The 488,571-nt window shown below is 39.2% G+C and overlaps 4 protein-coding genes, 1 long non-coding RNA gene and 1 pseudogene across 11 annotated transcripts; 3 read left to right on the forward strand and 3 right to left on the reverse strand.

Annotated features, from left to right (window-relative positions):
• Positions 1-114,176: 114,176 nt before the first annotated feature.
• On the reverse strand, positions 114,177-205,335 carry LOC108717615 (B-cell lymphoma/leukemia 11A). 4 transcript variants are annotated; one of them, XM_041564165.1, is made up of 4 exons: positions 204,805-205,335; positions 199,791-200,120; positions 120,425-122,155; positions 114,177-115,119 (listed from the first exon to the last, which is right to left on the reverse strand). In XM_041564165.1, the coding sequence occupies exons 1-4, from the start codon at positions 204,857-204,859 to the stop codon at positions 115,055-115,057; spliced, it is 2,181 nt and encodes a 726-aa protein (XP_041420099.1). In that variant the 5' UTR covers positions 204,860-205,335; the 3' UTR covers positions 114,177-115,054. The 4 variants fall into 4 exon arrangements, with proteins under 4 accessions (XP_041420099.1, XP_018120312.1, XP_018120311.1 ...); XM_018264823.2 differs by having other exon boundaries at positions 120,145-122,155; XM_018264822.2 differs by lacking the exon at positions 114,177-115,119 and having other exon boundaries at positions 119,268-122,155.
• A 14-nt stretch (positions 205,336-205,349) lies between these two features.
• LOC108717616 lies at positions 205,350-232,310 on the forward strand. Of its 3 annotated transcripts, none has more exons than XR_005961512.1 (3): positions 205,350-206,129; positions 209,144-209,227; positions 231,169-232,310. It is a non-coding gene; the product is annotated as an uncharacterized LOC108717616 (long non-coding RNA). The 3 variants fall into 3 exon arrangements; XR_005961510.1 differs by lacking the exon at positions 231,169-232,310 and adding an exon at positions 223,877-223,916 and having other exon boundaries at positions 205,352-206,129; XR_005961511.1 differs by lacking the exon at positions 231,169-232,310 and adding an exon at positions 222,530-222,649 and having other exon boundaries at positions 205,352-206,129.
• Positions 232,311-247,558: 15,248 nt separating this feature from the next.
• On the forward strand, positions 247,559-279,122 carry rel.S (v-rel avian reticuloendotheliosis viral oncogene homolog S homeolog; the record flags this gene model as incomplete). The annotated part of the gene is given in 20 exon segments (NM_001088281.1): positions 247,559-247,836; positions 263,325-263,427; positions 263,430-263,434; positions 263,437-263,467; positions 264,520-264,542; positions 264,544-264,548; positions 264,550-264,668; positions 265,821-265,887; positions 265,889-265,896; positions 265,898-265,903; positions 265,905-265,912; positions 274,602-274,742; positions 275,831-275,935; positions 276,816-277,028; positions 277,182-277,244; positions 277,677-277,736; positions 278,201-278,613; positions 278,615-278,628; positions 278,630-278,677; positions 278,679-279,122. Coding segments are annotated over 20 exon segments (1,665 nt in total). The 3' UTR covers positions 278,905-279,122.
• Positions 279,123-291,519: 12,397 nt separating this feature from the next.
• Positions 291,520-345,495, reverse strand: pus10.S (pseudouridine synthase 10 S homeolog). Its single transcript, NM_001091946.1, is given in 18 exon segments — positions 291,520-291,848; positions 293,609-293,708; positions 295,287-295,429; positions 295,701-295,818; positions 295,902-295,954; positions 297,430-297,506; positions 299,911-299,967; positions 303,177-303,302; positions 305,503-305,588; positions 309,894-309,958; positions 311,992-312,037; positions 313,874-313,935; positions 314,407-314,518; positions 323,008-323,042; positions 338,268-338,354; positions 340,050-340,265; positions 341,581-341,716; positions 345,481-345,495. Coding segments are annotated over 17 exon segments (1,548 nt in total). The 5' UTR covers positions 341,707-341,716; positions 345,481-345,495; the 3' UTR covers positions 291,520-291,809.
• Positions 345,496-347,276: 1,781 nt separating this feature from the next.
• Positions 347,277-351,268, forward strand: LOC108717370 (annotated as a pseudogene).
• A 4,778-nt stretch (positions 351,269-356,046) lies between these two features.
• On the reverse strand, positions 356,047-486,888 carry usp34.S (ubiquitin specific peptidase 34 S homeolog). Of its 2 annotated transcripts, none has more exons than XM_018264826.2 (79): positions 486,369-486,888; positions 477,873-477,960; positions 475,154-475,583; positions 470,441-470,491; positions 468,884-469,033; positions 467,447-467,514; positions 465,275-465,467; positions 463,024-463,085; positions 461,180-461,261; positions 460,856-460,948; positions 460,551-460,676; positions 456,784-456,913; positions 454,574-454,704; positions 453,458-454,089; positions 446,870-447,084; positions 444,482-444,597; positions 444,058-444,185; positions 442,885-442,974; positions 440,133-440,228; positions 439,597-439,679; positions 438,843-438,997; positions 438,652-438,765; positions 438,470-438,569; positions 437,676-437,835; positions 435,413-435,539; positions 435,186-435,333; positions 433,896-433,996; positions 433,419-433,628; positions 431,735-431,860; positions 430,765-430,887; positions 428,995-429,078; positions 426,610-426,696; positions 426,021-426,218; positions 422,750-422,832; positions 421,373-421,413; positions 420,729-420,853; positions 419,568-419,720; positions 416,999-417,103; positions 414,861-414,916; positions 414,627-414,747; positions 414,356-414,539; positions 412,115-412,278; positions 410,791-410,856; positions 406,407-406,553; positions 406,267-406,323; positions 404,585-404,662; positions 401,983-402,077; positions 398,911-399,083; positions 397,242-397,395; positions 396,210-396,288; positions 395,541-395,594; positions 395,362-395,457; positions 393,274-393,338; positions 392,853-392,928; positions 391,644-391,691; positions 390,377-390,442; positions 390,037-390,117; positions 388,601-388,686; positions 386,846-387,014; positions 386,691-386,765; positions 384,826-384,971; positions 384,055-384,103; positions 377,490-377,594; positions 376,260-376,304; positions 375,777-375,881; positions 374,910-375,057; positions 372,915-373,549; positions 370,638-370,795; positions 369,466-369,544; positions 367,327-367,453; positions 366,377-366,484; positions 366,118-366,222; positions 365,915-366,039; positions 361,617-361,740; positions 361,375-361,454; positions 359,302-359,442; positions 359,040-359,183; positions 358,194-358,341; positions 356,047-357,264 (listed from the first exon to the last, which is right to left on the reverse strand). In XM_018264826.2, exons 1-79 carry the CDS (start codon positions 486,409-486,411, stop codon positions 356,663-356,665), a joined length of 10,611 nt encoding a protein of 3,536 aa, XP_018120315.1. In that variant the 5' UTR covers positions 486,412-486,888; the 3' UTR covers positions 356,047-356,662. The 2 variants fall into 2 exon arrangements, with proteins under 2 accessions (XP_018120315.1, XP_018120314.1); XM_018264825.2 differs by having other exon boundaries at positions 384,826-384,977; positions 486,369-486,887.
• Between the last annotated feature and the right edge of the window lie 1,683 nt (positions 486,889-488,571).

The raw sequence follows: 488,571 nt of genomic DNA on the forward strand, positions 1-488,571 counted from the left end.
ATGTTTATGGGTCATGTAAATGGCCTTATTCTTTTTAAGGTTTCTAATTACTCGGTTTTAAATAATGGGGAAATTCAGGGACAGGCAGGGTCAGGAACACTTCGAAATCGCACCCAGGAACTATGAAAATAGTCCTGGGAAATGGTTGTTTTTATACATGTTTTGCAGGATATGTGAAATTGTTTAAAGCAAATACTAGAGAGTTTTTATTTTATTTTGGGCTTTGATAGCCAGACATATTGTCCATGAATCTTAGAGTAAAAATATGTATTTTAATGCAATTAGATTTTGTATTTTATATATATATTTATATTTTTTTAATTGATATTATATATATTAATTTATTGTATTTAGCATTAACAACATTAAAACTTTTTATATAAAAAAAGACAATTTGGATATTGAACACCTAGCATTTAAAAGGTTTACAAGGTTTATGAACATTTCTGGTTGCATTCATTTCATTGCAATCATTGGCTTATTAGGAATATTTTATATTAGGACCATATGTTTGCAGATCTGACACTATTTCTTGTGCATTCTGAATGGTGCTATGTGGGACAAAGCCAATGACACACTAGATAACACTTGTCAAGGGTGAGAGCAAAAGTCGATTCTAGCCGCTCCTCGTTGGCAAGGAAATAGACTATCACTGACAGCTGGAGAAATGGGGGAAAAAATAGAAAACATGGAATTATGTAAATACATTATAGCACGGAATAAAAAAAGACAAATCTCTTAAATGATCATTTATGACTTTTAATAATATTTGATGAGTAATTTTAGAATTTTCAACATTAATGTAAACGTAAATAATAAGATGAACAGTATTCTAATAATTGTTCTTTTTTACACTATGACGTTCAAACCTCACACTACCTTATCTGTAATAATAGTTCCATTCTGTGAACTATTATTCCCACACCAGTCAGTTGTACTGAAGAAGCTGCTTGGATGAGAAGTGAATAGTGATGGGCGAATTTATTCGGCAGGCGCAAATTCAAGGTGAATTCGTGGGGAATTTGCGCAAATCGCCGCCAGCAAACGCCCGTGAAAATTCGGGCGAAAAAATTTGCCGACGTCAAAAAAAATTTCGCCGCCATTGAAAAAAAGGGGGCCGGCATAAAAAATGGGCGCTGGCATCAAAAACTGCCGCCGGTGTCAAAAACGGGCGCCAGCGTCAAAAACGAGACGCTGGCGCAGTTTCGCGAAATTTTCGCAAAACAGCGACGGCGTCACAAATTCGCCCATCACTAGTAGTGAAACGTCTTCATTGATTACTCAGCAAGTCCAGTTGTTTTTAGATTTACCTATACTAGATATACCATGACCTGGATGAATGAAAATCTTCATAGTCTACTTGTAAATGGTAATTTTCATTTAAATTTTAGCATCAACAAAAAAATATTTTTGACACGTGTCAATTTTTATGAGCACACCAATTTTGTCGCTCGTCAATTTTTTTTTGATGCGCCAGAATTTATACCGCCGAATTGTCGCTGCAGTTTCGCAAATTAATTTGCTTCCGGTGAAACGTGGAAGTTCGCCCACAAATTCATGTCTGGCAAATGTATTCGCCCATCACTATTTTTGGGTCTGGCTGGACGATTCTAAATGTAAAACAAAGAAACATATATATGATGCCTGTAACTGACACCTTTCTATGGTTCCAGGGATATCAAAGAAAGTAAATAAGAATTCATCCTCAGATATGAGACTATTGGGGTAATGTAATAAAATGTCTTTACTTTGCCCAAATCTGGTAACTTACAGCTTTGAACAAGTTGCTATAATTATTATTATTACCATATACAGGGCAGCCATCAGGGGGGGACAGGGGGGAGAGTTGTAGGGGGGCCGAGGGTAAGGGGGGCCCTGCCACGCCACACTTACTTGATTAGCCGGGCCCCCCATCTTTCTGAGAGCTACCTTTAATATCTTTTTATTTTTTATAAACATGTGGGAACCCTAGCCACCAATATTTTTTTTGTTTTTTTACTGTGTGGTGGGGGGCGGACCTGTGGGGTGGGGAGGGCGGACCTGTAGGTGGGGCTTGCGGTGGGCGCAGCCCAGGGGGCCCAGGAAATGTTGTCGTATGGGGCCCTGTGATTTCTGATGGGAGTCCTGACCATATATTAATGTTTATAAAGATGACTTTTCCTACATCCCCACAATACACCTGTTCTGGAAGTGACACTCAAATCCCATTAGTTCACCAATATTTAATTTGTAATAATGTTAAGATATCAGTCCCATACAATAGGAAGACATAATTCTTGTCTTATGCATAGACATTATCCATAGGCCTGCCAGTAGAAACATTAACATCCTCATAGAAGGTAAATAAAACAAAGTACAATAACAAAGGAGATACTGTAAACCAAGGCTGTTATGTTCTATGCAAAACATAATCATTTCTTAAGTGGTAAATTTATAATAGAATCATTTAAACATATTTTTCCTACTTTCATGGTATTTATGATCTAATTGCCTAATAAAATGTTTAATATTGTAATTTCAAAGAACAAGATAAAGTGGTTATATTACATTGTAACATAAATGAGACTCCCTTGCAATTCTTTAAGGAAGGAAGGAAGATCTGTTATTAGACTGTTTATTGCAGAAAGGATATTGCACCTCCAGTGTGGTCACTGATAACATAAATACTAAAAATATGTCATTTTTAAAATGGAAAACTTCTCCTTTTTTTCGGCCTCCCCTGTCACCTTGATCTCAGAAAACCATAGCCATAATATATGACACATTTGCGCTGTCCAAAAACCATTAAAACATTTACTAATTATTGAGAAATGGATTTTGTGTGGGGTTTTTTTTTTGTTTGTTTTGTTTTGGGTCTCAAAACCTGCTAGGGATGATCATGGCCATTAATAATAATTTATTTAGAAACAACTGCTTTTTTGTTAACCAGGAGTTTACAGGACTGATTCTAGCTGTCAGCATTCAGGAGGTTATCTATTTAAATTCAAATGTTTCTGATTTTTTTTCAATAAAAAAAGTCCAACCAAACTATAATCCACAATTTGCCCTTATCAATAAAAATAAATAAAAAAATTGGATCTGGTAAAACGACAACTTTTTGGATTTTCGCACCAAAAAATCACATTTTTCATTTTTTGGGATTTAGACTTTTTGCAGCCTGGAGGTATAAAAAATTTGGATTTTATAGTAAAAAAAACCTTGAATTTTGAGTTTGTAGCATTGACACTTTAATACATCACCACCTCATGGTCAACTGGAATATAAAATTGCAGCAATGCAGGGGGTAACTTTGGGGCACCCCCTCTACAGAAAAAGCTCCACCCCTCTGCGATTTTGTGCAGTGCGTTTACCCCCCAAAATTGCTGGTGACCACCAAGGAAGCAGTCCCCCACAAGCTCCACCCCCTTCATGATATATTTATATAGTCTTGTGTTTTTGGCTTGATATATTGATACACCTTTAGTGGAAATAACTATAATTTCTGCAATTAATATTTCAGTTTTTGCTTTACATGAACTCATTGAGCTGGTCTTATGCAGAATAGGTGCATAATTTGTGTTTTACACAAACACATCAGATTCCACACATGTAAAGGAAGCCATGACATTCTGTGCATTCATGGAAACAATTCCCCGTCCCCTTAAGCTTACAGTGTAATGCAACCCATCCATCACCTTGTTCCATGATAAAGTGATTGTGTCTAGGACATGAAGTCCCTTTGCTTTCCAAAAAGTTTATCTATCCTTATGTCAATCTACTCCAAACCCTTCAACATTGCAATGACAAAATGGCAAGCACTGACCCCAGACCTCAAACAAACCACTAAAAATGTTTGGATTTCTTATCTCCACCATGGATAGATTAATCTGGTATAATAATCATAACTTAACTTACAAGTCAATAGCCTTAAAGGAGAAGGAAAGCTACGGAGGCATTTTATTGCCAATAGATTAGCTGCAATAGTGCAAGCTAGAATGCTATATTTATTCTGTAGAATGTTTTACCATACCTGAGTAAAAAGCTCTAGAAACTCTCTGTTTGTTTAGGATAGCAGCTGCAGTATTAACATGGTGTGACATCACTTCCTGCCTGAGTCTCTCCCTGCTCTGGGCTCAGATTACAGTAGAGAAGGGAGGGGTGAGGGAAGAGGAACAAACTGAGCATGCTCTTGCCCAGGGCAATGAGGTTTAAGCTGAAAACAGTTAGTCTGATACAGAAGCCCATGAGTACACAATAGAAGGACAGAAATGCAGTGTTTGACAGGGGACTTAGAGCAGCATTAATTTGGGGGTTTACTAGTATATTTAGATGGACCTTTCTGATAAGGCTTACTTAGTTTTAACCTTTCCTTCTCCTTTAAAAGAATACAGAATTGCCCTGGTGATAACTGAACCATATGCGGCACTTGGCTGTCGATTTCTCCCACATGATGTCGGCCTGACCACATATCAATAATTTTTAGACCCAAGTTTCTAGTTGGCCTTCTCGGCTGTTTTGCGCCCATCTCTTTGTCTCCTGGGAATTATAGACCAGATAATTATGACAAATAACACTAGAATCAGATTCCAAACTCTACTCTTTTATGAAACAGGCCATTGTAATGCATTAGATGGGTGCTCCATCACCAATAGAGGTGCTCCCTCACCAATAGAGGTGCTCCCGCACAAATAGAGGTGCTTGGTTATAAGTTGACACTTTCACATGATTTGGAGCCAATTGTGTCAGACGAGTCTCATTCTTTGATACACAAACACCTAAGTTATTTCATGTTGGATTATTGTTATGAGAGTGTAAATAGCACTGGATATACAGTATGTGGTGGAGCAGACAACAATACAGTTGCATTTCCATGCAGATGTGTCTTTATTAAAGCGTAATGAACATTAAAGCTTAATTAGAATTTGCTAGAAATTAGCATTAAACTTTTGAAGCAATTAATTAATTCAGGATGAAATTGCTGCACTTGGTTCACAAGAAGAAGAGGTAAAAGTGAATATTTTTCTTTCATTAATCTAATAGGTGTTCCAGCTATCGCCAATCTCTTTCAGAAAAGCAAAGTGAAATACTGCCACACAAGTACGTGCTCTTTGTTCTTTTCATTTTATAAAATGAGACTATTGAATGGATCCTTGTATCCAGGTGTCCCTGCTTGGTAAGATAATGGATGCAAATTGATATGAGCTGAAGGTATAGCTGATGGTAGGAGATATGAACTTCTTCAGGTGTCACTAGACAAGGGCTTTGACTATCCCACTGCAGGTCTGATCCGGTTCCTTCTTCCGACAACAAGAAAATAAATAAATATAAAAGAATCAAGTCTGTGGCTGTACATGGCAGCCTGTTGACTCTATTGATTTGGTCCATCTGACAATAACGTGAGCCCTCCTTTATTTATTTTCTCAAGGTACAACTTTCCCAGATTACATTCTCTTTGATTTTTTGAAAAGCAGGATTTTCCCTGTTATTGAATTTTATGTAAGCACAGCTGCTAGACTGACTAGACCGGGCAACCTACTGGGAGCATTTGTGCTACTAAATGAAGGAAAGTGCTGCGACGGGAGTATCATTTTGATCACCCCTTAATACACTACGTGCCCAGCAGCCTAGTTTGAAGTGTGACAAAATTATCATATAGGCTTGTCAAATAGAACATGGAGCGTTTACTATGTCAAGATTTTCTCTGTTACATTATGGATAATCATGTAGTATATGGCTGATCTCTTCCTTACATATAATTTGCTGTTTCATAACTAAAGATGGACATTTGGTAAAATACCAGTGGTGATAAATTTTCTACTTGTTCCAAATTCAATTGGCTTCTCCCCTGTTTTGTGTGTTTCTCTGTCTTTCAATTTTTACCTAAATGTTGTGGTATACCAGTAACTGAACAAAGAATAAATATGTATAAGGTCTAAATATGGCCTGTTATTAAAAAATTAATAAATGAAGCTGAATGAACAGATTGCTGAGGTTCATTTATAAACACCAGGCAAATTTGCACCAGTGCAGTAACCCATAGCAACCAATCAGTGATTAGCTTTTTCTCAGCCAGCTGCAGGATGAACACTGAAAGCATCTGATTGGTTGCCATGGGTTACTGCCCAGGTGTAAATTTGCCCAGTGTTTATAAATAACCCCATCTCCATTTTTAGCAAAATAGGAGGGAGATGAGACCCATTTGAATTCAGGTTGTCTCTCATATGACCAGATGATCATTTTTAGATTTAAATGAACCAGGTGTGACTTGTTTAGATCTTTGACAGGGATGTTTCTGTGGCAGGAGCCGCCTGAGACCCCCTCTCCGCTCACCTGTCCTACATGGGGTCCGGCCGTAACACTAGTGCGGAGAGCGCAGTTGCACTAGTAAAGATAAATTTCCTATTTAAAAAATGGAAATTCGGCTCTTCAAGGTACCAGGGGGTACATTTATCAAAGAGTGAAGTTAGAGATCACCACAGTCCTCTAGAGTGAAATTCCACCTCTCTCCATTTATTTCTATGGGATTTTGAAAGGCGTATTTATCAAGGGAAGAACTTTCACTTTCACCCATTGATAAATATTCTTTTTATCCCATAGAAATGAATGGAGAGTGGTGGAATTTCACTCTAGTGGACTGTGGTGATCTCTAACTTCACTCTTTGATAACTATTCCCCCAGGAGAGGCTTTATTTTGCTGCTACCGCCTGACGCAAGTCTTTCAACTCAGCTCATTGCACAGCTCCCCTGATCTTTCAATGCAAATAAGTTGGAAATGACCTGGAAGGGTCAGTATATACAGGGATGGTCAGACATTAAGGCTGAAAATAGATACAATGACAGACCGTATCCCTCTATGTACGGCCTACACCAGGGGGGGGGTTATTTACTAAAGGTGAATTTGAATTCTTAAAGGACCTGTGCATGATAAATTTTGAAAATCAAATTCGAATTTTAAAAAAACCTCAATTTAAATTTTAACAATTCCCTAATTGAATTTGAATTAAAAAAACTGGAAAATTTGAATTTAAAATTTGAAAATTTGAGTTTTCACTTGGACCCTTGTGAAAATATAGTGAGCCTACTGCAGCTGCATCCAATTCACCAAAAGAAATGCAATGCATGGGTGCTTTGTCACAAATCTGGTGTAACGGCATCAATAGTTGCTGCAGCAATCGGAATGGAATGGAATGGAAGGACATAGTGGTGCTAAGTGCAAGAATATGGAGGGCATAGAGCACACATTCATATTCCGCTGTCACTTCTGCAGGGAAATAGTGGAAGTGCAATTACACTTAAATGAATGCAGACGTAAATGAGTCCTTTTGTCTCCAGGGGCTGTGTGTTCATTGTGTGTGTTCATTGTGTCATTTTACTTTGTGGCATAAGAGGAGGAGTGTGAACATTCCATAAACTTGTGTCTGTTGTCGGTGATGTTTTCTGAAACCGAATGAAGAAGAAGCAGACAGTGAATATCGTTTTAAGCAGAAATCATACTCGATAGCATTGCCACTCCACTGTTCCAGTTTGATAGAAAATGCCAAATTTCTTCCTGACTAAGGTTAGTATATACCCCCAAAGCCATTTCTTCAAGGGTACAAAAGACTCTATAAACAGATGACTGCAGCAATACAAATTTGTACAAAAACAAAAAAAAATGTTTCATTCACCCAAGCTCAGGGGGGACCACAAAACATAAATAAAATATTTGCTCACTTTGAATAACTTCCGTTGGCTGTAATTGGCACTAAACGAAAAGGTTGACACTTTACGCCATATTTAAAAAGCAGCTTTAATGTGCCATGAAAATTCACTCATCAGAAAGTCTTCATAATTGTACCAAGCCTTCTTCATAAAGTTCCCGATATTATTATAAACTGCTGAAATATTAAACAAAGTGATGTGTTAAATTCTGGTTGAAAGATATTTCAAAGGCACATACATAAATATACATTTTACCTACTACACAATAAGGTGACAACACACCTGCTAAATGTGTATCTTGTTGGTCCATTGGGGGTTGGGCAGCTTGTCTGGGGAAAATGCAAATTGACCTTCAGAATTGTTGAGTAATAGATGCAAATTTCTTGAGACAATTTAGAAATACTTTCTCACAAAGCTGAGTCTGGTAGTGGCAGTTGATTGATGTGCCCCCTATCCTGAATCCTGGAGAAATCCAGAGGAAACCCCTCAGTTCCCCTGCAAAAGCTTAACATGATGAAACAGCCTAGAAACAATGTTAATTGCACCAATGAAAGATGAGCAGTAAATATTTCTTTTATAAGCGAAATATACATTTTATAAGAATGCGACTTTTATTTCAGCCCCCATTAAAATGTGATCGCCGCGAGAACACAGAACATTCTTTTCTCAGTTTGTGTATGTTAGTGCCGAAATGTAAAGCCTGTGGATTTCATTTGAGACAAACAAAGAGAAGAAAAATAAAATAGTGTAAAAGTTAACTATGCAGCTGTGAATGAATCAGCAACAAACATTAAATGGACCTTCATGTACATCTGAGACTTGGGAATGGGCTTGACAACAACAACTATAATAGTGTTTAGAAATAAAGAGTCTGTGTTATGTCTAGTGGCAATTGTGTTTGGTGTTACGCTGACCCTGGCATTGTACCATTTTCAATTCAAGTCAAACTTTCAGACTTAGGCTGTGGAAGCCAAATTTACATTTCAAATTTGAAAGGGAGGGCAAAGGTTTGTGTTCTCAGGTTTGGGATCATGTTTAATACCACATGACAGCTTGGTCAAATAGAGTTAAATAGGAAAAAAAAAGACTGTCTGGGCTTCATTCAATAAAAAAGTGACAAGACAACAATAGTCCCTTATAACATTTAAGGGGCCGATTCACTAACTTCGAGTGAAGGATTCGAATTTCGAAGTGTTTTTTGGGCTACTTCGACCATCGAATGGGCTACTTCGACCTTCGACTACGACTTCGAATCGAACAAATCAAACTAAAAATCTTTCGACTATTTGACCGTTTGATAGTTGAAGTACTGTCTCTTTAAGAAAAAACTTCGACCCCCTAGTTCGTCCATCTAAAACCTACCGAACTCAATGTTAGCCTATGGGGAAGGTCCCCATAGGCTTGCCTAAGTTTTTTTGGTCGAAGGATAATCCTTCGATCGATGGATTAAAATCCTTCGAATCGTTCGTTTCGATGGATTTATTGTTCGATCGAACTATTTGCGCTTAAATCCTTCGACTTCGATATTTGAAGTCGAAGGATTTTAATTCCCACTCGAACATCGTGGGTTAATTAACCCTCGATATTCGACCCTTGGTGAATCGGCCCCTTAAAACTTTTTGAAGATTTAAAAGCTGCACAATATTTATTTTTTTATTATGAGAAGTTCCTTCAAGACGACAGTTATGTCAACTGCTTAGGGAAGTAAAATGAAAGGGCTTTTACAATTTAGAGTTCACCCCCTACACACATTTCCAGTGACCTTCAGCAGTGACCGATGTTGAGAGCTGAACAGTGGAGTAAGATTTCAGCCATTTAGCAGCCAACCCTACTACTACTACAACAACAACAAAAAGAAACAGAGAGACAGAGAGGGAGAGAAAAAAGAGAGAGAGGGAGAATGAGTTCCGCTTGAAAGAAGTGGTGTTCAGTTTTCATTCACAACCACAGTCCTGATCAATGAAACCATATTACTGAGCTGCTTGAATGATTTTGCTTACAGGGGCTTTAAATAGCAATAGTAAAGCTGCATTTTCTACAGCTGCTCGGTGTAATGTTAAAGGGTACGGTGTGCGTCTGCTTTCAACAGATCACTTGGCTTTAATAGGCGCAGAAAATGCCACAATGTCTTGTGTGAATAGACAAAGTATTTCCTCCAAAGAAGATTTCAAAATCCTGACAGAGTGACTTTTCTGCTTTGATGTTACATCAGAAAAATAGAAATTTGCTTGTGCTCTACAGATTTTGCACTGCAGAAATATGAATACACTGATATTTATATAAATTTCTACTTTTACATATAGGGGTGTGATGTGGGTTCAGGATTGACCGCTGAATCTTATTTTGGGCTCCTATAATTGAACTTAGTTGAAATATCTCTGCCGATGCAGATTTTCAATGTGTGATGAATTATTGGATGAGGAAATGAGACAGGTCCTAGATCAACCCCACTTGTGCGATTGACTACTTCAAGTCATTGGCCTGAAAGAACAGAACAATTACATTAGGCTATACCAGTGTACAGTGTCACCAAATATCTACAGTATATATATATACACACGAACATCAAAGAACCGGCACACCCATGTAAAAAGAATTCACTTTTTTATTATATCATAGTCCAACGTTTTGGTCCTCGTTAGGGCCTTTTTCAAGGATATATATATACTTTTTATATATCGTCTATATTGATTCAAATTATAAAGTGTAGCTATGCTTAAAGATATTCAGGAGAAATTTCAACCCATACCTTATGTAACTGGCTTGTTTCACTGAGTTGGAGGACTGATTGTGATTGTGCCAGCTAATCCAATGAAGACTATCCCATTTTTCCCCAGATAGGTTTTGCATTGCTTAGAAGTCTGCTTTGAATCATTGTCATGATACCTGATGAAAGTTGCACCAATCAAGAGCTGACCACATGGATGGCATGATGTTGTAAATAACATACACAACTTACTTCCATCTGAATAGTCCAATGTAAGGAGATTATTGGAAAAGAAACTGTGGAAGGGATTTTTTATTGTCCCATTTCCCCCAGGAACCTGGAATTGGAGGAAAGTCAAAGATTTTATATGAAACTTTTGGGAAAAAATTATAAATTTTTAAAGCAAAAAAAAAAGGATAGGCATCTTGATGTGGGCGAAGTTGAAGTAGTTGTGTATAAACTTTTTAATGCTCCCTAAAGATCCACCTATTTAGGGAAGCTTTGTCAATGAATCTTCATTAATCGGATTTTTTAGGAATCATACATCACCAAAGTGTTTCTTTGAGGGCACCAAAGGGTATATAGAGGGTGCCAATGACTGGGAGAAGGGATGGTTGGCAAGGGGATAGGTTATCAGGGATGAGAGGTTAGTAAGGATTGGTGGGCACAGAAGGGGAGGGCTGATATATATACAAGTAATCCCTTACTTGCTTCCTCTTCCCTCCGGATCCTGGAGCACTGGTGGAGCGGCCCACCCACCCTCCCGTTAATTCTGTCAGTTGGTTGTTAATATGCGAGTTATGTATGTTTTGTAAAAAAAAAAAAACATTTTTCATTGTAAGTTGTGGGTATAAAGAGTGCACTTTTTGTATTTTGCAAAATATGTAAATAAAGAATTTATAAAAAAAATAAATAAAAAAAATAGAGCGTCCTTACCTTTTGTACACATGCTGTATTTGGCGTAACCTACATGCCCACCGTGGCTGCAGTGGCTGGCATTTGGAAATTGATGGTTGGTAATGTAACTGGCAAGTTTTTGGTTATTATGGCAAGAATAATAACATGCTGAAACAAAAGCTGTGGCCGACCCTCACCCACATAAAGGAAGCTTTTGTCTCTGTGTGTTTTCTTTATGTTCTGGTTATTAATGATTAATGAGTTGAGAGGTCATACAGTAAGCAAGCATGCCTCCTCACATGTTTTAATTCTACCCTAACACATTGCAAGTAGGGTCATCTAATCCTATTCTTACTCTGTAAACCCTTGTTTGTTAAATGTTATATAAAACTATTTACTAAAACCTTGAAAAAAGACTCAAATGCATCAAATTCACGTTCTACTCATCATTTTCAATAGGTCTGCAAGCTCTCCAAAAGAAGCCTTTGACTTCTATATGAACTCCCAAGCTTTTATGTGCCAAAGATTTACATATGAGGGTTGTGTGTGCTTAATAAATATTGAACATCAACTTTTTAGCAACTGCTAAAATATTCAAATTCGAGCCATGATAAATCACCCCCTAAGTGCCCTGTAATAAGAGACACAGGAGGAATGTCCCTGGCCTCTCTTGCCCTCCATCCAGAGAGGTGGAAGGATCACTCTTCATTGCGCAGACCTCTTCTCAAATGTCAGGCCTTTAATTAGAATTAGAATTAGAAGATTGCATTAAGTTGTGGAAAAACCTAAGGCACAATGCAAATATTGCAATGTTCCATTTGTTTTTACTAATTGACTTATTTAAAAATACAGAATAGCTTGACTGATGGAAATTCTCCTCCCATCACTTCTACAGACAATGTCGCCAGATTTTAGTTACTGAATTTTTACATTTGCATTTTTGAGATTTTGATAAAGGTTTGCCCTTGTAAATAGCTTATAAAGAATACATATCAAGGCTGTTAATCTCTTAGAAAACATAATTTGTAGTTTGTAGTTAACAGATGTAAGTGGTTGCGTAACCAGGGCAAGATGGCTTTCTGATGGCCTTTCAAGAAAATGTCACTTATGGTGTAGAATTGATCTTTATGCAATTTGTGTTTTCTTTAGAGTGTTGTGATTGATCAGACAAATATAAATGTGAGCTGTGTAATTAAAGGAGAACTCAAGCCTAACTAAAGAAGTAGTTAGAAATAATGTACATGATGTTTTGTGCTTGTGTACCAGCCCAAGGCAACCACAGCCCTTTAGCAGTAAAGATCTGTGTCTCCAAAGATGCCCCAGTAGCTCCCCATCTTCTTTTCTGCTGATTCACTGATTCACATGCTCTGTGCTGCTGTCACTTACTGAGTTTAGGGAGCCACTCACAATATACAGTACACATAGAATAGAAATGTCACAATATAAGGCTGATTAGTAATTAATACACATAATTACTACATGGCAGCACATAAACCAGTGCAATTAGCATCAGAATTGAATAATCAGCAAACCTGTAGCATCAGCTTATATTACAGCCAGGGAAGCTCATTTTCTGATGGATAATTTGAAGTTTGAAGTCCAGGATCATTGCTGCTGTTGAGAAGCTGAAACAATAAATTTAGTATATAAAATATGGCAATTTTAGCCATATTCATTTTTAGGGTTTAGTTCTACTTTAAAAGTAGCTAGATAAACTTTTATTTTATATGAATGATCTATTTTCCTCAGAATAGTATTGCCATGGGCTTCTAACGACATACCTCCCAACATTTTGGAAGTAAAAAGAGGGACAAAATTTTTTTGCCATGTAGTGTGGCACATTTTTTTGGATCACACCTATTTTTGTGGCCACACCCCCTAATTACCATGTTCACTTTTTGGCAGGTTACTTTTTTGGCAGGTTAGAAAATGTAGAAAATATTTCTCCTTATCTGAACTTTTGAAATTACTTATTTTCTTATCTCAAAATTGTTACAAAGCATCTTAGTTGCACCTGTTAGCTGTTCTGGGCTCTCTGCCAAAAGCCAATTAAGTTCAAAACTTTGTTTTTCTGGCTGTTCAGCAGATTCACTAAAGGTCGAATTGTCTACAGCGACCTCTTCCTCACACTTCCAGCCACTTTGCCAGGTGAAAATTCGTTACCACTAATGCTAATTCACTACAATGCAAAGTTGTGTCCTGGGTGCCGAACACTGGCGACTTTTCTTCAGCAGTGCGAGCGTTTCAAATAGAAATTCCGCTAGCTATCACTTCCTCCTACAGAAACTTTGTTAGTCCTCTTACACTTAGGTCATAATTCATAGTTTTCGGAGTTTTTCAAGATTTAATAAAGTCCGATGGTCTAAAAACTCTGAATCCGAAACCCTGGCATCTAAAAGCTCTCGAGGTCCTGTATAAGTCAATGGGGAAGGTCCCAGTGTCTGGGTCTCAGAGCAGAAAACGATGAAAACTCCAAAAAATTATAGTTTTTGCGTAAAACTCCATTCTCCATTTGGGAATTCGGAGTTGCTCAAAGTTTGATATTAGAAATACTGAGATAAATTTGGACCTTGACAAATAACCCCCCAAATGTTTTCCACCTTGTGTTGCTGACATTTATAGCTCAGTTGTAGGACTTGGCCAACATTTGATGCATGGGGTTAAATATCAATATAAGCAATGCATTTACACTCTAATAGTGATGGGCGAATTTATTCACCAGGCGCAAATTCGCGGTGAATTTGCGCGATTCGCCTCCAGTGAATAAATTCGCAAAACGCCCGCGAAAATTTGCGGAAAAATTTGCCGGCGTCAAATTTTTTTTAAAAAAATAACGGCGTCAAAAACGGGCGCCAGCGTCGAAAAAAATGGGCGCCGGCGGCAAAAACAGGCGCCGGCGTCAAATTTTTCGCCATTTCACAAATTTCACGCGAAACTCGCGTCGAAAAAAATGGGCGCCGGCGGCAAAAACAGGAGCCGGCGTCAAATTTTTCGCCGTTTCACGAATTTCACGCGAAATTCGCGAATTTTTCGGCGAAGCGAAACTGCGCAAATTCGCCCATCACTACACTCTAATAACATTTAAAGGCCATTGGGCTTTAATTGCTCCAGGGCTGTTAGAACAACATTATTTATTGCATGAGATTTTTGGACATGGGCAAATTCTTTCCCCGTGTTCTATATATACAGTATTCCCCATTGATTCTTTTAGTAGCATTAAGCCTTTAAACCAGAGCTTTTTGGGACGCAGAAATCGCGCATTATCCGTATAACACAGCAACTCTTACTATGTTTGAAAGTGGAAATAAATCGTCACATACAAAATATCCAGAAATTCATCAACAAGAACATTAATATGTATAACTAACCTATGTGAGCTAAGTCGTAGATGATTAGAAGAGTTAGTGCTAAAATGAGTATTCCTAAATACTTTACATGATTTGTTTTACCATTAAAAAGAGAATGGTGTTCATTAAATAACGGCTTTATAATTTATGATTCTAAACACTGCTTCTGGATATTGTTTTCTGTCAGACAGAGGAGAAGTCAGTTGGGTACAGGCTTCATAATGCATTTAAATACTTAAAAGTCTGATAACTTGAACGTGACAAGTACAGTAAGTGCCTACAGCGACTCACAGCCTATGCACTGCAATTGAGATACAGTAAAAACCCCATGATTTTAAGTTTTCCCTCATTTTACATTGTTGTTTTGTGGTCCCACCTATATATTGTGCATAATACATTTCCCTGATTTTACATTTTCCTAAATTTTACACCATTTTTTTTCTGGCCCCCTGAGAAACGTAAAATGGGTGGTTCCACTGTATGTACATTTTCTATCAGAAGGTTCCTGTTCCATTGAGGATGATACAGTCAGCCTTTTGTCTAAGGCACATTACTTCTATATTAATTATGTATTATGTTACACATGGCTCTGGGTTGCATAGTAGAGTAGAGATGGCACAGTAAAGACCCTTGTTCTTGGGCCTCACATTTAAATTGCAAAAATCCATTCTCTAGTCAAGTTACCACCTGCTTGAGACAGTCAAGGACAGGGGACGTATTGTATAAAGTAAGTCTTTCAAACTAGATGCAACTATAGACACATGCAGATAGTATCATTTGTCCATTATTAGCTCCTGCAACCCTCACACACCAAGACTCCATCAGACTCGCAGATCATTTGTATCTCAGCCCACAACTCAGTCAGGGAGAAAGAATTTTAAAGCTCCCCAAAACTGCTGAATGTCGTCGCAGGGGTCCCCTTCTCTTGCACTATCCTGCAGTATTGCCCATATATTACTCTCCATTACTTGCACACCTTTAATAGCCTTTATAGCATTGATCCCCAACCAGTGGCTCGTGAGTAACATGTTGCTCACTAACAACTTGGATGTTGCTCCCAGTGACCTGAAACAGGTGCTTAGACTTTGGAGGCAAGTGAAAAATAGAGCCTCCTGTAGTCTCCCAGTCCACATAGGGACTACCAAATGGCCACTCAGAGCACTATTTTGCATCACCCAGATACTTTTTTCATGCTTGTGTTGCTACACAACTCTTTTTACATCCCAATGTACCTCTCTAGTAAAAAAAAAAGGTTGGGGACCCCTGCCCTAGGGCATTGCTTGGTTAGCCTCAAATGCCAGTATTGCCAAAGAGACCTGAATTGAAAAGTATTTAGAGAAGAGAGGAGCCTCTGTGACCAACCCCTCAAGCTGCCAAGTAGCCACGGTACTAGCATTAAGCAACAATGTTTAGTTACTCTCTTTGTAGCAGATTGGCCAATTAAGGAAAACGCATTTTAATTTGTGATCCCTACACTGAGCAGGTTCACCCTTGATGATATTTTTAGATATGCATGAAATGACTTGCTAGTAGTTGAAGAAAAGTCTAATATCATTGCATTGACACTTGCAGGCTTCTTTACTAATGGTGTGCATACTGTATACAGGACAACATTCCATGTTTTACCATATGAAGTCTTTCCCAGAATTATGACATATTTTTGTATGTTCAATGCAAAATGGCTCCCAGTTGTTGCTCCTGCAAAAAAATGCCCATCATGAGGACAGACCTTGGACAAATACTACTGTACTGTATAGTATTTACTATAAATGATGCGATTATTACTCCTGATATTTTTATTTACAAATATCCCCAACAGTTTGTGCAGTTATTTGTTTTTCTTCTCGTTTGTCACTGTTGCTTTTTTACCATTTTTGCCACAGGCTGAAAAAATTGTCTCCGAAAGTAAAAACTACACTGCCAGAAAAAAAAATACCTTGAACAAGTACCTGTATATAGTTCAGTAAATGTCAATGTCAAATCTAATTAGAAAAGCCGGCCTAAGCCAAGAAAAGGAGACAGGTAGTGGGAGACGAGGTGTAATAACTGGGTGACACTTTCACTTCAGCAGCTCCGGCTCTTCCAATTCCACCTTTGCTCCTTGGAGTCTATTATATGTTTGTGTGGCACAGAATAAGCAAATTCGAAGAAATTCAGCCGGCTAAATTGTATTCAAATATTGTTTTATTTAGAACAGGAAGAAATACATTTTCAAGATCCCTGAAGTGTTCACTGGTTCAAGAGGTTACACAATAACCAATTCACAGGCTGTTACTTGAGTTTAAGTGGTTTAACTGTATTTCTGTATATTGTAAGGATCTTGTACAAAAACTGTCATTTATTATAGGTCCGGTTACGATAGTCTGAGTACAAAACTAGGAAAACGACTTATTCTACAGGTTTCAGACAGAGTGATGGGGAAACAGCAGGAATGACTGATAGACATGGCAAATGACATTCACTTAAAGGGGAACTGCAACTTTAGATAATATGTCAAAACGAATGTGTAAAAATGTACTGTTTTTTTATGAACTAGAGGCAAGAATGAGCAATTTCCATAGGAAAGTATTAAAAAGACATTTGGGTTTCATTGTTTCGACTTAATTCACGCAGCCCGCTATGGGAACCCAGTAGTGATGGGCGAATTTGCGTCGTTTCGCTTCGCCGAAAAATTAGCGAATTTCGCAAAACGGCAGGAAAATTCGCGAAACGGCGCTGGCGTCTCATTTTTGACGCCGGCGCCCGTTTTTCCGACACCGGCGCCCGTTTTTCCGACGCCGGCGCCCGTTTTTGACGCTGGCGTCCGTTTTTTCTAAAAAAATGTTGACGCCGGCGAATTTTTGCCGCGAATTTTCGCGGGCGTTTCGCGAATTTATTTGCTGGCGGTGAAACACGCAAATTCGCCGCAAATTCGCGCCTGGTGAATAAATTTGCCCATCACTAGAACCCAGGAATTAACGACACATTCAGCATAATAAGTAATAGCAATACTCACACTTGTATACGATTTATCAGAGCTACACTGGACCGGTGTTGGTGCAAAAATGAAAGTGCACAGAGTGTGTTTACATGCAAGTCTTATTATTGAACGGCATCAATATGTGCAACATTTGCATCTATATTTGTGCAATCAAACATGCATCTACCATTGCCAATGAGCCCTTTCGACATTCTGAGAATAATTGGCAGTGATCAGCTTTTAAATGTCAGATTTCTTTGGTTCTGCACTCTCTGCTTTGGAAACTGAAATCTGGCAGAACAGCAAGCAGAAGAATAAGCAATGACCCTAGAAAACAGCATCTTAATTAAATCAAACATACTGTACTTTAAAATAAGAATTTTTAATTTTTTTTAAAAAAATTAACACAACTGAAAAAACTTAAATCTTATTTAAAATTTTAAAAACTTATTTTAAAAATGGACCAATTATTGGAGACTTGGTCTGGGGAAGTTGTATGCAACCCCTCCCTCTCACAGAGAATGGTAGACCTTGGGAGGGGTTGTATACCAAGTGCAGAAATACTAAGGGGGTTATTTATTAAAGTCGAAATGCCAATTTGGAAAAAAAAATAGATTTTTTTTTTACTATAAAATCTGAATTTTTAGTGGGGAAAAAACTCAATTTTTTTGGCCAATGCTGCAAAAAGTCAAAATCCGAAAATCTGGCATCTTGGACCTGCCGAGGTAGTATACAGTATAAGTCAATGGGAGAGGTCCCTATCTTATTTCAAATTTCTGTGGTCTGTGCTGGAATTAGCCTAAAAATCTGACTATTTTAGGCTTTTTGGGCAAAAATCTGAAAAATATGATTTGGATTTTTGCTAAATTTTATCATTTGTCCCCGATACAATTAAATTGTGCTTTTTTAATAATAAATAAGGTCCAATCATGGATTCTAGTTTGGTCACACTTTTTTATGTACTCAAAAAAATTCAGATTTTGATAAATAAGGCCCTTATTGGAGCAAAGGTTTCTGTAGTGTGTCAGATTTAAAATCCAGTGCAAGGTGCAGAGTGTATGTGAGTGGCACAAATGCTCGAAGCCTTCAATAGGGACCCCACATAGCGTTCCCTATTTTACTCCACTGCATGTGCCAACGCAGACGACAATGCAAGAAACAATGCTTTTTTGTACCCATTCATAGCACTTCTTTATTATTTCAAAACTGTATGTGCCCTTATATATTCTACTGCATTGTCCAGATCAGGTTAGTACACAAGTAGGTTCAGAATGAAAGAAATTCCACAAATAACCTTTAATATTGGTCCAGTTAAAGTCTATCCCAGGAGTGTGTTTTCTCAATTAATAGACAGGCTTTGACCTTCAGAGAGAGTCACAAAAGAACATATTGGTTTCTCATTGTAAAAAAAATACATAGAAAATGTGCATGACACTTAATATATTTCTCCTCTCTGGAGCTTAAAGAGCCATTTAAGAATCAAGGCATATGTAGAAAAAAAAATCAAGCAATATATGTATAAAACAATCGCTGCAGACCACTTGGCTAAAAATGCTTTAACTTTTGGCAACACTTTATAAAACACAAGGACAAGTCAACGTCTCAATTTATAGCTGCAGTAAAGGAACAGAAAGAGTGAGGAAAGGTTCCCGGCTGTCTGTGAAATGTCAGGATTGTGCTCAATGTACAAAGAAACACGGGCACACGGGCAGCAGTGAAAACGTGACGTTGTCTCATCTGGAATCACTTAAACCAAGTGTTGTTCAACAGTTCTAATAATTCAATATGAACCATTTGTAAGGATGTTGAATTTGTTTGTTGGTGCACACTTACTGAACAATAAACTTTTTATAAAGATTTTTCTAAAACAAAACGGTTTTTAGGCGCAGCGTGACAATTACATAAATTAAATTAAAATAGTTACTCGTTTTAAGAAAAGTCTGATTCAGAGGAAGGCATTTCAGTACATACAGTAAATGTAAATGAAGCTTTAGTTGTACCGGTAATTAAAAAAAAACAATTAATATTTCTTGGTCCCAACTTAGTGACCAGATTTCTCCCTATTCTTTATTCACCTTTAAATCAACTTTTAGTAAGATGTAAAGAGTGATATTCTGAGACAATTTGAATTTGGTCTTCGTTTTTTAGTATTTGTGGTTTTTGAGTTATTTAGCTTTTTATTCATCCGTTATCGCTAAACTGTTTTGTTTTTTGTTTAAACTGTACAATTAAAACAAATGCTTGTTCTTACAATAACCAAAAGATCTTTTAAAAATCTTAACGTCTATGACCAACCTTTAGGGTCAGGGCACACAGGCAAATTCGGGGAGATTAGTCGCCAAAGATCTTGCGTAATCCATACATAGGCAGGATGGGAGATGACTGCAAGTCTCCAATGATTTGATGTTTTAACACTTCAGGTACTATATAAGAATCTTGAAATAATGTTTTTGCCTTTCTATTCAATGTATAGAAAATGACAAGAATGTTACCTTAAAGCTAAAACAAAGCACAAGATTTCTAAATAGTGTATAAAATGCGCATCGCAAACATCATTAGGATCCTAAGCGCAGTCCTATCCCTTTCATCCTTATCATATGCAAGCAGAAATTTCTTAGCTGAGCTGACTTATCACAAAATATTAACTTTCTCAAATGTCAGATTCATCTTTTTGCCAGAAAACAGCAGAACGGCACAGAAAATGCTACAACAAATTTGCCTGGGATCTAGTGATTAGGCCTTAGCATGTGACACACCAGTCTCTCCTTTAATTGCTGTAGCACATGGTCATCACATTCTCTGCTTCAAGGAAACGTAAATGGTACATAGAGGAGATCTCCAGGATGCCGACCTCAAGCAATACTGCCATTTGCTTAAAAGAAGAAAAAACAGTTCATACAGGAATCATATAAAGACTCAAAGCATTAAGAAAACATAACCAAGATCCAATGGTAGAACCTGGTAAGTCTCATTAGATGTCACGCCATCCTACATTCCTACATTGTGACAATAATATTTTACTTACAGTAGTTCCACAATTAGTACATGGCAAACTTTCAGACATCTATCACTGTTCAGTAACAATTTCAAGGAGGGTTATAAAGGCTTAATTACAATGGGATTACTTATTCATCTAAATACCACCCTCAAAGTAAGGATATGTTCACATATTTATATAGGGTTCGTGCTTCAGGGCACAGAAACACAATTAACAAATAACCCACTAGACATATAACAAAACTTAAAGGGATACTGTCATGGGAAAAAAAAAATTTCAAAATGAATCAGTTAATAGTGCTGCTCCAGCCCCCCCAGCAGCCTAACAACAGAACAATAGGAAGGTAACCAGATAGCAGCTCCCTAACACAAGATAACAGCTGCCTGGTAGATCTAAGAACAACACTCAATAGTAAAATCCAGGTCCCACTGAGACACATTTAGTTACATTGAGAAGGAAAAACAGCAGCCTGCCAGAAAGCATTTCTCTCCTAAAGTGCAGGCACAAGTCACATGACTGGGGGCAGCTGGGAAATTGACAAAATGTCTAGCCCCATGTCAGATTTCAAAATTGAATATAAAAAAATTGGTTTGCTCTTTTGAGAAACAGATTTCAGTGCAGAATTCTGCTGGAGCAGCACTATTAACTGATGTGTTTTAAAAAAAAAAACATGTTTTCCCATGACAGGATCCCTTTAATAACAACTTCTCCCTTGCATTTGAGATATACACTATCATTAAAGCAACCATTAATTATAGCACCAATGTAGAGGGCATGTCTAATTGGTCAAGTAAACCAAAATTGACCACTACTCAGCTTAGTAAGGCATATGCCAAACAGTCAAAGACCCTTTCAGCAGTATATTTCCAGGACGTGGCCCTCAGACTTCTCCACAGTTCTTACACCACACCAAAAATAGCATATAGAAAACAGTACCAAATAATCCAAAATATAACCAGCTGGGTGCTACCTTGGATACCCTTTGTTACCCTTTGGACGATAGATACATCGTTTTTTGAGACCTGGAAAATGTTCTGGATAAATACACAACGATATAGGTTTGGGAATACAACAATTACTATATATGATGCATCTCCGTGCATCTTGTTACAATAAGACAAAGAAGTCAAAGGTTTATCTTTTTATGATACTTAAATTATTATCACCTTTTCAATACACAAACCCATGGTGGGCATAAAACTCACTATGAGGGAAACTACCTGCCAGCACAGTGTAACTACAGATGAAGCAGACCCTGCAGTTGCAGGGGGCCCAGGATTGTAGAGGACCCAGTAAGGCCCTAATTATTGAGCAATATCAATATATCTTGGAAAATAGGTCAACTTACCCTAAATTGAATTTACTGTGGGTACCAGTAACATCTAGTTATGTCACTGCCTGTCAGTCAATGATTAATTCATGAACGCAAATGATTCCAACTTCCCTTTTTATAAAAATGTTTCATACAAAAGAAAACAACCAACACCCCTGTATATGACCCATGGACAAATCTACTCACTAGATGAGCTGTCAATCAATCCAGTCGATACCTTCACACCTAATCCATCCATCCATCTTTCTTTTTCTTTCTTTCTTTCTTTCTTTCTTTCTTTCTTTCTTTCTTTCTTTCTTTCTTTCTTTCTTTCTTTCTTTCTTTCTTTCTTTCTTTCTTTCTTTCTTTCTTTCTTTCATCTTCCCACTGGAATAAATGAAAGCATCACAGGTAGTTCATAATTTAACTTTATCATCAACTAAATTGGTTCATTCAGTGGCATAACTATGTGTTACTGGGCCCCACAGCAAATGGGCTACAAACACAGGTCTGCTATCAAGGGGACACAGGGGGCACTACTGTACCGGGCCGGTGCTGTAAGGGGGCCCAACCACGATGCACCTCCTGGATTCTATAGGCCCCCCTTGAGTCACTGAAAGCCGCCGAATTCCACGTAAAGAGCAGAACCCCATTGAAAGCCACAGATTGGAGCCGAAAACTGTCGATTGGAGATGAAAACTGCCAACTGGATCCGAAAGCTGCCAACTGGATCCAGCAACTGCCAATTGGACCCAAAAACGGACAACTGCACCCGAAAGCTGCCGACTGGCCCTGAAAGTTGCCGATTGGACCAGAAAGCCACCAAATGAATCCAAAGAAGAGGAGAAGCTGTCGAAAGTTGGCAAATAGACCCAAAGAAGAGGAGAATGAAGAGGAGAATGAAGAAGACCTTTAAAGGTATGTTTCACTGAAAACCAATTGTCTTTATTTTTATTTACGTATTTAATTTACTGTACACCCTGGCCACCAATGGACTTTTTTTACTTTTATGGGAGACCTTAGCCGCTAAATTTTTTTTTTTACTTATAGAGGGACCCTGAACACCAATTAATTTTTTTAACTTGTAGGGGGGCCCAGCCCACCAATGATTTTTTTAAAAAACTTTTATGGGGGTCCCTGGCACCAATGGGTTTTTTAGGGGGGCCATGACCACATGGCCAAGGATAATCAGTGTATTGACGGCTACTACTATTAGCCCTTATTTGTAGCACTGTGCTTTGTGAGGTTTCTTGGGGGGAAATATTATGATCAGGTGAAGTGAAGTGAAGCATAATCCAGGCTTTAATTACTAGTACTCACCCCCGCCTCGGGTGCAGACATCAAATGCAAATCTCAAAGGTTTATTAGGAAAAAGCCAAAAAGCAGATGTAGTTGCAAAAGTGTTTATTTCCACGACATGTTTCGTGCAAGTGATGAAGGGCTGTTAGCCCCGAAACATGTCATGGAAATAAACACTTTTGCAGGGAAATATTAAGATAAAATGACTCATCTCTATAAGATTTACTGAAAATATGGAAGCATTGCGCTGAACCCCCCACATATTCTTCAGGGGCCACTATCTGATCAAGGGGGGTGGGAGGTGAATGTGTATGGCTCCCTCCATTCCTCTACACTACATATAATTATCTCTGTCCAATTAACCTCTGACCTTAAGTGGCACTTAGCAAAATCTATTGTGGAAAGTAATACAAGTTGGGAAGAGAACAGGGTAGATGCAATAATGAGAAGCTGTCTTGTATTACACTCACAAGTCTGGCACGTTTGGATGACTTCGATGAAATACAGATTTGGCCAGGAGTGCAAACAGGCTCCAAATGATAGTTTATAAGTACAAGATATTTTTGGACATTGTCCCTTTGTGGATAAGATAGATTTCTTAGTAAAAATAAAATGTAGTTTAAATTAGAAAGAAATATATTTTGTAATGCAATATTATTGATTAGACAGTTGTTTGCATTGTACATTTTAAATACACATAGCCCACATTTGTATCATTATGTACTATACATATTAAGGGCAGAGAACACATGGAAACCTTTTTGTAGCTTATATCATTTTTTAAGTTAACTTTGCTATACCTAATATTCATTAGTTACAGTAAGTTAGGTGGCATGCTCCGTTTGAAAGTGTTGAGAGTCTTTGAGGTATATTTATCAAAGAGTGAAGTTAGAGATCACCACAGTCCACTAGAGTGAAATTCCAACTCTCTCCATTCATTTCTATGGGATTTTGAAAGGCATTTTTATCAAAGTGTGATCTTTCCCTTTCACCCATTGATAAATACTCTTTTAAAAAATCCCATAGAAATGAATGGAGAGAGGCGGAATTTCACTCTAGTGGACTGTGGTGATCTCTAACTTCACTCTTTGATAAATATGCCCCCTTGTCTGTATTATTATAGCAAATGGATCTTCCCGTTCTTGCAGCCTGATTTACATTCCTTTTAGACAATCTTGTTTTTATGGCATGTGCAAAATGTTCTAAACTATGTCATTACTTGCGCAGTTCACAATGTACTTATCTGCGGAAGAAAGAGGTCTGTTCTTGTCAGCGCTCTATTATTCCCAGCACTGGCTATTCACAATAAACTTGGATAAATGATGAAGAAAAATGCAGTCCTTCCAGTTGCTTAGTTATTTAAACGAGGATAAGATTTTCGACTAGGTGACAAAATATAGCCAAATTATAAGTAGACTTTATCTTGCATTTATTAGGCAGTAGAGTACTATGTGGGGGGTGGCACAGAAAATACCTTCTCTTCACAGTTGCAGTTATACAGGTCAGCATGAGTGTTTAAATGCGAATTCTATAGGAGCCCCATTTTTATGTATAAAGGTAGATATTCATAATGAAATGTGTTATGCAGAGAATAATCTGCCTTTAAAAAAGTACATTTAAAGAGAATTACAGCTTCTTCTAAGGAATTTCACTCCCTGTCATTCTTCCTCAAGCACCGACATGTAAAGGGGGTGACTATGGCAGCTACACATTTACTTTATTGCAGAAAGCAGACATGACAAACATACAATAGATACAATAAACCAAACAAAGACTTATTTTGTAGCAGACTTCCACATAACTGATAAGGGTACTGCCTTTAAGGACTCACAGGCTCAAGTACTGTAACAGTGCACAAATGTTTCCCAGCTGCCCTCATTTCCCATAGGTTCTAGTTAACTTAGACCTATTCACTGCTGTCCATAAATAATCGCCTCCAGAGTCCTACCCCTACTCTAAACTTCTCTTTGAAGTCATAACTGCCCAAGCTGACTGACCTAGTTGCCTCTCATATTTGAGGCAAGCTCTACTGATGTGACTAGCCTCTTACTAGCACCTAACAGGGAACAGCATTCCCACAATGACCTGCTTCAAAGGTCTGTACCACCATCAGATATTTTCTTAGGCCATAAAGAAGGTCCTTCCATCCCAAATTCCTCATAGAAGTTATCTAGGCCTGGGACCTCCCAGTTCTAGAAAGCTCTAGGAAAATCCCCTCAAGGCCAACATTTGTCTGCTGGACAATTTAAATATTATGTTAACTATTTCCATACTAAGATTTTAGCTCATTACATACTTTTTCCTCATAGCTGGTGCCAGTGTTGTGATGGCCAGTGTACATGAGTTGTTACTGACAAATGTAGCATTTTTTAATGGGTCACTTTGTGTAATTCAAGGTTAGGACACCTGCAGAGCTTCACCAGAAGTCTGTAAGGAACGCCCACTGGAGCTCCTTTCCTCTTCGGCACGCCAGCAAGATGGCGGTACCCAGTAGTCGCGCATAGCACGTTGCGAAAATACTGGCATTATTATATTCGTGCCATTTATCCTAAGTGATCAAGCGAAGCAATGAAAGGTTTGGGAAGGAGAGAAAAAATGTCTGTCCTGTCCAATAGCTCTCCTCTATGCACTTGTCTCAAAGGTGCTAATGCGTCTTCCCAATACATTTTTGTTTTTATACATATGGAAGCCTTTCTTCTTATTTCAGAAATAACTGTTGTAGTCAGAGGGTAATTCATAAAAAATAAAAAAACTACAGCTGGGACTTTCAGCCTATAGGATCCATTGTCTCATCTGGTCTCTGTTGTGGTCTTGGCTGTTATTCCCTTCAGAGTTTATCTCTTTTTTTATACATCTACTGTATGTTCTCAGTTCGGATCCATTCTGCTATTACTGAGCAACATTTGTAGGTGCTTTAAATATCCTTCAGTTGAAAGATCCTTTTGAAAAAATGGTTTGATGTAGTACTGAAAACTGCTCAATTGCTTTTCATGCCGTCCCTGTGGAGTGTGGAGTTGGCCTTCTGATTCTGAACCTGCTTGAAACTTTCTGTAGTTCTGGAGAGATTGAGGGTTGTATGCTATTATTCAGATGAAAGAGAACATGTGCAAATGGAACCTCGCTCTCTTTATAACTTTGTAGTGGAAGTGAAGAGGTCAAACCGGCAGAAATATTCAGTCCAGCACAATGTGAACGTGCAGAATAGACGGGATCGCACCTTCATGTTGACTTTTGTGAAAAGAAGGAACCAAATAATCAATTTGAAATCTGCAGCGGCTACTTCTAGCTTTAGTCTAGCGCTCATTCTAGCGGTCCTTACCAAAATTATAGAAGAAGACTGTATTGCCTGTAGGTTGGAATTGGTTTATGTTCATTTTGGCCAATTACACCCGTCATTTTATTTCTATCATCTTCCATTTATAGAGAGGATAATTTAAAGGAAATGGAACATATTAAGGATATTAGAAGTCAATGAGGAGTGTATAAAGCACCTATGTGTAATACAAGCCATAGACCTCGCAGATTACCTATAACAACCTTATAATATATAGCAGGGAAAATGTTATCCCCCTATGTTTTGGCTCAGTTACAGTTACAGTGCCTTTTGTCTGATGACTGCTCTGCAACCAACATTTTGGGTTTTTTTGCATCCGATTTGATAAAATGGACAAAACGGTGTATGTGTTTCATTATATAATGGACACGGTTTCGCCAAATATTTTGGCTACACAGCAGCTTGTTTATATAAACTAAAGTAGTACTTATCTGTTATCTACTGTGTATCCTGTGCTTGAATGGCTGCCCCCATGGCTACACAGCAGCTTGTTTCTATAAACTATAGTAGTACTTATCTGTTATCTACTGTGTATCCTGTGCTTGAATGGCTGCCCCCATGGCTACACAGCAGCTTGTTTATATAAACTATAGTAGTACTTATCTGTTATCTACTGTGTATCCTGTGCTTGAATGGCTGCCCCCATGGCTACACAGCAGCTTGTTTATATAAACTAAAGTAGTACTTATCTGTTATCTACTGTGTATCCTGTGCTTGAATGGCTGTCCCCATGGCTACACAGCAGCTTGTTTATATAAACTATAGTAGTACTTATCTGTTATCTACTGTGTATCCTGTGCTTGAATGGCTGCCCGCATGGCTACACAGCAGCTTGTTTATATAAACTAAAGTAGTACTTATCTGTTATCTACTGTGTATCCTGTGCTTGAATGGCTGCCCCCATGGCTACACAGCAGCTTGTTTATATAAACTATAGTAGTACTTATCTGTTATCTACTGTGTATCCTGTGCTTGAATGGCTGCCCCCATGGCTACACAGCAGCTTGTTTATATAAACTAAAGTAGTACTTATCTGTTATCTACTGTGTATCCTGTGCTTGAATGGCTGCCCCCATGGCTACACAGCAGCTTGTTTATATAAACTATAGTAGTACTTATCTGTTATCTACTGTGTATCCTGTGCTTGAATGGCTGCCCCCATGGCTACACAGCAGCTTGTTTATATAAACTATAGTAGTACTTATCTGTTATCTACTGTGTATCCTGTGCTTGAATGGCTGCCCCCATGGCTACACAGCAGCTTGTTTATATAAACTATAGTAGTACTTATCTGTTATCTACTGTGTATCCTGTGCTTGAATGGCTGCCCCCATGGCTACACAGCAGCTTGTTTATATAAACTATAGGAGTACTTATCTGTTATCTACTGTGTATCCTGTGCTTGAATGGCTGCCCCCATGGCTACACAGCAGCTTGTTTATATAAACTATAGTAGTACTTATCTGTTATCTACTGTGTATCCTGTTCTTGAATGGCTGCCCCCATGGCTACACAGCAGCTTGTTTATATAAACTATAGTAGTACTTATCTGTTATCTACTGTGTATCCTGTGCTTGAATGGCTGCCCCCATGGCTACACAGCAGTTTGTTTATATAAACTATAGTAGTACGTATCTGTTATCTACTGTGTATCCTGTGCTTAAATGGCTGCCCCATGGCTACACAGCAGCTTGTTTATATAAACTATAGTAGTACTTATCTGTTATCTACTGTGTATCCTGTGCTTGAATGGCTGCCCCATGGCTACACAGCAGCTTGTTTATATAAACTATAGTAGTACTTATCTGTTATCTACTGTGTATCCTGTGCTTGAATGGCTGCCCCCATGGCTACACAGCAGTTTGTTTATATAAACTATAGTAGTACGTATCTGTTATCTTCTGTGTATCCTGTGCTTGAATGGCTGCCCCCATGGCTACACAGCAGCTTGTTTATATAAACTATAGTAGTACTTATCTGTTATCTACTGTGTATCCTGTGCTTGAATGGCTGCCCCATGGCTACACAGCAGTTTGTTTATATAACTATAGTAGTACGTATCTGTTATCTACTGTGTATCCTGTGCTTGAATGGCTGCCCCCATGGCTACACAGCAGCTTGTTTATATAAACTATCGTTAGTACTTATCTGTTATCTACTGTGTATCCTGTGCTTGAATGGCTGCCCCCATGGCTACACAGCAGCTTGTTTTATATAAACTATAGTAGTACTTGATCTGTTATCTACTGTGTATCCTGTGCTTGAATGGCTGCCCCCATGGCTACACAGCAGCTTGTTTATATAAACTATAGTAGTACTTATCTGTTATCTACTGTGTATCCTGTGCTTGAATGGCTGCCCCCATGGCTACACAGCAGCTTGTTTATATAAACTATAGGAGTACTTATCTGTTATCTACTGTGTATCCTGTGCTTGAATGGCTGCCCCCATGGCTACACAGCAGCTGTTTATATAAACTATAGTAGTACTTATCTGTTATCTACTGTGTATCCTGTTCTTGAATGGCTGCCCCCATGGCTACACAGCAGCTTGTTTATATAAAACTATAGTAGTACTTATCTGTTATCTACTGTGTATTCCTGTGCTTGAATGGCTGCCCCCATGGCTACACAGCAGTTTGTTTATATAAACTATAGTAGTACGTATCTGTTATCTACTGTGTATCCTGTGCTTAAATGGCTGCCCCATGGCTACACAGCAGCTTGTTTATATAAACTATAGTAGTACTTATCTGTTATCTACTGTGTATCCTGTGCTTGAATGGCTGCCCCATGGCTACACAGCAGCTTGTTTATATAAACTATAGTAGTACTTATCTGTTATCTACTGTGTATCCTGTGCTTGAATGGCTGCCCCCATGGCTACACAGCAGTTTGTTTATATAAACTATAGTAGTACGTATCTGTTATCTTCTGTGTATCCTGTGCTTGAATGGCTGCCCCCATGGCTACACAGCAGCTTGTTTATATAAACTATAGTAGTACTTATCTGTTATCTACTGTGTATCCTGTGCTTGAATGGCTGCCCCCATGGCTACACAGCAGTTTGTTTATATAAACTATAGTAGTACGTATCTGTTATCTACTGTGTATCCTGTGCTTGAATGGCTGCCCCCCATGGCTACACAGCAGCTTGTTTATATAAACTATAGTAGTACTTATCTGTTATCTACTGTGTATCCTGTGCTTGAATGGCTGCCCCCATGGCTACACAGCAGCTTGTTTATATAAACTATCGTAGTACTTATCTGTTATCTACTGTGTATCCTGTGCTTGAATGGCTGCCCCCATGGCTACACAGCAGCTTGTTTATATAAACTATAGGAGTACTTATCTGTTATCTACTGTGTATCCTGTGCTTGAATGGCTGCCCCCATGGCTACACAGCAGCTTGTTTATATAAACTATAGTAGTACTTATCTGTTATCTACTGTGTATCCTGTTCTTGAATGGCTGCCCCCATGGCTACACAGCAGCTTGTTTATATAAACTATAGTAGTACTTATCTGTTATCTACTGTGTATCCTGTGCTTGAATGGCTGCCCCCATGGCTACACAGCAGTTTGTTTATATAAACTATAGTAGTACGTATCTGTTATCTACTGTGTATCCTGTGCTTAAATGGCTGCCCCATGGCTACACAGCAGCTTGTTTATATAAACTATAGTAGTACTTATCTGTTATCTACTGTGTATCCTGTGCTTGAATGGCTGCCCCATGGCTACACAGCAGCTTGTTTATATAAACTATAGTAGTACTTATCTGTTATCTACTGTGTATCCTGTGCTTGAATGGCTGCCCCCATGGCTACACAGCAGTTTGTTTATATAAACTATAGTAGTACGTATCTGTTATCTTCTGTGTATCCTGTGCTTGAATGGCTGCCCCCATGGCTACACAGCAGCTTGTTTATATAAACTATAGTAGTACTTATCTGTTATCTACTGTGTATCCTGTGCTTGAATGGCTGCCCCCATGGCTACACAGCAGTTTGTTTATATAAACTATAGTAGTACGTATCTGTTATCTACTGTGTATCCTGTGCTTGAATGGCTGCCCCCATGGCTACACAGCAGCTTGTTTATATAAACTATAGTAGTACTTATCTGTTATCTACTGTGTATCCTGTGCTTGAATGGCTGCCCCCATGGCTACACAGCAGCTTGTTTATATAAACTATCGTAGTACTTATCTGTTATCTACTGTGTATCCTGTGCTTGAATGGCTGCCCCCATGGCTACACAGCAGCTTGTTTATATAAACTATAGTAGTACTTATCTGTTATCTACTGTGTATCCTGTGCTTGAATGGCTGCCCCCATGGCTACACAGCAGCTTGTTTATATAAACTATCGTAGTACTTATCTGTTATCTACTGTGTATCCTGTGCTTGAATGGCTGCCCCCATGGCTACACAGCAGCTTGTTTATATAAACTATAGTAGTACTTATCTGTTATCTACTGTGTATCCTGTGCTTGAATGGCTGCCCCCATGGCTACACAGCAACTTGTTTATATAAACCATAGTAGGACTTATCTGCAATTATCACCCCACACAAACGAGCTTATTTGCAGGCAATGACTGTGCCCATGTTACACACTCCTTGTGATTTCCACTGAAAGAGTAAGGGACAGAAAAAAGGCTCAACTTGAACTAAATTTTTTTTATTCCATTGCACAAACATGTATAGAAATGGGCAATAATTAATATAAACCTCATACAGTAACATCCAATATTATATATTTGTATTATATATCTTATACGTATCTTATACTGCAGATTTCATTGTCAAGTTATGGTTATAAAAGGTTATAAAAGCAATGCTAATTACATTTGGCTCAGTTCTCTTGTATATTACCTGTACGAAAAAAATGAAAGTATACAAAGAAACAAGGCTTAGGAAATATATCACCCCCCCATAAGCCATTGGCTCATTTATGCAGTGTTCACCATAGTGGGAAATTTAGATGATACTATTTGTGGGTATTAGAAATGAGAGACTTTTAAGGGCATTCCTGAGTATTTTGGAGGATACGTTGAATACCACCTAGAGTTTAACAAACGGTGTTGTCTCGCCATGTGTACTTGCCTTGTTTGCAGGTAGGCAACTGACTGCTTCATGCTTTGATTACTATATTACTATAACAGCAGTTACCTATAATGAATTGGGACCACTCTACTACAATCCAGCCCATCAGTTATAATTGACTTTGCCAATGGTTAAACCTATAGATCTCTAAGTCAACCTAGGTTGGCTCGCGAGGAAACTTCTGGTGACTTCAGAATAACGAAGCAACACATAAATTTTACCATCAGAGATTTAAATTATAGCCGGGGAGAAGCATTTGCGGGAGATTTGATTCCCACATTAGTCCTGGCCCTAAAAAAGAAGAATGAATGTACAGTAACCATAACCAAAAATGTGTAAAGATTCTGAGTCCCTTGGAAAAGCAGTAAAGCAGTGCAACTGACTCTTCCATGAGAATTTCTGTAGACTTGTTCTATTACCTTTATGCTCTCTTTGCTTCCCAAACAATGAAAATAGAATAACTGAAATCATTGCTGCTGGATTAGATTAGGTGGCTTCTATTTTGCTTTGTCATTGGCTTCAGAGTTTTGTATTTCAGCTGTTAATAGGATTTGCGGGTCATAACTGGACAACAAATCTATATTTCTACTTATTGATTCATGACCTGAGATCAGATTATTTTGGATCTTTCAGACCTGATATACAAGAAATCTTAAAGCAAAGGGGCAATTTCACATTTAGCTACACAAGGTAAAATGAATATGACTTGAGTGGAGGACATCTAAGGCTTCCTGCTGCCTTCTATTTTATGTGTCTCTAAAGGTTTTAAGGGGATTTAAGATATGTGAATTGAGACATAATCATCTGCAATAAGAGAGTAAAGACGATACCTTTTGTGTTTTGTCCTAGAATAAAAGAGTTGGAGGTTAATGGTCATGTGCCTGTCCATGTGCATCTGCAATACGTCTGTCCCAAAGGATGTTAGTAGGAGCCCAGGCCTGGCGGCCATCTTTAAAAGTAGACGTTATAAATTGATGGCAATGACAAAGCTATACCAAACACTGTTTTAAAGGAAGTATTTAAGCTTGAATTGGAAGTGTAAAATGGCTAATGTATAACATCCTTCTACGTAATATTGTATGCAGTAGATGTTCTCCATACATGTTTCAGATATATGTGTAGGGCCTGTTCCATAGGAAAAATTTTAAAAGGCGGCAGATAATTTCAAAGGTTTCTTATAAAAGGATATTTTATGAAATTGTGTTTACTATATAGAGTAGGGTTAATTTAAAACAGATGCAATTGTTGCTTTGTGCCATTAGATAAAGGCCGTTTGATCCAAACAAACTACTCACACTACTGTCCAGTTGCACTAACGTATGTCTGTCCAGTCAGCTGGGAGGAGTTGCATTGCCAGGGCTCTTATTGACATATATGTGCTGCCTGGAGCTACTGTGAATATGGTGCTAATTCCAGGGTTTTCAGTTGCACACTGCACTTGCATATAAATAGTTACTCCCTAATAATACTAAAGAAAAATTGGGTTTCCCTACTCCTGAATTATGATCTTTTGGTCAAATCCTTTGCATTTGCTCAGGGCAAACTTCTTAGACAGAGGTCTGCAACAAGGACAAATACATCACATAATACTCGAAATGGGAAATACATAATGGGCCACACATACGGATCCATTTTTAAACCTCTGTAGAAATTAAAAGACATAAAATGCATGAATGTTTGTAGCCCTCGTCGTATTGTGCCACTACATTATACAATTACTGTACTTGTCAGCCCCTTCTTAAATAATTACATAGTTACATAGTTACAAAGTTAAGTTGCGTTGAAAAAATACAAAAGTCCGTCAAGTTCAACCCCCCCCAAATGAAACACAGTGCACATACCTATACACATACTCACACCAGCCCCTCCATACCCTCACTAACTATATATACCAATATCTATATTAATTGTAGATTTTAGTATCCCTATAACCTTGTCCAAGAAATCATCCAAGTCCCTCTTATAGTCATTAACTGAATCATCACCCGGCAGTGCATTCCCCAACCTCACTGTCCTCACTGTGATGAACCCCCTACTCTGTTCCTTTAAATGAAACTTCTTTTCCTCTAGTCTGAAGGGGAGGCCTCTGGTACGTGATTCTCTTTATGGGTAAAAAGGTCCCCTGCTATTTGTCTATAATGTCCTCTAATGTACTTGTAAAGTCTAATCATGTCCCCTCACAAGCACCTTTTTTCCAGAGAAAACAACCCCAGGCTCTGCTTTATCCCTCTAGCCATTTTAGTTTCACGTCTCTCCAGCTTATTCACATTCAAAAAAACACTACATATTCCACGTGAGGCCTTACTAGGGACCTATGAAGAGGCAAAATTATTATTACTCTTTTTTATATAAGACAGAACTTTATTTGCTTTAGTGGCCACATAATGACACTGCCCAGAATTAGACAACTTGTTATCTTCAAAACCCCCTAGTTCCTTCTCAATTATGAAAACCTCTAACACACTGCCATTTGGGGGGTTATTTACTCCAATTGCAAAAATAACCAGAAAAAAAATCTATTATAAAATTAGACTTTTAAAAAATCACACATTTTTTGGGTTATGTGCAATACTGCAAAGTTTTCTGCGTTTTTGGCCAAAAAACAAAAGCAATCTGAGTTTTTGGGTAAAAAATCCTAAAAATCAGAGTTTTCGAGGGGAAGAATCCGAAAAAAACCTGAGTTTTGGGGTGAAAATACTGGAAAAAACGTGAAATCAGATTTTTTTTCCCACAAAGCAAATTTTCGGGAACATGTAATAATAAATAAGCGTAAAAACAATGAGTGGATCTTATCGGATTTGCAGCAAAAAAATGTTGAGATAAAACCGGGTAAAATAACCCCCCTTAGTGTATAACTTGCATTTATATTGTTTCTGCCAAAGTGTATAACCTGCATTTATCAACATTGAACCTCATTTTCCAGTTCATGGCCCAGTTTTCTATGAAAATTGCTTCAAGTACAATTATATTGTCCTCTACTGTACCCCTTCACTCCCTCTGTAGGGATCAATCGATTTTATCAAAGCAAAATAAATGATTAAAGCACAGCAAATACAATACATGGGGGAATATTCATTTTGGAAGAGAAATATAATATAATGGAGTTTGTTATAATGTAAACAAACACATATGATCTAGTCTACCTTTTTGAATACAGTTTTCTGTAGACCTTTTTCTTAACAGATTATAAAGTACTCTACATGTATTTTTATTTGTATTGCTACAGAATTACATATTTATTAAGGCAGCTTACATGCCATGCATCGGCTCCCCAAATGAATCGCAGTTTAGCTCACCATGATCTTTACCCTGGATGAAAGACCTGAAGCCCATGATTGACCTGGCAACCCTATATAATACATTATGTATGGAGCAAATGGCCATTGCCTCTGGTGATCAACAACAGCACTGGAACCCATTTAACAAGTTTTACAAGTTTCCTCTACAGATATTGGACCTGTTATCCAGAATAAGTGGGACCTGTGACTTTCCAGATAAGGGGTCTTTCCATTATTTGAATATCCATACCTTAAGTCTACTAAAATATAATTTAAACATTACATAAACCCAACAGGACAGAATTAATTATATCTTAGTTGGGATCTCGCCCATGGTACAGTCTTATTATTACAGAGAAAAAGGAAATCATTCTTAAAAATGGATATTATTTGCTTAAAATGGAGTCTATGGAAGATGGAGTCTATGGAAGATGGAGTCTATGGAAGATGGTCTAATCATAGTGTAGGGCCCTATAGGGATACAGGCCCTATAGAGTTAATCTTTTCACCATTTCCTTGGGTTATTGGGTAGAATCCCTGTTACAGAATAACCTTTACAGTGATAGGCTGAGAGATTTGATGGCACTGCTCTGACTCACTCCTATATAGTGAGTGCAGGGAGTGGCCTCTTCCTCTTTTGCCTCTGGATGTGATTCCAGCTGGATGTGCTCAGGGGGACTGAGTGCAATAGGCCCAGAAGAAGTCATGTGTCCAAGTCGGGGAGCAGGTAACCCCGTGAATGAGGAACAGATACACTAGGGCAGACTTGTCATAGTCTCTCTAGGAGAGAAAGGCAGAGAGGTGAGAGAGAAAGAGCAGTTCTGAGCTCCAACAAGGATTTGCAGTAAGGGAGGAGCTTCCCAGAGGCTCTGTGTGTTGCCTCCAGTCAGGGACCTCAGTGAAGAGGGACTGTAGGGTACAAGCTGCTTCCTGACAACTTCCAGGAGGGAAAGGTTGTACTGCATTTGCCTGTGTATCTCTGTGTGAGCCTGCCTTGTTCTGTGTGACCTCTCAATATGCTGTTTTCCTCAACTCCTGCGTGACTACTGAAACTTGTGCTCATTTGCCCTTTTTGGCATAATAAACCGTTCCTGATTGTTAAGAACCTCCTGGCGCCCAATTTGTTTTTGTGTGCACAGTAGCCTGGGGGGGATGTAGTTGCACTACACCATAGAGGGAACACTTCCACTTAGCGAAGGCCCTGCCCTGGGTGTAAGTCGCGTGTAACCCATGCTCTAGTGTTCTAGCTGGTGAATTAACCCCGAGTGGCCCAAATAGGTGTTACAATAGTTTGGAACTTTTTGGATAACAGGTTTCCACATAACAGATCCTAAACCTTTTTATGCGGCACAAATTGTGATAATTAAAATCGGTGGTACTGGTCCGGTCATTCACCTACAAAAAATATCGGCACACACCAAGTCTATGAAAGTCAGTTGACTAACTTCGCATGCCAGCACTTGTAATAGTAGGAAAAATATTATTCTGCAAAAAGAAATATATTATTCTGCAAAAAAATCAGTTTATGAATTGCTCCATAGACTAAGTCATTCCACAGTAATTAATGATTGACTTTAAATACATCCAATCAACAGTTGCCACTAAATGGGTTTATTTTAGCAAATAACATTGAATGATTGGCTGTTTTGTGCATCTCGTTCATTGTATTAATAATAGCCCTGTGGGCTGAACAAGGTTCTGTATGCTGAGTATATGTCCCATTGAGAAATCAGTCATCTTTCCTATTCACGGCTGATGGATTGTGCACAAAAGTTCCAAAGTATCGTTTTTCCTGGAACAGGGCTCCTGCAAGACAGTAATGGTGCCATTTTATCATTTGTTTCTCATTCAAATAATGTGTCTCTCATCTCTTATTTTGTTCTCACACTGACAGCATAATACTAAGATGAAAAAAGAAGAGGATTCTAGTTATTATGAACAGGAGGTGCGACTGGAAATTAGCCAGGTGTTTGGTTTCCCAGCAAAGTCACAAAAGAATCACATATGGGTATCTTGTTTAGCTTATACATTGACTTCAATTTGCCTGCTATTGGCTTAAAAAAGGGGAGAAACTATTGAACCCATTAGCATTACAAAAACAATATTTAATAAAGGTCAGCAATCTATATGTCTATAGGGAAAGATGCAAGAAGAAAGCTAAACATAACAAAATAAAGTTGGCCTCTACCTAAGCTAAATGTCTGCATAGAAATGAAACAAACATGTACCTTGAAAAAAGCAAGACTCATAAAAACCATACTAACAGTGATGGGCAAAACTGACCCCTTTCACGTTGCCGAAAACTCGCAAAATGGCGAAAAATTCTGCAAGTTCATTGAAGTCTATGGGTGACACATTTTATTTGATGCTCAGCCATTTTTTTCACCCATTGGAGTCTATGCATTGGCGTCTTTTTCGCAGAAAAACCTGGTGAAAAATTTTGCTAATCGCTACATACTAATAGATCCTAGAAATGTTACACTAAGATATACCTAAGAATTTATAAATACATATAAATGGGATCCATTATCCGGAAACCTGTTATCCAAAAAACTCCAAATTATGGGAATACCATCTCCCATAGACTCCCCTTTAATATAATTCACATTTTTAAAAACAATTACTTGTTTCTCTGAAATTAATCCCATACCTGTATAGTAAACATATTGAAAGAAGAGTAGCCATGTGGTTACACCACTTTGGAGACTCTGGTAAAAACTCTTTGTGGTTCTGGGAAAGAATCTCGATGTCTCTCACAAACTTAAGGTAGAACTATAATAGAATACAGTTTGCATGAGGTCTAGTGACCCATAGCAACTAATCATTGGGTAGGATTACATGTTACCTATTTTAAAGAAAACAAATTCTGTTGCTATAGGTGAATAGGCCTGATCCACAATTGGCAAAGCTCTGACAGTGTATGTAATTGGCTCCATTCAACTGAACAGTTCACTTTCCTTTCCTAGATGAAAACATATATTTGGTTTTAGTGCAGTTCACTTTCAATTCCATCTCTGATTCACCACTTTCTCTCTACTCTCATGAGACCTTCCTCTTGGTCTTGCAGCCTTAAGATATCAATGTCATCATGAGCTTCTGCCAGGTTCTGTAATATCCGACTGAATAGTGTGTCACTTGGGTTACTGTCATCTGCCTTTCTCATGATTTTCTTTTCTTAAAGATAAGAGTTCACATCCTTGGTTAGTCATAGATATTTCAATTTCTTTACCTTACGTTTTAAAGGTAATTTACAAATGGATCTACTCTAATGGATACTGTAAGTCTGACACAATGGAGAGCCCACATTGACACAATTTATTAAGGTACTTGGGTCCAAACATACTCCTGTTCTGCCACATTTTTGCTAATATGTCCATCCTGCCTCTTCTGATAAAAGCTGCACATCAGCACCTACTGACACTGGTGCACCACCCTGGACCCAACAGTAGCTCTAGGGTTCCCACAATGGGTTGCACCAAACTTGTCCCCAGTCAATTGGATGCAAATGTTGTTTTGAACGCATGCTCCAAAAGTGACAAAACCCTGACAAATGCATCAACATGCAATGGCCACATCTTTGAATGTGGACACAATTACACTGGAATAGAAAAATGCTGCATTATTAGTAAAAAACATGGGAATTTGTATTTGAAACATCGCACTGCGCTTGCATTTCTTCATGACCCCTTTAGATGGTACTCCTGGTTCATGGCCTGATATAACATTTCCCTCTAAAATATCTCATAATAACTTCACCCATTTTTCTTACGTGTTTGTAAGAAACTTTGCAATAGTGGAGTTTTATTATCTCTGAAGCTACATTGATTGACATATAGCAAGCCCATGGGCATAATATTGGCTAAAATCTTAAATAACAGACTGAATGAGGATGTGCCTCAAAATTGCCACAATCTGCTTTATTATTCTTTTTAGAATGAGCAGAGGATTGCTGTTTTCCACTGATCGGGCATTTTCTTAGTCTTCCTAATGTCCACAAAAAATTTTATTCCTTCTGTTCTTGTCTGGTTCAGATATACTAGCAGTATAGGCAAGATATGCCTTCAGTCTATAAATACATGATTCCTAGTAGGGCACCAATTGATATTCCTAATATTTATTCTTTGAACCAAAAGCTCTAGACCCTGGGCAGAAGTACTCTCTGCTCGTGTGCCCCTTGCGCTTTTATGGTCTTCGTTAATTACCCCTATAGTTGGAGTATTTGTAAATGACCCCTATATTTGGAATATTTGTAAATGAACCCTATAGTTGGAGTATTTGTAAATGACCCCTATAGTTGAAGTATTTTTAAATGACCCCTATAGTTGGAGTATTTTTAAATGAGCCCTATATTTGAGGTATTTGTAAATGACCCCTACAGTTGGAGTATTTAGTTGGAATATGTGTCCTTGACACATGAAAACATTTTCACTAAGACCTGGATTTTACTATTGAGTGTTGTTCTTAGATCTACCAGGCAGCTGTTATCTTGTGTTAGGGAGCTGCTATCTGGTTACCTTCCCATTGTTCTGTTGTTAGGCTGCTGGGGATGAGATCAGTCCAACTTGCAGTACAGCAGTAAAGAGTGACTGAAGTTTATCAGAGCACAAGTCACATGACTGGGGGCAGCTGGGAAACTGACAATATGTCTAGCCCCACGTCAGATTTCATAATTAAATAATTTTTTGAGAAATGGATTTCAGTGCAGAATTCTGCTGGAGCAGCACTATTAACTGATGTGTTTTGAATAAAACCTTTTTTCCAATGACAGTATCCCTTTAATTTAAAGGTGAACAACCCTGTTTAAATGCAAGTGCACTGTAGTTATTTTGACAGTCATGCAGCAGTGTTTATGGTCTTTCCTATGTAAGCGTTTAGACTGTAGTAAAAGTACCTTGGGGCCAAATAGACAAGAAATCAAATACTAACTAAGCAAAGGTTCCTACTGCAGTATTGTATTAAAGAATGTTCTTAAGAAAGAGGAGAAAGTAGTTTATTGATCTTACATTCATTAGCTCTATTGTGTAGGCCTTGCAGTAATCTCTGATTAGCGCTTTCCCCTCCCCTCCCCTCTATTCTGTCATTACCTATATCTTAAACGACAAGGAAAGGCAAAAAAATAAAATCCAATTTTTTACTTTCTTTAATGAAAAAGAAAACTATCTCCAATATACTATAATTAAAAAATGTGTACGGTTTTTATAAGAAACCTGACTGTATGCAGTGAAATTCTCCCTTCATTTACTGCTGTGGATAGGAATTGTCAGATGGTCCCTAACTGCTCTGTAGGGAAACAATCATACTTATGAACAGCAGGGGGAGCCCCCGCCTTACTTCCCAGCCATGCAGAACTCAAGCAGCTTTGTTTATGACGACCCCTAAGCAGCCCAGATCACACTGAGCATGTGCACAGTCTTGGTCTTGCAAAGATGTATAACAAAGTTACAAGATGGGGACCCCCTGTGGCCAACTTTGAAAGCATAAATTATTTGTTTGATTAGGCTTGTGGTGCAGTAAGTTCATGTTTATGTTTAGTATACAAAATACAGCATTTCTAGCCTTATTCTATTTTTAGACTTTCCTTGTCCTTTAAGAGGAAGGTCCTGTACATCGCACACTCCATTGTGTATTTTATGTATAATAAACTGCTATTAAACATAATGTTGTGACGAGGCGGAAGAAATAGTCCAGTAAAAAGGAACTGTGATGGTTGTGGCGCGCCGTCCTTTCTTTATATCACCATTTATCTAAAACCTGCCGTTCTCTCTCTTAGATAAAATAGAGGCCCTTTTTTATTTCACTTTCATTCAAATTAAAGTCATTTTCTCTTTACAGCAGAGAGTTTGATGTGAAATTCCATTATGAGAGGCAAGTAGTCTTCAGTAAAAAGCACTGAGGAGATCCCCCGTTGAGAGGCACTTGTATGTGTATAAACTGCGGCCAGAATGTGGCTAAGATGGCCCCTGGTGCACGGCCACAAGCCCCCTCCTTGGCTTCCACAGGCCACTTTTGCTCCTTGTTATGATTGGATGATGATTATCTGCACTGAGGTCTCAAGGGAGCTTGAGCCATGATACAGCCAATTGAGCTGAGCTCCTTCTGCTGATCTAAAGAGCCGTGTAAGGCAATGGAACTGGACTCTGCTGTCTGTCTAAGGGCAAATGATTCTGTCGCTTCTCTTTTCCAAACTGTGCACTTTTAGCCACAATGTCTTTGCAGAAGGATCACAAGGTTATTTCTTATTGATCCTCACTCAGACATTTGTGAAACAGGTTAAGTTATTCCACCAGAAAACCCTGCGTTATTTTTAACCCTTTAAAACAAAGCCAGATGAGATGAATGTTTGTTGAATTTAAAAATTCCCATTAAATTAAACGTAGAACGCAGCGCGCACAAATTTATTCTGATTTTGTACAGCCATACATAAGGTGACCCGATCAGCTGAAATACGTGAAGTTAAAGGGGACCTGTCACCCAGACATAAAAAAATCTGTATAATAAATGTCCTTTCAAATTAAACATGAAATCAAAATTCTATTTTTTATTAAAGCATTCATAACTGTTGTAAACTCCAGCAGTCAATTAAAAATTGTCTGTCCCTCCTGTATGCCTTAGGCAATTACTTTCACTTTCCATGATATATATAGAGGTATGGGATTGGTTATCTGGAAACCCATTATCCTGAAAGCTCCGAATTACAGAAGGACATCTCCTATAGACTCCATTTTATCCAAATAAACCACATCCAAAATGTTTTCCTTTTTCTGTGTAATAATAAAACAGTCGCTTGTACTTGATCCCAACTAAGATATAATTAATCCTTATTGGAAGCAAAACCAGCCTATTGGCTTTATTTAATGTTTACATGATTTTCTAGATTAATAAAGATCCAAATTATGTAAAGATCTGTTATCCAGAAATCCCCAGTTGACGAGCATTCTGGTTAATATTCCGCTGTGGCCTTTCAGATAAGTTATTTTTTACTTAACGGCCAGTATATGGCCAGTAGTTTATCAGATCTGAAACTAGTTCTTCGTGATGTCACAAATGTTCCTTTAACCCATTGTGTGCCAGTCACTAAAGCTTCACATTTCATGGTGTGAGGCATCTGTTCAAGCATTGGTCACGCTGTATTACTTGGTATAATGTCTGGGATACGACTGTTCCAATAATACAACATATCAGACAAATATCATTCTCAATCTTTTCCAGGATGTCTGCTCTATATATTAAATGTGCAGCAGTACCAATGACTTTCTTCAGGGATGTCATGTGGGTGTCTGAGCTAAACTACAACTCCCATAATCCACAGCAAGTAATTAATGTTACCGGGATCAATACTAGCGGAGCATTACAGAGAGTTCTTTTTATTTGCTGAAACCCCTTATGTATTACACATTTGGATTTCTGGTTATATTGATGATGTATCTTGTTTGTCACAGCGTATGTGTATTTAATCCTAACCAAGGTCCTGGTTTAGGTCCAAAATATTGAATAAAATCTCCTTTTTTGCTTATTATACACCATGTATAGTGTGACTGGTTTTTACATTTTGCCGTACACACGTGTCACTTGTTACCATGTTACAGACAAAACCACAATATTGCCACAAAATAAAACTCTTTATTTCAAAAGTCTGAATCGGATGAAAACATGAGGACCCGAGCCAAGGGAATCTACTTGCAGTTTGTTCCCTGGAGTCGCTGACCCTAGCACAAGATATCCGTTTTAGTTCCACTTAGGAAAAAGGCAAAACTGAATGGAAAATCATTAAAAAAATAAAAACGATAACTTTATGTTTCAGTTCCCAAGAATATCTGGTGCCCAGTTTCATATCAGGAATGTGTGCGACTGATCCAGTGCATTTGTTCCATTTAGAGGGGGCCGGTGTAATTGTCTCTGGTGGGGACTGGTCTGGGGAGTGATCAAGGCCCCCGGGATGAAATGAACTGCACCAAAGGGCAAAGCCTCGGCCAATAATATCAGTTATCCCACGGGGCAGTTTTACTTTCATTTGCATTTAAATCAAACCATTATACATATTGCATCTTTAGAATCATCATCATAGATCACAAGTAATAATAACAGGAGTCTTAACATACATTATATGTTGTGTTGTTGATATTAACTATATGTAGGGTCCCCTATGGCTTTAAATCCCTACACTTCCTGATCTCCCTAGTTGCTGAGCAGATGCCCGTGTAGCTAGTTGTAAGTTACATATCCCAGTTATTGGCCAGGAGGCGCTGTGACCACTTCCTGTCACACTCTGGTATAGTGTGTGAGAAGGGGTGGAGCTTCCTCTTTGGCTCCTGGTGTTTGATCCGGCTGGATGTTTCCAGGGAGCCTGGGTATAACAAATCCCAGTAAAACCATGATCCCTAGGGGACCTGAACCTCTACAGAGATAAGTCGGGGAGCAGGGACCCTGTGAATGAGTTCAGCTAGAGATAAGTTACTACCTGTAATAGGAGTCTATAGGGGAGTAAGACAGGCAGGTTAAGTAGCAATTAGGAGGGATACAAGGAGGGAACTGTCCCCTCAGGCAGGACTGTAGTTTAGGGACACAGACTAATAGGGAATTAGTGACTGATCCAACGTGTGAGGATCCAGGTGAAGGTGCTGAGATGCTGAGGGTGTATCTACCTGGTGTTACACTATCACCTCAGGGAGTTCCACTGTCTCTGAGGGACATGTTGTAGTTGTCATGTTGTGATTATCTGCTGGGCCTCTGTGTATTCTAAATACAACCCATTTGTCTCTGACTGTTTCACTGCAAGAACCTCCTGGAGCTCAGATTAACCCCATTGGCCTGGATAGTCCAAAAACATGTTACAGATCTTCCTCTTGTTATGTCTGTGTGTTTGACTCTGATAAATACAATGTATATCCAGTGGATGGGTACGGTCTCTCATTATAATCACATATTCTGTACATATCCTGGATAATTGTTCATCTCCATTGACATACAAAGGTTTATTTGCAGTTTGTAATGTCCAATCATTGCTGCCTCCTCATTCCAGTGCTGCTCCCCTAGTGATGGAGATGCTGAGGAACAACTACCTGGTCAGGTGATATCTCCAGGGGTCCTGCACACTTGTGCCTAAAGGATTGAGCACAGACATCACTCACACTCACAACACCACAAATCACACCAGACACACTTTATTCATTACATACTTCCCAACTGCCTCGATTTGCGCGGGACAGTCCCAATTTTGGTAGTCCGGCCTGCAGTCCCACAGTTTCTCTTTCATCTCCTGCACTGATGCCAGTAAAAGATATAACGTTTCTGAAACTTAATTAAAATAAGAGGCTTTTTGGCAGAGAGCCCAGAATACTCAGCACCTGCACTCAGATACATTTGTGCAGTGATTGTGCAGTGATTGTGCAGTGGTTGTGTAGTGATTGTGCAGTGATTGTGTAGTGATTGTGCAGTGACTGTACAGTGATTGTGTAGTGATTGTGCAGTGATTGTGCAGTGGTTGTGTAGTGGTTGTGTAGTGATTGTGTAGTGATTGTGTAGTGATTGTGTAGTGATTGTGCAGTGATTGTGCAGTGATTGTGTAGTGATTGTGCAGTGATTGTGTAGTGATTGTGCAGTGACTGTACAGTGATTGTGCAGTGATTGTGCAGTGATTGTGCAGTGGTTGTGTAGTGGTTGTGTAGTGATTGTGTAGTGATTGTGTAGTGATTGTGTAGTGATTGTGCAGTGATTGTGCAGTGATTGTGTAGTGATTGTGCAGTGACTGTACAGTGATTGTGTAGTGATTGTGTAGTGATTGTGCAGTGATTGTGCAGTGATTGTGTAGTGATTGTGTAGTGATTGTGCAGTGATTGTGTAGTGATTGTGCAGTGATTGTGTAGTGATTGTGTAGTGATTGTGCAGTGATTGTGTAGTGATTGTGCAGTGATTGTGCAGTGATGATTGTGTAGTGATTGTGCAGTGATTGTGTAGTGATTGTGTAGTGATTGTGCAGTGATTGTGCAGTGATTGTGCAGTGATTGTGCAGTGATGATTGTGTAGTGATTGTGCAGTGATTGTGCAGTGATTGTGCAGCAGGACAAGCTCCATGTCTCATAGTGAGACCATTGCTTGTGGCATTCGTGTCACTCACATCAGTGTTTAAAGTGTTACTGGGGAGGGAAAGAAAGAGCTGCTTTAACCCTTGCCTTGCAACATCGCCAAGATAAAAGAGGTGCATTTATTTCTCAGCCTAAAGTCTGACTTGGGCATCTGTTCTGCAGACACTTTATTATCTTTCATCTCTTGGTGCCGGGCTACGAATAGGCCGAAAACACAAACACCATCCCCCGCTTTATTTTCGGATCATTTATTGGCTGCGCGATACAAACAAAGGGTAGAAAATTCAACGAGATTTATTAGGGAGAATTTCTTTTTTCTGCATAATATAAATTGCGTGTGTTTGTATAGGAGAGGCCTGAATTAACACTTAATAACAATATTTATAAAAATAAAATATGAACATATTTGACTCATTCTGTTCCATGGGGGGGGGAGAATAACAAATCGGGAAGGGGCCAAATGTTTTCAGCTTAAACAATAGAGTTTAAATAAACACAAAGTTTGTTTTATATGAATAATGTTTTGGCTGCAGATGTTGTAAATCAGATACCCCACGTCCCCTTCATTATAATATAATAAAATAACTTGTAGATTCACCATTACAAATTGCTGATGATTATTTTCTCTCTTATTCATTCCCATAAGTGCGGGAGCCAAGGAATGAAACAGACTAAACAGCAGCAGCAGCAGCAGCAGCAGGAGGTGCAAATCTGCTCTCATTGTGGCTCTTCAGCTGCTGCTCACACTCATCTCTAAACTATAACTGAACTGCAACTCACACAGAGAACCAACACTATATATATATTTATACTCTTCTGCTCGTCCAGTTTCTAAGTTCTATGTGATAAGGAAGCTGGGTCCTTAGGGCAAGGCCAGACGCAGAGTTTTTACATTGAATTTTTAAAAAAAACTCCACCGGGCGTTAATACGCCACTGAAACCACATGCGACCATCCGCATGCATTTTTCTTTTCCCAACATGCACTTCTCATTGTTCTTGTTCCCCATATTTCCGCTGGCTGGAAATAGAAAAGATATTTAAAAATACAAAAGCTATTTACATGCAAAATGGAGCAGCAATGCTCGTCAATAAGCAACGTAATTACGTCACCGGCCTAAAACGCCGTAAAAACATATATATGCGTCATTTATCTCGCAAGACTTTGGACGCCATATTTAAAATACGCTGCGTATTTACATAAAGTGTGGTTTCAAACATGCAGATCCCATAGAGTCTATTGATTTGGTCGTTTCTTGACATATTGGCGTCCTGTGTCGGATTTCGGCTTGCAAGCCCCCTGTGAGAATTGCCATAGTGGGTTTTCCATTAGTTTCCGTGCTAGTGCAGTTTATTTACAACTGATGGAGCTTTTTTTAAAAGCGCCACGTCTGGCCTTGCCCTTAGACTGTGCAGAAGGCCTGGGATGTCAGACATTTACTGGCGCTGGGTTTTTACTTGACCTGCCTCTGGGGACAATAATCAAGTATATTTGGCAACAGCACTGACGCTTCCAACCAAACAACTCCAAGGGAAAAACTACTGTTTTCAAGTACAGTTAAACGACTATACACAGGCAAAAAAGAATTGGTTAATGTTTTGAGATATAAAGGTATGGGATCCATTATCCAGAAACCTATCCACCACTACTCAGGCAATAAAAAATAACCCCTCCCAGCTCACTGTTACTAATTGGGGAGGCAGCAAAGTCCTCGAGCGTTCTCCAGAGCTTCCCAAAAACTATGAACAACAGCCTGCACTCAAAAAAAGTTAAAATAATTCTAGTCCAGCCCGGGTGTTTTGAGTTGTCCTGAGGCATCTAAGGTGGATAATTAAAAAGTAGTGATGGGCGAATTTGCGCAGTTTCGCTTCGCCAAAAAATTTGCGAATTTCCTGTGAAATTCGCAAAACGGCTGTTTTTGATGCCAGCGTCCGTTTTTTTCGATGCCGGTTCACGAATTTATTCGCTGACGACAAATCGCGCAAATTCGCCGCAAATTTGTGCCTGCCGAATAAATTCGCCCATCACTATTAAAAAGGCAGCTCATGCCAGAGTGTAAAGCTCCAGTCTGGGGAAAAGACACAGGGAAGCTGCCTGTATGAAGAGAGAGATTTTTATATCACTACAAGGTTGGAACTTTTGTTGTCCAGGTATTGGACCTGTTATACAGAATGCTCAGGACCTGGGGCTTTCTGGATAATGGATCTTTCCGTAATTTGGATCTTCATACCTTAAGTCTACAAGAAAATCAAATAAACATTAAATAAACCCAATAGGCTGGTTTTGCCTCCAATAAGGATTAATTATATCTTAGTTGGGCAGTACAAGCGACTGTTTTATTATTACACAGAAAAACCTAATCATTTTTTAAAAGTTGGATTATTTGATTATAATGGAGACTATGGAAGACTGCCTTTCCGTAATTTGGAGCTTTCTGGATAACGGGTTTCCGGATAACGGATCCCATACCTGTACTTCCATTTTATATGTTTGGGGAGACAGGCGTTAGACCTACTCCTGGTTAGTTAGGAGAACTGACCTGTATTAGTTAGAAGCCCATTAAAGTAGAAAGGAGTTTATTTTGAACTGTTTATGTTGTTTTGCTGCTACGTGAGCTACTTTACCCCCACAAAGCTGATCCCAGCTACCTAAGCCCTTACTATATATATATATATATATATATATATATATATATATATATATATATATATATATATATATATATATATATATAATAATTTCTTGGAGTGCCCGCACCTGACAGTAGTTGATTGGAGGTGCTTGATCAATATTTGTGATATAAGTGATGAAGGATCCGCACTCTCATTTTCAAAGTATAACAACTTTTATTTATCGCATTACAATTGTAATGCAATAAATAAAAGTTGTTATACTTTGAAAATGAGAGTGCGGATCCTTTATCACTTTTATATATATATATATATTGGGGGTTTACTTTTGTGCATGGATGGATGAATGTGTTTCCTAGTCTCCTATTATTCTTTATTGCTGAGGTTCTCACAGTCTTTGTAGCCTTTATAATGAAGTCACCAAAGTCCCAGATTGTTGCTGAAAGAAGACTCCAGACATATTAATTGGGACATTATGTTAATCAGCTCAGAGGGTTTTATTGACACATTTTTACTTCTGTTTCCCTTTATGCTGTGCTGGCAGTTTAGGGTTTCGATTACAATGCAGGGGCTCTTTCCTAATATAAATTAGCAAGAGATAATAATAATAAAGCATTTGCACTCAAAGCTTTTAGAACCATCACTGACTCTGTGCGTAGCCCCCCAGCCTGCAGTTGTAGCCCATAAAACACATTGACAACCAGCGCTGTGGCTCAGAAGGGCCCATTAAAATGCCACAACTGATGCAGAGCTTACACTCTATCCCATCCACTTCATTTTCAATTTAAATTGTTTTTGAAAAGAAAATCTTTTACATTTGGAAAAGAAAATGTGGAATTGTGGGAAATAATAAGAAGTAAAATCCCATTAGCTAAACGTCCTGAGGATTGTGAATAGATGAAAACGAGGCGCAGTCTTTGTGAATACAGAACGAGGGCGACGTCAGTGACCATACGAAATTGCACGAGCCTCACTCTGACATCTGGAGCCCACGCCGTCTCCATATTAAATCTGTACAACTTCTCTTTTATCTTCTTTAGGTTTAATGTTTAGCAGTTGTGATTAGCAAATAGTCATCATGATTAATTGTGAATTGCTTCAAGATCTCCCCTGTACGGGATTCATTTCTCAAGGCAAGTTCAATAGCAGACAAACTGTTATTTGACTTTGTAGGTTATTTTACATCTGAATCGCATCCAAATGTGGACTGAGCCTTTTCAAAGATACAATGGCCGATGCAGAGCATGTCAAATCAATGCAAATGAATGGTCTGATGGCTACAAGTCTGATAACCATATTTAACAGGCTTTGGTCTAAATGGGCTGTGTCACTTTAACAAGCACACGTTTCATTCTAGTCTCACACCATATATATATATATTTACTGTATATAATACCTATGGCTTTATTTATAGCTAAAATATACCATATTTATACTATTTCACATGTCTCTTTCCATTGACTTTCCTGGTGGTGTTGTTATAAAGAGAAAATATACACTACCAGGGTCGGACTGGGCCAGCGGGACACCGGGAAAAGACCTGGTGGGCCCCAGGCTCTTGGTGGCCCACTGGCCCAGATCCGCACCCTGCCTTCTTTTTCCTTTTTTCATGACACCGTGAACACAGTGCTTTCACTCATACTCACTGGCCAGGCAGTGCAGTAGGGGGTGGCGGAGGGGGGCCCTGCAACCAGTAGCACTGTTGGGTCTCGGGCCCCCCAGTCCGACCCTGTACACTAATTATTTTATTACTACCATTTATTTATTACAATAATTTACTTACCTTTTTAGAATGTAAGTGCTTTTGAGCAGAGCCATCTTTACTTATTGTATTGGTTCTTTTTGTATGTTTTCTTGTATATTTAATACATACACCCATTTATTATTCAGCGCTGCCAGGCTCTTAAAGGTACAGTGCTGCCCTCTGTAACAAGATTTTCAACTATTCTAATTGGCGCAGAGCCCCTGAGCACTGCAGTATATGATGGCATTTTATAAATGCATGTTCATAATAATAATAATAATATATTTAAAGAGATACTGTCATGGGAAAAAAATTTTTTCAAAATGAATCAGTTAATAGTGCTGCTCCTGCAGAATTCTGCACTGAAATCCATTTCTCAAAAGAGCAAACAGATTTTTTTATATTCAATTTTGAAATCTGACATGGGGCTAGACATTTTGTCAATTTCCCAGCTGCCCCTGGTCATGTGACTTGTGCTCTGATAAACTTCAGTCACTCTTTACTGCTGTACTGCAAGTTGGACTGATATCACCCCCTCCCTTTCCCCCAGCAGCCAAACAACAGAACAATGGGAAGGTAACCAGAAAGCAGCTCCCTAACACAAGATAACAGCTGCCTGGTAGATCTAAGAACAACACTCAATAGTAAAATCCAGGTCCCACTGAGACACATTCAGTTACATTGAGAAGGAAAAACAGCAGCCTGCCAGAAAGCATTTCTCTCCTAAAGTGCAGGCACAAGTCACATGACCAGGGGCAGCTGGGAAATTGACAAAATGTCTAGCCTCATGTCAGATTTCAAAAGTGAATATAAAAAAATCTGTTCTTTTTTGAGAAATGGATTTCAGTGCAGAATTCTGCTGGAGCAGCTCTATTAACTGATGTGTTTTGAAAAAAACATGTTTTCCGATGACAGGATCCCTTTAAGATATAATCCATGAACTATAATAAAATTGTACAAGTCCTTTGGCACAGGCAGTGGATTCAGGTGTTTTTCCTGCCATGCTTTTTGTCTTGTGAAAATTGTCCGAAATTACTTCCTTCCATGTCCCTAAAGCTGGCCATAGACGCAAAGATCTGATCGTACGAATCGAGGATTCGTACGATATTCGAACCGTGTGTGGAGAGTCCCGACATTTTTCGTCCGTCGGAGATCGGTCGTTTGGTCGATTAGACAGGTTAGAAAATTTCTGTCGGCTGCCGATAATATCTCTGCGTGTATTGCCGATCGTACGATTTTCAGTGGGAGACTGTCACCAGCTTTGGTTGGACATAGATATCGTACGATTACTGTCAGGGGCAGAACATTGCTGATCTGTTCTTTTACTAATCTGACTGGTAAGACTTTGATCTGAATGGTTAGTGGAGGGTCGGGAGATGGGAATGTCCGATCGTACGATGATTAGTACGATCGGATCTTTGCATCTATGGCCAGCTTTAGAGTAAAATAGAGTTTCAAAGTTGACAACACTTGGACTTGTCTACCAACTTAAACTTAATGTGCTTTTAGACAGTAATGAGATGAGCTGCATCTGTCACCACCTCTTTAGGGCATGGGGTAATTTCCATGCACCCAAAAATAGGGTGGGCAAAACATCTAGAATCCACTTTGTGTGCCATAGTCCTTTCATTTAAACTGTCATACATGGATAAATCTCACCCGATATCTACCAGGCAGGTCTACAAATCTCATTGGCTCATTGATGTGGTCCTCTGCGGACAAGCCTTCATTTTTGGCCTTATTCCTGGGGGCCTAAAGATCAGATCAGCCTGATTTGTCCCAGCACATAGGTGGCTTTATTGGGCAAAAATGTGCTGGTTTGGAGACCTCACCAAACTTGTCAATATTTAAGTGAATTTCCAGCTTCAATGGGCAATTTATTTTTGTGTTTGCAGTGTGTCAACAAATGTAACAATAAATGTAAAGAGACACAGCTTATTGCATGCACATCCATTTGTATAAATTAATAGCTGAGGCCTTCTGCATAGAGACATAGAGAACAAAGGTGCAATCTCTACATAAAGTCAAGTTTCATTGAACTGATACTGAAACCCTTTATAGCTTCATCATCTCAATTGTGGATTGCCATTGTCCCATGGTGTCTTGTCATTCTCATCTGCAGAACCCAAAAGTTCATGTTTGCCTTCTGTATTCCATCTCTTTGCCTGGTTACTAGACCCATCTTACCAGAGCCTTTAAAAATATAACTTCTGGGCCAAGGGTCCAATGGGAAAAAGAACCTAATGGCTACACATTTCCCCCCAAGATCAGTGCATAACCTACATACAAAATTAAGGGCTGAGTGACCCACTAAGGTTAAAAAAATAAATAGGATAAAATTAATAAAACAAGTGTTGGCAGTGTACTGCCCCAGCCTGTCAGATGGATTATAATAATTCTCTAACCACCAGGCCAAAAGGCTGGGGTTTAAGAGCAGAAGTGCATAAAAGAAAGTGCCTAGTGTGCAAAGTGCCAGTGTCAACCACCCATGATCTTCTTACAGCCAAGTTTGCAAGGCCTGGGATTCATACAGGCTCAATTTTAAAATACAAGGCCCCTGGCCAAAGGATATGCCTTTCTGCTCCACCAACAAATAAGGACTTCCATACCTCCCTTAGCTAGGAGATATCCAACATGCTGATAAGAACAGACACTACCCCCACTCAACTTTTGGAAAAATATGGGACTGGACTTGATACAGGGGCCTCTCCACAGAGTTAGAGTCACTAATTGTGTGATCAACCAAGGACATCCCCATTAGTGCCTTTAAGCCTTTCCATTTTATAAAAAAATATATATATATTTATAAACTGTATATGCTGAAATTATTACTGTGTTGAGCATGTTTAACTTGCTGAATGCTGATATGTAATCACAGTATTGAAAAAAAAATGTTCATGTAAGATGCTCTGGTTTTTTCACTTTTTTTAAATTAAAACTATTGGGGACAAAAATTGCCCCAAGACAATTGCTATTTACAAAGGTACTTTCATCCTTACATGCTCCATCATCCTTATCTGTTTGTGTTTTTGTCGCAAGGTACACAGTACAGGACACATAGACACATGGGAGCCCATGTCTTTAGCAGGTTCCCTTTGAGTGTTGCACCTACACGTGCGAATGAGTTGTATTTAGTGAATCACACGCTAAGGACATGACTGTCATTGCGAGCAATATTGTGTGGCAAATGGATGCAAAATATTTTGTGCATTGATGCTTTTCACAAAGTTACATGCTCCTAGAAACTTGCAGTGAGTGAGCACTATTTCCATCTATTATTATTAATTGTGCAGAATTACACGCATGGACCTTAGGGAGTCCTGGAACTACCTGTGACCCAAGTCTGGGGTTCCCTAGCAGGTTCCTCACCCGCAATCAATTGTAACTTACTGTAAGTGAAAAGCAAAAGATATTAAGTCAGCAGTACAGAGATTTTAAAGCATACATCGATATGTTTGGTAATTAGTGTGTGGTTGACGGTGTAATCACATTTTGACCAGCAGCCCTAATCTTTGGGTTTAAACTTCATGTTGTCTACAATTAAAAACATTATGTAGTCTTAGAGATTCATAGCATCACCAGAGTGCAAGAATGTACAAAAATGTGGAATTTTTGGAATATACATAGGAATGTAATGAATAACCAGGTAAGTAAGTAGTCGTAGGTTCTTTTAGATTCTATTACGATAATCCCATGAGGTGACTTCAGCATACCCGTCACAAAATATTGCCCTGCGATGTCCCTGCGGATGTGATTTCTGGCAAAAAGTCACTAGCGTTAGCCACTTCGCCCTTTAGTAAATCTGCCCCTAGGAGTATTTGGCAGACAGTGATAGCTAGTTGAGCAGTTTGATGCTCCACAAAGGAGAATAAGTGTCAAGTTAATACTCTGACATCTTCCTAGTGCAGACATTGGGGTCTCATAAGGGATTCACTGTACTATACCAAATGAAATGAGTATTCAGACCACTGTGGTGTAATATATAATTTGTAAGCCTACACTTTCATGTTTGTGATCTTCTATCTGATGGTGGATGTGTGTACATAAGCAAGACTGCCTGTTAGTTGTACTTTTGGTTCTTAATACCTCATCATTCTTGTGCAAAGGAAAAACTTTGTATTGTTTACAGGCATAAGCAGAGCCGAGACCAGGAAGCCTAGCACCTGAGCTGGATTAAGGGAGCTGACTGTGACAATAGCCCTTTGCCTAGTCTCTTTGACTATTAGAGATTACCCACTTACATGAAAAAGTATATGAAGACCCAACCACTTCCATGACAAGGGCTGTCAGTCCATCATATTGCCATGTGTCAAGCTGTGCCAAGCAAGCCTCAACTTTTCCATCCCATGAACCATAGGGAGAGAAAAACCTACCAAGTGCTCTTCATTTCCATATCATATCAGTCAAAGTTGACCAATCAAAAGAGGACTTTCCAATCCATGTCAAACAAAGGCTGAAAACAACATAGTCCTTTGTCTAGCCTCTTTGACTATTGGTGATTACCAATTTACATGAAAATAATAGGAAGACCCAACCACCTTTATTACAAGAGCTGTCAGTCCAGCACAATGCCATGTGTCAAGCAGTGCCCACTAAGCCTCCGCTTTCCCATCCCATGATACCATAGGGAGAGAACAACCTACCAAGTCTTCATTTCCAACAAATATCAACAACATAGCCCTTTGCCAAGATGCTTTGATGCTTTGACTATTAGAGATTACCCACTTACCTGAAAAAATGATAAGCAGATTGCATCACTTCCATATCAAGAGCTATCAGTCCATCACATTGTCATATGTTAAGCTGTGCCAAGCAAGCCTTAACTTTCCCATCCCGTGAACCATAGGGAGAGAAAAACCTACCAATTCCTCTTCATTTCCATATTATTCAAAGTGCCCAATCAGAAGAGGACTTTCCAATCCATGTCAACAAAATAGCAGTTTGCTTACCCTCTTTGACTATTAGATATTGCCCACCTACATGAAAAAGTATAGGAAAACCCAAACACTTCCATCACTAGAGCTATCAGCCCATCACATTACCATGTGCCAATCTATACCCAGCAATCTTTAACCTTCCCATCTCTTACATTACTTGGCCTTTCAACTTTTCCCCATAAACCACAGCGAGAGAAAACCTACCAAGTCCACTTCTTTACCATATTAGTCAAAGTTGACCAATCACAAGAGGCATTTCCAAGCCATGTCAAACAAATGCTATCAACAACATAGCCCTTAGCCTCTTTGACTATTGGAGATTACCCACTTACATGAAGAGGTATAGGAAGAACCAAACACTTCCATCACTAGAGCTATCAACTCAATTTTTTTATTATAAAAGTACAAAAGAAATATACAGAAAATAAATCATGCACTCAACATAGTTATATAGTTACAATTACAAAAAATATTTTCCTTTTTTTTCTAATTTTTAAATACATTTTAACTATAAGAAATCCATGTTTTCCATTTCTTTATTTTCCAGATGCCCTCAGCATCAATACCCAATTTTTTCCTATCTGAAAGAACATAAATCCAACACTCACATTCAGTTTCAGTAACTTCATTTTTCCTGAATACTAGTAGATTTCTTGAATCCCATAATACCAGGAAAGGAAAATCACGGTAAGTATGATGTCATTTTCCCTTTTACTCGGGCCATCTCCATGTCAGCTACGCGTGGGATGTACCTAAATGTAACTTATTTGGGGGTTATTATAAGTAAATACTATAATGGATCTCTGAAGGCTTATAAACAGTTGAAGATTGCAGATGAGGATCCTGAAAAAATAAAAATAGAGGTTAAAGCACAAGATCTGCATATAAGAAAATGAAAAAACCAGATGGCAAACAGTACTCATTGGCTCCCTGATAATACATAGGAATTGTATAAACTAAAAACTCTCAAGGAGATGCATGCTGGCAAGTGTTCTTAAAATCAACACCACAGGGTGATTGTGAATCGCTCGAACTAGGCTGAAGTTTAGGCAAATGCATACAGGTATTGAATTCTGTAAAGAAAACTGAAATGATTCTATAGTGAGGGACATCTGACTTCCATAACTTGACTCCTTGACAATCTCACACAGAACAAGCTCAAGTGAGACATTTGCTGAATGTGGGACCCAAGGACCAAATGTGAAAAAAGTTTTTATATCAAGACATACCCTTAAATCCATGTGCTTTCTCCTCTGCCGTGGATAACACAGCACCCCCAGCACATGATTAAACACCTTAGGGGCTCCTAACAATAATTTTACAAATGCTAACGAACCCCCAGAACAAATACCAGGCTTCTGTTCCACAGGCAGAGCAGGGCACAAAAGAGATACCAATTTAAGCAGTCCACTTTTGCAGGGAGCAGGAGGCCCTGGTCTAGTGCAGGGCTGTCCAACTCGCAGCCCATGGGGTGACCCCCATTGTGTGGCTCTCCGTCTACCTGCTGTGTCTGTTTACAATGTGTAGGATTTTAAAGGTATCACTACAGAGATTAACTGGTTTCTCATAGTTTAAACCTCAAATTCAGACTAATCCCCTGTATTGTTCACACTTGTGACACCTCTATTGTTTATATCCTAAAGGCCTGTCCTGTTCTACCTGAGACCCAGACTGAAACTGCCCCATTGTTCTCCTGTTCACACTTTATACAAAATACTAATGGGGCACCAGCACTGTGTCACTGTATGTAGTACATATTAGACTGGTCCTGATGGGTTTCACTGTCTCCTGCTCTGTTCTGTCTTCTATATGCTCCATGTGTGTGACATACTCTGCCTGTGTGTGACATACTCTGCCTGTGTGTCACATAATCTACCTGTTCATGGTTAATAACCACTAGCGTCCAGAGTAAAAAACTATTTTTGCATGTTTCTTTGTCTAGTCAATACCCTCATGACAACAATAGAACTGAACTACAGGACCTCACTGAGTACAAAAAAGATGGAGAATGCAGTGAGAGAAACTGCTTGATTCAAATGCATAATCCTTTCTGCAGCGAGGTCCCATGTGTATTCAGGTTTTAATTACAATCCAACACCACAATATGTTTCATGATTTGTGAGCGAGGGCTCCTTTGTTTTAACAAAATCTTCATTGCGGGGAAATGTGACATTTCTTTCTACATTGCTCCCCAGTTACAGGTACAACACGTTGCTCAGTTGTAACCAGCTTATATCATTCATAGATGTTTGAATATCAGAGTTCAAGTAGTGAAAAGGGAAATGTTCCAGGTAAGAGCTCCAGAAAATGTGAACATGTAGCAATAAAGAGACTGTAACGTGACTCTTGTGTGTTAAGGTTCTCAGAAGGTGAAAGGAAGGACAGAGAACCAATCAATAGTCATGGAAATGTCTTTGGAGAAGTCGGAGTCTGTATTTTATGCATCTGGTTTGACAGAGAACAACAGTTGTTGGACATTTTTATTTTTAATCATCATTGATTTATTAAAGGTATACAATATAAAGAAGATTAGGAAACAAATTACAAGTCAAGATAGAAAAGATCTTTAAGACTGATAATGAAATAATATCCTGTTAGGGTATAACCAGGGCAATACTGGCTGCAAATGATCTGCTTCATCTACTTATTACACTGAAATCCTGGTTATCAGTTTTCCATTGTGGTTAAAAAAATGTGGCAAATTGCACTTTTTTTTTCATTTTGCACTGCTTTTATTAAATGAGCCCTTAGGGGGGTTATGAAGATCCTGGACAGCTAGCCCTGACCTTACCCCCTCCCTTAGGGTCTGTGCCCCCCATATGCCCTCATCAATACTGTGGTGCAGAGCTTTATTCGTGGGGGTGGCTGTAGATTGTTGTGCTAGACATGGAAAGTGCTGCTTGTGTGAAAAAGTTGAAACTCTGTGGAAGAGATAAGTCACCTGAAGCCGTGAGTGTTGGAATGGCTGTAGAATGGCTGTACAAAGTGTTCCAAGACAGTGAAGAAAGTCGCTTCACTACAAAGTGTGTGCAACTATTTCTACAATAAAGATCTGGGAGTAATTTATCAGTACTGGGCAAATTTGCCCATGGGTAGTAACCAGTGGCAACCAATCAATGTCGCATTCATTGTTCTACCTTCAGCCGGCTGAAAAAAGCCAATCACTGGTTGCTATGGGTTACTGCCCATGGCAAAATTGTCCAGTGTTGATAAATAAGCCCCCTGAACTTTTATTTTAAGGGGTGTCCCATCATGTCTGACCTGCATGGGGGGATGCATCGATATTACAAAGAGCAATGTTGATGCTATCTATGCATTGTGATTATAAGGCATTCTTAAAACACTATCCCTTAACATTTTCCATTCCTTTCTGACCCACTTCCCTTTCTATAGTATAATGTAGCCTTTAATTGAGGCTCTGCCCATTTCAAGGTCATAAAAATCATAACTGTCCTGATTTTGCATGTAATAATGGAGTATTTAGGTTAAACACACCTTATATATTAAAATTAACCTGTCATACCTAATATTCTGTGTTGATCTTACGGTCGCCAGTATGTCGTTTTCATCCAAGCAGGCAAAAAAAAAAAAAGAATTCAATTTTCACCTCTGCTTTTCCCTGTCACCTTGATGTGAATGTAGCCATGCTGCTGACCTTGGGCTACTCGTTAACCTGCCTTTATTCATAATTGTCTCGGAAGTGCATTGTGAAATCCCAAGTCCCTCTGTTCTGACTTGAGTTAATTAGCATGTTAAATCCAGAAATCTGCATAATATGACATCACAGGTGAGATGACAAAAATGAATTCATTAAAATATCCATATGGGTTGGGGGATAACATATACAGTAGGTGGAATTTTTCTTGATTTCCATTTAACTCATTCTGACCAGATGACTTCACTCTAAGAGGAATATTGTGCGGGGGGGAGGGTCATTTAATTAAGATCATAGATTTCCTATAGTACCTATGAGGAGGGGTCTCCCCAGACTTTCAGCTAACGAATTCTCACCAGTCAGTTCCTTTGTCCCATGCAAGTGATGTGTCTATGTTGAAACAATTGTGCAAAGAATATCTATAGCCTAATCCTGTGCCTATTAAATAATGGTATTTGCTACACCCCAATTCTGTGTCTCTAGACAATCAATCACACCTGGATGTCTCCATATTCCTGAGTGAGGGATTACTCTTTCTCCTGGACCAGGGGAAGAGTTTGATCCTGCTTTTCTAGGTGATAGAGCAATTAGTCTACCTGAATGAGAGCACACCGTATAAGTACTCACATATACTGTATCACACAATAAGTGCTAAGAAAGTGTACGGCTTGGATCTGACCTAACTTCATGTATACAGCTCACCATCCTTGCTATCTTGAAGGACAGAGTTCCTCTAGAACCTATGAGGAGAGTCTTCACAGCCTTTCAGGTAAGGAATTCTCATCAGCCAGTTCCTTTGTCCCATACAAGTCATGTATCTATCTTGACACTGAGCTGCATAAAGAATACCTATAGCCTAACCCTGTAGCCACAAAAGAATGGGATGCTTTATACATACTGTGTTCATAATGTGTCCACATGATTATAATCCCATTTTCAGGGGTAAGGGATTACTCTATCCTTATTCTGTACTCATGGACCAGGCGATGGGGTAAGAGTTTTGACCCTGCTTTCCAGGTGATAGTCTGAATGAGAGAACATCTTATCAGTATTTACCTATATGACACAATAGGTAAGTACTAAGAAAGTGTGTGGCCTAATGTGTACAGCTCACCCTCCCTGCTTTCTGGAAGGATTTTTCAATCCAACCTTTCACAAAATGATTGATGACTTTGTTAACTTGAGTGACCATGAATACCTGACTATTTGTGTTGTTTGTACTAAACTCTCCACCCTATTTCCCTGCATCTCTGCCTGCGTGGCTCACCTTGAAATCTTGTCTACCGTGTCTAATCCTGTGTAACCTCTGTTCTCCTTAGGCCTATGTGTCATGTTTGAACCTGAGCAACCTTCTTGTGATCACAGCTTCTTTGTGACAATGCATTTTTACATTATTCACTTTTCACCCACTAAATCATGGACCTTCGACTGGGGAAGACTGGTTGTTATTGCCATTTTGTTTTCTATTGCAATTTAGATCAGGTCAATTTACAAGAACCTCTCAATGTATTTCCAGAGAACAAAACACTCAGACCAGAGGAGAGTAGTGAGTTGGAAATGACAATTTACCTGCATATTTTAGGTGGCTATTGTAATTTACTAATTCTGTCCCCACAGTGTTCTTTGCTGCCCCATACCCTAACTTATTAAGAAGATTTATTGTTCATCAAACTGCTCATCAAAGCTCAGGAAATGGACACCATAAGCCTCAGTGAGTTCCCACTCCTAAAACCACCACAACGGCAGTGGGCTAAAGAACCATCTCATTGGTTATATAGGCAATTCTATGTTTTCTTTTGCTGTGAAGTACTATCTCTATGCCCTTGCAATGGTAATGCCCTTTTACTCCCATCAGTTCACATGTCATATATTCCCAAGTTTATAAAAACTCTCTCTTTTTTTGGGGGTTCTAAATCATCAGAATCCACAGAGCTCATGTAAAAAAAAAAATGCTATATTTTCACCTCAAGAGGACTCCAGTACTTGAAGTTAGTTTGTTAAGTATTCTTTCAAGTAGGGTTGCACCGAATACACTTTTTGGGATTTGGCTGAATCCCTGGTGAAAGATTTGGCAGAATACCAAACTGAAACCCAATTCTTATTTGCGTATGCAAATTAGGGGCAGTGTCACCCAGACACAAAAATCTGTATAATAAAAGTCCTTTTCAAATTAAACATGAAATCCAATTTCTATTTTTTATTAAAGCATTCATAGCTGTTGTAAACTCATTTAAAAACCTCAGCTGTCAATCAAATATTGTCTGCCCCTCCTCTATGCCAGTGGCATAGAGGCGGGGCAGACAATTATTTCACTTTCCATTCAGCACTTCCTACATGTCACTGCTCTCCCCACATTCACCCCATTCTCTTAACCATTTAATTGTGTAGCCAGGGCATGGGGATGGACATCAGCTCCCCCATTCTGGTGCACAAACAAGATTCTGAGATGATCCAAGGCTTGTCTTAATAAAAGTGTCCACAAAATGGCTCCTGCCTGCTTGTTATAATTATGAATTCCCAGACTGAAGGAAACAAGATTCAAATAATTTATATTGTGTAATTAAAGTTCATTTTGCTTGACTAATGTGATAAAATAAGATTTTTAATATTTTTTTTGGGTGACGGGTCCACTTTAACACTGTGTTCTTCCTCAAGATCAATATGATAATAACCAAACTAGCTTCCATCCAAGTCATGGGGGGCTCCCAGGGAAATCTGAATACACAGAGCTTTATTCTTTCTCACAATATATCATAAGAACTAAAGAAAAGTTGTTTCTTTAAAATTAAATAATATATATATATATATTATTTCTAAAACAAATAATTTGAGACATATGTTCTAGCATTATGTAAGTTACACATGTAATATTGGTGCACTATAATCTAACAAATTCAATTTAGTCCAGGTTTCTAATTTTTCAATTCTGATGCCACAAGGAGCATCTAGTCATTATCTTGCGCAGGAATGTTCCCTGCTCTGACATGTCAAATCAATTGCATTGCATAGTGGGCTTCTTCATGGAATCTCAAACTTCACGTAAGACCCATTTTAGCCAGACTTTCCTGGTAGATATTAATGATGGCAAGTTGGCAGATGCCACACACAGGGCATGTGCATTTGTTTTAGTATAATGGAACTAATAGCACCAGGCCCAGTGCATCCAATAAATCACAATGCTGCATTGTAGGGGAAAAAACATGGCGACATGTACCTAAAATGTTACTTTACACACTGAACTTGCTTTTCTATATGAGACCTTATCTGTTTCCCCTTGTTCTTCTTCTGCTATACTTTCCTAACATGCCAGAAAAACAAACTTGTATGTTAAAGGAACATGTAACATACAACAGTTCAATTAATTGGGCTCTGCTGAACATACAGTACTTTTAGGCAATTGCTATCATTTAATAAAATGTAAGTTTTTGTTGTTTTTTTTGAGCTGAGCAGGGCAAGCAGAGTAACTGAAACTACTTTATATTTCTAACTTCTCAGTTCTTGAAGAGAAAATAATGAGATAAGTGCACAGATAGCTAATAATAGCGTTAGTGCTGATCCTTTTTTGCCAGTTGTTGTAATGCCCACTAAACAGGGCAAACAGGGAAATTGCAGCTACTCCATGTTTGATTTCCACTATACATGCCCTCCTTTTCACTACTTGTGTTGTGACTGTTTTGTTAGCAGGGATCCATTATGCAGGGGCAATATGTGTGCACTGGTAATCTAAGTATCAACTTTGCAATAACCAAACATGGAGTAGCTTCAGTTTCTCTATTTCATGATTAAAACGAAAAAGCTCCATTCATTGAGCTTATGTTGGAAAAAGAGGTATACTTCCCCTTTAACTTCTATATAACTTCTGTAAGATATGATATCTTCATTTCTGTTTTGTTCTAAACTGTTTTTTTTCCTGAATCCTGTAATGTATTAACTTGTTGCAGATATGTTCTATATCTATTATGCACAGCATGAAAGATAAACCTTTCATTTCACTTTAAGAACAGATTCTGCTGATATATTTGAGTTCTTATTGGTGAAAAGTTCTTTTGTTGACAATGTGTTTGTATGTGCAACATTCTTTGCTTTATTTGTATAAGAAATCAAGCGAAGATGCTTAAAAGGGGAAACAATAACATCAACATACAATGAATTATCCTTTTAAAACAAAAGCACCCCATTTAATTAATTAATCTGTTTGAGTGGGTTTTGATAATGATTCAAGGTCAGGAGAGAGTGTTGCACCAACTGTAGTTTTTGCCTCTTTCATTCCCCATCCTGACTTATTTCTAATGGCTTCTCTCCATTTATATTTTCCAACTTTTCTTTGTCCTCTGTTTATTTAATGGAGATAAAAATGCATTTCTAGGTCAGTTGTTTCATTTAGTCCTACATTTATGGTATATCAGCATTACATAAGATGATAATGTCTGGGGATGGTTGGAATCAGGAAGTTGATTTGGAACAATGGGAACATTAAATGTTTAGCTTAAATGGTGAATTACCTGCACAATCATCTAACCTTTCTTTCCTGGGATGAGCTTTAGCAAAAAATAGAATGTGCATCTTTTTTAAAGCAGACCTTAAACTATTCATGTATGTTAAGATCCACCTGTCAGTTGGGCAGGCCATTGCTTTGACCCAGTAAATGCTAATATAAGTTATTAATTCAATGGAAAGATGCTTTAAATTGCTAATTTGTAGGGGGAACTAGGCATTTGCATGTCATACATTGAACCTCTTAAAGGAACAGTAACTTCAAAAAATAAAAGTGTTTAAAGTAATGAAAATATAATGCAGTGTTGCCCTGCACTGGTAAAACTGCTGTGTTTGCTTCAGAAACACTACTATTGTTTATATAAATAAACTGCTGTGTAGCAATGGGGACAGCCATTCAAAGGAGAAAAGGCTCAGATTACACAGCAGATAACAGATAAGCTCTGTCTGTCTAATGGTGTTATCTGTTATCTGTTGTCCAACAAAATACAGCACAGGTCAAAATGCCCCGTCCACTCCTAATGGTTTTTGATGGTGAGATCACTGGCTGATGCAAACAGAGTGCTGGCAGGTGGACCTCTGTGCAAAATACTCACTTGCAGGTACTGTAGGTTCTCCTATCACTGCTCAGTGTGCATCAGCCAAGGATTGCCATTGTACAATATATCGAGAGAGGACAGACAGACAGGGATGTTTTGACTACTGTTATATATATATATATATATATATATATATATATATATATATATATATATATATATATATATATATATATATATATATAATAAACTAATTGGCATGTGACATGCTTTGTGCTGAGGATATAAATCTTAGTCCAATAGAATATGGAGAAGCCGCACACCACACACTCCCAAAGGTTCTTATCCTGGTGCCCAGTGATAGAGGAATCGGCAGCCTCACAACAAGGGTAAGAAGAATTTCACCGGCACACAGGAATTGTAGTAGCAGGGCAAGCCCTTGCAATTTTATTATGCAGTAGTGCAAATATATAAATCTTAGACAGACCCCACTACCCATTATGGCCACCATGGCTACAGGAAGAGATGTCAGCATGAAAGGAAAAGAAAGCAACACCACCTAGAGGCAACATTAGATAAAATTGACTACATGTTGTAATATCTGCTCATTGATCCACCATCCAACAAAGCTGGCTTTAAATATCAATATGATGTCTTCTCCAACATACAGTATGTTTAGGAAATTCACACTCACATAGTTAGGGAATTGGATGAGTTTTCTAACCAATCAAATAAATATTTGTGGTGTATAACTTACTTGCTACTTTTTGCATTGAGAGGTCCCTCAAGTGTAGTCATAACCTGTTATACAAGCAATTAATTTGTATTGCAGATTGCAAGTTTATTTTCCATGATTCATAACTATCAGTGATCATCATTCTATGATTTTTCTACATTTAAAAAACATGTGGGAAGAAGTCAAAGCCATGCAGGATAGCAGTTTCTATTGAAGTCAATGGGTAGAAGTCATAGCAAACATTTACAACAGTGTAGTTCTATGGTGTGAGCTAAAATGAACATTAGTCAGTCCAACAAGATTTGCTGTGGCACAAGTAAAACTAGTGATGCTGGTCAGGGTCCTTTTTATTCAGCTTGACAAATATATAACCAGTACATGCTGTGTTTAAATGTTGTCAAAAGAGTTTACCGCTGTACACGCTGGGCCTGGGTGCACACGCCTTAGACTTTCAGCAAGGGGAGCAATTACCAGGAGACTTCAAAAGGCACAAGCCTGGAACCCACAAAATAGTAAAGCCAGATGCTGGAAGGTTAAAAAAGCTGAATTTTATTTTTCCAAAAATTAAGAACCAAGGCCTGACGCATTTCGTGTCTACCAAGGACACTTAGGAACGAAGAAGGCAGGTACCGGCACACAGTTGCGATTCAAGTAGGGGACTTAACCCTTACATGTTTATTAAGTCAACACAACGTTTCGGGGGCAACTCCCCCTTCGTCAGGTGATACAGCCATTTCTTCGTTCCTATCGTATTGCGGAAGTGCCGTCTTTCTAGGGTCCGAGCACCGGGTCTACTACTTCATAGGGCTCGGGTGTGCACGTGAGTGTGTTTGCATACCAAGGACACTTAGTCATAGGCATAGGGTCAGCTTTTTTAACCTTTTGCCATCTGACTCCGGCTTTACTATTTTGTGGGTTCCAGGCTTGTGCCAGCCTCTTTTGAAGTCTCTTCTTTATACACCCATGTGCTGGGTCAAATAAGGCTAATCTGATCATTTGTTACCTGGGCCAACAACTGAAAGACCTGCCCAATAGATATCTCCACATATTCTTTGGAAATGCCATTCTTTGGAGTATTCATGGAACCCGCTGGTCCACTGTAAAAAGTAGACAACAGTTACTACTTAACTCAACAAAACTGGAAGATGTGCTAGAGTTAGCACTTTTGAGCCCAGATCCCTAATAACTGTAGCTATTCTGATGGCAATAGGGTGTAAATGTAAGACATACAATGACTGTATGCTTCTATCTATTACATCTATGACATCTTGTAACTACTTGTATTCCACTGATACACTCTAGAACTGTGATCCCCAACCAGCAGCTCATGAGTAACATGTTGTTCAACCAACCCCTTGGATGTTGCTCCCAGTGGCCTCAAAACAAGTGCTTATTTTTGAATTCCAGGCTTGGAGGCAAGTTTTGTTTATATAAAAACCAGGTGTACAGACAAACAGAGTTAGGCTGCCACTCCACATAGGGATTACCAAATGGCTGCTATATAGTGCTGGAAAGCAACATTATCTTTGGAGTATTGCATTTGTAATTACATTTGTGTTGCCTGCACTTAGTGGTGAAATAGGTATAGATTTGCAGAAGGGGAAAAATATGGATTGGAGAAATGCTCTGAGCGACTGAATTTTGTTTTGTTGAGGATTTATTTCCCCTTTAAAATTTTTGGATAACCAACTTTGCTGCAATACCAATTTTCCCCAGCAGATGTCAATGATATCTGTTCCTTTCTCTGTTCTTAATAGGTGAAAATAAGGTACAGTATGCTAGTGCTTGTGGGTGTATCAGAGTGGGTGAGGGGTAAATGTGCTGCATGAAACTATGGCAGATAGTGAGTATCTGTAAATAAATCATAAAAAAACTTTAAGTGGAAACTCTTTTTTTTGAAAGGCACAAGAGGGCTGCAGATTCAGCCCCGGGCTAATTAATATGACTGCTGCTTTTTATTGTAATTTTTCTTCCAACAAACTATAGAAAGAATGGCAGACATGGATGGGGGAAGTGGTGTTCACCTTGTTGTTGGGCTTCACTTTATTTACACATGAGCCCGGTATGTTTTCCCAGTGTATATTTATATATTCACAAGGGAGCAGGCGGAATGTTTCTGGAAGCATGCTGAGTAGCTTTCCATAATGAAAAAGAATTGGAGAGGGAGTTAAAAAGTTTATGGATGTGTTTAATTTCCCCTTTCCTACATTCCAGATTCCAGTTAAAAACACACACTCCCCTTGACACATTGAAAATCTAAGCGTAAATATGGCAACGAGGAAAGGTAAAACAATTAAGTTCTAGTAGAATTTCTGTAATTCATTTTCTTTTCTTTCTCTCTCTTTTTTTTTTCTCATTGAGCTTCCTGGTTGGTCAGCGTTGGCCTCACAAAAGGGTGTTGGTTCATGTCCAGACACATTGCAGACTTCTGGCGAAATAGCCCAAGCTCACGAAAATGTACACAGCTCTGGCACAGAGCCGAATAGACAAACAAAGGGTAACTTGGACTGTCTTGTGTTACAAATGCCATTTTTGGCGGTAATGGAGGCTCGCTTGGCTCTGTTCGAGGGTCAGGGCTGTTGAAAGAAATAACAGAGAGCAATTTGTGTAATTATATCAGATGACTCCCAATCACTGTTCTTACTATGGCTTTGCTGCTCCATGACTGGGGAGTTGTGATAAAAGTTGTAACACTAAATTCACATTCACTGCCACTGATTTGTAGCACATTTTTTCTAATAGATATCAGAATATGTACAAATCATGTTTGTAAAGAAGAGCGTTTTAAACAGTGCAAGGTACCTTTAAAATATTATATGTAAAATAGCTTTATAGTGAAATTTTCCTTCTCGCTTCAATATTGCTCTACTTTGATATCTTAGCCCTGGATGGTATCTGGCCCCTGTCCCCCCATAGGCTGCTTGATGCCCCCTGAATCTTCTATCTATGGCATCAAGCAGCTTGAGTCTCTGAACTCCTGGCACTTGATCTAAATGTAGGGAAATAATATAAAGCCAACCATGGTAGAGAGCAAAGAGGTTCATCTTGGTGGCATGTTCATCAAAAGGCAGGCACATTTATCCAATAAGATCCCATGCAATCTCCAACTAAGGAAGTCAGTCACACATGGACACCATAACAGCAGTTTACATGTAGTGGGTTAGAGTGTCTTCACTTCTTAACTATGGGGAACTTGAGGATTACTGATATGTTTTTAAACAAAACAAAATTAGGTGATTTACAATTGATTTGTGGGTAAAGAAAGACACATTGGTGGCTTTTTCTCTGTTTTCTGAGAGTGTCTAGCAGAGATCTCCTTCCCAAATGCACACTAAGCCCTCTCTCTAGGCTACAAATGACATCTTCAGGCTCATATACTGTGAAACTTTGGAGAAATATCAACCTTTCTGATGAAGCAAAGAGTTCTCTGCCAGGTGGTGTAAAGTAGAAAGTACCCACTGCTGCATTACACATTCTAGAGGGGCAGGCAACCCATGTTCAGATGTGTACAAAGAATGTGTAACTGTGGGCGCAATTGCATGAAAGTTGTGTGTCGTCAGAGGCACAAGATTATGGCTTAGCAATCATTGCATCACCTTGTGCATTCTGTTGACATCACACATAGGTGGTGGGACTGGTGAGACATGTCCACTCCACTAATCCTTCTCCTTCCTGTTTCACCACATATCCAGGATGAAGGCTAAATAGTCTTTTCATGTTGGTTTATGGTTTAGTTCAGTTTTGATGCATTTCATTTCGTACATATAGCCACATTTTTTTTGTTTTGACTTCTGTGCTTTGTAAAACGTTTCCTTTGTGTTCGTTTATAGAACTGTGTTGCTTGTTGATGGCCTATTTCTCACTAGTTCTCATTATCATTGTGAGCTATCTGTTATGCTAATTGGCAACTGTCATGATAACTCTGTGCATTTCTATGACAGAAAACACTTCAAAAATCAAATGCCCCATGAGCATTGTAGGGGAGCCAACTGCCTGTCTCTGGTTTTCATGGTGAACTAATAAAGTATTTCCTTAATCTCTATAACATCTAACGGTCACACAACCAACTCAGATCAGATTTATGGGTGTTACTGGGTCTGCTGGTTTTGGACTATGCAACATGCTGAGCTGTTCTGTCTACAGTGAACGCCATGTTGTGTGACGGAATCCACCTAGGCGCACTCAAATTCAGTCATAGGTCGGTGGCATTTGCTCAAACTAGAAAAAAATGAAACCTTTGTTGGACATGTGTCTTTTTTCAACCTTACTTACTATGTTACTATGTTACTATGTTGTTTCAGCTCCACAAAGAATTTAAGGTGAGTGTGAAACATTTTCTACATAGTTTCGTTTATACTTGAAACAAAACATCAGAAAACAAAATAATATGTTTTAGGATACGACAAACCCAGTCTCCTGGGTTCTACGACCAAGTTGCAAATTATTCCTATGATTGCTCAATCATTTGTTTCTGAAGAGGCTCTTTATTAGGTGAAGCCACTTAATATTCACCCCACCCTTCCCAGAGTAATAAAAGTTTCAAAACAATCTTGTAAGCAAAATGAATGATTCAGTAATCTGGGATTCACCAGCCTGTTCTAATTATACTGTTGATGGGAATGGTAGGAACTGGGGAGGGTTGGTGCCGCCTGACACCTGCTAAAAGATAAAGAATAAACCTTTAAGTATATGTGTAAAACAATAAATATGCTAAATAGTATTTTGACCATGAACATTAAAGCAATATTCACACTTTCACCTCTAAAAACCTACAAAGTGCTTATTAATATTGTTGTTATAAGATGCAAAGTAAAGGCTCCTCTAGCAATGAATTGATATTCTTCTGGATATGAAGGAACATCTCCAACCACTGGAATCCAAATAACACAACTCAAGGAAACCACCTATCGACTTTGAACTAAAAGCCTGAGGGTTCCATGATGTTGTTGGGAGAGTATGAATCTCTGCATCTGTAAGGTGATGCCTGCACTTTGGGAAAATGTGATGCCTGCTTGAAGAAAAAATGTAACCCAAAAAAAGTAAATAACTATCTCCTTTTCTGGTGGACCACAACATAAATGGAAAAAACACAAATCATTTGTGGAGGTAGTGTTAGTGATTGTCTGTATGAAGGTTGCCATGTATTAAAATTGTTATAAAATATGTGTTAGAATATATTCTATGGTATTCAGCTAATGGCCTTGCTCACAAAAATGTAATTTCATAACCAAATATAACACAAATGATTCACAGCAGCACTTACTATATAGATCTCCCATGGTGAAAGGTTCCTAGACATGAGGGGATGTTCCAGGATACTTATAGAGCAGAAACTAGAGACTGGACACCCTAAAGATTTACATCTGGGGAGCTTACTCCATTATACCAGTGCAACCACACAGGACAACATTTCAGGGTGGAGCACGCTCTGATGAAGAAAGGGAGTGAACCCCAAATGCTGATCTGTTGTTACACTGGTATATTTAATGGGGTAAGAGCCCCAGCCAAAAATTGTTAGTGTGTGGCCTCTGCCCAAATATAATAAATTACTCAACCAAAGCCAAGGGGTTCATATAGAGTCCATATAAGTCATATTCATCAGCCCCCTGCACCCCAGAGGCTTACAACCCTAGATATTTCCATTTATAAAAATGACTTTCATTTTTAGCAATGGTGGCAATTATTTGATTACAGACAAAACATATGTATTAAGGAGGCACATTGCACATGTTGTTATTTGTATTTGTTTACTAAACTGCCATCTCTTTAGCTGGCGGCTAATAATCAGCCAGTTCCCTGGACAGCAGTGTATGCGAGGCAATAGCTTATCTCTTGATGCTTTTTTTTAAAATAATTATTGAGTGAAAATATATTTTAAATAGCTGTATACATTCTGTATGTATTATATTTAATACTCTCTCTCCTAATAGTCTCTTTTCACACCAGAAATGAGAGTTAACACAAAAAGCCTTGCTTGGAGCCACTGCATTGTGAAAGGCAAATTGCACCAATTTACTGTTAAAAGTCTTCCTTGGGGCATCTAATTTGCACCCCCCCCCCTTTGCACTTATGTAGCACAGGAGGTGAAAAAGAATTTCTGACCACTTTAAATAAGAGGTTTTCAAAATGTACTGCACATTGAGCTTCCAGATTTCAGATCATTTGTATTAATGATGATGCAAAAACAAGGCACATCCTTTACAGAAGACAAATAAAGGGGAGACAAAGGCTTCATTGGCCAAGTGCTTTAAATGTATCAAGAAGAAACACTGTCAGAAAGCTCATAAAGTCATGTATATATTGAAGTATATCCCGCTGATCCCTTGTCATTTTTATTGGGAGCAATAAAATTCATAGCAAAAGGGTGGGGCTGAATGTAGAGCTTCTCCCTTGTACAGGGAAATAAAATGGTTCATTTGAATTCGTAAGAAGTGTATAGGAGGTAAAAGAGACAAAGAATGTCTCAGGGAAGAAAGGACAAGAGCTGAACCATCTAATCACATGGTAATTGAAGGGGAGTCTTTACGACCCCTCCTTATAAGCACAATGGAAAAGCACTATTACATACATAGACATCTGGTAACCGGCTTTACTGGTGAAATAACAATTCCCTGCAGATATTTTCTCATATTTTTATAGATGGTAAAATAAAATAATTAACGTTTCTTGGAGAATATTATTATTATTATTGTAAGGCTATGGCATTGGTAAAATGGGGTCAGCTAATGTGTGATAATTATTTAATTTAACGAATTCCACATTGATTCGGAATAGTATTTATAGGTATATAGGTGTAATGGTATTTAGCAGGTTATAATTGGGTCTTTTTATAAATGTAGAACAGTTAAAGTAAATTAGCTTGTATACACTGGAGGCTACCATCCTATCTATATTATATAAACCTTTACTCTATCCTCTTATATAAGAGGGTTCCCTACTGGTTTCTGGCTAGTCCTGAGCAGGGCCGGATTCTGGGCCAAGATTCCCCTAGGCTGCTCCTAGGCCGGGCCTTTGTGGCCTCACCACAAATCCAGTCCTGGTCCTGAGATCTCTTTCACTACAAATCCAGGCCCGGTCCTGAGATCTCTTTCATTACAAATCCAGTCCTGGTCCTGAGATCTCTTTCACTACAAATCCAGTCCTGGTCCTGAGATCTCTTTCACCACAAATCCAGTCCTGGTCCTGAGATCTCTTTCACTACAAATCCAGTCCTGGTCCTGAGATCTCTTTCACCACAAATCCAGTCCTGGTCCTGAGATCTCTTTCACTACAAATCCAGGCCCGGTCCTGAGATCTCTTTCACCACAAATCCAGTCTTGGTCTTGAGATCTCTTTCACTACAAATCCAGTCCCGGTCCTGAGATCTCTTTGACAAGTAGTGCTTCTACCCACGCTCAAAAATATGTCTGGTGAATGGGCTTGTCTTAAGCCAACTAGGTTAAAATTTTCTGGGGAAGGTTTATTAGCTGTTTTTTCAGTTCTTTGAACCATAGCAGGATGACGATTTGCTTGATTTATATATCTGTAAGCATATCACATTTTTGATGGACCAGGAAGGCTTCAATCCCAAAAATAAAAAAACTCTGTTTCATAGAATTGTAAGGAAAGCGCAGGAAATAAGTCACTCTAGTAGCACTCGATTTTTCTTAAAATCACAGATTATAACTTCATGTACATACTCAATCTAAACCTATTTTCATGCTCTCCTAAAATCACCTTCCCTTAAAATTATAAACGTTTCTTTTACAGGACAGAATTAAACCAGGGGGTAATTTACTAACAAATATTATGAGATGGATATATTAATGCAACAATCGATCCGTAAGGAATTGGATTGATTTAAGTTTAAATCAAAATTGTTATCAGCCTTCCTGGAAAATTCGCTTATACTGTAGCTCATAGTACAAGTTGATGAAGGAACTAGTGTGATTGCATCTTGAGTCAGTAAGGGATTTTTTCCAACTCTGAGGCAAACTGAGCTACTGTGAATTTTAAGGCCTGTTTTGGGATTAGCAGAAAAATGTCAAGCCTTTAGTGTTTAAGGTGAAGGCCGAGACCAGGGTACTTGGCACTTGTTCTGGTATTGGGTGCCGGTTGTGACATTGATGCAGTCCTCACTCCAACAGCTTTTATTTCTGCTCTTGTTTGGCCATAGGGACAACGATTGGTCTAAAGCCCAATATTGCCCACCTTGCTGTAATAACTTACCCTGGTGGGGGTCGGCAGGGACACCCACCACGCTGCTCCTCTTCGTAGGTGCCAGTAACTAGGGCGCGCGGTGCGCCTCTTCTGTTTTTATAGGCGCATGTGCGCTGGCGTGTTGACGCCAGTGTGCAATGGCGGGAACGTTTATAGGGGTATATTTATCAAAGAGTGAAGTTAATAGTGAAGTTCTGCCACTCTCCATTCATTTCTATGGGATTTTTATAGGCGTATTTATCAATGGGTGAACTTTCACTTTCACCCATTGATAAATACGCCTTTCAACATCCCATAGAAATGAATTGAGAGCTGCGAAATTTCACTCTAGTGGCGGAACTTCACTCTTTGATAAATTTACCCCATAGTATTTAAAGAGACACTTTGAATTTTTTTAATGCCCGTTATAGGTTCATTCCTAGAGAATTCCTGGTGCCGTCTGAGTTTGTTCTTGTCTGATTCTGATACCTGTTGTGATCCCTGCCTGGTTTTTGACAATTCTGACTTCTGTATCCTGACCCCTGCCTGGTAACCGACTGCGCTTATTCCGTTTCTCTTCTCATTGATCTCCTGGTTTGACCCTTGCCTGCCTGACTCCGTTTGTACTCTGATCTCTGATCTGACTATGCTTTCTGTCTACGCCTTGTACTGTGACCATCTGCCCAAAAGACTTTGCATTACCGTCGTGCCCCTTTGCTTGTTCAGAACCTTTCGCTTGGCACTTCTCTTCATAAGACCTGGCGGCATCCGATTAGCCAAGGGCTCCTCCCGAGGTGAAAGGCGGCTATTAAAGGCGGAAGCAAGAGCTGAGACCAGGGTGCTTAGCATCGGTTCTGAATTTAGGGTGCCGACCGTGACACTTACGTGGGTATATTGCGGAAAGATCCGCTCATTTGGCGAGGTCACCTTATAGTGTATGGCCACCTTAACTCATATATCCTGAAGACCATTTTTTATTGCGCAGGCTTCATTTCCTTTTACAAGTGAAACAAGTATAGCACCACTTATTTTTTTTAATAAATAGAAGCCCTGAAAGAAATGTTACTTATATATTATTTTTAGTCTCATTTTGCTTTACTCTGGAGCATCGATCACAAACCAAACATTTTGAAATAAAGACACTAATATTTAAGGAGCCATGGACTCCTCACAACAGTAGTAAACACTAGTCCTGCAACATAAATATAGGTGTATTGGGTGGAATAACCTTTTTAGAAATAGACAAATGAACCAATATTGTATTGGTGACTGGTTAACCATTTCACTGCCTTATAGCCAGGCCCTAATTGATGACTTAAATCAAATTCTGAATTCTGGCTTTTGCTGAGGCAAAAGTTCTCCAGGCCAGTAATCAATATTTAACATTTGGCAAGTAGGTAGGACAAGTATACTGATGGTTTGAATGCATTATTGGCTTCTATAAGTTACTAGATGTGCTCCCATTGTACAGGTATGGGACCTGTTATCCAGAATGTGTGGGATAAATTTAATGTAAAATAAAATAAACCCCATAGGCTGGTATTGCTTTCAATAAGGATTATTATCTTATTTGGGATCTTAGTCCAAGCAACTGTTTTATTATTACAGAGGAAAAAGCAAATCATTTTTAAAAATCTGGATAATTATTATAATATTATATATTATATAGTGAATAAAGTACCCCCTCTTGTAAAATATAAGGATATTATAAGTTACCGAGGAATTTCATGACCGTATAAAAGTATGAGGCTGAAGGCCGAGTGTTTTTATACAGGTCATAGAACGTCAAGGTTACTTCTAATATTCTCATATTTTGCAACTGGGGGAACTTTATTTATTATAATACACAAGTTTCAGTGAGTCATGTGACAGAAATGACATCAGAACTCACCGTTTATAACTGATGACATCAGAACTCACTGTTTATAAGGATATAATTCACAAGATATTCATGGCTTTTGTGTATTAAATAATTATAATAATATATAATATATTAGAGACTGCTTTTCGATAATTTGGAGCTTTCTGGATAACCGGTTTCCAGATAATTGATCCCATACCTACTACTTAAACCTTCCTGCAGGGTCAGACTAGGGGGCCTTGTTCCCACCAGTGCTACTGTCCCAGGGCCCCCCTCCAGACCCCTGCCCTCCGCCGTAAGTTTTTTTTTGATGCGCGTGCGCGTTTTTACAATGATCCAGGGAGTGGCCCAGTCCAACTCTGCCTTCCTGATTTGGAATGTAGAAGAAACCCTAAATAAGCATAAGCAGATACAAACAAACTTGTAGCTAGTGCCTAGGACCCAGTAATACAAGGAAGCAATGCCAATCACGGAGCAATTGCTTCTTCTTCTTTCTTCGCTCGGCTCTGCATGCGCATTAGAGTGAAAAGCCGAACGAAGAAGTTGGTTAGTCAGTTCTACTGCACATGCGTCTGCCGCGGGAAATTTGAAGAAAGAAGAAGCCGATCGCTCCGTGGTGCTCGCTGGAAGAATCCCCAGACCGCTGCAGTTTTCTCCTGATAGGAGCACCAGCCCGGGGTGTGAGGTAAGTACCGTATATATAATCACTTGGGTTGCCTAACTTTTGGCACCCCCAAGTAAATAATGCTTTTCCTTCTCCTTTACGACCCTAATTTGCACAGAGAGTAATTTTTTAATGGTTTAATACAAATCAGAGCTGACACGTTATCCCTTTAAAACTGTATTCCCATAAATGATGTATTCCCATATATTACAAGGCTCAATAGCATGGACAAAATAGTTCTACACAACAAGAGTTTTTTTAATTGTTTAAGGGGGTTGATTTGTTAATAATGACATTAAATGCAGGTTCCGGCTGTTGACTGCAAGGGTTTGTGTGGTGCTGAGATCCATTACTAAGCAGCCTATCAGATAAGAACCTATCCCGTCTGTCCTTATACCTGACCTATCCCTTTTGAGCCAAACACCAGCACTATGGGCCATGCCTGTGACGTCAGTATGATAAAACCATAATAATACTGTACCATTCAGCTTCAAAAGGCTCAATGTTTTAACCCAGTTTATTCCTACTATATCAGTCTGCAGGTAACAGGAATAATATTTTGTAGCCCTTAGAACAGAACACTGCACAAGTGTTTCATGGAAGAGGCTGGCTTACTTATTGCAAAGGACAAATTCTTTTTATGAGACTAGATTGACCTGCAATGAAATAAAAATACAGCAGTTGACCTTCCCATGATTGAGCTACTTGAAGTGACACCATATTGTGGGATGTGTGAGGAAAGTGAATTGGGTAAGTAATGATTCTTCATGTTTACTGTTTCCAGGCAATTTGGAAATCGGAGAAAACCCAGTAAAGCACAAAAGTGGCTTTGGCTTCATTTAGCCGTGATCTGGGTCTTCCAAGCATTTTATTTTTCAGGAACTTTTTCAGTTGCTTATGTGAAGAAGTTTGGTTTTCTTTCCCATATATCAGCTTATATAGATAAAATGTTACTACTGTACCATTGATTCATTAAGTTCCATGTATCACATCAGCCTGTAGGTCTGTAACAAGCATTAAATAAAGCTGCTTATGTTGAGAAGAAATTAAATACCATGGTCCTCATGGTAAAATCATGGCTAATTTGTTAATGGTGAGATAATTATATAATGAGACACAGACTATGTATCTTTTCTGGAGACTGGCCTTGATTTCTCTAAATGATCTGGTTTCATGGGCTCCTGAACAATTCCAAGGCTACAACATGACTTGCATGTTTACATCTGCTCAGAGAATCCATCCACGGCTCATCATACGGATTTATTTACCCAACCATTTATTCTTTATTGTAAAACGAGACTTGATGTTTTTCTCTAAAACTCTATTTACTGATTGGGAAAGCCTTGATTATGGCACAGGCACTGATCCAAGTTTCATAATAAATAAGACAAAATAAAAAACAATTTATATAAAGTAGGAAATACGTTATTCACACACACCAACTACTATTCTCATATTCATTTTATACAAATGTCTCCTGCAAGCTAGACCCACCATAAGTCTTTCCTAGAGAAGAGTCTATGGGCAGATTCATTAAAGTGTGCAACTGTATGGGTAGATTTATATTTGAAAAATACATCAATGGTGAGTTTATGTTATTATTCAATATATATATATATATATATATATATTTATTTAAACACATACAGGTATTGGACCTGTTAGCCAGAATTCTCGGGGCCTGGAGCTTTCCAGATAACGGATCTTTCCATAATTTGGATCTTCATACCTTAAGTCTACAAGAAAATCATTAAACAAACCCAATAGGCTGGTTCTGCTTCCAATAAGGATTAATTAAATCTTAGTTTGGATCAAGTACAAGCTACTGTTTTATTATACCGGTGAAAAGGGAAAACTTGGATTAATTGGCTAAAACTCTATGGGAGATGGGCTTTCTGTAATTCAGAGCTTTCTGGATGATGGATTTCCAGGTAACAGACCCAATACCTGTATGTACAGTACATAAATAAATAAATATATATAATACAAGAGTCTTCTGCACTCAACCCATTATCAATATTTTAAGGACACTGAAACGTTTTGTGCCTTAAGCTACTAAAAACAAGACAGGGATTGTTTGTCCATATATTGCAATATACTTAATAATAAAGTCATCCCATATCTGGCCAGTCCTACACTCAACTTTCATCTCATTCATTAACAATTCTATTACTTCATTATACATTTTATAGAGGGACTAAGTTTTACCTGCAACTTACTTCTTTCAATATTATCAATTATCAGTATATTAAGGACATTGAAACATTTTGTGCCTTAAGCTACTAAAAATGCCTTCCCCTTTGTGACATGATAATTAAAATAAACTATAAAGAAAGTGCTGGTTGAAGTTAAGAGCTTCATGATTGGGCGGAAGAGATGAGGGTTTAAATATTATTTATGTTGTATGGTAAATAGTTATAGACCTACTGTGGTTTTGCCCTGAAACATTCACTTCGGGATTCGGCCAGAATTCAACTTATTTCAGAAGAATTTGGCTAAATCCAAGTACTTGGACAAATAGAATCCAAATCCTAAAAGTCAGGAAGGAAGTGCTATTTTGCCTCTTGTTTCCCTCATTTGCATATGCAAATTAGTCTTCAGATTCGGATTGTGGTTTGGCCGAATCTTTTCTGAAGAATTCTGGATTTGGCCTAAAATAGTGGATTGGGTTTATCCCTAGTCACAATACACATATGATTAGATATTTTGGTGAGACGTGAGACATGATGTAAGATGAGTAACAGAAAGAAATAGGGAATGTGAGTTAAAAGTACATTGTTTTTTATAGGGAGCTTCTGCTGAGACGTATAGGGATTGTGAGTGTGAGAGATGTGCGTGCAGGGAATTTGCAGAGGAGATGTTATGTTTTGTCATGTTGACAGAATAATAAGGTAAAAACAATCATGTAACAATCACAGAGAGGTACAAGGTAGTTACAGTGTTTTTAGTTGACATAGTTACTAATGTTGTCGCTGGATAACAAAAAATTGTTGTTCCTTTAAAATCATCCAGACTCAGCCTTTTATTGTAATATGTATATTATATATAGAGAAAATCAGCAGAAAAGAAGATGGGGAGCTACTGGGGCATCTTTGGAGACACAGATCTTTACTGCTAAAGGGCTGTGGTTGCCTTGGGCCGGTACAGAAGCACAAAACATCATGTACAACACTTCTACCTACTTCTTTAGTTAGGCTTTAGTTCTCCTTTAACTCACCTATAACTCATATTGTTCACTGAAGTGGCTTCTTAACCTGTCACTGTGTAACCTGCAGAGTCAGCATCGTTTTCTATGAAGTTATATCAGCATTTATCTAACATTATGACAACATACCTCCCAACTGTCCCTTTTTTGGAGGGACAGTCCCTCTTTTGACAGCTCAACCCTGCAGTCCCTCATTTGTACTGGAAAGTCCCTCTTTTCTCTGCACTGAACAGCCAGAAAAAGAAACAAAGTTTCTCACTTAATTGGCTTTTAGCAGAGAGCCCAGAACAGCTAACAGGTGCAAATAAGATACTTTGTAACAATTTTGAGACACAAAAACACAGTTTAGATAAGGAGAAATATTTTCAAACTTTCATAACCTGCCAAATTTTGTAAAATGAACATGGTAATTAGGGGGTGTGGCCATAGAAAGGGGTGTGGTCAAAAATTGCTGCGCTACATGCGGAAAAAAATTTTTTGTCCCTCTTTTTACTTTCAAAATGTTGGGAGGTATGTGACAATATTTAGTGGAAAGTGTGTGTTTTCTTTTATGCAGTACATTAGCAACTTGTAGTTCATTGTTACCTTTAATTTGCAATTACTTGGGAACGCTGCTGCTCTTATGTACTTAATGATGGCCTTTAAATTGCCAATGTTGTTAAATGTTAGTGCCGCGTCTGCTTTGCAGATGAGGAGAGGACGGAAAATGAAACCTAAAGGATAGAATGAAATGCACTTTACTGTCATCTGGGAGAACAAATGAGTTAAAAAAATGTCAAATACCACAATACCCTACAGGGAGGAGATATTACTATTAAAGGGTCGTTATAGCAGCAATAAATGTAGGAACAATAAAAATAAATTGATGAAGTAAATGTCAAAGCTTTTCCCCTGAGCTGCCCCCCCCCCCCCACACCTTTGTCCAAAAACGAGAATGTGACCAATTACAGCGGGTGGAATCGGCCTTCAGTGACAATGTGACAAGAGCACAATTCAGCGCAGGGAACACAATTAGGCACAGCCTTGAGATATTTCATCAGCCTACAATCAATTAATCATTCAAATCCTCCACCTTTGTCTAAAAAAACCCCATTGCAAAACACATTGGGAAAAATGGTAACCTGTAAACTGCAGATTGAGAGTCGTCAGAATGTGTAAATTGCTCTGATATTTGTAGTATTATAAAGAAGCAATTAGAGGTGGTATAGAAACAGGAGGTAATTATTCAGCAGGCGATGCGACCTTAGAAACAGCAGTAATGTCATCAATATAACCAATAAAACAATAACATCCAAATGAAAAGACACAAGTTGCAGGCGAGTGCCATTGTCGTGTGCGGATTCCGTGCTACAAAAGTGCCATTAGGCACAAACACTGCACATACACATGTGAGAAAGCTGCAACAGATCTCAAATAAGTGAATTACATTCTTGCCATAAATATTAGAAACGGTCAAAGCCAATATGGCACAGGCACTCAATACGGCAAACTTCCACCAGGCACATAGTTCAGAGTGAAGAAAGTTTATTGTGTCCACAGCCTGATGCGTTTCGTGTTACAAACACTTAATCATAGGCTCAAAATAATTATAAAAATAAATAATAAAAATTAGAAACCGTGCACTTGATTGAATTGGATTGATAATGTAGAGGCCTCCCTGCAAATGACACTTTCAACTGTGACTGGTGCTTCTGCCATGATCTGGGTACAACCAAAGCAGGGACATTGCCAATTAACTAACAGGCGCCAATTCTCTAGCAAGACAGGCCATCGCTAGTCATTCGCACTCTATCGTCAGGTGACCTTTCGCTCCGGCACACGGACGTTAGTCCACAAATTCACTAAAATGAAGTTGTCTTTGCCACCTCAGACCAAGTGAATTACTATAAAGTAGCCAGATCTTCCTCAATCTTCTATGACTTACATTATATTCTGTGAGCCCAAATTGCATCAAAGTTCAAAAAACGCTGGCGTCTTTTTTCTGAGTGGTAGACTGCAAACGTCCTAAAAACTATTTTTTGTAACCGGCCTCCCCAATACATTTTCCAACATATGGAACATTAACTTTACTGTGGGCTCATGTGTAGGGCATTAAAGTAACTTGTTAATATGGTTCCCTGGACATGTGGTTTAACAGTGGAAATTTTAAGTATTTGAACCAACACTGACAATAAAGACATCTATACAGCTTTAAATTTCCCGTCTTATGCAAACTGACCTGAGCGCAAGAAGATCACTAGCGAATTTTTGCTGGTTAGTGAATCTGCCCCTTGGACTTGACTAGAAGTGGTGCTAGTGTAAGGGGTGGCCCATGTATAGGGCAGTGAATGCATTACCCATGGATGTCCACATCTATTCCTGAGGCTCAAAAAAGAGTGCCTGTAAGTTCATGGTCCATTGGGAGAGCTGTTCTTACTGTCTACTCAAGGTATGTGTTATGTACAGTTCCACTATTAAGCTATGTGTTCTGCACCTTACTCTTGATGTGCCAACAAAAGTGCAACTGGCTCAACACTTTGCCCAGCCCCAGGTATAAGCACAATTACTGTGTATGGCACCCTAAGAGGCACCATGCCCACTGGTTAACATGCCCTTTGGTGTTTATATTATAATTATTATTGTTATTCAATCAAGAAGAAGGCTGTTGTAGGGGGACTGCATGTGGATCAAGTGGTCTGGAGTAAATGTAATGTATATAACCTATTACTTACAATGTAATACTAATGCTACAATCACTGGGAATGGCAGACAACTGTTGGCTATGAGGGGATGATGGGAGTTGTGGTGCATCAGCAGACGGAGAGCCAAAGGTTGCAGAGCTTTGTAATGTGGATATGGTCTTTAATTGTCTAATAAGTAACACCAAAAAAAGAATAATTGATACCCACTAGTAAAAGAAAATGGCTATAATTCTACCCATCATGCAATACATACCACTATTAATTATATCATGTGACTGTCTCCTGATTTGGCTGCTATGCTGGGGGATGGGGGTAAGGGAACCCCGGGTGACACGTAAATTGCTAAAATGCATTTGGCTCTAGAGAATTGTCTATGAAATGTATCAGGGTTATGTGCGAGCATGTCTTGTATATGCATGTGTTTAGTTAGGAGTGTGTAGTCCTATAGGGAACAGAGGGCCCTGTTTTCTTTGCAGTTGAAAGTTGTTGGAAGGCCACATGCAGCTGCTCTTATACATAGTAGATGATGCAGAGAAATGAGAAAGAGACCTTCACTTTGATTTGCCAGGTCCCTACATTGCTGTCAGTAGAGGGCTGGGACCTTGTATCCTCAGCGCTGTGTCTCTACTATAATGGTGTCCCGCAGAAGTAGAAGTGACTTAGCAGAGAATACACATATATATATATATATATATATATATACAGTATATAATATACACATACTTACATAAACGTCACACAACAAACATGTGCATGGGAGCAGAGGTTCCCAAACAGTAGGGCTGGTTTCTCTTGAAGTTAGAAATCAGCAGAAGGAGGGCAACATGAAGGCCAGTTACTACTGCTTTGATATTGTTCCTATATTTGTAACCTTGTCATGAGCCTAGTATGGTATGAATAAATGTTGAACCCTAGAAATCTGTCAACCTTTGGATTAGAGAAATGATTTCACTGGTGCTGAATTGCAGATACTGTCCCATCCAAGAATATCCCTCAAGTTCCTCAGAAGCAGCCTTGCATATGGTAAGAAGTGTGAGTGGTGCATCTCTGGAGGGGAGGCTGAATATTCACCAGTTGGGTCAGGCTAAACCAATTTATTTACTTTCCTAAGGGATCACTGACTGAACCATAAAGCATAAACCAACCCTGAGCCATAGCCAGGCAGTTATTACAGGGTTCTCCTGCACCCAACAGACCATGGTATTTTCTTACCTTTATGATCAAACTAAGGATCAGTCCAGGGGACACTCATATGTCAGTCACAATATACCCTCTCACGGTGCAGCGTTGGATTTTTTAAAATCTAAATTTTCCTCACTCCAAATTGTATCATGAAATAACAAGATCAATATCACCCAAATAACAAGGTAATGATACAAATGTGTGTGTCTTAGCCACACCTGTGTTCCAACCAAGCCAAGCCAGTTCTCCCAACACCAAAGCCCCATAATGCTGAGGCAACCCCATAATCACATTCCCTGCTCTGCCTGTTTTAGAGGATTTCTGTTACGCTTTAATTGCTTGTTCCTGCAGGTGACTGTGCAAGAAAGGGGCAAATGAGGGTGACACTATAACAATTACAGCTTTAGCTTTAAACAGTTTACTAGAAGTTAGAAAATGAAATCAAAGATCTCAATAGTTACTAATCACTGATTGATTATATTTGTAAATCAGCCCCCATGGGTGCCAAAGGCCAAGCGTCAGACTAGGGCACTAGTGACTACTGTCACTGCTAATTCCTCATGAGGAAACTTCAGGCGACTTCAGAAAGCCAAGTGATCCAAGTGCCATCCCGCTGGTAATTTACATTCTATCCAGAGGGAAGGCATTTCGAGGAGATTTGGCGGTGGGCGACTAATCTCCCCAGAATCGCCATGTCTGCCACCAGCCTAAGGGCCCTCTTCACAGCCTCCAGGGCCTCCTCCCGACATCAGCACATCCCAGTGTAAGCCCCTTATCACATATCTTTTGCCTCCTTTTTACTTTGATAGAGTGGCTCGGGCGGGGAAGTGGGCCTGGGTTTGGAGGTCCTATGAGGGTTTTTTTTCTGTGTCCCTCTGGCCCAGTCTGACCCTGCAAAGAGCCAGTAACTAATCGATAATGGCAACTGCATATGGGATCCTATTTCAAACTTAAAAACTTCTCATGTTTTCCTTAAATCTTTCATCTCCATCTAGTAGCATCATCCTAATTACTTGGAAATATCTACTACACTTACTCCTCTAGGATTCTTGGTGGACGGTCCTATAATTATCTTAGCATGAACTCCACCACCAGCATTAAACATTATTCAGTTTACATTCACATGTGGCCTAATGTGAACCTAATCCCCATCCAAATCCTAACCCAGTTGCCTGCGATATTCAACCCAAGTGTCCTCCCTTCACCTTCAAAATGTCTCTTCTGCTTTTAAGACATTTTATTATAAAAAAATATTTTTTGTTGCCTTTAAGTCATTTGTTTAGCCTTCCTCCTTGTATCTTCTGAAATCCTGGGAAACTTTGAGGCAAATTCATGGCTTTTCTGTGTAATAATAAAACAGTCGCTTGTACTTAATCCCAACTAAGATATAATTCATTCTTATTGGAAGCAAAACCAGCCTATTGGGTTTATTTTATGTTTAAATGATTTTCTAGTAGACTTAAGGTCTGAAGATCCAAATTACACAGAGATTACATATCTGGAAAACCCCAGGTCCCGAGCATTCTGCATAACAGGTCCCATACTGTACCAGAATACAGTCCAGTGGCTCATTGGCCTTAGCTACAATACTGACCCTAATGGACTGTTTGGTATAATGGAACCTTCTGTGAACATCAACTATTACCTTTTCTATGTATTGAAACTGAGTAAGATCATATCATATGTGCAGTCCCAGCAAATGTGCATTTTATATGTGTCTATTGAATCTAAATTTGATAAAATAGTAACATTTTTTGCTGGAGATACACAGACATATTCTTAGTGGTGTGTTCACTACAACAGGAGTAGGTCTGCTGGTAAATATCTTTACTAGATCAGTTAATACCATGAGAGGACCCGTGTTAATAACGGCACTTTCAATAACTGCTAAGCTCCATCTGTTGTGTACCATTGTCTCAGGAACAAATCACATGTAACTGTCCACTTGTTTGTGTGCCGTGTACTTCAGCTCCTCCGAGTGGCCTGCATTTCATTTAACAAAACTAATTATATTGATAATTCCATTAGACATCATACAGAATAATTACAACAGGACAGTGCATCCTTTGTATAGACTAAAACTAGATTAGTGTAGCATTAAAACCACTATTCAAGATCCTTGATCCTACACCATGGAACATGCACTGTGCGTTTTGTCACTTAAGAGACCCTGGTTCTGCCATTGCACAGAATAATTTGCGTATATAAACAGACAATAAAATGAAATGATTGTTACTCATCAACAGACCTGTAAGCAGTGCGGGGGATAATAATGGACAAATGTTGGAAAAAAAATATGTTTCTAAAAGTTCACTAAAATGTATAATGACCTTCCAACATATGAATAATTTCAAATGGGTTTTTGGGTCAAACAAAAAAGGATTTACTTTAATAGGGAATTCCAGTGAAAGCCAGACCTGATCCCCAGCCGCAGTGTCCAACCCACTAATGCTCTTGTTGCTGAATAGAATGAAGCAAATCCCAACAAAAATGTTCCAACGTCTAATGGAAAGCTTTCCCAGAAGAATAGAGGCAGTTACAGAAGCAATGAAAAGACCATATTTATTTTAATACCCTTGGTTTGGGAATGAGATGTTAGATATGCAGGTGTCTATAAAGTGTGGGAGGTAAGAAATTTTACTCCCTGCTCACCCCATCTCCTTTGTTCTGATGATGTAAAATACACCTAAACACTAAGGGGCCGATTCACTAACTTCGAGTGAAGGATTCGAAGTAAAAAAACTTCGAATTTTTGTGCTCCTCGACTATCGAATTGGCGTAAATTCGCCTGAGTAGAATGATTCGAATAGATTGAGCGCAAAAACGCTGCGACTATTCGCCCATTCGCTAGTCGAAGTACTGTCTCTTTTAAAAATACTTTGACTGTCTACTTCGCCACCTAAAACCTACCGAATTGCTTTAAAAGCCTATGGGAAAGTCCCATAGCCTTGTTTTCCAAGTTTTTGATCGAATAAAAAGGCATTCGATCGAATGAAAATCCTTCGAGCGAATATTCGATCAAGCGCCTATTCGCCTGGCGAATATTCGCCAATTCTACTATTCGCCAGCGCGTAAATTCGCCCGAATTGTCTATTCGATTCTATTCGATTCTATTCCCCAGTCGAATTTCGAGGGATATAACCCCTCGAAATTCGACCCTTAATGAATTTGCCCCTAAGTTAACAAGAATATGACATTTTGCACACAGAGTGCAAATGTAAACCTATTGGTTGCTTAGGTGCAATAAAATGCTTCCTATGGCTACATTTAGTCTGGTGGAGAGGAATTAAATAAGACAATATCCATTTGCTTCTGATGTTGCACTGCACTGGCTATGGCTGATCCTGTCTGCATGTATCCTTCTTTGCTCCTTATCATCCCCACCCTGATGCTAGCCTTGATGGGAATCTCAAATGGGAAGTCATGACAGCTGCCTTCCTGCAAAGATTAGTCAAAGATCAAAGGGGGTTATAATAGGCAGGATAATTTGCAAAGACTGGATTTCCAGGGTTTCCCTTAGGCTAATGGCACAAGATGCATTTTCTCCAGCTGAATACTTCTACCAGCAGAAAAATGCCTGATGCCACCATGTAGACCGCCATTTATTTTAATAGCAACTGCCCCATACTGTGTGTATATCAAGCTTTCAGTCCACAACTGAACACTTGAACCAAAATTCACATGTGCACATGATTAAAACAATTCCCCCCATCGGCTTTGCCAAGAATTTTACTTTATTGTAATCAGGGTTTCGACAAGAAGTGAGTTCCAAAATCTTTGGAGGCACCTCCTCAATTCAGTCTGTCCAGCGGAACTCTTAGAAAGATCATCCAACCTGTATGTGAAGTGAAATTAACTCATTCTATACCACAAGCAGTCCACCTAGATTAAGCTAAGTCTTGTCAAGCTCTTTATGCTTGAAGCCCACCATCAGATGCAGATATTTGGGGTCTAACCCAAGCTTATAGTAAGCATCAGCTGAGCCATTTTTCTTAACTGGTGTCTTGCTCATATACACACAGTAGATGTCTGTTTCCTGGTGGAACTGTGATCCTTTATTATGAATTTGTAGTGCCAAAACAAGGGTAAATGTTCTGTATGACTATATTGGATGGACGTTTGTGGACAGTATGTGAGGGGTTAGATTTTTTAAGACACCCAGACCCACTTATCAAGAGTTAGAAGTTATCCACATCACTTAATTATCTTCAGGATATTTTGCCATCATTTTCTTTCATTCAATTTCCTGAAAACATGTTGTAGCTAAAGGGTCCCAAGATCTCAGACAAGTAAATATATATGTATGTATATTCTTATTTATATAGTTCTACTGAATACTCAAATGCTGTACAATTTTACAATACAAAAGGGAAAGCCTTAAACAGATAGATATATAAACATATAGACAGACATACAAAGAGGTATCTGGTTCATTTTCCTAATATACAGTTGCATCATTTGTGACAGAGAGAGTCAGTTCTCCTGGGATACAATAGAAATGTATGGGAGCCACAGAGAATTCATCTTCTTAATTCATAATGAAATCAAAGGTACAGAGCTCTCCATGGAGATCAGTTGTAAAGTGCAAGTAAATGGCACTACCCTAAGCTGTTAATTGATCAAAATCATTTATGTTTTTGACCTCATTAGTGACTTCTCCAGGTTGCTCACAGGCCACATAGTGAAGGCCCAAGAACATCAACAGGTCTGTTTCCATAGGAGCAAACCAGCCAAAATATCTGTTTTACTGTTCATAAATTCTCTTTAATCTGTAATTCGAACTAATTTCACTGCAACAGGACAAAATTCAAACTGTTCATTATTAGCTGACATGTAAAACATTATATTAGTTAATGTTATGCAGATGTTGTTAGTGTCCTAAAATTGTAACATACTGTATAATGCGACGCTCACTGCATGCTTCTCCCACAATCCTCTACTGCATGTTTCTTAAAGCTAAAACAAATACAAGGGCAGCTAGAAGTATGTAGCCTTGAGAGATAAATCATTCATTTTCTTGCCAATAAAATGTCTGTTTGAGCAGAGATGTGATGCATGTGATTAATATAAAAAGAAAGTATGCCACCAGACCTCATGTATATAGCAAGAATGCCATCAATCCCCCAGCCTCTCTTGTCCACTGTTTCCAAGCTTCAATCAATAGGAAAAAATAAATAATATAATGACAAATCTCAGAGGTAAAACAAGTGATACTTATAAAAACTGAAATATAAACCAAGCAATCAAAATAATTGTTCCTCATTAACATAACATACCTACACAGTACACAGTAATATTTCTATTCACATCTCATTCATCACATAGAGAAGGATTTTACCTTGGTAGGCAGGTTCAGAAAATCGATTAATTTAAACAAATATGACTTTACAGAGACATATTTGAGTGCAGGGGTAGGTATGGGGCATATTCTTTACAAAATCCTCCAAAAATTTGGCACAATTCAGAAGAATGCTATAGACCCAGGTGAAACACGTGACACATTTCCTGTTGTGTCTTTTCACCAAAATATTATATATTATTATTATTATTATTATTATTAACAACTGAGTGCGAAATATAAGTTATCAGTATGGAACAGGGGTATCTTGGGTTCTGACACAGATGCTATGTATCCCATTGTTTGTGTTTTGGGTGCTTTGTTGGGTGCAGTCTAAAAACATAAGTCCGTAAACTCCAAAGAGATGCTGGTTGTGATCATTCTAAATGTGTCTCCAAACGGTGTTCTTTAAATCTCTGTATAAAGGGCCACATTAGTAAAATGAAAACACAAGGTCTTATGTTCCAGACAAGTCACGTTCTACTTGACATGTTCTACAAAAACATTAGCCCCCAAAGTCACTGTAACAGCAGTTGACTGGGCAGTAAGAGGTAGAAGGATCAATAAAAAGAAAGCAATTCACTGATAATTCTCAACAAGTTCTAGAATTAAACCAAATACCTGTCATGTTTCCCGAAAATGAACCCTTAGGGAATTGTTCTTTGGACATATTTTTCTGAAATACTCTAGATATTAGGAGACATTGCAAAGAGGAACCTCTATCCAGTCTTTTCTTCTTTTTTCTTCTTTTAATGGCAGCAGACTTTATTAACCTTTTTTAATAAGTGTGACTCACAGTATGGCACTTACCCTCAAAACAAAGAGGACCAGATCTGCCCTTAATCTACTGGCAAGTAGGAAACATATAATCCCATAGTTTAGGGAAGTGATCCCTAACCAGTATCTTGTGAGTAACATGTTGTTCTCCAACCCTTTGGATGTTGCTCCTAGTGGCCTCAAAACAGGTGCTTATTTTTCAATTCCAGGCTTGGAGGCAAGTTTTGATGCATAAAAACCAGGTGTACTGAAAAACAGAGCCTCAATGTAGGCTGACAATCCACATACGGGCTGCCAAATGGCCAATCACAGCACTTATTTGGCACCCCAAGAACATTTTTCATGCTTTTGTTGCTCCCCAACTCCTTTTACTTCTGAATGTTGCTCACAGGTTCAAAAGGTTGGGGATCCCTGGTTTAGGGTATTCTTTATTTGATTATAGGGTCACCGTTCCATTGATTTGTGAGTCACTGACAGGCATGGAGGCCGTTGGCTTGGAAGTATATTGATGTGAGCCACTCCAAGGCTACTTGTTATATATGCAGTTACACAGGCACCAATTGTCTCAGAAGCCTGGGGCATATTTTGAAAGACCATGGGCAATGACCTCCCTCATGGTTTCTTATTTTTCAAACAGTATTGGCTCTGGAATTTTAATATTTGGAATTTTGGAATTATATGGAATATTTATGTAAAATGAATGTTGGGCACAGACAAACTATTAACATGGTATCTGAACAACAGGACTTTAGGCTAACCCATCAGCTGCTCTTATGCCAAACATATGGATGGCCAATATACACAGGCTCACAAGGAAGCTCCATAAACAGATCAGACCAGGTCATACATCAGATTTTAATTTTATAATTTAATAAAAGTTTAAACTATGTAAAAATAAAAAATAAAAAACGATGAGCAAAGGATCAGTTGATGAGCAAATGGTGCCTAATCATTGGTTGCTAGGGGTTATCAGATGTGGCTAAACTGTTCACTGTTATTACATTACCCTCTAAGCCTGTTCATTGGACTGTGACTTTGTATTCTGGTGTTATTGTGTAAGAAAAGGTAAAATAAAGACCATTGAAAAGCAGGATCAGATTAGTTTACCCGACAAATGATGACAATTACACTAGGAGAGGACAAGTGTAGAGAGAATGACCAACATTTCCATTCCTACATTAGCGTGCCTTTAAATGAGCACTGAAACATTACACATGTATTAAAAGATAGAATTTTAGCAGTTTTAGAGATTTTTGAAACCACAATTAAACTATTTCTCTAAAATCATGAATACCATGAAAGTTATTAAAATATCCAATTATGAAACGTAAGAACAGAGAAAAACACTGAGCAATATGCTAAAAAATACAAATATCTCTAAAACTTCTAAAAATTCAGGTTTTTCAGATAATTACTAGCGAGAAAATCCCAAAACTTCTAAAAGTCTGCATTGTTAAATAAAAGGTCCAATAGCATTGGTGCAGCTTCCATTGACTTCTATAGGACTTTGACTACTTTTAGAAGTTTTGTATTTTTTTCAGGGTTTTTACACTTAAAGGTGTAAATACTTGGCAGGGGGAGGTTCTTCCTCTTTGACCTGATGACTTCATGGCGCTTTGGCACGAAATTCAAATATTTAAAGGGGTCTCAGGCTAAAACTCATTGCCGTTGTTAGGTCTACTTGTTAGTATCCTGGATGTGATTCCTACGTGTTTGATACCTGGTTTTGATCCCTGCCTGTCTGACTATTCTGAACTCTGCCAATATTGACCCTTGCCTGCCTGACTATCCTGAACTCTGCTAATCCAGAAGCATAAATAGCGAGTCTGGGACAGGTGGAAGGGGGGAGAGTAGAGGAAATTAAGGGGTAGAGGGGATAGGCATTGTGGGAGTTGTAGTGTGGAAAGGCAGGAATGAAAAGGGGGCAGGGCTTAGCCTTTAAATAAGGGCTAAAGCGCGGGAGACCACATTACCTGTAGATGGCACATTTTGAAATGGGGGGGTGGATGGTTATATCGCAGCAAGGCATAGTGGGGCTGTCCTACTGGGTAGCCAAAAAGGGGGCTGGAAGGTAAAGTGAGGTTGGTTGGATAGGCCTGGGGCGATGCTAAGGCTAGTTAATGGGTTTTGATTAAGAAGGGTTTGGGAAGTTATTGTAAACATTGTTAAATGTTATGTGCAGCCTTCAGCGGCTTTTATTTTATACAAAATGTCAAAGTGTTATGCAGTATTATTTTATGCTGGTATGTTTTCTTGGAAGTTAAATAAGAATAAGTGAATGAAAATGTTACTTAATAAAACAAGCTGCGGCCTTTTTCACCAAATGGTCTGTGTTTGGAATTAGGGATGTAGCGAACTGCCGATTTGGTGTTCGCGAACGCCGTTCGCGAACACCGGCAAAAAATGCGAACGTTCGCGAACAGTTCGCGAACTTCGAACACCCGCTAAAATCGTTCGATCGAACGATTAAAATCCTTCGATCGTTCGAAGAAGAATAGACAGGAGTATCTCTCCCCCAGGCCCTGCTTTCCTTGTTGCTGTTGTTGTTGTTATTTTCTTTGCAAAAAACCCCTGGCATCCATTTTCTATCATTTCACATTTTTGGTAGTATAGACTTGTGGCTAAACAACACCCTCACGTGCTCTTTCCATATAGCAAAAGCCCATCCTGCTGAAAGAAGGTCCAGCAAAGCCATTGATCTATCGTATTAGTTGATATTTGCCTTTTTATACCAAATTAGGGTTACACTACCAAAGGAAATAATAAACAAATTATTCCAGATGGAATACAAACTGCTTTATCTAAGTTTGCTTGGAATTTAATTATTTTCTGTATCTTCTTACTCCATCAACAAACTTCCCTTCTCACAATGGGCAGCTTCCTCCTCTTAGCTCCATGCTAAATATATGGTAACATAGACCTTGTCTATATATATATATATATACATATACTGGGAGACAAGACATCCCTTTAATGGAATATCCCAATTAAAAGTATTTTGTATATATTCTGTTACGTATATTCGGTACATAGTGCGTATCATGGGACAGTATGTCATTGACGTTTCATTCAGAATGGCAAATACAATAATATGGGCTTTTCTTTCCTAGAAGAATACCCACTGCATTTCTAGCACACACTTATAAACATACTAGTTATTTAATGCTAACTTTAGGCCTACTATAAGCATAGCGTGAAACTCACTGGCCATGTTGGAAAAGGAGATGTAAATTATTAATCCAAATATTTTGAACATTCTTAGCGAGAGTTAACCTTGCTTTCAATTCAATTCTGCCACTTTTTAATCACAATAAAAATGTTTTCAGAATTATTCTATAGCTCTCTGTCATTGTTTGCCGTGGGCAAAAATCTGTTGAAAATATTGTTCTTTATTACAACCCCATGAGATCTTTCTCCGTTCTTGCTTCTGTAGGTGTCCTTCTTTTGTATTGCAAGATAGGCTTTTTTGTGCATTAAAATTGATGATATTGGTTGCATTACAAAATGAGAATCATGGAAGCTCACATTACCTGGAGGAACAATTTATGTTTCATGCTTTATAGTATAATTGTTTTCATGTTGAAAGGCCAGTTTGCCTGGTTTTTAAAAAGCAAAAAGTTACCAAACTAAATTTAAACAAGGCATAAGTGTTTTTTTCCACTGCATGAAAAAGTACCATAGACACATCCCTCTATTGATAATAATAATTATTCTTTTTTTATGGAAATTCTAGTCAAAACATCCTAATTTCTGATCTTGCTCAAGGGTGGAGGTCATTAGAGCCTTTGCAATATGTACTGTCTAGTGTTGCAGATCCCCATAGATGTCTTCAAATAATGAAGCTTATGTATTCCAGCTGCCCTTTGGGATATCGCTCAAATAAAAGGACCAGTCTTTTTATTGCCATCCACGAAATAATAGACAATAATGACTGACCCTGCTTTAGTTTTAACTCAGGAAGGATACCTTCATTTAAATGATTCCAGTGCAGTGTCAAGAACAATAGATCGACTCACTTCTCTGTTTTTTGCTGCAGAATTGTTCACCCAGTTCAAACATACTGTATGTCCCCAGGCCCGGACTGGCAATCTGTGGGGCTGCTGTAAGTTCCCATAGACAGTCACTATTTATTGGGCTGGTGGGAGGCTGCTTGGGCCTCTGTGTACTTGGAATACCAGGGCCTACTTTTATTCCCAGTCTGGACCAAGGAAACATCTTTGGACATATGTTTGAACTGGGTGAATAGTAGAATAGTAGATTCATCTTTGTTCCACAAACCTTTCTCATTGGGAGCCAACTATTTGTTCTCATGTTCTGTATACGGTCTATCATGGGCACAGGACCGAGAGACACGTGTGAATTTAGAGCATTGACAAATAAACCCCTGGATTTTGCTGTCAACTACAAACTTTAGTATGGGAATGATATCCTTCTAAATGATAAGGGAGCTTTCGTTTTTGAAACCATGATTTCCAAAATGTTGGGCAATATTTTACACCAACCACAAGGAGATATGAAGCATTACTGATGTGTACAGAATGGACATGGAGACATGGAGCTGTATTCCACTGGTGGTTAAAGGAAAAGTAACACCAAAACATGAAAGTGTTTTAGAGTAATTAAAGTATAATGTACTGTTGTCCTGTACTAGTAAACATTCTGTGTTTGCTATACTTTAGTTTATATAAACAAGCTGACGGGTAGCTGAGGGTGCAGCCATTTAAAACTGACAAAGAAGAAAAGGCAAAGGAAACACAGCAAATAACAGACACGCGCTGTAGTAAACAATTGGATTTTTTTCAGTGCTTATCTGTTATCTTCTTTGTGTCCTGAGCTTCAATTGCTTGGATTTCTTATGTTTTGTTTTGTTATCAGAGTTGTAATTTGAAGGGCTCATGAACATATATGTTTAGCATGTATGCTGCATGTAGACTTGTTTTAGAATTTCTTTTAAAGTACTGAAATTCAGCTGTGAAAACAGATTGATTATAATATGAAATTGATAACGTTGGAAATAGAAATTAGGTCGCTTATTTATTAAGGTGAAATGTTTTCTCAACGTCCGTTTTGAAAAAGTTGCAGTAACAAAAGGCGTGATTTTGTTCACTAATTTTTTCACTATTTAATATGACACAAATCTGTCCAAATCTGAAAATACTCCATCAAAAACCTGCCGAATTCATGTAAAAGTCAATGACAGATGCCCCCTTAACCATTTGAAGATGTTTTAAGCCTCACGAAATGTTCTGCGTTTTCAAGGTTTGATGCTGATTTTTAAAATTATTCATCGTTTTCGGCATCAAACGCAAAAAATACAGGTTTTTCACGTGTCAATTCGTAAAAAATATAGTAATTGTTTTTTCCAATCAGAATTTTTTCAGGTTTTTTTTATTGATAAATAAGGGCAAATCGTAGATTCTAGTTTGGTTGGACTTTTTTTATATAAAAAATCAGGAGGCCCAAAAATTTTTGGCATACGGGGCCTTGTGAATTCTGATAGTGGCCCTGGCTCTCTTAACCCCCCTTTTTGTGTATTTTGTCTGAGTGATAAAATGGAAACAAAATTTAAAAAAAATAGAAGGCATGACAATAATATAAACATCTTCTCAATTTCGTATTTCTCCTTTATCAAGCATAAGCATTAGTTGGCCTCCTGCATGCGCCATTTCAAACTTCAGTTACAGCAAGTCCATCTTATCATTATTTGTAACTGAAGTTGAGGCCTCGTGGCTAATCCCAATGTACAAAAGGAATACCTTGAAACCTTGAAGATAATGGAGTCTGAGGAAGATTCCTCAATAAGATAATATAGGCTAGAATCATGCTGGGTCATGTTAAGATATTTGTGATATGTTGATTTTGAGCTCTTTTGTTATTTATAAACTATTAAATTGCCCAATAGACATATCTAGATGATCCCCTACAATGGTTCAGTGAATGTGTGAATTATATGGTGGCATGAGGTGTGCTACCTCCTCCTTCATTTGAGAAGAGAGTAGAATCTAAGGTCCAAATTTTTGTATTGACCACACTATTATTTATATATGTAGTCAAAAAAAGAGTTATCAAAACATGCAAAAGAAAAATAAACGTAGTCTACTCTGTCCCACAAAGTTGAGTGGTGGACACTCACATAATCATTTCGAGGGACTTGCTACAAGTTCAAGAATGAAGAATGAGAGCTGCTGCATGTGTTATGGATAAAATAACTTTTTTGGGGATTTTACAGGGATAAAACATTGATTTTTTTTAATCGCTATATAACTTTTTATTGGGGATGGGGAGAACTTTGAAAAACTTAGCAGTCTAAGGACGTTTCTTCAAGAACATAATGTTTTTTTCAGTTGGTGAAATATCAACCTCAGGGAGTTTCTTGGGGTAGGTTGTCCCTAAACAGTGTTCTTTTTGCCAATTTTTCTTCTTTTTTTCCCAATCAACTCTGCTGACTTCAGTTTAAAGGACAGCACATATGTTTCCTATACAGTGTAGTCAGGAATTTTAACGTACACCTGTATGTGTTGCCAGCTAAACTGTGCTAAGGTACCATTTAAAAAAACAACAACATTTTGACCAAATATATATAATAAAATAGGGATAGATTGTTTTGTGATTCATTATTACCATTATCTTAAAAAACAAAACAAAATGCATGTTCTCAGAGATTTAGCTTGTCTTTCATTTTCCCTATATCATCCCAAGTTAAAGCACACAGTAAGCAGTAAATATAGGAAAAAGTTCACTGAAATTAAGAAACATTCCTAGAATAGTTGATCTTTAAAATGTTAACCTTTACTATTCCCCCTCTACCCTTTTTTCCTTTCTGTACCCCCTTTTTTTTCCTTTAAGAAACAAAATAAATATTGAATTGAAAAAAAAAAAGAATATTTTTTTCTGGGTGTGGCATAAAAATCTCAGTTTTGTATTATATGCAGTTAAACTGTGCAGAAGCACTGTAAAGAATTGTCTCTTCTTTCTTAATGTCTGATGGAGTAATGTCTTCCAATAAGAATATTTTTACTACTTCAACAAATTCACTGAAACAAGTGGTTTCATTGGCCAACGCATGTCCAACCAAAAGGGCTCTAATTTTCAAGAATTCTAATGAAATTAATTTAAAAGAATTTAAAGAAAAATTCTTAAAAATGCATTTATATATGAATATGAAACCATTCTAGCCAAGAATGAACTCCGATTGGATGAAAAGGTTATGTTATTTATGTATTTTGGGTTTTGGAAAAGAACCAGTTAGGACTGATTAATCTCAAATGGCTTCAATGTATGACTTTAGCTGAGATCATGAATGTTTTTTTGTTTGTTTTATTTGTTTTATATTGTGAACAAATATTTTAATCTATTGTTACGCTCAAAAACCAACTGTAAAATGGCAATTGTTAAGCTGTCATTTTTAAAAAACATTTTAATAATTGGAAATGACTTATTGACTGTGAGATGGCAGTTTGTATCAATTATACTGTAGAAGGGAGCTTCAATACTTAAAGGGGCAGCGCCACAAAGGTGACAAATTATATAGAATTTTCATTAATGCTTTCCATTTCCTTAAAAAGATTAAATCACCTTGAAACATTTGCTTATTTCAAGTGTAAATGATTGTGTTTTATGCCGTGCACTCCAAAGCGATTCACTATCAGATATCTTTCATGCTATCGAAACACTCCACAGGCAGAGAAACGACTGAATTGTATTATTTTAATGCAGATTATGACAATTTACTTCTATAGCAGTAATAAGTGAAAAGAGGTAACTTAAAAAGAATACCACAGATTTTCAAAAAAAAATATTTAATTTTTAAATTTGACATATCACTACATATGTTCTTAGTTTCCCAGGTGTCCTCAGCCATGTGATTTGCTCTGATAAACTTCAGTCACTCTTTATGCCGCAGCTAATGGTAGATATGGGAATAGCAGTCAGTAGTAAAACAAGCCCAACTACGACTCCTCCAGTTACAGTAAGAAACAAATAGCTTATCTGAAAGCAGTTCCATTGTGAACTGAAATGGAAAGCACAGGATCAAGCACAATGATCTGAGATGGCTGCCTACACAATGATGCCACCAATATACTTATTGGTTGAAGAATAACGTTTTCAATTGTATATTGAATTAATTGCCATTTACACAGTGTATTTTAGAGATAAAAACGACACCATGAAAATCATGACATTCTCCCTTTAAGTTTACACTTCTTGCCAATGGCCATGTGTATAGGACACTACAGTATATTCACTGCACAAGGGCTAATGAAAGGTTATAATGATCATGAAACCATCAACTAATTGGGAACATGCAAGATCCCTGCTTGAGTTTTTACCACATTCATGTTTTCTTTCCAGTAAAGATTTTCTTTATTTTTTGTTTATACTAGTCACACATATACTAGTCACACATATACTAGTCACACATTTAAGAATTCGTAGACTTTGCTACTGGGCATTCTTCACATCGCAGCCAATAGATGGGAAGATAGGTCAAGGCAAGCAGGTGGTTGGTCCAGCCAGTATGGGTTTGTAGACATTGTTTGGAAAGAGTGAAACCAAGCACAACAACTTTATAAAAGGTACAATAGTCAAGGTTACAAAAACCAGGCACAATAAAATAGAGAGACAATAAGAGGAAAGTCATTAAAAAGTGAAACATATAAATGTATCTGAGCTCTAAATAGAAAACAAAGGAAGCCAAAATGAAAATACTTCTAAAATGAAACCGCAATAAGCATAACACTGAGGAATTCAAGGTCATAATTAGTCTCTTATGAAACTACAAATTATAAAACAGAATTAACAGGAATTAAATAGTGAATATCAGTAAAATATATCCTTCTCCGCTCATATCTTAATACAAGATTGCCCCAGTACATTCTCCCAGTACAGTTTCAAAAACATAATAGGACATACAGTAGTATTGCCGCAAGTCCATATATGACCAAATAATGATTATATGACATCAGAAGGGTAAGGTTCACTCCACCACCTCCAAATGAACAAGGCAAAGGTACTCCAATTTGGGGCGTTTTGCTTCGCCGAAAAATTTGGTTGCAGGCCTGTGCCCTGGATCCTTGCAAACCCCATTTATGTACGATCTTTATGGTATGTATATATTGTTGATGTATGTATAGTTTAGCACTAGCCACGATATATGGCATTTATTGCTGTCTCAGTCAAAATGTTAAAAAAAGGAAATAAAAGAATCAGATTATATGAGCAGCGATTGCACTTTTATCTACTGACAGTCATTTCTCCTGTCCATTCCAATTCAAGGAAATGAATATTACAGAATATTACTCATCTATTTTTTTATTTGCTTTGTACTTTGACCAATGAATAGGCCCTGTGCTTATTATATCTTGAGTTTGTCCACATTCAGACATATATATATATATATATATATATATACTGTATATAGTAACTCAGAAGGTTGAAGATTTCACTGATCTGCAATAAAATGGAATTTCTTTTGTTGTTATCAGATTATAGTTTACTTATAGCAAAGAGTAAGATTATGTCTCTCTCAGCTGTATCTACTGGATAGTTATGTACAAATGTATACAGTACATCTGGATATATGTGGGTGTGTTTTGACAAATTTACCAAATGTCTACAGGCATAGGCTCCACCCACATCTATATCATTGTGGTTGATTGAGTCTATTGTCAGGATGGAATCACCAAAAGCCCAATACGCCTCTATAGATCTGTGTAAGGGATTTACTGAATTCAGGATTCATAGTATATTACAGTGGCCTTTGTTTATTAGCTGTGTCTCTAACTGTAGAAGAGTATTGGATTCTGGTCTATACTGCCTATAACAACGACTTTTGGCTTTGGGCCTGGTTCTCAGCTACTCCTGTGCCACCAGGTCTTACTGCACAAGAATCCATGGACTGTGACAGGTGCAAGAGGCAAAAGACCAAAACCTAAGTTCAGTAGAAAGAATCCGAGTCATGACTTCTGTGTGGCAAGAACCCTGGGGACTGTTGAGTGATTACACTCTTTAGTGAGTTTGAGTGATTACACTCTTTAGTGAGCAGGAGAGCCCTGACACAACCTGTGTTCCCCTACACCCTTTTGGAACATTCTGTTGTTAACCAACAGACAGAACCTGAACACTGAGTTGGAGTCTGATCTAAAGCAAGGTATACGCAAGGGTTATACAAAATGGTAGACATTCCAAAACATTATTCAGCAGCACTTCCACAATGGTAGACAAGGACAGGCAAGGAGTTAGGGCAGGCAAAATACAGCCAAGGCCAGGAATCAGTCACAGAGTCAGAAGATCACAAGAGTAACAAGGCTTGGGAAGGAACTGTAACAACAGAGCCACTAAATCATGATAAAAGCTGGTACTTGGGCACAGACAGAAAATCAAAAAGTCCTAGACCAAGATCAGCGAATGGAACCTAGGAACAAGCTGACTCGACCCACAATGGACAGTGATTGAACTCAGAACTGGGGATTATACAGGCAGCTGAGGGTATTCTCTAAAAATGCTGGACAGATTAACAGCAGCCGCGAAGACCATGCCTACCTGATAGTAAATGATGAGAAAGCACCAAATAAATCCGAGGTATTGTAGCCTGCGGAAGCAGCTACGGGTCACAGGTTCAAAACAAGGCGGGATGTTACAGGTATTCTATGTTTACATAGAGCCGAGTGTTAATGCTCCATGTACTGAAACATGTGCATTTACTTCAACACACAGGAAAATGTTTAGCTTTCAATAAATAAAGGCATAAAACACAAACATAGCTCATTGAAAGTTATGAAAACAGAACCAGTATTAATACGGACAGAGAAAAACAAAGCCACATGGGATACGATGAAAACAATTATCCTGGAGAAAATGTTTATCCTTTCAAAACAAAAAAGATTACAAAGAAAAGTGTTTACTGTTGCATCAAGGACAAATACTCAACGCCAAAAAAAAAGGATAATGCCGTCGTGGCTCTATAAAGGAATATATTCACATGCATAATCTGAGTAAATCCTTGAAATTTCAAAGTCTGAAGACTTATCACTGGCCTTGATTGGAGAAAAGAGTTTGTTGGTCTGAGGCATCTGCAGCTCTTTCACATAAACATTTTGTAGATTGAGGCAGACAGCAGCAAAGTAATAAGGAGAAAGCACAGAAAGTGAAAAAGAAATCCATTCCTCACATGACTGTCAATAAGGATTTATCATTGGGCCTGTGCCGTGGCCTCTTTTACTTCCAGAGCAGAAATCAAGGCATTGATTGAAAACAAGTTTATTCTGTCTTCTCATATATTGTAGTTCATAGACACACACACTGGATATGAAAACTTGCCTCTCTGGGTCATATTGTTATTCCTTTACTGCCGTGAAGAGTTTCAGCAAAAGAGAAAACCTATTACCCAAGTTATACAATGTCACATTCAACACTTGAATAGCAATGGATTGCCTGAATCTTAAATAAGAAAAGTACCTTTGTAACAGAGAATGACATGGAGGGGGCAATAATCCCATCCCTAATATCTAGGCTCAAGTGATACCTTCCATTATTTGCCATATAAATCTTCTGGACTAGGGATCTGCAATACAAGGAATGAAATAAATGTTACGTTCAATGCAATCAATCTGCAAGCAGTCACAACAAGGGGCAGATTTATCAAGGGTCGAATTTGAAGTAAAAAATACTTCGAAATGCGACCATCGAATTAAAATACTTTGACTTCGAATATCGAAGTCAAAGCATTTTTCACCGAATTTGGCCATCGAACGATCAAAATAAAATCGAACGATGGAATGATTAAATTCTTCGAATCGAATGATTTGAACGATTTTATCGTACGATCAAACGATTTTTTTTTTTTAAAAAATGCTGTAGAAGGTCCCCATAGGCTAACATAGCACTTAGGCACTCAAAGAGACAGAACTTCGATTATTGAATATTCGAATATTCAAACTATTTGTACTTTGAATCGAATTCGAAGTAAATTCGAAGTCGTAGTATCCTATTCGATGGTTGAAGTATCCAAAAAATTAGAATTTCAAATTTTTTTACTTTAAAAACTCCCTTGAATTCACTTCGACCCTTGATAAATCTGCCCCTCAGTGTGCAAAAGGATGGAAAGGTGTCACTCCAGTAAAAGGGTGATTTATTGAAACAGGTCACAAACCAACATCACCTGACGCATTTCGGGAGCAACTCCCTTAATCACAGGCTTCAGTCACAACAAGGACTGGCAGGCTAAGCAAAATCATGTATAAACGATAAAAATGTTGCATGTTTTAGTAAAATAAATAACATTTTGTACAAATAACAAAAATATTACAATAAACCATGAAAAAACTCCCTGTAAGAATCAATATATGTGACATGTTTGTTGTTCTAGTGGCAGCGCAGAAGTTGATAGAGCCCTGCTGCAACTTTAACATTCAAAGAAGGAGACTTCACCCCATTCATAAACTAATGACTGTAGGGGGACTTTCCATAGGGAAACTTGATGTTTGCACCAAATCTGTGGGCAGCAAAAGCTCAGAAACTAGAGACTGGGCCCCCTACTTACCACTTGCCTATGTCAGACATATGCTGCAATTTGCAGTTTGCACTGAATTTTTGGCCCAGAGCAAAATACTGAACTCAGCAAACCCCATGGGCACAAGTGCTTAGTCGATGGTGCAAAGTTATATGTTTAAAGTTGCCTTAAAAACAAAGGCATTTTTGTGTCATTTGCTGCAATTCCAATTGATGGACAAATGGGCAGACAAGAAAGATAGATATATCTATATGATAGATATATATGTTAGATATATATGATAAATATATATGCGGCTGCAGTGCACCTCCAACCCTCCCCGGACTTGTCATATTAAGCGAATGCGACGACTCCGAATTTAACAAATGCCAATTGATTTTTATACGTCACTGTCTTTCCCAAGCTCATAAGTGAATAACCAGGCTTTGGAAAAATGTACACCCCCCCATCTCACCAACTGTGGCTAGAACAAATGAACCTGTATATATACAGTAGCTCAAATGCAATATCTGTATATCAAGAGATCAGCCCCGGAAACGTTTGAAAAAGTGTGGGGATCACGGCCCTCCTGCTAAACTTATACATTGGGCTCCTTTACTTGACTCAGCAGCAGCACAACGGCACTAGGGAATGAGGCGTCAAGCACAATCCTCTCAATGCTTTTCCCTTATATCTCTGTTACTTTTCTTACTTTGTACTTTACACTGGATTTCTATAATCTGACAGAAATCTTCATTTGCTGACTGACACCTTTTTACATGTACAATATTTTTGTTCACTTTTAATGTTCACAATTCCTATTTCTGCATCTGTCCTTTAACATGTGACATTAATAAAGGTTATGGTGTTAAAAATAGATAGGCAGATAGATAGAAAGAGAGATAGAGAGAGAGAGAGAGAGAGAGAGAGAGAGAGAGAGAGAGAGAGATGATAGATAGATGATAGATAGATAGATAGATAGATAGATAGATAGATAGATAGATAGATAGATAGATAGAGAGACAGACAGACAGACAGACAGACAGAGATAGATAGATAGATAGATAGATAGATAGATAGATAGATAGATAGATAGATAGATAGATAGATAGAGATAGATAGATAGATGATAGATAGATAGATAGATAGATAGATAGATAGATAGATAGATAGATAGATAGATAGATAATAGATAGATAGATAGATAGATAGATAGATAGATAGATAGATAGATAGATAGATAGAGATAGATAGATAGATATAGATAGATAGATGATAGATAGATAGATAGATAGATAGATAGATAGATAGATAGATAGATAGATAGATAGATAGAGATAGATAGATAGATAGATGATAGATAGATAGATAGATAGATGATAGATAGATAGATAGATAGATAATAGATAGATAGATAGATAGATAGATAGATAGATAGATAGATAGATAGAGATAGATAGATAGATAGATATAGATAGATAGATGATAGATAGATAGATAGATAGATAGATAGATAGATAGATAGATAGATAGATAGATAATAGATAGATAGATAGATAGATAGATAGATAGAGATAGATAGATAGATAGATATAGATAGATAGATGATAGATAGATAGATAGATAGATAGATAGATAGATAGATGATAGCTATAGCAATGGATAAAGATAATAGGTGAACAGATAGACAGGTGAACAGACAGACAGTTGGACAGACAGACAGAAGATTGATCGATGGATAGAGATAAGAGATAGATGATAGACAGACAGACAGATATAGATATGGTATCATATTGTAGGTTATATGTTATTAAGGGGCAGATTTATCAAGGGTCGAATTTCGAAGTAAAAAATAGAAGTTCAAATTCGACCATCGAATTAAAATACATCGAATTCGAACTTTTATCATCAAATTTGGGTATTCTGCGGTCGAAGTAAAATCGTTCCATCGAACGATTAAATCCTTCGAAGCGAATCGAACGCTTTAATCGTTCCATCAAACGATTTTACTTCAACTTCAAAAAACTTCGAAAAATGCTGTTGAAGGTCTCCATAGGCTTACATAACACTTCGGCAGGTTTAATTTGGCAAAGTATTGAAGTCAAAGTTTTTTTTAAAGATACAGTGCTTCGATTATCGAATGGTCGAATATTCAAACTATTTTACTTCAAATCAAATTCGAAGACGAAGTCGTAGTATCCTTTTCGATGGTCGAAGTATCCAAAAAATTACTTTGAATTTCGAATTTTTTACTTTGAAAATTCCCTCAAATTCCCTTCGACCCTTGATAAATCTGCCCCTTAGGGTATGTGAGCTCAGCTTGTTACATATTATTTATCGTTTGCTTAGAAAAGGAAATATGAGAGTTTCCCTCCTGCGTTCAGACCCCAAATAAATCTAAGTTTATATGTTTGTTGTTAAAGGGATACTGTCATGGGAAAAAAAAAAAAATTCCAAATAAATCAGTTAATAGTGCTGCTCGAGCAGAATTCTGCACTGAAATCCATTTCTCAAAAGAGCAAACAGATTTTTTTATATTCAATTTTGAAATCTGACATGGGGCTAGACATATTGTCAGTTTCCCAGCTGCCCCATGTCATGTGACTTGTGCTCTGATAAACTTCAATCGCTCTTTACTGCTGTACTGCAAGTTGGACTGATATCACCCCCCCCCCCATCAGCCTAACAACAGAACAATGGGAAGGTAACCAGATAGCAGCTCCCTAACACAAGATAACAGCTGCCTGGTAGATCTAAGAACAACACTCAATAGTAAAAACCCATGTCCCACTGAGACACATTCAGTTACATTGAGAAGGAAAAACAGCAGCCTGCCAGAAAGCATTTCTCTCCTGAAGTGCAGGCACAAGTCACATGACATGGGGCAGCTGGGAAACTGACAATATGTCTAGCCCCATGTCAGATTTCAAAATTGAATATTAAAAAATCTATTTGCTCTTTTGAGAAATGGATTTCAGCGCAGAATTCTGCTGGAGTAGCACTATTAACTGATTCATTTTGAAAAAAAATTTTTTTCCCATGACAGTATCCCTTTAATGTGGCTGACTCCGGAGACATAAAAAGGTGAAACAGGCGCCGTGATAACCCAACTGCTGGAGAGAATTCTGGCCGTTGCTGTAGCCTGTCACATTCAATTGCTGCTTTTTATATGAGGAGATGCTCAAACTGTGTCTCACATCAGACTCTTACAGCAGAGAAAGTGAGATGTTACTTCAAGCTTTGTCATTGCAGGTAAATAAAATATGACAAAACACCAAGGTGCCCGTTTATCAATCATTTACCTCCCTTTATATTATACAGACGAATGTCGTTTCTGTTTGGGAAAGAGGAGCCTCACTCATTTATCAACCGCCACTCGCCGAGCAATTGCCACGCGGCTTCTGCACAGAACACGGAATTAAATCATTTCCAAAAATGAAATAACTGTGGGTTAAAAAGCATGAGGGTTATTTCATCATTATCTTATTAAAAAGAAATTCCTCTAACGGGAAGTTGCTAAATGTGACAGTCAAGTTTCTCGCAGGGAGTGAAAATTACTTTTATATGAAGAATGAAACACTTTGAAAGGGAAAGTACTGAGATTTCTAATCATTTCAGGGTCCAAACACTTATGCTCTAGGAATATATATAGAAATATCATTTTCAGATTTCTTTTTTTTCCCCCTTTTCCCCCTTGCTAAAAGTCATTGAGAGTTTTTTGACTGATGAGATTTAATTGCGTTGCCTTTGCCTTTAGACGTTCTCTCTCCATCAAGGAAATATCAGTAGCCCAGTATTATTATTATTATTATTATTAGTGTAACAAACACATTATTCCAACAAGAACATTCTCAGCACCTTTCTCAAACCCTAGACGGCAGGTTTCTTGTAGGGCCACAAAGTTAAAGGCAAGAAGAACAGTTGATTCTATGGGGATCAGTGTCGCACCCAATCTCTTGCCTCCCTGTGTCCTTCTTCCCATGTTAAGTCTCTGTTCAAAGATGAGCAACTGGGGAGAGAAGGATCCTTTAGAATTATAGAGGAGGCTGATCCTGAGTTCAGGCCCCTGTTCACTGGTTCCCAGGTCGGTTACACTATAACTATAACTATAACTAACTATAACTCCAGTATATGGAAATGCCCTTTCTGCCCTGTCCTAAAACATTCCCTGTGCTCTACAGCAGCTTCAGTGAAAGCATATTAACCTCATACAAACAGTTTGGTTATACAACAAAGGTGCATTAATACCTTTTACTATGCCATAAATGTTATTTATAAAACAATTTAATATATAAAATGTCCATTTGTTGCTTCATTCTTTATGTATTCAGACACAAAGTCTTAAATGACCCATCAATCTATCAGAAGGATTTCAGTATTTCGTGTGGTACAACCAAATGCAATAAAACATGTACCTACTGTAGATGTGTTCAAAGGTGCTAAGTTTTCTGTCCACCTCAAAGTCACCCAACTGCCCAACTGAGCGATTAGACTGCACCACTCCCTGCTCAGCACAGCATTGCAGTAAAGAACAGAACATGGAGGTGCTGACATGATCGGAGTGGGTCAGGGGGACGCCAGTCTGATGTTGGTTGCTGAGCTTCACTGGTCTACCCATCTGACCAATGAGATAATAGATTATCTAGAACAGTGATCCCCAACCAGTAACTCGTGAGTAACATGTTGCTCTCCAACCCCTTGGATGTTGCTCCCAGTGGCCTCAAAGCAGGGGCTTATTATTAAATTCCAGGCTTGAAGGCAAGTTTTAATTGTATAAAAACCAGATGTAGTGCTAAACAGAGCTTTAATTTAGGCTGACAATCCACAAAGGGGCTACTAAACGGCCAATCACAGCCCTTATTTGGCACCCCAAAAATTTTTCATGCTTGTGTTGCTCCCTAACTCCTTTTACTTCTGAATGTTGCTCACAGGTTCAAAAGGTTGGGGGTCCCTGATCTAGAGCATTGTTACAAAAAAGAAAGCACACATGCAGTTAGCAAGGTTGCTGAGCTTGGTTCTGTATTCCATTTAGCAAAAATACAAGGGGCATCCAGCCACTCCAAAATTCCACAAGGGAGCGATGATTAAGTGCCCATGGAGACATGAAACACATTCGGCCACTGGAGATAATGATTTGAAAATTTGCAATAAACTTTTTTAATACTGGTTTTCTGCCGCCCTTGTCAAATTTTGGGGAGCCTGGGTGCCCCTTGTTTTTTACTGTTGGTTTATCTGCTCCTTAAGCTGAGAGAGATCAACTTATCTTCCTGGTGAGTGTTTGAAACCGTGGTCTGGTCTGATGCTTTTCTCTTCTTCTTCTGTCAATTCCATTTGCCAAGAACTCATCCTGGGCCATGCTGGCTACAAGCAGACTATCTCTGATCGGAGTTTGTAGCAGAAAATATTGAGATAAGTTCGGACTTTGATAAATAACCCCCTAAACCCTACTGCATGGCTCACGCAAACTTATAGGGGCATATTTATCAAGGGTTGAATTTCGAATTTGAAAAACTTCGAAAAATTTGAATTCAAAAAGACCAACCGAAATTAAGACAAAGTTTTTTTTTGCCCGAATAGGTCAGTTTTCGATCGAATAGGTCTGTATACACTCTAATACACTCTAACACACTCTAAAACAAGGAAAAATTAAGCTATGGGTGCATAATACACAGAGCATTTTCTTTGACGTTACCTTCAGGGTCGGACGGGGGGGCCCGGGGCCCACCGGGACTGCTGGTCCAGGGCCCCCCTACAGCGACACGCAGAACTCGGCACGACTGTGCGTATGCGCAGCTTGAACGCTGCCATGCACATGCGCGAGCGGCGCTTCTCGGTACGCATGCGGGAGCGGCGATCCGCATCGCCGAAAAGGTTTTTTTTTTCAAAATTTTTATATTGGTAGAGGGGATCTGGCCCGGCGGGGGGCAGTCCGACACTGGTTTCCTTGATGTGTTTCTGTGTTTTGTGCCACTTGGACATTTAATTACACACATTCATTTAGTAACACAGTAAGTTTTGACTGTTTTTTGTTTAAATCATACTAAATATAATATGTTATTACCCATCAGGTTACTACTCATAATTAACAACTGTGCCACTAGCCGCACCTTTAATATGTCCGTTAGCAAACACTGTGTACTTTTTATTCCATAACAGAATATCTGGTCCATCAAAACCAAGGACAAGAGGCACTGGGGTTACTTTCCTATTTTGTTCTAAGTCTTCCCACCAGGAATGATTAAAGCTCAGAGGGGTCATTTAAAGACAGATGTGACAAACACTGTTCCTGTTATGTGATTGGATCTCATTGTTGCTGTTGTATAAATATTTGTATTTTGCTAAATTTTATAAATTAATTTGGAGAGTCACAAAGGGTCATTTACAATTGTTAGGCACAGCCCAGGTTCCATCATTTCATTTCATTTTACAACGTGTTTATTATTATTCATAAACAAGTCAATAACGAAGAAGTACAGAAACAATATTCCAAAAGAAAAATGCAATGTAAAAGCACAAAAGATACAGCAGCAAATGATTCTCTCCAAGGACAAACCAAGAGCAGTAAAGATCTAACAAAAGATCATAAAAGTAAAACTAAACAAAATTAAATACATTAGAACAAAGAAAAAAATACATGAAAGAAATAAAAACAATAAAGCACTTTGAACACTGCGAGGGAAATAATTAGAAGAATTTGCAGGAAATATTTCGACTATTCAATTCCCTTATTCAAAAAATCTTATGAAACCCAATTTATTTAGCAATTCTTTCTTGGGTTCATCAAATAAATCGTGATATCTGGACCATAAAGAATAAAATTATATCTAAAAGCTTCTTGCAAGAATAACTGACTGTGAAAAAAGAACTTCCTTCTGTATCCAATAAAGAGAAATACGTTTCCTGGTAGCATTCATAAAAAGATGGAATAAATTCAAAATCTCCTTCTCTATTTTCAAGGTTGGATTGTCAAAAAAACAATCACCATCAATTAAATCTGATAAAGCAAAGGTGGGATATAATTTGATTTCTTTCTCTAATCTAAGAGATAGAAATCTTTCCAATTTTTCCACGTTCTCAGCCTCACATTATGGGCAATAAGAGCTATTTTTAAAATTATCAAGTTTATAATAACAGGACCCATAACCCTTATGGCCAGGCTCCATCATGGGAGTAGAATGGGCACAATCCAGTAGGAGTTCTGTTTCCAATAGTTTATAGAAAAAGAATTAAATGCTGAAGTCTAAGTGGTCAGTCAAAAGGGCCATAGATCCTGGGATACAGCCCCCAGTTCCAAGGGCACATACGTCTAAAACCAAAATAATATACCATAACTCTATAATATCTTACAAAGCTAGTTTTTATTCAAAAATCATGTTAATACAGACCACCTGGTATTCCGCCTTACGCGTTTCATACCCTCTGGTACTTCTATATCCTCTGATAATAATGCACTTCTATATCCATTATAAATAAACCACACTTGCAGCCACACACATACATGACCCTTGAAATATCACTCGGCTCAGTGCATTAGTTCTCTTCATGTGATCAGCGTGCTTATATTTCAAGAAAATTTCTTTTTGTGTGTCTAGAGATGACAAACAGCAAATTTAACTGAAAATAAAGTCTGCCGCCTAAATATCAAAGGGAAACATTTCTCTGCTGAAGAAGCTCCTTCTGCCACTGGCTATTTGGGTTAGTAGCGTGTGATGTGAAGGAACGAGGGGTAAATAAAAAATAAAGGATTTTATTTGCCTTAACTTTTGTGAGAAGTTCCAACAGGATGTGAGATCCTGTTGTTTCATTTCAGATAAAAATCTTTTCATAACATCTGCCTGTTCCACAGAAGGATAGAAATGTATAAATTATACTCCAGGCATGAAACAATATTGTTAATGTGCATATTGCAGAATAAATGACTCCTTTACCTAATCATGAGCCATTCTGGACAGAGAAATCTGAGCAATCAATTATTGGTATATTTCAGAGCACCAAAAACTGTGTCAATATCTTTGTCCTGAAATAGAATCATTTAAAGAAGAACAAAAGCCAGACATAAAAGGTATTATTACTGGAGTTGAGGAGTAGGGGGCGGCATATTGTCAGCCTTGCTTTGGGTTTTCATTGGATTTGCTCGGATGTTGTCAAACACATATGGACCAAGCAAGAGACTTTGGCAACCTGCAGGTGTTGTTGTTGTACCTAGTCTTATACTTAAGCAATTTGCAGCAATCCAGCTGTCATGGGAAGGGTGAGGAGAGATATAGAGTTGGTCTAATGATGAGCCCCGCAGTGTCCTGCTAACTACAATAAACATCATTTCTGGAATTGTGACTACCCCCTTTTTTCAAAATAATTGTGTCTCAGGCAGGTTCTTAGGCAGGTTCCTCTACTGCCTACCCCTACTTCTGGTAACACTGACATCTGTGAGCAGCTATCAGCGCTAAAGCCCCCAAATATTAGGGGCTCATGATCCTTTCCCAGGTAGCAACTAGATATGGACATGAAAGAGGCAATACTGCAGGAATTAACTGCTCAACGTCAGTGTTTATTGTCACACAACTTGTTTCGAGGCTTACTTGACACTTGACAAACATGTTGTGCGCCAATAAACACTGAAGTTGAACAGTAAATGCCTGCAGTATTGCCTCTTTCTTGTAAACTTTACTTATTTGGATACTACTACTGCATCCACAGCAGAGGTGCATACAAGAACATTGGCAAAAAAAGATCTTATTTTCCAAGTGCCAACAGAAATGTCAATATAACCTGGTGTATACATAATAAACTGAGTATTTGTTTTTAAGATAATTTCTCAACAAAATCCATTATTTTCTTTCATGAACGACAGTCCATCAAGCTCTCCTTCTTAAATAGACATTATAGTCATGTTTAAGCCCAGAAGCCACTACTAAGAGAGTGTAAAGAACACATTATAGTGGAAAATAATCATTTGTATCTGGTTCTCAACAAGCAGACCAATATGTATGTTGTGTTTCTATGTAATTATGGGTTCAGGAAGCTCCTCAAGGGTTCATGGTTTGATGTCCTTTTCACTCAGAGAACATGTCCAGACTTATGGCCCTGAAACTGTCAGAAATGACATTTAGCAGTGTTTTAGAGCAGATTACAGCTATGGAGTTCCTCTGGGATCTGTAGTTCATAACAAATCTGGAATTCCTATCTTAGAGGACAAGGTATATACAAATACAATAATAAGTCATTCTGGGTCTTCATCTTCATTCTGCCAGAACTGCAGACAAAACAGGCAGCATGTGGGTGTCCAGAGGTCGTCAGGCCCAAATGGACTTATGGGCTGAAAAGGCAGGTTTTAACTATCCATTGGTACAAGTGTAAGCTGTACCTGTGCCCTTTAATGCTTGTAATTGTATCTCCTTTGTGTTACTTACCTGTACTTTTACAACTAAACATACAGCCTCTGGGAAAGCCTCAAGCGTTAAACTGCATTTGTGTATAGTGAAGTATGTGCAAAGTGGTTGCTCAGTGTAGAAGAAACATTCTAAAAGCAGGAGGCCGGGCCAGCACAAAGTCAGTATGAATAGAAAACAGTCAAACCTGTAACTGTCAGGTGTGTAAATCACGCAGTAAATCTTGAAGCTCTCAGCAAGCATTGCATGAAAGTGGCCAAGTTGTTCCTGCATTGACTGCAACTTTCACGAAACCCTTGATCCCCTCCACTACTCACTTCACTGCCTCCACTCGAAGCTCCCAGCCCACTAGATTTATTATACTGCTTATCTGCTTTAAATTTGCACAATTGTTCAGCGGAGTTCAAATGTGCAATCTTCTGTCTGTCTTGTTATCTTCTTCTGTAGAGCAGAGACACGGATCTTGGAGGAACATGAACAATTAAATCTATGTCCTGAATCAGCTTCTAATGCGCATTCGCCCACAAGACCATATCGGCAATTGTGGAGAGAATGAGAAGACGGACAGAAGATGGCCCCTTTGGACTCCACTGTGCAACTCTACAATTTTATCTCAGGTCAGCAGAAGGGAGACAGCTAAAAAGAATAAATACTGCAGGCTGGGAACTTGGAGGGGGGTAGTGAAATGAGCAATGGAGGGGGCTGGAGAAGGTCAAGGGTTTAGTTCTACTTTAAGGAGAATTTAATAAATTGAATAAATGATCATGAACAAGGAAGAGACGTAGAAAAAAGGTGAACCTTTATTCCAGTGGTCCCCAAACAGTTGCTCCCCAACCCCCTGGATGTTTGCCTCAAAGCAGGTGCTTATATTTGAATTCCTGGCTTGGCAAGTTTTGGTTGCATAAAAACCAGGTGTACTGCCAAACAGAGCCTCCTGTCAGTCCACTGTCAGTTTTTGGGCGCTACCAACAGTCAATCACAGCCCATAATTGGCACCTACAAGGAAATTGTTGTATGCTTGTGTTGCTCCCCAACTGTGTTTACATTTGAATGTGGTTCACATAGGGAGAAAAGTTCCCTGCTTTAGGCTGTTGCATGACGTTTTAAAATATGGCATTACTTACAAGCCATATTCATTTTTAGGGTTTAGTTCTTCTTTAACTGACATTTATCACTAGCTACAGACATTGGCCAGGCACTTTCTGTTACATGTTACATGACATGTATAATTCTCATAGAAAGCAGCCATTCAGTAATTAATCATGTTAACTGAGTAGAGCAAGGGGCTTGGCATGTCTAGGAGATGCTTCCTTACAAGCTATCATGGTTAAATGTTAATGGAAATATGTGTGAAGACCTCCCTATGAGGTTGGGCCATAAATACATGTGTGCCATGTTATCCAAAGGAAAAACAAGGAAAACTCTGTTGCTCTGTAACATCTTGTAACATCTTTTCCGGGCTAAATAGGTTGGATCATTTTGGATGGTGACAATCAGGTTCCAATCTATTTTTCATCTTTTTGTTTATTGGGAAGAGGGCAAGGCAGTAGAGTTTCCTTTTGTTCTCTAGTGAGAATTGGTTGCAGAGCTTTATATTATAAATATGAAAAAGTGATAAGAGCTTTCTGATCTATTTCAGTATAAAAAAAATATACATAGTAGGTACCCCATCAAACCATGACAGTGTCCCTTCAATAATGATACTTACACAAGAAAACAAAATATTCTTAGGCAGTACATGTATGGGACCTGTTATATGAAATGCTCTGGGGTCCTGGGGTCTGCTGGATAAGGGGTCTTTCTGTATACCTGTCAGGAGCTCCGGGTGGTGCATCCTTCTCTGCCGGCGTCGCTCCCAAAATGGCGATACCCATGGCCGCCACGCAGGTAGCGGCGCCGGCGCAATGACGTCAACGCGACGATGTTGACGCCGACGCATCAACGCTGACACAGTGATGTCACCAATGGCGCCAAATTTGCAAATAAAAGGGTGCCCTGGCCATCTAGATGCTGCCCAATTATAGGATCAGTTATTTAGTGTTCCTGGGTGCTTTATGGTTGTTTATCTTGGACTTTGACCCCTGCCTGGACTTTTGATTCTGTGCCATTCTGCCTGCCATTGAACCTTTGCCTGGACTTTGATCTTGAACTTGCATTAACCCTTGCCTGTACTTTGTGCCTGAACTTTTACCCTAAGGGCTTTCTCCTTGGAGCCGATAGGCCCCCTGACAATACCTTAAGTTTGCTAAAAAAAAAATTTAAACATTAATTAAACCCGATAGGATTGCTTTGCCTCCAATAAGAATTAATTACAGTATATCTCAGCTGGGATCAAGTACAAGGTTCTGTTTTATTATTACACAGAAAAAAATATGTATTTTATCTGATGAAAGTGGAGTCTATAGGAGATGGACCTTCCTATAATTCAGCACTCTCTGGATAACAGGTTTCCGGATATTGTATCCCATACCTGTATAATATAGTCTATACTATTTCATATCAACATGTTTCTAATCTAACTTATTATTAAAGTGATTTAACAATTACTTATTTAAATTTTAAATCATACCATAAAAACATAAATCATTAACACTACATAGGCCTTGGTTACTCTCATTTATACTTTTAATAAATGAGTTTAAAATAAATTAAGTTTTTCGTAATTGTAACTTAAAGGACACATTGGATTTGAAAATTCTATATATTAATAACTTATTATCTAAAGGAGCAGGCGACATCAATATATCTAACACCATTAACTAACTTACCATTGTTATATCTTACCATCAGTGAGTTCTGTAAATCACTTTGTAGAAGCAAAAAAATGTGAGTTTAACATCAGGAGGTACAGAGATCTTCCTTGTTTCAGCTACATTTTGAAAGTAACCTGACCTGTGATTTTTGTAAGTTATGGTCTGTGTACAAATATTTAAAGAATTTTCAAGCGTTCCCCTGTTTTGGTCTTCAAACCTGAGTAAAATATGAAATTCCAATGGTCGACTTCAAAGCGAATTATAACCCAGCGTTTACCAACAGATGGTCTAAGGAGGCATGCATGATACTGATCATCCTAGTGAAATGTCTGTCAGTTTGTTGAATACAGTAGTTTTGCTCTGGATCTAAAATTCTGCATCTGGAAAATTACTCTTAAAGTGATAAATTCTTTGATAGAATCAACCTAGCGTCCTCTGTTTTTTTTTACATTAGGGACATTATTTCAGGAGTGGTTGCACTGTAACACCAAAAAAACAGACTATGTTTATAGTTGTTGTTAAAAACAATGACCCTTACCTTTTTCCAGCACTTAAGGGGTAAAGTCAGCATATGTTTAAATTGGCTCTGTCATGCACACACACACACACACAAAAAATTGAAAGAAGAGGTCACAGGTTACCCTTTGAGGTTTGCCAGACATCTCTATTTGAAATAGGACTCCTTTTCAAAGTTTTCAAGAAATAATGCTGAACATGTTATTAACTCATTCCCTCTTAGAGCTTTTATGAAATCTGCTTTCATTGGACCATACAGAACTCAATACAAATACAACTTTCCCCTGTGTACTTTTACATTATTTTCCACTATGGGTACGTCGATCATGTTTTCTCGTGTAATGATAACAAGTTGTACATAGATCTTTCTATATTTGTTAAGGGAGGTTCTGATTCTTAAGGTCCATGTTTTACGAAAATAAATGATTTCAGAAAAAGAAGATATATATATATATATATATATATATATATATATATATATATATATATTTATATATATATATATATATATATATATATTATTTTTTATTATTATTATTATTATTATTTTTTTACAGTTTATTGTGTCAATTTAAATTTAAAATTGCAACCTTGTATAATGTAGTTTGAACAATGATTCCTGGAATATATTTTCAGTATATAGCAACAGTTTACATCACATTAAATTCACCCAAAATGGGTAACAAATAACATCATAACTGGCAGGATTATTTTCTTAGCTTACAATTTCTTATTCTGTACAAACTGCTCCAGAAGAAGAAGCTATACCTGTATATTCCATAATGCAAACAATTATATGAAGAACTTCAGACACTAATACTGGATCTCTCTGGAATTATTGTGACTGGGAGTAACTTAAATGGAGAATAGATGCAGCTAAACAAAAAAAAATTTTTTAACCCAGTTTTTTTTTATTAAATTGACTAGGTAATTTATGTTGCATTAACAGCAAAAATTGTATACAGTGACATAGTTTCAATGGTAGGTGCCTTGAAATCTAACATTACAGGTAGGGGCAGATTTATTAAGGTTCAAATGGTAAATTCGAATTTGAATTTTTGAGTTGAATCTTTGGACAAAACTCACAAATCCGAGTTGGGAAAAATCCAAACTCAAATTAAAATTCAAGATTTATCATACCTTGAGCCTGGAAGTAACTCTTATTCGATAGGTCGCCACCTAAAACCTGCCAAGTTCATGTAGAAGTCAATGGCAGAGGTCCATTGACCCATTTGAAGATGTTAATAACCTTCCTGACATTCAAGTTTTTTTGGAAATAAACTTTATCCGAATTGCGTTTAAATTCAATTCGAGTTTTCGGGTTGGTAATATTTGTTTGAATTTTAGATATTTGAGTTTTTTTCTTAATAAGATACTACTTGAGTTTAAAAAAAAAAAACTCTATCACTCGAACTTTGAGAAATCTGCCCCGTAATGTTAACCACATCATTTTTTTCCCACTTTCACATTTCATTTTTCAACATAGAAATATATTTATAAAAGTTTTTCTCTGGTCACTGGGTCATGCTTGCATGGAATTGTACAGCAGCTTCAGAACACATTATGGATGCCATATAAATCTGGTGCAGAATTCTAACAAACTTGAAAAGGCCTCAATGGTTCATGGTTTTTATAACACCATTCATTTATCACACTGTTAGAAAATGTCACACATTGTTTTTTCATTACAACATATCATTTGTTCTTGTTAACTCATTTTAAAGCTCCAGTTATTGAGGCAGCAGTGTAGATTATCTTCTGGGCTAATGTTTTCTACTTAGGGGGAAGGACGTTACACAATTCTGTTCTGCTTCTTTCATTTATTTTGCTTTGTACAAGTCCAGCATAGATTTCAATTGATCATTTCAAGTTTAAGAACGTTTTGACATTTGTTATTTAATAATGAAAATGAACTGCCTTTGGAGCTTTTTTTTTTTCATTTTTATTTTCCTGAAGATCCTGGTGAAATCTGTAAATCCTAAAATACTGCCCGCCTTCATTAACACAACAGTAAATTAAATCCCAAAAAAACATTTTCCTTGGGCATCTGCAATAGAGTCGGAATGATAGAGAAAGCTGTGCACTTTGAGCATTCCTGCCTGGTCCATTGGCCAAGGCTATTTAGCTAAACCTTTTATACAGAGAGCCCAGGTTGAAGTACTTTACTGCATTTACAGTTATCTAGTCTGTTCTTCTTCTCTTTCTTCATCTTCTCCTCCAAAGATGTGTTAATTATTTCTGCCCATATTGGTATGCATATTTGTTAACACTTCTGCATATCTTTTCAGACTTCTTGCCATATATATTTGATTGTTCTGTCCTTAGAATTAATGACGCTGTATTTTCCCCCTAGAAAAAAAGGGATACAAATCACACTTAGTAAATAAAAAGAGTATTCCCGTAAAGACATGGGGGGAAAGCAGGTCACAAACCATTAGGCATAAAAAAAAGAGAGGATAAAAAAGATATTTATACAGTGAGGCACATTCCCAACTATCCTTATGTAAATCTAGTTTCACAACAACAAAACCACCAACTCATATTTACAGAATATGCCCAGAAGCCATACAAATGCTCAAAATGTGCACAGATTGGAAGATGAATAACAGAAATCAAGTTGACAAAATAAAACCAAAAGTGGTTTGGGTTAGAATGTAATGTAGACAAATAACCAGAGATGTACCGGCAGTTAACTTATGAGCAAAATAAAGAGAAACAAATGAAATGAAGTCAATGTTGTGAGGTTGTTACTGAGAGCACTGGGGATGCAAAGAGGTTTCAACGCATTTCACAGCAACACAGGGACGATCTCTTTCAGCAGAAGGGCTACAAATTCCTGCTTGTTCTTTCAATTGCTGCTTTTTCTTTTTTTGTGTAACAATTGATCTATTGATTAAAAAACTTTGACAGTTCTATATCAATTTGCCATTCAATCAGGTTTCTAAACCATGTGTGGGAGGAACCATTTCTGACCATTTTTCTTTCATTTAGGCTCTTTTTTATGTTGTGAACAGTGAAAAGAATTTGTAGAATTCAAAAGTATGAATTTTGTAACAAATTTAAAATATGACAAATAAGGGCACAAGAGGCTTATACTGTGTACTTATTTTTTTTTTATTTTTCAATAAAGGGACAAAATGGGTATATGAACAGGATAATGCAGACAACTGCCAAAAAAACACAGACAGTGGTTTATCCAATAGAAATTAACAAAGACCAGAAACAAATACCATAAAAGCCAGGTTTGTATGACCTTTGGCCATAATAACAGTAAGAAATAAAAACATAAAAAAAGTCCAAATGTGCCTCGGTTTTAAACAAAAGCACATAACCAATAATAAATAGTGACTCCCATAGTAAAAGATAAAATTTCAAGTTACGACAAACAGCTTTTTACAGGAATAGAAAAGGCCAATAACAAAATATTGTACATTGCCAGTTACGAAAAGAGTATCAACTTTTGCCATATTTAATCTCAATATGTCTTGCATATGATTTGTTTCCCCCTATTCTAAATATAAAGCACCATATTTAATTTTTTGGCAATGAAAATAAACTCAAAATGTGTGTTTCTTTCTTTTACTGCATATGAGGTTTTGATGCTGGAATGTAGGTGATGAGGAAAAAAATAAAAAGAAATAAAGCCCAGTATAGAACAAACCAACGTCATTAGCTTGCAGTACTGTATACAGTATGGCAGCCAGAGAAAGTCATTCAAATAAAGGATAAGTTCAGCCCTCTGCATGACATTCTAATAGGTTTTTCCTTGACTTGGCCATCATATGGCATTTTACTGTACAATGTCAAACTTTCATTTTTTTATTCTTTTTTTTAATTTTTGATGTAAAACATACAAATAATTTTGATTTATATTATCCTGCCAAATTTTAAAAAAATTTTTTTATATACTGTGGCAGCTGGTGTGTTTTCATTTCACTACCAAAAAAAAAGTTTCAAATTTAAAAAAGGTAAACTGATACCTTTTAAAAGAATGAAAAATAAAAACTTTAATATAAATATTGTAGTTCCTACACTGAGTGAACATTAAATTCAAATCCCAGTGTGGAAATACAGAAAAAAAGAAAGACCATAAGTGTGTTTTAGCATAGGAATCATCGTGGGTGTGCATTTTCCTATATTTAAGTACTATATAATCTGAAAACTTTCCCCCTCCCCCCAACACATTTTATACAACCTGAAAGAGACAAGTTTATATCAAGGCAAAGAATTCCTCTACCATTTTATTTGCAAGGAATAATACGTCTTGTACATCCCCGAGACAACACAGTCCTAAATACAGTTCCCCTTAATAAAAGTGAAGACTTTATTTTAAAAAAAAATCAACTTCGCATTTAATTTTAAAATTATTTATATTACAAAAAAAGTAATTAAAAAAAACACCTTTGCACTGTAAAGGCCAAAGCAATCATTAATTTAAAGTCTGTGTGTTCTGTTTCCATTCACAGCATTGTATATGTTTATATATATATATATATATATATATATATGGTAAGTCAAGTAAATAGCTGTATAATTTATATATATACTTGCATGTATGTATATATATATAATTCTATTCATGTGTCAATGTATCTATATTTATATCCATCAAATGTTCTGAATATTGCCAACATTTCCCTTATATATATATTTATATATAAAGATTTGTAAACAGGGAAAATTGTACAGTGCATTTCAAATGTATCTGAGCTTTATTACTTTATACTCAACCTCTGCACCTTTGATTAAAGAACTGGTACAGACAATTGTGGAAGAGTCAAGTGCTTTCTGAACACTAACCAGGGCACGTAGCAGCTAAACCCTTTGAGGACCACGGGTGTTTATAGTAATGTATTGTTCTACAATGACCCTCATGCTAAAAGGGTTCAAAAATGAGCGAATGGGTGTTTTTTCTGCCGTGATAACAAAAAAAACAGTGCAAAGCAAAAACTTTTGGGGAAGATAAACATGGTGAATTTTTTTAGTCTTTGTTATTTTTCGTTGGCGTTTTCACATAAGGGTTATACGGTGAGCCTTTAGTTCATAGTTAAAGGGATACTGTCATGGGAAAAAATTTTTTTTTAAAATGAATCAGTTAAGGTGGCCATAGACGCACAGATAATATCGTACGAAACGAATTTTCTTCCGATATTCTTTGCGTGTATGGTGGAAAAAGAGCCGACTGATATTGGCAGAAGACTTGGATATCGGTCTGCTTATCGATCGGGCTGGACGGAAAATTTTGATCGGATGCCTTTGAAGGGACCCAAATATCAGCCATTGTTAGTGCTGAATCATCAGATACAGGTAGAATTGTATTGTTTCTTCCCGTATATCTACCTGTATATCAGACGATTCAGCTCTACACGTGTGTATTGAAACGAACAATCTTTCTTGGAAACGTCTTTTCCAAGAAAGATCGTAATTGTTACGTCTATGGTCATCTTTAATAGTGCTGCTCCAGCAGAATTCTGCACTGGAATCCATTTCTCAAAAGAGCAAACAGATTTTTTTATATTTGATTTTGAAATCTGACATGGGGCTAGACATATTGTCAATTTCCCAGCTGCCCCAAGTCATGTGACTTGTGCTCTGATAACCTTCAGTCACTCTTTACTGCTGTACTGCAAGTTGGAGTGATATCACCCCCCTCCCTCCCCCCCAGCAGCCTAACAACAGAACAATGGGAAGGTAACCAGACAGCAGCTCCCTAACACAAGATAACAGCTACCTGATAGATCTAAGAACAACACTCAATAGTAAAATCCAGGTCCCACTGAGACACATTCAGTTACATTGAGAAGGAAAAACAGCAGCCTGCCAGAAAGCATTTCTCTCCTAAAGTGCAGGCACAAGTCACATGACTGGGGGCAGCTGGGAAACTGACAAAATGTCTAGCCCCATGTCAGATTTCAAAATTGAATATAAAAAAATCTGTTAGCTCTTTTGAGAAATGGATTTCAGTGCTGAATTCTGCTGGAGTAGCACTATTAACTGATGTGTTTTGAAAAAAACATGTTTTCCAATGACAGGATCCCTTTAATCCTCATTGTAGCGATACTAGCGTATATATGTTTGCTTTTCTTGCAAGGTGAGTCTTGTGCCATGTTGTCTTTCTAAAATGCTCATGTTTAATAAACATTTTTATTTTCTATTCCTCCACCCGTTAGCATATAATCATGTACCTACGGGACAGTAATATCAGTGACTGTCAGATAGACAACCATATCATTTTTTTTTTTTTTATTTCCAGCTACGTACAAAAGTAATTCCATCAGTATAAAAAGGAAACTCCTGGTTATTATATAGTCTTAATCATCTGAAATTTGGGCTTCAATCACTGCAACATTAAGCAAATTGAAATGAAGGAATCAAATCAGCAGGAGTAAGTAGCTTAGTAATCTTTAAATAAATATCAAGGAAAATGATGATTAACTAAGACTGACTGGATCATACTTTATGTAGCCTCTGTTATAAGAAATACAATATATCATTAATATTATACCATGGAGTCCTATTTATTTTAATGTGGAATTAAGCTGCAAGCTCATTGACACATAAGAAGAACCATTTATATGGTTTCAACTAGAATGAAGGCACTCAGATACTCTGATTTTCTCCAAATGATAGTACAAATTCACTTATTATTTTCTTGACTTCAAGGCCTTTTTTATCATGGTTTTTTGTGTTCTAACCCCGACGGGTAATCCCTAACCAGTACGGGTAATCCCTAACCACTACGGGTAATCCCTAACCCCTATGGGTAATCCCTAACCCCTACGGGTAATCCCTAACCACTACGGGTAATCCCTAACCCCTACGGGTAATCCCTAACCACTACGGGTAATCCCTAACCCCTACGGGTAATCCCTAACCCCTACGGGTAATCCCTAGCATGAAGATGATGAAGCTCCTCTGGCATTTTGCAGCACTAGGATTCCCAGTCCCCAGAGGTTTGAAAAGCCGTTCCCTGTGCACAAAACAAAACTGTACATGATATGAATTAGACAAATTGTGCAGCATGGTCACTTCTCTGAATGGAACTGGAAAACAGCAAAACAATTCTGCTTTGTGAACTAACTCAGGGACAATTGAAATTAGCGATAACATATCATACATGCTGTCTATAAAAAAAATTTAAAAATTAAAAAAAAACAACATACACAACATGTAAATTATTGCACAAGAGAAAGGCTCAAAGTTTGTGTAAAATGCAAGGGTATTGCCCCAAAAAAGAACATGCATTCAAACGGTGAGAACAACAAGAATAAAAGAAAGTAGTAAAAAACAAAAAGCACTGTCTTGTATCCTTAGCTTTCATTTCTTTTATCACAAGGGACTAGAAAAGATCTACAGGGGGAGTTATCAATATACCTCTATTCAGTTTTTATATCATTATTCAACACTCGATCACTGTGCCATTTTTTCATGTGTTTCTCCAGGGTACTGTACACGCTAAAAGGCATCTGACAAATTTCACATTTGTAAACGTCCTTTCCCATCTGACCATGTGTTTTCATGTGCCGGGTAAGTTTGCTACTCTGCGCGCAGGCGTAGTTACAAAGCTCACACTTATACGGCCTTTCACCCGTGTGGCTTCTCTTGTGAACAGTGAGGTTACTACAGTTCTTGAAGATTTTTCCACAGTACTCACAAGTATCACTGCGCTTGGCCTCTTTTGAACTGGGCCTTCCAGGCCCTGGGCCGCTAATATGAGGAGTGCTTCCACCACTTCCCGTACCGCTGCGGCCTGATATTCCTCCATCCATTTCTCCTGGAGGTGTGGAGAAGCGTAAACTGCCATTTTCAGATGAATGTTCTGAGGAGGAGGCAAAAGGCGATTGTCTGGAGTCTCCAAAAGTTAGGAATGGATCTTTTAGCTGCCTCGAAGCGGCATAGCCAGCAAGCCATTGGGAGTAAACATTTTCTGTGTTAGACATAGCTGACGCAGGTAGATCAAGCTCCTTCTCAAGTTTTATGCGTTTAGAAAAATGACTAAAAGAGCTTGGGCTTCCAAGAAGTAATTTTTTGGATAAGCGTCTTGATTCCCCCGGTGAACACCCCCTCCCATTGACTGTGCCACTTTCAATATGATCAGATTCTCCTGCTACTGAATCTTCATCGCAAGTGTCCCTTTGCACTTCTGGTTCAGATAAATTCCCTCTTTTATGCTTTTCCACCAATATCTGATGAAAAGCATCACTAAAATGATGCATTCCACCAAGACCCATCCTTTGAATGACTTCAGGCATAGACCTCTCCTCGATGGATCTGGAGTTATTTTCATGGTGACGAGCTGCCTCGAGGTTAAGGCCAAAACTATAATCAGGCCTACTGTCTGTTTCTGTCAAGTCTTCCTCCTCTTCTTCTTCCTCCTCCTCTTCCTCCTCCTCTTCTTCTTCCTCCTCCTCATCCTCCTCTTCTTCTTCGTCGCCATTCACAGGAATCATATTTGCATCATTTTCACTTTTAAATTTGGCTACCACAGACTTTAGAACACTACTTGCACTGCCCAGTAAGTCACTGGTTCCTGGTTCAGGAGAACTGGCGGTGGAAAGACCATCATCTGATTTAATGGTCATAGGGGAAGATTTATGAATGTGTGTTTTCATATGTCGTTTCAGTTTACTGGCTTGCGTACACGCATGATCACACAGGTGGCATTTGTATGGTTTTTCTCCAGTGTGACTTCTGCGATGTACTACTAGATTGCTCTGAAATTTAAATGTTTTTCCACAAAACTCACAGGACTTGGATTTGGCAGGAGGTTGAGAAGGAGGAGGAACTGACTCAAGAGGCGGTGTTGCCAAAAATGGTGATTTGTTGCCTGACGGGAATGGCTGCATTAACCTTTGCATAGGGCTGGGCCGATTTGGTGACAAAGGAGGACTGGAAGTGTTTCCAGCTAATTCTCTAAGTCTCCTGGAAAAATCCATAGCTGGTGGCTCCATTGCCAGGGAGTTAAGTCGCAGCACCCTGTCAAAGGCACTCGGGTGATGTGTTGCAAGGGCCATTTCTTCTGCACCTAATCGTTCTATACGGTGAGGATCCAAATGATGCCTTGGAGGGGGGCTAAATAAAGGGGGTGTTGGTGGGAAACGACCCTCTGTAAGACCAGACGCCTCTCTTGACACAGATCCAGGGATTCTCAGTAGGTTAAAGGGAATATTGTCTGCAATATGAATCCCATGGAGTGGTGGTTGTGAAGGACATTCTGCACCCAGTCCTGATGGAATGCCTACCCTGGGTGTAAGTGGGCTGCCATGTTCACTTTCCAGGTAGATTCTGAAGCCATGGCTGTTCTGGGCATGTTGCAAGAGAAACCAGGCACTACAGAATGGCTGTTTACACGTTGTACAGGTGTAGCTGCTGGGCTCATCTTTATCTAAAAAACATAAGACAAGAATAAAATGAATAACTGAGCAAAAAGAAAGAGATAAGACATTAATTACTTAACCTTTTTGCCTTTCTCCCCAAATAAACCTTTTACACATTTAATATGCACCCAGAAGTACAAGCAATATGTTATATATTTGTATATTAGGCTTGGCCTATTCTGCTATTAAATGGTTTAAAGGAACAGTTCAGTGTAAAAATAAAAACTGGGTGAATAGATAGTCTGTGCAAAAAATACATTTCTAATATAGTTAGTTAGGCAAAAATGTAATGTATAAAGGCTGGAGTGAGTGGATGTGTAACATAATAGCCAGAACACTACTTCCTGCTTTTCAGCTCTCTAACTCTGAGTTAGTCAGTGACTATAAGGGGGGGTCACATGGGACATAATTGTTCATTGAGTTTGCAACTGATCTTCAGCTAGGGTTGCCAGCTTTTGGCCCGGTCAAAACCAGAGAGGGGCGGGCTGTGATGCAATGGGGGTGGGGCTGTGATGCTGCGGGGGCGGGTTGTGATGTCAGGGCTGGGGCTAGTAGTGATTGGCCGATTGCCACATCAATCATAAGGAATCCTGCCCAGTTTTCCTTATTTGGAAATTTTGGTTTTGACCCAGGCAGCCTTTCAAAAAACCGGGCTTTCCGGCAAAAACTGTACAGGTGGCAACCCTATCCTCAGCATACAGCTCAGAATTAAAAGCAACAGTTATGATGAGGGCTGGCTAGATCTAATGACATGCTTCGTAGCATAGTAACCATGATTTGATAAATAGCTTGGAAATCCTAATAAAGATATTTTGTTTTTCATGCAGAAAATATCCTCAGGGCAGCAAACCCTAGTGACCATCTGATCTCATTTTGTGCCTGTGTTAGTAAATAACCCTGATAATCATTCAGCACTGTGAGTCCCATACCTTTATATAGCTTACAATGTAATTATTAATCAGTAGGGAACAGGTAGATAAAACCTATACCTCCCATGTTCATAAAATAACACAGGTGGAAATGATGCACATGAGATCCAGTTTGGGTCATTTGTATTAGAGAAGACCTAGTTTTCTTATCACATAGCCCATCATCCATTCAAGAGGAAAAGGTTTGTGTGCCAGTGTCAAAATAAGGTGAGCAGAAGCTGAAGGCAAGTGGCTGTCTTGGTAAGATTCATAGCCAGTATGAAGGATGTATAAAATATCATTTTAATCAGCAAAATAGATAAACTGACCAAATTCTACTAATACGATGCCTTTATTTAGGTGGTTCAATGTGTACATCTTGTTAAACCTTCAAACAGAGATAAGAAAAGAACTGAAATATATGGGCTAGTGATTCAAACTACTGGCTACCAGCCAAGATCTCTGGGACAAGAGCCCTGATCAAGTCACATATTCTGTGCACTCGCTGTATCTGACATTGGGAAGTGGCACATTTGGCAAGGAGAATGATTTATATTTTCTACCAGAAAACTAAGGATGAAATAGTGAAGTGGAAGAAGTACGCAGCCTTTATTAGGGATATATGTGGGTTTTATTAATAGAGATTGGCATAAACAATAATGATGATTTTTCCTGGGAAAAAATAGCAACAAAATGCAATTGTATGATTCTTCACTGCAATATTCTAATACATAGTGAATAAAGTAGTCTCTACTGTAAAATATAAGGGTGTTATAACTAAGCCACCAAAGTGGCCAAAGGCTAATTGCTTTTACACAGAGCATGGAAATCCCAGGCGACTTCTATATATCCTCATATTTTACAACAGGTGGTATTTTATATATTATAAAACACTAGAAAGATCTTGTAAAACTTGTGAAGCACCATTTATAAAGATACAACTTACAAAATACTCATGGCACTTGTGTATTATAATGTTTATAAACTGTTGTGTACATAATACACCATCATGAGCTGTGAAACTGGAAAATATATAAATACTAAGTCAGTAGAGTTTATTTACCAACCAAGATTTGAAACTGCACCATTGTAGTAACCCACATTAATTAGCTTTAATTGTCTAACTTGATGCCTCTAGACAGGCAGAGAAACTAGAAAAATATAAAAATATATATTCAAGAAATGCTCTTAGAACCATGTAAATGTTCAGCATAAGTCAATCATATTAAATAACAGGACTTGAAAAGACATAAATTGCTCAATATTTACATCGAACTTTTAACTACAGTTCTGGACCAACATTTACTGACTAAAACCAAATCCCATGGGCCTTGATTAATCATAGGGAAATAAATATCAGTTTTACAAATGAGTCTACTTACAATACAGTTGCGCTCGGCTATGTGATAAACTTCTGGCTTGACCTGTAATTTACTTTGCAATGCATTTTAATCTCATTAAATGGATCCTGCTCTTGGATAAATCTCTCTACAACATTAGATAATAGGCAATTAGATAATTAGGTTTTAAACATTTGCCTAATGTGAAATAGGAAAAGTAGCCGGATTTGCAAATACAACGTTGCCGACATGAAGAGCACAAGAGCTAACATCTACATGGACATTTCTCTTCATTCATCTTTAAATATTTACACTCAAAATTAGGGGTAGAAACCACAAAGTGCAAGATTTGCCATTTGCCTGGAATTTTCTATGTAATTACTTTACACTTTGCCAAATTGAATTGTTGTAGGTTGGAAAGAAGCTAAATCTATTGTAGAGGCATTCATTTACTTGTTTTTACAAATATATTAGCTTTTTACAGTATCAATGGCTAATTTAAGTAATTATAAAAACACTGAAAATGAACCATGAACTGTTTTATACAAATAAGAAAAACAGAAGCGCTCAAGACTGGTATTAAAAAAAGCCAGACACTGAAACCCAATTATTAAGGGATATCGTTAAATAGTTTCCTCCAGCCCCATTAACAAAAGAGACCAACCGGATGTCTACTTTCAATAGTCAAGACCAGTTTAAGCTAAATGTTGTACTATAAGGCACAGCATTATTAAACTTAACCTGTGTTTGTGAATATGTTAGGAGAAGGAAAAGATAGTAAAAAGCCCACACTCTCCAATAATGTTTATTCTATATTGTTTGTGATTTCCCAAATGTTGTGAACCGATTATAAGGCTGTACAATAAAACACGCAATTATTTAGTCCTTCATTACTGTGTTTTAACAGTCAATGACCAAATTGAGGTGATAACGTGCCAGTGCTAATTGTTAATATATAGTTTAGATTTAATACTACTATATAAAATACAGGTACCATATGGAAATCAATCAAATAATCAATAAGGTTCATCAAATGATGAATAACATTCCTAGTTTAAGTCTAATTGCAGTCTCAGACTGCCTAAAATTCACCACATCTATGTCAATTAACTGTGTTTGTGAATAGTCCAGTATAAGTGTACAGGTATAGGATCCATTATCTGGAAACCTGTTATCCAGAAAGCTCAGAATTATGGAAAGGCTGTCTCCCATAGACCATTATAATCAAATAATCTAAATTTATAAAAATGATTTCCTTTTTCTCTGTAATAATAAAAAAGTAGCTTGTAGTTGATACAAAAACTAAGATATAATTAATCCTTATTGGAGGCAAAACCAGCCTATTGGGTTTATTAAATGTTTATATGATTTTCTAGTAGACTTAAGGTACTGTATGAAGGTATTATAGAAAGATCCTTTATTCAGAAAAATCCAGGTCCTGGGCATTCTGGATAACAGATCCCATACCTATATTTATTTATCTTATGCTTTATTCACATGTAGATCTTTTAACTGGGCCTTCTGGGTGGTAGAAGACACACTAGGGCTCATTTATAAACAATGGCAGTGTCGGACTGGCCCGGTGGGCCCGACCCTTAATGGGCCCCCGCCGGGCCAGACCCCTCTCCGACCAGTTTGTTAAAACAAAAAACATTTCTTTAGGCGCCGCACAGCGTCATCTGCCCCGGGCCCCCCAGTCCAAACCTGAACAGATTTGCCCCTGGGCAGTAACCAATAACAACCAATCAGATGATTGCTTTCAGTGTCTAACTTGCAGCTAGCTTAAAAAAGCTAATCACTGATTGGTTGCCATCAGATACTGCCCAAGTGCAAATTTGCCTGCTGTTTATAAATGAGCCCCAATGACACTAATGCTAATGTCTGATCAAGTTGCAGGAAAGTGTAGGAATAAGGAAAAAAGGAACGTGTGGGAAACTAATAATACACAGCATATAAGGGAGAGCACGTTCCTCTGACTTCAAAGGTACCGGGTCATTTTACATTAAAGGGATACTGTCATGGGAAAAAATGAATCAGTTAATAGTGCTGCTCCAGCAGAATTCTGCACTGAAATCCATTTCTCAAAAGAGCAAACAGGTTTTTTTATTTTTAATTTTGAAATCGGACATGGGGCTAGACATATTGTCAGTTTCCCAGCTGCCCCAAGTCATTGCTCTTTTGAGAAATGGATTTCAGTGCAGAATTCTGCTGGAGCAGCACTATTAACTGATGTGTTTTGAAAAAAAACATGTTTTCCGATGACAGGATCCCTTTAAATTGCCTATAGAGAAGTTAAGAGCTGAATGAGCTGATGGAAGGAAGTAGGTCAGTAACCGTACAGGACTCTGCTGAAAATTAGCCCTGTCCTGCCAACATATCTCTCAGGAGAAAAACCCAGCAGTGACTATGTAATCCAGAGCACCCTAGTATAGCTCCAACTGTTCTAAAGCTAATTTAGCCAATAATCTGTGCAAAGTGTGGCAAACAAATCCCAACAGTCATGCATGCTGGGGCATAAATACGAGCAAAGTCTATGCAGACATGGCAGCCACTGATACAAATTCCTAATTTTATTATAGTATGTTCTTCAAGAATAATCAAATAGTGGGGTTCATTTATCAATAAGGTAGAACCACAATAAAGTCACAGATTAGCGCCATTATAATTTGTTGAGGCACCAGTGGTCGATGAAGAGCCAAACCTTACAGCTATTCCAGGCATTATCCAGTCATATTCCAGGTGACCACACGATGTATAGCCACTCATGGATCCATCAGTTTGCCCCGAGGGATGGCTTGTTGGAAAACGATAGTATTAGGCCTCCTAGAGACCAGCAGAAGTGCAGCCTTGTGTATAATCCCTTTGCAGCAAATAAACAAACACCCCAAAGGTGAGGAAATATTTCTATTTGCAAATGATCCTAAATACTCCGTCACTCACAACTAATTTGCTTTTTTGGCAAGAATTTACTTTCGGACTGGGCCCATTACTTTCTAATTATTGGCTGTTTGTTACAGGCTAACACAACAAGCCATTGCAATATTATTATAAAAAAGAAAATCTGGATTCATTACACAAGGCATCACAGAGCTTCTGCTAAATACGTTGAAGGAACTTGGTGTTTAGAAGCAATAAATGTAACTGACTCAATATCAGCCACGGGCATGTCCAAAGCCAGCATTGTAATCAGCAAGGAAGCTGGGGAGAGAGCCAAAAGAGGAGAGGGGCAACGTGCAACTATTGAACTAAAACGAAACGGCCTGTGTGCCAAGAGACTATGGAACCAAAGTCAATTTCTCATGTGCCAACAAGCTATGGAAAGGCTTTCTAAATACTGCTTCAAAAAGAACCTGGCAATCTTCAAATGCAAGAAATATTTTTGGACTTCGCAAAATATATGAAAGAGATTTTATTAGGCAGGGTTTATGAAACGTCACAAAGCATAATTGAATGACATAAAATGGGATGTGTTTGCTTAGCCCTTCTGTCAGAAAATGTTTTCATTAAAGTATATCTAGGAAGCAAATGATTGTTCTGTTGCTTTTTGGTTTAGGAATCTCAGGGATACAGGGAGTTGCAGCTCAGTTGAAGTGCCACAGGTAGTGGCTTAGATGAAGGATGTCTGAACTACTAACATCTATCATTGGTCACAAAATTTGAATAAATAAACTAAAGGAGAACCAGTTAGTAACATGTCCAGTAGGATCTTCATCCTTCTAACGTCTACCAGTGGTTATGAATTAAATAAAGTGAAGAAGAACCAGTTAGTAGGATGTTCAGTAGGATCTCCATGCTACTAATCTCTACCAATGGTTACAAAACTTAAATACACTTGAGGAGAACCAGTTAGTAGGATGTCCAATAGGCTCTCCAACCTACTAATGTCTACCAGTGGTTATGAATTAAATAAAGTAAAGAAGAACCAGTTAGCAGGATGTTCAGTAGGATCTCCATCATACTAATCTCTACCAATGGTTACAAAACTTAAATACACTTGACGAGAACCAGTTAGTAGGATGTTCTATAGGATCTCCAACCTACTAACCTCTCAGCAGGATTCTGTATTTGGCTGAACCAGATCTGTGTCCATAGAAACATCAAGAGAATTGTGATTCTTTTAAGTCATTTTTATGTCAGATTTCAAGATTCAGTCAAAACCTTAATGAAAGATTCAGGATTCAGCGGAATTCCAAAATAGTTGGTTTGGTGAATCCCTACAAAACCTGAATTAAATGAACTTAAGGAGAACCAGTTAGTAGGATGCCCAATAGGCTCGTCATCCTCCTAACCTCTATCAATGATTACAAAACCTAAACTAACTAAACTAAAGAGAACCAGATTATATTGTGCCTATCCTTTTCTGAGTGCCGTCAATTCTCTTGTTGTTTATCACTGCAAAGCAATGTCACAATCTATCATCAACTTGGTTCTCTGGGACCACCTACAAAGACATACAATTTCAGTTCCCTGAAACAGAACTAAACACTGCTTTTCTGAGCTATATAAATGACACCAATATAAATCACACATATTTCCTTTTAAAAAGTCATGGAAGCTACTTAGATTTTGCACAGGCGTGATTCCTTCAAGTCTATGGAAGCAGATGTTGCTGATCAGTTCAGGTCTATGTTTAACACCTCAGGCAAGAAATCAATATGACAGTGCCCTTATGCTAAGGAGATGGGTTGCTTGCACAAGTGATAAGCTCATCATTTATTGTGTCAATTATACAAATATATGGTATATTTAAACAAAGGAAGCTAGCGACATATTTTTCCCCATAAAAAAGTATCATTCTGCCCTGCGAGTACCAAATGTCTGATCCATATTAATTCCAATTCCATTGCATTGATTGGTTGCATTTTATTTTCCGTTTGCAGAACATTATAGCTAAGCGCACGCATCACAAAAATAATAATGAGATCTGCAATTTCTGTTCATTTATTACAATAATAATAGTGTACAGAAGTACATTTTTGAATATTAAAGCGGCATAATTGACCTTGATCACAAAATATCCCAATGAATTGTCATTACAGAACATTACAGAAATGTTATAATTGTCCTACTGCCTTCGCACTTATTATCACATATCATGAAGGACCCCAATATATTAATTAGCTGAGCAGCATAAGGGAAGTAAAATAAGTAATTATACTTCAGCATAACGACATTCACACATTTTCCTTCTGTATTTCAAAAAGAAAAAAGGCAGGAGGGAAAATGAAGAGCCGTTGCCATTGTGTAAAATATCATACTCTTCAGGGAAGTAACATTTATCGTGTTTCCCATATAATTTTTGCATCTACTACAAATAATAAAAAAAGATTAATTTTCCCTGCATCAAAGCATTTTTTAGATCCAGCAAAGTAATCTTTCTATGTAGTCTGTGCATGAATACACAAATATTTCCCTAGAGGCATAAATACATAAAACAAATACAATTTTTCAGAGGAAGAAATATGAAGAAGGAACTGTATAAGGATGAGGTTCTCTATAAAGTAGAATTGTTGGAAACAGTTGGAATTACCCTTTTGTTGCCACATTTCCTTTTTCTCAAGGAATATTATTACCACCATCACTGTCTTTCCTTGTCCATATAGAAACAGCATCAGAATCACAGAAACTAGAAAAATAAACCACTACCCTGATATCTACATAGGGTTGCCACCTGTCTGGGTTTTTGAAGGGCTGTCTGGGTCAAAACTGCCTGCCTGCTTTTCCAAATTAGGAAAACCGGGCAGGATTTCCTATCATAGATTTGGCTTTGTCATAGCTCCGTCCCTGACATCACGACCCGCCCCTGCCATATCATGGACCTGCCCCATTATTTTGTAGCTCCGCCTCCCTGTCCAGAGTTCCACTAGAGAGAAGGTGGCAAACCTATATCTACACTTTATTACCTATAATACCTACACACTCGTCTGCTCAACATCTTATTCAAAAACCAAGAATATTAATATAGATAATGAATCTGTTATCCGAAAACCCATTATCCAAAAGCTTCATATTTTAATGGATTTGTTACCATAAAGCCCTCCTGATGGTAAGAACATACTAGAAAGTTTTTTTAACATTTAAATGGTTTAAGTATCTTTAAAGCAATTAATTGTGTAAAAACACTGTTTTCTGAAAACCCCAAGCATCAAACATTCCAGATAATAGATTTTATAATTGTATGAAGATGGCCGCTGATTATATATGTCACAAGTGTTCCAGTTGGAATAGGTCTGGGACCTCACTTTAAGAATGGTGCCAATAGATGCAGAGCACTTGCACCTAAAGAATCACACACAGACATCATTTTTATGCAAGAACCAGCTATTTTGGCATCCCTACACCAAAGATTTCAAACATCATTGCTTCCAATTTGTGCCAAAACACAAGCACCATTGCATGTGTCTATATGCATCAGATGCAATTGCGTCAAGAACACAACCCACTCACTGCCGCAACTATGCTGGAACCATGGGGGAAATGCTGTATTGTGAGTAATAAACATGGCGGCGTGTGACAGAAATTGCACTTGCGCTTATAAGTGAGTCCAAAGGTTTTGCTCTGAAATCAGAGGCTGAATGATTTGTGAAATTGGTTGATACAAAAAATTCTAATAGATACATTAACCTCATCCCATGAAACAGCGACATGACTTGAAATAGGAAAACTAATTATCACACTTGGCAGCTTCCAAATGGCAACGAGACAATGAACAAGGAAGCCGGGCATATTCTATAATGGAACCCAAAGGCTTCTACGATAAAGTGCAAGCATTAAGGTTAACGTAAGTAAGGGGAAGCAAGATCATCATGCGTATCGTTGCACCGTAGCAATTCAAATTGCAGTGACAAAAGTAGCAGTTTCTCTAGCAGATTCTTAATGATCCTTTTTTGCCTGGCATACTATCTGCTCCATTATTTCCTATAATAAAATGCATTTTTTCTTATATTTTTAGAATTAACATTACAACTGCGCCATATGTTTCTGAAGTAGGCACACAAATACTAATATAAAATGACCCAATTAGGCTTTCAGTCACTAATGCAATACTAAAGGGGGCCCTAGAGAAACCCGCTGTAATGTCATGTTTAAAGCTACTTTCATCTCTGTTCACAGAAATAGAAATTGCATTCCGCACTCACAGTAATCACCACTTCTCTGCTGGATGTAAACAATGGATACAGCAGCTCCGTTAAAAAAAAATAGTTATTTTCTGTTGGCTGGAATTCATTTTTTTTTTAGTCTGACATCAAAATTGCTGTATTTTTTTTGTTGCGTAGTTGACAAGATTTTGCAGACAACATTGATTCATCAGATGTTTTGTGAATAGAAAAGCCAACATGGTTTAAGACAATACCAACATACAAGTACATAAAATCACATATACTCAAGATAATTTATAATCTGTATTATATTTAAGAATATATTTTCAAGTAGAAAACATTCCATCTGACTTTCAGGGGCTACACCAGGTACAAGAAGATACTTTGGGTACTTAAACATAAAATCTTTACTGTTGAAGCACCAAATATTCAAGCATAATAAAGTATTGCTATTCTCTGCAGCTTTTTTTATTATCTTTAAACTGGCCTGGCCTGACATTTACTACCTTCTTATTAAAATCACATGTTCTCAGCAAAGCTCAAGGTCCTGAGCAGTTGTAGGAAGGGGTGAGTGTCGCTGGCCAATAAACTTTATGATGCAAAATACTAGAGAGGGGAAGGAGCAGAGTTTATTAGACATCTAAAGGGTCAAAAACACAGAAAATACTGTTGAATTGCAAGAATTTAGCTACTTGAAATATGTTGGGTCTTTCTCTGGCACCCACTCACTCACTCACTCAATCTTCAGTAAAAGTGAATATTTCAACACTACCGGCAATGCTTCTACAAGGAGAAGACAAAACTGAAAATAAGAAACAGATTTAAAGGCCGTAACCTTCCGCTGGTTTGCTAATAATATTCTGTTTCTTTTAGCAGCTTTGCAGAAAAGAACAGATTTTTAGGTTTTCTGTTTATTTAGGGAAAATTCTTTTTGTCACTTGCCAGTACAGTAAATCTATCAAAGATTGCAGCATTATACCGATTCCCACGTCTATCATTTGTTCTTTCTGGATGGATAGTTCCTACAGGCAATTATGAAGCACTGTGCACAAACTTAAATTCTCCAAGGGATGAAGGGCAATGGAAATTGAATACTCCTCTAGTAATATTTAATAATATCACTACAGGGCTGACTCAACAAATTAGAACCCAAAGTTAGAAGACACATTTTTAATGTTCTCTTAGAAAAAAAGGCTATGAGCAGAGCAATTCCTGCACACAAACAACTTCTAGTGGCTCATTGTGACCAAAGAATTTATCCAAGAAATAGACCTACTACTCCATGTGCTCTTTTAGTCTACCAGTTGTCTAGAAAGTAACAAGGACTACAATAAAGTAAATGTGGAAAAGGGTGTTCTGTTGCATGAAGGCCCCTTCTTCATTTGTATGGTTTATTTGTTTTGACTACTTTTATTTTCAAAACCTTAAATCAGAGACTGTCAAAATGTTTTAGCTGAAGGTCCACTTGAAGGTCCAACCTTTGGCCAGGGCTACCTGTTTAGGTCTTGCATTTTGCCTTGAGAACTGGTTACAGGAAAATATCATATGGAGGTTTATTTATTAAAAGTCGGATTTTAGTGATTTTAGAGGATTTTGAAACCACGATTAAACTCACAAACAGAGCATGTGCAGTGAATCAGCAGAAAAGAAGATGGGGAGCTACTGGGGCATCTTTGGAGACACAGATGTTTACTGCTAAAGGGCTGTGGTTGCCTTGGGCTGGTACAGAAGCACAAAACATAATGTACAAGTTTTCTACCCATTTCTTTAGTTAAGTTTTAGTTCTCCTTTAAGCCTTGCTTGCCTTTCTAACTGCCTGGCTACTCTATTGGACAACATTCAACACTTTCTATATGTATACATAACTCCCTCTTCTTCCCCCATTTTATATACAATATTCATATACAATGTATGCATCATATTAACAATGTATAAGGCATATTTCGGCAACCTATAACCTGTACGGGTATTGAATTCTAAATTCCCATATCTTAAACAACCAAAAACGGAAACCAGAGAATTTTTCTTTGTGCATCACATGCCATACAGTGACGTAGTGTTGTGAATGTATATTGAGGTATGGATACAACATATCAGTTTGAGTCAGGAATAGAGCTTCTAGCCCTAAATAGTCCAGCAAGTGCCAAGGTTAAATATATTTCCAGGAAAGCGCACATGGAGCTATTGCCTCACATATGACTTTGGAATTCTGGTTTAGCTGTGTTTAACTGGATTCAGTTCATCTGATTATACAGTGCCTTGCTTTCTACAATATGTAATCATGTCTTTTTGATAACATTTTAAAAATCCAACTAGACAAATAATTGCAGCAGTAATTGATAGGCCGGTCATGCTGGAGGTTTATTGATTGGCAGAGTAGCCAATGAAAAGAGGCGCTCGTCTTTCAATCTGCACAGCACAGATTCTTAGCCAAATCAGAATCACAATTGCCTTTAAAAACGGAAACGATTATTTGTGAAAATATGTTCAGCTATAGTTAAACAGCCTCCTTAAACCTGCAATCATCCCATTTCATTTTAAGGTTTGAGTCATTTTGGGTAAAAAATATTTTACTTTAAAGATTGAAGAGTTATTGTCACTTTTTATGTTTGCATGGAGGAGACCATTTTCCAGGACTCATGGAATTATGTCTGTTTCCTTTTCTGGCAACCAACAGAAACGATGTTGTGATTAATGGCAGCAATTCTAGACCTTCTTTGTGTTTCAGAGCCAGCAGATAATACAGGATCACTTACCCCTTACGTGAAAGTCTTTATAACATGAACCACACGGGTATGTGGGATGCCTATGGCTTGTGGCACACAGAACGCATTCTCCATTGTGCAGGAGACTGTTATTACTTTAAATGGATACCTGCCTGTCTCAGCTGATTCATTTGGCTTTTCAATTCAGGTTGCCATTTAAAATAATCAGAGGCTCCTTGGCCAATATGGCAAATATGCAGCAAGTACCATAAGTATATGGCGTTAACAATGAGAGTGAAATAGATAAGGAGGAAAAGCATTGAACTTATAGGGGGAAATGTAATAAAATTGCAAAAAGCTAAACTTTGTGAATAAAAATTTGCAATGTAATATTCTTTGTTAGGCTTTAATTGCATTGCGAATTGTAATTGTGCATTGGGAACCTTTGACACCTGCTCTGGCGATAAATATTTTGTTGGGAAAAAAAATGGTTTGCGATAGCGAAATTATATTACATACAAAAGCAGTTTGGTCGCAAACTTTGCGAGAAAGTTGTTGAGGTCTTTAATCAAGTCAAAAATGTCTCAAACACGGTCGCTAACGTTTGCAAAGGTGTTTGTTTTTTGAGCTAACGAAGCATATTACATTCCCCCAATAAAGTAGGTAAAATATATGAAATGTAAATCTCTCATCTGGCAGTTTATTAATTATGTGATGACCGGATCCCTTTAATAATGCAGAAAATAGCAGTTGTTGCTTTGGAGAGTGAAATCAATTACTAAGCTTTTTCCTAACATGTCTCCCTTTACTTGGCCAATCTATTCTGTTTAAAACAAAGAACTATTAAGTATGTTTACCAGCCCCACGAGAAATAACTTGCTACTTGCAATTATTTTATATAGGGTTGATTCAAACCAGCATAAGGATTGAACACTACAATGAAAATTCCACTCCCAACTCCTATGCAACTCTGCAGGCTCCCCTAGAAAACCAGCAATTCTAATGGAGGGGCTGCAAGGCTAATGTTGGCTGGAGATTGCTACTACTACTTCTACCTGGTTTCAATCTGTAATATGCAACATTTCTCAAAGCTGCAACAGGTATTCAATTTAATCTACTTAAATATGGTGCAATTTAGTCCCTATAATATGGTTGCCACCTTCTGTGTCGTGGAACTGCAGGCTGGAGGGGAGGGGCTGCAATGTAATGTAGGCGGGTTCATGATGTGGCAGGATGGGTCATGATGTCAGGGGTGGGGCTATGATGTGGCGATTGGTGATTGGCCGATTGCCACATCAATCGTGTGAAATCCTGCCTGGTTTTCCTAATTTGGAAACCCGGGCAGGCAGTTTTGACCCAGACAGTCCTGTCAAAACCAGGTCAAAACCAGACAGATGGCAATCCTACCCTATAATGTCTTTTTCTTTTTTACAATCTTTTATCCCAATGGAAACCCTTCAAGTCTCACCTTAAAAGCATCCCTAGCTGCTTAAAACTTGGAGTTAGGAACTGGCAGTTTGAGACATTTCTTCCCTAGATTAAGATGGTCAGTTACTTTGCCCCACATATACAAGGATAGCCTGACACACACCCTAGTGCATATACTTCCATCTTTAATTCCATTGTTTCCCTGAAGGACAGCTTCTGACTGGGTAACATTATTCCTGCATTTTGGCACTATTTGTTGGATCATTTATCAGGAGCAATAAAAAAGCTAATGAATAAGACAGGTGGTCCTGCTAAGGGAGCAAGGCTAAGGGCAGAGAAGGCTAAAATTAGACAATACAGCTGTGTATTTTAGTCGCAATAGAAGAAAAGCATTTAATTGGGGGGGGGGTACCTGTGGCTCTGCTTTATAAAGTCATTACGAGCTGATCAGAGGTTTGTTAGATGTAACGATTATCGGTGCCTTGATGCCTATGGCCCATGAGTGGGCTTGTCAAGCAGCTTTGCTCTAATTTAGAGATCTTTGCTTAATTATAATGCACTCGGATTTTGTTTTCTATATGAAATTCTATGTCAACAGTCTCCTGACGATTTACCACTAATAATTGTTGGACTGACCTTCCCCGAGTTTGTCAGGTTTCTCTCCAGTTTTTATAATGTCAGAGAATTCAGTCCATCGGGCGTATGGGTAAGAATACACCACACACACATATATACACTGTTAAACAAACGCTGACTAAATGTGACTATATATAGGGGGAGGGAGGTCAGCTAATGTCACAATGCGGCCAGAGTTTCCAGGTTATTATTGGACTGGAATCTGCATGGAAAAGCTTAATGTTAAAGATCACATGCGACGGAGGTATCAGCTCTCAGGATTGTTGCAAGGAAAACATTATAGTAGCCCAGCGGCTAAACTGTGTCTTCTGTATTCTCTATGAAATAATCCGATAGATAGTTAAAACACATTCGGGGTTATTTATTGAACTCCAAATGCAAAAATCACGAAAAATTTGTGTTTTGGTTTTTTTTTTTATAAAATCAGACTTTTAAAAAATCATGAATTTTTTGGAATTTATTTAACCCTGAGGATGGAAAAGTCTGAATCAGAAAATCCGGCATCTCAGACCTGTCGAGGTTGCATATAAGTCAATGGGGGAAGTCCCAATGATTTTTTGATTTGCGCTGGGTTTCGTGCAATACCCCGAAGTTCAGATAAAAAATTCAAAATAATCGTGAAAATCTGTTTTTTTTCCCCGCAAAGCAAATTTTTGGAAAATATAATAATAAATAAGTGAAAAAAACCGAGCGGATTTGATCAGAGTTTGTAGCAGAAAATATTGAGATAAATTCGGACTTTAATAAATAAGCCCCATTGTGTATCACTTACACTCTACATTTATTTTCCACCAACAAGAAACCAAACATAAAAAAGAAAGGAAAACTTAATGTGTAAATGATATGTCATCGCACTGTCATGATTTTTATGGTGTCGTTTTTATTTCTAAATAACACTGTTTACACTGCAAATATAAAATGTCAAGTTGGGATCAAGTACAAGTTTAGTTTTATTATTACAAAGAAAAAGGAAATCATTTTCATCTGAATTATTTAATTAAAATGGAGTGTATGGGAGCCTTCCTGTCATTCTGAGCTTTTTAAAGAACAGGTTTAAGTAATATTTCCATGGAACAGAATGGTAACAATGCTTTTATGGATGTAGATGCTAATGGGACAATATCAGTACAAGTAGTAAAGTGCAGGCACTCCTGGTGTACAGTATATCTTATTAGTATTAATCAGACTTATGTCCCTGAAGATGTTGTGAGAACGGTGAAATGCGTTGGGTGGCATATGGGGACAGTGGGTGACTGGCTCCCACTCAGTCCCTATGTAGAAAGGTAGAATTCATTGGGGGCTGAATGGAAGGGAGGTTGAGGTTGGTGGATGGAGGATTTTGTTGGATAATCGGTTGACACACACTTTTTAAAGATCACCTTTGTGTAACCACCAGGAGAGAGAACTTGGAGGGTGGGCGAAATACTCCCATGTTGCCTGTGTAAGCCATTGTTTAGATACTTCCACTGAACATGCGGCTGGGAGAGTTATAGTCCAACACCCTTTAGTAAACAGTGTGTTTTTATGGATATTGTCCAACACTACTCACAAAGGCTGTTTGTAGTGAATTGTATGTTTATAGGGCAACGTATCTTTTCAGTAATTGAAATTAAAAGTTAACATACTTAATGTGTTCACAAGCTAAACTGGTTATCTGGGGGACAATCTGAAGCTGATGCATTGGCAACATTGCATGAAGCCACAGAGGGCCTCAATTGTTACATGCTTGTAGTATTAATCAGGTAAAGAAAACTTACAGCCGTGTATATTCTGTCCACCTATAACTCCCTCGTCCTATCAACAGCTGCTCCCACTGGCCCCAAATATCCTTCAGCTGATGTATAAAATAGCAAATGGTCCAGCATAGAGATGTTTATCCACAGAAGTTACAGCTACTGTTGAACTACATTCCGCTTGAGCCTCACGAGTTGTTGTTGTACCAGCTGCATTGCATGTGGCCATATATTGAATACTCAAGTGCTTCTCTTTCCTTGTTGGGGAAACAAGTTGCATTGTGGTTAAACCAACTTCCTAACAACGCGGGGTACTTCTTTAGTTGCTGAACCCTTGTGTGTGAAGTGCATGACAGTGACATTGGCCCAGTTTCCAAGGCACGGGTGAGACACTTGAGAATCAGCAGTTACTTGCCTGTGATCTTCCTTGGCTGCAACTTAATGACTATTGTCAATCAACACTGTCAGCTTTCAGGGCTATGGGCTATTTGAGGGCTAAAGGCTAATTGTGGGCTATGACAGACCCTCCCAGCCCACAAGAAATTACTTTGGGGGACTGCAGCATTGTACAGTAGCTGTGCCCATTATACACTATAAATAAGCTCTTGATATTAGTCTGGCCTAGTTTTTTACAGCTCAATCTAACAGGTCAGATAAAGTATTTTACAGTTTGTTGCATCTTTATTATTATTTTTATAAGTTCCTGTATGTCTTTGTCCATCATGGGAAGCAATCCTTTCCTGCTGTCCAATTACTTACATGAATTATTCTCTAAAGTGGGATATAAAAGGCAAACGGACACAAGGTGTTATAAAAATGGCATTGAGTTCAGCTGATTCTCCCCGGTGTCTGTGCCAATCCGGTTAAGAGTCGACTCCAGTAAAAGATCAGACTATTTAAGATAATGGGACAGAGCTGTAACAGGATTACAGGAGATGTGAAAGAAAGGACACCGCTAAGAAATGTCATTTAGATAAAGCCGTCTCTGATCAGTTTGATGAGTATATTGGGTGACCACATGCAAACTTGTCAGCTAACTGTCAGCTTTATACACTGACAGTTTTCTGAAAGTCAGGAATCCTTTCTGGGGTTGGTTGTACATTGACAGGTCACTAAAACCCTTATATAAAATAGAATAAAAACATAATTCTTTATTTTTACAATTTAAAATGCATTTAAATGGGTGAATTTCCCTGATTTTAAAGTGGACCTGTCATCCAGACATAAAAATCTGTATAATAAAAGTCCTTTTCAAATTAAACATGAAATCCAAATTCTTTTTTTTATTAAAGCATTCATAGCTGTTGTAAACTCGTTTAAAAATCTCAGCTGTCAATCAAATATTGTCTGTCCCTCCTCTATGCCTTAGGCAATTACTTTCACTTTCCATTCAGCACTTCCTACATGTCACTTCTCTCCCCACATTCCCCCCATTCTCTTCACCATTTAATTGTGTAACCAGGACATGGGGATGGACATCAGGTCCCCCATTCTGGTGCACAAACAAGATTCTGAGATGATACAAGACTTGTCTTAATAACAGTGTCCTACAAAATGGCTCCTGCCTGCTTGTTATAATTATGAATTCCCAGACTGAAGGAAACAAGATTCAAATCATTTATATTGTGTAATTAAAGTTCATTTTGCTTGACTAATGTGATAAAATAGGATTTGGAATAATTTTTTTGGGTGACGGATCCACTTTAAGTAATGTTTTCCTGGATTTTACATCAAAATTTTGTCCTGATGTTCCCAAAAAAACAGTTTTTTTCCCCTCTATTTGTGAAATAAAGATAAAATACTAACCAGTATATTTTGCCTTGGTCCTGCCTGTAAATGATCAATTGCAATGAGTCTGCCCCTTATCCAGTCCTGCACCAATCACTTATTGCTTTAGGTTGTGAATGTGACTGACATGTGCCCCCCATAGTGTAACCCTTGTCTATGCCATTGTAGGCCAGATTCCTATAGTATGGCCCTGTGCAATACGCTGGATCCATATACATAGAACATAATGGTAATATAAATATATTTCAGAACGTCACAAAACCACTTGTATTCCTCCACAAATCAATGCTTAATGGTAGAGGGAAATCCCTGCAGTATGTTATTATAATAGTTGGGCAGCCATGACATAGGTTTAGTAGCATGGCCTTGAATAAACCACATCTGATACTATGGTAATGTTAAGTATGCTTAGACACCAGCTGATTTAATGGCCCATATCTGGGTCACAAGGCAGCGTTGTACAGTATTCATGTAGACCAGGGGCTTTAGCTCCAGAGTTAAATGTTAAATGTACACTTAACACATTCACACCATCCCCAGCCGCAAAACCCTTTCCTACAATCCTTTTCCTACGCGTTGCAACTGGGGTCAGGCAGGTTAGGCTGAGCCCATAAGAGCCGGGGCCCACTGGGTGTTTTCTGGGTGTCCTGCTGGGCCAGTCCAACCCTGAACATTCACATATCCTTTATTAGGAATGCACAAAACCCACTTTTTGTGGATTCGGATGAATCCTGAATCCATCATGAAAGATTTGAACTAATCCCAAACTGAATCAGAACAATAGTCTGCATATGCAAATTAGAACTGAAGGGTTAAAGAGACTCACGCGTCACTTCTTTGTTGGCTTTAAAAAAAGTCACGTTATTTTAAAAATTCAGATCTGATTCAGCCAGACACTAAGGGGCAAATTCATTAAGATTCGTAGTTGCGCCAGGCGCAACTTCGCCGTGCTTCGCCACACTTCGCCACACTTCGCCAGGCGTAGTTTCGCCAGCGCTCCGCAAATTCACTAAAATCCGAAGTTGCGCACAGGGGTAGCGTAAGGTTGCGAAGTTGCGCTAACGTTGATTAGCTAAGTAAAGCGAAGTTACGCTAGCGAAGGTTAATTTGCATACGGTGCCAAATTCAAATTTCAATGGAGGAATATGTATCAGCACTACAAATGCCTAGAAAACCTTCAAAACATCAAATAAAAATTGTATTTTGCCCTACACATGTGCCCACTGTATAGTTAAGTTGCCATGAGTCAGGAAATGTAGGGGGGAAGGAGGGGAGCCCCAAAAAAAATTTGGATCTTTTTCAGCCTATCACCCATAATGTAGAAAACACGCCAGTGTTTTTTGGGACTTAGAAAAAATTTTGACTTTTTTTGAAGCAATCCCTATCTACTCTATTGCGCTTCGCCAGGTCTGAGGTGGCGAAGGAAGTCTAGCGTAAAAGGTAGCGTTCAGTACACTGCGCGCGTTAGTGAATTTGCGTAGTTACGTCCGTAGCGAAAATTCGCCAGGCGAAGTAACACTAACGAATCTACGCCAGCGTTCGTTAGTGAATTTGCGCAGTAACGAAAATGCCAAACGCTAGCGAATTAACGCTAGCGTTCGGCGCTTCGACGCTTAGTGAATTTGCCCCTTGGATTCCGCTGAATCCGAATCTTACTGAAAAAGGCAAATTCTGGATTTGGCACATCCCTGTCCAACTGGAAGCCCATGGGCTGGATGTGGCCCTTCAAAGACTTTTTATGCCACTCCCCCCAGTCTGCTGTAGGGCTCCATGGTCTTTATTGCATGATATCATTATGTTAATATTATCTGGCAATCAAACTTGCTGTATGAGAATTAATCAGGCCACTAGATGTAGTGAATTGGGCAACACTGACACGGACTGAACTGAAAGAGGCAAATAATTGAGAAACAGCACAAATGCCGTTTGGAGCAAAAAAATATAAGTGCTGGGCCAAACCCAAGAAACAACTTGCCTAAAAATCTGAATATTACAATATGAGAGTACTCAGGATTGTAAGAGCAATTTGCTGATATTGTTACTATTGTGAAAGGAGTTTCATTCCATTAAAATGTAAGACAGAAGCAAGGACATATTTATTATATAGGCCCCAAAAGCTCCAGCCTATTGCAGCAGTGGGACAGTGTAACATTTTATTAAACTGTCAAACCGAAGTTGATAATTAGGGGTAGGATTAAGTTGGCCATAGACGTGCAGATTTACCTTCATATTGGACGAACAATTGGACTTCCCCCATCTCCCGACCCGCCACTAACCATTCAGATGAAATAAAGTAGTAAAAGAAGAGATGAGCCGATGTTCTGCCCCTGACAGTAATCCTACGATAGACAAAGCTGGTGACAGTCTCCCACTGATATTATCTGATGATATACGCAGAGATATTATCAGCAGCCGACAGAAATCTTTTAACCTGTCCGATCGACTGAATGACCGATCTCCGTGGGATGAGAAATGTTGGGACTCTCCACACACGATCCTAACATCATACTAAATGGAGATTCTTATAATCAAATCTTTGCATCTATGGGCAGCTTTAGACTGGGGGATATCTGGTAAAGGATTTTATGTGCAGAATCTGAAGTTCGGTCAAGGTTATAAAAACCCTTAGCAAAGCATTACTATGTTTGTACCTCTACTTTGTTAAAGGGACTTCTGCTGAAAAAAAACCCACTTTACATTATTCAATATGTTATTATGGAAAAGTGATCAGCAGCAGTTTCTACCTTGAGAGGATTCTTGCACAGATTCTCTAGTTCTCAGTTGAACACCTGCATCTTCCCATGGGGATGTCAAGCGTTACCTCCAGGGCCAAGGTCCCCACAGAACTCACAATAATCACTAGTGGCTACTGGGAATGGAGCTAAGGAGCTAAAAACATACAGACTGGAGTATAGAAAGCTCCTCTGGGTGCCGCCTTGTTACCTACCCAGCTGGATCTAGTTACTATCTGTTACGTCCCTTAGGAGAAAGCAACAAGAATATATAGAAGATGTTGACATAAAACAATAGGAGAGCTGCTAGTTTACAAGGCCTCCACTGTGCCAACAGCTTTTTTTTGTTTTTTGTTTCAGTTGTTTTTATTTGTGCCAGAACATTGTTTCTGCCCGCTGATATGGTCCCTCCACAGTTAATCCATCCTTCAACAACAGCTTTTCTAAAATAATTTCTTTTGCAAGCATGTGACATTTCCCCGACTACCTCAGTGCCAAAGAGGTTAATTATTTCTCCTTCACCACCTTGTGAAATAGGTCTTTTTAAAACAGGATTGTGCTGTCCCTTCTCAGCTCTGAAACAGCTTCGTCATTGTCTGACAGCAGACGTGTCCTTGTGTGCCAACTGGCTGACCACAAACAAAAGCTTTTTCACCAACACTTGTTCCTAAACAAAACTCCGGCTGAATTAGGAAACACACTACAGCAGACTGTGCCCTGTGCAGACACGGAAGACTTATTTTTGTAAAACACAACTACTGTCATACAATAATATTAATAATAACTAGCTGAGATTGTGAAAGAATCGGGGCAACTGTGAAACAATATATATTCAACATTCACACACACACACATATATATATATATATACATCCAAATAGCAAAGAAACCGCACTCCAGGTCTTTTAAGGTGAAAAAATCAAATCATATTTATTTCGACGTTTCAGCTCCTAACTCAAGTCGTCCTCAGGAAGGCTTGAGTTAGGAGCTGAAACGTCGAAATAAATATGATTTGATTTTTTCACCTTAAAACACCTGGAGTGCGGTTTCTTTGCTATTTGGATGAATTTTATATGACCTGTACCCAGGCGTTTGACATATTTTTGGAGCGCTCCAGGTGGACAGTGTTGGTGTATATATAGTGAATAAAGTACCCCCTTTTGTAAAATATAAGGATATTATAAGTTACCGAGGAGTTTCATGACCATATAAAAACACGAGGCCGAAGGCCGAGTGTTTTTCTACAGGTCATGGAACTCCGAGGTAACTTCTAATATCCTCATATTTTACAACTGGGGGTACTTTATTTATTATAATACACAAATTTTAGTGAGTCATGTGACAGAAATGACATCACTACTCACCGTTTATAACTGATGACATCACTACTCACCGTTTATAAGGATATAATTTACAGGATATTCATGGCTTTTGTGTATTATATATATATATACACATTTACACAAATATAATATTTAGTAGTGCAAGTTTCTATGTTTCCTTCATTTCTCAATGAGATCCATCAGGAAGTAAAAACTAAGTGCCATTACCTTTCCCAGGCACAATATACTTTGCTTTGTTGTGGTACTGGATTAAATTTAGCTTTTACTGCCATCTAATGATAAAGAAAAACAAGTCAGCCTAAATCTCTGTCTCGCCACATTTGTCAGCAATAAATGGATCTGCAGTTCATGATGAGATGGGTAATGGGTTTCTCTAACTACCCTAGGGGTCAGGGCACACAGGTAGATTCGGGGAGATTAGTTGCCCAGCGACAAATCTCCTCTTCGGGGAGCCTGATCTCCCCGAACTGCCTCCCCTGCCTTCCCAACAATGCAATGGCACTCAGAGTGATTTGTTTTCCGAAGTTTCCTCATCAGGTAACTTTGGTCGACTTCGGAAAACGAATCACTCCGAGTGCCATCCCACGGCAATTTACATTTTAGCCAGCGGGAAGGCAGGGGAGGCAGTTCGGGGAGATTAGGCTCCCCAAAGAGGAGTTTTGTTGCTGGGCAACTAATCTCCCCAAATCTGCCTGTTTGCCCTGATCCTAAAGCCATTTCCCCCATTAACATATTAGATTTAAAGAAACTGCCCCTGTGCATAGGCCAAGAGAAAACCATGAAACACTACAGAATTCTGTTTCCCATCTCTGTCACAATGGAAAAGTTACACTAAACTTACACTTTAGGGCAGATTTACTAAGGTTCGAATGTTAGATTCAAATTGTTGGGGTCAAAACTCACAAATTCGAATTTAAAACCACCAACTCGAATTGTAATGTGAGATTTATCACATCTCAACCCTGGAAACAGTTCTAATTCAACTATTCCCACCTAAAACCTGCCGAGTTTATGTAGAAGTCAAAGGCAGAGGTCCCTTGAACTATTTGAAGATGTTAATAGTAGTGATGAGCCAAATTTTTGGCAAATTTCACTTCAAAATTTACACCCCATACACTCCAATGGGAGGAATAAAATACTGTGCGTCAAAAACAAAATTTGATGTGAAAAAGTAGAGGTTTTTTTTCGAAAGGAAAACTTGATTCGAATTTGATTCGAATTATTGGGTCAGGACTATTCGATTGAATTCACATTACTTTAAAATTCTACGTTTGATAAATAACCCCCTTAGAAATGTATTTTTTGGCTGCAGCAGAGGAACATATAATATTCACTGTTGGAGCCACAGTGTCACTTCTCATTGAATGACACAAGTCTTTAAGTCTTTAAGTACAGTTATATTGTTTGGTACCCCTCCAGCTTTCACTAAAGGGTCCCTGGGGGTCCCTTTAGAATTCCTCATTGAGACTTGTGATGGGAACAATGGTGTAGGTACCACAGATTCAATTCCAGTAAAATATTGGTGGTTATACAAGGGCAGCGAATAAGGAAGCAGAGCTGACGGATCCACAGGACCAGAGATATTCAGTTAAAAAATATATATTTATTAGTAGAAAAGTTAAAAATATAGCTGCATCTCCATCCACCCTACGCGTTTCACACCCCTCAGGGTGCTTAGTCATGGGCTCATGACTAAGTCAAGGAATAACTTCCATGCACAATACTAGAATTAATAACTTCCATGCACAATACTAGAATTAATAACTTCCATGCACAATACTAGAATTAATAGTTTTACTGCACAATTTGTCACTCGGCAAACATTAAAATCTACTTTTCCCAAATATATTTACAATATTATCAGTCAAATAATGCTTATATTAGTGCAGCCCTTTAGCAATAAGGGGAGGGTTAGATATGTTGCACAAGAGACATTCACAACCCCAAATTCACATTTTCCTATAAAAGGGGATACAAACCCAATATGCATTCATTTAGCATTCCAGCGCTTTTAAAGACATTTTTTTTAAAGCTTTAAACTAATTGTTACAATGATGAAGATATTATGAGACAATTTGCTATTTATTTCGATTTTTACTTTTTGTATTATTCAGGTTCTTTTTCTGCAGTTTGGGATTTCAGCAGCTGTTAGGTTGCTAGGATTCAATTTACCCTAGCAACCAGGCAGAGGTTTAAATGAGAGACATGAAGATATACAAGAGAGGGCCTAAGGGTAGAACTACACGGGCGTTTTGAATCTGATACCTTCCGTTCCAACGCGAGGAAGCTCTAGTTAGTTCTACCCCAAAGGGAAAGATTAATTAATAAAAAGTAACAGTAAAATTCTAGCACAAAGCAATAGTTTTTGGCTGTGAGCCTTATATGAAAGAACAAACAATAAAGAAGAGGAAGGCAAATAATTAAAAAAGAAAAGATATAAAAGCAGCTAAGAATAGGGCATTCAATAACAATTAAACTTAAGGAGAACAACCCCTTAAAATTCTGTCACTTTGTGCACTGCTGGTTCTGTCTCTTGAAATAATGTAGCAGATGTCAGCCTTGCAAGTCTCTTCACCAGTCTGGTGATCAGCCTGCCTTCTGCTACATTCTTTTAAAAGTCAGAAGCACCAGGGAAAAATGAAGACAATTTTCCTGTAAAATATCGGAGCAACGGCTTCTGCTACACAGAAGTGAATACAAAATTGAGATAAAACAGAAATGAGGTTTCTTGGCTGAAGGGTGAGACGTAACTATTTGGAAGAGTGGTGTAACATTTCAGTACATAGTGATGGAGTGTGAAAGTAACGATGGGCATAGAAGAACTCCCTGCACCTCCCGCTCTGTCAGTCTCAGCAGCTCAGTATTTGTTGCTCATGCAGAGAACATAGAGAAATGGGATGAGAGAGAGGAAGACTATGGGCCCAATGGAAAAGGCACTGAATTTTGAGCAACGTTTCAGCTGCTCTTCATTTTTTACCTTTATAGTTTTTGAAATATTCGCCTTGTTCTTCTGACTCTTTCCAGCTTTCAAATTGGCTTCACCGACCCCAGAAGCTTTTGCTCTCAGAGGCTCCACATTAGTCATGTGCGGCTCGACAACATTTTCTTACCTGACCCTGTACTACCCGTCTACTTCTATGTTCTACTCATGTCTTCTTATATGTCCACAGCCAACCACCCCCCTCTTCTCTCATGTCATGGAGGGGACAGGGCGGGGCCATCTTTTGCCAAACACAGAAGTGGGGTACAGTTAGGTCCCAGCAGGAAACGCTCGCCCCAACCTGCCCCTAATAGTTTGTGTGAGAGTCAAGGTGTATAAATTGATTTAAAGGCGAATAAGCCCTTTAATAAGGGTAACGAGACATCCAGACTCTCTCACAAAAGACTGTGAGGAACAGGTATAAGTCAGCGATACTGAGGCAAGGAAAATAACATTCTCCCATGTAAAATCACAGCAGTTTGCCAGATACCCTGGGCTTCCTGCTGATGCTAAACTACAACTCTCAGTAGCCCATGTCAGGGTTCATTTAACATTAGCTGGAGTGGTCCGTGTTGCTATTAGTGTATGTGCAGTTCCACTACATGTAGTTATAGGGGCAAATTCACTAAAGCGCGAAGTGGCTAACGCTAGCGCAAATTCGCCAGCGAAGTGGACCTACTCTAGCGCTACTTCGCACCCTTACGCCAGGTGAAGTTGTGCTATGGCGAAGGGACGTAACTACGCTAATTCACTAAATTGCGGATTTTCATGAAGTTACCTCTTGCGCCAGAATTGCCTTCGCCACCTCAGACCAGACGAAGTGCAATAGAGTAGATAGGCATTGCTTCAAAAAAAGTTGGCGTCTTTTCCTTTTTTAAGGGTGATAGGCTGAAAAAGATCGTACATTTTTTTGGGGTACCCTCCTTCCCCCCTACATTTCCTAACATATGGCACCTAAACTATACAGTGGGCACATGTGTAGGGAAATACTGTATAACAACTCGATTTTATGAACGTTTCCCAGCTTGTGTAGTGTATTTGCTGCTACACATACGTCCATTGTACTTTAACTTGGCGCCTTATGCAAATTAGGCATCGCTAGCGTAACTTCGCTTTGCTTGACGAATTAACGCTACCGCAACTTCGCTACCGTTCGCCTCCCTGAGCGCAACTTCGCATTTTATTGAATTTGCGAATCGCTGGCGAAACTACGCCTGGCGAAGTGCGGCGGAGTGTGGCGAAGCAGATAAGTCCCGTCCGCACACCCCTGAGCTTTAATCCATTTATCAGTGTCACAGGCCTAGGACAGCTGCTGACAATACACAAACCCTTTACTTACTCACAATGGCAATTCCCCGGCTCTCTGGGAGAAACATTCGGTTTTTTATTGAATAAGCCCCAGATGCAGGAGGGAATGTTCCTCTGTATGTGCTGCGGGTTTGATTCCTCTGTTATCAGCCACTAAATCCAACTAAACAAGAAGATGTGGGAACTGTAGGAAAGCCAAGGTCCCTGTATGGGGCGCAAGAGGGATCTGTGCACAATAAATATTTGAGGAGACGCTTATCAAAGTGCCCATCGCATTTCAGTCAATATTGTTTCCCCTATCTCTCTCTCTCTATTATTATTTCTTATAATGAGTCCGTTCAACTCATTTATACAAACACAAATGTACTTGGGCTGGAGACAAAAACAAACAGCCAGGGATTGAGCCTTTAATGAAATGCGACTCAGGAATAAAAACAGCGGTACGGTAGTTGTGTAAGAACAGATTATACCCACAAACTGACCTAATTATGGGAACAAAACAAAGATATGGACCTCTGCTTGAATCATTTATTAGACAACCAGGGTATTTGGCTAGACAGTTGCACTGATGTTATAAATGCGTGGAAAAAATTTTGGCTGCGCCCTTTTTTTGTGGCGACACCCCCTAATTACTGGGCTCTGTGCCCCAGTCTCTCGTCACTCTAAAAGGGATTCTGACATGATTTTTATGATGTAGTTTTTATCTCTAAATGACACTGTTTACACTGCAAATAATTCACTGTACAATATAAAATGTCATTCCTGAAGCAGCAAGTGTATTTAGTTGTAATATTGGTCTGTAGGTGCATCTCAGCTCATTTTGCCTGGTCATGTGATTTCAGAAAGAGCCAGCACTTTAGGATGGAACTGCTTTCTGGCAGCCTGTTGTTTCTCCTACTCAATGTAACTGAATGTGTCTCAGTGGGACCTGGATTTTACTATTGAGTGCTGTTCTTAGATCTACCAGGCAGCTGTTATCTTGTGTTAGGGAGCTGCTATCTGGTTACCTTCCCATTGTTCTGTTGTTAGGCTGCTGGGGGGAAAGGGAGGGGGTGATATCAGTCCAACTTGCAGTACAGCAGTAAAGAGAGACTGAAGTTTATCAAAGTCACGTGACTGGGGGCAGCTGGGGAACTGACAATATGTCTAGCTCCATGTCAGATTTTAAAATTAAATATAAGTAAATCTGTTTGCTCTTATTTATATAAACAATTGTAGTGTTTCTGAAGAAAACACAGCAGTTTTACTAGTGCAGGGCAACACTGCATTATATTTTTATTACTTTAAAACAATTTGATTTTTTGATGTTATTGTTCCTTAATAGAGTGGACAAAAGATCTTTCATATGACAAATGGTTGTGGGAAAGATGATAATTAAAGCATTATAGCCAAGTGATCAGGTTCTACCTTACGTATCCATAAATGTGAATAAATTGGGGCTCCTACATTTATCCTGCCAGTGGTTTCCTCTTGTTGTTACTGTACAAGCTGTCCGATGAGCCCTCCCAGCCCTATATAATACTTTTTCTCTTATTATAATTGCAGCAAGCCTTCTTATTCCCAACTTGTCATAGGTTATTTGGTGGTCGAGTAATGCTATTATCTTCTTGAGATCTTAATAAGCATCACTAAACCCCAAATAAACATATTAATATCTCGTTATGACACAGAGCATGTTCCTGCAATGCTTAAACTTATGTGCCATTAGCTCTATCGTTCCCATAGAGTAGCCTGGGAAGCACATGCCAGCGGGTCAAAGCTTTGTAATCACTTTGGTTTTACATCTAGGGGGGTATTTATCAAGGGTCGAATTTCGAGGGGTTAAAACCCTCGAACTTCGACCCTCGAATTGAAATCCCTCGACTTCGAATATCGAAGTCGAGGGATTTTTATCGTATTCGTTCGTTCGATTAAATCGATCGAACCGAATGCTCAAAATTTTTTTAGCAATTGATCGTAGGATTTCTATTCTCCCAAAAAAAAACGTAGAAAAGTGCTGTGGAAGGTCCCCATAGGCTAACATTGCACTTCGGTAGCAATGAAGTTTTTTAAAGAGACAGTACTTCGATTATCGAATGGTCGAATAGTCGAACGATTTTTACTTCGAATCGTTCGAATCGAAGTCGAATATGGCCTATTTGATGGTCTAAATATCCAAAAATTTACTTCGAAATTCAAACTTTTTGACATTCGAACCATTCACTCGAGCTTAGTAAATCTGCCCCCTATATACACTTTTGGAAAACAACTTCCAACAGATATGGAATTTGTGAAGTTCATTAGAATATCCCAGTTTGTATAGAAATTAGTACAACTGCTAAAATGTTGTATCTCTATATCTATTGTAATTAAAAGGTACTTTATAAAATGCTGTGAACTTTTTCTCATAAACTAGTTTTATACAAATATAATATGTGGCAGCATTAGTTAACCGTTTATAAGGTTCACACACCATTTTATAATGAATTACTGTTCATTCCACAACGCAGTTCTAACACCGGCAATAAATGAAACAGTCTGCTCAGATTGTATATCATGTGATTTCATTGGCTCTGATAATGGAATATCTACGTTTAAAGTAAATAATAATGAATAATTGATAATTGTGAGATATTCCATTGCTGCCAAAGAGACAACAGGAGGTGAATAGAGAATGAACAGAACTCAGAGTGAATATTATAGATCCCTACGACAGGTGCGTTCCCTGTTGTTTTTTAAAACTCTAAACCAACATTTCACATCAGTACTTTGTACATGAACAACTCTATGGTAATAAGGAGCTGTAGCTCTGGCTGAATACACAGCAGCACAGACATAGAATATATTCGGACCTGAGCATGTAGGTGTTAATGTTACTATATTTTGTATGAGTAAAGTGGGGAGCAGTAATTATCACTACACACAGCGCTTTACAGAGTAAACAATACAATACAACACCAAGCAAACAATTTCCAAATGTGATTTACAGTTAAAGGGGACCCATCACCCAAAATAAATATTCCAAATCCTATTTTATCACATTAGTCAAGCAAAATGAACTTTAATTACACAATATAAATGATTTGAATCTTGTTTCCTTCAGTCTGGGAATTCATAATTATAACAAGCAGACAGGAGCCATTTTGTGGGACACTGTTATTAAGACAAGTCTTGTATCATCTCAGAATCTTGTTTGTGCACCAGAATGGGGGACCTGATGTCCATCCCCATGTCCTGGCTACACAATTAAATGGTGAAGAGAACGGGGGAATGTGGGGAGAGAAGTGAAAGTAATTGCCTAAGGCCATACAGATTATCTATTCAAGGGAAAGAAAAGTCTAAAATTCATGAAATTGAACATGTGTATGAAAGTTATAGCAGCCATGTTTGTGCACTTTTTAAATGCTGGTCTAGTAAATGGTGTGAAGACCCTGGTCTCTCTGTTTATCAATCTACATGGACTTGGTGTGTTTGAGTGGTGGGTTGGGGAGCTGTGCATAATAAAAACGACACAACTCTTTGGGGGTATATTTATCAAAGAGTGAAGTTAGAGATCACCACACTCCCCTAGAGTGAAATCCCCCCATTTTCCATTCATTTCTATGGGATTGTGAAAGGTTTATTTATTTAAAAAGATGAACTTTCACTTTCACCCATTAAAAATCCCCAAAAAATGAATGGAGAGTGGCTGAATTTCTCTCTAGAGGACTGTGGTGATCTCTAACTTCACTCTTTGATAAATAGATTGTGTCGAGTTGGGTTGCACATTATGATTTACACTCTCAGGGGCAGATTCGCTAAAGGGTAAATTGTCGCCAGCAACCGATTCGCACACTTCGCACCACTTTGCCTGGCGAAAATTCACTAAATTACGATTTTTCGGCCGACATCTGTCAGGAAATTGATCGGCCAGGTCAATAAATCTTTGTGGGTCCCAGTGCAATGTATCTATGTCTGCAGGGCCAAGCAGCTCCCCTTTGTTTTCCTGGTAATATCTCCTGAAATGGTCTTTTTAGTTGATGAGCCATCTACCATAAAGTGACATAGATAGTAATAATCAGGGCAAAGTCATACTTGTGGACAGTGGCAGAATGTAGAATAATGGTGGGCGACATGAAGAGCAGGAAGAAAGACTTCATTAGACAACACAACGCCCCAGGCCTAATCTTTACAGTAGTGAGACACGTAGGCCCAGCAGTGCAGTCGATAACCACATGAAATGTGTCATTTACACAAACAAGAAGGGCTCCTGTGAGACAAACATCTACAACACACAGTTTCAAGGAATACAGCTGTAGGCTTATATAACACCCAGCAAAGAGCGTCTTTTTGTGTAGGACCTTAACTTTAATGAAAATATGAGAATATGAAAGTCCACCGCATCTTTCAAGGAGTTCAATGGAAAAAGCTCTTGGTTTTCTTTTTGTAGTCTAAGTGGCTTAGAAGATCTGCTCGTCCTTTTTGTTCCGTTCTTTTTGTCACTTTCAGCCTGACCTGCGCGGCTCCGTTTTGGGACATTTCTGTACCAATTTCAAGGCCACAAAAAATGTCTGACAGGTTTCAAGATTGTAACTTAGAAGTGTAACATGGGGGTACAATTGCCGCCAAGTTTTTTAATATGAAACAATGTGCTTTCTATCTATGTCATTTCATTTTGTCATTTAATGATGGAAAGTAAGAAGTAACGGGGAAGGCAGCGGGTTTGGTTCCCATGTCACCTCCATAAAGTTTACAACTCCTACTCCAAACGTTCTGAATGGCTCCAGAAACTTCTAATGGGTACCCGATCACCCCAAATAAGTCTCCGTTTCAACATCATCCCCTATAACATACATAGATATTAAAATGAAAGGACCACTGAGTCTATTGTAATACAGAGGAGAATTAATGTTGAGGATGTAGGTTCAAAAACAAAACAAGGGACAATTTTAGCTTCACTTTTCTGCTAATGATGCATTCGGGTGCAATGTGATTCAGTGAAGCCTTTGGGAGGTGTTCAGAAATACGACTATGGCCTCTCTTCCACTCAAGGTTCTTTCTCTGGCACTTTCTCTGGCATTCTGCACAGTATTATCTCAGGCCAAGGTAGGCAAAGAGAGGGATCTATACGTCTCTGTTCTGATTCCCTTTGCAATGTGCTGAAGAAAAGTTAAGGAGAACTAGAAAAGTTTGCAAAGGGCTTCTGTCCATGGGAATCAATTCAACAGCCCCCTTCACTACGATTAAGAAAATGCTGTATGGGATCCGTTATCCAGAAACCAGTTATGCTCCAAATTACAGGAAAGCCATCTCCCATGGGGGCAAATTCACTAAGGCGCGAAGCACCGAACGCTAGTGTTAATTCGCTAGCGTTTGGCATTTTCGCTACTGCGCAAATTCACTAACGAACGCTGGCGTAGTTTCGCTAGTGTTACTTCGCAACCTTACGCCAGGCGAATCTTCGCTAGCGACGAAACTATGCAAATTCACTAACTTGCGCAGTGTACTGAACGCTACCTTTTACGCTAGACTTCCTTCGCCACCTCAGACCTGGCGAAGCGCAATAGAGTAGATAGGGATTGTTTAAAAAAAAGTCAAAATTTTTTCTAAGTCCCAAAAAACGCTGGCATGTTTTCTACATGATGGCTGATAGGCTGAAAAAGATCGAAAAATTTTTGGGGCTCCCCTTCCTCCCCCCTACATTTCCTGACTAATGGCAACTTACCTAGACAGTGGGCACATGTGTAGGGCAAAATAAACATTTTTATTTGCAGATTTGAAGGTTTTCTAGGCATTTGTAGTGCAGATACGTGTTCCTCCATTGAAATTTGAATTTCGCGCCGTATGCAAATTAGCCTTCGCTAGCGCAACTTCGCTTTATATAGCGAAACAACGCTAGCGCAACTCCGCAACCTTACGCTACCCCTGTGCGCAACTTCGGATTTTAGTGAATTTGCGAAGCGCTGGCGAAACTACGCCTGGCGAAGTGCGTGAATTTGCCCCATAGAATCTGGTTTTATCAAAATAATTAAAATGTTAAAAAATGATTTCCTTGTTTACCCTGTACTTGATTCTACCTAAGCTATAATGAATCCTTATTGAAGGCAAAACAAGACTAGGTTTATCAAATGTTTTAATGATTTTTAGTAAACTTAAGGTATGGAGAACCAAATTACAGATATGTTATACGGAAAACCACAGCTCCTGAGAATTCTGGATAATAGGTCCTATACCTGTAAAGGTTTATGGTTTTAAAGATATGGGGCAGGAGTGTCGGACTCAGGGCTTTTCAGCTGTGGCCAACAGAAGCCCCTAATACTATAAAAGTGCTTAGAGAATAGTATGAGTTTGGCTTAACATGGACAGTTATATCCTGGAAATGGTACAGTTAGCAATTACTATTTTAGCATTAGTGTTGTGGCTTTATATCTTTTGAATATCGGAGGGGTTCCAAAGGAAACATGAGTCCATATGATCACTCATTGCTGCAAAACACAGATGTACAGCAATGTAAAAAAAAAATAATACTATTAAAATCAGCCATTACTGCCGGTGTGAAAGGTGATAGTCTGAATAAAAATAACTTGCCAATTTGAAAATGAATGCAATTTTGCCCGGCTGCTCTGCGTTCCATTCCCAATAAAACACTTGCTATTCCTGCAGACATAAAGTGCTAATAGTTACTTGTTAACATGTTTATAAAGCTAATATTTTCTCTTCTTCTCTTTTATCTGTATGAAAGGCAGTCAAGCACCGATCTGATGCTGAAGAAATAAAGAGCTTCGATTGACATAATTCTGGACTTTTAATAGCCGCTACCTCATTTTACTACGGCTTTTATTAGTATACAAGGAGTTACTTCCGTTCTACTAAATTACATTTTTATGAATTGTCAGAGCAGTCGCTTGTGATTGTATTTTATTAGCCTAGACAGGTGTATGTTAAAATGTCTGGTGCACAGAGCTGACACTTTGGTGTCGATAACTACGTTTTGTAGTATGTCCTTTAATAGCTCTCTGTTATTCCATTATTTAGATTTTTATCTCAGGGTAATTAATAGTTAAAGTGGTTTATGAGCCTCAGCTCTTTGAAAGCACAATAGTATTCTGCAGCAACTATCACAAGCATCACAAGCATCACAAGCATCACAAGCCGGATTTGGATTTAATTAAATTCGACAAGAATAATTAAAGCCTTTACACAAATCCATGTAGGTTTGTCGACCACTAAATAAATAATACATTGGACTAGACAGACTGCATTGAGGACTCGTGCTATTTTACACTGATAGATGGTCAAACCAAAATACACCTTCTAGGCAAAAGGAGCCCCCCTATAAGATATATTGGATGTAACTGTCAGTGATTATCTGACACCCAACTGCTGCATGAAGAGAGAATGAAGAGAAACAGATGCTGAGAGAGGAATAGTGAATATAAACTTGATTATTTGATTGTATTTAGAAAGTTTCTTATTTCAGTATGAGGAAGCTTATATTAAATTCCCATTATCGTGTTAGTTCCCCTTTAATGATCATGGCGTATTCAGACATTCCACTCTAAACTGTAACTTGGGATAAGCTGTCGGTACCAAACGTCCACCAAACGTTGCTCTCTTCCCAAAGACCCAAACCATTAAACCCTGGTAAAAAGAGCTCCTATTGTAATCATGCAGTGACCCAAAGAGGTGACCCGTATCTGATACTCACTGGTTGGTTGCTATAGGTTACTAGACCAGGACTGAACTTTGCTACTTTAGTGGTAGGGTGAATGCACATGGGCACTTTCTCATCCACCCAATACGTCTACATGGGGTTTATATAACAGTAAGTACCAGTATAACATTTACATAAACTCCCATGCAAAGGTATTTTCTGTGATTTTCAAGCTATGAGTCTATGTGATATGCCCTTTATTCTCAAGGTGTCTTTGACTTTACTAGAAAAGGCAATCGTATCCTACTGAACTGCACTTTCACTCCATGGGGCAGATTTACTAAAGGCGAAGTGACTAACGTTAGCGAAAATTCGCCAACGTGACGTCATTTCGTTACTTCGCAGATTTACTAACGGGCGCAGGCGTAACTTCACTAGCGAAGTAAATACACTCTAGTGATAATTCGCTCCCTTACACCTGGCGAATTTGCGCTCTGGCAAAGGGACGTAACTACACAAATTCACTAAGATGCGGATTTTACTGAACGTTACCTCTTGTGCCAGACTTGCCTTCTCCACCTCAGACCAGGCAAAGTGCAATAGAGTAGATAGAAGTTCCTCAAAAAATAGTTGAAAAGTTTTTCTAAGTCCCAAAAAACACTGGCATCTTTTCCTTTTTTCAGGATGATAGGCAGCAAAATAGCATACATTTTTTCTGGGGTACCCGGCTTCCCTCCTACATTTCCTTACATATGGCACATAAACTATACAGTGGGCTCATGTGTAGGGCGAAGCGGACGCCATTGCAAGTTCGGCGCTTAGTGAATCTTGTATCTATGTCAGTAGTCATGTAATTGACATCATTCAAAAAAAAAACTTTCTTTACCATTGGCTGTGGGCAATGCCATTGATTGAAACATTCTCATAGCCCAATGATGTTGCCACTTTATATGTATAGAGCCTCAGGACTGCAACTCTCCCAGTTAAGGGTCGGCATATAAGAACGTATTAATTCTAAAGGCGTGTGCACAGTCATGTGATGTCTCGAGTGTAAAAGCAACAAGGAGATCATTGTGGGGGCTCATGAGGACACTGACTGACTAATTGGAGAGGCCACAGCAAATGATTAGAAAGTGAAGGCAGCCATTATGACCGCACTCATGAATAGCCACAAATGGTTTAAAGGGCACCACCATGATAAAATGAGTGACCAGAGCTTGCAATTCAAACAATAGCTGCATTATGCGCCCTCTAAAAGCTGCTCTTTAAATCAGAGGCTGAATGACCCGGGAAACGCTTTCCCATGGATTCCAGCGCATGCCAACAAGTAGCCAAAAATCACATGATTATGAAAATGGCTAATGATTTAAAGGGTCAATACAATGTTTATACGCTGGGCTAAAGGCTTTGATTCCCTCGTCAGGTCTATTTGATTTTCTACAGCGTGTCCTACAGAACCAGTTATTGCTTTGCCTGTAATGTGGAATCTGTAATGAAGTTATTGGTTTTTTAGATTATTTTATATGCCGAGCCATTACTCAGCCGACGTCATCTGAGGATGGTGGAGACACTAGGGACTGACAGTCCATTATTGCACTTTCTCTCTAAGGTTTCCATATCTTGCTTTGTTACTTGTGTTTATTTATACAGTGCTGACATATTTGGCAGCCTTTTATCAGTTCTTGCCCCAGTGCAGCTTATACTGTTACAATCAACTTAAATCAGAGTCAATTCCCTGCCAGGATGTTTTTGGAGTGAGAGAGAAAGCCGGACCACCCTGAGGAAACCCACAAGACAAATGGAGCTGTACTCACACAGACGCATGTAAGCGCCGAGCGCAGGTTGGGACGCAGCATGTTGCTTTTTTCCTGCGTTCAGCATTTACATGTGTCTGTGTGAGTACAGTCCCATTGAAAAGAATTCAGTGCGTCTACTCCTGTGCTCCCCTGCGGTTGAACGCATGAAAGCGGAACGCAGGGGAGCGCAGCTAAAAAACACTCGCCACACTTGCACCAAGTAACAGTTAAACACTCTATTCATTAACTGTTCCATATAAAATTATATTTTATAATTCAACAATTTGGCCCTTTCGCCTCTGTGCAATATTTTGGAACAACCAATGAGAGTTTATATGAAGGAAAGTGAAACAGAAGGGGGACCTCTCCTAGATTGTGATCACAAAAAGGTTCCTGAGCTGATGATCATATACACGTTATTATAGCGGCTTCTTTGTCAAATTTCCCAAAACATTCATGAACTGATTCATTGCAGAGGAGGACACAGATAAAATAAACCAGTTCAAGCAAATTCATTTTGTCTTCTTCATCTTGTTCCTTTGTGGAATGTGAGACCCAAATAGTGTTTCTGTTAATGTGCTGCTTTTGCAAATGGATAATATACATATAATATATAATAATATACATCGCCAGTGTCGGACTGCAAAAACTATTTTTCCTCCTCATTGAACAATAAATCAATCCTAACCACCAAATCTTTCTCTCCTCCAAAAATAGAGAATGAACCATGGTATAACCATACTGAAAAAAATGAACTACGCCCATTTTGTGGCCACACCCCCTAATTACCATGTCCGTTAAAATATGGCACGTTATGAAAGTTTCAACATATTTTTGAGAACTTTAAGGCTATGTTTTATGTGTTATAACAGCAAGTCCAGTTGTTTTTTGAATTACTTATATTAGATATACCAGGATCTGGATGGATGAAAATCTTCATAGTCGTGTGTTATAACAGTTTTGCTAATGAAGCGGAAGTTGTCCTTTAAACTGTGAGTCACAGTTTCCCCAAGAGACCTGCTTATCTTAAATAGTTACAATTGTATCTTTGTTTATCTTAGAGTGTTACAAATATATTAAAGTGCAGCTGCTCAGTGTTTTGGGCTCTCTGCCAAAAAGACTCTTATTTTAATTAAGTTTCAGAAACTTTGTGCCTTTTTCTTGTGTCAGTGCAGGAGATTAAAGAGAAACTCAGGACGTTTCAGTAAGAAATCCAGGGACTGTCCCGCAGAAAATCGGGACTGTCCCATAGAAAATGGGGACAGTTGGTAGGTATGTGCAGTGGACCAGTACAACACTTTGGGGCAGATTTATTAAGTTTTGAGTGGTAAATTCTAATTTTAATTTTTGGTAAAAACTCACAAATTTGAGTTGGGGATAATCCAAATTCAAAATTTATCAGTTATTGATCCTGAAAGTAACTCAATAGGTCACCACCTAAAACCTGCCGAGTTCATGTAGAAGTCAATGGCAGAGGTCTGTTGACCCATTTGAAGATGTCGATTGTCTCCCAAAAGTTGCCCAGTTGCCCTAAATAGGGATAACCATAAAGTACAGTTTGAGGCTGATCAGGCTGATTATTGAATTCAGTGCTGGAAGTGTTTATATTAAATGTCCTCAGTTTGTTCACCTTTAAATTAACTTTTAGCAGGATACATAGGGGGATATTCTGAGACAATTTGCAATTGGGTTTCATTTCTTATTATTTGAAGTTTTTGAGGTATTTGGCTTTTTCAGCTGCTCTCCAATTCAGAATTTCAGCAGCTATCTGGTTGCTAGGGTGCAAATGATCTTATCAACCAGGCACTGATTCGAATGAGAGACTGGAATATGATTAGGGGAGGGACTGAAGAGGAAGATGAATTAAAAAAAAAAAAAAAGTAAAATTATACATTTTTACATTTGCATTTAAATGTTAGATTTTGTGGTCTGTGAAACCTATTTGATAGATGGAGAGTCAGAATAAGAAGGCAAATAATTAAAAAACTATAAAAATGATAGGCCATCTGAAAATTGCTTTAAATTACTATAATACACCAAAAATTTAACTTAAAGGTGAACCACCCCCTTAAGGGTCATGTTTATCAAATGATGAAAAGGCCACACTCCACAAAATACTCTTAAATGCTATTTACTTCTGCATGACTGTTATTTTTGTAATTTTTAACTCTATAAAATCATAATACAGGTACGGGACCTGTTAGCCAGAATGCGCAACACCTGGGGCTTTCCAAATAACGGATCTTTCCGTAATCTGGATCTTCATACCTTAAGTCTACTAGAAAATCATATAAACATGAAATAAAGCCAAAAGGCTGGTTTTGCCTCCAATAAGGATTAATTATAACTTAGTTGGGATCAAATACAAGCGACTGTTTTATTATTACACAGAAAAAGGAAATTGTTTTTAAAAATGTGTTATATTTGGATAAAATGAAGTCTATGGAAGACAGCTATTCTGTAATTTGGAGCTTTCTGGATAATAGGTTTCCAGATAATGGATCCCACAGCTGTAGTATAATATGTGCAGGTGACATGTATGTTTGCAAACATGCATGTGATTGTTCCAGTGAATGTCAGACTATATTAGGGTTGCGAGTCCCCCAGGCTACCGACATATACAGTATATGGATGGGGCGCTTGGCTTTGTATTATTTAGGCTTTAGAAAGTTGCATTTGAAAACAATGGATGTGGCTCTTTTTCTTCTCACAAACAAGCTGGTGCTCCGGGCGCATTAGATGCACAAGTGCCTTTGTGTTCTCGCTATAAAAACACTGAAATCCATTTGCAATAGTTTGTACCTTCATGTCAGCTGAGGTTTTGGCAAAGAGAAAGGCAAAAACAACCGACTCATCTGTAAATATCAAGTGAGGGGAAAGTCACAGCAGTGGTGGAACAATGGCGGCCGCTCATCAGGTACAGCACCTGAAAACTCTCACCTGGGCATTTCAGACTGTCAACAGAAAGAGAAAAAGAAACAGAGCGGCTTCTATCATGGTACTTTGGGGAAAATTCACTAAGATTCGTAGTTGCGCTCAGGGGAAACGAAAGGTTGCGATGTTGCACTAGCGTTAATTCGCCAAGCAAAGCGAAGTTACGCTAGCGATGCTTAATTTGAATACGGCGCCAAATTGAAGTTACAATGGAGGAATATGTAGCATCACTACACAAGCCTGGGAAACCTTCAAAACAGCAAATAAAATTGTTATTTTGCCCTACACATGTGCCCACTGTATAGTTAAGGTGCCATGAGTCAGGAAATGTAGGGGGGAAGGAGGGGAGCCCCAAAACAAATTCGATCTTTTTCAGCCTATCACCCATAAAAAAAGAAAAAACGTCAGCGTTTTTTGGGACGTTCAAAAAAAATTTCAACTTATTTTGAAGCAATCCCTATCTACTCTATTGCACTTCGCGAAGGAAGTCTGGCGTAAAAGGTAGCGTTCAGAAAAGTTTGCGTAGTTACGTCCATTGCGCAAATTCGCCAGGCGTAAGGGTACGAAGTAACACTAGCCAATTTACGCCAGTGTCCGTTAGTGAATCGGCGAATTAACGAAAATGCTCTACGCTAGCGAATTAACGCTAGCGATAGGCGCTTCATCCTTTAGTGAATTTGCCTCATTGTGTTTTGTTGGTGCCAAATGACATTTCCAGAACATCTGCTCCTTTTTTCTGATATCAACGAAGCCAAACCGGCCTAAAATGTAATCGAATCTGCTGTAAACCACAGTGACTGACACTTAGGTGCAACTAAAAGCACTATATAATAATAATAATAATAATAATAATAATAATAATAACAGGCTGTGTATTAATAGGGCACATTTGTGCAACTCAAGTTACTACTACAACTATACTCAGGCCTTTTCTTGAGCAGAGAACAAGATGCAACCTTTTTCTACTGCTGAAATCAAAGCTTTTTATTCTCACAGTCTATCCTAGGTTATTATTTTGGACACTACCCAACCCTCTACTGGATAAAGAGACATTTTTTTAAAGGAGAACTAAACCCTAAAAATGAATGTGGCTAAAACTGTCCTATTTTCTATAGTGAACTTATTGCACGAGGCTAAAGTTTCAGCTTGTCAATAGCAGCAATGATCCAGGACTTCAAACTTGTCACAGGGGGTCACCATCTTGGAAAGTGTCTGTGACACTCACATGCTCAGTGGGCTCTGATTGGCTGTTGAGAAGCTAAGCTTAGGGCTCCTCACTAATTATCCAGCAGAAAATGAGCTTCCCTGGCTGTAATATAAGCTGATGCTACAGGTTTGCTGATTATTCAATTCTGATGCTAATTGCACTGGTTTCTGTGCTGCTGCCATGTAGTAATTATGTGTATTAATTACTAATCAGCCTTATATGGTGCCATTTCTATTCTATGTGTACTGTATATTGTGAGTGGCTCCCTAAGCTCAGACAGTAGCACAGAGCATGTGCAGTGAATCAGCAGAAAAGAAGATGGGGAGCTACTGGGGCATCTTTGGAGACACAGATCTTTACTGCTAAAGGGCTGTGGTTGCCTTGGGCTGGTACAGAAGTACAAAATATCATGTACAACATTTCTAGCTACTTCTTTAATTGAGTTTTCCTTGTACTTTAATTTAATTTAAAAAAAAAAAGTAGAAATGCAATGAATAAATGTATCTCTTGCGTTCTCCCATTTACTTTCCTATTAAAAGCCATCAGAATATGAAGCCATGACTTATTGCATGCTCAGACTATTATTGTACAGCATATTTACAGTTATACATAGGAATGGCTGCAGAGAAGAGAATATTTTGCCCGTTAGGATAGTTGTAGTTATATAAATCAGTGGGTAGGACCAATAAAGAGTCCAATGTTTCTCTATTACTAAAACAAAGAGTTTTGTCCAGGGCATAACCAGAGGGTGAGTAGATACAGCGAGTGTTGTGGGGTCCAGACATGCAATGAGTATATCAAATAAGGGGACATAAGTCATGCTCCGTGTTTTATATTCCAAATGCTTTTCATCTAGGTGTATTCTGTAACTACCATCTCTTCCGTAAAGCAGGACTTTTTTGTTTTAAGACATAATACAAATATAAAACTATTAGTACCACAGAATAGACTTTTTCTCATGTTTGCACAAAAAGCTTTAGGCTGACAGTATCTCTTTTTATTATTATAAGTGAGAATAACGTTGGTTATACTATGGCTCACTCCTCTTCCCTCGCATGGGGTTTTGAGTTAACTGGAAGACGCCCGCAATGCAACGTGGAGCTTTGAGCACTGACACAGGTAATGGCAATTAAATGCAATATCCCTGGGGAATGCAGAATAATCTCCATTACTGCAGTGTATCAATTCAACAATTCTGGAAAAAAAAAACAGAAGCATGACTAAATCAGAAAATAGAGGGTTTTTTTCATATAGTAAAATACTAAAGTAATATGTTTATAGTGAAGGTGTTACCAGGGCAAGAATAGGCATAAGAGGCACGTGTCTAAAGCACTTACTTTCTCTGCCTCATACCCCTAGTCTGGTCCCCTGTCTCCACCCTGGATACAATGAATTCCACTGTCCCAAAACATTTTTTAATAAAACACTTTCTATAGCCAACTATTGACTGGGGCATTGGTTTATATGGGGTCACTAGTGCTGTACTAGTGAAACCATTGCACAGATAAATTAAATCTCACTCAAATAACTGATTCCAGTACAAACAAAATAATTGCCTTTTGCACAAATCCTGCATGTAGAGAGACATGATGTCTGGTGATTTAATAGAGTGACCTCTAATACATCTTCTAGGCAAAAGGAGCCCCCCTATAAGATATATTGGATCATTCATCGGACACATCTACACAAAATCTAACAAAATAACTGCCTGTTGCACAAATTCTGCATGTAGAGAGACTTGATGTCTGGTGAGTTTAATAGAGTGACCTCTAATACATCTTCTAGGCAAAAGGAGCCCCCCTATAAGATATATTGGATGTAACTGTCTGTGAATATCTGACACCCAACTGCTGCATGAAGAGAGAATGAAGAGAAACAGATGCTGAGAGAGGAATAGTGAATATAAACTTGATTATTTCAGAAACAATACAGAATATTTAATTGATTGTATTTCAGTATGATGAAGCTTATATTAAATTTTCATTTTCGCGATAGTTCCCCTTTAGAAACAGATAAAAAAGCAGTTACGGCATCCGTTCATCGTCCAGTGAAAGATCCTATAAACCTTATGGAAAACATTGCTGGGTGTGTGTATAAAAGTCATCAGCCCTTTCTCCAATAAAACGTAGGCTTTACTAGTGGGCGCATTGAAAAGAGAATATAAATACATGATGTTGAGCTGAGTGCAAGTGTCAGTTATGTTCCAAATGGGTATTTGCAGGTCAATGAGAGAGCAGACGTTATTTTTAGTCGGGATAAGGTCACGGGACTATAGAGACTGAGAGGTCGACAATAAAACGTATTGATCAGTCTCTGGAACTGCAGCTCTAGAGACTTCTAGTTTGAATCAAACATTTCCCACTACAGGTTTCACTGCAGACAAGTCAGCTGAAAACATGAAGAACTTACAATCTTTTTAGGAAATAAAACAATCGGTGCAGGGGGAGGGGATTATTATCATAGGAATTCATAAAGGGTGAAGGTCACAGGCAAAAGGATCCAGGACTCCTGGCAGCCCTTTAATCAAACAAAGCAATGACTGGACGATTCAGTAGCAATAAGCGGATATCCCATAATGTAGGCGGAGGTTAGATGGCGTTAAAAAATACACGTTTAAAAAGAATATATATATTTCAGGTATGGAGATCCAGATTATGGAAAGATCTCTTATTCAGAAAGCCAACGTATCAAAGCATTCCGCTGGTTTATTTATTTAAGCCAACGTTTAGTATCACGTATGAGACCATTTGCAGTTGGTCTTCATGTTTTACTTTTTGTGGTTTGTGGATCATTTAGCTTTTTGTTCATCGGCTCTCTAGTTTGGGATTTCAGAAGTTGTCTGGTTGCTAGGGTCCAATTTCCCCTAGTGATGAATAGGAGAGGGAAGGAATTAAAAGAAACACTAACATTCTAGCACAGAGCTATAGTAACAGTAACAATAAAACTGCAGCCTTCTTTATATAAACTATATTTTATTTTCTGACGCAGTGCAGGGCACCAGTACATTATATTGTCTTTCCCTTAAAACACTTTCATGTTTTGGTGTTACTGTTCCTTTAAGGTTACACAGCTCTCCGCCTGTATTCCTTGAAAAACTTGTCTTGCCCCTACTTAAACCGGTTGTTCACCTTTAAATTAACTGTAAGTATGATGTAGAGACTAATATTCTAAAACAATTTGTTTTCATTTTTTATTATTTGTGGTTCATAGGTTATTCAGCTTTTTTTATTCAGCAGCTCTTCAATTTGCATCTTAAGCAATCTGGTAACTAGGGTCCAAATTCCCCTAGCAACCATGCATTGATGTAAATAAGAGACTGGAATATGAATAGGAGAGGCCTGAATAGGAAGATGAGGAATAAAAAGTAGCAATAACAATACATTTGTAGCCTTAGGGCAAGGCCAGACGTGCTGTTTTTACGTTGCGTTTTTAAAAAAGCTCCGTCTGGCGTAAATTCGCATAAATGGCGCTACCACTGAATCTAATGGAAAATGCACTAATTCTCACAAATCCTCCACGGGACGCCAGTATTGTTTTTTTTTTAGCAGAAACGCCAATACGTCAAGAAACGACGGAATCAATAGACTCTATGGGATCTGTACGTTTGAAACCACACTTTATGTAAATACTCAGCATATTTTAAATATGGCGTCCAAAGTCTTGCGAGATAAATGACGCATATATATGTTTTATCGGCTGGCGACGTAATTACGTTGTGTATTGACAATCATTCCAGCTCCATTTTGCATGTAAATAGTTCTTCTATCTCTAAATAGCTTTTCCCCATAGGCTAAAACAGCAATTGGGCAGGTTTTAGATGGGGAATGGTCGAAGTCAAATTTTTAAAGATACAGTACATGATAAATTTTGATACAAAAATAGAAACAAAATATTCACCCTCCTTCCCTGTCTAAAAATTTTTTTTGTGGCCCTTTAAAGGGAAATGTACTTCCTAAGTACATTTCCTCACGGGGAAACTTTGGGCGACTTTGGAAAACGAATCGCCGCGTGTGATTAGCGCCGGCGTTTTTTCATTTTAGCCGGCGCAGGAACAGGGAAGGCGTTTGGGGAGATTGATTGCCAGAAAAACAAGGCGATTAGTCGCCAGGGGACCAAAGCTCCCCAAAACGCCCTGTGTGGACTTACCCTAAATGTTAGTAAATATGCAGAAGCTTTCTCTTCCACCAGACTTTCTCATGTTTCAAACCTGAAGACTCAATAAAGTGTTGAGTCTGTAATGATGACAACAATCCTTGTATAAAAGTATATACTCGTGTATAAGCCGACCCGTGTATAAGCCGAGGTACCTAATTTACCTAAGAAAACTGGAAAAATGTATTGACTCGTGTATAAGCCTAGGGGCCCCATGTCAGATTTCAAAATGTGAATGTGTAAATGTGTAATCATGTTTTATGGCATAGAAATCTATCTAAAACTATTTAAAAGAGCCTCCCCATAATTCCATCAGCAGGAACATGACACTGCAAAAATATGCTTACCCTGAGAAGGATCAGTGTGGGCCAGGTTATAAATAGGACACAGTTCTCTAGCACAGACGCATAGTGATGCCACTGCTGATCCGACGGGGTGAAAACATCAAAATCCCTCATAAAATGGCTGGAGAAATGTTCCCCTTTACACCCAGCACCCTGCGAGCCCTGCAGAGACAGAGGGAGCAACTGGAGAGCGAAGATCGAAGGAGAGCGTTGAGCATCGAACTCTTGTCCCGCAGAGCTTTGACTTCCAGCCCAGCAGTGCGACCCCCTGTGACCCGGCCCCAGCAGGACTGTCTGTGACTGACTGTCACGATCGCCGCCCGGAGCAGGTCCAGGAGCTCCGGGCGGCGCGTCCTTCCCTGCCGGCGTTCGCTCCCAAAATGGTGGCGCCCATGGCCGCCACGTGGGTAGTGGCCGGCGCCGCTACCCACGTGGCGGCCATGGGCGCCGCCATTTTGGGAGCGAACGCCGGCAGGGAAGGACGCGCCGCCCGGAGCTCCTGGACCTGCTCCGGGCGGCGATCGTGACAGTCAGTCACAGACAGTCCTGCTGGGGCCGCGGAAGGAGCGTATCTACGGTATGACCCGCGTATAAGCCGAGGTTGAGTTTTTCAGCACAGTTTGGGTGCTGAAAAACTCGGCTTATACGCGAGTATATACGGTATGTTCATTTGGATAGAAACTCTGCAATTTAGCACGAGGCTTTACTTTAGGCTGATATTTACTATCTCAGGTGTGATGATCTAATACTATTGTAACCTACTTAAACCAAAAGTATTTGCTGCTTCTCAAAAGGTTTTCGGCAGCAGCTCTGCACTAGTGTTGTATCAAGAAAAAGCTGTTTATTTGAGATTTTTGCTAAAGAAAAGAAAAAGAAGGCCTTACGTGTAGTGTCTTCAGGCATCGGGCAATAGAGAAATTAGGGGAAAAGCAAAGTATGAGCCCTGAATATAAACAGATTTAGAGTGAATGAAGCATTAACAGAAGCCAAAGAACTGTACTCACCAATTACTACATATTGATCAACTATTACTGTCAACACTGTAACTGTTCTCCAGATAGTGGAGCCAGAAAGTAAAATATGGAGCCCAGGTCCCTCTTCCTGATAAAATTAGGGTCCCCAAAGGGGGTGCAGACCCCGGTGTGATAGCTTCTCCTGCACCCCCGGTATTACACCCCTGTACCTTGGCAATTTAGGCTATGGGCACTCAGGCTGAAGTGTGTGTGTGTGTGTGTGTTTGTGTGTGTGTGTGTGTCTGTGCAATTCCAAGGAGTGCAATGTGTGTAAATGTGCAAGTGTGTAAAAGCCATAATGAAACAAGTAAAAGGGCTGACACATCACACATTTCATTCATTGTGGTATGTACACAACTCACTGTGCAAGTTGTAGCATATAAAGCAAACTGACCATTTAGTGCGCAGAGCTCTGTAAATGATCACGAGTCAACTGCATTGATTTTTAGTCAACATTTCAATCCTTGTGAAGCAGAAATAATACACAATTCATTCAACAACCTATTAACCCCTCATTTAACCATGTCTGCTCTGTATTTACTGATCATATGGGAAATGGACTGTTTAGCCCGAGCTTCATTTAAGGACTGCATATATACTATATATATATAAATAAATATAAATATGGTCTTGAAAAAGGTCTTAGGAACAGACCAACACATTGACCCTTTATAATATGTGTTAAAATAAAAGTGGGGGATCACTGATTGTGCTGCTGTAATTCTGAGCTTTCAGGATAATCGGCTCATACAACCTCCCAACATCTTGGAAATAGAAAAAGGGACAAAAAGATTTGAGCGCGGTGAACATTTTTTAGCTCCCGAATTATTATGTTCATTTTACAAAATTTATGGAAAGTTTGAACCCATTTCTGGGGGGTTTAGGGTCTGGTTTTGTGGGTTATTGCAGTTTTGCTAATGAAGGCAAATCTTTAATTGTCTACAATTGTTTCTTTGCTTATCTTAAATCATTACAAAAGAATCTAAGTGCACCTGCCACATATTCTGGGCCAAAAGCCAACTAAGTTTTAGAAACGTTGTATCTCTTTCTGGCTGTTCAGTGCAGGAGATCAAAGAGAAAGTCGGAACGTCAGTAACAATTCGGGACTGTGGGTTGAGCTGTCAAAATCGGGACTGTCCCATGAAAAACAGGACAGTTGGGAGGTACGGGCTTATGGATAAGGGATACCATACCTGTAATCATAATTCACCTGGGGACGTGTGAAAAAAGCGGGAGGGGGAATCTTCCCTTTAAATATCATAGAACTGCCTATTGAGCCATGTACAGTTTAACCAACCACAATTCATTGCTGCATTTGTCAGATAACGAACAGGAATAAACAGTATATCCTAATTATGTAATAAGGAAAGCATTGCATGAGAGAAAGCAGCTTCAGATCATGGATAACGTGCGTTATAAAAATGGCACACAACTTGTATAGTCCATATGTGCCCAGGTCACTGTGTGTGAAATCTAAATATAATAAATACACACAATATACACAATGAATTAGCTGAAGCACAGCGGCATCTCCAGAGAGAGAGAGAGAGGCTGAAGGTGCAGACAATGATATCTACACATGTTACTTATTCCTTCTTTTATCAGTCCAATGATCAGGCAGAAAAGCACAGGGCTCCCTTTACACACTGAGAGCACAAGGCAAAATCAGTGCCAATTTCTAGCAAATAAATATTACACTGGGACTGCTAGAAATAAACACTTCCTTGTTATGGATGGGAAGCTATAGGGATCCTTCTTATAATTACCATTTCAAATAAAACCTCTGCTAATGGGAGACACTCACCTATGGCTCATTAATAATCACAAATTTGCACCCATTGCCATTTGATTTCACAATACAGGCATCAGGTCCATTATCTGGAAACCCTTTATCCAAAAACCTCCCATAGACTCCATTATAATGAAATAATCAATTTTTTTTTTAAAACTGATTCCCTTTTTCTGTGTAATAATAAATCAGTAGCTTGTACTTGATCCCAACTAAGATATAATTAATCCTTATTGGAGGCAAAACCAGCCTATTGGCTTTATTTCATGTTTATATGATTTTCTAGTAGACTTAAAGGGATACTGTCATGGGAAAAAAAAAATTCAAAACACATCAGTTAATAGGGCTGATACAGCAGAATTCTGCACTGAAATCCGTTTCTTAAAAGAGCAAATGATTTTTTTTTTTTATTTAATTTTAAAATCTGACATGGGTTAGACAAATTGTCAGTTTCTCAACTGCACCCAGTCATGTGAATTGTGCTCTGGTCAACTTCAGTCTCTCTTTACTGCTGTGCTGCAAGATGGAGTGATATAAAAAAATATAAAAAATAGTTTTGTATTAAATCTAGCAATAGAAATTGTCTGATAAATCAATATAATATGTAACTAATATTTCCATGGAACAGAATGTGCTTTTATGGATGTAGATCCTAATGGGACATGAGTAAAGTGTGGGCAGTGGTGCTATAGAGTATGAGCTAGAGAAGTGTGGGGGAGACACGGCAGACCGATTCTCACTTCATTATTTCTATTTCGATTTATAAAAGACAGGGTTTCAGGGAGTTTTTGTTTGTGGTGATAAAGTTGCCAAAGCTCCGTGGCACAAGGCAAACCCCATGAGATGCTCCTGAGAAACCCTGAAAAATAGCCTTGAATGTCCTTCACTGCAGCTTTATATTGGAGATTTCCCAGTATTCAAACCAATAAAGGAGAAGGAAAGTTCTAATTAATGGGGGAAGCAAATGGCAGGCACCCCCAGTGATTCTAATTACTTCCCTCAATCTTAACATTTGACATACACAGTGATTTTAACTTTCTTTCTACTTTAGGGTCAGTCCACACGAGCAGATTCAGCGACATAGTTACATAGTAGTTAGTAACATAGTAGTTAGTAACATAGTTAAATTGGGTTGAAAAAAAGACAAAGTCTCTGCACTCTCTCCAGCTCATTTATATCCCTCTTAAGGACTGGAGTCCAAAACTGCCCCCATACTCCAGATGAGGCCTCACCAGGGACCTATAAAGAGACACAATTATGTTTCATCCCTTGAGTTAATGACCTTTTTTATACAAGAACTTTATTTGCTTTAGTAGCCACAGAATGACACTGCCCAGAATTAGACAACGTGTTATCTACAAAGACCCCAAGATCCTTCTCATTTAAGGAAACTCCCAACACACTGCCATTTAGTGTATAACTTGCATTTATATTATTTTTGCCAAAGTGCATAACCTGCATTTATCAACATTGAACCTCATTTTCCAGTTTGCTGCCCAGTTTTCCAATTTAGACAAATAGCGACAAATTGCCTCTTCTTCGGGGTGACAATCTCGCCCAATTGCCTTCCCCCTGCCATCTGCCGGCTAAAATAAAAATCGCCTGCGGCAATGCACACACAGAGCTTTATTTTCCGAAGTCGCCCGAAGTTGCCTCATGAGTCTGCTCGTGTGGACTGACCCTTAAAGGGACAAGTTTTGGGGTATAACATCCCCATGTACTATGGCTTACGTTATTACAGAATACGGCTGCTGTGATTGGCTGCCGTTGGCAAATGATTTTGCAATATATTCCCAGCTTTAATCCAATGCATTTGATTCCATGGCACTAACAGTAAAGAGTCTGAATGTCTTTCCCTTGTGTAATGGGATCCCCCGGATACTCCAGGTCTCGGACACTTCAGAACATACAGGAAGGTTAATTGACTCCTGACAAAACTGACCCAAATGTGTGTGGGAATGTGACAGGGATCTTAGATTGTAAGCTCACTGGGGCAGGGACTGATGGGAATATTCTATCATCTCTGTAAAGCACTGCAGAAATATGTTGGTGATATAGAAAAATGACCAAGAAAAAAACCCCAAATAAAGAGGATTGTCTGACCAGAATCACCAGAGTTATTTAAAGGCCTTCACTCTTTCTGAGAACTTTAATTTGCATGCTGGGAGTTGTAGTCTTAGAGCTTAGCTCAAAGTTTTCACCAGTCACCCGATTTAGCAGGTGAGTGAGGGAAGCCAATGAGAGTGTGAGAAGCTGTATAAATGGACTAGTAGTGTATGTGTAACCCACCACTGCAACTCTTCTATACACACAGCTCAGCTCATTTAGCTTTATAAATCTGCCTTCTGTTACACACACTTACACACACTTACACACTTACACACACACTTCTACACACTTACACACTTACACACACACTTCTACACACTTACACACTTACACACACACTTCTAAACACTTACATACTTACACACACACACACTTCTACACACTTACACACTTACACACACACTTCTGCACACTTACACACTTCTACACACTTAGACACACACTTCTGCACACTTACACACACACTTCTACACACTTACACACACACTTCAACACACTTACACACTTCTACACACTTACACACACACTTCTACACACTTACACACACACTTCTGCACACTTACACACACACTTCTACACACTTACACACACACTTCTACACACTTACACACACACTTCAACACACTTACACACTTCAACACACTTACACACTTCTACACACTTACACACTTCTACACACTTACACACACTTACACACTTCTACACACTTCTACACACACTTCTACACACTTACACACTTACACACTTCAACACACTTCTACACACTTCCACACATAGGGGCCCATTTACTTAGTTTGAGTGAAGGAATAGAAGAAAAAATACTTCAAATTTCGAATGGTGGAATATGGCTACTTCGACCATCGAATTGGCTACTTCGACCTTCAACTACTACTACAACTTCGAATCGAACGATTCGAACTAAAAATCGTTCGGGAAGGTCCCCATAGGCTTCCTAACAATTTTCTGATCAAAGGAATATCGAACAATTATTCCTTCAATCATAGGAATAGCGCTAAATCCTTTGACTTCGATATTCAATTTTACTTCGACGGTCAAATATTGAGGGTTAATTAACCCTCGATATGAAACCCTAGGTAAATGTGCCCCTTATACACACACTTACACACTTCTACACACTTCTACACACACATGTGTTTAGAGGAAAACTGCATTTGCACTAGATGTATCCAGTGTGTATTAGGGACTAACAGAGTCCCCTTGTATATCATGTCCCTTCCCCATATGAGACATAAATCAGTATAAAGCCCAATAAACATACAGTTTATGTGGCACTTGCCTGTGTGACCAACAGACTGGCCCAACTGCTTCTGGGAGAACAAAAAGAAAAAGGACAGAGACGAGACAGAGACGATATTTTGTTTTCAGCCACAAGAGCTGATAAATGAGCCCCAGTAACTTCTACCTGCCATTCATTTGTAACTTTCATTTACAATGGGTCTCTGAGACTTGATTTTCTCTTTTTTGTTGTATTATTTACCACTTGAACTAACAGACCCAGATGGGAGAACATCAAATAAGAGAGAATTCAGTAGAATCTCAGATGCAAGTCCGGGTGCACTAAGGGGCGCAAAATCACATTCTACAAAGCACTTGTATGTGACACCTGACTTTACTCTGCACCTACTATTAGATTGCACCAGAAATTGCTGCAGAGCCCAGCACCCTCGGCCTCGAGGCAGCACAGCACATGTTAAAGGAACAGTAAATTATTAAAATAAATGAATTCGTCCCTCATTAGTAACACAGGCAAGAACTGAATTCATTGGGTAGGGTTCCCCGTATGGTGTAATAAATCAATTATATGTTGCTGATTTATGTCAGACAGAGCCTAGAGTAAAATCCACTAGTGATCCATACTACTCAGTGACCAATGGGCAGAGTGATCCATACTACTCAGTGACCAATGGGCAGAGTGATTCATACTACTCAGTGACCAATGGGCAGAGTGATTCATACTACTCAGTGACCAATGGGCAGAGTGATTCATACTACTCAGTGACCAATGGGCAGAGTGATTCATACTACTCAGTGACCAATGGGCAGTCCAACGATTGTGCCTCAGGGTTGGTTGTTACACTGAATACAGCAGGTTACTCTATTTGGGTCCTCTAAACTGTGCAGCACAAGGAAGATAAAAGGCAACAGCGAGGCAAGATGGTGACAAACATTGATATCAGTCTTGTCCAACTTGGAGCCCTGTCAGGTGTTGTTTAAGCAGAGCTCCCATCACCCACCAGGCAGTAACAAAAAGCGTAGGCCTTACAGTTCAATTTATATAAAAAGATCCCAAGGGTTTGCATTGTTCCACTACTAAAGCTGCTATATGGGGTGATTTCAGTCTCAGAATAATGAATAATACAAATATTCTATGCTCCAGTTCAACTATGCAATTTATTTCAGACAGGGAAACATTCTTTTGTTTTTCAGTACTTGGACTAGTTGGGGAATTTTAGAGGCAGGTCCTAAAATCAACAAAACTGGAGACTGACTGGGGTAGTTGGGTGTTGCAGTTGGGCCACATGTTTCAAATAGTTCACATAACAAGCTGTAAAGGAAAGCTTAGCCTGCTGAGAAGCAGTATATGGGAAATAATAGAGACTATAAACATATTGATCATGCTATTCATATTTACAGCACAAATGGGTTGAAAGAATATTTTTTTAGTCTTGGCTGCTCCCCCACCTCTCTGAGCTCCTCCAAACTAGACACTGATTCTGACTTTCTATTCAAGATAAACAAAGTGCTTTAAGATCAGGTCACACCCTGGGACCCCTGACAAGCCATCCATCATTGTGTCTGCTGAACTAGTCACACTAGTCTAAAGAGGCTCGGGCTCTCAGCATTTAGCCATTGTGCTCTGGCCAATCACAACTTACTTCTATTCCATTGCACTTTCCCCAGCGCACATGTCATGGGCCACTCCTAGTCCAGACAGGACTGCTGAAAGTGACCTCAGGAATTAGAAAGTAGCCATAGCCGCCGCATCCAGACAATACAAAGGACCATTGACCAACTCTTGAGTTTCCTACTTCAATTCTTTAATACTCGCTCTGCATCCCTGTGGGTTTTTCCTTCATGCTATTCTCCTCCGGCAAGCACTGGTTAATAAGCAGCATGCATTTTAACTCTTTCTTTCTGAAAGGCATTGCAGAAGGCTTTGTCTCCAGATCTACAAGATACAAATTGCATGTTTAACCTAAATAATTGTGCAGTGTCCTTCCTATTGCCCTCTCTTTGCCTGTACAGAGGGATTCAACTGGTTATATAAGCCCACATTTGGTCAGGCAGTTTGGCCAATTTCAAGCATATTTCCCAACCAGCTGAACGTGTATGGCCAGTCGCAGGGCAGTTAAGACCAATAAGGGTAGAACTACATGGATGACTTCTATGTGTTTTCGGCGGATTCGATGCGCCAAAAAGCAGGCGTCAAATCGGATGCGACGGAAAATACGGCAAGCAATAGCAATGTCAGATGGTGCCACAGCATTCATCCGACTGCATCTTCATCCGACAGTCTTGTCAACGCTGTGATAAGATCCGACATTTGTATCTTCCATGTATCATCCATGTAGTTCTACCCTAATACTGTGACTCTGTTGAATGGAGAATTATCACAACAAAGAAGTGAACACAAACACACAGTTCTACTATTCCGATGTTCCAGGTAGTCAGTCCAACAAATGCCTGAGCTCCCACCTGCTTTGAGTTGTCGCTTTCAATAGAAGTCCACACATTTTTGAGTTAAGCACAAATCACTGAACTGTAACACCCTAACAATTCTGAAAATGAACAAAACAGAACAAGCACTGAATTCAATTCAATGAACTATATAGAGACTATATATTTGTTTGCATGAACTTCTGATAAGCCTGTTTCTGCCCATTGACAGTAACTAGAAGCAGTCAGACAAGATTCTGGGCATTTTGGTTGGCTTTTTTTTTTTGCTGAGAAACTGACCAGTGCCTTTGCCTTAAGGCAGTGGTCCCAAACAGTGGAACATGTTCCTCACCAAAACCTTAGATGTTGCTCTCAGTGGCCTTAAAACAGGTGTTTATTTTTGAATTCCAGGCTTGGAGGCAAGTTTTGGTTAAATAAAACTATGTGCACTGCTAAATAGCGCCTCCTGTAGGCTGCCAGTCCATATAGGGGCTACCAATAGTCAATCACAGCTACGGTTGCTACCTGTCTGGATTTCACCCAGACAGCCCAGTTTTTGGAAGGGGTTCCATGTCCGGATTTCCAACTCAGCCAATTGCTGATCCCCATGTCATCAGTCCCACCCCCAACTTCACCTGTCCACCCCTTGCCCATTTTCCCCAAAGAAAAAAGGTGGCAGCCCTAATCACAGCCCATAATTGTCACTTTAGGAATTTTTTGAATGCTAATGTTGCTCCCCAACTTTTTTTTTTTATATTTGAATGTGGATAACAACAATTTGGGGACCACTGCCTTTAGGAGTCAGCACTTAGCAAATTATTGTGAGACATGTGGGAAACAAAGCAGAGACCTTTGAGCCTTGCTATACAAAGATGATTGCTCCTCTGGGATCAATATAGTTTTTTTATTAATCCCCCGTATGTTATTATTCATATAAACATAAGCTCATTAGAGAAGAAGACGTTCAGTTAAAAACTTCCATAGTTACACTGCATCGTACATTGGACACGTTCAAACATTCTGGACACTGGCCAAACAGCACTCAACAAGCATTATAAAATAAGAAAAACCGAATTAAAATATCCATTAGGTTTACAAATTCATAAAAACAGATACTTTATGGAGCTATTTCCATCAACTTTGGATGCTGTTGTATAAATGATTGGGGCTCGCTCCCCCCGTTCTTTCATTCAAGGATTGAGTCCCACTCTGGCACTTTCCCTATTCATGTTCATCAAAAGGCAAGACATGTTTGAGCTCAGTGTGTGTATTGCTCATCAACTGTCATATCATGTGTTTGCCATTATGTGGATGCAAAAAAGCCCCAGTCTTCAGTCCACGGGATTTGGCAAAATCAACAAGACGTAAAATAAAACACACACACGCATCTATGAATCATGTGAAGTGCTGGGAGCCATTTCAGTTTAGTTATCTCCAGCACAATTAGTTATTCATAAACTCTATACCAGTAAGTGCAACACAACTGACACCCACATCACTCCTCCTATATACCGAGGGGTCCTTTGAGTTATAGTTCTGCAGCATCTCGATCCCTGAAAAATGTATTTCTCTGCACGAGAGAAAGAGGGTGACACACAAATGACTTTTCTTATGGGATTCCAAAGCAGATGTAGGCAGGGTGCCAATTGGCAGATGTTGGCAGGGGATCTACTAATCCTTGGAACCAGAGTAACAGCAACTAACTGTTATTCTGAAAATACCCGCTGTCATATAATGTAAGTTTACACATAATTAACCCTAAAGGCCTGTACCAGGTTTGACCAATCTAAATGCTGCCCTTGCCTCTTAACATTTACTGGACCAGTGTCAGCAGAAATAACTTGCTGATTTTGGCCTCATTCCCACTGGCATTGCTGTAACTTGTACAATACTTGAAGCTTCTCAGCCTATTTCAGCCAGGCCTCTTATAGCCAACGCCCAGGCCTCACCCATCTGAAACATCACTGCTGAAATTATATTTCAGGTTACAGCCACCTATAGACATTTTAAAGGACAAGGAAAGGCTTCTTCTCAAAGTCACATCATATTAGAAAGATCCCTTATGTGTAACTGATCGCTGATTTTTTTCAAGTAATGCTTCGTTCTCCAGTATCGTCTCTCTAAGATATCACTCTCTCCGCTTTGTCACGGCCGCCATTTTTTAAATGCGCATTAGCTGGCTACTAATTTCCCTTTCTGCACATGACCAACGGTCTTGGTCTTGCTGCAACAGAGATGCATCATGGGATTTTTAGTTAATGTAGATTCGTTTTGCCTAAACTGCAGGGACTGAACTGCAAATGAGCCTATTACAGAGGTGGTATCATTACAGGTAGGCCTTTTATTCGAATTTAACTCTTTCATTGCCTTTCCTTGTCATTTAAATTACCCTAATGAAACCATTAGAACAACAGGATTTCTTACAAGCCCAAAAAGAGGAGCAACAGCTACTAATGGGCCTCACCAGAAAGGCTTTGTCCAGAATATTGCTGGGTCTGGTTTAGGTGCTGGACCTGGAGTGTGGTCCATTCCATTTTTGCCGCTGGGAGGTGTTTACAATTGGTCATGTTGCAGACATTTGCATAAGATTGGGAAGAAAGGTCTGCAAGCTTTGCCATGGGAACGTTTGAAGAAAGCATTTTCATGTAATTATCAAGCGCTGTGTTGCCAGTGCCCCCAGCAAGTAAAACAGAAATGAACCAACTATACAAAATGATAAGGCTGCACTTTTAAAAACACAGCTCTTTTGCTACAAGATATGATATTTTTATTTAAAAAACAAATATTTGCAGTTCCATTTGGCTGGGCTTTTCATGGCAGGTCATGAATATGCATTATCTTTGGCTGTGCTGAACACAATACACTGGATGGGGCATTGCTTAGACCACAGATAAAATATTGCTGAATATTGCAGGACTCGTAGCAAATACACACCAATAAAACTGGAACTTCTGCTTCGACTAAAATATTTATGCGCATAGGATAAAAAGAAATAATAACAACAATAGCGACATGCCAAGTAAAGTGTAGAATTACATTTTTAGTGCTTATATTATAGTCCATCCCATCCAGCCCACAGCAGAAGCTTATGGCAGTTGTAGTTCAATGTCAACTTAAGGGGCATGGGTTCCCTATCACTACAACAAAATGCATGCTCATGGGAGATAAGATTTAAAAAAAAAAAAAGAAGCCTTTCCACATCAATTTTACTTTCATGTATGGCATGTTGTTGCTTTTCCCTAACTGTATTGTAAATCAGAATTGTTTCACCATTTCTAAAGCTGGTCATCAACAGCTTCTCTGCCCATGTATGGGGCCTTCCTGATGGCCTCCCACACAGATATCTGGATGGAAACCTGGCTTGTATCTGTTGGGCAGGTTTGAACATCAGTCAGAGGAGACCACATCAGCAAGGTCACCCTCGGCTGAAATATTCACCAACAGTTGCTCGAGTTTGTGCAACAACCATTGAGCTGAGTTTTGAAACAGATTCTCTACTGGAGCTCAGTGGACCATTGAAGGTAATTTAACTTTTTGTTAAGTGGCTCCCAAGTGAAACATTTTGCTAATACATATTTTCTTCTTCTTTAACAAGATGCTCAGTTCCTGCTGATAAAAATCAGTCCTTCAGCATGATGTTGCCACTGTCATCAGGGCCGCCATCAGGGGGGGACAGGGGGGACAAGCGTACCGGGCCCGGGCATGAAGGGGGGCCCGGCAGCGCTGCATTTTTTTGAAGATCCGGGCCCCCCTTACGAGCGCCCGAGCCGTACGTCTTGCCTCTTCAGTGCCGAATGCGGAAGTGCCGAAAAGCCGAAGCCGATGCGACGAAAAGACCCGAAGTCACGGAAAAAGCCGAAGTCCCGAAGTCCTGAAGCAGCGCAAAGACCCGAAGTCACGAAAACAGCCGAAGCCGAAGTCCTGAAGCGGTGAAAAGACCCAAAGTCACGAAAGGAGGCGAAGTTGAAGTACTGAAGCCATGAGTTCAATTCTACTGAACACCAGTTTGTGTTTTTTTTTTTTTTTAATCCCCAGGCCACCAATGTATTATTTTAATATTCTATAGGCCCCTGCCACCAATCTTTTTTTTAAAACTTTTGTTTTTGGGGCCCCAATTTTTTTTTAACTCGTAAGGGGCCCCTTGCCACCATTGTTTTTTTTTGGGTTTTTTTTTAAAAAAAAAATTAATTTTCTTTTTGGTGGCCCCAAATTTTTTTAACTTGTAAGGGGGCCCCTGCCACCATTTTTTTTTTTTTCAAAAAAATTTTTTTTCTCCAAATTTTTTTTTTGGGGCCCCAATTTGTTTTTAACTTATAAGGGGGCCCCTGCCGCCAATGTTTTTTTTTTTTCAAAAAAAATTAATTTTTTTTCAAATTTTTTTTTGGGGCCCCAATTTGTTTTTAACTTATAAGGGGGCCCCTGCCGCCAATGTTTTTTTTTTTTTTCAAAAAAAAATTAATTTTTTTTCAAATTTTTTTTTGGGGCCCCAATTTGTTTTTAACTTAGAAGGGGGCCCCTGCCACCAATGTTTGTTTATTTTTTAGTTTTTTTTACATTTTTTTTTGTTGGGGCCCCAAGTTTTTTTTAACAGGGGGCCCTGCCACCAATGTTTTTAAAAAAAAAAAAAATTTAATTTTTTTTTTTTTGGGGCCCCAATTTTTTTTATAAGGGGGCCCTGACCATCAATAGCTTTTTACAACTTGTGTGGGGGGGGGGTTACTTTTTTAGCGCCGATGTCTGTGTGGTCTTTTAACTGCGATGTGGGCGGGATATGGGGCGGAGCTTGGTCGTCAGTGTGGGCGGGGCCCAGGGGGCCCCAAAAATTTTGTTGTACGGGGCCCCGTGATTTCTAATGGCGGCCCTGACTGTCATACTTCAGTGTAGATATGGGGTTTTAAGTGGACGTAGTGTTAGATTTACGTCACAAACGGTTTTACACTTTGGACAAAAAGCTTTGTGGTGGTCTCTCTGACCACAAAACCTTTTCTCACATTGCAACATGGTTATTCTAATGCTTGATGGAAAACATCAGCTATGCTTTCACACGGTTCTTTTTAGGCAAGGGCTTTTAATGTGCTGCCCTCCCACACAATGTTATACAGAGGTCTGGCATGGTTGTGTATTATACCACCAAATTCTACTGAACTGCAACTCTCTTCAGTTGATTGTTGGCATTTCTCTCACTTCTGTCTCCTCCTTGTTTGTGCAGAGAGTTTTGAGGGACACTTTTTCTAGTCAGCATGTGGGGTGATTTGATTTGGTGATTTTAAACCAACAATGCCCATGCAGGTACCCTCTTCTAATGCACACTGTCATGATACCGGCCTGTAATAGTTAATAAAATAGGCCAAGGTATCATGAGAAATATTTCTGCCAACATCTAAATCAGACACATAACAGGCCTCTTTTCACTATGGTCAGAGGGGTCAGAGCTGTAATGCCCTTCTGTAAGCCCTGGCTGATAAGAGCCATTCCATGGGGAGGGGGAAGCCCAAGGAGGGAGAACTTAAAGTTCCCAGCAAGACCCACAAAGGTGAAGTAAAGATTACATATAATGTATACTCGAATATATTTATCCTTACAGAACCCAGACCTGTTGTACCAACAGTATAAAAAACTAATGATGGGTTCAAGGCAATTTCAGATTTCAAACGAATCCAAACATGACTAGGTTTGGTACTATGTGTATTAGATGTGAATATCTGGGCAGGTGCAGGTCACACAGTATTGATGTTTAGTATCTATGGAATCCCTGAGAGAATTAATAACCAATGAATATTATATCATCTTTCTCCTATGTTCCAATGGAGAGTTATGGTCATTATATTCTTGGTCCAGTTCCTACTCACAGGAGCTCATAAAAAACTCAATCTGTGTCCTGCTAGGCCACGCCCCCATACATTCCTGAGGGAGGGGGGAGTGTGCAGTTACCTGATGCCCTGAAATCACTAATAGATAGTCAGCTCTTCTGACTAAACTTTGGATTTACTTTGGAGGACCAATTGCGATTGGAAGTTATCCCGTTTGTTTCCCCTTGCCTCCAGGACCAGGAATTCTATATCTTTGGAGTTAAGTATAGGTTTTCCATGTTTTCCCTTTTATTTTACAACTGTTTGTAATTGTATTATTGAATGTCTGTCTCTTTTGTAACATCTTTTTGTATATTGCACTGTTATACCTTTTATAATATTAAAGAGAATTTAATAAGATTGTCTTTGATGCTCTAAACGAACCGAGCCTGAAAGAGTTGAGCCTTAACCCTCTGCATGCTGAAGTACTTGTTGAGTCAGTAGGAACTAACTGACTATAGTGAGAGAGTGTTTAATGCTTTGGTGTATTGTGAGTTATTACCTGTAAGAGAGAACAGGGGAATAGTCACATTAGGTTTCTATCGCCTGTGAATGATAGATGGTGGCAGCGAATGAGTTTTGTGGGTGTTGGTTGGTGTTTGGGGTGCTTTTGTGTTAGTCTAACCTGTGTGCAAGGTGGGTGAGAGACTGAGTGACCCCTGATAGTCCCACCTAAAGTCACGTGCGGTTGGAAGTACCGACACACACATTACTTTATCTCTAGCATCAATGGAATGCTTTTTTAGTCTTAAATTTCACAGATGTCCTTTAGATTCTCCTTCTGAATAATAATCCCTAAAGGGCACTTACACACGGGGTGTTCATACCTGTGTGGAGGATTTTTTGAGAACACAGGAGTGAAGTGACCCCAGTCTTCTCTTTGGGGACTGTAGTGACAGGACAGCACTGAAACGTTGGCAGGCCCGGATTTGCGGCAAGGCCGCATAGGCCCGGGCCTAGGGTGGCAAAAAATAGGGGCGGCGTGCCGCCCAGCCGCATTATGGGGATGTTCGCGTCCCCATTCAACTACATCAGCTGCGCCGGCGTTTTTTCGCCGGTGTGCTGGGAAGGCTGGCGCTAGGACCGCGCGACCGCCTGTTCGGGCCGCGCGGCCTAGGGGCGGCCGGAGAGGAAATCCGGCGGTGAACGTTGGACACAGATAACACTGGGTATGTCCAATTTTATGAGCTTTCGATGTTTTAGTACCGAGTACCTTATCCAGAAGATAAATGTGGCAGCTATTTTGATGATTCACTACTGAAGAATGAATTGCAAGAGGACTATGTCCATGTTACAATTGTTTTCATCCATGAAAACGCTGAGCTTTCACAGCACAGGGATTAAATATTTCATCAAATAACATTTCCCATTTTTCTTTTTTCGTAACACAAAACATTGTCACGTTAACAACTTATCCTGCGTTTCAGTGCTTGGAAATAAAAATCTGCCAGGGAATAAAATATTAGTGCAAGAATGATTATCTAGGAAAATGAAAGAACTGGTCAAGGGTCTGAACACTATTGCCAGGCCCTGTATCTTACTGAAGCAATTACATGAAGAAAAGGATAGTGCGTGTGGAATCAATTATGGATGCACTTGGCCAGAGACCAAAGGCTATGGAGTTGGAAAGGGCAGAATAGTTTGACACACACAAATAAAAAGCCCCTAGATCTCACAGATGGACCCCATCAGTTCATCTTACTGCCTAAAAAGTTCATGCACTTAATAATTTATTTGTGTTCTGGATACTGTTTCCCAGCTGAATATTAACAACGTTGAACTGAATCGCGCTTTCACCACAATGCCGAGCAGACCTACAGAAGTCCAGCACTGGGTTCCTTGGAGGTTAAAAATGAACTTGGTTACACAAAAAATCTTCTGTCTTCAGTTGTTTTACAATTCTTTGCTTATTAGAGAAGTGGCTGCAAGGTTCAGGTTATGTAAACACTGGTGGGTAAAACAGACAAGTATGTTCTGAAAATACCGACAGCAGCAATGTTTCCATACGTGCAGGAGACTGAACAAGCAACACATTTGTATTTGGGATCAGTGCATGAATAGAAAAACAATGCGAAAATATATCTTGGAGTATTTATATACTTATTGCTTTACACTAAATACACACAGCAAAATATGAGTGTGAAAAGACGTGTGTGTGAATTTTATTTGTTGGTGTGTAAACTGCCATTTCTGCTTGTCCTGGTCAAAGACGCTTCTGTATAATTGGGTGATGCCATTTATTTATAATAGAAAATTGATTTCTTTTTAGTGAAGCCTCTTCAAAAAAGTAGTCGATACAGCAGCACCTCCTCGTATAATGGAAACACTCAGAGAATACATTTTCTGCGCACACAATAACGGGTGCCCTCCGTGTTTAAAAGGGAATTATATAAACCAAACACTGAGTTAGATGGTTTTCATGGCTTTTCTCACTGATTGAACTAAGGCTACTCAAAGACGTTCCTTGGTAAATGCAACCTTGCATTCTTGCCTATCTTCATTGTAATCTGGTCACCCCGTATGTAAGAAAACCAGATGTTGGAGCAAGCACTCAAACAGGTCACCCATGGATCAGATGAATGTTGAATAGAAGGAAAATGTTATTTGTATGAAATCATCATGCCTGACGCGTTTCATGTCTAAGACACCAGTCTTTGGATGCAGCATCTTCAGCAGAACAATATAAATGAATAAAAGCTGATAGGATATGCGTTTTGCCTTTCAGATATTCCAATGTTTAATTATAACATTTTTCATATGGGGATGAAGAACAATAAGTATGAATTTATTAAGCAACAGGTAATTCAAGGTTATCCCTATGCTGTAAAGAACAGAATGGCAGGAACTCTATTTTGCCCTGAAATTACCTTGAACCATCCACAAAGAAGAGTTGCCCTTGTTCCCATCTGTTTAAACCATCTAATTGTTGTTGCCTTTCATTCCTTAACAGATGATTTTTTTTCCTAAAAGAAAATGACAATGGAACAAAGTCGGTTTAAGTCGCCATTCGTATTTTCTGTAAGAGAATCCATTGGTGCCCGGTGGTTCTACATGACCAGTTTTATATTTACGGACTAAACGATTCTGTTGTACCGTTGTCACATTGTTTGCAGCTTAACCTCTCTCTGTTTTTGCCAAGATCAGAAGCAGTGGGAAAGGGGTGGGGGGGATCAAGGAAAAAATGAAATCTCAATTTTTAAAGGAACATCTCCCCCAAATGGGAACGGTTTCATTGTGCAGTCCACAAACTGTACTTAACTGTATTCATAAAAGAGAAAAGTGATGAAACATATTTAATTACTGGAGGTTAGGCTCCTAATTTCTCAATTCACCAAAGGAAAGTTGGCAAGGAGATGCATCATTTTCCTGCTTTCTGTCTGAGCATCTGAAGGGAAAAAAAGACACTGAGGCAGCTAATAGAGAAAACATGATCAAAAGTGATTAACAACAGCTTCATATGCAAATTGCATTAATGAAGGAGTGCAAAGTCATCATGTAAATTAAATATGTCAAATCTCTCCGTGAACTTTCCCTCTTGAGGAAGAAAAATTAAATCTCTTTTTCACTTTCTCTCTCCCCCTCTCTATTTTACATCATCCATTTTTCCAGACGGAAAAAAAAATCTTAAGAATCTTGGTGCTATAAACAATTTTCACCTTTTTGTTTTCTCCTTCAGCAGCCTGACAGGCCGGGCCGATGTGTGCCGAATGCACATGTTAATAAGCCAATCAAAAATGCAAAACAATTCGCAATTACTGCAAGGACCTAATGGTCATTAGAATTTACAACTAGGTAATGAAGTAAAGTCGGCCCACACCATGCATATTCATAAAGCAATTTAGTCTTTTGAAGATTAAAGAAGTGCTTAAAATTCAAATGAGCTCTAGCAAATTATCAGTAAATTTCATCCAAAAAGCACAGTGATTTTCATGATATTTTTTTTTTTGTCTTCCCTTCCCTTTGCTTTTTTTTGTTGTTTAAATGTAAACCTCTAGGTTATATTTTATAATGGTATTAGAAGAACTGGGTGCATATTTTCTCAGTGATTTATATAATATAAGTGGCATTGGTGGTTGAAATGTATTTTCAAGACAAATGAGCATTTTCCTGTAATGCATACAAGATTATGTACTATATAAGTGCCACAGATCCAGGCCATGAATGGTAAAACAAATTCCACCCACAACCAGAATGGTGGGAGATGTTGGCCGTCCATTTGGACAAATAGTATCTGTGTATTTCAGAGCAGATCTGAGTGAAAACCGTAGGGTGTAGTGATGTGTGGGTCAGGTTTTACCCGACCTGCACCTGACCCGAACCTGCCCTCCCTCTACCCGCGCCCGGCGGGTTCCTTTTATAGACCCGCGCTTACCTACAGTGCCGATGACATCACAAAAGGAGCGGGGTGAGCAGGCGTGTGGGTATAAAACCAGAAGCCAAATTCGGTAGCCAACAGTGTAAGGTGGCGGGCAGGGAGAGCAGGAATGGGGGTGTGAGGCAAATGGGGGTGTGAGGTCAGCCTAAACTTGGCAGGTAAACCCTTGCGTCCCACTGGTATTGGGCCGGCCTGCACATCACTAGTAGGGTGGTGCGACCCATATCATTTGTTTGGTGTCCCAATGTATCTGCTCGCCAAAGCGGGGCATAGTCAGACTACACAGATTGTCTCTTTAATTAATGTACCTAGATCTTAGGCTTCCATTTTTTGAAAACAAGATAAACAGGCAGTTGCCATTTTGTTATAAGGCAAGTTATGTACCACCCCAAAGTCTTGTGTATGCGCAAGAATGAGGGGCATAATGCCCATGCATGGTATCTTGGGAGCGGGAAGCGGGAATGTAAGGAGTGCAGTGATATCTAGGAAGCACTGAATGGAAAGTAAGTGACTGCCCTGCCTCTATGCTTGAGGTATGGAGGAGGGGCAGGCAATATATGAGTGACAGATGAAACTTTTAAGTGGGTTTATTAAACGGTATGGATGTTTTTAAGAAAAAACACAGCTTTTTATATGTGGGCGGCAGGTCCAATTTAAGCAATAAGCTTAATATAGCGGCATCGTTGATGTTGTGTTTACATAGTGAAACTTTTTAACTTATAATGAATCCTAAGGAATCTCTCAGAAACCGCATGTAAAAAAACATGGAGATGAACCCAAAATACAAATCTACAGTATATTATCGTTTCAGTTGTGACATTACCTGAGGTTCTCCCTTGTAAGCAGGAGGTTTTTTAGAGCTTATATTTTACAGAGACTGAAGAAGGCACACAGACAAGAATGTTCTGATGAATACATGGGAAGCCTCTAAATACTATTAGATGTGGGTTGTCTCAACTAACTTGTGCCAAGTGAATTGGACGTTCATGCACTTATTGATGCCTGACGCCAGAATTAATGCCATTCCCATACAAATGATGGAAGAAAAACTTGCTCAACAACTAGTCCACAATTTATCACACTGGCCAGTAAATTGCTTTCATGTTGGTGTATTGCTCACAGGGTGTGGTGGACTCTACTTAAAAGCTACTTGTGAAGCTGGAATTCTGATAAAAATTGTAGAGTGGTTGGTAAAAACATGTCAGTTTGCACAGGCTTTTTGTACCTTTCAGTGTGTTTGTAAATAAGTCGGAGAATACACTATAAACTGGCCTGCAAGAGCTAAATTTTAAAAACATCTTTATTATTTCAACGTCTAAACAAGGACAATAACTATGTTTATGTCATGTTTCACAAAACATTCCAATAATACTTAAAACTTGTGCCGATTGTGCAGCAAAATTACAACCTAGGGATGAAGTCACGATTCTTGATTTTGCAGGAGACCACAGAATATTCAGTGGCAAATCTGAAATTATAAGCAAACAATAACCGTTCATGTACTTGCATGTCAGACACAAGAATTTATAGACGAGTAGCTGCATGAAATAGGATTTGGTCATTTTTTTCTAAAGCTAAACCATGTCTGGACCACAGATAGAGATAGCTCTAAAGCAGAAGCAGTGCCCTGTGGCTTTCTGACTTTCGCACGAATACTACCTCCATCAGGGTCTGGCCAAGGTTTGTAGAATTCAACCTATTCATCAAATATCCAAAAAAGTGACAGATATTATTGCCAAGGTATCCCTCTATTTATCCCAAATATATTTTATTACCCCAAATGTCTATATCTGACAGCCTCAACAGCAGTGATCCCCAACCAGTGGCTCATGCCAGTCCACGTAGGAGTTGCCAAATGGCTAATCACAGCACCTAAGAACACTTTACATGCTTGTGTTGCTCCTCAACTCTTTTTACAACTGAATGTTGTTCATGGGTACAAAAGGTTGGGGACCCCCGTTCTACAGTTTCTGCTGTTCTACTACCACCTCAGCAAAACAGTTATCATTATTACTTCTGTGTAGCCAAACCTACATTTGTTTTTTTTGTACCAAGAACGTATTACTCCACTGAATATTCTACTTGTGTGCCATAGGTTGATTATAAATTACCAGATTTCGCCACTTTGGTCTATTTCAACCATACTTCTTGACCATCTAAACATGTTTGTCACCTCCAGGGGCCAATTTCTTGCAACCCAAATTGGATCTCTCCAAAGTGTCGGAAAAGAGCCACGGCCCTTCACTACTTGCCAGATCCAACAGCCAGTACATATGTAAAACAGACTGGCTATAATGGCTATAAACATTAATGGCTCCACTGTACTGGCTACATGCTGTCTCTTTTACATGGATTTAACCACTTAAATGATCCTGTAATTCACGGGTGTGAAGTAAATGGAACCCAGGTGCACCATGTTAATGTTGTATGCACTTTCACAGTGAAGACAACACATTCATTTTAGCAGGACAGGAAGAAAGAAGATTTTAGGGAAGTGAAAGCAGGTTATTTTCTACTTCATCTACAAACATCATTTGTGGTGGCTCATGTGGCAAATGCAAACCCAAGCCTTGAGCTGCATTTTAGAATATGAGATTTGCATGTACCATCCAAATCATGTGAAACTAGATCATCTATATTAACCATTACCTTCTTTACTCTGCTTTTTTTGAGGAAGTTGAGTATCAGTAATACACTTTTTTATAATGCAAGTCACTGCTTATTCACACTGCTGCATTTCTATTTTAACCAAAAATGTTTTAAAAAGCTGAATTTTTTTTTATTTTTTAGCATTAAAACCTGTATTTGGTTTACACTTTTAAGTGTGCAACAAGTTGAGACAATCGAAAAATCACAGCAAGGCAACACCAAAAACATTATGTGGGAGCAGGCCAAATAATTATACTGTGAGTTCTAAGGGGTGGGCATCTCCTACAGGTTTACCGTATAATATATATCACCTTACAGAAACATCTTTCATCTGAAAACCCCCAGTATCCAAGTATTGTGTATAAAAAATCTCATACTTTCATTAGAAAACCGCTTTGTATATCTGCACGTGTATATGTGCTTTGGGAAAACCCTCAACCTACTTTTGCCTCAAGGCAGCTTTTGGGTTGATTTTGGACATTAAAATATGGGTATGGGTAACATGGGTAAGGGAACTGGCCAAACAGATCTCTAATGGTTGCCCTGATCAAATTGGGAAAGTCACCCTATTCCACACATAGCAGTGAGTTAGTGATCTTGTGGATATCCCAGAAGAAAAGGTCTTCCCCCATAATAACAGAATAGTTGTGAAATAGTGCCATAGAGAAGAGAGGGCTTGTGCTGAAATTGTACATTATTTGTGCAACTGAAAGTGTACTGCTTCCCACTTCCATAAAGAAATCAAGAGACTACAATGGCATCCATCCTCTCACAGCAGAGATTCACATAGGATTCTCTAATCACACTCAGTAGCAGTCTTACTCATTAGTGGCCTCACGTTTGAATCCTACACTTGCACATCATAAGATTTCCATTAAAATGTGATTTGTTTGATACAGAATTCCCACATCTCATGTCTCTGGATCATTAATACAGTTTCATAGAGCTGGCTGAACCACACAATAAATTGCTGCCTAATATATGCCAAAACACTTCTTTCTAGTTCCAGTCCTATTTGGTGTAAATAATGAATACCTCAAAATGAAGCCATTTAATGGAATGGGTCGGTAACTATAAATGCAAAACAAATTTTTTTAATTCATAAAGTTTCATATTATTTTCCTATTACTGCAGTCACGTTATTGTGCAGACTAATACAGTCAGTGCTTTGGCCAATATAAACAGTGGGGACAAGGTTAAAAAGCACAGGTCCAATGGGCTAACCAGAAAGGGGTGCAACAAATTGTCCTTGAAACCAAATTGCTTGTGGGCAGGTCATCTGCACTTGACCTGTACATGGATCCTCATGGGGCTCCACATGCTCACCCCCTATCTGTGTGTCAGTTATGATGAACAAGTAGGAGCATGGGGTGCATCTAGAGCCTTATGCTTAAAAAACTACTCAAGTCAGGCATGAAGTACATGGCTTTATTAAACCACTCAGTACAGCGTTCTTTGTTTATTTTTCTTTAGCCGCTCCCATTCGTTCCAGATTCTAGACTTATATCAACTCACTTATTAATAAAATATAAATGCATTTCAAGAGAGCTTGAACTCTTAGACTGATAGCCATAGGGGTGCTTTACAGCCAACTAAAAAGCACCCCAAAAATTTTGCCCTTTGCCACTGCTACTGACTTGAAAAGAAAAGGTGAACGTGACAGCTTTTGGGGGGCTAAGAACCGTTAAGGCTCTTCCAATTGGGGCACTTTTTAGTTGGCTGAAAAGCAGGGCTGGGCCAGGCCGACCGGGCGCCCTAGGCATGTTATGCGCCATAACATCGGGGAGGGCAACAAAAGGGGAAACGTAAGGACAGGGGAGGGACAGAGGGGTGAGCGACAGGGGTAGGCGACAGCTGCAAATGGGAGCGAATCCAAACTAGGGGTAGGCAGACGAATCTTGAACAGACACCTTCTTCAGCCTACCCCTAGTCCCGGCCCTGCTGAAAAGTGCTCCATGTGCATCAGCGTCATGTAAAACAGTCAATATAGGTGAACGTTTGTAAAGATCAGTCTACTGTCTTTGTAAAAAAGCAAAAGTACTAGAAAATTATCTGTCTTAACAGGTTTAAGTAATGCTACATGTGACCAAGCATAAACTCAGAAGACCGTCGTAACTCCTCTTCCACATTGTAAATCAATATTCAAAATACTATTACTCGTTGCCACTGAAGATTTTCCCCATTTTCTATTTTGAACGGATGATTCAAGTTTTTACGCTGTAAATGACCAATGAATTTGGCTTAAATCTGTGACAATGAAAACTCTTGAGATCATTGTCAGCCACAGGTCCTCCGCACAAGCAATACCTTCCCATGGTAAAGTTATTGCACAAGGGACCAGAGCCAAGGAACAGCTTACATGGAATCTATCAGAGGTAAAACAAAGGCCCTAAGATAGACAGTAGCAAGCAATGCAAATATATTTAGAAGAGCCCCACCATTCTTGACCTGCCAAAAACAATAATAATTTCGCCTTTTTGCAGCATCTGCAGAAAACTATAAAAAAAACAGCCTTAGCAAGGGAGAAGAAGAAAGAAAAATGTCACAAGGAGAGGTTGAAATATTTCTTAAAATTAAGCAATTAACTTTTAGGCAGAATCCAGCGAGCGATTGTGATAGACTGTTCTGCATAAAAAGCTCGAGTGGTGATCCTCGATCTCAGACCCACGGCCGGCACAAAAGAGGCAGCCCCTGCACAATGCCTGCTGTCAGCAAGTGAATTATTTTTATACAGGAATTTTTATCTCTATTGTACAAACAAGTATGTGCCTGTGCTGGCTTGTTCAGCAATCCACTTGTATGTACAATAAGAAATGCTTCTGTTTTTGAATCCTGCTGCTACAAGTCACACAGCTCAGACATCACAACAGAATTCACTCATTGAAGCCTCAGAAATGGTTTTAGTTAAAAGCGGTCATTTTTTTAAATAACCATTACTAGTTATTTCATTTATTATTATTATTTAGTATTTACAGAGGTCACTGTATGGTCCATATTCAGGTGACAAAATATCTTTTAGTTTTAAACAAACATTTTGCAGTTGAATTTTGCACTAAAAATTATTTATTTTTCCAATTTGAACTGCAAGAATGTATTTGTATATTTATCTCTTTAACTGATCACAATCATTTTTAGCAGAAAATGAGGTTTCAAAGAAAGCTAAAAAAAATATATAACGTCAGAATAAACATTTTTTCCCAAAATAAAAAAGTAAATGAAATAAGATTCAAATTTTTTTTTTTTAATATAAAAGAATTACAACTGCCAAAAGAGATTACCATCATCAATGCAAAGTACCATTAGTCAAAGGTAATACAGGCATGGGATCCCTTATCTTATACAAATTAAGAAAAAAACCCTTCTTCAGATTCCGTATAATAGATCCTGTACCTGTCATTTTTAACATATTTAATCTATATATCTATAATAGAAAATACATTAAGGGGCACATTTACTATGGGTCGAATATCAAGGGTTAATTAACCCTCGATATTCAAATATCGAAGTCAAAGAATCTACCGCAATTCGTTCGATCGAACCATCAAAGGAAAAATTGTTCGAACCATTAAATCCTTCGAATCGAACGATTCAAAGGACTTTAATCCATCGATTGAACAATTTTCCTTCGATCACAAATTGCAAGGAAAGCCTATGGGGACCCTCCCCATACGCTAACATTGGTGCTCGATAGGTTTTAGGTGGCGAAGTAGGTGGTCTTTTAAAGAGACAGTACTTCGACTATCGAATGGTCGAATGATTTTTAGTCCGAATGGTTCGATTCAAAGTCGTAGTCGAAGGTCGAAGTGGCCAATTCGATGGTCGAAGTAGCCAAAAAAATACTTCGAAATTCGAAGTATTTTTAATTCTAATCCTTTAATCGAGCTAAGTAAATGTGCCCCTAAGTGTACTAGAAATAGGAGAGTCTTAGTGGACTAAAATATTTAAAGTCAAGTTTAATTCCATGAAGCTTACGCTGACGTTGCACAAGGCTCACGTACTTGAGCACCATATATAATAAATTGTAGGTTTATATAGCAATATTAAAGTAGTGTAAATAAACAGAATAAAGAGAGTATTTCTAGCTTTTCAGTGCTAGGATGACACATGATAGAGCTCTGTTCCTTTAAATATTTAATTGCATTTGCTAAACACTAAAAACATGGTCTTGAACTAATGCACCACATGTTGGGCTCTGATTGACAGCCATTTGTCCAACTAACACCTTAAAGCACCGCAGCCATAGACAGGTTCCATTATGGAAGATTGTGGACTCACAGGAGCATAAGACACTGTAAAAACACTGTCAACGCTCTTTTAACTAAGCAAACTGGGAAGGGATGAATTTGTTCAAGTGTGTTTTATTATAAGCATGCCTCTTTCTTTATACACTCTGTTAATTTGGCCCATCTGCCAACAAAGATGTTCCGCCTGCAAAATGGGCATCCACTTAAAAACTCCTTTCTACCACCAAACAAAGGAAAGAAAGGCTTGCACTGAAAATTCGGGGCATTGGCTGAAACAGTTCATTTGTGAACGTTTTAAATGAAAGCATTACAACAGCTATTATTCTAATATTCCTATTTGATATGTATTTCATATTTTTAAAAAAAATGGTTAGATTTAAAATAGGATCTGAAGAATGAAGACATGAGGATCCTTTTTAAACAAATAGTGATCATGAGATAAAAATGAAAATGAGGGTTGTTTAGGTCCCTGGGCTGCAGAACATGACTTTGATATGTAGCCATGTACAGAACTCCTTGAGGAACAAGAGTAGATCACGAATAGATCATTAAGATTCTGCTTATGCATCATACAAGATATGTGCCCATGCCTTGAACTCAACTCATACCTAAAGACCTTCTGAAGGTGGAGTTACTTCTGACAATTAAGGACCTTAAAACAGCTTAAACATTTTATAAAAGGCCAGCGCACACCTTCAAAGAGTCCCTGTGCCTTAATGAACAATACAAACCTTTCCAGAGCTACACCAAGGCACTTAATGGAAGCAGAGAGTGAGCAAGAAGAATCAGAGATGCATTGCATTGAAAACACAACACTCTACAGACTGATAACATGTTGACCCATTAGCACCAATGCAGGGATGCTGTTAGAGTAGTGCCTCCAAATGCCATAGAGATCATATGACGGAACCATGGTTTGTTTCCAAAATACACATCCTTTTGTATAAGTAATTGCTAAAGTGCACTCTGCCAGTAGTAAATCTAGTAAAACTGGGACATTCTGCATCAAGACATAAATCTTACCCAAAAATCAGGGTCAGCCTTTCAGGTTCATATACAGTTTCATAGGGTGCCTCAAGGTTTGGGTCCTAAACTGATCATGTAACTACTGTAGATGTTTTTTGCATGACAGCTCTCTTTATCTTAATATTATATATTGATCTATGAGCTTATCTTTACAGCTCACTTTATAATCCATTTAGCACTTTTTTGGGGACACGTTTAGACATTTTAGCAATGTAGCCAGACAGTATGATGTTAGGGCAGGCTCAATAACCCCCAAGTCAGTTCTCTGAACCCTGTGTAATGATACAGAGACAGACATTATGTGTGAGCAGCTGACCATATCGTTAGAGATACTTGTGTGCGTATTTTCTGCTCTGCCTATTCTTGCAATTACGTCTGACAACAATATAAAGCATACTTTGTAAAAAGTAAACCAAGATCTTGGATACAGAAAGATAAATATCCCAACAAACAGCACTAAATACTACTTAATGATGAGGATGATAACGTTCCCCTGGCACAACCAATCCTCAACCAGTAACAAAATAAAGATCTTCACTGATTAAACCTCATAGAAAGTGGTGGCAACATGCCAGGCAATGTCCAGCCTAATGCTAACTGTCTTTCATTGCACAAAGCTGGTACCATGGAATACAAATGCCAACTACATCATGGGCAAAACTGTGTCTGATTTAGTAATAGAGAACCTTTTTCTCCCCCTTTCAGCCACAGCATCTGTAAAAAGCTTTCAGATATTTTAATGGCTTCCCATAATAAATGTTAGACTCAAACACAACTGTATCTATTAAATGTCCAATTTTCTTGTAAAAAAAAACATGAAAACATATTCTTTACTTTTCAAATGGTTTAATTCTGACCCTGACGATTCTGCTTGCACTGCCAATATATTCATTATTTGCCTAACGATGCCCATCACAAACACACAAATGTTATCAATGAAGCAAAGAGAAGGCGCTGTGCATCTTTCACAGTTACCAAAGTCAGAATGGTTATTTATCGTTATAAAATATGCAGCTTCGTTAGGTATTTCAATTCTACCACAATGTCTTTCAACCATTCACACACAATCTCAGTGTACTCAATTACTACCATTCAAAATGAATGGAAAAACTGAACATTCAGATTATTCTTCAAAGATCCTTAAAAATAAAGCAAAATAACTTAAACCCATATATTTTAAAAACAGGGGATTATTTATCAAAGTCCGAAAATTTCTCATAGTTTTCTGAAAAATACTCCGACCCTATTTTTTCCACTTATTTATCAATACATTTTCCCGAAAATTTCCTTTGCTGGAAAAAGTTTGATAATATTGTGAAAAAAATCTAATTGTACACATTTTTCATATTTGATGCCCGAAAGCTCAGATTTTTGCCCGAAAACCACTAAATCTTCGGATTATTGCACAAAACCCAGCGCAGATCAGCATATCTTCTGGATTTCTCCCATTGACTTCTACATTAACTCATAGGTCTGAGTTGGAGTACTTTCTTATTCTGATTTTTAACAGCCCCTGAGTTTAATAAATCTGAGGGTTTAATAAAAAAATTTGAGTCTTTTTTCCCACTAAAAAATCCGATTTTATAGTAAAAAAAAATACGTGAATTTTTCAAGTCATTGGTGTTCGGACTTCGATAAATAAACCCCTATTGAATTCAGACAGTATAACAACGGGAATGATGCACCAAAACTCTTGCCAACTACTGTATATTAAGGTTGGTGATATTTAATTTGTGGCTTTAGAAATTCCAAATTCTTGTACAAGAAACTCCTTAGAGAGAGAATATTTAGGAATGGCATTGAACATCTTTTATAATCTAGCGTATTATCTGGAGCAATACTAAAGAAATTCTGACAAACAAAACATTAAGGTCTCCACATTTTTTGGCCTTGTAGCTCATAAAAAGGCTGCTGTTTAGAAATTCAAAGATTGAGTTAGACCAGGGGTCCCCAACCTTTTTCACCCATGAGCAACATTCAGATTTAAAAAGAGTTGGGGAGCAACACAAGCACGGAAAATTTTCCTGGGTGGTGCCAAATATGGGCTGTGATTAGCTATTGGTAGCCCCTATGTGGACTGACAGTATACAGTAGTCTCTGTTTGGCAGTACATCTGGTTTTTAAGCATCCAAAACTTGCCTCCAAGCCTGGAATTTAAAAATAAGCAGCTGCTTTGAGGCCACTGAGAGCAACATCCAAGGGGTTGGAGAGCAACATGTTGCTCACGAGCTACTGGTTGGGGATCACTGAGTTAGACTTATGTACACTCTTTTATTAGAGTTTAACAGACATCAAAGCCCACAGACCTTCCATGTCAAGTTTACAAGGTAGCAGCACCATAACAATGGCCACAAGTTAATTAAATCATTTTGGCTTAAACCAGAAACATATTTTTTACAGAAAAATATAGCGTGTTTTGGTCACTGGCTAAAGAGAAAGGGAAATCTGCTATGTAATTACCTGTACAAACTGCAGAGACTTTACAGATATCAATGGGGATGTTGCATGGGAATCAAGAATTTCTAATGATGTGTATAATTTAAATTGCATACAATACATAGATGAAGCACTGCCAATAGTGAATGTTAGATAGTCTTTACACTAAGGGGCCCATTTACTTAGCTCGAGTGAAGGCATAGAGGAAAAATACTTTGAATTTCGAATGGTTTTTTTGGCTACTTCGACCATCGAATGGGCTACTTCGACCTTCGACTTCGATTAAAAATCTTTCGACTATTCGACCATTCGATATGCGAAGTACTGTCTCTTTAAGAAAAAACTTTGACCCCCTAGTTCACCACCTAAAAGCTACCGAAGTCAATGTTAGCCTATGGGGAAGGTCCCCATAGGCTTGGCTAGCTTTTTTTGGTCTAACAAAAATCGTTCGTTCGATCGAACAAATAGCGCTAAATCCTTCGACTTCGATATTCGAATTAACCCTCGATATTTGACCTTAAATAAATTTGCCCCTTAATGTAGTACATACAGTATATAATCAACGGGGGACTGTCCCCTCGGCAAGTCCTAGAAAAGTTACTCAGTATGCCCATAACAATAATTGTTTTAAGATTGTTTTTAGTCAATCACACAGAGCATTGCCTCTAATAAAAACATGCTTTCATTGCCAATTGTGATATTTCTTGGAAGCTACTCCAGCTAGCATTCTAATTTGCAATGATCAGGCATCCAAGAGTGGGACTTCATCACTCTTTGACTTTTAATAAAGGGTTTTGCTAATGGAAAAGTGCAAGCAGTCAAACTTTTCAGCAAGAGGTATTCTGAGAAATAGCCTCATAGTTCCTAAAGTGATATTATAATCTGTACAGTAGAAAAGCAGACATATCTAGACTTATGAAACTTTGCAACAAACCCATACTAACAAGAATTCATGGTCTCACCAAAACTGTCTCAAGTTCAAGAACAAGAACCCTATTGGAGTTTGGCAACCAGAGGCATCCACCAAGCAACCAAGTGATTGAACTTGGTGTCAACCATTAAGCCCATTGTGGCTTTCAGCATGTCCCAGTACTGCTACTGTACTAGTCTGTAACATTTACAGTATTTATTAAAGCAGAGATGATGGTTTGGGGGATACTATTATAGGGCAAACATTACTGTTAAATTACATTGAATTAGCTCTCAGTTCAACTGCAGAGAGTTGCACTTTAAGGCCTTAAAGGAGAAACATACCCTTAATAAAAAAAAACAATGGTTTTGCATTATAGCATGTTTTATGTCTATATTTGTACGTGACATGCCCTAGTAGTGCAGCTGTGGCCTATTGTGAATACAAAGAAGCCCCTAGATTAAAGAGCCCCTTTCCTTCTCTTAGTACTGCCTATTGGCAGTAAAATTAACAGAAGCCTTTGACGAGTGCTCTGAAGCTGGGGCCATCACTATGTGCTGATATTTTTATGTATAAAGTACACCATTTGTTTCACTGGAGTGAGACATAGCTAAGCAAAGGTCTGTCTCACTTTGAATTAGGTCAGTCGTTTCTCTTTTAGGTTTAACAATTATTTTCAAAATTTGAGTATGATTTAATTAATCAATGAAAGCTCCCTCGCCCTGTATACATTCGGTTAGATGAAAGAGATCTGTTATCCATTTATTTATTTGGACCTGGGGGGTTTGGGTAAGGGATGGATAATGCTGACAATTCTGTTAAAAGTAGGGCCGTCTTGACATCAACATGGATTTCGGCTGGATCAGTTAACATCAAGAACAAGACACACTTTTATTATTAAATAGAAAAAAGCAACTTGGACAAAAATTAAGAAATGTCTTTTTCTAATAGCATGCTATGGCTATAGACATTGCCACATTCTGGATATTTCTGGATAATGGGCTGAATAAGATATCCTATATTTAGAAATCAATTTTTAGAACTAGTCTCTAAACACAGCTAGCTATGAAAACAGATAAGGCAACAAAAATATTTTATGGAAAAAATCTGATTAATTTAGGCCTTGAAGTCAAACATAGATTCAAAGGCAGCTTTCGCTTTGCTACAAAAATAAACTAGAATACCTTGTTCCACCTGAAATTACTTGCGCACAACATGCTTACAAATATTAATTTAGAATAATGTGAGCGCTTCCAGCAGAGGTAACAGTGTAAAATAATTGTGTATGTAGGATAGCCTGTGGGTTGGTTACGCTTGTTCTAGACAATTACTACTCTGCGGTGCACTGTATACAAATTAGTGAAATTATTTTTTGAACGTCCTTATTGAGGCTATCATGGAACGAGATTTATAAACATTCTCCTCGTCTATCTAAGTTTACTTTAACATCATCATTACAGTATGTAAATCATTTGTGTTCTGCATGTATGAAAAACGTCTAGAAACACTAATTACTGCAAGGCGGAGATTTTAAATCTGACCATTAATATCAGAAAGAAACGTGGTTTCCCCGGAGGAACTAAATTCAGATAATGAAAGTAAAAGGTAAAATATGTATATATCCTATTATATATGTATTTCTAAATGTACTTTACATAAAAGCATTGGCATTTTATTACCCCCCGATAAGACTTTGATTATCTTAACATATCATTAACAAATATCTTTCAGGGTGCCATAATCAGAAAGATAAAATACAGGCTCATAGGTCCGCTGCATGTGGAATTTGTCAATAGAGTGACCTATTTGAGACCAAAGCAGGACTTCTGGTTTTAATTCCTCCTTGACAGATACTGTGTTTTGTCTTTTAAACAGAGCTCTCTGATATGTAAATATGGTGTTACATCACACTAGTGTTACTCCATATTTGGTCATTTCGCATGGCTTTGGATCTCCGAAGGCTACAGATCCCTTCCACCAAGCTCTGACTTCATTAATCACGTCTCGCTCTACTGTTCCATGTCCCTCAAATGTAAGCCAGCACATGGAAATGGTCATTGCTACAGGTCCTTCAGGACAGAAACAAATCTTAACTCCAAAAGTGCCAAAACGTTTTCAATGAACTGCACACAATTCCACATGAATTTCACGCAGACGTTTGCTTTGCCCTTTCATTTAGGACATGTTAAGTACTACTGTATAAACGATTACAACAACAACCTTAACTTGCTGCAAATATTTCAATGGCCAATGATAAATAATAAAACGTACATTGTATAAAACACTGGATAAATAAATATCTTTAATAAATGTCTTACAGTTTCATTCCTGGAATGAACTAAAGTGCCATTTATAATGTCAACGAGATGGGTTAGACCTTTCTTCATCTGCACAGCCCCTGATAAAGGACTAAATAACGATTCTTTTCAACACACATTTTTAGCAGAACACAGTGAGCCCAACAACAGCAATGTAGATTAGACAAAGATCAATTTAAAAATGTAAGGTTTTTTCCACTCCTCTTTCCTAAACAAGCTTTTCTACTTTATGATAAAGGCTGTTCTTCCTCTGTCCTGCAGAAAAGTGCTGCAGCAACAAGAAAACTGTGATGTGACACCTTAGCAAAACATTTAGAACTATTTCTTTGATCTAATTATGAAAATGATAGAGCAGTGAGAAATAATACTAATAACAACATATAATAAATATATATAGAGAAAATATATATATTTAGAGAGAGAGACAGAAATTCATAGAGCTATGCAGACTGGCCTTTATTTTACCTAAAATATTATAAAAAGATGCAAGTGTATCAAAATCTAAAATGAAAAGTTTCAATATTAAGGAATGTAAAATGAATGTTGGGCTTCTCATTTAAACAATACAGGCTTATGCAATCCAGGAAGAAAATAAAGAAACATCTGTCAAAGCCACATCATAGACAAGGGAAAGCTCAGGAAAGCTCAGCATTTATCATTTGCTGAAGAGGCAACTGCAGAAAGCGGCCTTTCCTGTCAAACCAACCTTTGGAAATTTCCAACCTGCCCTTCAACTTTTCCAATAAGCAGGTCAACAACTGCCCTCTCTACACTGGTCTGGCCAGTGGAAAATGGCATCTTAAAGTCAAGGTCAGGGGAATCACTATGCCATGGGGCTGTGTTTAATTACAGTCTGCATGCTGACAGCCAATATGGATTCCAGGCTAGCCAGAGCATACTTTAACCCCTGCAGCACTCACTTTGGAAAAAGTCACTATGCTCCTCATTCACGCTGTAAATTGATGAAATGGAGGCACAATATATGCACTGCGGATATAGATATATGAATCTGGTTTATAATTGATTTAATGTTCTAGAATAAATTCTAGATAGCAAGTTAACAAGTCCCGAACAGGGATCTGGCCTTTTGCATCCACAGAAAAATGTACACATTTCTAGAAACATTTGACAGATAAGGATTCCAAGAGTGTAAACATGTACATTTGTGACCATAATAAAGAGAAACATGCATGGAATTTACCTGCTGCATTTTCCTGTTTTGGACAAATTCCTCTGGACGACGTTGACAAACAATCTTCATCCTCCGGCGTGACCTGGATACCAACTTCCACAGGATTGGCTGATTTCTTGAGTTCACTTGGTGTGGGAGAGGGTGGCTTATCCCCAGGCTTCTCTAAGCAAAGGCTGCCATTGCATTGTTTCCGTTTGTGCTCAATAAAATTAAGAATGTCCCCCAATGGGAAGTTCATCTGACACTGGCCACAAGTAAGGAGATCATGGTCCCCTTCTCCAGCGCCCAATGTGCTGAGGTCTGGTTCTTCGTCTGTGAGAATGGCTTCCACAGGGTCAGCTGCAGATTAGAAAACAAAGGGAACAACATCAGCTCTCTTTGGAAGAAAATGAAAAACAAATCTGTAGCAAAGCTTCGTTTACACCCCACTTATCACTCATATGCTGTCAAAGAAATAATGTAATAAAGGGATCAACGCATGTAGGAGAGAAATCAGCACATACTGCCATTGTTATGGTGAGCATGCATTTATTGCTAGGAAAGATATTTTGATAATAAATGAATGTATAACTAGTTATGCTCCCCCCCACACCTGCACCTAGATATAGGCTGATGCATAGCCATGAGACATATAATAGTAGTTGCAAATATACATAGCAAAGCGGAAAAAAGGAATTCTAGTTTGACACATCAATTTAATTGCTTTGGAAAATAAACTATTTGAGAAGTATCTTTTGACTGTGGGAAACGGGAGGATTGTCTCAGGTACAGTTCGACTGTATCCACGGCTTCTCTATCAAACCAATATAACATTTCATTACACTGTATCTGATTAAAGCCAATTCTGTAAAATAATATGTTCTCCCCTGCTTTTTCTATAGCATGTGAAAGTTCTCTGTTCATTGGTAAGGCCTTCAATGGATATCTGTATAATACACTACAAATTGTAATATCAGCGCCCTGATTATTTGAGAATTCTTTCAAATTATTCCAGCAAACCTACAACTCATATGAACAAGAGCAGCAGTATCCATTGTTTGGATGATCAAAATAGTGGCACATCAGAAAAGAAGCGAAAAACAAAAAAAATTCAAAAATGATCCGGGTGCCCAACAGAAAGATCAAACAGTTAATCAGCGTGACCTTCTTTAGCAGACTGCCAATTTCACACTGTAATGAACTTAAAGCCACAGAGAATCAAAAAATAGATTTTAATTTGGTTTCAGAATATTGGAAGAGTTCTTGGTGAAGTGCAAAAAAACCTGCTGAACTCAGGTTAAATTTATTTCAACCCCACATACAGGGATTATTGAAAGGATGAGGTCTGAAGCATAGTCCCAGCTGAGCAGAGTCAAATAATAGAAAAACAGCACCTTCTTCCACCCGAGTTCCAACTAGGATAAAGTCTGACATCAGAATTCAAAGCCTTTAGGACCGTTCTTTATATTATTAAAGCTGCAACTGACCACAAAATGATCATTTAAGACCCAGTGCTGCTTTTTAAAGGGAAACTTCCAGTGCAGTATAACCAAACTACATTTTCTAAAGGAGGAACAATAAGGTGTTTTAATTTGACAGGGAAATGAGATGATGATAATATGGGAGCAGTTATTATAGAATATATATTTCTATATATGCATCTAAATGAAAATGGCTAATAGAAATCTACAGGGGGGAAAAAAAGCCTTAAGTCTTGGGAGTGGAGTAACTGGGCTGATTTACAATCAAAACCAGTAATGAAGTGCTTATTTGCTGATTACCCCTCTGCACTTCACCTAATTCATTTTATACTTCTTGAAAATAACCAGATGATCAGGTATAAAATCCATAACCTTAACATTTCCGACAGTCTTGACGTAAATGATTCCCAATTAGCCGGGAAATACATCTTGATAAATAAGTATACGCAGCCGCCTTTGTTTCATATGCTGGGCCTTCTGATGTATTGAGATAACCGAAGAAAACGATTTCATTATTCAGTCCTGTCGTTATTATTAAAATCAGATGCAGCACTGGCTGAGAAAAACAAACAGCTCAGCCCATTCCATAGACACGTATGTACAGGACATGTATATATGATCTGCCGTTTATTTTACATGACATTCTCATTGTCTGAACTGGTTTTTGTACCCTCTTCTCCTTTTAGATTGTAAGCTCTTTTGAGCAGGGTCCTCTTTATCTCCTGGATCAGCGAATATTTCTATGTATTGCTTGTATAAACCCTTCTATTGTACAGCATCACATTCTATGTAGGCACTATATAAATACATGTTATTTATAATGATAATAATACTCATTTTTAGGGGCATACAGAGAACTTCGCAGGGGGAGGCATTGATACAATTTACCCTAAATAGAATTTTCTGCACAATGTGTCAGCTTTAAAATGATTTATACAATTTTTTCTTAAAGAGAAAGCCTCATTCATTCATACCCTGCAAGCGTAACGTCACAGTGATAATGTTATCTGGTGTCTGCACTGGTCTGGGCTTTAATAGAAATAATAAAGATCTCGCCCTTGGTAGTTGTGCTTTTCAAATGAACTTTGCAAATAATAAAAGCACAAGGAGAGCTTGAACAGAGGACTCTATCCCTCCCTCTTCCTCTCTCTGTCCAAACACGTGGATAAAAGGCAAACATGTCACACAGTCAACAAGGAACCTCTCTGTTTTAGGAAAAACCTGTTTCCCTCCCCTCCCCCTCTTACACAAGCCTCCTTGCTTCCTTCATGCGGGTTAATGGAGAACAGAACGACGAAAACTTTAAAAAAAAAAATGGACGACAAATAAAAAGTCCCAGCTTAACCTCGAAATTAAAGGGGTGCTCCTCCAAAAAAATGTTTTTGTAAATGAAATACGTGAATGAAGTTACAATGGTTTAAAATTTTTCTGTAAATGTAACTGCTACATTATTTGTCTGTTTGCCTTTCTGTTTTCTGACTCTTGAAACAATGTAGCAGAAGCCAGTTTTCCTCCAGGTCTGTTAAGCAGTTCCTTTCTGCTACATTGTTTCAAGAGTCAGAACCAGAAGTGCAGAGAATGTAAACAGACAGATGTTTAACAGCAGATCCCATTTCCAGATAACCTTTACCTTTTTAATGAATGTATATAGGAATGTTGCATTTAATTTCAGTCTTTGGATGGGGGGAAGAGAAAGGATTATTATACAACTCTTTCCATGTAGTACTTGCATTTATTAATGGTATTTATAATGAAGGGAGTAATGTAATGTTTAGCTCCCTGGGAAAACAGCTCTTGTATCATTGTGCCATTTATAAGGGGACTGATAAAAACAGTCAATCCTCATCAATCAAATAGAAAACTCAAACTGTTTTAACCTTAGAACTGGGTTGCTCCGCGCAAATAAATACATGAATAATAAGAGTGAGATGAGGGAAAAGACAAAGAAATGAAGAGGAGGAAATCTATTCTACCCATTCACCCCCACCAGGAAGAAGAATATGAAAATGAAGGAATAGCCATTGAAGGAGTTAAAGGTTCAAGCTGGTAGGTTTCCTAATGTTCCTCTGCTCCCTAGCGGTCACATCTGGGATCTCTAACAAAGTCTTAAGTGAAACCTCATGTTGTGATCAATTCCCTGGAGCTCCCTCGGCCAAGGATGGGGGTGGGCTCAGATAGAAAAAAGGCATTATTGCTAACAACAAGCATGACAAAATAATAATCCAACCTCAAATAAAAACACTGACCATGTAACAAAGACGAGGAACGATAACTTAAAATATGAAATGCAATTCCCACAGGACTGGGTTGTGCTATGGGGTTGTGTATGAAATCCTGCACTGTGCATGTGATACAATGCTAAACCCTTCATTTACACAAAGAGTTAACAGACAAAACAAAGTAGAATCTCAACAAAAACATTGGACAGGTAAAAAGACTTTCACCTATAGTCTGGTCGGTACCTGAAGGGGTCAAATAGGTTTATGGAGTGAGGGAAATGCACCATGGGGAATCCATGATTAGTGACAACACGAAAAAAATGTAAATAAGCAGATGTTTAATCCACAATCCATGAATGACAATGTGGATATATAGATGACATGAATCAGTCTGGAACCTTTTCACATCTGATCGAGATCATTCTGCCCTTCATGTTCACACGTTGTTATTTTTTTACACGAAACGGCGAATAAGTGCTCCGCACCCCAACTTGCTTCGAGAACCCTCTCCAACCTTTTTGTGAGTCACAAAGTGACAGACACGTTGAATTGTTTCACGACTGAGCTGCCTCTTCAGAGCTTTTTGTGTGTGTGTGTGTGAGAGTGACAGTGTGTGACAGTGTGAGAGAGTGTTTGTGAGAGTGTGAGAGTGACAGTGTGTGTGTGTTTCTTTTTTTCCTGGAGATGATGTTGCTTTTCCTGTGCTCAGTTGTTGGCAGGAGGCAGTGCACACGCGGTGCTTGTAAACATTCAGACACGAGATTTTTCCCAATCAAAATCCACTTCCACTTTTTTTTGAAAATCTTCCAAATAATAGTAAGAGAGAGAGAGAGAGAGAGAGAGAGAGAGTGCAAGTGAAAGAGAGCGAGAGGGGGGGAGGAAGGGATTTCCTCTGCCGGTGGTGATCGAGGGAAAAAAAAAAAGTTTTGAAAGAAGAATGTGTTTTTTTTTGGAAGGAAAAGCAGCAGTGGGCACAGAGGAGATTCCCAGTAGCAGCAGGACAGACACTGTGGAATGGCTCATGTCTGCAGCAGCCGTCTCTAAACCTTACAGCTTGGGGTGACAGCTTTCAAGTTGAATTAATAGAAGATTTGCAGAAGAAACAAACGATACTTCCCTGTTCATTTCCATGCGATCTCTTCTGCGCTGTGTCCACTCTCACCCCCTCTCTCTCTCTGCACAATTCCAGTATTTATCCCCCTTCTTTTCTACAAAAACTATTTTGCTTTCTACTTCTGAAGACATGAAAAGGCTCCAGTGAAATTCAGGAGGATTCCTTGGCTTCCTTGTGAATGGAGTGCCGTAGTGCAGCTGTGAGTGCAGGTAAGAGCCAGAGATACTTACGTGAGTATTCCCGTTTGCTCAAGTGCTGAGGCTTGCCTTGCTTGCGGCGAGACATGTTGGTCGGTGGGAGGCTCGTGAGAGCTCGGTTCACATCGGGAGAGCAGGGTCACACACAAGGAGACTCCAGACAAAATATCTTCATCAAATGCCTTTGACATCCAAAATAAATGAGAAATAATACAAAGATGCTGCGGGGAAGATGAATGGTGGGACCAGCCGTCATGACATATTTTTTTTTTTAGAGGGGGGTAAAAAAAAAAGGAGAGAGAGTGAGAGAGAGAGAGAGAAGGAGAGAAATGAAAAAAATGGCAAAAGCCCCCTGAGCTGCAAGTTCAAGTGCGGACGTGACGTCCCTGTAAAGTTGAACGTCAAGAGGTGGATGGACAGAGACATAGAAAACATGGGCAGGGCCAGGGGGAGAGAAGGGGCGGAGGCAAAGCAACACCAATGGCCACTCACAAGGGGCTGGACAGGGAAATGAGACCCGGGCAAAACCAATGGGCAGTGAGGGGAGGGGTGGGAATGAGAGGGGCACAAGGGGGAGGGTTCCACACACACTAGAGCTGCTGCTGCTTCTGCTTCTTCTCTCACAGGGACACAGAGAAATGAGCCGAGAGCTGCAAATCTAACACTGCTGCTGCTGCTGATACTGCCGGGACATACTAACACTGGGACCTCCCCCCTCCTCACACTCACTCGCTACTTCCTAACCGCTCCGGACTCACCCAAACAGCGTGACGGGGGGGGACAATCACGGGGGACATACCATGTGGCACACGGCCTGCGGGGGTCACTCACCAGGAGACTTCTGAGGAGAATATCAGGCTTATATATGAGGAGATGATGGAAGACGAGGAGCTGTGAGGAATAGAAGTAGTTGGAGGGGTTTATAGAGTCAATAAGTGAATGAGGAGCCGATGGGACGAGAGAGATGAATATTTGTCAGGGGCGCAGGTTACAAGGTGTCTCATTCCATGAGCAGAGATAGGGCTGAGGGAGGCTACACATAGTCACACACAGTCAGTCACACACACATAGTGACAGCAGTGCCGCAGAGCGAGGAGGCAGCAGGGAGACACCACTTCTCTCAGGGGCCCCGCTTAACCCGTTCCATGCCGGGCCAGTGTGTTGAGCCAGTCAGTGGGGAGGACTGAGGGCACTTGGTTTAGTCCATTAGTCTCTGATGAACTTGTGTCACTGATATAATAATAATAATGACTGACAGACAATATACGAGACATTATTTCTATTCAGGGAGTGAGACAAGTGGCGAATGTGACAATTAAAGGAGAAGTGCAGAAGTCAAGGCCACATGTGAGTGACAGGTAAGAGGCCAATCAGCTGCTACAAATGGACTTTCCCTACAGGTGGGCGTGGCTACTAGTTTATTCTAGTCTCTACTAATGAGCAGCACGTGATTGTTCCTCCAACAACATCTTTCTTCTTAGGGGCGACTCTCTCCAAACACCTTCCATACCTCCCAACATTTTGGAAGTAAAAGCACAGCAATTGTTTGACCACACCCCTTTCTATGGCCACACCCCCTAATTACCATGTTTGTTTTACAAAATTTGTCAGGTTATGAAAGTTTGAAAATATTTCTCCTTATCTAAACTGTGTTTTTGTGCCTCAAAATTGTTACAAAGTATCTTATTTGCACCTGTTAGCTGTTCTGGGCTCTCTGCTAAAAGCCAATTAAGGGGCACATTTACAAAGCTCGAGTGAAGGATTCGAATTAAAAAAACTTCGAATTTCGAAGTGTTTTTTGGGCTACTTCGACCATCGAATGGGCTACTTCGACCTTCGACTACGACTTCGACTACGACTTTGACTACGAATCGAACGATTCGAACTACAAATCGTTTGACTATTCGACCATTCGATAGTCGAAGTACTGTCTCTTTAAGAAAAACTTCGACCCCCTAGTTCGCCATCTAAAAGCTACCGAAGTCAATGTTAGTCTATGGGGAAGGTCCTCCTAGGCTTGCCTGAGTTTTTTTTGATCGAAGGATATTCCTTCGATCGTTGGATTAAAATCCTTCGAATCGTTCGATTCGAAGGATTTAATCGTTCGATCGACCGAATAATCGTTCGATCGTAGGATTTGCGCTAAATCGTTCGACTTCGATATTCGAAGTCGAACGATTTTAGTTCCTAGTTGAATATCGAGGGTTAATTAACCCTCGATATTCGACTCTTGATGAATCGGCCCCTAAGTGAGAAACTTTGTTTCTTTATCTGGCTGTTCAGTGCAGAGAAAAGAGGGACTTTCCAGTACAAATGAGGGACTGCGGGTTGAGCTGTCAAAAGAGGGACTGTCCCTCCGAAAAAGAGACAGTTGGGAGGTATGTTTTACTTGTAATCCAGGGGAACAATCAGAGCAGTTTCCTTTGCCCATAATGCAGCTTTTAGCCACAATCCCATCCTCAGTGTGACACAATGATACACATTATAGTCACACACTTTGGGGCACATTTACTAAGCTCCAGTGAAGGAATAGAGGAAAAAAACTAGATAAGGAGGGATTTTTCAAAAACAATGTGTGCCGTAGACCTGCAGAGCATCCGTTCATTTTTGTCAGGGAAACCTGTAGAGCATTTAACTAGCAAATACTTCTAGTTCAACATCTGTTACTCTCCATTTAGGATTCTTTTTTCTCTCATCCCATTAGAAAGTCGTCCGTAGTAAAATAATCTGAACTGGACTATTAATTGATACAATTCATTTGTTGTTCCACTGCAAGATGCCTGGAGGTCATATTAACCCTGTAAACACAGAAAGCATTGCATTACAGTTACATGGGCCTAGTCAATAAATTATACTTATTTCTATTTTGCATTAATTGTCAGTAGATTGAAACTGAGCCATTTTAATACCCATACAATTATTTTTAGTATTTCTGCAAGACCTTAAAATAGACATTCCCTGTAGACACCAGTATCCGTCTCCATCTAGTGGTCAAAATACATTGGGCTGTTGCTTTTGAGGCCCTTGGAATATAAACAAGTGCTAAGAACATACTGTACTTACCAATAATGTGGCACAATAATATCTGCAAAGATCCCATATGCTGCTGTACTTCACAATGACACTCTAGCTACCGCTATGTAGCACGGAATTTCTGTCTATACAAAGAATTGCCTCCTGTCTGTCCGAGCTGTGAATCAACTGCAGACCAAGGTGCCCCTCTATCACAACTGCCATATATCATTCATACAGGGCCATATAATACAAAGTATTTTCATTTGGAGAAGTGCAGAAAAAATTTCTTGCATGAAGATCCTATTTGCATGTACTGTATATATATATATATATCCTGTATATATAATAAGGGGCCGATTCACTAAGCTCGAGTGAAGGATTCGAATGAAAAAAATTCGAATTTCGAAGTATTTTTTGGGTACTTCGACCATCGAATTGGTTAAATTCGTTCGAATACGAACGAAATCGAACGAATCGAAGTAAAAATCGTTCGACTATTCGACCATTCGATAGTCGAAGTACTTTCCCTTTAAAAAAAACTTCGACCCCCTACTTCGGCAGATAAAACCTACCGAAGTCAATGTTAGCCTATGGGGAAGGTCCCCATAGGTTTGCTAACCTTTTTTTGATCGAAGGATTTTCCTTCGATCGTTGGATTAAAATCCTTCGTTCGATCGCAGGATTATCGCTAAATCCTTCGACTTCGATATTCGAAGTCGAAGGATTTCAATTCGAGGGTCGAATTTCGAAGTATTTTTAACTTCGAAATTCGACCCTTAATGAATCTGCCCCTAAGTGTCACTTTAAAGCATTCAAACATTTAGGGGCCCATTTACTTTTACAATTTTACATTTCCTGATTATAAGATTTCCTTCATTTAACATTGTTGTTTTGTGGTCCCACCTATATATTATGCATAATACATTTTCCTGATTTTACATTTTCATGGATTTTACACCATTTTTTTCTGGTCCCCTGAAAAACATAAGATGGGGGTTCTACTGTATATACATAATTGAATAAGTTTCTAGACATGGCACATCCATTCCATGGTATTTCATTATTAAAGCTACAGTATCATCCTGTGCTCTACACCAGTTTATATTTTTTTTTATTGAAACCTTCACTATGATACACATGGTGGCTTTCAAAGAAATCTTGATTTGGTTTGTTTTATGAATTTATTTTAATTGCTGTGTGATTGCTTGGACTTTTTCCATTTCACCAGTCCTGTCATCTTTAAAAGTCAAGTGCTGCTCTGCCTATAATATTTCACTCATACATATTAGCAATGAACTCTGCTATATCAGAGGTTATTTATCATTTTAACATATGTCTGTCTTATTTTCATCTATAGGAACCTGGAAGGCTATCTGAAAATATGTCCAGCATTTTAACAACCGTCAGCAATATCTACTGCTCACAGCTTCTTTCATATACAGTAAGCATGGCAATATACTGTACTTGCTACTTGTGCTCAAGAGAAAGCACAGGATCCCTCAAGGATAGAAACTAAAAAACGCTGAATCTTTAACTAAGTTTGAAAACCTTACTTCTCTAGCTGTGGCTTTCTCATGTCTCTGCTCAAGGCACACATAAACTTGTATATAGAAAAACAGAATGGAACCACAGAAGATTAACTGCAAAACTCAATTTATTCACACGCACATTCCCTCAGGCATTCCTTTTTTACTTCTTCATTAGAGTTTTTGCTGCTCGTGCTACTGTACCTAACTGCCCTACTTTCCTTCCTTTCACACCCATAGATATATATATATATACTAGATATATATAGATATGTATATCCTCTTATCTAAATGATAACAACCAGTGATAGTTATAGCAGTTAAAGGGAAAATAAAGCTCAACAAAGAATTAAGATAGAAATGCAGAAACGTATCTCTTGAGCTGCTGCACCAGCCAAAATTCAAAATAGCCCTTTAGCAAGAACAATCTGTGCCTCCTTAAATGACCAAGGACTCCTCCACCATCTTTTTGTAGGCTTTAGTTCTACTTTAAATATTGCCTAGTTCGGAGCATCCTCATAAATCTACAAAAAAATGTATTTGTTTCTCCAGCCAATGAGCCGAATGTGCAGATCTAAATAACAGTAAGATGCCTTGCTGAGACTTTTAACTCTCCTTTAACACTCTCTTTGCATAAGTGTCAGTAATATTAAAAAGAATTATGGACACTAAAAAATAATATATGCGTGCATATGACTGTTATGCACAAATAGATACTAAGGCTAGCAGAGTAGCCTTTGGATGGAAAATGATGGTATTTTTAGTAGTACCATTTTGACCTCATGTAAGACAAAACTCAGTAAAGGAAAACCTTTAGTAATAGTCAGGCAATTTATTCATACATAATACAACATAACAGTTTTGTCTGGGTAATCTGTTGGAGTAACACACAGAATGTCAGCCAAGGACTTACCAAAGACCCACCTCTTGGTCCAGGCGTTATATAGCTTTCAGAAGGCTTTTACAGTAATTGTGACAAGGGGTTCACGGAAATACCATACATGGTCTGACTCCTCCTTGTACAATTAGGGGCCGATTCATCAAGAGTCGAATATCGAGGGTTAATTAACCCTCGATATTCGACTAGGAACTAAAATCCTTCGACTTCGAATATCGAAGTCGAAGGATTTAGCGCAAATGCTGCGATCGTACGATCGAAGGATTAGTTCTTCGATCGAATGATTAAATCCTTCGAATCGAACGATTAAATCCTTCGAATCGAACGTTTCAAAGGATTTAAATCCAACGATCGAAGGAATATCCTTCGATCAAAAAAACTTAGGCAAGCCTATGGGGACCTTCCCCATAGGCTAACATTGACTTCGGTAGCTTTTATCTGCCGAAGTAGGGGGTCGAAGTTTTTTTTAAAGAGACAGTACTTCGACTATCGAATGGTCGAATAGTCGAATGATTTTTAGTTTGAATCCTTCGATTCGTAGTCGTAGTCGAAGGTCGAAGTAGCCCATTCGATGATCGAAGTAGCCCAAAAAATGCTTCGAAATTCGACGTTTTTTTACTTCGAATCCTTCACTCGAATTTAGTGAATCGGCCCCTTAATGTCTAAATGATTTACTTAGTATACATGTTATCAAAGGAATGTTGTAACATACTGTGCCTAGCTCCAACGGTCCACAACCTCGCAATCAGCTATTGGCTAACCAAGGCCATTGTGGTATTTCCAGTAATTTGAGCAGCACTTCAGCTAAAAGGGGCCCCACCAGACAGACTGGCGTTATGCTGACACTCTGGAATTTAAGTAACAGAGTGATAATCTTTTGTTTGTATGGCCTAGTATAAGCTATATGAGTGACCATTGTCCACAGTAGACCATTAGCCCTTATAGTCCATCCTGCCTTGGGCCCTATAGCGTTATGGCGTCATAGAGGGCGGGGGTGACAACTATCAACCCTCTGACACTAGCCATTCGTCCATTTTAGGATTTAGACCGTTCCAGATATATATTATATAAACAAAAACCATTTAAATACATTTATAAATACAAATTGAGGTTATGGAAATACACTTTGGTGGTTATTTCCAATCGATACATTGCATAGCACTATTGATTCCCTTAAAAAAAAAGTCACAATAAATTCAAGAGCACTTAGTTATAGTAGATCTATTTATTATTATGCTTCATTTAGATTGAAGAGGCGACTTCCCCAGCCACACTGGAAAAGCACATATTTAGTGAACTCAGTTCAGAACTCTCCATTGCATGTGTCTGAAGGAGAGAGAAATATTTCACCACATCAAAAAGAAAGTAGCGTTTGAATTCTCATCTGTGATATTTGTATACGAGCTACAGATATAGCAACTCCTGCTATATTTATAGCTTGCATGATATATATTTTAGACCTTCAAAAGAAAACAAGATTTGGGTTTTTTTTCTTTATTTTTACAAATGTTTCATGAAACACTAGGACACAGGTCGTTGCTAGTGGGGTCCAGATATGGTTGTCACCTGGCTGGTATTTTCCAGACCTGGCCGGTAAAAATGATGGCTGATCCCAATGTTATTAATAGGGAATAAAGATAAATATATAGGAAGGTCAGTGATCCCAATGTTATTAATAGGGAATAAAGATAAATATATAGGAAGGTCAGTGATCCCAATGTTATTAATAGGGAATAAAGATAAATATATAGGAAGGTCAGTGATCCCAATGTTATTAATAGGGAATAAAGATAAATATATAGGAAGGTCAGTGATCCCAATGTTATTAATAGGGAATAAAGATAAATATATAGGAAGGTCAGTGATCCCAATGTTATTAATAGGAATAAAGATAAATATATAGGAAGGTCAGTGATCCCAATGTTATTAATAGGGAATAAAGATAAATATATAGGAAGGTCAGTGATCCCAATGTTATTAATAGGGAATTGTCAAGACCGCCGGGAGCGCGAGGAGTCGCGTCCGCTCCCGGCGGCGAAGATTCCAAGATGGCGGCGCCCAGGCAACCCACGTGGGTTCCGACGCCGGCGCCGTGACGTCAGCGCGGCGCGACGGTCGCAGGCACGCTGACGCTGGCGCAAGGGCGCCAAATTCAAACATAAAAGGACGCCTGAGGCGCCAAGATGGCGCCCGAAAATAGGATTCTGTTCCCTGAGAGTTTCCTGGGTTCCCTTGCTGTTTTCCCTGCTTATATCTGCCTGATTCCTTGTTGTGACCCCTTGCCTGGACCTGGACTTCGCTGATACTCTGCCTGCCATTGACCCCCTGCCTGGCTCTGGACTTTGTTTGTATTCCGCCTGTCTTTTGACCTGTGCTTGGACTTTGATTATTCTCTTGTCTTACCCCTGGATACCACGACCCTGATCCCTCCTGAGGGGCTTCCTCCTAGATCCGGACTACTCCCCAGAGGGGGCTCCCGGCTCCCTGACAGGAATAGAGATAAATATATAGGAAGGCCGGTATTTTTTCCTAGAAAAGGTGGCAACCCTTGGTTCAGAGCAGTGAATGGGGTCCCTGCATGAAGGTCATTTAGGATAGGATTTGGGGGGTGCTTATTTATTTATTCAGTGGGTTTGGAACAATAGGAGGAACATTATTTAGTTCATGTTTCATAGATCTGTTTGTTTGGAGGCTGACATAATGTAAACAATAGCTTGAACTCAAAATATCTAAAAATGGTCTGCTCTCTGTCCACTCCATACAGACATATAGCTGCTTGTTATTATGAAGAAAATGAAATATCATCCATGGACTTAGTGCTCCTATAATTGAGCAAAGCATGAAAGTATCATTTAGTAAGTGTGCAAAGCATCTCGTATACATGAAGTTACACATGTTTTCAACCAAACACAATTTCTGTTTCAAGGCCATTTTTGACGAGTAGAATTGCCCTCCAACTACTGGGACTATTTAACAAAAATATACTGGGGCAACAAAAACCATGAATTTTGCCAAAGCTAATTTTAGTGCCTTGAGGGCTGCCCTACAGAGCATTGATTGGGGCATTAGGTTTTCAGCTAAAAACACAGAACAGAAATGGTTGTCCTTTAAAATGATATTAAATCATTACTGTTCTCAATTTATTCCCTTAAGGACTAAACGTAGAAGCTCTAAGAATCATCCTGTGTGGCTTAATACAGAGGTAAAGATGTTAATGGGAAAGAAGAGAAAGGCATTTAAAAACTACAAATCTGTAGGGACAGAAGCTGCATTTAATGAATATAAACACTGTAATAAATGTTGTAAATCAGCAATCCGGAAGGCTAAGAAAAGAAATGAAGAGTTAATTGCGGTGGAGGTGAAAACTAACCCTAAAAAGTTTTTTAAATATATTAATAGTAAAAAGATGCAGGTTGAGAGTGTTGCTCCATTAAATAATGGTACCAGTATGGTTGTAACAGATACAGATAAGGCAAATGTGTTAAATCAGTTCTTTTCTTCAGTGTATACAATAGAGGAGTCTGGGTTCACAGGCTCGCTTAATAACTGCACGAATGGTTCAGCTAAATCTAGTCAGTGGCTGACTCAGGATATGATTCAAAAAGCTTTAATACAAATTAATGTAAACAAGGCTCCAGGGCCTGATGGCATACACCCCCGGGTTCTAAGAGAGCTTAGTTCAGTTTTAGACCAGCCCTTATTTCTGATTTTCTCAGATTCACTGTCATCTGGTATGGTGCCTATGGATTGGAGAAAAGCTGATGTTATTCCAATATTTAAAAAGGGATTACGATCTCAGCCTGGCAATTATAGGCCAGTAAGCTTGACATCTGTGGTGGGCAAATTATTTGAAGGCTTGTTAAGGGATCACATTCAAAATTTTGTCCTAATGAATGGCATTATGAGCAACAATCAGCATGGCTTTATGAAGGATAGGTCATGTCAGACGAATTTGATTGCATTTTATGATGTGGTAAGTAAGATTCTGGATAGTGGGGGGGCAGTAGATGTGATCTATTTGGATTTTGCCAAAGCGTTTGATACTGTGCCCCACAAACGACTGCTTTCTAAACTAAGGTCTGTTGGGCTTAATGAAGTCGTTTGCACATGGATAGGAAACTGGCTACAGGATCGGGTACAGAGGGTGGTTGTTAATGGGACATTCTCTACTTGGAGTAAGGTTCTTAGTGGGGTCCCCCAGGGCTCAGTATTGGGTCCACTTTTATTTAACTTGTTCATTAATGACTTAGGGGAGGGTGTTGTAAGTAATGTATCAGTGTTTGCAGATGACACAAAATTATCCAGCCCAATTAATTCCATCCAGGATGTGGCATCCTTGCAACAGGATCTTGACAAACTGGCAATCTGGGCAGCTAAGTGGCAAATGAGATTCAATGTTGATAAATGTAAAGTCCTGCACCTGGGATGTAAAAATATCCAAGCCACTTATACCCTTAATGAGACTGCACTAGGCAAATCCATTATGGAAAAGGACCTTGGAGTCCTTGTAGATGATAAACTTGGCTGTAGCAAGCAATGCCAGTCAGCAGCATCAAGGGCAAATAAGGGCTTGACTTGTATTAAATGGGGCAGAGAGTCACGGGAGGAGGGGGTCATTCTTCCACTGTATAGAGCACTTGTAAGGCCCCATCTAGAATATGCCGTACAGTTTTGGTCTCCAGCACTCAAACAGGACATTATTGTATTAGAGAGGGTACAGAGAAGGGCAACTAAGCTGGTAAAAGGTATTGAAAATCTTAGCTATGAGGAAAGACTGGCCAAATTGGGGATGTTCACGCTGGAGAAGAGGCGCTTAAGGGGTGATATGATGACTATGTATAAATATATAAGGGGATCATATAACAATCTCTCTAATGCTTTATTTACCAGTAGGTCTTTCCAGCTGACACGAGGTCACCCATTCCGATTAGAAGAGCTGTGAAGATGTGGAATTCTCTCCCTGAATCAGTTGTACAGGCTGATACATTAGATAGCTTTAAGAAGGGGTTGGATGGCTTTTTAGCAAGTGAGGGAATACAGGGTTATGGGAAATAGCTCATAGTCCAAGTTGATCCAGGGACTAGTCCGATTGCCATTTTGGAGTCAGGAAGGAATTTTTCCCCCTCTAAGGCAAATTGGAGAGGCTTCAGATGGGTTTTTTGCCTTCCTCTGGATCAACTGGCAGATAGGTAGTTAATAAACAAAAAAACAAAAAAAAAGGTTGAACTCGATGGACATGTGTCTTTTTTCAACCTTACTTACTATGTTACTATGTTACTATGTTACTATGTAACTCAGTGTTACCCATACTGGGTCTCTGTAACCAGGAAGTCATAAGCCAAAAATCAGAGATTCTGAAACATAAATTCAAATTATATCAATGGAAAATGACTTGCTCCTGCCATATATTTTTTTCGGGGGGGGGTATAAATACCGTTTTTCTTTAAATTACAACTATCATAAGGCCTCTTAGCATACACAAAATAAAGGCCAAGTTGAGTTCATTTGCTGGGAGCCACTTTTGCATTGTGTTTTGCTCTAGAAAGCCTACAGAGATTTCTCCCCTGTCCCTTAATTGCAGGAAATTAGGAATTATCAAGCGATGGTATTACAGAGAACATATGTACAACTGCATTCTAGTTTTCTGCTGTGATATCATTTGGCATCTCCCATCTTTCTTTGACTTCAAGATACATCTTGTGATACAGCGACATCTTTTAGTATAAAAGAATATACGTACCTCTCAGAAAATCTCCAGTGTAAGGGCTACTGGGTCTATATCGTCGGTGTAAATCACAGCAGATTTCATAGCCCTTTCAGTTGTTTTCTCTATGAAGTATGGGCTGGGTGGCCTCTCAACGTAACCTTTGAGAAATAAAGACAGTGCTTTTATTTTATGGTGGAAAGTGCTTTTAGCTCTAGGGCTCCGAACGTGAACGTGGTCAACAAACAGCTCCTATATTTAAGTTTGATAGAGCTTTATTTTCTGCCTCGGAGTAGCAGTGCGTGTACAGGAGCCAAAGGGGTTAATGGTTTATCTAAACGAAGATGAGAAGATCACAAGAGAGTCTTCACATATGACGCTATGGGCCAACACTTTGCATTATTTATGCATATTAAAATCAATCTCCCATCAGAAGATAACAAAAAGAAAATTGAGTATCTTCCGTACAGTAAATATAAAGCCGTTATATGGAATTGGAGAAAAAAAAGGTTTATGTAAATCTGATGCTGTGAATTCAGTGTTAATAGCAGAAGGGGAGAGGCCCAAGATGCATTTTGGGAGTTGTTACTAAAATGTATTCTTTCTATAGCATTTAATAGGCCCCAGTGGGACTAAAGTCCCTTATTATCAGTTGTAGTTTGTGTTTATTATAGGATTAAACTGCCTTTACACCTTAATGCTGCTTCCTATATGCGCCTGTTTCCATAAATATCTCCTGACCTAGCTTTAAATGGAGAATATATCAGGTATATATAGAGTAGCTGCTGCTCAGCTTTCCATGATTTAAGGTAAAGGATGCTAGCACGGGATAAATTGCATAGAGAACACTATTTATAGTATGGAGAGGCCACACTAATCACTGATTACAGCAATGGAAACAATATCCTCCCTTTCCCAAATAGTCTTGGACCAAACTTCTCTCCGATAGGGGATAACTCTCATTTATTCAGCATGAAAAACAATGTACCATATTCATTTCTAAATCAGAAGCTGGTCACTGTATTGCACCTTTAATGTGAACGCTGCATTTAAAGTTGACAGTTTATGTAATATCACAGTGACCCCCAACCAGTAGCTCGTGAGTAACATGTTGCTCCCCAACCCCTTGGATGTTGCTCCCAGTGGCCTCAAAGCAGGTTTATAAATTCTTGGCTTGGAGGCAAGTTTTATTGTATAAAAACTATGTGTACTGTCAAACAGAACCTCCTGTAGCTGCCAGTCCTCATAGAAGCTACTAATAGCCAATCATAGCCCACATTTGTAACCCCTAAGAACTTCATATAGTGAAAACCTAAATACAGAAATTAACATTGAGGGGCACATTTACATAAGGTCGGATATCGAGGGTTAATTAACCCTCGATATTCGACTGTCAAAGTTAAATTCTTCGACTTCGAATATTGAAGTCCAAGGATTTAGCGCAATTCGTTTGATCGAAGGAATAATCGTTCGATAGCAAATTTGTTAAAAAGCCTATGGGGACCTTCGACTATCAAATGGTCGAATAGTCGAACGGTTTTTAGTTTAAATCGTTTGATCCAAAGTCGTAGTCGAAGGTCGAAGTAGCCAATTCGATGGTCGAAGTAGCTAAAAAAAACACTTTGAAATTCAAAGTTTTTTGCATTCAAATCCTTCACTCGAGCTAAGTAAATGTGCCCCTGAATGTCAGATACCTTCACCAATTAATGTTAAATGAACAGACTTTTTGCAGTAACCCTCCCGTTTGTGCCCAGTGGGATCAGCTTCAGCTTTCCTGTCAATAACAATACAAACCTGAGTATAAAGATCTGGAGAAGCTGCAGTACATTCATTTGCTTTCTCACTTACATTGGTTTGTGGATTGCCTTTCACTCCGAGTCATTCTTTATTTAGCTGTTTATACGTGCAGAAGAGGGGGATTTATATTTTCTCCGTTACCTTCCCTGACACCAGACAATCATAATGAACTACAGGAGGTACCAGAAATATGCAAATTGCACCGAAATTACTTGTTTTAGTGATTTTACCTTTGTGTGTTGGAGAACCAGAGAATGTCTCCATACAAGAGCTGCTTCTGTTTTACTCATAATGATCATGGACAACAGGCTGACATACATAAAGAGGTAGAAGAGAGATGGAAAGACAGACGATAGATAGAGAGAGAGATGGGGATAGATAGATAGATAGATAGATAGATAGATAGATAGATAGATAGATAGATAGATAGATAGATGATGGATGGATGGATGGATGGATGGATGGATGGATAGATAATAGATAGATAGATAGAGAGAGAGAGAGAGAGAGAGAGAGATAGATAGATAGATAGATAGATAGATAGATAGATGGATAGATAGATAATAGATAGATAGATAGATAACAGATAGATAGATAGATAGATAGATAGATAGATAGAGAGAGAGCAAGATAGATAGATAGATAGATAGATAGATGATAGATAGATAGATGATGGATGGATGGATGGATAGATAGATAATAGATAGATAGATATATATAGAGAGAGAGAGAGAGAGAGAGAGAGAGAGATAGATAGATAGATAGATAGATAGATAGATAGATAGATAGATGGATAGATAGATAATAGATAGATAGATAGAGAGAGAGCAAGATAGATAGATAGATAGATAGATAGATGATAGATAGATAGATAGATAAAGAGATAGATAGAGAGATAGATAGATAGAGAGATAGATAGATAGATAGATAGATAGATAGATAGATAGATAGATAATGGATGGTGTCAATGGTGAGATTTGTGTATGAGGAAACTCAGTGAGGGCTCTGAAAAAATAAAATTAGGACTTTCCCCATAGGCCAACATAGGTGGTCGAAGTTTTTTTTAAAGAGACAGTACTTTGACTATTGAATGGTTGAATAGTTGAATGATTTTTAGTCGAATCATTTGATTCGAAAGTCGAAGTAGCCAAAAAAATACTTCGAAATTCGAAGTATTTTTCCTTCTAATCCTTCACTCAAGCTAAGTAAATGTGCCCCCAACTGTTCATTTCCTTCCCAACCATTGTCTTGTATAATGAAAACAGCCCCTGGTCCCTATTCCTCCGAAATATAATATATACACAACTATGTACATTGCTATTGTTTTGTGTGATGTCCACTTAATATAATATCCTTTCTTCTATTTATCCATTTCTGAACATCACACACACACACATATATACACACACACACACACATATGAATATGTTTATACACAGATGCAAATAAAAGGCATTCTGCATTCTCAGCAGTGAACTGGGTTATCCCAGGCAATTTCCAAGGCTGCTCTCTTTCCTATAATGAAAATGAAAGCCTTACAGTATACACATATATAGACCCCTACAGATATCCACCAGAGATTCCTCCTTCCTCATAATGACAATATTCCTTGCCTGTGATTTGCGACACATAAGGCTTTTACTAAAGAGGCAAATATCGGATAACTATAAATCCTTTTAGGATGTTTTTTTAGGTTCTACTTAAGTTTCCCTTGCACAGATCAAGCTGAACTCTATAATTGGCAAGAGCTTTAAATAGCCAAATTATAAGAATTTACACTTTTTATAGTTACAGTAAATAACAAGCTAAAAGTAAAATAGAAGAGATGAGAATAAAATAGAAGAGATGAGAATAAAATAAAAGAGATGAGAATAAAATAGAAGAGATGAGAATGAAATAGAAGAGATGAGAATAAAATAGAAGAGATGAGAATAAAATAAAAGAGATGAGAATAAAATAGAAGAGATGAGAATGAAGTAGAAGAGATGAGAATAAAACAGAAGAGATGAGAATAAAGTAGAAGAGTTGAGAATAAAATAAAAGATGAGAATAAAATAGAAGAGATGAGAATAAAATAAAAGAGATGAGAATAAAATAGAAGAGATGAGAATGAAATAGAAGAGATGAGAATAAAACAGAAGAGTTGAGAATAAAATAAAAGATGAGAATAAAATAAAAGAGATGAGAATAAAATAGAAGAGATGAGAATGAAATAGAAGAGATGAGAATAAAATAGAAGTGATGAGAATAAAATAAAAGAGATGAGAATAAAATAGAAGAGATGAGAATAAAACAGAAGAGATTAGAATAAAGTAGAAGCGTTGAGAATAAAATAAAAGATGAGAATAAAATAGAAGAGATGAGAATAAAATAAAAGAGATGAGAATAAAATAGAAGAGATGAGAATGAAATATAAGAGATGAGAATAAAACAGAAGAGATGAGAATAAAGTAGAAGAGTTGAGAATAAAATAAAAGATGAGAATAAAATAAAAGAGATGAGAATAAAATAGAAGAGATGAGAATAAAATAAAAGAGATGAGAATAAAATAGAAGAGATGAGAATGAAATAGAAGAGATGAGAATAAAATAGAAGAGATGAGAATAAAATAAAAGAGATGAGAATAAAATAGAAGAGATGAGAATAAAACAGAAGAGATGAGAATAAAGTAGAAGAGTTGAGAATAAAATAAAAGATGAGAATAAAATAGAAGAGATGAGAATGAAATAGAAGAGATGAGAATAAAATAGAAGTGATGAGAATAAAATAAAAGAGATGAGAATAAAATAGAAGAGATGAGAATAAAGTAGAAGAGTTGAGAATAAAATAAAAGATGAGACTAAAATAGAAGAGATGAGAATGAAATAGAAGAGATGAGAATAAAATAGAAGTGATGAGAATAAAATAAAAGAGATGAGAATAAAATAGAAGAGATGAGAATGAAATATAAGAGATGAGAATAAAACAGAAGAGATGAGAATAAAGTAGAAGAGTTGAGAATAAAATAAAAGATGAGAATAAAATAGAAGAGATGAGAATAAAATAAAAGAGAATAAAATAGAAGAGATGAGAATAAAATGGAAGAGATGAGAAAACATTGGCTTCCTGAAGGCAGTTTGTCTGATGTTGGGTTGAGAGTTGTCCTGGGGGCCGATTCATCAATAGTCGAATATCGAGGGTTAATTAACCCTCGATATTCGACTGGGAACTAAAATCGTTTGACTTCGAATATCGAAGTCGAACGATTTTGCGCAAATCCTGCGATCGTACGATCGAAGGATTTTTCGTTCGATCGAACGATTAAATCCTTCGAATCGAACGATTCGAAGGATTTTAATCCAACGATCGAAGGAAAATCCTTCGATCAAAAAATCACAGGCAAGCCTATGGGGACCTTCCCCATAGGCTAACATTGACTTCGGTAGGTTTTATCTACCGAAGTAGGTGGTCGAAGTATTTTTTAAAGAGACAGTACTTCGATTATCGAATGGTCGAATAGTCGAACGATTTTTACTTCGAATCGTTCGAATTTGAACGAATTTAACCAATTCGATGGTCGAAGTACCCAAAAAATACTTTGAAATTCGGATTTTTTCCATTCGAATCTTTCACTCGAGCTTAGTGAATCGGCCGCTTAATATCACACAAGTCCCAGATCCATTAAGAGATTGACAATTAGAGGAATACATTACAACTCATAATGAATTCTAAATCGGATGTTTAAGGGCCCTTGTTGACATTACCAGATCTCAGATGAGGATTTGATATTATTCTTTGTCACTGAAATTCCGCAGAGCCTGGGATTTTGTAGCAAACGAGTGCCATCTTGAGGGGAAAGCCGTTATTTGCAGGGCTTGATGGAGCCTGTATTAATATTTAATGTGTTTGTGTGTTATAGTGTGAACACTGCTATAGAAAGGGCAATGGCATAACAATATAATTATTATAGGCGTAACTATAGAGGAAGCAGACCCTGCGGCTGCAGGGGAGCCAGGAAGTATAGGGGCCCCATGAGGCCCTAATTCATATACAGTTTCAATTGGTAAAACAAGTCAACCTCAACATTTTGGGGGCCTGAAAAATGATTTGCTGTGTGGCCCAGTAAAATCTAGTTACGCCACTGATAATTATCTACTAAACAATCACATATAGAGTGCAACTCCTGATTTCATCTGATTCATCAAAAATGTACATAATTGCACGTATTTTACCACACACACCACATTTACAGTGGAATTATGGGAAAAAGTGCTGCTCTGTAAGTTATTGTTAGTACGTTATAGAATGGTCTATTCCCAGCAACTTTGCAGTTGGTTGTCATTATGTATTCTTTTTAGATTTTAACTTTTTTGCCTTCCTCTTTTGCTAGTTTCCAGCTTCCAAATGGGGGTCACTGACCTCAGGAGCCACAAACTGTTGCCCTGTGTGCCAATGATTTTATTGTTATTTATTTCCATTATATTTTTCTGTTATCTTTCTAATCAGGCCGCTCCTATTCATGTTCCCATCTCTCGTTTAAGCCACTGCACAGTTGATGGGGTAAATAAGACATAACAAACTGGAGGGCTCCTTAATAAATAAAAAAACATAAAAAAAACTGAAAATCATGGCAAATTGCTTCCAAATTGAACTAGTGGTTGGAAATAACCACCTGGTCATCTATGAATCTGTAGTGTTTATACAAATGGCCTGTAGATGTCACTGTGCTCATACTTGTACTGTGTATACTTCCTGGTAGCTTAAAAGTGAAAGCTTACTGTTGTGTAATGGCTGCATGACTCTGCTAATAAAGCACTGTTATACTCTCCTCATCCTCAGCTATCCAAAACATAACAAATGGTGACAAGGATGTCTAGCCCACTATACCTTTTACTGCTTGGATCCGTATGTTTGAAAATTACATTATTGCTGCTGACCAAGGGGAGATTTGTGCTGCTAGAAAGCTTTACTTATTCACTGCCTGGGAGCAGAGGGGCAGCGTATATTCTATACGTTACCATTACCTGATGAGCGTAATGGTGAATCCACAATTTGTAGCAGCTTTGAGAGAGCTGGTTGTTACCTGTGAGTTTGGGAATCTAACAGATGAAATGCTAAGAGACCATATAGTGGAAAAAACAAACTCACTTCGCATTAGAGAGAGACTGCTCCTAGAGCAGAATTTAACCCTTGCAAACGCTATTACAGTCGCTAGCCAAATTGAAACAGCAGTGGCAGAGGCTAAAACTCTCAGTCAGGGAACTGCTGGGAATGTACAGACTGTGAATCCAGCACTGTGGCCTAATAATGCACAGTCACAGGCAAAATACAGTGCTAAGGAAAGGGATTCACCTACACTGCAAAACCATGCAGCAAATACAAATAGAAAATACTGCTTTCGCTGTGGTTCAACACAACACACTGCAAATCATGTTACATGTCCTGCAAAGGCTATACGGTGCCGCAAATGCACAAAAGTAGGACATTTTGCTAAGATCTGCCGTAGTTCTGCTAAAGATGTTCATGAAGTCACTACTGCAAATGTCACAGTATTAAGTGTGGATAAAGCTGGTACATTTATTCCAGACAAGTTTATATGCACTGTCATTGTCAGTACTGCTTCTGATGCTTGATACAGGTTCAGCTCTTTCTATACAACCAAAGGAGATTTTCTTGAAATACTTTGCAAAAGATCCGCTTGTTGCACCTACCCTGAAACTAGTCAGTTACTTAAAGGATCCAATCCCTGTGCTTGGTCGTTGCCAGTGACTGTACAATTTGAATCAAATACTGCAAAATGTGACTTTTACATTGTGAATAAGGGAACTGCTATACTTGGAAGGGATCTCTTTGCTGCATTAAACCTACAATTAGTTGATGGTCTCATTACTACAGCACCAGTGCCTGCCACACAGCCAGTGTCTAAAAATTCACCACAAAGCAACACTTCACTGGGCTGTGCAAAGAACTTTGTACACAAAGTTAAGTTGAGACCAGATGTAAAACCAGTACCATTCCCTGATTCAGCATGGGAAAAACTTGCTATTGATATTGTCAGTCCTTTTACAGATGCTCATATAGACTGTAGATTTGCTATAACCTTGATAGACTATTACAGTTAATGGCCTGAAATTGCATTTGTTTCTTATATAAGATCAGCTACAGTAATAACATTTCTGTCTACAGTCTTCAGCAGAGAAGGTAATCCAAAGGAGTTAATATCAGACAACGGACCACAGTTTGTCTCATCCAAGTTTGAATCTTTCTGAGAGAGAGGAATATTGTGCATAGGAAATCTTCAGTGTATTACCCACAATCAAATGGAGAAATCGAGCGATTCAACAGAAGTCTGAAAGAAGCACTACAGACAGCAAATCTTACTGGGAAATCTTGGAAAGTATTTACAACAGAGTTCCTACATAACTACAGAGCAACATGCCATGCAACAACCCAATCATCTCCAGCTGAATTATTACATGGCAGGCAGACTAAATTACATGTTGCAGACATCAAACTTCCACAAAATACTGGTTAAAGGAAATACTTAAAAGGAAATTCACAGCACGAAAATATCCAAAGAAACTGGTTAATGATGCGTTCATGAAGGCGAAATCCACTATTCAAAAAAACCCCGCACCTACACCTAGCGACAACCCACCTATCCGGTTCATTACACAATTCACCAAGGAACATCAGAACATTAGGACTATTTTGAACAATCGCTGGGAGATCCTACTTCAGGACCCCTTCCTTAAACCCTTGTTACCTACAAAACCTCTAATTACATACAGACGAGCACCCAGTTTGCGCAACATCTTAGCCCCTAGCAAATTACGTGAAAGGAATTATAACAATCCAGTAGGACCTATTCCCCTTATACCTGGATCATATTCCTGTAACCATTCCCGTTGTTTAGCTTGCCCTTTTGTTACCAATACATCCACTTTCTCATCCTTCACTACCAAGATTCAATATACCATCAATAGTCACATCTCCTGCCAATCCAAATATATCATTTATCTCATAACATGTCCATGCCGTCTCCAATATGTTGGCAGGACAACACAAGTTGCCCGGAGCCGTATAGGCCAACATAAAAGGAACATTATTAATAAATTTCCTATGCACAGCGTGTCACGTCATTATCACAGAGCACATAACAGCAGCCCCGACACCTTTTCTATCACACTTATCGACTCCATCAGTTCTGCAGATTCTGCAGCCTTTGATTTTTTAAAAAAACGAGAAATGTACTGGATCCAGACCCTCAGGACCCTGGTACCTGAGGGTCTCAATGAAGTTTTAGAAAAAGTCTATTAATTCGTCTTATAATATTCCATATGCCATATTGTTCCGTTTTATTAGTCCTCTCTTTTAGTAGCCTATTTATCTAGTTTTATTGCATTTATTTGATGCTTTTATGACCGATTATAGCCTGCATAGTTTTGCATAATTTTTTTATGCATTATTTTTATAATCGGTCTAGGTATTTATATTTCAACATTATTTTTATTCAACGCTGTTTAGAGTTTTTACATCAGGTTTTTTCATTCAATGCTGTTTAGAATTCATATATCAGGTTCTTTTTATGTGTGTATTTTTCATGTGTGTATGTATATATTCATATATTTATATGCATTCCTTTGCATTTTCATTGGTTATGACACTTTATTAGCCCCAACCAAAATGGTCGTTTATACCACGATCTATTTTCCACTACCAATATGGCTACACCATCTCCTGTTTGTCTTTCCTCCAATTAGTCACACTATATAACACGCCCAGGCATCCTCAAGCAGCACAGAGGCGCCTGGTGTGTTTATACAAAGACACTGGTAAGATTATAGCTATTCCTTCTTAAAAGTTATTGATTCCCCATTGTTTTAGTCATTTGTGCTGCATCCCCTTGTTTTAAATATACCCTTAGTTCACTAATTTATGTCTCCCACATAGTTTAATTTTATGTTTCCTACCCAGATACTTTGTTTCTCATTTAGACTAATATATACCAGCAGCCTATTCCCCATATCCATCAGCATTTGCTTCCCCATGCTGTGAATTTTTCCTCTTTCCCTTGTTTTCCCTTCCCCCATATACTTCCCATTAATTAGTCACACTATATAACACGCTCAGGCGTCCTCAAGCAGCACAGAGGCGCCTGGCGTGTTTATATAAAGACACTGGTAAGTTTTTTTTCACTTTATCTTAATTTCATTGATTTCTTTTGTTGGTTTAGTCATCTGTGCTACATCCCCTGGTTTTAAATATACCTTAGGTTACATTCTTTATTATGTTACTATTGTATGTCCCCTATTATGTCTCCCACCAAGATACTTGATTCCCAATTTAGATAATATATACTAGTAGCCTATCCCCCATGTCCATCAGCACTTGTTTTCCCATGCTGTGAACTATTTCTCCTCCCCTTGTTTCCCCTCCCTCCCATATCCTTGGCCCAAGGGCATCACTTAGTATGCACACTTACCCATAATCTGAACAGCTGTATATAATAATATTTTATAAATTTGCCTGTCTCTGTATTTTTTTAGTTGGTTTTTGCTCCCGCTCCATATTGCCTGATGAAGCAGGAAATGCCTGCGAAACGCGTTGCAATACAGTTTTGTGAATAAACTACTATTGAAAATTACCACTTTTGTTGGTGTCTGCTTGGAGGAGGTAAGTTTATTACTACCTCCTCTGAATTACCCATTGGGTTTTTAAGTGCTTTTAGCTATTTTTATCCTTTTGGCGCCTCTGTTTTGTTTTACTACCATATCGAGTCCACCCCGAGTGGAGGGGTATCATCCCCACTTTCTTCTTTTACAGAGAGCGACTTCTTATTCCTGAGTGGGGTCAGGATAATTTCCCCACCTGCCTATACAGTGGTTGCCTAGCGGTAACCCTGGTTTGTGAGTATTAACTTGTTTACTCTACCATTACTCCTTGTTAAAACATATTACACTATTGGGGCTCTTGGTGTTCCTTTTTGTTTCCACAAAATACTGTTCCTACAAAATCATCTACTGCTGACATTGTGAAACGTCAACAAGCCAAATGCAAGGCTTATACTGACAGAAAACTTGGTGCAAGAGAAGTACACTTTCAGCCTGGGTCTTTAGTCAGAATTTGGAAACCAGGACTACTGAAACAAGGACAATGTAAATTTACTACACCACTTGAAGTGAGACGCCAGCGAGGACCATACACATATGAACTGTCCGATGGACGCATATGGAATGCAAGTCATCTTGCTCCTGTTAGATATGACTTTAGAGAAGCTCCATTTGATGAAGGGCATTTTTCCTACTCCTGATGTAGGTTTATACAAATGGCCTGTAGATGTCACTGTGCTCATACTGTGCATACTTCCTGGTAGCTTAAAAGTGAAAATGAAAGTTACGGTTGTGTAATGCCTGCATGACTCTAATAAAGCACTGTTATACTCTCCTCATCCTCGGCTACCCAAGACATAACAGAATTCACTTAAAATGCTTTTGGGTTTGGGTTTAATTGGCTTCCTGAGCTTCACTTTAAAGGGATTCTGTCATGATTTTTATGGTGTAATTTTTATCTCTAAATGACACTGTTTACACTGTAAATAATTCACTTTACAATATAAAATGTCATTCCTGAAGCAGCAACTGTATTTAGTTGTAATATTGGTGTGTAGGTGCCTCTCATGTCATTTTGCCTGGTCATGTGCTTTCAGAAAGAGCCAGCATTTTAGGATGGAACTGCTTTCTGGCAGGCTGTTGTTTCTCCTACTCAATGTAACTGAATGTGTCTCAGTGGGACCTGGATTTTACTATTGAGTGCTGTTCTTAGATCTACCAGGCATCTTGTGTTAGGGAGCTGTTATCTGGTTACCTTCCCATTGTTCTATTGTTAGGCTGCTGGGGAGAGGGGGTGATATCAGTCCAACTTGCAGTACAGCAGTAAAGAGAGACTGAAGTTTATCAGAGCACAAGTCACGTGACTGGGGGCAGCTGGGAAACTGACAATATGTCTAGCCCCATGTCAGATTTCAAAATAAATATAAAAAAATCTGTTTGCTTTTTTCAGTAATGGATTTCAGTGCAGAATTCTGCTGGAGCAGCACTATTAACTAATTAATTTTGAAAAAAAACATGTTTTCCCGTGACAATATCTCTTTAATGTTGTTTCCACTCCACTTTGCCAGAAATAGCGGACAGCCCCCAATTCATAGGAGTTTTTTTTCACATCACATATTAGTCTTTATTACACGCGTAAGGCCACCCTGTTCACCCTAAGTTATTCAGCAGTGGCCCATGGGGGCTGCCAAATCAGGCCCTGCAAAGCCCCTTCCACCACCTCCATGACCCCCCCGCTCCAGCTGCACACCCCCTCCACCCCCAGCATGTTCCTGCTCTGTTCTTGACTGCGGAGTAGGTCTGGCCCGGATCGGCCACCAGGTATTTTTCAGTGTCTCTTCATCCCAGTCCGACCCTGGAATCCATTGAGCTCAAGTGCAATGAGACATTTTTGGACATATCAATTATTACTGGCTTGTGCATTTATTTACAATTCGGGTGCAAACTGTACTCAAAATTGTCAGGGGGCATTGTGAGGGGGCATTTCTGGTGTTTGGCATTAAACTATGATGTTGGTGATTGTTTACTGGTAATGTATATTCAGCACAAGCCCTATTCATTGAACTCACGTTTAACAAGGGGGTTTACTGCCCCTTTAATGCCAATATTCTTACAATGAGATAATGTATCATTAATAATAATAATAAATGAACATCAGATGTACAATATATATAGCTGTGAAATAACAGGACTAAGGTGATTTTAGTTCCCTGATCCTGTGTCCATCACAAACATTACCCTCATTTGGCAGTTGTCTTCTTCAGCGTCCCTTTAATCTTCCACATTAGCTGTCTCTGGGCATTTCATTAGGATTCCCAATACTCCCTGATTCACCCCCGTCTTCTTCTTGTGTCACATCACCACAAATGCCAATTAGCCAATTCATGTGCCGATTTCTAATGGCTGTCTATTCTTTTCCTCATGTTGGTGCCTTTGAAACTATTCCTTGTGCTTTAGCAAAGATAGTAAAGATAGTTTATAATAGAAATGTAAATGTATTTAAACACCAAATACAAATGAATCTGTAGTGTCAAATACAACATATGGCAGGTTTATACCTTTATACAGGTTTTATTTGCTCACAATAGGTAAAAGCAGCTAATAACACTCGCATTATGCCTTAAAGGGGAACTATTCAGAAAATGAAAATGTAGTATAAGCTTTTTCATACTGAAATAAGAATCTTTAAGCCGGTAATTACCCCTTGTTACAGAGTCAGTGGAGCTCACGGGGGCCAGCTTTAGCTGCTTCATTGATCTTCAGGTCTTTTTCAGGCACTTCGGTAATTTTCGTAATTTCCGTGTGAGTTTGTAGTGAACCGGGAAAATGCTCCAACTGCCCATGCGCCAATATGGAGCTTCCTTACTGATATTATCGAAACTGCTAAAGATGGCCACCCGTGAGCTCCACTACAACAAGGGGTAATTACTGGCTTAGGGGTATTTACTTGTGTTAAATACTGTGCAGGGGGAGCAGGGAGGGGGAACTATGGAGGGTAGGGGTTTTTATTAGAAAGGGGGTTTAGTTCTCCTTTAATTCTAGTACAAAATCATGTAAACATTAAATAGTCCCAATAGGCGGATTTTGCTTCCAATAAAGATTAATTATATATCAATTTGGATCATATATACAAGGTTTATTTCTACTGAGAAAATCTTGTATAATTTGGATAAAATGATGTCTGTGGGAGACAGCCTTTCTGTAATTCAGTGCTTTCTGTATAATGGGTTTCCAAATAATGGATCCCATACCTTTATTTTAAAAGGGATACTATCATCCCTAAACGAAACATACTATTTCATTGTTATTCACCTATAACTAGAGTTGTTACGTTTCCTGTCGCTAATTATAGCCTTTCTTTAAAAATTAAATGACATATATTAAAACTGCCATGGAGTTGTTCGAGGCAGTCAGTCTGCTCATAACCAGGGTCGGACTGAGAGGCATGGGGCCCACCGGGGCTACTGCCCCAGGGCCCCCTCCAGCCGCCACTGCCGCTCCGGAGTGCTGCAGGGGGCTAGCGCGCATGCGCACAAACGCGGCGCCGCGTTTGTGCGCATGCGCAGCCATTCTATTCTACCGCGACCCCAAACAAAGTGGGGTCGCGCCGCCCCACTAAGTAGCGGATCTGGGCCGGCGGGGCCCACAAGAGCCCGGGGCCCACCGGGGTTTTTCCCGGTGTCCCGCCGGCCCAGTCCGACACTGCTCATAACTACAGTTAAAGCTGGACAGTTAAATAATATAATTGTATTGATTGCAGAAAGTATCTCTGACCACTCACTGCTCCGTTATAAAGACATTGATTTTTAAACAAGTGACCAGTAAATGCATCACACTGATTAGTTGCTATGGGTTACTGCACCAGGGCAAACTCGGTGTCTTTTATTACAATAAGTGCAGATTGGATTTGGAATGAAGCAGATTCAGACAAGTATTAACACCAAAATAAGATCAAGGGGCAAATCCATCAAGGGTCGAATTTCGAGGGGTTAAATCCCTCGAAATTCGACTGGGGAATAGAATCGAATAGACAATTAGGGCGAATTTACGCGCTGGCGAATAGTCGAATATTCGCCAGGCGAATAGGTGCTCGATCGAATATTTGCTCGAAGGATTTTCATTTGATTGAATGCCTTTTTATTCGATCAAAAACTTGGAAAACAAGCCTATGGGACTTTCCCATAGGCTTTTAAAGCAATTCGGTAGGTTTTAGGTGGCGAAGTAGGCAGTCGAAGTATTTTTAAAAGAGACAGTACTTCGACTATCGGATGGGCGAATAGTCACAGCGTTTTTGCGCTCGATCCAGTACTTCGACTATCGAATGGCGAATAGTCGCAGTGTTTTTGCGCTCGATCTATTCGAATCATTCTACTCAGGCGAATTTACGCCAATTCGATAGTCGAGGAGCACAAAAAACCACTCGAAATTCGAAGTTTTTTTACTTCGAATCCTTCACTCGAAGTTAGTGAATCGGCCCCCAAGTGACTGATGAAAGACACTTTAACATCGATCATTTGGTAAATAGAATGATAAATGATCATAAGCAACAATGAAGAGGAAAATGCCCTCCAACTGATAATTATTTGGTACAGGAAAAAAAAATAGAATATTCATTAAAACAGTGTCAAAAACAAGTATTTTCCATCTCACCCCAGACCTGTAGACCTTTTGAGAGTGACTGTTTTTGCTGCTTCAATAAAAAATATCCCCTGAATCCTTATTAGCAGCAGCTAGACATTATTTTTTTTGCTGGCTGCATTCACAATGACGTGGAACTTTACAATGCCAAGCAATTTCTATTGTGTGAGTTGACAATGAGCAGGTATTTGGACCTGATAGGGAACTGCAATATGTTCCATCTTTCAGCATGTGAGGGAGTTGATTAGCGAAATACATTTCCTGTGTTTCTGGCAACTGACTGTTTGGACATGGCCAGGATCAGGCTAGTGTGTCTGGGATCCACCTCAAGAGTCCAGCCACACCCCATCATGAACCCCCAACTCCAGGTAAGGTCTCCCTGTTGTTTATAACTGTGTCATCAAAGCGTTTGGTCTGTTACTGTCTCCTAGTCTGAGAACCGGTAGATATCACCTCTGCAAGAGTTTCATTGGTGGAAGCATGCCTATCTGGTAAAGAAGGATGGATTTTGGACATCCCTGGAGCCATTTTTGATGGCACTATTTAAAAGGTTTTAATTACCCCAAGAGAATTTATCAGTATATGAGATTATCAAACCTATATTCCTCATTAAAAGCCTGATTAGTTAAAAAAAAAACTTGAAAATGGATTCTCTTGCATTATTCACACCTCTAGTTTTGTCAGTGTGATATTAGAGCCTTCAGTGTATTTTTGTTTCATCCAGGAACTTTGTTGGTTGGTTGGTTTCAGCTTGCTCTTCTCTAGACTGAGATGAGGATCAAGACATGATTCCCTCTGATTAGTTGCTATAAGTGACTACTAATTAAGCAAACTTTTCATATTTTATTAAATGACATGTGTTATCATCTTCAAGCTACCAAGATATTTTTCAATGTTCCTGGAAAGGCATGGAGGTCACATGGTAACTGAATATCTTTGTATGAACAATATTATTTATTTTCTCTGAGAGGCTGCATTCGTATTATAATATTAATGCAGTAGAGTACCTATGTATACAGCAGACCCCTTAGTCGCACGGAGGGGGGGTGGCCTGGCCAACAGGGGGTGAGTCGTATCATTTTCCCCTCTCTCCAGCCCCTTTTCTGCCTGGGGGCTGAGTAACATAATAATGGGTAGGGAATACTGGGGAGAGCTATATGTTACTCTTGTTGAAAACTCATTGAGCAATAAGTGATGTTTTAAATAATGGAATCTTTTAGAATGTGTCAGTTATATATCCCCATCTGGAAATCTATTCCACTGTATTGTGTGATTAACTGGAGGTGTCAGGAAATTGTAACACAAAATAAGAAAGATAGGGGAACTATCGTGAAAATAAATTTAATATACTGAAATAAGAAACTTTCTAAATGCAAACAATTAAATATTCTGCATCGTTTCTGAAATAATCAAGTTTATGTTCACTATTCCTCTCTCAGCATCTGTTTCTCTTCATTCTGTCTTCATGCAGCAGTTGGGTATCAGATATTCACTGACAGTTACATCCAATATATCTGATAGGGGGGCTCCTTTCCTAGCAGATGAATTAGAGCTCACTCAAATAAGTACAAACAAAATGTAACAAAATAACTGCCTTTTGCACAAATCCTGCATGTAGAGAGACATGATGTCTGGTGAGTTTAATAGAGTGACCTCTAATACATCTTCTAGGCAAAAGGAGCCCCCTTATAAAATATTTTGGATCTAACTGTCAGTGAATATCTGTAGTGTCGTACTGAGATGCCAGTGGCCCACTGGAAAACCTTAGACCGTGGGCCCACTTTCCAAACTATTATTCCTCTTCTCCTCACTCAACCATTTCATTATTTAGCCTCTTTGTTCCCAGAAAGAAACAGGTATGACCATGAAATAGGCTAAATGATTAGAAGCAAGAGGCCCACTGACACCTGGACCCACCGGGAGTTTTCCTTGTATCCCAGTGGGCCAGTCCAACACTGAATATCTGACACCCTACTGCTGTATGAAGACAGAATGAAGAGAAACAGATGCTGAGAGAGGAATAGTGAAGATAAACTTGATTATTTCAGAAACAATGCAGACTATTGATTGTATTTGCAAGGTTTCTTATTTCAGTATGCTAAAGTTTATATTACATTTTCATTTTTGCGATAGTTCCCCTTTAAATGTTAGCTAAAGCAGTTGATTAGGATTCAGCTTGCAGGAGAGACAACCCTCTTCAAAACCGAATCAAAAGATCATTGCATGCGTTGTTGTACTACAATGGGAAATAATGTAATAGTTTGATTGCAGTGAGAATAGTTGAGGTTCATTTGGCCGTGCCTGTACCTCTCCTGCAAATGTGACCCATAATGTGGTATAATGTTCTCGTAATTTCTTCTAATGACGGTTTTCATTATGGCTCAATAAAAAAGTATTACTGTTTGCAAAGCCTGCCGATAGACTAAGCACTTAGAAATTACCCAGCTCAGAACACACTCTGTACAGGTCTTTAAGTGCACTGCTTCAGGTAATCAGAATAAAAGAGAGGAGAAATAAAAACAACAAAAAAAGAATTTTCCAACAGAACGATTAAAAGTAAATGGCTTGCAATTTTAAACGCTACCTTTATTCATTAATCTCCAACAGCTAAAGACAAACACAAAGCAAAATGAACGTGACTGCATACGAATCACTTGTGTCCCGTGGAGAGCTTCTTGTCCTGCTGAGAGACAATGAGTTGATCAGAGAAGGGGGCCTGATTGAAGACTGTGAAATTACAAGTGCTTCACTAAGCTCACAGTTACTTTCCATTACTAAACCTGTTCTCTGCTCAGGTGAATCACTTAATTAATCTTGCCTACCATTTAAAGTGTAATAGGGAATTGGCCCAGCAAATTACAAAGCTTCTGCGAAAGATTAAGAAAGCAGGTGCAAGATGGTATTTAGAAGAGGATTTTATCTTTATGTCCGAGGGGTAACAATACACATTACCAAGGCACTGATGGATGACACTAGATCAGTCTGGTCTTAGTGGATGTTATGAAGCCAACAATTAATAGAGGATAAATCTCCCCAATAAGTAAAAAAAAAAAAAAAAAGAGTTTGCTTCTACACTTCCTACACAACATAGTAACATATTAAGTCTATATATAACCTGCCTAACTGCCAGTTGATCCAGAGGATGGCAAAAACCCATCTGAAGCCTCTCCAATTTGCCTCAGAGGGGGAAAAATTCCTTCCTGACTCCAAAATGGCAATGGGACCAGTCCCTGGATCAACTTGTACTATGAGATATTTCCCATATCCCTGTATTCCCTCACTTGCTAAACACCATCCAACCCCTTCTTATACCTATCTAATGTATCAGCCTGTACCCCTGATTCACTTCCCAGCTATCCCTGTAACACCCCTTTCCCTCCTCTAATCTCATTGGCTCCCTCCTCTAATCTCATTGGCTCCCTCCTGTCTGCTGGGAGGAGCTACTGGTGAATAAAGCATCAACCCTTCCTTGTACCTATCTAATGTATCAGCCTGTACCACTGATTCACTTCCCAGCTCTCCCTGTAACACCCCTTTCCTTCCTCTAATCTCATTGGCTCCCTCCTGTCTGCTGGGATGAGCTACTGGTGAATAAAGCATCCAACCCTTCCTTGTACCTATCTAATGTATCAGCCTGTACCCCTGATTCACTTCCCAGCTCTCCCTGTAACACCCCTTTCCCCTCCTCTAATCTCATTGGCTCCCTCCTGTCTGCTGGGAGGAGCTACTGGTGAATAAAGCATCCGACCCTTCCTTGAACCTATCTAATGTATCAGCCTGTACCACTGATTCACTTCCCAGCTCTCCCTGTAACACCCCTTTCCCTCCTCTAATCTCATTGGCTCCCTCCTGTCTGCTGGGAGGAGCTACTGGAGAATAAAGCATCCAACCCTTCCTTGTACCTATCTAATGTATCAGCCTGTACCACTGATTCAGGGGGACAATGCCACATCTTGACAGGTACAGGTACATAAGACAGGGGTGAAGCTGACAACAAACAGTTGTCACTTCGGGCGACTTTGGAAAATGAAGTGCTCCGAGTGCCATCCCGCTGGTGATTAACATTCTAGCCGACGGGAGGCAGTTCAGGAAGATTAGTCGCCCCGAAGAAGAGGACATTTGTCGCCGAACAACTAATCTCCCCGAATCTGAGCGTGTGCCCTGACCCTAAATTCACTTGTTGAACTGAAGCAAGAGAAGTTAGAAAGAATACAGAGGGAAGACTGAATAAAAGTAGATTAAAACTGCATCATTCAATCAAGTGCAGCCAGCACACATCCCCATTGGATAATGGGTTCATTACTTTGTGATGTGTATTTAAGCCATGGTTGCCATGTTTTGAGATTTTTTGTAAGTATCCATCATAATCATGGGAGCAGAAGGATCCAGAACTAGTGGAGTTTGTATCACAGGCTGACGAGATGCCTCTTGTAGACGGTCTCTGCTGTAGGTTTCAAAATACAAGGTTTCATTACACTGCATAGCAGCACAAAATGCTATGTACGTTCACTTAGGGTTGTAAATGTCAAGTTTTTTCATGTGATTTTTATTGACTATATTAAAAGCAAAGCTTAAAGGAATTGTTCAGTGTAAAAATAAAAACGGGGTAAATAAATAGGCTGTGCAAAATAGAAAATGTTTCTAATATAGTTAGTTTGCCAAAAATGTGATGTATAAAGGCTGGAGTGATTTGATGTATAACATGTCAGTCAGACACTACTTCCTGCTTTTCAGCTCTCTTGGTTTACACTGACTGGTTACCCTGGTTACCAGGCAGTAACCAATCAGAGACTTGAGGGGGGGCCACATGGGTCATATCTGTTGCTTTTGAATCTGAGCTGAATGCTGAGAATCAATTACAAACTCACTGAACAGTTATGTCCCATGTGGCCCCCCTTATAGTCACTGACTAACTCAGAGTTAGAGAGCTGAAAAGCAGGAAGTTGGATTTTGGCTGTTTTATTAGACATCTGTTCACTACAGCCTTTATATATTACATTTTTGGCTTACTAACTATATTAGAAACATTTCAGCCTATCTCTTCTCCCAGTTTTTATTTTCACACTGAACTATTCATTTAAAAAATGTTCAAAAAAAGATGCATAGTAGATTTGCTTTTATCCTATTGGTGAATACATCAACATCTGGTACATCTTAGACTTTACCATTCCCAAATGGTTCATGTTGCCCCAACTTAAAATGTTTTTGCCTATTTTTCTTTTCCCTCATCCAAAATGTATTTCCCTACATTTATTTATGTTGTATAGTTATGTTAGATTGAACAAAAAACAGTTGTCTAAGTTCAACTCTTTAGTTTATGTCCCAACATCCATTAGTGGCATTGGCACAAATAAGAAATTGCTAATTGTGCAACTGAAACACTCAGATTTGACTCTGCAAGGATGATAAATCCTTCACAGATTCACATAATTTTAGTGTTGCAAGTTAAAGTTACATGTCCTTTGCAGTGTACAGGCAAGCAAACAACATAAACCTGCTAAAGAAAGGGATGAAAATGAAACAACCCATGTCAAGCAAAAACAACTCCATCACTACTTTCCAGCAGAAGTGGTGCAATAGAGGAAAAAAGGTACTACATGCACCAGGTGACTTTTTAATAAATAATTTTTGTTACACATTTTCTGAACGTATTCTTTTCCATTTTTAGCAAAGTGTTCCAGATATCAACAGATCAGCACCTGCACTATTGTCTAAGAGAAGCTCCTTGGATGGCAGTTGTTTAGATAGTTCTAGAGTCACAGACACTGGAACCCCTTATGACTCCACAAAAGCTCTAGATCTGATAGCCCTAGTATTCCGGATACACACAGGTATGTGCTTTTATCTAGATTTTACAGTTTGTTCCAAAGATGGTAGCAGGGCAGCTCTCAGAATTTGTCAATTAACTATTCTCTTTAGAAACATTACATACTCTAAAGTATTCCGAGTATATCTTTATAGATCAAAGGTTCTCTTCCACCTCCAAGATACACCGTTCCAAAAGTTGTTACTGATCACACCTCAAAAGGAGACTAGGGAAAAAGGATACAAAAATATAGAGTTCTTATTAAACATGCACCTTCAGTCTATTTACGTTCAGTCTTATGAGTGTTGCAAATTCCCATTACAGTAATTATATCAAACACTCGTTCATCAAATATTGTGAATCAATGTGTTTTGAAGAAGGGTAACCTTGTAGAATCAAAATGATACCCATAATCCAACTAGGTCTAGAATTGGTAGTCGATTATATTCACAGACGCATTGAATGTTTTTCACCCATCACATGTTCAAAATCACTTCTGATTAAGGATGAACTGAATATGTTGCATTCACCAAAGTCACTTGAAATTTCCTTTGTGTACAATAAAGGATATCATGTGCAGGAATGTTTTATGTATTTTAATAAATCAAAGAGTTGCTCTTACAAATTTCCATTCTAAAAACGCTTTTTAGAATGAAAGTTTCCTGGCAGTATCTGCTGTGGTATCCCCAGTGTTGCTTAGTCTCTACTGCACATATTCTCATTCTGCTTCTGCACTGGGCTTCTTCCAAGAACAATGACGTGTCTTCAAAGATCCGCTCTTTAAAACATTCCGGACATACTATCCTTTATTGTCCATATGCAGCTCATCCTAAATCGGAAGTGATTTTAAAGATTTGATGGGTGAAACATTCAATGCGCCTGTGAGTATAATCGACTACCAATTCTAGCGCTAGTTGGAGCGTGGGTATCATTTTGATTCTACAAGATTTCCCTTTTTCAAAACACATCGATTTACAATATTTGATGTATGAGTTTTGTATTGGGAATTTGCAACACTGATAAGAGTGAATGTAAATACATTGAGGGTGCATGTTTAAAAAGAACTCTCTCTCTCTCTCTATATATATATATATATATATATATATATATATATATATATATATATATATATATATATATATATATATATAGTTACATAGTTAAATTGGGTTGAAAAAAGACAAAGTCCATCAAGTTCAACCCAATTTAACTATGTAACTATGAAACTCTATATATATATATATATATATCTCAATATATATATATATATATCTCAATATATATATATATATATATATATATATATATATATATATATATATATATATATAGTTTTATTTTCCTTTTTTCCCTTTTCTCTTTTTGTGGTGTGATCAGTAACAACTTTTGGAACTGTTTATCTTTATAGATCAGTGAAATCCTACTGATGATACAATATGGTATAAAGTTCATTTGGGCCTGAATTCTGTTAATGCTAACTGTATATTCTGTGTTAATGACTGTAAAAACGTTTAATTATTTTGGTGTTCCTGCTCCTTAAACACTAGTCTTGACTTCTGTATTTGCTCACCTGCAAGAGTCTCTTCTGACTGCTGTGTGCTTTGGGCTACTGTCTTGCAGTATATAGAGCAATGGCTGTGCAATCATATGACTAGAAATGTCCGAACAATTTTTCATCTTTTTTTCATCTTAAAAGTTTATCTGAAATTATACTAAATCTTTATTCATTAAACATGCTACTACCATAATGTTGATTGCTAATACTATATTAGACTGTTTGACATGCAGAGAATTAATTCTACAATTTAAAATGAGTTTCAAAGACTTTTATGGGTCTGCGGTCGAACTCTGCCCACCTGCAACCTCATTATGCCCCACTACTTGTAACTGCACTCGCATCTTCACCCTTTAGAGACTTCAGGGATGACTGGGTCTGGTGTGAGTATATAAAAGATGACTGGGTCTGGTGTGAGAATATAAAAGATGACTGGGTCTGGTGTGAGTATATAAATGCAGACGGCTCACCTTTTTGTCGATCTGCTCATCACTAATCCGTCACACACACAACTGATGTTTTCCCCTTGCTTGGTGCTATTTTTTGCTTAGTGCAATTTTCATGTCTGACACTGGGTGGTGCTTCGATGTGTTTAAAAGCAACTCTAGCACCAAAAGATGAAAGGGTTTTATATGCATGTAAATGTTCATTATTTTGCACTGTTAAAATTGCAAGTTTGTTTCAGAAACACTTAGGGGCACATTTACCTAGGGTCAAATATCGAGGGTTAATTAACCCTCGATATTCGACCGAAGTAAAATCCTTCAACTTCGAATATCGAAAGTTGAAGGATTTTGCTCTATTCCTATTCCTACGATCGAACAAACATAGGAATAATCGTTCGATTGAACGATTAAATCCTATCGAATGGTCGAATAGTCAAACGATTTTTAGTTCGAATCGTTCGATTTGAAGTCGAAGGTCGTAGTCAAAGGTAGAAGTAGCCCATTCGATGGTCGAAGTAGCCATATTCGACCATTCAAAATTCGAACTATTTTTCCTCTATTCCTTCACTCGAACTAAGTAAATGGGCCCTTATAGTTCATATAAACAAGCTGCTGTGTAGCTACAGAGGCAGCCACTCATGCTGAATAGGACATAAAGCTCATGATAAACAGGGGAAAAAAATCACATTCATGGCACCCACGCAGGGCCCCCCAGCAGATCGCTCAGCAAAGTAAATTCGCACGGATGAGGGTGGGGGGGGCCCGGCTGCACGGCCCGCCCCCACCTAGTTTCGTTACTGTGCTGATGTCATGTTTTGCCACAATCTCTTTAAATTAAAATTTTATATATAACCCGAGGGTAAAATCTTATATAAAACCCAAGGCGGAGGGTAAAATCTATTATGTATGTAATGTAGGCCGCAGGGGTGACCACTCCAGAGTGGGTGACTCCGGGGGTATAGGAGAAGAGACCCTTAGGCGAGTAGCAGAGCTAGGTGCTGCAAACGGAAAGTTTGGCAGCATCCTAGCGTTAAGATTCCCCTGCCGTGTGTAGCGATGCCAGGAGGCGCAGGCGGATGACGTCACTGACTGGCGAGGTTTCAGCTAGCTGCAGGCTGATGCGGCTTCTCTATACTGTGCGGTTTGGCGATGTCAATTCAAAATACGAGAGGAGGAGAAGCCGGTAAGGGGGGATATATTTATGTGCACTGTAAGGGTGCGGTCTCATTTGCAGGCACTTATACTGAGTAAGAAGGATTTTAGTTGCCTGCATTCGTTATAACAGTTCCTGCTGCTGTGCTACCAGGCTGTGATAAATATTTGGAGGCTGCTAAGGTACTTAATTGTAGCCTTTGTCAGTTTCTGTAGAAATGATTAATTGGTTTTAATAAGACTGTTTGTTTTTTCTTCCTTAGATGGCTGATAGTAATAGAGCTGGGGAAAGGAGGAGAAAATCTAAGCATAATATATGCATTAGTTGTGATCAGACTTTGCCAGAAGATTTCCCCCATGACACTTATTCTTCTTGTTCAAGAACGTCAAGCTCTGCAAATAAAGAGGAAGAATTTATGAAATGGTTCAAAAGCATGTTGTCAAAGACTTTTGAGGAGATGAGGTCCTCTGTTATATCTTCCTCAGAAGGGGGTTCCTCTAATATCAGAGAGGCGGTGGTTTCAGATTTGCATGTTTCTTTATCTGCCTCTTCCTCTTCATCCTCGCATGTTAAGGCAAAACAGGAGTATTTTCTGTTTCCAGTGGAAAAAGTCTCTAAATTGATTATAGAGATTAAAAAAAGTTATTGGCGAAGGGAAGACTCCTGGAAATTCAGAAGATAGACAGGAGATGTACTTTTCAGAGAAAAAGTCAATGGAGTTCCCATTACATCGTTTTATAAAACAATTGATGGAAAAGGAATGGCAAGATCCAGGAAAGAAACCGGATATTTCTAAGCGTTTTAAATCTATGTTTCCCGTAGATTCGAAGGAAACGCAGGTTTGGGAGTGATGTAGCTATAGACTCCTTAAGGTTGGGAGCAAGAACCTTGGCTCTCTCAACGGTGGGCAGAGGAGCTTTGTGGTTAAAGGCTTGGTCAGCGGATTTAGCTTAAAAAAATTCCTTAATATCTATTCCTTTTGACCCGGGACATCTTTTTGGTTCATCTTTAGATAAATTGCTGGAGAATCTTGAGTCAGGGAAGGGAAAAACTCTTCCACAGGACAAAAAAAAATTATCAGAAAAAAACTTTTTTTCGTCCCTTTTCCAGAAAGTCTCCCTCCCAGTCCTCATCTTACAGAGGATTCAGAAATCGTGACAGGGGAAGAGATTTCAGTAATAGAGGGAGATCTGTCAGAGCCAGAAATCCATCAACAGACTTTGAATCAAGAAAGGACTTTTCTCAGGCTAAGCCAAAGCAGTTCTGACACCAGAGGTGAAGGGAGAGTAGGTGGAACGCTCATCTATTTTTTCCCAATATGGTCAAAATCAACTACAGATTCTTGGGTCCTCAGTATTATTCGAGAAAGTTATTTTATCACCTTTCACACTCCTCCAGTTCAAAGATTTTGTCTAAATCAGAAAAAGGAGAATTTGGTGAAACAAATGTGTTTGGAGTCGGTCATAAAAGATTTTAACTTTTTTGGAACCAGTTCCTTTTCAAAAACAAAGACTGGGAGTTTATTCTCGAGTGTTTATGGTTCTCAAGGCAGATGGTCAGTGGCGCTTAGTAATCGATCTAAAATACATCAATCGATTTATAAGAAGAGAGAGGTTCAGAATGGAGACCATTTGGTCAGCAATGAACATTGTTCAAGAAAACAATGTAATGGTTACGATAGACCTAAAAGACGCATATCTGCATATTCCTTTTCATTCAGTCAGCAGAAAGTTCCTCAGGATTGCAGTCTTTCTGGACAATCAACTAATGCATCTTCAGTTCAGAGCACTTCCTTTTGGAATTTCATCGGCACCAAGGATATTCACCAAAGTAATTGTAGTTCTGGCAGCACTCCTCAGACAGCAGGGAGTGTTTCTGGTTCCATACTTCGATGATTGGCTTCTGAAGGCAACATCTCTTGTTCAAATGAAGAATCATCTGGATCTAACTCTATCAGTTCTACGAGTCATCGTTGGCTTTTAAACGAAGGAAAGTCGAATTTGCTACCATCTACCTCCATGAAATTTTTAGGTCTTGTAATAGACTCAAAACAGATGAAAGTGTTCCTTCCCCAAGACAAGCGGTCTCTTCTCAGGCCATCTGTAAGGCAACCCAGACGGAGCCGGGTTGTTTCCATTCATATGGCCATGAGGGTTTTGGGCCTGATGACATTGGCAATAGAGGCAGTTCCATGGGCAAGGTTCCATATGAGACCTCTGCAAGAGGAAATTCTTCGTCAGTGGAAAAGACAAGTGGAATATCTGGACAAGTCCAGGAGTCCTTTCAGTGGGCAATTTGTTTTGTCCCCCTCAGTTTTTGATAATAACATCCGATGCATCAGCCCTAGGTTGGAGAGGTTACCCAGCAGATCAAGTTGTCCAAGGCAAATGGACAGCTTGGGAGAAGATTCAGTCGTCAAACTTCCTAAACTCAGAGCAGTTAGTTTGGTGCTTCAAAAGTTTGCTCACTTGATAAAGAATCAGGAAGTTCTCATTCAATCAGACAATGTAGTGACGGTGTCTTATGTAAACCGTCAGGGGGGTACCAGATCCAGTCTTCTGATGGAGTGTTGCAGAATTATGCAATGGGCAGAGCTCAATATTTGTCTCCTGAAAGCTGTTCACATCAAAGGGGTGAACAATTCATTGGCGGATGCTCTCAGCAGAAGATCTGTAGATCAAGGGGAATGGGAGCTTCATCCACAAATCTTCAAACAACTATTGCAGAAGTGGGGAGTTCCTCAGGTGGATTTGATGGCCTCACGTGAGAACAAGAAGCTGTGAAAATTAGCTTCACTAAAGAGATCAGACAATCCCACTTATTTGGATGCAATGTCAATTCCATGGAAATTCAACCTGGCTTACAAATTTCCTCTGATTCCAATGGTTCAGAGGGTATTGCAGAAAGGCAGACAAGAGCAGGCATCAGTAATTATGATAGCCCCGGAGGATATGGTTCTCGATCTGATAGATCTGTCAAAAGGTGTCTTTTGGAGACTTCTCATCAGAGAGTATATTCCTTCAGGGGAGATTGAAACATCCAGATCCCAGCAGGTTGAGGTTAACAGCTTGGAACGTGACAAAGAGAGCCTTTTAGAGCAAGGACTCTCAGAAAAAGTAGTTGACAATTTGCTTTGTTCAAGGAAATCTTCTATGTCTAGAATATACACAAGAGTGTGGAAGATTTTTCAAAAATGGTGTTCAGAGAGGAAGTTAAAGGGGACCCATCACCCAAACAAAATTATCCAAATCCTATTTTATCATGTTAGTCAAGCAAAATGAACTTTAATTACACTATATAAATTATTTGAATCTTGTTTCCATCAGTCTGGTAACTCATAATTATAGCAACCAGGAAGGCGCCATTTTGTGGACATCGTTATTAAGACAAGTCTTGTATCATCTCAGAATCTTGTTTGTGCACCAGGGGACAGGGACCCAATGTCCATCCCCATGCCCTGGTTACACAATTAAATGGTTAAGAGAGCTGGGGGAATGTAGGGAGAGCGGTGACATCTAGGTAGGGCTGAATGGAAAGTGAAAGTAATTGCTTGCCCCACCTCTATGCCTAGGCATAGAGGCGGGGTAGGCAATATTTGATTGACAGCTAATATTTTTAAACGAGTTTACAACAGCTATGAATGCTTTAATAAAAAAAAAGAAATTGGATTTCATATTTAATTTAAGAAGGACTTTTATTATACAGATTTTTATGTCTGGGTGACGGGTCCACTTTAACTGCAAAAGATGCGTCTATTGCTTCTATTCTTCAATTTTTGCAAGAAGGTTTTTCCAAGGGGTTAAAACCAAACACAATAAAAGTGCACATTTCAGCTTTGTCAGCAATGCTTCACAAAAATAAAGCAGTTCAGCCGTAAATTAAGAGATTTGTGAAGGCAATTTTCAAATTAAGGCCAAAGATCTCAGTGATAGTACCTCCTTGGGATTTAAATTTGGTGTTCTCTGTTCTTTGTGCACATCCCTTTGAACCTATTCAAGAAATTCCCATCAGATCCCTCTCCTGGAAAACAGCATTTTTGATAGCAATTACATCAGCAAGAAGAGTAGGAGAACTTCAGCCTTTGGAAGCAGATCCTCCTTATACAGTTTTCTTCCCAGAGAAAGTAATATTGAGGACATTACCTTTTTTTAGGCCAAAAGTTCCGTCTTTCAAAAAATATTAATGCTCAGATAATTCTTCCAGCGTTTTTGCAGACACCTGAGAGTGAAGATGAGCATAAATTAAAGAATTTGGATGTACATAGGTGTCTTTCAGTCTACATTGAAAGGTCAAAGATATTTAGACTCTCTGATCATCTATTCGTTCTCTGTGCAGGAAAGAGAATGGGTTTTACAGCTTCAAAGCCAACCATTGCTTCTTGGGTTAAGAAGGCAATTTCCTTTGCTTATGAATTGAAAGAGAAAGATCCTCCAGATCAATTGAAAGTACACTCGACAAGAGCCATGGCCACTTCTTGGGCAGAAAAATCCTTTATATGTATTAAGTATATATGTACGGCAGCAACGTGTAAACACTTTTGCAAAGTTCTATAAACTGGACTTAGCAGCCTCTCAGGATGCAGCCTTCGGCAGCAGAATTCTGGAAACGGCTCTTTCCACCCAGACTGTTTAGCTTGCTAAATCTCAATGTGTGCTGCCTGCAGGACACAAAGAAAACTGAAAATTTGACTTACCTGAAATTTTCTTTTTCTTTAGTCCGAAAAGGCAGCATAGAATTCCTACAGTAATAAAGTTTTTTGAGCATCATTGGGTGTACTGTTTTCCTGTGTGAGCTTTAGAATTAACACTGAAGGGGCAGGCCGAGGGCTGGGGTTTTTATTGGGAAATTAATGGAGGTGTTTTTTTTTGTCCTACCAGATTTGTGGTGGAAATGTTATCTCAATGTGTGCTGCCTTTCGGACTAAAGAAAAAGAAAATTTCAGGTAAGACAAATTTTCAGTATATAACCTGAGGGTAAAACCTTATACAAAACCTGAGGGTAAAACCTTATACAAAACCTGAGGGTAAAACCTTATACAAAACCTGAGGGTAAAACCTTATACAAAACCTGAGGGTAAAACCTTATACAAAACCTGAGGGTAAAACCTTATACAAAACCTGAGGGTAAAACCTTATACAAAACCTGAGGGTAAAACCTTATACAAAACCTGAGGGTAAAACCTTATACAAAACCTGAGGGTAAAACCTTATACAAAACCTGAGGGTAAAACTTTATACAAAACCTGAGGGTAAAACCTTATACAAAACCTGAGGGTAAAACCTTACCTGAGGGTAAAACCTTTACAAAACCTGAGGGTAAAACCTTTTACAAAACCTGAGGGTAAAACCTTTTACAAAACCTGAGGGTAAAACCTTTTACAAAACCTGAGGGTAAAACCTTTTACAAAACCTGAGGGTAAACCTTTTACAAAACCTGAGGGTAAAACCTTTTACAAAACCTGAGGGTAAAACCTTTTACAAAACCTGAGGGTAAAACCTTTTACAAAACCTGAGGGTAAAACCTTTTACAAAACCTGAGGGTAAAACCTTTTACAAAACCTGAGGGTAAAACCTTTTACAAAACCTGAGGGTAAAACCTTTTACAAAACCTGAGGGTAAAACCTTTTACAAAACCTGAGGGTAAAACCTTTTACAAAACCTGAGGGTAAAACCTTTTACAAAACCTGAGGGTAAAACCTTTTACAAAACCTGAGGGTAAAACCTTTTACAAAACCTGAGGGTAAAACCTTTTACAAAACCTGAGGGTAAAACCTTTTACAAAACCTGAGGGTAAAACCTTTTACAAAACCTGAGGGTAAAACCTTTTACAAAACCTGAGGGTAAAACCTTTTACAAAACCTGAGGGTAAAACCTTTTACAAAACCTGAGGGTAAAAACCTTTTACAAAACCTGAGGGTAAAACCTTTTACAAAACCTGAGGGTAAAACCTTTTACAAAACCTGAGGGTAAAACCTTTTACAAAACCTGAGGGTAAAACCTTTTACAAAACCTGAGGGTAAAACCTTTTACAAAACCTGAGGGTAAAACCTTTTACAAAACCTGAGGGTAAAACCTTTTACAAAACCTGAGGGTAAAACCTTTTACAAAACCTGAGGGTAAAACCTTATATAAAACCTGAGGGTAAAACCTTATATAAAACCTGAGGGTATAACCTTATACAAAACCTGAGGGTAAAACCTTATATAAAACCTGAGGGTAAAAACTTATATAAAACCTGAGGGTAAAACCTTATATAAAACCTGAGGGTAAAAACTTATATAAAACCTGAGGGTAAAAACTTATACAAAACCTGAGGGTAAAACCTTATACAAAACCTGAGGGTAAAACCTTATATAAAACCTGAGGGTAAAAACTTATATAAAACCTGAGGGTAAAACCTTATATAAAACTTGAGGGTAAAAACTTATATAAAACCTGAGGGTAAAACCTTATACAAAACCTGAGGGTAAAACCTTATACAAAACCTGAGGGTAAAAACTTATATAAAACCTTATATAAAACCTGAGGGTAAAACCTTATATATAACTTGAGGGTAAAACCTTATACAAAACCTGAGGGTAAAACCTTATATAAAATCTGAGGGTAAAACCTTATACAAAACCCGAGGGTAAAAACTTATATAAAACCTGAGGGTAAAACCTTATATAAAACCTGAGGGTAAAACCTTATATAAAACTTGAGGGTAAAACCTTATATAAAACCTGAGGGTAAAACCTTATATAAAACTTGAGGGTAAAACCTTATACAAAACCTGAGGGTAAAACCTTATACAAAACCTGAGGGTAAAACCTTATACAAAACCTGAGGGTAAAACCTTATACAAAACCTGAGGGTAAAACCTTATATAAAACCTGAGGGTAAAACCTTATATAAAACCTGAGGGTAAAACCTTATATAAAACTTGAGGGTAAAACCTTATACAAAACCTGAGGGTAAAACCTTATACAAAACCTGAGGGTAAAACCTTATATATAACTTGAGGGTAAAACCTTATACAAAACCTGAGGGTAAAAACTTACATAAAACCTTATATAAAACCTGAGGGTAAAACCTTATACAAAACCTGAGGGTAAAAACTTACATAAAACCTGAGGGTAAAACCTTATATAAAAGCTGAGGGTAAAACCTTATCTAAAAGCTCATATTGAGCTCACACTTGACTGTACTTGGAGTTTATTTGGGCGGTACTTGACCAACAAATGTGAATTTCCCGCCATCGGGCGGTCACGTGGTCACATGGGTATCTTCGGGCTGGAATCAGTCACTGACGTCGAAATCACTATTTTATGTGTCACCCCAGTGACACCCCAGCAATCAACCCCCTTGAAGCCCCCAAAGTGTCAGATAAACGAAATCTGCGGCTCGAGGTAACGTCCGTCACATGACCGCGCGGCTGTGACATATTCGTGTGTCACTTGTCAGGTAAAGGGACTTTCCACAACCGCAGAAACGCCCACACAGCTCGGGCCGCCCTTCTGATTGGTGGAGAGGCGCTAATGCGGAAGGCTACATAAAACTAAGTGTCAACTCAGAAGACGTAGTGCGCGCAGGGGAATTATAAGTAAATACGCGTGTGCTGTAGGTCCGGCTGTGAGTGGTACTGGAGCTGCTGTGAGAGGCACAAAGTTCCAACATCAGCTCCTCGTTTTGTCTCAGTCCAGCTGCTTGTGTCACGTGTCTGTCGGCTTCAGCACGAGGCTAAAGTGGTCGCACACTGGATTTTCGCTTTCCTTGGAGATATTTGTGGGGTCGCGTCTCCAAAAGAAGATGTACAAGCTGTGAGTCCTACTGTTTGTCTCTGTCACCTTATTCTGGAGCTGCCCAAGGATTCCTGCTGCCCTTTATTCTACTCATACGTCACTCTCCTCTGCTCTTACGTCACTGACTGTCCCACACTGACCTCATCAACATGGCCGGTAAGTCTGACGTCACTTGGCCAGACCAGGGCCCCAGATTCATACTTACAACCTTATTATGTATTAGGTGTGTATTTGGTATATGTATATGTATGTATTCTGTGTGTATTATGTATATATATATATATATGTATTCTGTGTGTATTATGTATATATATATAATGTATATGTATTCTGTGTGTATTATGTATGTATATATATATATATATGTATTCTGTGTGTATTATGTATATATATATAATGTATATGTATTCTGTGTGTATTATGTATATATATATATATATATGTATTATTCAGGGTACAAGTCCATTGTGCAGCCTTCCAGCTGTTTTTTGGAGCAGGAAGAAGTTGCAGAAGATGTAGAGGTGCTTCAGGCTGGACATGCCTCATATATGTTTATGCCCCCCATTACTAGAGCCGCCCCAATATTCCCTGTATTCCCACTTACATATTTATATCCCGCTGTGACAAATGGCATTTCTGTGAGATCTAGTTCCACCACAACAGATGCCTTACAAGGAAATGCCCCCAGCTTTATAGAGGAAATTGATCATTCTAGTTACAAAAAGTTCTTCTCCTATGTTTGTATTCTCATGCTTATTATTATAACATCTACATTTGGCTACAGTGAATGGGTGTACACAGAATACTGCACTGGTTTCTCTTTGCTGACTGAGCATTACAGTGTTTACAAGGAAATACCGGCAGTTGTACTTGTGCCACAGATATGTGCAATACGTTTGCTACCTGTAGTATTGTTGCCACCAACCTACTAGAGCTGCCAGCAGCCACTTCTGCTGTAGGAATGCATTGGTGCAGCACAGGAGCTGTAAGAATGCGCTGGTGCCGCGCAGGAGCTGTAAGAATGCGCTGGAGCCACGCAGGAGCTGTAAGAATGCGCTGGAGCTGTAAGAATGCGCTGGTGCTGCACAGGAGCTGTAAGAATGCATTGATGCAGTGCAGGAGCTGTAAGAATGCATTGATGCAGTGCAGGAGCTGTAAGAATGCATTGGTGCAGTACAGGAGCTGTAGGAATGCATTGGACCAAACACAAGAGTTGTAGGGATGCATTAAGTCAAGCATAAGAGCAGTACAAATACACTAGGTTAGGGCTGCCCAAAAGGTAGATGGGATGTACCAGGAGACTTTTAGCTGGTGATCAGTAGATCTCAATACACTGGTCTAAGTCACCCTCCTATTTCATTATTTTCATTGATATTTATGTTAAAGGAATAGTTCAGAGTGAAAATAAAAACTGGGTAAATAGGCTGTGCAAAATAAACAATGTATCTAATATAGTTAGTTAGGCAACAATTTAATGTATAAAGGCTGGAGTGAGTGGATGTGTAACATAATAGCCAGAACACTACTTCCTGCTTTTCAGCTCTCTAACTCTGAGTTAGTCAGTGACTATAAGGGGGGCCACATGGGACATAAGTGTTCAGTGAGTTTGTAATTGATCCTCAGCATTCAGCTCAGATTCAAAAGCAACAGTTATGACCCATGAAGCCCCCCTCAAGTCTCTCATTGGTTACTGCCTGGTAACCAGTAATTGTAAACCAAGAGAGCTGAAAAGCAGGAAGTAGTGTTCTGGCTATTATGTTACACATCCACTCACTCCAGCCTTTATACATTACATTTTTGCCTAACTAACTGTATTAGATACATTTTTTTATTTTGCACAGCCTATTTATTTACCCAGTTTTTATTTTTACACTGAACAATTCCTTTAAGGTTACACAAGAAATAGTTGTTTGTTAAATAAAACAATATATATTTTCTCAGAAATATATATTTAAATATAATATTTACGTAATAATTTCCATGGAACAGAATGGTAACAATGCCTTTATGGATGTAGATCATAATGGGACAATATCACTAAGATTAGACCTCACATTACTATGGGCACTCCTGAACTAGGCCAATCATATGAACTGTAGGGATGGACGTGGTCTTATCACAGGAGCTGTAGGGAAGACATTGAGACAAGCACCGAAGCTGCGGCAATGTAATGGGCATTGGGCAATGTATAGAAGCTGTACAAATGCACTGGCCAATGCATAGGAGCTGTAAGAATGCACTGGCCAATGCATAGGAGCTGTAAGAATGCACTGGCCAATGCATAGGAGCTGTAAGAATGCACTGGCCAATGCATAGGAGCTGTAAGAATGCACTGGCCAATGCATAGGAGCTGTAAGAATGCACTGACCAATGCATAGGAGCTGTAGGAATGCACTGGCCAATGTATAGGAGCTGTAGGGAAGACATTGAGACAAGCTCCGAAGTTGCAGGAATGCACTGGGCAATGCATAGGAGCTGTAGGAATGCACTGGGCAATGCATAGGAGCTGTAGGAATGCACTGGGCAATGCATAGGAGCTGTAGGAATGCACTGGGCTGAACACAGGGCTGATTTGGGAGCTTAGAGTAGCAGTTTATTGAGAATGACATTGTAATAGAAAACTGCAAATGACAGGGTGGTATAATCTGGAGCAGGTAAGCAGCCCTGTTGCGTATATATATATATACACACACACACACACACACACACACACACACACACGTAAATAAACATTCCCTTCCAGTAAAAGAAATCAGGAAATGCAACTCTCACCCTAACATTGTCACAAGCTTAGTAGTTACACCCTAGCACTCTGTCAAGTAATGAAAGTGTTTTTGGGTGGTGGCTGCCCTTAACCCAGTTTCTTTGCCTGTGGGTTAGTACAGTAGCGCTTGGCTCTTTTGGCTACCAACAGGAAAGGCTGTCCCCCAATATTGTGAACCATTCATGAATCTTGGAGGGTACTTTTTATTTCACCGAAACAAAAAAAAAGTCTCTAAAAGCAAAAAAGAAGAAGTTCAGATTCCCCAGTGCATGACACCAGAGAGAGAGAAAGAGAGAGCGAGACAGAACACTTCCCGAAATGCTGAAACAAATGCAGTGCTATGCAATCACAAGGTTGGCCGAAATATGACCATGTTAAACAAGCAGATGAACCAGCTCCTTATAGCACAATTATATATATATATTATATTACTGCTACAGGATAACCCCATTCTGTCGCTGAATAACATAATGAAAGTTGTCTGTATTTGTCTAGCATGAATTTATTAGCAAAGCTTAGAGGGGGAATTTAGTCAAAACTTCAGTAACATCATAACAGGGAACAGCCCATCCATATATGCACCGAGTAGCCACGGAGTATCTATCAGCATTAGTCAACTAAAGAGCAGCCGGTCTGGAGACATATATTGCTAGTAAGTGTCTTGGTGGGGTAAAGCCAGTCATTAACAAATACAAATCTGTTAATACTTGGAAGTTTATGCACTCTCTCTTTTTCCCCAAAAAAGGGGACACAAAGTCTGGAGAATATATACATTGTTTGTAAACTACACTCATTTAAAATGTAATGTACAGTGCATCACATGAAATTAGTAGGGATGCACCCAATCCACTATTTTGGATTCGGCCGAACCCCTGAAACCTTTGCAAAAGATTCGGCCGAACCCGAATCCTAATTTGCATATGAAAATTAGGGGTGGGAAGGGGAAAACATTTTTTACTTGTTTTTTGACAAAAAGTCACACATATCCCCCCTTGCCAGTTATGGTGGCCATACACAGGCCGATAAAAGCTGCGGACAGACCTAGTCGGCAGCTTATTGGCCCGTGTATGGGCCCCCCGACGGGCTTCCCCGATCGAGATCTGGCCGGATTGCGGCCGCATCTGTTCGTTGATGCGATCAAACCACCCGTTCCCATTCGTTAGGATCCGATCGTTGGGCCCTAGGGCCCACAATCGGATCAGACCGATATTGCCCACCTCAAGGTGGGCATATCGGAGAGAGATCGTCAAACGAGTGGATCTCTCCGTGTATGGCCACCTTAACTGTCATATGCAAATTATGATTCGGCCGAATCCCTAACCGAATCCTGGATTCAGTGCATCCCTAGAAATTAGGGGACAGCTAATGCCATAATTCAGAGAAGCTGCAAATCATTGATTTTATGGCAGTGGGCTGGTGTTTGATTTATCCAAATTTACAGCAGCCCCCATACAGGCAGTTTTATACCCCATGCCTTCTGATCTCCAGGAATGTGTCACTGGGGTCCAGGTGTAAAAATAAAATATGGATAATATACATGAGAATCAGTACAGCAGCCGTATTCCTTAAAGTATTCGGTAAAATGAAAACATCCAATATGGTTCTTGCACTTGCTGTAATGGTTCAATCACTGCCAGAGACATATCCATAGAGATCATTGCACAGGTATGGGATCCATTGTCCTGAAACCTGTTATCCAGAAAGCTCCAAATTACTGAAAGGCCGTCTCCCATAGACTCCGTTTTATCCAAATAATTCAAATTTTTCAAAATAATTTCCTTTTTCTGTTTAATAATAAAACAGTAGCTTGTACTTGATCCAAACTAAGATATCATTAATCCTTATTGGAGGCAGAACCAACCTATTGGCTTTATTTTTATGTTTAAATGATTTTCTAGTAGACTTAAGGTAGGAAGATCCAAATTACAGAAAGATCCGTTATCTGGAAAGCCCCAGGTGCCGAGCATTCTGAATAGCTGTAGCTGACAGGTGCAACATCATCCCGTGCTGCACATGCATTCGCTCAAGTGTTACATGTTATACGAGTTGTTGCTGTAGTTGAAATACTTCCCTGTCTGCAGTCCCACTGGCTGCCTCGTCACTCGCAATATCACCGTGACTTGCTGATTTCTGCTGAAAAACTGCATATGTTTGTCCAGAGGTGAACCCCTACATCATCACCGCATTTCATCACATACAAGTGTCTCTAACTTAGTGCAAGAAAATACAATTGTTTGCCATTTAATTGAAGTTAACGGAAGCAGCTATGGGATCCCTTATCCGGAAACCCATTATCCAGTAAGTACCAAATTATGGAATTACTCCATTTTCACAAAATAATCCACATTTTATAAAAAAAATTCCTTTTTCTGTGTAATAATAAAACAATAGCTTGTACTTGATCCCAACTAAGATATAATTAATCCTTATTGGAAGCAAAACCAGCCTATTGGCTTTATTTAAAATTGCCTCTGGAAGATAAAGGTTCTTTTATAGGGCTGTATAGACCCTTTTTTCAGCATAAGTGCACTGAATAGGGCTTGTTTGTGCAGAACAGACTTTTTGTCTATTGTTTTAATCACCACAAAATCTATGGTTTTTATTATTTCTTGAACTAAACAGGAAAACTGAATCTCTTCCATGTTTGTCATATGAAAAAGTTTGGGAACCCCTCTCAGCCTGCATAATAATTGACTCCACTTTTAACAACAGTGGTATGTCTTTTATTTCCCAGGAACATCTGAGTACTGGGGGATTTTCTGAACAAAGATTTTTAGTGAAGCAGTATTCAGTTGGATAAAATTAAATCATATGTGAAAAACTGGCTGTGCAGACATTTTTTGCAATACTGATTACTGGCAACACCAAATTGGTTGGATTAGCTGGTTAAGCCTTGAACATCATAGGAAGGTGTGTCCAATCATAAGAAAATGTACTTAAAGGAAAACTATACCCCCCAAACAATGTAGGTCTCTATTAAAAGATACTGAGTAAAACAGCTCATGTGTAAAATCCTGCTTCATGTAAATGAACCATTATCATAATAATATACTTTTTAGTAGTATGTGCCATTTGGTAATGATAAATAGAAAATTGCCATTTTAAAAAATAAGGGCCGCCCCCTGAGATCGTAAGATTCACTGTGCACACATACAAACCACATGTAAGGTCACATGAGCCAATTAACAGACAGAGTTCTGCCTTTTGCTTCCTCACTTCTTCCTGTTACAGTTAGAGCTGTAGTATTTCTGGTCAGGTGATCTCTGAGGCAGCAAAGATAGAGTCACGAAATGGTGGTTCAAGGCAAGAGATGTAAAAGGGCAATATTTATGTAAATATATATTCCAGTTTGGTAAGATTCTTTAATATGTCATTCAATTTGATATAAACTATCTGTTGCTTAAGTGTTCATTTTGGGGATATAGTTTTCCTTTAAGCTGACCAATTGCAAGTTGTGCTTCTGTTTGACTCTCCTCTGAAGAGTGACAGCATGGGATCCTCAAAAGATCTGAAAACAGATTGTTCAGTATCATGGTTTAGGGGAAGGTTAGAAAAAGCTATCTCAGAGGTTTAAACTGTCAGTTCCAACTGTAAGGAATGTAATAAGGAAATGGAAGGCCACAGGCACAGTTGCTGTAAAACCCAGGTCTGACAGGCCTAGAAAAGGAGCGGCATATGCAGTGAAATGGTCAAAAATAGCCACATCCAGAATCCAGACACTCATCAAAGGCTATAGGAGGCGTCTAGAGGCTGTTACATTTGTAACTAAGTATTGATATCTCTGTTGGGGTGCCCAAATTTATGCACCTGTCTAATTTTGTTATGATGCATATTTTCTGTTAATCCAATAAACTTGATGTCACTGCTGAAATACTACTGTTTCCATAAGGCATGTTGTATATTAAAAGGAATTTGCTACTTTGAAAGCTCAGCCAATGATAAACAAAACTCCAAAGAATTAAGCAGGGTTCCCAAACAAATATATATACATATATATATATATATATATATATATATATATATATATATATATATATATATATATATATATATATATATAATATAATATACAGGTATGGGAACTGTTATCCAGAATGGATAAAGGCTCTTGCTGTAATTTGCTGTACATCTTCATACTTTAAGTCTACTAGAAAATCTTGTAAAGATTTCATAAAATCCAGTAGGCTGATTATGTTTCCAGTAAGGATTAATTATATCTTCATTTGGATCAAGCACAAGCTACTGTTTTATTATTACACAGAAAAGGGATGTCACTTTACAAAATTTGGATTATTTGGGCTTCTTTTGCATGTTCTAAATGGGGAGCAACAAAGAAGATTAGCCAAACACAGGCTGGTGTAGCGGGGATCTCCCCTGCACGTTTATTTCGTCAAGTGATGTAACGTTTCGGGGGCGTGCCCCTTCATCAGACATCTGATGTCTGATGAAGGGGCACGCCCCCGAAACGTTACATCACTTGACGAAATAAACGTGCAGGGGAGATCCCCGCTACACCAGCCTGTGTTGTTTGGCTAATCTTCTTTGTTGATATTTCTGGGAGAGGCGCCGACCCCTCCAGCCAGCACTGGGCAACTATCACCAGGAGAGACCTAGGGGAAATTAGGTAAATTGTTTTGCTGCCTAAATGGGGAGCACCCAGGACTTATTTGGAATTTGTTGAGTGCCGGTATACACACACACACACACACACGTACGTATATATATTTATATAAATGACTGGTTACTTTGATGGAAGAACTGTTTTTGGTTTGTTTATCAGTCTCATGAGATGTTTGGGGTGTTTCCACACAACCATAACTTACTTGATTGTATTTTTAGCAGTGTGACATCACACGATTGTAAAGAGGAAATGAATTGAGTGTGTGTTCCATTCCTTTACACTCAAGTTATTTACACATTATTTGTATCATTTTATGAACAACCCCTGCCACAGAGATTCTGATACCAATGAGCACTAGGGTCAATGTATTTGTTTCATTTTGTTGGAGCTTCGCGTGTTCACATGTATAGTTTTTCCAGATTCATTTGTGCCGTGTGACAGACTAACAGATATTTGGCGTGCCCCCACAGGATCACTGTTGTATGATGTGTAGAGTTTATAGAGCTTGTGTAGCCTACCATTTCATTCTGCTTTATCTGTGTGTATTAGTAAATCATGGTCAATGTTGTCCCTGCAGTAACTTCCATGCTGGCCTTCAGACACTTTGTTTTTTCCTTAAAATTGTTCACCTGTAGATAACCACTCCTTAAAATCCATGACCAATCATGTCTTGCAGAATTACATCAAAATCATTATTCAGAGAGTTTGTGAAGAAGATTCTCATTCATCCAGGTCATGGTATATCTATAGAAATAAGACCAATCAACTGGACTTGTTGTGGGTTTTCTTTTTTTCCATAAAGACATTTCACCAGTCATCCAACTGGCTTTCTCAATTCAGAATAACTTGTAAATCTTCCTTCAAGAATATGTATCCTCTGTAATGTTGCTCCAATCAGCATATTCTGTTTATCATAATCCACAAATTGAATAAATAAGGTGTTGATTGTATTAGCAAGATTGGAGCTTTGATGTGTTATTAAACCTACCAGGGGGAAAAAAAAAACTCAGCAAATCCAGTTGATTTGACTTATTTGTATAGATTATTCAGAAAGTTACTAAAATATTTTCACAGCAGAAAACCTATTCCTATAACGCCTCTTTATGGGAAACTCTCACTTTGGACAGAAAACATTCTCCGTTATTTTCTCCTTTAAGAAATTTTCACAAATACTAGGAAATTGTAGCACAAAAATAAAGTGGGGTTGAAAAAGGGGGAAAGATCAAGATTTTGTTCCCCAAATGTTAGTAAATCTGTCCCTAAGTGTATTTATATTCTGCTCACCATATACAAACAAAAGAGATTAATGCCTGAGATAGCTCTCGTCATTACTGAGAAAGGTTTGCCCATCCCTATCAATCACTTCATTAGTTCATTAGTAGGAAACGGGATTCTTTAAAGGAGAAGGAAAGGTAATTTTCAATACCTATTTGTAATTGTTACTTGAGCGCCCCCCTCCTGAACCGCATTATTTTCGCTCCCCAATTCGGTTTGTTGCACTCATACTGTGGCGTTGAAGTTTTCCAACTTTACAGTCTTTGCGGCCGCCATGTTGGCCGTGTGCACGTCTCGTCCTATGTCTCCCTGTTGGAAATGCGCATGCGCTAAATCGAGTCCTCCCCCATGATCGCGTCACACATACAGCTCAAGGCACAAACAAGGCGTCTCTCTGCTGCGTCTCTCCGTGCCAATCGCATGGGGAAGTAAAGGCTCTGTTACGCATGCGCAGGGCTTACAAAATTCATACTGCGCATGTGCGCGCCCTTTTAGAGAGTATTGAGATACCGAGAGGGATGGCGTTTTTATTCCATGTATCCCACAAAATTTTTTACTACGATCTGGGATTGCAGAAACATGGAAAAACATATAGAGCAACGATTCCAGTAAGTATTTTTCCACTTTGTGGCTATTGTAAAGAACTTTATTTGTAATTTACCTTTCCTTCTCCTTTAAGCACCATTTACACTTTATGACAGATGGGTAAAAGGTAATTATTCAGCTCATGGAAATTCCCAGTATCTTGCCTGTTGGCCATTTTTGCCAGTGGCTACTTTGATGCTGGGGCCATTGTGCCATGTGTAAATGGTAAAGAAGACTTCCTTGTTTATTAACATTCGGGTGGGACCAGTTCTAGTGTCTCATTCCACTGTTAGTGGGGTGTTAGTGGGGTGACAGAGATGCTTCAGGATCTATCTTCCAATAGAATGTGCTTGCCAGGGGGCAGTTTAATCATAAACTCCAATACATCAGGGGATTCCCAGCCTAATGTCATAGTTTTCACTTACATGAATAAATGATATTAAATCGTCTTGTCTTAGATTGAAGCCGTCTGTTCCAGGATTTTGTCATGCCCGTGCTCTTCCCAGGAGTTTTGTAACACCTTCCAGATACAGTTCTGTTCCTCTGTGATTTGAAGGCTACAGTTTTGAAAGCACCTTGTAAAACCTGATTACTTTAATAGAGCATTTTTGCCCCTCCTGATTCTGTTCCAACACTGAGGCACCTTCACATAGTCGCTGTGTCAGCATTACTGCCAAACTGGCTCAGGCTTCTGCAACTATTTAGGGCTCTTACTGACGGCGTTTTTACCTGCGCTCCCCTGCGTTCCATTTTTCTGCGTTCAGCCGCAGGGGAGCGCAGGAATAGACGCATTACATTTTTTCCAATGTGGCTGTACTCACACAGGCGCGTGTAGGCGCCGAACGCAGGTTGAGACGCAACATGCTGCATTTTTCCAGCGTTCGGCACCTACACGCGCCTGTGTGAGTACAGCCCCATTGGAAAAAATGTAATGCGTCTATTCCTGCGCTCCCCTGCGGCTGAACGCAGAAAAATGGAACGCAGGGCAGCGCAGGTAAAAACGCTCGTCAGTAAGGGCTCCTACTGTCTGAGTTCTTTTACTGTTACTCTATGCTACCTAATATTCTAGGTTTTGTTCACGGGGGATACAATGATTACACTTGTCACATGTTAACTGAAGCTATAAAGTCCGACCTTCCCTATAAAAGGGGGCTTGTCCGGTGTAAGAGGGGACTAGTCTTACTATCGGTAAAAAAGAAAGAAGGGTTGGACAGCTGTCTCATTTATTTGAAACACTCTATCACTGCTGTATTTTATTGGTAAAATTATTGTAAATAGAATGTCTAAGAAAGTACGTTCTTAATCACTGTGGTGGAGACCAAGGAAATAAAGTGTAAAAAGGTGTGTTTTGCCTTTAATCTCTCCATAGTGGGAGGTGTAGATGTGACTAAAGGAGAAGGACTTCTCTGATTAAAGGGTTTTGCTCTGGAAGCTCTAGTGTTGTGGGAGGAACAGGTCTGTTGGTCCAGTTTGTATATTGGAGCTCACCTGTCACAGGAAGGCTATGAATGTAATTGTAATGAGAGTGTTTGGAAGGTCTGAGCAGGAGTAGGAAGGTTACCTGTCTGTATTAGGAACTCTTGGGGGTGCAGAGGAGACATGAGCAGGTAACTGACAGTCAGAAGTGATTGAGGTGCTGCCAGAAGGTGAGACAGGGGCAGGATGTATCCCTGGAGGAGACAGTCAGCAGGGTTAGTGAGAAGCCCAGAATATTCCAGTGTGGGGGAAAGTCTTGAATGTTAAATCCAACTGTGTTCCTGGATTCCACTATCTTTATGTTGGGAAGAGTTGCCTAAATAAACCTGTGTTTTTGTCTGAACACCCGGTGTCCCTGTCTTTATGCTCCTGATCCTCTGCTAAACCTGCCTTCCCCAGCTAATTCCCCCCCAAAATGCATGAACAGGCAACCCACTTGTCTCATTCACTTGTATGTGGCCAGGGGATCAATGAATACTCCAAGAATACTTCCATCCTAATGGTTTTATTGTTTCATTAGTTATAGTTTGTACTGATAATCTTTTTTCCCTATTAATAATAACATTTTTACCAGCCAGATGGCAACCCTAGCAGGGAGGCAAATTGCTAACCTTGTGGTGCCGGCTGTTGTGCATCTGCCCGGGGTACGTTATTCTAGTGTGCACTATACTTAGGGTTGCCATTTTTCTGTAAGTCTGTGCAGGGGGATAGGTAAAGTTGTGGGTGATGGTGCGGGTCAGGTTTTAACCCGGACAGCCCAGGACTGCCTGGGTCAAAACTTCCTGCCTGGCTTTCCAAACTAGGAAAACCGAGCAGGATTCCCTATGATTGACACAGCGATCGGCCAATTGCTGCATCACAGCCCCGCCCCAGACTGCACTGTCCGCCCCCTCTGCGTCACAGCCCTGCCCCCTGCACGTCACGGCCCCACCCCCAACCGGTCTCCACCGGGCTAAAAGTCAACCCTAGGCAGGGCAGGTTATTGGCTGCTCACAAAGAGAGTCTTGTCCAGGTTTACTAATTTGGAAAACAGGGCAGGCAGTTTTGACCCAGTCAGTCCTTATGAAAACAGAGCTGTCTGGGTCACATCCGAAAAGTAAAGTGATTTCTGCAAGTTTATTGTAGTGTAACTATGTCTGTTAAACTCAGGATACCTGGGAAATGGATCAAATATGGCCCTTGAACTAAAAGCCCCATGCAGGTACATATTGGCAATATTCTGTGTTCTAACCCCTAGTTTCCCTTCAGATCTTTGCAAAACTGAACAGAGAGCTTTGTATATATGTTATTACTGTGATACTATATATATATATATAACGAAAGAGCAGAGCAGCTTCACCAGCTTCTTATGGTTTTATATCGTTTCCACTTCCTCCATATACAATACCCTATGCTAGAGCTACGGGAGAGACTGCTACATACCCGTTTTACAGAGACCTCTCTGCTGCCATCAAAGCTTTATCTTGTGCTGAAACAGTTAAAGGTGCACAGGTGGATTTCTGGGCCAGTAGAATGTTGTCCTTACTAGTCCGGCCACATTTCTTGCAAGACTTTTCCCGTACATTTGTGTAACACTATACATGCATGCGGCCACTTTACCTTCATGATAAAATAAAATATTCATCTCGCTCGAAAGTGGCTTCTTTAGTGAGAAAAGGTATTTATTTGGGTCATAGGAAATGACTACTTTCATTAAAGGGAAAGTGTTTGCAGAGATAAAGGGATTTTTAAAGGAACAGTAACACCAAAAAAAATGAGAAAAGGCACAAAAAACACAACAGCTCTGTAACTGGATTATTCAGAATTTATCCGTTATCTGCTGTGTATCCTGTACCTTTTCTCCTTTTTCAGCTTTGAATAGCTGCCCCCATGGCTACACAGCAGCTTGTTTATATAAACTATAATAGTACTTATCTATTATCTACTGTGTATCCTGTGCTTGAATGGCTGCCCCCATGGCTACACAGCAGCTTGTTTATATAAACTATAGTAGTACTTATCTGTTATCTACTGTGTATCCTGTGCTTGAATGGCTGCCCCCATGGCTACACAGCAGCTTGTTTATATAAACTATAGTATTACTTATCTGTTATCTACTGTGTATCCTGTGCTTGAATGGCTGCCCCCATGGCTACACAGCAGCTTGTTTATATAAACTATAGTAGTACTTATCTGTTATCTACTGTGTATCCTGTGCTTGAATGGCTGCCCCCATGGCTACACAGCAGCTTGTTTATATAAACTACCAGTTTTACCAGTGCAGGGCAACACTTTTATATTGTCATTCCTTGAAAACACTTTCATGTTTTTGGTGTTACTGTTTTTTAAAGAGACCTATCACTTCCAAATAAGCTTGTACAGAGAGACATACAACTGGTGCCTCTCTTATGTAGACCCCAGACTGCTCTATAGCTCCAATGACATTGGCAGTATCACTTACTATAATGTAGCCCTGGAACATGTAACAGTACATAAACCCAACACAAGTCTAATGATTTACTCCACTTAGGTTTAAACACATCAACTCCCCCTGTCGGTTGTCTCCAAAATGCCCCTGTTGTGCTCCCAATATAATTCCAAGCATTGAAGCAGGGGGCAAATATTCACTGTGCAAAACATTCTGCTCTGCACAGTTTATAAATGAGCCCCCCTATGTCCCTCTGTGCCCATCCTGAGGGGTTGATGGGTAAAATGTTGAGAGATAAGGTTCTACTACTGCTGCATTTTTACCAGCCAATTCTGGTGCCTTATCACTTCTTGTGTAACCAGTGTAACATTGCAGTGATCAAACTGATTATTTGGCTACAATAAAGGGACATTTATCAGAAGAGCAGCAGAACAAGGGAGTTATTATTGCCATTTCTATTTATTATTGTTAAAGGAGAACTAAAGTCCCCCCAATAATAAAACCCCCTACCACTACACTACATAGTTCCTGCTCCCCCCCCCATATCTTTTTTTTTTTTTTCCTTCTGATATCAATCTACATATCGGCTTAGTCAGGAATTGTAGCAAATGTGTAAAGCCCAGAACAGGACTCTTTTATTGCTGCTTGAATGAATTCTCGTGTTCCCTTATACATCCATTCATGGCTCCTGTACTGCTCGTTACTGATGGGGGGCTGACTTGCACACACAAGCTAACCTCACATACTGTGCTAATAACAAAAAACGGAAATATAAATATAAATGTATTTTTAGAACGTAACTTAGTTGGCTACGTGCCTATTTGACATATATTTACTGGGCTTAAAACTGATTTTGGACACACTACTTGATTTTGCAGAGCTGGACCAAGGAGGTGGCACCTAAGATAAGTGTCCACGCACCAGGAATCCATGGGGTGCAGCCAACCCCAGACTATGTAGATTCTAGCAAATGTCTGAGGCTCTGTGCAGGACAATGGAATTGAATTGAAATGAAATCTGAAATTGACGTGCCTATTTTAAATCTTAAAGGGGTGGTTTGCCTATAAGGTAACTTTAAGTATGTTATAGAACGGCCAGTTCTAAGCAACTTTTCAATTGGTTTTCATTATTTATTTAAATTATTTTGTATAGTTTTATAGTTATTTGCCTTTTTCTTCTGACTCTTTGCAGCATTTAAAAAAAACAAATGCTCAGTAAGGCTACATATGTATTGTTATTGCTAATTTTTGTTAATTGTCTTTCTAGTCAGGCCCCTTCTATACTTTTTACCCTAACTACCAGATTGATTAAAATGCAAATCAAAGAACAGCTGAATAAAAATCTAAATAACAGAAAAACCACAAGTAATAAAAAATCAAAACCAAATTGTCTCAGAATATCATTCTCTACATCATACTAAAAGTTGCCTCGAAGGTGAACAACCCCTTTAAAGGGATACTGTCATGGGGAAATAATGTTTTTTGCAAAACGCATCCGTTCATAGTGCTGCTCCAGCAGAATTCTGCACTGAAATCCGTTTCTTAAATGAGCAAACAGATTTTTTTATATTTAATTTTAAAATCTGACATGGGGCTAGACATATTGTCAGTTTCCCAGGTGCCCCCAGTCATGTGACTTGTGCTCTGATAAACTTCAGTCACTCTTTACTGCTGTACTGCAAGTTGGAGTGATATCACCCCCTCCCTTTCCCCCCAGCAGCCTAACAACAGAACAATGGGAAGGTAACCAGATAGCAGCTGCCTGGTATATCTAAGAACAGCACTCAATAGTAAAATCCAGGTCCCACTGAGACACATTCAGTTACATTGAGTAGGAGAAACAACAGGCTGCCAGAAAGCAGTTCCATCCTAAAGTGCTGGCTCTTTCTGAAATCACATGACCAGGCAAAATGAGCTGAGATGCACCTACACACCAATATTACAACTAATTACACTTGCTGCTTCAGGAATGACATTTTATATTGTACAGTGAATTATTTGCAGTGTAAACAGTGTCATTTAGAGATAAAAACGACCTTATAAAAATCATGTCAGAATCCCTTTAAGTCTGAACTTGGGTGCAGCATATGTGGAATGTTGAAGTGCATTATATAAAGGTGCAGCACCGTGTCTGATACATAATCGGATATCAACAGTTATGGACGCCAATGAATAATTTATTGGCGTCCTCCTTTTCAAAAATGTTTGGGTCCTAGGCAGGTGCCTCTGCTGCCTTCCCTTAGCTTGGGCCTAGCAGTGTGAGAATTCATCATGTTGAGAAGTAAAAAAAAAAAAACCTCATGTATGTTGTTGTATGTTTTATTGTCCAATGAAGTTTGTAGACCTGAAATATTATATTTCACTGTGACCATAACAGCTGACCCTTACTAATATGAGCACCAGGGGCGTAACTGCAGAGGAAGCAGACCCTGCGGCTGCTGGGTGTGCCCTGACCCTCAATGCTGATCAGAAACAGAGAAAAAATTCTAAAATCCATGAACCAAACCTATCTTTCAGGTTTAAACGATCCCTACATTGAAATATTTGAACAACCTCGACAGAGAGGGATGAGATACAGATACAAATGTGAAGGACGATCCGCTGGGAGTATTCTTGGTGAGCGCAGCACTGAGAACAACAGGACATACCCATCCATCAAGGTAACAATGATTTGATGATTCTTATCTAAACTATGCAAGTAATATACATATACATACAATATGAAATAGGCCCAGCACTGTAACTGGAATTCATGCTTTATAACTGCCCACAGGTCTGACCCTTCCCCATGTACAATATACTTTCTGCTTTTGTCATTCAGGCTGGACATCCCTTGTTGTAATGGCTATGAGCTAAAGACTGTACGTATATCTGTCACTGCAGAAACCACACTCTGCATGACACACTATTACATTTACCATGAGCTTAAAATAAATGCAGAACCAAGGGATATTTATAAGCAAGACTCACAATGACTTTCATGGGGTAGGACATCCAGTAATGTCGATATTTAAGTCATGTGATGTTGTCTTTATATAAAAATATCAGTGGAGGGTAATGCAGCAATATGGACTGTATTCATAAACATTTCATGGAGAACTGCATGCTCCTCTGTGATTGTTTTATAGTGCTGTCAGCAGATTTTCGACATACTTTTCTGAATTCTGCATGCCTCATTCATGTTCTATTCTACGTGCAAATGTAGGTGGCAGAGCAATAGAACACCCCAACCACAACACACCAACTCACGGTATTAAGTGTGGGCTGTAAGGGAATAGTCTTCCTACAAGGTGCACAACACAAATGTTCCACTCCCTCACAGATCACACAGGAAGCCACCTGTAGGCAGCCAAGCTTGAAGAAGGGCAATGATATTACATCAGGTATCTTGCTATCCACTAGTTTGGGCACACAGAAGGTTACAATGAATTTTGCACATTTATAGGTCACTGATGCCCACCTTATGTGCTGGCTCCCCCACAGACCACTTTAAAGGTTACTAATCATAGAGAAGAGAGGAAGAACAGTAGACAACTCACCCCATTGAGACACGGCTCAAATGTGAAATGGCTAGTGTGTAATAGCATGATGCAGATGGTCCCATGTTGCCCAAATAGTTGTGCCAATTTGTTTTCAATATTTTATTATAGCAGGCGGGATCATTATGGCTATTCCATCCCATTTATGCCAATTGTTTTTGTGTTTTTTGCAGATTATGAATTATACTGGAAAGGGGATAGTGAGGATCACGCTTGTTACAAAAAATGAACCCCACAAACCTCACCCCCATGACTTGGTTGGCAAGGATTGCCGGGATGGATATTATGAATTAGAATTTGGTTCAGATCGCACAGTTTTGTGGTGGGTATAATACACATTGGATTTTTTGTGTTTTCTTCATGATTAGGCTTAAAGCAATTTAATGCTTTAGGAGGAGTATAAACATTTTTTTTTGCTTTACATAGAGGTAAGTGCTAGATAAACACTTGAGTAAATGAAGGCTCCAAAATAGAGTATACAGATGGCAAGTAATTCGGCACAGGTGTAGTTCCAGAGTTAGAAAGCTAATGGGCTGCTATGCATAAAAATGTTGGGCAGTAACCGTTCATTGCATTTGTCACCCAATAGTTAGGGTGCCATCGCTAGAGGACAAATCAGCACCAACTGTGAGAGAGGGGTGACATTGAATGCTAGTCGCATTGAAGGTGGCCACATACGGGAAGATTTAATCCAGTTATATGTCTATATATAGGGAGCTCAGACAGGAACACCTGACCGATATCTGGAAAAAAAATTGGGCAGATCGGGCAGGTTTAATTTTGCCAAAGAAGCAAATCTTCTAATGTATGGCCAGTTTAAGATGATGCTGGACTGGAAGTCTGAGGTTATCAGTAAGAAATAAAATGTATATTCTTCAGCCATGAGCCATGTGCTCTGATTTTACTTGGATGCCAAATATGCAACCAATGAGAAATCAGTTGGCAGAAAGTGTCGCTCAAAGTTCCAGCAGGCCAGACCATGAAGAGAAAGCTATCATTTTAGTCCATACTTTAATTTTTTATTTTCCAACTACTAAACCAGAAAGGTGCTCTTCTGTAGAGTGCAAGCTTTTTGTTATCCTGACTGTAATGTGCTGGCTTTGTGAACAAAAGGAATATACTTTACATGACAGATAAACACCTCAACCACACCAATGCCTTGGTGATTTGGTGAATAACACCAGAGCCTGCTCTTTTACTTCTTCGTTAAAGGGATACTGTCATGGGAAAATTAGTGTTTTGAAAAATGCATCAGTTAAAGAGAACTGTCCATTTGTGTAACCTACAAAAAATGATGCTGGAGTGATTTAGGAGTGACTTGCTAAAAAGCGTAAAGAAAAGCCATGGTTCAGCAATCCTCCCTCTCTCAAAGCGGAGATACAATTAATTTATATACTGAGCTGCTGTGAAAGAAATGGGGAAAATAGAATTATGACCCAGTTAATGTATAATGACATTTCATTGGTCCTTTCAGTTTTCAGAACTTGGGTATTCAATGTGTTCGTCGAAGAGAAGTCCGAGAGGCGATCCATGCACGAATAATTCGCAAAATGAACCCTTTCGGTGGTAAGTTGTCTGCCTTTTGGCAATGAATTCTTTGGTACTTACTAATGATTATATCTTGTCTGTATGCTCATGACTTTATTGGACTTCATGCCTTTCCTTCCATACTTCTCTGGCAGCTTAATGCATGTCTAATTCCAAAGCACTTTCACTTGCTAGTATATATATACCCCTGTTATTTGTAAACTACGAGGTTCAGTGATATGTAATGTTTTAGGTGCCCCTAAAATTATATTCACAAGTTGGTGGTGTTTCCAGCAAATCTGTGGGGCTGTCCTTACATTGCATTGAAGTGGAATAATATTAGCTGTATCTTCCTGTTCAGCCAGTTGGGTGACATATATAAATATATAATACACAAAAGCCACGAATATCCTGTAAATTATATCCTTATAAACGGTGAGTAGTGATGTCATCAGTTATAAACGGTGAGTAGTGATGTAATTTCTGTCACATGACTCACTAAAATTTGTGTATTATAATTAATAAAGTACCCCCAGTTGTAAAATATGAGGATATTATAAGTTACCTCGGAGTTCCATGACCTGTATAAAAACACTCGGCCTTCGGCCTCGTACTTTTATATGGTCATGAAACTCCTCGGTAACTTATAATATCCTTATATTTTACAAGAGGGGGTACTTTATTCACTATATATTATATTTGTAATACATTAAATTATTATTTGTGGCAACCAGACAGCTACGATTTGTTACTGATGTTCACCTTTAAATTAACTGTTAGCATGATGTAGACTCTAGAGACTATGAACACGGGTGACTGTTAGACCCTAATGCATACAATAGTTGGCCTCTTCCTTGTGTAGTACCTCCACACCAGATATAGATTCAAACTGGAAAAAACCTTATAGTATAGGCAAGGAATAGCCTGTGAGGCAGGCTTATCTGCTCAAGTGATTTTTATTCTTTGCACAACTTGTTTCAAGCCTCCTGGCTCTTTGTCAAGTGACATCTCATATTCAGAGCCTGAATTAGCTGCAGGTCACTCACTTGGTTACATTCCTGTCCCTTGTTCAGTAAGCAGAGCCACCAATCATATGTCTGCGCAAAATCAGTGAAACCTCTGTGCTTATTGCTTACTTTGTTTATTTCCATTGCTTCCACATGGTGGCCAAAAGATGGTTGCCCTGGCTGCTACAAGGCTTTTTGGGGTATATATACACATATAATCATATTGATATGCCAGGATTGCTGCTGCAGAAAGATCCGCACTCACAGGGCTTATATAAAATAAAAAATAATTTTATTACATGGGACTGACGTTTCGGCCTCCCCAAGGCCTTTCTTAAAGTAACAAAACGTACACACAGACCGCCTTAAATATACACAAGAGCGAGAAAAGACAGCTGGTAAGGTCACATGATCCGTATTGTGATTATTAATTGTGTATGTCACTTTAAATACTTTCATAATCAAGAATATCCCATTTAAACACATAAAAAACTAGACGTAAAGTATATCCCCTAAAACATATCACTAACAATGAAAAACACGACATTTTGTAACCACAAACTTTCTCTATTAAGTTACTTGAACATTTAAATAATCTAAATAAACAATGTTACAATTATGTCGATAACTTGAGAATAAATAGCATAATGTATCAATCGACCTACTTTTAAATGGGCTGTTAGATTCTTAGTTGTTTAAATTAAATTTGGAAGGTTCTATGTGTCCCCATTCATCGTATCAGTTCCCTAAGAGCTCTCTCTAAATGTTAAACTGCTAAATACCATTAGATAAAAATATCACTGACTTAACATAACCAATAATGTTTGCTCTTTCGGGACAGAATCTATATATATAAATTTAGCAATTTATCTTATTTTGGAGAGGCTCGGCCTCCCTTAATCTTCATTTTTTCTACTTGGGCACAAAAAGGGTTTCAGGAAGAGAATTGCTTGTGTTTCAGTGCAATAGACCTGCGCATAAAAGGCGAATGTTGTCTTCTAGCCGTCTCTAGACCAGCCGAGCACTTTTACATGATAAAAAGAAATCATAAATAATATACAATGCCATAGCAGTTAGGTGGGAAATATTTTAGTCCAATTAGGCCAAAGTAGGTGAAATATTTGAAAACTGAGTGAAGGGATTTTTTTTCATTACCGATTTGAACTTGATTGTGATGTGGAAAGATAACCAGAAATCCAGATGAAGCTCGTGGGTTTGTTTTGTTTCTGTAGTGTGAACTGACGTACAGCAGTGTGGGGGATTTTGCTTGATGGTGTCTGTGCTTGTGCCTGATAGAGCAAATTACTTTGTTCTGTTCCCATAATTCCGTTGTATTGTCACCATCAAAGGAATAGAGCCCATTTTGTTCTTGAATGTCTTTAACTTCGCATGTCAGATCAGGTCATTCCCACAGCCGAGGATGAACACAACCTCTTTCTTCCTTTGTCACTTTTATCTTTGTCACCTTGTGTATTTATTACAGTTGCATTAAGCTAGATATACAATTAGATATAGATTGTACTATACAGGCAACCTCTCTTATTGCTGTTTTTAGTCTAGGGTCAATGGAAGTCTTTACCAATGGAATCATTGATCAATCATAGCATTTGGGTAGGTATTTTACGCAGTGTTCTTGATACCAGAGCAGAACTGCAGTTATGGTGCACGAGCTGTAAGGAGTCCAAACTAGAGGCACTCCTCCACAGATAGGCTCAGTGCTCACAATTCAGCAATAATAAGATCATTTCATATTTAATGTAGAAGTGCAACATTTCAGGGCCATGTTCCTATGTTATGCATACAGCACATTAAGAATATCACATGCTATACACCACATTTCTGCAGTGTACAGCTGTTCCATGGAAGGAACATTTTGCATTAGTATTCGTTTTAAAGGGGAACTCCACAAAAACATAACTTAAGCTTTTTAAAAGTAAACATAATTTTAAGCAACTTTGCAATATACATCAGTTAAAAAATATACAGACTTTTCATGATTTTTAATGGTTTCTGACAGTTCCCTAAGCCCAGCCCCCTGCTCTCCTGCTGATCTGTCTGACTACTTTGCTGAGCTGTCTGACTACTATTACTTTGTATCAACAGCCATCTGTCCTCTGCCTGCATCCTCCAAACCCCACAATTCCCTGCACACGTAATTTCAATAAGGAACATCCCAGTGCAATGCATTGTGGGTTATGTAGTTCCTGCATGCTGTCTGTAAGTACAATGTGTCACATCAGTGTTTAGTCCCTCCTTCCCTGCCAGTATTTCAAATGATGCAGAAAGAGAAGAAATGTTACACAGCTGGATTTCAGCATAGAAAATGCCATTTATTCAGACTTTTTGAAGAAACAGGTAACTGTGATGGGAATATTAGGGGTTTCTGTGTTATGTGGGCCTTTTTATCAAATTTTGGTTTGGAAGCCAGAGTTCCCCTTTAACATGAATTTATATAGCGCCAACATATTTTGCAGCGCTGTCTATAGCGCCAAAAAATCTCTGTCCCCTGCTACATCTACAAATACAGGGCCTGTATGAATCCACTAATTTGTGGCAATATCACAGCATTTCATTGTTGTTTTTCAGAGCTTCATCCATGTCTGATACTATGGGCCACTTAGTAAGTGTAGAAAGCAACGGGCAAGTAACTGAGACCCACTCAGGTCATGAGTCAGGCTTCTTCTTCAGTCAGTCGCTACTTATCTTATTATACTTTATACTGTTTGTAGTTTACCTTTACTATACCTGGTCCAACGTTTACTCAGGTATAGTAACTCATAGCAACTAATCAGATACTCTCAAATAACTGACCCATAAATGCTGACTGCTATGGCGGCTGCAACTGTAGAAAAGTTTTATTACCCCATTATATTCATTCGAGTTTACAAAATTTGATTTTATTAATACATTTCAACTAGTCAAATTTCATATTTAGGGGAGTTTAAAAAAAAAAAAAACCTCACGTATTCGAAATTGCACCCTTGATAAATGTGCCTCTTAGTGCTAATTATAGTGGTGAGAGTATTCTTTATGTTGATGGTTTGTTGAAATGAAGCCTTTCCTGTTGTAAATGGAAAGATTATTTGTGAAACCATTAGACACAGACATAGGGCACAGCTTCTCTGTATCCTCCATTCATTTTCTTCTTCACTTCCTGTGTCACTTCACAGAGCTGCTCTATTTTAGGCTTTTTCTGCAGTCTTTCCATTTCATACCTTCTGTGGGATGTAGTGAGACCGTGTAGTAAAGCAAAGTACAACATGCGGTGGAGCCTGATACACTTGCCTTTTGGCTCATACAACCTGTGCTGGCTGCAGATGGATCAGCCATGAAGAGGCGACACCCAAGCAAATACTAGTCTCTATGGTTACTTAGGGGCAAATTAATGGCAAAGCGGCCGTCGCTACCGAAAATTCACCAAAACAAAACTTTGCAATGATGGATCCCATGATGGAGAGAGAAGCAAACCAGTCCCGTGCTCCTTCCCATCCGCACTGATCTCTTTCCCTCAGTTTAGAGGTTCCCAGACTGTTGTTGTGGCCCTCCTATGAGAAACATAAGTAGGGAATAGGGAGGCCTGACATTAGTGTTGTTCCATATAGACCAGTGCTACAATAGGATGACTGTATAATCTAGTCATGAGCTAATGATGGGCTGCTTCATCTCAATAAGTCAGAAAAACTGATTATAACTTGAATATAATACCTATTAATAAACACCGTATATTTTCTCTTTTGCTTTTGCTCCCACGTCTGCAGTAAGAAGCAGTGCTTGAAGCTGCCTGTTGGTTGCGTTTCTTTAGTCGACTATTTCTCCGCTCTCCTTCATGACCTGAAGATACAAATTGAGCTTCTGTAGAGCAGTATTAATGTTGGCACATCTTACTTTATTCCCCCTCATTTGGAGGAGGCAGAGGAAAGAACTCCCACGTTCAACGTAGATCTGCAATCCCTTCACCTTTCTCACTGTCTTATTCAGACTGCTCCTCTTAATGGCTTGTCAATACTTTCTGTGGTGGAACCATTAGGTACTGGTGGGCTGTAGCTGCTTCTAGTGCCCACACTTGAGTCTATACCCGCTCAATTGCATTCCTAATTTTATAGCATAACAAGAAATATACTGCCATTTATTCATGTGTCCTGATGGGATACAGGGGCACATTTATCAGGGCCAAATTGAAAATTCTAATTTTTTATGACCAAGACTTTCAAATTTGAAATTCGATTCAAATTTTTTTATAAAATGTGAATGGGATTTTTGAGATTTATCATAAGCTGGCCCTTTAAGAACTGAAATTCAACTATTCGCCACCTAAAACCTGCCAAATTGCTGGTCTAGTCAATGGGATCAATATGGAGCTGTTTGCAGCCTTTATGACATTCGAGTTTTTTCAGGGAAAAAACTTGAATCAAGTTTTTAAAATTCAAATCAAATTTGATTCTAATTCAGTTAGAGTTTTGGGGTCGATCCTTTCTACCTGAGTTTAGAAAATTAGATTTATTTTTTTTAATAATTTTAGATTTATTGAATTTTGAGTCTATGGCAGTTTATGGGGGCTTTAAAAAACTCGAATGAATTCGAAATTCGACCCTTGATAGATCTGCCTCTGAGAGAGACCGTTTACTAAACTGTCTATAGATCGTTGCTGTTCTAGCTTGTCCTTTGATTTAAAGGAGTTGTCCACCTTTGATTTAACTGTTCGTATGATGTAGAAAGGGATATTCTAAGGCAATTTGCAATTGGTTTTTATTTTTTATTATTTGTAGTTTTTTTTACTCTGATGATAACGTTACTCCAGCAGTGCTTCTCAAAGCAGAAGTTGGGGCCATGGGGGGATTATAATGAAGACTTGGGAAGGTTAAGCCTCCCTCTATCAACGGACCCATGAATTTCCTATTATACATGGTGTCTGCATTGCATATACTAATATACTGTATTCCTGGGTTATTATGCACTAATTATCCCACCAGGCATTCTGGGGCTATTATATGTAGGACTGGCATGCAGTTTCATTGTTCTGGAGTGACACTGTATTTATATTACCATTTGTACCGGGGCATTCTAGATATATATACCATACCAATACTAGATCTTCTGGGAGGAATTTTATATCAAATTACCACTGGGAATCTGTGCAGACAATGCCTTTCATTCACCTCCCCCAAACACAAAAATCATCTTCCATCTAGAGGCATATTTGGGTACAAATCTTGTTTTCTCCATTTAATACTCCCGGAAGCCTGAAAGTCACTCCTAACATTGGGACTATGGTTAGTTCTCCTATGTGAGCTTGTCATCAACCTTAAGCTTACGTCTCGTCTTTTACGCCATTTTTCTGCAGTCCCACCAATTTGAATGCATCTCTATGGGCTCTATTCCTGGGTTTTAGCATTTTGTATAGTTTTTATGAAACCTCTCTCCCTAGCAAATTGCTTAAATTTTAAGCTCAAAATACTGATTACTTAAGGAGTTAAAAGTTCGCCTGTATGTTGTGATTGCAGATGCCATCTTAGCAAGGTCTGTTGCACAATTATTTCACAGTGCGCATACAAGATACAGCGAGAATTGCGCAAACACAGGGGAATTTGTAACTACACAACACAAATGTCAGGCCTCCAATAAAACGGCTGTATAAGGTGCAGATTCTGCTTAAAAGGGTACAGATTTTTGTTGTAGAATTTGGAATAATTTACATATAATTGGCTTTAATACATTTCCCTTATTTTACATTTTCCCGGATTTTACATGTTTTTTCCCTGGTTCCCTGAAAAACATAAATTTGGGGTTCTATTGTATGTTAAATAGGGGAATTCAAATATTCCAAAAGGTGCTACTGATCATACCTCAAATAAATGGAGAAAAAATATAGTGTAGCGTTCTTGGTAAGATTATGCTTCAATGTGATTACATTCACACATGATCAGTGTATTAAACCCACCTCAAAATATTGGTGCAAGTGAACTTAGTCTCATGTATACTCTAAACACCATCAGATATAGTGCGCTTGTGCTGATTAGTGAAGAGAAAGTTTCTTAAAAGAGGTAGGTACCCACACAGTTTTAGCCCCGTTTCTGGTAGTTGATTATACTCACAGATCACCAGAGTTTGTTTCACATATTAAGGGTATAAGTTGTTCCCCAAATCCTTCCTTTGAACAACAAAGAGTGGCATGTCGGAAAGCGTTTTATAATTAATAAAAATGTATTGCACTTACAATATTTTCCTCTTAAAATCACTTTTAAAACCAAAAGCGGCGTTCCTCTCCTACTAGCGGTGCCTCCCGCAGTTTATATATTGAGATGTCCGCGGCGTATCTCTTTTGTAAGCGGTTGTGCTGAGATGTCCGTGTCGTTCCTCAAATCTCTCTGCGCATGTCCGTGTTGCTTCCACTTACATCACCGCTGACGCGTTTCACCCCGAATAGGTTTCTTCCTTGAGCGATGTTGAATAGGGGGCTTTTAAATGTAATAATTACAGCTATGGGATCTATTATCTGCAATGATCGGGACCCTCATTTGGATCTCCAAACCATAAGTGTGTTACAAATCATTTCAACAAATAAATCATCAAAATAAATCATTTCAACATTAAATAAACCCAATACGATTATTTTACCACCAATTTGGATTCATGCAGCTAAGTAACCATAAAGTGTAATGTACTGTTGCAGGGGAAAAATAATAAATTTTTAAAAACTAGAATTATTTGCTTCAAATGGAATGTATGGTAGACCGCCTAGCCAGTGGCGGAACTACCGTGGGAGCAGGGGGTGCGAGCGGGCCAGGGCCCGCACCCCCTCAGGGCCCCCCGGCAGAGCCGCACGCCACTGAATTTGGCCGTACGGAGGGGGACGGGGCCTGGCTGCGCGTCACACACCAGGGCCCGTCCCCCTCTAGGAACGCTATAGCGCCTAGCCATAATTTGGATATGTCCCATATCTCTGAAGATAGGGATGTTTAAAACGTGGCCTGTCAGATGTTGTCCAGACCAATCCCTGCCCATATTTCAGTGGTAACGTAGGTTGCATATTCAGCAATACTGTGTCTTTGTGCAACTTGTTCAGATGGTGAGATCCAGACGGTGAGCACTGGACATGTCAATTGTAATAATGGCAGAGAATGACTCCATTAACTTGAGTAATCCTTAATTAACTGAAGAATACATAGCTGCAGCTTTGTGTCCAGTTTTTCTGTTTTCTTACCTTCATGTGCCCCAAATGAATAATATAGACAATAAAAACAAGAGGTAAACACGAGCAGTGCATAATAGTATTATTATATACAGTCAGTCTCAATGAAATGATTGATGTACAATGTACATGTTTCCCCCGCGGCCCCTTGAGATAATCCCAAGTACAGAGAGTATCACACAGACAGCTGGTGGGCAGGTGGGAGCCCAATTTAAATGTGAAACCTCACTGGAAAGGTGTTTTTCTCAGTTCTACCTCTGAGAAATGCTGTTGAAAAGCATTCACATAATAATCCCAGTAAGAACTGCCATTGCCATGAATGACTCAGTGTTTTCTAACAAACTGACAATTTTCCAGTCCCCTATACAGGATATATTTGCTGGGCAATTCGTGACGCTTCATAATCAGCAAGGCCACCATTTTCATAGCCCTGATACTGTGCCTATAGGAGCATGGAGAACATTCCATCAGGACAAGGTGCAGCTCTTTGCAAATCAGGCCAACACCCGTCTTCTTCTTCTCTTTTTTGCAGTGAGAGAAGAACAGCTGCTCACCATTGAAGATTACGACCTAAATGTTGTGCGTCTGTGCCTCCAAGTCTTTCTTCCTGATGAACATGGCAACTACACCAGGGCTCTAACACCTGTTGTATCCAACCCAATATACGATAACCGTAAGGAAATAAAATAAGTGGCTGGAGGTCTGGTTGGGATATGGGAATGGCTATGTATTTTTATAAATATATTATAATTATATTACATTATATTTGATAATTAGTTCACAACAGTATCCATTTAAATCAACACATTCAGATTTTAACAGCATATTGTAACACTAACTCCCTGCCCCCCGTCAGCCACCTTTATACTCCAATGACAATTGTCTTCCTGAGTGACTTTGAGTTTGAGGTGTTAGAGCACAGACCCGAAAGTCTATGGCACCGTTTTCATTCATCCTCCAGACTGTTGCATTATTGTCCACAGGGGTTTAGGTTCAGAACATGAAATTAGCACCAGGTTATTTCTAAAGCCATGAGGACACTTTCCTGTTAATATGTTTGGGTCAATTTAAACCTTCTGAAAGAAGAGCTATGAGGAGATATACAGAAAGCTTCTCATTGTAAACCAGTCGTATGTTAGAATCTTCAGGGGTCATTATTTGTTTAATCGAGCTGCCTGAGGAAGGTAGAAAACTATGTGAGTGCTGTTGCCAATATCATCAATATATAATCAGCAGTTTGTTATTAACATATAGTATAGACATAATATAGACATAACATATAATATAGACACAACATATAGTATAGACATAACATATAGCATAGACACAACATATAGCATAGACATAACAAATAATATAGACAACGAAAACAAGACCTAATTGGTTTTGGCAAATACACATATACACGTTAGCACCTGTTTTATTTAATTAGCTTTAAGATGTGCAAATTTGGATTATGATGCACAATATCTTATCCCCTTCTCTGTGTCCTTTGACAGCATTTACTCTAAAATAAATCAGAATTTTGGCATATTAAAGAGCCAGATAACTTACAGGTGATTAATCAGAGCCAAAGATCAGTTGGTTTATCAGATTTGATGATTAGATGAAAGAGGGGAAAACTGTAACTCCATTGGTGTAGGGACTGGTGTGAGTAGTGAACTATATCTATAATCCACACAGATGGAATTTTATGATTCTCAATGAATTTTGTCATTCCACAAAGAGTCACAGGTTAATGGTTTCCCTTTCTTTCCCAAGGGGCTCCCAACACCGCTGAGCTGAGGATATGCCGTGTCAACAAGAACTGTGGAAGTGTAAATGGTGGAGATGAAATATTCCTTCTGTGCGATAAAGTTCAGAAAGGTATTTAATTAGGACATTGTAAAGCTAATAAATAAAATTGTAAAGTTAATAAATAAAGTTCAGAAAGGTATTTAATTAGGACATTGTAAAGCCACTGTTCACCCAAAACCTCACAAAGAGACATCTGTTGCCTGGTCAGGAGGGTCGGTCCCCTCTCAGTTTCTTAGTAGGAAAAAATTGCAGAAACGGGCACCGCAGAGCAATTGCATGCCAGGTTCACAAACAAAATCTAACAAAATAACTGCCTTTTGCACAAATTCTGCATGTAGAGAGACATGATGTCTGGTGAGTTTAATAGAGTGACCTCTAATACATCTTCTAGGCAAAAGGAGCCCCCCTATAAGATATATTGGATCTAACTGTCAGTGAATATCTGACACCCAACTGCTGCATGAAGAGAGAATGAAGAGAAACAGAGACTGAGAGAGCAATAGTGAAGATGAACTTGATTATTTCAGAAACAATACAGAATTTTTAATTGATTGTATTTAGAAAACCTCTTATTTCAGTATGATGAAGCTTCTATTAAATGTTAATTTTTGAGATAGTTCCCCTTTAAGTATAATGTATAAAACGAAGTATCATTGTCCTCCCCAAAAAGGTTTGTGATCTGTTTGTGTAGACTCCAGCTATCTAACCCAGTCCCATCCTTGCCCCCATTCAGACTCCAGCACTGCCTGTCTTCCGCAGTTGAACAATGACTGATATTTATGCATTAACATTGATGTTCTGCAGCCCATTAAAATACACTCTTGGCCTTGGTCATAGAACTTTGACTTCATAGAGAGGATAGGCCTCAGAAAATTGGGTGAAGCAATTTCAGCATAGCCCCATGACTTACATGGTATTTACTTTCTTTTGTCTCTTCTATTTGTTGTAGATGACATAGAAGTCAGGTTTTTTACAGACAACTGGGAAGCCAAAGGGACATTTGGACAAGCCGATGTGCACCGTCAGGTAGCCATTGTATTCAAAACGCCCCCATTTCTTCGATCCATCGCTGATGCTGTGACAGTAAAAATGCAACTTCGAAGGCCTTCTGACCAGGAGGTCAGTGAACCTATGGATTTTAGATACCTACCTGACCCAGAAGGTAAGGCTTATTTAAATGTCATAACATTTCCCTTTATTGCTAAACACAGTATATTTGGTATGATGATGGATATGCATTAAGGATTTTAATTAGTCATGAGTCCATTTGCGCCAGGAATATTAGATACAGCTGTTTTTGTTTTGCTCTATTTAGACCCACATGGAAACAAGTTCAAAAAGCAGAAGACCTCAGAAGTGATGCAGAAGTTCAAATTTGGTGAGTTTTAGTGGTATATTTGCTGACTGACATGATCATATTTACTCTTGTGTGAGACTGAAGGAGCCCCATACTAACCCACGACTCTACTTCAATTTCAAACAGATAGTCCACAATAATATCTATTTAAAGCAGTATTGAAACATTTCAGATTTTAACAGCACTCGTTTCATGTTCTAAGATTTATCCCCTGCCTCCTTTAAGGGCTTTGATACTCAACAGCAATTCTTTCAGAGTGACATCAGTTTTGGGGTGTTTGAGGTGTTAAGGAACAGACCTAATAATCTAGGGCACTATTTGTATCCAGGCTGTTGGATTAATGTCTGCAGGGGTTCAGGTACTTACTAAATACACATTGGTACCTTGATTGATGTGACAATGTTTCTTGGATGTCGGCTAATTACTATTACTGTGTTTTCCCCTGTTTTGTAGAAATACAAGAGAGACGTGAACCAATTCCTGGAAAATTCAATGTAAATCCAATTAAGAGAGGTATGTTGTTGGGCTAGTGCTATCTCGTATTATTATTGCTAAATCATTTGTAGATGCTTATTATTAACAGTGTGAAACCATCCCACTATAGACTTCATTGTAAATCACATGACAGGTGCTCATGTCACTGGTTGGCTGGCATTAGTAACCATGGAAATACATTCAATGATAATAAATCACAATCTTTTTTTAAAGGTTCTGGATTAGCCCCATGTACCAGTACCCTAAGATCCAGGCAACCATTTTGAAGCAACTGTGGCTCTTGTATTTAGAGCAAAAGAGGACATTTCCCTTGTGGCACCATAAAAGAAAGGGATTGTAGACACATTTATGGGCTTTAGGCTCTTGTTTCTCAGGAATCCCCTGTGGTAAAATGCACCTTTGGGACCCAAATATTGTATTAGTGGCATCCGCTATGTAAAGAATATTTTTTCTTACTATTTATTGTATTTTTCTTATTGCAGAACATTTTGCAACTTCATCAGGGTGTGGACAACGTTTCCATACAATGCAGCCCACAACAAGGCCACCTAATGTTGTTTATAATGACTGCACCTCAAACTTCAGCTCAAGTCTTTCTCAACTGGCTGTTTTGAACCCTCACGTGCAGACTAACATGCACAGCACCAACAGCAGCGCCATTAATAATATCATGGAAAGTTTGAGGGCAGTTCCATCACATCCAAACACTTACAAACTCCCATTCAATGAGCCCAATCAGTCAAGACCTGATGTAGCCACCAGCAACAGCAGCAATATGTTCAGACAGCCGTATTTCAATTTTAATGTAGCCAGTAGCAGTGGGCAGGTTTCCAATTGCCCTAGTGCCCCATGTGACATGAATTTATATACATCACCTGCAAATCCTATGGATATAAGCGAGATGGGTCAAATGACAACCAGTACAGTAAATGCTCCCAGTATCTCAAGTTTATCGTGTAATGGTGTTCAGGCCAATAGTATGTTTAATACACCATTTAGTTACCACCCAGCAATAAATGAGCCAAGGCTACCAGACGCCAATGTTGTGGCTCCGCACAGAACATCTATGGGCCATGAAATCTACTCAGACATTGTACAAAGCGATGACCATTATATCAGTGTGGAATCCGAACTTGAAAGCATATTGCAGAACTTTGGAAGTTCAAGTGAAATGTTACATGACTAGCGATTGCTCACAATCTGGCCTTTTAGTGCTAACTGTCACCTCCTTGATATGGGCCCATATTTGCTGTTTGGGTCATTGATACAGGGCCCCAAGTTTACCCTGAAGTCCATAATGCAGGGGCAGCATTGTTGCAAATTATCATGTGAGTAATAGACTATAAATGTAACTGTATCATCTGCTGATGATCATAAGGACCTTTTGTACTGTTTTTAAGTACCGTGCTCTCTTAATATCCTTTTCTTATAAAAGGGGGTCTATATATAGATATAGATAGATATATATAGATAGATATATATATATATAGATATATATATATATATATATATATATATAGTCCTGTCCTATCCAGTAGCGAGGCGCGTAATGCAGTATTTCTGGTATGGAAATCTGTAAATGTAATGACTGTGTCATTGTATAAAAGTCTAGGCTATAAAAACAACTTTTTTTTGCAGTCCTGTAGATTTACCCACAGTCCGTTGCACTAAAAGCCCCTTTCAATATGCACCTCAATTCAATTCCATATAGTTGCGCTATTGATGCAGAGGAATTCTGGAGCCACATGTTAGCTCTGGGGTTCACTATGCCCCCCGCATCAGTAGTGCAGCACATTCACACCAGACACTGGAAATGACACCACACAGATTCCACACATGAGTTACGTGATCATTTTGTCCAGTCAGACACAATTGTGTCCCGCACAGCACACTTGCATCCGGCTCATCACCCACTTGTGAACGCAATACTCCTGGCATTCTGGGAAAAAACCACTGCATTATGGGGAAAAGACACGCCAGTTGCTTTCCAATTTGCACTTTGCTCACTGCACTTGCCGCCTAAATGAGCCCTAAAGTATTTTGAAAGCCTGAGGGAACTAGGTTGGCCACCGTTTCCTAAAATTTTAACCGGTTGGTGGGGACGGGAACAAAAGGGGCGGGGCCGCGTTACGCAGATCGCCAGGAGGAGCACAAAACTTTCCAGGGGATTGGGGGAGGGCCAAGGTGTCATGTAAAGTGCCACTAAATTTGTAATCCTGGCCTTGGCAGGAGTTTTACCGGTGAGGCCAGTAAAATACCGGCCGGGTGGGAACCCTAAATGGGAACCTAGTGCAGCTCCAGAAAAAAAATGATATTTGCAAGATTTAGTGGCAAAATACTATTTATTTTTTACATTTAGTAGGATTTAGCAGCAATATTATTTTTCACTCGAGTCAGGTCTCAGCAATCTGTAACAGCTCGAGTGAAATGGTGTGACCCAGTCCCCAATACACATGGGCGGCACTCCTAAATCTGCACCTCCCTACACAAATCCAAGCCTGGGCACGGGGGTCTGTATTCAATATAACGTTATAGAAATATCTCAGCTTGTGAGACTCTAATGGGCACAAACTCCCACTGAAATCCCTCCAGTTTCCTTGATGACAATCCGTAGACTAAATGTGTTTAGTAGGAAGCGGGTGCAAAAGAGCAAATACTAAACCCGACTCTAGACCTTTTTCTTCTCCTGATAACAAAGCAGCCAAAAGGCAGTAAGTAAATTAATCCGTTTTTAGGCCTTTACTCTTTTTTTTTTTTTTTAGCTTTTATTAGAAATGTTTATTTCCATTTAGGTCTTTGTATCCTTTGGTCCAGAAGGATTAACACTGAAATGTTCTGCCACTGAGTGGAGATTTCTTTATATTTGCTAAGCAAGACATCGCTGATACCCGGGAGCGGGTGCGGCCATATTGATTTCCACACTGGGAATGTACCTGGAACTATTTTATATTTACATTGATACACACATATAGAGACTATAGGACTTGGGTATAACATGATGAAAATGTTCAATGTTTATTACATAAACATATATATATATAATACATATATACAGTACCAGAGATTTTGTACCCTTGATAAGTTAATTTCTACTGAATTGTTTGTAAATGTGATAATCTATGTGTGATATGAACCTGCTTTCTCAGTTTTATCATTATTTGAAAATCATAGCTAATCTCGGAGGTTTCCAGTAATGTCCCTCAAATAGAAACTTTGTTTAGTTCTTTTGTTAAAGTGTGATCCCTCCATGTATGAGGGTTAGGGTTACAATATACGAGTCCTATACAGGGACATTTTCTTGGCCTTGTAATTAGCAATCACAATTTGGGATTAACTACATTTTTTCATTTATTGCTCTTTTATTTGGAAACCTCAAATATTTTGAAATAAATGTAAATTTATTGTTCCGATGTTTTGCCTCATGCTTTTTCTAAAGAGGTTACTGACTCCGCTTGTAGATGTGAGAGCCTTAAAGGAGAAGGAAAGCTACAGAGACAGTTTATTGCCAATAGATTAGCCACAATAGTACAAGCTAGAACACTGTATTTTTTCTGTAGAATGTTTTACCATACTTGATTAAACGGCTCTAGACACGGTCTCTGTTTGTTAAGGATAGCAGCTGCCATATTAGCTTGGTGTGACATCACTTCCTGCCTGAGTCTCTCCCTGCTCACTCATAGCTCTGGGCTCAGATTACAGCAGGGTGGGTAGGAGGGAAGGAATAAACTGAGCATGCTCAAGCCCTAGCCCTTGAGGTTTAAGCTGAAAACAGTTAGTCTGATACAGAAGCCCATGAGTACACAATAGAAGGAAAGAAATGTGCTGTTTGACAGAGGACTCAGAGCAGCATTACTTTGAGAGATTACTGGTGTATTTATATAGATCTTTCTGATAAAGCTTACTTACTTTTAGCCTTTCCTTCTCCTTTAAGGAACACTGAGGTTAGAAAGTTGTAGTCGATTGGAAATGTATCCCAGTAGAACTGCCCGCGGCTGCCATCTTGCTGTATACGGGAGCTGTGAGAGAGGTCAGTGATGCTGCACAGGATTCCCACGTTACCCATCATCACTGACCATGGTTAGGGTTAGTAATGGAGTCTAGGGGGCAGATTTACTAAAGGGCGAAGTGGCTGTCACTGCTGAAAATTCACTGAACTTTACCTCTTTCGCCAGAGTTTCCTTCACCACCTCAGACCAGGTGAACTGCTAAAATGAAGCTGCATCTTCCTCAATCTTATGTCAGTGACATCATATCCTGTATGCTGATAAAATGAAGCTACATCCTCCTCAATCTTATGTTAGTGACATCATATCCTGTATGCCGAAAATGCATTAAAGCTTCGTTTTCCGAAATCACCCGAAGTTTCCTCATGAGGCAGCTTCGGGCGACTTCGGAAAACGAACCGCGGCGTCTGATTAGCGCCGGCATTTTTTCATATTAGCCAGGGCAGAGTTGGGGAAGGCGTTTGGGGAGATTGGCAAAAACGAGCCGATTAGTCACCAGGCCAACAAATCTCCCCAAACCGCGTGTGGACTCACCCTACAAGTCCTAACTATTTTTTTCTCTAAAAGGACATTTCTAGGACATTAGAGAATCTCTTTTGTCTTTATTTTGTTTCCTTGGACACGTGTAATAATAAGTGGCCACTTGAAGCATTTGCACCAACATCTCAACAAAGACGTATATATAGGACCTATATGTAGTAACCAAGTTTCACTAGGCAGAAATGAACACTAGCAAAAGATCGATATGAAATGCTCGTGCTGATGAATTAACGATACCAAAACCACCGGCGTTCGGCTGCTGAGACGCAACTTCGCATTTTAGTGAATTAGCGTAGTGGTAGCAAATTTCGTATCTGGTGAAAATTTGCCCTTTAGTGAATTTGCCCCTATGAGTTGCACATCCAGGAGGAGTCGGTCTGGTGCAGAGGACGATTAAGTCATTGAAGCCAAGGGAAAGGGACATTGGTAAATGAATGTTTGTATACTTTTGATAAGCATTAAAGTACAAACTGTAATTACCAGCTCAATAAATACTCCTTTACAAATACCTTCCTAAGTGCAGCCTAAAAGTTTTTTGTTCGGTGTTGACTTTTCAAAAATTGTGCCTTCCAATTTCACTTGTCCTGAAACTGCTCCCCCTGACCGTTGTCCTGAAACTGCTCCCCCGACCGTTGTCCTGAAACTGCTCCTCCTGACCGTTGTCCTGAAACTGCTCCCCCGACCGTTGTCCTGAAACTGCTCCCCCGACCGTTGTCCTGAAACTGTGCCCCTGACCGTTGTCCTGAAACTGCTCCTCCGACCGTTGTCCTGAAACTGCTCCCCCGACCGTTGTCCTGAAACTGCTCTCCCGACCGTTGTCCTGAAACTGCTCCCCCCGACCGTTGTCCTGAAACTGCTCCTCCGACCGTTGTCCTGAAACTCCCCCCCTCTGACCGTTGTCCTGAAACTGCTCCCCCTGACGGGTGTCCTGAAACTCCTCCCCCTGACCGTTGTCCTGAAACTGCTCCTCCGACCGTTGTCCTGAAACTGCTCCCCCTGACCGTTGTCCTGAAACTGCTCCCCCGACCGTTGTCCTAAAACTGTGCCCCTGACCGGTGTCCTGAAACTCCTCCCCCTGACCGGTGTCCTGAAACTGCTCCCCCCGACCGTTGTCCTGAAACTGCTCCCCCCCGACCGTTGTCCTGAAACTGCTCCCCCCCGACCGGTGTCCTGAAACTGCTCCCCCCCGACCGGTGTCCTGAAACTCCTCCCCCTGACCGGTGTCCTGAAACTGCGCCCCCGACCGTTGTCCTGAAACTGCTCCTCCGACCGTTGTCCTGAAACTCCCCCCCTCTGACCGTTGTCCTGAAACTCCTCCCCCTGACGGGTGTCCTGAAACTGCTCCCCCGACCGTTGTCCTGAAACTGCTCCCCCGACCGTTGTCCTGAAACTGCTCCTCCGACCGTTGTCCTGAAACTGCTCCCCCGACCGTTGTCCTGAAACTGCTCCTCCGACCGTTGTCCTGAAACTGCTCCTCCGACCGTTGTCCTGAAACTGCTCCTCCGACCGTTGTCCTGAAACTGCTCCCCCGACCGTTGTCCTGAAACTGCTCCCCCGACCGTTGTCCTGAAACTGCTCCCCCCGACCGTTGTCCTGAAACTGCTCCCCCCGACCGTTGTCCTGAAACTGCTCCTCCGACCGGTGTCCTGAAACTCCTCCCCCTGACCGGTGTCCTGAAACTCCTCCCCCGACCGGTGTCCTGAAACTGCTCCCCCGACCGTTGTCCTGAACCTCCCCCCCCGACCGTTGTCCTGAAACTGCTCCCCCCCGACCGTTGTCCTGAAACTGCTCCCCCCGACCGTTGTCCTGAAACTGCTCCCCCCGACCGGTGTCCTGAAACTGCTCCCCCGACCGTTGTCCTGAAACTGCTCCCCCCCGACCGTTGTCCTGAAACTGCTCCCCCCCGACCGTTGTCCTGAAACTGCTCCCCCCCGACCGGTGTCCTGAAACTCCTCCCCCTGACCGGTGTCCTGAAACTGCTCCCCCTGGCCCTGGCTCAGCTACGGCTCTTACAATATATGTAGCCAAGAAGCAGATGGCATTTGGGGAGGGCCTAGCACTGGGCACTACTGCATCCAAGATGGCAGCTCAGCGGGATATTAACGGCTGATGTATAATTGAAGAAATGATACCCTTGTCTATTAATTCTCCTTGTTCTTTAAGTAAAATGAATGGGAATTAATAAGCACTAGTACTGGGTCAGCATTAAAGGACAACTATACCTTCTGAAATGAAACAACCAACACATGATTTATATCCTGATAAATGACCAGTTGAATAATCAAATAGAATTGGCCTGTACATAAGTGAACCCTGTGCCAATTTTGTTATGTTTTGTGTGTTACTGATCACCTGACAGGAACAAATGCAGGTTCTAAATAAATCAGGAAGAAGTCTGGGAGTAAAGACACAGCTCTGTCCATTCATTGGCTGATGTGAGCTAGCGTGTGTGTGTGTGTGTGTGTGTGTGTGTGAGCTCTTGGTTTGTGTGTGAGCACAGAGCTTCACAAGGTTATAGTTTCCCTTTAACCTCACCCACTGCTAGTATTTCTGTTTTCTGACATGAAAGTTCTCATGTGTATATATATATATATTTATATGTACTTGTATATGAATCTAATAGTGCTGCTAATATTACACCAGAAGCCTTTAATCTTCATAATCAACGGTTCTGTTACAAAGATATTTTATATCAAATAAAAAACAAATTGTTTTATGTGGTAACAATTGTCCTTTTTTCCCACTAACTGCTACAAATGGCTTTCTAGTAAGTATTTTAATACTTTTATTTAACCTTAAAAGAACAGTAACACCAAAAAATCTTAAATCTTTTAAAGTAATGAAAATACATAGTAACAGTGTTAGGTTGAAAAAAGACACGTCCCATTCAAGCACAGGATACACAGTAGATAACAGATAAGTACTACTATAGTTTATATAAACAAGCTGCTGTGTAGCCACAGGGGCAGCCATTCAAGCACAGGATACACAGTAGATAACAGATAAGTACTACTATAGTTTATATAAACAAGCTGCTGTGTAGCCATGGGGGCAGCCATTCAACCACAGGATACACAGTAGATAACAGATAAGTACTACTATAGTTTATATAAACAAGCTGCTGTGTAGCCATGGGGACAGCCATTCAAGCACAGGATACACAGTAGATAACAGATAAGTACTACTATAGTTTATATAAACAAGCTGCTGTGTAGCCATGGGGGCAGCCATTCAAGCACAGGATACACAGTAGATAACAGATAAGTACTACTATAGTTTATATAAACAAGCTGCTGTGTAGCCATGGGGGCAGCCATTCAAGCACAGGATACACAGTAGATAACAGATAAGTACTACTATAGTTTATATAAACAAGCTGCTGTGTAGCCATGGGGCAGCCATTCAAGCACAGGATACACAGAAGATAACAGATAAGTACTACTACAGTTTATATAAACTAGCTACTATAAACAAGCTACTATACCTGCTATCCCACAGTCACACTCCCTTCCCAGAGACTATTATCCACTGTTAATATAGACACCATCTCTCCCTACTATACCTGCTATCCCACAGTCACACTCCCTTCCCAGAGACTATTATCCACTGTTACTATAGGCACCATCTCTCCCTACTATACCTGCTATCCCACAGTCACACTCCCTTCTCAGAGACTATTATCCACTGTTACTATAGGCACCATCTCTCCCTACTATACCTGCTATCCCACAGTCACACTCCCTTCCCAGAGACTATTATCCCCACTGTTACTATAGACACATCTCTCCCTACTATACCTGCTATCCCACAGTCACACTCCCTTCCCAGAGACTATTATCCACTGTTACTATAGGCACCATCTCTCCCTACTATACCTGCTATCCCACAGTCACACTCCCTTCCCAGAGACTATTATCCACTGTTACTATAGGCACCATCTCTCCCTACTATACCTGCTATCCCACAGTCACACTCCCTTACCAGAGACTATTATCCACTGTTACTATAGACACCATCTCTCCCTACTATACCTGCTATCCCACAGTCACACTCCCTTCTCAGAGACTATTATCCACTGTTACTATAGACACATCTCTCCCTACTATACCTGCTATCCCACAGTCACACTCCCTTCCCAAAGACTATTATCCACTGTTACTATAGACACCATCTCTCCCTACTATACCTGCTATCCCACAGTCACACTCCCTTCCCAGAGACTATTATCCACTGTTACTATAGGCACCATCTCTCCCTACTATACCTGCTATCCCACAGTCACACTCCCTTACCAGAGACTATTATCCACTGTTACTATAGACACATCTCTCCCTACTATACCTGCTATCCCACAGTCACACTCCCTTCCCAGAGACTATTATCCACTGTTACTATAGACACCATCTCTCCCTACTATACCTGCTATCCCACAGTCACACTCCCTTCCCAGAGACTATTATCCACTGTTACTATAGACACCATCTCTCCCTACTATACCTGCTATCCCACAGTCACACTCCCTTCCCAGAGACTATTATCCACTGTTACTATAGGCACCATCTCTCCCTACTATACCTGCTATCCCACAGTCACACTTCCCTTCCCAGAGACTATTATCCACTGTTACTATAGGCACCATCTCTCCCTACTATACCTGCTATCCCACAGTCACACTCCCTTCCCAGAGACTATTATCCACTGTTACTATAGGCACCATCTCTCCCTACTATACCTGCTATCCCACAGTCACACTCCCTTCCCAGAGACTATTATCCACTGTTACTATAGGCACCATCTCTCCCTACTATACCTGCTATCCCACAGTCACACTCCCTTCCCAGAGACTATTATCCACTGTTACTATAGACACCATCTCTCCCTACTATACCTGCTATCCCACAGTCACACTCCCTTCCCAGAGACTATTATCCACTGTTACTATAGGCACCATCTCTCCCTACTATACCTGCTATCCCACAGTCACACTCCCTTCCCAGAGACTATTATCCACTGTTACTATAGGCACCATCTCTCCCTACTATACCTGCTATCCCACAGTCACACTCCCTTCCCAGAGACTATTATCCACTGTTACTATAGGCACCATCTCTCCCTACTATACCTGCTATCCCACAGTCACACTCCCTTCCCAGAGACTATTATCCCACTGTTACTATAGGCACCATCTCTCCCTACTATACCTGCTATCCCACAGTCACACTCCCTTCCCAGAGACTATTATCCCACTGTTACTATAGGCACATCTCTCCCTACTATACCTGCTATCCCACAGTCACACTCCTTCCCAGAGACTATTATCCACTGTTACTATAGGCACCATCTCTCCCTACTATACCTGCTATCCCACAGTCACACTCCCTTCCCAGAGACTATTATCCACTGTTACTATAGGCACCATCTCTCCCTACTATACCTGCTATCCCACAGTCACACTCCCTTCCCAGAGACTATTATCCCACTGTTACTATAGGCACATCTCTCCCTACTATACCTGCTATCCCACAGTCACACTCCCTTCCCAGAGACTATTATCCACTGTTACTATAGACACATCTCTCCCTACTATACCTGCTATCCCACAGTTACACTCCCTTCCCAGATACTATTATCCACTGTTACTATAGGCACCATCTCTCCCTACTATACCTGTTATCCCACAGTCACACTCCCTTCCCAGATACTATTATCCACTGTTACTATAGACACATCTCTCCCTACTATACCTGCTATCCCACAGTCACACTCCCTTCCCAGAGACTATTATCCCACTGTTACTATAGGCACCATCTCTCCCTACTATAGTATTTGAACGTACATCACATTGGTGTTCAGTATTTTATTTGATTTGGGGAATTGTAGTTTAGCAATATATCTAGAGGGCCTATCTATTGGTGAGTTGTGTTTGAGTTCAGGAGTGGGCAGGGTATTGATGTAGCCACAGACATTAGTCCTTTACATCAGATTCATTGAATGTAAGAGCTTGTGGCAATGAGCTGTAGCCACATATGAGTTGATGCACGTGAGTAGTTTCAGATGACGACTTACACAGCAGTTACGCACTAATCAAGTCCCACAGAAATGGAAAATGTGACAGTAAGTGGGTCAGGATTACAAAGACGTATCACAATCAATTCAGATCTTTTTGTCTATAATCCTCTTCTTTTATAAAGGTCTCAGGATCACAAAGAGTTAAAGGCTGTTGTAGAGAAATAAATGAGCCGCTCCTCTAACCGCCGGTTCCTGTTTCTGAGTTGTCGCCAACTTGTAAGTTCCCTTTTCTGCAATGCTGCACACAACGTCATCAAGTGAATCATTAAAGGGATACTGCCATAAATCCCCTTGTTATGCATCTATCTTGCCCTTTAACACCAATGTGGAGTTATTGCTAAATAACGCTGTTACTGTATGACGGAGCTGCACTGGCTCCATTTATAAGGCACTACATAACTCAAAGGGAGCTTTTTGGGCACAAGTCTCCATGTTTTTCCCCCCAAAATACAGAACAGTGGTAATTTCCAGAATAACTTTGGGCAAGTACTAAATTGTGTCCATGAGAGCTCAGGATCAGCTAATATAGATGAACATTTAGCAAATAGCTCAGCGAGGGCAATAATAGCGGCATCAGCATCTCATTCACTTGTCACAACACACCTAGGGAGCCGGCAATTAGCTGCTTATAGACTGTTGCTAATCCCAGGATTTCCTTGTATCCAGGGCTCACACTCCAACTCAGTTTATGTTACCTCTTACTTTTGCCTCCCGACTCTTTATTGTACCTTTCACTCTGACTCCTCTGTTTATGGTACCTCTGACTCCAACTCTTGAGTTACTCCTGACTCCAACTCTTGACTCCAAATCCTGACTCCAACCCTTGAGTAAAGCTGGCCATAGACGCAAAGACTCTCCTCACAAGGTTCGAAAATAGTATGAATTGAGGATTCGTACGATTTTCGGCTCATGTGTGGAGAGTCCCGACATTTTTCGTCCGGCAGAGATGGGTCGTTCAGTTAATGGGACAGGTTAAAAGATTTCTGTCGGCTGTGGGTAATATCTCTGCGTGTATTGCCGATCGTACGATCTTCAGTGGGAGACTGTCACTAGTTTTGGTCGGACATAACTATCGTACAATTACTGTCAGGGGCAGAACATCGGCTCATCTGTTCTTTTACTACTTTATTTCATCTGATGGTTAGTGGCAGGTCGGAGATGGGGAAGTCCGATGGTTCTTACGATATTGAAGGTAAGTCCACACGTCTATGGCCAACTTTACTCCAACTCCTCTGTTTTTAATACACTCATGTATTTTCCATGTTGATTGCAAGAACACAACATACAAAGCAATATAAAAGTTATGTGAAGATGGTGTCGGCTTTTGGGAAGAAAGCAAAGAACTAATGGCTCAGAAGCTGACACTCTACCCTACTTGCCATCCGAGCCGGTCACTGTAAATATGAATGAGGACACTGTTCAGGTTTGGGTCTAAATCTATAACTAAAATTATGGTTTTTATTTAATTTAGTAAAGATATAAAAAGCTGTACAATGAAAGTACTTTTTTAAATTAAACACAAAACCAAAATGACTTTTTTATTAAAAGATCCAAACCTCTTATAAAGCGATTTAAAAAGCTGAACTGCCAATCATATATTAGCGGCTTTCCTCTATAGAGACGGGACAGGCCGTTACTTTCCATTCAGCGCTGCCTAAATCACTGCGCTCCTCACATTCCCCCTCCATCTTCAGCGTCTGATTGTGTCGCCAGCGCAGGGGGATCAGCCGCCCAATTCTGCTGCATAAATAATATATTGGCATCATTTAACGTTTGCCTTAAAAAGTGTCAACAAAATGGCGCCTGCCTGCTTGCTGTGATTTAAATAATTGGTATGGTGTAAGTAAAATAGAAAAAAAAATGATATTCTTTTTTAGGGTGACAGTTCCCTTTCAAGAGACCAGAAACAAAGCTAAAGTTGAAACGAAAGACAAAAACAATAAGGTTCTAATAGTTCAGCTTGACTTCACTCACACACTGGCCTTTATTCTCACAGCAGACAAGTAACTTATTATGGCTCTGATCTGTCAAATTATATATTGTAACATATTGGGGGTCATTTATAAAGTTCGCGCAACGCATATTTTTCGCAAATGGTTGTATTGCGCATGTTTTTTGCTGAGCGCTAATATATTGCACTGCTCTGCCCGTCTTTCCGGTTTTTGCGAATTCGCAGTGTGAATAAATTTTCGCAAATGGCGCGCAAATGAGACAGTAGTTTGCGCGAGCGCACCCAATGTGCGAGGTTGTTGTGTGCAAAAATAGCGTTAAATTCGCAGTTTGCAAAACTGTTTTGCGAATATTTTATCCGCCACCAAAGTTGTGGCGTAATTGAGTCGCAGAGTGTGCGCATAAAGATTCGCAATTTGCGAATTGTGACATATTTATAAAGCCCCTTTAGATATTCGCGTTGTGAATAAAAAATTCGCAATTCTGTATGCACCCTCTTATTCAGCTTTATAAATATAACCATGCGCAGGGCAAATATAGTCACTTTGCGAACCAATGTGCCCTGCGCGAAGTTTATAAATGACCCCCATTGTATTTTAAAATAAAACTTTAAATATATTAGGAGTCGGAATCAGTCCATTTTTGCTGATTCCGAGTAAGACTTAATGGCCACACTAAAGTTCCCCATAGACGCGTCGATTCTTCTTGCCGAACGACCGATTTTAGCGAAGTCCGACCAATCCTTCGAAATTATCGTGCGGTTAGTGGGATTCGAACAATCGTACATCTTATGATGAGTCCCCTTTAATTATCTTAATTGTACAGAACAAGAGGCGTTTAGAACTGTGTTTGCTGCTCAGTTTGTGTTTATGAATTTCTCAGCAAGTGAGAAACACTGGACCATGTGACTTGTGCTCTGATAAACTTCAGTCGCTCTTTACTGCTGTGCTGCAAGTTGCAGTGATACAGACAAGCGCTGGCTGGGCAGGTAAAGGATTCCTTTGTGCAGATTCAGGAGGGACCAGAGACAAACAGTGAATTCAGGTGCATTTCTAACTGAAGTCCATTGCAAATCTGCTTCTTTTTGGGTTTACAAGCAGTACATGCATTATTGTTTCTTGCCTTTACTTCCCCTTTACGTCTGTATAATTCAGGTTTGGAGTCACTATTAGAGGGTCTTGTAAAGCAAAGGACTGGATGCTCAGAAAAACAACATTACAAACAAGAGTGAAAGAATAAAAAAAGTATTATTGTTTATTATTTTTCACATCACAGCCTTTCTATTGAGGTTTAGGGAGTTTTTGAAGCAAAATGAATGGCTGGTTATAGAATTGTGAGCAGCGACCGAGGACAGACAATGGAATGGGATTGTGTATATTTCTAATAACCAGAGCCTGTGTGTTTATTCTTGACACAATGGTTGATGAATATAAATGTGAGCGACAGATGAACATGATCCAATGTCTCTGGTTAATAAGAACAATCATTGTGGAGAAATCTTCTAACAATGGATTCCACGTCTCAGACGTCAGTCGTCCAGGGAAGGAGGCCAATCGACATCAACAGACTAGAGGCAAAAGGAAACCTGAATTAAAATGAATAACATTTGCCCTGGTCACAAGCACCTAACGTTGGATCTGCCTTTATCTACCAGGCTAATCCCAAAGAAGTTCATGGTTATTCCTCTAATATAAGTAAATCTGAAATTCTCACGCTCTGAAAAGGCATCAACGTGGCCACAGGGATTTCAGTTTATGGAACGTTCTCTATTTCATGGATCAATTCCAGAATAATCAGCAAACTCCCTCATTAATGAGCCCCCAGTAGAATGCCAACCTACAAGTGGAGAGCTGACACTTCATAGCCGTTGTTCACTGGGACATCATTATGTATGAACAGCTAAACATCACTCCAGTCCCTGCTCACCTAAAAGCCATTCAATTGGTTTGGGAGAATCAGGGAACAAAAAGATGTAAATACAGTAACACTTAATATAAGTTTTAAACCACAGCTTTCATGTTTTGGGGTGCTTGCTTGATGATGAGGTCCTGGGTCATGGTCACCCCAATATATTATGAGCCAGTTTGTGGCATCTCCGCATCAGTGGTAAAATGAACATGTATTGTGAAAGGAACTAAGACCAACTGTCGATCTTGCAATGGGATACCCAGAAAAGACTGAAGCAACTTGGACAATGGTCTAATATGAAACATCCAGCCCGTAACCAGCATGTATTTGGGAAGCGCTGATGCCAGAGCTCTCCCTGGTTCCACGCGTCTCCTGACCCATCCAAAGCAGGAGGCGTTCATATTAAAGGAACAGTTCAGTGTGAAAATAAAAACTGGGTAAATAAATAGGCTGTGCAAAATAAACCAATGTATCTAATATAGTTAGTTAGGCAAAAATGTAATGTATAAAGGCTGGAGTGAGTGGATGTGTAACATAATAGCCAGAACACTACTTCCTGCTTTTCAGCTCTCTAACTCTGAGTTAGTCAGTGACTATAAGGGGGGTCACATGGGACATAACTGTTCAGTGAGTTTGTAATTGATCCTCAGCATTCAGCTCAGATTCAAAAGCAACAGTTATGACCCCCTAAAGTCACTGATTGGTTACTGGCAGGTAACCAATCAGTGGAAGCCAAGAGAGCTGAAAAGCAGGAAGTAGTGTTCTGGCTATTATGTTACACATCCACTCACTCCAGCCTTTATACATTACATTTTTGCCTAACTAACTATATTAGAAACATTTTTTATTTTGCACAGCCTATTTATTTACCCAGTCTTTATTTTTATACTGAACAATTCCTTTAATAGCAATTGGGCTTTATTGAATCACACAGTGTGAGAATAAAACAAACTCCAAAACCTACGCATTTTGTGCCCCTAGATTCGGCACTTCTTCACTACCCTGAGTAAGTGGCGGATCTAGGGGCATGAAACGCATACGTTTTGGAGTTTGGATCAGTCAGTGATGACAGTAAGTAGTTAATTTTGTATCCAGCCCGTAACCCCTTGGCGCCGGCTTCCATTTCTGATCATTTCCTTTTCTTCTCTTATTCCTGTTGTTTGGTTGTTATTCAATTTTGAATTGGCAATAAACAAAAACGTAAACATCGATAAGGCCCGAGGTTGGACAGCCTTAACTTAATCCTTCCTCAGGTCTCACCAACCATAACAACAGTTTCATTTCATACAGCGACTTCCATTTAATACAGTTCTGCCCACAAACAACTTCCACTTTAAACGATTTCCTCACCGACGGCAGAAGCCATCGCGGACAGATGAAAAACGACTTTGTAACAATTACGTAAATAGCGCTACTAACCTCCACGTCCAGTTCCAAAATATCCGCATTGGTTTCCATTATAGATCCTACGTTTGGTTTTGTTCTTCCAAAATCTCCATGGACAAATTCTTTAATGTAACTATCAGTCTATTAAAGAAGTAACCTTAAAATAATGTTTTAACATAATATATATATAGAGAGAGAGAGAGAGAGAGAGAGAGAGAGAGAGAGAGAGAGAGAGAGAGAGAGAGAGAGAGAGAGAGAGAGAGAGAGAGAGAGAGAGAGAGAGAGAGAGAGAGAGAGAGAGAGAGAGAGAGAGAGAGAGAGAGAGAGAGAGAGAGAGAGAGAATAGAGCAACGAGTGAGCTTGTGATTACAATAAGGGGCTTCAATTAGTGGGGGTGCTTCAATGAAAGGTTTTATTAGATGAAACATCTGATGATGGGGCCCCTGTCCTTGTGGGCCCTGAACAGATGCCCCTTTTGCCCATTATAATGGCTCCGAATTTAGGTGCCGTCTTGTTTATTGACAAAGTGGTGTAATTTGCTTCCACCGGCTAATCGTGGGACTTTGCAGATTTTTTACTCCAAATGTTGATACATTTATTAAGCCCTGAATAAGACTTTTCCTATCAACACTTCTATATGAAAAAATCTCTCAGCAAATGTTTTAATCAAAATTTCACTAAAATATTGGAAGAATGGCAACAATGGTTGAGAACATATTGAGAACATGTCGTGAAAAGTAGTTCAGGCAAAAAAAAAAAAAACAGCATTTCTTAGAGCAAACTCTTGAAGATTTAAGTGAAATTAACGTATGAAATATCAACACAGCAACAAAGGTAAATTTGTTAAACCAAAACGATGTCATTCTAAGGAACTTAGATCTTAACATTTTCAGTGGTTTTAAAGTTATTTGCATCTGACTTACACTTGTGGTCCTTTACAGCATTTTCCTGGACTTAAAGGGATACGGTCATGGGAAAAAACATTTTTTTCAAAATGAATCAGTTAATAGTGCTGCTCCAGTAGAATTCTGCACTGAAATCCATTTCTCAAAAGAGCAAACAGATTTTTTTATATTCAATTTTGAAATCTGACATGGGGCTAGACATTTTGTAAATTTCCCAGCTGCCCCTGGTCATGTGACTTGTGCTCTGATAAACTTCAATCACTCTTTACTGCAAGTTGGGGTGATATCACCCCCCTCCCTTCCCCCCCCCCCAGCAGCCAAACAGAACAATGGGAAGGTAACCAGATAGCAGCTCCCTAACACAAGATAACAGCTGCCTGGTAGATCTAAGAACAGCACTCAATAGTAAAATCCAGGTCCCACTGAGACACATTCAGTTACATTGAGAAGGAAAAACAGCAGCCTGCCAGAAAGCATTTCTCTCCTAAAGTGCAGGCACAAGTCACATGACCAGGGGCAGCTGGGAAATTGACAAAATGTCTAGCCCCATGTCAGATTTCAAAATTGAATATAAAAAAAATGTGTTTGCTCTTTTGAGAAATGGATTTCAGTGCAGAATTCTGCTGGAGCAGCACTATTAACTGATTCATTTTGAAAAAAACATGTTTTCTGATGACAGGATCCCTTTAAGTCTTCCCAAGAGTGCCACAGACTTCTTTGACTGACATTGTATTGACAAAATGTGGCCCATAAATAGAGATTAATACCGTTATGATTCCAGCTCCATTCATGGCAATAAAGGATACGTTCCTGCTTGGGTCTTTAAATAGAGCCGGAAGTGATGTTCATCCACATACTCGGTTCTCATGGTGTGGATTGTACGTGACCTTGAAGCAAGTGGCCTGCGGTGAAGGACACGAAGAGGGGTTTTCTGAGCAATCGTCAGCTCCTATAAGTCAATAAAGTTGTAGTATAGTCAACAGTTCTGTGCTCCATAAGTTACAACCTGATTCAACCTTTGTTTACGTTGTGTGTTCCTGGAAGTAGGATGTGTACAACATTACTGGGATATACTGTGATATACTGGGATATACTGGGATCACTAGTTCATGGGAGTGTGCATAGGAATGTATACAAATAATAAGCAAACAGGTACTGTAGAACCTTCAGCTAAATAGCATTTATTTTACTCCTATTCTTTGTAAAGTGTATTTACAAACCTCCAATCCATCAAGCAGTTGAAGATCTTCATTTCGGACCATTTTCTCAATCCATATTAGAGCACAATAACATTTAGTTTTTTCCTCTTCTCCTTCCTTCATATGTGCCACAGCCTCCCTTGGGAACAGAACATGGAGCCCATTAGTCCTTTGCTTTTTATTTCAGTCCCACAATCTACTTTTTAATCCCCATTCACTTACCTGGACACAATCTGCAAATCTCGTACTTTGATTTTGTCGGAGGTATTTATTTTCTGCAATGCGGAACAAAAGATATGAGACATAAATGTGCTAAAAGGCTGTTTAGCTCTATGGGACACACTTGAATTCCATTTGTATTTATGCCACGGCCATTCATCTCCTGGACTCCTGGGCTCAGTTACTCACAAAATGGGCAAGTGGAGGCACAGACTGGTGAGCAGACAAAGTCAATTGCTGTAACTGTCAGTTTTTGACTCCTTGTGTTTTCCTCTTTACCTGCCCATGGAAAGTATTCCACAATGAACATGTTGTACCTTTCCAATGGCGGCTGCTCCGTCTTGCCTTTGGACATAAACAACAAGATCCACTTGTGTGGCAAGGTCACTACATGAGGGGATGTTTACCGGATTTCAGAACCAAATTTGGGCCCCATGTGTGTTCCAATAAGCTATCCACTTCACCTGGAGCCGAATTGTCAGCTTTTATTGACCATGTATGACCTTCTCTCAGCTATGCCTTGGCTCCATAAGAATGTTCTAAACATTGTTTCCAAATATTTAGGGCAGAGACATACGCTCAGATTTGGGGACATTTGGTTGCCCGGCGATAAATCGCCTCTTCTTCTGGGCAACTAATCTCACCAAACCGCCAAAGTTTCCTTCCAAAGTGAGTTTGGAAAACAAATCACACCGATTGTCATCCTGCCGGCGATTTACATTCTAGTTAGCGGGAGGCAGTTCGGGGAGATTAGACGCCCCAAAGATGAGGAGATTTCTTCTCCCCCAATCTGAGCGTTTGTCTCCAGTAAAACAAATCAGCCATCTTACACTAGTCTAAAATGGAGTCAAATCTAATGTAGGAAGGTACAAGTACAATAGACTAAATGTTTCTTCAAATATCCATTTCTGAAAATGAGGTTCCCCGAGGCAAAGTCCTGCGTGAGCCTAAGAATCAGCACGAGATGAACAGCCTGCAATGAGTTTGACATGAAATTGATATTATGGGATTATGAATAAGTCAGTGTCCAGTGTCCAGGCAATGTTACATTTCTAAAGCAGAATAGATTTACACTATTCAGTAACAAGGGAAGGGAAAGTAGAATACTGAGATACAGAACGAGGAAACAGAATGATAAAAAAACAGATACAAGTCTAGCTGAGAAGTGTCAGCTTATATGACAAAGGAGATTTATTGTTCACACACAGGATAGGAATTTAATTAGGACAAAGATTTAGGATTCCTACAACATACGAGTATGAAATGGCAGTGGGACATATTTACCTCTACTAAACTCCAGGAGGCAGTTTGGTGCAATGATTTCATTAAAAATGTCTACTCACCCCACAAAAAATTCCACGTAATCCCAATAATTATAAATGTACCATTGCAATTCATCTAAACCTGATCTATATATAACATATATATATAACATATATATAACATAGATATATAACAAATATATAACAAATATATAACATATACATAACATATATATAACATATACATAACATATAAATAACATATGTACCTGCTGCAGTGCCTTTATCTCCTGCCCCGTGAACTGGACTTTGTGAGGGTTTAGAAGCTCTATTGCAAATGGTCTTCCTAAAAGAAACACAATATAAATAAAAACACCTTCAGTTTCCCAAAAGGTCGTTGTGAAAAAGCTTATTATAAAATAGGTTCAATATAGCGCAGTGTGAATCAATGGTTTCATTAAAACTAGATTTCAAGAAAAGAACTTTAAATGGTTGTAGAGCCCCCCCCCCCCCCGGTCACAGGAAAATAGAAAAGAAAAAATGGGATTGGAAAAAAACAAGGGGTTTGAATGAGAGCTAAAAAGGAACGGGGTGGAAGAAAGAAAGGAGTTGAGATGTGGAGCAAACGTACAGGTATGGGATCTGTTATCTGGAAACCCGATATGGAGATAGTTCTGAATTACCCATAAAGGCCCATAGACTCCATTATGCTAAAATAATTGAAATTTAATAAAATAATTTCCTTTTTCTGTGTAATAATAATACTGTCACTTGTACTTGATCCCAACTAAGATATAATTAATCCTTATTGGAAGCAAAACCAGTCTATTGGGTTTATTTCATGTTTAAATTAATTTCTAGTAGACTTAAGGTATGAAGTCTCAAATTACAGAAAGATCCGTTATCCAGAAAGCCCCAGAGCATTCTGGATAACAGGTCCCATACCTTTATTGAAACTCAGAGGAAATGAGAAATTGGAAGGTAAGTAAGGAGAGAGAAAATGGAGAGAGTAGAAGTAATGAGCACAACAAGGGAAAAGGGTGAGCAGAGAAAAATGGACTATGGGAGGGATGTTAAAGGGGAACAAATTTAAGAATCATAGTTTGGAATGAAGAAACTTTATAAATATAATCAATCAAAAATTCGACACTATTTATTAATTTTAAGTTACTCTTCACTATCCTGACCTTATACACCCCTCAAAGACTCCCTCTGGGAGCACCTGGATAACAGCTGAACTGACACTTATATATCAGTGTAACAAACTGTAACTCACAGCACCTTAATACCCCTCTGATTTGTGTCTGTATGTTACCCTCCCATTTAGACTGTAAGCTCTACGGGGTAGGCTCCTCTAGCCTTTTGTTTCCTTGACACTGAGCACTTCATCTGCATTGTAATTATATTTTATACTTATGTGAATTGTATTCTAATAATGCACTTATTGTTACTTTTTATTCTGACCCCTTGTTTGTTACTACTAATTTATTGTTTTGTTGTACAGTGCTTTGCCCTCGAGGAGCGCTATATAAATAATAATATACATATATACATACATACATACACACATACACACATACAGACACACATACATACATACATACATACATACATACACACATACAAACATACATACACACACACATACACACATATACATACATAGATACATACAGACACACATATATACATACAGACACAAATACATACATACATACACACACACACACACACACACACACACACACACACACACACATATAAACATACACATACATATATACATACACATACACACATACATACATACATACATACATACATACATACATACACACACATACACACATACATACATACACACATACATACATACATACAGACACACATACAGACACACATAGATACATACATACACACATACATATACATACATACATACATACATACATACATACATACATACATATATACAGTACATACATACATACAAGAGATTTTACAACTACTGGATTGCCCATTGATCATTTTTATTACTTTGTGTGACTGGTCCGTCTCAAGTCATGATTTGTTGTATGTAAAGAATATTTCATCCCTAAATATACAGTATCTAGTTGCCGAAAATTAGTGAAACGGCAAAGAATTAGCCAAATACATTGATTGCATTTGAAACTTGAAAAACTTTGCTCATAACTAATAGGGACATAAGGGTTTATACATGAAAGAGCTGTAGGTTTATGTACATTTAAATGTAAAATGTAAAAATATAAGAAAAATATTATTTACTAAAACACATCGACGGGATCTCATTTATCTTCATTTTCCTGACATTAACCTCTTCAGGTGTGATTTTAATCTTAAGGGGCATTCAAAATTCATGATTCCCACCACTAAATTTGAATAAGCAAATTAGAGCTTGGATCCATTACAATATTTCAATGAATCTTCTGCAGAGGTTTTGGTATTTCGTCAAATTAAAAAAAACCTCTAGATTTAACGGATCGCTACATTTTTGGGTGAAAAAACCAGGAAGCCAAAGCATCCAAAATGGCACCATATGATGTTACTTTAAGAGTCTTCAGAATTCACAAACTGTCTGGATTCAGTGAGGTCTGGAGACTTTGCTAAACATGGATTTGCTAAAGAGTTTTCGCTGCTGTTTCTCCCTCTAGTAAAATGCCGACTCTCTTCCTTTAATAAAGAATATTGACGTTATTGTTTCTTTAGCGCAAAATGCGTTGGTCCAGTACCTTTGCCTAATGTTCTGACGTCCACATCTTCCCTTCCAGACGATGAAAAGTTGAAACCTTTTGAAGACACACAGTTTATCACTTCGTTTTACATCAGGAATTGAGTTTTGTGCCAGGCTCACAGTAAAAGGAAGAAAAAGATGAAAAGAAGCAGAATAAACAACAAACATAAACAATACCTAGTGGCACTTAATATGGGAATAGATTCTATTTAACACTCAGGTCCATAACACCCGTTGGTTTGGTAAGTGCCACAAGTAGCCCAGTAATTACTGTACAAACACTTGTAGTGATTGTGATTGGCACATGGGAGTCCCCTTACTCCAGGGATCCCCAACCTTTTTCACCCGTAAGCAACATTCAGAAGTAACAGGCGTTGGGGAGCAACACAAGCATGAAAAATGTTCTTGGGGTGCCAAATAAGGGCTGTGATTGGTCATTTGGCAGCCCCTATATGGATTGTCAACCTACATTGAGGCTCTATTTTGCAGTACAACTGGTTGTTATACGATAAAACTTGCCTCCAAGCCTGAAATTCAAAAATAAGATCCAGCTTTGAGGCCACTGGGAGCAACATCCAAGGTGTTGGAGAGCAACATGTTCCTCACGAGCTACTGCTTGGGGATCAGTGACTTACTCCATTCCACTGGCACAAGAAGCAGCAGCGCATTTGGCTGCAAGAGAATCACCTGCTCCAGGTTGCCCCTGTGGCTACATTTCTTTATAGAAACTCAAATCATTCGTTTTACTGACGCAAATACACAACATTTTGCAAGTGTAGAGCGACATTACACTCTATTTAATTTGCTTTAAGTGACTTCCTTTCTAACCATATACATTTGGTGCTACTATTCCTCTTATTTAAAGTGCACATGATTATCCATCAATGAGCGATCCTCCAATAACAAGGTTGAGGCCTCTCTCTTTTTAATTTGCCAGACACTCGATTTTGTTGGCCAAGTTTTAACCTGTCCTACTGCGGCCGTCAAATCTCCCGAAAATGCTTTAACACAGGCAATAAAAGTAAATCACCAGAAGGAAAACATTCTGGGTGCTCCAGTTTTCGAAGCTGCCTCTCAAGGAAAACAAAGTGCCGCATACTGGCAATTTACTTAAAGGGATACTGTCATGGGAATTTTTTTTTTTCTTCAAAATAAATCAGTTAATAGTGCTGCTCCAGCAGAATTCTGCACTGAAATCCATTTCTCAAAAGAGCAAACAGATTTTTTTATATTCAATTTTGAAATCTGACATGGGGCTAGACATATTGTCAATTTCCCAGCTGCCCCCAGTCATGTGACTTGTGCTCTGATAAACTTCAATCACTCTTTACTGCTGTACTGCAAGTTAGACTGATATCACCCCCCTCCCTTTTCCCCCCAGCAGCCAAACAAAAGAACAATGGGAAGGTAAACAGATAACAGCTCCCTAACACAAGATAACAGCTGCCTGGTAGATCTAAGAACAACACTCAATAGTAAAACCCATGTCCCACTGAGACACATTCAGTTACATTGAGAAGGAAAAACAGCAGCCTGCCAGAAAGCATTTCTCTCCTGAAGTGCAGGCACAAGTCACATGACCAGGGGCAGCTGGGAATTGAATATAAAAAAATCTGTTCTGCTCTTTTGAGAAATGGATTTCAGTGCAGAATTCTGCTGGAGCAGCACTATTAACTGATTCATTTTGAAAAAAAAATTTTTTCCCATGACAGTATCCCTTTAATTCTACTTTACTCGCAGGTTGGAGAACATTTTGGTGAGATTTATCACCCATAATAGTGAAGATTTAAACACAGACAACAAATCTCCCTGCATGCCAGTAGCCTAACGGAGTCCTGATAATATTTCTTAATAAAGATTTATACTTCTTTCTGTAGACATTGCTTGGAGTTTGCCCTAAAACATCAATCAATTGTTACTGCTCCGCCCAGAATACAACGACTTGGAGTCAATAATGAAGCAAGATGTGAAAGTTAATGCTACTCTGCCTCTAATTCTGTTTATTTCTCAATAAGACAAATTGCAGTAGTTTTATATAAAGTGATTCTCTGAGCAAGATGACGATGGAAGGAAATGGAGGAAGAATGATTAGTGTTTATACAGGGATGTAAAATAAACAGATTTCAAAGAACGTTTTGTTATCTTTCCTGGTGAGAATCTTTGTAGTCGGCAGGAAAAACAACGCTTCGTAGGCCTCCTGAAAGTAAAAGCATCTGCACCTCAGGTTTGGGGAAATTTTGAAATGAAGAACTTTTTGTCGCAAATTCTAAGTTCACCTCTCAGAGATGGAGAAGTCCATCATAACTTTCTTGGTGCTTGGAGACTCCCACTTTATCCATGTTCGTTCTGAATGATATTTTGATTTCTGCTCACCCTTACTGATAATGCAGATTATAGTTTGTGTTTAAAGGCAGGGATCCCCAACCTTAGTTTACCTGAGAGACACATTTAAATGCAAATGGGGAGCAACAAAATCATGCAAAATGTTCTTAGGAGTACAATATAAGGGCTCTGATTGGCTACTGATAACCCATATTTGGACTGGCAGCCTACAAGAGGCTCTGGTTGGCAGTACATATGGGTTTTATACATCTAAAACTTGCCTTCAAGCCAGGTATTCAAAAATAAACTGAGAGCAACATCCAAGGGGTTGAAGAGCAACATGTTGCTCACAAGGCATTGGTTGGGAATCACTGCTTTAAAAGTCTTCTGCCACAAGAAAAACAAAATGCATCAGTTAATAGCTCTCCTCCAGTAAAATTCTATTTTATCTAAATTTTTAGATTTAATTTTGAAATTCTATGGGATAGATATGTTCTTAGTTTCCCAGGTGCCTCAGTCATGTGACTTGTGCTCTGATAAACTTCAGTTACTCTTTACTACTGCACTACAGACACCTGAATGGCTAAAAATACTCTCATGCCTAGTGGTAGATATGAGAATAGCATTCAAAAGTTAAATAACCAAGTGTGGTCACAACATCTCCAATTAATCCGAGCAGAAAAAAACAATAGCTTATCTGAGAGCAGTTCCATTGTGAATTTCTGGCTTTTTTCTGAAATGGAAGATCTGTACGTTGTAATTTAGTAACAGAAACGGAACCTTAGAAATCAAGACAAGTACTTTTTGCAATGTTGTTAAGTAACCAGTTTTCCAAGCCATGATTACGTGTCGTATCATTTTTGGTCAGAGAAAAGAGTGTTGATACCAATTGTACAAAAGAATAACAGTGTGCAGGTAGGTGAGGCAAGTCATTTTACTTACTGGACGATCTAAATGCTGCCACCAGATGATCTGTTATCAGCTCTTCTACAGATGATTCTATTTTCCTTTCTCCATCAATAATCCAAGGGGTTTGCGGTAAATTCCTTGAGTATTTGTTATACCTACCTAAATAATGATTAAAGGAGAAGATAAATAAATCTCCTGCTAAAAATTCATAACAGAATGTCTCATAGCAGCTAGTTGGTGAATATTCAGATTCTTTGGAAGAGTGCAGTAATGAATTGGGGTCCAATATCTTTTAGAGATAACACAATGATAGAAAGGTTAAAATACACTAAACAATGATTAAAGCAAGAATGTTCTGTTGCCTATGGAAAAACAATATATTATTATTATTATTCAATGTAGATCATAATGACTGGGTTCTATACAAACATCAAAAATGTATCAAATAAATGAAGAATATATCAAAATACAATGTAAACAAAATGCCTAGGCTGTTATTCTATGCTTTTACTTTTTACAAACACTACAAGAAATGAATAAAGCAAAATAGGTATTAGTACATTCTTGGATGCAGACACCCATTTACACCAGTTGCTGCACTCTCTTTTGCTTTGCATGATTTATTAGCATTACTGCAAGACCTGATGCAAACCACAACATCCAGCCAACATCAAGGGAACAGCCGACCGTTCTTGCCTCAGCTCAAGTTTGTGTTCATCAATAAAATAACTTGAGACCTTCTCTAAAGTTTACCTATATGCTACTCATGACTTTTCTCTATACCTATATGTTACTCATGACTTTTCTCTTTACCTATATGCTACTCATGACTTTTCTCTATACCTATATGCTACTCATGACTTTTCTCTATACCTATATGCTACTCATGACTTTTCTCTATACCTATATGCTACTCATGACTTTTCTCTATACCTATATGCTACTCGTGACTTTTCTCTATACCTATATGCTACTCATGACTTTTCTCTATACCTATATGCTACTCATGACTTTTCTCTATACCTATATGCTACTCATGACTTTTCTCTATACCTATATGCTACTCATGACTTTTCTCTATACCTATATGCTACTCATGACTTTTCTCTATACCTAAATGCTACTCATGACTTTTCTCTATACCTATATGCTACTCATGACTTTTCTCTATACCTATATGCTACTCATGACTTTTCTCTATACCTATATGCTACTCATGACTTTTCTCTATACCTATATGCTACTCATGACTTTTCTCTATACCTATATGCTACTCATGACTTTTCTCTATACCTATATGCTACTCATGACTTTTCTCTATACCTAAATGCTACTCATGACTTTTCTGTTGACTGATATAAAGTAGAACCGCATTTAGACTGCAAATGCAGTGGGCTAAGTACACAATTGCCATGTTTTTTCCCCGCAGTGCAGTCATTTTCCCCATAATTGCAACATCATTGCAGTTACCAGGGCCGGAAGAGCCAGACACAATTGCAGGAGATGCATTAAAATAGACACAGTTGAAGCATCTGGTTGGTGGCATTTCTGGCATATAGCGTGTGTGCCCGATTCTTTCAGAAGGATGTTTACAACCAAATCTACCAATGTAGGCTAATACAAGTTGCTCATTAGAATGACGTGTGGGCCGGGGTACAATGAGTTGTCTGGTAAATGAACTGTAAGGTTGGCTTCTCAGAAGAGATTTTAATAGACTGCATGAAGACTGAAATGGGAATCTCCATAGAGTGGGCGCTATTCAAACTAAGCCTTGCCCGAGTGTCTAAAGAGGTAACGAAAGAAGAACTAGGGATAATGGATAGAGAGTAAGTGAACCAGCCAAAAAAACTGCTTACTCCAGGAGAAAGAATAGTAAGCAGTTATGAAGCAACTTCTAACTCTGCTCTCTCCTAAAAAGGAAGAAGAGAACCCCACAGCGTTCATAGCTTTGGTGTGGCACACCAAGACAAGTTCTATGGCACTGCAAAATGTGAAAATTGATTGATGTTCATTTGTTTAACATTTTATCAGTTAGGAATCTACTGTATAACAAAAATGTCCAGTTCATTGTTGAAGCTTTTCTATTTAAAGCTGGCAGTGGATGCTGGAAGCTGTATGAGATTATGTTTATATATAGTATAGAAATAGAGTGGCCTTCAATGGGACTTCAGCTTGTTAATATTTCTCTAGAGCTCACAGTGGCAGGTTGACGTTGGTGCAGGAATGAAGCTGGACATGTACAGCGATTATGAAACATCATTTCTTCTTGCCTGTTGTACAGAGTTTTAAATGGAAAGAAAATATGGCAAATGGAGTCCTCTTTCCTATAAATAAAAGTGAATAATCTAGTATACAATACCAGCAACAAAAACGGGAGAATGGTTGCACTGGATATCCACAACTTCACAGGTAGTCTCTGGAGAACTTGGAGGGAATGGAAACTGGCTGTCAAATGCAAAATAAAAAGAGTTAAAGCACTTACATTTTAATACAATAGGCAAGTATTTACATTAAAAACAATAATTAAAAAAAAATCATGGACAGAAGTTATGGAGGTTTGTGTAGGAATATATAGCTACAATCTTGTTAAGTCTACTCTAGTCTCTGGGGAAGAAACCCTATAAAATAGAGGCTATATGCATATTCTCTAATTCTTTAGCCACAGGTAGCTAAGACTCTGCTTGTGCCTAAAGGATTTATACTAATATAATATTCTAATTTCTATCATACACAATAGAAGGAGAGGCTAGTGTAGGGTCAGGCTAGCAATGCAGCCGCATACGAGTACTCCACTAACGTTGTATTGGGGTTGTACAGAGGTGCCTACAGGTCATGAAGATGCAGTGCAACTGATAAGCTCATTTCTAGTTCCTTTCCCACATACATTATAAATCCCTAATTTGCTATATCAATACACATTGGTGCAAGTATTTCAATGGAGATCCACTTTCCCGGATGTTAGGATGAGTCAATTATTGAATATTGAATTGAATATCAGCAGAAAATGTGATGGTGAACTACTGGGGGTATCATCAGAGATCCTCACTCAACAAGCCTTTGTGTAGGTTGAATTCTCCTTTAAAGCCGACCATTGGCAGGTGGTAAGTACAGAGCTGTCCGGCACACTGCTTGCAGCCCCTGACACTCTAGCTCAGTGATCCCCAACCAGTAGCTCGTGAGTAACATGTTGCTCCCCAACCCCTTGGATGTTGCTCCCAGTGGCCTCAAAGCAGGGGATTATTTTTGAATTCCGGGCTTAGACACAAGTTTTGGTTGCATGAAACCAGATGCACTGCCAACCAGAGCCTCTTGTAGGCTGCCAGTCCATATAGGGACTACCAATAGCCAATCACAGCCCTTATTTGGCACCACCCATGAACATTTTTTAGCCAATCACAGCCCTTATTTGGCACCACCCATGAACATTTTTTAGCCAATCACAGCCCTTATTTGGCACCACCCATGAACATTTTTCATGCTCGTGTTGCTCTCCAACTCTTTTTACATTTGAATGTTGCTTACAGGTGAAAAAGGTTGGAGACCACTGCTCTAGCTGAATGCCTCCGGCAAAATGCATGAAACAGTACTTTTTGCCCATTTTTTTTAAACGTAGTGTAAATGATGCAGAATGCTGAATACACACACACACCACAGAGCTCCATGAGTTGGATAAGAGCATTCAGCCAGCAGCGTTCTACCTTTGCACGGCCATTCAACTACTTGCCTACCTCTTGTATCACATTTTACAAAAGGAGAATACGGTATTTCAAGTACAATCAGAACAAAACTCATCAAAAAAGCAGCTTGTACTTATTGTACAATTGGTTAGAGGGTGTTCTTTCAGCAACAGAACTGATATTGTTTTCCCTGATGAACATAGGGACAGTCCCATATTTCTTCTATTTGTAGCAGGGAATTACTCCCCCTGGTACCGTTCCTGTTTTTTTGTCAATACATCAAAAGGCAGAGAAGAAAGTTAGTTTTCCTATGAGTACAAAGCAACTCTCAGTATCTATTCTCACTATTCACTATAAGATATTAGCCATCAGCATGACATGTAGCTCCTGTGTACTCTGCCCATGCACAACAACTTTCATTTACCACTCTGCAGTACTGACAATGATTTCCAAATGGTGGAAGCAGTAAAAGTAACATACAGCTATGGGATTCGTTATCCAGAAAGCTCCAAATTAAAGGAAGGACATCTTACACAGAATCCATTTTAATCAAATAGTTAAAAATTGTTTCCTTTTTCTGTGTAATAATAAAACAGTAGCTTGTACTTGATCCCAACTAAGATATAATTAGTCCTTATTGGAGGCAAAAAACCTATTGTGTTTGATTAATGTTTACATGATTTTTAGTAGACTTAAGGTTTGAAGATCCAAATTACTAAAAGATCCCTTATCCAGAAAACCACAGGTCCCGAGCATTCTGGGTAACCGGTCCCATGCCGGTACCACATTTTGTACTGAGTCCTACTTGCAATTATACACACAGGGCAACAGAAAGCAAGGTCCAACAGAAACTAAAAGATTCTACAGGTATGAGGCCTGTACTCCAAATAGCCCAGGGACCTGGAGTATTCCATATACTGAGTATTTACATGATTTGGATCACCATACTTGAAGTCTAAAAATCACTAAAACATGAAATGATCCCAGTAGGATTATTTTGCCACCAATATTGATTTATGTAGCCTAGTTAGCATTAAGTACAAATACGGTTTTATTATTACAGAGAAAAAGGAAATTATTTTGTAAATGTTGAATTATTTGATAACATTTTAGTCTTATTATAGTCTTCCTGCAATTTAGAGCTTTCTGAAAAAGTTTCCTGATAGGGGAAATATATACCTCTAAAGCAGTGATTCCCAACCAGTAGCTCGTGAGTAACATGTTCCTCTCCGACCCCTTGGATGTTGCTCCCAGTGGCCTCAAAGCAGGTGAATATTTTTGAATTCCAGGCTTGGAGGCAAGTTTTATTTGCATAACAACTAATTATAATGCCAAGTAGAGTCTCCTGTAGCTGCCAGTCCACATAGGAGCTCCCAAATAACCAATCACAGCCCTTATTTGGCACCCAAGGGACTTTTTCATGTTTGTGTTACTCCCCAACTATTTTTACATTTGAATGTGGCTCTAATGCCTTGAACATAAGGGCAGCTAAATTAGTAGACAATTCTGTCCCATCTATTGGCACAACCTGCTATAAGAACCCTGGATTTGCCGACATGTTTAGGGCAGTAGTAACTTTCCCCAGCATCAATACTTGCACTTGATTCAGCAGAGCAGACTGTTGGATGCAACTTCTGAATAGTGTCAATATGTGACACATTTGCATCCATTTTATTCACAAATGAGGCTGTTTGAGTTGGAATCATTCAGAATTGATATAATATAGGAGGTACCTACAGTAGGGTTGTCACCTGTCCAGTTTTGATTGGTACAGCCCAGTATTTTGAAAGGCTGTCTGGGTCAAAACTACCTGCCTGGTTTTCCAAATTAGAAAAATTGGGTTTCCCCAAAATTTATGTTATAGCCCTACCCCTGATGTCATAGGGCCACCGTTGAAACATCATCGATGCGCCCGCCCCCATTATTTTCACAGATCTGCACCCCGCCAGGTAGGGGAGATGTTTGGGACTCAATGGGCATTATAGCTTCCACACCAGAAACTATTGCTATATCTGACCAAAAGTACCTACTGTGTAACAGCTGCCCTAAAAAATCTTACAATTGGATTCACTTGAAAATGCAAAACTCTAGTACAGAAAGTGCAGGACATGAACTAAAAAAGGGGAAGTTAGAGCTTGAAATGAGACACTTGTCAGAGGCAACGGATTGAACTGCTGCTAAAGGACATTCAACATTTTGCTTTTGGTTTGAAAGAGAACTTCCTCCTGATTTCTGGCACATAACAGCAGCTCTCTCTTGTATATACGTATAATTAAAGCAAGCTTCTCACCTGAAATATTAACCATTTTATGAAAAGTACATTTACATGTGCAGCACTGCTGCCTGGACTAGCACTAGTAAAGCTTTGAACAATTTATTGATATAAAAGGGGTATATTTATGTGCTTAAGGTATCCCTTCAACATATAAAAAGAGTCTGTCAGTGTCGGACTGGCCCACCGGGAAACCAGGAAAACTCCAGGTGGGCCCAGGTATCAGTGGCCCCTCATGCTGATAAACATTTGGCCTATTTCATGGTCATTCCCTATTTCTGTGAGAACAAAGAGGTTAAATAGATGGAATAATAGATTATAGTATGTAAAGGAGACTAGGAGAATAGAGGTTGAGTGAGGAGAAGAAGAATAATAATACTGAGAGTGGCCCCTGGTCTAAGGTTTTTGGGTGGGCCCCTGGTCTAAGGTTTTTGGGTGGGCCCCTGGTCTAAGGTTTTTGGGTGGGCCCCTGGTCTAAGGTTTTTGGGTGGGCCCCTGGTGTCCCAGTCCGACACTGGAGTCCGTTGTGCATTTAAGCTCATTCCTGAAGTAAACAGCAAAATAGAGCCCTGTCCTGCATCTTGGGTAAGTGCTATGTCTGAACAGTCAGTAGCAGAGCGATTCGCTTCCTAAAACGTATGACATGTTTATCTGCAGGACCAAAAGGGGAAAATTCTAGAGTAAATCAGCAGATTATTAACAATTAGGGGCCTTGATGTGTTTCCTTATAACAATTTCCTCCTCCCCACAGTTCTGTTAATGATATGCTCAGTACTTAGAAGAAGGCTCCAGGGGACTCACACACGGAAATCTTCTTCTTTTATCTTCTCTAGCGCCTTCACAACTGCCATTCTGGTGAAAACTGACTGCAGACAACAATAAAAATGTTAGATTTACCTGGGGGAAAAAACAACTTGTAAAATGCAGAGGATGTGGCTATAGCCGTATGCAGACGTGCCGGATTTCTCTCAAAGACAATACTTTTAAGTGTCATTTGCTCAGGATGATGCATTTTAATGTGTGGACCTCCTGCAGATTAACAGCAGCTTATTCATGTTCTCAGGGAACACTTGCATTTAGGGATATTGAAACTGAACGCTGCAGTGTTTCTGCTTATTTCTGTACACTCACAATGATTTGCTACTCAGAATAATTTGCATACATTCCTTTTTCACATATTATATTAATATATGTATCAATCTTATGATTGTGGTGCAAAGATCTGTACCATAAGGGGTATATTTATATATAAAGCTGGCTAAAATGATTTTGACAAAAGTGTACATAAAAAAAAAAGTGAAAGCGGGCATTTTTCGGCACTGCATATCTGCATGCAAGAGGGGGTTTTACTTCTCAATTCAGGTTAATGAAGCTGGGGAAGGTTGAGAGCAGTGGAGCCAATGTATCGTGCGCCCTCAGCCAGAGGCTGGCCAAACATAAAGAGATCCGCTCATCTAGCGACATCGCCAACAAGCGGATCTTTCACCAATATGCCCACCAACGGCACGGCTAGAGCAGGGTAATCGCAAAATATTTGGCCCTAGATGATCGGATTACAACAAGGAGCAATGGGCTCCAACAGGTCGGTCGGCTGAAAAATGTAACTTTCCCTATCGATATCGTGGACAGATATCGATTGGGAAGATCCATCGGAAGCCCCAAATTATCGAATTGCTCTAAAGGAGCAATATCGGCAGGTTTATCTGCCCGTGTATGGGCACCTTTAGAGAAGGAGGAATCAGAATCTGATATCAGAATTAGGATCAAACTAAGTCATCCGTGATTATAAAGTCAGCAAGTAAGGCAATATTCAGTGTGATGTTTCATTACAATAATTGATCTATGCATACATACAACACATTGTCATTCAAACTCAAGTCGTTTTTTGCAAATACTTTTGTTAAATGATACCCGAGGCATATGCAATGTCATTTTTATGATACAGTAGTGAGAATGAAGCAGACTTGAACAGATGTGATTTTATTAAAAAGCACCCAGGTTACACATTAGTAGCCGTCCAATAGAGGGGAAGTGTCGTGCCATAAATTACTGCTATACAGCCAATTAGAGAGAGATCACTTTAGCTTGCCGTGGGAGACTATAACCTTTATTATTTGCTCTACTTTGTCTCATTAATACAAAAGTAGTTTTATAGATGGGGTGGAGATTAAATAATGATCACATTTCCTTTTTTTGAGTTATATATTAGCCTAAATGTGTCTTTTGTGCATTTACAGGTGCTTAGTCAAATATTTCATATACACACTTCCAGGATGAACCAGTATATCATATATATATATATATATATATATATATATATATATATAACTTCCAGGATGAAATGAACCAGTATATCATATATATATATACACACACCACACACACACACACACGCAGTCTTTAAGCAGCCGCACTTTGATCCGAATTTCAATACCCTGTGGGTGCTGGATAGAATTTCTTTATACAAATCTTCACATAGATCCACACTCCAAATGTTAAATGGAATTTCTGGGTACTTAAAAGCGGAGTTCTAATTTATTAAAGAAGGTGGTTGTTGTGGATCATAGCAACTACAAAGAGAAATGTAAAATTGGAGAGCTGCTGAACAAAAACCTAAAAACAAAGAAATTAAACATGAAGACCAACTGCAAAATATCACTCTCTACATCATGCTAAAAGTTCATTTAAAAGTACACTACCCCTTTTATTAAATCCCAATTTGGTGGAATAGAAGACTAGGAGCCATGACACAGATAAAAGGAAGAGTTCATATTTAAAAGGTTGTCCTGTGTCTGTATGAAAGACCTCCGCTTCTATACATCAGGCATCTCACCCAAACTTATAAATGGCCCTTAAATTAACCTTCCAGCTGAGGAGGTGTTTAAATATACCAACATACCTGTTTATTCTTAGTAGGTTTGAAACAATCTCGACAGACTGTGGCTCTACATGAAAACAAAGTCAAAGAAATTCAACACATTATTTAAAAAAAAAACCAAAAAAAAAACCAACAAGAAGATTTAGTGGCTGATTTATCAAAAATCAAGTTTCAGTTTTTTTCTTGAATCGAGAAAAATGCGGAGAAAAATGCAGAAGTATTTTCCAAAACCTCAGATAGTTGGAATTTATTAAAGGAAATAAATGCGTCCGAAAAACTCACCTGGCAAGGTTTTATAAAAGTCAACAGGAAAGTTTTTTTAACAACTTTATTTTTTCCCCAGTTTATTAAAACACTCAAGATTTTCAGCCTCATTAAAAATAAATGGAATAATGAGAGACTCGCTGGAATGCGACTTTTTCTGCGAAAAACCATACTCCGGGGTATTTTGTCTAATTTTGTTTCTTAAATCAGCTATCATTTGAGAAAAAAGTTGCACGAGTTTTGCCAGCATTTTTTTTTCACAAACTTGATTTTTGATAAATCAGCCCCATGATATTATGTTAGGTGAACATTTCAACATCTGGTGCAAAGTGTTGCAAATGGACTTAAAGGAATTCTGTCTCCTACTCAATGTAACTTTATGTGTCACAGTGGGACCTGGATTTTACTATTAGGGCAGAGACACACATGGAGATTCGGGGAGATTAGTCGCCCAGCAACAAATCACCTCTTCTTCAGGCGACTAATCTCCCTTCAATGCTTTCCTGCCGGCTAGAATCTAAATCGCGGACGTGATGTCACTCAGAGTGCTTCGTTTAACAAAGTTGCCTGAAGTTTCCTCATGAGGCGACTTCAGAAAACGAAGAGCTCCCAGTGCCATCCCACCGGCAATTTCGATTCTAGCTGGCGGGAAGGCAGTTCGGGGAGATCAGTCGCCCGAAGAAGAGGCGATTTGTCGTCGAGCGACTAAATCTACCCAAATATCCACGTGTGTCTCTGCCCTTAAATGCTGTTCTTAGCTCTACCAGGGATTATCTTGTGTGAGCTGCTATCTGGTTACCTTCCCATTGTTCTGTTGTTAGGCTGCTGGGGAGCAGTACAGCAGTAATTTGCAGTACAGCAGTAAAGAGTGACTGAAGTTTATCAGAGCACAAGTCACATGACTGGGGCACCTGGGAAACTGACAAAATGTCTAGCCTCATGTCAGATTAAATATAAAAAAATCTGTTTGCCCTTTTGAGAAACATATTTCAGTGCAGAATTCTGCTGGAGCAGCACTATTAACTGATTCATTTTGAAAAACATGATTACCCATGACGGTATCCCTTTGGCCATCCTGCAAGCAACTGCATGTTTGGAGAACAACAGAGGCACCGATTTACAGCAAGGCCGTCTCCCTTGGCTCCATTATAGTCACATTTTTTTAAATGATTTTTTTTTTCTGTGTAATAATAAAGCAGTAGCTTGTACTTGATCCCGACTAAGATATAATTAATCCTTATTGGAAGCAGAACCAGCCTATTGGGTTTATTAAATGTTAAAATTTATTTTTATTAGACAATTGGTATGGAGATCCAAATTACTAAAAAAAATCCCAACTGTAAAACTCCAGATCTCACACATTCTGGATGAAAGGTCCCATATCTCTACTAAACTGCACACCTACTGCGTGAAGATACATTTCAATGGGAAGTCATTGTTGTTCCATGTGTCCAGCAGTGGCCAACTAGGATGAGACAGTTGTGGGTATGTCATGAATATAATCAACATAAACCCTATTCTCTGTTCTGACTGGCCAGTCATTCCTGGGGTACATGACAATATGTTTTGAAACAAGGGCAGGTTTAGGGAAATGTAAAATGTTGGTATTAGTTGAGAGTAGATGTACAGTATGACTTACAAGAAGTGACAATCTCCATCAGTTTCAGGGTGAGTGAAGACTACGGCTACTTCAAACAAACTCTAGAAGAAAAACAAAAACAACAATATTATGTGACTAATGGCAGAAGAAGAAGAGGGGAAACCATTTGTTACTCACAATGAAACGCTACCAGCTGATGGCAGAGAGAGTTGTACATGACTATAATAATAATAACAACGTGATGAGAGAATGTGATAGAATCTCATCAACACCCGCATGCAAATTAACTTAAAGGCCATGGATCAATTCTAGGTAGTTTTAGACTTGGGAGATTTCTAGCTCTCATTTCAGTGGAAATTACCTGGAAAAGAGGTGAAAGTCTCTGAGAAAACAATGACTGTCGCCTTTCAATCCCTGGACCCACTAGTGCACCAGAGCCACAGGCATCCCTAGAAGTCCATGCATTGAAATAAATGGTAATGATTGAGAAGGCTTTGCTGACCAACAAGCTAGAAATGACCCAATCACAAAGACACACAATTATACATTGTATTTGCACACAACAGTGGCACCTTGCTATCTGCTTGAATCCCCAGTTGATCCGATAGCAGAGGATGGATAATCCATTTGTAGGCTTCCTTTAGCTGTACAATGTCCGTTTTATCCAGGGAATGTCCATGTTTTCTAAAGAACAACATGGACACAAAAACAAAGAATTATTTCCTACCGTGATCATAAAAAATATAAATGCTGTATAAACATTAGGGTATTGTGTAAATGTGCCTTAAGGTGGCCATAGACGTAACAATTACGATATTTCTTGTTAAAGATGTTTCCAAGAAAGATGGTTGGTTTCAGTGTAGAGCTGAATGGTCAGATAAACATATAGAAACAATACAATTCTACCTGTATCTGACCATTCAGCACTAACAATGGCCCATGTTTGGGTTCCTCCAAAGGCACCTGATCAAAATTTTCCATCCAGCCCGATCGTCAAGCTGACTGGATATTCAAGTCTTCTGCCGATATCAGTCGGCTCTTTTCCCACCATACACGCACCGAATATCATCTGAAAATGATCTCTGTGTCTATGGCCGCCTATCCACATACAAATAAAGTGCTGCATATTGCAGCAAACAGAAAGTATCTGTGAATTCATCAAATGTCCACTTAATACAATAAAACTTGCCAGGTTCTACATGATAGATCACTTGGCCTATTATTAAAGGGGTTGTTTTAGTTATAATTTTATAGAATGGCCATTACTCAGCAACTTTCAATTGGTCTCCAATTTTATCGCTTGTGAATTATTTGCTTTCCTCTTCTAACTTCTGAAGGCTCACAGACACTGCAGCCAAAAAACGATTGCTCTGTGTGGTTACTGTTACATTCAAACCATTGGCTGGTTGCTAGCAACCATATACTCAACCATATACTGTATATCTGGATCATTGCTACTATAGAGACGCTGAACCCTTGCACTGGTTCAATAAGTTTGAGATATATAAAATATGGCATTTCTAGGCAAATTCATTTTCACGGTTTAGTTCTCCTTTAATTGCTATGACACAATGTGGCAGGTAATCATAGGACTCTCTCTAGAGAAACTTTCTTGTTCAGTGTCGGACTGGGACACCAGGGGCCCACCCAAAAGTCTTTGACCAGGGGCCCATCAATTAATCTTAGACCAGGGGACCACTCTTAGTACTATTTTTCTTCCTCTCCACACTCAACCTCTATTCTCCTAGTATCTGTTCTTTACATACTATACTCTTATTTTTTCATCTATTTAGCCTCTTTGTTCTCACAGAAATAGGGAATGGCCATGAAATAGGCCAAATGTTTAGCAGCACGAGGGGCCACTGACACCTGGGCCCACCAGGACTTTTCCTGGTTTCCCAGTGGGCCGGTCCGACACTGTTCTTGTTGACATGTATCCACCAATGCAGACCAGTAATGGAAAACACAAGCTTGTGTTAACTTTATCTTTGTGGTTTGTGACAGAGAAACGCCTCAGAGAGAGGAAACCCTCAGACAAGCGCAGACTTGTGTTAATGAGTAACTATAAAACAAAAACTGTGGTACCGTGTTAGCCAGTAGCAAAAATAACAAATAAAAAAACAAACAAATACAAAAAGTATTGTAGAAGTGATACCTATATTGGCTAACAATAAAAATAGATTGCAAGCTTTCGGAGCACCAAGACCCCTTCGTCAGGCAAAATACAAACGAAAGGTAGAAAGGCACATCATATATTCTGTTAGATCAGTGACAGGCAGGGCCGCCATCAGGGGGGCACAGGGGGGACAAGCGTACCGGGCCCGGGCATGAAGGGGGGCCCGGCAGCGCTGCATTTTTTGAAGATCCGGGCCCCCCTTACGAGCGCCCGAGCCGTACGTCTTGCCTCTTGCGTGCCGAATGCGGAAGTGCCGAAAAGCCGAAGCCGATGCGCCGAAAAGACCCGAAGTCACGGAAAAAGCCGAAGTCACGAAGCGCCGAAAAGACCCGAAGTCACGAAAACAGCCGAAGTCCTGAAGCAGCGCAAAGACCCGAAGTCACGTAAACAGCCGAAATTGAAGTCCTGAAGCGGTGAAAAGACCCGAAGTCACGAAAGGAGGCGAAGTTGAAGTACTGAAGCCATGAGTTCAATTCTACTGAACACCAGTTTGTGTTTTTTTTTTTTTTTAAATCCCCTGGCCACCAATGTATTATTTTAATATTCTATAGGCCCCTGCCACCAATCTTTTTTTTAAAACTTTTGTTTTTGGGGCCCCAATTTTTTTTTTAACTCGTAAGGGGCCCCTTGCTACCACCATTGTTTTTTTTTGGGTTTTCTTTTTTAAAAAAAAAAAATTAATTTTCTTTTTGGTGGCCCCAAATTTTTTTAACTTGTAAGGGGGCCCCTGCCACCAGTTTTTTTTTCAAATTTTTTTTGGGGGCCCCAATTTGTTTTTAACTTGTAAGGGGGCCTCTGCCACCATTTTTTTTTATTTTCAAAATAAAATTTTTTTTCAAATTTTTTTTTGGGGCCCCAATTTATTTTTAACTTATAAGGGGGCCCCTGCCGCCAATGTTTTTTTTCAAAAAAAAATTTTTTTTTTTCAAATTTTTTTTTGGGGCCCCAATTTGTTTTTAACTTATAAGGGGGCCCCTGCCACCAATGTTTGTTTAATTTTTAGTTTTTTTTACATTTTTTTTGTTGGGGCCCCAAGTTTTTTTTTTTCTTATAAAAAAACAGTTTTTTTAAAAAAAAAAAATAATTTTTTTTTTTTTGGGGCCCCAATTTTTTTTATAAGGGGGCCCTGACCATCAATAGCTTTTTACAACTTGTGTGGGGGGGTTACTTTTTTAACGCTGATGTCTGTGTGGTCTTTTAACTGCGATGTGGAGTGGGCGGGATATGGGGTGGAGCTTGGTCGTCAGTGTGGGCGGGGCCCAGGGGGCCCCAAAAATTTTGTTGTACGGGGCCCCGTGATTTCTAATGGCGGCCCTGGTGACAGGTATTCATGGGCAATAAATTAGGAAGTTACAGACAGATAGAGATCAAGTGTAGAGATAATACAATGAATTAGGGTGGGTTGTAAATAGTCCATGAAATCTGACCCTAAATAAAGGCCCTGTCTTAATGTGTTAAATAACTCCAGACATTTAAAGTGATAAATCTTCCTTTCCCGTTCAGTTTTAAAGTTCCCTTTTAGAATTAAGAGCTGCATGTCCTGAAGACTGTGATGTTGACTGCAGAAGTGTTGCCCCACTGGTGTTTCACATGATTTGATGTTGATTTTATGTCTGTGATGTACTTGTGAGCAATTTTTGTCCTGTTTCACCAATGTATCTGCCTCCTGTAGAGCACCTAGTACATATAATCATATAATACACAAAAGCCTTGAATATCCTGTAAATGATATCCTTATAAACGGTGAGTAGTGATGTCATCATTTATAAACGGTGAGTAGTGATGTCATTTCTGTCACATGACTCACTAAATTTTGTGTATTATAATAAATAAAATACCCCCAGTTGTAAAATATGAGGATATTAGAAGTTACCTCGGAGTTCCATGACCTGTATAAAAACACTCGGCCTTCGGCCTCGTACTTTTATATGGTCATGAAACTCCTCGGTAACTTATAATATCCTTATATTTTACAAGAGGGGGTACTTTATTCACTATATATACCACATTGGATGAAGCACATGAATACTGGTCCAGACTGGTGTAGATTTTTTGTGTATTGGGAATTGCAACTTGATCTTTGCACAGGATGGATTTGCAGGTTTCACATCTGTTGCAGGAAATGTCGCTGCTTTAGTTGTTTTAGGAAGAGACTTGTGACAATTATTTTGATTGTCTATAAGACAAGAGAGGAGTATTTGTTTTAGTCGGGTATCTCTATGGAGCATGGGTTGCAGGTCTCTGGCTATTTTTCTAATAATGTCCAGTTGTGGGTTGTAGGTAACTACTATAGGTACCCTGTTGCTTTCTGTCTTTTCTTTGTAATCCAAGAGTGTTTCTCTGGGTATTTGAGTTGTGGATTTGATCATCAATAACCTGCGGATGGTATTTGCTCAAAACCTTGTGACAGAAATAAACATCTTCATTCCTTATGGAAAACTTTTGTTAATCAGGGATCCCATCCGCAGGAGTTGGGCCTGGACAGTAGTCTAAAGAGAATAATGATCAATGGAGGGCACTTAGGGGGGGGGAATTCACAAAAGTGGAGAGAGACCATTTTTAGAGTAAAAGTGGTGGTAACCTGGTGTAAAATACTTTCTCCACATAAATTCCGACTCAACCACCACTTTTAATTTTTTAGAGAAAGAACGACAGTTTACGGATCAATTTGTCTTTCAAACAACATAAAAATGGCACAAAAACAACATTTTAAACTACATTTCCTCCCAGCATTTTAAAAATGGAGTAAATTCTTCCCTACGTGCCAGATCAATTCTAAAATACTCTGCTCTGCTTTGGTTCACCCAGTCTTCATATTACACCTCTTGTAGGTGCCCCATTGGGGAATTATTATCATATTAATAGGGATCAGCATTTTATAGTCAAGACACCTGCTTTTGTCTAACCCTATAGGTGTAAAAGCCTCATTAACTAAACAAAAAGTGTATTTTATACAACTTGATATGTAAAAAGTTTTTAACTCACACTTGCATTATTTTACTAGTTTTCGCTTAATGAATGAGGCAATATTAGCAATTTGAGTGAATATATTATCTAAAGGAAAAGTAAAGCCTCCCAGGCTATTTTTTAGTTTTAGCAGCAATTAGACACTTGACCTGAAATAATAAAACATAATTCTGATACAAATCCCTATATTATGCAAAATAGCATTTTTTTTTAATTTAGACCCTTATATCTTGTTACAGAAGTGGAATTACACAAACAAGTAGGCAGATTTAGAAAGCCCAGGTTATCCTGAAAAAAATGATGTCTAATTTTCCTAGATAAAATAAACCCCCTCTCCCAGAAATTTAGAAAATCTGAAAAGTGTCTGTTTAAAAGACTACCGGTAATTCACAAAAGTAGAGATAGAGGTTTGTGAATTTGGTGGGAAATCCAACATTTTTATCACATTTTTTGTGAGTTACCCCCTTAGAGCACATACATACCACTCAATTAGGACAGAAAATGTATATAATGGGGCAAGAACCACCACAATATTTCGGAGAAGCCTTTATCAAAGGGATTTCTGGACAGTTCTGACATGTCTCAGGCTTCTTTTACTAAGGAATGTGTCAAATGTACGAGCACCTAGCTGAAACATTACCTACAGTGCAGTTACATACTTGAGTAACAACCTTTTATTTTTTGGTTTTAAAGGAAAGATCTATGTGTAGCATGAAGCATGTGGAACACCTGTTTTCACTGCACTTTTATATTTGGCAGCAACATGGGCATCTAAATGATAGCCTCGTTAAGGCAAATGACAGACCCATTGTTCAAAATAAAATAATGATTAAGTGCAAATGGTTTGGGAACAATGCTGTTTACACAAGTTTTTTTTTTTTTTATGATAAACGATTCCTTTATCTAAATTCTAAAGACTTGAACACAAAGCACAGGTTCACCCACGGCAAAAGCAAGGTACCTGCCCCAAGGGTATAATTTTTCTAATCCTATTCCAGGAGTACAAAGACTTGTTGTCTTTCCATCTCCCATCACTCCAATACTTCCACCATAAATGAGCCCATATGAGCCTTCTCTATGGATGAGAGAAATTACTTTTGGCTCATTGAATACAGGTTTTTTTTGCTGGAAAATGTTATTTTTAGTTTATCAGAAAAAAAAATCATAATTTTATATACGTTCAGCAAAAGCATCCTGATGTGCATTACTCTTCACGGGGAGATCCATTAAACTGCATATAGGTGCTTATTTATGGGAGTAGCCGTGGTTCTCAAAAACTGTAAAGAAACAAGTCCGCTGTTGCCAAAATTCCTATGAAAAATGGTTGAAGTGTCTAAGCCACGTTGCACTATTATTTTACTTTAGATCAGTATTTTCCTCCTCCAGTTTTTTTTAGTGCATTAAATGAACAGAGGGCACCATGACCATGCAGATACATTACATATGACCCTATCATACAGCTTTATAACACACTAGACATTAAGCCTGTTAAATTAACGGGCGCTAGAACATTGGGGCACACGCGCAGTAGCGCAATCCCACGGACACAGGGACTGGACGCAGAGACACTTCAACTTTATTATATAGGATATTTGGCTAGGGCAAAACTTTGCCATGGAAGGTGCAACAGCAGCAGTTTTGTTCTACGCTCTGGCACATCATTCTGTGCCCCGCGTAAATGTACTTGCTCAGAAGTACTGCTGTGTACAAGTGTGCAAATGTGTGTGTAATAAGCCTTTAAAGTGAAACTGTTCTTCAATTCAGAGAGGTGATGATGATGATAAAGAGAGTGAAATTGCTGCCCCGTGTTTTCACAGCAAATAACGACATGAGCGATTTCCAACTGACGCGCTCAGCCCCTATCACCTCCTTGATGACGTTAGAAATGGCACATTGTAAAGGTGGCCAGTCGCTTCACTCCCAACAAAGTATAAATGTAATAATGAATTATTCCGATCCTACTGATCATGGTGTGATTGTGCAGTGAACATGGTATAACACACAACCATAGGAACACTTACCTTAGTGTATGTGCTAATAGAGCAAAAGCATTATTTGGTTAGCAGCTCAGCAGACCCTTTGCCATACGCTGATAAAGAGATAAGACAAGGGAATTTTGTTTTTAGCTCTTCCCTCAATGACGCAGGACCAGTTTTTACATCTCTTGTGCACCAGACACCTTGGGGTATATTTATCAAAGAGTGAAGTTAATAGTGAAGTTCCGCCACTTCCCATTCATTTCTATGGGATTTTTAAAGGCGTATTTATCAAAGGGTGAAATTTCACTTTCACCCATTGATAAATACGCCTTTCAAAATCCCATAGAAATGAATGGAGAGCTGCGGAATTTCACTCTAGTGGCGGAACTTCACTCTTTGATAAATGTACCCCCTTGACCCTGTGTGTTAAAGGCTAGATATGCTTGCATACACATGATACAACCCTTACCTAAATAATGGTATGGAATAACTGGTGGGTGTGTGAAAGTGTTAGATATGCTAGGGCCATGTTTCCATAACCTCTGTACCTGGGAAATGATTGCTCCTGGCACCTTCACATCAATACAACCTGTATTAAGTGGAGTACATGAATATCCTCCAGTACAAACTTGCTTATAAGATTGTGTGCATGGAAAGGCTGCATATATGTATGTACAGGTTTACCAATATATTAAATGGTTGGCTGCACACATCAATGCGTCATTGGTTTTTAAAAGTTGAATTGGTTGCCTGGGCCAAATGTTGGCCAGGTTAAAGATTAAACTTAAAAAGAAGAATAAACATTACTACATAATTACCATGACAAGATATATTATTGTTTCTAGGTTATCATCTCATTAGTCCATTTTTATTTAATAATTAAATATCATTGGGAGTCATACAAATTTTGACTGTCACCAGTAACTGAACAACCATTTGTGAACATCTCTGTCTTCCACGCATAAGACTAGAGGTGGCCATACATGGATAGATCCGCTCGTTTGGCGATGTCGCCAAACGAGCGGATCTCCCTCCGATATGCCCACCTTGAGGTGGGCAATATCGGGCTGATCCGATCGTGGGCCCTAGGGCCCAACGAACGGATCCTAGCGTTCGCAAACGGGCGGTCGGATCGCGGGACCGCATCAACAAACAGATGCGGCCGCGATCCGACGGGATTTTTAACCCCATCCGATTGAGATCTGGCTGACTTTCGGACAGATCTCGATCGGGGAAGCCCGTCGGGGGCCCCCATACACGGACCAATAAGCTGCCGACTCGGTCTGTCAACTCAATAAATCACAATGTTTTCACTCCCACAAGGACCCTTTAGTTGCTCATTAGGAATGCAGTAGAATTTGCCACACCTTCAAGTGCCCTTTCACAAAACGTGTTAATTATCATTATCATGTATTCAACATATTCCACAGAGTTGTACAACAGAAGGGAGTATATCCCAAACAAATACAAAATAAATAAAGTGGGTCCTGCTCATTAGCCAGTGCATCAACTATAAGGAAGTTACTCTCAGGTTGTCCCAACCCAATGCGGATAATCAATGCAAATTTGTCCACAAAAATGTTTTCCAGTGCTTCAATCTAATATTATATATACTAGAATATCATATATTACTATAATATCTTATCTGCCAGGTCATTTTATGGTGAAATCTCAAATCATTCCATTCTGTGACTATTTGGGAGAGTCATTTTTATTGCAGTAATAGACGGCACCAATCATTGATTTGTTGTCTTAAAATGCCTTTATTGGGACATAGGCTCTGACCCCAAACACCCGGCAACGTTTCAGACCTGTTCACGGTCTTTTCTCAAGCCACTAGAGTCATTTTTATTGCCAATATATAGTCTTGTTAAGCCTCAGAGACACCAACCTCAGTCAGCGGCAAAAAGAAATGGCAAACGCAGTCGTAACAATGATAAAATCAGTTTTAGAAAAAAACATTTTCAATTAGCAAGCTTTTGTTATATAAGCTAACAAAAGTCACCTGTATAAAAACGGAAATCAGTGTGAACTTCTGAAATGTTACTCACCCCATTTCCTGTTTTGCTTGAAGCCACGCCGAATGCTAAAGGCACAACCAGAAAAGGAAAAAAAAAAATAAAACATTAGATGCATTCCCTTTTTATATACAGTTATTTATCATTGTACTTGCATGGTAGATTGTTAAAAAGCTCTGGACGACTGGATGAGATGGTTTTTTTTGTTAAATAAAGGTCTTGATTATCCTCAAATCTGAATTTTGGTTCAGATCCCATTTGTTATTTTGGCAGAGGATTCAGTCAAATCCAAATATGTTTGATTTGGTACATGTCTAATTATAAGCAAACAAGACGGAAATTATATGCGTACACCAAATGCGTCCGCAGTGTTACACATTTCTCTTGGCTTTTAACTTTCTTTTAATATTACATTTCTGCCCCTTAAAGGAGAAGGAAAGCTACCGAAGCACTTTATTGCCAATAGATTTGCCACAATAGTGTAAGCTATAAGACTATATTTATTCTGCAAAATGCTTTACCATACCTGAGTAACAGCTCTAGAAACTCTCTCTGTTTGTTTAGGATAGCAGCTGCCATATTAGCTTGGTGTGACATCACTTCCTGCCTGAGTCTCTCCCTGCTCAAACAAGGGAAAGTTGTGCTCACCACTAGTTTTTAAAATCATTAGGCGGGGTGCAATGAGGCTGTGACCACAAAATACATATAGACAAATACAAGAGTCCTCTGCACTCAACCCATTATCAATATATTTAAGACAGAGACATTTTGTGCTACTGCTACTAAAAAATGCCTTACCCTTTAAACAAATGATTTTAAAAACTAGTGGTGAGCACAACTTTCCCTTGTTTGTTATAGTTATACAGGAGCAGTGACCAGCTCCATGTTGTAGCTCCCACCCCCTCCAGCTATAGTCAGGTGATCCCACTGGTGTCTAATAAAAGGGCAGCCAAGTTTGGGAGTTTTACTTTGAAAGCAGCGAGTAAGTTGCAGGTAAAACTTAGTCCCTGTGTAAAATGTATAATGAAGCAATAGAATTCTTAATGAATCAGATAAAATTGAGCATAGGACTGGCCAGATATGGGATGACTTTGACGAAGTTGTTCAGCTTAAATATATTGCAATATATGGACAAACAACCCTGTTTTGTTTAAAGGGTAAGGCATTTTTCAGTAGCAGTAGCACAAAATGTCTCTGTCTTAAATATATTGATAATGGGTTGAGTGCAGAGGAATCTTGTATTTGTCTCTCCCTGCTCACTCATAGCTCTGGGCTCAGATTACAGCAGGGAGGAGAGAGGAGCAAACTGAGCATGCTCAAGCCCTAGCCCTGGAGGTTTAAGCTGAAAACAGTTAGTCTGATACAGAAGCCCATGAGTACACAATAGAAGGAAAGAAATGTGATGTTTGTCAGAGGACTCAGAGCAGCATTACTTTGAGGGTTTACTGGTGTATTTATATAGACCTTTCTGATAAAGCTTACTTACTTTTAGCCTTTCCTTCTCCTTTAAGGTGGCCATACATGGGCAGATCCGCTTCTTTGTACAGGTTGTCAAATAAGTGGATCTTGCACCAACATGACTACCTTGAATGGGTGATATTGGGCTGGTCACAAGGCTAGGAATGCAGGGGATGGTATCAAAGAACTCATGCAGTCCTCGAAGTGATGGGAATTTTATGCCTGTCCAATCATCATCTGGATGATTTTGGGCCAGATATCAATTGCAGAAGCCCATTGGAGTACTCCATACACTGGGCAATAAACTGCTGACTTTGTCTGTCGGCAGCTTTTCTTGGCTTGTGTACGGCCACCTTTAGTATTTTTGGGTTTGTTATAAAGCATTTTATAAAGTACAATTACCAACTCTCCCCTAAAATCAACCTTAAAATGTTCATATTTTATTTAATTGCAGGAAAAATGTAAATTCAACGAAAAAAAAAAAAAAGTACATTGACTGTGATTAATCTGGAAATGTAAAAGAACTGCAGGAAAACTAATTTTTAAAATTAAAGTTTAGCTACAGCCTGTTATTTCCAGTCTTGGTCACTATTTTCACTTCCATGATCTGAACCAAAAATACCGATTCAGAAAGACTAATTTACATTTCTTGAAGGAAGAAAGAATTAAATATTGGACACGTAAGAAAACAAGTACAGAAAACATATTCATTAAATCAGAGGCCACATGCACCAACTTTCATGGAATGTCAAAAAAAAATGATGTGATCATTGAAATAAACTTCTCCAACATAAAGAAATAAACAAGCTGAACAGCTGATATATTTGACATGATGGGGTTTTATGAAGCTTCCTCTGTTGACCATGAGAAGGCTACTGTTGTACTGTGGATGTTACAGAATGAATGTTAAAGGGATACTGTCACGGGAATCAGTTAATAGAGCTGCTCCAGCAGAATTCTGCACTGAGATCCATTTCTCAAAAAAGCAAACTGATTTTTTTATATTTAATTATGAAATCATGACATATTGTTAGTTTCTCAGCTGCCCCAGTCATGTGACTTGTGCTCTGATAAACTTCAGTCAAAGCAAGTTGGACTGATATCCCCCCTTCCCCCAGCAGCCCAACAGAACAATGGATAGGTAACCAGATAGCAGCTCCCTAACACAAGATAACAGCTGCCTGGTAGATCTAAGAACAACACTCAATAGTAAAATCCAGGTCCCACTGAGACACATTCAGTTACATTGAGTAGGAGAAACAACAGGCTGCCAGAAAGCAGTTCCATCCTAAAGTGCAGGCTCTTTCTGAAATCACATGACCAGGCAAAATGAGCTGAGATGCACCTACACACCAATATTACAACTAAATACACTTTCCTGGTTCAGGAATGACATTTTATATTGTACAGTCAATTATTTGCAGTGTAAACAGTGTCATTTAGAAATAAAAACGACACCATAAAAATCATGACAGAATCTTTCTCAATTTCAGATTTATTTGAGAGTGAAGATAATGAAGGAGTGTAATTAAACTGCTTTTGCATCATGTGTATTGTGGTTTACATGCTGTTATATGCTGTATGGCCCTTTCCACTAATTTCTATTTACAGCCAATGGTGGGGTTGGACTTTTACAAGGAAAGGTCAATATCCTACAATAAACCTAAGGTCCTCTATCACACTCACTTTGTAACCGGGTTTCTAGCAAATCTGTCTGTAGATGGGAACATACAAGCATAGCAATATCTCTCACCAGTCAAGGGATTATCATGAGCAACAGCAGTATCAGACTAACTGTTTTCAGCTTAAACCTCCAGGGCTAGGGCTTGAGCATGCTCAGTTTGCTCCTCTCTCCCTCCCTGCTGTAATCTGAGCCCAGAGCTATGAGTGAGCAGGGAGAGACTCAGGCAGGAAGTGATGTCACACCAAGCTAATATGGCAGCTGCTATCCTAAACAAACAGAGAGAGTTTCTAGAGCTGTTACTCAGGTATGGTAAAGCATTCTGCAGAATAAATATAGTGTTATAGCTTGCACTATTGTGGCTAATCTATTGACAATAAACTGCTTCGGTAGCTTTCCTTCTCCTTTAAGGGGCAGAAATGTAATATTAAAAGAAACTGACAGTTTGTCACCTGCAAGTCCCACCAACACTTAATGACAGGGCTACACCTCACTCCTAACATAAAGGGCATGTTCACTTTACAAACACTTCAGTTCAGTTGTTTGCAGATTGTTCACCACAAAAACATTTTGCAATTACTTCCTTCTTTTATTTATTTTTTTATAAAAAAATTGAAGATTAAAGTTTAATGTTCGTGTCTCTAGTGTTTGAGTCTGGCAGCTCAGTGATCCAGGAGCATCTGAACGGTTAAAATTGATACATTAGTCGATACAATTAGTTGCTACATTTCGGAAACACAAAATGCATTGAAGTCAATGGGTGTCAAAATAATTATGACGCGAGCGTCAATTTTTATACGTGCGACTATTTGGTCCAAATGCATTAAAGTCAATGGGCGGCCGAATAATTTTGATGCAAGACTATTTTTGTTTTTACGTGATTTTTCGCCAGAGATTTGGCGCCACCGTTTTGCAAATTCATTTTTTTTGTGGCGAAATGCAGAAATTTGCCGCAAATTTGTGTCTGGTGAATTTATTCAGCAATCAATAGTCAGAAATAGAAAATAATTGGAAAAAGTCTGGTGAACCATCAGAAACCAACTGAACTGGAAAAAGTGTTTCAAGGTGAACAAGCCCTTACGGAACACAATAGATATTTACTCTACAAACTTCACTTCATTATGAAAAATAAACCACATAAGCGACACAAACAAAAAACCCTAATCGCAACAAACTGGTGGACAATATTTGTGACATAGTGAAGCGGGGGTTTACTTTGCCTGATGTAAAATATGCACTTGGACACAAATTCATTGAATGGTAAAGCAAAGAGCAAGACATATGAACAGCTACGGTCCTCTGGTGTAGAACTACACTGGCACTTAGTATCAGGGTTGTAACTACAGATGAAGCAGACCCTGCGGCTGCCCCATGAGGCCCGAATATAAAGACATTTCACAACAGCCCACCAGGACAACCTCTGGATATATTGGGTGCCCTAAAATGCATTTGTTGTGGGGCCCAGTAGCATCTAGTTACACCACTGCTTCATATACTTGGATGATGACTTTAAGATGTATGATTCAGATTGACATTACATGGCAGTTTAGAAACCAGAGCATTCTCCCTCCCAATAGCATCAACTTCTATGACAGATGAGCTTGATTTTTTGCTTGATGATTTCTGATGACCCTTAAGTGAAGCTTCTCAACAACTGCCCAGAGCACACGGTTACAGACACTCAAAATAAGGTCTAAGGGATCAAGATGGAAAGCTCCTGTGGACAGCTTTGAAGGTCTGAATTATTACTGTTACGGGACCCATTATTCAGAATGCTTGAAACCTGAGGAATTCCGAATAAAGAGTATTTCCGTAATTTGGATTTTACGGTAATTTGGATCTCCATGTCTTAAGTCTACTAAAAATCATTTAAACCTAGAATTGTGTTCCCAACAGTAAGGATTAAAGGACAAGGAAAGTATAAAATAGAATAAGGCTAGAAATGCTGTATTTTGTATACTAAACATAAGCATGAACTTACTGCACCACAAGCCTAATCAAACAAATGATTTATGCTTTCAAAGTTGGCCACCGGGGGCTGTCATCTTGTAACTTTGTTATACATCTTTGCCTGACCCTGCACATGCTCAGTGTGGTCTGGGCTGCTTAGGGATCGTCATAAACAAAGCTGCTTGAATTCTGCATGGCTGGGAAGTAAGGCGAGGGATTGTTTCCCTGCAGAGCAGTTAGGGACCGTCTGACAATTCCTATCCACAGCAGTAAATGAAGGGAGAATTTCACTGCATACAGTCAGGTTTCTTATAAAACCGGTACACATTTTTTAATTAAAGTATATTGGAGAAAGGGTTATTTTTCATTAAAGAATGTAAAAATGGGATTTTATTTTTTTGCCTTTCCTTGTCCTTTAAGTATATCTTTGTTGGTATCAAGCACAAGTAACGGTTTGATTATTACAGAAAAAAAATCATTGTTAAAAAAAATATGAATTACTAGATTAAAATGGAGTCTAGGGAAGACGGCCATCCCATAATGCTGAGCTTTCTGGATAACGATTCCATACTTGTATAGGCTGCTGAACCTCCCTGCTAGTAGACTAAGTTAAGTACCTGTGTATTTCCCCTTTCATGCAGACCAGATGTAAGTGATTAGATAAATAAAATGTGTAAACCATAATAAATAACGCCAGGCAGTATCAGACTTTGTTTGCCTAGTGGTAAGGAGGGGCTGTTCAAAGCTTAGTTAAGGCAGGTGTTGGGAATTCCCAAGTGTACACGGAGAACACATACTATAGTGCAAATGATTATCTAAGCAACTGCAATCAGGTCAAACCAAATATAAAATCAAAAGTAAAAGCCTACTGCCTTACTGAGCACATTAAGTGAATCCCCCTGTAAAGGCCTCCTCTCTGGTAACCAATACTAACCATACAATAGCATTTTTACTAGGATCTTGGGGTCTTTGTAGATAACAAGTTGTCTAATTCTGGGCAGTGTCATTCTGTGGCTACTAAAGCAAATAAAGTTCTTGTATAAAAAAGGGCATTAACTCAAGGGATGAAAACATAATTGTGTCTCTTTATAGGTCCCTGGTGAGGCCTCATCTGGAGTATGGGGGCAGTTTTGGACTCCAGTCCTTAAGAGGGATATAAATGAGCTGGAGAGAGTGCAGAGACTAAGTGCAACTAAACTGGTTAGAGGGAGGGAAGAGTTAAATTATGAGGGGAGACTGACAAGGTTGGGGTTGTTTTCTCTGGGGGAAAAAAGGCGCTTGTGAGGGGACATGATTAGACTTTACAAGTACATTAGAGGACATTATAGACAAATAACAGGGGACCTTTTTACCCATAAAGAGAATGACGTACCAGAGGCCTCCCCTTCAGACTAGAGGAAAAGAAGTTTCATTTAAAGGAACAGAGTAGGGGGTTCATCACAGTGAGGACAGTGAGGTTGTGGAATGCACTGCCGGGTGATGATTCAGTTAATGACTATAAGAGGGACTTGGATGATTTCTTGGACAGACATAATACAAAGGCTATTGTGATACTAAACTCTATAGTTAGTATAGATATGGGTATATATCATTTATGTGACAGTAGGGAGGGGTGTGTGTATGGGGCTGGGTTTTACTTTGGAGGGGTTGGACTTGATGGACTTTGTCTTTTTTCAACCCAATTTAACTGTGTAACTATGTAAGTGGGATGATTCCCAAACAGCTTGCACTGAAGCATCAAAAGCATAATCGGGGCCGGGATCAGTATCTTTTCCCCAATTTTCCATCTGTAGACTCCTACATACAAATAACATAACCCCGTATCAGCATTATCCTGGCGGGCTGTTGCTCTAGAGCATGAAGATAATTTCATAAAAATCTTAATAGTTTCATTATATCCTTTGCCACCACTCCTCTTCATTTCTATGGGAATTTGAAAAGCTTATTGGGTGAACTCTGACTTTCACCCACTAATATTTCCCAAATAATAATACAGGTATGAGACCAGTTATCCAGAATGCTTGGGACCTGGGGTATTCCGGATAACATATCTTTCTGTAGTTTGGATCTTCGTACCTTAAATCTATTAGAAAATATTTTAAACATGAAATAAAGCCAATAGGCTGGTTTTGCCTCCCAATAAGGATTTATTATATCTTAGTTGGGATCAAGTACAAGCGACTGTTTTATTATTACAAAGAAAAAAAAGAAATTATTTTTAAAAATTCAGATTATTTGATTATAATCCTGTATCAGCATTATCCTGGTGGGCTGCTGCTCTAGAGCATGAAGATAATTTCATAAAAATTTTAATAGTTTTAATAATTTCCTTTGCCACCACTCCTCTTTATTTAAAAGTTTATTGGGTAAAGTCTGACTTTCACCCACTAATAAAAATGCTCCCAAAATTCCCATAGAAATGAACAGAGTGGGGCGGAATTTCTCTCATTTCTCACCTTGACAAATATGCCCCAGTAAATGGTTTATTTATTCTCCCTCACTGTTTGGTGAGAGTGTAAGGGAAGGGGATCCAGCAGGGAGGGACGACACATGCCAAACACCAATCCCCACTCCCTGGATTTTTTAAAAATCTTTTAACAAGGTACTGATTATTAAAGAGGAACTGTGAAAGTAAAATTTTATTTAAACTTCACCATACGGAAATAAGAAATGTTCTAAATATAATCAATTAAAAATGCTGTATGGTTCCTAAAAGTCCCACTGAAATCCAGGGAGCGTTGGGAATCTGGGGCTTCTCTCAGATGAACAGTGGCATCAGGCACTTCACATACCCCTACTGATCTCTCCCATCTACAAATTCAGAATATTACAACTTTACCTACTGCATAGGGCGTACTACTCACGTTCACTGCTGCATGAATTCAATCCAGAAATACCATCCTCCTGTTTGAGGTGTGACACGGAGGAGGGAACAGTACTTCATACCTTATGGTCGTGCTCCAAATTACATCCCTACTGGGTGAGCATACAGCCTCGTATTACCAAGATTTTGGGGTTTGAGATACCATTGGATCCCCAATGGTTCTTACTAGGTATGGACCCCCCAACTCCACTTACCAAACCCGCCCAACTGATGCTTCAGAAATTCCTGGCCAGAAAGATTATTACCCAGAACTGGAAAGCGTCTGAACCCCCCACATACCAAGTATAGCTTAAGGCAGTCCAAGACTTGCAAAAAATGGAGGACCTCATAGCTAGGCGGAAGGGTTCCTCTAACCTCAATATGAAAATATGGCGCTTGTGGATTTTGGAAAATGAATAAGAGCTCAATGGCTGATCTCCCCAATCAATGCTGGGATGGGAACAACTAGACAGGGTAATCCCGATCACTGACTATTAGTAGATGCAGGTTATTACAAATAGGGTCACGTGTACACAAAGGTTAACTGCACCCTATTGAATAAAGTACAATAAGCTGGTGGGTAGATAGAAATTTATGCATAGACAAAAATATAGTAACATGCTTGTACAAGATTCAAATCATTGGTCGTTTCTTGTGTAATCAATGGATGCACTTGAATAGTTGTATTTACTAGGATACATTACTACTCTGACGCTGTTGAATATGTGTTGATGCCAATCTGCGCATTGGCGAAATGTTTGAGTATGCTGAAATGTTGACTGTCATGTGTCTTGTTTCAATAAACCTCACTCAAAAATGCTGTATGGTTTCTGAATAATCAATTTATACTTCACGATTTCCCTCTCATCACAGCCTTTGGGGGGCTCATTTTGCCTATAAGATTTATTAGAGGTCACTTTTTCAAAATCACCAGACATCATGTCTCTCTACATGCAGGATTTGTTGAAAGTCAGTTACTTTGCTAGATTTTGTTTGTGCTGGAACCAGTTCTATGAGTGAGCGCCAAGACATCTGATAGGAAAGGAGCCCCCCTAAAAGATAGATTAGATCTGTCAATGAAAATCAGGTTCCCATGAAGAGAGAATTAAGAGAAGAAGATGCTGGGATACAGACAGACAGTGAAGAGTAACCGGATTATTTCAAAAACTCTACAGAATTAATTATATTAAATTATCATTTTTGTGATCGTTCTCCTTTAAAGGAGAAGGAAAGGCTAAAACTAAGTAAGCCTTAACAGAAAGGTCCATCTAAATATACCAGTAAACCCCCAAAGTAGTGCTGCTCTGAGTCCCCTGTCAAAAGAAACACTGCATTTCTTTCCTTCTATTGTGTACACTTGGGCTTCTGTATCAGACTTCCTGCCTTCAGCTTAAACCTCATTGCCCTGGGCAAGAGCATGCTCAGTTTGCTCCTCTTCCCCCCCCTCCCTTCTCTACTGTAATCTGAGCCCAGAGCAGGGAGAGACTCAGGCAGGAAGTGATGTCACACCATGTTAATACTGCAGCTCCTATCCTAAACAAACAGAGAGTTTCTAGAGCTTTTTACTCAGGTATGGTAAAACATTCTACAGAATAAATATAGCATTCTAGCTTGCACTATTGCGGCTAATCTATTGGCAATAAAATGCCTCCTTAGCTTTCCTTCTCCTTTAAAGAAAAAAGGGAAATCAAAGAAACGGGGAATGAAATAAAAGTCGGTAACGGAAGAACTAATCGCAATGGAAAATTTATGCCTTACGACACCTTCGAGCACTTCTTAAGAGTGCGCAATTAAAATTCTCAATGCAATAACAGTTTAAGGAACAAGATTACATTGCGAGATGTGGATTCTTATTGGTGTGAATTGTTTTTCTCTTTGCGACTTTAATTACATTCCCCCCAAAGAATACAAATTGTTTGTTGAAACATGACTCTATGGGAAAAAGTATTCCTGTATTTTACAGTTCTGAATTCTGAATAATGAGTTCCCAGATAGTTCACACAGCTATTATTCATTTGAGCAGTATTTAATGAAAAAAAACCCCAAGAACCAGTACTAATTATCAGCACACCAAAGATGATTAAAGGACCAGTAACATCAAATTTAGTATACATTGAAAAAAAAACAAAAAAAAACCACCAAGACAAATTAAACTTTAAAATCACAAAGTCTTTATTAAGAAATAACTTACAGAAACTCCGGTTGTGCTCCTCTTCAGAAAGTGATCAGGCGATCCATCGTGTGGCACTTGATTTCTCCTCCCTGCCTTCCTTATAGGAGATAGCCAGGGAGGAGCAATCGAGCGGCGCATGTTGGATGGTCGCCCTGTCACCTTTTCTGAAGAAGAGAGCAAGTGGAGTTTCGGTAAGTTATTTCTTAATAAAGAATTTGCGATTTTAACGTTTTATTTGACTTGGTGTTTTTTTTTTTTTAATGTACACCAACACATTTTTCTTTTTTTAAAAAAAAAATTGATGTTACTGGTTCTTTAAGGCAGTTGAAGAAGAAATCCTGAAAACGATACCAGTGATAAGGTATGAAATGAATGTGCAGTGTTGCAATTCAAGTGCAGAAAGAGCAAATAATGAACCTGAACTTTAGAGTTTTCTTTTATGAGAAGGTAATATAAAAACACACACACGTGCAGACTCATGCCTGTACACTAAAGAAACACGAGGCAGTTACACGCTTGAGAGCTTTCCCTCCTTGTGTTCAGGGGGAGTAAATCTTTAGGGAGAAGAAAGGGGAATCCCCTGAAAGGCATTTCATGACGTCTACTGTACTTGACTCACTGCAGCCCTACAACCAGCAAGTGGCTGATAAAAAGAACTGCTCTGAATATGAGTAAAGTGCTTAGACAAAGAGTTTGGGAGAGGCGTATTCACACTTATGAAGTCATTTATTCATGTCACTGAACCCATGCCTAACTTCATTGGCCAATTAACAAGTCAACACACAAGGGGGCAGATTTACTTACGTCTGAATTTTCGCTTAAAGGGATACTGTCATGGGAAAAAAAAATTTTTCAAAATGAATCAGTTAATAGTGCTGCTCCAGCAGAATTCTGCACTGGAATCCATTTCTCAAAAGAGCAAACTGATTTTTTTATATTCAATGTTGAAATCTGACATGGGGCTAGACATATTGTCAATTTCCCAATGCCCCAAGTCATGTGACTTGTGCTCTGATAAACTTCAATCACTCTTTACTGCTGTACTGCAAGTTGGAGAGATATCACCCCCCCCAGCATCCTAACAACAGAACAATGGAAAGGTAACCAGATAGCAGCTCCCTAACAACACAAGATAACAGCTGCCTGGTAGATCTAAGAACAGCACTCAATAGTAAAATCCAGGTCCCACTGAGACACATTCAGTTACATTGAGAAGGAAAATCAGCAGCCTGCCAGAAAGCATTTCTCTCCTAAAGTGCAGGCACAAGTCACATGACTGGGGCAGCTGGGAAATTGACAAAATGTCTAGCCCCATGTCAGATTTCAAAATTGAATATAAAAAAATCTGTTTGCTCTTTTGAGAAATGGATTTCAGCACAGAATTCTGCTGGAGCAGATTTTTTTCCCATGACAGTATCCCTTTAAGAAATCTTCGCCATACATACGACAACGTTCGTTAACTTACGAAACTTCGTTAACGTACTTACGCTTACGTCAATTTAAATATGTCGGCTACATAAAGGTCATATGTATATTTATTAGTGATGTTGGTGAAATTGATGGAAGTGCCCACGTGTTATTAAAAATGTTGAATAAAGCAAAATAATATTGTCCAAGACATGAGCCCACCCTAAACAAATGTGACATGAGCTTCAAATGGTTTAAAAAGTGTAAATAATATAAAATCATATATATTTAACAGTTACAGACATAATCCCACATAATTATAAGAAAATTGCCTATTAATTAATAGGATATGATGTCACTGATATAATGATGTTGAGGATGTAGCTCCAGCTTATCAATTCTGATCAGAACCTGGCGAAATAAACTTTGGCGAAGAGGGTAACGTATAGAAATTTGTGGATTCACAATAGTTCACCTGGCAAAACAGTGTGAAACTTCTCGTGCTGAGCTTTTTCACTAGCAAATTGTCTTACTTGCCTTTTAGCAAATGGGCAATGTCGTTGTGAATTATTTTCTGCTCAGCAGGGACAAATATAAGAAATAGGTTCACGAAGGGGCACATTTATCAAAGGTCGAAGTTAAAATTCTAATAAAAAAATTCTAATTTTGAGCAAATTTTTGTGTACTTCAACTAGGGAATATTCCAAATTCAAAAAAAAAAAAATTGAAAATTCGAATACAAAAATTTATCGACCATTCGCCATCTAAAACCTGCTGAATTGCTGTTTTAGCCTATGGGGGATCTCCTTAGGAATTTTTGCCCACTCTTCCCCGATGATGACTTCTAATCCCATAATCAGTTTAGCCCAGTTTACATGTTTAAGATCTACCCAAAGATTTGCAATAATGTTTAAGTTAAGGGACTGTGAGGACCATTCTAAAACCTTCAGCTTGCTTTTCTTTAACTAACTCATGCTGAGTTTTGAGGTATATTTGTGGTCATAGTCTTGAAGGACCCTGATGCCCTATTCAGCTTCAGCTTTTTTGTCCGACTGTTTGACATTGGCATCCAGAATATTTTGATAAATCTTCCATGCAGAATATGTTTATGCAAGCAATGCTGCATTGTGGAAACAGTGCAACCTTCTATACCAAACCTTCCTGTAGGTCCTTTGCAGTCATATGAGGCTTTGTCATTGCCTTTCCAGCCAACAGAAGTCGTTTAGCCTAGAAATCTTTGTCATCAATCTCTTGTATTGACTTTACCAGTTTCCCTCAATTACCATTTCTTGACGACATTATGGACAGTGGGACAGTAGATATTGTGAGCTGGAAGCATCTAGCCTACCCCTGCTTTTTAGGCATCAAATGGCTTCATTTTCAGACCCTAAAGGTGGCCATACATACAGAGATTCACTCGTGGCAATCTCTCCCCATATGCCCACCTTGAGGTGGGCGATATCAGGCTGATCCGATTGTGGGCCTAGGGCCCAATGATCGGATCACAATGAGGAACATATGGGCAGTCGGATCGAGGGCCACATCAGTGAACAAATGCGGTCCTCTATCAACATCTGGCTGACTTTCGGCCAGATATCAATCAGGGAAGCCCATTGGGGGGGGAGCCCCATACACTGCCCAGTAAGCTGCAGGTTCATGCAGCCATTACACAACAGGAAGCAACTCTAACACCACAAGCTGTATAGTAAGTATGCATATGTATATATATATATATCGGTAATTAAAAGAAAGACAAGGCATGAACAGATCATCCATAAGAACAGCATTAGATCCAGAAAGTCAAATTAAAAAAAAACAGAGGGTAAACAAGAAATAGCCCAACAACCAGTGGCTAAGCATTGAGCATGCTTTTAGAAGCATATCGAAGGATTAAATAGCAAATAAATCAAGGGGCGGAGACAAAAAGAAATATTGTAGTTGGAGGCTTACTGGATACACAAATAAGATCGTGCCACACCCACAGATTTGAATAGTCGTCTGAATTTAGCTTGTTTTTTTGGGGGATAAAACAGAGTGGGGTTACTGTTAAGCATAATGCCAAATTATGTAATTAAAAGCATAAAGTTTATTTATACAGCAGATTTACTAAAATGCAATAGTAAGCGATTGTATTCGTATTTGTTACAGGATGAAGTATCTTGGATCGCCCAATATGAAACCAACATATTTTATGAAGGGAATTCAGGTGGATTCATATGGTGATGCATTTAATTTGTAAATAACAATATTGTGTAAAATCACTATTTAATATTAATGTTGAAGCTCTGAATGCCAAGTCGTTTTTCCTAGAAAACTGATACTTTATGTTACAATAGTCTAACACATTTGTTGACCAAAAATATTACAATGTTTTGAATGCACTGACAGTAATTTTTATGAGAACATCAGCGACATCTACCGGTAGAAAGCACAATTTGCAGTTTATAACTTTTAATATTGTTCACGAGGTTTGAACATAACCGAATGAACTTAATTGGGATATTAATTAGCATGCAGATTTTTTTTCTTTTGTGGTTGAGAGTATGTAAGTCCCATATTGATCACTGTTTGGTATCCTAACATCCGAAAAGTTAGACAAAGATGGTTTGCGAATAAATAGAAAATAAATAATAATAATATTTATATTAAAAAATAAATAAATATATACATACATATACATACACACACAAGTTGCAGTAGAACAAGCACTCCCATGCTGAAAATTATTTACTGACCCAGTTGCTATCCTTTGCCAATTATTAAAAGTTTATCAAGAATCTGGATGCACACTGGGATTTTTGAATAAAACGGGTCTGTTTTCTTTTGAAAATGATGAACTAAATAAAGATGAAGTTTTTATTATTTTAAAATTATATATGCGTGTGTTTTTTCCCTGTATAAGAGCGCCCACTGCTGAAACCTTTAAAACAAATGTAAACAAAAATAATAAAATAATATAGCTCAAATCACAGTAAAATGCTTTATAAATCACAGAAATATCTCGTATTTTCAAATATTTTATCAACAGGGCAGACCCTTCAACACCCAGGGGCACATTTACTATGGGTCGAATATCGAAGGATTTACCGCATTTCATTCGTTCGTTCGATCGATTACATTTTAATCCATCGATCTAACGATCCCAAATTGACAGGAAAGCCTATGGGGACCTTCCCCATAGGCTAACATTGATGCTCGGTAGGTTTTAGGTGGCGAAGTAGGTGGTCGAAGTTTTTTCTAAAGTACTTCGATTATCGAATGGTCGAATAGTCAAACGATTTTTAGTTTGAATCGTTCGATTCTAAGTCAAAGGTCGAAGTAGCCAAAAAAAACGTTAGAAATTCGAAGTATTTTTCCTTCTATTCATTCACTCAAGATAAGTAAATGTGCCCCCCAATGTGCCCCTTTGTTCTCTCACTTAGTAAACAAAAGGGAATACCTACTAAGACTTGTAAAAAAATATAAACGGTTTAACCCCCAATTTGTTATTGTTTTCAAAACATTTTTCACATGCAAAAAAACAAGCAAAATATTTTCTCACTCAAATGCAAAATCTCTAGCAAAAGTCATATATTATAGACGTTATGCAGAGATAAAATGTTGTGTGTTTGCAATGTTTGTTCTCTATTCTCCCTGTTTGTTCTATGTACGTCACATACCAGAACAGGTATAGGACAACCCACCATAACCAACTCCAGCTGTCAGGAAATCTAAGCACAGGTATGTGCAACACAAGAAGTGAAAACAAAATGAATATTTACCTCTCGGACAGAAAGCTGCGCAGGTAATGAGATGGATAAAACAAAATCTTTCAATTCATAGACTGCGGAATTTATTTTCACAAATACCTGCAACAAGATTTTTAAGGATTTAATATTTTTAACTTCAACGACATACACAAAGTTAGAAAAAAACACAAAAATAAATACAAGTTGGACTCCCTCTCTCTCTAGAAAATAATATAAACATGAAATAAAGCCAATAGGCTGGTTTTGCCTCCAATAAGGATTAATTATATCTTAGTTGGGATCAAGTACAAGCGACTGTTTTATTATTATGTAAAGATTTGAATTATTTGGATAAAATGGAGTCTACAGCTATTTTGTAATTTGGATTTCTGGATAACGGGTTTCCAGATAACGAATCCCATACTTGTACATCTTTCCAAGATAATCTGAATTTTAATATTAAGCATATTGCCAATCAAACTTTTCAAAAATTATCTTTTAAAGGGGCTGTTCACCTTTGAGTATACTTGAGTTAACTTTGAGTATGATGTAGAGAACGATATTATGGTTGGTTTTCATTATCTGTGGATTTTGAGTTATTTAGCTTTTTATTCAGCAGATCTCTAGTTTGCAATTTCAGTAATCTGGTTGCTAGGGTCCAAACTACCATAGAAACTATGCAGTGATTTGAATAAGAGACTGGAATATGAATAGGAGAGCATTGGTTTTAGATGGGGTGAATGTCCTCCATTTGAGGAGTCAGGAGAAGAAAGCAAATAATTCAAAAACTATGAAAAATAAATAATGAAGACCAACTGAAAAGTATCTTAGAATTGTCTGCTCTATAGCATTCTAAAAGTTAACTAATAGGTGAACCACCCGTTTAGGTTTTATCAAAGCTTTGCAATTTAATACCTTGGGAAGAAGAACAGATTTACTCATAACTATGTGTTTTTTCTGGTGTCAACTTACTTTTAGAGACCTTACTGGCCTTGCAAGCTAAATTGTGCTTATTCCTGATTTTCTTCTATACAGAAATCTCCATAAAACTGTTAAATAAATATATGGGGTGGCTTGTGTCTCCATGAAAACCCCTCTTTAAACCCCCACAAGTGAATGAACATACAAAATCTTAAAACAAAATTTGCAGACAGTGAAAGGGTTTAAGGGAGAATAATTTTTTTCCCCATTTCTGTGTAATGTTTCCTCTCCATTTAGATAAAATATAAAAATATTAAAACATATTGTTATTCTGGTAGCAAATGTCTATTTTTTGCTTTATTTATCTTTCCGCTGGGCCCCTGCACAAACTGTTACAAACCATGGGGTGAATGGAATCATTATTTGCAGCCGATCGCAGGAAGTGCAATTGACGCCGCTGGTGATAAGACAACTAGAACTGCCGCTTTCAATTACTTCTAAAGTGACTGCGCAAAGGAATTTTGAGAAATTTTTCTTGGTGGTTGTTTTTACTTCTACGTCCTACCACCAGGTACAGCATGAATATATTAATGAATAATTTAAAACTATCCGATTAAGCAAAATGTGAGCTTACAGTTTACCACAGAAAAATTCACTCACTTTCTAGTCACTCCTATGGGATTTTTAGAAGTGGCTTTATCAATGGGTAAAAGTTAAGATAAATCTGCTTTTAAAAATCCCAAAGAAATGAATAGGAAGTGAGTTTTTCTGTGGTGAAGTCTAATGTCACGTTTTGATAAATCTGCTGCTTATCTATATCTTATCTGTATCTATAGCTTATACATGAATTTATGAGAAAATAAAAGGCACAGTGTCACCTTCATTTTGAGTTACCTTTTCAATAAACTCTGGTTCACAGAACTGTTGAAGTATTCCTAAGCACAAAGGGCAGATTCTCACAACCTGAGAACCATTAACATCCTCACAGTTTCCCAAATGTTCATTGGAGGAGGTATCTTCTTCAATCTTGGCTTTCTTGCTAGGTGGAGTATCATTCTCTTCAGCTGGATCACCGTGTGAGAGATACTTCTGCAGCTCATAAGTTACCTCCTAAATAAACAGAATATTATTGTCAGGTTACGTGGTTGCCTGTAGTTAATGCCAGGCATCTATGTCTAGTGCTGCGGACCTAAATGACAAGGAAAAAAAAAAGAAAAACATTTTTTTTTTCTAAATAATCTTTTTTAACTGAATTTGGGTACTCATAGTCTCATGTAATATACGAGACCACAGTCCTCAGTGTACTACTTTCTCCCCGTGTGGGGTCCCAGGGCTTAGAAAATAATAGGCAGCAGTTTCTTTGAGACTTCTCCACCTCTTCACTATTTTCCTTTTCCTACTCAAACTTCCTTGAATGTTGGTCCTGGTTCCTTTTTTGTTAAACTATATTATTAATGAATTACCTTGTGATTTAATAATGCACTAGCACTTGCATAAATTAATCATTTTGAACCACACTCAGTCGGCAACTGAGTAACGGTTAAGCACTAGCACTTTTTAATTTATTGGAATTTTGAATCTATCGCTTTTAGATTAAGTACATAAATTAACAAGTTGGCACTGGCTATTTTTAATACACAGAAAAAGCAACTTTATGCTTCTCTGAACTTGTTGTTTTGTTATCTATTTAAAGCCTATCAAAAGGCTTTAATCAATCAAGCAAATCTTTCTTATTAGCACAAGCACTTTATAATTATCGACTCATTGGTTCAGTATATAATTTAGATAAGTTAGTTAATTCATTTGAGAGTACGGGGGCTCTTACTATCTTTTTCTTTTCTTTTGAATAGTGCTGCGGACCTGTTCCGAACATGCTACCCACCAAAACCTGCCAAGCCTGAAAGACTTTAGGTAACTCTAACCAAAAGTTAAGCCTCATACAAACATGTAGCCAGTGAGAGAGCATTGGTTCTAGCACTAAAGCCAATATGTTCTCTCCTAGAGCAAGAAAATTCCATCACATACTGTACTTTTATGGGAGAGCTGGAAACAAGAAGTGCCCAAAATATAACCTTAAATGACTAAAATACACATGTAATAAATTCTTCAAATATCTATAAATGTTAAGCACAACTTCACTAGAAACAACATTATATAATGCAGGGGGAAGCAGACCCAATGGCTGCAGGGGGCCCACGAGGCCCTAAATAATGAGCAATTTCAACATATAGAGGCAAAAAAGGACAACCTCTAGTTCTGTTAGAATGAATTTGCTGTGGGGCCAGTAACATCTAGTTACCACTGATATAATGGACTGCATTTATCTTGTCCTGACTGAAATAACCAAGCGGAACTGTATATTCATTTCCTATACATGCCTGGCAGTGTGAAGTTTTTATTTTATATATTTATACAAAACAAATACCTGGTAGGGAAGCCTGTAAGTGGCTGGAGACCCGACACAGCAGAAGCGTAAGACACAACGTGAGCAGGTACCAGAGGAGAGTAACACCTGGGCAACCGATCTATATTTTTCTTCAATAAGAAGCATGATCACTGACCTTAACAATAAAAATGAAATGTTGTCTCAGTTAAAAAAAAAATATTAATATATAGATATATAATACTTGAAGATATTATCAAACAGGCAATTAAATAACTGTAATGTAACTGTAAAAAAGTGTTTTCTGTTTTTAGAACATGCATAGTTTGTATATGTTCATTCAGTACCTTTAAACATCTTCATAAATGTTCAATCTGTAGTCCTGTCTGGGGCCACTCTGTTCAATCTGTATGGGGCCACTATATGGGGCCACTATGTTCAATCTGTAGTCCTGTCTGGGGCCACTAATGGGATTTGAAACGTTGTTTATTTTACAGTGTAAGAACCAAAACCACTGTATTTTTAGGGCCCTGATAGACAAGGATATTAGTTGCCCTGTGAATAATCTGGGAATTCTTTCCCATCAGAAATACAGCACATCATGGATGGAAAAACACAGGAGTAGCTTTTGTTTTCTGATGGAGACAAGTTGCCAGTACTAGAGGATATTAATCTCCTCATATGTCAGTGGCCTTATTCTACAAATCTTATTGGTTATCTACTATATAAGCATATGGCTTCTGGCCCTATTCATCTTGAATGGCTGCCGCTATGGATGCACTTTAATTACACCTTATTTATATAAACCATCAGAGTGTTTCTGAAGCAAACATCATTTTACCAGAAAAGGCTTAAGGTGGCCATACACGGGCAGATAAAGCTGCCGATATTGGTCGTTTGGACCGATTTGACAGCTTATCTGCCCGTGTATGGGGGCTTCCGACGGGTCATCCCGATCGATATCTGGCCACAATATCGATCTGGAAGGTTGGATTTTTACCCGACCGACCCGTCGGAGCCGCTTGGCGCATCGTAATTCGATCGTTCGGCCATACGGCTCGAATTACCCCCGATATAGCCACGCAGTTTAGTGGCATATCAGGGAAAGATACGCTCGTTTGGCGATGTCGCCAAATGAGCGGATCTTTAAGTCTATGGTCACCTTTAAAGCCCTGGGCGAGGGATGGAACGGAGGGTGACAGGGAGGAGGGGAAAGTGACAGGGAGGAGGGGAAAGTGACAGGGAGGAGGGAAAAGTGACAGAGAGGAGGGAAAAGTGACAGGGAGGAGGGAAAAGTGAGGAAGGACTAGGTGCCTCTTTTGCCTACCCCTATTTCTGGCTCTGGTTCATTATGTGGCTGGTACTAAAGGGGTTAGGTGTCAAGCATAATCACACAATGTATCTCTGTCATGCGTTCTGTTAAATCAGCCACAGTTATCCCAGAGCTGCAAAGGGATTACAGAAAAAATATTTTTTTTCCCCAAAAAGAATCGGTGTGACCAAACTCAATGCCTCCCCCAAGGACATATTGTTTTCTTGTGCTCCTCTTACCCCTTCACTACCTAGTGCTGTAAACTAGTTTCTACTGTTATGCTGATCAAAGGGTGAGAGAGGGATGCAAAAGCAGTGAGTTTAGCAGTTTCTGCAATCAAACAAGGAGTGAGTGGTTACCTGTCCTCTTAAGGTGAGAGCTGGAAAGCAGGACAACATATGTGATGCTTGGTGTAACTGGTAGCCAAGTACTTTTTCTATAAGACTGACATCTTTTCATCTTTTAAACTTTCCTGCCAAGCAGAATTTATAACAGCCAGGGAACAACTCTATCATCCAGAACCGTAGCAGGTGGGGCTTGGAAATTAAAGGAGAAATACTGACATGTAGGTGAGGGTGATTATTGTTTCTATTACTGTTGGAGATGAGAGGATGGAGAGCCTATAATCCTGAGCAGGGCCTCTTAAAGGGGTTGTTCACCTTTCAGATAACTGTTAGTATGATGTAGAGAGGGATATTCTGAGATAATTTGCAATTGATTTTCATTTTTTATTATTGAAGGTTTTAGAGTTATTTAGCTTTTTATTCAACAGCTCTTCAATTTGCATTTTAAGCAATCTGGTAACTAACTAACAAATTACTCAAGCAGCCATGCATTGATTTTAATAAGAGACTGGAATATGAATAGGAGAGAGTCTAAATAGAAGGATCAGTAATAAAAAGTAGCAATAACAATACATTTGTAGCCTTACAGAGCTTTTGTTTTTTTTTAGAAGGGGACGGAGACACCCGTTTTAAAGCTGCAAAGAATCAGAAGAAAAACACAACTATAAAACTATGAAAAATAAATAATGAAAACCCATAGAAAAGTTGCTTAGAATTGGCCATTCTATAACATTGTAAAAGTTAATTTAAAGGTGAACCACCCATTTAAAGGTCTTGTGTTCATGCTGATGGGCTATTGGCTAGATGGCAAGACCTCTGTTGTGTGGCAGTAAAAAAAAGAAGATGGTTACTTATTTTTCCCATGCTAGGATAAAATGTGACTTTTCCTTAAAGGAGAAGGAAAGGCCTGGTGCATTTGTGGGTGCCAAATGTTAGGCACCCCCAAGTGATTGTATTGCCTTACCTGAAACCCCTGCTGGTGCTCCTATCAGCAGAAACCTGCACCGGCCCAGGGTTATACCAGTGAGCACCACCGAGACACCCTCTTCCATATTCCTCTTTGTGTGTGTTAATGCTGAATTTTAACTGAAAAGTCACTATTTCGTTCAACTGCTCATGTGTCTGCCCTGGGAAATATGAAGAAAGAGGAATATGGAAGAGGATCACTCCGTGAAGCTCACTGGTATAACCCTGGGCCGGTGCAGTTTTCTGCTGATAGGAGCACCAGCCTGGGGTTTCAGCTAAGTCAATACAATCACTTGGGGTGCCTAACATTTGCCACCCCCAAATGCACCAAACCTTTCATTCTCCTTTAAAGGGAAAGTCAACCCCAACATAAAAATGTGCCTAATAAAAGAAAACATATTTTTAAGCATCTTTCCAATATACATTTATTAACAATGTTCAGTACTCTACAAACACTTGTTACTGAAATCAGTATTTGCTTAATTACTTACTTAATTACTCTTGTTTTTAAACAATGTCGCAAAAGTGTTGGGGTCCCAGTGTGTTAATCATCAGCTCCTTGTGTTTATACAAGAATACACTGAATACACTGAATATACTGAATATACTGAATACACTGAATACACTGAATATACTTGAATACACTGAATACACTGAATACACTGAATACACTTGAATATACTTGAATACACTGAATACACTGAATATACTGAATATACTGAATACACTGAATACACTGAATACACTGAATACACTGAATACACTGAATACACTGAATACACTGAACATACTTGAATACACTGAATACACTGAATATACTGAATACACTGAATACACTGAATACACTGAATACACTGAATACACTGAATACACTGAACATACTTGAATACACTGAATACACTGAATACACTGAATACACTGAATACAATGAATATACTGAATATACTGAATACAATGAATATACTGAATATACTGAATACACTGAATACACTGAATACATTGAATATACTGAATACATTGAATACACTGAATACACTGAAGCAACAACAGTCTGAGCCCTGGGGGCAGAGAATAGACACAAGGGACAGACACTGATTTCAATAAGAACAACACAAATAAGAAATAACTCGTTCATTCTAATGAATGTGGCAAAGTCGCTTAGAATTTCAGGCAAAACCTCATTTGTTGGCTTCAGATTGTCTTTAAGAGAAATAAGTTTTCCCTACAATTGGCCACTTGTTACTTGTATATAACAATTAAAGTTGTTTTATTAACAATTGGCCAATTCTTCAGAGTGACTGGAATGTATTTGACTCTTACCTTCCCCAGTCCCAGTCAGTGTTGCACACGAGCCACTCAATGTGGGACACCAGTAATGTGAGAGGATTTGTCCTGTGTCAGACTCACACGTGATGCACCTCAGGCCTCTCACTCGGCTAAAGTCCCACTTCACTCAGTCAATCGTCTGTGAGGCCACGGTTATATCCCCCGCACATAATCACACACGCGAGGCTACTGCTAGTGAAAAAGAAAAGCACAGGGGTGCAAATAAACGGAACTCACAGACATGGTTATTGTGACAGGGGACTGAGATACGTGATGCACAATGACCTTCCAGACCTCACAATCAAATGCCGATAGCGCCGGATGATGCGGAGTCTCTGGGGGCCGGACAAGTTTAAGACGAAAAAGACATTTATTTCTTAAAATAAGTGAAATGCATCGGATCTTTAACGTGATAATTATTCTTTATCCGGTAGAAATTATGTCTTTTGTTACTGCTGTTGTTTTTAATAAACAATAATTCTACAGGCCTCATTATCAGTCACTCGATGCATCGGCGATTGATTAATGTTCAGCTGACTGTGCTGCGCTGCTCTGATCTCGTCTCACTTCACTGCGGACCCGCGGCCGAGCTGGATGTTGTCTCAGTCTCCTCCGCCTAAACCGAGGGACAGCAGCAGGGCTGTAGCAGGCGGCCTCCCCCAGTAACTGTCGGTACTCGGGCTATAGTGGCAGCTGTGCGACAAGAACAAGGCGGTGTGCGACAATCAGTGACATAATCCGAAGATCAGCAGCAGCTTCTTCTGTCACCGCTGACTTTACAGCGACAACTTACAAGTCTTAAAGGGATCCTGTCATTGGAAAACATGTTTGTTTCAAAACACATCAGTTAATAGAGCTGCTCCAGCAGAATTCTGCACTGAAATCCATTTCTCAAAAGAGCAAACAGATTTTTTTATATTCAATTTTGAAATCTGACATGCGGCTAGACATTTTGTCAATTTCCCAGCTGCCCCTGGTCATGTGACTTGTGCTCTGATAAACTTCAGTCACTCTTTACTGCTGTACTGCAAGTTGGACTGATATCCCCCCCTTTCCCCCCCAGCAGCCAAACAACAGAACAATGGGAAGGTAACCAGATAGCAGCTCCCTAACACAAGATAACAGCTGCCTGGTAGATCTAAGAACAACACTCAATAGTAAAATCCAGGTCCCACTGAGACACATTCAGCTACATTGAGTAGGAGAAATAACAGCCTGCCAGAAAGCATTTCTCTCCTAAAGTGCAGGCACAAGTCACATGACCAGGGGCAGCTGGGAAATTGACAAAATGTCTAGCCCCATGTCAGATTTCAAAATTGAATATAAAAAAATGTGTTTGCTCTTTTGAGAAATGGATTTCAGTGCAGAATTCTGCTGGAGTAGCACTATTAACTGATTCATTTTGAAAAAAACATGTTTTCCGATGACAGGATCCCTTTAAGCCTATGATTAAGTGCCCCGGCGCAATCAACGCATATCTCTGTTCACTCCCTGCCTGAAATAAAGTCTGAGGTTCTTTTACTTGCCCTTTTGTGGCGTCCGTGACTACTGCTCTCTCTATGCTCAATTAACCCACAGAAACCAATGTGCAAGTAGCATTTAATAATCACCAGTAAATGTCTAAGGATGTCTTGGATGAGTTTTTGTATATATTTGCAATATCTATCCTTTTCCGAGTGGCCAGCAAGTGTATATATCTGATTATATATATGATTCGTAATCCGCTCGCCCTGTGCTACTGAACAACTGTAGGTCATTTCTCCAATCATCAATAGTGAAGCCAATATAACATGAGTTACAGTGAGAGTCTTACTGTTCTGACAGTGGGGCACAAGGGTCAGCTGAGGGGTCACATTAATAGACATTTTTTGGAAGCCTGACGGGCAGCAGTTTTTCTAAGTGTCAGAACTAGACAGATACTGACTATACAAGGAGGGGTGTATCAGTACAATTCAGATCTAAAGTCACAGGTCTCCTTGAACATTACAGGGATTATTTACGCTGCACAGACTTGATGGCCAGTTACTGATGGTCAGCAGCATCTGCTAAAGTTGAGGCTCCCGTGTCCATTGATCATTGCTCTTATGGCATAAGCCTCGCAATTTCTATTTTCTGTGATGGGCAAAATTCTAAGAAAATCTCTTATTTCATTTTTCCTGTGCTACAATTCCTGTTATTCATAAATTGTTTACTTTATATATTTTTAGGTCTGTAGATCTTAGAGGGAACATCTTGACAAGACCAGGACACCCCCCATTACCAGAGTAGCTCCTCCCATTTTACCAAGACCATCCCAGCAGACTGGGAGCTCTGGGCTGATCACCTACCGGCCTGCATACACTTCATTCTCCGCCAGCTTTGCTTCCTATGGCAGTTCATTTCATGGCAGTTACAGCCCTTACAGCTATGGATATGGTGGTGGATATGTTGGTGGACTTGGCTATTCCAACAGATTCCAAACTGATGAAATCGCACCCAGCAGGTTTGTCCGTCAGGCTGAAGGGGCAGCAGAGGGGCCTTCCAGTCCATTGAAAGTATTGTCCATGCTTTTGCATCAGTTGTCATGATGATGGATGCCACTTTCTGTGCTGTTTATAACAGCTTTAGAGCTGTCCTGGATGTAGCAAACCACTTCTCCACAATGAAGGTGCATTTTACAAACGTTTTCTCAGCTTTTGCTTTAGTGAGGACAATCAGCTTTCTCTACAAGCGTTTGCAACGCCTTCTGGGCCTTAGAAAAAACTCAGGAGCAGATGATTTGTGGTCTGAGAGAGCTGGAACTGTAGCACATGCTGCCTCACATTAAGCAATAAATCCAGCAGAACTCCCATGTGTGATTCAATTATTTATTCATGCCATTAGCAAAGCACATGCTGCCTCACATGACTCTACCAACAACTCTGCCAAGTCATGGACTATTTTCCTGTTTTTTGCCGTCATCCTTGGTGGCCCCATCTCATATTTCTGCTACTACTGAAGAACTTACTAATGGCAAGTGAGATGAACAGAGTAGCGCTCAATTGGGTTCTTTATTTTACTGAATGGTTTCTCAAGAACTCATATTGATATCGTACGCAAGATCTTTCATACAATAATCGTTGCGTGTGCGGTGGGAGACGAGGCAACCGATATCGGTAAAAAGCTTTGGATATTTATATGGATAACATTTTGATCGGACGCCTTTGAAGGTTCATGAACATCGTAACATTAATACTGAATCATCAGATAGAGCTAAAGAATTATTTTTGTTTTTATCTGCATATCTGACAATTCAGCTCCTAACGTTAGTAGAGTGGACAAAAGATCTTTCATGACATGACAAACGGTTGTGGGAAAGATCATAATTGTAGCATCTATGGCCACCTTTATATTGTGTGATTTATTTATCAAATAAAATTAATTTTGTCCACCTTTTTGTTGTGAGTAACATGTTGCTCCCCAACCCCTTGGATGTTGCTCCCAGTGGCCTCAAAGCAGGTGATTATTTTTGAATTCTAGGTTTGGAGGAAAGTTTTGGTTGTATAAATCTAGGTCAGGGATCCCCAACCTTTTAAACCTGTGAGCAACATTCAGAAGTAAAAAGAGTGGGGAGCAATACTAGCATGAAAAATGTTCTTGGGATGCCAAATAAGTGCTGTGATTGGCCATTTGGTAGCCCCTATGTGGATTGTCAACCTACAATGAGACTCTGTTTGACAGTACACCTGGTTTTTATATAATAAAACTTTCCTCCAAGCCTGGAATTCAAAAATAATCCCCTGCTTTGAGGCCACTGGGAGCAACATCCAAGGGGTCGGAGAGCAACATGTTACTCACGAGCTACTGGTTGGGGATCACTGATCTGGTGTTCTGACAAACAGAGCCTCCCGTAAGCTGCCAGTCCACATAGGGGCTACCAAACAGCCAATCACAGCCCATATTTGGCACCACAGGGACTTTTTTCAAGCTCCAAAACTCTTGTTACATTTGAAAGTGACTCATGGGTAAAAAAGTTTAGGGACCCTGCCAGTAAGAGAGAGCATTAAAGGGCAAATCAGGCTTAAAATAGAAACGTACTTAATACAAGAAAAGATCATTCTTTCCAATACATTTATTAAAACTTCCAGAGTTATTTGTAAAAACAATTGTTATTGAAAGCAGCCGTTGCTTAACTGCTGATACAATAGTTGCAAAAGTCTTAGTTCCCAGCAAAGACCAGTCTGTTAATCAGCTCCTTGTCTTACATTGAATCAACAGTCTGAGCCCTCAGGGCAGAGATTAGAAAGGGACAGCGAAGCATTGCTTTCAATAGCAATACATATACAAACAACTTAAAAAAACATAGACATTTTGTAATGAATGTATATTGCAAAGTTGCTCAGAATTGTGTTTTCTTTTATTAGATTAAATTTATTTTTTGGGTAAATATTCCCTTTAAGCACTGATATGTGAATACATCCAGGCCGAATAAATAGGCATTGAAAATGTTTTCCTATATTTTTCTCTAAACATCTCTAATTAGGTGTATAAGGCACCATTTCTGTCCTCCTTCGTATATTAGAAGTCACCGAGGTGGAAACATTTAGACTGAACACTTGTTGTTGTCATTGAGTTCAAGGCTAATTGCTCTTTTCTTTTTAGAAAATGTCAACTGGGCCAGTGGAGAAGATGATGATGATGATGTTGTGGGAAGAGCAGAGTAGGAATTCACTGCTAATTTCCTTCCATGTTGGAGATTTGCTCAATCTTGCTATTCATTTTTAGATCTTGTTTCAGCATTATTTAGTCACTGGACATTAAATCAGTTGTCTGCTGTACAGGTATAGGACCTGGTATCCAGAATGCTTGGGACCTGGGGTTTTCCGGATAATGAATCCTTTGGTAATTTGGATCTTCATACTTTAAGTCTAGTAGAAAATCATGTAAATTAAATAAAGTCAATAGGCTGGTTTTGCTTCCAATAAGGATTAATTATATCTTAGTTGGGATCAAGTACAAGCGACTGTTTTATTATTACACAGAAAAAGGAAATTATGTTTTAAAGATTATTTGGATAAAATGGAGTCTATGGGAGACGGCCCCTCTTTAATTGGAGCTTTGCGAATAAACAGGTTTAGAAATAACACATTTCATATCTGTAATAAATTGATCATATAGAGCATGAAGTATAGAGGAAAAGCTGTAAAATCAGCTAAAAAGTGGAATAAATGAAATGTTGAACTGTCCATCAGTATTAAGTATCACAATTTATATATACACACACCCTGCACACAGACAATCTAATAACATAATGCTGTTTATTTTCAGAGCAACAGCCCAAAATACAGGGTTGGCTGATGGGAAGTTGAAACAAGTGGATTTGTACCTGCCGACTACATCAAAATCGTAGGAAAAAGAAGGGGAAGAAAAGCAGCAGGTTGAGCACAGGCAGGAGCAGCAGCAGCCAGGCCCCGAAGACTCCGTTATTCCAGTAGCTGCTGCAGTTGCTGCATTAGAAGAGCGAGAGGCTGCACTGGAGTCTGTATTTGTGGAAACCAACAAGTCTGCATGGAGCAGTAACGCTAATGAAATTCAGGGGGGCTGATGATCTCTGAGCAACGTCTTTGCTATTGAAACACAATGTGCATTGCTATTGCCTGCAGGAGCTATAAGGGATTATACAAAGAATGCTGCTAAATGATGCTCTGGGGCATACAATATCATACATACAGGGGCACATTTAATAAGGGTACAATCAAAAATTCAAATTTTAGACATTTTTTATGGTCAAAACTGTCGTCGGTTCGAGATTTTTTAAAAAATTTGAATTAGATTTTCGAGATTTATCATATTCTGGCCCTTTAAGAATCCAAATCCAACTATTCCCCACCTAAAACCTGCTGAATTACTGTAATACTATAAGTCAATGGGATCGGTCCAGGGATCAATTTGCAGTTGTTTGTAGTAGGGATGCGCCAAACCCCCGAATCCTTCACAAAAGATTAGGCCAAATACTGAACCGAATCCTCCAATGCAAATTAGGGGTGGGAAGGGGAAAACATTTTTTACTTCCTTGTTTTGTGAAAAAAAGTCATGTAATTTTCCTCTAGCCCCTAATTTGCATATTTCTTGCATATGCGGATTTGGTTCTGCCAGGCAGAAGGATTTGGGCGAATCCGAATCCTGCTGAAAAAGGCCAAATCCTGGATTCAGTGCATCCCTAGTTTGTAGCCTTCCTGACATTTGCGGAAAAAAGACACAAATCAAGTTTGGTCGAATTTGATTCGAGTTTTCGAGTCGGTAAAATAAGTCCGAGTTTTACATATTTAATAGTCACTAGTGGAATATTTGAATTTTGAGTCAAATCGAGTTCATGCAAGTTAAAAACATGAATTTGAAATTCGACCCTTGATAAAACTCTCTATGAGTCTCTATGAGTCCGTGTGCGACGTTGAACAAGATTCACTGGAGCTGACGAGTCCACACGTGAATTCAGGAAAGTCCAGGCTAATGCACAGTAATCTCAATACTGGAACTTGCACGTTAGTTTCATAGTGAACGGATTTCTTTTCTGAAAACCATCTTGTTAATGTTTTGAGCTGTGGCTCAGGGGTGTTTTTGTATCAGCCACTCAACCTTCTCCTGCCCCTCATCTACTCAATGGGTCCATTCAGCACATGTGCCAGGGATTTCTATACTGGCTTTTGAAAGATATACACAAAATATAACCCTGGAAATGTGTCAAAACTACTTTTTGAATGAATCTTTATGGCCCCAGTACCGGCCCTTTCACTCCCCAGATTGGCTGCTGACATTACATTTCCTATTGAAGTGAATAACAGGGAGCCGGGGCGGCTTTGGCTGCTTCTCACAAGTGGAGAGAAAGCCTCGTGTTCCATCAGCCGTAAAATGATTGAGCTCTGCTGTAAACACAATGTTACATTACGGGGGTCTTTATAAGCCAGAGCAGAATGATATCCAAATGTACTAAAGCTGTTAATCTAACAAGTGAAATGATCCTCAATTCCAGCTCAAGACAATAACAATACCGAAGGACTTGATCCTAAACAATGAGAAGATGATTTAATGAAGATGATTTAATGAAGATGATTTAATGAAGATGATTTAATGAAGATGATTTAATGAAGATGATTTAATGAAGATGATTTAATGAAGATGCTGCTAATGATCAGCCTTCAACAACTATTTGTGTTATAGGTAATAAACACCAGTTAACTTGCTGAATTTCCTTCTGTAACTATAATATAATGGTTATGGCATAAAGCTCTTACTGTGTGTACACTATATGCTGCCACTATATAAAAACAAATAAACTTTTGAAATATTACTTAGCTGAGCAATTGAATAAGAAATAAGGTCAATGCGTATAACATTTAGCTTTTATAATCGGCCTTTTTGTTTAGCCCTTCCAGGAAGGAAAAACCCACTAACCATGAATCACAGGCTAAAGGTTTGAGCCATATTTTTAGAAGGAAAAAATGAAGAAACTGCAGGTGACAACAGAGTTCAGTTATTAACATGAAATGCACAGAGGTCGTCTTACATCTGATCTCTCATTAAAACATCAAGTCAATTGCAGTTTCTTTAAAAAAATGTTTTGAAAAGGGACGTAGCCTATATACCTTTATCCCATGAACATGTATATACATTTGATGCTCAGGCTATTGCTTTATTACACTGCTTTGAACCCATTTTGTGCAATAATTGTGGGATTAGGGAGAGCCGTGGTGCAACCATTGATGTCTATGGGCAGGTAATGGGTATTGGGATCAAAATGCCCTGGGAACCATTGATCTGATAAAGACTGGCTAACAACATTTTCATTGGCTGCCGGACCATCCTGACACTCCAACATCCTCACTGAATTGTCACCACAAATAAGTCTTCCGTTTCTCTGTTATTTTCACCAGCCTCATGTTTAATGGGGTCTCTCAATGTGAACTCCATTTGTTTGTAAATATATGATTTCAATATAGATATTTCTAATATTTCAAAACTAAATGTTCATTTTATAAAAGCAAGAAGTGTATTTGTTAATAAATGTGTTAATTTCATTTGGTGGCTTGTCATGTGATTGTTTTATGTATTACCATAATAGAAAACTAGAGATAAGGTGCGTATCTGTGGCTATTCCTACCTGGAGTGATGCTGCTTTGTAATGGATCAGAATTCAGATTTTTCAGTTGTATATTAGAATTGGGGTCAGATTTGCTACTTTCTACCAGTGTCTACATGCCTTGAAGGAGAAGGAAAGATATTGTCAATAGATTAGCCACAATAGTGCAAGATACAACAATATATTTATTTTGCAGAATGTTTTACCATACCTGAGTAACAGTTTTAGAAGCTCTCTCTCTGTTTGTTTAGGATAGCAGCTGCCATATTAGCTTGGTGTGACATCACTTCCTGCCTGTCTCTCCCTGCTCACTCATAGCTCTGGGCTCAGATTACAGCAGGGAGGGAGAGAGGAGCAAACTGAGCATGCTCAAGCCCTAGCCCTGGAGGTTTAAGCTGAAAACAGGAAGTGTGATACAGAAGCCCATGAGTACACAATAGAAGGAAAGAAATGTGGGGTTTCTTCTTCAATGACAGAATCAGCAGAATGTCATGACTGTTGGGCCTGTTGGATTTCTATGACTCTGCTACACCAACTAGTAAATTATTTGCCATGTAGAAATATATTTCTACCAGTGAGTGATCAAGTTTGTGATGTTGAACTGCTATTGTTCTGAACACAACTGTATCTAGAAGGAATAACATAAAAAAAAAACTGTACCTCATTTAAAAATGAAACTGAACTGAAGAAGGAAGGAAGTCCAGTTGCTTTGGAGTGATTTCTTCTAGATACTGTTCTCTGGGGTCTTTATCACATGGGTCCCCATAGCTGCTTCATATTGTCTGGGGATTATAAAGGCCACAGTCTTCCTCATCAGCAGAGCAATACTATGAGAGCAGCTCATTGACTCACAGCTCCCCCTGTCTCCAACTTTCCCTAAAATCTTACAACTTCCAGAAGGTTTACATTGTCCTTCACTGACACTTCCTCCTGCCTCACACTTTCCAGGACATACAAATTGACTGACTTAAATAAGAGACTGGAATATGAATAGGAGAGGCCTGAATAGAAAGATGAGGAATAAAAAGTAGCGATATGGGGCACATTTACTATGGGTCGAATATCAAGGGTTAATTAACCATCTATATTCGACCATCAAAGTTAAATCCTTCGACTTCGAATATCAACTTCGACCCCCTACTTCACCACATAAAACCTACCGAGCACCAATGTTAGTCTATGCGGAAGGTCCCCATAGGCTTTCTAGGCAATTTGTGATCGAAGGAAAAATCGTTTGATCGATAGATTAAATCCTTCTAATTGAAAAATTCGAAGTATTTTAATCCATCGATCAAATGAAATTCCTTCGATCACAAATTTGTTATAAAGCCTATGGGGACCTTCCCCATAGACTAACATTGGTGCTCGGTAGGTTTTATGTGGCAAAGTAGGGGGCCGAAGTTTTTTTTTTTTAAAGAGACAGTACTTCGACTATCGAATGGTCGAATAATCAAATGATTTTTAGTTCGAATCCTTTGATTCAAAGTCCTAGTCAACAGTCGGAGTAGCCAAAAAAAAACTTTGAAATTCAAAGTTTTTTTCCTTCTAATCCTTCACTTGAGCTAAGTAAATGTGCCCCTAAATGTGTAGCCTTACCGAGCATTTGATTTTTTTAGATGGAGTCAGTGGAGTCATTTGAAAGCTGGAAGTCAAAAATTAATTCAAAAACTATAAAAAAAAAAGAAAAAATGAAGGCCGATTAATAAGTTAACAGCCTATGATTAAGTGTCCAGGAGGGACACAAACGCGTCAGGCTTTTAGTTTTTTATATACAATGTAAAATCAAGACTTTTCTACTATTCATAATTTTGACTGTTTGATTTGGTGTTTTCCGGAGTGGTGTCTGTCCGTCATCCAAACTTTTCGTGTGTTGTTCCCCCTTTGCTGAAGGTCTGGGGCATGAGCACCCGGACGCACATGGAAAGCGCTAAGTTTGTCCCTTTATCTGAATTTTTCATGTTTCCAATGACCTTTATGTGCAATTAACAAGTTGCTTAGAATTTGCCATTCTATAATTAGGACTACATGGACGATTTTGGCGCGACCCGACGCGTTGTGCAAAAATGCGACAGAAATAAGGTAAGTTATAGCACTTTCAGATGGTGTCGCAGCGTTGATCTGACGCGACACGACTGTCGGATGCTGACGCTGCACCTGCATCCGTCAAGTTGCGTCAGATCAACGCTGCGACTTCATCTGACATTTCCATCTCTTACCTTATTTCTGTCGCCACCGATGTGACGCCTGCGTTTTTGCGGAGCGCAGAAATCGTCCATGTATTCCTACCCTTACTCAAAATGAACTTAAAGATGAAGCACCCCTTTAAGCCTTAACTGATTTTCCATGAGAGCTGTTAAGCTGAAAGCCTGGCAGTAGCAGTCTAAAACTGCTCATATCTCATATCAACAGAACATTGAGTGTCAATTGCAATTTACATTATTTACAAACCGATTCAGACAAAAATGAAAAGTCGTCACAATTAGTTTAATGAAGTGCACAGAATAGCGTTCAATCATGTCAATAAAATAAACCAATTATTATTTTTCGTTATCTTTGCAGTTTGTTTTTTTTTATACATTGAGTGTGCTTTATTTCCTCCACAGGTATTGTGTTAAATAAAGCACCAAATATACTGCCAGGCCACAGCCAGAGAGGATTCTTTACAGAATCAAATTCCTTGTGGTTAAGTTCAAGTCAACTGAATTTTGAGAATAAGAACCACAGAGATGGGAGGCAAATCTGCCGCCTCTATAATAAGGTACAAAACTGGCACAGAGGACACTATATTATACACAGTAAAAAGGACATCATGTTGGGCAATGGCGGCCATATTAAATGAAAGGCGTTACAGTAAACGTGAAGGACATAAAACATCTCCATTGCGATTGGCCTGTACAAATTGAAGTGGGGTTTGTGGAGTTCTGCTTGACCAAGACTAAAGCATTAAATCTCGCCGTTCAAGCAGAAAGCACTTGACAAACTGAAGCACAAAACAGAAATAAATTTGCAAAACTTGTATACAAACGGCTAAAAAAAAAGAAGAAAGAAAAAGATTTAAAAGCAGACGCGCTCCCACTAATGTCAAGAAGCCGCTTTGTTTTCTTGTCCTGATATCCTTGAGACTAGAACAATAGTGGACTCAATGGTCCTGCACAAGGCGTCTAAACTGTCATTTTGTTGTACGTGACTAAAAAGTCCCCTGGAATGGTCAGAACTGAGAGAAAGGCTGAGGTCGGACTCCTGCGAGGTTGACCCTTGAGCATCACAACTCCTTACATCTGCTAAATCAGCCAGAACTGCAGAAATGGAGGTAGACGGAAGCTCATGGTCTTCCTCAGTCATCGTCGTGTCCTTAGGACTCTGAAGATCTTTCATTTCTTTCTCCTCTTCCGATTTACAGGTTTGGTCTCCCACTTGCTGTGGCCTCGAAGACAGAATCAGATCCTCGGAGAACGAAGAGGAAACTTCTATTGTGAATTCTTTAGAAGAGCTGATTTCAGGAGAGGGCGGATCTTGCTCTGTCCCCGGATCAATGATTGAAGAGTCCCTGGTTTCGTTGTCCGACGTGCTTGTTGGGGTAGAAACTTCTCGCTCATTCTTCAGGTCACTGACGCAACTATCGACCATGTGCTCCTCATCGCTGCTAACCCGTCTCCTTTTCACTGGAGTAGCGCCCTCATCATCTGAAACACAATGCACTTTAATGAATGTTCTCTAATGCTCTATGGGCAACTATCCATGTACAATACTTTAGGAACCTCTCCTGTTGACAAAAATAAAATACCACTAAGATGCCATTCAGAAGACTTCCCTAGTAGGGTCAACCACACTTCTGTGACTCCACTGCCCCTTATAGGAGAAGGAAAGCTACTAAGGCAGGTTATTACCAATAGATTAGCCACAATAGTACAAGCTATAACACTATATTTATTCTGCAGAATGCTTTACCATATATGAGTAACCAGCTCTAGAAGCTCTCTGTTTGTTTAGGATAGCAGCTGCCATATTAGCTTGGTGTGACATCACTTCCTGCCTGAGTCTCTCCCTGCTCACTCATAGCTCTGGGCTCAGATTACAGCAGGGAGGGAGAGAGGAGCAAACTGAGCATGCTCAAGCCCTAGCCCTGGAGGTTTAAGCTGAAAACAGTTAGTCTGATACAGAAGCCCATGAGTACACAATAGAAGGAAAGAAATGTGCTGTTTGACAGAGGACTCAGAGCAGCATTACTTTGAGGGGTTACTGGTGTATTTATATAGATCTTTCTGATAAAGCTTACTTACTTTTAGCCTTTCCTTCTCCTTTAAAGCATTGTGTGTAAATGCAAGGATGTAGCGTGTGAAGTATAGTGGCAAGGAGGAGGCTGCATTTCTGCAACTGCAAAGTCTGGTTTAAAGTTTTGCAGAGTAAATGATCTGAAAACATCTCCTTTAAGGGGGGCTAACGTCCAGTCATTTATTCTAAGCAAATTGCAGTGAATATTATCTCAATGCACAAACTCTACCTGTGATACCAGTTATTGGCTGGTGAAATAATAAAAGGTTAGAGAACATTCATCCAATAAAGGCTACGAGTAAAGTGGGAGCCAACAATTCAAAGTAACCTTTACTTTTACCTTCTTTGGCTTCTGCCTCTTGTACCGAGTGTCTCTGTTGCTGACACGCTCTACATTTGCTCACAAGTTCTTGCAGAGTCGGGATTAAGGCTGCGTTTAGCTGTTTGGGGGTGTGAACTGAAAGGAGCAGAGCGAGAGCTCGGAGATCCTGCAAGAATAGACAAGACAATAAGGAATTGCCTTAAAAGGATAACTAATATCACTACATGTTCCATTTGATTAGATATCAGGGATTTTAATAAGTGCCAGAGTCTCTTTAAAGTAGGGGTGCACCAAATCCAGGATTCGCTTCGGGATTCAGCCTTTTTCAGCAGGATTCGGATATGCAAATTAGGGGCGGGGAGGGAAATCGCGTGGCTTTTTGTCAGAAAACAAGGACGTTAAAAATGTTTTCCCCTTCCCACCTCTAATTTGCATATGCGGTTTCGGAATTCGGCCGAATCTTTCGAGAAGGATTGGGGGGTTCGGCAGAATCCAAATTAGCGGATTGGGTGCATCCCTACTTTAAAGCCTGTCTGTAAGGACTTGTTCGGAGGAGAGTGACAATGATGAAATGGCTCCCAGTGTATGTGAGGCTTATAACTTGAGATATCACAGAAACCGGAGAGTCTTCAAAATGTGGGTTTATTTTATCACAGCATTACATGTTTTGGACCTCTAGGATCCTTCCTCTGGTTATAACTTGAGCAATGCTACTTTAGAGTTGTAACGTACAGCAACAAGTCCGGTATCGGCACTGAGATTTGCACAATATTCTGCACCCACAGAAATGAGAACCTTCATCACATAGAGAATATCCAGTATTAATACAGTGTTAATGCTGCTGCAATTAAATATCAAACTTGCCCCATTTAAAGTGCTGCTTGCTTTGGAAATGTCAGCTCTGCTGCTGAAGTCGGACTCAACGTTGTGATACTGATGGACGAGGTTTGTGATGATCGTATTGAGAAGGTTTGTGCAGTTGCTTTCAGAGAACACTTGACTTTGAACCTATGAGAAGACACAAGCGTAATTAGAACTGGACGAATGATTCGGAGTTGCTTCGTTATCAGTCTCCAGCACATATATAATATATAATATATATCTCATATAACCCACATGCACTTACCTTCCCAAGGAAATGTGTTAAGAACGTGTATACGACATTGTTATTGAGGAAAAGTCTTTCATCCGTTAAAATGCATTTTATATACTCGGCGAATACTGGATCTTCACACAGCAGCTTGGTGCAGCTTTTTGCCAGTGTCGACTTTAGGGGGGAATAAAAACACGACTGTTACTATTAATGCAGCAAAAGTATTATTTGTGGGTACGTTTCATCTAGAATGTAAAATACAAACATGAAAGATTTCATGAAGAACTTTAAGTATAGTCAACTGTGTGGGGTACAAGGTGATTATAATAAGACTATCCCACATTATCACAAACAGAACTGTCACCAACTGTCAGCTCATACATCATGGCACCCGCCAGTCATTTAAAGGGATCCTGTCATCGGAAAACATGTTTTTTTCAAAACACATCAGTTAATAGTGCTGCTCCAGCAGAATTCTGCACTGAAATCCATTTCTCAAAAGAGCAAACAGATTGTTTTATATTCAATTTTGAAATCTGACATGGGGCTAGACATTTTGTCAATTTCCCAGCTGCCCCTGGTCATGTGACTTGTGCCTGCACTTTAGGATGGAACTGCTTTCTGGCAGGCTGTTGTTTCTCCTACTCAATGTGTCTCAGTGGGACATGGGTTTTTACTATAGAGTGTTGTTCTTAGATCTACCAGGCAGCTGTTATCTTGTGTTAGGGAGCTGCTATCTGGTTACCTTCCCATTGTTCTGTTGTTTGGCTGCTGGGAGGGGGTGATATCACTGCAACTTGCAGTACAGCAGTAAAGAGTGATTGAAGTTTATCAGAGCACAAGTCACATGACTTGGGGCAGCTGGGAAATTAGCAATATGTCTAGCCCCATGTCAGATTTCAAAATTGAATATAAAAAAGTCTGTTTGCTCTTTTGAGAAATGGATTTCAGTGCAGAATTCTGCTGGAGCAGCACTATTAACTGATTCATTTTGAAAAAATGTTTTTTTCCCATGACAGTATCCCTTTAACCTTTCATTCCTCTTTAACTTGAAGTACAGTAGAGAATGTCCACTTCTCAGTAACTTTCTATTTTCTGCTTCTTTCAGACTCTCAAATGGAGGCTGATGACAAACTTTATTGTTTCTTATTACTTATCTTTCTATTTAGGCCCCTCTCCTATTCATTTTGCCATTTAAACCAACACCTGGTTGCCTGGCTAAATTGTACCGTAGCAACCAGTTGCAGAACAAAAAGCTAAATAATAACCTCAAAAAATAAAGTTTAAATGCTAATTCATGTCTCAATATATTGCTGACTACAATATACAGGTATGGGACCTGTTATCCAGAATGCTCGGGACCTGGGGTTTTCTGAATAATAGATCTTTTTCGGTAATGTGGATCTTCATACCTTTAGTCTACTAGAAAATCAAGTAAACATTAAACAAACTAGGGATGCACCGAATCCACTATTTTGGATTTGGCCAAACCTCCAAATCCTTTGTATAAGATTCAGCCGAATACCAAACCGAATTTGCATATGCAAATTAGGGGTGGGAAGGGGAAAACATTTTTTATGTTTTTGTTTTGGGACAAAAAGTTGCATGATTTCAGTCCCCGTCCCTAATTTGAATATGCAAATTACGATTCGGATGAATCCTGGAGAAAACCCGAACAGAATCCTGGATTCGGTGTATTCCTAAAATAAAGCCAATAGGCTGGCTGAGCTTCCAATACGGAGTCATTAGATCTTAGTTGGGATCAAAATGAAGGAAATCATTTTTAAAAATGTATATTATTTGGATAAAATGGAGTCTATGGGAGATGGCCTTTCTGTAATTCAGAGCTTTCTGGACAACGGGTTTCTGGATAACAGATCTTATACCTGTACTATAAGTTTTCAAATGAACTACCCCTCATCCATCTGCCTATTTATATGTTGTCCTTTAGTATCCGTTCCATAGACACAGAATGAATATGTATTTTTGCATTATTTTGTATTTTTTGTATTATTACAATTAGCAGCAGCCTAAGGAGTTTAGATGAATAAATGAAATAAATGGCGCCCAGTCCATATATCGGTATTAATTCGCACGACTCTCTACCTGTGTTTGGCACAACTCAGTCCAGAGCTTTGGAAATAATGCGAGATGTAGGGAGAGACCTTCATACGCAATTAAGACGCCTAAAAGAAGAAAAAGATATTTTTAGAATACTTTAACTGGCGAGCAAACGTGTGTGTGTGATTTATAATAAAGAAATATATGAAATAAAGAAGAAGAGAAGGCGAGAGGGTTAAGGAAACAAGTTCCCCCAGATGATAAATGTGATTGGACAAACGACTTACTGAGTTTAATTAGAGTTTCTGTGAACTTTTCGCAGTTGATGGCAACACGGCAGAGCAGGTGAATAAACTGGTGGTAAGAGGAAAGGTAATCGAGCAGCATGCGCTCATATACGTCGTCTTTACCCTGCAAATGGCAACACAACATTCGTCTGATTAGGGGAAAAAACGGCACAAAGGAAATTCACGTTTCAAATGAGAAAAATATAGGGGGGGGGGGGTTTGAGGTATTAAATATGTTGGTATTTCAATTAGAAGAGTAATACTGACAAACACTTTGTATGGCTTCTGACAATGGAGTATCTCAGGCCAATGTTGCATGGCGTGTGTGTGTGAGTGTGAGTGTGAGTGTGTGTGCGCGGCTTATTATTCCTTTCAATGTTCACTCTGCCTCTGACCCATGGCAGTAAATCATATCCCATTACGGAGGTCACCATACAAAAATATAACAATTGGTTTCCAACTAAAGGGCAAGGAGCTTAAAGGGGACCCGTCACCCAAACAAAATGATCCAAATCCTATTTTATCATGTTAGTCAAGCAAAATGAACTTTAATTACACTGTATAAATGATTTGAATCTTGTTTCCATCAGTCTGGGAACTCATAATTATAGCAACCAGGCAGGAGCCATTTTGTGGACAGTGTTATTAAGGCAAGCCTTGTATCATCTCAGAATCTTGTTTGTGTACCAGGGGACAGGGACCCAATGTCCATCTCCATGCCCTGGTTACACATTTAAATCGTTAAGAGAACTGGGGGAATGTAGGGAGAGCAGTGACATCTAGGAAGTGCTGAATGGAAAGTGAAAGTAATTGCTTGCCCCACCTCTATGCCTAGGCATAGAGGAGGGGCAGACAATATTTGATTGACAGCTGATATTTTTAAACAAGTTTAAAACAGCTATGAATGCTTTAATAAAAAAAAGAAATTGGATTTCATATTTAATTTAAGAAGGACTTTTATTATACAGATTTTTATGTCTGGGTGACGGGTCCACTTTAAAGCACAGGGGCATGTAACATACAATGATCTGCTTTATACAGTTATACAGCTCAGAATAACAATAACAATAACAGCAGTCTGACATCACTAACCCCGTCAATCACTGGTTTTGGTAGAAAATGTATTTCTCATGGCAAATAATTTACTAGTAGGTGTAGTAAGAAAAATAGAAAATTAATAGACCATCAGTCATGACCTGCAGCTGATTCGGTCTCATTCAATCATTAACTGAGGCTTCTTCCAAGTAATAATAACTTCTTCCAAATAATAGCAGTGTTCAAATGAATAGCTTGTTCCAAATAATAATAGCTTGTTCCAAATAATAGCAGTGTTCAAATGAATAGCTTGTTCCAAATAATAACTTGTTCCAAATAATAATAACTTGTTCCAAATAATAGCAGTGTTCAAATGAATAGCTTGTTCCAAATAATAATAGTTTGTGCCAAATAATAGCGGTGTGGAGTTTAATTAGTGATTTCATTCATTTTGTGAAAAAACAGGAGTCAATTCCGTCCCTTATTTAAGGAAGGAGCAAATGTTGTGGTTATAGTGTATTTCTCCTTATAGTGAGTTCCAGACATTGTTTAGAACAGTGATCCCCAACCAGTAGCTCGTGAGTAACATGTTGCTCTCCAACCCCTTGGACGTTGCTCTCCATGTCCTCAAAGCAGGAGCTTATTTTTGAATCCCAGACTTGTAAGCAAGTTTTAATTGCTTAAAAACTAAGGGGTCCGTTTACTAAAGTGCGTTAAAAATATTCGCACAATATATAGACAGAATTTTCGCCAAATATGTTATCGCCAGTTTACTAACCTGCGGTAAATATAAATTTGCGAATTTTCTTGCGCAAGAATAATTGTTCGCCAGTTATCGCATTCGCTGAAAATAACGCTACGTACACATTAACGCATGGTTTACTAAACAGCGAAATGTGCTAAAGACAAAATTAACGCCAGAATATTCGCAAACTTTTACCGCCACATATGAAGTGGCGTAAAAGTATTTTTTCTGCCAGAAAATTCTCAAGGGGCAGGAAATATCCCATAATAATGTTTTTTTTTTACCCATCATTCTTTGCTGACAGGAGAGAGATCTGTAGCTATTGCTGACGGGATGTTTTGGCTTCTGCTTCTATCTGGTGCAACAGCAGCAGTTTCAGCTCAGAGTCGTATTATTGGCAGCGGCATCACAGTCCAAGGATTCGTCAGCCTCTATGCTTTTTGGTTTCATTGGGATTGGCGACATTAAACTGTGCATTTATATGAAGCAAAGAGATTGACTGGTATCATTTCCTATGATTCTATTGGCAGAAGAGTTTATATGATGCAGACATGTTTGATTGGTGTTACTCTGGTGATGTTGTTGGATGGTATAATCATCAGTCAATAAAGTTTATAAGTTTTGAAGATGCATTTCTGGCCATAAATGTCACAGTAAAAATTGCCATAATAACCGCCATAAAACAAGACTATTTTATAGCATAAATATTCGCAAAAACGTAATTTTTCGCCAGAAAATTCGCAACTCGCTAAAATTACCGCTAACGTAAGCTGGTTCCTTAACGTAGTTACCGCAAGTGATCGCAATGACTTCTGAGCGCATCGCTGTTTAGTAAACTTAGTCGCTGCGAATATTCTGGCGTAAAAATATTCTCAGCGATAACATGCGGAAAATTAAAGTCAGATTTACCGCACTTTAGTAAACGGACCCCTAAGTATAGTGCCAAGTACAGTCTCTTGTAGGCTGCCAATCCACATAGGGGCAACCAAATAGCCAATTACAGCCCTTATCTGGCAGCCCAAGGGACTTTTCATGCTTGTGTTGCTCCCCAACTCTTTTTACATTTGAATGTGGCTCACAGGTAAAAAAAGGTTGGGGACCCCTGGTTTAGAAGAACAGAGTACTTTGATAAAAACATTATTGGAGAGGGGCAAACACATAAAGAAGTGCAGGAAATGATTGGCGGCTCAGATAAAATGATCTCAAATGCTTTAAAACGGCACCAAACAGACATGGAAGAAAATGAAAAACCAATATTGGAATGGAGAGAAGATTGAGCCAAAATGGCAAAGACTCAGCCAATGATCAACTCCAGGAAGATGAAAGAAGGAGTAAATGTAGCTGTGATACTGTTACAATTAGAAGTGACTATGTGAAGCCAAGCTGTTGGCAAGAAGAAGTTTGCCAAACAACACATTGACTGGTCTAAAAAGAAATGGCGCAACATGTTGTGGACTTTCTGAGTCAAGAGGCTGCAGACAGTTTGTCAGATGAGCCCCAAACACTGAATTCAAGTGACAGTACAGAGTGAAGCATCAGGATATGGGGATGTTTGTCATACTGTGGTGTTGGGCCTATTTATCACATAACAGGGATCATGGGTCAGTTTCAATACATCAAATACTCAAAGAGGTCATGTTGCCTTATGCCGAAGAGGAAAAGCCCTTGAAATGGGGGTTCAACAAGACAACGACCCCAAACTCACCAGTAATGAGCAACCTCTTGGTTCCACACCAACAAGATTGACGTTATGGAGTGACCAACCCAATCCTGCACCTTAATCCAATAGAAAACTTGTGGGGTGACATCAAAAATGGGGTTTGTGAGGCAAAAGTAAGAAATACAGAAGAATTGTGGAATGTAACAGGTTGTTGGAAGTTGGGGGACTCCATGTAACACAGATGTGCAGCACAGAAACACTGATTATACAACTAAATATTAGTTCCGTCATTCAAAGGAAAGCAAAATCTTGAAACATTTCTCAGTTTATAAAGTGAATGTTTGAGTTTGTAAAGAAGAATGCAGACACTGCTAGTTTTTGGAACAGTCTAATATTCAATTTTCTTCACATTCTGTAAAGGAATAACCAAATTTGACACATATTCATGTTTTGACTTGAAATAGAATGTGGAGTGTTCCCAATACATTTGTGTGAGTGGAAATAAAAGATCAGGATTATTATAAGGATTTTGAGCTTTATTCGCTTTTTTAAACACACTGCTATTATTCTGAACACAACAGTAGATATACTGTATAAAATATATGCACATTCAGCTTTAACCCATTCCATATCTAGGATGTGCTACAAGCAGGATCATATTGGCGATTGCACAAAATCATTGTAACACTAAATGCCACATTATCCGTAAAAAAATATCCGATGTCCAAAGAGTGAGAATTTGTCAGGAGCGCAACTAAATAAAATGTTCAGCTCAATCATCTTTAAGTATTTCAGAGTTAAAATAAGCAAATATACACATGTTGCAGGTCTATAAACGGACTCATACAATCATTTTACCTTATTGGATTCAATCATTGTGGGCAAGAGGCACATGTTGAGCTCAGGACGAGGAGGACGGATATTGCTTTTTGCTCCAATTAGTTTCATGTTCTCGTGACAGGGGAAGTAGGGACCGAGTGACACTGAAATCAAACGTCACACTTTGTTTTTATCACAGTAAAAGGCAAAGTTAAATATAATATAAAAGCTGGATGACTTACTTGGGAGGTTACTGTGATGATATGTACAATGATTGTGCTGCAGAAATGGGACCAGAGTGTGCAAAAAATCATGAGGGCTCAGCAGTACAAGCTCCTTCAGTACGTCTGGAAAGCAAAGGAGAAACATTATGGCAAGTCAGTGAGTAAAAAGCGACCTCAACGAGAAGTAGCAACACAGGTAAGAGACTATCAAAGGATACAGCACCTAGAGAAAGAATATACAGGCTCACAAATGGGAAGCATGGAAATGAAGTGTTACCTATACAGGCATTTCTTAGTTCTGGAGGACTGTAAGAATTTAACAATGTTAGGAGCTTGTGTGCAAATTCAATTCTTTCTTGCCACTGAATCAAGGCTTGTTTCACATCTGTTAAAGCAAGAGAAATAAATGTAAGCCAACAGGTCATAAATTAGGCTCTGCAAAAACAGTATGTCATATGATTAAGTCTATGGATACACAGGCTGTTGGCTCCGGCTCTTGTCAGGCTGAGTATTTTTGCAGACTCAGAGAAGCAGATCTGCTCAGTGAACCTGCTACATTGATATGAATTTGATCAGCCTTTGTGCACACACTCACTCACGCACACACTCACTCATGCACACACTCACTGGAGCTGAGGTCAGTCTAGAGATGCCTCCTTTGGCATATTTGCTCCATGGCCATTCCCAGGTACGTTTATTCTGCTGATCTGGCCCCTGCAGAATGAGTTTGCAGCTTATCTATCCATGTATGGGGCCCAGGTTTGGAAATGCAGTCAGATCAGGAGCTGTTTGGCATGTTGATGAGGTCCCCTCTTGTCAAGCCTACTTTGCTCTCCTTTATGATCTGATCAATGGTCTAACTATCAGATAGGGCAGATTTGGTCGAGCACATAGGTGGCCAAATGAAGCAAAGATTCCCTCTTTTGGCAAACTCAGATCTTTGTCTGGCCACACCTCACCCTCTCAAAGCTGAAATCCGTCCGGACAACCTGAAGCCGTCAAAGGATTTCAGTTTGTGGCTTTGAGAGGGAGAAGAATGCCGGCAGAAGATTGCTTGTTTTATAAAAACGGCACTGAATTTCTAAATAACGTATATTGCTATGGTGGAGAAGATGTATATGTAGTATTATTTTTGACTTTACATGCCCTTTAAGCCAGCTCCAGTGCAATTCTATGGAGAGGTGCAATAAAGAGTCTATAGACTGACAGAATAAGTCAAGGCCGTACCTTTTCTCTGCAGATAAGGGCGAGTAGATTTAAGGACAGAGAGAAATATGGACAAAAGTTCCACCAAGTCTCCAGTAACGTGACAGGCTGTAGCTTCATGATACATCATGTGCAAGGTGTTAAAGGACTGCAAAATAAAAACACAAGGATTGGACAAACATATAGTGAATAAAGTACCCCCTCTTGTAAAATATAAGGATATTATAAGTTACCGAGGAGTTTCATGACCATATAAAAGTACGAGGCCGAAGGCCGAGTGTTTTTATACAGGTCATGGAACTCTGAGGTAACTTCTAATATCCTCATATTTTACAACTGGGGGTACTTTATTTATTATAATACACAAATTTCAATGAGTCATGTGACAGAAATGACATCAGAACTCACCGTTTATAACTGATGACATCAGAACTCACCGTTTATAAGGATCTAATTTACAAGATATTCATGGCTTTTGTGTATTATATAAATATAATAATGCTGTAGAACCCTTACACCTCAGGTCAGTGCCGTGTAACATTTCTAGTTAGTAGCAACACTGGATAACTATAAGGGGAAACCTCATTTATTTAGGTGGTGCTGAAGTATGGGAGGCTCAGAGACATCTAAAACTGATCATTTGAAGCTGCTGCACATCCAGCTGAATGGGCTTTTCTTTTTATAGTTATCCAGCTGTACTACTGTAGTTGTGTCTCAGTCGGGGCTTGTGGGATTTTATTGGGAGTCTGACAAGGTGTGTGAAATGCACCTCTGCTCCTACATATTCTATTCATCCAATTAAACATGCTAGTTATATAACCGACGAGGCAGTGTCAACTAAAGGGGACCCGTCACCCAAAAAAATTATTCCAAATCCTAGTTTATCACATTAGTGAAGCAAAATGAACTTTAATTACACCATATAAATGATTTGAATTGTGTTTCCTTCAGTCTGGGAATTCATAATTATAACAAGCAGACAGGAGCCATATTGTGGGACACTGTTATTAAGACAAGTCTTGTATCATCTCAGAATCTTGTTTGTGCACCAGAATGGGGGACCTGATGTCCATCCCCATGTCCTGGTTACACAATTAAATGGGTAAGAGATTGGGGGGAATGTGGGGAGAGCAGTGACAGGAAGTGCTGAATGGAAAGTGAAAGTAATTGCCCAGTAGACTAAAAAGAAGCTCTTTAAAGGAATCACAAGGACCTGTAATTTGGGGGACAGCTCTACATTGCCATTACTTTCAGGGTTACAGCAACGGAATTACTTTGTTTGAACACTAAGGAGCCCTGAATAGAATGAGGTGTTTTTTCAGTAGAATAAAGCATGCGGCCTACAACAATTAATAGTGAGTAGAAGTTGAATAGAAATGTACAGTATTGTAGCTGTGCCAAGAAACTGCCTGTAGTAAAGAATCTCTATCTGTTCAATCACAATCCTCTCACTAGAACTTGATTTCTTTTTATAGAGTCCCATCCACAGCTGCAGCTCACTTCCACTTCAATGGGACTGATACATATACACCATCATAAACTTAAGCTTGACCGTACCCTCGTTCTTTTCACACTTTTTGGGCTAAAACTACAATACGCATTGTGTTTGTTGGGCAACTATAAGGGAAAACAAGGTCACAGAAGTATAAAAACACAGTGGAAATACAATGAGAAGGCCGGGTACAGCTGTTTAATGTTACTAACACTGCGCGTAGCACACGGAACAACATATCACATGGAACAAAATATCACACGGAACAACAGATCACACGGAACAACATATCACACGGAACAACATATCACACGGAACAACAGATCACACGGAACAAAATATCACACGGAACAACATATCACACTGAACAACATATCACACGGAACAACAGATCACACGGAACAACATATCACACGGAACAACATATCACACGGAACAACATATCACACGGAACAACATATCACACGGAACAACATATCACACGGAACAACATATCACACGGAACAACATATCACACGGAACAACATATCACATGGAACAACATATCACACGGAACAACATATCACACGGAACAACATATCACACGGAACAAAATATCACACGGAACAAAATATCACACAGAAATCCCCAGAAATGATAGACCCGGTGGCAAAATATAAAGAGCTCACCTCTGTCATTAAGATGAATCCTCTGTTAAATACGACAAGCAATCGGTCTTCATCAGATTCCAGCAATATTCTGAAGGCACTGAAATACGTGAAACACATTTACACATTTAGTTATTGTTACTCCTCAGAGAGGTGACCCCTGGTTTAACATGAGAGCAATGAAAAGTGCACTTTTTGCTTCTTTTAATCATGAAAATGCGATGGTTTTGTCACTTAGTGCGTCGTTCCACTTCATGGTTAGAAATGAGAGTCTTCATAGACAAACCCTTATGAGATGTATCTGCCCTTGAGTCGTTTCATTAATGTAGGGTTATTATTATTATTATTATTTAGGGTTCAGATGTTCAGGGTGTTACGGTCACCTTTATTCTTTATTGAGTTAATTTAGCGCAATAATATTAATTATTTTCATGGCAACTAGTGATGAGCAAATTTATTCAGCAGCCACGGATTTGCTGCAAAATTCCAAATTTCACCATGTGCGAATCTTCTAATGAAACTGCAGAGAATATCTGGCCTAGAAAATTCGCTGCGAAAAAACGCCCAAAAGAAAAAACGTCCATTGACTAGAATGCACTAGAATGCAGTGGGACAAAAAAAGTCGCCATAAGAAAAAACGTCCATTGACTAGAATGCACTAGAATGCAGTGGGACAAAAAAAGTCGCCATAAGAAAAAACGGCCATTGACTTTAATGCATTTGGAGCAAGAATTGTGGTACTGGTAAAAATGTGTCGCACGTAACAATGCCCATTGACTTGCATTTCATAAAATTTCAATAATTTTTTCGCAGTTTCGCAGATTTCTTGGCGAATTGAAACATTACAGAATTGCTCGTCACTAGTAGCAACACATAATACAAAACAAATATTTTAAGCATTGTGTTTACAAGCAGCGGCGTAACTAGAGTGCAGCGGGCCCCTCTGAAGATTTTCTTTTGCAGGGGGGCCCGGCGCACTCCAATCCCCATCCTCCCGCCCACTTCCGACCCCGCCTCCACAGCAGCCATGCCCCGCCCCCAACTGTGCCAACTGGTGGGGAGGAGGGTTTGGAGAGAGTGATGTAGATCAGACAACATCCACAATAGTATTTTTATTTCCAGCAGGTTAATGAGTGTTGTCATTAGAGCAAGTGGCATTAATTAAGCTTTAATATCAAGTACAAGCTACAAACCTTATTAATGTTGTCCAGCAGGAGCGGCCGTCTAAACAACGCAAATAGCAGCTGATAGTGGTTTTCTTAAACTGTTTTATATCTTCCACTTCTTCCTCTCTCATGTCCGGCCTCTGAGCTACAAACAGCTGCATGAGGTTAAACAGCTCTTCCACCGCCTGAATAAAAACACAGAATTCATGTGAAAAAACGCTCAAACAAAAAACGCTCTATTTGTAGGTGCCATAACCAGCAATGTAATGTGTCTGTATACGTCACCTTCATTTTATATCCAACTTAGTAAAGAACACTAATTAGGGTACGTTGCAGTTAAAGGCATCTCTGCACATTTATTTACGTACCAAGGATAAAGTCAAATACATTTGTTCTTCTGTAGCTAAATGTACAGTACAAACTGGCAGAAATTCAGTTGTCTGTCTAAAAGTAATTAGCCGAAATAGTTTCTTGTTAAGTGATGAAAATATCATGTAGTGTTGCCCTGCACTCGTAAAACTGGTGTGTTTGCTTCAGAAATACTACTATAGTTTTTATAAACAAGCTGCTGTGTAGCCATGGGGGCAGCCATTCAAGCACAGGATACACAGTAGATAACAGATAAGTACTACTATAGTTTATATAAACAAGCTGCTGTGTAGCCATGGGGGCAGCCATTCAAGCACAGGATACACAGTAGATAACAGATAAGTACTACTATAGTTTATATAAACAAGCTGCTGTGTAGCCATGGGGGCAGCCATTCAAGCACAGGATACACAGTAGATAACAGATAAGTACTACTATAGTTTATATAAACAAGCTGCTGTGTAGCCATGGGGGCAGCCATTCAAGCACAGGATACACAGTAGATAACAGATAAGTACTACTATAGTTTATATAAACAAGCTGCTGTGTAGCCATGGGGGCAGCCATTCAAGCACAGGATACACAGTAGATAACAGATAAGTACTACTATAGTTTATATAAACAAGCTGCTGTGTAGCCATGGGGGCAGCCATTCAAGCACAGGATACACAGTAGATAACAGATAAGTACTACTATAGTTTATATAAACAAGCTGCTGTGTAGCCATGGGGGCAGCCATTCAAGCACAGGATACACAGTAGATAACAGATATAACTCTGTATTATACAATGGGATTCTTCAGAACTTATCTGTTATCTACTGTGTTTTGCACAGAATGCTCTGGGCGGCTTCTGAGAAGCTTAGGAAATCACTGAAATATTAGAAGACAGTGAGGTTAAATGTCTCATAGAAGCTGATGCTACGAGACGTATTAATGTTGACACAGAATGCACTGCTTTCTATACTGCTATGTAATGTCAATCTGAACTAATTACTAATCAGCCTTGTACAGGTATGGGATCCATTGTCTGGAAACCTGTTATCTAGAAAGCATGGAATTCTGGGAAGGCCATAGACACCATTTTATCCAACTAATTCCGATTTTCTTTTTCTCTGTAGTAATGAAACAGTACCTTGTTCTTGATCCAATCGGATATATTACTGATGGTTACTGAAAGAAAAACAAGCCTACTGGGTTTATTTTAATTATTTTTTTAGTAGACTTAAGCTGTGAAGATTTCCAAATTATGGAAAGATCCGTTATTTGGAAAAGTCCAGGTCCAGAGCATTCTGCATAACAGATCCCATACCCGTATCATTATGTTTAAAGATACACTGTTTATTATGGGTCCATCTGTAACCAGAGCATGTGCTGAGAAAATAATATACAGAGACCCAAAATATAAGGTGGTTTTTTTCTTAGCTGAGCATTAGTTCTCTTTTAAATGTATTAACAGGGCTTATTTGTACTATTATCTATCCATGTAGGTGGTTATTATTTTTATTTTGCACAATTTGCTACTACAGGTATAGGATCCCTTATCCGGAAACCCGATATCCAGAAAGCTCCGAATTACGGAATGGCTGTCTCCCATAGACTCCATTTTATCCCAATAATCCAAATTTTGAAGAATTATTTTCTTTTTCTGTGTAATAATAAAACAGTCGCTTGTACTTGATCCCAACTAAGATATAATTAATCCTTATTGGAAGCAAAACCAGCCTATTGGCTTTATTTAATGTTTACATGATTTTCTAGTAGACTTAAGGCATAAAGACCCAAATTATGGAAAGATCCATTATCCGGAAAACCCCAGGTCCCGAGCATTCTGGATAACAGGTCCCATACCTGCACTATCTCTGCACAAAGTGACAAACAGATCTATTTGTACAACAGGCAGATTAAGACGATATGTATACAGCATTGTCACTTACCGCAGGGTACTGACTGGCATGTGGAGTGAGGTTCTTAAAGGCCCACTGAATGTTTTGGTGTGAGGCCAGCTGACGGGTAAAGGCAGGAGACTGCTCACAGCACATGCGGAGAATGCCATAGTAAGCCGGCAGCATCCCGCGGTTAAAAAGTACTACGTCCTGATCATCATGGTCAGCCAGAATATAGTTAAAGGCGATATTTTTCGTCACCACGGGATTCTGAACGATAAGGCGCACATTTTCGGGGCAGTCAACACAGACATTGTACCAGAATGAGAGCAAGGCTTGCTTGTTGTGGTTTGTAGCAATAGCCGGCTCCGACAGTTTGGGTTGGAAAAGATTCCACAGGTCCATAAAATATGTGGAAAACATGAGCTTTTCTGTTTTCGAGATCAAGCAATAAGTCATGAAGCTAAAGTAAGGAACCAACTTTGTAGTACCATGTGCAGCAGCATCAACATAGAGTTTTGCCCTTGACAAAAGACCTAGAAGGGCATTGTATACTTGGTGAAGTACCACCGTCGTGTCTGGACTAAGGGGCAAGTCTCTTGTGGGAATGTGAAGCGAGCGGGTCGATCGGAACATCTGACGGAAAGAGTTGCTTGGAATTAGCGACACCAGCAGGTAGGCTGCAGCTGTTTAAAGAAACAAGACACAATTAACACACTACGGCTGATATATATATATATATAGATATATACACACACGACACTGGGTAAATAATTCGGCTGTGCAGAATAATAAAAAATATTTCTATTATACTTAGCTAGTCAAAAATGTCATTAGTCAGAACACGACTTTGTAGAACACGACTTCCTGCTTTGCAGAACACGACTTTGTAGAACAATACTTCCTGCTTTGCAGCTCTCTAATCTGTTACCAGTCAATTGCCAATCAGTGGCATATGGGACATAACTGTTGAGTTAGTTTGTTTTAGTTCCTTAGCATGCAGGTCAGATTTAATAAACTAACTCAACAGTTATGTCCCATATGCCACTGATTGGCAATGACTGGTAACAGATTAGAGAGCTGCAAAGCAGGAAGAAGTGTTCTGCAAAGCAGGAAGTAGTGTTCTGCAAAGCAGGAAGTAGTGTTCTGCAAAGCAGGAAGTAGTGTTCTGCAAAGCAGGAAGTAGTGTTTTGACTATTATGACTATATTTTGACATCCAGTCACTGCACAAAACACAGAAAAATCGCCAGCGCACAGTCTGACCCACATTCTGGAGTTGACCAGCAGCTATAAACGATAAAAGCCAATATTTGTACACAAAGAAAGAAAAAAAATTGCCAGCACTCCCTTTGCCATTAAAAATAATTACAAAATATATAAGCTCACGTACCATGTCAAAGCCCCTCATTGTATGTGAATCCTACACTATCCATTATTAATATAAGTATGTAGTGCATTTAAGATCAAGTCCCCCAGCAAACAATATGAGCGAGCGAGTTGTACTTCTCAGTCACACGGTTTGCTGGGGGACTTGACCTTAAATGCTAATGGATAGTGTAGGACTCACATACAATAAGGGGCTTTGACGTGGCACGTGAGCTTATATATTTTGTAATAATTATTTTTAAAGGCAAACAGAGCGCTCGTAAATTTTCCCTATCTTTGTACCCTGTAACTTAAACCTTTATAGACTACATTTTAACCTAACTATATCAATAACATGTTTGCTTTGCGCAAGCTTTCTATTTACCCAGTTTCATTTTTACACTGAACAACTTTGGAATGACTTTGGGTCGTTTTCTTGTCTAGGGAGTGAGCACTATTTCCAAACTACTGCTAAAAATGTTGTCAAGTGCAGCAGTGGAGACATTTGCTGATTTTTCTCACCTTTATTAGCGGAAGCCTCATACAGTTACTACTTGGGAGAAGCTGTATAATGACCAAGGTTACACAATTACGTACTGTAGCCCCTTAGGCTCATCATTGTGAAAGTAATAAAGATTAAAAGAAAAATGTAATGAATAAGGTTTTGGAAAACAACTTACATGTTCTAACTCTGGGATAGTTGTGGGCAAGTAAGAAACGCTCCACCCAGTTCTCCATGTTCTGTAATACCCAGTTGTGTGCCAACTTGTTGCGAGGAGTCTGCACTGCCAGCCAATCCAGACATTGCGAAGGATTGTATTCTATAACCTATATATCATGGCAAATACATTATTATAAATACAGTGATACTAAACAAGCAAAAAGCAATACTCTTAAAGCATAGATTTCTAAATGGAGCGTGCCACCTAAATTGACTGCATATGGACCCTGCATAAGCCCTTTGATATTTGAGATGAAAGGTTATTGTTACGAAGAAGTTGTGGGTGCAGAGAAGCTGAGGAAAGAGACAAGAAATCAGTGATGGAGAAGGGGAGAGACAAAGATTTTGGAAGGAGTTGTGGAATGAACAGAAACTGGTGATGGGAAAAGAGTTTGAGAGGGAATAAATATAGGTGATGGAGCTGAATGGAAACCCCTGTTTAGCTGTTGGCTGAAGAATGACTGCTCTTGTCAAGATCCATGATCAACCCCCTACACAAACATTATCCTGCCACGTATCTGAACCAACACTTCATGCGGATGCTTTTAGCACCCATAAATGCTATTGCTTCCCACACTAATCCTTACCTACATTTAATGGTTTTACTTATTTTATCACCATTTATTTTATCATACTCTTCCTTATATATGCCCAAACACCCTCTCCTTACTGTCACAAAGATTTCATCCATTCTCCCAGGTACTAATTTTACTATCGCCCATAATCATGCTGTCAATTCTGTCACTTCATATTCTGCAGTAGATCAAATCTTCACATGAAACCCAGGAAAGTCCCACAACCCGTGTTCCCTGTAGTATCATTTTACCTCCCATATCCTTTGTAAAATGTAAGAAGCAAAAGGCGGCATCCCAGGGGGACCTCCAGCAAATTCCATGATCATGGTGAGCAGCTTAAAGAAAGGGTTTGCAGCCTTGAAAAGAAAAAAGAAAACACGTGTCAACTGTGGGCACATATCTGAATGCACTCGTTAGTCCAACAGGGCCACCCGTGTAGTGAGGGAAGGTGAGAGGCCATTATTTACCAAAAATAAAAAAATAATCTGCCTCTTAGTTGAAAGGACTAAACTGCGTTATCTGAACAAGTAATGGCACCACTCCTCAACATGGTGTGACTGCAGGAGATGGATGGAATTGGTGAGAAGAGGCAACATGAAGACTGTTGCATCGGGGGACATAAAAACCCTTCTCTAATAAAGGCCATGTGTGCCCGTTTGTTTTTTAAAGTACAGCAGTGAAATAATCCCTCTATGGGAAATAAAAATAGAATTTATATTGTTTACTACACATACCTCAGGTGTCAGCTTTGCAATTGATGTAAATAACATAGATGCAATCTAAAGTGAAAAAAGCAAAGATTTAGTTCTTAAAATAGACAGTAGGTCATTAAAGGAGTTGCTCACCTTTGAAATAACTTTTAGTATGATGTAGTGAGTGATACCAGACAATTTGCAATTTGGTTTCATTTTTTATGATTTAAGGTTTTTAAGTTATTTAGCTTTTTATTCAGTAGCTCTTCAATTTGCATCTTAAGCAATCTGGAAACTAGGGCCCAAAGTCCCCTAGCAACCATGCATTGAGACTGGGATATGAATAGCAGAGGGACTGAATAGAAGGACATTTGTAGCCTAACAGAGCATTTGTTTTTTAAAAGGGAGTCAGCAAAGACATAACTATAAAACCATAAAAAAAGAAATAATGAAAACCAATTGAAAAGTTGCTTAGAATTGGCCATTCTATAACATAATTAAAGTTACCTTAAAGGTGAACCATCCCTTTAAATCTCAAAACTATAAAGTACTTGTGTAGGGACAACAGTAGACTATTCGTAAGGTTAATTATATGGGGCAGATGTATCAAGGGTCGAATTTCGAAGGGTTAAATCCCTCAAAATTCGACTGGGGAATAGAATCAAATAGGCAATTCGGGCAAATTTACACGCCGCCGAATAGTCGAATGGGTGAATAGTCGCACGGTCGAATATTCGATCTAAGGATTTTCATTCGATCGAATGCCTTTTTATTCGATCAAAAACTTAGAAAACAAGCCTATTGGACTTTCCCATAGGCTTTTAAAGCAATTCGGTAGGTTTTAGGTGGCGAAGTAGGCAGTCAAAGTATTTTTAAAAGAGACAGTACTTCGACTATCAAATGGCGAATAGTCCTATCGTTCTTGCGCTCGATCCAGTACTTTGACTATCGAATGGAGAATAGTCGCAGCGTTTTTGCTCTCGATCTATTCGAATCATTCTACTCAGGCGAATTTACGCCAATTCGATAGTCGAGGAGCACAAAAAAAGTACTCGAAATTCGAGTATTTTTCCTTCTATTCCTTCACTCGAACTTAGTGAATGGGCCCCTAAGTGTTGTTGCTCTGCAGCTTTTCTTTAATTGGAGTGTGGCGACTGTTTCTCTGTTATACATGAGAAGTGGTGTCTGCCTGATATTCGGGCTTATTTTTTCTGGAGAACTCAGTGTGGCCTTAAAGACGTGTAAAGGAAAAGCACAAAATGATGTACTCACGTGCTCTGCAAGACGATTATTGTATCTACACAGGCTGAAAATGAGATTGCAAGTTTGTCTGATGTTAATTCCATCTCGAATATGTTGGAAAAGAAACGGAAATCCCTGCAAGAAAATAGGAACCCAGTACTATCATGCCTATTTCATGATTTGAGATGAAAATCACAGATTTAATTCAACATAAAACTATTCGATGATGAGAATAATGGAATGATTATTGAAAGTAACATTCAGAAAATCAGTTATTCCTTAAACTGGGATTACCAGCAAACTGTCTGTAAACAGGCAAAACACCCTAAAAGTCTTGAAGATGTAATGGGTTAGCAAAGGCCTAGGCTGCAACTGTAGAATACACCCAGATCTTACACATAAATAATATTCTGAGATTTGTATTTACTGTGTTATTAGGACAGTTCTTTCTTTTAAATGTAAATATATAATACCATCTAAATGATTTATTCAAAGGTGTTTAGTACAAACGTACAGACGTATAGCCATTAATTCATTGTGTAGAGGCTTTCAGCAAATTTGGGAATACAGGTGTTTGCTGCTACTTTTTCAGTGTAATTTTGGGTACATTTGGCTAATCAGATACATGACAGATGAAGGGAAAGAAGGTTTTTAGAAGCAGAGCCAGGACAATCTGGGACATTCACTAAGAATCGTAGTTGCGCTGGCGTCCGATTCGCCGCTTTTTGCCGCACTTCACCAGACGCCAGCAAATTCACTAAAATCAGAAGTTGCGCTCAGGGGTAGCATAAAGTTGCGAAGTTACACTAGCGATGGTTAATTTGCATACGGCGCCAAATTCAGATTTCAATGGAGGAATATGTAGCAGCACTACAAATGCCTTGAAAAACTTCAAAACATCAAATAAAATGTTTATTTTGCCCTACACATGTGCCCACTGTATAGTTAAGTTGCCATGAGTTAGGAAATGTAGGGGGGAAGGAGGGGAGCACCAAAAAAAACAGGATTTTTTTTTTGATACTCACCGTTAAATCCTTTTCTCTGTAGTCGATAGGGGGACACAGGGAACAGCTGGGGTTAAGCTCCACCCTCCGGAGGCAGGACACTTGAATAATTGATTAAAGGGGCGTGACCTAGGGTCTGGCTTAACCCGGTGCTACGCCAACCTAATCAGTTTGTACCAAAGAGACTGCTAGCATAAGAAAAAACAAAACTGAATGAGCAGAACGGTAACTCAGGGAGTATTCCCTTATGGACCAACTTGGTCAACATCTCGCCGCGGGGCGGGAAGCCCTGTGTCCCCCTATCGACTACAGAGAAAAGGATTTAACGGTGAGTATCAAAAAAAAAATCCTGTTTTCTCTGTCGTCTCAGGGGGACACAGGGAACAGCTGGGGACTTAACAAAGCAGCCCCGAGAACAGCAGGGTGGGAGCGGAAGAGATCGGTACACATTATTGTACCACAGAATGTAACACCTTACGGCCAAACGAGGCCTCAGAGGAAGAAAAGGTGTCAAGTCTGTAGAACTTTGTAAATGTGTGCACAGAGGACCAGGTGGCCGCTCTGCAGATCTGATCCAGGGAAGCCGAGTTGCGCCATGCCCAGGAAGCTCCCATAGCTCTGGTGGAATGAGCACGCACTCCTTCGGGAGGAGATCTTCCTTTAGAGACATAAGCTAGATGGATGAGTTCCTTCAGCCAGCGTGCAATGGAAGTCTTAGAGGCTGCCATGCCTCTGCGGGATCCTTCGGGAATCACAAACAAACGTTGGGAACGTCGAAAGGCCTTCGATTTCTCTATATACCAGCGGAGCGCTCTGACGACATCGAGACTATGAAGTCGTCTTTCTTTAGTGTTAGCCGGATCCGGGCAAAGGGAAGGTACAATAATTTCCTGGTTGATGTGGAACGAAGACACAACCTTGGGTAGGAAGGAAGGAACAGTGCGCAGAACTGCCTTATCCTTGTGGAAAACCAGGTAAGCTGGATCACAGGAGAGAGCACTGAGTTCGGATACTCGGCGTGCCGACGAAATCGCCACCAGGAACACTACCTTCCAGGTAAGCAGCTTGTCAGAGATAGTACCCATGGGTTCGAAGGGAGGATCCAGTAAGGCTGCAAGGACAAGGTTGAGATCCCAACCTGGGATCGGAGGGCGGAACGGTGGTGCCGCATGGGCAACACCTTGCAGGAAGGTATGAACGGTATCTTCGAGGGCCAGTCGAGAATGGAAGAGGGCTGATAGTGCCGACACTTGTACCTTCAGTGAGCTAAGCTTGAGACCCAGTTGAAAACCCTGTTGCAAAAAGGACAAGATTCTTGGTATGTCGTAATCCAGAAAAGGGAACCCGGCTTCTTGGCACCAACTCCAGTAGCTGCGCCATACCCTATGGTAGGCTTTGGACGAGGTAGGTTTGCGAGATTTCAACATTGTGGTAATGACCTCGTCAGATATGCCTCGTCTCCGCCAATTGTCCGCTTCAATAGCCATGCCGTCAAAGCGAAGAGGCCCGGATTGTGGTGTGCTATGGGCCCCTGGAGAAGGAGATCGTCCCTGGCTGGTAGTCGCACTGGTGGAGACACCGACATCTCTTGAAGATCGGAGAACCAAGTTCTTCTGGGCCAATATGGGGCTATGACAATGACCTTGATGTTCGATCGTCGTATCTTTTTGAGGACCCTGGGCAACATGGGCAGAGGAGGGAAGACGTAAGCTAGGTCGAAGTGCCAACTTTGAGTCATGGCATCCACTCCTGCTGCTAACGGATCCCGGGCGCGAGCGAAGAACGATTGTACTTTGCGGTTGTTTCTGGAGGCCATCAGGTCTATCTGGGGAAGGCCCCACTGACTGACTAGGAGGGAGAACACCTCTGGGTGAAGCTCCCATTCTCCTGGGTCTAGTTGGTTTCGGCTGAGGAAATCCGCTTTCGTGTTGTTCACCCCTGGAATGTGGATGGCTGACAGCCTTACTGAGTTTAGTTCTGCCCAGCTTAGAATCTGTTGGGCCTCCGCTAGAGCTGCCTTGCTGCGGGTTCCTCCTTGTCTGTTTATGTAGGCGACCGTGGTGGAATTGTCGCTCTGAACTCTCACTGATCTTGTCTGCAATTGCTGCGTCCAGTGCTGGAGAGACAGTCGGACTGCCCGAAGTTCTAGTATATTTATTGGGAGAAGTATTTCGGGAGCGGACCATAGGCCTTGCACGGATAGGTTGTCCCATGTCGCCCCCCAGCCTAGAAGACTGGCGTCGGTAGTTATCACTGTCCAATCCGGGATTGCCCAGGACTGGCCCGTTGACAGATTGTCCCGTTGCAGCCACCACAGGAGGGAGTCCCTTGTCGACTGTAGAAGAGGGATCTTCTGAGAGAGTTGACCTCCCTTCCAGCGGGACAGTATGTTGGCTTGGAGAGGTCTCAGATGAATTTGTGCGAATGGTACCGCCTCCATGGACGAGACCATCGATCCCAATACTTTCATGGCCAGATGAACTGTGGGAAACTGGAGAGAAGCTAGATGGCGAATTTGATCTCTCAACTTTCTCTGTTTGTCCAGTGGAAGAGTAACCCGCTGGGAAAGGGTGTTGAACTCCAACCCCAGAAATGTCATCTGATAGCTGGGAATGAGATTGGATTTGTCCCAGTTTATGGTCCAGCCGAAGTCTTGCAGTAGTAGGATCGCCCTCTGGAGATCCGATTTGCCTTGTTCCATTGTCCTGGACTTCAAGAGCAGGTCGTCCAGATAGGGGGTCACTGATATCCCTTGAAGGCGCAAAGAGGCTGCCGTCACCGCCATTAATTTGGTGAAGACCCTGGGGGCGGAGGAGAGGCCAAATGGCAGAGCCACAAACTGATAATGGCGATTCTTGAAGGCAAACCTCAGGAAGCGATGATGAGGTGGCCAGATAGGGACGTGGAGGTAGGCGTCCTTGATATCCAGAGACATCATCAGTTGTTCCGGTTCCATTCCTCGGATTACAGACCGTAACGTTTCCATCTTGAAGCGAACAGACCGTATGTGTTTGTTGAGGTACTTTAGATCGAGTACTGGTCTGAAGGAACCGTCTCTTTTGGGAACCAGGAAGAGATTGGAGTAAAACCCGGAGAATTTCTCCTGCGGAGGTACCGGGACAATTACTCCGTTGTGTTCCATCTTGGAAATACAGTCCAGAAAGGCTTGAGCCTTGCTTGGGGCGGATGGGAGCCTGGACATCAGAAATTTGTTGGAGGGGGGGGAAGAGAAGTCCAGATGATACCCCTCCGACACAATCTCGTTGACCCAATTGTCCGAAGAATGTCTTGTCCACACCTCCCGGAATTGAAGCAACCTGCCCCCAATTGGTTGCCGTGACCCCGGAGGGGGTGACCCGTCAAGCTGAAGTGGACTTGTCTGCTGGAGGCTTGTTATGGAACTTGTTCGGTTTCCACGCTGAACGTCCCTTATCGCCGGTCTTTGTTCGGAAGTTGGAACGGTGTGGGGAATTGCTACGCCTGGTGTAACGACCACTTTGGCCACGAAAATTTTTGCCTCGCCTGAAGGAGGAAGGTGTTTTGGATTTAGGCTGAGGGAGAAAAGAGCTTTTTCCTCCAGTGGCCTGAGAGATGATCTTCTCTAATTCCTCTCCAAAGAGTTTCTGACCCTTGAAAGGCAGTGAAGTAAGGGACTTCTTGGAACTGATATCTGCCGTCCAACTCTTAAGCCAAAGGGTTCTACGGGCTGCTACTGATAGAGCTGAAGTGCGAGCCGTAATCTGGGCAGCATCCAGAGTAGCATCACACATATATGCAGAGACTTCAGCAATCGCTTGTGCTGTGGAGAGAAGTTCAGTTCTGGGAACTCCCTCTTGAATGTCCTTGACGAGAGACTCAGCCCATGTCTGTATGGCCCTGGATACCCAGGTAGAAGCCAGGACGGGGCGTAGTGTAGATCCGGCAGATGAGTATAGGGATCTCAAGAAACCCTCCAGCCGTCTATCGGTAGGGTCCTTGAATGCCGCCGCATCAGTGACTGGAAGAGCTGTGGTTCTTGAAAGCCTAGAAACTGGAGCGTCAACCATAGGTGGCATGGACCACTTGTCCACCCAGTCCTTTGGAAAGGGATAGGATTTGGAGAATTTTCGGGAAGCCTGAAATTTTCGTTCGGGAGTATTCCATTCGTCATTAACTATGGCAATGAGTTGATCGTGAGCCGGAAAAACCGTAGAAGCTTTTTGTTGCCTCTTGAATAAGCTGGCCTCTTGAGATTGTTGATCAGGTGAAGGAGTAATTTTTAGTACTTCTAGAACACTCCTGATAATGTTGTCAACGTCATGTTGAGGTTCACGGTGTCTGGACGCTTCGTCCTCATCCTCTTCTCCAGAAGACACGTCAGAAAGAGGAAGTTCGCCTTCGGAGTGAGATGAATCTGCTCCTGCTGATGAGCAGTCCGAATGAGGAACAAAGGAAGACTTCCCTTTAGAGGGGTCTGCTCTTTTGCGTTTGCCGCTGGATTTCTGGCCTAACTTGGCTAGAGCCTTTCCCAAGTTGTCTGCAATGGCGGGTAAACTTTGAAGAGAGGCCAATGATTGTGAAAGCTGAATAGCCCAAGGAGGAGCCGTTGGAGCTGCGGAAGTGCTTGCGCCCCCATCTAAGGTGATGTCTTCTATATTAGAAATATCAGATGGAGGCCCTGAAGGAGAGGTTCCTGGAATGGAAACAGAACCCTGCCCCCTGGAACAGGATTTGCAGAGAGGCTGAGGTTGAGCAGGCAAGTGAGTGTGTTAAGATAATTCTGGTTATCTGGTTACTCACAGAAGTCATACCGGCCCAGAGACCCTGTATCCTTAGCAGGAGTGGGTATTAGTGGATGGTCGTTATAGCCCAAGGGCTAGGAAGAGACCCCGGTATGAATCCAACGAAGGAGGTCCCCTGTTGAAACAGGTAGCCCTGCTCTGGGGAAACCCCTTGTCTGATGAATTCTTCTGTAGATATATGTAGAAGTGCATGTCCTACCTCCAAGCAGGACACTTAAAAACTGATTAGGTTGGCGTAGCACCGGGTTAAGCCAGACCCTAGGTCACGCCCCTTTAATCAATTATTCAAGTGTCCTGCCTCCGGAGGGTGGAGCTTAACCCCAGCTGTTCCCTGTGTCCCCCTGAGACGACAGAGAAATTTTCAATCTTTTTCAGCCTATCACCCATAATATAGAAAAAACACCAGCGTTTTTTGGGACTTAGAAAAAATTTGAACTTTTTTTTGAAGCAATCCCTATCTACTCTATTGCGCTTCGCCTGGTCTGAGGTGGCGAAGGAAGTCTAGCGTAAAAGGTAGCGTTCAGTACAATGCGCGCGTTAGTGAATTTGCGTAGTTACGTCCGTTGTGCAAATTCACCAGGCGTAAGGGTGCGAAGTTACGCTAGCAAAGTTACGCCAGCGTCCGTTAGTGAATTTGCAAAGTAATGAAAATGCCCAACGCTAGCGAATTGACGCTCGCGTTAGGCGCTTCGTGAATTTGCCCCAATGACTCTAAAGGAAGACACTTCAATGTGATCAGGAGGGATAGCAGTGATACAGGCACATTATGCAGTCAATTCTTAAAAATAAAAAATAATATGTCCTCCATACCTTTCCTCCAGTTAGTGCAGCCATATCATTTTGGGACAATGTAAGATGCCTAAAAATGACATCAATAAGTAACATCATTAAGGCAGACTGTAAATGCACAAAGCTGGACACAGGGGGGGAAGGGTTAATGTAACCAACAGGAACATATACATATAGGGTTTCAATTTCCATACTAGAAGGTCTGTATGTTCATCTACTAAAGAATAACAGCCATAGCTGAAAAGAATATTCACAAACAGACCAGAAAGGCCAAATAACAAAAAAGGAAATAAAATAGAAAATTTATGATATTTTTACAATAAGGATCTTAAAACCTGGAGATTGTTACAACCCAGCAGGACTGAGAGAAGACACTTTGGATCTGTGCGGCACTTATCAAGAGTGTGAAAAATTATTTATTTGTGCAAATAAAGCAACGTTTCTGGTGTAACCAGCCCTTTATGAAGCTTGGTAATGAAGCCTGGTAATGAAGCTTGATAAAGGGCTGGTTACGCCCGAAACGTTGCTTCATTTGCACAAATAAATTATTTTTCCCTATACCGGAGTGCTGCTGAAATTTGTATTGGAATTTGAACTGGACCTGGGCAGACAAAGTCACAGCCGACGCTTATATAAAGAGGTGAGATTTACTGTGTAGCTCTTTATGTTTGTGAATAGACTTATCAAGAGTGTATTTTGCTGCAGATGATTGATTTTTACATTTCAGGCTCATTATTATGTTGTGAGTGTCAGTGGGTGGGAGGCTCCTATGAATAACGTGCAATTACATACCTTTCTGAACGAGACTGCTCAACTAGGAAAGCTATCAGAGCAATCATCTTTTCAAGAGCAGCTGGCCGGTACTTTTCTTCAGCTAATGATAGAATATCTTCTTCTTCCTCCTCTTCTCCCTCCTCTTCTTCAGAAAGCACTTCAACCTGTGGCTAACATACAACACAAACAGTCCATTTATTCCTTGCCTCATGCAACACAAGTGGGTACGGACACATGGAGTAGATTTAATCACAATGTTCCTGGGATAATTCCAAAGAATAAGACACTTCCCAGCTGTGGGTACAGGACTCGGCTTGGCTCAAATGCAGAAACAATCAAGAATGTGACTTTTGCACTCTCAAGTGATGTCCCTATAGCAATACAGAGCATTTCTCATTTTAATTAGTGGGAACTGACAGTCAGGGGAGGGGTGTTTGGATTATTATACTTCTCCTTGAGAACAGTTAGGCATTGAAGCCTCAGTATTAAAATAGATGAATTTGAAAATAGCAGTCAACTATTGCCTGGGTTGTTACCGTATATACTCGAGTATAAGCCGTCCCGAGTATAAGCCGAGGTACCTAATTTTACCTCCAAAAACTGGGAAAGCTTATTGACTCGAGTATAAGCCGAGGGTGAGAAATGCAGCAGCTTCTGGTAAGTTTCAATCAAAAAATTGAGGGTTTCTGCTCCCATTGGAGGTGCCGGCGTCTCGTTTTTGGATGCCGGCGACTATTCTTGGGCGCCGGCGACTATTCTTAGGCGCCGGCGACCGTTTTTGCACTTGACCCGAGTATAAGCCGAGGTAGAGTTTTTCAGAATATTTTGGGGGCTGAAAAACTCGGCTTATACTCGAGTATATACGGTATGCTAAGTGACATGCTGCTGGAAGAGTTCAATACATCTTTATGGATACCCCAAAAAAAACTAGAATAGAGGGGAAATGTTCTTGTCACATGCTTGAATAGAACAGAACTAATCACTTACTGAAATTACTACAGATATTAAACACTTGTTTATTTATTTTATGTTTGTGGTCTGAAGCCCAGACCAGGCACAAGTAGGAGTTTCCCCAACTGTATAAATAAAAACATTGTAAGTTCAATGAAAAGGTGTAGCTGGTTTAAAGGAGAACTAAAGCCTAACTAAAGAAGTAGCTATAAATGTTGTACATGATGTTTTGTGCATCTGAACCAGCCCAAGGCAACCACAGCCCTTTAGCAGTAAAGATCTGTGTCTCCAAAGATGCCCCAGTAGCTCCCCATCTTCTTTTCTGCTGATTCACTGATTCACATGCTCTGTGCTGCTGTCACTTACTGAGCTTAGGGAGCCACTCACAATATACAGTACACATAGAATAGAAATGTCACAATATAAGGCTGATTAGTAATTAATACAGACAATTACTACATGGCAGCACAGAAGCCAGTGCAATTAGCATCAGAATTGAATAATCAGCAAACCTGTAGCATCAGCTTATATTACAGCCAGGGAAGCTCATTTTCTGCTGCTGGATAATTAGTGACGAGCCCTAAGCTTAGCTTCTCAACAGCCAATCAGAGCCCACTGAGCATGTGAGTGTCACAGACACTTTCCAAGATGGTGACCCCCTGTGACAAGTTTGAAGTCCTGGATCATTGCTGCTATTGACAAGCTCAAACTTTAGCCTCCTGCAATAAGTTCACTATAGAAAATAGGCCATTTTTAGCCACATTCATTTTTAGGGTTTACTTCTCCTTTAACACAGGGACAGGAAAAAGGATATTAGATCAGACAAGTTCTATCACTGCAGGCACTCATACACAAATATATATTATTACAATAGTGGTACAGCGTAATATACACAGATTTAACCTAAATATATAATATTTTGGAACACTTACATTTTCTGGCCCTTTGGTTCCCATATAAAAATGGACCATGGTAGAGATGGCTTGGAGGGACAGCAGGAACTGGCTCTAAATAAAACAAAACTTAATATAAGCACAAGATTTTTCCGAATGAGCAGTAACTTTATTGCCAAGTGGAATTAAATTACCTCCTCTTCTCCCATTTTGACGAACTCATAGAGAAAGGCAAAGTACTCGGTCAGATGTTTGCTATGAGGTTTCACACCATGTTCCATAATGGAGAGTAAAGTCTTCACAAAGCGAGTGACGCAGGAGCGGCTCCCTATGTCTTCCACAGGACCATCCATGTCGTCAGACCTAGAAAAGGCCAAACAAATACATTCCACAGAAATATTAATTCAACCTACAAACTAATATCAAGGACCAAGAAAAATAAGGCTTTAGCCACCTAACTGGCCCCCCAGCACTCAATGAATTTGGTCACTTGCCCTGATACAGCAACACCCATCACCCACCTGTTTTTATTTTAATTACTGTTTATTGTCAGAATAAAAAGTTTTTCCTAGTTTGATGAAATGATTAAGTCTTCTGCAAAACTGAAACCAAACCCATAATGTAACTTGACTTTAAAGCTCTACATAATGGAAGGACACACATACAGTGGAGCTTGAAAGTTTGTGAACCCTTTAAAATTTTCAGTATTTTATATATTATATAACCCTAACCCTAATAATTTTATAATATTATCTGATTTTCAAACAAGTCCTAAAAGTACATGAAGAAAACCTAGTTAAGCAATGGTGTGTGTGTCTGTGTGTGTGTCTGAGTGTGCGTGTGCATGTGCGTGCGTGTGAGTGAGTGCGTGTGAGTGAGTGCGTGTGAGTGAGTGCGTGTGAGTGAGTGCGTGTGAGTGAGTGCGTGTGAGTGAGTGCGTGTGAGTGAGTGCGTGTGAGTGCGTGTGAGTGCGTGTGAGTGAGTGTGAGTGAGCGAGTGCGTGTGAGTGAGCGAGTGCGCGCGCGAGTGTCTGCGCGAGTGGCGTTCAGGGAGGGAGCATAAGGAATCCAGGGAGTGGATCTGGGCCGACAGGGCCCCAAAAGAGCTGGGGCCCACCAGGTTTTTTCCGGGTGTCCCGCCGGCCCAGTCCGACCCTGGCTGTGTATGGCGGGTAGAACGGAGAAAACTACTGCTCTCCCCCCAAAATATTGCTGACCATCTTCAGTTTGCTAAAGATTATATGGACAAAGCAGAATCTAAAGAGACAGTGGGTCATGCAGCAACACAATGATCCACAACACACAAGTGGTTCTACCAAAGAAGAATAAAGTGAATGTTCTGGAATGGCCAAGTCAAAGTCCTGGAATGTTGTGGAAAGACCTAAAGAGACCAGTTCATGTGAAGAAACCCACCAACATCCAAGAGCTGACGCTGTTCTACATGGAGGAATGGGCTAAATGAAGGACTGATCAACACTCACTGCAATTGTTTAGTTGTTGCACAAGGGATCACAACAAGTACGGAGGGAAATTAAATGAATACACATTCCCTTACTTTTGCCACATCTAGTTATGTTATTGGACCATTTTTTTGTCAATAAATACACAACTAAATATAATACGTTTTTTTTTTATTTGTTTAACTAGGTTTTCTTCATCTGCTTTTAGGACTTGTTTTAAAAGCAGATGATGCATTTGTTCAAAATTGAAATCTACAAATTTATATATACAAATAAGGATTTAGTATTTGTCCGAATCGTTTGTAGATGTCTTGATATTCATCCGAAGCCAAAATTGATAGATGTGGTGTATCTCTACTTTTTAGAAGGCCTTACCTCTTTCTAACTTGTTTCATTTTTCCCGAAAGTTAAAAGAGAATTGTATTAATTAGATTAAGAAAATTCTTGGAATTCCTAAAACTAATTGAAAGCAGCTTTAACAAGAACTTACCCATCTTCCATCCCCGGCTGCAGATACAGATGTGCGTGAACTGGTCTCAACCTCTGAATGACATGAATACAAAGACGCTGGAACATCTAAATGAAAAATCTATAGGTTAACAGGTCAGTTGAGGAAAAAAAAACCTGGCTAGGTTTTAAAATATTGCACTAGGATCTGTGGAAACATTATGATTGAGACAAATAAAAGGAAACAGCAGACTTGCCGTTTTGCTCGTATCTTAAACATTAAAAGACAAATGGAATTGACCCTCAAAATACTACAGATGAACTCTCCCTTGTATAAAGCCAATACAGCTTTTGGATGGATGGGTTGAAGTGGGGGATTTGATTAAAGGGATTCTGTCACTGGAAAACATGTTTTTTTTCTCTCAAAACACATCAGTTAATAAATAGCGCTGATCTTGCACTGAAATCAATTTTTCAAGAGATTTCAGATTAAATGTAATTTGACATGGGGCTAGATATATTGTCATTTTCTTAGGTGCCCCCAGTCATGTGACGTGTGCTCTGATGACCTTCAGTCACTCTTTACTGCTGTACTGCAAGTTGGACTGATATCACCCCCTCCCCCCCAGCAGCCTAACAACAGAACAATGGGAAGGTAACCAGATAGCAGCTCCCTAACACAAGATAACAGCTGCCTGGTAGATCTAAGAACAGCACTCAATAGTAAAATCCAGGTCCCACTGAGACACATTCAGTTACATTGAGTAGGAGAAACAACAGCCTGTTAGAAAGCAGTTCCATCCTAAAGTGCTGGCTCTTTCTGAAATCACATGACCAGGCAAAATGAGCTGAGATGCACCTACACACCAATATTACAACTAAATACACTTGCTGCTTCAGGAATGACATTTTATATTGTACAGTGAATTATTTGCAGTGTAAACAGTGTCATTTAGAAATAAAAACTAAATTATAAAAATCATGACAGAACCCCTTAAAGAATTTAGGAGGTGTGTACGGGAAAATGAGGAGTGGCTTATGGGGTGTGGTCAAAAAGTGGGTACGGCCCACATTTTCATCACAGGAAATGCTGCAGCAATTTAAGGGACATTATCAGCCATTTTCTGGGGCGACCATGCTCCTAGTGTCTGCAATGTATCCTGCATCTCTCTAAACACATATAGGATAAAAAAACAATAACTGGTAGAATTTCTGCCTCGAACAACTGGCAAAAAGAGGCATTGGCAGATGAAATGATCTGACCAACTGCAATCTGTAGTGGCCATAGGTGCTGCATAGATATTTGGGCAGTAAGGAGAAAAACGGCCACGGTGGAAAAGTCAGGCTGCATAGGAAAATATGTCTTTTTTCTAGTAAAGTAAGTAAAGGTCTGACCCTCACTTGTTGTAGAGTGATGTGTCTGTGTATTCCAAGGGTCACAATGCTCATCTGTTATAGAAAATACTTAATTCTACCCACCTGTCTGACAATCTGATTTGGACACTTGATCAAAATCTGCATAGGCCACCAGTCATCATCTGCCATGCGATCCAAGAACCACTATTGAAAACAGAATTATTTTCATGTAATTCCCTGTCCCAGCCGAGCCTACAAACTACTACTTCAGGCAAACAATCGCACAAATACCCCCATGAGGATAGAATTTATCACAAGTCAATTGACCTCCCAGAATTTTTATTCTTAGTAGAAGAACCGCATCCAAAAATAATGACAGAACTGAAGTAATTGCAACATAGGGCATTCATGCTGCCCACGTAAATATGAACCCTTTGAAAAGCAATTTTGCACAAAATCTCACCTCGCAAGCTGCTTGGCTGTTGTTAAACTGCTTAGTTAGCAGCTCAATCCACTGGAGCATTGTGGGCTACAAACAGAGACACTTTGTTAACATAAGGTAGAAGAAGAAAAAAAACTTGGGGTTCCATATAAAACTTTATTGGCCAAATCCAACATTCATACACTTTATAAACTTAAATGGAACACACTGTTTGGCATAAACAATCTTTTTTGCTACATGGAGCAATGCAACAATATCACAACCAAACACAACAACCATTTGCTGTGTGGCTCCATAACATCAGAGACTAACGTTTGAAAAAGGTCAGAGATCAGAATTATTACAGGTTATACACTGCCCTTTAATGGGTACACTTCTCAAGTTTCTTTATTACTAGGGATGGGCGAATTTGTCCCGTTCGTTTCGCCAAAAGTTCCCCGCCGGCGAAATGACGCAGACGCCCATTAAAGTCTATGGGCGTCAAAAAAAATTTTGACGCACGTCTTTTTATTTTGACGCACAACACCACACAAGTCTATGGGCGTAATTTTTTTGGCGAAACAAGGCGAAAAAATGTGCCCATCCCTATTTATTACTGCTAAATTCTCTCTCTGATTCTTACCTTCCTCCCCAGTATCCTCCAATCCTGCTTCTTCTTTGCTGACTGACAGCACCAACAGAGCAACAAAGATTGTTAAGAGTTACAGCATCGGGGTGTGATTACTAGGGAGGAAGGGAAAGCTATGGCGGCCTCTGTGTGTAGGGCCACATTTTAGAGATGTCAACTATGACCGGTCAAGAGAAATCATTAGGCTTGTGACACAAGACATGGAGAATCCCAAACGTGAGGCCAATACTGGATAGATGTTCAATGGTTGAAGACTTGTGTTGCCTGCACTAAACAGAACTATTCTAACAGGGAAAGATCTCAACAGCCAATAAAAAGCATCATTTCTATCCGGAGGAAAGCACTTTCTTAAAAATAAAATTTACACATGAATAACATGGAGTTGAGAAGTTCTCCAAGCACATCACACCCTCTAGAGATGCATTTTTATATCACCATTATGCAGAATATACATATATATGAACTTAATACTCTTATCTGCAGATATGTAAGAGTATTATGCCAGTCCAATTATATATATATATAATAGCAACCTAACATATGATACAAGGGCCTAATCCGCCTGCCTAATAGGTTAATTGAAGTGTACTGAATGCTGATCCATTATACAAAGCAATTATTCAGGTAAACAAAATTCCCAGAGGGAAAATAAATATGTACCTTCTCCTTCGAATGGATAAAAGTCTCCAGGACAAATGATGTACTAAGCTGGAGGCAAAAGCAAATTTGGTCATAAAACAGTAAACTGTTTAGTGAAAACAAGTAATTAAACATTCACTGCAATTTTTTTATATTCAATTATCCATTAATTATGAAAATTGTGTTTTTTTTCACCAGAAATCCTTTACCTGCACAGATCTAGGGGGTTATTTATCAAAATCTGAATTTTTCTGGTATTTTAATAAAAAAAAAAAAGTCAGACCAAACTAAAATCCATGAGTGGATCTAATTTATTATTAAAAAAAAAGCTCAATTTAATCGGATTGGAGACAAACGTGATAAAATCGAGCAATAACCCAAATTGTACAAATTTTTTCTCCGAGTTTTCTCCCCACATTTTATTTTTTTAATTTTTGCCCGAAATCGTTGGCTTTTTGTGCTAATTCCAGCGCAGACCATAGAAAGTGCCAAATAGGATAGGGACCTCTCCCATTGACTTATATACAACCTCGGCAGGTCTGAGATTTATAGATTTGTACTTTTTGCAGCATTGTGGTATAATAAATCGGAGTATAATAAATATCAAACAATTCAAGTTTGTTTCCCCCCACTAAAAATTTTTATAGTTAAAAAAATAATAATTTTTTTTCCCCGAGTTTTTAGAATTTGGACTTTAATAAATAACCCCCTAATAGTGTACCTTTGACTACATACATTACATTGTGGTATATATATATATATGAAGTATCAGTACTGCAACTTTCAGTTGTTCATCCTTACCATGCCAGACTGCATCTCTGCCCAAGCTGAAATCCTACTGTACAGCTAAAAAACATGCTACAGGTATGGGATACATTATCCTGAAACTCGTTATCCAGAAAGCTCCCATAGACTCCGTTTTATCCAAATTTGTAAAAATGATTTCCCCTTTTCTCTTTAATAATAAACCAGTCGCTTGTACTTGATCCAAACTGATATATAATTAATCCTGATTGGAAGCAAAACCAGCCTATTGAGTTTATTTAATGTTTACATGATTTTTTAGTAAACTTAAGGTATGAAAATCCAAAGTACGGAAAGATCTGTTATCTGGAAAACGCCAGGTCCTGAGCATAACTGGATAACAGGTCCCATAGCTGTGCTTGTTCCTTTAGGCAGTTTAGTACACACACACACACACACACACATATATATAGAATATAGCATTACCTTTGCTGTCATTAGAGAAACGGCTTTAGGTTCCGGTAATGTACTTGGAATGCTGCTGCAGAGCTGCCACATGAACCTAGGAAACATAATGCCATTATTTTAACTCCGTATCTCACAGTGAACTTAGTTCTATAATTATTGATGTCAGGAAGACATACATAGACTTGTATTGGAGACTTTTTCCTACCAAGATGCTACAAATTGTCCAGAATTCTCAGACAACTATGCTGCTTATGGCACAAACAATCAATAATATAAAAGCAACATGAATAAAATTACAATTAACATTAATAGACCTTTAGAAATCATTTTTCCTTTTGCAGAAACAACTTGGATGGAATCCATTTGCTGATTTTTGAAATATTGTTTTCCTTGGGAACATTTGTTCTTTTTCTTAAAATAAACATTTTAACATTCTTACCCAAAATAAGTGTGCTCAAAAATATTCTTATCCTGCAGAAACTGCATGTTATCGTGCCAGATCCACTAAAACAAGAAAAATATGTCAATATTAGATTAAAATCTTTATCAGGAAATATAAAGGGGCAGATTCACTAACTTCGAGTGAAGGATTCGAATGAAAAAAATTCGAATTTCGAAGTATTTTTTGGGTACTTCGACCATCGAATTGGTTAAATTCGTTCGACTATTCGACCATTCGATAGTCGAAGTACTTTCCCTTTAAAAAAAACTTCGACCCCCTACTTCGGCAGATAAAACCTACCGAAGTCAATGTTAGTCTATGGGGAAGGTCCCCATAGGTTTGCTAAACTTTTTTTGATGGAAGGATTTTCCTTCGATCGTTGGATTAAAATCCTTCGAATCGTTCGATTCGAAGGATTTAATCGTTCGATCGAACGAAAAATCCTTCGATCGATCGAACGAACGTTTAGCGCTAAATCCTTCGACTTTGATATTCGAAGTCGAAGGATTTCAATTTGAGGGTCGAATTTCGAAGTATTTTTTACTTCGAAATTCGACCCTTAGTGAATCTGCCCCAAAGTGTTTATTACATTATATAGAGTGTGTTACATTCATTAACAGTAATTGTACAAACCCTCTCTCTTTGCATGTGTTACAAATTTAGCATTTATGATTTGGGGGTAAATACACTAAAGGGTGATTTTTCACCTCGAAAGGCTTTGCCACACTTCACCAGCTGTTAATTTGCAGCACATACGCTGCTAATTCATCAAAATGTTAAGTTACATCTTACTAGACAAACACTGGTGAAGTTTTGCCAGGGAAAATTTATCAGTGTGAGCATTTCATAGGGAACTTTCGCTAGTGTTCATTTCTGACTAGCGAAACTTAGTTAACACGCTTACGCTTAGGTCAATTTGAACAGGTTAAATAAAAAATAATAAAAAAATATTTGAACAGTTACAACTTTTACACACAATCCCACTTTATAATATGAAAAAACTCCAGCGTTTTCTCTTTTTTTTTTTTTAATGACTTTTTTGTCAGACAGGATATGATGTCACTGACATAAGATTGAGGAGGATGTAGTTTCATCTTATCAGTTCGCCAGGTATAACCTAGCAAAGCAGACTATGGGACAAAAGGTAACGCAGTGGAAAATTTGCACTATAGTAAATTTGCAGAGTAACGATTGTTTGTCTGAGCGAAAATTCTCCTGGCGAAAGGACGTGAAACTTCGTTAGCGATGTATTGAATTAGTGATGTCTCTGCGGCTTGTATTTCTGGCGAATTTTCAATAGCAACGGCCACCTCGCCTTTTAGTAAATTGGCCCCTTGGATGGAAACTCCTGTCCAGCGTTGCTGCAAATGTGCTTCTGACAAATTGGTACCTTTATCAACTTTCACACTGGTGTAACTATAGAGAAGCAGAAAGCTGAATGGGGGGCATTAAGGCACAGTCATATAATGGATTTGCTTTATGACAGATATTCTAGACGTAGACTCAGGATCAGAGCAAGTCTCAGGAGACAAAGAGCACAATAAGATTGATCTGGAAGGTTCAGTGCCATTGGCTACATTGTTCTCTGTAGATCACTTTGGGTGACTGATCAATAGTGAGATTGATACGAGGATTGTGATTTCATTGTGCCTTGTATATAATAAAGCCCAATAAGGGGACCAAAAAAGACCTGAAACTGCCCCAACTGTCATTTATGTGAATCCCCTGCAAGTGTTTTTCAGAAGACTATTGCCTGAAACGTGTCAGTCTGCTTTCAAAGGCAACTACTGATTTACAGTTTCAGACATTAGGGAGAGTTTTCTTTTTTTTGAGCTACTTAAAAATGTCAAATTAGCGGATACAAAACAAACTTTTGAAATGCATGAAAAAAACAAAGCACTATATGAGCTTTAGTAAAAGTTAGTCGGTTTAAAAGGGTCAGTAATTGTATGATGTCAGTATAAATTCAAGTTAAAACAATATTTTGTGCAGTACATCCCCAGAAAGAACAACAGCCTTCCATGCAGAACTTTTGTTTCTTATTATTCTATTCAGCCATAAGAGTGAACTAAAAATAAGATGTACCTCTAGCAGCTCTGAGGAGACATCAAATTTGAATTGTCTTCCAGTTTCTTCTTCTGGTTCCACCCTCTTGTAGAACAGCATATAAGCACTGTGTGTCTGTATCAAGAGAACAACATGATGCGCCATTATTGTGGCACTGCAGCAAAACAAATCATGTTTAACTACGGGTATAAAAATACCTTTTCAAATGAGAAGTCCATAAACTTGTCAGTTACAGAGTCATACGTTTTTGTCTGTGGAAAAAAAAAAAGATATTTTCTATGAACGATCTTCTGTTTTTTTCAGCAGGACATTTAGGCGGTTATTGATTACAATCAGATTTTTTGGCTTTTTAAAGGGGAAAAACAAACTTTTTTCGTGGAGAAAAAAAAACCTCGAATTTTTCAGCATTTATTAAACCCAGAGGGTGCTAAAAATAAGAGTAAAAAAATTACTCCAACTAAGACCTGCCGAGTTTCTTGTATAAGTCAATGGGAGATATTCTGATCTGTGCCCACAGTGCTGAGTTTTTTCCCAGAATTCCAGTGTTGTTCTGGTCACAACGTCAATGTGAACTGGGCGTTATTGTAACTGAAAATTTTCACAGGGTGCTGTTGGAATCCAGAGTCGGCAGTAGCTCCCGGGGTTTCAGGTCAAATCCGAAAAAAGTTGCAATTTTCGGTGTCAAATCCGATTGATTTTATTTATAGTTTTTTCACGCACAAAAATTGTTTGGAAAAAATTTATTAATAAATAAGGGGAAACTAATCAGTGTGGATTTGGTCGGAGTAGTTTTCAGGAAATTGGGAGTAATGTTTGGATTTTTATAAATAACCCCCTTACTGTAACCAAGTAATCGCTTTACTCACAGTCATTTCACCACCGAAACACTCAGAGGCAAGCTGAGCAGAGTCAAACGGCTTCACTTCTGCATCATTGAAAAGATACCTGATGAAGAAACCAACATGGAATTTTTTTATAACCAACTGGACTTAATACTAGAAATATTGAAAAAAACATAATCATCTCCCTAAGGCAGAGGCTCGAAAATGAAGGGCCCAGAGCCTTGGCTGTGGGGCTCAAACTAAAGCTCCCCATAGACGCGACGATTCTTCTTGCCAAACGACCGATTTTAGTGAAGTCCGACCAATCCTTCGAAATTATCATGCGGTTAGTGGGATTCGAACGATCGTACATCTTACGATTTTTCGGCCGATATCCGTCAGGAAATTGATTTCCTGGCAAATTGGTCTTTTTAGTTGATGGTCAATTCGTACAATCGTACGATCGTTCTGAGAAGATCGTGGTCTCACGATCAGGATCTGATCTTTTAAAAATCTCAACATCTGAGGCCAGCTTAAAGGTCACTAAGAAATTTATACAAATGTATTCTTTCAACCTCAGATATTCCTGAAAGAACAGGTGAATTCGAGAGTGGTTTGAACACTTATTTGCAGTCCTAGATATTGATGGGACTAAGACTGCATTGCTGATACATTAATGTCTACATACGATTATATCCTTGTAGCTAATGTGGGACCAAGGAGGCTTGGAAACCACTGCCATAAGATCAGCCAAATGGTGGCCAAATCCAAGGAATATATACGATGAGGGAGCCCAGAACACTGTATGTTTCTATATCACAATAAATGTAGGTCGTTTGCTTTTTGACCTGCGATTACACCCAACTCTACAGAGGCAGCAAACAAAAACGTTGACACTAATGCTACATGGTCAGTAGAAATGAATTGACGAGCACTCCGAACACCAGTGGAATTATTATTTTCAACTTGTTAAAAACATCAATTCCCTGACGCGTTTTGTATGAAGCGATACGTAGTCATACTAATGCTACATGGATAAAGAATACGTTAAAAATATCCAATGCAAAGAAAACATACCACTTATTATTCTTATAAGCATGGGGATTGACTATGTCTCGGATGAAGCTATAGTAGTGGCCTCCATCAGCCGTTCCAGTATGAACAGTGACCCCTATTAAATCATACTCATAACTCTCCGTCTGCTTTAGCTCTTCACAATCCTCTTTAAATCCTACAAAATAAAGCATTTATTATTATTATTGACATGTTAAAACTCTTTACCTTGGTAACAGTGACAAATCTAACAGGAACCATTACACAACGTAAATACCAAACATTAGTTGCTTTAAAGGGGAATTTCTCCTTGATCTAGATAGTACTATTCCAAGCCAACAGTCAACTGGACTATGTTTATTTAATTTTAACGTAGGTTTTGAATGATGTAACTTCATATTCTGTAGCTCCCCTGTTTGAAATTAAAACTAAACTGGTTGCTAGGGCTCTACTTTTGCTAGAAACAATGCTGCTGTTTAATGACAGACCAAAAGAATGACTAAAGGTGGCCATACACCGAGAGATCCACTCGTTTGGCGATGTCGCCAAACGAGCGGATCTCTCTCCGATATGCCCACCTTGAGGTGGGCAATATCGGGCTGATCCGATCAGATCCTAACGCATGGGAAACGGGGGTCGGATCGCGGGACCGCATCAATGAACAGATGCGGCCGCGATCCGACGGGATTTTTTGTCCCATCCGATCGAGATCTGCCCGACTTTCGGCCAGATCTCGATCAGGGAAGCCCTTCGGGGGCCCCATATACGGGCCAATAAGTCGGCAGCTTTTATCGGCCCGTGTATGGCCACCTTTAAGAGTAGGGCTCAATAGAAGTAATAGGGATTTATTCTATCGCTGATAGCTCTACATTCTTTTTAACAGCGATGCCTATCCTTTAATTTCATTATTGCAAAGGCATCAAACCAAGTTTACAATTTCAACCAGACACAGAATATCTGAGCATGAAAAACCCTTGAATTCTGTCCTGTATATTCAAACAACAGAATTGATAGAATAGATAAATAGACTAGACAACATATATATATATATATATATATATATATATATATATATATATATATATATATATATATATATATATATATATATATATATTTATATATATTAATAGAAATTTACCCCAGCACTCCAACATATAGCCCCCTGGGAAACCTATTTTTGCACAACTGAACTGTAACTAACACAAAAAGAGACACTTTTAGTTACAAAGTTTGTACAAAGCATGCATAAGCTGACGCGCCCCGTCAAGGCAGTGTCCGTGCGTCAGTCCTATCCTAAGTGAAAAAAGTATTATCTTTGGGGGGAGAAAGATCATACCTGCTTTTCTCTTTGTCTAGCATGATCTCTTCCAAAGACACCATTAAGCGGGGGTTGGGAGAGCAAGCATCAAGGAGAGCGCCACCTCCCCATATATAATATAATTAAATCAAAAAAATGCAGCTCAATCCCTTTTTATTGGGTGCACGTGGGTACGGCTTGATATACAAATTAATAGAAATTTACCCCAGCACTCCAACATATAGCCCCCTGGGAAACCTATTTTTGCACAACTGAACTGTATATATATATATACACACACTGCACTCATCTGTAAACATAGTTGTAGCAAATGTTCAGCACAGACTTCCAAGTAAAACAAAATGTCTCTGTATTATAAAACTAAAGGTGTACCTTCTATTCGGTCATTCTTCCCCATCAGAAAATCCTCAGTATATGATGTCATATCCAGCCGATGTGGGAAAGAGAAGTGTGTGTTGACTTTTTCTTTCATCATGGTGACCATATTAAATGTATACCTCATAGTATTAAAGCTTAATATTCGTGGCAGCTTCTTAAAACAGGCTCTGAAACAATAATAATAATAATAATAATAATAAGCTGTGTTCGATGTGCTCAGATTAGGGATGCACTAGTTTCTAAATTTCATTCAAGATTAGGTCGAATCCAATCTGAATTCACATGACTTCACCCCACAAGCAAGGAAATGGTGAAATGTTTGTGTAAGTTGTATGTCTTATTCTTATCCAAAGTTGTTGATTTGCTGCATCCCTATTTCAGATTTCCATCCACGCCCAGCAGAACAAGTGTAGCAGCAGCAGCACAGGCCAAAACAAGAGGTACAATAAACAGACTGCCGAGGCATCATTTATCATCTTCTATAGTTGAACTTCATAGATATATTTACCCACTTACATTTGTGTTACATCTTGGAGCTATGACTTTGGTAACTTGATTTATAATTTGTTTTCTGAACCTTGATTTTACACTATAAATTCTCCAATTTAAGTAGATGATACAAAAAGTCTTCTTTTTATGATCATTTTCAACACATTTATTCAGAGCTGAGAAATATAAAACCGGCCCTGCTGCAAATACCACAATAAGGTTGTCCTGTTACCAACTTGTGCATCTTAATTGACTGGACTGAACAGCAACTTGTAATACAAAGTACGTTTGTATTTGTGGTTTTGTGGTTATGTGCTCGCATTCCCCAGTTGTAAGGAAATGCAATGCTTTATATAGCGCATTATCCACCTGCATGGAATCCATGTTTCACTTAAACCATCGGACGCACAGTCAGAATAATGCTGCAGAGCTTACAGTTTATTGTACTCTGTTAACTGTTTACAATGGTAGATGGAAAGAGTGAGGACATTATATAGTGTATGACTGACAAACATTGGCACTTGTTTGGAAACTAGTGAAAAAAGGTTTTTTTTGATGTACCCCGAAAACAGAAAACACAAACGAATAAACCTGCAAGGTAGTAACTTACTCTCCAACATACTATGCTCAATAAGCTATAGGATACATTTAGGGGCGGTTCACTTTTACATGAACTTTTAGGATGTCATGGAATGGCCAATTCTATGCAACTTTTCAATAGATAATTATTTATTTATTATAGTTTTATTTAATTATTTGCCTTCTTCTGAATCTTTTAAACTTTTAAATGGAGGGTCACTGACCCCATCTAAAAAACAAATGCTCTATAAGACTACAAGTTTGTTATTGCTACTTTTTATTACTCGTCTTTCTATTCAGGCCTCTCCTATTCATATTCCAGTCTCTTATTCAAATCAGTGCATGGTTGTTAAGGTAATTTGGGCCCTAGCAACCAGATGGCTGAAATTGCAAACTGGAGAGCAGCTGAATAAAAAGCGAAAACTCAAAAACCACAAATAATAAAAAATGAAAATTGTCTCAGACTATCACTCTCTACATCATCCTAACAGTTAATTTAAAGGTGACCAACCTGTTTAAGTTGAAATGAAGTCAATCTACATTGACAATCACCATGTCTCCTATTTTATTATACCATTGTACATATGTAAGCAATGAATTCCACCGATACAAAATGTACATGAACATTACAAGTACTGTTTGCCACTAGGGATGGGCGAATTTTTTCGCCTTGTTTCGATGCGGAAATGACACCCATACACTTGTATGGCTTTGCACGTCAAAAAAAATTTGCAGCGCATCATAGACTTTAATGGGCGTCTGCGAGATTTCACCGGCGGTGAATTTTTGGCGAAACCAAACGGTTCAAATTCGCCCATCCCTACTTGACACTACATTTTTCTCAGCCCAGTTAAAAAAAAAAGTCTAAGATTGAAGGGGGCCTTCAGTCAAAAACAACGTTTTGAATAATGAAAGTAAATGTAATTCTAAGCTCATTTCCAAAATGCATGAACATTTTTCTGCAGTTCTAAAGCTATTTGTGAATTAGTGATGTGCGGGTTGGGTTTTCCCCGACCTGCACTCGTCCAAAGCCCACCCTCCGTCAACTAACGCCCGCCCTCATCAGCCTACCGGCTTCCTTTTATAAACCCGCACCAACCCACCAATGACGTCACCAAAGGGGAGGGGCAAGCAGGCGCACAGCTATAAAGCCAGAAGTTGGCAGATGAAAGTGGCATCCGCCCGCCACATCACTAATGTAAATGTAATTGTTATAAATGCAACATGTGTCTTAATGTTCATTTTCAGCACCTGAAACCAGGTAGCAAACCAGTTGATTGAAAAGCCTGGAGACCTGACTCCAGCTATATGCTTTAAAGGGGTGGTTCACCTTCAAGGTAACTTTTAGTATGTTATAGAATGGCCACGTCTGAGCAACTTTTCAATTGGTCTTCATTTATTTATTTATTTTTTATAGTTTTTGAATCGTTTGCCTTTTTCTTCTGACTCTTTTCCAATTTTCAAATGGGAGTCAGTGACCCCATCTAAGAAACAAATGTTCTGTAAGGCTACACATTTATAGTTATTGCTACATTTTATTACTCCTCTCCTTTTTAGGCCCTCTCCTATTTATATTCCAGTCTCTTATTCAAATCAATGCATGGTTGTTAAGATAATTTGGACCCTAGCAACCCAGTTGCTGACACTGCTAACTGGAGAGCAGCTGAATAAAAAGCTAAATAACTCAAAAAACACAAATAATAAAAAATGAAAACCAATTGCAAATAATCTCAGAATATCCCTCTCTACATCAAGCTAAAAGTTAACTCAAAAGTGGACAACCCCTTTAAAAGTCACAGGAAGAGAACAAAATGGATTAAACAAACGTTGCTTTTTATCGTAACTGCATTTACAAAACTTTAAAACCACTGAAAAAATGTCAATGAGGATATATTAGAATGTTGCTTAGAATTCTTCTTTCATTTTACAAAAATCAGCTTTTGGATAATGTTCCCATTTAACATGGAAGAGGCATTTTATTTGCAGAATTATACGAACCTCTTTTCAGCTCGCACCTTCTTGCCGCAGTGAGAGCAAGTGTACATGTTGTCACCTTCCAGAGTGTCCTTGATAGTGACTTCATCCAAAGATTCCTGTATTATACAAACACAAGGAATATATATATATATATTCATCCCTTAATAAAATTCTTTAGACAAATACAATGTTTAACACAAAGTGCAGGTAAAATGGGCTATAGAAAACAACACTCTGCCATTACAGTTGATCTATATAATAACTGGAGTAGAAGGACTTACAACTGTCAAATACAGGTATGGGACCTGTTATCCAGAATGCTTGGGACTTGGGGTACTTTCCGTTATTTGGATCTTCATACCTTAAGACTACTAGAAAATCATTTACCGTATATACTCAAGTATAAACCGACCTGAGTATAAGCCGAGGTACCTAATTTTACCTACTAAAACTGGGAAAACGTATTGACTCGAGTATAAGCCTAGACACACCTACAGCCCTGTCTCCCAGCAGCGCACATTCCGCCAAAGTGACCCCCAGCGATCAACCGGACTTCTTTGCAAAGTTGATGGTGACAGAGAATTGCCAAACGGATTACTGCGTGCATTGTCCCACTGTCCCACTACCATGTGCAGAGGGTGCGGTTTGATATTGCCATCACTGTTAATCCTTCATATAACCAACAGAGGGTGCTGTGTGATATTGCAGTCACTGTTAATCTTTCATATAACCAACAGAGGGCGCTGTGTGATATTGCAGTCACTGTTATTCTTTCATATAACCAACAGAGGGCGCTGTGTGATATTGCAGTCACTGTTATTCTTTCATATAACCAACAGAGGGCGCTGTGTGATATTGCCATCGCTGTTATTCTTTCATATAACCAACAGATGGCGCTGTGTGAAATTGCAGTCACTGTTATTCTTTCATATAACCAACAGAGGGTGCTGTGTGATATTGCAGTCACTGTTATTCTTTCATATAACCAACAGAGGGCGCTGTGTGATATTGCCATCGCTGTTATTCTTTCATATAACCAACAGATGGCGCTGTGTGAAATTGCAGTCACTGTTATTCTTTCATATAACCAACAGATGGCGCTATGTGATATTGCAGTCACTGTTATTCTTTCATATAACCAACAGAGGGTGCTGTGTGATATTGCCATCACTGTTAATTCTTCATATAACCAACAGAGGGCGCACTGTTATTCTTTCATATAACCAACAGATGGCGCTGTGTGATATTGCCATCACTGTTAATCTTTCATATAACCAACAGAGGGCGCTGTGTGATATTGCAGTCACTGTTATTCTTTCATATAACCAACAGAGGGCGCTGTGTGATATTGCCATCGCTGTTAATCTTCCATATAACCAACAGAGGGCACTGTGTGATATTGCCATCACTGTTATTCTTTCATATTAACAACAGAGTATAAGCCGAGGTAGACTTTTTCAGCACATTTTGGATGCTGAAAAACTCGGCTTATACTCGAGTATATACGGTAAACATTAAATAAAGGCAATAGGCTGGTTCTGCTTCCATTAAGGATTAATATCTTGCTTAGGATTGAGTATAAGGTACAATTTTATTAATACAGAGAAATCATTTTTAAAAACTTGAATTATTTGGATAAAATGAAAGTCTATGTGAGAGGACCTTCCCGTAATTATGAGCTTTCTGGATAACTGATTCCATACCTGTATTATTAGACAAGGCATCATTCAAGGGACAGTAAAATCAAGCATTAACTTTCATAACTTTATGTGCCATACATTGTAGAATCTACACCACAGGTAAGAATAGATTCTATGGTTCCAGATTTAACTTTATTCATAATATCCTGAGCGAGCTCCCGGTGAAAGCGACTATGTTGTGCATAACGCATAATGCTCTTCTGACGTCACCTGCATCCGCATAAAGTCGCAGAATTCGTTCATTATGAGCATGCGTGTGCCTCAACATGGCCGCTCGTACCGGGAGTTCCCTCCTGATGCGGGTGGCTTAGTGGTGCGTGGGGAAATTAAAAAACAAAAAAACTACTGTTACCCCCAACCGGAGTGCTGGCCCCATTAGCCCACATCATTGGATGGGGAACTGTTTTTTTGCCAACAGGTACTCTTTAAGATAAGTAAAAAAGCTAAACAAAGCACAAGCCAACACAAACATGGCTGCGTCTAATATGTTATTTTAAGAAAGAAGAAAAAATCATATAAAAAAAGTCATGGTTGTAAGAGATTAGGTTGTAAAAAAAATGAAAATCGTGGAATGAGCACGCACACCGGGTTGGATAAAATCTCGATCTTTATTCCATAGATTAAAACAACTGTCCGAACGCGATTCTTATCTAGAGATACGTAATTATAGGTACTATGCCTAGGATTACGTATCTCTAGATACGAAATGGGTTATGTTTACATTGTTTGCTTCAGTTTGCCAAGAATGCTGAGCCCTTAAGCGACAGACCTGGAGCACACACACACCCACGTCAAGTCTTGCATTTGGTGAGCTCCGTTTCTTTTACCAGCAGCTTTGACTTTTACTGTTTGGATAGAGCTGCGGGTTTCATATTATATGAAGAAAAAATAAACGAAAGCATTCATATTTTAGTGTTACTTACATAAATGTTCTTCATATCGGCTACCTGGCATCTGACTGTGTAGAACTCTTCAGCTGTCTGACTAACATGCTCACAATCCTACAAACAAAATATGAGCAAAAAAAGTGTGACTTTATGGACAAATAAATAACTTTAGTAACATTTGGGGCCATTGGGTAATAGATCAATTCCCACATCCATTAAAGGAGAAGGAAAGTCACAATCACCTGGGGTGCCAAAAAGTAGGATCCCTCCAAGTAACTGTAATCACTTACTTGATACCCTCGGCCGGTGCTGTTCTCAGCAAGCACCAATGTGCATCTTTTTCTTTTTTTTTTTAAATCCAAAGGCTGACGCACGAGCAGAAGAGTGAAAGAGCAAGCTTTTTTGTTAAAGTTTAGCTTTACACGTTACTGCACATGTGCGACCTCACAAAAAAAGAAGCTGGAAGAGGATGACTCCATACTGCTCGCTTGAAGAACTGCAAGCCGAGGCAGTTTTCTGCTGAGAGGAGCACCAGCTTGGGGTTTCCTTCTCCTTTACTACAAACACATTATCCAGGGACATAATATTAAGTATTAAGTACCTGCATAAAAACAAATATTGAGACAAGTTGCTTGGCACTGTTGTAATGCTAAGCAACACTGCCCTCTATTATTTACAGATATATATTACTTATGTGCACATTTTAGCCAGTGATAAAAAGCCTACAATTCTCTTTCGTCTGCCCTCCAGCTGAATGGAATATATATATATATATATATATATATATATATATATAAATATAATACACAAAAGCCATGAATATCTTGTAAAATATATCCTTATAAACGGTGACTAGTGATGTCATCAGTTATAAACGTTGAGTAGTGATGCCATTTTTGTCACATGACTCATTAAAACTTGTGTATTATAATAAATAAGTAGCCCTTGTTGGAAAATATGAGGATATTAGAGGTAACCTCGGAGTTCCATGACCTCGGTGACTTATAATATCCTTATATTTTACAAGAGGGGGTACTTTATTCAGAAGCAACAGCAATGAGACTTTTCACACTAAAAACACGTTGGCTGAAATGCACCAGTGCTCGCAATTTCAAGAGCATCACTGGGTCTTTGTGTAATTTGGCATTTCTTTCTACTAAGTCCATTAAAATATAACAAAGAACTACATGAATCAAAAAAATCCACCAACATGGATTTATTGTTGCATAGTAACCATCAAGGAAAAGTTACTGTTTAATTTATTACAGACATGAAAACAAGAACGGTTTGCTGATACAGGTATGGGACCTGTTATCCAAAATGCTTGGGACCTGGGGTATTCCAGATAATGGATCTTTCTGTAATTTGGATCTTCGTACCTTAATTCTACCAAAATATGATTTAAATATGACTAGTAGGATTGATTTGCCGTGAATAAGGATTAATTATATCTTAGTTCAGATCAAGTACAAGGTACTATTGTATTATTACAGAGAAAAAGGTTTTAAAAATTTGGATTATTTGGATAAAATGGAGTGTATGGGAGATGGCTTTTCCATAATTCTGAGCTTTTTGGATAATGAGTTTCTGGATAACGGATCCCATACCTGTATAAGAACATGGTAAATAGAAGTCCTGTATTTCTAAGCTTTCTAGAGAAGAGAGTTCTAGCTTTACTGTGTTTATTGTATATTACAAAAGAAAATGAAAAGACTTACCAAGGACACCACGTTGTTGGTAATGACACCCCCAAATAAGCTTTTGACGGTATTTTTCTGTGAGGATGAAACGGATGTCACTGCTGTGTTAGGACAACAGAGATATTTCAGTAGATGGAATGTGCTATAAAATAACTCACCAGTTCAGGCGTCATTTCTTCAATTTTTGTTATAAGATCTGTAAAGAACTCGGTCATATCCTTCTGTTCTCCTGTATTGAGAGGTTGTTTATCCATTGTGTATGTCTTACAGAACGGCCTTGGATTGTAAGCTTTGCATTCACTTTCCTGTAATACACATTAATTTCAATCAGTACATTTCACCCTGAGAATTTCATCAATCTTTAAAACAATGTCATGAGGTCTGGGTAAGAAGGAAGCTAAATACAATAAGTGTATGTTCATCTCCAGTGCCCAGTCTGACATATTAAACAAGGGCAGTTGTTTATCTAAAGCCACAAAAAAAAGTCACAAAACACAATCTATAATTTAAGGGGGCAGTGTATCACCTTTGCAACATGAGTTCAATATAACAGGATTTTTGATACTCACCATTATATCTGTTTCTCTGTAGTCGAAAGGGGGACACAGGGACTGATGGAGTTGAGCTCCATCGTCCAGGAGGCAGGACACTTGAATAGTAATTAAGGGGCGAGCCCACCAGGCTTTACCCCTCACACTGTACATTCCTATTCAGTTTGTTCCAAAGCTGCTACCGTAATTATTAAAACTATTAACAGGCAGAAAGTAAACCAAGGAACTATTCAAACGTCACCACACGGTCACCAGCTCGCCGAGGCGGGAAGCCCTGTGTCCCCCTTTCAACTACAGAGAAACAGATTTAAAGGTGAGTATCAAAAATCCTGTTTTCTCGGTTGTCTTAGGGGGGACACAGGGACCGATGTGGACTTAAAGTAGTCCCAACAACAGCAGGGTGGGAGTGAGCTGTATATACATATATGGAACACAATTATTTGATTACCGATTGCAACACCTTCCGTCCAAGGAGCCTGAGATTTTCTAAAGGACTTAGATCGTTCAACATACCATTGCAATGCTCTGACAACATCTAATTTGTGTAGTCGGCGTTCCTTATCATTCTTAGATTCCGAATAGAGAGAAGGAACTACAATTTCTTGGTTCACATGGAAGGCAGAAACAACTTTGGGTAGAAATGTCGGCACTGTTCTGAGAACAGCTTTGTCTTTATGAAAGATTAAGTATGGAGGTTCACACAAGAGAGTGCGGAGATCTGATACTCTCCTGGTAGATGAAATTGCCACCAGAAACACCACCTTATAGGTAATCCATGTATCTGAAACTGAACTTAACGGTTCAAACGGTGGATCAAGCAATGCTTCCAGCACTAGATTCTAACCTGCCTGATCGACTAAACGACCGACCTCTGCCGGACGAAAAATGTCGGGACTCTCCACACACGTTCTGAAAATCCTACGAATCCTAGATTTGTACGATGAGATCTTTGCGTCTATGGCCAGCTTTACACTATAGCTTGTGGGATGATAACAATTCCTGTCACAATGTCCCATTCTGAATGTCTTTAACTAGGGACTCCGACCATGCTTGTATAGCTCTGGACACCCATGCTGATGCCAAACAGGTGTAAATTGCTCATAGAAAGCCCTCTAACTTTCTATCTGAATGGTCTTTGAACGCTGCCGCGTTGGTGACTGGTAGGGTGATGAACTCTGAAAGTCTAGACACTGGAGCATCTACTGCTGGTGGGTTAGACCATTTTTCTACCAATTCCTTCGGGAACGGATACGACTTCGAAAATTTCTTAGTTGCTCAAAATTTATGCTCGGGGGAATTCCACTCGTCTTGAATCAGACTCTGCAGTTGCTCATGCTCTGGAAAGCAGACTGACGATTTGTGCTGCCTCTTCAATAGGGTAGGCGCCTCATCTGTCTGTTTGGGCTTCTGTGACATATTCAGTACCTCAAGCACCCCCTTAATTAATGCCGTCTACATCGTGTAAATTATAACTGTCTCTGCCCTTATCCTGATAATCCTCCTCATCCGCACAAGAAGACCCAGAAGAAGCAATCTCACCCTCAGAGGGAGATGAGTGTTGTTCAGGAGATGACTCGTCAGACCTAGCAGGGTTGACAGTATCCTCCTTTGTGTCATCTAACCGTTTGCGTTTAGCACCGGATTTGTGACTGAGTCTAACTAGCACTTTTCCCAGGAGAATTCTCAACTTGTGCAGCTGGAATACCCCCTGGGGTGCTGGTTGCCCCCTGCCCCTGAGTGCAAGACAGCGGCTCCCCCTGGCCCCCTGAAAACTTTAGCTGACAATTAGTACAGGCAAGGTACCTCACCTGTGCCTCTGGAATGTTTGCGTTCCATTACGTACTCGCGGTTTTCTTCTCGCCGAAAGAAAATGACCGCCAGAGGGTTAGAAGGTGGAATGCACACGCGTTCCACCCATATGTGCTCCCTGACTTAACACGAGTCAGCCCGGGAGCTACTCTACCGCAGCCTCCAGCCCTCCCACACAGCGCGCGGTCTCTGCGGCCTAAGGAGTTGGAAACTGCAGCAAGTACCACATGAGTGTTAGGCAATGGCAGCGGAGGTCGGGGGGAGGAAAGAAAGAGGGGGGGGGGGAGAGCACCAGTAATTAGGCAATATTCCTGTTAAGACAGGCATCATACCACTTACCCCCACACCGGCCAGACCTTCTGCACTGGGTCAGGCAGCACAGGCAATGTCTAGGTGGTCTGTATAGTGTAAAATGCTAGATAATGACCCCGATGTGCTGCACCTCGTAGGGGGCTGCCCATATAAAAACAGGTAACCCTGCTTTTTCAGCCTCACCCCGATCAGTATCAGTCAGAGCTGAACGTATCGTCACACGCAGATCCAACCTCCCGGTAGCAGGACACTTAAAAAACTGAACAGGAATGTACAGTGTGAGGGGTAAAGCCTGATGGCCACGCCCCTTAATTACTATTCAAGTGTCCCGCCTCCTGGAGGGTGGAGCTTAACCCCATCGGCCCCTGTGTCCCCCTAAGACGACAGAGAAAGAAGGTTTGTTTAAGAATAAATTTTCTGCGTATTGTTTTAATAAAGAAATATCTATGGTTTAATGGTTTAATTCTTACACTAAACAGGGCAAAATCTGAAACTGAAATTTATGTTCCATTCTGCTTCCTAAACCCCACAAGCACAATCAAAATCCATCAGCGGTCTACTGAAAGCTTCTGTATAATAGCTGCTCTTTATCTCACAACCTGCAGCCCAGGAATGGAGGAGGTTTGTTTATACAGAGGAATTCTGAGTGCAATGTTGACTTGGTTGGACCTCGCTGGTTGGGACAGGAAGAAGAATATTACTTTCGTTTCAGATGTTTCTGTTTAGTGCAAGAAAGGAAAGGATTTGTTGTAAATTAAAATGAAATGCACTTCTCACTTTATAAATTGATGTAACTGTGCACTTTAGACTAGGCATGCATCGAATTCAGGATTCGGTTCGGGATTTGTCCAGGATTCAGCCTTTTTCAGCAGGATTCGGACGAATCCTTCTGCCCGGCCGAACCGATTCCGAATTTGCAAGTGACCAATGACAGATGCAATATTCTACCGCTGCAAACTTTTCAGAAAACAAAATTGCAGTGATAAAATGCAAAGTGTCCTGTGAACTTTCCAAAATGTAATGTGCATAATTAGGAAAGCATACGGATTGGGCTATAAAGCCCATGTTTATATGGTAATTATGTTATTTAAAAAGGGTCCTCCAGCTGAAATATGTTTTTTGTAGAATGTATGAAGATGTTATCCAAAACAACTTTCCAATACATAATTCATTATAAATAATCAATGATTTTAAATATATTTGTAAATGTAACTGTTATTGGAAGCTGTCTGGCTGTTTACATTCTGCACCTCTGGGCTCTGAAATGTGAAATATTATTACCAACAGGCCGATTAGCACCTCTAAAGGAGTCCTGAGCCCTATTACCTTGTTTCAAAAAGCAGACCCAGAGGACAGAAAGCAATAAACCTGCAAAAACATTTATGAAAAAAATGTATTTAATGTACATCAGACTTTGAATTACATTTTCTTGTCATTTATGAATCAATTGTCAAACTTGCTCACATGGAATTATCTTTTCATATATAGGTTTCCCTTTTATGGCTAGAGAAATCAATTTTGCCAAGGTATCATTTAAAAACATATATATTTTTGAAAAAACACTGGTTAGGTGCTAAAAAGTTGATAAAAACTATGATCTTCTGTTTTCTTTGCTTTGCAAGGAATATAAATTCTCATTTATGCAAATATAAAAACATTACATAAAAAGAAAATCCAAGCTTAGAGAATAAACTTTTTACTTTAATTCAATATTTATAACTTAAAGTCAGTAATGTTGTTTAAAAACAATGTCACAGTGAAAAAAAAAAAAACGAATTCATGATATTTAAATTACAAGACAGAACAGTCTTTTCCAGAGAAAGAAGGAGAATAAAATCAAATGTGTGTAAGAGGAAACAACTCCACTTACCATTAAATATGTAAACATTTTTTGGAGTTCCAGCAAAGTAGTTTTATGCTTCATATCTTCTGAATACTGAAAGAAATTAAAAAAAACAAAAACTTTTAATGACCAATTTGATGTTGCCTGTTCTCTGTAGGTCAGTGGTTTTAGGACTTTCTTGTGTTTAGCCCCTACACTATATCAAAATGTTAATGCTTCTGGAACTCTTTGCATTAATAATCCTTACTTTAAGCATAGCCATTTACCATGTTAACCCCAAATTTCAGGATATTTAGCCAAAAAGCTAAACTTCTTACATTATGTCAGTCCTAGAGAGGCCTGATCATCACTGGATCTACAACAGCAGATGCAATTTTGGGAATAAAAGATCCTGTTTAAATAAAGCTTAGAAAGTAGGACTACATTTCAGAAGTGTATAATTAGATCCTTCTCAGGAATACTATGATGAGAAGATAAAATTGCAAGTAAGAAATGTAATTTATACCTTACCAACCCCCATATGTAATAAAAGGCACTAAGTTTGGCCGGGAGCTGTAACTAATAGCAACCAATAAGATGTTTGCTTTAAAACAATTGTACCTGCTGATTGGTTGCTATGGGTAATTGCACCTGGGCGAGTTAGTGCATTTTATTACATGACCCCCAAAGAGTTTTAAACAGAACTTTTTGTAAATACCATTCTGGCGGGTGATTGTGGTTTAGTCGTTTGTAGGAAAATCAAAACATTTTGTTGTTTAAGAGATTGACTGACGAGCCGGGCATGTGGCCACTACCAAAGTCACTTGGCAGAAACAAGTACAGCTGAGACAATGTCAATTCTGTGCATATGAAATCCTCAGACATGTCATTAAAAAGATACAGGGAATAGCCAAATATTACAGAAAGGTATGATGGCCCTGCCTGGTTTTTGTGCATATTTAACTTAGCCTGAAAGCTTATTTAGGAAACCGTGTAAAGAAAACCTGGCCTGAATGGCTGGACATAGGGAATATACTAAAATATTTAGTCTTGTGCCAAGTTATACTAAAAGAGAAACTGCTTGCCCCGGTGCAGTAACCCATGGCAACCAATAAGGTTTTAACAGTTGACATTTCCTGTAACACACTTTGCACTGTTTAATGCATAATCCCTTAATTCCTTTTTACTCATTATAATTTTTAGTATGGGCAACAGAAACAATTAATAGTAAAGTAGTTAATTTCTGCTTCTGAAGGAGAGTTTCATTGCTTGGTAACCTGTGTCCAATAGAGAAAATGCACTGGTTATGTTTACGTTGAGCACTTGACATGTGAAGCAATGAAGAATGACATTGAATACATTGATTCTATACCTTTGCAGTAAAGATGGCTTGCCTGGCCTCCGGGATCATGTAGAGCTGCTGAATGGTGGAAGCCAGATAACATGTTGCCCCAAGGTTAGTCAGGCCAACAAACCTGCATTCAGCTCGGACATCATCATGGGGCCAATAATCCCATTTGTAGGCGGCATGGGAAGCTGCAAGGTACAACAAACATTAAACAATTAAATGATATAAAACATTTCTAAATGAAAATTGGTTGCATTCTGTAACAAACCTACATTTGATTTAATGATTATTGCTCTTCTGCTTTCCCACTGCACAGGCCAATTCTGCCATGCACCCCTCCATTCTTGCTCATTACATTATTATTATTATTATTATCAACATGTATTTATATAGTGCCAGCATATTTCACAGCACTGTAAAGTAGATGTGTTTATAAATGTGTTAACTAAATCACATTAATTACATACTGTACATAGAACATATATACATTATATACATCACAACCAATACTGGTACAAAAGGTGAGGAAGGCCCTATGCAATGGAGCTTACAATCTAATGGGAAGGGAATAAGACACAGGGTGTGGGAGTGGGCAAGATCAGAATTAAGTGAGTGAGAGATGTGGTACTGTATGTGGTATTGCGTTTGGTAGTTAAGCAGAGTGAGGGGAGGCTTCTCGAAAGAAGTGTGTTTTAAGAGATCTTTTGAAAGCACTCATCATGAAATACTCAGTTTTGCCAGAGCTGGGGTTGCCCAGACTTTATCAGCTCGCAATCTACTCTTGCCACCTGACGCCATCATGAGATCTACCTGAAAGTGATACTGACAATAAAAAATAATTCTTCAAAATATTAATGTACTTCAAAAGTTACCTATAGGTCACGTTGAGCGTTTTTCATTGATAGGTTTGTTTTTGTAATTAATTGTTACTTGAAGTTCCTAAACCTGACTGTTTTGCCAACCTGACTGTCCCTTCTCAACATGTCAGAGTTTCTAATGCTAACAAATGACTGAAGTTCAAATATGGCAGCCTCCTCATAGAGGAACACGGGGCATCTGTAAATACCTTTATGGCAAAATTAGAGATCGCATTCAAACACAATGTTATGATACATGTAAAAAAAGGTTTAATTTCTGGTGTCAGTATCTCTTTAAGAACTTATAGCAGGATAGCACAGAGGCAATCCCATGTATATATAATACCCCAATTAGTCGAAATACATTGAAGTCTAGGGGGCCCATTCACCAAGCTCGGGTGAATGAATAGAGGGAAAAAAAGCTCGAATTTCGAGTAGTTTTTTGTGCTCCTCGATTATCGAATTGGTGTAAATTCACCTGAGTAGAATGATTTGAATAGATTGAGCACAAAAACGCTGCGACTATTCGCCCATTCGATAGTCGAAGTACTGGATCGAGTGCAAAAACGCTGCGACTATCCACCCATTCAATAGTCGAAGTACTGTCTCTTTTAAAAATACTTCGACTGCCTACTTCGCCACCTAAAACCTACCGAATTGCTTTAAAAACCTATGGGAAAGTCCCATAGGCTTGTTTTCCAAGTTTTTGATCGAATAAAAAGGCATTCGATCGAATGAAAATCCTTCAAGCGAATATTCGATCGTTTGCCTATTTGACTGGCAAATATTCGCCAATTCGCCAGCGCGTAAATTCGCCCGAATTGCCTATTCGATTCTATTCCCCAGGCGAATTTCGAGGGATTTAACCCCTCGAAATTCGACCCTTGATAGATCTGCCCCTATGGGTGACTTGTTTTATAAGTGCTGTATGTGCGCAGCAATTGTTTTTTTCACGGTCTACCAGGAACTTTAAAGTCTGTAATACCTGGTAGACCGCAATTGACATCTTGGGAACCCCCTGGCCTAGAGGGTGGCACTTTCTGAATGACATTGGGGATGCTGATTGCACCCAGTGTGGGCAATACGATTATTTCAGATGTTCATACGTAAAAAATGCCATTTAGTGTGGAGACGAGTTATTTCAGATAATCTATGGCTACAGAGCAATATTTACACATTTGTAACTAAATCAATCTGACCTGAAATATATATTTCACAGTGTTAGACATTACAGTGTTTTACTGATGTCTTATACTTTTATTCTGCAGCATGGAAATGGCAGATAGGAGGTAAAGCTGAACACTGTGTTGTACAAAGCAGCAGCCCTGTGCCATGTGCAAATCTTTGAGCTAATATAACGTATAGCAATATAACATACTAGCAATAGTGTAAATAATCAGACTCTTACACTGCATGTGTTGCGCCATTACCCAGTTGTGTAACAACCTGTAGTTCTCCACTGAGCCTTTCACCATTTCCACTAAGAGGTCATAAGCAGCAGCTCGGGAAGAATGAGATTTACATTTGGGCTGCAATTTGTCTTTCAGGCTTGGCAGCAAGAAAAGGAGATTAAAAACATCTCTGAGGAACTCCTGGAAACAAATAAATGAGTAAGACAGTGGCCACTTATTAATCGGGGCAAGTATAAGGTTTATTTAACTAGGCAAAAAAAAACTTACCTGACCCTCTCTAGAAAACTTAAAAGGAGGCTTATGTTTGATGACACTGGTAGCAAGTCTTAGAAGTCCAGTCATTCCATCATCTTCAGCATTTCCATCCTGGAAGTCGAAGATTTCTCGGCTACAAGAAAATGCCAAGAAAACGACATTCTCAATTAATTTTACAGATTGACAAAAGATTATTGATCCATTTTATATATAGAAATATATGGTTTATATGTAACTTTAACTTACCTTTTGATACAGTCAGCCAAATGTCGTGCAAGGTCATCTAAATCAAGTAGTGTTGTCTAGAGGAAAGGAACAATAGGTAATTATTCTGATGTTTTTGAAAAGCCAAATCTTAACACATTACTAAACACCAGTAAATCTACATAACGTAACCGACATAGGCTATAAAAGGAACGTTAACCTGTACATTGCAAGTCCCCAGTTTTATAAGGGTGACTGTTGTCCACCTGAACCTCTGCTATTTTTTTTGCCACAGAATTGCTGCACACTTTTGTTTTCTCAACAGTAATTACTAATAAACATGTTACAGGCTTCACACTTTTGTCATACATCAGTGAAGGCTTTTGTTGTTCTTTATAAAGGTGATGCAAATTCAATATACAAATTGAAAGCAAATGTAATTCTAATAAACTTTCCAATATAAATAAATAACATATTTCCATGTATTTCCGGTCAAGTTATTTGTAAGTGTTATTGCAGTGTTTATCGATGCTTTGCTATTCCGTCCACTGCGGGTCTTGAAAACATGTACCATTTTACAATAGTCAACTTGCCCCAGTCCTGACTGAAATTCTCACCCAACTTTTTAAAGAGATATGCAAGGCTTTGTGGGAAAATTTATCATGGATGACCAATAGATGACTACTGCTAGTTTGTTTTAAATCAAAATCAAGGGAAGAGCAACAGCCACATAAATACTATTTTCACTAGCAATTACATTTACAGTATACAAAACTTTAGAATCACTGAAAATATGAAAAATGCTCAGCATTATGTTAGCCTATAGTAAAATTGTATATCTGGGTTTATGCCCCCTTTAAAGTCATGTGATCAGTGCCCATGTTAAAGGAACAGTTCAGTATAAAAATAAAAACAGGGTAAATAAATAGGCTGTGCAAAATAAAAAAATGTTTTCAATATAATTAGAATATAAAAAGGCTGGATTGAGTGGATGTGTAACATAATAGCCAGAACACTACTTCCTGCTTTTCAGCTCTCTTGCTGTCCACTGATTGGTTTCCAGGCAGTAACCAATCAGTGACTTGAGGGGGGCACATGGGACATATCTGTTGCTTTTGAATCTGAGCTGAATACTAAGGATCAATTACAAACTCACTGAACAGTTATGTCCCATGTGGCCCCCCCTTATAGTCACTGACTAACTCAGAGTTAGAGAGCTGAAAAGCAGGAAGTAGTGTTCTGGCTATTATGTTACACATCCACACTCACTCCAGCCTTTATACATTTATACATTTTTGCCTAACTATATTAGATACATTGGTTTATTTTGCACAGTCTATCTATTTACCCAGTTTTTATTTTCATTCTGAACTATTACTTTAAAGGAATTAACCAATAAACAAACTTTCCTGAACCAATGTTTCTTAAGGGAGGGGGGTTAGTCAGGGCTATGAGGAGAGTTATTGTGCTGGATTGGCACAGTTTGAGGTAGCAGTGCAGGTAAGTGTTGGGTTATGTATATCTAATGCTCTGACTGGCTCTCTCATCTAGCCCTGTGGATGCTATAATGCTCCTGCAGATATGGGATCTGTTATCCAGGATGCTTGGAAACTCGGGTTTTCCATAATTTGGCTCTCCATACCTTAAGTTTACTTAAAAATAATGAAAATATTAAATAAACCCCAAAAGATTATTTTGCCTCCAGTAAGGATAAAATACAGGTATATCTTAGTTAGTAGTACAAGCTACTATTCTATTACATAAAAAGTAATTTATTTTTTTTAAGATTTTGAGTTATTGGATTATAATGGGGTCTTTCAGATTCTTCCTTCACTTATTTCGCAGTTCTCTGGATAATAGATCCCATACCTGTACTGGTTAAGTGATAGGTCTAGCCCAGTTCCCTTCAAAGTTGAAAGTGCAAAAAGCAAAAGAAATAGGTAAAAAAAGAGGTAGTAAAAACAATATATATAATTCCAGTTATTACATGGTGATACTAAGCAAATTGCTAAAACAATTAGGCTACAATGAAACATTCTAATCTGTAACACCGAGAAAAATACCCACAATACTTGTGTAACTAATAATGTTAAATAAACTATAGCTTCTTTGTTTTATATGATACAATTTAAATCCCAAACATTGGTTTTCTTTAGGCAAAAAAAGTTATATTTGTGTACCTGGCTGGCATCTTTGACATGGATATTATCTATCAGTTTACACAGTAACCAAAAATATTCTTTACATCCAGGTCGTAAAATCATTTCTTCCTCATAGTCCTCCATCTGAAAATAAATGAGGAACATTGGAGAATTGACAGACAAATTCAGCAGCCATTTGGTAACACTAGTTATATCAGTGCAGTCATGTGACAACTCATTTATTTGCTTTACTACTTTTTATTAGTCCCACCATTGTTTTATCCTTGTACTTATGTTAAGTGTAAATTTCATATAAATTGTAATTATTTACAATGTAAAACCGTACGGATTAAAGGGGAAGGAAACCTAGTTGGCGCAAAAACCCTCCCCCCCTCCCGTGTTGCCCCCCCTCCCTCCTCCCCCCTGGCCTACCCGTCCCGCTGGGCAAATGCCCCTAACGTGTTACTTACCCTTCTGCGCAGGTCCAGTCCAGGGAGTTCACAGACGCCATCTTCTTACACACGATCTTCTTCCTGCTTTGATCGGCGCATGCGCAGTAGGAGCATTTCGCTGGTACGATCTACTGTACATCGTGACTTTTGGCACATGCGCAGTAGATCCGTACCGGCGAAATGATCCTACTGCGCATGCGCCAAAACGCCGTTCATAGCAGGAAGAAGATCGCGTGGAAGAAGATGGCGTCTGTGAACTCCCTGGACTGGACCTGCGCAGAAGGGTAAGTAACAAGTTAGGGGCATTTGCCCAGTGGGACGGGTAGGCCAGGGGGGAGGAGGGAGGGTGGGCAACTAAAAGGGAGGGGGGGTGGGGGGTTTGCGCCGGCTAGGTTTCCTTCCCCTTTAAGGGCTGATTAAGGGACCGGTTTTACAACCAAGAGGAAATCTGGAAATATTATTCAAATAGATTTCATGCATGTTCAGAAAAAAAAAAGATGTTGGTCTACTTTATTACAAAACAATTAATAATACAGTAAAAGATAGGACGCAAAAAGATATTGGGAGCAGACTAAATCATAAGCCACTATTAGCCTGCAGGTTAGCAACAAATTGAATAATTGAAAAAAGCGAAAGAGCTCCATTCAGTAGTGGAGAGTGACACAACCACCCATCCAGTTACAATGTAACAAGCCAACCAGTTCAGGCTGTGGTTGCAACAATGTCATAAAATATAACTTTTAATTTAAATTAGTAAAAAGAGCTGAACTGGCAACACCAACATATACACTCACAGCGTGTGAGACTCTACGCCGTGCAGGACCATATCCCTAAAATCACACATAATTAAAAACAGTTGCGCAGGCTGGAACCGTGGTGGATAACACTATATTCTAGTAACGGATTTTAGTATCCACTATTATTCCCAGCTCTATAAGGGATGCAAAGTTCCGTTTCCATTAGTGCCTACCCTTCCCCCATCACCTTCGACCTATGCCGCCCTACGCGTCAGGGGTATAAGTGCTGGTCACGCTCCTTTTTACCGTTTAAATAGGCATCTCAGCGAGTGTCCGTGTTTCGCCATTGCGTCTGGCGGCATGACGTCACTTCCGGTTTTCTGCAGATATTACTGCCTTGTATTGGCGGAAGTGCGTGTCTTCAGTACCGCGCCGCTCATTGAGATCTTTTATTTTTTAACTTTTTTTGACGCAAAAAACTAAGGGGGAATGGCTGTAAAGTCATATAGACTACTTAATATTTCAGGTTCCATTGATATCTAGCCATTATTTATAATGAAATGTACAATAACACACTTATGAATCCCAGATGCCTATACTTATACAAAGGAGGAGCATAAGTGCCAGTCAGCGAAAAAACTTATTTATAAATAGTCAATCGTAGTGTAATTTTCAAAATTAATCAGAATAATTATTGGAAGAAAATTTATGTAAATGTAATTCATAGTTAATTAATTATATTCCCCGAATATTGTAATCCTTAAAGATATATTAAAGAAACGGTGCAAAGGTGAATCATTCATTTAATCCATTTGGCGATTTACTTTGACACCAGTATATCCATTGCGCCTCACATTGTAAAAGTTTTCTATTAACATCCCCTATTCTCGTAGTAGATTGAATGTGTTCCACTCGAGTGAATTTCTTCACTGAGGTGTCTCCTTCATGGGACTCATTAATGTGGTTGGCGACTGATGAATTCCTTTTATGCAGCACATCACCTATGTGCTCTAGGAACCGCCATCGAAATTCCCTTTTAGTTTTTCCTATGTAGTTTTTACCGCATTCACAACTCATAATGTACATACATACAATTAATTAAATCTTTAATTAAGTATTCTTTAATGGTTCCAGCCTGCGCAACTGTTTTTAATTATGTGTGATTATAGGGATATGGTCCTCACACGCTGTGAGTGTATATGTTGGTGTTGCCAGTTCAGCTCTTTTTACTAATTTAAATTAAAAAAAAGTTATATTTTATGACATTGTTGCAACCACAGCCTGAACTGGTTGGCTTGTTACATTGTAACTGGATGGGTGGTTGTGTCACTCTCCACTACTGAATGGAGCTCTTTTGCTTTTTTCAATTAAAAGATAGGACGCCCATGATGAAGTATTATTTTATAAAGAACCTCTTACCCGCACTGGTTTCAGAGCCTGAGCATCGGGAAGGAACTTTAGTAAGGTGGACGCTGCCAGAAGTAAGAAAGATCGGTTTATAGAGTCGCCACCATCAAGACCAGAGAGGGAAAGTTTGTACAGCCCATTACACGCTTCATGGCGAACTGCAGTCTTTGGAGACAAAAAATGACCAATGGTTTCATCTACAGCTTTAATAAAACACAAAGTCAAACATGTGAAAGAGGCAAAAAGACTGATTTCTGTTTTTACAACATAACTTTTTGTTGCCACTTAATTCAGTCGTAGAGCGGCTCTTTTCTAAACCCATGCTGGGGCCAAAGTTAATTTGTTTACTCAGGGAATTGGCGCATACAGCAATGTTTCCCATAAGAAATATAAAATACTATGCCACCTGGACCCATTAGAATAGAAAAGTTGTGCCCCCAAGGCTACACAGCAGCTTGTTTATATAAACTACAGTAGTACTTATCTGTTATCTACTGTGTATCCTGTGCTTGAATGGCTGCCCCCATGGCTACACAGCAGCTTGTTTATATAAACTACAGTAGTACTTATCTGTTATCTACTGTGTATCCTGTGCTTGAATGGCTGCCCCCATGGCTACACAGCAGCTTGTTTCTATAAACTATAGTAGTACTTATCTGTTATCTACTGTGTATCCTGTGCTTGAATGGCTGCCCCCATGGCTACACAGCAGCTTGTTTATATAAACTATAGTAGTACTTATCTGTTATCTACTGTGTATCCTGTGCTTGAATGGCTGCCCCATGGCTACACAGCAGCTTGTTTATATAAACTATAGTAGTACTTATCTGTTATCTACTGTGTATCCTGTGCTTGAATGGCTGCCCCCATGACTACACAGCAGCTTGTTTATATAAACTATAGTAGTACTTATCTGTTATCTACTGTGTATCCTGTGCTTGAATGGCTGCCCCCATGGCTACACAGCAGCTTGTTTCTATAAACTATAGTAGTACTTATCTGTTATCTACTGTGTATCCTGTGCTTGAATGGCTGCCCCATGGCTACACAGCAGCTTGTTTATATAAACTATAGTAGTACTTATCTGTTATCTACGGTGTATCCTGTGCTTGAATGGCTGCCCCCATGGCTACACATTGACGCTGACTAAAACAAATTATTTGAATTTCTTACCTCTGGAATAAGAAGGGTTAATTTTTTGAGCCAATCTTGCAAATTGTCACTGTCCGCAAGGCTGGATTTGACCAGAGAACAACAGTGAGCCCAGCTGACCAGGAGCCACATTGAATAATGTGTTACTAAACAAGGAAAAGACAAAGTGAACTTCGCTAAAATGAAACTAATATCCTCATCTCTCTAAATTAATCCTTGGGCCCAGTACTCTCATTAAAGAATTAGCAAAACAATGTAGCAGTAGTCTTTTCTCCCCCAGGTCTATAAATGATTCATTTTTTCCTACGTTATGTTTGGGAGTCAGAACTAATTTATACATATTTTTTTCCCCAAAGTTATTTGTTCCTACAATTATTGACACAATTGTATTCATAGTTTTAAGTGAATGTTAAAGCACTCCCTTGTCTACACAGATTTCTACCTCTGAATTTGCACCCCACCTCCATCAACCATACCCACTTTTCTTTGCATAGCCCTGTCCATCCCCTAATAATATTAGTAATAATGTCCTATCTCTCACCTACAACACATGCACTAAGCAGTGGATGCTGCAGATGACTGAATATTTTGACAGTGGATTTATTTGAATATAATTGCCTTTATATTAATAACACATGAAAGTAGAGGTGAGCGAAGTCTTTTACCTTCATGCCTGGACCTGTGATCTGACTGGGCTTTCAGTACCCTGGAAATAGAGGCCACATAGGATGAATAGATGCAATTGCATTTTAGAATTTAAGTATTCTCTCTGTATGTTTAAAATATAATGAAAGGGGGATTGAATCTATTAATCGTTAAACTACCTGTTGGTCCATTAAAAGGTATCCTGCTACCTATCATTAAATAATTGATGGCATTTTACTTGTACTAATTTGAGATACAACTATTTTCTAAGGAATATTATAAAGCAATATTAAAGGGCATGGAAAGGAAAAAAAAATTAAATCCCATTTTTACTTTCTTTAATAAAAAAGAAACCTATCTCCAATATACTTTAATTAAAAAATATGTACCGTTTTTATAAGAAAACCTGACTGTATGCAGTGAAATTCTCCCTTCATTTACTGCTGTGGATAGGAATTGTCAGACGGTCCCTAACTGCTCTGCAGGGAAACAATCATACTTATGTACAGCAGGGGGAGCCCCCGCCTTACTTCCCAGCCATGCAGAACTCAAGCAGCTTTGTTTGTTTCCCTGTAGAGCAGTCGGCGACTGTGTAGAGATTTGTATTACATCCCCTTTACTGTTTCCAACTCCAGCTGCAGATTTAAACAGATAAACTGGGATTCTATTTGGAGGATTATTTTGCTGCAGCCACTGGTTCTGCAGAGTTGCAGAAAGTTTATATTAAACAATACAAAAACTATAAAAACCACATTAGATTACATGACAACGAAGGACCCAGTGCAGTCTGTATATTCTGATTATTAATCAGTCTTGCTGTATCAACTTCTGGCAGATATTATTTGACTTGTGCTCTTTTGATAATTTATGACGATCCCTAAGCAGCAGATCACACTGAGCATGTGCACAGTCTTGGTCTTGCAAAGATGTATAACAAAGTTACAAGATGGTGACCCCCTGTAGCCAACTTTGAAAGCATAAATTATTTGTTTGATTAGTCTTGTGGTGCAGTAAGTTCATGTTTATGTTTAGTATACAAAATACAGCATTTCTAGCCTTATTCTATTTTACACTTTACTTCCCCTTTAACGAGTTTTTTTTTTTTTTAAAAGATCAGTAAGCCAATCCTAGGAGCAGATTTCCTGGATATTTGGAGACTATTGCTTATGCAGACTTGTTAAGGGCAGAATGACAAGAGAGCAAATATAAAATACCTTGAACTCATTACAGGGGGTCATAGAATGACCATCCACAACATACACTTTTATGCTAAATGTGCAATAAAACTTAAGCTCTTTAATGTGACAACGTCCTTTTAAATAAAGACTGACAACGTTTCTTTAACTACATATATACAGTTTTTTATATATATACATATATATATATTCTACATTTACCTTGGTGCTAAATTGTCATACGTATAGGCTACAGACATTAACCGCTGAATCAAACAGGTCCCTTGGACAAGGACTAGAAATACCTTTAAAGAAAACAGAAAAGGGAGAGTTTTTTGTTAAAAAGGCATTTTTGTCTTACCCGTTATACTTACCTTTTATACTGAAGGGGAACACAGGCAAGGGTTAATCCACATTCAGTGCCTGTGCCCCCTGAAATGAAAGAAAAGCTTTGTTTTAACTTATGAAATATTAATCTGTGCTTGCTGTTATACAAGATTTGCTATGGCTATTATTTGGTAAATGTCCCTATTATCCCATTTCACGAATAATAAAAAAGCATTTGATAACCAAATGGCATTATTACTGGGTATTGACAAAAAAAATTAACAGGGATCCTGTCATCGGAAAACATGTTTTTTTCAAAATGCATCAGTAACTGATGCTACTCCAACAGAATTCTGCGCTGAAATCCATTTTTCAAAAGAGCAAACAGATTTTTTTATATTAAATTTTGAAATCTGACATGGGGCTAGACATATTGTCAATTTCCCAGCTGCCCCTGGTCATGTGACTTGTGCCTGCACTTTAGGAGAGAAATGCTTTTTGGCAGGCTGCTGTTTTTCCTTCTTAATGTAACTGAATATGTCTCAGTGGGACCTGGATTTTACTATTGAGTGTTGTTCTTAGATCTACCAGGCAGCTGTTATCTTGTGTTAGGGAGCTGTTATCTTGTGTTAGGGAGCTGTTATCTTGTGTTAGGGAGCTGTTATCTTGTGTTAGGGAGCTGTTATCTTGTGTTAGGGAGCTGTTATCTTGTGTTAGGGAGCTGTTATCTTGTGTTAGGGAGCTGTTATCTTGTGTTAGGGAGCTGTTATCTTGTGTTAGGGAGCTGTTATCTTGTGTTAGGGAGCTGTTATCTTGTGTTAGGGAGCTGTTATCTGGTTACCTTCCCATTTTTCTTTTGTTTGGCTGCTGGGGGGGGGGGGAGGGAGGGAGTGATATCACTCCAACTTGCAGTACAGCAGTAAAGAGTGATTGAAGTTTATTAGAGCACAAGTCACATGACTTGAGGCAGCTGGGAAACTGACAATATGTCTACCCCCATGTCAGATTTCAAAATTGAATATAAAAAAATCAGTTTGCTCTTTTGAGAAATGGATTTCAGTGCAGAATTAACTGATGTGTTTTGAAAAAAATGTTTTCCCATGACAGTATCCCTTTAAACTTTAAAATGAGAAGGTAGGCAACATGTACAGTGTGAGGAAAATGCTTCCTTTCATCCTAATTCTTCAAACAGGACACTTCATCAACTAGAAAATCATATAAACATGAAATAAAGCCAATAGGCTGGTTTTGCTTCCAATAAGGATTAATTATATCTTAGTTTGGATCCAGGACAAGCTACTGATTTATTATTACACAGAAAAATCATTTTTAAAAATTTGGATTAATTTATTATTATTATTATAATTATTATAATGGATAATGGGTTTCCGGAAAACGGATCCTATATTTATCAATACCTTTTAACTGCAATACATCTGTGGGCAGCATCTCTCAGAAATAGATTGGCCCGTGAATTAATTAGCTTAAAGTGATACAGACACGTTCCTGTAAAAACATTGTTCATTTGTATCCCAGTCTATAGAAAGATAAAGATGTCCCCAGACCAATGTGATAAAATGAAGCAGGAAGGGCTCTCTTTTTAAATCACAACAAGGGCTACTATTGGGTAGAGCAGGGATCCCCAACTTTTTGAACCCGTGAGCAACATTCAGAAGTAAAAGGTGGTGGGGAGCAACATTAGCATGAAAAATGTTCTTGGGATGCCAAATAGGTGCTGTGATTGGCCATTTAGTAGCCCCTATATGGATTGTCAACCTACATTGAGACTCTGTTTGGCAGTACATCTGGTTTTTATACAACTAAAACTTGCCTCCAAGCCTGGAATTCAAAAATAAGCACCTGCTTTGAGGCCACTGGGAGCAACATCCAAGGGATTGGAGAGCAACATGTTCCTCACGAGTTACTGGTTGGGGATCACTGGGGTAGGAAGTGGCTTGGGTTGAAGAGCACTTGCAAAGGAAAGAATTTGATGCTAATTTTTTAGGATTTTCATAGCACTGTATCACTATCACTAAACATCTATCACTGTAAGATGTTTTAGCTACTTATTAAGAGGTAATACAACCAGTCTATCCCTTTCAAAGTCAGAGCCTTTTTATCTTCCCAGGAAAAACCTAGGGCACTAAAGATCAAAAGGCAACTGGAATAATTCGGATCCACGTAACATTTACTGCTCCTACATGTTTATTGCAGACTTTACAGTAAGACTCACTGTGAAAATAAGTAAAACTGAACATCACCTGTAAAATATACAACCTTAAAGATGGCCATACACGGGCAAATTAAAGCTGCCGATCTCAGTCCTTTAAACCGATTCGGCAGCTTATCTGCCCCTTGTGTGGGGCCAAAAATCGGCCTCAATCAGGCAGGTTTGATTTTTCCACGATCGAGGACCGAATCGGATAGTTGAAGCGGTCCTACGATCCGTCAGCGCCCATTTCCTATGTATAATCCGATCGTTTGGACATAGGGCAGAACATTCGGATTAACATGATATCGTCTTGCCATTGGTGCATATCAGGGAAAGATCGCCGAAGAGTGGACCTTATTGTGTATGGCCACCTTTAATAATAAAAATGAAATAAAAAGCACAGCAGAGCAGGGGCGCTCCACCAATGAGGCGAGTTGGGACACTCGCCTCAGGCGGCAGCGCCCCCCTGGTTACCAGGGGCGGCAAAAATGTTGCTCCTGGTAACCAAGAGCCAAATTTCTGGTTTTCAACCCGGAAATTCGGCTCTTCTAATGCAGAGAGCACAATTGCGCTCTCTGCACTAGCGTCATGCAATGCCCCGACCCCCTCCTGCGCAGAAAATGTGAGCGCCGTGAGGAGGGGACGGGGCAGCAACGGAAGGCGGTCTCAGGCAGCATAAAGGCGCGGATCAGCGCTGCAGCAGAGACATACAAGGCTGTAAGAGGTATGAGGCTTTAAAGCACAATATAGGATAAATAGGCAATGTGCTTTCTGGTTTAAAAGTAAAAAAGGAAGTGTGTTTTAAAAAGACATTCATCACCTTTCTACATAATAATAAACACTGAAAATAAAAGACTAAAAAAAAAAAAAAGACACATTTTTAACAATCATATTAATACTAGAATAGAAGATCCAAGTGATTTAGAACTTTATTGTGAAGATAAAGTGCATCACCTCCGTCAAACGTGGTATGTGAAGGCCCTTTGGATGTTCTGCAGATTTCCTTGATTTACCAGGCCAAGTTCGCTTTCTGTGGCTTTCTGCTACACCAGACCAGGCAAAAACATCATGATAGGCCACATCCAAGTCTGTTGGATCCACAGCAAACTGGCAGATCAACTTTAGCAAACACGCTAAACAGTCCAGCTGCCACTGAAAAAACAAACCAAAAAAATGCATTATCAATCATTATGAACTGCGGTCAGAAGACACTGGGGCTCATTTATAAACACTGGGCAAATTTGCACCTGGGCAGTAACCCATAGCATAGATTAGATTTTTCCAGCCAGCTCCAAGGAGAACAATGAAAGCAAACATCTGATTGGTTGCTGTGGGAAACTGCCCAGGTGCAAGTTTGCCCAGTGTTTATAAATGAACCTCACTGTGTGCCACAATAATAATATTGTTCTCTCTCGCTTTGGACACAGACAAATGTTTCACTCACATCCAAACACTCCTAGTCCAACTCAGACAATGACAATGGAATGACTTTATACAAATATACAATCACATACGATAAAAACAAAATCAGGAGGAGACTTACTACTGTCCAGGATTCCTGTTCTTTAGGTTCCACAATTGCTGAATTGAATATCTCAATCAGTTGTTGGAGACCTCCTGCAGCTACAAACTACAAATATATTACCAGTCAAACAAATTATCTTTGTTTATTTATACAGTGGCAGCAAGTTACACAGAACTTTCATTTATAATTAAACAAACAAGTGTAACAACATTAGGGATGTGCAGAATCCACGATTCAGTTTGGGATTCAGCCTTTTTCAGCAGGATTCGGCCGAATCCTTCTGCCCGGCTAAACCAAATCTGAATTTGCATATGCAAATTAGGGGTGGGGAGGGAAATTGCATGACTTTTTGTCAGAAAACAAGTAAAAAATGTTTTCCCCTTCCCACCCCTAATTTGCATATGCAAATTCAGATTCGGATTCAGTTCGGTATTCGGCTGAATCTTTCGCGAAGGATTCGGGGGTTCGGCCGAATCCAAAAAAGTGGATTGGGTGCATCCCTAAACAACATACATTAGGATAAAAGGGCCCAACGCTCAGATTTGGGGAGATTAGTCACCTGGTGACAAATCTCCCCGAACTGCCTTCCCGCCAGCTAAAATGTAAATCGCAGTTGGGATGGCACTTGTAGCACTTCATTTCCGAAGTCGCCCGAAGTCGCCTCACAAGGAAACTGCAGCTGACCTAGGAAAACGAATCTCTCCGAGTGCCATCCTGCCGGCGGGAAAGGCAGGGGAGGCAGTTCGAAAGAGATTAGTCGCCCTGAAGAAGAGATTTGTCACCAGGCGACTAATCTGTCCGAAACTGCTTGTGTGTCCTGACCCTTAAAAGGGAAGCACAACGCCCCTTTTCCATGTGTCAAATTACGTACATTTTGCCAACTATTTTACTGTAAAAAGATTTTTTTTTAATCTTCAGCTATACAGGAAAACTGAAGCTACTACAAGTTTAGCTATTGAGAGGTGGATAATATGATTATATATTAAGATAAGAAGATAAAATCTGAGAGCTAGTAATATACCTTGCAAGGACCAAACATGGAGTAACCCATCATCACTTCACAGCACTCCACATATAAGTGGGCGCAGGGCCAGATTTACATAGTGGGTGCCCCTAGGCCCACTACCGTTCGTCGCCCCTGTCCCCTCCCCTTTATCCGTGCAAATTTTCACCATCAATGGGGATTGGCGCATGGAAATTTAAAAAAATGATTGTATGTCCAGCGCATCCCGAGTGTTTTTGAACCAATGTGGGTGTGGTTGGGCAGCATGGCGCCCCCCTAAAATCCTGCCGCCCTAGGCCCGGGCCTACGTGGCCTTTCCACAAATCCGGGCCTGAGTGGGCCTGTCAATCTTCATTTTTTTTTTTATGGTCTTTGCACTGCCCCACTTACTGTCTTTGTATTTTATTATGGCGGGGAGACTCCCTGACTAGGGGTCAATCTGTAAATTACACAACTGCATTAAAGGAACAGTAACACCAAAAAATTAAAGTGTTTTAAAGCAATGAAAATATAATATACTGTTGTGCTGCATTGGTAAACTGTATACAGTAGATAACAGATAAGTACTTCTTAAGTTTAAAGCTGAAAAAGAAGAAAAGGCACAGGATACACAGCAGATAACAGATAAGCTTTGTAGTATACAATGGGATTCCTCAGATCCTGTGCTTAAATGGCTGCCCCCATGGCTACACAGCAGCTTGTTTATTTAACTATAGTAGTACTTATCTGTTATCTACTGTGTATCCTGTGCTTGAATGGCTGCCCCCATGGCTACACAGCAGCTTGTTTATATAAACTATAGTAGTACTTATCTGTTATCTACTGTGTATCCTGTGCTTGAATGGCTGTCCCCATGGCTACACAGCAGCTTGTTTATATAAACTATAGTAGTACTTATCTGTTATCTACTGTGTATCCTGTGCTTGAATGGCTGTCCCCATAACTACACAGCAGCGTGTTTATATAAACTATAGTAGTACTTATCTGTTAACTACTGTGTATCCTGTGCTTGAATGGCTGCCCCCATGGCTACACAGCAGCGTGTTTATATAAACTATAGTAGTACTTATCTGTTATCTACTGTGTATCCTGTGCTTGAATGGCTGCCCCCATGGCTACACAGCAGCTTGTTTATATAAATACAGGAGAGTTTCTGAAGCAAACACACCAGTTTAACCAGAACGAGGCAACAGTACATTATATTGTCATTCCTTTAAAACCCTTTATTTTTTGATGTTACTGTTCCCTTAAAGAGGTAATTGGTGAGGGGTGGGAATAAAACATAGTAGTTTAAAACAAAGTTCCAGTAAAAGAAAGAACAGTGAGAATAAACGTGCAAACAAACAAATAGTAGCGAACATAAAATCACAGGTAGGAACAGTAATGAGCATTAACAGAACCTTGCAGCTCCACGTGTTTTTACTGTTTTCAATTTGATCTTCACTTGAATCATCAGAATCCGGATACAAGTCACTGTAACTGCCCTGGGAAAATGTAAAAAAAAAAAAAAAAGGCTGTTGTACAGATTTATAACACTGCTTATTCCTCTAATAGTAAGTATAGTATAAGGAGTCTTAAATGAAGGTCCCAGTAACACAGCAGTTATCAGATACAACCTAAATAATTCAGCCTGTCCTATAAGGGCTATGGCATATGGGGGTCTTTTCACTTCCAAGACTTTTGTCAGAGATCAAAACTCCACTAGTCGCCCCAATCTCTTTCCATTTACTGGAATGCAAAACAGCGTCTTGCTCAAACCCCTCTACTACTTATAGAAAATCTGCTGGTAGAGAAATGAGAAGCTACTGGGCTTGAGCAGGAACAATGTGAAACAAGGCATACGCCAAAGCCCTTAATATAGTGAATAAAGTACCCCCTCTTGTAAAATATAAGGATATTATAAGTTACAGAGGGGTTTCATGATCATATAAAAGTACGAGGCTGAAGGCCGAGTGTTTTTATACAGGTCATGGAACTCCGAGGTAACTTCTAATATCCTCATATTTTACAACTGGAGGTACTTTATTTATTATAATACACAAGTTTCAGTGAGTCATGTGACAGAAATGACATCAGAACTCACCGTTTATAACTGATGACATCAGAACTCACCGTTTATAAGGATATCATTTACAAGATATTCATGGCTTTTGTGTATTATATAATCACACAGGCATAGATTACATAGTCTGGCCAATGCTCAAGCATCTCTAGCTATACCAGAGGTCAGGCTTAGCCTCTCAGAGATCCTCTTGTGACCCTGTTGGATCTTACATGAGATTTTCTGTTTGAAAATGATGTACTGAAGCAAAATGTTTTCTTATTGAAGCTAATGAAGTGAAGAGGAGTCTTATTTACTTCCAGCAATTCCAACAGTCCAAACCTGCACTGGCTGTGGATTCTTGCAAATGCCATAACAGCTGCTATACGTTGCCATAGAGTGTGACTATTTACTGGGGGAGCTGATTGGGCCTCAGTGTTAATTAATATGCCACAACCGGTTTAGAATCTCACTCCACACATGCCACTATCCTTTGTCTTGTATCAGTAACTAGAGTAAAGGTGGACATACACGGAGAGATCCGCTCGTTTGGTGATGTCGCCAAACGAGCGGATCTCTCTCCGATATGCTCACCTTGAGGTGGGCAATATCGGGCTGATCCAATCGTGGGCGGGATTTTTAGTCCCATCTGATCGAGATCTGACTGACTTTCGGCCAGATCTCGATCGGGTAAGCCCGTCGGGGGCCCCATACACAGGCCAATAAGCAGACTCTGTCTGTCGGCAGCTTTTATGGGCCCGTGTATGGCCACCTTAAGGCACCCATTTGTCTGTTGGCCCTGAGGGTTACCATGTAGAATTGGTCTATGTATGGCTATCTTTATTGTCATTCATTTCCTAGTAAGTTTGATGGCTTTGATTACACACCTGGCAATAATACAGATCACAGGATATATGTATATGTTATTTAAGTGCAGCAGGGGCACAACAATGTCTATAATGAAACCACATAGCTATATAAAGCAGAAAACCCTACATATATGCAGGCAGGACAGGATTCATGTAATGTTATATGGCTGTAAGCAATGAAAATCTTTTGGACAGTCCCACCTGTGGACGGGATTAATAACAAAACAAACACACATTGTCTTCATTCAGGTTATGCTTACTGTGGATTCTCTCCGTATTCTTCTGTTTGGCTTTCCCAGAGCTTCAATAATTTCTAAAGCATATAGGAGTTTATGAGCACTTTTTATCCTAAGCAAGTCCTTCCAACAAGGCCCATCATTACCCTAAAAAGAAGGAGAAAAAAGTGTAATGCTCAGCCTTGTAACAGAAACAAAACTAGACACTGCATTTTTGGTAATATTCCTCTGAACACCATGGAAGCTGTTGTATTTATCAATAATTAGGGAATTATACGGAAATAAGGTAAGTGAATGCAATGTCGCATGGTGTCACAGCGGCGATCCGACGCCACACGACTGTCTGATGCAGACGCTGCGTCTGCATCCGACAGCCACGTCGGATCAATGCTGCGACTTCATCCGACATTTCCATTACTTACCTTATTTCCGTTGCATCTGATTTGACGCTGGCGTTTTGTTGCAGCGCGTCGGATCGCCCCTTAGACATTGTGCTGGCAGAATTGCATGACATGGGATTTATGCATGGCTTAATACGTCTGGCGTTCCATTCCCATAATACACATTTATGGTAGCTTTACTTTTTACTAACATTAAAGGACCAATAATGCCATAAAGTGAAAAGACCTGAATAAATATTTTCTACATATCAATAGACTAAGAGAGCGAGAGTGTTTATTTATTCCTTGGCCCCTCATTTCTGAAATGTTAATAAGAAACAGGGTTGATCAAAACGATGTCAAAACTAATCTGTATTGCTGCACAAAGAATTCAGTGATAGATAAATGCATAGGAATTATTCTTGGTTCACAAACAAGCACCATGTAACTAACCATTCGGATATGAAGACAACTTGCTGTAGGCCTTAATATGATGTTATTTGCACAAAATGGGATAAATGCATTCTACTTATGTAAAGCTGCTAAAACTTGCAAAACAATTAAAATATCATTCACTAGAAGACTTTTGCCCTACTCTAGACTAACTGATTTACCTGCTCATCTGAAACATTGTGGAAAGCCTGAAGCATATTGGGGCAGGTAGGAAGCAGCATGAGTAGCTCCCAGACACGTCTGGATAGGTTTTCTGCATGGAGATGCAGCTCTTCACATCTTGCACTCTAAACAACAATAAGATGTAGACACAAGAAGCAAAAAAAGGTCATTTTCTCATAGTACCACCCTTTCCTAAACATTTCAATGTTGGGCATCATTAATGGGCCCCTCAGAAGCTATATTCAGCAATGTTAATTATTCAATATGGGCCTCAAATACTTGGCGGGCCCTTTGTGAACCCTGATTGCAGAGTTGCATGGGAATGCATGCTATTAAAAGTATATTCCGCAATCCCTTTGAAACAGAGCAGCTTTTTGCAGCTATTAATTTACACTTCTCTGTCTAAATGCTGCTTTTTACTGTGTGGGGCTTTTCTGGAGAGTCTCCCGCACCATTAGTGATGCACTGCCGATGTCCTCAATATTGTAATTTTATGTGAATAGCTTTTATTTATGCCTCGAATATTCTGCGTAATGGAAATGTATGCATAATATGTTATGATAAATCTGTTACTCGATATGTTTGGCTATGAACATTGTATTATGCTAGTGGGTGTGTGCTGGCACAAGAAAACTGTTGAGATGGTCCTTACATTTTTAAAGGAGAACTAAAGCCTAGCTAAAGAAGTAGGTAGAAATATTCTACATTATATTTTGTGCTTCTGTACCAGCCCAAGGCAACCACAGCCCTTTAGCAGTAAAGATCTGTGTCTCCAAAGATGCCCCAGTAGCTCCCCATCCTCTTTTCTGCTGATTCACTGATTCACATGCTCTGTGCTGCTGTCACTTACTGAGCTTAGGGAGCCACTCACAATATACAGTACACATAGAATAGAAATGTCACAATATAAGGCTGATTAGTAATTAATACACATAATTACTACATGGCAGCACAGAAACCAGTGCAATTAGCATCAGAATTGAATAATCAGCAAACCTGTAGCATCAGCTTATATTACAGCCAGGGAAGCTCATTTTCTGCTGCTGGATAATTAGTGACGAGCCCTAAGCTTAGCTTCTCAACAGCCAATCAGAGCCCACTGAGCATGTGAGTGTCACAGACACTTTCCAAGATGGTGACCCCCTGTGACAAGTTTGAAGTCCTGGATCATTGCTGCTATTGACAAGCTCAAACTTTAGCCTCCTGCAACAAGTTATGTATATATAAAATAGGGCATTTTTAGCTATATTAATTGTTAGGGTCTAGTTCTCGTTTAAAAGGGTTATTCACCTTTCAACACTTTTTTTTCTTCATTTCGTTTTCAGATCTTTGTTGTTTTTAGATTTCAAAGTTCACCAAAAATAAAGACTTTTTCAACTACTCTCTATTATCTATTTGTTACTGTTTTCCTAATACTGAACTTTAACATTTTTCACCTTATTTCAGCAGCAGCTCTGTAACTGTCCTAAATTGATATATTAGTTGATATATTAACTGCCAGAATGAAACACCAAAGACAGGGATAGTCAATTCTATTCATCTTTCTATTTCTGGAGAACAATCTGAAAACAGTGTTTGGAAGATGAACAACCCCTTTAATAGTAATGTAGGCTTAATTGCTGAGCACCTTTTCTTCAATCTGCATTTAGGCTAAATTTAGTAAAAAAACAAAAAGTATCATACCTCAACATCTTCCATAACCATTTCTCCAGATGGGGGTTTAAAAGAGGCGAGCATTTCTAACAAGCCAAAGAGTGTAGAAAGATGAGGTTCTTGTAGCAGCAGAAGCATTGGGATGTTTTCTTTTTGTGGAGGGGGCAGGCATGATGCAGGCAGCTGTACACTTTCACCTTTCCGCTCTCGCCGTGGAGCACCCAGGGATACAAATACCATCTAAATACAAAGAAATATTCAATGTTAAGTTTATTTACAATACAAATATAACCCTGGTATGGTCATCTTGCAACTGATAGCTTATGCAATAGATCAGAGAAACAATGGAATTAGAACCATGGAAACTTCCTGTTATGAATAAAACACAGTTTTATTTATAACAATTTCATATATGATTGCTGTACAGAGGATCCTAGGTTCACACAAGTATATTACACAGCCAGTACCAGACCCCATAATTAGCAGTGTGCAGTGTTTTGATAATACCTGCATATCCTTAAAGCCAAGTTCATGAAGGGTCTTCTCATCATAATCAGTTGTCAGTTCATGACCAGATGAAATCATTCGGACAGGACCCATTAGGCCACCTTACAAAAAAACAGAATTAACACACATTTCCAGGTATATGCAAGCAAAATATATACCTATAGCAACAGAGATGGTTGCTATAGGTGATACTAATGCTAAATCAGGACAATTCATACCCAAACTTAAATGCATTGTTCAGTATAAAAATAAAAACTGGGTAAATAAATAGGCTGTGCAAAATAAAAAATGTATGTAATACAGTTAGTTAGGCAAAATGTAATGTATAAAGGCTGGAGTGAGTGGATGTGTAACATAATAGCCAGAACACTACTTCCTGCTTTTCAGCTCTCTTGCTTTCCACTGATTGGTTACCAGGCAGTAACCAATCAGAGACTTGAGGGGGGTCACATGGGACATATCTGTTGCTTTTGAATCTGAGCTGAATGCTGAGGATCAATTACAAACTCACTGAACAGTTATGTCCCATGTGGCCCCCCTTATAGTCACTGACTAACTCAGAGTTAGAGAGCTGAAAAGCAGGAAGTAGTGTTCTGGCTATTATGTTACACATCCACTCACTCCAGCCTTTATACATTACATTTTTGCCTAACTAAAGGTGGCCATACACGGATAGATCCGCTCGTTTGGCGATGTCGCCAAACGAGCGGATCTCCGTCCGATATGCCCACCTTGAGGTGGGCAATATCGGGCTGATCCGATCGTGGGCCCTAGGGCCCAACGATCGGATCCTAGCGTTCGCCAAACGGGCGGTCGGATCGCGGGACCACATCAACGAACAGATGCGGCCGCGATCCGACGGGATTTTTAATCCCATCCGATCGAGATCTGGCCGACTTTCGGCCAGATCTCGATCGGGGAAGCCCATCGGGGGCCCCCATACACGGGCCAATAAGCTGCCGACTCGGTCTGTCGGCAGCTTTTATCGGCCCGTGTATGGCCACCTTAACTATATTAGATACATTTTTTATTTTGCACAGCCTATCTATTTACCCATGTTTTTTTTTACACTGAACTGTTCCTTTAATAGTTAACACCCTGTATTTCTCCCTGCATGCAGATATTAAGTGTTAACCATTAAAAATGTGTCCATGAGAGTTCTATATAGTTTTAGTTGTTGACTTTTTTATATTATTACATATATGATATACTGTGTGCATTGGTCAAATGTATTTGGCAACTAAACTTTGTATGTACTGTATGTCTTACTTAAATTGCTGTGCTTCTTACCAGGGAAATCTACTTTCCTACTGCTTTGCCCAAACTCTTGAAGTTGTGCCTGCTGATTCATTTGGTCCTTTTGCAAATTCTCGTACCAGTGTGTCACTTCCGCCCTTAAGTCAGCCACCTGATCACTTGGGTACATTTCTATAGTCATCTTAAATGTTAAATATAAAGCATTAATCAATAAATATTCAATATCATACCGGTAAATCCTAATTTTATACTAGACTAACCTTATCAGGAAGGCCTGCTGGCTGGCACACAATTCGTAGCGGTAATGACTGCTTGTCATTTAATGCTTTCAAGTGGCTGCTAATGCCAGTGCCTTCTATTTGCCATTGCCTCAGATGATATGCAAACCTGTACAGGGAAAAGGAAAAAGAAGATGTTAGAAAAAAGTTAGAAAACCACGAATCACACAAAAATAATTGTATTCTTAACAAAAATCGATTTGATATATTGAAATGATTGCAGCAGTCAAACATTCTGCTAAGCCATATAACCGTATCCAATAGACTGAAAAGTACTATGGAGAGACTCTCTCTTAAAGGGATACTGTCATGGAAAAAAAATTTTTTTTCAAAATGAGTAAGTTAATAGTGCTACTCCAGCAGAATTCTGCACCGAAATCCATTTCTTAAAAGAGCAAACTGATTGTTTTATATTCAATTTTGAAATCTGACATGGGGCTAGACATATTGTCAATTTCCCAGCTGCCCCTGGTCATGTGACTTGCGCCTGCACTTTAAGAGAGAAATGCTTTCTGGCAGGCTGCTGTTTTTCCTTCTCAATGTAACTGATGTGTCTCAGTGGGACATGGGTTTTTACTATTGAGTGTTGTTCTTAGATCTACCAGGCAGCTGTTATCTTGTGTTAGGGAGCTGCTATCTGGTTACCTTCCCATTGTTCTGTTGTTTGGCTGCTGGGGGAGGGGGTGATATCACTCCAACTTGCAGTACAGCAGTAAAGAGTGATTGAAGTTTATCAGAGCACAAGTCACGTGACTGGGGGCTGCTGGGAAATTCACAATATGTCTAGCCCCATGTCAGATTTCAAAATTGAATATAAAAAAAAATCTGTTTGTTCTTTTGAGAAATGGATTTCAGTGCAGAATTCTGCTGGAATAGCACTATTAACTGATTCATTTTGAAAAAATTTTTTTCCCCATGACAGTATCCCTTTAAGGTGGCCATAGACACACAGATCCTATTGTACGAATTGAGGATTTGTACGATTTTCGGATCGTGTGTGGCGTGTGCCGACATCTTTCGTCCGAACAATCAGATTACCCCCGATATAGCCATGATTGTTAAAGGCATATTGGGGAAAGATCCGATCGTTTGGCGATGTGACCAAACGAGCGAATCTTTGCATCTATGGCCATCTTTACACTCTTCCTTTCAACTTTCCTACATTGTCTCAGCATAACAAAAAAGTTATGTTTTCAGATGTAAGTTAGAATGTAGGAAAGGTGAACACAAATAACTATCACATATCAATGTCATTTACATTGCTAATGACTATAAATGACATGTACAAGCACCAGTATTACATCTGACATTCTTAAGAATTACAACTCCCAGTCCTCTTCCATCAGGATGAAGCAGGACTTTATAATTTAACCCCTCCCGGTGAGCTTTTTGCCACAGCACAGAAAAGCTGCCATGTTAATGTCACTATTTCAGAACATAGAGGTTTTAAAAATATTATCCAGTTAAGATGTGAGAAGCCCACCTTGCCAGACTACACTGAGCTCCCTTCTAATTCTAGTTTGTGTTTGGCTGGCATTGGTGCAATAGAGATGAGCGATTAGGAAGCAGCCCTGCCTCTGCTTGTTTGCACAGACAACCTACATATTTTCTGACAGATGACTTGTCTCCACTTACTGAGGCAGATTTTAAGCACAAAGGAACAAATTGGTGTTATTCTGTTCTGTTATTCTGTTATGGTGCAAGTTGTTTGTTACACGGGCCGGCAGGCACGACTGAGACAGACATCACATGAGTAGAATAAATTGCTGCAGTCATAAGAACAAACCTTGACAGGTGAAGTGCCTGCATTTATTGAAAGCACTTCCCTGTCATTCTAAATGGGAAATACCTTGCTCATGCCTCTATTAAGGGATCATGTAGGATTGAGAAAGACAGTAATCCAGAGTGATCCCCTCAGCAGTGCATCAGTAGACTATTTAGGATAGATGCCAGCGTTTAAGTGCAAGTTTTGCAGACTGTGGAACGAGGTGCCCTAGTGGTGCTAAAATATGCGTCTTGGGGGGGCCTAGGCTAATCGTTGATTTGAAGTGCATGCCGATTTACTGTTACAACCAATGCTGTAAACCATGCTACACTAATGCTTTCTGAAAAAAAGGCATCATATAAAGGTTAAACCTTAGAAGGTTTTAAAAATATTATATATGGAACATTTCATATACAAAGACTAAAACAACCCCACAAGGAACTCTTTTTATACTAAATATTATTTAATAAAACGTATTACCTTCGTCGGAATGCTTCAAGGTGGGTCTTTAGCATCAGGAGTCCTCTTTCAATTATAGTAAGACTTGATTGAGAATCCTGCTCAAGGTTACTGGAAGCGATCATAAGGCTCTCCATACATTTACTGATAAATTCATGCTCCTTCTCCAATCCGGTTTTACCTGAAATGTGGAGAAAACCATCCATAATTATAAAATAAAAATGCATCAATACCTTTCGGTAACAGAATCCTCTTGTTTTACTAAATATCTTAATTAAGTACAGGCATTTATATTTCTTTGTTGGCAGACACAAAAATGCAAAACACCCAATTGCAACCAGGTGTGGCACTAAGGGCTACTTCTGCTGAGGTGATAATAGCGAAAACATAATATAGGAGAGCCATGACATTTCAAAAATCAAAAGTAGGCCATTTCCCTTTATACTTTTGAAAAGACGAAAGGGACAGTAATCCTCTGATTTAACGTTTATAATGATGCAGACAGTGATATCCAACTGGTCGTCGTTTGCTTTATTTTTGCGGATTTTGAATCATTTAGCTATCTTTTTAGCAGCAATCTGGTTGTTAGGGTCAAATTTACCCTTCCACCCAGGCAGTGGTCTGAATAAGAGACTGGAAGATAATTAGGGTTGAATAAAAAAAGAAATAACTAAAAATAAATGACATTGCTAAAATCCAGGACACTCTTAAACTTAAAGGTTAATGTAAAGATGAACTATCCCTTTAAATGAAGAAGGTTTTCTGGTACTTTGCAGAAATATTTCTGATTTTGGATGTGAGTTGAGATAACTTACCGTTAATGTAATATGAGTTGATATACTGGATTGCTGCGCGACTGACATCTCCAGAATGTGCCCTTAAAGCAATGCCCCAAAACTGATCCATGCCGCACAGCTGTAAGAAAATGTTCCTAATTTGTTACATAATGGCATCCTCTGAGGTTTAGTTTATCGTTTATTTCATAACAAGCTTTTACCTCAGAATTTGATCCACCATCGTAAGCACTAGTTGCAAGACGAGCCAAGTTGCATAAATACTGGAAAAGGTTTAAACCGGTCATACTAATGGTTTCGGGTTTTAACTGGGGCATCTAAAAACACAAGGTGAAAATCATAAGTAGAAAAGTTGACAGACATGTTTAAAGCACAAAAGAATTTCAGTCATTACCTTCTCTAAAAACAGATGCTTGTATGTCTCCATTCCCATGGCGTGCTGATCTTTGCTACGGACCTGGTTTAAAAACCAGTGAAGAGCATCATCGTAACACTCGGTGTCTTCCACAAGGCAGTGCCAAAGAATGTCGACCTGTTCTAAACTTAGCCCTGAAAAGAAATGGAAGAGAGTTATAGAAATGTGATATGAAGAAACTCATCATTTACATATGGTTATGTTTACTGCAGGAAAAACAATCTATGGCTGCCAAAATGTTGCACAAATAACACCCCCAACCAAGCCCACAGAATGAGTCAATTAGGTAACCTGGCAGGGGAAAACAGGGAACAACGTTTTTTATTTTAAAAGCTGGCGTGGCACACCATTCAATATCTGTTCAACTCCCCCTTAGCACATTATAAGGTTGCAAATGCATCAAAATATTACTATATCAACCGTAGTCCCATGACAGTCTAGGACAGAAAATACGTCTTCTCCCAAGAGCTACACCAAACTAGCTCTGACGTCAGCCTTCCATAACAATGAGGGATGCAAACTCTCGAGATCTTATCCTAAATGGCCTTTAAGTTGCCCCCTCAACAACTTCTCTGAGCCCCACTAAGGAGGAACCCCTGTTCATCAACTTGTTTAACAGAGCATCAAACAACAGGCCGTCTGTGAAACAGACACAGAGAGAAGGTAAAATACTGTGTGCATATATTATAAATCGGATAATGGGAAATATTACTAGATTATTCTGAATACATACTGAAATGATCTGGCGATCCCAGTGTGGAAAAAACACAAGTTAAAAACTGCAGACGAACTTGCACTTCAGCACTGTGGCTGTACCTGCAGAAGAAAGAATCATACAAATTATATCAAACACAATCCCTAAACAACACTACTAACAAAGCTGATAAACGAAGCATGGAAATAACCACAACCATGAGAGGAATTTGGTGTTTGATGATTGTCTGTGTCATTTAGTTTTGAGCTTAATCAACCACAGCAGACTGCAAATGGGTTATGGCTTTTTAAAATGTTGTGACAGTATATAAGTTGTGATCATGAGGCAAGATGAGGACCTTGCCTGGGGAGCAGTGAGCGGCCAGTCAATTGTGCTAAGATTCAAACGATCCTTACTAAACACATTCTGCCCACAGTAGTCTGAGATTCTAATTTAAACCCAGTGTCTAGATCGGTGACATGATTAAACAACACATTGTAAAATAAACATTCAGAGGCATGTAAAAAAGAAATAGTGTAGCTGCTTTTATTTCTGTTTGCACACAAGATACATACAGAGCGTGCTTGTGCTGTCCATCTCGGATAGACTGAATGTAGTGCACTAAGTTATCAAAAAAGAGTTTCATCATGTTCAGTTCCTTCTCTGCCCACCTAAAAAGCAAAGATTAAACAATGAAATCCCCACAATACAAGTATTACTATGGGTGTATACATTGAACATACAGATTATATACCAAAAAACTGATACAAGCGGAAAAGTGTCTTGCAAGTAACAATGTAACATACCGTATATACTCGAGTATAAGCCGTCCCGAGTATAAGCCGAGGTACCTAATTTTACCTCCAAAAACTGGGAAAGCTTATTGACTCGAGTAAAAGCCTAGGGTGAGAAATGAAGCAGCTTCTGGTAAGAATTGAGGGTAAGATTTGAGGGTTTCTGCTCCCACTGGAGGTGCCGGCGTCTCGTTTTTGGATGTCGGCGACCATTCTTGGACGCCGGCGAATATTCTTGGAGACTATTCTTAGGCGCCGGCGACCGTTTTTGCGCTTGACCCGAGTATAAGCCGAGGTTGAGTTTTTCAGCATATTTTGGGGGCTGAAAAACTCGGCTTATACTCAAGTATACACGGTACTCATTGCTTTGCTGAAGCACATAATGAAACAATTGACTAGAAAAAGTATAAAGTAACATGGAAGAAGTGTTCAGTTGCAGACGATTAGCAGAAAAAGAGACCCAAGAGGCATCATTTCTATCAACCATGCCTCATCAATTAAAAAAAATAATTTCCGAAATTCCACTTGGGTTAAACATCATTGTTCTGTTATATATAGATGAAAGATCTGTTATTCGGAATGCTTGGGATAAGAGGATCCTTTGGTAATCTGGATAACCATACCATAAATTTAGTAATCGTTGTTATTCACAATGATTGGGACCTGGGTTTTCCTAATAAGGGATCTTTCAGTAACTGGATCCCCACACCTTAAATCTACTCAATAGGATTGTTTTGCCTCCAATATGGATTCCTGCAGCTTAGTTAGCAAAGGGACTGTTTTATTATTGCAGATCATTGTTTTTTACAACAATTAGAATAATTTGCTTAAAATGGACTCTGGAATGGGTGATGCTACTCAAACCGAGTAAAGTGCATGCACACCTGGCCTCTCAAATATAATAATAAAAATAATTGTCCCTGGTGCTAAGGAGTATAAAAGGATCTCAGCCGTGCAAAATAAAATGCCAAAAAGCTCCAGCACACGGTTATAATGCAAAACGAGAGGAAACTTCTGTGTAAAGCCAAACAATACAACATTTTAGGAGCGGGGTCCCTTAGTCTCTCACCTATGGGAGATGGCCTTTCTGTAATTCAGAGCCTTATGGATAACAGGTTTATAAGTAAGGGATCCCTTAACTATTACTATATTCTTTTTTATGTAAAGAATATCAGAAAACTTGATTGCAATCTTTTGCCATGTAAAGGGGTAATTGACCTTTAAAGGAGAAGGAAAGGCACTCTTTACACGAGGTGCTAAAAGCCGGTTCTCCTATCAGCAGAAAACTGGGCTTATTCCATCCAGCACTACGGAGCCATCACCTTTCTGCTTCTTCTTTCTTTTCCATGTGCAGTAAAGTGAAAAGCTGAACTTTAACGAGTAAGTCGGCTATTCAGTTCTACTGCACATGCGTCTGCCCTGGGAAATTTAAAGAAAGAAGAAGAAGGAAGACTATCGATCCGTGGTGCTCGCTGGAAGAATCCCCAGACCGCTGCAGTTTTCTCTTGGGGGTGCCTAACTTTTGCACCCCCAACTAAATATGCCTTTTCTTCTCTTGAGCTTTTAGTATTATGTACACAATGATATCCTGAAAAATTGCAATTGGTCTCAATAAAATAAAGTATTATTAAGAAGAATACATATGAAGAGGTTTTTAACATACTGAAAAAAAAATGTTGAATTTACAGCTGGCTTTGACAGAAACAGAGAACAAGGGATAACGGAAAAATATAACCAAATAAATGCAATAAAATCGAACAGAAAAACACTCGCACATGGCAGTCCCATTTGGGTCTTTCATTTTAAATATGAAGTCTCATTGCCATGTGAATGACCAACTCAACATGAGAAAAGAAATAAGAGACAGTCGTAGCACAGCAAATCACTTAAATAATAATTCCCAGGCATCTATTCATGGATCCAAATGATTTAGTACATTTCTATGAAATGCAACTGTGTGCAGAGCTGCAGTGGATAATATTGAGATGTATCAGGCCTAAGTATGAGAACTTGACAATCCTGTGTGTGATTGCTCCTTTCAGATGATACCATTCTTCTGCACAGGTAAGAGATTGCTTATCTAGAAACCAGTTATTCAGAAAGATCCATATTACAGAAAGGTCCTCTCCCATAGACTCCATTTTATCCAAATTATCCAAATTTTTTAAAATGATTTCTTTTTTCTCAGTAAAAATAAAACAGTAGCTTGTACTCGATACCAACTAAGATATAGTAATCCCTATGGGAGGCAAAAGCAGCCTATTGGGTTTATTTCATGCTTAATTCATTTTCTAGTAGACTTAAGGTAATAAGATCCGTACGCAAAGATCCGTTATCCGTAAAACCCCAGATCCAGAGCATTCTGGATTACAGGTCCCATACCTATATTTGTGATTCCATGTTATATCAGCATGACTATAGTGATATGTGAAGCATTTACTGAAAAATGTAAAAGAAAACAGAAACTGTATGCATTATTTTTTTTATATATATATTTTGCATGAATTAAAGACAGCATTAAAATTCAACGTACATTGTTATCCAGTGGGTATCATAACTGCTTCCAAATTGTTGAAAGGTTCCAAATAACTTGGGAAGAAGTCGGAGTGATACAACAACAGATCTGAAAGAAAAAAATAATCAGCAAGACTTGGCATGTGCATAACAAAAGAATACCTTCCAAGCTAAATCGATTAAACAGGTCTACATTAGCATCAGAATTGAATAATCAGCAAACCTGTAGCATCAGCTTATATTACAGCCAGGGAAGCTCATTTTCTGCTGGATAATTAGTGACGAGCCCTAAGCTTAGCTTCTCAACAGCCAATCAGAGCCCACTGAGCATGTGAGTGCAGGGCTGGAACTATGGGTAGGCAGAGTAGGCGCTCGCCTAGGGCGCAATTGTGGGGGGGGGGGCGCACACTTTTAAGGGTTTTTTTTTTTTTTTTTTTTTAAAAACCCTGGTTTGCATGGCCTTTAATATGATGAAATTTTTAGCACAGGTACAGATTGTGGGCAATATGAGGGATTGCCTGCTGCTGGCTCAGGTATATAGGGCAATATGGTGTCAGGTACACAGATGTTTGGGGCAATATGATGGATATGTGGCTCCTGCTGGCACAGGTACAGATTGGGGGTAACAATATGATGGATGTTTTAGTTTATGCTGGTACAGGTACAGATTGGGGACTTGGGGGCCATCTGAGGGATTAACTGCCGTTGGCACAGGTACAAATTGGGGAAATATGATAGGTGCTGGCACAGGTACAGGGGGCAATATGAATGGTAGGGTGGAAAATGGTAAAGCAGGACCAGGTGGGGGTGGGCACTGATTAAAGCTCTTGCGTAGGGTGCCAAAATACCTTGGCCCGGCTCTGTGTGAGTGTCACATACACTTTCCAAGATGGTGACCCCCTGTGACAAGTTTGAAGTCCTGGATCATTGCTGCTATTGACAAGCTCAAACTTTAGCCTCGTGCAATAATTTCACTATATAAAATAGGACATTTTTGGCCACATTCATTTTTTAGGGTTAAGTTGTCCTTTAAATAGTGATCGTACTAATATATCAGTACAGTAAGTTCAGTTTTATGCAATAAACTTGACTCAAGCAGCCTCTGGCTGAAGATTGCATGAGAGAAATAAACTATATTATTAAACACTCAATCTGGTTCAGCACAAGTACCAAAACAAAATAATAAAAGTACCTATTATTAGCAAGGTTTTCCAAGCAGCCTTCAATGAACCTCATTCTAATCTGCCGGTCAGTAAACCAACAAACCAGAGAACAGAGCAGCTTCTCAGCTTCATTAATTAAGCCTTCAGAGAGATGAATCTGCAAAAGAAAGCCATTGTTAGTTACAAACTCCGAGTTCCTTTATAACTTTATTTCTTTAGTTGTTAAGATGCCTACAAGTGTTTGCTTTACTTGCCATGCTGTATATTTCACCATATAATATGAATATTAACCCACTATATTCATCCCTGTAGGCCTGTATTTAGGGGCAAGGAGACCAAAATTGAATAAAAAAACAAAACAAACAGGACTCGGGGATGAAGGAAATCATTAAATATATGCGGTTCAACTACATTAAAAGATGCTCATAAATGCAAGACCAAACACGGACTTACCGCATCATCATCTTGGACCAGATCCCACAGCAGTGTATTGCCTTTCTTACAAACATTATCCAGGTTAATATCAACCATGGCATTGCTGTTGTACTGGTGCTTGTGTACAGAAGGGCCTGAAGAAGAAAACCCCAAAAACATTTAAACGGATAGAAACAAATGATGTAGAAAATGTAATACTCATAATAGGTATCTAGTTATAATATACATAATATATTATTTTAATATATATAATTTTATTATTTATTTGTATTTATTATTATTCATGTGTATTGATAATTTATGTCAGGGGACCACTATAGAGGATTTCTAGTGTATTTATTAATGTAACTCTACATTAATATTTGTTGGGGTACTGGCATAAACTTACTCCACTAAATGCATCAACTAGTTGTAAACCCTTGACCAAAATCTTTTCACCATTTTATATTAGAAACAAGTTTTTCGTACAGCACCGGTAGATTAAAATGCCTTTATTGGTACATTACATGGCAAACAGCCTGGTCCGCGACGTTTCAGGCCTTCAGAGCTGTACGAAAAACTTCTTTCTGGATTAATGGTGGAGGATGGACCACTAATGGTACGTGCATCTAGTATTGCTTTCATATTGGGGAATTTCAGCTGACTCAAGCAAACAAGTATCACCATTTTATATTGCCACCAAATGTGGTGCAGGGAACTGGTCTCTTTGGAATGGTATAGCAATGCCTAAATACAGGGGCGTAACTACAGAGGAAGCAGACCCTGCGGCTGCAGGGGGGCCCAGGAGGTACAGGGGGCCCCATGAGGCTCTCATTGATGAGCAATTTGAACATATATTGGTAAAACAGGACAAACACTGGATATGTTGGGGGCCCTAAAATTAATTTGCTGTGGAGCCCAGCAACATCTAGTTACGCCACTGCCTAAATACATGGATTCCTGTGCTGGAGTGATGACTGGTTTGTTGCAGTCAATATTTCTTTATATAAAATTGAGGTTTTATCCTGTGGCGTGTGGAATATCAATAATATTTAATAAACCAACATCTCCTATTCTATATCTTGGAGCATCTGTTGTTTAATAGCAGAGAAGTGATGTGCTCGCCATTTAATGCATCGGATAGAACTCCGTTCCCTTTACCAACAATTCTTTGGGGAAGATTCACTAAGGCACGAATTTTCACCAGCGAAGGATCCGAGACACTGTGCGACACTTCTCCAGGCGTAAATTAGTTGCCACTACGCTAATTCACACAAATGCGAAGTTGTGTCTCTGTAGCCAAACGCTAGTGAAGTTTCGTTTGTTATTTCGTAAGCGTGAGCATTTCATAATGAACTTACGCTAGTGTTTATTTCTGCCTAGTGAAACTTCGTTAGTCCTCTTACACTTAGGTCAATTTGAACAGGGAAGGTTCATATAGGTTGTATGGACGTCTTTATTAGAGGTGCTTGAAGTGGCCACTTATTATTACACATGTCCAAGGAAACAAAATAAAGACAAAAGAGATTCTCTAATGTCCTACACATGAGCCCACCCTAAAACAAATGTGCCGTGTCCCTCAAATGGTTGGAAAAAATGTTAACACAAAAATCTTTAATAGATAGGACTTTTAAAGACAATCCCACTTTCAAATATGAATAGACGCCATTGTTTTTTACAACTTTTATGAGTTTTCAGCATACAGGATATGATGTCACTGACAAAAGCTTGAGGAGGATGTAGGTCATTTTATCAGTTCTCCAGGTCTAAGGTGGCGAAGGAAACTCTGGCGAAAGAGGTAACGTTCAGTAAAATTCACACTTTAGTGAATTTGCATAGTAACAATTGTTGACCTGAGCGAAAATTCGCCTGGCGATAAGGAGCGAAACTATGATAGTGACGGTCTTTCGCTAGCGAATTGTCCTCTACGCCTGTTAGTAAAATATTTGTTTATGCTGTGCACACTGAATGAAATAAGCTAACCCTGCCTCACACATGCTCAGATCTACAATACCTATACATACTGTATATCCAGTGCTACAGGCAGAATGGCATAAGAATAAATGATCCCTGTTTATTTTGGAAACCAATGACAATTAGGGCCATTCTTAAACTTACGTCAATTGCTTAAAATGTCACTATTAATTATTTGGAGCAGACCTATATATATTGGCTGTTGCTACACACTTGTGACAGATCTATCGGCCTGGACTAAAGCTCTTCATGGTATGGTTTTCTATATCAATCCTAGCCATAACACTTTATATAGGGACTTTATAGATCTCAGTAATATAACACACAAAGGATAGTTACTTTAACTTCTTTTATGGCACTGAACTATAAAAGTGCTTGCCAGGTTAGAGGTTCACTTTAGAAACAAAAACATCATTTTTCCTATGTACTGAAATAAAAGAGATATTGCCTTGCCTTGACTCAGATGCTCATGGTAAATAGAAGCCAGGTTGGGAAGGTGCTGCTGGAGATGAGAGGTAAGCTCTGCGTGTGAATTGATCTGTACCAGTTCCTCTTCACAGCCAGACTCCTCACCATCAAAGTCTGCCATGTTTTTCTCTGATTTTGCACTGACGTGTGAGCTACTGCAGCTGACATCATCTGCACTCAACATGTCGTCCACCATGTGCCTTAAATGGCAGAAAAGTCAGTAAAGACAGCGGATATACTGCCAAAATAATGCATAGTTATTTCAGTTTATAACCAAAATAAGGGTTTCTTTTAGCATGTGGACATCAATTTTGCATTAAACAGTTCTAATAGCTATGCAAATAAGTTAATGAACAATGGAGGGAAGCCATAACCACAATGTACTTTACTACATGGTCTTTTGGGCAGAACAATGGAAAAGACACACTGCTTACAAGGCTAACTTAAAAATCACGAGCTTTTTGTATATTGCCTAATGCAGTTGTAGTAAAGTCCATGACATCCATATCAAGATCTGTGAATACAACATTGAAATGTGTGACCATGTGAATGGGTAAAGTCCACTAATCCTTCAGGCCAATCAGATGCAGAGGATCATGAAGTTCTAGGTCAGCAGGGGAACAGTGAATGAAGTCATCTATTGGCCTAGCTCTTTGTGTGTGGCTGAGAGCACTGACTGATCATTACCATGCGCTGGCCCCTTTTTGATCACTCAGTTTGACTAGAAAATCTTAAAACTGTGATAAGCCAAGTCTATCATCATTACTGTCAACAAAAACTGAAAAGAGATGATTGGTACAGATCTAGTCACTAAAAAACAGATCAGATACAAGTCAGATAGTAGTATGTGACATGCCCAAGTTGCAGTGCTTAGGCTGTTGGACCCAAGCCACAATATGCGCTACAAGTAATAACATGTGTCAAACTCACACCCAACTACAAAAGATGACTGGATGAGTTGTACCGTGCACATTAGTAAAGCAAGATCCAGCTGACAATAATGATAAATGCACCAGAATCATATAATAATGGCAGCCTAAAAGAACCTACAGAATAAGGCTAGGGCCACAACAAACAGATCTCTACCGTGGAGAATCCGCTGTCCCTCTTGGGGCAGATTTCATCACTTAAATGCAAGATTTTGTGCTGAAATCCATCTCTCCTGCAGCAAAGCTGTGGAGTCGGAGTTGTGAACAATTTGGGGTATCTGGAATGGAGTCGCCAAAACAATGACTCAGACTCCTAATAATTAAAATACAAGCATTGAAAATAAAATCAGATTTAAGAGCTTCTATGAAGGAGGATACGGAACAATACTTTCATTTTGGATTGGATTGTAAACAGCTATTCTACAGCTATATGCCAGGTTCAATGAATAGATAAGTTGTTTTAGGTTTTCCAATTGTTTTTGGTTTAATTTTGACTGTTTTAGAATTACCAAAAGGATATGGTTTATATTTGTGAGCACTGCCGGTGATACAATGCCTTGTATGTTATGTACTTCAATTCTTTCAACGTGGAAAATACTTTAGGAACAGTAACAATACCTGAAACTGTATAAAAGTAATTACAATATAATGAACTGTTGCTCTGCACTGGTTAATTCTGTGTATTTGCTTCTATAGTTTATAAAAATGAGCTGATATGTAGCCATTGAAGCTGCTGGAAAAAAGGAGAAAAGGCATAGGTTAGATAGCACGTAACAGATAAGCCCTGTATAATACAATGGTGTTTTATCTGTTATCTGCTATGCAACTGTTACTTCTAAAGCAGAGTAGTCGGAGTTAGTGTAAACTGAGGAGTCGGCGTCACAGGGTTAATGTAAAGACTCCACAGCCCTGGCTTTCAGCCCAGCAGAAGAGAAGAGGGCAGAGAATCCATGGCATGTGGCCCTAGCCTAAGGGTTTGGTATTTTGTCCTTAATTTATTAAAATATATCATATTATGTAATTCACTTGAAAATTAACTTTTATAATTATGAAGACAGATGTGTTGAAGAAAAAAAAACTAATTATTCTTCAATGTATTTATTTTTTGTTATTTTAATTAATTAGATTTTTATAGCTCTTTGGCATATTAAGCCTAGTAACCAACAGGAATTCAAAAGAGACAAGTAGAAGAGGGCCTGGAAAAGGGGTCTGTGGGACACAGGGACATTGTGGTATAGCAGCCACCACTAGGAGGTAGGACACTAGGAAAAAGCTGCTATACCTCCCAGTACAGCTAGAGGAGCTCTGTTTTGCATAACAAACAAAAAACCTAGAACTATGTCCAACGAAAAACAATATGTATGCGCCCAATGACCTGGATGGTGTCTAAGGCAGCCTCACTCAAGTAATCTGTTGCCTCCTTAACTTGGAAGGTGACATCTAGGAGTTCTTGTCTGGGTTTCCCTGAGTTGGTCCAGGATTGAAGGGCTCTGCTAACCAATGCGGATGCCAGGGCTGGGCAAAGGGAGTCCCCTGAGGCCATGAAAACAGAACAGAGGAGGCTTCTAGCTTCTTGTCCATGGAATCCTTGAATGAAGATGCATCTGGTACTGGAAGGGCTGTGTTCTTGGACAGGCGGGACAGTATTTATCGATACTTCGGAAAGGGACACAGTCTTTGAAAGCGACGGCCTGCTTGAAATGTCTTTTCTGGGTGGTCCCACTCAGCCTGAATAATGTCATCCAATTGTGGATGTGAAGGAAAGATAGGTAGAGATTTTTTGTGATGCTTAGATAATGACGAGTTGCTTCTGGGTCTCTGTCTCCTTAAGATTGAGACAATTGAGGACAGCAAAAATGAGGTTCAACTGCCTCCGAAGAATGTTTGGTTAACTCCTCATTATCCTCAGGAGGGTCTGAGGAAATCATCTTCTACAGGAATGTTGTTAAGCGATTCACATTCGCTTAATTCCTCAAGGAGAGGGTAGCGGTGGTCGTTTTTGGGGTCTAATTCTGGAATCTGATGAATCGTGCGCCAGTCTGTTAAAGAGCTTGTCCAGGCATGTGGCCAGATTGGTTATGCCAGTGGACAGCTAAAGTGCCGAGGGGAGGCTGGGGAAGAGGCCTCAGCTGAAGTTGCTGGAGTGCAGCTTTCACAAAGGGGGTTTTGCGACCCACAGGTAGGCGTTTCCGGCATTTGGAGCACGCTAGGTACTTTACTCTGGAGAGTGTTTGTTTTGACCTAGAAAAAGGCCCTTCAGAACTCCCTTCTGCCAAAGCCCAGTAACAGGAAGTAGTAAGCAAACAATTAAGTAAGTAGGGCTATTAGAGAACAGAGAGTCCCTTCAGGAAAGGCGTTATTTTCCCTCTAGAGCCTGCCTCCCTCCTGTGTCTGCCTCTCTCTCTAACCCAATATCGACCTCTGTGTCTGACCGTGACTTTCCTGGTTCTGAGGCTTCAGGACACGTTAATTCAGGAGCCGAGTGGTACTTCAGGAAAGGCAAGCAGTGCGGACATGAGGAAGCCACTTCAGGATGGAGAGTGGGAATCCCAGCGCAAATGGAGCTGTGCGCTGCTACTGGCAGTGAGCCGAGGAAGTGATGTCACCAGGGCACAGAGGCAGCTGCAATTGAAGGAGGAAGTAGCCACTGCTCTGGACGAGTACCAGCGTGGAACGCATGAAGAGATTTGGTGCGAAAATTGAACCGAGAAGCCCTGAAGAAGCACAATTGAACCGCAGAGCAAGGAAGGCTTAAGGAAGGAGCAGAGAGTGGGCTGCTGCAGGTAGGAGTACATGGAGAGAGCAGCTGATGGCAGGTGGGAAGTGGTCAGAGTAGACCACCTTCCTTAGAGGTAGTTGTCGCTGGTGATAATCACTGTCCAGGTTCCTCTTGTGAAGGAGCCTTTGGTGTAGTGTGTACTGTAAAGAAGGGCCTCCCGTAGAGAAGTGGAAAGACCCTTAGTGCTGGGTGGTCTTGCTCCCTGGAAGACTTATTGGTTCCAGTGCCACAATCCCAAGGAGGGGTAGGTAATTCTCTATAGTAGAGAAACTCCAGGGAAACCCCTGATGCCAAACTTTAAGTCTGGCCACAGAATTTACATCTGAATGGATATGTCCTGCCTCCTTGAGGTCACTTGAAAAACTGAACTCCTCTAGCTGTACTCGGGGGGGATATAGCAGAGTAGGGAGGAGCCAGTTTTTCCTAGTGTCCTGCCTCCTAGTGGTGGCTGCTATACCCCAAGGTGCGAGAGACAATTAAACAATATTAACCAAGAATAAAATGTAAAAAACACAGATAAGATAATTGAAAAATCACAAAAACTAATGAAGACCAGCTTAAAAAGGTCTATCTATACTTAATAAAAGATAATATAAAGGCTAACTATTCCTTTAACCTGCTTGCATTTAGACTTATATGTAAATGTTTTTAAATGCTGTGTTTCAACATAATAAATCAAGACCATTGAATAAACATAATAATAATAATAATAATAATAATAATAATAAACCGCACAGTAAATTGTACACCTGGCAAACAAGACACCACATTTGCCTTTAAAATTGGAAACATTATCATGGTGCTGTTTGGTTCAGGTATTTTCAGAGCAAGACTCCCAGCCCAAAATTTCTGAAGAAACTATGTAAAATCTCAAAGGCTGGACCGTGTGTTGCAAGCATAGCGAATTGCTGAATACATGCTAGAGTGTATGCGTTAAATTACTAAACTGAGGAGCAGTCTGATTTTTTTTTTTTGGCTAAGATGTATGAAATCCCTGACTGTTCAAAACAAATATATATTTTATCATTTTTGTCTAGAAAGGTATTTATTTATATACTTACTTATTTTATATTTTTAATCCTGTCTGTTTGTAATACAGTTGGCAAAAGTGCAAACTTGTAAAGCATGGAAACAAAGGAAATATATGGAGATATGCCTCTTGCCACTATAAGGCACTCAATTACTTGAGGCCATACTCAAGGTCTCCATCTTGGATTTACAGTAAAGGGTTCCACAATCTTGAATCAACGATATTCTTTGGATTTGCTAATGGGTAAATAAAGCCCTGGAAAAATGCACTGAAGTACTAATAGCACAGGACTGATCTACGGCCAGCTAAAAAGTGTTTTACTATATTTGTTTACTCAAAATTGAATGTGATGACTGACAGGGACATTTATTAACCGCTATAAATGTGCGCTACTGTGGGTGCCAAATCTCCCGAAAAAGCTTCTTCATCACCAACAATTGAAATCGCCAATTGTAAAACCTACATGTCATGAAGTTGCCCAAAGTTTCCTCGCAAGTCAACTTTGGAAAAACACGGCAATGTGTAAGTTCAGTTACCCTAAAAAATAATTCCAAATTATTTCTATCATGTTAGTTGAGCAAAATAAAACTTACTTACACTACATTTACTATTTAAATTTTGTTTCCTTCAGTCATGGAATCACAGTAAGCAGGCAGGAGCCATTTTGTGGACACTGCTATTAAGACAAGTTGTGCATCAACCCAAAATCTTGTGTATGCGCTTGAATGGGGGACCTGATGCCCATACACATTGTCCTTCACAACAATAAAGTGTAAAGAGGGAGGGGGAACGTGGGGAAAGCAGTGACATGTAGGAAGTGCTGAATGGAAAGTGAAAGTAATTGACTGCCCCTCCTATATGCATCAGGCATAGAGGCGGGGCAGGTAATGTTTGATTGACAGTTCAGATATTTAAACGCCTATATAACAGGTATGGGTGCCTTCATGAAAAAAACTATTTGGGTTCCATGTTTAATTTGCAAACGACTTTTGTTATACAACTTTTTATGTGTAGGTGACAGGTCCACTTTAAGTCCAGGCATTTCAATTATTGCCAATATGGAGGCATTTTGAGAGATCGGTCATCCAATGTAGCACAGATTTATCACGGGTGGCAAATCTCCCCATCAGCCATCACCATTAGGGCTAGGACACACAGTGCTACTTATAGCGGCTAAAAAATTCCAAGAAAATACCCTATCATAGACAAGACTGAGAATTGTCTTTGCTAAAATACATGTAGGGGCACATTTACTTAGCTCGAGTGAAGGAATAGAATAAAAAATACTTTGAATTTCAAGTATTTTTTTGGCTACTTCGATCATCGAATTGGCTACTTCGACCTTCGAATCGAACGATTGAAACTAAAAATCGTTCGACTATTCAACCATTCAATAGTCGAAGTACTGTCTCTTTAAAAAAAACTTTGACCACCTACTTGGCCACCTAAAACCTACAGAGCATCAATGTTAGTCTATGGGGAAGGTCCCCATAGGCTTTCTAGCCAATTTGGGATTGAAGGAAAATCGTTAGATAGATGGATTAAAATCCTTCGAATCGTTCGATCGCAGGAATTTTACAGGATTTTTTCGCAGGATTTTACTTCGACGGTCGAATAGCGAGGGTTAATTAACCCTCGCTATTCGACCAATAGTAAATGTGCCCCGTAGTGTTTTAGCAGAAACAATTATCAGTATTGTCCATTTTGTAGCCACAACAAGTAGCTTTGTGTGTCATAGCCCTTATTGTCAAAGTGTAATTGCACAGCATATCTGTAAGTGAATGTTCAATTTTACTTAACATTCTGATATATTTAGATCCATACAATTAACTTACCCTTCATGGTGGTGGTGGTGGTGATGGTGGTGATTATGATGGTGGTGATGATGGTGGTGGTGGCGATGCTGAGGTCCAATAAACCGCCTGCAATTGAAGAGTTCATTTCCAATGGCTTCTCCAAGGAAGTCCCCAGATCGAGCAATGCAAGTATCAATGGAACCCTGCATGTAGCTAGTGCTCATTTCTCCGGTCATATCATGTTCACATTCTTCCGGATGCGAACAGGCATCTAAAATACGAATTTGGCTGTCACCTGGTTGAACTGAATCAGAATTAAAGACTAGATCCTTGCCTGACCCATTGCTTGCTGTGCTTCTCTCCACTGGACCCTGGGACTCTCCTAAACATATGCCTGCTTGAGATTCCAGCTTTCTTTTTTGAAGTTCAGCAACTCTGTTTTTTGCAGTGTTAATGGAATGCTCATCTTCCTCATCATCTTCTTTCAGTGCTTCCATATCAACAATATCCTCAGAGTGAACCTCACTGCCTGGGCTACCAGCAGACTGACTTGCATGACTGGAATTGACTTCATTGCTTGACCCTTCACTGTGCCCACTGCTGCTTCCAGGCCCGCTACTTGCATCTTCTCCGCTGTTGGCAGTTTCATCTGAGCTCCCTTGCATAGATTCCTTGGAAACAGTAAGAAATAAATGCTAGAAACTACTTTTAAGATCAACACCGCAAAAGTTGGTTTTATGAACTGTTCAAAACACAAAAAAATCTATAATAAACGGGTCTGGCTCCGCCTGGCAGCTGGGGTATAGCAGGAAGAGGAGGGACTAGTTAGTTTGTATTTTTTATTGTGTCCTGCCTCCTAGTGGTGTAAGCTATACCCCCATTGTTCCTGTGTACCCCAGAATAATGTATAATGTAGTGATCCCTAAAGAAGTGCTTGGTGCAGCCGAGTTAACATTTTTATTGGCCAAGATGAAGTCTATAGGACAAATGACTAGGTTAAGGAAGCAACCAGAAAATGAGATCAAAAGTGTATGTGACTTGGCTGTATGACCTGGAATGACTATTTCTTATTTCTAGGGACACAAATGCATATTTCAGTTGTAACAAAGTGATTTTTAATTTAACCCTTCTCAGGGGTTAATCTATAAGATGCACCTCTGTGTCTGACAGCCGCTGCTGCACATGTTTAGACCTGTTCAGAATTTGTTCGTCCATTTCAATGTCACTTCCCCCACTGTGATGAGTGTCACTGTTGTCACTGCTCTGAGGGCTGGTTGCTGGAGAACCTAAAATTAAAGATTTTATTTGTTAAAAATGCCCAATAGCACTGCTTTTACATGATAAAAAAACCTATAAGATAAAGCATCAAATAAACAAACCAGTACATTTCACTACAAGTATGATACAACAAAAAGCACAAGGTCATTCTCTCAGATTGGATTGTAGAAAGTAAGTTGCTGTTAAGACTGTACAGATTTTCCTTAAAACTTCTGATCCCTTAAAGGAGAAGGAAAGGCTTCATGTATTGACTTACATGAAACCCTGGGCTGGTGCTGGGTTATACCAGTGAGCACCACGGGGCGATCTTCTTGCGTCTTTCTTTGTGCGGCAGCTCATGCGCAGGAGAACGAAAAGCCAAACTTTAACCAAAAAAGCTGCTATTTTGTTCAACTCTGCATGTGTTTGCCCCAGGAAATTTGAATACAGAAGAAGACAGAAGAGGATGGCTCCGTGGTGCTCACTGGTATAACCCCGGGCCGGTGCAGTTTTCTGCTGATAGGAGCACCAGCAGGGGTTTCAGGTAAGGCCTTTCATTCTCCTTTAAAGGAGCGGAACGGATATCATTTTACCCTTAGTGGTTAAGCACCCCCCCAAGTGACTACTTTTACTTACTTGACACCCCTGGTTCTGCTAGCGAGCACCATGGAGCGATCCTCTTCTTGCTTCTTCGGGTATTCTCATTGGTGCATATGCGGAGTAGATTGAAAAGCTGAACTTTAACGGAAAAAGCCGGCTATTTATTTCTACTGCGCATGCGCCTGCCCTGGGAAATTTGAAAAATGAAGAAGCAGGAGGAGAAGAATCCCGGGCCGGTGCGGTTTTCTGCGGATAGGAGCACCGACTCAGGGTGTCAGGTCAGTAAAAGTAGTCACTTGGGGTGCCTACATTTTGGAACCCCAATTGTAAAATGGTATTCGTTCTCCTTTAAGAGAACAACAGCGTGTTAAACTCTTAGGGGCTGATTCACTATGGGTCGAATATCGAGGGTTAATTAACCCTCGATATTCGACTAGGAATTGAAATCCTTCGACTTCGAATATCGAAGTCGAAGGATTTAGCGCAAATGCTACGATCGTACGATCGAAGGATTATTCCTTCGATCGAACGATTAAATCCTTCGAATCGAACGATTTGAAGGATTTAAATCCAACGATCGAAGGAATATCCATTGATCAAAAAAAGTTAGCCAAGCCTATGGGGACCTTCCCCATAGGCTAACATTGACTTCGGGAGCTTTTAGCTGCCGAAGTAGGGGGTCGAAGTTTTTTTTAAAGAGACAGTACTTCGTCTATCGAATGGTCGAATAGTCGAACAATTTTTAGTTCGAATCCTTCGATTCGTAGTCGAAGGTCGAAGTAGCCCATTCGATGGTCGAAGTAGCCCAAAAAATACTTCGAAATTCGAAGTTTTTTTACTTCGAATCCTTCACTCGAAATTAGTGAATCGGCCCCTTAATGTTGAAATGTTCAAAGGCCAGGAAAAGGTTATGTTGCCTTTGTCTCTGAGGGAATTTACTTTTTTTTTTACTACATTACTTAAGAATTAACTCCATATTTCTACCACTTATCAGACAGTTATGCAAATGCAGGTATTCTTCCTCCTTCTTTAGATATGGTTAAAGATACAAATTCTATGTGAAGCCATAGTGGGGCAAGCACATATGCTCTAGGGGCTCCTGGACTTAGATTACTTCATCATCTCAAGGAGAGCTTGGAAACAGCTTTACTCTCCTGGCAACCAATTTAGGAAAAAAATATTGGGGAAATTTGTGTTTATTATATGTAATGTATGATATGTAAGACATGGACATCACAGAGACTATATAGAAATCCTATGTATAAATTAGGGATGCACCGAATCCAGGATTTGGTTTGGTATTTCGTCAGGATTAAACCTTTTCAAGCAGGATTTGATTTCGGCTAAATCCAACATGCCTGGCCAAACAGAATCCGAAAAATAATGTGATTTTTTGTCACACAAACAAGGAAATGAAGAGTAGCAAATGCCCAGAAACAAATAAACATTTGAATTTAACATTTATACAATAAAACATAAAAAAAACTGAGAGCAATACAAGCACTTACCTTTCTTATTCCCCATTGGTAAATTAGTATTCAGTAATGAGGCAAATGAGCTCTGCTTGGAGAGCTGAGCTTTAGCTGCTAGTGCATTATTCCAGAGGGCTTTAATCAGCATTGATGCCAAATATAAGGTCTACAAAATAAGGAAACAATGCCCCATTAGGAGAAAAACAGACGTTCCATTAAAAAACATGTCATGGTGTAAATGTAGAAACAAATTCCCATAAAAATTTAACTGACTATTCTTCAAAAACTATACTCCCCGAACAATGTAGGTCTCTATAGAAATATATTACATAAATAGCTCATATGTAAAACTCTGCTTCATGTAAAGAAACCATTTTCATAATATTATACTTTTTAGCAGTATGTGTCATTGGGTAATCATAAATAGAAAACTGCCATTTTAAAATATAAGGGCCGTCCCTTGCGATCATAGGATTTACGGTGCACACAAACAAACCAAACATGTTAGGTCACATGAGCCAATTAACAGACAGAGTTGTGTCTTTTGCTTCCACACTTCTTCCTTTTACAGTTAGAGCTGCAGTATTTCTGGTCAGGTGATCTCTTCCTGTTACAGTTAGAGCTGCAGTATTTCTGGTCAAGTGATCTCTTCCTGTTACAGTTAGAGCTGCAGTATGTCTGGTCAGGTGATCTCTTACTGTTACAGTTAGAGCTGCAGTATGTCTGCTCAGGTGATCTCTTCCTGTTAGTTAGAGCTGCAGTATTTCTGGTCAGGTGATCTCTTCCTGTTACAGTTAGAGCTGCAGTATTTCTGGTCAGGTGATCTCTTCCTGTTACAGTTAGAGCTGCAGTATTTCTGGTCAAGTGATCTCTTCCTGTTACAGTTAGAGCTGCAGAATTTCTGGTCAGGTGATCTCTTCCTGTTACAGTTAGAGCTGCAGTATTTCTGGTCAGGTGATCTCTTCCTGTTACAGTTAGAGCTGCAGTATTTCTGGTCAGGTGATCTCTTCCTGTTACAGTTAGAGCTGCAGTATTTCTGGTCAAGTGATCTCTTCCTGTTACAGTTAGAGCTGCAGTATGTCTGGTCAGGTGATCTCTTACTGTTACAGTTAGAGCTGCAGTATGTCTGCTCAGGTGATCTCTTCCTGTTAGTTAGAGCTGCAGTATTTCTGGTCAGGTGATCTCTTCCTGTTACAGTTAGAGCTGCAGTATTTCTGGTCAGGTGATCTCTTCCTGTTACAGTTAGAGCTGCAGTATTTCTGGTCAAGTGATCTCTTCCTGTTACAGTTAGAGCTGCAGAATTTCTGGTCAGGTGATCTCTTCCTGTTACAGTTAGAGCTGCAGTATTTCTGGTCAGGTGATCTCTTCCTGTAACAGTTAGAGCTGCGGTATTTCTGGTCAGGTGATCTCTTCCTGTTACAGTTAGAGCAGCGGTATTTCTGGTCAGGTGATCTCTTCCTGTTACAGTTAGAGCTGCGGTATTTCTGGTCAGGTGATCTCTTCCTGTTACAGTTAGAGCTGCAGTATTTCTGGTCAGGTGATCTCTTCCTGTTACAGTTAGAGCTGCAGTATTTCTGGTCAGGTGATCTCTTCCTTTTACAGTTAGAGCTGCAGTATTTCTGGTCAGGTGATCTCTTCCTGTTACAGTTAGAGCTGCAGTATTTCTGGTCAGGTGATCTCTTCCTGTTACAGTTAGAGCTGCAGTATTTCTGGTCAGGTGATCTCTTCCTTTTACAGTTAGAGCTGCAGTATTTCTGGTCAGGTGATCTCTTCCTGTTACAGTTAGAGCTGCAGTATGTCTGGTCAGGTGATCTCTTCCTGTTACAGTTAGAGCTGCAGTATTTCTGGTCAAGTGATCTCTTCCTGTTACAGTTAGAGCTGCAGAATTTCTGGTCAGGTGATCTCTTCCTGTTACAGTTAGAGCTGCAGTATTTCTGGTCAGGTGATCTCTTCCTGTTACAGTTAGAGCTGCAGTATTTCTGGTCAGGTGATCTCTTCCTGTTACAGTTAGAGCTGCAGTATTACTGGTCAGGTGATCTCTTCCTGTTACAGTTAGAGCTGCAGTATTTCTGGTCAGGTGATCTCTTCCTGTTACAGTTAGAGCTGCAGTATTTCTGGTCAGGTGATCTCTTCCTGTTACAGTTAGAGCTGCAGTATTTCTGGTCAGGTGATCTCTTCCTGTTACAGTTAGAGCTGCAGTATTTCTGGTCAGGTGATCTCTTCCTTTTACAGTTAGAGCTGCAGTATTTCTGGTCAGGTGATCTCTTCCTGTTACAGTTAGAGCTGCAGTATGTCTGGTCAGGTGATCTCTTACTGTTACAGTAAGAGCTGCAGTATGTCTGCTCAGGTGATCTCTTCCTGTTAGTTAGAGCTGCAGTATTTCTGGTCAGGTGATCTCTTCCTGTTACAGTTAGAGCTGCAGTATTTCTGGTCAGGTGATCTCTTCCTGTTACAGTTAGAGCTGCAGTATTTCTGGTCAAGTGATCTCTTCCTGTTACAGTTAGAGCTGCAGAATTTCTGGTCAAGTGATCTCTTCCTGTTACAGTTAGAGCTGCAGAATTTCTGGTCAGGTGATCTCTTCCTGTTACAGTTAGAGCTGCAGTATTTCTGGTCAGGTGATCTCTTCCTGTTACAGTTAGAGCTGCAGTATTTCTGGTCAGGTGATCTCTTCCTGTTACAGTTAGAGCTGCAGTATTTCTGGCCAGGTGATCTCTTCCTGTTACAGTTAGAGCTGCAGTATTTCTGGTCAGGTGATCTCTTCCTGTTACAGTTATAGATGAGGTATTTCTGGTCAGGTGATCTCTTCCTGTTACAGTTAGAGCTGAGGTATTTCTGGTCAGGTGATCTCTTCCTGTTACAGTTAGAGCTGCAGTATTTCTGGTCAGGTGATCTCTTCCTGTTACAGTTAGAGCTGCAGTATTTCTGGTCAGGTGATCTCTTCCTGAGATAAGATTCTTTAATATGCCACTTAATTTGATATAAACTGTTGCTTAAGTATTTATTTTGGGGGTATAGTTTTCCTTAAATATGAATCACCTATGTGAGCCAATATTTTATTTCTCAATTCATCAACGCAACAGTGAGAAAGTCAGAAAAGACATTGTTGAATAAAATGAAATTGTCACTATTTTAAAGCAGGCTAATTTAACTTGGCATTTAACTTGATTAAAAATGTTAATGTAAAAATGTTTTTACACCTGTCATTTTAAGCTTAAGCTGGAAATCTATGTCCAAATCTAGTTTGGGCAGTTCAGCCAACAGCAACCATCCTGTCTAAATGTCTGGGAACATATGTCAGCTCAGGGGATTTTGATCAACTGAACTGGCCAGCCTGAAAATTTCATCTCCTGGTGCACCATGTGGGTGAGAGACGAGGAAGTGAAGGAGAATCTTAGCTCTTTCCCCTCATTTTCTGCAGTTTCAGTTGTTTTAAAGTAAAAAAACCAGAATGTGGCCATCCATGTTTGTCCAGTCATGGCTACAAAACCTGGGGCTTGTACACTGGTTTTGAAACCTTTAATTCCGTGACTTCAAAGTGAGTGTGGGAGCTGCTAAGCGAGTGTTGCATGTGAATTAAGTGTTGCATGTGAATAAAGTGTTAAGCAGTGTTAAAAACCTTAAGGCATTGGTGTTTGCTGTGCATGCTGGGAGTGTTGGGTGCAAGAAGGGAGTAAGTGCAGATAACAGACTGATAACTCTTATGATTTCTCTCACTCTTGAGCCATTAGTGAATATAGACAATAGTGGTGATGCCAATGTCCCTTGCCCCGGTTTTCTAGCAGCAGACCATATTTCTAGTTTACCTGCTCTGTGTGTGCGCTAGGATGAAGACATGATACCAGGTTGAGGAGATGTCTCAGAGGCACAGGATCCAAGTTTTTGATCAACGATGGAAACAGGTCATGTATGTAACGGCTGCAATGTTTTAACTACAACAATATGAAATAGAATAATCAATCTCAAGGCAGTTAGAGAAATAGTGTGGTTTTAAAGCTCTACATCTTTCACAAAATAAAAAAAACTATCTTCAGCAGAAATCTATGAGGCATTTGCAATGTCTCAATTTAAATGTTTGTTTCACTTTAAAAACATTTAGTACATTAAGTACCTGTGCTGCTGCCCAAATACAGTCAATGTGTTGAGTGCTTAGCCGACCTTCCGCAGCCAAAAAGTTTAGAATAACTTGGCACTGCTTTATAATCTGCAAAAATAACAATAAATTAGAACATTATGCTTTCACTCTTATTTTTTGTTCTTATGCTGCATGCCAGTGGAGTAGTATTGCCGGCAGCAATATATGAGGGACAACTGTTAGAAAAGGCCACTTACGGTACATGTGTGACGGTGGAGCAGTCAGTACTTTTCACCATGAGTACTAAGAAGGGCTCCTCATTTACACTATTCATTCCCTTCCAATTTTTGTTTTACTAACCTCTATATGTAAATTTGGTCCGAAAATATGTTCCACTACATTATTGCTGATAAGCCAGTCTGCAAGCTCTTTTGCTATAGATCTATAAAAAAAAACAAAAACACACAAATAAGGTGATTCCATTTTAAAATTAAAATTAGACAAAACATATGTAAGAAATCCTTGTGGACTCTAAATAGGGATGCACCGAATCCGTATTCGGTTCGAATACCGAACCAAATTCTAATTTGCATATGCAAATTAGGGGTGGGAAGGGGAAAACATTTTTATTTCCTTGTTTTGTGACAAAAAGTCAGGCGATTTCCTGCAACGCCCCTAATTTGAATATGCAAATTAGGATTTGGATTCGGTTCGGACGGACAGAAGGATTCAGCCGAATCCTGCTGAAAAAGGTCGAATCCTGGCCGAATGCCGAACCGAATCCTGGATTCGGTGCATCCCTAGTTCACACTTATTCTATTCTTAAAGGGGTGGTTCACCTTTGAAGTAACTTATAGTATGTTATAGTAGTACCAATTCTAAGCAGCTTTTCAATTGGTTTTCATTATTTAATTTTTTATAGTTTTATAGTTATTTGTCATTTTCTTCCGATTCTTTCAGCTTTCAAATGGGCGTCACTGACTCCTAAAAAAACAAATGCTCTGTAAGGCTACAAATGTATTGTTATTGTTACTTTTTATTGCTGTCTCTCCTATTTATTTTCCAGTCTCTTATTCAAATCAGTGCATGGTTGTTAGGGGAATTTGGGCCCTAGTTACCAGATTGCTTAAAATGCAAATTGAAGAATTGCTGAATAAAAAGCTCAATAAGTCAAAAACCTTCGATAATAAAAAAAAAATTGCAAATTATCTCAGAATATCACTCTCTACATCATACTAAAAGTTATCTCAAAGATGAACAACCCCTTTAATCTCCTACAGAAAAATTATTTGTAATTTATATGGGAGCTGAGCTTCTGGTATAATGCACACCCTGTAGGGTAGGTTTAAATGTTTGACTTGTGATTACAGGCAGGCTTGAGAAAGGGCAAGGAAAGGCCTGAAACGTTGCCTGGTCTCTGACCACAATAAAACACTTTTCCCCCTTTGCAAATATGATTGCCGCAGTCTTTAATGTAAGGTGAGGGGAAGCACCTGCAAATTGGCTTCATGGTGGTCAGTATTCACATGACACAGCAGCATGTAAGTTTTATTAATAGTGAGCCTTGTAATATCAGTTAGTCTCACAGATGTAACTTCACTTTATGATATTTCCCATGACCCCTAGGCATGTGCACTGGTCCTGGAACACAAATGAGGCCTAATAAAATCACAAGAGAGGGAGCTGCTGTGAAAGGCTTTGAGGGCCGGAATCATGAACTGCAATAGCACTACTAAAGCTCCTGGCTGGCATAGTAAATTCACTAAATGAAATACAGCATTCAGGAGTCACCAATTAACTTGATTATTATCAACATTTGGTGATATGTCCCAATTATAGAAACACGCTGATCTTTATCAGAGTCACTGTTTGTATTGGAACTATTTTACCTGTTTTCATTGAATCTTTTATTCGCAAATAAGTGGTGGTAATTATTGTTATATATATATATATATATATATATATATATATATATATATATATATATATATATATATATATATATATATATATATATATATATATATATATATATATATATATAAACTGTATAACAGAAAACAGTGAAAACTTTGCATTTCCTGAATGCACAATACATATATTTAACAACAAAAAAACAAAACAATGTAGCCATATTATTTAGGCTGAAAGCTCTGTATATCATAAATATGTCTTAGCAAAAAGAAAAATATATTTCCACTTACGTTTCAGTGTCAGAAACTAAAGATTCGTTATTGCAGACGTCATTAAATGTGTGCAGTTGGTTCTACATAAAAGACAAAAGCACCAGCGTAAGCAAGTATACTGACAGTTAAAGCAACAGTCACACAGATATAAAACCCTTTCAGGAACTGTGCTACATAAATCCTTACTAGAGTAATCTTAGTATAAATATTGATGACCTAATACTGTATTTTCTGACTTTTAATGTATTTCAGTGAAGTTTCTCTGTTTATCTTGTTGAATGAAAATGATGCATGTTGCAATTGTTCCTGAAAGGGTCCCTGCTCCATTGATTTGAATCAGATGAACCTGTGTGTGGTCACACATAGTGGAGCAGAAGCAGATTGTGAGCACACACAGGCTCATCTGATTCAAATCAATGGAGAAAGGGAGATCTGCTTCTCGCAGCCTGCAAAATTACTCAGCCTGCGTGTCCATAGCCTTATCCAAACTAAAGAAGTATTTCGGAAGCAAACGCCAGTTTTATCAGTGCAGAGCAACAATACATTATATTTTAATTACTTTCAGTTTTTACAGTTACTGTTCCTTTAAGCACCCAAACAGCAGGTAAAAGGCACCCTCTGCAAAATCTTTGTCACGGGCTTCACTGGCTGTAATTCCAGCCACATAATCAATCTGCTATGGTTTGTGCAACTGTTTGAATTTTACGGGCCTAGCACTGGCCACATCATTAAAAGGGATCATCTCCTCTTTCTCACCTATATTTTCAACCCAGTGACATATAAAAATCTAATATTGGATTCTACAGTTGGCCACTAGGAAACTCGTGAAAAAAAAACTACAGGCATCTCTGAAAATCATCTTAATGCAGATCTGCTCTTTCTAGATATGCTTCAATGAGCAGGGAGACTACACAGTATTTTACTAGAAGATGTGGCTGACGAGTTGCCCATCTAGATCATTAGTAGTGAGCCTGCTATAAATAATGGATTGGATTTGGTACCGGATCCACAGATTGGAAAGAAACCATGATGGAGTTTTTTTCAGTGTTCACTAGTAGCCACTAGTGCCAGAATCCTTCACATGTAAGGTAATGGAAGGGTTAAATTCCACTGTGAGCATACTGGGGCGTTATTGGACCCAATAAGCAAGCAGAAGAACTATCATGGGTTCCTTTCATTCTGTGGAATGGGGTATGCATGAATAAAAAATAGAAATACTTTTACACTTATTACTGGTGTGTATTACATAGTGTTTATGCGCCTGTTGTACAGAAGCCCAAACTAATGTGCCTGTGTTAAAAGGAGGTATATTTTCCCTTTAATAACAAAAGTGCCAGTCCCCCTTAGAGAAGAACCATATTATATGTTCAGCCTATTTACACTGAGTTAGAGCTCGTCTTACTTTCTGGTCAGTGCAATTCTAGCTCTGGAATGGGCTGGACAGAAAACTTTAGATTTACAAAAGTAAACCACAACATACAATATAAGAAAAACACCAAATTCTGAAGCGAGGGAACATTTCTTAAAAGGAAACTAGTGCTAAAATGAAAATTAAATATAAGCTCCTCATACTGAGGTAAGAAACTTTCTAAATACAATCAATTAACAATTCTGCATTGTTTCTGAAATAATCAAGTTTATCTTCACTATTCCTCTCTCAGCATCTGTTTCTCTTCATTCTCTCTTCCGGGTGTCAGATAATCACTGACAGTTAAATATCTATAATATATCTTATAGGGGGGCTCCTTTCCTAGCAGATAAATTAGCGTTCACTCTAATAACTGATTCCAGTACAAACAAAATGTAACAAAATAACTTCCTTTTGCACAAATCCTGCATGTAGAGAGACATGATGTCTGGTGAGTTTAATAGAGTGACCTCTAATACATCTTCTAGGCAAAAGGAGCCCCCCTATAAGATATATTGGATCTAACTGTCAGTGAATATCTGACACCCAACTGCTGCATGAAGAGAGAATGAAGAGAAACAGATGCTGAGAGAGGGATAGTGAACATAAACTTGATTATTTCAGAAACAATGGAGAATATTAAATTGATTATATTTAGAAAATTTCTTATTTCAGTATGATGAGGCTTTTATTAAATTTTAATTTTCGCAATAGTTCCCCTTTAAGGTGTAGGAAATATCTCTTGAAACAGAGAATATGCCAAATGTGCTTTACTTTGCCTGTTAATATTAATTGGTCGCTACAATGATCACATGCAGGAAACGGCAATAGTAATTATAATGTAGAAGATGGAGGAATTACCGTAATCTGACTTAGTCCAGCAAGTCTCATTGTTAATGTAGGTGACATAAAATATTTGAAGGCCAAATCAAGGCTCTCCTTATCAAAGCACAAAGCTGTGTCCAAAGGCTCTTTTACTGTACTCCACATTAGATCAGCCATGTTGCGTGCTGCACTTTGCCGCAGATCCTGGTCGGACAATTTACACAAATACCTGTTGTGAAAAGACAAAAACAATAACGTTTGTCAAAGGACAAAAAAATACTCTTAAAGGGAAGTAAAGCACATATTTTACCACTAAACAGTCCAAAATGCTATAAAAGAAAAACAAATGCGAGCTTATTTCTGATTTACCCAATTGGTAATGATTCTGAAAAAAGAATTAATTTAAAAGATAAAGGGGCAAATTTACTAAGATTCGTAGTTGCGCCAGCGTCCGCTTCACCGCACTTCGACAGGCGAATTTTCGCCAGCGCTACGCAAATTCACTAAAATTCGAAGTTGCGCTCAGGGGAAACGAAAGGTTGCGAAGTTGCTAGCGATGGTTAATTTGCATACGGCGCCAAATTCAAATTTCAGTGGAGGAATACGTAGAATCACTACAAATGCCTGGGAAACCTTCAAAACATCAAATAAAATGTTTATTTTGCCCTACACATGTGCCCACTGTCTAGTTAAGTTGCCATGAGTTAGGAAATGTAGGGGGGAAGGAGCGTAGCCCCAAAAAAAAATTCGATCTTTTTCAGCCTATCACCCATAAAAAAAGAAAAAACGCCAGCGTTTTTTGGGACTTTGAGTAAATTTCAACTTTTTTTGAAGCAATCCCTATCTACTCTATTGCACTTCACCTGGTCTGAGGTGGCGAAGGAAGTCTAGTGTAAAAGGCAGCGTCCAGAAAAATGCGCGCGTCAGTGAATTTGCGTAGTTACGTCCATTGCGCAAATTCGCCAGGCGTAAGGGTGCGAAGTAACGCTAGTGAATTTATGCCAGTGTCCGTTAGTGAATCGGCGAATTAACAAAAATGCCCAACGCTAGCGAATTCACGCTAGTGATAGGCGCTTCGTCCTTTAGTGAATTTGCCTCAATGTGTGTTTTATGAATATTTGATATACAGGCAAAAAAAATAAAAAAATAAATAAATACGGTAAATAAAAAAAAAAAAACGTTGTTATTGAATGCCACTGGATAAAAGATTGCTTTGTAGCACTTGTCTAGGTAAGATATACAGGAATGCTTAGAATTGCTCAGGCCAAGAATGAATTTCAGGGAGCAGTTTTGGGGGTCCTTGTTCATATTAGATCAATTTCAAACTGAAAATTTCTCGCAAGTTAAGAAGTAATAAGCAGATTCAGACGTAATTTCAATTCAGATCCGATCAGTCAGGGCATTAACCTGAAGGAACAGAACAATGCTTATGCCAATAAATAAATTGTATCACAGCTCAGGAACATGATCAACAAGTGATACAGTTAAGCTCCCCATAGACGCGACAATTCTTCTTGCCGAACGAGCGATTTTAGCGAAGTCCAACCAAGCCTTCGAAATTATCGTGCGGTTAATGGGATTCGAACGATCATACACCTTTACGATTTTTCGGCCGACATCTGTCAGGAAATTGATCGGCCAGGTCAAAAAATCTTTGGGGGTCCCAGTGCAATGTATGTATGTCTGCAGGGCCAAGCAGCTCCCCTTTGTTTTCCTGCCAAATTGGTCCTTTTAGTTGATGGACAATTCGTACGATCGTTCTGAGATAATCGTGGTCTCACGATCAGGATCTGATCTTTTAAAAATCTCAACATCTATGGGCAGCTTTAGTTCCAGCAGCTCAGAAATGTAGGGCTTTCAACAGACAACAGATATTTTACTTTGCTTTCTAGAACTGAAGAAAGGAAAACCCCATGTAGTGGATGTATACAGGCGATCACGCTGTGCTGATGAGTGTACAAAACCATGCCATATAAATGAATATTTAGAGATGGATACGGGTCAACTTGATTACACACAATCTGCAATAGCCAATATACAAAACTGCAACAGTAATGTGTTTATTTGTAGTGTAACATGGCCATTGAATTGTACAAATGTGTAACAAGAGAGAAGACTGAAGTGGCAATGTTGAGTTATGCTGAAATCTATTAATCGCTATGGTAAAGCCGATGTTTCTGATTAAAAGAAGGTAATAAGAAAACTTGCCTTATTACATATGTCCTAAACGGGATGATGTGTTGCATAACAGCAGGGATGTGCAGCCATATTCTGATCTAAAAGGAAATTTGTATTTATTAGTGAAAATACACACATTACACATGGGATTGAACATCTAGCCGAATCCTCATCATCGTTACTGGGAACCGTTTCCTCATTATACATATTGCTACTTTTACAAAGTTCTTCTTAAAGGAGCCGTTTGCAATAATACAAATACTGTAGGTTACAGCAAACTAGTAAAATCTTTCTAAGATTTCTCCAATTCTTCCTGCGTCATAAAACTTCAACAGAAATCTTTTATTCTGTAAGAACTTGAACTATTTGATCTCATATTGACATATTAAAATTAAAAAACATCCCCAGACAATTACACTTCCTGTAGTAAGCTTAAAGGGATACTGTCATGGGAAAAAACATTTTTTCAAAACACATCAGTTAATAGTGCTGCTCCAGCAGAATTCTGCGCTGAAATCCATTTCTCAAAAGAGCAAACAGATTTTTTTTATATTCAATTTTGAAATCTGACATGGGGCTAGACATATTGTCAATTTCCCAGCTGCCCCTGGTCATGTGACTTGTGCCTGCACTTTAGGAGAGAAATGCTTTCTGGCAGGCTGCTGTTTTTCCTTCTCAATGTAACTGAATGTGTCTCAGTGGGACCTGGATTTTACTATTGAGTGTTGTTCTTAGATCTACCAGGCAGCTGTTATCTTGTGTTAGGGAGCTGTTATCTGGTTACCTTCCCATTGTTCTGTTGTTTGGCTGCTGGGGGGAAAGGGAGGGGGTGATATCACTCCAACTTGCCGTACAGCAGTAAAGTGTGATTGAAGTTTATCAGAGCACAAGTCACATGACTGGGGGCAGCTGGGAAATTGACAATATGTCTAGCCCCATGTCAGATTTCAAAATTTAATATAAAAAAATGTGTTTGCTCTTTTGAGAAATGGATTTCAGTGCAGACTTCTGCTGGAGCAGCACTATTAACTGATTCATTTTGAAAAAATTTTTGACAGTATCCCTTTAATAGTTTCCATTATTCACTCAGTAACATCAGAGTTGTGCATATCACTACCATATGCATTCATCACTTCACTTTTACTTTACTCCTGGTGCCAATGGCGGTGATTTTACACCACTAATGCTAATGCCTGGCACTGTCTCTGGTGGGTACTGATCAGCCAAATATAATTCCTGTAGGACTGCTGCTTCCACAGACAGTCTGCAACTTAGCAGTACATTTTCCTACTTTTTAAAGGGGTCTCAGGATACTTTTATACTTTATCACTGAAATTTGTCTGCCAGCATAATGCAATTAATGCCTATGGCGAGATTGCATCTGCACTAAAGTAGTATGAAGACTTTTCCAGCAAGAAACATTTTGCCCCAGTTCAACAACTTCACAACATAGAGGTACCAACTTACGTTTGACACAACAGTGATGAATGCATGCGCTATCTGAAAGGGAAGCGTCTCGGGAGTGCCATATTCAAAACAATCCTTCATAAGAGAAAGTCCATTCTTTCCACAAAACAGACAAACATAACGAAGAAGGTGCAAAGGTACTTCTACATCCTAAAAAACAAAAAGAAAAAAAATAACTAAGTTAAAATGAAACATACTCCGTTCATTAATCAACCTGTATTCTTATTCATTCATACTATTCATAATAATATACTGGTGTGGGACCTGCTATCCAGAATGCTTGAGACCTGGTGTTTTCTTGATAACGGATCTCTATGTAATTTGGATCTTTTATACCTTAAGTCTACTAGAAAATTACGTAAACATGAAATAAAGCCAATAGGCTGGTTTTGCCTCCAATAAGGATTAATTATATCTTAGTTGGGATCAAGTACAAGCTACTGTTTTATTATTACTGAGAAAAAGGAAATCAGTTTTAAAAATTTGGATTATTTGGATAAAATGGAGTCTAGGGGAAACAGCCTTTCTGTAATTTCTGGATAACGGGTTTCTGGATAACGGATCCCATACCTGTATATTGCTCCTATACTTTATCATTGGAATTTGTCTGCCAGCATAAACCTGTTTTTAGTGTTAAGTGTTAAAACAGACACCCCTGTTGCAGGACATATTCTGGCAAATAATAGACAATATAACCTAAATAAAGTGATGAGCTTTCCAAAGGAAACACCTTTCATCATTTTTAGTACATACTTGAGAATTAAAGGGATTGTGTCATGATTTTTATGGTGTAGTTTTTATTTCTAAATGACACTGTTTACACTGCAAATAATTCACTGTACAATATAAAATGTCATTCCTGAAGCAGCAAGTGTATTTAGTTGTAATATTGGTGTGTAGGTGCATCTCAGCTCATTTTGCCTGGTCATGTGATTTCAGAAAGAGCCAGCACTTTAGGATGGAACTGCTTTCTGGCAGCCTGTTGTTTCTCCTACTCAATGTAACTGAATGTGTCTCAGTGGGACCTGGATTTTACTATTGAGTGTTGTTCTTAGATCTACCAGGCAGCTGTTATCTTGTGTTAGGGAGCTGCTATCTGGTTACCTTCCCATTGTTCTGTTGTTAGGCTGCTGGGGGGGGTGAGATCAGTCCAACTTGCAGTACAGCAGTAAAGAGAGACTGAAGTTTATCAGAGCACAAGTCACATGACTGGGGGCACCTGGGAAACTGACAATATGTCTAGCCCCATGTCAAATTTCAAAATTGAATATAAAAAAATCTGTTTGTTCTTTTCAGAAATGGATTTTAGTGCAGAATTCTGCTGGAGCAGCACTATTAACTGATGTGTTTTGAATTTCAATTTGAATTAACTTTTTACTTGGTCTTTATGTTTTCCTCTGCTGCACATGGGTGGGAGCAATTCCTCTATAGCAATGGCTACAACATCAAATTGAGAATAAGAATTTGGTTTGACAAAAATTAAGATTATAGCAATAATTATGTTTATTCAATTCTTTTAAAAAGAAAAATAATAATTACAATTTGGGTAAAACTTACATTCATATCACAGAAGGCCCCTAAGATATTGCTTTCTTGAGCAGAGATATCCTAAAAAGACAAAAAAAAACCAAATATATGTAAAGAAGAGCACAGCTGAATAAATGCAATGCAAGTTAATAGAAAAACAATCTTGCAGAGAAAACCCAGTATTTAATAATAGGAGAGAGCGGACGGAAATGTCATGATTTATGCAGAGACAACTACAAGAATGTCTGAGCAGAGATCTAGGGAGAAACATTTGCTGCTCGCCCACAACCTGTCCAACGTTTCAATAATCTTGTCCTGTTTTAATAAAGAAGCACCAAATCCATCAGTTTTGGATTTAGCTAAATGCCAAATGTGCAATAAATGATTTGGCCAAATCGAAACCCTAATTATATTATTTTGTATTAAAATGTTTGGTAAATATTAAAAATTGAAAGCTGCAAACACAAAATATCACATTCAGTTGTCCAGAAACTTAGAGTTTGGTTCAGTTGAAACCTGAGGGTTCCAGAACTGAACCTAATTTTCAGGGTCTCCCTAATTTCAAAACAAGCAGATTAAAGGACATGCAAAACCCCCTCCAGAAAAATGTAATCAGTGAACAGCCTCTTTGAAATCTTTAGATTCATGCCACTCTGGTTGTTAAAAGGTTAAAAGTAAGGCTGCAGCATCCCCTTAATCACTTAGAAATCCTTCTACTCCTCTAACCCACTCTCCCCCCTCCCTTACTTTGGCTGTTGACTTATGAGCATACTCCGTTTTTTTCAGCTCAGATTACTAAACACACCCTCCAGTCTAACAGCCAATGAAGAGACAGCATTACTGATTCCCATAGAATCTATTTGTCTGATCCTATTTTTTCTCCTAACCCCATCTCCTGAGCTCAGCTTAACTATTACAGTGTTTAATCCCAGCAGAACTTGTTATCTAAGTATGTTGTGCCTGTGTAACCTGCATTGTGCATGAACTTTACTGCATACATGTGGCCGCCAGGTGAAAGCTGCAATTTGCTTTAGGAAAATGTGCTGGCAAACGGAGGGGTATATGTAGTACAAATGATGTGGTTTGGGTGGGGAAGATATGCCCAACTCATATACATGGTAGGAAAATTTAGGCTTTATGTGTCCTTTAAATTATCCAAATAGTTCCCTATAGCTGTGACCAATATAAAAATGTAATGTGGCTAATGGGTTTGATTGTCATGAAAAAATAAATCAATCCAAACTACAGAGAGGCAAGAACAAACTTGGACAAATTAGTTTTAAGGAACAGTTCAATATAAAAATAAAAACTGGGTAAAAAGATAAGACTGTGCAAAATAAACAATGTATCTAATATAGTTAGTTAGGCAAAAATGTAATGTATAAAGGCTGGAGTGAGTGGATGTGTAACATAATAGCCAGAACACTACTTCCTGCTTTTCAGCTCTCTAACTCTGAGTTAGTCAGTGACTATAAGGGGGGGTCACATGGGACATTTTTGGCTGGCTCTGTGGGATCCAATCACTTGTTTCTTTTTCTGGCAGAGAAAACACAGATCTACTGCTTTCCACCTTGTATTTAGTATGCACTGACACACATGGTATCAGCCTATCAGAGCACATATGGTATCAGCCTATCAGAGCACATATGGTATCAGCCTATCAGAGCACACATGTATCAACCTATGTTTATGTTTATTTTACCTATGAAAATTATACATCATTTTTTCAGGATAACGTGCGCTTTCTAAATCAGCCGACATGTTCGTGTAATTCCACTTCTGTAACAAGATATAAGGGACTAAATACAAGAAATGCTATTTTGCATAATATAGGGATTTGTATCAGAAATATGTTTTATTATCTCAGGTCAAGTGTCTAATTGCTGCTAAAACTAAAAAAAAAAAATGCCTGGGAGGCTTTACTTTTCCTTTAGATAATATATTCACTCAAATTGCTAATATTGCCTCATTCATTAAGCGAAAACTAGTAAAATAACACAAGTTATAAACTTTTACATATAAAACTGTATAAAATACACTTATTTTGTTTAATGAGTGTTTTACTTGTTTAGTTAATGAGGCATTTACACCTATAGGGTTAGACACAAACTTGTGGCCTGACTATAAAATGCTGATCCCTATTAATATGATAATAATTCCCCAATGGGGCACCTACAGGAGGGGTGAAATGAAGATTGGCTGAACCAAATCAGATTATATTAGAATTCATCTGACACACGGGGACGAGTTACACTGAGCTTTACTCCATTTTTAAAATGTCGGGAGAAAATGTTGTTTAAAATTTTGTTTTTATGTCGTTGACAAATTCATAAAAGTGTCAGTAAAGTGTCAGTAAACTGTCTTTCTTTCACCAAAATATGAAATTAGGTAGATTTCTGTTTGTGAATATAGAGAAAGTATTTTACTCCAGTTTACGATCACTTTTACTCCACTTTTGTGAATTCCCCCCTATGTATTTGTGCAACAATAATAGGCATGTGCATAAACACTAAATAGCGCAGTGCTAAGTAACAATCTTATCTCCACAAAAACCAAAATGTTAACAAAAGTGTAAACATTTCCTTAGGATAAGGCAAAACATAAAGCGGATATGAATTGTATGAAGTGAGGGTGCAATTGCTGCACTTAATGCCTCTGGCCCTAATTACATCACATACTTTGTTGGCTTTCTGGAAGGAGCTTATAATGGTAAATTAGGGTGAGAACGTTTGTGAGCAAATTGTGAGATTGAAGACTGTAATAGTCAAACAATAATGGAGTCTCCTGCTGCTGAAACTGCAATTTGGGTCACAAACACAGGGGCAATATCAGCCAGTTTCTTGCACTTTGCCCACTGACTCCTGCATTGTGTAATTTGCCCCTTCAATTGAATGCTGTGCCTGTTTGAAGAAAGAGTTCAATCCAAGTAGGTGGGCACAGGGTGGTCCGCTATTAACTTGTGCTTCATTTACATGCAGGAGGCACCGCCCACATTTAGGACGCTGTGCAACCTCCACACTTTACTACTTTGCAGCAATAACTATGTCCCTTGATACTCGTCAGCTTATTAACAGATAAGTCTTGGTTGGAAGAGAAGTCGACTTCTGCTTCACTGTTTCAATAGTCAAAACCAGAAAGGCACAGACAAATATTAGGGATGCACGGAATCCAGGATTCAGTTCAGGATTCGACCAGGATTCTGCCTTTTGCAGCAGGATTCGGATTGGCTGAATCCTTCTGCCCAGTCGAACTGAATCCAAATCCTAAATTGCATATGCTAGGAGGAAAAACATACGACTTGTCACAAAACAAGGGATAAAGGTGTTTTCCCCTTCCCACCCCTAATTTGCATATGCAAATTAGGGGTTGGATTTGGTTCTGTATTTGGCCAAATCTTTTGCAAAGGATACGGGGGTTTGCCGGATCCAAAATAATGGATTGAGTGCATGCCTAACAAATATTGCTTTCAAATGCAAATTACAACCCACAGAAAGTGCTTAATTAATGAATATTGTAAAGTTGTGCAGAATTCAATTTCCTTGCACTAGTAAAATTGTATTTTTATCATTTTCTTATTTGAGGGTTTATGTCTGCCACTACTTTTTTTGGGGTACAGTAAGTATAAACAACAGACTGTGTGGCCCATTAGTCTGGGCAAATTTGATCAAGGTTGCTCATCTGATGGAACTGAACAACCATTTCAGTTTCTTCCCATAGAACGGCCTCTAACAGAAATAATCATAAAAACCACATATATTACACGGCGATTCTGCAGAATTTGTTATTCAGTAAATTTAGAGGAACGGGCAAGGATCTGAACACATATAATAGACAACCAGAATTCTCAGGACCTGGGGTTTTCCAGATAATGGATCTTTATGCAATTTGGATCTCCATACCATAAGTTTAGTAAAAAAGCATTTAAACATTAAAGGGGTTGTTCACCTTCCAAACACTTTTTCAGTTCGGTTGTTTTCAGATTGTTCCCCAGAAATAAGGATTTTTTTCAAAAATATTTCTTTTTTACCATTTTCCCAAAATCTAATTTTTAAGTTAAATGCTCCCGTCTCTGGTGTTTGAGTCTGGCAGCTCAGTAATTCAGGTGCAGATTCTGAACTGTTATAATTTGCTTCATTTAGTTGATACGTTTAGTTGATCCATTTCTCAGCAGTATCTGTGGAATATTAGTAACTATTGTATCAAGTCTAACAGCTGCCTGTAATGAAACCCAGAGATTCTGCTCATCAGGGACAAAGATAACACATATATCAACTAAATGTATCAATTTAGAACAGTTTACAGGGTCGGCGACCCCACCCCCCTCCCAGAGCTGCGTTAGAAGGTGAAAAATCAGACTTTACACTTAATTTACGCAATACTTATATTTACACAATATTAGAAAAAACGGTGACACATAGAAAATAGAAAGTAATTGGAAAAAAGTTATTTCTGGTGATCTATCTGAAAACAACCAGTTGCCTGACAGTAAACAACCCTTTAATTAAACCCAATAGGCTGATTTTGCCTCCAATAAGGATCAATTATCTCTTAGCCGGGATAAAGTACAAGATACTTTAAATCATTTATTTGATAATAATGGAGTCTATAGGAGATGGCCTTTCTGTAATTCAGAGATTTCTGGATAACGGGTTTCCAGACAACAGATCCTATAGCTGTATTATGACACTGGGTAGTTATCATGAACACATACACACAGCACAAAAGCTCCACAAAACAAAGTACCTCTATGGTGGGGTGGGTGTTATGCTTGTAAGCCGTATAGAGAGGAAACTGAATTTGAAAGATTTTCGCAACACACAACAACAGTTTTTCTTTTTCGTCAGTACTCCATAAATGAAACGTTTCAGTGCTTTTTATTGATTCTTCTTCAGTCGGGTTACAAGTTCTTGCGTTATCTAGTGTCTTTTCCTGGGGGTTGCCCCTCTCCTCCCCCTCCTCCTCCTCATCTTGGGGCTCCTTTTCTACATTCAGCAGCTCCTCCTCCGATGGCTTATGCTCATCTTGCCAGTTAGACTCAGGGCTAGTAGTGACAATTTTTACAAGCTGGTCCTGAAGGGCTTGGACTTGGCCAATTACCAAATTAATAAGGGCACAGACAACTTGGTTGAAGATTTCCAAATGCTTGTACTCCTTAAAACAACACAGACACTGCCTGGAAAGAGAAAACAAGTTATTTCATTTTGAGGTGGATTAAAAACAGCTAAATCAGACATGATATAGTGAATAAAGTACCCCTTTTTGTAAAATATAGGGATATTATAAGTTACCGAGGAGTTTCATGACCATATAAAAGTACGAGGCCAAAGGCCGAGTATTTTTATACAGGTCATGGAACTCTGAGGTAACTTCTAATATCCTCATATTTTGCAACTGGGGGTACTTTATTTATTATAATACACACGTTTCAGTGAGTCATGTGACAGAAATGACATCAGAACTCACCGTTTATAACTGATGACATCAGAACTCACCGTTTATAAGGATATAATTTACAGGATATTCATGGCTTTTGTGTATTATATATGAATATTCAGTACATGGAAGGTCAGAGTACAGAATAGCTAAGTCTCCATCCAAAATGCAAAAGAAAACAGCAGCTCATGAACACTCTGGCAATTTATATAGAAACCCACCTAGATATTGGCCTGACGAGAAAAGGTTTTAAACAAAAAGAAAGTATTTGTGCTTCAGATTAATAGAACTGTGATGAGCACCAACCCAATAGTAAAGGGCACGACTTTATGAGCATTGGGAATAAGGAAAACAAACAGTCCTGAGAACTCATTTTTGAGTTCATATGACAAAAAATGCATTTTATGCAAATTATATTGTTACAGACATATCCTAGTTTTCTCTACAGCTCAGTTTGAACATCCATTGTGTTTTGCACAAACAATATCGTCTCCTCTGTGCTAAATCCTTTGTTAGCACCTGGTAGAAGTTTGGATTTTGTCCTGAAAGTCCCTTATTTGAACAATCTAGCACTAGTCTAAATGCCACAGATACACATGCTCTCTACCAAAGCCACTCGTTACCCAGCGGTGCTACTGTGATGAGTGAAAGATGGAGCCGCAGGAGCTCTTCCCATTTCTTGTGTCAGGCACAAGTGAGTCTCAGATTCATTTTCATGTTTGCACGAAATGCGTTAGGACTTCTGTGCACATGTTATAATGGACATGTCTGGAGTATTTGAGAGTCCAGCATTGTTTTCACTTTATTCTGCTCCCCTTGACTGTAATTTTGTGTATGGGACTCCAAACCAACCTTTATACTGGTGAGCTTTTATTGATACATATTAGGGATCCACTATCTTGGATTCAGCCGAACCGCGAAAGATTTGGCGAATACCGAACTGAATCCTAATTTGCATATGCAAATGAGGGGTGGGAAGGGAAAACATTTTTCACTTCCTTGTTTTTTAACAAAAAGTCACGCGATTTACCTCCCTGCCCCTAATTAGGATTCGGTTCGGCCGGGCAGAAGGATTCTGCCGAATCCGAGTCCTGCTGAAAAAGGCCAAATCCCAAACCGAATTCTGGATTCGGGGCATCCCTAATACATCTACTTGGGGTCTTTATTCTGGATGCGTGGGCTGGGATCTCTCCATGGGCTGCTGTACAAATAAAAACTGTTCAGTCTACTGAAAGATTGTGCTGAATCCAGATGAGAATAACAGATGCAGCAAATTCTAATATAGTAATAATAATGTGCTCCTATGGATTTTTTTTATAGAAAACTAGAGTATCTCTTTAAAGGGGTTGTTCATATTCAAACACCTAGTTGTTTTCAGATAGATCACCAGAAATAACCACTTTTTCCAATTACTTTCTATTTTCTATGCGTCACCGTTTTTCTAATATTGAAGTGAAAAAAGTGACATTTTACACCTCTGGGAGGGGGGGTCTCCGACCCTGTAAACTGTTCTGAATTGATACATTTAGTTGATAAATTTCTTACCTTTGTCCCTGCTGAGCAGAATTTCTGGTTTTTATTAAAGGCAGCTGTTAGACTTGATACAATAGTTGCTAATATTCCACAGATACTGCTGAGAAATGTATCTACTAATTGTATCAACTAATTATAGCAACTAATTGTATCAACTAATTATAGCAACTAAATGTAGCAACTAATTATAGCAACTAAATGTATTAACTAATTGTATCAACTAAATGGATCAACGAATTGAAGCAAATTTTAACAGTTCAGAGTCCGCAGCAGAATTACTGACCTGACTGAAACACCAGAGACAGGGACATTCAACTTTAATCTTAGATTTTGGAAAAATAGTAAAAAATACATAATGGAAAGTAATTGAAAAAAGTCTTTATTTCTGGGGAACAATCTGAAAACAACTGAAAAAGGTTTTTGGAAGATGAACAACCCCTTTGGGATAAAAGAAAACTCAAGAATAAAACATGACAAAAATGACAGTTTCCATTACCTCTGAGCCCAAGAATTAATATATGCAAATATCTTGAGAGCATGTTCTTTTCGGAGCTGTAATCCATCACTGCCTTCAGAGTCCGAGACTGGAATTAAAACAAAATGAAACCAGAAATTAGACAAAAGAATAATTGGTCACTTGTTTGACTACAATTTATAAAAAGGGGTTTAATGGGGTTGATAAGGGGCTCAGCAATGTGACGCCCCAAAAGGCTGAGCTGCACACTTTATACCTATTTTGGAAAGGAGCGACATAAAGTATAGGAATTCAATTCACGTTTTTGGGTCGGTAATATTAAGAGTTTTAGATGTTCGAGTTTTTTCTTAAATAAGATTTGAGTTTTGAGGTCATTCGAGGTAAAAAAAAAACTCTCTCTTTTGATAAATCTGCCCCTAACAGTGAACCTTTTGGAGCACTAGAACATTAGTCTAGTATTGGACAATGCCTTATGCACTTTTTCCCCTCCAATTTGTAGAGTGTAAGCTCTACGGGGCAGGGATCTCCTTACCACATAGCACTTAAGCTCTGTGTTCTTATATGAGCTCTGTGTACTATGTTTATTGTATTAAGAGTATTTTTATATATTGTACTTTTATTTATATTGTACTGTTATGCATTGTATGGCCCTGCAGGTCCTTAAAGGAGAAGGAAAGCTACGGAGGCATTTTATTGCCAATAGATTAGCCACAATAGTGCAAGATAGAATGCTATATTTATTCTGTAGAATGCTTTTCCATACCTGAGTAAAAAGCTCTAGAAACTCTCTGTTTGTTTAGGATAGCAGCTGCAGTATTAACGTGGTGTGACATCACTTCCTGCCTGAGTCTCTCCCTGCTCTGGGCTCAGATTACAGAAGAGAAGGGAGGGGGTGGGGGAAGAGGAGCAAACTGAGCATGCTCTTGCCCAGGGCAATGAGGTATAAGTTGAAGGCAGGAAGTCTGATACAGAAGCCCATGAGTACACAATAGAAGGTAAGAAATGCAGTGTTTCTTTTGACAGGGGACTCAGAGCAGCATTACTTTGGGGGTTTACTGGTATATTTAGATGGACCTTTCTGATAAGGCTTACTTAGTTTTAACCTTTCCTTCTCCTTTAAAGGGGAAGGAAACCTAGTCGGCGCAAAACCACCCACCCCCCCTCCCGTGTGTTGCCCACCCTCCCTCCTCCCCCCTGGCCTACCCGTCCCGCTGGGCAAATGCCCCTAACGTGTTACTTACCCTTCTGCGCAGGTCCAGTCCAGGGAGTTCACAGACGCCATCTTCTTCCACCCGATCTTCTTCCTGCTTTGAACGGCGCATGCGCAGTAGATCCGTACCGGCGAAATGATCCTACTGCGCATGCGCCAAAACGCCGTTCAACGCAGGAAGAAGATCGCGTGGAAGAAGATGTCGTCTGTGAACTCCCTGGACTGGACCTGCGCAGAAGGGTAAGTAACAAGTTAGGGGCATTTGCCCAGCGGGACGGGTAGGCCAGGGGGGAGGAGGGAGGGTGGGCAACAAACGGGAGGGGGGTGGGGGGTTTGCGCCGACTAGGTTTCCTTCCCCTTTAACATCACAAACAGATCTATCATATAGTTTATATTTTACTGGGATTTATTCCTGTGTCTTGGTTCCTCTATGATGGTGGATGTTGCCATTAGTAATACAGACTTGGGAAACTCCCTCGACAGCTGATCATTAGGGATGGGCGAATTTGACCCGTTTCACCAAAAATTTGCCGCCGGCTAGATGTCCCCGACGCCCGTTAAAGTCTATGGGCGTCAAAAAATTTGTCACGCGGCTAAATTTGTTTTGAAAATCTATGGGTGTCATGTTCGCGGCGAAACAAGGCAAAAAAACTTCGCCCATCCCTACGGATCATAAAAACGGGCAGGTCCCAGGGATATAAACATTTGTTGTTCAAAGCGACTGTAACAAACATTGTCACACAATTAATCCAACTTAAATAATTGCTTTGTATGGACAGAGCTTTTTACAGAAGCAGCTTTGCTTTAATGTTGTTTCTCGTGGTCAGACGTCCCATAGTAAATGTAATGGAGAAGAACTACAAGGTCATTTAATACAAGGAGCCTGCTCAGCACAACAAGAATACAGCCATTAGCTCATATAATAACAATAAGAAGAACATTCCGGCACAAGGAGGCAGGTTACAGACATTAAATGGAAATATAATGAGACTACCTGGTCTCAACATGAAGAAAGATTACAGACAATACATTTGAATGTAAAAAATTCATATATATAAGAGCCATTACTATTTTCATGAAAGGATTGATTCACCTTTAAGTTATAGAACGGCCAATTCTAAGCAACTTTTCATTTGGCCTCAATTTTGTTTTTTTAAGGTTTTTGAATTATTTGCTTTTTTCTTCAGATTCTCTTCGGCTTTTAAATGGGGGATCACTGGTCCTATCTAAAATGGAAATGCTCTGCAAGGCTACACATTTATTGTTATTTTTTATTATTCGTCTTTCTAATCAGCCCTCTCCTATTCATATTCCAGTCTCTTCTTCAATACTCGGTTACTCTCCTACTTTGGTGGGTGTTTGAACTGTACAAGCCAAAAATCTCCATACAAACTATAAATATTTAATATTGGCACACGCAGGGTGTTTGGGGAGTTTAAAATCCATTGTGTTTTCAACATAAAAGTTTACTTTATACGTCTCAATTTTATAGTAAAAAAAAAGTTGTCCTTAATGTATTGTGTGTTAGAGAGGTAAAGTCACACAGTAATTCGGGTATTTCTGCAATGCTTCAGCAGTTCAGAACTAAAGGAGACATGTAAGAGAACTAAAAATGCCCCGTCTTGTAGGTAATTGTGAATAATATATGGTATAGGTCTCGCATTGAACTAAAAATGTAGATTTTCTTTAAAAACAGTTCCTTCATTGGAGTTCCCTATAGTTCTGATACGGTCCCTGTCTGTGTGTCAAATGAGGGGTGGACAGCCAATCACAGCCCTGCAGTCACATAAGCAAAGACAGGCTTCAGTTCCCTATCAGGTCCTGCTAGCTGCTGATTGGTTCCTATGCTACAGTGAAGTGTGATGAGTGTCGCCAGCTCCCATGTACAGCCCAAGAAAGGAGGCAGTAGAAAGTGAAACAGGTGGGTGGAATTAGTACATTTTTGCAGTTATTTTTAACAAATCAGCCTGAAACTAACTTGTTTCAGCACATTTCTTCTATAATGAAAAATAATCTAATGCACTGGCACATTCTTGTTTTTAAAGGGATACTGTCATGTGTAATTTTTTTTTTTTTTCAAAACACATCAGTTAATAGTGCTGCTCCAGCAGAATTCTGCACTGAAATCCATTTCTCAAAAGAGCAAACAGATTTTTTTATATTCAATTTTGAAATCTGACATGGGGCTAGACATTTTGTCAATTTCCCAGCTGCCCCATGTCATGTGACTTGTGCCTGCACTTTAGGGGAGAAATGCTTTCTGGCAGGCTGCTGTTTTTCCTTCTCAATGTAACTGAATGTGTCTCAGTGGGACCTGGATTTTACTATTGAGTGTTGTTCTTAGATCTACCAGGCAGCTGTTATCGTGTGTTAGGGAGCTGCTATCTGGTTACCTTCCCATTGTTCTGTTGTTAGGCTGCTGGGGGGGAAAGGGAGGGGGTGATATCAGTCCAACTTGCAGTACAGCAGTAAAGAGTGACTGAAGTTTATCAGAGCACAAGTCACATGACCAGGGGCAGCTGGGAAACTGACAATATGTCTAGCCCCATGTCAGATTTCAAAATTGAATATAAAAAAATCTGTTTGCTCTTTTGAGAAATGGATTTCAGTGCAGAATTCTGCTGGAGCAGCACATTAACTGATTCATTTTGGAAAAAAAATTTCTCATGACAGTATCCCTTTAACATAACAGGTCTCCTTTAAAAGCAGTGTGCACAAAAAAAAAATACTAAAACTAATGCAGGTATGGGACCTGTTATCCAGAATGCTCGGGACCTGGGGTTTTCTGGATAAAGGATCTTTCTGTAATTTGGATCTTCATACCTTTAGGGCTCTTACACACAGGCAGGTTTTCCTGCGCTCCCCTGCGTTGTGCTTTATTCTGTTCAGCCACAGGGGAGCGCAGCAGTAGACGCACTCAATTATTGTGAATTATTGTGATATCCTGAACTGTAGCGCTGACTATACCTGGCAGGTAAGAGACAAGTTTGTTTATTATTGTGGGAAAAGCTTAGTGTAAGACTCTTGACTCAATATTGGAGGAGAAAATCTTTCAGTACTATACAAGTCTATCAACCTGGTATTGCCCAAGAATATTCTGGCCCCAGTGATTGATTCTCTGCAGGTGAAAACAAATTTAATCATAAAACGTCTAAGCCACCAAACCATCATCAAGGAAAACCCAATATGGTGATCCCAAGTATTTCACAGTATCACACTTGTCTCCACTAGTGTAAATAAGCAACACAAACCCACCCTCATCCTTCAGTATACACTCATAGGCACACAATTAACCAACACACACAAGGCAGATTTTGGTACAGAAACACAATTGACTCCACAATTCACCCATGTGCTCACAATCTAATCCCATCCCTGTCATTGCACAAAGGATGGAAACGGATCTGTCTTTTCTGCTCTGCCATTGCTGCACCATTGGACAACACTGGTCTTAATACTGAATTAAACTTACAGGCTGATAAGGGGAAAACCAACCAGAAACAACAGATAAAAAGCACAAGAACACAAAAAAAATGGCAGGTTTGGGGGCTACACATCACAATTATCTTTGGTGTCTCTTCATGCGGATTAACTGTGAGAAAATACATTTTGATTCATTTATGGTAGGGAAAAAGCATCTGAATACATTTTTGGACCTCAGAATTAGTAACTGACAATCCTTTAAAGGAACAGTTCAGTATAAAAATAAAAACTGGGTAAATAAATAGGCTGTTCAAAATAAACAATGTATCTAATATAGTTAATTAGGCAAAAATGTAATGTATAAAGGCTGGAGTGAGTGGATGTGTAACATAATAGCCAGAACTCTACTTCCTGCTTTTCAGCTCTCTAACTCTGAGTTAGTCAGTGACTATAAGGGGGGCCACATGGGACATAACTGTTCAGTGAGTTTGTAATTGATCCTTTGCATTCAGCTCAGATTCAAAAGCAACAGTTATGACCCATGAAGCCCCCCTCAAGTCTCTGATTGGTTACTGCCTGGTAACCAGTAATTGTAAAGCAAGAGAGCTGAAAAGCAGGAAGTAGTGTTCTGGCTATTATGTTACACATCCACTCACTCCAGCCTTTATACATTACATTTTTGCCTAACTAACTATACTAGAAAGTAACATTTTATATTTTGCACAGCCTATTTACCCAGTTTTTATATTTTCACACAGAACAATTCCTTTGACTAAGCCTGCCAGATCCCTGATGCATTAGTTGTGCAACAAAACCCAACGTGTTAAAAAGGTAGTTTGACTTTTAATTAACTTTTAACATGATGTAGACATGGGGTCCTCCCTGTGAGCCACATTTAAATGTAAAAATAAACTGGGGAGCAACGCAAACTCATGGGGTGCCAAATATGGGCTGTGATTGGCTATCAGTAGCCCCTATGAGGGCCTGCAGCCTACAGGAGGCTGTGTTTGGCAGTACACAAGGGTTTTATGCAACTAAAACTTGCCTTCAAGAAATTCAAAAAAATATGCACCTGTTTTGAGGCCAGTGGTGTCGGAGTATAACGTTGCTCAGGAGCCACTGGTTGGTGATCACCAATGTAGATAATTGATCTTTTTTAATTTTATGTTGAGCAGCTCTACAGTTTGGACTTTCAGCAGCTATCTGGTTGCTAGGACACAATATACCCTAGTAACCAGGCAGTGGCTTACATTGCAATATGTATAGAAGAGAGCCTGTATAGAAAGATAAGGAACTAAAAAGTAGCAATAACAATAAAACGGTAGACTCGGAGTGCAACAATGTTCTGGCTGCTCAAATTCAGTGACCCTTATTTGAGAGCTTGAAATGGTAATTATAATGGGAACACCAGAAACTATAACCAAAAAAATGAATAATTATCTTAAAGTTGTAATGGGTTAAAACGTCCCCTCTATATGCTCCTACTAAATCAGATAATACACAAGTGAGAGGGACAAGCAGAGTCAGCGACGTTGGAATGTTACAAAAGCTGATGAAGGGACGACACAAGCAAAATAAATGACTAATTACCAACAAACTATAAAGCCAACCGGCTGGGGTACTTTGTGAAGAGTAAACAACCACCATCTTCTTGCCCATGGCTTGCAGGGGTCGGGGCTCACACACACAATTCACAACTTCCCTGGAGAATTCTGGGCCAGCTCCAATCACATGGCAACAAAATGGTGGCTGTGAGCTCTGCACAAAGTAAACTGGGCTTGTGCGTTTTTATAAAGCCAAAGAGACAGTCCACCCAGGGTATCAGCTTAGAACTAGACTTGTTGGTGCCAGTCAATTCCCAATTGGGATTCAAAATAGGTCCTGTCATTTCTAATAGACAGAGGCCCAAACAGCCCAATCAATAGTCACTGAGTATGGATCTTCCAGCAGCCCCTGTGGCATTTGCCAGAATCTACAGATTGCCAGTCCGGCCCACTGATTTCTACTTTTATTCTCCAATAACTTGATGTGTAGTTAACAGCAAGAACAAACAAAACTTGTGCTCACCGCTTATCAACCATTAAACGGGCTGTGACCACAACATTTATACAGTTGAAACTTATGTTTTTTCATGGGACCAGAAAAAATGGTGTAAAATCCAGGAAAATGTAAAATCAGGGAAATGTTTTATACATAATATATAGGTGGGACTACAAAACAACAATGTAATGAGGGGATGTAAAATGGGGGTTCTACTGTATATACAAATATATATGTCCTCTGCACTCAACCCATTATCAATATATTTAGGACATTGAGACATTTTGTGCTACTGCTACTGAAAAATGCCTTCCCCTTTAACAAAACAGGGATTGTTTGTCCCTATATTGCAATATATTTAATAATAAACTCATCCCATATCTGGCCAGTCCTACACTCAACTTTCATCTGATTCATTAACAATTCTATTGCTTCATTATACATTTTACACAGTAAAATAGTTATAGTTTATACAGGAGCAGTGGCTCCATGTTGTAGCCCCCACCATTTGCAGCTACAGTCAGGTGATCCCACTGGTGGCCAATAAAAGACGAAGGCATTTTTTAGTAGCTTAAAGGTGGCCATAGACGTAACAATTACGATATTTCTTGTTAAAGATGTTTCCAAGAAAGATGGTTGGTTTCAATCCACACGTGTAGAGCTGAATGGTCAGATATACATATAGAAACAATACAATTCTACCTGTATCTGACCATTCAGCACTAACAATGGCTCATGTTTGGGTTCCTTCAAAGTAGGGATCCACCAAATCCAGAGTTCTTCTGCCTGGCTGAACCGAATCTGAATCCTAATTTGCATACGCAAATTAGGGGTGGGAGGGAAATGATGTGACTTTTTGTCACTAAACAAGTAAAACATGTTTTCAACCTTTCCACCCCTGATTTACATATGCAAATTAGGATTTGGATTCGGTATTCGGACAAATCATTCAAGAAGGATTCGGTGGTTTGGCCGAATCCAAGATAGCAGATTCTGTGCATCCCAACTTCAAAGGCACCCGATCCAAATTTTCTGACGAGCCGACCAATATCCACGTTTTCTGCTGATATTAATCGGCTCATTTGCCACCAGACACGCACTGAATATCGTAGGAAAAATTGTTTTTATCTGTGCGTCTATGGCTTCTTTAACATAGTAACACAGTAATTTAGGTTGAAAAAGAGACACACGTCCATCAAGTTCAACCTTTTTACTTTTTTATCCTGCCTAACTGCCAGCTGATCCAGATAATGTCTAAATGTGCAGAGGTTGTTGTCTGTGTGTATTTTATGGTCACAGTCTGATTACATTAGTGAGGACAACTTCCCCTTGTTTCTTATACTTTATACAGGAGCAGTCGGCCTGATGTGAGACTCAATGACAACTCCCTGCGCTTCAGCCAATGAGCTTCCAGTCCAACAACAGCTGGAGGGCTGCAGGTTCCATGACTTACTGAAAACCAATATAAAAAGTATGTAACACTCGGCTTCTCCAGGGAGCCCTCTGACATTGGGGGATCAGATGAAATTCTCTTTTTCTGTCTAACCCTAAACTGTCACGTGACCTGCAGCCCAACATCTGGATCATCTGTATCATTCATCAGCCCAAGTGCTGGCAATGCCCTCACTGCACATGGCGGAAGCTGCAGCTCGTGCTCTGTACATGTGACACCTGTGCTGCTCAGGTCACAGACAATCGGCTGGAGGGTCGTGTGACAGGTGCCATGAATACTGTACATTACACACATTATACATTATACACATGATATATATATCTATATATGTGTTTCTATAGAGCGAGTGACTGCTTCCTCTCGCCATCACTGCTCCCGTACTGTCACTTACTGTCATTCAGCAGCAGCAGCAGCTCGGCGCACATCTCACACATGATTGGTGACGGGAGCACGTCGTGCGCATGGAGATGAGGAGCGCGGCCCCGCCGGCCGGTGTGTCAGGGAGTAGCGGAGCGAGGCCCGGGGAGGGGGAGGGGACGAGCAGTAAAGAAGAGATTCCGTGGCAATACGAGGATTGTAGGACAGTCCAAAAGCAACGCGGACACAATAAAACCGAGACGCAAAGCGAGGCGCCTTGTTAGACAGTGGCGGCGACAAGCACAGTCACTCACTGCTTCCACCGAGCCATCATCACCACCACAGTCGCCGCCATTTTGGTTGGGGACGTTCGGCACCGCTCGGCTATTTCCGGAAGGCGTTCGGAACTTACACCAATTCGCCTCCCCCGCCCTTCGGAAAAAAGTGACGTCAATTTCCCAGCATCCTCTCCTTTAGCTGAGAAACGGATCTGACGCTGTTTTATGGGAAATCTCCATTAATTTCACTCGGTCTCATTACACCGCTCTCCTGTCTGTCTCTCACTTGTCTGTCCCCTCCGCTATATGGAGCCGCTTGTTTATATATAGTAGTACTTATCTGTTATCTACTGTGTATCTTATATATAAACTATAGTAGTACTTATCTGTTATCTACTGTGTATCCTGTGCTTGAATAGCTGCCCCCATGGCTACACAGCAGCTTGTTTATATAAACTATAGTAGTACTTATCTGTTATCTACTGTGTATCCTGTGCTTGAATGGCTGCCCCCATGGCTACACAGCAGTTTGTTTATATAAACTATAGTAGTACTTATCTGTTATCTACTGTGTATCCTGTGCTTGAATGGCTGCCCCCATGGCTACACAGCGGCTTGTTTATATAAACTATAGTAGTACTTATCTGTTATCTACTGTGTATCCTGTGCTTGAATGGCTGCCCCCATGGCTACACTGCAGCTTGTTTATATAAACTATAGTAGTACTTATCTGTTATCTACTGTGTGTTCTGAAGTAAACACACCAGTGGTACCAGTGCAGTACAACAGTACATTATGCTGCCACTCCCTTAAAACACTTTAAAATCATTTTGTTGGTGTTACTGTTCCTTTAATCCAATAGAAAACTTGTGGGGTGACAGCAAACATGGTGTTTGAGAGGCAAAAGCAGAAATACAGAAGAATTGTGAGATGTAACAGGTTTGAAGGGTTACCTTTATTTTACACAATGCTACACAATTAATATATGTGCTGTTCTGAGCATAACATGTTGTCTCTTCTGTGCAACTGTTACTACTTATTGATAAGCGATGTATCCTGTCACAAGATGTGTCTTACTCCTATGCTACAGATCATATGCTTCTTATACGTAAAAGGGTTCTTTGTCTTTGTACTCAATATAAGCTGTTGTAACACTACCAATAAACTGCACTTGTTGTGAGTCTCACTGCTTGTTAGTGTCTCTCTGTACAAGCTCCCGGATCCGAGGAACGTACGGACGCGCTGTCTTAGGGACCCCTGGGCGTCAGTAGCCGGTTACCCCAACAAGGTTGTTGGAAGTTGGGGCTATAGAAGAAGAAGAAAAGGAAAGTCACTGCTCATAATCTCACGCTCCCCTCGCTGTTCACCCACAAGTGTCCGGGTGGTCTGTCCCCACTGTACAACTTCCAAAATCAAGAGAGGAGGCCACTCCCAAGTACAGCAGCTTTTATATTGGCTGCGACTAAGGGATTTGTTCCCAAAACACATACGGCGATTGTTGTCCACAGGATTCTGCAATAAACCTGATGTACTTCAGAGTCTCCTCCTCTCTTGGTATTGGAAGTTGGGGGGCTCCATACAACACAGATGTGCAGCACAAACACTGATTGTACAAGTGAAATGGCAGGAGAAACTATAACACTGACATATCAGGGGGAGGAGCCTCAGAAGAATCATGAGTTTGTCCTGCCTCCGGAAATGAGCAAGTTAACCCCAGTCGTCCTGCACTGACAGGTAGGGCCGTACAGAGAAAAAGACAAATTCAGAAAAAAATGTCGTCAAAATGTCGTGCAAAAGACAAAATCTGTAAACTGTTTAAAAGACAAATTCACAAAAGTGGAGATAGAGGTTTTTGAATTTGATGGGAAATCCAACATTTTTATCTGCATTTTATTTTGTCTCAATATCAGCAGTTTTGTGAATTCCCCCAGTGTACTGACCAACAGACCCACCTGTAGT

This window comes from Xenopus laevis, chromosome 5S (genome assembly GCF_017654675.1).
Source record: "Xenopus laevis strain J_2021 chromosome 5S, Xenopus_laevis_v10.1, whole genome shotgun sequence".
NCBI lineage: Eukaryota > Metazoa > Chordata > Amphibia > Anura > Pipidae > Xenopus > Xenopus laevis.

Coding starts and splice junctions, on each gene's coding strand:
- LOC108717615 (XM_018264823.2), bottom strand. CDS start 204,859: ATGTCTCGCCGCAAGCAAGGCAAGCCTCAGCACTTGAGCAAACGGGAA. Junction 200,121..204,804: donor GAGCAAACGGGAATACTCAC/GTAAGTATCTCT, acceptor TCTAATCTGCAG/CTGACCCTGTGGAAGCCATT. Junction 122,156..199,790: donor AAAACAGGAAAATGCAGCAG/GTAAATTCCATG, acceptor TATGTTTTTTAG/ATAAAGATGAGCCCAGCAGC.
- usp34.S (XM_018264825.2), bottom strand. CDS start 486,411: ATGTGTGAGATGTGCGCCGAGCTGCTGCTGCTGCTGAATGACA. Junction 419,721..420,728: donor TAACCCTTCTTATTCCAGAG/GTAAGAAATTCA, acceptor TTGTCTCCAAAG/ACTGCAGTTCGCCATGAAGC. Junction 392,929..393,273: donor TTTGAGCACACTTATTTTGG/GTAAGAATGTTA, acceptor TATGTTTCCTAG/GTTCATGTGGCAGCTCTGCA.